The following is a 576,716-nucleotide window of genomic DNA, read 5'->3' on the forward strand; positions in this document are numbered from 1 at the left end:
AAATGATACATGCTAAATTTAAATTTCTTTTTAAAGATTCAAATATATTTTTTTCTTTGCTAATGTCCAGGAATATCTAAAACTGGAACATTTTATTTAAAAATTCAGCTGAATTTCAGTTAAACAAAATAATCCCATATGAATGACTTTCTTAAGTAAAAAAAGATTTATTTCCCTTCTATCCAACTGACTCACTGAATTGAGCTAAAAATTTCCAAGGGGAAAAGTGATCTAGGGAATAAATATAGGGGGAAAAGGGCTAGGTTTCCATTATAATAGCTTTTGACTTGTTTTCAGCTCTTAATTTAAAAAATTATTTACGAACGATGGGATGCATAATGTAACGCGGAAACCTTTTACAATTAGAGTAAAAAAAAGAAAACTACTTTCCTTTGGAACAGATCCCCTCTTACCAGACAGCCTGATTGTTTATGAGACTAACACTTCTACTCAATCTCGACATTCACAACTCTTTGTTAGCCATCTTCTTTTTACTTATTATTGACAGCAATTAGCCTGAGTCATGAAACCGGACCACATTAAAGGCGACACGTGGTCCAATCACTATTTTTAAAAGTCCACGTATTTCAAACTCCTCTCTCTAGCCATTGCTGGGCTGTTTCCCGCTTTGAGGACCTGGTCTCCGCAGCGTTATTCATTAGATGTCAGTCCTAGGGCAAGTCTCTCTTTGGGGAAACCTCTCCTTGGGCACATTCAAGAAAACCACAGAGGAGACTGGACTGATAGTTTCTAGTCACTTACAGAGCGAAGGAGGCAAGAGAGACGTGCCCGGGAGGGCCCGAGGCAGGTGCGGGTGGGTTTCCGCAGTGACCACTCATTGTGCTTGTGTGAGGCGTGTTCGCCTGTCGCGAACCCAACCGGGAGACCCGTCTCGGCCCCGGTCCCCCCACCCCTTCCTCGGGGAACCCCTCGGACACGCCCCCTAGCCTCGGGGCCCCCGGAGCCCCGCACCGTGCACGCGCCCTGGCCGCTCCCCTCAGCCGTCCACGTGGTGGAGCCAGGAGAAGCGCGAATCCGCGAGGATCTCTCTGGACCCGCCGCGGGTCTCGGAGGCCGGGCCAGCGCTACCCAACCCGGCCGGCCCCCAGTCCGGGCCCCCATATTTCCTCTCCCGGAGGGAGGGAGGCGACACTCCGCGGGCCAGCCCTCCCCGGCTCCTGCCGCGCCCCCTGGCGGCCGCCGCGGGGACGCGCGCTGGGCACGCGGGGCAGCCTGTCTGGGCTCCCCTTCCCCGGCTCCGGGCCCCAGCGGGCCGTCTCCCCTTGCTCCCGGGGCCGAGCCACGCGAGCCGCGCCCTTCGCCCTAGCTGCCCGCGAGCCCTGGAACTGTGGGCTCCCCGATGGCGACGCCGTGGCTGCCCCAACCTTGCGCGAATGTGCCCACTTAGTAGCCTGGGGGTCTCCTTTCTCCCAGGTATGCCCCTCCCGCCACGTTCGAGCTTTCCAGCAGGCTGCGAAAAAATGCCGCATGCACGCACTTATTTATTTCTTTTGCAACAGCTGCAAGAAACAATGAAGCTTTTCAAGAACTGGGGAAACGCGTTTTCCAGCCTTGCTGTTGTTGTTTTCAATGAACCTCTCGGGCCCCGCACTCCCCGCCCGCCCCCACCCCCCTCCCCAACCCCTCCTCCCCACCCCTCCCCTGCTAGCTCCTCCGCTGTGCCCGGACAAGCGCCGGGGGCATTGTTTTTGGAGTCTTGCAGGAGGGGAGGGCGCGTGCAGGGTGGCCGGCGCAGTGCGGGTGGGGGCGAGAGCGTGTGGGCGCGCGCGCGTGTGCCCGCGCGGGCAGGGGGCGGGGGCGGTGCTTCGCAGCTTCGCATCCCACGCCCGGGCTCCGCTCCGCACTGCCCTGAGATCCCAGGCTCCGGCTCTTGGCGCGCGCCGGCCTGGGCCGGGCCCTCCGCGCGCCGCGGCTGCGGCTGTGGCCGCTCCAGTGTGCGCGCGGGCGGGTTGCGCGCGGGCGAGTGTGCGCGGCCCCGAGAGCGCGCGCGCGCGAGCCCCCAGTGTGTGGCAGCGGCGGCGGCAGCGGCGCGGCGAGGCTGAGGCTCTTGTTTACCAGCATTAACTCTGCTGAGCGGAAAAAAAAAAAAAAAAAGGAAAAAAACCCGAGGAGGAGCGAGCGCACCAGGCGAACTCGAGAGGCGAGGGAGAGAGAGGGACGCCGCCAGCGAGCCTGCCCCCGGCGCGCCCGTGCCTGGAGGTTGCAGACCCTCGGCCCCGCTCCCCGGGCCCTCCACGCCCCTCCCGCGCGAGGGGAGCTCCACGGCGCGCCGCGCGCCTCGGCTTTGACCTTCAGCGAGCCGGGGCCCCCGCGCGGAGCCGGCGGCGGCGGCGGCGGCGGCGGCGGCGGCGGGCGGGGGCCGGCGCGGGCCGGGCGGCGGCGGCGCGGAGCCCGGGCGGCGCGGCGGGAGTGCTGAGCGCGGCGCGGTCGGCCCGCCGCTTTGTGTGTGTCCTGGATTTGGGAAGGAGCTCGCGGCGGCGGCGGCGGCGGCGGCGGCGGAGCTGAGGGAGGAGGCGGCGGCGAGCGGAGCCCGGAGGAGGAGGAGGAGGGGGAGCCGCTCATTCATTTTTACTCCGTATTTCTGCCCCCGGTCGGCCTCGCCCGCGACCCGGACTTCGGGGCAATCTTGCGAACTGCGTCGCGCCCTCCCGCCGCGGAGGCTCGGGCGTCGGACAGCCTCCTCTGTCTGGGGTCGGTTTTGTCCTTCCTCGCCGAGACGGATTTGGGCTTTGCCCCCTTTCTTTGCAGTTTTTCCTCCCTCCTGTCTCTTTGGCTTTGAAAATGGAGGCCGACGACGCCGACAGCCCGCCCCGGCGCGCATCGGGTTCCCGACTCCGCCGAGTCCTCGGCCGCGGCTGCCGGCGCTGAGGGGCCGCCCAGCGCCGCCGCCCGCCCCGTCCGCGCAGCCCCGCGGACCCCCGGCCGGCGCCGCCTTTGGAATATCGTTGCCTTCGCCCTTGTTTTTGGAGGGGGGGGGGCGAAGACTGAGTTTGAGACTTTTTCTTTTCCTTCCCACCCCCCTTTTTTTTTGAGAAAGGGGAATTTCGTCCCAAATAAAAGGAATGAAGTCTGGCTCCGGAGGAGGGTCCCCGACCTCGCTGTGGGGGCTCCTATTTTTCTCCGCCGCGCTCTCGCTCTGGCCGACGAGTGGAGAAAGTGAGTATGTGCCCGCCGCCCGCGGCCACTGCGGGAACTTTTCCTCTGAGGGGCTGCGCCCTGTTTGCGAAACACGAGTTGCCACCGTCGCAGCTGTCGGGCTCCCGGTCTCGGGAGCCGCGGGGCGGGGCGCCGAGGGGCTCGGCCGGAAGGCTGGAGGGGCCCTGGGGCCCAGGCTCGTTAGTTTGGAGCCCCGCGGGCCCCAGCTCAGCGCATCCCCACGTGGGAAGGGCCTCGGTGGCTTTCTCTTTCGCTGTCCCTAGAGCCCTGCCCCGGGGGTCGGCTGTCTCCGCAGCGCTCACTCCCGGGCGGCCCGCGGGCTCCAGCAGGGAAGTTCGCGCCCGGCTTCCCGCACCACGCGCCCCTCCCGGTGCGCGGCGCCGCGCACCGCGCAGGCGGCGGTGACAGCTCGCGCGGCCACCTCGCGGCTGGGGCAAACTCGGTGACCGGTGGTGGGAGCGGGCAGCCGGCTGGCCTTTGGGGGTGCAAGGTGCCCTGGAGGAGGTGCCTGGCGGAGAGGCTTCGCAGCCCCAGGATGGGTTTCCAAACATTCCAGCGCGGCCTTCTGTGGCCCAATGCGCTTTGTCCCTTGGGCTCTTTGGGTTCCTGGCCTTCCATGTCGCTTTCGCCGGACCCGCGGTGGGTCGCCAGTCCCCGGCTTCCCGGGGCTGCTCAGTGCTGCTTGGGGGTGCGGGGAGCGTTCCCGCCTAGGCCCCCCCCACCCCTCCATGAAGCCCCTGGAAGAGTGCGAGGTCGGGGGCCCTGCGTCAGTTGGGCTGTTCCGGGGAGCGCGTCCGGACCCCCAGTTCAGAGGGTGCTGGGAGCTTCTCCCAGTTTCTACCGGCGGGTGGACGCTCTCCTCCTGGCAGGGCTAGGGGTGGTAGGGCAGCATCCGAGTGTGCGGGAGTGGGTGTGTGGTCGGAGCCGACTTGCATTTCCATACACGTGCTCGCAACGCGGGGCTGTAGCTGCAGCCACACGGCCGCTCCGGGACACCGAGACGCCGGGCCCTGGCGAGAGGTGTCGTGCGTCGTCGTTTAAGGGGCGCCAGGATCTGCGGCGGCGGGGGTGCGGAGGAGGGTGTTTTGTTTTGCTAGCGCGCAACCTTGGGCTGGGTTTCGTGGCCAGAGTTTTGTTGCACTCCCTCCCCCGCTGCCCCGCACTTCCTTTGTACATAGTTAATAAGCAATATCGCTCCACACGATGTCGCCTGCAATCTGATAGCTTTTGTTTTGGTAGTGTCGGGTAGGGGTAGGGAAGTGCGGGGAGGGAGGGAGTGAGAACTTAGGGCCCCGCGGTGTGTGGAGGGAGGAAAGGAGGGAGTCCTGTTCTTCTCAAAACCTTAAAGTGAGGCTTACTGATACATTCGCGATGGCAGGGTAACTTGAACAGGATTAAAGTTTAAATGCAGCCACAGAACTGGGGCTAGGAACGACGAGGGCGTGTTGGTGAGTAATGCTTGCCGAGGGTATGCAGGTGGTGCCAATTAACTTTGAAAAATCACGACGGAGCCTCGAAGAGTGGGGGGGGGGAATCGGGAGGCAGCGGGGGTTGTCTATCCCCATCATAGGGGCAGTTCGGAAAGGCTGTTCCTGTAAACAAACCCTTCTAAAACGTTTTGTAAGAAATGAGTCCATGATGGAGTAAGAGCAGATTTTTATAGAATTAGCGTGTTTACTTCATGGAGTAAGACTCTGATTGAGTCCGGACCTTCTGCAAGTCTGAACTCTCCTGTTCTTTGTTTTCTAAACTTTCCTCTGGCTGGATTGGGCGAAGGGCTTTCGGCTCCCTTCTAAGGCTCGCAGATGGTGTTTGGGGGGACAGAGGAGGGTTTCTAGCCTTTAAAAGCTAAATATAGCTTAGGAGACACAGGAGAGTTAATCCATTTTACTACAGCATGTGGTTGAACTGTGTCGTGTTTCTAGTTTTATGGTTTAATGTTAGTAAGTTCTGAAGTTCACAGCAGCAGGAATGGCCTTGCTTCTCCCATGCAGGACTCCGGCATTTTAAAAAAGGATATCAAAAAAATAAAAATAAAAAAAAAAAGGATATCATGTTTGGAGTTCTTCGTGAAAAATATCTTTGTGAAAGGTGGTTTTTTTTTCCCTGAGAAAACAGGAGGGGTAGGGGCATTTTAACATACTTTTATAGTCCTAGATGCCAAAGCTTTGCTCAAGGGTCCCTTGAAAATGGTTGGTTTCTGAAAACTTGATGGATGGCCAGAAAGCACCCCAATCCTCATTATGGTTTGTTGAAGTTCAAACTCACTACCTGCCCCTCCCTACCTACAGCTTGGAAGTTTTCAGGAGTAAATGATATGCTCAGTGTCAGCGTGTGTTCAGTCCTTAGTCCAAAAGGTGCTGGAATGCTTACTTCTGATAGAAATAAACCACTGAGTCCTATCAGAGACCAACATTCTTTTGACTGTCTAGTGTAATATAATAAAGACTGGGGTGCTGTTGATTAATATTGTGTCGGCCTGTTTAGGGATTAGTGTTTTCTCTCAGAGTGTGATAGCAGTAGGGATGATTTTTTAAATCTTTAACTTAGAAAATCAAGAAGTTTCGAAGCAGTTGAAGTCATACAGAATTTTGTTTCAATGTACTGTGAACAGTGCATCTGAAGAAGGGAGGTTTGGGAGTTAGGAGTGATAGCCAAATAATATGATGCTTTTTTATATAAAAAAAGTCAATGTGCACTTTAAATGTATTGTGGCCATCTCATTAAAAAGATGTGTCATCTTTCTGCCCCAGGTACAGTCATATCTTATTGTCAGGGAAATGTAGGTATGTGAAAGGTTGGTGTTAAAAGAAGTTGCTGTTTTATTACCAGGAGAAGAATCCAGAATAAGAAGTTTGGAAAGAACCTAAATAGCAAATTATAGTTTAGCGTCTCTAGAGGGAAATAGCAAGTAAACGGTACTTTTGCGGAGGGGTGGGGCGTGGGTTAGAAGTTTAAAAGGGTATATGTTTGATTTGTCAGAAGGATTAGAAGAATCCAACGTTAAGAAATATGCTAAGGTTGACTGGAAGAACATTAAAAACATGCTAAGTGAAAGAAGTCAGTCACAAAAGACCACGTATTGTATGATTCCATTTATATGAAGTCCAGAATAAGCAAATCCATAGAGACAGAAAGTAGATTAGTGGTTGCATAGGGCTGGGGGAGGAGGGGGTGGGGAGTGGCTGCTAATGGATGCAGGGTTTCTTTTTGGGGTGATGAAAATATTCTAAAATTAGTTTGTGGCGATGATTGCACAACCTTCTGAAAATACTAAAAACCATTGAATTGTACACTTTAAATGAGTGATTTTTTTTTTTTTTTTTAATTTATTTATTTACTTATTTATGGCTGTGTTGGGTCTTTGTTTCTGTGTGAGGGCTTTCTCCAGTTGCGGAGAGCGGGGGCCATTCTTCATCGCCATGCGCAGGCCTCTCACTGTCGCGGCCTCTCTTGTTGCGGACCACAGGCTCCAGACGCGCAGGCTCAGTAGTTGTGGCTCACGGGCCTAGTTGCTCCGCGGCATGTGGGATCTTCCCAGACCAGGCCTCGAACCCGTGTCCCCTGCATTAGCAGGCGGATTCTCAACCACTGCGCCACCAGGGAAGCCCCCTAAATGAGTGATTTTTATGCTATGTGAATTATATCCCAAATGTAATATGGGATTTTTTTAAAAAAGAAATATGCTGAGGTTGAAAAGAATGCGTTGTGTTACTCTGAACATAGAATCTAGATTAAAATTATTAAGTAAATTTGTCCAGCAGGTTGATGTCTTTTTTTAATTTATGGAGTTTTTCAGATCCATGAACTACAAACTGATCGCTGAAGCTCTAACAGAGATTCAGTGCCATAGGAGAAAAAGACAGACAGGAAAAAAGAATCTTCATTACACATAGCTCACATTAAGGATTAAGGGGTTGGGTTAAAAAAACGCAAGTGCTAGTAGTGAAAGTCCGATTTGTGACAGTAAAATCCTTAACTGAATCTGAAACGATGTTGATCTTTCCAAGATGAGAGTTTAGGAGCCGAGTCTGGATGGCATTTTCTATTCCGGTTTTCTTACATATGTTTTCGAACAAGAAAGAATGTAATGTTTAAGATGATAAAGAATTTCCACTGTCTTTTTTTTGATATCCCATATTAACCAACCTGGTAGTAAAAACTGAGGAAGAACTGTTCATTTTATGCAGTGGGCTTTCTTTTTCTTCTTTGTTGCTTGTTTTATTTCTTAAATAGCTCCAGAATCTGAGCAGGAAAGAGAATCTGTGTAGGATACAGCAGCTTTTTCAGGTATACAGTGATTATTTTACTTTTTAATTAAAATTTCTTATTGAACAAAAGATTAAAAAACATAGCCAAAGGCATTTTTGTTTTCAAACTGTTCTGTCTTTATCCAGATTTACCTTGGCCTTTTAATAGGAAAAGACCGGAAATTCAATTGTTTATATTTGTTTTTGGTCTTCATCTGAGGCTCAGTTTACTAATAAAAATGTTTCCTGTTCTTCTTATTGTTGCAAGATCAGGGCAGTAATGAATATCAACTGTATCGTTTTCACTTGTTGCCTTAGAGTTTTGCCAAGGAGAGCCCTCCAGGGACAGTAGCTTCCTTTTAAATCTGGTTTCATTTGTTTTGTAAGAATGAGCTGTAAGAAGCAACTGAATCCAGCCAGCACTTATTGAGCACCTGCTGTATGGAAGCTGGATCCTTTGTTAAGTGATGCCCGAGCCTGCACAGAAAGAGAACTTCACTTTTGTCCTTGGGGCATTTTTGTATAATCGTGCATGAAACAGAGTTTCTGGAAAATTCAGATCTTTTTCAGACTCAGCACAGGGTACACAGTTCTCAAATAACATTTTAAAGGCCCTTTAAAAACATTTCTGTAGACTTAAGACAGGAAGCAAATCACTGTTGATATTCTGAAGGCCTGTGCAGCACCGCTTGCCTTATTAATACCTTCCCTCCTATTGCATTGTTGCTGGCAGGCTGTGGCATCCATGAGACAGTCACCCATCTCGATCAGCTGCACTGCCTTCTTTATAACATTGGTTATGACAATTGTGATTAAAAATGGACAGTGTCGTAGTTACCATTTGCCAAAACTTTAGTAGGAGTTACAGGTGTGTACATGTAACTTTCATAATTGTAAGGCCTTATTTAATTTAAAATACTTGACTGCTTTTAAAAGTGTGAGGGGCTAAGAAAGAGATTGAGGAGGCAATTAAATCTTGAAATGTTTTTTAATTGTAAAATGTCCAAGCCATGTTTCTCTCTGGGTTGTGATTTTTTTCGATTTGTTTTCAAAACTCACTTAAAAATCAACCCTAGTTCATAGAAGAGATATTTGTGCCCACAGGCCAACTTGCTTTGAACTGCTGTTCTTAGCCAACTTATGACAGGTGCTATCTGAGTCCAAGAGATGTATGCCTCTCAATTGTACTAAATATATAATAGTTGCACACGTGCTTGGGATATAGTTTCTTGATTTCTCTGTCTGAGATGTTCCAAAGGAAAATTCTGAACACTTTAAAGACAAGTTGAATTATGAATGAAGCACTCTGACTTCTCCTTGAAAATGGTGTTTGGCATCCAATTATCGAGAGGAACTTTTCCAGTTATTTGTAAAGAAATGATTTGGCTTAAACTAAGGTGGCGGGGGGGGGGTGGGGTGGGTGGGTGGAGTGGGGAACAACAGTCCCAATGTTTTTGCACATTGAGACTTGTTGACATTTGGGGAGGATTTTCAGTATTTGGAAAGATTAAAACTTTGAAATAAGTACCACCCTTATACCAACCCCCAAGGATCTGGAAAGAACTGATTTCTTCTGAGGAAGGGGCATACATTTTGTGTAAAACAGTTGGTAAACAGAAGATCTTTAAAAACAAGTTAGGTTGTTATCTCAATAGATGCACATTCCCTGGGCATGGTGAAGTTCATTTCTTTTGATAAATTGTTTTGGTTATATTCGACTCAAAATATTAACAGTGTCTTTGATTTCGAGACTTTTGCAGTTTGAAGACTAAATTGTTTTCTATTTTTTTCCCCATTTTTAAATCATCAGTTTTACTCATGTTGTAAAATCCCAAATAATATGTTTAGAAGACTTCTCTACTTTTTCCACTTATGCCAGCTTCACTTAGGGCTTATGAAATTGATTAATTTCAAAATCTGAAGGAAATATTGATATTTCTTTACTTGAATTAAATGGTTTTTTCTCTTTCCTCTTTTCCTCAATAAATACATGTTGAGTACTTATTGGACTCAATTCTTTAAGTTTAAAAATTTGTTCTGATATCATAAACTATTCTACATATGATTTTAAATATGAGTCAAAACATAGAAGTTACTTGCTATGTTTGTTTAAAACACTAAAACAAACTAGTAAATGAGGCTTTCATTTTTCTTTCTTTTTTCTGCCCTGGACTAGAAGAATTTTTAAACTTATAGGTTGCTATTCAGATTTTACTGGAACACAGCAGAAAGTTTCTTTTATGATGAGGGATGAATGACTATGATTGCAATAACTTTTACCGTGTATTGTTGCTACTATTTGTGATGGGGAAAGGTAGGTAGGGATGCAGGGACTGCCTTTATTCTCATATTGGTCCTCTCCTTGGTTAGTACTGGTGATGGCTACTTGGTCAGTTGCTGGGGATGCGTCCATGGAGCTGAGTGTCCCATGTATGATTGCTGATGGTTTCTTATTTGAAATAGATTGGAGGCTAGCCACATAGGGAAAATGTGCATGCATAAGACAGGTACCACCAAATGCTGCAGAGATAGCTATACCTGCTTTAAATTGTTCACATTGTGATAGTCTGGAAGCCTTAAAAATTTGTTTTTTAATTTAAGCATTTATATTTTAAAGACTTGAGGAAGTATTCTATTCCTAGTTCAGAAAGTTCTTGGGGGAGGGAGGTTTGAAAGTTTATTTTTTATATCACTCCTTAGCCTCTTAGTTCCCTTAACAAGACAAGCATCTACTTTAGTAATAGTTATATAATAAAAAATGCCACTTGTTCAGAATTGTGTGTGTGTATTTCCATCCATTCATCCGAGTTCTGACAGTTTCAAGTACATTATTGTTGCTGTTTTGTATACTTTTTTATGGCTACTTTTTTTTTTTTTTTTTTTAAACCTATCACGAGCTTTCTTTAAACTGGCTTCGGAATTATTTGTCAGGTTGGTAATTCAGGTGTATGCATACTGCTTCCTAAATTACTCTTGACGTGAGAGAACAAATATATGTTGACAGTCTTAAAGCATAAATGTTTTATAGAGCAGAACTTTAAAATTTTCCTTAGATGTTTTGGATGCCTACTTTCAGCTTATCCTCTCATATAAAATACAGTCAGTGGTTTGTCTCTATAAAATTGATTATTGGAAATACATGTTAGACTAAGTACGTGAGACAGTACCAATTTGAGTTAGGCAAATTTTAGTTAATAACACTTTAAGGGAGAAAAGTCTGATGATGATTAGGGAGAGATGAGTTTATAACAATTTTTCTGAAATTGGAAGCATACTAGTGACCTTTAATAACCTCCTGGAGAAAAGTAGTAAGCATAGAAAGAAAGCCCAGGTGAGAGGTCCACGATCTACCTTCCTCTATCAGCTGGCAATAGTTTTAAGTCATTAGCTATTAATTATATTTAGGTTGCAAAACCCTCAGCAGTTGTGCTCAGATTATCAGTGTCATCCTGTGTTTATTCTCCCCACCTAATTTTCTGGGGTCTCACAGTAGTGGGGTAATACCTACCAATAGCTCACAGACTCCGAATTTGAAAGAGGAGCACAGATTGTCATGAAAACAAAAGAACAAAGAGACCAGCGACAGAGGAAGATCTGCTGTTCAGCTTCCGTAGTTCTGTTGTCTGATTTCTGTGGATAATGAGTTCATGGCACATGTGAGGTCACAGCATGGTATAGTTTAATCACAGGAAATTCTTTTGTATTGCTGCTTTACTTTGTCGAGCGATATATTTAGGATTTTCTGTCTAACGTTACCTCAGTAAGAATTTCAACAACAAATGTTGGATCAGGATGGAATTCCTAGTTAAATTTCAGTTCATCAGCCCTTTTCTGGGGAGACTCATTCATTGAATGTTTCCTTTCTACCTCACTGAGTCGCTTGAAATTGTTCAGATTTGTGCATTTCTGGCTCCACCCTGGTCCAGTCCAGACCTGCATGGACTCTTAAAGGAGATGCTTGGTTGGCCTCTGGGCCGGGCACTCTGACTCCTGCGCCCTCCCTCTGCTTTGATGGACTTGCCAGCCCCAGATACTCAGCATGTGCCGCATCATGGTCCAGGAATCAGGTCCAAGGGCCCCCATCTTGGGCTGTAATCCGTCCTACTGAGACTTTGCTGTAGGGATCCCGTGTGAATTCCCAGCACTCTCCAGCAATGGGCTCTAGCTGTGCCGTAAGTAAGCCCATTCCTGTCTCCATGGTTTTGCTCCTGCTGTGTTCATGGCTTGGCATGTTTTTCCTCTTTACTGCTCCCTGTCCCCTCCCCCCTCCAAACTGAATAGTGGAAAGTGCTACTCTAGAGCACAGCAAGGTCACCTGGTTCTAGTTTCGCCTTCGCTGCCAATTAGTTCCCAGGCCCTGAACAAGTTAACTTTTCTGAGTCTCAACAGAAATGTAGAGACTTGAAATAATTGGGGGAGAGTTTTCTCCTTTTCTCATTAAACAACAAAATAAAACCATCTTCTAATATATTTAGAAAATTAAGGTCAGAAAAATTGGGGGAAGAGGAATATTTTTTCATTTAAAAATATTTCTAGGTTTCAGATCTGTGAAATAGGGACAATACTGTAACTGTCTAAAGATGGGACACTAAGTCAGTTAATTCCTGTTCCTCAAATACCTTCCTGTGGTTATAGTACATCTGAGATGCCATCCTTTAATTTCTAACTCAGATTCCTTCTCCTTCCTGAAGCTTTTCTTGATTACCCTCATTTCTATAGACCTGATTTTCCCCCTTATTCCTTTTGATGTCATACCCCCTGCTGTGCCGGTAAACAGTGATTTGTTTTGTCTGGTACCTGAGCTGTTGTCATTTTATGAGGCTGTAGAGAGCAGGGCAGCCAAAGGGCTTGGGTTTGAATCTCAGCTGCTCAATAGCTAAGGTCTCAAGCAAATTGTTTAATCTTCCTGTGCCTCAGTTCCCTCATCTGCAATACTATAGTTTATTTTTAAATTAATTAATTAATTAATTTTTGGCTGCTTTGGGTCTTCGTTGCTGCGTGCGGGCTTCTCACTGTGGTGGCTTCTCTTGTGGCGGAGCACGGGCTCTAGGCACATGGGCTTCAGTAGTTGTGGCTCGCACGCTCTAGAGCACAGGCTCAGTAGTTGTGGCACACAGCCCAGTTGCTCCACGGCATGTGGGATCCTCCCGGACCAGGGATTGAACCCGTGTCCCCTGTACTGGCAGGCAGATTCTCAACCACTGCGCCACCAGGGAAGCCCTGTAATATTATAATTTTAATAGAACCTATTCCAGACATTTATTCAGAAAAACGAAGTGAACTGATACATATGTCAAGTGCTTAGAACAGAGGCTGGCATATGCTGAGCCCTCAGACTTTAGCTTGCTACTGCTCATGACATGACATCCTTGAACAGAGATGTTATTTGGGTAGTGCTAGAAATATAGGACGCACTTGACATTTGACTGCCATTGTCAGAGCCTGGCACATAGTAGGTGCTCAATAAATGTTCTGTAATAAAGCTTTATTTTGCTAAGGTGCATATTAACAGGATTGCAATTTGCTTGTTAAACACAGTTGTGTGATTTTACCATTTTTCAGTAAACAGTGGCCAGTGCCTGCAGTGCAGCATCCATTTCAGAGATCTGTTTATTATGCTTTCTCTCTTAATTCTTTCATGTCAATTTTTGCTGGTGCCCAAGAAGTGTCCAGTGTGCACTTTGCCCACCTCACTAATGCATAGGCGCCATCTAGTGGCCAGAAAGGAAATTTAGCCTCTTGGGTCCTGAATTAACAGTGCCCTATGGATGAAGATAGCAATTACCCCACTGCCCTTCTTAGATTTTGCTGTTTGGCTTGGTTCCTGGGAATCCGGTTTGCAGGAAAATGTGGAGACTGCAGGCTTCTGTAGGAACCGTTGGGATATGGTTTTGAATTAAGATTGTTCTACTGCAACAGTGAGCTAGCATGAGAGAATTAGGGTCTTCCTAAGTGATGTGAGCAACTTTGGCAAAGTTGTTATATCTAGTGTGCCTTTTACAATTTGGGATTTAAGATGTTTTTACAGGACTTTAGAAAATGACAACTTCTAAAATACTTCTTTTGAGGTTAGAGATTTGAAAAACCTATTGATTCATTTTTAAAAATAAGGAAGATTTATTTCCCATTGTTCTACTTAAAATATGTGGTAAAACTTTAATTATTATTCTTAAATGTGTGCCCTTGGGCAGTTTTTATGTAGTTCAGGTGTTTACCAGCCAGAAATCCTAATAGAGAATAGTAACAAACACTGTTATTGCTGGTGTTGGGTCTCACATTGGTTGTATTTTGTTAGATATTTTTCTATATTTGGCTTCATACTTCTTGAGTATTTTCAGAATCCACTTTCTCACTTCCTTAGTTGAGGCTACACTAAGTTAGTGTATAGGTAGCTCTTCAGTTTTACAGTTTGAAAGTTTTAGACTGGTCTCTCCGTGATTGCTTTTTATTATTCTTAATTTGGAAGTCATTGGTTTGGCTGTCTGATAGAGGACTGCAACCTGCCATCATCTAAGACATTTTGAACAGCAGCTCCGGCTGTTTCTGAAACAGGCTGTACCCATTCAAGTCTCTCTGCCTTGGCAGGTGGGAGCCTCTCTGCTTGGAACAACTATATTACCAATTTGCCCTCTGGCAAACACTTTTCAGAATTAGCTACAGTTCCCCCTCTGGTGGCCTTGATCCTGCATGCTGGATGGCCTCACAGCTCTCTCCTTATACCCCTATTAATGCATCACCCCCAAATTGTTTTATCCCACTGGTCGGGGAAGGGAATGGTACCTTGGTCATCCTTGAATTCCCAGGACGCGGCCCAGTGCCTGGCACTTAGGAAGACCTCAAGAAACAGAAGACTTCTTAAAGGGACAAACTCCGTCCCTCTCCCCAACCCCCCATTCACTTCGAAGCACTCTTTACAACACTATTTACAACAAATTTATTTTCATCTTGTCATGATCACTCTGCCAGGTGAAACATTTTATCAGGCCAGTTACTGCTACATAGAACTTGAAAGCAATCTTTAAAATCATTGTTTCATCAGGCTTTTTGTACACTGAGGTGAATAAAAATCTTAGAACCCCTGGAAAGGTCACTTGTGATTCTAGCCCTGTGTCAAGGCTGCCTCATCCCTCTGGAGGGAAGCCTTGTTCCAGAAGTTCCCTATAGGTAGGGTTTAATGAATCACTCATCAGCACCAATTGTGTCCGTGGCAGGCTTCAAACTATGTGGAGCTGGGCTCCTGATTGGAGGCAAGCAGTCGGGCTGGGCTCTGCTGTGTGGTGTGCCTGGCTTGGCCTGATGCAGGGGAGCAGGGGGGAGGCTCAGGGGGTCCGGTGGGCACTGCCTCCTCTGCAGCTGCTGACCACTCACACTCTTCCCTCTGAATGACAGGGACCCTCTAGGCTGTTTCTTATGGGTTTTCTAGTCCTCAGATCCTGAGACAATGTAGAGAGAGATGGAGTTCTTAGGAAGGTCTAGTTGGAAGCAGCAGCACCACTGTGAGCAGACATTTGCTTCTGTTTCTTGCATTGTTTTCTTGCTGAGGCCAGTAGACTTTTGCAGTGGATCCTGGCAGGGACAGTAGCTAATCTTAAAGACCTCTGTCACTTAAGTGCTCCCTCTTCTTTAGGGCTCTGGATAAGGCCTTTGACGGCCTCATCGTAGGGCCATTGGAGGTGAAGCCTGCTCCCTGCACACCTCCCCTCCCCCGGAAGTTTACTTGTCTAGGATGGTGTGACGAGGACTCCTGAACATAATTAACACCTAAGAGACTATCGTTAAAAGCGTCATACCCCTGAGGAGACTCGTAAGACGGGATATTTCTTATAGAAAATGTAAACATAATCATTTGAACCTGACACATTAATTTCAAGCACAGATTGTAAGAGAGTTTTGTAAAATCTCCATGCGAATGTTGAACAGAGTGGATGTGAACTCACCAGGACAAGCCAGCACAGTGCCTGCCTTTCATCTGTCCTTGTCGTGGGGCTGCCTATGCGCAGCGCTGCCTGCCTTTGAAGCCCCCCGTCCCCGCACGTACCCCTCTACCTCCCTTTCTCAGGTGTAGGCAGGTATTGGAGCAGGAGCTCCAGGCCTCAGCGTCCCCATCTGTAGTTTGGGATGATGCGAGGATTAGCAATACTGTGTCTCAGGTGCTCAGCAGAACCAGCTTGTAGAAAGCATCCAACAGATGCATGTGTTTGTCTGTCTTTTCTCCACATGCTGTGGTGGCCCTGCTGGCCTTTCCCCAGGGCTCCAGGCCCCGGCCTTCCCCACATGCTAACCACTGGAGGATTGACCTCCTTTCCTATATCTACAGTGAAGTTTTGAACTCATGAAGTGTGTGGGCTGCAGGGGTGGGGACGTCGAGCTGCTGAAGAGCACGAGAGGCTGTAGGGGGACGTCTGACTTCAGTGCTCCTTGAATGTATTGGCTCTCAGGGTCCCAGGGACAATGCTCCTGGTGGGGCAGGGCCCGTGGAGGTTGGGAGGGCAGGACAGCCAAGCGCTCTGGGAGGGGACTCAGCCTTTTGAGCGTCAGCGTGTTCCCTGGGAGACAGTGTGCAAGGGAGGCCTCTCTGGCCTCTTGATGGGGTCCCTGGCATGAACCAGCGAAGGTGTAGGTGAGGGAGGCCCAGGAGGAGGCGGCTCCCACAGCAGAGCCCTTCAGAAACAGCTGCCCTGGACTTTAGAAGTGCACACACACATACACCTCATCTTTGTTGGGGGCATCAGGGGTACCTGGTAAGGGTGAGGACCAAGCTGAAACTGGGGGAGCCAACACGGCCTCCAGACTTACTCCTCTCCTCTAAAAATAAAAGTGAAACCTCTTCAGGTGAGCTTGTGCGTTCATTGCCGTACGCTGCTTTCCAGCTTTCCAAGGGAACGCAGTCGAGCGATGACCCTGGTTCCCCTCCGAGCTAGGTCGTGGGCCCGGCTGGCCGTGGCCTTGGCCTGCTGCGATTGGGGTGGGCAGGGCCTGGCCCCCTGCAGTGCTGGCAGACCTCGCAGGGCCGTTTCCAGGCCTCACCGCACCACCCGGAGCAGTGAGGAATGATTTGTTTGAAAGGGGATGCCAGCTCTGTGTCCAGGTCTGGGCTTTGCTACTGGTGCTTTTTAACGCGTATTGATTTATGCTTTTAACTCGACCAGGCACGTTGTAGTTCTCCTGAGAAGCAGTTGCTGGTCCTTAGCTGGGGGTTGGTGCTGGAAGATTCCTGCTGCCTGTTCTGCAGCTGTTTTCACTGGACAAATAACCTTAAAAACACGCCAGTTTCAGAGGCTTCCTGAAGGGCCTGGGGACCCTGGTGCTACTTTCCTGCTATCAGCATAGTGAATTCTGAATTTTAAATCCCTTTTCACCTGTTGGAGCAAGCAGAGCCTAAGCGTCTCAGAGTGTCCGTTTTCCTCAGTTGGAAAGCAGGCCTTCTGCTGTGCCACAGACTGCTTTTCTCCCCGGTCATGTTTGATGGTCCAGATTCCCTTTAGAGATTTGAGTTAGAGCCTGGAGTCTCTCAAAATGAGAAGTCTACTGATGGGCTGTTCCTGGGACACCGCGTTTTCCTTCTCTGCCCCAGTTTTCTCATCTGTAATATGGGAGTTGATAATGGCACCCATTTCAGAGGACAAGACTAAGTATTTCATGAGCAAATACGCATACATTCCTTTGAATGTATGACGTTCCTGTCATCTGCACTAGGGGTTAGCTCTTCTTATTTTTGCTAAGGATGGAGGAAATACACATGAAAAGTTGTCTATTTCCTTAAAAAATAATCGGTACCCTCCTGGTGTGTATGGATGCTGATGTACTGCTTTTAGCATCATTTGCCTTCTCTGACCTTTACATTAAGACTTGAGCTTCATTTTACTTAGAGGAGTTTCACGAGTGCTTGGTCCAGCCTTCGTCTTTGGGGATGGAAGACACTTCCCTCCCTTCTGTTCCTCTCTCTTCCTGTTATCCCTTCTGCCTCCGGGGAAGGGTGTGAAACATTCTCCTCCAGGAGAGGCAGTTATTTGAATCCCAAGAAAGCCCAGGTGTCAGCGCTACAGGACAGAAATGAGTCATTCCCACAATAGTGTGAAGCGTGTACAGCCCTGCACTCTCTTCCTTCCTCAGGAATAGCTCAGGTAATTAGGGGTCAGGCAGCCTTCTGGGGAAGAAGCAGATCTGCGTGAGAAATGAGGGTGGGAGTTATAGCCTCTGCCCAAATTTAGGACACAGGATCTGAAACACATGAATCTACTTATCCAGAAAAACTAATTAAAATATTTAAAATTGAGAGTGTGGAAAAATTGAGAACCTGTGGCCCTTGTAGGTCAAGGGCTGTTTGCAGGAATGGGAGTTCCCAGAGCCTGGGTCCCTGGCTGCCAGAGAAGGTCTCAGTGAGGAGGTGGGAAGCCAGCCACAGAAATGGTGCCTGGTTAGTAAATGCTTTACTGGAGAGCTTCCCCTAGGACAGAGAGAAGGAATTGCCCTCTTGCTCTGCTCTCTTGGGTTGAACGGGGTCTCTGCTTACCAGAATGGGGATCCAGGTTTAGTCCTGCTTCAAGAGCTTGTTAGGTGGGCTTGGGTGGTCTCACTAGGGGGCCATCACCTTTGGTGGTGTTTCTAAGAGACATGTGTCTTGAATCCAAACCACTTACTCAACCAACTTGATGAAACAACTCACAGTAAGAGATGGTGCTTTTCTTAGGGGGAGGAGTTAATTCCTTTGGTTTAAAACTTATTCCTTGAGGCCAATAAGCACATGAAAAGATGCTCCACATCACTAGTCATTAGGGAAATGCAGATCAAAATGACAATGAGATACCAGTTCACACCCATGAGGATGGCAATTACCAAAAAATTGAAAACAACTGTTGGCAAGGATGTGAAGAAATTGTAGCCCTTGTGCATTGCTGGTGGGAAAGTAAATTATGCAATCACTGTGGAAAAGTGTAGTGGTCCCTTGAAAAATTAAACATAGAATTGCAGTCTGATCCAGCAGTCCTATGTTAGTATATACCCAAAAGAATCAACAGCAGGGAGTCAGAGATATTTTGCACACCTATGTTCATAGCAGCAAATAATTGTTTGCAATAGCCAAAAGGTGGAAGCAGCCCAAGTGTCCATCAATGGATGAATGGTTAAACAATGTGACCCATACAAGCAATGAAATATTATGCAGCCTTAAAAAGGAAAGAGGTTCTGACACATGCTGCAACAGGGATGAACCTTGAGGACATCATGTTAAGTGAAATAAGCCAGACACAAATAAACAAATACCATATGATTCCACTTATATGAGGTAACTAGAGCTGTCACATTTATAGTGACAGAAAGTAGAATGGTGGGTACCAGGGACTGGGGGAGGGGGGAGGATGGGGAGTTAGTGTCTGATGGGTTTGGAGGTTCAGTTTCTCCAGATGGAAAGTGTTCTGTGGATGGATGGTGGCGATGGTTGTGCAACAGCGTGAATGTGTTTAATGACACTGAACTGTGCACTTAAATATGGATAAAGTGGTACTTTTTTTAAATTTTATTTTTTATTTTTTGCGGTACGTGGGCCTCTCACTGCTGTGGCCTCTCCTGTTGCGGAGCACAGGCTCCGGACGTGCAGGCTCAGCGGCCATGGCTCACGGGCCCAGCCACTCCGCGGCATGTGGGATCCTCCCGGACCGGGACACGAACCCGTGTCCCCTGCATTGGCAGGCAGACTCTCAACCACTGTGCCACCAGGGAAGCCCAAGTGGTACATTTTATGTTGTGTTTATTTTACCACAATTTCAAAAAATCTTATTTCTTGATTGGTTCAACTGTGAGTATATGCCATGTGGGAGAGTGGGGGAGACAAACTGAAGAAGGCTAATCCCTGCCCGTGGTGGCCACGGTGGAGAAGGCAAGCCAAGGGTGTCACAGGTGCCATGGGAGCACAGCGGAGGGTGTGTGAGGTCAAGGGAGGCCTCACCAGCAAATGTAGATTTGAGCTGAGTCACCAGGGATAGGTTCGTTTTCCATAATGAGAGAGTGTCACAGATCATGTTTTCCTTTCAGGGAAAGCAAGTCAGGAGTCAGACTCTCATGCCATCGACTCACAAATGAAATTTATTACTAATCAGCCATGTGACGTGTAATTGCTTTTTCATTTTCTTATTTTTCCAGACGAGAGATTTGTTTAGATATTTGGTTTCCTCACTGATTAGACTGGAAGTTTTTCATTTGCTTTGACAACTCAATTTCTTCCTGCACACTGTCTCCCCCACGGCATAGGGAGCCCTGAAGGAAAGGGCTTGACCTCTGCAAGCAAGAATGGGAGCATCTCCGAAGTAGAAAAAAGCCAGTGCCTTCCTGTACAGAAGAGAAAATGGAGGCCCCAAGGGGTGTGTTGCTTGAGGGCACAGGACATGTGCTGCATGTCTAAGGCCAGGCCCGCCTGCCCACCATTCCAGCAGATGCTCTCTGGGCCTGGTTCTTTGTCCTAAGTTGTCACCCTCTAGTTTAACCAGGAGTCAGGGCTCAGGCCTGGACCTGCTGGATTCCAACAAGACCGGGAGGTAGGCAAGCCTGTTTGGCGGTGAAAGGACTTTTCTCCACCCTGCTCAGTTGAGCAGTCTCTAGGTGTGGGCCCTGTGGGAGGAATCTCACTGCTGGCAGCTTAGCCGGGTTTGGAAGTTGGACTGGTATTTTCCCTGCATCTTGGAAGCAAGCCCGAGGGACCACTCTTGTCTTCCCCTGGGCAGGAGGTATTGTCACGTGACAAGAGGGTGGTGCACCCCTTTCCCAAGTTGGTGATGTGCTCTTATGGAGCTGGAGGGATGTCTGCATTGGCTCAGGCTTTTATGACAAATTACCATAGACTGGGGGGGTTAAACAACAGACATTTTATTTCCCACGGTTTTGGAGGCTGGAAGTCCAACATCAAGGTGCTGGCAGATCGAGTGTCTGATGAGGGCCTACTTACTGGTTTGCAGATGGCCGTCTTCACGTGGTATCTTCATGGGGTGGAGAGAGAGGGAGGGAGAGAGCGCATGCTCTGGTTTCTTCTTTTAAGGACACTCATCCCACCAAGGGGCCCCACCCTCATGACCTCGTTAAACGTAATGACCCTCAAGGCCCCACATCCTAATACCATCCCACTGGGGGTTAGGGCTTCAGCATATGAATTTTCAGGGGACACAAACATGCATCCCATAATGATGGAATAATATATATATTACATTATATTATTATAATATAATACATATATATATTTGTTCTTGGCCAGTTTTGAGAGTTGGTTACAGGTTAGGTTTGAAAAACTAAGTGAAATTCAGTACCTGAAGGTATATACTTTCAAGATGGCACTAAGCACATTTGCCTTCTGATGCTCTGGCCAAATGCTTAAAATGTATAGTTTGTCTTCTGGGCACCTGATTGCTTCTCTTAAAGTGAATGCTTCTTGAGAGGAACACGGTTATTGGGAAATCTCCCATGACCCCATTTCTGCCATTTTTGGACAAAGAAGTTGCTGCCTTTAAACTCTGCAGTAGCTCCTGGGGGGAATTGTACTCCAGGACAGCTTAACTTTTGAGTTTTTGAAAGCTGGGTTCCTTGGTGAGCACTCATCTTTCAAATGCATGGAATGCAGTTCAGAGGCACTCATCTTAACTTCCTCAGGGTCTATTTTGTAAACCTGACTCCAGCGTGGTGGGGAGGGGTTGATGCGGGCTGTGCTGAGGACAGTCCTGCCTCTGGCCCACTTGGGAGCCTGAGCGGTACTTCCTCTCAGCACATCCAGAAGGCTGGATGACTGGGGAGGTGACTGTTAATTGTTTATAAGCATGAACTGTTTACAAGTCATACTTACTATTTTCAATCTGACATTGCTATTATGTTGTTTTGTTTCTGTTCACAGCTGAGTTTTAAGCTGGGTAGGATTTAAGGATGAGTCACTCCCATGACGGTAAAATCAGTATCGATCAAGCCTTCCCATCACCTTCCCGTTAATCCTGTGAGCAGTTTAGAGATGGATGAGACCGTCTTAAGACTTCTGCTAGGAGGATCCCCTGCGTGCGGGTTGCTGCCTGCGGGTTGGGCTTCCTTAGGACTCGGTTAGCCCCTTTAATTTGCTGATAATGTGCTGATCTGAAACCTGCAAGAGACGTTTACCGTGCTTCTTGGATCCTCCACTGCCTGAACATGGGGCGTGCTTAAGTGAAGGGGATAGAAGCCCACGTGAGGTTTTCTCCCCCGTCCCGAACTCCACCCTGACCACCCGTTTGAATGTTCAGTGAGCGTGTGCCAGTTACTTGTGGGGAATTTATGATCCTTGTCTTGCCGCCCTGGGCTTCTAATTGAAGGCCGATTTGCCACCTTTTTCTTGTCTCGATCAGAAAGTTGCCCTGAGGGTCATGTGTGCGTGGCAGCTGTGGATTCTTATGGATGAAAGGACAGAGAAAGGTCCAGGGTTAGATGTATGGGCAGAGGGGTGGGAGCAGGACAGCAGCAGGACCACAGAGATCAGCCTTTTCTCGGCCCTGGGAATTCAGGCCCCGACTCGCACGAGGGCAGTGGCCGAAGAGCTCACACCCACCTTCCCTCTGTCCTCTCAGCAGCCCTGCCAGGTAGGTGTGGAAGCCGAAGGCTGCCTGCGCTGGGCCGTGCAGCTGGCTTGGTGTCCCACCTTCGAGTCCTGAGCGTGGTCCCAGAGGCTGACCAAGCTGCATGGGGCCTGGAGGGTGATCTGGCTCCTGGAGGGGCAGTGGGTCCTGTTCACTCGTTTCGTCTTTCTCTCTGATGCCAGGCCCACCCCGGGCGCCTGTGAGAGCAGGGGCTGAGGGCGTCACTTGGATGTGGCTACAGTGAGTAGCAGAGTGGAAGGGTTTGGTGATGCTTTTACTGCAGAGCTGAGGAGGCGAACAGGTCGATCAGGGGCCTAAGGGATGTTGAGCTGAGCTCGATAGAGAGAATCTGGTTTTGTATGAGTTGAAGAGAGACAAATTGGAGTGTCTGGATGTTCAGGGACCTGCCAGTGGTAGGAAGGTGTCACAGATGCAGCTCCAGCCTTAAAAAGAGCTTACTGTGTGGCTGAGAAGATCCGGCGTACGCAGCTGCTGGGAGAGGCCTGGGCACTGCAGTGAATGAGAACAGGGTGAGCAGAGTGGGAAAGGGTGGTGGAAATTGAGGGGGAGATCCTGAGGCTCCCTGGAAGAGGTGCTTGGAGGACCAGGATTTCACTAGGCATAGGGTGAGCTGAGGTTAGGACCTTAACAGCGTGCGATGGGGCTTGAAGAAAAGGCTGGAGAGGAGGGTTTGTGGAGGTGGTAGTGGAGGATGAGGCTGGAGGCAGATTGGGAATGGTTTTGGGGGTCCTCAGAGGCCAGCCACGTTGAGGGATGTGGTTGAGTCTCGAGGGCAAAAATAGTTCGTTAAAGACTGGTTCTCAGGCTTCCCTGGTGGCGCAGTGGTTGAGAATCTGCCTGCCAATGAAGGGGACATGGGCTCGAGCCCCGGTCCGGGAGGATCCCACAAGCCGCGGACCAGCTAGGCCCGTGAGCCATGGCCACTGAGCCTGTGCGTCTGGAGCCTGGGCTCCGCAACGGGAGAGGCCACAACAGTGAGAGGCCCGCGTACCGCAAAAAAAAGAAAAAAAAAAAGACTGGTTCTCTTATTCGTGTAAGTTAAAGAAACAAACTGGAGGCCACTGGTCTTTGTGAAATACCCCAGACCTTTTTTGGGGAGGTGGAGGAGGCCAGTCCCTCCTGTATGCGAGCATGCCATCTCATTGTACATTCCGGTGTATTTGCCTGTATTTGATTATGGCAGATTTATTGTGATGCCAGACAAAGGCCTCCCAAATTATCACATCTGATAGGAATAAGTAGAAATGACTTCATTTCCATTCTTTTTTCCTTTGCTTTCCACCCCAGATCAACATTTTTTTAAACATGTCATCGCATACAACCTGCTAGTGGAGGTGGTATGTCTGATCCCTATAGAAAATAATTGGGAATATTTTCCAGGCCCTGGTAGCTTTCTGGTGTTTGGACTGTGAGGGCTTTGGAATGGAAAGGCATTTCTGATTGAGCTGTCATTACTTTTGGAAGGAGGATGATGGTGCGCTCTTTGCCCTCGATCAGCATGATAAACTCCTATGCAGACGTCTGCTGGGTGTCTTTGCAGAGAGCGAGCCTTGCACTGTTGCTCGAGTTCCATTTGAAACAGGTGAGGGAGCGACGTCCCCCTCAAATCGGCGTGTCTGAAAGCGTTCACGCAGTTTTGTTGTGTGGGCCTTTGAATTTTACTTAGATTTAGTAGAATCTATCAGGTAGAGTCTTTCCCGAAAACAGAAGTGAGCATCATTATCCATCAATTGTAGTGTGTTTTGAGATGTGAAATATTTAGGGTCCTGAGTTTATTGCAGGTTCCACACTGGGAGGGAACAAGAAGGCTGAAGCATGGGGCCGGCTCTGTCTGTGCCCACCAGGACCTTTCACCCCCTTCTCTTGAGCAACATCTTAAACAAAACCCCATTTGTAGACAGTAAGTCCCCACTGAACCTTTAATTATGGGGGCAAGGTATGTGTGGTGGTAGGGGCATGAAGCCAGAGGTTAGGGGCTTACTCACTGGTTAATTTTCCCTGGCCTTTCTCTCTCAAGTCTCGGCTCTTTTAAGATTCAGAAAATAATGCAAAATGCCTGAGATTTCTGAAATTCCTGGCCCTGGAGACTTAAGGACATGAAAGAGCCAGGGTTTTCAGGCTGGCCATTTCAGCATCAACCATTTCCCACTTCCTGATTCATAGCTTCCAGGATTTGTAATGTCTGTAGACATTTTTTTTCTCTCTCTCGTTTAAAAGAAGCCATTGAAAGAAAAAATAAATAGCAAAATCTCCATCCCAGAAGTTCCACTTCCTGTTGTTGTACTATTGAGCTCTGAAAAATAGCTTCACAAGTTTAGGCTCTTGTTTGGGCTACTTCAAAGGAATTCTTGAGATCTTTTTGTTTGGACAGGCACTATGAAGGTGATAAGTTAAAAGAACTTCAGTTTAATCAGCACAGAAGTGCACAGGCGAAATTTTAGGTTCTTTCTTAGCTTTATGGTGTATGTGTGAATATAACCCAAGCAATAGTGAGTTCTCTAGGGCACACAGACATTTGCAACAATGCCACTTGTTTCCCTTATAATATTAACGTTTATTTTTGAAAGACTTGTTCAGGTACAAATTACACTTTGTGAGTATAAAAGAAGTGGGAATATTTATAATTCCTGCAACAAGGGAGAAAGATCCAAAGTAATCAACAAAATGATGGAATGTCAGGCTTCACATTTTTTTTTCCCACCAACACTTTTCATTAAATAAAAGTGCGGATCAGCAAGTGTCTCAAGTTCAAATGCTTCCATGCTACAAATTTTATCCCTTCTATTTGAAAGTTCTGATGTAATTTGTGATAAAAGTCAACATTTTGAGAAATAGAAGAACCTTTTCGGCTTTAAGGGAAGATATCTTAGCCACTGAAGTGGTTCTCATTGTGTTAACTAATTCTGGCCCCAGAATCATTTCATCTGTGGTGAATGGTTCCCCCCCCCCCCCCCCCGCCATCCCCAAATCCAGGGGCCTAAAAAGTTGAAGCAGATATCTACTGATACTTGATCTGGGCTTTCATGAAGATTAATGAAAATGTTTCTGGGTAGAATTCCTAATGTCCAGCTCCCATTGTGTAGCTCAGTACCTGTTCTGTGCAGATGCTGGGCTGTGTTTTCATCTAGGAGCATGTTAAAGTGCTGTTGCCTGCCTTCTCTGGGGTTATGGTAGCATCTGTTTGGAGGGCAGGTGGTTTTACACAATCTGGTTAATTGATATATTGGTGGAACAGCCCATCTTCTGGGGGACTCTTCCTAGAGGCCATAAACAGGAGAGGTGTCTTTCTGTTTTGTCTTTCCTCAACTGCCCATCCAGTGGGGGAATAACAGCTCTCATCTCTAGTTTTTGGGGGCTCTCTTAACAATAAAAATTGGGGAACAAAGTACTCAATCCCTGGGTATAACTTTTAGTTTTTAGTGATTTTTTTTTTTTTTTAAAGCACAAAGACCTTTGACTCTCCGTAGCCTTACACATCACCTTTGGAAACACCGCGTTTATAACAAAATAGGTGGTAACTGCTGGATTCTCCCACACGAGGTTACGGTTAGACACACCTGCCTCACCTCTGGCTCATGAATAAATCTTTCCAGGGCTTCCCTGGTGGCGCAGTGGTTGAGAGTCCGCCTGCCGGTGCAGGGGAAACGGGTTCATGCCCCGGTCTGGGAAGATCCCACATGCCTCGGAGCGGCTGGGCCCGTGAGCCATGGCTGCTGAGCCTGCGCGTCCGGAGCCTGTGCTCTGCAACGGGAGAGGCCACAACAGTGAGAGGCCCATGTACCGCAAAAAAAAAAAAAAGAAAAAATGGTGGTAGAGCTCTTGGGAGCAGGGTGCTCTGAATTAGCAGACAAAGCAACTGCTTTTTAAAATTGTTGTTCATTCTGTGAAACAGTTGATGTGCAAATACCTAATAAGCAACCCCTCTGTGTCAGGCTCTGCTAATTAGTTTTGAATTTTGCGTGTTTGAGGCCAGCATGTTCTTCTCTCTGGAAATCTAGAGGGCTCCCTTTTCTCCTCATCCAGTTAACTTCCCATTGTCATTGCAGTTTTTCTAAAAAATATTTGTACAACTGTGGAACCATGTTTCTCTTGTCTAGTGAATGCTGTCTTGGGGGCCATAGACAAGTTTAATTGGCAGAATGAGTTGGTGGTGGTCTCTGAATGGTCAAAACGTTAATGCTATCTATAGCAAACCTGTATGTTTAAAAGTAATAATGATAAATTTTCAGCTTTCGGGGGAGAGTGGATTTTAGTCGTGCTTTAAAATAATTACTACAGAATCTAATTATTGTATTGAGACAGCATTTGTTATCAAATCATAATTACACATGCCAAAAGGACAAAACAGTGATCGTGACTGCTTTAACCTAAAAGTTTGGAAAGAGAAACTGAAGGCTCCATGAATGCAAGAATTGTGTTCACTGTTGGGTCCATGGTACTTGGCACGTGGTGGGTTTTATGAAATGCGAAGAAACGGAGACCAGAGAGTTCTAAGATCACAACCAAAGCAAAGCTTCCTGCCCTCTTCCACTTACTGCACTCCCGATAGAGCCCATTGCCTCTTGTAGATGAGCCCTGCAGTCGAGAGGGTTCATAATAGCTGTGAGAATTGATTCAACAATCACGTGTGCATATGGCAGTACAACCATTTCACATATTTGACCTGTTTAAAGATAATGTGCCTCTGTGATGAACAATGAACCTTTAATTAGGGGCAAATATGCCTGCCACCTGTGCTACAATTATGACATTTATTGCTTTTTTCCAACTATAATAGTAATAAATGGTTATTAGGGGAAAATCAGAAACTATCATTGGGAAAAAAGGAAAATAAAAATCATCTGTAGTCAATCAGTGTAGAGGTAAACATTGTTAATAGTTTGTTGTTATTTCCTAAGGTCTTTTATTCCCCCTCAACTTATGTGTGTACCTGTATATTTTAAAAACAAAGTGGGTGTTTAGTCTACACAGATTTTTATCCTCATTTTCCCCGCTTACCATCACATTGTGAATTTTTGTCTCTTGCATTATATTTTTTATCATCTGGAATATGGTCTTTAGTTAAATAATTAAAATTATTAATTGCTAAATTTAAGCATTTTACAACTTTTGCCATTAAAAATACTGTGATAAAATCATGTGTACTATTGTTCACGTGCTACTCTTACTAGTTCTTTGGCTTAGACTCCTAAAAGTTGAAAGTATGGAATATTAGGACTTCTTTAAGTGTGCATACTTTTGATCCTAGATAAATACTGCCAAATTGCTTTCCAGAAAACTCCTAATTTAAGCTCCCAGCAACAGTACCTGTCACCCATGTTCTTCACCAGTATTGAATGCTAAATTGAGCCTTGCAGTTTTAGCATTTAAAAAATTTAATCTCACCGTTTTAGTTTGTTTCATCTTTTTCTTTTAGTTCTTTAATGCTTCGAGGGTTTATTTTGTATTTCAATAAATTGAGATACCTCCCCCGTTGATTATTCAGTTTTCTGAACATGGTGATGTTTTCTTTTTACCTTCACTGGATTATCTAATATATTTTATATTATAGGATTTATTTAAAAACTATCTTTTCCCTCTGATCTGTGTGCTGTTTGTGGTAAAATCATACTGTCTTACACATGGTAGCTTCATTATATATATTAATATCTTCTAGGAAGAATCTCCACTCAGTGAAATATTTTTGGAGAAGCATTCTTCCACCTGAAGTTTTGCGTGTGTGTGTGTGTGTGTGTGTGTGTGGTTTTGTTTTGCAAGTCATCTTCTCCATCACCCTCCTATAAAAGAAAAAATCCATTGGATTTTGGTTGTGATTGTTAATAAATCAATTAAGGAGAAGGTAACATTTCCAGATATTTGGACTTCTCAGTCAAGGACATTTCATGGCTCTCTTTATTCAACTTTTATTTATCTATTAAGAAATCATAGAAAGTCATAGAGGTTTATACTTTTCCCTTTGGGTTATTCCTAGGTAATTAACACTCTTGTTGCTATTGTGGAAGGAATCTTTATTCCCCTTTATATCTTTTAACTGATTATTGCTTATGTGTGAGGAAAGCTATGGAATTTTGTATATTTATCTTGTATTTACCCAATTCATTGATTGCTCTTGTTATAGTTTCTTTCAGTTGATTCTCCTGATTTTTCTATGCAGAGAGTCTCTGATGAACAATAAGGATAACTTTGTCTCCAGTTTTTTCAGTACTTTGTTTCAGGTATGTATCATTTAGGAAGATAAATGGCCGCAAATAACAGGAAATCTGCCTGATGAAGGCTTAAGCAGTCAGGGCTGCTTTTTTTTCAGTTTAAGAAGTCTAGAGGGAAGCAGTCTGTGGCCACTGCAGTGTGCTCAAAGAGGGCATGGAGGACCACGGTCCAGGCTTCTGTTTCTCCATCCATCCCTGTGTCTTTGGTCCTCACGTCACAAGATGGCCCCTGTGTCTCCAAGCATCACATCTGTGTTTCAGGCAGGCAGGAAGAGGAAGGTATAAAGGCAAAGGGCAAAAGGGCAGAATGACTTGCCAGCAAGTCCTGCGTAGCCAACTGTCACTTCCTCAATGGCTACCCCTGGCTAGAAGGTGGGAGGTGGTTAGTGGGCCTGCTGTGGGGGTGGGGTGGGGGGTGGGTCAATCAAGCAGCATTCACTGGCTGCAGGGTCTTTTTGCATTGGCTGGTTCATCTGAAAAGTATTAAATGCTGTTTATGAGGATGTTTGTCCTTTTTGGCTTATATTAATGCTAATGTTCCTGGTATTCCTCAGTATGTATGATATCTTTTGGTTTAAGAGAGGTTTTCATCATGTTGAAGATTACCTGTCTAGTTTTCCTGGGTGACTAATTAGGGATGGGTGTTGACTGTCATCAGATGTTGTTTTGGTATCCATTTAGATTGAGATATTGTTGTTATACCCATTAAGGTGATGTGGGAATAGATTACTTGGTAATCATTCCTCAAATTCCTGGGATAGACTGTTTTTGGTTGTGGTGGGTGACTGTTCAGATTCATAATTTGGTTTGCTTACATTGCATTAAAATTTTTTCATCTCTGTATTTAAGTGAGATAACTCTATGGTTCACTTTGTATGCTGTCTTTTCCTGATTTTGCTACCAGGATTATGCTAGCTTTGTAAAATGAATTACCAGTGATTACCTTTTTACCTTCTCTGCAACAGTTGATATAGTGGCAATACAGTGTCCTTTGAAGGCTTGAAAGGGCTCACTTGTTAAACAGTTTGGAGGCTGATGCTTTAAAAAATGGATTGTTCTGTGACAACTTAAAAAAATTCTTCCGTGGCTGTTGGTCTGTTCCAGATTTCTGGGTTTTTTAAAAAATCAATTTTGGTAGGTGAAAGATTTCCAACAAATCAGTCTAATCACATTCAAAAATTACAGCTTAGTTGTCTGTAGAATATTCTTTCTGGTGTTATTTCTTCAGTATGTGTTTTCTCATTTCTAGTTACTTTTCTCCTTTATTCTTGGTTAGACCTGCCAGTGCTTTCTTTGTTTTGGGGCTCCTTCCCTCCCCCAAAGAACCAGAATTAATTACTTCCTTTAAGCTTTCTTAGTATTTGGCTTATGTTAGGATTTTGTCTCTTTACATATCTACCTTGCTTATCAGGAGCAGGGATCAGGAGCTGCTTGAGGCCAAGCACTCTGTCTCCTTTCTCTGCACTCTATTTCTTACACACGTCTGTCCACCTGGTACGTGACACACACCTGCTTGTTTAATTCTTGCTTTGCATCCACCATCGGCTGTTGCTGTTGTTAGAAGGGAGGTTTTCATTGATTGTAATCTGTGCAGTGGAGTTGCATTGACCTTGCAGGCTTTATGGAGAGGAAGATGCTTGCATATTTGGGTTCATCCCACGGGGTAGCTAGCCCCTGGATAAACCTCCAGGTTGATGTAGCATTGTAATTTGCTGGGTAGTTGGGGAACTCCAGAGGGTGGCTTGGATAACCTCCTGTGGTTCCTGGCTGCAGAGGTGGGAGCAGAGTTGGGACACCATCAACCTAGGTGATGTTCTATGTGAGGGACGGCCTGGATCCTCTTGGGCTCATGCTCCAGCCTCGGAGCTATTCTTACAGGTGCTGTGACACGCCCTTCACCTCAATGGAGAATCTTGTCCTATGTAAGTCTGGCTCAGTTTAATTTGAAAATTCTGCTCGTGTCTCTGATTTAGACCTCTATCAAGCCAAGATCCTTGAATTTAGGATTTCTCTGATGTCATCTTGATTATTATCTGGTACACGTGACCACAAGGAGATTGTCATTATTCAGCACGGGTGAGGTGAGGGAGGATAAATGCTATGATTTCTGTTGGGTCATGTAAAATCGATCTGGAATTTTGATGGAGCCCTTGTGCTGTTTCTTTTGAGCTGGGTGATTCTCCATGTAGGGTGGAGAGTGATTAGGAGGGAGTTGGCTGCCCTTGAGAATGCCCTCAGTCACAGGATCATCTGGCGGGGGCAGGATTGATGAATGAACGACAGGGTGGATATGTGAGCAGCCTGCACCCTGGAAACATGCAAGCGGCCTGCCATTGCCATCTGGTCACACAGAGTATTCAGTGGTGATCTGGTTTGACATGATTTTGAGTAACTTCCATCTCCAATTGATAACCAGGGATCTTGCATTTACAAAGGTGATCTGAGTTGTTCTCCAGGAAGGGCTGGGAATATTCTAGGAGAAATGTTTGCTGAGGGTATTCTGCTGGGTGAGCTGGTGTTCCATTTAGGGCCCAAGGGGACCAACCTTAACATTGAAAAAGCATGTCTGTGCTCTTGGATTATTTTTTTGTGGGGAAAAGTTTCAAATATAAGAGGAGTCTTTTTCTTTAAATAGTTGATTCAGAAATGTTAGAGGTTTAATTGAAGAACTTGTCTACATTTTTACATTTTCCTTAGGGACATAGAAACTAATATCTTTCTCTGGGTTGCTTTTAAAATTTATATTTAATGGCTTGTTTTGGGGTCTCAGATGCAGTGGATGGTAATACTGAACTTTTCTTGCTGTGCATTTTGCTCCAAGTGGGCTCTTGGGCAGCCCTTCCCTCCCTAGAGTTGATTAACCTCTTGTGTCAGTGACCTCTACCTGCCAGTGCATCTTGTATGCACTACACGGTACTGGGGTGATTGGTTTATTTTTCTCTCCTGTCATTGTTATGGGGTTCTTTAAAGCAGGGAAAATGTTCTTTATTTCCCTAGGGCCTGACAAAGTGCCTGGCACATAGTAGGTGTTCATTAAGACAGGTGGAATTGGGTTGGCATTACTAGGTTTTAGAGGATCTGACTAGTTTGACTTCAAAGGGAGATAAAGTGCCTTTTCAAAGGTACACCTCAGCGATTCCTCAAGTGATCTAGATGTTTACTTTAGGATTCAAAAAGTAAAGTGTTCCGTTTAGTAGTCTAAGTCTTTCACAATCTGATGTTATCCAGTTCTGTTGAATCTCCTCTGTTGTCCCAGATTTGGGGGCCGTTCCTGCTTACAAGGCAGGGAGGTGGCTGGCAAGTCCCCTGGATTCTACAAAGGGATGTGTCTTCCCTGGGCGCTGACCAGCTGGGTTGCAGCTTGTTTATTGCCGTCGGTTTTTAAAGGATGAGGTAGTCTTAGCTCAGCTTAGTTCCATATACAGTAGTTTTGTTTGTTGAGGAAATTGCTGCCTATTGAAGTTTTTAAGATGTCAGGGATATTATGAACTGCAATCAAGTGGGTGTCCTCTTATGTAAGTGCATGTGACAAGCCAATTTCACAAGCACATCTCATCAGTCACAGTTGGATGGTAAGGTTTATTGTTCAAAGTTTTTTTGTTGTGTGTGTGTGCGTGTGTTTTAAGTAGGGGAAGGAAGCCTCTATGTAGAAACCAAATGGTTTTAGAGGCCAAGAAATGGCACGAAGACCATTTAGAAATCTGGACATAATTCCTCATTCCTCTTACTCTCTTCCTTCTTGATCTCTGGGACACTGAGACACCTGTTACTTGAACTCCTTGTTCAAAATATCAAGATGTAATGAAAGGCAAGTGTTGTGACCACCTGCTGGGTATGGATCCCTAGAAGAGCCCTGGAGGCTGATGAGGCCACTCCGAGCAGCATCTTTACCAGCTCAGCCTCTGAGCTGAGCCAAGTGCTTTGTTCATTTGCAAACGGTGCTGCCCATCCCTTAGCCAGTTGTTAAATCACTTTGGATGTGTTGACAGCCTCAAAAAAGTCACAACTTAAGGGCTTCCCTGGTGGCGCAGTGGTTGAGAGTCCGCCTGCCGATACAGGGGACATGGGTTCGTGCCCCGGTCCGGGAAGATCCCACATGCTGCGGAGCGGCAGGGCCCATGAGCCATGGCCGCTGAGCCTGTGCGACCAGAGCCTGTGCTCCACAACGGGAGAGGCCACAACAGTGAGAGGCCCGTGTACCGCAAAAAAAAAAAAAGTCACAACTTAAAAAAAAAACAAAAAAAGTTCGGGACTTCCCTGGTGGTGCATTGGTTAAGAATCTGCCTGCCAATGCAGGGGACACGGGTTTGAGCCCTGGTCTGGGAAGATCCCACATGCTGCGGAGCAACAAAACCTGTGCGCCACAACTACTGGGCTTATGCTCTAGAGCCTGAGAACCACAACTGCTGAGCCCGCGTGCCACAACTACTGAAGCCCACGCACCTAGAGCTTGCGCTCTGTGACAAGAGAAGCCACCGCAACGAGAAGCCCACCCACCACAACTAGAGAAAGGCCATGCGCAGCAATGAAGACCCAAAACAGCCAAAAATAAATAAATTTATATATTAAAAAAACAAAGAACCAAAGTTAAAAAAAAAAGTTCAAATTTGAAAAAAATGTAAGGGAATGATCTCCTAGGGAGACAGCCTCTGCCTAAAAAATGAAAGCTTTAAAGACATAAATTCTATGTTATAAACAACTTGTAATTTTGATCGTTTTCAGTTGTGGCTCCAACAGCCTCTGCGATAGATCTTAAATATGTTTATCACAGCTGGAAAAATGTTTTATTGTCATCTTTGTTTATCATAATATGCCACCTATCTGGTTGTGTCTTACTGTAGCTCTGCTCCTTTGTTTTATGTTTTTTAATAGAAGGGGTGCAGATGAATGTAAATGATACCTAAGAATTGAAACAGGAAAAAAACACAATGTATTCATCCAAAGCTCTTTCCAGGTTATAGCTAGATGTCAGCTGGCAGCCTCCAAGCTGTGGCTTATTGAATAATACTTAATACTTACCACAGTCCTCAGTGAAGATCTTTTTATGGCCTTTTCTGAATGTTTTTACAAACATAACTAAAGCTTATTCAGATGAGGGCAGGGAGCTTTCTTTATTTTCCTTTTTAATAGGAGCAAGTTTGGCCATTGGGATGCTACCGTTTAGTGAATAGAAGGAGAATTGCAGTTGGAGGAGCCCCTCCGTGTGCTGAGAGCGTGCGTGGGCTTTGGTCTTGGTAAATCTGGGCTTTCATTCCACCGTTTAGTGACCTATTTGGGGCAAATTATGTAGCGCCCCCCCACCCCCACCCCCCGAGCTTCTAGATGTTTGGGAAACCCTGTGAAGAGTTAGGTCCCACAGTATGCATTCCACATATACATTTTTTCTTCCTCTTCTTTCCTACATGATTTTTCATAGCCTTGATTTTAGTCCTGCCACTCTGCAGATAACTGGGTGCCATTTGTTAACATAATTTGAAAATTGCAAATTCATTTTAATAATATCTTAGGTCAAGTGTAAAGAGGAAAGTCAGTTTTATGGCCCCAAATCGTACTAGAAAGCTAAATAGAAACCAGTTTGAGATTATTTTAGTTTATTTGTTTCTTTGCCATTCCACCCGATGTATACTGGAGGGTTGAATTTCACTAGATTGAAAATCTGAAGATTGATTGGCTCCTAGCATTTCAGAATTCCATTTAACTTTTCAGCAGGAACTCTTGGCTTTTAAGAATGATGCTGTGTTTGAATTCATGGTTAACCTCACCATGATTTCCGGGAAGTGAATGGAAACTTGGCTGGCAGGCACGTGAGCCCAGCAATGGTGCATTGTGGTCTTTAGACCACAGGGAATTGGCCCTGTGGGTCCTTGCTGAGGCTGCAACTTACAAGGTCACAGACCCCCAACTTCCTCCTTGAGCTGATTAGTGCAGGGGGTTAAAGAGAACCCAGACTCTTGCTCCTCTGGGGTTTTCCATGCTTGGCTTCCTGCTGGACTCTCCTTCCGGATACCCTCCTGGGCCTCTCCTCCTCTGACCTGCTCTGTGCCTGCCCTTCAGCATCTTCCCAGTGGCCAGGCACAACCTCTTTCCTGGGCCTCCAGGAGCAGCCTTGTCTGGCTCGAACAGTGTCTGTATTTGCAGACTGTCTGCCAGGAGTCTCTCTAAAAATGCCTTTTGAGAGCTGGGCCCCCGGGTGGTGCCTCTAGAAGACTGGAAGATGGGAGAAGAGTGTGCAAGAGACCAGCGTGCTCCTGGTGTGCAAATCTGTTCAGGGCTGGCAGTGGGTCCCAGTGGTCAGCAGCTACCCTCTCTTGCACCCCTTGCAGCCTGATCACCAAACCTTGGGGTTGCAGGCTTTTTGCATGGTGGGACAGCTACCAATGTCTAAAACTATTGGGTTGGCCAAAAAGTGCCTTCGGTTTTTAAGTAAAAATAGAAGACACATTTTTCATTTTCACCAAGAACTTTATTGAACAACATATTCACCCTTTTGTTCCACTACCTTCTGCCATTTTTCAGGCAATTTCATAATTCCATCTTCCCAAAACTTTTTGTCTTTTTGAGCAAAAAACTGTTCTGGGTGCCTTTTACAGTCTTCTAGGGAATTGAAATTTTTTCCATTAAGAGAATTTTAGACCTAAATAAATGGAAATCTGAAGGTGCAATGTCTGGTGAGTATGACGGATGAATCAGAACTTCCTAGCCAAACTGTAGCAGTTTTTGCTTGGTCATCAAAGAAACATGCAGTCTTGCATTATTCTTATGGAAGTTTTTGCATTTTCTGTTGACTAATTCTGGACACTTTTCATCGAGTGCTGCTTTCAGTTGGCCTAATTGGGGGCAGTACTTGTTGGAATTAATCGTTTGGTTTTCCAGAAGGAGCTCACAATGGAAGACTCCCTTCCAATCCCACCATATCCACAACATCTCTTTCTTTGAAGACCGGCCTTTGGTGTGGTTGGCGGTGGTTCATTTCGCTTGCTTCGTGATCTCTTCCGTTCCACATTGTTGTACAGCATCCACTTTTTATCACCCGTCACAATTTGTTTTAAAAACGGAACAATTTCAATTACATTTAAGTAGAGAATCCCATGCGGAAATACGGTTAAGAAGGGTTTTTTTCGCTTATGTGGAACCCAAACATCAAAGCGATTAACATAACCAGGCTGGTGCAAATGATTTTCAATGCTTGATTTGGATATTTTGAGTATATTGGCTATCTCCTGCGTGGTGTAATGTTGATTGTTCTCAATTAATGTTTGATTTGATCGCTATCCACTTCAACTGGTCTACCTGACTGTGGAGCAGTGTCCAGCGAGAAATCTCTGGCATGAAACTTCGCAAACCACTTTTGACACGTTCGATCAGTCACAGCACCTTCTCCATACACTGCACAAGTCTTTTCTTGCATTTTGGTTGAGATTTTACCTTTCTTGAAATAATAAAGCATAATATGCCGAAAATGTTGCTTTTTTCCTTCCATCTTCATTATTAAAACGGCTACACAAAAATTCACCAATTTTGATGTGTTTTTTTAAAATGCATGCTAATATGACAGCTGTCACATACAATCTAACAAAGTTGTTTTGAATGAAGTTAAAGACAGCTAAGTGCTACTAGAGCCGTCTTACGAAAAAAACCAAACGAACCTTTTGGCCAACACAATGGTTTGAACTTTACTTAGAGCAGTGTCAGGAGCAATTGACGGCACTTTTTTTTTCTAATTTTAATTATATACAAAACACAAAATTACCTACACATAACATAAAATTTATGATCTTAACCATTTTTAAGCATACATTTCATTGACATTAAATATATTCACATTGTTCTGGAACCATCACCACCATCCATCTCCAGAGCTTTTCATCTTCCCACACTGACACTCTGTACTCATTAAACACTAACTCCCCATTTCTGCCTCCCCTCAGCCCCTGGTAAATACCATTCTACTTTCTGTCTCTAAGAACATGACTGCTCTCAGGAACCTCATATAAGTAGGATCAAACACTGTCCTTTTGTGGCTGGCTTATTCACTTAGCATAAATGTTTTTAAGGTTGATTCACGTTGTAGCGTGTATCAATTTCTAAAGTCAGAAAAATATTCCATTATATGTATATGACATATTTTGTTTATCATCTCAATGGATACTGGGGTTTCTTCTACCTTTGGGCTATTGTGAATAATGCTGCTATGAACATGGGTTTATAAATATCTCTTGGAGACCCTGCTTTCAATTCTTCTGGGTGTACACCCAGAGCTGGAATTGCTGGATCATATGGTAATTCTATGATTAATTTTTGAGGAACCACAGTACTGCTTCTATAAAGGCTGCATCATTTTATATTCCCAGCAGCAGTGCACAAGGGTTCCAGTTTCTCAGCATCCTTGTCAACATTTTTTTTTTTTTTGCGGTATGCGGGCCTCTCACTGCTGTGGCCTCTCCTGTTGCGGAGCGCAGGCTCCGGACGTACAGGCTCAGTGGCCATGGCTCATGGGCCCAGCCGCTCTGCGGCATGTGGGATCTTCCCGGACCGGGGCACGAACCTGTGTCCCCTGCATCGGCAGGCAGACTCTCAACCACTGCGCCACCAGGGAAGCCCAACGTTTGTTATTTTGTTTGCCTACTTGTTTATTGGTTGGTAGTAGCCGTCCTAATGGGTATGAGGTGCTATCTTATTGTGGATTTGACTGAGGACACTTTAAAGTTTTAGCAAAGTTTGGTGAAGTATTTGGACTTTTTATGGACACACACAGACTTAAACATGACGGTTTGGGTAGGAGGAGAGGGGAGAGAGTGTGTGAACCACAGTTAGCAGCTGATTTTGTACTTGTCATTCATTTGCTCGGTGTTTACTGAGACCTGCTCTTCCTTAGACTTGGGCTGGGTGGGCCCTTGTGAAAGACAGAATAAATACAGTCTCTGCCGCCCAGGACCTCATAGTCCAGTAGCAAGTGAGCGCCTGAACCCACAGGTTTAGGGAGATGAGTGCTGCCAGTGTCCCATGGTCGAGCAGAGAGGGAAGGGTCAAGTTGGCACCAAGGTGAGTGTTGAAGGCTGGTGTCGAGAAGATGAGTGTTTTGTTAGAAGGAGCTTCTGGGAAACCTGTGTACCTGATGTGCTGGAGTTTGGGAACCCAAGGTGGCTCCATGTATTGTCCTTGGAGGGGGAGTCCAGGAGCTGAGGCTGGAGGTATTGGCATGATCAGATCACAGCCCTCACAGGCCATTCTAAGGAGGTTGGGTTTTATCTGGTAGGCACAGGGAGCCTTTGAAGGACTTGAAATAGAAGAATGGGCACCATCAGATTTGCGTTTTAGGAAGACAGCTGTGGTAGCAGGATAGGGGGTACGTTGTAGATGGTTAGGCCGGGGACCCAGCCCCCAGACAGGTGCTGTGTTGTCATCAGGGAAGAGGTGGCAGCAGCAGCAGCCGCCAGGACTTGGCATCGATGCCGTTGGGCTCCAAAGCTGTCGTTGTGTAATGGTTAAATTCGGACAAAGAAATAAAGCTCTTAACAGTTACAGCTGCAGAACTCTGTCTCATTTTGCCTTCACATTTTGGCTTTGCTCTCTCTGGCTTCATGGGGAAGATGGAAGCTACTCATCTCTCAGCTGGAGTTAAAGTTCCTCATGATCCCTGGCCCTGGTTTGGTGATGCGACTTGAGCGTATGTGGATGTGGACGGCACAATGGGCTCACCTGGAGATGTTTCCTTGTGGAGCCGCAGCAGGTGCTGTGTGCTCTGTGGTTCCAGCATGAAACGGGGGCTGCTGGACAGGGTGTAGGGTCCCACTGGTTGAGGGCTCTGCGTGCCTGCTTGGTGTTTAGAGGAGGATGAGGAGGCTGCTGGCTGGGCTGCCAGTGTGTTCTCTGGTGATCTAAACGTGGATTCTTGTTTCGTGAGCAGAGTGCAGGGTTTGGATTGTGACTCCAGCCCTGGCCTGAGTTCATAGTGAGCAGCTGTGCAGAGCTCTCACTCTGGCTTACTACGCAGATTGTTACCTGGGGGTGTTATGACGCTACTATTTCACGTATGTACCATTGTGTGGAATTGGCACACATGGGGATGACTTTATAACCCTTTTTTGGGGGTGGGGGGGCAAGGCTGCTGGGTGTGCTGCATGTTCTCTAGAAACATCTCTGCTTGGCAGCATGTGATGAGGGCTTCATTTCTACCCTGCCACCAGCTAGTGGGGGAATTTTGAGAAAGTCATCTAATCTCCCTAGACCTTGGTTTATTCATCTGTGAAGTCGTTTATAGATGCTTAATGCTCAAGAGTACTTGGTTAGTTATCTGTGAGTCAGGAGGCCCGAAGATGAGGTTCAGAGCTCTTTTTGAAATTGCATGCAAGCTCTGTAGTTTTTTGGAGAAAAAGCTCCGGTTTATATCAGACTTTCTGAGACCCAGGTACTAGAAAAGAAACCATGATTAATCTCAGAGGCTCCCTTTTAGCCCTCGTGCTTCCATGCATCAGCATCTGCATTTGGACGGTTCCTCCATGGCCTGGCCTTTCCTTCCTCCTCCCCTCCTCTGTGTGGTGGGTGTGACTTTGCCTTGCCCAGTTGTCAGTGTCAAGTAAGCAGAACCTCAGCCAGTGTTAGCAAAATTAAATCACTCCGAAAAAAAATCAATGTTAGTGAAATTAAGTCACTTGATCTTAAAAGCAACTTGGAATAACAATTTTTCATCTTCATTGCATTATTCCCCCCCTCTAGATATCTTACAGTTCTTTCTGTTTATTTGCTTTTGAGTCCTTTCAAGGAGCAGCAGCTTTGGATAGTTGCAGTAGGTATTTGGATACTCCAGTTGGGGACCCAGTGTTCTGTCCTAGGTTGATTAATCAGAAGGTATTAATCCAAAATATTAGAAATTATTTACTCAGGAGGAGACCTTGCATAGTTTAAAGTTGATTCAGAAGGCAGGTTAAGGTCTTGCCATACTTTTCTGCTGTTAACGGGTATCAGTTACCATGTTCTCCTAGCTCTGCCAGGATGCTCCAGGGAGAGCAGTGTCCATCCTTATGGACCCTGTTGGACAGAGAGATTCTGTTACCAGCGGTCCAGCTTACGGGTAAGTGAGGGCTGAGGGCCACGGCCAGGGTGCTCCTTGATCATGCTCTCCCCCAACACCTCCCACAACCTCTAGGCTGTGGGCAGAGGAGTGGGCGTGTCTGGCCCTAGATCAGAATCACAAAATGTTTGTCGGTTCCTTTGGGTGTGGTTTGGGGCCAAGGAGATGGAGCAAGTACGGAATGAACTGCGAGGATTTATTGTCATTTTGATGATGATGATTATTAAAAAATATGTGCTTCTGGTAAAACACTTAAACAGAAGGTAAGGAGCAAAAACGCCGAGCTCTCCTGTCTCCACTCTTCTTAGGCTCTTCCTTCTTCCATCCTACTTCCCAAAGGTAAGCTTCGCAGATACTCACTACATTCAGCGAACACGTCGTGTCCTGGGCGTTTTTAAAACATAAATGTGCAATTTGTGGTTTTTCAAGGTAATGTATCTTGGATAGCTTCCTGTAGCAGAGAGATCTATCTACTTTGTTTTTAAAATGGTTTTGCATGTACATGTAATATATGAATGTGTGCTTCTTGTAAAAATTAAAACAGCCCAGAGTCACAGAGTAGAGGTGATAGCTTTCTCTCTCCTCTCCCTGGTGTCTCTGAATCCACTCCCCCTGCCCCTAGAAGTAACCACTGCTAACAACTCCATATGTCTCTTCCAGGCGTTCTCTCCTGTGTGTTTATACACCTGTCGGCAGGTGAGGAGGGAAGCAGCCACAGAGCAATACCGATAGTTTAACAACAACAACAAAAAACGTAAATACGATCCCTATTGTCATGAGTGTCATCCTCCCTCTCTCTGTCGCTGTCTGTCTCTTTTTTAAGTGAGCCTGTTCTGTTAGAATAGTTTTAGGTTACACAGAAGTTGCTGTGACAGTACAGTGTCCATATATACCCCTTAACAGCTTCCCCTGTTAACATCCTACATTGCCATGGTGTGTGTGCCACAACTAGGGAAGCAGCATTAGCACATCACTATTCATTAGTGAAACTCAACACTTTTTAAAGATTTCACCAGTTTTTGCCCCGTGTGCCTTTTCTGTCCCAGGATCCCAGGCAGGATCCCACGTTCATTCATTTAGTTGTTGTGTGTCTGTCACCTCCTCTGGTCTGTGACAGTTTCTCAGACGTTCCTCGTTCTTGGTGGCTGTGACAGTTTTGAGGAACACTGGTCAGGTTTTATGCAGAGTGTCCCTCAATTTGGGTTCATCTGATGGTTCTCCTGTGGTTAGACTGGGATCCTGGCTTTGGGCGGTGGGGGAGACCCCAGAGGTGAATTGCCCTCTGTCAGTGTATCCAGGGAACACACTATCAACATGACCTACCCCCCAGTGATGTTAATCTTGACTGCTTGGTTGAGGTGGTGTTTATTGGACTTCTCTACTGTAAAGGGGTTTAAAAAATCAGCAACATATTGATACGCTCTGTTCTTTTTAATTGCTCTGTATTGATCATTGTAAGGAGACCTTGCAGTTTCTTTAAAAGATGGACATTTAGGTTGTTTCCTGGTTTTTGACTCTATAAATAAGATTCCAGGGAATGCTTTCACATTTATCTCTCTGCCCCACCTTATGTGAGGGGTGGGTCCCCGGAAAAGGAGTTACTGGGTCAACGAGTTTCGGGCATTTGAATGTTTGGCTGGATGTTGCCCTCCAAAATGGCTACATGCTTGCATTCCTACCAAAAGTAGGAGAGCCTCTGTGCCCCTGTCCTCACTCATGCTTGGTGTTAGGAGATTTATACTTTTTGCTATTCTGATAAGTCAAAAATGTTTTAGTTCTCATTTGTCTAATCATGATGCCCTGGAAGTCTTGCTGTAGGTGGATGACCACGAATCCTGGACTGTCCAGGAGCATTTGAGAAACCAAGCTCTGCTAGAAATATAAACAAAATAGAGATCTCTTCTGCAGGAATCAGAGCCTTTATCTGAAATCTTTCCCACAGGCCCCAGCATTTAAAAGTGGAAAGCACTCAAGACGTGTTACACCAAGTTTGTTGTTTTCCATCTGATACATCTGCGAGAGCTGCTGCCTGATGGTGTGTGCGTGTTTTGATGGGAAGAAGTACATCTTGTCTCGAGCACCAGGGGACCCAGGGTGAGGGAGGCCTGGTGGATGCAGGAGTGCTCAAGCAGTGGGAGGACCCTGGATCCTTGGTCTTCAGGGTCATAACATTTTGCCCAGGCTTTGGCCCAGGTTCCTTTGACCTGTGTCTCCTCTCTCAGGGCATTGACCCTGGAGCACGTAGGCGCAGTGGTGTTCCCTAACCCTGGGGCCCGGTGGACCAGCAGGCCTGGTCCCACGCGAACACCCTGTTCTTACTGCCCCCCCCCCCCCCCAATTGCTGCCCACCAGCTCCAGCCACAGTGCTGGAGGCATGTTAAGCCTCAGAGGCTGGGTCTGGGCTGAGCAGAATGCAGCGGGCACGGGGGTGGGGATGGCCACGGGCAGATGCTGACCCTGCCTGTGAGTGGTGCCACCCGCACGTGGGGAGACAGGATTTGCCGACTGTGGGGACTTGAGACGTTGGCCTAGCCTTTTTTCTCCCTTGCAGATCAACGTCATTTCAATCCCATGCTCGTAGCTTGGTTCTGTGCAGCCCCTGAGTGTGGCTGCTGTCCAGCTGGCTCTCCCTCCAGCCGTGTGACATGGGGAACACGGCTACAGAGGACTCCCCCTCCCAGGGGTTTGTTTGTCCCCCTGAGAGAGGGTCATCTGTTTTCCGTGTTTCCCTGCTGTCCAGGGTAGAATTCTTAAAGGCGGCATAGTACATTATCCTAAGAGGAGACGTGGGAGAAAGTTTGGACTCTTTCAGAGCGCCTAAGGTGGGACCACCCAGCAGCACCTGTCTCGTTTCTGGTTTCCATTTGGAAACATGTCCATTATCCAGTACCAAGGAGCACTCGAAGGAATCCCATTGCACTTAATTGCCATACTTTTATGTCTCCAGGTTCTGTTTTTGTTTTAAAGCATAATTATTCTTGTCTATACCATGCTGCTGACTTTTAAGCAAACTAACAGTACAGGCTGGGTAAGGATGCAGGGAGACTGAATTGGAGGGTTGTTCGTGGGGTTACCCACTGCATCGTTTGTTCACGTCCACCCATTCCATGGTAGGCTCTTTAATCCTCTGTGACAGCCTAGCAAGTGGGCATGCCTGTCACCCCTAAACCAATGAGGAGGAGCCTTGGGAGGCTCCAGGCTCCCAGCTGTGCTGCTGGGTGGCTTTGTGAATATCTGCCACTTTCCTGGAGTGAGGGGTGGTGGCAGCGTGGCGTTCCCCCCTTCCCCTGGGACCTCAGTGTGCAGTGCTCCCCTGTCCCCAGCACCCCTGAGCCCACTCACCTGAAGGGCATGGGTGAGAGGGATGCAGATGCTGTGGCTGCATTTGGCCCCTTGCACCTCACTAAGTAGTTTGCTTTAAAGGCAAGTGTCGCTCAGTTTCTCGGAGTTCTCCAGGAACTTGAGAATTATATTGTTATAAACCTGAACTTGTAAAGAAAAAAAAAAGAGCTTCTCAACTGCTGTGAAAGAGCATATAGATTTTTTGATTGGGTGGTAACTCTCTTAACATTAGGGTTTCTTGGTGTGATCTGAATTTCAGCACCAAATAAAGACTGTGTGTGCTAAGGTTGAGGGGGCCGACTTCTCTGTGACTTGCAGAGGAAAGTTTGACCCGTTTCTGAGTAGAATTGTTTTAAAGAACAACGGATACGTGGAAGGATATCTGTTTGAGAACTGAGATAAAAGTGGGTATGTGATTTCATGGGAACACGGGGTGATGAGTGGCAGTTGTCTGATGGAGTTGAAATCCTGTGTTCCGAATCTGTGAGCTCCGCCTATATCCTCCAAGGAAAACTTTGCCTGTGCAGGGAGAGTTCTCGGAGTTCGACGAAAGTGTGTTTTCTCTCTTTATTTTTTCCCCATGGTTTGTGAACAAAAACAAGAATTTGACGTTCTACAGTGGAATTAACTTGTGGCAACAGTGTATGCTTTTCCATGGGATAAGAGGTCAGAAACGATAGCAGTTTCTCCCCAAGGCAGGGTTTTCATCCCTTTACACGTGGGTTGAGGTATCTGTAAGGCTCTTATGTGAGGGGTCGGGGCTTTGGGGTTGACAGAGGTGTCCACCCTCCGAGCTTGGTCAGATGGCTCTCGAGGTGCACGGGCTGTAGGAGGGCCTCTCTTCTGGTCTCAGGTTCCGGGCAGTAGCATCCTTGCCAGCCTTGCAGTATCACTAAAAAGGAATTTTCTGCTCAGAATCATGTGAGGGAATCCATATGTAAGCCCCAGCTCTGGCCCCTGTAGTGACAAACCAATCCCAGGTGGGTCATTTGTCGGTCAGTGTCCTCAGCTGTAAACAGGGCAGATATCACCCCCACAGAGTTACCAGCAGTCGGTGAAATCAAGCTTATAAAATCTCTGAAATGTGCAGGTCCACAGAAATCTTTATCACCTCTTTAGGCAGCCCATCTGACTTCAGATAAATCCTATTGTGTATTCTTATATGGAACCCAAAGCCTTTGCCCTGTGTTGGTTCTACGTTCTGTGTTCCCATTCCCCGTCAGCTTCACATAGAACCCAGCCAGCCCTCCTTCCTGTGGACCTGCGAATGCTTGTTTTCTGCAGCTGTTACCTTTGAGATGGATTTCAGGTCCCTCTTCCTCCTGGCTGTCACTTGGATGCTCTCCCATTTTCTCTCTTCTCTTTTAAAGTGTGGAGACAGAAACCTAGTTTGGGGGACCTCTCCTCTTACTTTACAAAGCCTCCCCGAGTATAGTCTAAGGCTGGCTGACTTTTTTTTTGGCAGCCAAAACGCCCCATCGTCACATACAGAAATTGTATCCAGTTAAATCTCCTAAGTCTTTTTCACACCTCCTACATTTGTGCATTTCTTTTTTTGCATCCAAGTGTCCAAATAACATTATTTCCTCTATTGCAATTCCAATCTGTTGATCTTTTTATCTCATGACTCTGTCATCCAATGTATTTGCCATCTCTCCAAGAAACTTGTCATCCTTGAATTTGATAAACATTTTATCTGTGCCATCGTTCAAGTAATTGATAAAGATGTTGAAACATACAGAAAGAGACTCGTGGCCTTCCACTAGAGACCTTCTTTGTGCCATTCATGAGTCAGCACATTGGAGGGTGAATTGTGCATTTACGAAGCTATTCAAATGTAGTTCGTATTGTTTCACCTTGTTGACGAGGGTATGCTGAAATTTTAACACGGCACTGTAGATGAAGTCTTGTGCCCCCGAAGTCTACCAATTTAAAAAGTCCTCAGGCCAAGAAGGAAAAAAAAAATCCAAATTTCCAAGTCATTGTGGTTTATGATGGTTTATGGTTTATGATCCATGGCTTCACTTTGCAGCAGTGTTTTTCTTCTGTTTCTGCCTTTGGTTGATAATATGAGAGTACAGGGAGGGAATGTTACTATGGTGGCTTGGGTGTTGGGCTGTTATCTGAAGCAGAGTGGGATTGAACTGCTTGGGAGAAAGGCATTTAACTGATCTTTTGGGGAGCCAAGGTCTGGGAGGACACTGGTTTAGGATGTCCCACTCCTGGCAGGATGCAGGGAGTGTCTTCCTGGAGGCTGCTGGCTAGGCAGCCATGGCATGGATAGAGATATTCTGAATGCAGAGCGTACCAGGCCCCGGTAAAGTTGCAGCATCGCTCAGTGAAGGAGTCAAGGATGCGATTGGCCTCCAGTTGCTTGGATAAGCACACAGTGGAAGAAATACCTGTCCCTTGGAGAGGAGGTGAATCTGGAGGTGTTAGAGCAGCATAATAAATGCCGAAGCTGTAGAAAATACAAAGGCCTTGGCAAAAGTGGGAATGAGGACTTAAGGGCAGGAGCTGTGGCAAGGGGACAGGCTGGAGCGTGACGGAATTTTCTCGTGCTCACCCCACCACATTTTACAAGGCAAGAGCTGCGTGGAGGTACGGCTGTATCTGGCTATAGGAAATGACCTGGGAACAGCAAAAGTTAGAAAATTGATAAACTAGTGTGAGAATTCTGCCCTTGAATCACATCTGACGGAGAGGTCAGCCACAGTCTAGTTTGCAGGGGTGGGGCCTTGCAAGTGGGTTTTTTAGCTTCTTCCCACTTTGTATAGAGGTGTCTGCAGGTGCCCACCTGTCTGACCACTTAATACCTGCCTTGTGTGCTCAGAGCCCATTTTCATGGAGAGTCTGTGCAGGACTCTTACGAGGCCCCTGATTTGTGCCCTGAGGTCTCTGGTTGTACTGGGTGCAGCCCCCCTGTTATGCCTGGCCTGGCAGCTTATTTCTAAATGCCCCACCCATCTGTGGCAGAGCTGCTTTTCTTCCCACTGGGTTCTCTTTGGTCATGGGTGGTGGATGGGCTGTGTGGCCTGCTTTTAGCTGTTCATTTACACTTGTGTGACCCATGAGGGGCAGAATAAAAACAGTGAAAATTCTCCCCTATGCTTTTAAAAAATTGTGCTTTTAAAAAATTTAATATGTGTACACATATTAAAAAATATGTGTACAAATACACATAGCATAGAATTTATCATCTTAACTGTTTTTAAGTGTACAGTCATGTTAGGGTTGTACAACCCATCTCCAGAACTTTCTTCATCTTGAAAAGCTGAAACTGTACTCATTAAACAACTCTCCATTCCCCCCTACCCCCACCATTCTATTTTCTGCCTCTTTGAACTTGACTAGTGTATGTGGTGGGATCATACAGTATTTGTTCTTTTGTGATTGGCTAATTTCCACTCGGCATCATGCCCTTAGGGTTCATCCACGTTGTAGCAGGTGTCAGAATTTTCTTTCTTTTTAAGACTGAATGCTGTTTCATTGTATGGACAGACCACATTTTATTTATCCATCCATCTGTTAATGGACACTTGGGTTGCTTCCACCTTTTGGCTGTTGGGAATAGTGCTGCTATGGACATGGGCATATAATCCTCTATACTTTGGTTTGGTTACTGACCACTGCCAGAATGACCATTCCCAAACTCCATATTTTTATGATATGCCCAGACCCCTCAGTGGTTGCACTTTTCCATTGCCTTATGAGTGCTGGGACGCTGGCTCCCGCTGGGGTTTCCCTTGGCTTCTTTAGTGCCTGCTGTTCCAGGCTTCCCTTTGCCCCCCTGCTCTCCCTCAGACCTCTCCCTCCCTTTTCTCCTCTGTTTAGATCTCTGCCACCCCCGCCCCCCCCTGCCCCGGCCCTGGGCCCAGCTCCATGTGGTCCCTGCTGAAGTCAACAGGTGGACCACACTTCTTTCTTGGAGCCCCTGCTGTGTGTAGCTTGCGGTGAGCGCTTGCTTGCTTTTAATGGGATAACTCCCTCTCTGGGCATCTGAGCTGGGTGTCCTGTTATGTTTTGTGTGATGGTTCTCTGTAGCAGGTATGCGTTGGCTCCTCGGGCATCCACGGGGTGTTAACGTTTGTCTGAGTGTGCATCCAGCCCGCGGTGCTGGCTGTGTGAGGGTCACTGCAGGCGAGCCCTGGGCTCTGCCCTGGGGGGCACGGAGTGTGTGGTTTTAGAGCCCATCAGGACTGGCTGCTCCGTGAAGGCAGGAGTGTGTTGGTTTTGTTCGCTGCCGACTTCCCAGAACCTGGAAAGTACACGTTAGCACTTGGGAGGTGTTTTATAAGTATTTGTTGGAAGAATGAATACATCTAGTCCCATACCCTCATCTGAATCAGGAGGAAACCGAGGCACGGCAGTGAAGGACCAATCTCAGGCCAAGTGGTGGGTGGTTGGAGATGGAACCAAGAGTTATCTCGTCCCTGAAGACGGACCTGGTGCCCCTCCCCTCCATCAAAGGCCCCCAATCATATTCAAAGCCTCAGCCATTCAAGGGCCTGACCTTTAACACCACATCCATGAAGAATCGCCTGAAAGTACAGGGGGGAACAGATACGTGGGGTTTCCGCACTGATTATCAGCTTGTTTAGATAATTGGCTAATTGAAAGAGTACGGGTCACTTAAGGGAACTGGAGTATCGTAGAGCCAAGTAAAATACGTTTTAAATGAGTATGTGAATTCTAAGTGCAATGATACGTGTTCTACAAAAGCCAGTGAGATAGACTGGGGCCACAGGGGCGACTCTTATTTTAGAAAACTTGCCTGTTTCTGAGTAGAAAATCCAAAATCATAAGGAAGAGGGAAGAGAAGGCAGACGAAACACATTTTCCAGGTCAGGCTGCAGCAGGTCTGCTTGCCTCTGTTTGGTCCTACTGTATACCTCTCTCAGGGCCTGAGCCCCATAGCGCCATCCACGGGCTGCACGGATTCAGGGTTTGGAGGCTGGCGCGCTCTCACACCTGCACTGTGGTGTGCCTGGTTAGCGGTGAGGCTCCCACAGGGCCCGTGGGGGCCTGAGCAGGTGGCTATAACCAAGGGAGTCTAGTCCCCGTGTGCTGCTTCATCAAAAAGGCAACCAGCCGTCAGAACTGGAAATAAGTAGGAAGGATGGGAGGCTTTCATAAAGGCGCTTTTGAAATACAGAGACTTAGAAAGAATATTGGGCTTTCGATATTTTAAGATCAGAAAGGGATTTGGAGTAACCGTCAGAGCAGGCAAAGTTGTTTTTAATGAAGACCCAGGAAAACAGTTGGTGCGCCTCCGTTGAAGCAAATACAGCTTCCTTCTTTACGAATCTGTCTGGCCCCAGATGCTGTATGTGATGGGGACGCTGGGGCTTGTGTTCCCTACAGCCTTTGAATTAATTCCCGGTAAGTTTCCATTTCTTCATTGGCAGGCAGGATGTAAACATCTCACTTGTCTTTGTAAGTTCTGTGCCACATGGTAGCACTCTGTTTTCAAGTTCAGAGCCTTCAGGACTACATATTATATGTGCTTGGGTTTTTAGGTTGTGTATAGTAGACATGGCTCTTATTTGGGGCAGTGAACTTGTTCACTACACATTGAAAATTACACTTGATTTTTAATTTCTGTCCCCACAGTCACCTGTGTAATGCAATCCCTCACATTCTTAAGATGGCCTTTAGTTACTGAATGTGTCAGGTGGCCGGACTGCAGTCTGTGTAAAATATAAATGTACATACACAATGTAAATACATCCTCATTGATACAGAAAGATAAAAAGGCTTAACATGAATTGTGTCTGTTTACATTTACACAGAAAATTCTACTTTAACAAACTTTGGAGTATCAGTAGTATTTGGTATCACAACATTGTCTTTTTTTCCCCATCTCTGATTTTTTTTTTTTTTTTTTGCTGTACGCGGGCCTCTCACTGTTGTGGCCTCTCCTGCTGCGGAGCACAGGCTCCGGACGTACAGGCTCAGTGGCCATGGCTCACGGGCCTAGCCGCTCTGCGGCATGTGGGATCTTCCCGGACCGGGGCATGAACCTGTGTCCCCTGCATCGGCAGGCGGACTCTCAAGCACTGCGCCACCAGGGAAGCCCCATCTCTGACTTTTTGGTTAGTTGTAGTCTACAGAGGAGAAGCTGGTAGAAAGAAACCCATGCCCTGCCTTCCCTGAGCACAATAGAGGGTGTGCTGAGACCTTTACTCAGGGAAGGGGCCGCAGACTGAACAGCCACAGGTGGACTGGGGGGCACTAGGGACACTCCAACTCTACCACCTTTTCCTTCTGCTTTGCTGTGCTTCCTACATTGTGTCTGTGGGATGCTTGGGGATTTTCTGGTGAAGATCACATTAAGAACTACAGGTGCACAGGCTTTTCCTGCATCACATAGCAAATGCAGTGGGCAGGGAGGGTAGTGAAAGGTAAGGGGGGGGGTGGGTTAAAGTATTATTTTCTGGGGCAGCGGTTCTCAAAGGGTGGTACCCGGGCCAGCAGGATCAGCATCACCCAGGCACTTACTAGAAATGCAAGTCGTCAGGCCCCTGCGTTCTGTGTTTTACCAAGCCCTCCAGGTGGTTCTGATGCATGCTCACGATTTTGAAGACTGTCCTTCAACCTGCAAAATGAAATTGACCTACTGAGCACTTGTCTCAGTCTGCTTTCTAGCATCTGCCCTGCTGTTACCCTTGTTCTTTCCCTGTCACACAGGCTATACCCCTGGGGTTCCCCTGAACTGCCACCAGCCGCCTCCAGGTATGTGCCCCCCTTCCCCACTCCCTGCCTGCCTTTCCTGGCAAGACCCTGCTCACCTTTCAGGTCATCCTCAGGGATCCCCTCCTCTGAGAAGGCTTCCTGATCTCCCCAGAGCTGGGGTGTCATGGGCCCCCTTCTTTGCAGTTCCTGAGCCCTGTTCATTGACTATTAAAACTTTTGTTTTACTTTCTACTGGCTTGAGAGGTGGTTGCTATGTCTCCATGCACAAAACTCAGCTATACATGAATCCTCTCCTAATCTCTTGAATTTGTCTGGCTTTCATAGAGTGATAGCGTCTAGAGGGAGTTTTGCAGTACTAAGTGATTGGTTCCAAAGAGTTAATTTTAAGGGAAATAAGGAACGCTTATCCTGGGCCGATGGCCAAGACATCGGTTTTGTTATGTTGGGTTTTACCACCAGAACCAGAGATGACAACTGGTTCACGAATATGTTTTTCTTTCATTATTTGCCTGTAGACCTGCAGGAAAGTGATGCTAATTATGCTTCCCGATGTCTTTTATTTCCAAGTACAGCGAAGACTGTCCCATGTCCCATATTTTTAAAGAAGAGTTGATCAAAGTGGAGAACATTTTAATTAGATAACTACCTCTGCTATTCTTTAATGGAATTGGTGTCAGAAGGCTAATCCACAGTTTTGCTCATTTCCCCCCTTTTTTATATATTAGTAATATTTAGATGGGGACAACACAATGGATGAATGTTTTTATTAATGTTTAATTTATGTAGTAATATTGCCTCAAGCTTATTACCGTGGATAGGAACACAAAAGCCCTTATCTGATCCTGTGACAGCCTCTGTGTGGTAGGTATGAACAGCCCATTTTGCAGGTGTGGAAAATGAGGCTTAGAGACGGGAGGGATGTGACCCGTTGAGGTCAGGAGCCAGGCAGTAGCACTCCAGCACTTGGACCTGAGTCACCCCATTTTTCTTTTTCTAGGATCCAAGATTGTGTTTAATATTGAGCATATGATAGAGTTGTAATTGAATTTCTTGTATAGCTCTTGCAAATACTTAGATACACAGCTTTTGGGGGGCTTCTCAACAAATGCTTTTCATTAGCCCTTCTTATATTAGCAGTTCTTATGGATTTGTTTTCCAAAGATGTGTAGTTTGTTTATGCCATTCACTCAAGTCCCTAGAGCAGAAATTCTGCCTTTTCGATGTTTTAAAAATACCTAGGAATTTTGGGGGAGTAGTATTTCTTTCAGTGGAAAGACTATTTAAAATGGTCTTTGGGGGGAAGTGCCTTCTACCCCACCCCCTTGCCGGCCCAGGCCCCCATCCTTACCTTCCAGCTGTGCTCTTTCCCTCTGCCCCCTGCTTGCCTTCAATTCCATGAGCTTCGATGATTCTTTCTTTACAGGCCAGCCTGCGATCTCACATGCCAGTGCCTTTTCTAAGGTTTGCGAGTTCTTTGGCTCTCTGTTGCTTTGAAAAGGGAGAAGCCGTGTTTTACAATTTCCTTTTAATCACCAATGAGTAGTAGCAAGGGTATGCCTTTCCTTCCTACACTGTGTGGAATACTCACTCCCTCAAAGCTTGTATTATTTCGCGGCATAAATGAAGCATCCTGTATTCTCTTTCCTGTTTGTGGCTTGTGCCTTCTGAGCACTGTGCTATGATTAATGGTCCAACTGGGTTTTCCCTCTTCAGTTCCTATCACAAAACACCCCGAAGACTGACAGTGTCACTGATGGAATCTAAAATGGCTGGCGGTCGGGTCCTGCCTTGCACTTTGTGGCTTGGGCTTGTCTTTTCTTCAGGAATAAGTGGGTAGTTTCTTCCTACTTTTCTTCTATAAATGGGGAAAAAGTGTCCAGTGTGGAGGCACCTCTTTTGTTTGAAGAAGCTGTTGGTTCTGGCCCTGTAGTGTGGCCTCTGTGAATGGAATGGTCTATACTGGCTATGGAGGGGAGCCAGGAGGCAGAGTAAAAGGGATTCTTCCCTAGTGTCTGTTTTGGTGGCCATAGAAAACTTCAGCAAACTTTAGTTTTTTGTCTTTATGCTCTTTCCCTGGGTACTGAATTTTCTGGTCTATTGGAGAGGATAGCAAACATTTATTGATGCTAACACTTGCTAGTATCATCAATATATGAATATCAATATGAATACAACAATAATAGATTGCATCCAGGTACTCCTCTATAAAAACTTCTGTTTACTATTTAGGAGGAAACTAATATACTTAATTTACAATAGCATGGAAGGAATATGAATGTTTAGACTGAGCATAGGAAGGAATAAATAGTACAAAAGAAAAAAAAAGACTTTCTCATTGAGTCATTGGCCTGAAGCTGGGTCGTATGTCTTGATTTGGAGAGTCCTCTGGGGGCAGATACCTGATGGAGACCTTGTTCTCTCCATTTCACCTCAGGAAAGGGGAGCAGGAGTGGGAAGCAGGATACAAGGCTTCCTTGGCCCCAGTCGGGCAGCACATCTTTACTGCAGCTTCTGTGTGCCCGACGTTAGGCCTGGGAGAAAAAGCAGTAAACATACAGGGCAGAGCCTGTTTTCAATGGGGGTAATAGACAGTGATCGCTCAGCTAAACACATTCTTTCAGGTATTGACATTTTTCAGGCATGAAAAGTGCTCTGAAATCGATGAAATGGAGAAATGAGGGAGGGAGAGGCAGTGGGGGAGTGCTGGTGAAGCTAGAGTGTTTGGGCAAAGCTCTGAGGAGGTGACATTTGCATGCAGAGCCTCATGATGGGAATGAGGCAGACATGTGACAGGAGGGGTGGGCGGTGGACCCCAGACAGCAGGGGATGAAGGAAGGCGCTTGGGGGCCTAAGTGCACTGAGTGAGAACATACTAGAGAAGAGGTAGAAGGAGGCCTGGGTGGTACGGGCTGGATTCTGGGGAGGCTGTCACTGTTGTCCAGGCTGGAGATGACGGTGGCTCAGGTCAGAGTGAGAGCGGTGGATGGAGACAGGTGGATGTGGAGAAAGGCACTGGCTGTGCGTGTGTGTTAATGATGTGTGGACTGTGCACAGCTGCTGTTTCAGGCACCGGAGATAGAATTGTGAGCTAAATAGAAAATCACTTCCTGTCCTCCTGGAGCTGATGTCGCAGTGGGAGTGGTCAGCGTGAGAAGAAAGGCCAGGGCTTGGTCCTGAGGAGGGTGGACACGCCCTTGTGGGGGGGAGTGGATGGCGTGTTCGAAGAGCTGTGGTGGGAAGAACATCTGAGATTCCCACAGGCTTGGGAGCTGGAGCCAGGAGGACCGTTTTTCTTAGCTTTACTGAGATGCTATTGACATTAAAATATGACATAAACATAAGTTTAAGGTGTATGGTGTGGTGATTAGTTACATGGCAAAATGATCACCAACATAAGGTCAGTTAACACCTCCATCCCCTCACAAAAATACGATTTCTGCACATCTGTGGTTTTAATGCTTAAGATCTACTCTCTTAACAGCTTTCAAGTATATAATTCAGTATTGTTCATTATGGTCACCAAGCTGTGTATTCGCTCCTCCAGTCCTATTGGGGAGTTTATACCCTTGGACCAAATATCTCCCCTGGCCCCTGGCAACCACCATTCTAGTCTATTTCTATGGGTTTGGCTTTTTTAGATTCCACATATAAGTGAGAACATAGTGTTTGCCTTTCTCTGTTTGACATTTCAATAAGCATGAGGCCTAAGAGGATGTGTGGCTGCACTGGATACCATGTGGTATTGGGGGGAGAGGAGAATCAGGAATGACTCCTTGGTTTTTGATATGAGCAGTTCAGGGAATGGGAGTGTCAGTGACCAAATATGGAAGCTTGGGAGGCGGACTGGGGTGGGGGTGGGGGACATGAGTTATTAGATTCCTAAGTGGAGCCATGGAGTAGGCAGGTGGATTTTCAACAGCAGAGCTCAGAGCTCCGGGACCATGACACGCCACTGAGAATGAACCAGTGTAGGGGCGGCACACGAAGCCTGTTGCCCATGTGAAATGACAGAGGCCGACATTTAGAGGTCAGGTTGAAGAGGAAGGGTGGACAGTGGGTATGTGGGATCAGAGGGGCCTAGAGAAGGAGGCGAGGCCGGAAGACTCTGAAGAGGTCAAGTAAGATGAGGACCGGAACTGTCCTTGTTTTTCTTTTTTTTTTTTAAACATCATTATTGGAGTATAATTGCTTTACAATGGTGTGCTAGTTTCTGCTGTACCACAAAGTGAATCAGCTATACATAAACATATATCCCCATATCTCCTCCCTCTTGCGTCTTCCTTCCACCTTCGCTATCCCACCCCTCTAGATGGACACAAAGCACCGAGCAGATCTCCCTGTGCTATGTGGCTGCTTCCTACTAGCTATCTATTTTACATTTGGTAGTGTACATATGTCCATGCCACTATCTCACTTCGTCCCAGCTTACCCTTCCCCCTCCCGTGTCCTCAAGTCCATTCTCTACGCCTGCCTCTCTGTATTCCTGTCCTGCCCATAGGTTCTTCAGAACCATTTTTTTTTTTAAGATTCCATATATATGTGTTAGCATACAGTATTTGTTTTTCTCTTTCTGACTTACTTCACTCTGTATGATACTCTAGGTCCATCCACCTCACTACAAATAACTCAATTTCGTTTCATTTTATGGCTGAGTAATATTCCATTGTATATATGTGCCCCATCTTCTTTATCCATTCATCTGTTGATGGACCCTTAGGTTGCTTCCATGTCCTGACTATTGTAAATAGAGCTGCAATGAACATTGTGATACATGATTCTTTTTGAATTATGGTTTTCTCAGGGTATATGCCCAGTAGTGGGATCGCTGGGTCGTATGGTAGTTCTATTTTTAGTTTTTAAAGGAACCTCCATACTGTTCTCCATAGTGGCGGTATCAATTTACATTCCCACCAACAGTGCAAGAGGGTTCCCTTTTCTCCACACCCTTTTCCAGCATTTATTGTTTGTAGACTTGTTTTTTTTTTTTTGCAGAACGCGGGCCTCTCACCGTTGTGGCCTCTCCTGCTGCGGAGCACAGGCTCCGGACGCGCAGGCTCAGCGGCCATGGCTCACGGGCCTAGCCGCTCCACGGCATGTGGGATCTTCCTGGAACAGGGCATGAACCCGTGTCCCCTGCATCAGCAGGCAGACTCTCAACCACTGTGCCACCAGGGAAGCCCTGTTTGTAAACTTTTTGATGATGGCCATTCTGACCGGTGTGAGGTGATACCTCATTGTAGATTTGATTTGCATTTCTCTAATGATTAGTGATATTGAGCATCCTTTCATGTGTTTGTTGGCAGTCTGTATACCTTCTTTGGAGAAATGTCTAGATCTTCTGCCCATTTTTGGTTTGGGTTGTTTGTTTTTTTGGTATTGTGCTGCATGAGCTGCCTATATATTTTGGAGATTAATCCTTTGTCAGTTGCTTCGTTTGCAAATATTTTCTCCCATTCTAAAGATTGTCTTTTCGTCTTGTTTATGGTTTCCTTTGCTGTGCAAAAGCTTGGAAGTTTCATTAAGTCCCATTTGTTTACTTTTGTTTTTATTTCCATTTTTCTAGGAGGTGGGTTAAAAAGAATCTTGCTGTGATGTGTGTCATAGAGTGTTCTGCCTATGTTTTCCTCTAAGAGTTTTATAGTGTCTGGCCTTACATTTAGGTCTTTAATCCATTTTGAGTTAATTTTTGTGTATGGTGTTAGGAAGTGTTCTAATTTCATTCTTTTACATGTAGCTGTCCAGTTTTCCCAACACCACTTATTGAAGAGTCTGTCTTTTCTCCATTGTATACTCTTGCCTCCTTTATCAAATATAAGGTGACAGTATGTGCGTAGGTTTATCTCTGGGCTTTCTATCCTGTTCCATTGATCTTTGTTTCTGTTTTTGTGCCAGTACCATGCTGTCTTGATTACTGTAGCTTTGTAGTATAGTCTGAAGTCAGGGAGCCTGATTCATCCAGCTCTGTTTTTCGTTCTCAAGATTGCTTTGGCTATTGGGGTCTTTTGTGTTTCCATACAAATTGTGAAATTTTTTGTTCTAGTTCTGTGAAAAATGCCATTGGTAGTTTGATAGGGATTGCATTGAATCTATAGATTGCTTTGGGTAGTATAGTCATTTTCACAATGTTGATTATTCCAATCCAAGGACATGGTATGTCTCTCCATCTGTTTGTATCATCTTTAATTTCTTTCATCAGTGTCATAATTTTCTGCATACAGGTTTTTTCTCTCCTTAGGTAGGTTAATCCTAGGTATTTTATTCTTTTTGTTGCAATGGTAAATGGGAGTGTTTCCTTAATTTCTCTTTCAGATTTTTCATCATCAGTGTATAGGAATGCAAGAGATTTCTGTGCATTAATTTTATATCCTGCTACTTTACCAAATTCATTGATTAGCTCTAATAGTTTTCTGGTAGCATCTTTGGGATTCTCTATGTATAGTATCATGTCATCTGCAAACAGTGAGTTTTACTTCTTCTTTTCCATTTGGTTTCCTTTTATTTCTTTTTCTTCTCTGTTTGCTGTAACTAAAACTTCCAAAACTGTGTTGAATAATAGTGGTGAGAGTGGGCAACCTTGTCTTGTTCCTGGTCTTAATGGAAATGGTTTCAGTTTTTCATCATTGAGAACCATGTTGGCTGTGGGTTTGTCATGTATGGCCTTTATCATGTTGAGGTAGGTTCCCTCTATGCCTACTCTTCTGGAGAGTTTTTATCATAAATGGGTGTTGAATTTTGTCGAAAGCTTTTTCCGCATCTCTTGAGATGATCATATAGTTTTTCTCCTTCTGTTTGTTAATATGGTTTATCACATTGATTGATTTGCATATATTGAAGAATCCTTGCATTCCTGGGATTAACCCCACTTGATCGTGGTGTATGATCCTTTTAATGTGCTGCTGGATTCTGTTTGCTAGTATTTTGTTTAGGATTTTTGCATCTGTGCTCATCAGTGATATTGGCCTGTAGTTTTCTTTTTTTGTGACATCTTTGTCTGGTTTTGGTATCAGGGTGATGGTGGCCTCATAGAATGAGTTTGGAGTGTTCCTCCCTCTGCTATATTTTGGAAGAGTTTGAGAAGGATAGGTGGTTAGCTCTTCTCTAAATGTTTGATAGAATTCTCCTGTGAAGCCATCTGGTCCTGGGTTTTGTTTGTTGGAAGATTTTTAATCACAGTTTCAATTTCAGTGCTTGTGATTGGTCTGTGTATATTTTCTATTTTTTCCTGCTTCAGTCTCGGAAGGTTGAGCGTTTGTACGAATTTGTCCATTTCTTCCAGGTTGTCCATTTTATTGGCATAGAGTTGCTTCTAGTAGTCTCTCATGATCCTTTGTATTTGTGCAGTATCAGTTGTTACTTCTCCTTTTTCATTTCTAATTCTATTGATGTGAGTCTTCTCCCTTTTTTTCTTGGTGAGTCTGGCTAGTGGTTTATCAATTTTGTTTATCTTCTCAAAGAACCAGCTTTTAGTTTTGTTGATCTTAGCTACTCTTTCCTTCATTTCTTTTTCATTTGTTTCTGATCTGATCTTTATGATTTCTTTCCTCCTGCTAACTTTGGGGATTTTTTGTTCTTCTTTCGCTAATTGCTTTAGGTGTAAGGTTAGGTTGTTTATTTGAGATGTTTCTTGTTTCTTGAGGTAGGATTGTATTGCTATAAACTTCCCTCTTAGAACTACTTTTGCTGCATCCCGTAGGTTTTGAGTCATTGTGTTTTCATTGTCATTTGTCGAGGTATTTTTTGATTTCCTCTTTGATTTCTTCAGTGATGTCTTGGTTATTTAGTAGTGTATTGTTTAGCCTCCATGTGTTTGTATTTTTTACAGATTTTTTCCTGTTACTGATATGTAGTCTCATAGCGTTGTGGTCAGAAAAGATACTTCATATGATTTCAATTTTCTAAATATACCAAAGCTTGATTTGTGACCCAAGATATGATCTATTCTGGAGAATGTTCCATGAGCACTGGAGAAGAAAGTGTATTCTGTTGTTGTTGGATGGAATGTCCTATAAATGTCAGTTAAATCCATCTTGTTTAATGTACCATTTAAAGCTTGTGTTTCCTTATTTATTTTCATTTTGGATGATCTGGCCATTGGGGAAAGTGGGGTGTTAAAGTCCCCTACTATGATTGAGTTCCTGTCGATTTCCCCTTTTATGGCTGTTAGCATTTGCCTTAAGTATTAAGGTGCTCGTATATTGGGTGCATAAATATTTACAATTGTTATATCTTCTTCTTGGATTGATCCCTTGATCATTAGGTAGTGTCCTTCTTTGTCTCTTCTAATAGTCTTTATTTTAAAGTCTATTTTGTCTGATATGAGAATTGCTACTCCAGCTTTCTTTTGATTTCCATTTGCATGGAATATCTTTTTCCATCCCCTCACTTTCAGTTTGTATGTGTCCCTAGGTCTGAAGTGGGTGTCTTGTAGACAGCATATATACAGGTCTTATTTTTGTATCCATTCAGCCAGTCTATGTCTTTTTGTTGGAGCATTTAATCCATTTACATTTAAGGTGGGTATCAATATGTATGTTCCTGTTACCATTTTCTTAATTGTTTTGGATTTGTTATTGTAGGTCTTTTCCTTCTCTTGTGTTTCCTGCCTAGAGGAACATCCTTTAGGATGTTCTGTAAAACTGGTTTGGTGGTGCTGAATTCTCTTAGCTTTTGCTTCTCTGTAAAGGTTTTAATTTCTCTGTCGAATCTGAATGAGATCCTTGCTGGGTAGAGTAATGTTGGTTGTAGGTTTTACCCTTTCATCACTTTAAATATGTCCTGCCACTGCCTTCTGGCTTGCAGAGTTTCTGCTGAAAGTTCAGCTGTTAACCCTATCGGGATTCCCTTGTATGTTATTCGTTGCTATTCCCTTGCTACTTTTAATATTTTTTCTTTGTATTTAATTTTTGATAGTTTGATTAATATGTGTCTTGGCGTGTTTCTCCTGGATTTATTCTGTATGGGACTCTCTGTGCTTCCTGGACTTGATTGACTTTCCTTTCCCATATTAGGGAAGTTTTCAACTATAATCTCTTCAAGTGTTTTCTCAGTCCCTTTCTTTTTCTCTTCTTCTTTGGGACCCCTATAATTCGAATGTTGGTGTGTTTAATGTTGTCCTAGAAGTCTCTGAGACTGTCCTCAGTTCTTTTCATTCTTTATTCTGTTCTGCAATAGTTATTTCCACTATTTTAACTTCCAGGTCACATACCCGTTTTTCTGCATCAGTTATTGTGCTGTTGATTCCTTCTAGAGAATTTTTAATTTCATTTATTGTGTTGTTCATCATTGTTTGCTCTTTAGTTCTTCTAGTCCTTGTTAAACGTTTCTTGTCTTTTCTCCATTCTATTTCCAAGATTTTGGATCACCTTTACTATGATTATTCTGAATTCTTTTTCAGGTAGACTGCCTATTTCCTCTTCATTTGTTAGGTCTGGTCGGTTTTTATCTTGCTCCTTCATCTGCTGTGTGTTTTTCTGTCTTCTCATTGTGCTTAACTTACTGTGTTTGGGGTCTCCTTTCTGCAGGCTGCAGGTTCATAGTTCTCGTTGTTTTTGGTGTCTGCTCCCAGTGGGTAAGGTTGGTTCAGTGGGTTGTGTAGGCTTCCTGGTGGAGGAGACTGGTGCCTGTGTTCTGGTGGATGAGGCTGGATCTTGTCTTTCTGGTGGGCAGGACCATGTCCGGTGGTGTGTTTTGGGGTGTGTATGAACTTATTATGATTTTAGGTAGCCTCTGCTAATGGGTGGGGTTGTGTTCCTGTCTTGCTAGTTGTTAGGCATAGGGTGTCCAGCACTGTAGCTTGCTGGTCATTGAATGGAGCTGGGTCTTTGCTTCAAGATGGAGATCTGTGAGAGAGCTTTCACCGTTTGTTATTATGTGGGGCTGGGAGGTCTCTGGTGAACTTGGCTCTACCACCTCAGAGGCTCAGGCCTGACAGCTGGCTGGAGCACCAAGACTGTGATTGTGGAGGCTTGGTGAATCCAAAATCTGATGTAGTAGGCCAGTAGGCCGGAGACTCTGGGAAGAGTTGCAGCCCAAACGAAGGCTGCCGGCAGAATCCCTGTCCTTGGTTTTGATAATGTCATTGGAGGCTTTGCTAAGCTATTTGATATCATGACCAGGGCAGAAGGGTAGTTGGAGTGGGTTGGAGGTAATCGGTTGGTGAAGATGCTAAGAGATGGGACTGTCCAAGAACTATGTGAAGTTTGGCTGTGAAGGGGCTGGTGTGTTGTGTATGTGACCTTATGTGAACTACTTGACTCCTCAAATCAAATTCCTCACCTTCCAGCTGGTGATGGGATTACATAATGTGAGGTACTGTTGAGAGCATCGCAGGAAATGAAGCACACTGATGCATCCAGAGCTTCCAGCACAACCTCTTGCCTGACAGTGGATGTTCTCAGAGTGCTTGTTTCTCCCGTGCTCTTCTCTGTCTGAGAGGCTTCATTTTCCCATCAGTAAAAGGAGGAAATTAGGCCAAATGAAGTTTCCAGTTCTAGGTTCTCACACGTTGCCTGCTTCTCAACCCAGGGGCTCCCCACTTCCCCCTCTCCCACTGCCTCTGTCCAGTTTCTGCCTGTGGCTGTAACCCCCACTGGATTCTCTTCCCTTTTCCCGCATCTACTCTGCTTTGATTCTGTCTTGCACTCGATCACCAGATTACTTCTCCAAAAAAAAAAAAAACACAACACCTTGCTTAGCCTTCTCTCTCACCCAGGAGTCTTGAGAGGGGTCTCGTTCCTGAGATGAATGTACCCGTCCCCACCTGTGATCCTTCATGACTTGAGCTCTGCTAGACTCACTTCTTCTGCTCTCCTCTGCACCCCTGGCCATCAGATTGGCTGCCGCTTGAATGTATCTTGTTCTGCCTTTTCTCTGGCCTCTGGAATGTTATACCCAGTTTTAAATCCCACCTGTCCCTCAGGAGCTGGTGCATGTGCAGTGCCCCTTGGTGCTGTGATGCAAAGGACCATCTCTCTGCAGGAAGCTCCAAGGCTACTCCTGTCTGCCTTGCTTGGTTCCACTCACATCTAGAGTGGGCCTGCAATGTGCACATACCAACCACCTCCTGCTTCACCTGACAGTTGTTTATCACAGGTCTCAGCTCCCGCCTCCACCGCGAGCCTCCTCTGAGGTTTCTTTGCATCTCCTGCAGTGCCATGCATGTTGGGTGCTTCACACATTAACAAATTACATCAATCAGAAAACGTCACTTTGAGAAGCTTTAATGGAAGGTTTGGGAATTATTAAGTTTTAAGAGAGGATAGTAACCAAGGGTTTTTCTTTGTGTGTATGTTTAGAATTAAAAAAAAAAGTTTCCAGTATTGAGGCTGTTTTATCAAAAGCCTTTAAAATCTGCAGATGCCTTGGCCCAGCAATTCTACTTCTAGGGATTTATCCTAAGAAAACAGTTTTGAATATCTGCAGAGAATGTCCACTGCAGTGTTGTTTATGATGTGAAAATATGGAGATAACCTAAATATCCAACAATAGGGGATTGGTTTAAAAAGAAAAGAACTCACGGTGCATATTCATATCCTAGAATTACTGTCTCCTTCTTAAAATAATTATGTAGTAAGGCAATGACTTGGTAAAATGTTCATATGAAATGAAGGAAGTATGTTTGAAAACATTATATTATTGTCCGATTTCCTTTACCTTAAATTATAAAGAAAGGATAATTGGCATAGGTAGTGATATCTTTGGATGTTGGGATTACTGATGATTTTTACTATCTTTTTGCTCTGTTACCTAACCTTTCTGCAGGAAGCATACTTTCTTGATTAAGAAAACACTTTATTAAAGTTGGAATTGGATACCTCTTTCATTCATATAAATCACATATTATTATCTTGCTGCTAAGTTAGCCTTTCTGTCTACACTCATGCAGTGTTGGGGAGAGCCCAAGGCCACCTGCCCATGTCAAATGGTGGTAGGAAACATGGGAGCATGCTTCTTGGGGTCCCTACCTTCTAGGTCACAGTGACTGTTCTCCAGTGTATACTGCATGGTGTCCTTGAGGCTGGCTGCAGGAGTGAGTCGTTGTCCCTTGGCTCCTGAGCTCTGTGTTCAGGTGCAGGGCACTGGCGCTCTGCAGCAGGGCTGGGGAATGTGCGGCCTGGCAGCTGTGCAGTCAGGCCTGGGTTGCAACCTTGACCCTCCCCTGTGCTCCTGTGCGGCCCTGGGCTTTAAGCTGTGGTTTGCACATCGGTGGGATGGGGATGGCACCTCCCGCGGCAGTGAGTGTGTTGCACAGCATCTGGCCCAGACTGGGCACTTCCCAAAGGACAGCTGGCTGCTGAGCTCCCCAGATAGCCCACCTGCAGCCACTCCTAAATGGGGTCTTATTTCTTTAATAATAATATAGGTTTCCTGGAAACTGGTCATGTTATGGGTTGGGAAATAGTTTTTAAAAAGTGGTTTCCTTGTAACTGAGACCTGTCCCGCCCTCCCCTCTTGTCTCCCTGCAGTCTGTGGGCCAGGCATCGACATCCGCAACGACTACCAGCAGCTGAAGCGGCTGGAGAACTGCACGGTGATCGAGGGCTACCTCCACATCCTGCTCATTTCCAAGGCTGAGGACTACCGCAGCTACCGCTTCCCCAAGCTCACGGTCATCACTGAGTACCTGCTGCTGTTCCGCGTGGCCGGCCTCGAGAGCCTCGGCGACCTCTTCCCCAACCTCACAGTCATCCGTGGCTGGAAGCTCTTCTACAACTACGCCCTGGTCATCTTCGAGATGACCAACCTCAAGGATATTGGGCTCTACAACCTGCGAAACATTACCCGTGGGGCCATCCGGATCGAGAAGAATGCTGACCTCTGCTACCTCTCCACGGTGGACTGGTCCCTAATCCTGGATGCTGTGTCCAATAACTACATCGTGGGGAATAAGCCCCCAAAGGAGTGCGGGGACCTGTGCCCGGGGACGATGGAGGAGAAGCCGCTGTGCGAGAAGACGACCATCAACAACGAGTACAACTACCGCTGCTGGACCACGAACCGCTGTCAGAAAAGTAAGATGAGGATATGACCGTGGCTCCCCTCCTGCTTCTCTCTACCCCCTCCCCCTCCCTCCCTCCTCTTCTGAATGCGTGGTCCCGACGGGTGGGTACAGCTGTATTGCAATTAGGATGTGGGGTCTTGAGGGGCTTCCTTTTGCATCTGGGAACTGGTAGGTGCAGGACTGTGGCCTGGCTGCAGCCCATCCCGGCTTCTGTCAGACCATTCCAGTCACACACTAGAAACCGTCACCGCACTCCTGGGCTAGAGGCTTGAGGAACTGCTGCTTTGAATTTCTGATGAGAAGGGTGACCTGGTGTGCTTGAAAGTGCCTAAGCCACGGCAGTCAGAGGCTGCATACGTATCAGCTCTTCCATCCTTTGCGTGAAAGGATGTTTTTTGGTGACGCAGGGCTTCCTTAGCGTGAGTACACCTGGAATATTGTAGAATAAAGGAAAGGTAAAGGCTAATTCACATCCTGTGAAAGTGGTGACCCGCACCCAGTCCTTGGTCCTTAGTGATGACGTTACAGTGCTTGGGCATCCTGGTTTATGATGGAGCATCCTTGGAGCACCACCCCAAGGCGGTGGGGGCAGGGGAGCCCTGGACCAGTTTCTAGGAGTCCCAGGTTCAGGTCGACCTTGCAGGCTTTGTACACCCCAGGCTTCTGCTTCCTTTCTTTTCTACCTCTTTCTTGAAGAATTGTGCAAATCTTGTGAATCACTTATTGAAAGAACTTTGCAATGTGTTTACTGGTCTTCGGGGTCAGGTGGTGGTATTTGGAAGATTCTCGTTTATTCGTCTGCTGTGTGTGCTTATTTTCCTTTGAGTATAACTGAACTCTTACCTGATTGTGATCGATACCTTGAGCGCCGGGTTGTTGGGTATTGAAATGTGACTCTGGGCCTTTGTCTTCTTGCTTTCAGCAATGTTTAGGTCTGTTGGCCAGGAGGGTTCCCCTCACTGGTTGGAAGGCAGTGTGGTAGCTATAAATAGCTGTTTAATGGTTGGCCCAGTTAGAGACCCAAGGAGCCCATGTACTGTAGCTAGTCATGAGAGCCAAGAAATCCCAAATTGGTAGGCTTGCCTAAACCGTGATGTGTGTAAAATAAACAGACCAAAGGCCAGAGCCCACAGGTAACATTGTTTCAGTTCCCTGCCAGCCAGGGTGGAAGCAGAGAAAGGATGCTTGCTTTGAAGAGCACACGCTTTCCTGCCCTCTGTCATAGGATCAGCGGGTAGGTGAACACTGGTTCGGTAAGGGAGGGATCCTACTGGCTGAAACAAGGACCTTGAAGAGCTGAGAACACCATTGGGCCACTTGGAGAATCCCTTTTGGCTAAGGTTGGGGGAAATACTGTGCTAAAGTCATATTTGTGATTGATTAAAATAGTACCCTGTCATTAGGTTACCTGCTAGTTCTGAGAAAACAACAAAAAATATTTTCAAGTAGTCTTGACATTTAAAACTTTTATTTTAAAAGAAAAAGCCATCATCAAAGGAGGTGTTATGTGTCGTGGAAAGATGTTGGATGTGGTATAAGAGGCCCGGGTGACCGTGGACCAGCCAGCCATTCTGGGCTGTAGTTGGACATGTTTAGAATGTTCCATTGGGCAGCCCCATATTATTCCTTAGTGGTGATCACGTGTGTGTGCAAAACTGATTTGAAAACTCATAAGGTCTGTACAAAAGGGAGGTGTTACATAAAAAGTCGTTAGCTGGGCACTTGTTCAGTGATTCAGTCGGTATATTTAGGTCTCACTATGGACTTTGGGCTGTTTCTGGCCAGCTGCTTGTTGAAGAAGCCTGGAGCAGGGGCGAGGCATGAGTTCTGGGCCCAAGTCTAGTAGCCGTGACTAGAAATGAGCAAGTAATTTAAACTTGGCTTGGCCCTCAGTTTCTTCATCTGCAAAATGGGATAGCCCCTTGCCTTCCCCATAGGGCCGTTGGAAGATTAGAAAGAGAAAGAGGAAGAGCTCCATGAGAAAGGACCAGGAGATGGAAATGGGGCCTTGGTGCTTCTACAACTGATGCTGATGGGCCTGCTGGCCAGACACCCTCTCCTCCAAGGCCACACCCTGCAGCCTTCTCCCAAGCCAGTGTCTCAGGCCTCCTGATGTTTTTCTGTGATTTCACAATGGAGTATTTATTTAAAATTAATAACAGCATTCAGGGAAATTGTCTTCCCTTCAGCTTGTCCTGAAAACTCAAGCGTTGGCAGGTTTCTTGGAGATTTTCTAGTTGAATCAGAACTCTTTCCCTTTGCATAGATTCCCTTCTGACCTGCTCTGTCCTGTGGAGTAGCCACTAGCCCCACGTCTTGTCGCTGTGGCCTATCCGAATTGAGATATTTTTAAGTGTAAAATACACAGTGGATTTCAAAGTGTAGTATGGGGGAAAGAAAGTAAGATATTTCCTTAGTATTTTGCATATTGATTACATGTTAAAAATGATGCTTTAGACATATGAGATGAAGTAAAATATATTCCTATAATTTCAGCTGTTTCTTTTTACTTTTTAATATGGCTCCTAGAAAATTTGAAATTGCAGATGTAGTTCGCATTCTAATTCTTTTGGAGAATGCCGCTTTAGATCATGCCGTCAAAGGCCCTGGGTTCTTGCCCGCATCATCTCTCTGGCTGAGCACTGCAGTGCTGTGGTGCTCCACAGCTCTCCAGCCAGAGTGCTTAGGGACGATTCAAGGAGCCAGGTGGAGGGCATTGAGTCCAAACAGAATGTCTGCCTTGGGGTCCACATTAGTCTTAAGATGGCCAATTTAAAAGATTTAAGCATAGAAGAATCCCATTCTATTATTCGTCCCAGGGCTGGCTACAGACGGAAGGGGAGCATCTGGAGAGATATGTCCAGTCAAGGATATGTGTGACATTTTTGACATAACGGAGAAACACTCAGTTATGCAGTGCTGATAGGCAGTTTTCACCTGACGCTCTCCTTTAAACTCCCTCTGTAGATCCTGACTCTGTGGTGGCAGGCAACTTTGTCGACAGCCCCGTTAAGGAAATTACTGTGCTGTGGGTTCTCTGCCCGCTTCTGTATTTCTCTGTTGTCTTACAGTTTTGAGGGGTGGTTTTATGCAGGCTTGAGTTACTCATTCCTAGAAAGTGATTGACCCTTAGAAAAATGGAGTATGGCTTTTTCCTTTCCATGACAGTGTAACTGGTGCCCCCTGAGATGCGACACCGTTGACTCCTTCATCCCTGCCTGCCAGCGTCACTGATTCTCCTCCTACCTGTGCAGCTGTCTCTTTTCTGGCTCCTCGTCCAGTCTTTAATAGCTGTTTTCCAGAGTAACATCCTGGGCCTTCTCTCCACTGTCCTGTTCCCCCAGAATATCTCACCCACTGCTTCAGCATCCTCCCATCTGCATCTGGCTTCCAAATACCATCTCCAGCTCTGACCTCTGTGTGAGCTCTCGACCCCGTCTGCTGTCATGACTGGACCCCCATGGGCGTTTCAGCATCTGGTGGTCTTCTCTGGCTCCTCACTTATAGCCCAGGGTTTTCCTTGTTTCCACTCCTGTGGATAGTGTTCTTGTTCTCTGAGCTCCCACGTCAGACACTTGGGTACCATCTGGACGCTTCCTTCTCCAACCAGACACCAAGCCCTTTCCATCTGAAATGTTTCCCTAGTCTGCCTTCCTCTGCTCTCCCCGTGTTCGGTGACACGGCCTCTCCCCAGCCTTCCTGCCTCTCTGTCTCGGCCCAGTGACCTCCCCCACACGCATGCTGACCGAGAGGCTCCTGTCCCTAAAATCCTGTAGAGGAGCCCGTGAAACCCCATGAAGCGGGCTGTGCACCTGGCCTTGTGCCTTCAGGTCCTTGACCGCAGTGGTGTTCTCCCCCACTGACCAGCTGGCCGCCCGCTGCTGGAGGACTGCAGGGCTTTGTGGACTCCGGTGAGCCCTTCCTAAAGAGGAGAAGCCTGTCTGTGGTGCTGAGTAAATTCTGGGCGTATCTTCCAACGCTTGGTCAGCGTGGCTGTCCCCCCAGGGGTGAGCACGCACCTGCTTTGTGAAAGATTGATTGTCAGGAAAATACATTTTCCCCCTTGCGCAGAGAAGGGTGTGGAGTAACAGTCCTCAGTGAGCCAAAAGCCTCGAGGATTATGAAATGCGGATGTTTCCTGTGTAATTTTCATGGTCGTTGCTCCCAGGGAGTCACTCAGACTGTCCCCAGCTCATAACTGGCTGGGAGGGTCAACCGTGGGTGGGAGCTCTTCTCTCCCCTGCCCTGGTCAGAATGATTCAAAGCCAAAGATGATGGAGAAGGGTGGGAACCATCTTGAAAGTTGAAGCTTGGCCTGGGGTGCTGTTCATTTATTCGCTGGAGGTCGGCCACGTCCACGGAGGGAATGGGGTGGACCTTCTCTGGGCACCTGTGCTTCTTTCCCCGCCCAGTGCGTTGCCTAACTGTGTGTGGTGTTTGCTTGCGTTGGGGCTTTCTGGTACCTGATTTCAGGTATTACACCCCCCTCACCAAAAAAAAATCAAAAAACTTACTGCTGAAGTTAGTCTCCAAGTACTTTTTAACCCGTCAGGGTGAACAGCTTGTGGTCCACTCGGATCACTATGTTGCCTGTGAGCAGGCCTGGTCTTTGCCAGGCAATCCACCAAGCCTGCAAGCCTGGCCGTGTTGGAAGTTGGCTTCGCTGGTGGTGCAGCCTTACTGCAATTAAAAAGGTATTGACTGGGAACAGCTGTCCCGGAGCTTGTTGCATTTCCTACTGCCTTCGAGATGAGAAACCAGGAAAATAGCAGAGTGGAGCCTTCAGGTGACAAGGCAGGAAATGGCTCCCTTTATTGACAAAAGGAACACATTATACTGCCATCTCACTGAAGGGGTCAGGGACTTCAAATGAAGGCAGGTGGTGTAAAAAAGGTAATTCTACGTGTTTTTCCCCCAAACATGTTCTTCTGTTTTTGTTTATCGGACACTCCTCACAAGGGTGGTATTGGTGTGTGGGGCGGAATTGCACCCCTTCCTCATTTGCTTACAGGTTGATATGTCAGGCCCGCCAGGTAAAAGTGGGGGGCTTGTTTAAGTTTTTGTAAATCACCTACTGCATTGAGATGAGGTGGGGAGACAGTTTCTCTGCCCTGAGACCCCATGCATTATTTCATCCTAACACTTCTGGCTAATTCTTCTTCTTTTCTTCTTTTTCTTCTTTTAAGCTTCTTGTGAGGGAGATTTCCCTCTGTGAAATACCGTGTAGTCTCTTGCCACCGTGGACCAGGGTAGGGGCCTGCGTGTCCGCGTGGGGCAGAGGGAGGCCTGAGCATCCGGGAGGAAGGGGCAGACCGTCCAGAGGGCTCCGGCCTGTGTGTAGCTCGGAGCTGGTCTCTCTCCCCCTGGAAGGCCCCTGCTCTGGTTGGCTGCTCCCAGTGTGGGGGTTTCTTTATTTAGAAGGGGGTCACATGCCCCTGGGCCTTACTTCTCTGCCTTCTATAGTCACGCATAAAGGTAGCATTCTCTTCTCCCTGACTGGTGACCCTGTTACCAAGATGGAGAGGCACTTTGTGCCCCTGTGTCTCCTGGACCCTCTTAGCTGACCCCGCCTCTTAGTTCCCGTGCCTTGTCATTGAAAGGCTTCATTCTCGGCTAAGTGTCACCTAATTAAGGTGTCACTCTCGTGCGCTCCCTTCAGAAGTTTGTTTTTTAATAGGGATCTCATCTCAGAGATTAAAAAGCTTTCAGAATAAGTCTCCTAGGGTGATTTCTGCAATTCTAGGTGTTTGGAAAATATTCTGGACTCCCTTCCCATCTCATCAGTTAAGCCTACTTGTAAGGCCATTCTGGTTTCTTCCTACTCCTAAAAAGCCTCTTTCTTTTGTTGCGTTAATATTTCTATCTTGCTTTCCTTGTGTGTGTGCCAGCGTGACATTCTCTGCTAGAGTGGGGATGACGTGGAACGTGTGGGCCCGTGGCTAATCCTGTCCTGGACTGCGTTGCTCAACTTGAGTGCATAGGGTGGCTTGGGACTTAGGTTTGGCTTGCAGTGGAGCTGGGAGCCATGACTTGGAAACACGCCTCCTTCTAGCACATGGTGTGACTCCGGGACTCAGGCAGCATGAGGTGGGGTCTCTGACACCATCCTGGGATGGAGTGCCCCCCTGACTTGGAGGAAGCAAGAGACAGCCAAGGTGTTCCAGGAACGCTGGGGGCAGGAGATGGAATCTCTGTCTGCAACACACAGGATACAGAATAGGCATCTGTTTATCACTGTGCCTAACTTCGGAATCTGGACTTAAGACATGTACAGACCTTTTATGTGGAAGAAGGAACCCCAGGTGGAAATCCAAAAGCTAGACCATTCTGGGTTCTGCCACTGGCTAACACATGTGAGCTGGACGTTGTCATGAGAGCTGGGGTTTTGTCTAGTTCCTGACAGGCCTGTCTTCTCAGTCTCTGGAGGAATAGCTCCCTGCAGAGCCCTCGTAGCTGTGTGAGCTGCCCTGCAGGAGGAGGCGAGGGCTAAGCGCTTCTTAGAGCTTGGGGGAGACAGCTGCCATCTCAGGTCAGGGAGTGATGGGGGCTTCTGGGGCCTGTGTAGGCAGGGAAGAGTGTCCAGGGAAGATTGTGCTCCTTCAGGGTCAGCATGGCCACTCTTCTGCAGTGTTCAGGGTGTCTTGTTGCTGGCCAGGACCTCACTCCTGTTTTTCCCAGCATATGCATCCCTGACAACACTGTGGAGGCAGCAGCTACCATCACGTGCCTGCCACCTTCTACTTGACTGGTCTTCAGGCATGTTTAGGTGGCCTCACGCCTGGAAGGTGTGGGTTTCCCCTGTGGGCCATTAGGGTATTTAAGATTGAGATTTGCAAGAATATATAATTTTGTACAAAATAGGATTAAAAAAAAAAAACCTACATTCCAGTATGGACAAATGACATCATATGGCAAAGGTTTAAGAACAGTCTGTGAGGCTTCCCTGGTGGCACAGTGGTTGAGAATCTGCCTGCCAATGCAGGGGACACGGGTTCGAGCCCTGGTCTGGGAAGATCCCACATGCCGTGGAGCATCTGGACCTGTGAGCCACAACTACTGAGCCTGCGTGTCTGGAGCTTGTGCTCCACAACGGGAGAGGCCGCGATAGTGAGAGGCCCGCGCACCGCGATGAAGGGTGGCCCCCGCTCGCCGCAACTAGAGAAAGCCCTCGCACAGAAACAAAGACCCAACACAGCCAAAAATAAAATAAATAAAAATTAAAAAAAAAAGGAACGGTCTGTGAATTGAGAGGATTCCATACATTAGCCTTCTGTGTTCCCAGGTGCTGGGGTGAGGCTTCCAGGACCCATCTTCCATCTCTGAAACAGGAATGAGCAGGTTTGGAATTTGTAAAGCACTGGACAGAGGGTACAGCACATAGTAGGTTCTTGGAAAATGGTAGCAGCTGCTATTATTTTTAAAAATTAAACTTAATACCTAAGAGTTGCATTCTGAGGTTATTTAAAATTCTGAGCATTAAACTGGATTGTGTATGTTTACTGCCATGTCTTATATGGTCTTTCTCTATTGCTTTTTCTAAATTGCAAAAATTCAATTATCATAAATAGCATGGCATAGTGTAGGAGTGGTTCTTGCTAGTTTAATCCAAATTGTTCAAATTGCTGTGTCTGTCCAGATAAGCCATATCTTTAAAGAACATTCGGTGAGGTACATATGTCTATATGGGGATGCCAGTGGGGCCTCTATAGTTACGTGTAAACTCTATTTATTTGGTTATCAAACCATATGAATTTATTCCGCTTGCAGGCTTGGTGTTGGGGAGAATTAAGAATATCAACAACAAGATTCTTGTTTGATACTAACATTAAATATTATCTTTTTAAAATGTGTTTTTCGCAGAGAGCAGCAGAGTGGGCACAATTTGGGGTAAAGATAACAAGGACATACATTTTTATTTGTGACAACTGCAGGTCTCACAGAGTAAAGGTAGCTAACTGCCTGCTCCCTGCCGAAGCATGTGCCTGTTTATTCTCTTCTTTGGGTAATACTAACTTGGTGTGTGTGCGTGCACGTGTGCGCGTGCATACCACTTTATTCTCCCACCCAGCCTCTTCTCCTGCTTTGGCTGTTTTATTTCCATCCTCTCACCCCCAGTGCAGGAAACAAACACTGGGTCTCTCTGTCCTCCCTTAGATCTTCCTTCCATTCAAGGGGATCAGGTGGGTGGGAAAATGCTGTGCAGGAATGTCAGGCCCTCTCCCGGAAGCCCAACTTCTATTTCAGCTCATTATCTGACAGAAATCGCTTTTTGTTTCTCTGCCGTGGTCACAAGCAACCACCGGGTCCTCTTTCCTTTCTTTGTGCCATTTTTCACGGCATCCACGTGGGATGGGAACAGAGGCAGTGTGTTTGGGGACTCTGCATTAAGACTGTGCAGACAGACCCGACCCATGTGTAGCTGCCTCCCATTTGTTTTTGCAAGTCCTAATGAAGGGACTCGGGTGAAGGCTGTGAGGTTACTGGAGCTGGTGCAGGCAGGCAGGCCGCTGAGTGCAGGGACTGAGGCTGGGCAGCCCCTGGGCCCTGATCCGTCTGTGCCCGGGGCCCCTGGGAAGCAGGGCCCAGCTGTGACGCGCCTCCATCTGCCCTTAGCAGCAGATCTATGAACCGAGGCTGCTGTTCTGGGTTTCTGGATAGATGCAAAGTGCTTGGATGGTTTTTAGCAGCTGCCAAGACTGGGGAGTAGGGCTTAGTAGTAAAAAGGGGTGAAAAAATAAAAGAAAATTAGGAAGCATAGAGCCTGCAATACAAAAAAAGCAAGATGAAGGTTGATATTATTAGAAACACTTCCTGGGCAGCCGAAGTGTTCGAATCAGGATTTATTTATTTATTTATTTTAACCCCAGAAGGTATTAGTGGTAATATGGAGACAAATGGAAACTAGTCAGATTTCCTAGGTCCAGAAAATGCAAGCTTTATTCCTGTGGTTCCCAGTGTGATGTTTTTGTCCTGATTTCTTGACCTCCGAATGGCCCCTTATGCTTTGCTAAATCGACAATGTTATTAGGGTCTTATTAGACTGTTCCTCAGATAGGTTATAGGATGTATTTTTGTTCCCTTCCTCAGGGGACTTGAAATGATTGGATTATTTTGTAATACGTTGATACTTCTTTTAGAAGCATTTGCATAACTGTGTCAAAGAAGCTTTGGAACAGGTTTTTAAGCAGTGTTGCAGGAAATGTCCCTCGTGCTCTCCTCCACTCACGAGGGAAGACAGAGCAGCCCAGATGCAGGATGGGGCATTTCATGCTCCCTCTTTGTAACTTCACTCATGGGCTGGGTGCACTGTCCAGGTGGTACAGTCTAGGTGACATGGTATCATCTTCTGAGATCAGTGGGTTTCCTGCCCCTCTGACCCCAGCCACCCCCTCTTTGTGGCCATCATTTCACATTCACTGTGGGAGTCAAGGCTCGAAGGATCTTGACACCATCGTTGCTTATGAATAGAATTCTGAGAATGTATCATTTTCTCAGAAGAATGCTTCTTTAGCTCAACAAATATTTCTTGTTTGCTAAGAAAAAAATCCTTGGAAAAGTCATTGGATGCCCAAGATGGGCGACTAGGAGGGGAGGTGAACTTCTGGGTCTGCTTAAATAAAGCAGTATTTTATTGAGAGGCAATTGATAAAACAGCCAAAGCCAACTTAACAGACTGTTATTTTAAGATGAATTTGTTTTGCAGGATTAATTTGATTTTACATTTTAGATACAACAGCTCTCTGGGCCCCACTGTTGCTTCCTCCTGTTACCAGGCAGAGGAAATGGTTAGGCTGCAGTCACAGATTCACTGAATTTCATGCTAATGCTGTGGGGTCGGGGGACTTAAGACCCTCAACTTGACTTGGTCCCATGGGAAGGTTTATACTGTTTTTTTGGGTAACTGCAACTCTGTCTTGTTGGGCACTGTTGTTCTAACATGGAAAGCCTCAGAGGTTAGAGAGGAGCCACTGAAGATGTGTGAGGAGGGATTAAGTGGTTGTGAGAGGGAAATGGTGATCGGGATGGTGTTCAGACCCCCTTTCCACTAGTAAATAAAAGGTGAGTGGTTTTGGTGACTGGTTTAGCCTGAGCCAGTGCAGATTCTCTTTTTGTAAACAAGCCTGGTGTACATCGTGCAGTTTTAAAAGTGTAAAGTGTGGACTTTCATATGCCAACTCTTCAACCTCCAGTCTCAAACTCTTCCACCATTATCAAAATAAATGCAGACCTCTCATCAGCATCTTCTCATCTCTGAAGCTAGGATGGAGAGGCAGATGGTGGGTAATCAAAAGGCAAGGAGGAGTAGGGGGCCACCCTGCCTCACGATCAGATGGAATTTGCATGGAAATTGTGAACACACAAGCATCATTGTTTATTGCAGAAAGCACTGACGAGACTCCTGTGCTGCCGGGTAGCTGAGCGGCCCAATGCCAGCCCTTCCCTTCCCTGCTCCTCGGTTTCCTCATCTTTCCCTGTTGCAGAGTAAGGTGTTAGGGACCTGGGACGGAGCCGCTGGTGGTCTTCAGGAAACACTGTTGGAGAATGAAAGCAGGTGTTCTAGACTCGCCGTGGTGTGAAGCAGTTGACCTCTTTTGGGATGGGCCCTACCCTTAGGGACAGGCTCCGAGAGAGCGGTCCTTGGAGAGTGGGCTACGAGTAGTGGTCTCTAACAAGCTCACCGAGGGGTAGCAGATAGAGCATAGGCTGGCGAAGCATCTCAGTGAAAGGGTAGAAGGAGAGAAAAGCAGTTAGGGCGTTGAGACTAGGAAGTTCAGTACAATTTATGTTGTCTTGTGTCTTTGAAGTGACTTTTTCTGGTCTGGCTTTTGCTGTTACCAAAGTGAATTATTCACAAGTACTTAGAGAAACACCGATGTAATGCCGTTATGCTGAATGAATTTAAATTCATTTAAATCATTCTTTTCAACTAAAGTAAGCTTTCCCTCATCCAGAACCAGAGCAAGGTGGTAGCCCAGTGAGCGTTTCCTGCTCTCATGGCCAGTGGCTGATGTCTACCATGCTACTGCCGAGGTGCCTTGTGCTCAGAAGCACTTTTGGAGTGATCAGAGTGGAATTGCAATACTTGCCGAGTAGTTTGGGAGCTGGGTGTGTTTTGCTGTGCACTCTGGTCCTCAGCAGTCTGGCCGTGGTGCGTGTGCATGGCGAGTTTCAGCTGGGCGAACATTGTCTGCTGAGGCCACACTCTTCATGGTCGCTCCTTAACCATCATCCACTTGTTCTTCATGGCTTGGCTCTGCTCTTCCATGAAACCTCCCTGGATCTCCCTTGCGGAGGGCTCACAGGCCTGCAAGGCTCACGTGCTGGCGATGAGGCTTTGCCCTGTTCCCGGTCAGTGACGATTCCTCTCTGAGCTCTGTCGGTGGTTCCAGGAGGCCTTGTTTACTCATCATTTGTCTCCTCCTCCAAATAGATGATGAACCACCGTGGGTTTGGACTTGTGCTCTGTTTATAAATCTTGGTTCTCCAACCTCACAGCCAGAGGGAGAGAGGGTAATGGAGGACATATTCTGTAGAAATCCGTCTCCCCCGTGGGCCTGACCCATGCAGAGCATCTGCATCTGAGTGGGTTGGTTCTTATGAAGACTCTGAAGCTGGGCATGAGGAATGGAGGTGCCCGTGACCCGAAGACGAAGGGGTCCTCACTCTCGGGGTTGTGCAAGGGTCAGAGTGAGCCCCTGTTGGAATTTTGGGTCCTGGGCACCAATCTTGGCTCACTCTAGGCTCGGCCCTGATAGGTACAGGAATTTTATAAAGGGATTTATAAAATGTTTTTGGATGACAAACGTGGTTCTAGTTGGAATGAATAAACCAACTAAATAGCAATAGAGTTTAAGAGCAACTGAGTGAGTGTTGGGGTGTGAGAGGATGTGGACACACAAGGTTTGGGGGGTTCTTAACCTCTGCTGTTGTAAGTTATTTGGGGTCTCTTTCTCCTCCCTACCATTCTTGTTAACACAACTCCAATCTCATTAGCGAGGTGAAAGAGAATATATTATGTGCATCTCATTCCTGTGGTAACGGAGACTGACAAAGAGGTATGAATTGTAAGTAACATCTAATTTAGGTCTTGATGTGTCTGTGTGGGTTTTGATACTTGTTACCTGCCCAAAATTCCCATTGTTTCCTTCGGTCAGCCTGTTGTGTGCAAGTCCCATGACAGGCAATGAGATGATAGAAACTTAGTATTTTGTTAAGAGAGAAGATAGAAACATGGCATTGCAGACAGAGACACACACACAGCGTATGCCGTGTGATGAGGCACTCCACATTTTTTGCCTAAAGAGAAGGAGAGGCAGCAAGTGCTAAGAGCTCCGAGGGGGAGAGTTCTGTATTTGGAGCTTTGCATGGAAAGAGCATTTGCCTCAAGTGAAATGGAAGGCTTTCATGCAGAACGTTCCCACTTGCTCAGTACTGTTTGCCTAGCACTGTATACACGGCCCTCAACTCATGAATGGGTTGCACTTTGCAAGCCGTATGGAATGTGGAGGGTATTATTTCACAAAAACAGAAGTCTGAGTGGTGGTTGAGGTCCCAGCCGGCAGCCCTGCCCCAAGCCTGTTCAGCTGAGATATCATTTGTGTGTAACTCCTGCCGACAGCTTGTAGAAGAGACTTGTTGAGCTTTATTCCAGAAGGTGGTGCTTTTGCTGACTGATGGGTGAGGCAGGGGTGGTGATGGGAAGCTGGTGGTTTCCACTTTATATCTGATTAAAAAAAAAAAAGAATCCCTCCCTGAGGGCTCAGCCCTTCCCAGGTGGTCAGACAGGCCTGGGGGACGAGGCTGGAGTGTGCAGTGGGAACAGGAGCTGGGACTCAGCATTCTGGTGTCCCACTTGGCTGGGTGGGAGGATTCTAAGTTGAATCCAGAACACGTCCACCAGAAGGTGCAGTTTCTGCCCTTGAAGGACTCAAGTCGGTTTCTGTGGTGGTGGACTTTTGGTTCATTACTCATGTCGAGATGTTTATGAAGTGCGGATTTGTGACCTATGTCTGGGTTAGATTCCCTGCTCCACCACCAGGGCCACCAAGCAAGTTTTATTACATAAGGTCAGTAAAGTGTCTGACAGTCTCTGGAACCAGAACAGTCTCAGGACATTTTAGTTCCTCCTCTTTTTCCCACTTTGGATCTGATGTGTTTGGGGGGCTGATTTAAGCTTTTTAATCACTTTTCTTATTGTGAACTGTTCTTTGTAAATTGTGACAACAAAGGGATCGCAGACAGCCTCCTCCCTCTCTCCTGTCTCTGTCCTCTAGTCAGAGAAAAACTCAGCCTATGATCTTTGGCCTAGAGAAATATTAAATCTATGTTAAGTATGGAGACGTGAATGGGCAAAGGAAGGATTTGTGGCAATGAGGATCTGCTGAAACAAATAAGTCATGTAAATAGGCAGAAAGAAATGTGAAACTGATTGCATCTTTCAGCTCCTGGTACTTAATGCAAAGATAAAGTAGTGGGAAAAGGTTGTCATTGAAGTAATAGAAAGATGAGGGAATTTTGAAGCTGGCTGGGATTTTCCTGCCTGCTAATAGAGTGACTTGGATTACAGACTATAAAAGTAAAGATGTTTGAGGAGGGCAGTTCCATTTAGTACGGATCATGACACTCCCTGCTTTCTGAGCAACCTCTGTTCCAGAGGGGAAGAAGCAGAAATCCCCAGGCCTGGAAGATATTGGATAACAGCTCATTAAACTCTTGTCATAAGCCTTCATTTAGCGTCGTGGGAAGACTCACAATATCTACATTATGAAACCACTTAGATTTTTAAAAAATGCATGTTGTTAACATTTTTTGTTTATTAAGTGGAGCAGTAGATTGGAACTGAATGGATTTGATTCTCTCATCCTGTGTCGTATGCTCAGAAGCCCAAGGTTTCCCAGAATTTTTATTGTGGTAGTGAGAGCACATTTAATTAGTAGGTTTGAAAAGCTTTGGAACAGTTTAGGCCTGTCCACAGTTAATTGACTCAGTGATTAATATTTTGAGAAAATGTGAAGAATTAAACAAATTTACATTTCTTCTAGGATTTTATTTTGTTATTTAAGGTTATACTAAGTGAGTTAATTTTTGAACTAATAGACTAAAGCACACTATAGCAGGTAACCACTAACTGTTCATGTTATGCATCACCCTCCAGCACACCCCAGATTATTCCATGCGCATCACCTGTGAACCAAGAACCTATGAGCTTACAAGATTAATTTTTAAGGAGGCTCAACTTTCTGGATTTCCATGGTAAGGAAGTTTTTGGTGTGGGCCCCAGAAATGAGAGCTTCCCGGGAGGCAGAGACCATCTCTCCAGATAGGTCAGTGAAGGACTGTTGCGCATTGTCTTCTGGGCACTGGCAGTTCTGAAGCAGGGGCTACTAGTGCAGGATGAAAAAGCCGGTTCAGGGAGCTGCTGTATGTCTGTGTGGATCTCACAGTGGAAAGAAAGCTTTAGACCCCTGACTTGGTTCAGAAATCCCGTCTCCAAGGACCTCAGCATGTGCTCTCATGTGTCTGGCCATTTTCACTCTAAGTTACAGCTGTCATGGTGAACCTCTCCTGGGCCCACAGCTTCATTCTTCCATTAAGCTAAGACCTCTGTAGTAGACGCACCCTTGACATTTTTCCTTGTATCTAAACATATGCTTGACTGGGGGTGGGCTTTCTAGCTGTGGGTTAGAGCGAACAGGCTGTGATGGCTCCAGAGCTCTTTGCCCTTGTAGAACATGTTCTGGTTTAGGAAGTGAGAGGAGAGCTTTTCCTTCAATGGAGAAAGGAGGCAACAGGACGCTGAGACCCCTGGTCTCACCCCTTGTCCTCACAGCAGGATCCTTCAGCCCTGCCCAGGTATTGATGGATTTGGTTATTCAGGGGTGTGGTGCCATTAGAACAAAAGAAAAGTCATGGGCCCTGGAATATATAGAAGTTCAATTAGAACTTTGTGTTCCATGTGACTTTGTAGGAACTAGCTTCACATGCCCTGCTTAATCCCCCTGAAAAGTCACGGTGAATTAGAGGGAAACTTCGACTTAAAAAAGGTCTGGAAGATTGAGCCAAGGCCACACCCACGGCTCTTGAGGGTCAAGCTGTTTTAGAACCTGAACACTCCCCTGTCCACCGTCTCTGGCTGGGCACACTCGCTCCTTCCCCTGCCATCATCCGCCCTGCTCCCTTTTCCACTCTCAAGGGCTCTGGGCCTGATGAGAGTGTGGGTGAGTGCCCTAGGCCATACCAATAACACTGTGAACAGTGCCAAGAGAAAGGTATTCACCTGATGGTAGAAACATAGCTGCAGCATCTTATTAGGTCTGGATTATTGTCTCCTTGTTCAGTATCCTTACGTGATTCAGTGTTTTCTGTGGGATAGGAAAAAAATCCACATCTAAATCCCAGGCATCTAACAATATTGACAAAAGGGCATTTTTGCTAATCTCTGGTTAAAGCTCTTCAAAACCTGTTAGAAGATCCCCCTACATTTGGAGGTTTTGCGGATTAGAACCCCACCATGCTTCTGCAAATCCCGAAATGAGCTGGGCCTCCAAGGAGCCTGTTGATCTAACCGTGGTGGACCCTGGGGTGTGGACCCTGGGGTCTAGCGGGATCAGCTCAGAGGGGAGTTCTTCTGCGTGAGATCTCTGTACAGGTGAACTGACCCCTGCGCCCCCCGGATCCCTGTGGCAATTAGAAAGGACTGTGTTTATGATCGCAGCCAGCCTTCATGGAGCAATTACTACGTGCCAGGCGCCTCTCGAGTGGTCTCCTTCAATCTTTGTCAAAGCCTATAGGGTGTATGTGGCCATCCCCATCCCCCCCATTTTTATGGATGAGGAAACTGAGGCACAGAGAATGACATAACATGTGTAAGTTTTCATGCAGCTAAGCTGCCAACCTGGAATCAGACCTGCTTTTCTTTGATTCCATAGCCTGTGATTCTCCCCATCACATCATGCCACTTTCCAGGGAGCCGCCATGTGCTGTCCAGTGAACATACACCCAACAGTGACCGGCTGGCCTGTCTTGCGCTGGAGAAGGCTAGGCCCCACGGTTGACCGATTCTTGATATCCTGCTCTAGCCAAGGGGCTTTGGTGCACAGCCACCTAGTAAAGGTGGTGAGGGTTCTGTTAGCGCGGCCTCCCCACCTCCTCCCTCTTATTCCTCCCCCTCCCCCCAACCCGCCTTCTTTACATGGGCAGAAAACGTATGACTCTAAAGATAAAGGAAAGATGAAAATGAAAGAGTAACATAAGCATAGTCAAATTACAGATGCTTAATTATGAAACGACTTGTTTCTGAATTTTAAATACCTGTGTCTCAGACTTTACTCCCCCCTCCCCTCCCCTCCACTTAGGGTGGATTTATTTTTACATTGATGGATTATTTTCACATAGGGAGCAAAACTTTGAGCTGATCAGTGATCAGGTAGCTTTGTTTGGCTGATTTGTAACTGGGAGACTTTTTTTTTCTTTTTAAAACCCTTCTTTAATCTTGTAAAAATATCTTTAAATGAACGGATGCTTTAGCTCTGGTCAAGGGCAGGTTGTGATAAAGGACTAAAGGGATGTGATTTACAGGAAACTTTTTATTCTTTTATTTAAAAAAAGAATAACAGTCATGCAGGGAGTAATATGAAGTGTCAGGAAATGATTTCTTGAAATCAAATCTTGGATTGCCGATTTCACCATGAATTAGACTCCTGAATGATGAGTTGGCCACGTAGCCCTTTTTTTTTTTTTTTTTTTTCAGTTTTCTTTTATTTATTGGGTAAACCAAACTTGTTGCCTGTCCGGTGTTTAGTTCTGCTTCCCTCAGGCAACCATCATTCACTCAGAGTTTTACTCAAAGAGATAAAGGTGCACCATGAAACTCTGCTCTACGATCCGTTAGCAAAGTTAGGCCTGAGTCCAGAGCCCAGATGCTCTGCGAGCCCCGTGTATGTGTGTGTGTGCGTGTGGGGGTGCGGGCAGAGGGCTGTCACCGGAGCTCAGGTGGCCCCACCCTCTGCAGAAGTGACTGTCCTGCCCCTTCTGCGTTGCACCCCAGCTAGAGGGCAGAGCTCAGGTTTTCTCTCTGGGGAAGGGGCCCTGGGCTGCTTCCTCCACCCGCCTGTCCTCCTGTCCTCTGGGTGGGCTGGGCACCGGCGAATTCCTGTGCACTTAGTCACCAGGCGTGCAGCCGCAGGACGATGGTGAGACCGAGACCGCTGCGGCTGCTGTCACCCCAAAGGAATGCCCGCTGCCCAACTGCTGGGCTGGAAAAGGTCTCCTGCAGGCAGCCCCCCTGAGGCCAAGGGAAGCCCCCTCCTCTGCTTTCCCATCAAAGGAAAAAGGAGCCAGAGCTAGCACTGTGCTCCCTGGATATGACCCTTCAACTCACTTTTTAAATGCGTATTTTTGTTTTGCACATTCCTGGGTCTGTAAACACACCCATGGCTATTCAAGCTAGGCATGTTAGTGAAAAGCAATGTTTCCGGCAAGAATTTCTCCCCATTGGATCACCTGTCCTTTTGTCACTCTGGGAGAGGCTGGCCGGCTTTGGTGGGGGGGGGAATGGTCAGGTTGGCTTCTTCAGCCTGGGTAGTCTCCTCATCCAGGGCTTCCCTCGAGACCCCTGTTCATGGGACAGCAGAACAAGGATGAGGGTTGGCCCCCAGTCTTACCTGTGCCAGCTTGTTGAGCCCATCCTGCCTGTTCCCCCAAAGTCAGCTGCTGGGTGAAACCCCAGGGTATGGCTGGTAGTTCTTTCTCTGAATAGCTTTTTAAGTGGCTTCCTTTACTCTAGTGGGGAAGCCAACACCTTTACCCTGTGTCCAGAAAGCTCCTTCTAGAAGGAGATAGTAGAATCAGACAGATCCAGCTGAGAGTCTTGGCTGTGTTAGCTCCTGGCTCCGACACCTTGGTCCAGAGCTTCCCTTTCTGTGGCTCTTCTGTGAGCCGGGTGCTGGCTTCCTTCCCAGGCTGTAGGGGGTAAAGGACAGGGCTCAGCACAGGGCCTGGCACAGGACCCTTCCTCAGTGTAATACCAGCAGACGCCGTCGTGATGCTTTTACTCCCATGGGTGGAAGTGTTACGGAATGAGAGGATTACAAAGTAGGCACAAAAATATTGCATATTGAATGCTTTGGGTTCATACATTTCCAGAGTGAGATTCTCACCACACCGCTGTTTTTTTAGAAGTTAGATCTTCATATGCCGATAGAAATTAAGTGTAAAAAGGTGCAGACCATTGTAGGTAGCGTGAGCCTTCAGGTCTGCCTTTAGAAAGAGCATATATGGTGGTAAATGCTTGTACAACCATGACATAGTTTTCCAAAAGGACTCCCAGGCAGTGAGAAGCACTTATACTCTGTGGGAAGAGGCTGGAGATGCTGGGTGACCCCCACTGTTCACCTTGTGCTCTTTTAGCACCGTGTGGATTTTCTGACCATGTGCATTTAGTGCTTTTATTCTTTTCGAAGGTCAGCGGGTGTTATCTGGACAATAGGGTTATGATCCGTTTTTTAATTTTCTTTGTTATACTTCTTTGCCTTAAAAAAACTGTAATGTGGTTTTTTTTAAGGTAGTTTTTTGTTTTGTTTTATTTATTTCTTTTTTCTTTTTTTTTGTGGTATGTGGGCCTCTCACTGTCATGGCCTCTCCTGTTGCAGAGCACAGGCTCCGTACGCGCAGGCTCAGTGGCCATGGCTCATGTGCCCAGCCGCTCTGCGGCATGTGGGATCTTCCTGGACCGGGGCACGAACCCGTGTCCCCTGCATCGGCAGGCAGACTCTCAACCACTGCGCCACCAGGGAAGCCCCCCCCCCCCGCCCCCGTTTTTTTGTTTTTTTTTTTTGCTGTTTTGTTTTATTTTTCTTCACATCTGATTGTCCTTCTGTGAGAGCAGGCTCTGTGTGAGGACTTAGTGAAATCCTCAGCTCTCTGGAGACAGTAGCTGGGAAGCTCCTTGCTGTTCCTATTGAGAATCGGGCTTTCTCAGGAATAGAAGCCTGGGATTCACCTTCGTCCTCTATAAGAGCCCAAACAGTAGGTGCTGGCAGGGGCCTTGGTCCGGAATGCCCTTGGGACTGTGTGTGTGTGTGTGTGTGTGTGTGTGTGTGTGTGTGTGTGTGTGTTTCTTTGGTAAATGGCCTTGAAAATGCTGTGTACTTTTGGCAGGCTTGGATAAGGTATTCCCTGCGTAACCCTTGAAAAGAACAATTCTCACTTGTAACACCCTGTTTCTGCAGTTCCATGATTTTGTAATTAAAAGTTTATGGGATCCCAGGGGCCCATTTAAAGGGCGTCTGGTCTTAACAGACTAGGTAAAAACAGAATTTGTGTCATTGGTTCCTTTAATTTCTCAAATATGGTTATTTGTAAGTGCCTCCTACTGGATGCTTGTGCTCAGTGTTTTATTGATGAAAGAGGCAAGATTACCTAAGGAAACCAGGTGGCCTCACATTCTAATGTCTGAGTGCATCACTGCTTCTCGGGCATTACCTTGGGCAGGTCACCTTGCCTCTCTTGGAAACATGAAAAGGCATTGTACCCCATCAGTGGTTTGCAGGTTTTTTGACCAGACCCACAGTAAGACGTAGATTTACATCCTAGCCCCAGGACAAAATAAGGATATAACTAAGATAAGTGTTTCCAAAACACTTCTTATCTGATACAATGCTCAGTCTTCCTACCCAAGAAATACCATAATATTTTCTTATTTGATTCTAACGCTGGTAAGAGATGTATTCAACTGATTTTGAGAACTGTCACTGGGTGGCAACTTGGGGTTTGAAAAACACATGGTTAAGGTCTTTTCTAGCTCTGATTTTGAGATTAAGGTCTTTTCTAGCTCTGATTTTGAGTGTGTTGGCTCCGAGTTGAGAATTCTGAACTTAGTACACATGGAATTGGCCTTTGAGGTCAGCTTTCTGTTTTCTTATGAAAATGAGGAGGGAAGAGCATACCCCCAAGGATCGGAGGGTTATAAGAATTTGAGTGTATGTTCCTAGTGGAAGGGTGTATTTTGTTGTCCATCCACAAGCATTTTTGAATATTGTGATCCGTTGTATCTTATATACTTTATATCACTTCCTACTTTGTAAAATAACTTAAGTTTGCCATTATTTTTGTTACTTCAATAACTGACTTTTATACCTTCCTGTTTTTCCTCATACTACTTTAATACATACCACAGAACTAAAGAATTTATCACATCATTGTAACCACCAGTGTATTATTTTATACTGGAGGCTTTTTATTAGAAGGGAGCTTGATTCAGAGTGACAGCAGATAATGTATGAGCGCTTATTGTGTACTGGGTGCTCTTTCTGTTAACTCACACTTGCAAATAACCCCATTAGCTAAGTTCTAGCCAAGCTTTGTTGGGCATGTGAAATCATTAGACGAATTTTGAAACTAACTTGGTCTGTTCTGAAAGGCTCTATGTGATCCAAACCCTGTGGACCGGTCCCTGGTAACTTTGACGGCCATTTTGAAATGTTACCATAGTGATAATTCTTCTGGAATGTCAAGCCATTAAAAGTGATATGGCTAACTCTGGGCTGTGTGCTATAAAAATAGGTGTCATGGAATGTGTGAATCCTTTTCTCAAGATTATAGTCTATACCAACTGAAGGACTATTTTAGTTGATCCTAGAATACTTATTAGGGGCTTGTTGCTCTGCTACCTCTTTTCTTCGTGACGCAGGTCATCAATCTGCATAATCATTAACCTGTTGGAATGAATGGTGTTGAAAAAATTGTTCAATTTTTCCCTCATCTGACTTCAGTTATTTTGTCCCTTGCTTCCTTATCCCAGTGAATTTTTCAAAAGTTGGGTTATGACAAAAGATTAATGACTATTGATATAGCTTCCATAGATTGGTTGGTTTAACTGTGTCTGGTGCTCCTTGGTCCTGTGGCTGGGACTTTGGCCTCTTACCCCGCCAGTCGTGGCGCCTCTTTGAGGAGGCTTGGGAGTTGGCACCAATTATGTCCTGTTTCCTGGAATGTGCTGTGGGCACCTCAGTGGACAGAGCACCCTTTCAGCTTTGTGCTGCCCCTTTCACTTCTGAACCCCAGGGTAATAATTAAAAGAGTCTATATTAGTCCCTTCTCTCGTTAGAGGAATACAGGTTGGCGACTCGTAAATAGCGATTAACCCAATGGTCTGGGACGTGAGGCAAACCGCTGGAGAATGTGGTCGGCAGGGACAGTTGACAGCATGTTTACACACAGTTGTGCTGTTGGTTCTACGTGTTGACTGGAGTTACTGTCACTGGGGGCAGGGGTTGGGGGGGAGACCAGCTTCACTCCGCCAAGTGGGTAGCGTTAGACCGACTGTGTGTATTTCACAGGCATGGTCCTCACCTCCAAGCTCTCAGTACCATGCGTGCAGCACTGAGGTCCAGCACGCATTGGCTGGTTGCTGCCTCTGCCGGGCACTGAGCTCAGCTCTGGGGACGTGAAGATGAGGGCACATAGCTGCTCTCCTGGAGGAGACTCACCTATAGTGACACAGACTGAGGTGTTAATAAACTACACAGCAGTGTGGCGTGGATTTTATCAGGGCTGTGTGTGAAGTGTCATGGGAGCCTGGGAGGGGGCTGGTTGGTGTGGAGGGGTCAGGGATGGGTCACACATGAGCAGGGCCTCAGCAGATGCAGAGGAGTTTGTTAGGTACCAGAGATTGAGGGATGAAGTGAATAAAGGCAGTACAGGAATAAATTGGATAGGCAGATTGCCTCAAAGAATGGGGCGGGGAGGCTGGCAGAAACCAGGTTGTGCTGGGCCAGTTTGTCTGCCTGACTGAGGAGATTGGACCTGACTTTACAGGCAGGTGGTGGCTGAGAAGCAGGAGAATGCTAAGAGCAGGTTTGTGTTCTGTAAAGGTTCTCTGAGGGTCATTGGGGGAGGGAGGAAGAGAAGCTGGTAGACTCGGTGGGTGGAGAGCGAGCATAGAAAAGGGTGCCAGAGACCTTTGGAGAAAGATTTAGCAGGACCTGGTGAAGGATGAGGGTGATGGGGACAGCAGAAGAAAAGCAAAGAGCCTAAGCGTGACCAGTTGAAGAAACTGAGTGATCGCTGGTGCCATTGGCCAGGATAGAGGAAGACAGGATAGAAATTTGGTGGGGAGGGAGGGAGAGTGTTTACAGTTTCAACGTGTTAAGTTTGGGGTGCTTGGTATGAGCAGGTGGACCAGTCTCGGAGGTTTCTGGAAACACCAACATGGCTGGAGAGAGAGAAAGCAGTGGATGCTGTTCTGGAAATCATCCCAGGACTTTGGAGGGGTGTGTGGAGTGGGAAGAAGAGAGTCCCTGGGCCCACTTTTCAGGATAAATCTTCATCTTTTAAATATTCTATATGAGAAAGAGTAGCTGATACACAGAAGGATGTCTGTGCATCATCAAGCACCTGGCATATTCCCTGGAGGAGAGCTCAGTGAGCCCCTGTAGCAGCAGGAACCCCCAGCCCCCAGTGACCTGGGGACTGGGTCCAATGGCAGCTCTGAGTCTCCAAGGGAGGAGGCTGTTTTGAAGGGCCCAGGTTCTTCCTGTCAGGTTTCAAACAAAGATAGAGGAACCACAGAGAAAGTTTAGGTTAAGCCCCATGTGGTCCAGAGGAGGCCACAGTATCTCAGGAAGTGAAATTCATCCAAGGCCTTTGGAGGAGCCAGGCCTCCCCTACTGTTGCCTTTCCCCCAGTACTATCACTTGAGAGAATAATCCTCCAGAAGCCTTAAGCTTATTCTCAGTATAAGTAGTGTGAGCAAAACTACCTGATAAAGGTGAGAAGGGATGGAACCCCCTCCACCCTACCCAGTAAGATCTTAACAAGATGTGGATGTAACACAGGGCTGCTTGTGAGCTACTTCTGCTTCCAAAATCACCATGCTAGGGACCCCTAAACAATGACCAGAAAAGGGTCTTTGGGAGGCAAAGCCTAGGGGTTTATCTGGTTTACCTCTGATCACCTCTTCCTTTCTTACAAGTCTTATGTCCAGATAATTTAGTACATTTGATCTGCTAGCGGGTGGGACCATAATGGGGCTGATATTACACACCCTGAAAGTCCTTTACAAACATACCATGGTGGTGATACAATAGTTTCCCGAGCAGCAGGTAACATTAGCCTGCCTCATGGGACCCTCGGATGCTGGCCATGCATGTTGCCATTCTTAGATGGAAGCGTGTGCATTCAACTCATGTAAACTATACTGCTGTTTCCATTTGAGGTTTTTGCTGTACTGTAATTTCTTTAGATTTTGTATTTTCCATAATGGTATCACTTAATGTAAAGATCACTCAGGCTTCGTGGCTGGGCATAATAACAGGTATTCATTCTCCTTTAGCAATTTTCCTGTCCTGTTAACCTACAGTCACAGGACATGACGTTTTTCATTCAACCTTTTTTTTTTAATGTTTAAAATACTTGGCTATAAATGCATCCTTTTTTATTTCAAAGTAGGTTAGCCTTAATCAAGTCTCAATATTTCTCATCATGCTTTTTTTCCTTCAAGTGGAAACACATGGAGAGAAAGTCACGTGTTTCTATCCTCTGGCTCACCTGGTACTGCCCAGAATGGCATACAGAGTTTGCATCCATGGAGGCTTTGTAAAGGTGGCATTAACTTTGCAGTAAAGTAAGTGACCCCAGACCTGTGTCACTTCAGACTTGGTCAAGCGCTAACCAAGCACCTTAAAACTTAAACAGAGGTGTGAGCTTGATAAATCAGTGTGTGTTTTGGACTAATTGGTGACCACCATTCTGAACATTAACTGCCCTTGGATTCCAGGAGGCTGATTGTGTGTAACCTTTGAATACCTCCCTGAGTTTGGACAAGAACTAAATTCATATGGTGCCTTTGTATTTTAAAGGACTCTGGGGGGCCATGAATCACTTTCTTCTAAGGGCAATTTTTGCATTGTTTACTTTTTACGGTTGTTGTTCTGAATTTGGCATTTCCCATCTATGCCAAGACAAATTTATAGGTTAGACTTAAAATCTGTACAACCTAAATGTGAAAACCAGCCTGGGGGAAGGACTCTATAACTCTACACCCGATTTCCTGCATTTAAAAAAATGCATTGGTAGCAGTATCCTTTCTTCTTGTCTCTGCTTCCTGGTGACATGTGAGACGCTGGCATGTCCTTGTGGCAGTGCTGATTGGACTGTGGCTCTGTTCACTGTGGTTTCCAAGGTTGGGGGAGATGGGGGTGCTGTTTACTGAAGTGCTCTCATGCCAGGTGCTCCTGCAGCGGCCACTTCCCACTTCTTCTGATTCAGGGAGGGCTTCTTGACCTCATGGGAAATGTGTTGTATGGAAATGAAAATGTAGTTTCATTTCCAAGGGGGGATAAACCCATTTCAACTGGTTAATGCAAAAAAAAAAAAAAAAAAAAAAAGCCATTTTCATCTCAATGGGAAAGTTTGGGAATGGATCAATCTTCAGGAGAGCCCCTAGGCACTGCCTTCACCGCCCCCCCCCCCCCCCCCCCCCCCCCCCCCCCCCCGCTCCCTCGACTCGCCTGCTTGCACGTTGTCTCCATTCTTAAGATACATATGGTGGTGAGAGGGTTGTTAGCAGCTTCAACCCTGCATCCGCCCAGCTTTGGGTTTGGTGCCCAAGAGCCAGTGGTCTGTTCTAATGGCACAGACTCATTTCCTTACATCTCTGTTGGCTGAGCTCGGCCCTGGTCCCTGCACTCTACCAGTGTGTTCCAGGGAAATGATGCTTTGATGGGCCAGCCCAGGCCACGTGGTCCCTGAGCCTCAGGGAGGAAGAGGGCAAGGTGATCTCCCCGAGGAAAATGTGGATGTTCTGATGAGAGGAAAGAAAGTCGAGAAACAACACCCACCAACTGTATATAGGCAGCACAAGGTTTACAGAAATACATTTCAGCGTGTGAACAGGTTGGAGGTACTTCCAAGGGCAAACAGGACTTTGGTTTCTTTCTCTTAGTGAGTTTAGAGGGAGATACTCTTTCTTCATGAGATGCTTCTTATTGTGGGGCACAGATGGCCTCTAGCTTCTCCCTCCTGACTCTCCTGCCCACTCTACCCAGAGCTCTCTGCCCTGGAGGAGGAGGGCCTGGTGCCATTGCTCTGTTGTCAAAATTGCATTGAACAGGCACATCAAATTAAAAACTTTTGGGCTCACTCACCAAAATGGTTTCCTGTACAATATTCCCCTGAGGGGGGATTGCAAGTAGTTATTTATCCATTTCATTGATCTATTGTTTTTATTAAAAAGAAAAAAAAATCCAACCAACAGAGGAAGTGTAGCCAGCTGTCTAAAGAGTAGAGATGATGGGAGATGATATTTTGATTACATTAATCCATATCCTGTTAGTTCCCTTTGCTTCTGTCGCTGCTACTGGTGAAGTTACTAATGTGAACTAATTACATTTGCTCTGAAAAGCCAGAATTTTTAATGTGTCTCAGCAAGAAAGGTTAATATTATCAATTTAACAGCATGAATGAAACATTGTGTGTATTGAACTTGAACTGTCCTAAAAGCTTGGATAATAAAAACCCAGTGGCTTCTTTTGTAACTCACTGAATAAACAGCTATTGGTGAGAGATGGTTCATACTTTCTTCTTCTCTTTAAGTCTGACGGGGGGCTAGGCAGGCAGTGCTAGATGCTGTCTGTTTACGGGGCAATCTGGCGTGTAACATAGCAGACCACGTGACTAAAGGTGCTCCCTCCTTTTAAAAGTGTGGCGAGGGGGCTGCATATGTCTTCCTGATCAGTGGGCGTATTTTATTTTATTTTTTAACATCTTTATTGGAGTATAATTGCTTTACAATGTGTGTTAGTTTCTGCTCTACAACAAAGTGAATCAGCGATATGTATACATATATCCCCATATCCCTATCCCACCCCTCTAGGTGGTCACAAAGCACCAAGTTGATCTCCCCATGCGATGCAGCTGCTTCCCACTAGCTAGCTATTTTACATTTGGTAGTGTATATATGTCAATGCTACTCTCTCACTTCGTGGTGGGGGTATTTTAAAAGAGAAAAACAAATCACTTCACCCCCCAGTGCTAACAGACTTCCTGTTTTAAAAGCATCTATGAATTACCAGGACTTAACAGCACAATATATCAATACTTAAAATGTCAGTCATTTCTCTGGAACCAGCCAGCCCCTAAAAGACAGCATTTTGGAGAGCAAGGTGTTCTGGGAGGGGCACCTCACCTTCAGGGACTTACATGGCCCAGCCTCTTGCCCACACACGTGGTCCCTGCAGTGCTCCCTTATGTGTAACTGTCTCCTGCTTTCCTGTGACTGACTCAGTGGTGAACAATGAGAATTGGCAGAGCGCTCGGCTGTTCTACGCTATCTGTGTCTTGGGAACCGTCAGGTGGCTTTCTCTCTGGGGCAGTGTGTTGAAGTTTTTGGCTGGTGACACTTTGGTGACCAGTTGGTTCCTCGGTGTCATTCAGTGTTGAGATTAGGAGCCCAGAGTGGATCTGTTCTGCTGAGAACATGACTGTCTCTCTCTGGCCTGAGAGGGATGGTAGAGTAAGTTGATGGCTGGAAATCTGGTAAGATCTGAGGGTGAGGTCGTTCAGATAAATTCCAAATGGTCTTCGGCTAAGTTTTTCAATTGGAATTTTCCCCAAAAAGTCATTTTTAGAAGAATTTAAAAAATGATCTTGCCTCCTACCTTCCTCTCCCCTCCTCACCAGTATCCTAAGATGAAGAGGAGCAGGTTTTAGAAATACTCTTTTTCATCATGTATTTTTCAGCATTCTGAGCCTGTTGAGATCCATGTTAATCACCGTTGACCTGAGATCCACTGTGGAGCAGAGGGATGGAGTTAGAAGAGGAGGGGAGGTCTCGGGGGCGTGTGGGTAGGGAGGATGCGGCAGGTTCTGTAACCTCCTCTCTGGCTCTCAAAGAGTCTCAGGCCAGCCCTTCAGGATTTGTGCCATTTGTGTGGCGCTGACAGGGAAAGGCCCGCCCAGGCCCTTGATGTCTGTTGTGGGCGCAGAAGTGTTTCCGGGTCCTGATCTGAGCTCCTCCAGTCTTGTTTGTTTTGTTTTGTTTTGTTTTTTGCGGTACGCGGGCCTCTCACTGTTGTGGACTCTCCCGTTGCGGAGCACAGGCTCCGGACCCGCAGGCTTAGCGGCCATGGCTCATGGGCCCAGCCGCTCGGCAGCATGTGGGATCTTCCCGGACCGGGGCACGAAGCCGTGTCCCCTGAATCGGCAGGCAGACTCTCAACCACTGCGCCACCAGGGAAGCCCCTCCAGTCTTGTTGATGAGGGCTGTCATTCCAATTCCTCTGGCTGCCCTTGTCATTCAGATGTTTCTGTGGTGCTGGGTCACGCTCCTGTGTCTGGACTGAAATCCTATGACAGTCCATCCGGTTCATGCCTAAATTTGGTCAGGGAGCCTGACGATAGAAAACGATGACGGAGGCAGCAGTTACCCTCCACCTGAGTAAACCATGGTTTATTCCTCAGTTTGGTTCTGTTGTAAGGCCAGGGGAGGGACCGGCTGTTGAAGAGCTTTAAAATGACCAGTGGGATGGGATATCCTATTCAGACTTAGGCTTGTCCAAGTTGCCGGTGCCTGTGCCCGAGGCCCTTGTCTCAGATGCTGTCTGTCCGTGGTGATGTCCTGCTGGATGTGGCCGAGTGCCCACCCTGGCTGCTGGATACCATGCCTGGCACATGGCTCAGGCCTGATAAATATCCGAGAGGCTATTTATGAGCGTGTGTGGTCATTTTCTTTATGTTCCAGGTATTGTATGTGAGCTAGAAAATTGTCCCACAGAACTTTAGTCCTGACTTGTTCATTATTAGGCAGTTGTGCCTTTTTGAGGCCAAGTCACAATCCATCCCCTCTTCCTACCCCCATCCCCCACCTCCCTATTCAGGATTTAGGTGCATAAATCTCAGTTTCATTTTCAGGTGAATTTCTCTATTAAGGTTATAAAAGACCAAAATGACTGGAAATTCGGACTTGTACTTGAATACCTCATGATGTCCAACATTCCCTTGAATCCTGTTTTACAGTTTGCCCAGCATACTCACTTGATCCTCCCAACGGCCATTTAGGTGGGTGTAATTAACTGCAGTTTACATTCTGGATGATTGAATGTTGTGCAGTGTTGTTGCCCAAGCTTCTTAAGTGAACCCTCACACCCTTCCAGTGCCAGAATGTATACTCATATCCTGAAACACAAACAGAACAAAACTAAATAAGAACCAGATCTAGATGACCTTTTGTCCTAGTTAAAAATTCAGAGCTTATACTGCTTTAAAAAAATGAGTTATTACTTTGAGTGTGGAAATGACGTGCTCGCTGCTTTTATGCTGTAGCTGTACCATCTGGGGGCTGTACTCTGCATTTTAGACAGAACTGACCTTGATTAATGCTTGACTCAGGAACTATGCAGAACATCCAGGAAATGGTGGTGGCTGATCTTGGCCATTCCTGGTTTTGTGAAATAACGGCTCACGTGCTGTGTTATCTGGGTGACCTGGTGAAGGTCTAGTGTGAGAGAATCCGCTGCTCTTGTGTTTGTCAACAGCCCTGTCAGCGAATCTTATGCACACATATTATTTTTCCATCATTTTCCTCAAAATGGCACTTTGGGACTTTTCCAGAGTCGAAGTGTAACTGGAGGTATTCGTCATAAACAAAATTATAAATTGATAAGACATTATGTCTTTTGATACCAAATGGCATTTGCTCGGTGCTTCATCAGACCCTCTGTTAAAAATTTGTCTCTTGAACCTATACTACCGGCATGAGATTATTACGAAAATAGTCTGAAAAAGGGTATCTTTGCTAAAAGAAAATATTAACCTCATGACTGGAAACTTGATCTGAAGGAGAGGACGGGATTCTTGTGACTGTATCTGACATTCATCCTGTCCCCTCTGCTATGTGCGTTTATGGGGGACGAGGTTTAACAGTTCTGTGAAGAACTGAAGCCTAGAGAACAAACCTGAGAGCATGCTTACATAGTGTCACGTTCTACTTGAAATAGTTTGTCTTCATTATGTATTTCAGAGAGTAAAAGCATTATGGCTCAATGTTCTGTTAAGCTTTGGGTTAGTTATCTTGATGTTTGCAAATGTCTTGGCATTCCTGTGTTTGTTGGGCTTGCGATGTAGTTTTGCCCTAATTTACATACCTTGTGCAGGTGATGAATTCACCGTGGGATGTGTGTGGTTTTATGAACTCTTCTTTCCAGTTTTTCCTTTAGAGAATGTGAGGGTGGCAGTTAGGAAGATGATAAATGAGGCCAAGAGTAAATGAAGGCTAAAAAAAGCATTTAACAGGTCAAGAATCTGAAGCTTTCGAGAAGAAAAAAACAATAAACAAGAAACCCAAACAAAGCCAAAACACAGTCCTGAAGCACAGCCCATCAAAACCAGGGTTTCAGCGTTAACCATAGCCTTGCTGCCAACTCACACTAAGAGCTGAAAAGGCTTTTGTGGCTGGTTATGTGTGACATTAAGAAATCCATGTGTCTGAGAGAAGGAGTGGTTCTCTTTTTGAGGAGAAAGGGACAACAGAGGGAAATGTTTTATTTACAGTAAATACGTGGCTTGCGTCTCTGTAGGGCAGAGCTTGGTTGCTCGAGTTTGGGAGGCAGGAGAGGGGAGGATATTAAAATGTCTGTGCTGCGGAGCTCCCATTAGGGCTGCATGTGTGAAAACATTCTAGAATTCACACAGCTTAGACAAAGTGTTTGATTTAGGAATTACTCCTTCCTGCTCCTTGGCCCCCCCAAGTGCCTCTCCCCCACTTCCCTGTTAGGAATCTGAGTTGGCTCTTTAAAAAGAGATTGAGTAAAATTTAATTATCTAGGGAAACCTCCACTTTGTATTCCACAGGAATAGTCTTTCTGGTGGGCACATCTCAGAATATCTATAGTCCAAAAAAATCCTTCCTGAGTAGAAATATTCAAAGGATGGTATTTAATATTGCTTCAACTTTTGTTTTTAAAAAAGTTTTATATGCTCTGTAGTTCCCAGTCTGACTTCACATTTCTAGACTCCATATTTTAGAATAACCCTCAACTGTTGTGTTGACCTGTCCATTTTGCTTTCCATTAAGCTGCCTCCATTGTAGGACTTTTGCTAGAGCTTCACTGTGGTTTTCCTGAGCATTGGGGGTACCCAGGAATCTGTGCACTCTGAAAAAACTTTTGGCTTCTCTGTTCATATCACTTCCTAAAACTTTTAGACACTGCATAGAGAAGTGACTTTCTTCTAGGGTTAGGTAAAAGAAAGAAAGACAAATACAGTATGATATCACTTATATGTGGAATCTAAAAAATACAACAAACTAGTAAATATAACAAAAAGAAGCAGACTCACAGATACACACAACAAACTAGTGGTTACCAGTGGGAGGGGAAGGACAATATAGGGGCTGGGGAGTGGGAGGTATGAACTATTAGGTGTAAGACAGGCTACAAGGATGTATTGTACAACACAGGGAATATAGCTGATATTTTGTAGTAACTGTAAATGGAAAGTAACCTTTAAAAATTGTATAAAATTTTAAAATTAAATTAATAATTTTAAAAAGAATTAGAGTTAAGCCTTTGAAAATAAATCAGTGTGATTGCACAGGTGTAAATAAATAAACAAACAAACAAATAAATAAATCTGTTTTGAGAGCAGGAAAAAAAGACTTCCTTCCTGGATGAGGTTTGCTGTCCAGTCTTTCTGCCTGGTTTGCTCATTTCCTTCTTCAGCAACAGGAGGCTCTATATTGCCTTTTTTCAGGTACCCAGAGTGTCATGCCAGAAAATAGTAGACTCTTAGCAAAAGCATCGCCTCATGTAGAAGAAACTGCCAAGTCCTTTCCAGGCCGCCGAAGGGTTCTTCAGGTGTCACATCACCCTGTGTTGGAAAACAGACACACTTGTGTACCTGCTGGCTGACACCAGTCCATCACTGCATCCTAGTCCTGTATTTCCTCAGTTTCTGTAGAGTAGTTCTTCTTGGACTACTCAGAGTTGTTGGATTTTTCCAGGAGATACTGTGAAGGATCGTCATAAAGAAGCAAAATCAGGTCTTGGTCTAACGCTTTCAGTAAGTAGGTTTAAAGGCGTAGTCCTGTCATTCTCTTCCTACATGTGGATTTTTATGTGGTTAGTAATACAGTTGTATACATTTATTTATCTAAATTTCTGTTATTTGTTCATGTTCGTGTGGATACATATTAATATATATACACTTGTGTTCAGACAGACTTCCAGCGTGTTTGAAAGGGTTGAGATGCCTAATTTACAGAAGCCTCTGAGAAGTCAGGTGTGGGGGGGCAGAAGGTGAGCCGGTGTGAGGTGGGGAACTTGCTGCTTTAAGAACCGGTCTGTCCTTGGAAAGCTAAGGCTGTAAGCCTTCTCTTCCAGAGCTGGGTCCTGAAATGGTTCACCCTACTCTTGTCTGGGTGGGAAACATTCTCTTCAAAGATCAGATCTTCTCCCTGAGGAGTGTGTCCAGCTGTCCCACTTGTGTATCCTGTGAAATATCCATTTAAAATTAGCCCACACCTGGAGTGTGGACAACACGGAGTTAGGTCTAAAACACATCAGTTTGTGGATAAATGAGGAATTTAGTAACATTTGAAAATAAGCCCACCAGAACTAGTGCTGGTCATTGTTAAAGCAGGCAGGAGTGGAGGGTAGCTTGGTCTGCCTGAGAGGTGAGATGCTTGAGGGGACGAGTGGGCCCATGCATGGGGCATCTGTGCGCTCTGATACTGTGGAGGTGTTGTAAACATTTCTGAAGGGATTAAGATAATTTTGTAGCATTACCTCTAGGCTAATGTGGCTTGATCTGAACCAGTCCCAGCCACAACTCCTGTGATATATGATTAGCGTAAGATTTTCTGAAGTTCAAAATTTCAATGTAATTTTATTATTTTTAAAAAAATGACGTAGTGATCATTGGGATTGTTTCAAATAATATTATTTTCACTTGTTACAAAAATTAAGTTCACCTGTATAATAATTGCCCTCATAATGAATCTCTTAAGGAAACACGTGTTATGATTCATGGTAAATAGGTTATTTTTAGATTTTTTTTTTATTGCCCCTTCTTCCAGTAACTAGCACTTCTCTGTCTGCCTTTTGAAAATAAAGTACAAATTAGAAAGTTGTAAACCTAAGGGAGGTAAGATGGAAATGCATTTCTGTTTTTATAATTTGCTGCTGATAGGATTTAGAAACAAACAAAACAGTGTTTCCACAACACAGATGTATCATCAAGGTCTTACAGTGTACCTTGAGGTAACTGGGATTTTCATGTCATTTGGAGGAGAGCAGGCCAGTGAGTCATTCATCTCTTCTTTCATTGGTTCATTCATTATGTAAACACATATTAGATGCTCATTGGGCACCAAGAGTCATTTGCATACATTGGTGCCTGCCCATGTTGACTGACTATTGGGAAATGCATTAATCACACCAGCCACAAACGAATACACGAGTTCCCCCTTATTTGAGGGGGATACATACGTCCCAAGACCCCCAGTGGATGCCTGAAACTGTGGGTTGTACTGAACCCTATATGTACTATGTTTTTTCCTATACATATATACCTGTGATAAAATTTAATTTATAAATTAGGCACAGTAAGAGATAAACAACAAAAATTCATGATAAAATAGAATAATTATAACAATATACTGTAATAAAATTTATGTAAATGTGGTCTTTCTCTCTCTCTCAAAATATCTTATGGTACAAATTTAGTGCCTTTTCCATCTTAACTAAGCACTTACCATACACCGTGGCCATAACTTGTGCAGTTTGAGGTGTGACAGCAAAACTAGCACAAATTTCTTTTTTCCTTCTTCACAATTTTATAAAGGGAAGATTCATTCTTACCATAGATCTTAGCAACCTCAGCATATGATTTTTTTTTCCCTTTCTTTTTTAAGTCTAGAGCTTTCACTTTTTCACTTAAAGGAAGCACTTTACAGCTTCTCTTTGGCACATCCAAGTTGCCAGCATCACTACTCTTGGGCTTTGGGGCTGTTATTAAGTAAAATAAGGGTCACTTGAACACAAGTCCTGTGATACCATTGAGCTGATAACTGAGACGGCTACTAGGTGACTAATGGGCGGATACGCTGGATAAAGGGGGCTACTCACGTCCCGGGCTGGACGGGGCAGGAGGGCCTGCTTTTTCATTGGGCTACACAGAACAGCATGCAATTTAATACTTATGAATTGTTAATTTCTGGAGTTTTCCATTTAATATTTTCGGACTGTGGTTGACTGAGGGTGACCAAAACTGTGGGCAGTGAAACCGCAGATAAGAGAGGGCTACTGTAGAACATGGCATCTGTGATGAGGGCCACCAAGGCCAGCTGTGGTGCTGTGAAGCTGAGAGGGAGAGGAAAGCCTGTGTCCAGGGCCCATGGTGGGAATGGAAGGGGGCAGGGACGGGGCCAGGCCACGGCAGGGTCCCAGAGGCCAGGTCGAGGGCTTTGTGTTCACCATGTCATGAAGGGAAATCAGATGTGGAGTGCGCATGTGTGAGAGAGAGAGGATATAGTATTGAGAATGTCGTATAAAGAATCACCCTGGTCCCCGTGCAGAGTAGATTGGAGAGCAGGCCTATTAGGAAGCTATTGGAGGAGCTGAGGCAAAGCGTGCGGCAAACTTGGACTGGTGGCAGCGATAAGAGGTGAGCTGTGGAGAGGTTAGGAGGGCAAGTGACCCAGACTCTGCTGAGCGGGTGGGTGAACAGGACTCAAGGATAGTGTGCAGGGTTCTGGCCTGGACGGCGGCTGTGGCAGTGCCTGTCCCTGAGCCAGGCGATGCCAGAGCAATCAGGTGGCAAGGATCACGAGTGTAAGTTTGACTTTGGAGGCAGTGAGTCTGAGGCACCTCCGAGGCAGACAGGCCTTTGGAATGTGGACTGGTGCTCAGAGCGGGGTCTGGGATGGCAGCTTAGTTGGGAAGTTCCTAGTCCAGCATCCGGGGAGGGGGTTTGGGGTGAAGAGGCTGTGCCAGGGACGGAGCCTGGAGGCACGTCGACGGTCAAGGGCCGGATTGGGGAACAGGAACCTGTCAAGGAGACCCGAGTGGTCCAAGCACAGGGAGGAAGGCAAGGGAGTGTGGTGTCAAGGATCCAGGCGAGAGGTTTCTAGGAGGGAGTGGTTGGTCAAAAGTGCCCAAAGCCACCACCGAGGAAGAGAAAGGAAGAGGGCCACTGGGTCTTGCCACAGGGAGGCTTTGAGTATGTCACCTGAGAGCTCATGCAGGAGCGTGTTTGGAGGGGAAGTGGATGGTGGGAGGCGAGGACATAGAGACGGGTGGCTGTGCCTGAGGCAGAAGGGATGGCAGCTGGAGACTTTGAGGATGGAGTTTGTTTTCTTCACTTTTTTTTTTTTTGGCCATGCCACGTGGCTTGTGGGATCTTAGTTCCTTGACCGGGGGTGGGGGGTCGAACCCGGGCCCCCTGCAGTGGAAGTGTGGAGTCCTAACCACTGGACCGCCAGGGAATTCCCCATGGACTTTGTTTTCTTTAACAGAGCCTGGAGTCCATGGGAGGGACCCTGCTGAGGGGGAAGGGGGAGTCAATGAGAGAAGAGGGGAAAGCCCAGCAAGGATCTGGAGGCTGAGGATGGCTCCACAGTGCAGATGCAGAGATTCGTTTCAGATAAGAGAGGGGGCAGATGGTCCCTTAGAGGTGACAGTAATGCTGACTGTTCCCTGTCTCATGCCATATTATGACATTTACTGTGGACTTTGTGTATGTTTTCTCATTTCATCCTGACAACCCTATGAGTAGAAGCTGCCATTACCGGCTCATAGAGGAGGACGCTGAGTCCCGGAGAGGCTTCAGAACCGTGCCCGTAGTCCCCCAGGGGGGACACAACCTAGTGCAGGACATGACCCCGGCACTTCCTTTCCATGAGCCCGTAGCCTCGGCGAGGAGCTGGGCTGGAATGGTGGCCTTGTGCGCTGACCCAAAGGCCTGGGGGTAATGGCAACCGTGTCGTGACATTCTTACCCAGTAAAAGTTAGCATGAACTTAATGCTTTCGGGGATGGTTGCATTTATTTTCATGGTTAGTTCTTTTCCTAATAATATTAACTAGTGTAGGAAGAGGAAAGCTAAGTACTGTTGGAGTAAAACAGCAGTATCTGTGTATTGATTTACTCAACTGAGCTTTCACCTCAATTACTAGCGTTTACACTTTTTTATATTCTTGGTGTTATGAAATAATGGCCATGCATTTATTATAAAATGGTACCAGTTACTCTTTTTTGGAATACATGCATTGGGCCACTGACTGCATTACGCATTTGCCTACATGACCCCCATTTGATGCTCCTGGCACCCCCATTTGATTTGTGTGTTGTCACTAACACCTGTTGCAGGTGAGGAAGCTGGGAGGCACAGAGACCTAGAGGCAGTGACCCGTCAGGAGCTCCTCAGTGGCAGAGCTGTCTCTCCCTCCCGGGTTCTTCTCTCTCCTTTCTCCTCTCTCGTTTCCCTTGAAATGAGAGGGGACTTGGAAACTGGCCTGTGTGGGGGCCCTGGTGGGGCAAGAGGGCTGTGCTTCTCTTTGGTACTGTTATGGTGTCCTGAGGATAAAGGAGAAAAAAAAAAAAGTTTTTGAGGAATTGCAGATGCTGTGTGAGAGCTGTCAGGCTGAAAATCCTGGAAGCTGTTCAAATTCCTCTTCGGAGAAACTTCTCTTTTCTCTTCGTTTCCTGTTTGAAGGTTAAAGCTGCTCTAAAATCTAAAAGTCCAACAATCTCTATTGTCAAGACTTTGGAAAAACAACAACACTTAACACATTGTGGTTGTGACAGTTTGGCGGTGGTATCTATGAAAGTTATGTAAATGCAGGTAACCTTTGAGCCGGAAGTCCTACTTCTGGGAATTTGTCGTATGATACACCTGCACACATAAAAATTGCAGCATTGTTTGTGATTGTAGTAGACTGGGAACAATCCACGTGTCCTTCAACAGGGACTGGTTAATAAACTAAGATATAGGCACAGTATGGAATACTCTGTAGCTTAAAGAAGCACAAAGACACTCTATTCTCTGTGTGAATAGATCTCCAGGATATTAACTGAAAAAAGGCAAGGTTTACTTCTTTTTTGTAAAATTAAGGAGTGGAAAATAAAACTATATCTTTGCATTTGCTGGTGTTTATATAGACTGACACCAGAAGGAAAACCAAGAAAGTGAGTAATGTGAGGACACCTGGGGGCAGGCGGGGAACAAACCAGGTAGGGACAGGGTGGAAGTGACACCCCTCAGTGTACATTTTTGTATTATTTTCAGTTTTGTCTTGTGCTTATATTATGTATTAAAAGTTAAAAAAAAATACTGCTGTGCTTTCTCCTGCTCAGGTAGCCGTGGGCTCTGGAACTCCCTCTATGTTGATCTTGGATGGCATTCCCCTCTTGCAGGAAGACCGAGTGAAAGAGGCCAGTCCATGTCCCTTGGGTAGATTTCCTTATTCTGTAACTTACACATCATTTGGGTGGTTGCCCCTCGCCACTTCTAAGAAATCACCTTGGCACTCCTTGTTGCATGGGTGTTTCTCCCACAGTCCACACCCTTCTAACATCACCTACACCAGTAGAGGGGAAACTTGTGCATTTTCTTAGTTTGTAGAAAGGGGTATTTCTAGACATGTTTGTCATCTTCTTTTGGCTTCCTTATCCTTCTCATCATTCAAGTCACAAGGTCTGCTGATCAAATATACTCCCATTTTTAAAAAGAACTTACTTTCTGATTGTTCTGCTTTTAATAGAGGGTTGAGGCCACTACGTGCATGTGGTAAGGAATTCAAAGGGCCACATGTCTCGTTACTTGTTTCCTTTACCCTCTTTGGGCACTTGAATGGTGTTGATTTTTTCACTAATAAGCACTGGTGAAGAAACACTTTGAACGCTGGTTTGGAGCAGTGTTATTCTACATCTCTTGAGTTGATCCTAAGCTCTCTCTTGCTCTCTCTTCCCCATCCCCCCACCCCCCGTGCACCTCTCGGCCTGTAGGATTTTAGTTCCCCAACTAGGGACTGAACCCCGGGCCCCAGCAGTGACAGTGCTGAGTCCTAACCACTGGACCGCAAGGGAATTCCCTGATCCTAAGTTCTCTTGATGGATGAATATGTAATTCACCAGGTTCATGGATCACTATGATTACTTTTTCAAGCTATCAGCTATTTAGCTGTCTAATGCCAAATGTTCAGGAGATAATATAAATTCGGTGTAATGTAAATTCAAGCTGTTGACTCCAGCAACTTACCCTTTGAATTATAGCTCTATTGGTTCCCATTTATAGCCACCCTTTAACCACTCACTTTGTAATCAGAGTATGTCACTTTGGGTGCTAAGTTGAATATGGCTTAGTTTGCATCTTAGATTCCCTCTGACAACTCAATCTTATAAGAAGAGGTGTGTGAGCATGAGAACCGTGTTGTGTGGTCCTGGAGGGCATGTGGGGGCTTGGTAGTGATTAGAAGGGGATTTTGAGATTTAAAAAAAAGCTACTCCAAACTGCAGCCCTTGGACAATGAATCGACTGGTGAATTGCCACTCTGTGGTTGGGACTTTCGGAGGAGTCCATAAGTTCTGCTGCATCTCTCCAGAGCAAGAGAGAAACGATGCTCTGATAAATTTGGGTCAGCTGTGTTGCAGCCCATGGTAGTGGGTATCACTAGTTTGTTGGGAAAATGGCTCCTTACCGACTCTGAAAAATATCACCTATAATACTTGCTTTAGCAGCAGAATGTTTCACTCGTGGTGTGTATGTGTGTGTGGGTATGTGTGGGTGTTGTGCGGTGTTGTGGGGAGGGGATGAGTTAGGCCAAAGATGTTTGGAATATATTTGTAGGAGATAAATATTTGCCTATTGAATAATTCTAAAACTAAAAATACCCCCCCTTAATTTTGATTTGATTTGATTTGCTTATTGCTACCAGGGAATGATTCTTACATGATCAAAGTATGCTTTCACATATATATTTCTGCATGTCCTTTCTTTATCCATTTAGGTGCATTCCTCAGCGATTATATGTAAAACACAAATGTGTATGCAAATCATCTTTTTCTATTGACTTTCATTGTAAAATCTGAAAACTGTAGGATCTAAAACAAATCCTGCTTATGACTCCTAATATTCACTTACAAGTGATTGCCTTTTTCAGCATTCAGAGTGTTTTGAAACCTTTTGCTATTGCTACAAGCATTTAGTTAATTGCTTTTATTCTTGAGCCATCCTTGCTGTACTCTAGGACCTGATTTTCGGCAGCTACAGTGGCTACTCCAGGAGTTATTAGAATTAAGAGCCAGAGGGAGATGTTGTTTAAGTTCTATTTAAGCTGGGTGGGTATGCTCATGTCTTCCGTGTGGGGTGTCTAAGGGGCTCTGTGCTGCAGGGTCAGGCTGGGAAGAAGGCCCTTTGGATGCATCTCTTTTTCTTTCAATGAGGCCCCAAACGTGCATTAGTGAAGTGCTTCCTGTTGACCCATTATTCAACAAGTATTTGTTGTTCCTGGAGGATAACATTGCCTCTTTTTTTTTTTCCCAGTTGGTTTAAAAAATTAAGTTTAGGTAGGATTCATGTTGAAGCAGTATAATTTAATAGGTTATTGACCACCTCTCTGAAACTCTTCTTCATCTGTAAGATGGGACTGATACCACCTACCCAACTGGCTCACATCCTACAGGTCAACACCTATAGGTCAACATAAGTAACGTTGGGAGCTAATGACCTAGAGGTTGATTTCAGAGATGCTTTAGTTTCAATTTGAGGTTGCTTTGTAACCGGCAAGAGATATTAACACTTCAGTTTGTGATGCTCTCTCCTCCTTGTGACACCCTCCTTGTTATTAATGCTTTAGAGACTTATACTAGTACTCACCAGGAACCACAGAATAAGTCCTTTTGTTAAATGAATAGCTTCTAATTTACCTATTTTTAAAACTTGGGTTTTTTGTACTCGCCTTATATGTAACCAAGGGGGAATGCTATCTTTTCAAGTGCAGATGTAACAGTTTAAACTGTCTTAAATATTTATTTGTATTTCTGTTTGTTCTTGGTGACATAAAGTGATTTGAGTCACTCTGACATTTAATCAAGTTAAACAGTGTGGCTTGTAGAAAAAATGTCTAGCAGGTAATCTGAGAGCTTGATAACTAGTAAACAGCTGAGAAATTTTATCAGGATTAATTTATTAATTTCTTAAGCACCTTTTGTCCAGTTTGCCTTTAATTTTCATTTTTTCTAAGTTTCCATTAGCAACTGTGGCCTCACTCATTATTTAATAATGAATGGTTACAAATTGTTTGTGTGTTTTTGTAATTAGAATGTGATAGCAATCATCTATCAGATGAGATGACACTGTAATGACATAAAGTCAGTAACAGTTATGCCTAACAGGAAAATTAATTATGTAATCCTATCATACCCTATTTCACCTAGGAGATTAGATTTGGCTGTGACTAGGCTGGGCTAGGCAGGTGACAGTGTGGTGTAACACTTCTCATTTTTCTGGATAGGCTAGTCCACTGTCATGTTCACCTTATGACCCGGGAAAATCACTTGATTTAGATTTTTAAAAGAAATATTTTCAGGCTTTTGATTTTCTGCTTAGAGGGAGAGAGGACCGCTTTTACTTGGGTGGTTTATTCTTCCTGTTTTTTAGTGCATAAGGGTATTTGCTGGATTTTTATCCAAGAGGGGCCATCCTTTCTTCTCCTCTTTCCTTACCTATTAGGGACAAGAGCTGTGAGAGTGAATTGGCTGCATACAGCGATACCACTTTGACTCCAGAGAAAGTTCTTACTTCACTTCCGATCTAAGGCACCCCTTCCTCCAGCACATGGAGCAGTTGCAAGTCCAAGGTGCAGGCAGGGACTGGACAGGCTGAGGGGTTCTCAGGTGACTCTGGAGCACCTGACCATGCCTCTACTGGGGTCCCGGGCTGGCCTGTTGTGCAGCCCTCACTGTCCCCTGAGGCTTTGTGGGTCTCAGGCAAGGTGGATGGTCTCTCAGGTCAGGTGCACTTTGCCTGAGAGGAACCCTGATATTATCTAGTCCGGCTTCTCATCTTCCAGGTATAAAAACTGCCGTACTCGGGTATTTAATGAGTTGTCTAAGGGTGGAGCTGGGAACACAACCTAAGTCTTCTGAGCCTAGGATGGTATTCTTTCTATCACACCTTGTTCCTACTTTGTTCTGTTTTTTTTAAATTGCTTAAAACTACTCAGTATCTAGGGATAAAAGTTTGTCTCTCAGCTGAAGAATTTGGAAAAACTCCAGAAAAGTCAAGCCCCATAAGTTCATCACTGAGAGCAGTTGAGTACATTTTCTTCTAGGTTTTTAAAGCATATTTTACCATAGTCAAGCCTCTTCTAGTAACACGTTTATTTCCTGGAAGTTTAAAGTCTTTCAGTGCCATGAAGTCATTCTAAGCCTTATTTTTTAATGACGATGTAACATTGCATGGGATGAAGGTGTCACAATGTATTTAATCATTCCCCAGTGTTGGCCATTTGTACTGGTTCCAGTTTTTCATAATTTTTCATGATTATAAATAAAACTGCAGTGAACACTGCCATACCTTAATCTTTGTCCTTTACTTCAAATGAACTCCTTAGGATACATCCTCTGAAATAGGGTTTCTGAGGAAAGGTATGAACTTAAGGCTCTTGCCCTGTTGCTTCCCAGACAAGCTATTGCCAGTTTAAACTCTGATTCCTGCTCCTAAATCCCGTGTGTGAGATGGTGACGTTCACTTTGTGAGAAGTACCCCACAAATAAGAAAACCACAAGAAGACAGACTAGCGCCACTGTTTGGGTATATGCTGTGGTTCACGTGGGTCCCTCCTACCTCTTTCCCCCTCCAGCCTAAGTCAATCTCATTCTAGATAATCAACATACACAATGTAAACTCTTTACTGTTTATATTATACATTTATTTTTTAACCCCCCTGTCAGTGTTTGTTTACATGGGAATCAGAGCATCGGGCTGTGTCCTTCAGGAGGTTTTCCATTCCCATGGAAAATCATATTCCATGAGGAATATGTTTGGGACTGGAAAATTAGATAAACTTTGATATAAATTCTTAGAGGAAAGCAGAGTTTCTTTTTCTAAGTATATTTATAAAGTTGATAGGATTTTACATTAAAGTAGTTTTTGAATTACTTCATTTAGTTTTTAACTTATCATCTGGAAGGGGACTGTGAGGAATTCCCTCTTAGTGAAACCATGGTTTCTTACAGATGGTTTTATTTCCTTTTTGTGATATTGCTTGGATCATGAAACAAGTATCTTGGAAAATGTGAGATACAAAGATGTGAGTTGAGTGATCTCTCTTGCATGTAAGCTCTTTCTGTAATAGAGAAAGGCTACTTTTAGTTTAAGCTGAGATGTTTCTCGTTTTCACTCTTGGCTGTGACTTTGTTGAGAGGAGCTTCTGTGCCTTTCTCCTTGAGGACAGTGTCTGCTTCTTGACATTATAGTGTTCCCCCCACCCTCTTGGCCAGCTCGTTTCCCAGGGAAGCCCAGTTTTTCTTTTTTGGAAAAATTTAAATGTATTTTAACACCCAATTAAACTCTCTTCTCTGTTGTTACTTTTTCCTTCTCCATATTTTGTTCTTAATGAATACTATCTTACAGAATGGAACCAGTATCAAGACAGGGAGGGGACCAGGTCTCAACATTGCCCTTTTTCTTTTTTGCTTTTGTTTTTTTTTTTGCGGTACGCGGGCCTCTCACTGTTGTGGCCTCTCCCGTTGCGGAGCACAGGCTCCGGACACGCAGGCTCAGCGGCCATGGCTCACGGGCCCAGCTGCTCGGCGGCATGTGGGATCTTCCCGGACTGGGGCACGAAGCTGTGTCCCCTGCATCGGCAGGCGGACTCTCAACCACTGCGCCACCAGGGAAGCCCTCTTTTCTGCTTTTAATGATCCCTAATTAATCCAGGCAGCTTGGAAGCAGTAGCAGTGACTCTTTCTGATGTTTTCTTTCTACATTTCCATCTGGGATTTGTATATAGAGGGTTCTACCAGTGCTTCCTTTGTCCTTTTCTTATTGTCCAGAGAGTCTTAAGAGATCTTCTCCAGGAAATCCCTAGCTGCTGCCAGCAGTCTGCCTGTGAATATTTGAGAGAAGTGTCTGCTTTTTAAATAGCAGTGAAGAAGTTCAAGGCTGGTGTTGTGGTTGTGACCAACTCCCAATGTGACTGAGGACTGCAAACGTTTTCAGGTCACCTTTGACTCAAACTGGCAGCAGTGGTAACATTGAAAAGAAATCCGAACAGAACCTTGGCTATAGTTGGAAGCAGCAAAAGCTGTGGATTTAGGTACTGCCAGGCAGCCCTTGGAGACCCACAGGGGGAAGTTTAGTTCCTTGTTTCTGTTCGTTTTTGAGAGGAATGAGCTAATAAAAAGGCACTACTAATGACGAGCTTCGTAGGTGAGGTTAGACAGTTAACCCTCTTAACAAGCCAAAGACGGGTGGGAGAAGCTATCCCCATTTTACAGATGAGGAAACAGAGGCTCTGGGAGGCTAAGGAACTTGCTACTATGTGAAGTCAGGATTCAAACAGTTGATCTGAGGCCAGCCGCTGCAAGGTATTCCCTTCCTACCTTCCTTTCTAAATTGTCTGTGCCTGGAAGGTGCTTTGTGCCATCAAAACAGATTTTGGGGGGGGAGTGGGGGTCCCTTTAAAATTTTCTTTAACAGAATAAAGATAATTTTAAATGATGCACATGAAAGATAATATATATATAACACATCTCAATGTGTTCTTTCTCTAGGAATATGAAAATATGCACATTTGTACAGTATAATTTGGGGTTTTCATAAAAATAGGATCATCTATTAATATAAAGAGTATTCTATAAATAGTATTCTGTAGCATTTTTGTTGATTTTTCCTAAAATATGGATGTCACTTTAGGTCAATTGCATGTATTAAAATGATGGCAATTTCCAATATGCATGTACTGTAATTTAATCAGCCATATTATACTGATGGACAACATGTTGCTTCTTGTTTGTTTTTTTCTGTGTTTTGTCGTGCTACTAAAACAGGATTACAGTAAATTCACTTATATATACATATATATCCTTGTTTGCTGCTACTTTTGTTTCTGTGGGAAAGGGCATTATTACCTTGCTCCTGATTTTAATAAAAATATTTCAGGGCTTCCCTGGTGGCGCAGTGGTTGAGAGTCCGCCTGCTGATGCAGGGGACACGGGTTCGTGCCCCGGTCCGGGAAGATCCCACATGCCACGGAGCGGCTGGGCCCGTGAGCCATGGCCGCTGAGCCTGCGCGTCTGGAGCCTGTGTTCCGCACCGGGAGAGGCCACAACAGTGAGAGGCCTGCGTACCGCAAAAAAAAAAAAAATTTCAGTGTTTTAGCATTGAATATGCCTTTGTTAAGTTTTGGTAAATATAACTGATCATATTTAAGTAGCATATATCCATTCATGTTTTAGTTTTTATTGAAAGAAGTTGATGAATTTTATTAAATGCCTTTTTGGCATGATATATCGATAATTGTAAGCTTTTGCCTCTATTTTGTGGTGTAATAAATTATGTTGATTAGATTTCCCAATACTGAATCATCTTTGGATTCCTAGAATAACCCTGATTTGTTATGGTGTGGTATTCCTTTCATATGTTGCTAAATTTGATTTGCTAATACTTTATTTAATTTTTATGACTGCAGTCTTGAGATGGGTCTGGAGTTGCTTCCTTATTTGCACTCTGTCAGGTATTGATATTAGGATTATGGGATTTTTTTGTTTGTTTGTTTTGTGGTACGCGGGCCTCTCACCGCTGTGGCCTCTCCCGTTGCGGAGCACAGGCTCCGGACATGCAGGCCCAGCGGCCATGGCTCACGGGCCCAGCTGCTCCACGGCATGTGGGATCTTCGTGGACCGGGGCATGAACCCGCGTCCCCTGCATCGGCAGGCGGATTCTCAACCACTGCGCCACCAGGGAAGCCCCTAGGATTATGTTTTTAAAATGATTTAAGAAGAATTCATCCTTTTCTAAAGTCTGAAAGCATTTGCATAATACGGGAAATACCTAGTTTTTAAATATTGAGGGGAAATCAGCTGGAAAACCACCTGGGCTTGGTATCTCCCCCAACCCTACCCCAAAATCTTTTAAAGCACATTCTTTAATTTTTTAGAATATATTACAGTTGTTCTATTCATCTCTTTACATTTTCTCTGGATCTTGATATTTCCTACTTGCTAGCAAATTAGTTTACCTAAATTCAAGTTTATTGCACAGAATTGTACATAATATTGTTAAAAATTTTTTCGATATTCATGGTAATAACCCCTTCCTTATTACTAATGCATATTTTTGCTTTTGTCCTTTTCCCCCCTTAATCAGGCTTGTTAGAGGTTTATATATTTTTTTCTCTTCAAAGAACTAGGTATATTAATTTTATATTCAATATTACTTTTTAATTTAATTTCAGTATGTAATCTTTATTAATTCACTTTTACTATTCCTTTTGACTTAAGTTTAATGCCTGTCTCATTTTACTTTTAGTCTTCTAAAATAATGGCATTTAAGGCTATAAATTTTCTTTAACAACAGCTTTAGTTATGTACCTTTGGTTTTAAGATCCGTCTCCTTTTTGTTATTTTCTAGATGGTTTATAATTAAAATATTTACTTGCACTTTGATTCTGAGATTATTTAGAAGCATGTCACTAAATTTTCTTTGGGGTATCTTTTGATATCTTATTACCATCTATGAATGTGGCTCTGAAATATCTATCTAGGGGATTTATTAAAGTTTACTCATGTCCAAGTACATGATCAATTTTTAATTGTTCCAGGGACGTAAAAACAATTATATCCTTGATAAAATACAAAGCTTTCATTTTTTATATTTAGTAAATCAGACTTATTGCATTATATTCAGAGCATCCAAATCTGTGTTTGTTTTTACTGTCAAATTGAGAGGTATGTTAAAGTGTCTTTTATAATTTTTAAGCTGTCATATTTCTAAGAGCTTTTGCTTAATGTATTCACCTCCCATTTTGTTTGATGCATAAAGATATATAATTCTTATTTTTGCCTCAGACTACATATTTATCATTATGTAATATCCCATTTTGTTCAGTTTAGTAGTTATGGCCTTGAATTCTTCTTTATTTGATTTTAATATTGCCACCCTTGTTTTCTTTGTATTTGCTTTGTATACCTTTGTTCAACTCTTCATTTTTAAACTCTTTATCACTTTGTTTTGGGCAGGTTCCATGTTTTGTTTTTGTTTTAAATAGAGCTGGACTTTTAAAATCCAAGGTGACAGTCTTGTCCTTTAACAGGGAAATTCTGCCTTGTCTCTATTGTGATAACTGATAAATTTTGCTTTATTACTTTCATCTTATTCAGTGGTTGTCCCTTATTTTACTTTTTTTTGTTCTTCTCAATTCTTATGGAATTGTTAATTTAAAAGTTGCACTATTTTCTGTTTTGTTTTGTTATTTGTTGGGTTTTTTTTGCGGTATGCGGGCCTCTCACTGTTGTGGCCTCTCCCGTTGTGGAGCACAGGCTCCAGACGCGTAGGCTTAGCGGCCATGGCTCACGGGCCCAGCCGCTCCGTGGCATGTGGGATCCTCCCGGACCGGGGCACGAGCCCGTGTCCCCTGCATTGTCAGGAGGACTCTCAACCACTGCGCCACCAGGGAAGCCCAATAGTTGCATTATTTTTAATCCTGCCGGTGCCTAACAGTTGAAAGTAAAACTCTCGTAACATACCAGCATTAAATCTTTTGTCCACCTGGATGTACATTTGTTGAACTCGTGTTGTCCCCATAACTCTGTATCTCATGGGTCTGTCCTCCAAATCTCTTATCCTTTCACTTATGAATTCCAATTCCGTGTTCTTATCCTTTGCTTCTTAATGCCTACATTTCTTCTCCTTAATCCTCCAGAACATTAATTTGATACTCTAGAGCAATAGGTATTTTCTCTTCATTTAATTTAATTTTTTATTTTTAAAATTTTATTTTATTATGGTAAGAACACTTGACATGAGATTTATCCTCTTACGTTTTGAAGTGTATAGCACGGTATTGTGACTATAGGTACAATGTTGTACAGCAGGTCTTCAGAATTTAGTCATTTTGTTTAACTGAGACTTTATGCTTTCCTGTTAAGTTTTTCATTTTTTTTAATTCAGAAAGTTTTTTTTTAAACTATTTATTTATTTATTTATTTTTGGCTGTGTTGGGTCTTCGTTTCTGTGCGAGGGCTTTCTCCAGCTGCGGCAAGTGGGGGCCACCCTTCATCGCTGTGCGCAGGCCTCTCACTATCGTGGCCTCTCTTGTTGCGGAGCACAGGCTCCAGACGCACAGGCTCAGTAGTTGTGGCTCATGGGCCTAGTTGCTCCGCGGCATGCGGGAGTCTCCCAGACCAGGGCTCGAACCCGTGTCCCCTGCGTTGGCAGGCAGATTCTCAACCACTGCGCCGCCAGGGAAGCCCCAATTCAGAAAGTTTTTAAGCTACGATCACGTCTCTGTATGTGTTCTCATTACTTTTTTGTTAAAATTTTCCTCTGCTTCATTAGTTTTACTTTTGTGAGTAGCACTTGCAGTTCAGCTCGTTCACCCTCCCTCAGCCCCTTGTCCCTTTGCCTGCTTCCAGCTGCCCTCAGCAGCCATGCAGGTCCCAGGTTGTGTCACGCAACTGGTGGCAAAGTAGCAAGTGGTAGATGCTGGAACTGAGGGAACAGATAGCCTACTGCTGCGTTCTCTGTCCCCAGCGTCTCCTGGCCACAAGGCTTGGGAACTGTGTCACCTCCCATTGAAGCCACCTTCCCTGGGGTTTCAGCGGGGTCCAAAGCCTTCTTCCCTTCACGTGGACCCTCAGCTACACTGACTGTGGAGAATCACACCTGCTCTCTCTTCTGGAGCTATTCCCTGCCCTACCCACCCCTTAGAAGTCCCTCAACCCCAGGCAATGCCAGCAAGCTTTATAGATGTCCTTGTTACTTCAGGAAGACCTGGCAGGGAGGCAGGATCAAGTCTGTTTGCTCAGGCCACCATCTTCCCCATAGAGAATGTGTCAGAGTAGAAATTTATTTGCTCTGTGTATTGTGAGATGGAAATAGAAAAAAATGCATACCTGCATTGGGAAGCAGCTGTTAAGAGTGATGATACGTCAGTGGGGCAGGATTGGCTTTAATTAAACTGTTTGAAATTAGGATACTTCTGTGAAGGAGACATGCACAGTATGTTTGCCTTATGGAAAGGACTGTGTTTCTTACCCTCATCCCCAGCACCTTTGCCCCCACATCACTCAGTACAGAGAGTAAGACATCCTACCAATGGAGTAATCAACATCAATTATACACCTACAAGTGTACACACACACATACACACACCCCCACCCCCACCCCCCCGAGAGAAAGGTGGAATTTCCTCTCTTCACAGGTGGAAAACTTGAAGCAAGATACCTAACCTGCTCGGCCCAAATTGGGGAGTGTTAGCATCTGCATCTTAGGATAGGTGTTTGTGGCTTATATTTGCAGGCTAGTTATATAAAGTAGCACTGGGGTGTCCCAGAAAGCACTACAGCATTAGGTTAAGGCCATGTATGCTTCATTTTAATGAGTCTTATCTTTGGAATTAGTGTGTTTTCCTCCTTTCCAGTATCTTAGAAAGGAAGTGCCCAAGTACATCCAGGATTTGGTCCAACGTGGGAAAGACCTTCCCCTGCATCACAGAAGGGCCCCTTGTGTGGTCCATTTGATGAACACACAGATTATTGCAGCGAGGTGCTATAGAAATAGCTTCATGTCCTTGCAAAATTGCCAACACAAGTAAGAACCTGGAAATTGTTGCTATGCATGTATATCAGGTTTCTTAACCACTTCCATACTGAATTTTCTAAAAGATTTTTTTTAATTTTCAAGTTTTGTAGGCATCTGGGGCAGTATGTCAGACAAAGTTGACTATTTTCAAGGCATTTTTAGACGCTTAGGTACATATTCTGTTTAAAATATCTCTATGTATCAGGTCTCAAAGTTAAAGTGCCTGTAACCTGCTAATAAAATAGGTGTCTGCTCTGGCCAGCTGAGGTTAAACCACAGTACGAATTGCAGGGTTACTGAATGTTGCTAGCTTTTTATTCCTCAAACGATTTATCTGCCTTCCTGTCCCAAAGCACTTGGAGACTTACTTCTTATCCAAGTTGACCAGTATTTGCAGACAGGGCCAGTGCCTTTGCTACCACTTTTACTTGTTTTCTGCAAGAGAGCACCATCATCTTTCTCTTTTTTAATGAAGCATTAAGGTCCGTTTACATAGTGATAAATAAAGTAATTACTGCAGCGATGGCATTCCGCCTGTTATCTCGAAAACTGAATGCAAAATCTTTTTAATAGCTCCGTAAGGGTCTCTTGAAGTGTCACAGATTTTTATAACGATAGCTGTAATACAAGTGCCATTATTTACTGGGAGGCTTGAACACTCTGACCATTTCCATGGGTCCTCGTGCATCTCCAGCTGAGCTGAGGGAACATCACCGCAGACGTGTGTGTGCTGGCTCCTGTGATGGGTGTTTGCCAGGGTAGCCCTCCGCCAGCGGAAGGAGGCTGGCCTACCACCATCTTGTGATGCCTGGGCTGTGGCTAGTCCAGCTCCCTGTTGCCATGGAGGAGGTTTTAGGATATCTTCTTTTCTGGAAGAAGAGAGCTTCTGTTTTGGGAACTCTAAGGCACTGCCTGGTTTGGAGAGTGTTATGTAAGGAGTTATTCTGTTTTCTGATTGCCCATCATTTGATACAGACCAAACAAAGAACACTTCAGTGATGAAAGGGGAAGGGAACTGTTGCTCAGCTCTTTTCTTGCGGGTATCATTTGCTTCTTGATGTCTAAGTTATTTCGACATTTTAAAGGGACATATATTCTGAACAGTGTCTTTGTGCCAAATGCAGAGTGAACTAGAGATGAGTTTAGCACAGAGCTGTACGGACGGTCACCCTCTTGGGAGAGTCTGGGCCTAGGTGCCATGTGGCCACCTTACAGTGGGGATTCTGCAGCTCTATGTGGAAGGTGCCCCTGGCTCTGAGTTCCAGAGTGTTCTCCTGTGGGAAAGACTGCACGGGCGAGGCCTAGCACTTGGGTTGTTTGTACATCTGTTATTGGCTGTCACTGGCTTTGATGGCTTGGGGTCTCAGGGAGACATGCCATTGTCACTCCCTGTAGTCTGCCAGTGCACAGCTTTCCAGGTCTTGCTGGGTCCCAAGTGAATTTCACAGAGGCAGAGAGGGATAAGGAACACAATCCAGAGCCAAACTGGGGAAGAGAAAAGGGTCTACAGTCATGGGAGGATGGGGTGGAAGGGGTAGCATTCAGAGCAGGTAGGGAAGTGATGTCATCCCACAGTGCACAGAGAGGGGCCCAGCCAAGGGTGACGCCCTCGTGATTTGACTTCATAGCTGGTCCAGGGCTGGCTACCTGGGTGAGGGGCCAGAGCCAGGGGTACAGGCTAGATGTGCTCCCCGTCCTAGGCTAGGAGAGCCCGCGTGAGCCTCTAGCTCTGCGGGACCCTGCCCTTTCCTGCTGAGGTTTGAGGTGGACCCTCTAATTGCATTCCCACCTGGTAGTCTAGTGGTCTCACCGCTGGGCTTGAGCTCTTGCCCCTGCCAGACAAGCCTTTACTCCTGGGGGTATTCTGTAGGTCCTATTCAGTCCTAACTCCTCTGTGATGACTATCATGGATGCATCTTTTCAACAAACATGTATTTGCCACCTGTAACTGCCAGGCGCTGTGCTAGGCATGGGGTGGTGGGGTGATGATAGTGATGAACTCGCCTTTGGTCCTGCTTTCAGGGTGCTCATGGTCTAGTGGGAGATACAGAGAAAACTTACATCTTAACTACACAGCCTTTTATTTCTCACCTGTTTTATCAGCCAATCTTGCCTTCCTATCATTTATTCCCTGTTTAGAGTGTGTCTGAGGCATGTGGCACTTCCATACAGAGACTGCACTGTGGGTTTCCCCACCTTTTGTAATGATCCCACTTACCTGTCCGACGATGACAGTAATTCTTTGTGTACAGTGACTGTTACATTTGCATAAAGAAATGTTGAAGAATATCCAAGAAACTCAGGAACATTGTTACCTCCTAAATATGTACCTTTTCGTATTATTTTGATATTTGAACCATGTGATTATATCACCTATTACAAAAATGTTTTGAATTTAAAAAATGCATCTTTCAAAAATGCACACATTCCAAAAGTTAATTTTTCTGTTATGGAGATGATATTCATTCAAATATGTAAATTAAATTTAAAAGAAAAAGTAGACATTTGAGAGAAAATGAAAACCAACATAATGTGTAGAAATGCAGCTTTGACCATCTCTTGTTATTTAATATTGACATTTTCTGCTGTTCATCTGATATAGTTTAGCTAGGGAAAATCTTTTCATTTTTTTTCTTTCCAACTTTGTTTTTCTCAGTGTATTTAAATCTTTCTCCATCCTGTTGTGTTAATTTTCAGTGTTGTGTTTTCGGATGTGAATTAGGGGTCACAAATGATCTTTGAAAGCAAGTAAACATCATGAGGGCCATAGTTTGTTTGCTTGTTTTTAGCAACAGTTGACATGGTACAACTGACACGGCTGGGACTTCTGTTTTGTTTTTTTACAACAAAGCACTGTGTCGTTGTCATCCTCATGTGGAGCAGGTGCCCCCCCCCCCACCTTTCCCTTGTCTGTGAGGCCTTGTGACTGTGTTAATGCACAGCGTCCTCCCACCCTGGGAAGGATGCGGTTCTCTTTGGAAATCCCTGGGTCTTAGTCTCATCCAAGTTATAACCTTAAATTCTGGTGCACACTTGCTTGTTAAAACTGGTCTAAGTGGATTTAACCTCTTTTGTGCCTTCATTTTGAATGCTTGGGCTGGAGAGTCCCTTGGAGACCACCTGCCTGGTCATCCACATGTGCTTGCAAATGGCATACAAGTTTTTGGGATTCTTTTTCTGGTAACAGCTTTACTGAGATACTATTCACATACCATACAGTTCACCCATTTAAAGTGTACAATTCAGTGGCTTTTAGTACCTTCAGAGTTACACAGCTATCACCACCGTTAGTTTTTTTTAAGAATATACAATGTTATGATTTAATATATGTATACATTGTGAAATGATTACTACAACCAACGTAATTAGCACATCTACCACCTCACATAGTTATGTGAGGGTTTTTTTTGTTTGTTTGTTTTTGGTGGTAAGAACACTTCAGTTCTACTCTCCTAGCAAATTTCAAGTGTTGGTACTATACAATATAGTGTTATTAAGGATAGTCACCGTGCTGTGCATCAGAACCTCAGAACTTATTCATCTTATAATGGAAAGTTTGTACATTTTGACCAGCGTCTCCTCATTTCCCCCACCCTACGACCCTTGGCAGATGTGTCTGGTTCTAGGGGTTTGAATTTCTAGATTCTACATATAAGTGAGATTGTGCAGTATTTGTGTTTCTCTGTCTGGCTCATTTCACGCAGCGTAATGTCTACCAGGTTCATCCATGTTATCACAAATGACAGGATTTCCTTTATTTTTATGACAATAATATTATATATATGTATATATGTTGTATATATACATATATGTATATATATGTGTATGTACATGCACACACACGTATGTATATATATGTGATATAGAGATATCTCACATTTTCTTTTCCATTCGTCTGTCAACAGATATTTAGGTTAGATGTGGATATCTTGACTATTGTGAATAATGCTGCAACGAACATGGGTGCACTTTCAATAATGGCTGTACACTTCTAGCAGTGCTCCCCAGCAGTGGTACTGTCCTGCCCAGTGTGACCCTGTTAACATGAGTGGCCTTTAGTGAGAGAGAGTGTCCTGTTTTTAAAGCATTTTTTCCCCTCGTGGGTCCCTTAGGGAGTGGTCCTTGCTGTGTGCATGTGCCAGGTATGGGTACGTGTTTCAGCTTTTTTATTCTTCTGGAGAACATAATTGTTGCTAATGAGAACGATTGGCATTGCATCTGATTTGTTTTTGCTGCTGCTGTGTTAGTAATAAATAGGTACTCAGTTTGCATATTTAACACCACGTCTTCCTTCAGCCCACACCTCCTCACTACAGGATCAGCTTTTCATTGCTTGGTAGAGCTTTTAATTACATGGGGCTTTTCTGTCTTAACTGGGATATAACTTTTCTCCTTATTAATCAGAAAAAGTCACCAAGAATGTTACAATGTATAATGGGGAGGAATATTCACAAATAAGCTTTTTTTTTTTTCTTTTCCTTCCCTTTTTTTTTTGGTTACACTTTTATCACAAGAAGAAAGAGGACTTTTGAAAGTAAAAATAAATTATTCATTTGCTAAAATCATTGACCTTCATGAGTAATACAGTTGGTTTAGTGTTTACAACAAAGGAATTACATACAGGAGAATGCTGGGGACTTACTGAATAAGAGAAATTAGATTTCATTACAAATACAGGCTTTCAACGCAGAGAAAGGGTACACTTTATAAATATTGTGAAGAGTTTTTAGAGGTAATAGAATAATAGAGAGTACTAAACCAGTTCAACCAATTTCTAGTGTATTTTTTTAACAACACTGTTTCAATGATAATGCTTTACATTGTCTTCGAATCCACAGCTCCACTAAGGTGCCTTGTGTTTTCAGAGCCATTGAGAGTCTGTTTTAAGACTTCCTTTCTGATGTATGTGGTGGGACATTTGCTTTTTTTTAAAAAAGTTTATTATTTTTTTTTATTGAGGTAAAATTCACATTACATAAAATTAGCCATTGAAAAGTGAACAATTCAGTGACATTTAGTTCATCACAATGTTTTGCAACCCCCGTCTCTAACTATCTAGTTCCAGAACATTTTCATCAGTTCAACAGGAAACTCTGTACCCGTTGAGCAGTTCTCTCTGTTCCCCCTTCCCACCGGCCCCTCACAACCCCTGATCTCTCGCTATATATTTACCTACTCTGAACATTTCATATGAGTGGAATCATACACTATGTGACCTTTTGTTTCTGGCTTCTTTCACTTATCATATTTTTAAGGTTCATCCATGTTGTAGCATGTATCAGTCCTTTATTACTTTTTTTTTTTTAATTATTTTTGCCTGTGTTGGGTCTTCGTTGCTGCACGTGGGCTTTCCCTAGTTGCGGCAAGTGGGGGCTGCTCTTCCTTGCGGTGCGCAGTCTTCTCATAGCGATAGCTTCTCCCGTTGTAGAGCACGGGCTCTAGGCACGTGGGCTCAGCAGTTGTGGCTCACGGGCTCTAGAGTGCAGGCTGAGTAGTTGTGGCACATGGGCCTAGTTGCTCCACGGCATGTGGGATCCTCCTGGACCAGGGCTCGAACGTGTATCCCCTGCATCGGCAGGCAGACTCTCAACCACTGCGCCACCAGGGAAGCCCTTAGTTCATTTTTTATTAAGGTATAATCGACATGTAACATTATATTAGTTTCAGTTGTACAGCATACTAATTTGATTATTTGTATATATGTACAAAGTGATCACACAATAAGTCTGGTTAACACCCATCACCTCACCTAGTTGCAGAATTTTTTTCTCATGGTGAGAACTTTGAAGATTTACTCTCTTAGAAACTTTCAAATACGCAGAACAGTGTTGTTAACTGTGGTCGTCGCCATGCTGTGCATTACTTTTTAATGGCTGAATAGTGTTCTGTTGGATGGATATACCACAGTTTATTTTTTTCCAGAAGATTTGCTCTTTATTGCATAAACCCCGGACTTAAAATCTCAATCTTTGTTCTGGGATGGATACAAACTTAGTGTATTCTTTCTCTCTTTCTGGAACCAAACAATCATGCCAACATTTCTTATTTAGAGATATGGTGAGAATGCATCTGAGCAATAGAAGTGAAAGGACTTTAAAAAGAAAACATTATACAGTTGCTAGATAACTTGTGTTTCTATAGTTCAGGCTAATCTTACCTTAATTTAGAGTGGCCACATTCTTTATAGTACTCTAGCACGGCAGAAATTTCCCCCATAATTTGACAGCTCACTCTTCAGCCAGCCTGTGTTGTGAGTCAGCAGTGTACCAGGCACCACCCTCAAGGACACTCCTCAAGTTTGTGGTCCAGCAGGGAGAAGACAGGTGGGTAAATGTTGCTGTGCTAGTGCTGAGTGTCCCATGGTGGGCGTGCCAATGGCACACATGGGAGAGGGCTCCCAGTCCTGCACAGTGGCTGGCTGGGGCAGGAGGAAGAAAGGTATTAGATGTTGAGTCCAGGGCCAGAAGCAACATGTGGAGATGTGGAGGGAAGGGGCAGGGACCGGAGTGAGGCTGGGCCGGAGGCAGGCACAGAGCACTCTCAGGGCCAAGCAGGTGTTCTTCATTCTTAAGTCATCGGAGTATCCGGGAGGGTTTTCCATTGCACCAGAATTCCCCTAGTTCATTCACTCTAAGGTTTAAATAATTCAATACTGATAAACCGTTCATCACCCAAGTGATGAATTGAGTCCCACAAGGCTTTCCTAATCCCTGGAAGTCCTCATCCCCTCCCACTTGGCTTTGCTGAGTACAAGTCCACACTTTGGTCCTCTTTCTTCTGATTCCTACCCCTACTTTTCCTTGGTTTTCTGCTTAATGGATTTGTATCTTAACAAAATGAGGATGAAGTAGGTATTCTGAAAATTCCAATTTAGTGAATGGTTAACAATAACTTTCATCCATTGACAGAGAAAAACTAATCATTACATTCCGTGCTTCAAGGGTCATTCTTTTTGTGGTAGTTGTGGAGGTGATGGTGTGGTTTTCTCTCTCTCATTTTTTTTGGGGGGGGGTGGTTATTCTTAATGTATCTTCATATATCTGAGTAGTTGAGTTGGTGATTGAATAACTCATTTCTTGATTATTTCACTCTCTGTGGGTCTACAGGGACCTGTCTTTATATCCCTGTTTAAGTCCTCTTTTTAAAAATTTCACAATGTTAACCTCTGCCAAAGTGGGTGCAGTTACTGTGGGTGGTAGGAAGCAAACCTATTGATTTATTCTTGCAGACATCAGAAGCAGCACCACTTTAAAATGTTTTGTCATGATCATCTTGTACCCACAGTTCTGTACTAAGTCAGTTACTTTGTTAATTCAAGTTACTCAACAGGAGGTTACTTAAGCAAGTGAGAAATTTATCATTTTATTTGTAGAAAGACTCCATTTCAGCTAGCCAGCCACTTTATTCCAGAGCTGCATGTTGTAAGAGTGGGCTTCCTCCAGGTGTGCCCTTGACCCCTACCCTCCCAGGATGCCTTTTGAGCTATTGAAAAACCATTGGTCAATGGGAATCATTAATTTTCCCATCTATATTTGTTCTGTGTTCTCTGGATTATTAGATGTAAATAGTTCATTTTTACATGCCTGTATTAGATTCTTTATGTGATCTCTTAATATAAGTGCACTAGGGGAAGAACCATCTCAGTAGTAGTATTTTTAATAGTTCAGAGGAAATATCTTTTCTGAGCATGGATTTTTCTGTTCCATCTTTCTTTTCCAGGTAGGCTATAATTCTGTGCTGTGGTTTTGTTTGGAAGTGGTGTTTTTGTCAAGGTTGCTACCACTGTGAAGTAAGAAAGGGTATGTCAGTGTACAAGGCATAACCGTAATTACCTGGTTGGGCGTGGCTTGTATTTTTTCCTGACTCTTCATGAAATTTTGAAAAACTGAGACCAAAAGCGAGGTTCCTTTTTCCCCTCTAAAAGCTGTTTTAAAATAAAAAATGTAATGAATGTTACATTTGTTAATGTTATGACTGCTTCGAATAACCCAGAAAATATTTTTTATTGTCGGTATTCAATAATTTGCAAGTATAATGATCTCATAGGTGGGTTTTACCTTGATATGTTTTTAGAAATGGTGGTACTTAATATATTAAAATGTGTGGCTCTTAGTTAAAATAGGTTGTCACGGGATGTTGCGCATGAACAGAACTTCATACTTGCACCCAGCTTGTTTCATTCCAGGCAGCCAGCATCCTGGCTGGTGAGGGCCACACTTCCTGCTGGTACTGCTAGGATAGGGAGAGGTGGGGATCACTGTGCCTGTCTTATCTCCCAGCTCAGATCCTTAGCATTGCTTGAATATTTGTGTGTTTGTGTGGGGGTGATATTTTCCTGAGAATGCTGCTAAATAACAGGAATTCCAAGAGTTCCTCAGCCTGCAGCCGAGTGGTGTGTGTTTCTTCTAGCAATGAGGTAAAATTCATATTGTTGGGGAGACAGCCAGACTTAGAGTTAGAAAACCATCCTCTTGGAAGAGGGGGTGGACTCTTTGGAAATCCACAGGTCCTTTTCCCACACAGGCCACCCTTCAGGACCTTGGATGAGCTCATTTTCCCAGGAAATTGGACTGAGGTCTCCTGATATCTTCAGCTGCACTGAGATTTTTTTTTCCCCCCGTAACTTTGATTTCAGTTGATATGTAGTCTCTCCAAAGAAAATATTGATCAGATGCCCTTTCTACACCGTGGCATTGTGCAGGAGGTATCAGGTTTTAAAGTAAAAGTGCACCATTCTGGCCGCTCAGAGCTTACATATTAATACATTTAGCCAATGTGAAATATAAGCCCATTTGATGTTTGTTGCAAAAAAAAAAATAGTTTATCTCATCTCTTATTTTAACTCTTTTTGGCACAGAATATATCAAAAGAGTCAGCAAGAGTTTTAAGTGTGTGAATAAATGTTTTACTCTGTTTTGTGAAAACTTTTAAACAGAAAGACTTAATATTTTCTTTGTAAGCAAACAGCATCAAAAAATAACATTTCTCTGCCTTTCTAGGCTGCATCTTATGGCTAATTTGTCCATGAAGGGATATGTTTTGTGTGATACGGTTTAAATCACTTAAACCCTTTAAAACGTTGCCAAACCCACTCATCTTTGCTTTAACAAGTATAAGGCGTCAGAAAATGAATGGAAGTTAACTCATATTCTCCCTTTTCTGCTGGCTCCCTTCTGTTCTTTTTCTGTAAAAACTCCTAGAGCTCCACTCCTAGGCCTACTCCCAAGAGCCTCCTAAGCCCTCAATCTAGCAGCAGAGCTGCCTGCGTGCAGGGAAAGTAGGAAGATGCTCTCCCGTCATCCCCTTCTTTTTTTTTTTTTTTTCATCCCCTTCTTTTAAACTTGGTAAGAAATGTGTCCCAGCATATCAGATGCTCTCAGAATCTCAGCGTGTTACACTACTAGTAATTAAAACTGGAGCCCAAATTGAAGGAGAAATTTTTTTTTTTTTTGCGGTACACGGGCCTCTCACTGTTGCGGCCTCTCCCGTTGCGGAGCACAGGCTCTGGACGCACAGGCTCAGCGGCCATGGCTCACGGGCCCAGCCGCTCCGCGGCATGTGGGATCTTCCTGGACCAGGGCACGAACCCGTGTCCCCTGCATCGGCAGGCGGACTCTCAACTACTGCGCCACCAGGGAAGCCCCGAGAAATAATTTTTTATTGATTGCTGGCATTTGTAGAAAAGGTTTAATTAGACCAGGATACTAAGGGGGCTGAATGGTACTTTTATCTGCCAGCACTGACATGGGTATTTTCTGTATCTCATTTTGCTTGGGAACTTATGAGTCTCTGCCACCTTCTGATGAGTGTGCCAGCAGCACAGCTTTTACACTTATTAACCATGGCCGTTTTGTTTTGTTTTGTTTTTAAACTTACACATCATGGCACATGCTCAAAGGTTTTCCCAGGCACAGTTCCTCTGAAGTGGGATTTGAGGTACTTGCCCCTTCTGTCCTAGGGCACATTGTCTTAGCCCTTCTGTGGTCTTTCCTGTCCTCTGTGGCTCTCTGGGTGCCAGTGGGCCATTAGCTGTCTCTCAAGTCCCTTCCCCTCCCAGCTGTACCCCAGCTCTGCGTAACTCCTCTCGGATATGGAATTTGGGGTCTCTACCACGTCGGCGGACTTCCTAGTTTGGAGGTGATGGTGAGTCACCATAGACTGACTAAACGTCCTTCTGCTGGAATTAGAAGTTAGGGGAAGAGAGGTTTGGGCAGATTTTTATCCTGAGGACCTTTGAACCGGGGAATGGAGGGGTAGGTTCAGGGTGTCGGAGTCCATGAAACTGTGAAATATTGTGTCAGCAGTTTGTCTATGTGCCTTGTTCTGGGCTGGAGGGACACCTACAGTCATCAGATTCTCAACTATATTTCTGACCCCTAAACCTTTAGAAACCACCAGTCAGTAAGAAGTTTCCAGTTGTGTCTTATTAGTCCCCATGGCAGTCTCTTGGAAAGAGAATGGAGAAAAGTTGGAGAATGGCTCCATCTGGCTTCATCCCATTGATGAAGCTTTCAGTGGGGGTTGTTGATGAGAGTTGGGCCCCTGTTGTGTAAGGAAGCACAACTCTCCATCTAAGGGGGCCCTCAGTGTGCAGCGGGTGGGGGGCGTGGAACGGGACGGTGGTGGCCCTGCTGTTTCTATCGGCTCCATCCATCTGTTGTGCATCCTTCTGTCCAAGTCCCTGACGTGGAGATCAGGAAGGGGCTGATCTATAGACCCTGCTGCTGCTCTGCTTTCCTAACGTGTGGCGGGACAGTTGATATTTAGTCTGGAGAACAAGGCTAAGTAGGATTCGTGAGTATTTTCCCTGCATGCTACCCTCCTATTCTCCGCCCCTCTATTCGCCCATCCTTCCCTCTCTCTGTCCTCACCGCTGTTGCCTGGGGCTCCCAGATTCCCCCAAATGGAGCAGACCCACCTGCAGATGTGTGTGCTTACATGTGCATGTGTATTTGATGAGAAAAAGGGACAAGAAAACGGTGCAGTGGAAGGTGAGGCAGTTGGTCTGGGCCAGAATGTGCCCCCAGAGTGAACTCTGGTGGGGCCCAAATGCATCCTGGAGAGAATAGCTCTCAGGCCAGGGCTCGGGCTGCTCACTGAAGTTCATCTACAAACAAGCAATGACTTATGCAAGAGACGCGTTCAATGATAAGGGGGAGGAAAAAATTTAAGGGCACAGTTAGGTTTGGATTGTTTGCTTGTTTGTTTGGTTTTTGGCAATTATTGTAAAGCCCAGGGTGTTCTTTGTTTACCAGCAGCGTGCTGATCAGGTTACAGACCCGTTCAGGCTGACTTTCCCTCATGCCCTTCCTCCTTCCTTCTCCTGCTCTGCCTACAATTTTTTTAAGTAGGCAGGAAGTCTTTTAATTTTTTAACAGCATGGGAATCGCTTAAACGTTCTCCCTTCTAGTGGTGTATTCATAGCAGCTTCGGTGTGGAAAGACCAGTTTGCACAGCTGAGTTCTCAAATGAACACGCTGCTCATGTTCTTTACACGCATGCATCGAGTGCTTCTCCACGGAGACCCCCAGACTGTGAATAAACATAGAATTTTAGTTGAACTAAAAGCATGAATTTTTTTCTTTAAGATATAACTCCATGGCAATTGTGGAATAATTTGAAAATTTCTAAAAACATGAAACAGGTGTTTGATGATCAGTTTTCTGACTTATAAATTTGTGAAATAAACTGTATCAAAAATTGCTGTTTTACATGTGTAAATATTTTCTTACAGTTGATTTATTAATACTTTCTAGCCTCTGGAAAAAGAGGAACTTTTTGAAAGTGGCTGGTAGTTTTGCTATGCTTTTTCTTTCTCTTTTTTTTTAACTCCTCATGGAGTAGTAGTAGGCTCTGTTCCGTGGAATTACTATCGAACAGGCTATTCTGAACACCAAGGCTTGTGAAGAATTAAAATGGAAGAAGACTTCAAAACGTCCTTTTTTTGGTAGGGAAGGGGAAGGGGAATGTGGACCAGTAGCAGCAGTCGTGACTTGTTATTCTTTCCATGGCAGGTAAGTAAAGATCATACACAGTGCGTGCTGGTCTCAGGATGGTGAGCGAGGGGGATGTTGAAGGCCGATAGTTAGAATCATTCTCCTTCCCCTTTGGCTAGAGCCATTGCTACTCCTTGATTCAAAGTGCTCCTTACATTATAAATACATGGATTTATGTTCTAAGCTCAGAATTAAAGAATCTTGCCTCACATTTGCGTGCCTCTCTGAATAAATACTGGTTAGGATCAGGTCAAGTAAAGATAAAGTCAGAAAATTGTTTCCAGTAGGGGAACTTTTATCATCATCTCCCCTGGCTACAGTACTCAGATACTTTTGTGTCATTGTTTTTGCCATGCTAGGTAAGTAGCTGGTGTTTCAGAAGATCTCAACCCAACCCCCGATCACACGTTCCCATCCAGAATGTTGGGGGTTGTGCAAAACTTGAGGCTTGAAGTGACTGTCATTTTCTAAAAGATACATGTGGCTGCTCTTGGCCTGGAAGTTCAGCTTTATAAACATACATATAATTAGGGAGGATCAAGGTACCTGTGAACTCTAACTTGCTCATAAGGGATGAATCAGTTCCCTGAGTGGGGAGAGCGGGAAGCTGTAATGCTAGATAGCTTAATATTCTAATGAAAAAGTTCTTAAGTATGTGAAATATTGACACAAGGGTTCCCATGGAGTGTTGCTTAAGCTGTGAGGTGCCTTGGGGGACATGGACCAGCAACCATTTCCTTTTGCTCACAGCACCCAGGTTTTCCTTTGAGGATCCTATCTACACTGTGTAGTAGTCACACATTTTGGATGACATTAATCTCAAACTTGGCATAAGGGGATCAGAGCATCCTCCCATCCCCAAAGGATGGGCTGTCACACAGGCCCACATTATAATCAGGGGGAGGCATTTCCTGGCCACCATTAACAGTACAATTTGGGTTGATTCATTAGAACACTACTCAGGACTTTGGTTTGGTGGTTCTGGGAAGCAGTGTGAATAAGCTTGCACATCGCAGTTGTGCTGGAGCCATCTTGTGACCACAAGGGAAGCCAACTTGAAGACGAAGCCAGTGGGGAGATGGGAGCAGGACAGGGAGAATCACTGAAACATGGAGCAGTAGCCCAGAGCAAACTGGGTGGAGTAGAAATCCACCCTGTTTCTGTATGTTTCAGTTTTGAGCAAATCTTCTTTATTGTATAATCCATTTAAATCAATTATTTTTATTCCTTTGGAGTTGATTGTTGGTCAATGGCCAATTTGGAAATAGCTGAAGAATTAGGCTATGGGTTAGATATAACACTCTGACAAAACAGAGAGGATCTTAAAAGAGGAGGGCCATTCACTGAAGTTTTATGAGCCCTCCCTCAGTCCCTTCAAATCAGACTTTAGTTCTTTCCCCTCCAAGTCTTCTGTGCTTAGGAATGTTGTGTCTTAAGTCACGTTGGCCACAGTGCCATCACGGATCCCTCATGATTCAGGTTGGATTCATTGGTCCAAATGTGGGGCCAAGATACAAGGCAGAGATTGAAAATTGGAGAATGTCACGCACATTTTCCCACAAAGGATTGAAGGATTTGTTTAGCACAAATTGCATGAGAACTGTCTGTTGCATGAGAGCAATGTCTGGGTTTTCAGGCATGGAAAATACAGAGCTTGACTATAGAGTATAGGTTTTTTTGACTGATAATTGTTTCTTTAAGAAGAAATGTAGAATATTATTCAGCCTTCAAAAGGAAAATTCCACTACATGCTACAATATGGATGAACCTTGAGGACATTGTGCTGAGTGAAGTAAGCCAGTCGCAGAAAGAAAAATAGTGTTTGACTCCACTTGTATGAGGTCCCTAGAGCAGTCAAATTCATAGAGACAGAAAGTGGAAGGGTAGCTGCCAGGGTCTGGGGGAAGGGGGGAATGGGGAGTTAGTGTTTAATGGGTACAGAGTTTCAGGTTTTTGAGAGGAATAGAGTTCTGCAAATGGATGATGTTGATGATGGTTGCTCAACAATATGAATGTACTTAACAGTACTGAACTGTGCATTTAGAACTGGTTTAAATGGTAACTTTTATGTTATATATATTTTACCACAATTAAAGTAACTTAATTTTTTTTTTAAAAAGAAGAAATTAATTGAGCAGGTCATTGGATATTAGATCAGAAAATAGGAGGTGGGGTCTCACTTGCTCATTTTGTAGCTCAGGGAATCCTGGGGCTGAGCTCACATGCCTGCCGGATGGTCCTGGGTGTGAGTTCTGACTCGGGTTGGGGGGCCGTGTGATTACTAACATGCCTTAGCCCCAGATTCCTTATAAGGAAAACAGGTAGATAACATCTGAGGCATTTTCATCAAGTCTTTGGTGGTGCCAGGTCCCTGGGAGCCTTCAGCATAGGTGACACCTGACTTGTCCTAGGCTAGGCTTCAGGTTTACTGTCCCCCTCATGCCACGGCCCCTCTACAGCCCTGTGTCAGGTATCATGCACTGCCATGTCTCTATTTTATCAGTCATGGATCAGCAGGAAGCCCTAACTTGTGTGTTCATTGTAATCACTGGGGAGCTGCCCTCCCCCGAGACCAGTCGAATTACCACTTGAGGTGGGACAGGGCATTGGTATTTCCCCCCAGTTTTATTGAGGTATAGTTGGCAAATAAAATTATAGATCTTTAAAGTGTACAAGGTGATGATTTGATGTTCCTATACATTGTGAAAGGATTCCCAACATCAAGTTAATTAACATCCATCATCTGACATAGTTACTTTTTTTTTGATAAGAATGCTTACGATCTGCTTGCTTAACACATTTCATTTATACAATATAGTCACCATGTTATGCATTAAATTCTCAGACTTTATTCATCTTAAAACTGAAAGTTTGAAACCCTGTTACCAGCCACTCCCCATTTCCGCCATGCCCTCAGCCCTTGACAACCCTCATTCTACTATCTTGAGAGCAAAAGTTTTTCTTAATTCAACATTTTCTTTTAGTTTCCACATGTTAGTGATTCCCTGCAGTATTTGCCTTTCTCTAAGCTTTGTCTAGATTGTTTTACTTGGTGTAATGACCTCTAGGTTTATCCATGTTGTCGTAAATGCAGGATTTCCTTCTTTTTTACTGCTGAAAAATATCCCATTGTGTATATAGACACACCGTATTTTCTTTATCCATTCATCTGTAGATGGACATTAGGCTGTTTCTATATCTTGTCTATTGTGAATAATGCTTCCGTGAACATGGGAGTGCAGACACTTCTTTGAGATAATGATTTTGTTTCCTTTGGGTCTATACCCAGAAGTGAGATTCTTGGATCATATGGTAGTTCCACTGTTAATGTTTTCAGGAAGCTCCATACTATTTTCCGTGGTGGCTGCACCAATTTACATTCCCACCAATAGTACATAAAGGCTCTCTTTTTTCCACATCCTCGCCAACACTTGTTGTCTCTTGTCTTTTTGATGATAGCCATCCCTGCAGGTGTGAGGTGATATCTCACTGTGGTTCTGCTTTGCATTTCCCTGATGGTCAGCTGTGGTGAGGACATCCCAGGTGAGTGCTGTGTGCAGACAAGCTGAGGGATGCTGCCCTGGACAGTGTTCTTCTTATGTCTCAGCCTGGTGTCCCGTCACTGCTACCACCACAGTTATGCCACCTATGGACTGTCCCAAGGTCCTGCTTGTGGGAAAACCCTGGGGAAGGTCCTCTGCCTGCTCTGAGATGTGAGAGTGACGCCCGTAAGCCCCAGCTGAAGCTGGGCAGGGGTGGCCAGGAAAGGACCATCTCCCTGTGTAGTGGTTCTGTGAACAGAACCCCTGAGGGGCTTGTGAAGTTTCACCTGGCTGGGGCCCCCCCGCCGTCCCCCCAGGGCTTCATGACCCAGCACTTCTCTTACAAGTTCTGCGGTGACCCTGCTGCTGCTAGACCTAGAGTGCACTTGGAGAACCACTGGCCTGTTGAACAAATCTTTGCAAATTAGGGAGGTGTGTCTTGGGAGGAAGTGTATCTAGAGTTGAAAGAGTATTTGCTTGAATACGTTGCTGAGCATTTGCCAAGAACACAGCCTTCTTTCTGGCTTTAATCATACATAGAGTTTCTAAATCACACGTAATTACACATCCTTTAAGCAGCTTTTGACTGACTTTGGGTTTCTCTTTATGGTGATTTTCCTTAAACTCCTGAAGGGAGGGCAGGTAGGGCAAGAGAGATTGTATTTCTTTAAAAACAAAACAAAAGGCATATTAGTTACTAGTAGAGTTGCCTTCTAAGTACTTGACTTTAGAAGCGTTACCTTCAGGCCCCCCTGGGTTGAGTTAGGGGCTCTGTGTAGCTGAGGCACATGTGGGGGCCACCCGACAGGGCACCTGGTCAGGATGCTGATCTGCCCTTGCCTCTCGACTCACCTGAGGCCACGTCAGTGAGCGAGGATGGGGGTCTGTCTTGTTGCAAGAGTGTTTTCAAACTGATTGTTTGGTCTGTGCCTGGCTGTTAGTCCACAGAAAAGCCCGAAAGAACTCACGTCTTAAATGCCCATGACCTTGAATGGTCTTTCCCAAGAGGTGGCCGGATATGTGCTCCTGTCACCTCAGGTATGCGTCCAGACTGCTGTTGTTTCGACGCTGGACACAGGTGCTTAGGAAAATTCCTCACCAAAGGGCTTTCGGGCTTGACAAGCTCTTGCTGTTTCTGTGACCTTGTGCGGTGTCTGGTTTCACAGAAGGCTTTGTTTCTGGGTTCTCGTGGCTGCACTCAGCCTGGCCCTGTAATCACTGGGCGCCTGGAAGGGCTGCGGTCTGCTTCCTGGGGTGCGCTCACATACCGTGTCAGCCCACGTGTGTCGCCGTGGCGGCAGGGGGCCTGGGGGGCAGGGTCGCGAAGCGCACTCAATTCCTGATCATGGCCTTTGTTTGAATTTTGCACTTGCCACAGATGGAGACATTCCTTTGAGCTGCTGAGTGTGGTTTGTTTGAAATGGGCCATCTCTTAATTCACGTGACCCTGGAGCTGGGTAGGGTAGGTCCACATGCTTTTCCACGTTTAAAGTTTAGAAGCTGTTAGCTGTAACCTTTCAAAGAGAGAAGAACTTGGCTTGAATTCAATTTCAGTGTTTGGAAGTTTGAGGAAGGTAGTGAAGGGGGCAAGGGAGGCTCTTAGGAGGTCAAGGGGCCAGCCTTGTGGCCTACGTCAGAAGTCTTTAGTGTCCTATGCAAGAAAGGGATCTCAAGGGTGCAGATGGTTGTGGCATCTCAGGCTGCACATGTCAGTGATGAGAAGAGCAGCTAAGGAATGATGTACACTGCAGGGGCCACCCAGAGTCGGGGGATGCTGTGGCAGGCGGGAGGGTGAGGCAAGCACACCCTGAAAGCTCATGGAGAGAATGGCATTTTAGCTTAAGGAGGACACAGATGCATCATAGAGTCCACAGACACACACCCTAGACTTGGAGAGGAGCAGCTTGGAGCAGCTGTGTTGTTTTTCAGAAAAGTAGGGTAAGTTCCCTGTCAGGATCCCACATGGAGACTGTGACAGTAAGACCCACATGAGGACTGACAGTGGGGAAGGAGAGGAGAGGAGAACCTGACAGTACAAAGACCCATGCATGCTACTGTGGTTTTGGTGAGTGTGGGGGGATATTGTCATTTATTGAGCACCTACTGCATGCCGGGTGGAGTATTTTCCATAGGGATACTGCAGAACTCAGTAAAAGCAGCTCTGGACAAGTCTGTGGGGGAAAAGAGAGCAGAAATGGGCAGTTATACCCCCTGTTCTGAGAACACAAGAGGGGCATCATGACCAGCTCTGCCTGTGGGCTGCTGAAGGCTTCACAGAGCAGGGGCATCTGCTCAAGGGCTCCGTCACCCCTGTGGTGCATGACATCTGGTTATCTTAACTAGTGGGGAATGGAGAATTTGTAAGGTCTGTTCAATCTGCCTGTATTGACAGTTTTGTTCTTTGAAAAATTAAGAGTGTCTCGCTCCTTTGGCTCCTTTCTCACAATCCTTGGTGCTAAGGTATAGATAGACTTCGTTTATTGGTTCATAATCCCTCATTTTATTATTCATTATTCATGACCTACATCCCTATTGGAAGTCATCCGGTCCCACCCCTCCACTTCACAGGTGAGAAAACAGAGACCTGGACTGGGTCTGTGATTTACAGTTTGTCATATGGTGCAGAAGCCCAGTGGGCACAGGGGCTCAGCCTCTGACTCTCTCTAGTCCGCAGGCTCCTTGACAATAGGAAGGATGCCTTCCAGGGGAGCAGAGTAGGGAGTGGAGATGGCCCTGGGCTGGGTGTGCAAAGGCCGGTCTCTGACTGGCCCAGTGACTGAGCAGGTCCCCTCCCTGACCCCTGAATCTGTTCCCTTTGATGGAGTAGGAGGTGAGGCTGCTCCCTTCTGACTGACAGCATTCCCTTTCACATCTGTCCTGTCTGGAGTCACAGCCTGGTAGTGGCCTTGCATTGGGAGCCACTGGAGCCATGTGTCGGATCTCAGACGGTGACCTTTGCTGTGTGATTTCCGGTGACTGATCACTGTAGTGTCTCTGGAAGTTAGCATGTGGGTAGTTCTCTGCCTTTTGAAAACAATGGAAAAACCCATTACCAGCTCCCAAACCAGCTGTCTTTTCTGCTGATGAACAGAGAGCAAACCATGAAGAACAGAAGAGTGGTTCCTTGTAAGTGCTCTGGGAGTACATAATACCTTTTAAATAAGATTAAAAATTATGTATTATTCTTCCATCCTGGCATCACTGTCAGATAATTGAGCATGAGAGCATTAGGCACTGTGTGCTAGGTACGAACTAGTAACATCAATTCCGTGTTCAGTACAGCCACTTTGTTCAAGAACAATGTATTCAAGGTCAGTGTATTTTGGCTGTGCTGCAGGGTTCTGGAAATTCCCAAGAGAATAACTTTTTTGTCTGTTATATAATCCAACACAAGTGAATGCAGTACCTCATGTTTAGTAATGACTTTAAAAATGCAATTGATTCTAAAATTTAGCTTTTAAAATTTTTGACTTGTTTAAAAAAATTCTCTTAAGGTTTAAGGTAGAATTTTTTTTTTTTTTTTTTCATTTGTTCAAGAAGTAGTTACAGAGCACTGCTCTGTGCTAGGTACCATCCCAAGTGCTTTATAAATATCAGTTTATTTAATCTTAACCTCATTAGGTAAGTACTGCTGTGCCCACTTTACAGATAAGGGAACTGAACCACAGAGAGGTTAAAGTAAGTTACTCAAGTGACACGGCTAGTTGGAGGTTTTGATTACTTTTTAAGTTTCAGATAACCACTGTGAAATTTTCTTATCTTGAGCTACACATTTCAGAATCGTTTCTGATGCAGACCAACCATTTAAACAATACTGTCTCTTTCTCTGGAGTCAAACATGGTGATAACATAGTAGCACATGGCTTGGGCTTGTCCCTGGAGGAGCATGCATCCACGGGAGTTGAGGCAAGGGCTGCAGCACCTCTGGGACCACAGCCCTCCAGTAGCTCTGCCAGTCTCAGGATATCCCGGTGGAACAGAGATGAAGATGGCCAGAGGGAACCCAAGGAAAGAAGGGTCAGAGATGCTTTTACTAGCAGTGGAGTTTTCCTACCAGGCCTTGGTTGGGCAAGTCTGAGGGCGGAGCTGGAGTTCCCTGTTCTTTTGTGATCATTAAAACACTCACGGAGTTCTCTGGCTTGGGGATGTTTAGCTGTTGTAGCAACCTGTATGCAGCTTTATGGGGCTGTCATCTAGAGAGCCCTGCACCAGAGGGCAGCCTCCAGACAGCTGGTGCAGCGGGGTCTACTCAAAATACATACCTCATGCACTTTAATGCCACCTTTTCAAAGTTAGTGGCCAAGAATGGAGCCAGGTGGACATTTTTCTCTAATAACAGGCATTCATATTTATTAGAAATATATCTCTGTGTCAGACACTATTCTAAGTGCTTTGCAATATATTATCTGATTTAATAATTAACTTTAGTAATTTAATAATTCTCAGTATTGTAAATTAATACAGTAAATAAGACTGTAAGGTGAATATGTAGCCTACTTGCTAGAACTCTTTTAAGTACCTTGAAGAGTTTTACAATTTTTTATTTACAGGTGAAATTAACATGCGAATTACAAATCATCCTTCACTGTTCACTCAAGCAGGCTGGCTCCTGAAGGATCCCCTTAAGGTTTAGATGGACAACTTAATTGAATTGCTTAATATATTTGAAATTAATAACGTTGCATTTCTTTTTAATGATATAATCCAAATGACAAAGAATAACTCTAATAAGAAATTGCAGGACGTATTTATGAAAAATCTACCCAATCTTACTGAACAATATAGAAAAACAATTTAAATATAGTGAAACGTCATTTTTCCTAGGTGGGAAGCTGGAATATTACCAACGTCACTCCTCCCCAGATTGATTTATAATTTAAAAACAATTCCACTGCTTCTGCACTTTGTTTGGAGCTTAATAAAGTGATTCTAAAGTTTATCTGGAATATTCAGTAGGTGCGACAAATTTAAAATTTTTTGGCAAAAAAAGAGGAATAAATTGGGGTTGGAATGTGGAGGGGACTTGTCTGATCACTTTTGCTAGAATTAAGTGTCCTCTCACCTCAGCTCCTATTTAAGTCCATTATAAGATTTTTACGTTTTAAGGGGAGCTACCAAATAACTGGGGAAGACTCTGCTTATCATTTGTGGAACCCAATTTCTCAGTTATGTTAGATTTATTTAACTGAACTTTTTGTAAAGTAGTACTTGGCTTTATTTTTACTGTTTATCAAATGATTTTTGAATAGAAATAATGAGTTACCACATTTAGTCTGTCTTGGTGAATATGATAGTATAAACAAGATTGTAAGGCAAATATGTAAACTACTTGGAGATTTTATAAACTACCTTGCAGATTTTATAACTCCTATTTGCATATGCACATCACATACTCCTTATATATGATGCCCTGTGCTATCATAGTGCCAGGTGCTGAGGTCATACTGAGTCCATTTCCTGTCTTTGTCTACTTGATGGATAATATGGACAACATTGGGATATTGCAAAGGTGAGGGGGTCAAGTTCACTGTTTCTCAAACTTTGAAATCCACTGAGCATCTTTTCATACACTGGCCAAGTAAAAGGCTGATTGTCTTATCCCCTCCCTGTTTATGTTTTAAACAGCATTTCTCGAATCTGTGTGAACAAATAACTTTCCTATTAATATGTAGAGTTCCTTGAAAGACATGATTTTGTGAGTCCCTGTTCTAGTCACTTCTTAAGAAGGAACAAGTCGGTGACAGATTTGGATAAATACCTGAATCTGAGATATGAGATGATATGAAAAGAAGTAACTTTTTTTTTTTACCAAGTTGAATTAAGTGGAAAACACACGTTGTTTTAATCACAGTTGATTGATAGAAATCTAAATTTGCATTCCGATTGACTTTTTTTTTTATTACGGTGAAGATACATTTTTAAAATGTCTGTAGCATAAAGTCATTCCTCCTTCATCCATCCAAGTCATCATCCCTTTCCCCCGAATCATTACAAATAACTTTGAAAATACTCTATCTCATTTATTGACATCTTATTATTATTTATAGGCACATATTCTAATATAGTTTTGAAGACTGAAATGGGATCATTCTTTTGCATTGTTCTGTACCTTTTTTCAGCTTAATAATTTACCTTGATTATCATTTACTGGCAGTACATGTGGATCTACCTTGTTATTTTTAACCATTGCATAATGCTAGAATGATGGACACAATTTGTTTAATCACTCCAAATTAGGCATTTAGGTTGTTTCCAATTTTTTAGTATTACAAATAACCCTGCAATAAACATGTCTTGGATATGCATTCTTTTAGTTTAAAATAGTCTTGTTCCTTCAGAAAGTTGCTCAATAATTGGCTTAGGAATTCTTTTGTGCTAATTATTGTGATTGCTTACTTTTGAATTCTTCCCTTAGTTTATTATTTTTGTAGTATATAATCCTAAACTATTATAACTGAAGTGGTCCTTCTGCTAAGAATGCAGTTTAGCTTAAAGATGGGATTTCTAAATAAAGACCTAAAAATTAACCTCTTTGGAGCTGTGACTTCCTGATGAAGTGGTAACACATGGACAGGATATGTTCTACATCTGGACAGCCTATATTGGGAAATTATGTGATTTCCAAGAAGCCATTTGTCTGCTTAGGCTGCCTCAGGATGGCAAGTGAACGTATTGTTGTTGAAAGATTTTCTTCCATTAAATTAAAAAAAATTTTTTGAGATAATTGTAGATTCACATGTAGTTATAAGAAATAATACAGAGCAATCCTATACACTGGTTTCCCCCCATAGTAATATTTTGTAAAACTATATTACAATATCACAGTAGGGATATTGACATTAATATTAACATAGTCAATATACAGAACATTTTCATCAACACAAGGGTATCTCCTGTTGCCCTTTTATAGCCACACCCACTTGCCCCTACCTCTGTAATCTTTTTAACCCCTGGTTACAACTAATCTATCCTCCATCTCTGAAATGTCATTTTAAGAAGGTTAAGTAGAATCATACAATATGTAACATTTTGGGATTAGTTTCTTTCCCACTTAGCCTAATTCTCTATAGAGTCATCCAGGTTTCTGTGTGTCCCGTATTATTGCTGACCAGTATTCCATGTCAGGGATGTACCACTGTTAACTTAACCATTTACCCTTGAAGGACATCTGGATTTGTTTCCAGTTTGGGGCTATTTTTTTTTAAAAAAAACTACTATAAACATTCATATATGTGTTTCTGAGTGAACGTGTTTTCATTTCTCTGGGTTAAAAGCCCAGGAGTGCAATTGCTAGGTTTTATACGAGAGGCATGTTTAGTTTTTTAAGAAACTGCCAGACTCTTTTCCGGAATGGTTGTGCCATTCTACATAACCACCAGCAAAGTCATATGAATGACCCAGGTCCTTCACATCCTTGCGAGCCTTTGGTGTTGTCATTATTCTTATTTATTTACTTATTTATTTATTTAACATCTTTATTGGAGTATAATTGCTTTACAATGTTGTCTTAGTTTCTGCTGTATAACAAAGTGAATCAGCTATATGTACACATATATCCCCATATCCCTTCCCTCTTGTGTCTACCTCCCACCCTCCCTATCCCACCCCTCTAGGTGGTCACAAAGCACCAAGCTTATCTCCCTGTGCTATGCGGCTTCTTCCCACTAGCTATCTATTTTACATTTGGTAGTGTATATATGTCAGTGCTACTCTCTCACTTCGTCCCAGCTTACCCTTCCCCCTCCCCATGTCCTCAAGTCCATTCTCTATGTCTGCGTCTTTATTCCAGTCCTGCCCCTAGGTTCTTCAGAACCAATTTTTTTTTAGATTCCATATATATGTGTTAGCATACGGTATTTGTTTTTCTCTTTCTGACTTACTTCACTCTGTATGACAGACTCTAGGTCCATCTACCTCATAACTCAATTTTGTTTCTTTTTATGGCTGAGTAATATTCCATTATATATATGTACCACATCTTCTTTATCCGTTCATCTGTCGATGGACACTTAGGTTGCTTCCATGTCCTGGCTATTGTAAATAGAGCTGCAATGAACATTATGGTACATGACTCTTCTTGAATTATGGTGTTCTTAGGGTATATGCCCAGTAGTGGGATCGCTGGGTCGTATGGTAGTTCTAGTTTTCGTTTTTTAAGGAACCTCCATACTGTTCTCCATAGTGGCTGTATCAATTTACATCCCCACCAACAGTGCATGAGGGTTCCCTTTTCTCCACACCCTCTCCAGCATTTATTGTGTGTAGAATTTTTTATTTTATTTTATTTTTTTTGCGGTACGTGGGCCTCTCACTGTTGTGGCCTCTCCCGTTGCGGAGCACAGGCTCTGGACGTGCAGGCTCAGCGGACATGGCTCACGGGCCCAGCTGCTGCGCGGCATGTGGGATCTTCCTGGACCGAGGCACGAATCCGTGTCCCCTGCATCGGCAGGCGGACTCTCAACCACTGCGCCACCGGGGAAGCCCGTGTGTGTAGATTTTTTGATGGCAGCCATTCTGACTGGTGTGAGGTGATACCTCATTGTAGTTTTGATTTGCATTTCTCTAATGATTAGTGATGTCGAGCATCCTTTCATGTGTTTGTTGGCAATCTGTATCTCTTCTTTGGAGAAATGTCTGTTTAGATCTTCTGCCCATTTTTGGATTGGGTTGTTTGTTTTTTTGATATTGAGCTGCATGAGCTGCTTGTATATTTTGGAGATTAATCCTTTGTCAGTTGCTTCCTTGGCAAATATTTTCTCCCATTCTGAGGGTTGTCTTTTCCTCTTGTCTATGGTTTCCTTTGCTGTGCAAAAGCTTTTAAGTTTCATTAGGTCCCATTTGTTTATTTTTGTTTTTATTTCCATTTCTCTAGGAGGTGGGTCAAAAAGGATCTTGCTGTGACGTATGTCATAGAGTGTTCTGCCTGTGTTTTCCTCTAAGAGTTTTATAGTGTCTGGCCTTGCATTTAGGTCTTTGATCCATTCGGAGTTTATTTTTGTGTATGGTGTTGGGAAGGGTTCTAATTTCATTCTTTTACACGTAGCTGCCCAGTTTTCCCAGCACCACTTATTGAAGAGGCTGTCTTTTCTCCATTGTATATTCTTGCCTCCTTTATCAAATATAAGGTGACCATATGTGCATGGGTTTATCCCTGGGCTTTCTATCCTGTTCCATTGATCTATGTTTCTGTTTTTGTGCCAGTACCATACTGTCTTGATTACTGTAGCTTTGTAGTATAGTCTGAAGTCAGGGAGCCTGATTCCCCCAGCTCCGTTTTTCTTTCACAAGATTGCTTTGGGTATTCGGGGTCTCTTGTGTTTCCATACAAATTGTGTGATATTTTGTTCTCGTTCTGTGAAAAATGCCATTGGTAGTTTGATAGGGATTGCATTGAATCTGTAGATTGGTTAGTATAGTCATTTTCACAGTGTTTATTCTTCCAATCCAAGAATATGGTACATGTCATCTGTTTGTATCATCTTTAATTTCTTTCGTCAGTGTCTTATAGTTTTCTGCATACAGGTCTTATTTCTCCTTAGGTAGGTTTATTCCTAGATACTTTATTTTTTTGTTACAGTGGTAAATGGGAGTGTTTCCTTAGTTTCTCTTTCAGATTTTTCATCATTAGTATATAGGAATGCAAGAGATGTCTGTGAATTAATTTTGTATCCTGTTACTTTACCAGATTCACTAATTAGCTCTAGTACTTTTCTGATAACATCTTTAGGATTCTCTATATATAGTATCATGTCATCTGCAGACAGTGACAGTTTTACTTCTTTTTTTTTTTTTTTTTTTTTTTTTTTTTTTTTTTAACATCTTTATTGGGGTATAATTGCTTTACAATGGTGTGTTAGTTTCTGCTTTATAACAAAGTGAATCAGCTATACATATACATGTGCTCCCATGTGTCTTCCCTCCTGCATCTCCCTCCCTCCCACTCTCCCCCTCCCACCCCTCCAGGCTGTCCCAAAGCCCCGAGCTAATATCCCTGTGCCTTGCGGCTGCTTCCCCCCAGCTATCCACCCCACCACGTTTGTTAGTGTGTATATGTCCATGACTCTCTCTCGCCCTGTCAAAACTCACCCTTCCCCCTCCCCATATCCCCAAGTCCGCTCTCCAGTAGGTCTGCGCCTCCATTCCTGTCTTATCCCTAGGTTCTTCATGACATTTTTTCCCCTCAAATTCCATATATATGTGTTAGCATATGGTATCTGTCTTTGTCTTTCTGACTTACTTCACTCTGTATGACAGACTCTAGGTCTATCCATCTCATTACAAATATCTCAATTTCATTTCTTTTTAAGGCTGAGTAATATTCCATTGTGTATATGTGCCACATCTTCTTTATCCATTCGTCCGATGATGGGCGCTTAGGTTCTTTCCATCTCCGGGCTATTGTAAATAGAGCTGCAATGAACATTTTGGTACATGACTCCTTTTGAATTTTGGTTTTCTCAGGGTATATGCCCAGTAGTGGGATTGCTGGGTCATATGGTAGTTCTATTTGTAGTTTTTTAAGGAACCTCCATACTGTTCTCCATAGCGGCTGAACCAATTCACATTCCCACCAGCAGTGCAAGAGTGTCCCCTTTTCTCCACACCCTCTCCAGCATTTATTGTTTCTAGATTTTTTGATGATGGCCATTCTGACTGGTGTGAGATGATATCTCATTGTAGTTTTGATTTGCATTTCTCTAATGATTAATGAGGTTGAGCATTCTTTCATGTGTTTGTTGGCATTCTGTATATCTTCTTTGGAGAAATGTCTGTTTAGGTCTTCTGCCCATTTTTGGATGGGGTTGTTTGTTTTTTTGTTATTGAGCTGCATGAGCTGCTTGTAAATTTTGGAGATTAATCCTTTGTCAGTTGCTTCATTTGCAAATGTTTTCTCCCATTCTGAGGGTTGTCTTTTGGTCTTGATTATGGTTTCCTTTGCTGTGCAAAAGCTTTGAAGTTTCATTAGGTCCCATTTGTTTATTTTTGTTTTTATTTCCATTACTCTAGGAGGTGGGTCAGAAAGGATCTTGCTGTGATTTATGTCATAGAGTGTTCTTCCTATGTTTTCCTCTAAGAGTTTGATAGTTTCTGGCCTTACATTTAGGTCTTTAATCCATTTTGAGCTTATTTTTGTGTATGGTGTTAGGGAGTGATCTAATCTCATACTTTTACATGTACCTGTCCAGTTTTCCCAGCACCATTTATTGGACAGTTTTACTTCTTTTCCGAGTTGGATTCCTTTTATTTCTTTTTCTTCTCTGATTGCTGTGGCTAAAACTTCCAAAACTCTGTTGAATAGCAGTGCTGAGAGTGGGCAACCTTGTGTCCTTCCTGATCTTAGTGGATATGGTTTCAGTTTTTCACCATTGAGAACCATGTTGGCTGTGGGTTTGTCATATATGGCCTTTATTATGTTGAGGTAAGTTCCCTCTATGCCTACTTTCTGGAAGGTTTTTTTTATCATAAATGGATGTTGAATTTTGTCAAAAGCTTTTTCTGCATCTGTTGAGATTATTATGTGGTTTTTATCCTTCAGTTTGTTAATATGGTGTTTCACATTGATTGGCTTGCATATATTGAAGCATCCTTGCATTCCTGGGATAAACCCCACTTGATCTTGATGTATGATCCTTTTAATGTGCTGTTGGATTCTGTTTGCTAGTATTTTGTTGAGGATTTTTGCATCTATGTTTATCAGTGATATTGGCCTGTAGTTTTCTTTCTTTGTGACATCTTTGTCTGGTTTTGGTATCAGGGTGATGGTGGCCTCGTAGAATGAGTTTGGGAGTGTTGCTCCCTCTGCTATATTTTGGAAGAGTTTGAGAAAGATAGGTGTTAGCTCTTCTCTAAATGTTTGATGGAATTCACCTGTGAAGCCATCTGGTCCTGGACTTTTGTTTGTTGGAAGATTTTTAATCAGAGTTTCAATTTCAGTGCTTGTGATTGGTCTGTTTATATTTTCTATTTCTTCCTGGTTCAGTCTCAGAGGTTGAGCTTTTCTAAGAATTTGTCCATTTCTTCCAGGTTGTCCATTTTACTGGCATAGAGTTGCTTGTAGTAATCTCTCATGATCCTTTGTATTTCTGCAGTATCATTTGTTTCTTCTTTTTCATTTCTAATTCTGTTGATTTGAGTCTTCTTCCTTTTTTTCTTGATGAGTCTGGCTAATCGTTTATCAATTTTGTTTATCATCTCAAAGGACCAGCTTTTAGTTTTATTGATCTTTGCTATCGTTTCCTTCATTTCTTTTTCATTTATTTCTGATCTAATCTTTATGATTTCTTTCCTTCTGCTAACTTTGAGGGTTTTTTGTTCTTCTTTCTCTAATTGCTTTAGGTGTAAGGTTAGGTTGTTTATTGGAGATTTTTCTTGTACCTTGAGGTAGGATTGTGTTGCTATAAACTTCCCTCCTAGAACTGCTTTGCCTGCCTCCCATAGGTTTTGGGTTGTCGTGTCTCCATTGTCATTTGTTTCTAGGTATTTTTTGATTTCCTCTTTGATTTCTTCAGTGCTCTCTTGGTTATTTAGTAGTGTATTGTTTAGCCTCCATGTGTTTGTATGTTTTACAGATTTTCTTCCTGTAATTGATATCTAGTCTCATAGCATTGTGGTCAGGAAAGATAGCTGAGACGATTTCAGTTTTCTTAAATTTACTAAGGCTTGATTTGTGACCCAAGATATGATCTATTCTGGAGAATGTTCCATGAGCACTTGAGAAGAAAGTGTATTCTGTTGTTTTTGGATGGAATGTCCTATAAATGTCAATTAAATCCATCTTGTCTAATGTGTCATTTAAAGCTTGTGTTTCCTTATTTATTTTCATTTTGGATGATCTGTCCATTGGTGAAAGTGGGGTGTTAAAGTCCCCTAGTATGTTTCTCTAACTGTCAGTTTCCCGTTTTATGGCTGTTAGCCTTTGCCTTATGTATTGAGGTGCTCCTGTGTTGGGTGCATGAATATTTACAATTGTTATATCTTCTTCTTGGATTGATCCCTTCATCTTTATGTAGTGTCCTTCTTTGTCTCTTGTAATAGTCTTTATTTTAAAGTCTATTTTGTCCAGTACGAGAATTGTTACTCCAGCTTTCCTTTGGTTTCCATTTGCATAGAGTATCTTTTTCCATCCCCTCATGTGTCCTTAGGTCTGAAGTGGGTCTCTTGTAGACAGCATGTATACGAGTCTTGTTTTTGTATCCATTCAGCCAGTCTCTGTCTTTTGGTTGGAGCATTTAATCCATTTACATTTAAGGTAATTATCGCTACGCATGTCCCTATTACCATTTTCATAATTGTTTTGTGGGGTTTTTTGTACGTCTTTTCTTTCTCTTTAGTTTCCTGCGTAGAGAAGTTCCTTTAGCATTTGTTGTAAAGCTGGTTTGGTGGTGCTGAATTCTCTTAGCTTTTGCTTCTCTGTAAAGGTTTTAATTTCCCTGTCAAGTCTGAATGAGTTCCTTGCTGGGTAGAGTAATCTTTGTTGTAGGTTTTTCCCTTTCATCACTTTAAATATATCCTGCCACTCCCTTCTGGCTTGCAGAGTTTCTGCTGAAAGATCAGCTGTTAACCTTATGGGGATTCCCTTGTATGTTATTTGTTGCTTTTCCCTTGCTGCTCTTAATATTTTTTCTTTGTATTTAATTTTTGGTAGTTTGATTAATATGTGTCTTGGCATGTTTCTTTTTGGATTTACCCTGGGACTCTCTATGCTTCCTGGACTTGATTGACTTTTTCCTTTCCCATGTTAGGGAAGTTTTCAACTATAATGTCTTCAAATATTTTCTCAGTCCCTTTCTTTTTCTCTTCTTCTTCTAAGACCCCTATAATTCTAATTTTGGTGCATTTAATGTTGTCCCAGAGGTCTTTGAGACTGTCCTCAATTCTTTTCATTCTTTTTTTTGTTCTGCTCTGCAGTAGTTACTTCCACTATTTTATCATCCAGGTCACTTATCTGTTCTTCTGCCTCAGTTATTCTGCTATTGATTCCTTTTAGAGAATTTTTGATTTCGTTTATTGTGTTGTTCATCACAGTTTGCTTTTTTGTTCCTCTAGGTCCTTGTTAAACGTTTCTTGTATTTTCTCCATTCTATTTCCAAGATTTTGGATCATCTTTTCTATCATTACTCTTTTTCCAGTAGACTGCCTATTTCCTCTTCATTTGTTCGGTCTCGTGGGTTTTTACCTTGCTCCTTCATCTGCTGCATATTTCTCTGTCTTCTCATTTTGTTTAACTTACTGTGTTTGGGGTCTCCTTTTCACAGTCTTCAGGTTCGTAGTTCCCATTATTTTTGGTGTCTGCCCCCAGTGGGTGAGGTTGGTTCAGTGGCTTGTGTAGGTTTCCTGGTGGAGGGGAGTGGTGTCTGTGTTCTGGTGGGTGGAGCTAGATCTTGTGTTTCTGGTAGGGAGGGCCACGTCTGTTGGTGTGTTTTGGGGTGTCTGTGAACTTAGTATGATTTTAGGCAGCCTTTCTGCTCTTGGGTGTGGTTGTGTTCCTGTCTTACTAGATGTTTGGCATGGGGCATCCAGCACTGGAGCTTGCTGACCATTGGGTGGAGCTCGGTTTTAGCGTTGAGATAGAGATCTCTTGAAGAGCTCTCACCGATTGGTATTATGTGGGGCAGGGAGGTCTTTGGTGGTCCAGTGTCCTGAACTTGGCTCTCCTACCTCAGAGACTCAGGCCTGGCACCAGGCCGGAGCACCAAGACCGTGTCAGTCACACAGCCAGGTACATGGGTATTTTCTTGCCTTTTGGGAAGTCTGAGGTCTTCTGCCAGCGTTCAGTAGGTGTTGTGTAGGAGTTGTTCCACTTGTAGAAGTATTTTTGATCTATTTCTCAGGAGGAAGGTGATCTCCATGTCTTACTCATCTGCCATTTTGAAGGTCTCCCTGTCATTGTGGTTTTAATTTGCATTTTCCTGATGGCTAATGATGTTGAACCACCTTTTCATGCCTTTATTTGCAATCTGTATATCCTTTTCGGTTAAACATCTCTTCATATGTTTTGCTGATTATCTAACTGGATTGTTTTTCAATGTTGAGTTTTCAGGGTTCTTTCTGTACTCCAGGGACTAGTCCTTTGCCAGATTATGATTTGTAAATATTTTCTTCAAGTCTGTAGCATATCTTTTAATCTACTTGATAGGGCCTTTGCTAAGCAGAAGTTTTAAATTTTGCTGATGTCTAATTTATCAATTTTTTCTTTCATGGTTTGTGATTTTGGTGTCTAAGAACTCTGGCTAGTGCTAGACCCCAAAAGATTCTCTTCTATTTTTTTTCTAAAAGATTTATAGTTTTATATTTTAAATGGTTCATGGCCCATTTTGAGTTAATTTTTGTATAAGGTATGAGACTTAGGTTCAGTTTTCTTTCACCCCAAAGGATATCTAGTTCATCCTCATTTGTAGAAAAAGCTGTCATTCCTCCACTGACTTGCTTTTGCTCCTGTGTCATAAGTCAGTCATGCACATTTGTGTGGGTTTATTTCTGGGTTCCCTATTATGTTCCATTGATCTGTGTCTCTTCCTCTGCCAGTATCACACAATTTGGATTGGTGTAGCTCTATAGTAAATTTTGAATCAGGTTAACTGATTCCTTCCACTTCTTTGTTCTTTTCCAAAATTGTTTTAGCTATTCTAGTCCTTTGCCTTTGATATAAATTCTGGAATAAGCATGTCTACATTTTCAAATATCTTGCTGGCATTTTGCCAGGAATTGCACTAAACCGGTATATCAATTTGGGGGAGAACTGACATGTGTATGATGTTGAGTCTTTCATTTCTTGAGCACAGTGTGTCTCCCCATGTATTTTAGTTTCTATTTGATTTCTTTCATTAGCAGTTTATAGTTTTCAAGATACAATTCCTGTGTATGTTTTGTTAGAGTTGTACCTAAGTATTTATTTTTTTTTCCATTCCTAGTATATTGAAATACAATTTGCTGAGCTCACATAATAGTTTTAGGAGGTGGGTTGGGGTTTTGTTTTGTTTTGGTTTTTTGTTTGTTTTGCTTTGTTTTAGAATTTCTTGGGATTTTCTACATAGACAGTCATGTCATCTGCTAATAGGAACAGTTTTCTTTCTTTCGTTCCAGTCTGTATGCTTTTTATTTCTTTTTCTTGTCTTATTGCAGTATCTGAATAAGGATGATGAGAGGAGAATTCCTTGCCTTATTTATGATCTTAGAAGGATTTCCATATTTTTTCTTTTAAACCTTAAGCTAAAATAAAATCTTACTTTTCTTAAAGATAGAGTAGAATAATTTTCTATTTCAAAACATGTTCTTGTACTTGATAGTACTAATATCTGCCTTATCGCCATACCATGGCTTTTAACTTTAATTTAATCTAGAGGAGTTAGTTTATGCTCAATATATTATTTTTATTAGGAACCACCTCATAAATTTTGTGTAGCATAGTGATGCTATTTCCCAGAGAAAGCACTTTTGTCATAAAGTGAGTTTATATATGTTTAAAACAACTTGTTTTGTAAAATTCCTTCCTTCTTCCTGGGAAAGATTAGAAGTTATTTCGGTACTATGTGCATGCACAGTTTCTGATTGGTCTGTCACATATGAAATGGCATTTAAGTCCAGTTTTTAAGTTTTTGTCCACCTTGGGATTAGTTGATATATGGTGCAGAGAGCTGGCATTCTCCTCCTCATGGCAGTAAACAGAGGAGGCCTAGGGGAATCTTTTCCCATTTGTAAATACAAAATATCTGAGAATCCTTTTTTTTTTTTCCTTTGCTTTTACTGCTAGAGAGAATAGTGTATGAACCTATTCGTACAGGATGAGGCATGAACCTCGGTGGTTGGGGCTGGCCAAAGCACAGATTATCCTGCTGAGCCCTTTAGGCCAGGCTAACTCATACCTGACAACATGTCCTAGTTTGTGGTAATCCTTTACCTGAGTTATTATAATTCTATTCACTTGTCATTTAAAACTGCATGTTTATAACATGCCTAGTTTTTGGACAACTTATTAAACTAAAAAGAATATGAACACGCATACATTGTGTATGTGTGTGTGTGTGTACATTTAAAAGGGTGCGAGCAGTTAAACATGGGAAACAGTTCCCAGTTCCTAGTAGTTCGTAATTTTATGGTTACAATTCAGTTTGCAACTGAAATTTGTCTTGATTGGTTAGTGTCATCAGCATGACATCTTGTTACAGGGAATTGAATCTAATTTTCTTATATAAAAGATGTTTTTAGAAACAATACAGTGTATATCTTGTTTGTACCAAGAATTGAATGTACCCAGTCAGGTACTTGCAGATTCCTTTTGACATGTGAGTTTCTTCATCCTTCTTTCTCTCAGATGCTACAATTCCCTATTTCACTATAACATGTGAAATTAGGGTGTGTGCCCTGAATTTGGGAACATCAAGTAATAGCATCCATAGAAAATACTCACTGATTTCTGTGCTAGGTAATCCAGAGTTTAAAACAATGTCCTTATTGGGGAGGAGTAGCAAAATTTACGTTTAAATACTAATTATAAGAGGTGGTGTTGATCAGTCCTAGGGGCATGGGCTTTGAGATCCAACAGACTTTGTGGCTTCTACAGTTTTGTTTTTCTTCCAATTGTATTGAGATATAATTGATATACAGCACTGTATAAGTTTAAGGTATACAACATAGTGATTTGACTTACATACATCATGAAATGATTACCACAAGTTAGTGAACATCCATCATCTCATGTAGGTATAATATGAAAGGAAAAAGAAAAAAAATATTTTTCCTGGTCATGAGAACTCTTACGATTTACTCTCAACAATTTTCATATATAACATACAGCAGTGTTAGTTATATTAACCATGTTGTACATTACATCCCTAGTGCTTATTTATCCTCTAACGGGAAGTTGGTACCTTGTGACCACCATCATCCAGTTGCCCCTCTCCCCACCCCTGCCTGTGGGAACCACAAATCTGATCTCTTCTTCTATGAGTTTGTTTGTTTTTGATGTATAATTGACCTACAATACTATGTTAGTTTCTGCTGCACAACACAGTAATTCGATATTTCTATACATTTCAAAATAATCACCATGGTAAGTCTAGTTACCATCTGTCACCATACAAAGATATTACATTATTATTGACTATATTCCCCACATTGTACATTTTATCCTCATGACTCTTTTATTTTGTAACTGAAAGTTTGTACCTCTTAATCTCCCTCACCTATTTCATTCATCCTCCCACCCCCTCCCCTCTGACAGCCAACTGTTTCTTCTCTGACTCTTTCTGTTTTATGTTTGTACATTTGTTTCATTTTTTTAAGAGTCCACATATAAGTGAAATCACATGGTATTTGTCTTTCTTTGACTTGTTTCACTTAGCATAATACCCTCTAGGTCTATCCATGTTGTTGCAGATGGCAAGATTTCATTCTTTTCTATGGCTGAGTAATACTGCGTTGTATATATATATACCACATCTTCTTTATCCATCTATCTATGGGCACTTAGGTTGCTTCCATGTCTTGGCTATTGTGAATAATGCTGCAGTGAACATAGAGGTGCATGTACCTTTTCAAATTAGTGTTTTTGTTTTCTTTGGAAAAATACCCAGGGATGGAATTGCTGGATTGTGTCATATTTTCTATTTTTAATTTTTTGAGGAAATTTCATACTGTTTTTCATGGTGGCTGTACCAATTTACACTCCCACCAGTGGCACCCAAGGGTTCCCTTTTCTTTACATCCTCAGCAACAGTTTTTATTGCTTGTCTTTTTGATAATAGCCATTCTGACAGTTGTGAGCAGGTATCTCCCAGGGGTTTTATGGAGCATGTCTGGAGACCTCATCAGTACATTGGGAATAGACACACCTTTAGAGGTATTTTGAGGATTGAAATAGATAAGTGCATAAAGCAGTCTAGCTTGCTGTTTTTATACTATTAACGTTAATACTCAGTAGCCTGTGTCATTTTCCCCTTGGGGCTCCTTCTGGCACGATTCCCTCCCCAGGCAATAAGGGAAAGAGAGGCAGGAGGTCGGACCATGTGGGATGCCCAATACGGGATCCATATTGTAAATCTGGAATGTGGATATCTTTTGGGTTTCCTTAAGCAAAGCACACCTGCATGGCCACTAGCTGAGGCACAGCACACTAACTGGGCTGATGTGATGAAAGCATGGGTTGCTGGCGGCTGTCTAATCCAATTATGGATGGTTTCTCCATGCCCAGCCTTCTAGTTGTGCCCAGCCCATCTCCCCTGCAGGCCCTGCCCTCTCTCACCCTTCCCTTTCCATGCGTGGTCTGTGGCTGCCCCAGACTGTACTTGTAAGCTTCGCCAAGTACAGTCTCCTTAATCACAGGTGTCGAAAGCAAGTTGCTGAGGTCTATGGTTGAGCGTTAGATTTCCCAGCAAATGACCTCAGTACAGGTCTTGTTCATTACAGCCATTCAGGGCTGGCACCCTTGTGAGGCCAGGAGACTCAGAACAAGGGGAGGGAAACTTGAAGGTGTATCATGGTTTCCTTGGCTCATCTAATGGAGACTCAGAATAATTATCATTGTTGCAAATGGTCCTTACTTTGTGGTCTAATTGTTAAGCAGGGAGTTAAAACAACAACAGTAATGACCAGGAGGAAGACTAACATCTTGACCTTTTTGAACAGATCTCCCACTTGAAAGAAAGCTGCTAGCTGCAGGAGAGGGCCCAGGTCTCACAGTGTGGGGACCTCCAAGCTGCCTTTTTATAGGTTGCATGTTACAGTGAAATCACCCATCCCCTTTTGCCCACGTTGGGAAAAAAAGTCCAGGTTCGTGTATGTATTTTTCACTCATAGGGCTTATTTGGCATGATTTGGGTACAGCTGGTACAAGATGGTACAAGATGACCCAGCAGGTAGACTGTGAGCTGGGCCGTTCAGAGCTGCCTCTGAAATGTGAACACCCTTGCAGCTTGTTGCCATCCTAACCTTTTCCTCAGTCGTGGAGAACTGATCCTGACGTGGGCATTCCTTACCTCTCTCACCCGCTTGAGGATTGCGCAGGACCTGTGTTCGGGATGAAAATGGCACTATTTCTGGTTGTTGATGACATACACGAAACCTGCAGTGCAGTTCAAATATCCTCAGGAGTGCCCTGGATCCATATGTACCAGTGAGTCCTCGGTCATGAGACCTGGTGGGAGGGAGTCAGGTAGAGCCTCCTGTCCTGGTTCCTGGGAAGGAGTCACTGCATGGCAGGAGGCTCCAGTGTGGTACCCGTTTTCTGTCCTTGCCTGAATCTGTCTGGCCTGTAGAGCAGAAGAAAGTCACCATCTGTGCCACTTCTGGCCAACCAGAGTTTTCTGCATTTGGGGATTGAGTGGAAGACGTCCCTGTAGCCCTCCAAATAAATGCCTTCAGACAAATCCAAACACTGTTACAACACCCACCTCAAAATTGTGACACTGTCAGGTTGACTAAATCCAGGAGACAGTGTAGGGCCTTGAGCACGTAGAAATGGTTAAGGAGACATTGCCTTTCATCATCCAAGTTAAACGTTACCCAGCCCTCTCCCCCACCTTTACTAGGACCCTGAACCTGTAGAAGATGGGCATCGACTGTCCTATTTTTATTGAGCCTGAAAAAGGCAACCTCTCACCCTCAACCCAGCTGTATTTCTAACTAAAATCAGTTCTACATTGGAAACGCTCTGCAGAAACTTTTAGAATCCTCAACTCAGAAGGAAAAAATTGGTGTTATCAGGTGGTAGTTTCTGGAAAGGGTATGTGTCTGCTTCTTGAATGGGTTACAAGTATTTTGCACATGTGCCTGGAGGCCGTTTGTGGCATGAGAACCTTTTCTTTGAAGAGGGCAAAGGAGGCAGAAGGGCAACAGGAATGATTCTTGAGGCTGCCTCTTTGTGAGGGACAGTGGCGTCCTCAGTTTGTGTATTTAACCTCTGGAGCCTTGGCTCATGTTCCAGTGATGGCTAGGGATTTTCTTTTTCTTTTGCAGTTTTTTTAGTTTTGGTAACTGGTTTAGTGACTGCTGTAGGTTGGTGAAGAACTCTGGGGTGACCTGCATGTGCTGATGGTGGACTGAGGGACTTTGTGCAGGAGCAGATGTTTTATACGCCCTCTGAATGGATAGATTTTAATCTGAAAGCATCAGATTCTGTGCCACTTCCAAAGTTAGAAAGCAACCTGCATGGAGGCGGCGGTTGCCCTCATCCCAGGGTTCAGGTGAGCCTCTTGGACACGGACAACATTTGGAGGAGGAGATGCAGGCACCTCCCCTGGTGGGCAGGGCAGCCACCATCTCTGAGTCATGAGCTAGGACTAGTGAAAGGTCAAAGGGAAGAGTTGTCCTGCTGTCTTCTACATTACAAACTCTCTTCCTGTGCTCTGAGCCCAGTCACTTGTCCAGGGTGCTTTTTAGTCAGAGATGCCAGTGTCTGTTTACATAGTATGTGCATCTCTTCTATTAAAGGATTTTAAAGGCATTTATCTAATGCAAGTCTCCCTCTGTCAGGGGATCTTTTTCCTGATTGCATGTAAATAATGATGTCAACTTTGCACTTTGTGTAATTTCTCAAACTGTTTACTGCTTGGCCTTGATCGGGACTCCCTGAGGATGCTTTGCCCATGCAGAGCCCTGACAGCCCCTGGAGGGTGGTGAGGGGTGGTGTTGTCCCCTGGGCACCATCAGGTGATTCCGCTCAGTGTGGAGGCTGTGCAGAAGCAACTCTGTTCATCCTTGTGCAAAACACATTTTCTCTGTCCTTTTCCTTTTTCCTCTTTGCCTGACATCTCTCTGGTTTTCAGCAAAGCAGTGGGCTTCATGTTTATTCCTTGTGGTTTCTCAGCAGTTACTTCTAGCATCAATTTCAATCGATTAAAGTGGTTAAAGAATTTTTGTGCTCAGGAGTCAGTTAAATATTATTTTCTCTTTTAACTTAGAAACTAGTTTTACAGTGGCTTTTTTCTTTTTCTTTTCTAACTCCCTCCCCCCCCTTTTTTAAAAGTTTCTGAAGGCAGATCCTGCTCATAACAGAAGAGAACACGTGAGCTCATGGCTTACTTTTCCCAGTTGACTTTTCTGGTCATTTACCTTTCTGTAAAATGGAAAGACAAACAAGCAAACCCTTAAATCCAACTCAGATCATGATTGCCAACTTCTTTCTTTGTGCGTAATATTTTCTTTGTGTAGTTATATTTTTTCTAGGTTATGCCTTCTTTATCTTTGAAAGAAAAAAGAAAAACCTTTACACTGTTTACAAGAACTCGTTGTTCTAGGCCGTACAATTGCATCTGTGACGCTTTTTCCATTTGGAACCATGGGGGCGATAAAGTTGATGTCAGCTGGCTAGCCGGTTTTTTTTAAGGCAAAAATCCATAGTCTTAATTTATACTGTAATCATTTTCATTATGTTTGTAGTATGTTTCTCAGAAAAGCAAACGTCGCGGTTTCAGTCTCTGTGGTCGAAGCCTCTGATTCGTCCCTCCTCTGCCTACCACCTCCCTGCTCCTCGTCTAGTCCTTCTCCTTGGAGGATGGGTTGTCTTTCATTTGAAAAATGAAAATTCCATACCTTACAAAGAAGGCGACATGCCATGTCTTCAATGTAATTAAATGCAACCGTGACTTCAAGTGGACCTTTAATTTATGCCATTGAACTTTTTCTTTGGGGAAGGGGCTTTTTCATTGAATGGTCTTACAGTTTAATAATGGGGGGGAACAAAAGGCTGTACAGGGATACATTCTTAAATCCTGTGACCAAGACCCATAATGTAACCCAGGGGCTCTTTTGTGGCCTTGGGAGGGTCTTCCCACTTTGATGAGGAGGGGAGTCCCGGGGGAAGCACCATTGGAGGGAGAATGGTACGTGGGGGTTTGCTTCTGGAGCTCAGAGAAAAAGGGAAGTCCAGGGCTTCCCTGGTGGCGCAGTGGTTGAGAGTCTGCCTGCCTGCCAATGCAGGGGACACGGGTTTGTGCCCCGGTCCGGGAAGATCCCACATGCCGCGGAGAAGTTGGGCCCGTGAGCCACAACTACTGAGCCTGTGCGTCTTGTGCTCCGCAACAAGAGAGGCCGTGATAGTGAGAGTCCCGCGCACCGCGATGAAGAGTGACCCCCGCTTGCCGCAACTGGAGAAAGCCCTCGCGCAGAAACGGAGACCCAGCACAGCCAAAAATAAAAAATTAATTTAAAAAAAAAAAAAAAAAAAAAAGGAAAGCCCATACCCTGAAAATAGCCCTGAGTTGCTCTGGGTACACTTCATCTGCCAACATTTAGTATCTGTGACTTAGCCAGAGGAAATGCATATTAGCCGCTGAGTTTCCATGGCTTGTGTTCTGGGACTTTGCCCCATGAGGGTACTCTGTGAAGGAACAGGAGGCTCTGTGCCGCTGGGGTTTGAGAAGGGCTGGGCAGGTGACTGGAGGAGGAGTCTTGGCAACACCGGAGGCGTCCTGCTTGGTCATCTCAGTGTGCATGTTGGGGTGCGGCGTGTGCTGTGACGCTGCGGGTCAGAGTGCACAGGGGAAGTGGGGTGCAAAGTGAAAGGGGCACCTGGGTGACCCGTATCCTTGCCTAGAAAGATCATCACTTCTTTCGTTTAAACGAAGCATGTGACAGAACCATCAGGGATCATTTCTCCCCCTTGTTTATCCAGGTGGCCTGTCCCTCGATAGGGCTGTGACAGACCTGCACAGAAAACCTTAACTTCCACATGGAAGCACATCTGGGGAAGCTTATTTCAAATGCAGTTTGCCCCGTGCACAGGTGCTGTGGTGCAGCGGGTGGAACAGGGAGCCATTGTCCAGGGGCCTGGCAAGAACGCTGGCCTGGGAGCCTGGAGCCCTGGGCCTTGCAGTTTTGATTGGCTCAGCAAAGCCCCTGGCCTCCCTGGTCTCTTCCCTCTGTAGGACCTCTCTTTATGCCCTGAGGGAAAAACAGAGAAGGGGCTGATCAGAGTCTTTTCCTCACAGAGGTAAGAGGGAACAGTATTTAACAACACGAAAACAAAGTATAAAACTTCTGCCATCTTATAAAACCTATTTTTCTTTCACTTCATGTTGAATCATATAGTCAAGCTAATCAAATTATAGAGTTTTTACCACCCTAAGTATGTGTATTCATTTACCTTGTAGTGCTTAAAACAAAAGCAGAAAATAATATGGGTAAACATAAAGAAAAGATCATTTCCTTTTTTATATTCTTGATGCCTCCTAGCCAGGTAATTATAGTCACATACAAAACCATGTGCAAGCCTTCATGAGACTGAAGCTTGTACCAAAATTTCCTTTAAAGTTTTCATAGCTGTTGGTGCCTGCTCATATGGCTCCATGATGATAGGTTCTTGATTAGAAATTACTTAACAATGCCTAATGGACTACTGACTAATAAATGTTAACATATATTCTTTTAGTGCCTAAATCACATCTCTGTGGTGCCAGGAAAGCCTTATGTGTGTGGTTGCCCTTATTATAGGCCGCTGTGCCTTTGGCAAATGCAACACATATTACTCTGGTATCTCAAAAGACTTAAAAAAGCAACAACCGACTTACTTTGTATCTTTTCCTCTAATAATTGACTTTTAACTTATTTGTAACTTATTATTAAACCTAGTAAGCAGTTTTCTTTTTATTAAATTTTACTTGTATAAGAATGAAGCCAAAAAGAGTGGCGATCTGTTCAAACATTAAAGTCCTTATCTATGACCACCTACCATGTAACGTGTGACTTGTGGGCTGTGAAAGAGGACAGTTTTCCCACCTAAAGCGTTGATATCATAGATCGACAAACTATTTTGCCACCTGATAAAAAGTAAAATGGATGGATGGATCTTGGACACAATGTCCAAGTGAAAGAAGCCGGTCACAAAAGACCGCCTATTGTCTGATCCCATTTTTAAGTTGTAAGTTGATGAAAGGCTGTGTGACCAATAAATGCTGAGTGTATTTTAGTAAACAGACTTGTGGTGCTAGAATGAGTTAAAAATGCACAGGCATGCGTGACGTCGTTAATGATATGCACAGTCAGTATTTTGTTGATGCACAGCGATGATGCACAAATGGAAGGTAGCACATTTAAGGTGCCTGTTATTTTACACAAACACAAATGAAGCGTCTCAGTGGTGTGCTTTGCTGGGGAAGCAGAAGGTGGAAGGAGAGACGTTGGCAAAGTGGAAATCTGCTCGAATAACTTCTGTACATAGTCTAGTCATAGCTCCTCACCTGGCAAGGGGTTTGGTGGAAGAGGCTGGGTAGGGTTTATATAATTCTCCCCCTTGGAAGGGCCAACGAGGCAGTTCAGAGAAAAATTTTTTTGTCCTCCCTATTACCTTAAAAATCCCCAAATTCACTTCCTGTAGAATTCTTGAGTCAGATTGTCTTCCTGACTTTCAGGTTTAAGGTATGAAGGGCTGACAGTAAACCCCCCCCACCACCAATGTTTATTTGCTGATCCAAATGAGTGTTAATTGGTAGAATATTGTAAATGTAGGGGGGGTGGAATTGGAGACTTCAAATGGTAGCTGCTTAGTCTCAGGAGAAGGGAAAATGACCAACACCCACACACATACCCATCATTATATGAGCTAAGCATTTCTGAGGCATTTTCATGTATCTTGAGAGATAAGAGCACCCAGATTTCTGAGTGAGATTCATCTTTGGAAATATAGAAGACAAATTAGCAAAATCTTTCTAATTTTAAAATGTGCTTTTTGATTTGATGTCTGTTTGTTTGGAAAGAGGCTTTTAAAGTAAAAGCTATCGATGTGTGACCATTACCATCAAAGGCTAAATCCTGGCAGGAAGTTATTACCCAGGTTACCATATTAAGATGATTATGGCTGGCGCACGTTATAAGATCTTTTCATATATATTTTTTACATTATAACTTCAGTGTTTTTTATTTACATCCCTAGATGGGGATGGGTGGGAGGCCAAATTCCCAAACCCCAAATTTTAAGCAGTTATTATTCCTCTTAATTACTGGATGTTTCCTTGAATTTACTGGGTTTTACTTTTGGAAAAGTTCACTTTCATTTTTGGATATTTTGTACCAATATTCTGTGCCTAAACACAGAATTTTTTGTGTGTTCAATAAGAGTTGATGTTTTGAGAGGTGGTGGTGGGTTGCTTGTGACAGACCAAATACAGATTTGAGTTCAACAAGCTTTTGAACCGGATGTTTCTATGTGCTAAAACTCTGTAAACACTTGTAGCTTTGTCTGCCATTGTATATTGCTGTATTGATTTTTTTTTTTTCCTCCTGAAAACCTCCAGGCCTGTCTGTTCTATACCAATACAAAGGCTGGCCTGTTCCCCAGGGCCACTGCAGGAGAACCTCTGGGGTCTGTGCACTGTTAGATGTTACCATCTGTGAAGTTGCTCCAGATTCTCTTGCACTTGATCATAAAATTCCATTCCAATTTTATATGAAGTTTCTTTGTCAAAAAGAATAAATGGTTGCTCAACAGATCCAGTTGTCAGTTGCTGACAGATGTGAAAATTAACAAACAGCAAAATGTCTCCCTTTTAGGAAAGGAACGCAAGTACTTTAAAAAAAAACAAACCTTATATTGTCAATAAATGAATCCGTTTTAAAAGCATTTTCAAACATTTGTAATGAAAATGGAGGCCTTCTAATGTTTCAGGGCTTAGGGAGAGCCATACGTAATCAAATGCTCCTGTTACTGTTATCACTGTAGTAATAGGGCTTAGTTCTGCCCTTTAAGTCACGGACTCAGGTTACTCCCAGTTTTAGCTGCAATCACAGTATGTTTCTCTTTAAAAAGAGATTGTATCCCAACACTTCTCTATACTAAAACATGAGGAGAAGGTAGCTTGTTAAAGTGACAGTTTAGATGTTGTTATTTTGACAGAAATATTAGTAAATGTGTCGTATTATCCCTTGCTAAATATTTATAGCTTAGAATGTATACTCTGATGCATAATATTTTATGAAAGAAACATCCTTTTCCTCAAATTTTTTCCACTTCATTGACATCAATCTGTAATTTACACCCAGAGATCTGTAGGAAAAAGACTATATTAAGACCCTTTTATTTCAATGAAGATAAAACTATTCTAAGATGGAACACCCTTGAATCTTTGGGACCCTTAAAGGTAGAATGTTATGAAATATTTGTATTTATTCCTTTGCTCAGATTTTAATAGCTTCACTTTTGCAGAAAGGCACAAAATGAGGGTGACTTTAGTGCACAATTTTAGGTTTTGAGATGAAGCAAGGTGCACGATGGTAAGTTACCTGATCTCAGTGCTTACGTAACGGCCATGACAAGTGCCCTATGCATTCCCATCCAGAAAAGAAATGCTGTTGTGAAAATGGCTGTCTTCTCTGCGTTCAGCTCTGTGACTGAAAGACGTTGTTCAACAGCTATGGGTTTACAAGATGTTGCACATGGAGTACTTTCCTTGTCTCATTTAGAAAAACCAGTCTAGACTTCCACGGTTTGGTATTCATGGCCATGGTTTTGGACTTTATTAGATGGCTCTCAGAGGTACTTTTCAGGTGGACATTGATTTCGTGCCAGCTGTCTGAGATGTTTTTCCCTAAACATGGGTGGGTGTGTAGGCTACGGTCTGCAGTGGAGAGCAGATGCCCGCGGTGGAGCTCAGGTGGATTGTGTGGAAGAAGGAAAGGAGCAGAGGTAGAGGAAGAAGCCTGTATGTCCCGCACAGCTCTGTTAACAGCTGAGTGGTTCTCCAGGATAGGCCAACTACTGTTTTTATTCACAAAATGGACTTGAAAATCAGTTAGTAAACAAACCGTCTCCTTTAGATAAGTGACATTCTGATTTGTCTGTAAAAAGTTCCGTTTCCTAGCTAACGTCCTCTGAAGCACTTTTATGTGCAACCGCTGTGCCAATGTTTGCTATCATTTGGTTGTAACGAAATCAGTCGTGAACTTCAAAGTGGAATCATTTCAGAGCCTTTCCTCTACAGTAGTTCGGGAAACACAATACCAAGTGACCTTGATTCACTGCGAACTCAACTGGAAAATGTGCCTAGTGTCTCCCTGAAGCAAGAATCCCTCACCTCTTGACCCTCATCATTTTGGGCTTGAGTCTTCAACCTTGTTGTGCAGACGTCAGCACCGTGTAATCTGTGACCTTCTCTGCTCTCTTCTAAGCTATGGCCTGATTGTTTATACCTTAGTGTTGCTATCAGTTTGGACCAGAAGTCATGAATCTTTCCCTGACCTTAACCTCACTGTGGATTGGCTTAAAGAAGAATCTGGGTCTGCTGATGTATAAGCACTAAATTATGTGAAAATTAATAACATTTACCCCTCAACTCCTTAAGTAATAAAGTAGTGGGAAAAGAATTGAATGTTTTATAGCAGTTGTAAGTTATCTAGGAAATAGCTAACAGGTAAGTTTTTATTTAACTGAAGTTTCTGAAAGTGGGATGAAAGAGGGTGGGAAAGGAAAGAGCCATTAAGAAAGCTCACTTTAACCTGTATGCTGTGTTATTTTAACTTTGCCCTCCAGGCTTGGTTAAATAGTCATGTACTTTAGGTCTTAAAAAACATACCCACATGTATTAGTAAGTTAAAAATTTAACAAAACACAAATTATTATGTTAGAATTATTGAAGAAATGATCTAACTTTAATAAGCATATTTTACAAATGCTATTTCCTGAGAACCACTGCTTTTAGATGGAACATGCCTTTGTGTTGGTCATGCTTTCTTCCTAGTAATTTGAAACACCTATTTAAATTATCTTTTGCAAACAAGCTAACTAGATCACCACTGAGGTTTATAATGTGCTTTTTGGATATCTGAAATACTGGAGGTATTGAAGGACAGTGCTTGCACGCTCATCCTTCTCTGCCTCGTGGATGTATTGTGCTCCACCATGTAGCCCTGCAGGCGGCCCAGGGCTCAGCTTGGACAGGGTCCGTGAGCACCCCAGCCCAGGAAGGAGGTGGCCAGCAGGGCAAGTGGACTGTGGGGCCCAGGTGTTGTGTTGGGCACTATGCTGGCAGGTTGTAGTGGACCTTCCTGTGCCCCCCTGGGAGGATGGGGGTGGAGGAGCGGTAAAGGTGCCTCTGTGTGTGTGTGTTTGGTTTTGTTTGGGATCTGTTGTAAAAGCCCAGGCCCTCCCTCACCTTTGGGAGGTTCTGTCACAGAAGTGAGAACTTGGTGGTGAGCATTTCGTTTCTTCAGCAAATGCTGCTGAGCCTCTGACCTGTGCCTGGTGTTCTTCTTGAGCTGAGAATCCTGCAGGGAACAAGCGCAACATGGATAGCTTGGTCCTGCAGTTTACATTACAATGGGAACACATTTGTCTGGCAAATAGCATAACTTCTCAGATGTCTCTGAACCCCACATCCACAGTCTGAGCTGCTGAGGTCTCGTGACTGGTAATTGGTGATCTTAATCTGGATTTCTCCATTTATTATTTTCTAACATGATTTTAACTTACTTAATAATTAAGTCTTTGGTATATTTTCTCTGTCTGTGTCTCCCTTAGACCCACACAAGCTTTACAAGGGCAAGGATCTTATCTTTTTGTTTTTCTTCCCCATGTCTCCCAAGCACCTAGACAGAGCCTCCGTTCCCAAAGCTCCAGTCAATGTTTGCTGAGTGTGTGTTCACACTGGGTTTGTTTGAACACTCTCGCTAATGAACCCTGTTGGAATTCTGACGGTGCATCTAACTCTCAAGACCGGGGACCCGGGTTCTCTTGGGGTGGGTGAGCTTGCTTCCGCCTCGTTTGCGGGGTGCTCGTGTTGGAGTGGGTCCCCCACATCTCTCCGCCCGCCCTATGTGTGTAGCGCCCACAGTCACGTTTTGTGGTCCTGGTTTCCCCGAGGTCACGACAGCAGCAAGTCCCACCTGCGGCCTTGCGGGCAATTTTTCTTGTTCAAGGAAGTCACCTGATGTCTCTGCTGCGCAGGCAGTGAGTGCATCAGAGGCCAGGGGGCTGGGCCCTGGGGTTCGGGGTGCTGGTTTTGAGCGGTGTCCCCAGGCAGCTGTGATGACCGCGCTGAAGCCCGCTCACGGAGAAGCGGAGCTGACACCTGGTGTTTGGACAGGTCATGCCGTGCAGGATTATTGGCTGTGCGTAGAGTTGCTCATCTGTGGTGACAGATGTTGAGCTGTTATTTAGTAACTTAGGTTTGTTTTCCTTTGCACACAAATAACCTCTTAACTGCTGAGTGCTTCTGCGGGCGACCACAGAGCCCATCAGCCGGCAGGCGTTTGCAGGCTCCAGAGGTGTTGCATTGAAAGAGAACTTATGGAGTGTGTGTGGCACGGGGAAGAACAGGCCCTCCTGCCCCGCTCCCAGATTTCCTTTGTAAAGAACATCAATATAAGCACCACCATTCTTCAGAAACACAGGCCAGGTGCTCGGGTGCACTGTTGTAGCCACTGAGGGCCCAGTGATGGAAACGTTCTAGTGGCAGAAACAGACCATAATCAAGTCACAGTGTCAGACAATGATGAGTGCTGTGAGCAAGAATAGATGAATAACTGGTGGGGGGTGGGGTTGGGGTTGGGGTCTCAGAGAAGGGCTTTCGGAGGAGGGGACGTTTGCCCTGAGAGTATGAGTCAGCCAGGAGGAGACATGGGGACGTGGTGGCAGGGGACCATAGGTGGAAAGTCCCCAAGGTGGGGACGATCTTGGGGTGTGTGCATGTGGGGAGCAGGGCTGTTTATTCACCCCACACTCTCTGGGCACCTGCCCTGTGCCAGGTGCTGTTCTCGGTATAGGAATAGAGCCATGGATGAGTCTCTGTCTTCATGGAGCTTTTGTTAAATCAGGGCGGCCTGGGGACTGTGCTGGGTGGGGTGCTCTTTTCTGTAGGGTACTCAGAGGGGGTCTCTAGTGAGATGGCATTTGGGCAGAGACCTAAAGGAAGGGTTGCAGGAAAGCCAGGAGGCTGGAGGGCAGGGGGTCATGGTGAGGACCTTGGCTTTGACAGGGACAGGAGATGGCAGGATTCTGAGCAGGGGGATGACACTGGCTTCTGTGTTGACAGTAGACTCTAGGGCCGGGACAGAAGCAGAGAGACCAGTAGGAGGTGGCAGTTGCCATGATCCAGGGCAGAGAATGTGCATCTTCGACCAGGATAATGGTGAAGGTTGTTGGGAGATGCAGTTGGAATCCCAAAGCGCCGACAGGACTGGCAGATGCATATGGGATGCATATGGGACGGCAGAGAAAGAGGAAGAGACAGTCGTGGGGCTGGAGCCCATGAGGGAGGGGCAGAGGGTGGGCACAGCCAAATCATCACGTGGGACAGAAAAAAAAAAAAAAGGATTTTGTTCTCTGTGTTGGAAAGTCAGCAGAGAGTTTAGATGGGGGGTGACGTGACATAGTGACAACTTAGCAAAGCAACTAATATTTATTGAGCACTTATTCTGTATCAGCCCTTATGACAACCCTGCAAGAGTCAGCTTCACTGTTATATCCATTCTATAGATGAGGATGCTGATGGACAGAGAGCTTATAAGGTATCTTGCCCTATATACCACACATTTAGTTAGGGCCAAACTTGATTAATTGATGTGCGTCCTAGGGTGTATTTTATTGTTCCTTTAGAGAAGTTACCACGTCTTTGGGTAACCATGCCCACACCCAAGGGCTTAAGAAACATTTTGATGTTTACCAGTTGTTTGCAAATGGGGCCAGAGACAATTTAGGTATTAAAATCTCACTAAATCTGTATCCATTATATGACTCATCTATCTCCTTCTTCCAAGGACCCCCCCTCAAAAAATGATCATGGGTACATTCCCCTTACCTGTAAAGCATGTTCATGGTCACAGAAAATATATAGAGAACCACAGGTCTGCAGGTTTCTACATGGGAACTCTCACACTATGGTCAGAAGGTCTGAGACTAGTTAAAAAAAAATGGTTGTGGAATCCAGGCAGCAGCCACTAGGTAATCTCTTTATAAAGGTTGGTGTAATTTCTGTAAGACTTGTTTATTTTGCTCTCAGTTGGTTATCTTGACATTGTTGCCTTTGAAGAGGTTATTGTGATTTCATTACAGACCAGGTATCTTACAAGATTCATTTGCTATCTCCACATCATTTTCTCATTTCTTTGGCTGTCAATCCCTGGGTGAAGGTGGGAGGGGGAGGCCTTCGTCGGGGGAGAGAATGTGGTAGCAATGAATGTTTACTGCACAAGAGCGCTCAGGGCTTCTGTTATAGTCTGGGGGTGGGGGAGGGAGTGGCGGGGAGCACGCAGGAATGTGACCTCCTGGGCCCCAGCCCTGATGAGCAGGGCGGGATTACAGAGGGACTGTAGTGTTAAAGTTAGGATTTTCTGGAAATGTAGCAGACTCCCCCGCACCCCTTGCCGTTTGAGATTTTGAAACCCTACTTCTGTTTTGCAAGAGCCGAGAAGGGACCAGTTAATAGCTCTGATCATCTTGTCTCTGGAGAGAATTTATATCTCAATTTACCAGAAGACAGCTCTGGTATTAGGGCAACAAGAATGGTTTTATTCCTGTTTCCTCTTCCTGCACTCTGTTCCTATTTAATTCTTGCATTAAAACCATTCCTGGTGTGCTTGCTTCGGCAGCACGTATACTAAAATTGGAACGATACAGAGAAGATTAGCATGGTCCCTGAACAAGGATGATGTGCAAATTCGTGAAGCGTTCATATTTTTGAAAAACAAATACTGTATGCTAACACATATATATGGAATCTTAAAAAAAAAATGGTTCTGAAGAACCTAGGGGCAGGGGCAGGACAGGAATAAAGACGCAGCCTTAGAGAATGGACTTGAGGACACGGGGAGGGGGAAGGGTAAACTGGGACGAAGTGAGAGAGTGGCATGGACATATATATACACTACCAAATGTAAAACAGATAGCTAGTGGGAAGCAGCCACACAGCACAGGGAGATCAGCTCGGGTGCTTTGTGACCACCTAGAGGGGTGGGATAGGGAGGGTGGGACGAAGAGGTAAGAGGGAGGAGATATGGGGATATATGTATATGTATAGCTGATTCACTTTGTTATAAAGCAGAAACTAACACACCATTAGAAAGCAATTATATTCCAATAAAGATGTGTTTTAAAAAAAAACATTCCTGGTAAATTAGAACATGCTTTTGTGCTCAGGCCTTGTTTTGAAGAAGGGTTTTGAGTCTAAAAAATTTGATAGCCTCCCATCTATCATGGTGATTTCTGACTTTCCTAAGGGACTGTGTACTTGAGCGAGGCTTGTTCTTTTGTAAGAACCAGCCTCCCTGGGCCTGGGAAGTGGTGAAAGATGCTCTGCTGGGAGGGGAGCCATGGCAAAGGGTTGGACTTGGGGGGACTTCTGCCAGGATGCAGCATATCAATTGTTGGTGTGTTTGGAAATTTGAAAAGTAATATTAAGAATTAAAATTGTACAAAACCTCCTAAGATTTCTACCATGGCTGTATAAAGTTTGAGCATAGTGCTATCAATTTAAAAGTGGACAACTTAAAAATTCCACCTCTTTTGGAAATTTGTTGCCACCTCTACCCCAATTCGGCAGTCTTTAGATAAACTGACAGCCCCCATTTACCAACAAGGAAGAACCTTCGATTTTTGTTTTTTATTATTATCTTTTAAATAGCAGGGTGGTGAAAGATACGGCGTGTGACTCAGCAGGTGGGAATTTCTTTAATAGCACACTGGGTGTGTAAGCATTAGCCCTGCTCCCCACAAGCAGCTCTGCAGAATGCCCTCCGCCTGTTTGGGGAACAGACCTGGCGACCGAGAGAGGCAGCCCAAACTTCCCTAGAGGAGGCAGACTCGGTGGTGGAATCTGAGGGATTCTCTTTGTTTCATTTGTTTTCCCTCTGTCTTGGAAAACACGGACGCAAATCCAGTCCGGCTCCTGCAGCTGCTGAGGCAAAGCAGGCTTTTTATGAATGAGGCCCAGGAGGGGGAGGAGAGGGCTTGTGTTACAGCAGCAGTTGGTTGGGTAATGCATTTCATTCACTCCCAGCCATCTAGCCCCGGCTGTATTTTAAAGGATATTGTTCATTTTTTGTCGATTCAAATTAGACTTTTCTGCCCCTTGTGCAACTGTGTGTAAATTAGAACACTAAGCATGTTGTGTGCGTTAATTTTTTTTTCGTTTGTTTTGTTTCTTCTGAGTGTTTGCTCATTTAGTTGGAGGAAATGGTAAGAGAAGTGAACTGGGAAAAGGGAAAAAAGGCTTCGTCATCCCTGGGGGCGTTGGTTACATCTCTGTCCCCAAGCCACCCAAGAGGAGGCAGGTGGGGTCCCTGTGCCCAGCCCTGAGAGTGGAGCTCTGATTATGGGCCACCTACTACCTGGTGCCCCAGGTCTGCACGTGCTGGCTCCCTTGCCCTGTCCCCCTCTCCTGTTCCCAGTGGGCAGCTCATTATTTGTGGCACTTGAAGCCTCATTGTTGTGGTCACAGGGTTGTGTGAATTGGAAGCTGTGTGACAATGCTGGCCCCCCTCCCTGCCACCGCTTCCTGCTGGGAGCAGAGAGAAGAGGGCAGGCATTGTCTTGGGCATAAATGAACCTCTATCAAAACAAACACCAGAGAGAGGGGCAGCTGGGTTACAGCTGCCCCTGTGAGCCCCGGCAGAGGGCCGCCGTCCTCGCAAAGAGCGCTTTAAGCCTGGATGAGGAGTGTCCTCGCTGACTATCCTGTGCGCAAAGAGCGAACCCCAGACCGACTGGCCATCCACACCACCCTCAAAATGATTCCCCATATCAGAAATGCCAGATTTGTGTCCTTGAGCATGGTTGGGGGAAGAGAATTACCCCGAGGCATCATGGCTGTATATGAAGGGTAACGCTATTGTAAAGTTGTTCTGCCAGAGAGGTTAAGCACACCCTTCTCCAACGTGGACACTGAGAACAGAGATAGAGACGATTAGGCTGTTTTTTTGATCCAGCTTTTAAATAGGACCCTTCCCTCCCCATTGCTAGTGGCAACCAGGTGCTTTAAGGCACCTAATGCCTGATGTCAAAAACTCTCCAGATGTGCCAAGCGTCTTTCTTTAGCTCTCCATGTTTTGATGTTGTATAAACACAACTGGCAATACCCCTAATGCCCATTGCCCAGCACCAGTGTGGAAGCTCACCATTGCATGCCTGACTCGCTTTCCTGGTTGCCCTGGTTTCTCTCCTGTGTGGGTGTTGTGTGTCCCATTAACATCACATGCCCCTCCCCAGCCTTGAATGCCACATCTGGGCTGTTTTAGGCATCGGTGATATGAGTTCGGTTTCTTTTTTTTTTTTTTAACTGTAAAAGGAAAGTCTTTCATTGCAGTTATACCAAAGGAAGGGATGAGAAGGAATGCATTAAGGACTTGATATAAACAGCTAGTCTTGGGTCCTAATTGTCCCGTTTCTCCTTTTGGCCAGCAGCCAACATGATGTCACTGTGTCCACGTCCTGAGGGTCTGAATTAAAGGCACACTGCATGGGCCAGCTCTGGGTACAGCGATGGCTTTGGCTTTGAAGTTCATTTGGGGTCCTGATTAGAAAAAATTTGGGGTAAGCTGACCCAGGGCATGGCTGGCTGGTTCTAAGATGCGATTCTGGCCTGAGCCTTAGTACTAACAGTGGTAGGTCACTTAAGTCCACAGGCTAGGCCCTGGGAGGACTTCAGGACTTAAGGAAGGAGAAGGGATAGAGAAGGATTGCAATAAGAAATAAAACAAGGAACAAGAGAGAGCTGCCATAGAAGGAGAGGGAGCAGAACACTTCCAAAGGGGGTATTTCCTTATTTAGGAGATTGAGTCATTATAGTGGATGACTGTGCCACTGGCGGCAAAACCATTTTAGTTGAAGGAGCACACCCTGGGTGGCCCAGTGGTTAAGTTGTCAGCAGAGGCAGGGACTGTAGCCTCCTCCTTCTGAAAGATGGGTAGAAAATGGAAGAGGGGAGATAACACAGGACTGAGGAATTTTGGGGTTTTGTTTTGTTTGGCTTGAGGGTGGAGGATTGCACCCATGAGGTCAAGGAAGCCAGAATTGTCAAATTCAAGAAGCGTCTCAGATGTTTTGACCAACAGCAACTTTGGAGAGCAAAGTGTATACAGGCTTTGAGCTTACCTCCTTGAAAGACTAGACAAATTCACATTGAAAGAATGGATCCCATCATAGCCATGGTCTTGTCTACATGCAGACATCTTCTGTATGCATTGTATTTGTCTGGCATCATTGGAACAGAAGTTTTTTGCTTGAGTTGATTTCCCAAGTAATCAAAGCTCCCTTCTCAGAGTGCAAGATATTTACATTTTTCTCTTAATTTTTGTTCATTAACAGCACTTTGCTGTCTTTAATGTGGATCATTTTCTTGGCATTCCAGGGCACTATTGTGAAACCTGGTGCCTCCGAATCTGTTGCTATGTGAGTCTCCAATTTTTCCTTAACTTAAACGGCCTTGGACATCTATGCATGTTTACATTTTATGCATTTTGGTGTATTCTCCTTGTATGCAGGGATTGCGAATTCTGACTTAGTCTATCTGTCTCTCGGTAAAGTAGATAACTGTGAATATTTATAAATGATTTTCCCTGAAGCTCAGAGGACTTTTGCTTTGCTTTTATGTCAGCATCAGGTTCCACGTGTTTCGTGGTTGAGGTGCTAGAATCCTGTTCATCAGGTCCATGGAGCATTAAACACATACTCATATAAACACATACTCGGCTATGAACTCCAAATGGGAAAGATTTTTATTTAATGATTTTAGATTTTGAGCCACTTCTGTTTATATCGCTATATTTTTCTCTCTCATATTCATGGTCTTCCGCGAGTCAGATCCCCTAAGAATTTTTGGTTTGTTTATCTTATATTTTTTTTACACATAGCTCTTTATGTTTTCCCAGACAGGAATTGTGCTACTTGAGTTGAAAAGTAAATGTAATACGTAATGTTCTATTGGTAATTGTTTGTTTCTACTTTAGGCTGACACTGAACTAATGATTTTTTAATTGTACCTGGCTTGAAACACAATGAAAAAGTGATTTCCTGCTGCTTTTTTCCCTTAAGCTGGTTCAGTAACTTGAAGGTAATTAAAAATGTACAGACCTCAGGAATGTATTTATGTTCCATAGTCATGGGTTGACCAAGTAGTGCTCATGTATGATAGCTGGATGGGATGTACGAACACTGGGGTAATGAGTAGCCTGTTTTATATATTTATTATGTTATTACTTATTTAGAGGAATAAAAAAATCTTTTCTCTGTAGTTCTAGAATGCCGTGAAATGTCTGTTTGAGGCATTATCCTGCTATTTTTACAGGGTGATCTTCCTCTTCTGAATGGTGTTACATGTTGCCAGTATCCCAAGGGCTGGTTTGGGACTAAGGCAAAGGATTTAGGAGGCACAAGTGAAAGGGAAGAAATAAACACATGCCTTTTCTTCTTAAAAGAAGGGTAGTAGTTGGCTTGTTGATTTAGCTTCGAGACTGTGGAGGATGAACCTGAAGCCTGCACTGCAGGGTAAGTAATGTAGGGGGAGACCCTGAAGGGGAGGTTACGGGGTGGCAGACTGTGCACACACAGTATTGTGACTGTGAGTTGGGAAGGAGAGTGCTAGGAGTATTTTCTGAGTCACAGCCACTCAGACAATACTCGCTAATCCATTTGTTTGAAGATACAGTGAACTGGAGAGGATAAACAAAAATGGGAGATTCTTGCAGATAAGAAATCCAGGATAATTATTCACCAGAGTTTGAAATCATCACCATGTTCAAGGACATTTTCTTTTGGGGTGGTTTTATATCTAAGGTTTGCATTTAGATGATGCGTGATTCAAAATCCTGGGGTATTAGTGGAGTAGCTAAGGTACAGGGAAATTGCATTTGAGGATACTCCTGTTTAACCTTGCTGCTGCCAGAGTTGGCAGGCAAGTGAAAGGTTAAAAGAAATTTGGATAGGTCTTGTTCCCCACCCCCTTCCAAAGCTGATACTCACTTTGGGTGGAATGTTTCTCATTTTTTACAGGGCTAATATTCCTCGAGGATTGTTTTCCCCAAAGCAGGCACTCATAGACCCTAAAACTGGGCAGAGCAGCAAGACCAGTCTTCCAAATGGCAGGCTGCGTGGTAATGTGCTTTTGTGCTCATCCTTTGCAGAAGGTGTCGGTGTGTTTATATGGTATCTTTGTGTGTGGGGGTGATTCAAGGCACTTTGCATCTGCCCACCCTCACCTCCAGCACCCCTGAAATGGAGCCCCTCTTGTCTCTCTTAGTTGCCCTGTAAGTGGTGACCTGTGATAACTCCAGGAGGGTCAGGAAGAAGGATTTGTTTTTCTCATCTTGCTTAACGAATAAAACTTTTAACTGTGGCCCTTAAAAGAACCTCTGAAATCCTAAAGTAGCTCTGGTAAGTTATTATCATAAATTATTTTTTGTTAGCTAACATAAAGGACTCAAATACCCTTTTCTTTCTGGTTGGTGGGCTTTACGACCAAAACCATTTCTAATAGTTTTGTCAGCTTGTTAGGGAAGACAAAGTGCGTTTTTGGTCCTTTGAACTAGGAAAGCACTAGCCATGCACTTCCCACGGCCCTTCTGCAGGGTGAGTATTGGACAGAATTTGTTAGGGGACCGGGCAGGAGGCAGGTGCAGATGTGTGTCTGCAAAGGCCCAGAATCAACGTGGACCCACACACGTTCCCGTCCAGTCTCTGGTTCCTTACCTGTTTCAGGTTTCTGTTAGAGTCTGTCTTTGTCTTAATCTTTTCGGTGCTTTTGGTGAGCTACTTAGGAATGTTGTCGGGAGGGCTGGGATGGGTCGGCACGGAGATTTTGGTGAGGCCCAAGAGTAGGCCAACAGTCCAGGACTGTCTTATGTATCAGAGGAAGATGCAGAAAGAGTCGTCACATGTCCTCTTATCAGCCCTTCCTGCCCCCTCCCACCAACCCCGCTCCTCACTTCTGGGCTCCAGGGAAGAAGGCCTCCCTGCTGCCCCTGACCAGCTGTTTCTTGAGTGCAGCAGTGGCTCTGGGAACTCTCCAAGGAGGCCTCCTTCCTGTGGTTGTCACTCCACTCGTACAGCTAGTCCACAAGCACCTCAGGACAAAATGCAGTCTCTCTCTCTCCCCATCCCCTCTCCTCTTCCTTCCTATATTTGGAAAGTCTGGGGGTAGCCTGGCAAGAAAGTGGGAGACGGGGTGCAGGAGGAAGAACTGGGAGCAAATGAATGATGCTTCTGTCAGAAGCATGCAGGTCTCTAAGAAAGTAAGAATGTAACCGCAATGGCTTGTCCATCTGCTAAGCCCCCTTGAAGTGGGCTCAGCTCCGTGTGCCACGCTGACACTGTGAGGCCAGCGTGGGCCCAGCCCATCTTGCAGCGCCTGTGCTAGTATCTCCCAGCTGAAAGTTCTGCCCCTCCCTTCCCTTCATTTTTTCTTGATAAGAGCTAAAAAAAATCTTTTTCTTTAAATTCTGGTTGAATAATAGGAGCCTCCCTCTATAATTGGCATGTGTGGGAATATATATTAAATAAACACCTTCTAATAGGTGTTACCAGAACTCCTATGGGAATTCTTTCACAGTGTTTTTTCAACATTGAGAGGAGAAAGGCTAAGGATGTCTCTTGCCCTATAGTCCTTCTTGTGGACATGTGCTGAAAGCCAGGAGTGGTCCTGTGCCTGGAAAAGTCCATTCTCTGGTGTTAGTAAGTGATAGACAAGGGTGTGTATTTACCAACATCAGGCATCCACAAAATATTGACGTAAGTGTTTTAGGGTACAACTGGCCCTAAACCTGACACGACAGTTAATATCATGCAAGTTGAAAGTTTCGTTAAGTTCTGATGTGATGCGTTCTGTGGGCATTGAAGTCAGAGCTGCCTTGCTCATCCCCAGCGCTCGCAGATCATACCCCTGTGCCTGGCTCACAGCTCCTCAATACGACGCTTTGTTCATTGTAGCATGGTGGGATTTTTATAGATTCAAATAAGTTGGAGGTAGTTTCACATTTTTAACAGCTAAAAACATACTAATAATCATAAAGGTTAGATTCTCCCAAGTAGGGCATTGAACACAGGCTGCATCCTGGATGTATTGACAGAGGAACCACATAGTGTGATGGATTCTTTGTCCCTTGGAGCTTCCCTTTGCCTCCCCGAATGCTGTACGGTCTAGGTAGCTTTCTAGAGACTTTCCTTATGCAACATGTACCGGTACAAGAAATGTACTCCTTTGTGCCGTCTGAGGCATTTTGGTTGTATGGAGCTTGTTAAATTTCGATTCCCGGCATAGTTTCAGATGTGGATGTATGCTTAGAGAAAGGGTAGGGGCCAAAGCCATCCACTGCTGCCAGATGGGGTTCCGTCCTGGCTCTGTTGCTTACTGGGTGTGACACCTGTGCCTCTGTTTCCCCCTCTGTAAGATGGCATGAACAGTGGTGCCCCCTCGAGGGTTTGTGAGTTTAAAGTGAACCAGTGACCGTGAGGACTTTACAGTGGTGCCTGGACCACAGTAGAACACTGTCCGTGGAAGTGTAAGCCATCGTCACTTTTGTCAACATCACCAGTCATTAATGCATGCACTGTCCCCTGGCTTTTTTTTCTTTCATCCAGCAGTTAGGATTTTCTGTCAAACAAAAGAAAGCCTCTATGTTTCACACAGTGTACGTTCAGAGGAAACAACAGCAGCTGTATGAAAATAGTAATGTTCCTTGCAGAGTCATTATTTGTAGATTTAGTCAGAATGTTTGATCTACAAGTTTTCGTTATAGATATTGTCTTGTAATTGGAAAATTCTGTAAGAGCAGCTCCAATGAACTTTCCTTTTTGATGGTTGAGGTGTCACTTTTGTGTGGTAAATAAGCTGTGATGCAAAGACACCAAATACATGTTGTTCAGGACAGGCATTTGTGACAGCATGGCATGGGACAGAGTGATGTTGGGTATCCCCACGAGGAGCTTAGATCAATCCAAGGGAAAGTCACATTTGTTGGTGTAAGAGCTATTAATATTAGAAAGAATTTAAAAATAATAATAAGGTATTGGGATATCAGTTAGCACCAAATTAGATAACTACAGCTAAATAGCCTTTCATTAATTCTGAAACCTGAAGTTGAAAGATTTCCATTTTCCTCATCAATATGTTTATCTCCCTCAAAAATGTTTCCAGCTGTGGGATAGATTATGAAGAATTATTTCACTTTGATTTTTAATATTACCAATGCAGCAATTTTGCAATGAAAGAACAGTGGCTATAGGAATAACTCTTTAGCCCTCCAGGACTACTGTGTGTATACCTGTGCTGCCAACAACACATGGGAACTTAAAAGGCTGGTGAGTTTAATATCCATCCACTGAGAACTCTATAGGCCCCTATGGGTTTTTGTACTGGAGTCATGATGATGAATGTGACATGAACTTCACTTATGGTCTGTGCATGTATAGGGGAAGTATGTTCTTGAAAGATTCCTATCAGACAGTTAAGATTAGAGGCTTTTTAGATGCGGACCTATTCTGAATGTTCCAGGCCCTCCGGGTGCTAGGTGAGGTGACTGCAGGGTTGATCTGGTGTGGATAATGAAACTCTGAGCAGGGCACATGTCCCAATGTTCTGGCTGAGCCCCTTTGACATTCCACAGGGCCCTGACCCTGACTCTGCCCGGGCACGTACTGGAGGCAGCCTCAGGGTGGCACAGAGATTCGGGGCACGGCTAGTGGCACTTCAGGGTGCTGGGAGGCTTACCGACCTCCTGTTGTAAACTTGGATTAGTCTTTTTCCAGAGCAGCTGAGATTGGACTCCACCACCTCAGGGTCAGGAGCTGGAAGTGCTGGCTTATGCTCAGGTAGATCCCGGAGAAGAGCTGTCAGCGTGAGCTCCATGCCTCCCAGGTCCTGCCGGCTCGAGAGGCTTGCCCAGCACCAAGGCTCTGGGCATTGGGAGTGCTGCCTGCCTGCCAGCCAGCCAAGAGATGTGAACCACCGCAGTGGACTGGCAGTGAATTAGCAGGCTCTTAAACTGCCTTTTTTTCTCCATTCTGTGTTTTTATAACTCTGCTGCGTAGACACCCGATTATAAATCCTGTGCACATAGTCTTAGAGTTTCTGGATTCAACCCCAGAGAAGACTCATTTGGTTTTGAGGAATACTTAAAGAAAACGTTGGTCAGTTCCATTTTCCCACGTAGACTGCTGCATAAGGGTTCTGCTGTGACAGCCAGACGTGTCCACACAGCCCTCGGGGAGTGTCTGCAGTGGACTCAACTGCTTTGGAGGGAAATGGTTCCAATGGGTTTCCCATCCTCCATCTTTGTTGCTAAAATTGTGTTCCCTGTGTTGTGTTTTGTTAGTGTAATGAGAACCCACTACCCCTACTGTGGGGTCTAGGTGGGAGAAGACTGGGCCATCCAGGACTAACACAGGGCTTGGCATGGGCTCTGTAGGTGTGCTCCATCCTGAGGGGGATCCGAACTGGTCCTCACTTTGGGGATTTTGGGTGCACTCAGCAAAAAAGAGGTCAGGAGAAGTCATGAAAGTCAGTTTTATGGTTTGAGTGAAGGGCAACCTTAGAAAATGGGGCCCAGAGTGTTGAACTTTATGGTGGAAGGTGTGGGGGGCGGGGGGGGCAGTTTTTTCCTTGCCTCTCTGCGTAACCTGACCAGCGCCCTGCTCTCTGCTTTCTAGTGGTCAGTGGCCATGCTGTTTGCTTAGTATCTGCATTATATCAACATGGTGTGTTAGAACCTGACTATTGCCGAATTACAGTGTGACATATTTTAGATAAGATTCCCCACCTCATCCCCAAACCAGCACTCTGCCATTTAAAAATGAAAAGTTAAAATGTTTTATTTTAGTCTTCTGGGATAAATTAATCTTGAGAAGAGCAATATTTATCGAACATTTATGTATGTATATGGCCATCCCTTTATATCTTATTCATAAGTGAGCAATTCTCTTGTAAATCAAAGATTCCAAATAATTTTCTTAAGTTTGACTCAAGGTTTGAAAAATAGCCCATGCCACCAAAGCAAGCCCATCATACCTGTTTTTGTAAATAAAGTTTTATTGGAACACATTCATACTCCTTTGCTTACCTCTGTGGCTGCTTTCTTGCTATATGACACAAACAGCACAGTTCTCAAATCTCTTTACAGAAAAAGTTTACTGAACACCGGTGTATTTGGTAGAGGAATAACTAGTCTCTCCTTGAACACCTCCATGTCCAAGAACCTCTTCATCTTATGAGGTGACTTGTTTCATTTTCAGACAACTTAAGAATGCTAGAAGATTCTTCCTTTTTAGAAACAAACAAAACCCTACTTCCTTATAACCTGGTTCCTTTGTGTTGGTTCTGTTTGTATCTTATGAATCATAAAAAATAAGTCAAATATCCCTTCAAGATAGTTGCCCTTTTGAATATGTGAGGACAGCTATTCTGTACCCTCTGAATATTTCCTTTTCCAGATTCAACATTTCCTGTTCCTTTACTCCATTTGATAAATTCTAGTTTAACAACCCTCTAAACCATGTCCCGGAGAATTAAAATGCCATCTTTGAGGGTTGTAGCCAATAGAAATCAGACCCAGACTGTTGACTAGCCTTATTTTGGATGCTGTGGCCCCTGGGATGCAGCTGAAGACTGTGTCATCTTTTTGGAACTCATTGATATGGGTCAGCAAAGCACCTTGGACTCTCTGACCCTTTCAGCTGTTAGCCACGTCACCAGTGTATTATGCTTACATTGTTGTTATTTTTCATTAGAACTTTTTAAAACTTTGTTGTATGAGATTTGGACCCTCTTTCCAACCTGATCTTTTTATATCCTGTTTTATCTATTTGCCCTTGCTCTCAACTTTATCTTTGAATTTCATATGTATGTTGTCCAGGTCCCTCTTTGAGGCCTTGTCCTTGGGCTTAGCCCTGGATCATCCCCGTGGACTTGACTCCAGATGAGCTGCCTTCACAAGTGTCATGAAATGTACTACTGTTGGCAAGCGACCATCAGCCCATTATCTTAAGTCCATAGACCCACTTCCTTTCTCTTATGCTGTTCTAATCTTCAGCTGAAAAGCAGTGGTTTAAGTGGCTTTGCTGGCAGTGCTGATGAATTGGGAGGTCCTCTTCAGATGTTCTCATCATCCTCTTTGACTTGAACGAAGGGTACTACCTGGGGCCATGAAAGTTTTGACTTAATTGACTTGTGCTACCTTTCTCTATTAATCATGCCTTTTTGGGTACTGTGATTCTGGTGCTTTGATATCTTGAGGCCTTGCTCACTCTGGAGAGACTGTCCCTCCCAGAACTAGTTAATATCTAGAGACAGTAAGTGAGTACACCTTTCATGTGTAAACTAAGCAATCCAGAGGCCATGCCCTCCTACGTCCTTCCAGCTCCCGTATAGGGCTCTCATGCTCAGGTCCGTTATCCACCTGCCCTCCTCACCCCAGGGCCAGGTGCCAGCCAACTAGGGACAGCCCCTACACCCCAGAGCCCACTGCAGTATTCAACTCCAGCCAATCCTAAGCCTGCTTACCCTGCCTCACCCATTCCTTCCTGCAGAAGCCACAATTAAAGCTCTTGTTCATGTTTCCTTCTGCCTCCTGACTGACCTGGTGCTTCCCTGTGTGGCTCTGTGCGGCCTGGTGCAGCACTCCTCTTGGGAACTGCAGGTAACAAACTGTCTTTTCAGTGGCAGTCGTCTCCCAATCTGCTGGTCTCACCATACGTGAGTAACAGTAAACCCACCCTTATAAAACATGTTGAGATTGTCATATGCTGAGAAATGGATGAAGATTAGGGCAATTTACTGGATGCAGAGTGGACCCATCAATTCCTTATGTCTGAGCTCTGAGACTGGAGAAAAGGTGTAACGGAGCCTGAGTACTGAGAATTTCCTCTTCTGGTGAAGTAGGTTGGAGATACCCAACCCAGCTCCATCATTATGACTCCATATGTTGAAAATCACAATGAGTTTTGACAACCTAGCTCCATCCAATGGGAAAAGATCCGTAATAGACTCTGGTCTGGTATAGTCGAGGTTTTTTACTTTCAGTGCTGAAGCCCAGGCAAATGCGAAAGCATCCCTCAAGTGTTGTGTCAATCGTGAGATAAGCAAAGTCAGTGCAATGCTGAATAAACTGGAATCTCCTACTTGAGCCTTATAACAAATGAAGCACATGATTGTGGACTGCTCGCCTCACTAGGTCCTATCGAGAAACCAAGATTAAACTTTAAAATACATTTTAGTTTAAGTTACTGGCATGAATGATAAATCCCTTCAGAAGAACACTTTACCATGCAGCTAAAGGTCCTTTTTCTGCCCCGATGTCGCATTGATTGCTGTAGCCTTATACTGTTTGTTGACATGGTTTGAAAAACAAAAATGTATAAGCTCTCCAGATGGCTTTCAGAGGGTTTATTAGTATCTTGGCCATTTGAAACTCCATTTCATCTAAATTGGGAGAGTGAAAGAGGTGAGTAGGAGAAAGACCATTAAAATAGGAGGAGAAGAAACCTCTTTGTGTCAAATGTCAGTGGCTCAGACTGGGAGAGTGGCTATTCTGAATTACTGGAAATAGAAAGATGATTTTTAAGCTTTCTTAGTGGAAATATTCTAACTGGTAAATAAGGGCATTCTGGCTGAGGCACTTTCTTGTACCTGTGGGGAAAATCAAACTTAAATTCTGAAAGGGAATCATAATGCTTTATATTTTTAAACACAAATGATGTATTTTTCAAGCAGCACCTATAAAGTAATGAGCTTTATTCTTTAGTTCATGCTTTTTTTTAAACCAGGAATAGGAATTAATACAAAAATATGGGCACTCACTTAAATTTTATTTAATTCCAAAAGAGTATGAAGATATAAGATATAAAAACAGGAACATTTTGAAAGTTTCAGCTTATTACAATTTAAAATCATGGATGACATTTCATAGAAAGTTTAAAAGAAATCACCAGTATAAAATTGTGTGATTGGAATTTTAGAGCAAACAGCTCTCTTCTGGTGAAAGGACAGCTTCCTGGATAAAGTCAAAGGCAAGGGAAAACCTGGGTAACAATGGCCATTGTCTTTAATGGGTGCTGTTCCTTTTCCTCCTGGTAACAGCCTCTTCCTTTCGTAAAGGAATCACTGCAGTGAAGTTACTGAATAAATGAGGAGGGGGAATCACACCCATCCTTCTGCAGCGGAGAGAGGCCCAGGCTGTGAAAGCAGGCCTTTGTGTGCTCTGGGCTGGGCCCATGGCAAACAGGGCACAATCCAGCTATTGTTTGTTTGGGAAAAGCTACAGCATCCTATTGCAATTATTTACGGAAGAAAAGATTTGATGTTTTTGGAAGAGGTTGGGTGTGTGGGGATGTGGGAGGGAGGAAGACTCACCTCTTGTGCCATCCATTCCCCAACTCTCAATGTGTAGGAGAGAGTGTTAGACGTGATCCCAGGTGTTGGGGCAGTGAAATTCAAAGCATCCCCAGCTTTGGTCACAGGAATGAGAGAGGAGTTCACCTTCCCCTACGTAAGGCTGATGGGAGGCAGCTCTGTTCCCTTTGAGCCTTCCAGTCCCTCTGACTTTTTGATGCTTTCTTGTACTATTGCCCACACTCCCTCCACGCTGGCTGAAGTCTGGACCTGTTGTGTTGATTGTTAACTAAATGTTAGTGAAAATGAGAACATGTTTGCAGCATCACCACTCACCCTCAGTGTGCATCCTGAAGCTGGCTGCTCTCCCCTCCTCCAAAGGGGTGTCCCACACTCCTGAACAACGGGCATTGCTTGAGACGCTGTTTCTGACCCCCCAGCCCACATTCCCAGTCCTCTCCGATTGGAATTCATGTTCTAACAGTGACAGCCCTCCTGCCTGTGCCCACTTCATCTCCCCTCTGAAACATCTGCCTTTCTCTCCTGTGGCGTTCATCATGCCCTTCTCCCTCTGAAGCTTCCCTGACCCTAATCAGGGGCCTTTCACTGATTTCCCTGACCATCTGTGATTTGAGCGCCCAGCCCTCCTCAGGACTCTCCCTGAAATTCTGATCAATAACTCCAAGAGCTGATTGGTACCTTGCCCATAGCAGGCCATCAGGAATTTGCGTGTTTACTGTTCCATTATACATTTTCCTTTACAGAATCATCGTTCTTCATACTGCATTTGTGTGCAGACCGCCCTTTTCAAAGATCCAGTAATTCAGAAGCACATGTGTATATGGAGTATGGTAGAAAGAAAAGACATCGATCCTGGTTGGCGGGTCTCCCCCCATCTGTCCTCCCCTTCTTTGGCCTCCACGAGTTGCCTTAGGTTTCTGGAGCAGCTCAAGCCTGGGCCCTTGAGAAGTTGCGTGCACACTGGGGACTAACTTTGCCTCTCCTTGGGCCTGCGTGCTTTTGTTCCCCAGGCCTGTGCTTTAACATAACACTGAGACTTGATGCTCCCCGGAGTGAACAAATACGAATAACTACTCACTGTAGGTATTACCATTAATTATTCTCTCCTGTCTCACTTGGTCCCCAGAGGACTCTGAGATTGGCACAAACACGATGACTTTCTTTGGGAGGTGGGAGTGGGCCGGGCTCAGAGAGTGGCTGGAAATGCCCCGTTTAAGTTTGAAACCTGCAAAGGCAGGTTCATCCACTTACTTATCGATTTAACTGATACTTAGCATCTACTCTATGTCCTGTCCCAATATATCAGTGAATGAGATGGAATCGGTTTCTACTGGGTTGGGGGTGGGGCGGTACTGTGTTAGGCTGAGGAGTCAGGGAAGCCTCTCTGAGAAGGTGGTTGCTAGGGTCAGCCATGGGACGTTAAGGGAGAAGAGCAAGAAGAAAAAGCCGTGAAGTGGATACAGACTGGTGCCCAGGAGGCTGGAACTTGGCAGAGGAGGGAAACGGTGTGTTAAACAGCCTGGGATGTGATACCAAAATACCAGCGCCTAGGTGGCTTAAACTAGAGCCATTTATTTCTCACACTTCTGGAGGCTGGAAGTCTGAGCAGGGTGCCGGCATGGTTGGGTCCTGGGGAAGGATCTCTTCTGGCTTGTAGATGGCTGCCTACTTGCTGTGTTCACACATGGCAGAGGGAGATCTGGTGTTTCTTATAAGGACACTAATCCTGTTGTATCAGGCCCTTACCCTGATGACCTCGTTTAACCCTGATTACCTTCTCAAAGGCCACTCCAATACAGTCACGCAGGGGTTAGGGCATCAACATAGTAATGGGGGTGGGGGACACGCATCCAACTCAGTCCATAGCACTGAGTTATGAGATGAACCAGAGTGGTAGGCAAGAGCCAGAGCAGGTGGGGCCCGTAGGCTGTGGCAAGAGTGACAACTTACTTGACCTGCAGCAGGGAGCCAGTGATGGGTTAGAAACAGACACGCTCTGATTTATATCTTATAACAATCACTCTGGCTGTTGTGTGGAGAATGGACCAGAGCCTGGGGAGGGGCAGTAAGACCAGTGAGGAAGCTGTTGGGATAACCCAGTGGAGAGATACAGGTGGCTTGGACTAAGCTGGGTGTCAACCTTGGGATTAGTGACATTTGGGGTCAGATACGTCTTGGCTGGGGGGGGGGGGGCTGTCCTGTGCATTGTGGCGAGTTCAGCAGCATCCCTAGTCTATACCTACTAGATACCAGCACTCCCTCCCTATGACAATCAGTTGCCAGATGTGCCTGGGAAGGAGCTGGGGGTCAGTGGGGTGGGGCAAAATTGTCCCCTGACCACCTCGGGATCAGAGTGATAGCAACTGATAGTGAATTGATCTAGGAATATCTGGGAATTTGTGAAATGTATAGAATATGAAGAATGGAGGGAGAAGAATAAAGATAACAGAGATTTCTTGGCTTGGATAGAACAGGGGATGGAGGTGTTGGTTCCTGAGCTGGAAGGGGAGTGGGGGAGGAACAGGTCTGTTGGGGAAGCGTGTAGAAGAAGCAGGATCTCTGTTTTGCATTTGCTGAGTCTGCAATGCCTCTTAGACACCCAGAGGAAGAGCTAAGAGGGAGCTGAATATCGGAGTGTGGGGTTCAGCAGTCAGGGATGAAGGAAGCATTTGGGATCATCTACTGTTGCTGCCCTTGTAGGAAGGATGAAATGACCTAAGGGTTTTCAAACTCTTTAGTCTTGGGACTCCTTTACCTGGTTAAATATTGAGAGAACCCCAAAGAGCTTTTGTTTATGTGAGTTATATCTATTGATGTTTACCATATGAAAAAGTAATATTGAATAGGTAAAATATATTTATTAATTCATCTAAAAAATAATAAACCCATTACATGTAAACATATTTTTGTGGGGGAGGGACCTTATCCCCCTCCATCAAAGTAGTGAGGCGAGAGGTGATGTGTTTCAAAATCTCTTTAATGTCTGCCATAATAGAATTCATTTGGATTCTGATATTTGTTTCCGCATTCAATCTGCTATCAATGTCACACGCTGAAAAAGTCCACTGTACACTCGTGAGACGGTGCAAGTGAAAAAAGCAAGTAATATCTTCGCCGTGTTATGAAAATTGGTTAATCTCATACGGTTAATCTCATACCCCCTGCTCCCCGCCTCCCCAGACCTGGGCAAAAGGGCTGCAGAACCCCCAGGGGTCCACAGACCACACTGAGAGAATTTGTGTGTGTGTGTGTGTGTGTGTGTATAAGAATGTTCATAGCAGCTTTATTCATAGCAGCAAAAAAAAAAAAAGGAAGAAAAGAAAAGTGGAAACAGCCCAGGTGTCCACCAACAGGAAAATGGAAAAAACAAACTGACATATTCATACAAGAGAATACTCAGCAATAAAAAGGAATGAACCACTGATACAGGCAACATGAATTAATCTCAAAAACATGCTGAGTGAAAGAGGCATTATGCTTTGCATGATTTCATTTATATGAAGCTTTAGAATAGAAAAATTTAATCTGTGAGGCAAAATAATCAGAACAGTAGTTACATCTGAGAGTTGGGGTAGGGAATGACTGGGAAGGGGCATGAGGAAACTTTCTGGCATGATTGCAATGTTCTAAATTTTGAAAAGGGTTTGGGTCACACAGGTGTATGGATTTGGGAAAAATCAGCAAATTTATACTTAACACTTGTGCATTACACTGCATGTGAATGTACCTTAAAAATTAAAAAACTGAAACCATACTAAACCCTACTTAATGATATGCCTTTTGAAGTATTAGGGGAATATATACTGACGTCTGCAATTTATTTTGAAAAGCATCATAAAAATAACATGGATGGATAAGTATTAAAACATGTAGAATAAAATGTAGAATCCATGTGGTTGGTATTTGGGTATTTACTGTAAAATTCTCTCAATGCCATCGATCCAGAGATTCAATTCCCTGATTTTTATGCTGTTCAGAGTGTGGCTGAGGCTCATCAACACTCCCTTACAGATAATGAGTTCCATACCCCAAGCTGACATTTCAGTTTGGCCCTGTTTAACTAGGGACTTGCTGAAGCCATTTCCATATATGTATAAATTTAGCTTTACCCTCTGCTCATCAAAAGACATGTACATGGGTACCTTCATGTCACAGAAATATGTCCTAAACAGCAGAACGTTCCAAGAATATGAAGAAAAGCTTTAATTATATAATTAATAACTGAGTTACCTGGGTAGTGAGTCATCCTTTTTAAGCAACATATAAAATAATTATTTTTTTTTTTTTTTTTTTATGCGTTACGCGGGCCTCTCACTGTTGTGGCCTCTCCCGCTGCGGAGGACAGGCTCCGGACGCGCAGGCTCAGCGGCCATGGCTCACGGGCCCAGCCGCTCCGCGGCATGTGGGATCTTCCCAGACCGGGGCACGAACCCGTGTCCCCTGCATCGGCAGGCGGACTCTCAACCACTGCGCCACCAGGGAAGCCCTAAAATAATTATTTTTAAAGGAAATATTTCTAAAGGACCTTTTTAATTGCTTGCATTGAAGAGAATATAATGAACGTAAACTCACTTTTCTCAGTACTCAAGGTCATCGCTGCGAAAGTAGCTTCATTCTCCGATGAGATAATAAAGTGAAGTTCACAGGGGGGCAGAGTAGAGTTTTTCATCTGTGGCAATTAAGACCCCCTTTAAAGGTAAAAGATATTCACTGCCCCTCAGTGTCATTTATAAATTACTCTGCTATAAAGATACTACAATCATTAAACTAGGCATAAATGTCTTATGATTCTGGATTTTTTTATAGCTATAAATTAAATAAATGTACACATTAGATGCAGATAAGACCCCAAAATTCAAACCCAAACATCAGTTTCGTGACATGGTGATACTTTCCTGAAACCAGATCAGCACTTAGAATGTGAATAAATAACTGACCTCAGAGGCATCAATACCTTTGAGTTGTGGAATGCCTCTCTTTGGCATTTCAGGTAGCTTTTCTTTTTAAGTATCGAAGAGCCTCAGTTCATACACAACACCATGACATAATTTGGTCTTCACATGAGTATGTAAACACGTGTTCGTATATTAAATGCACCTTTTCTCTTCCTCTTGGTGTACAAGAACTAGAATAACACAGTCTGCTTCCAGTGTGTTTTTGATGTAAATGCTGCTGCTAAACTTGCAGCACCAAATTCTAAGAAGGTTAAATAGATGAACTAGAAGTTAGAAAAATAGATCATACTCAAAATGAAAACAAACAAAATGAAAATTATTAAGGGGAACTCTCAAGCCCCCAAGAGTGTGCTTGACAGCTTTTGGTGTGAGAAGCACTGCACTATGTAAATGGCCTGTGAGTGCCTGGTTTTTGAGATCCTGTGTTGGCTTTTTGTATAGTTGCCTTTTTTTGCATTCTTCATGTTGCTTTTGTTCTAACTGATTTTATCACTGCCTCCAGCCTTACTCCCTAAAATTGGCTGCTTCTGATCTACTATAGGCTTAGAACTTAAATATTTAATTTTGCTAAAAGTATATGCAAGTTAATGTTCAGTAGACCATGAATTTAGATGAATAAAACAGAATCATGAATACATAGTCATCATGGCCCCTTCCTTGCTGGATTTTGGATATGTAACCATTTTGGAAGGGAGTGGAAGGGGAAAGGGTGGCTTGCTAGCTAATTGAGTTATGGGTAAGGTAGGTGTTAGATGTGCATAGTACTCTAACATGCCTCAAATATTATGACACCTAGTATGACTTCTTTGCCACAGATGATGAAGCCAAGGCAGAGAAATGAGATGTAGCTCTCTGACCTTCATTAGTGATGGGAGTGCTACTGATTTATTCATGAAACTCAGTCTCAAACTACTAAATTTGCTTGCTTGGATACCTGCAAGGAGCTTTAGGAATAGGATGCCTGGGACCAATAGGCCAAGATTTGAAGTGTCATAGGGTGGAAGGGAATTAGTTACTGGCCTAGCACATGGAGAGATGTGCTCACGCGCGCACGCACACGCACACACACACACAGGTTTACATTCACAGTGGCTTCTGAATTCCAACTCCAGACCAGCTCAGTTCCCTTCCCCACCACAGGTGGTCATGAACCTACAAAGGGTGTATGAAGTGCTAAAAATATTTGCAGAGTATGTTGCAAATATTGAACTACTCTATAAATGATAAGTAATAATTGATGGGAAAGTCTGGGTAGAGCAGATCAGTGCAATCACAAAAAAGAGAGGGCTTCCCTGGAAGCCACCTGCCAATGCAGGGGACATGGGTTCGAGCCCTGGTCCGGGAAGATCCCATATGCTGTGGAGCAACTAAGCCCATGTGCCACAAGTACTGAAGCCTGCGCTCTAGAGCCCACGAGCCTCAACTACTGAAGCCCGCGCACCTAGAGCCCATGCTCCACAAGAGAAGTCACTGCAATGAGAAGGCTGCGCACCGCAGCGAAGAGTAGCTCCCACTCGCCGCGACTAGAGAAAGCCCGGGTGCAGCAACGAAGACCCAACGCAGCCAAAAATAAATCAATAAAACAGATTTAAAAAAAAAAAAGTCAGGCCTTCAGAAAGGTGGAAAATTCCCTTCATCTCTGCAAGAACTGTTGTAAAGCGGTTGAGCCATCCTCAAATAGTTTTCTATAGTGAGTGTTCCACAACAAAGACGGCCCTGAGAGAGAAACCCTTCCTGAGGCCCTGCCTTCCTGAGATTTGCACCCAGGGCAGTGATGGAGTATGGGGCTTGGTCCTCCCTGGCCTGCAGGCCAGGGCCAAGTTCTTCTGAGTGTGTTCACGCATCTTTTGGTGATGTTTCCGGCAGGGAGCAAGTAAGTACAAGATTGGGGTCATAGGCATGTTTTAATCTTGAGGCCTTTGTATGTTTGGTTAATGTGGCTACATTTCCCACACTATGATCAGGTTCTAGAATGATAGGAGTTCCTGTCTTACAAGAGCCCAGTGAGCCTAACTTAAAATTTAAAATGCATTTTGACCTGTGGGTATTGGAAGCTGGTGAGTCATTGGGCTTCTCATTGGTTTGGGTTTGTAAAGCCTGTTAATTTTTTTTACACACATTATCCTAAAAGGAAGCGTTTTGCTTTGAGTTGAACATAAAAAGTTAATAATGTTGCACCAGATCCTTGAACTCTTTGTACTGTTTTGGGACTTGTGTGATCACTCACTGTATAGAAGATGGGGGAAAAAACAGAACAAACTGCTTTATTTTCCAAATCAGAAAGGAGTTGTTCCAACTTCTGGTGGTCACATTGTTAACACAAAAACAGTAGAGTTAGGTGAAATAAATTAAGATGACTTATTGTGGAGAAAGAGAGGTAGTGTTTGACTAAATTAGAAACATTCTCTGAGTTTTCGACGTGTGAATGATTTAAATGCGGCTCCAGCACAGGATTGCATGTGGTTTCCATTTTACAGTTTTCCTGCTTGAAAACAAACTGTCAGGATTTTTATTTAAGTTGATCTGATTTAACTCATTCAGGGCTCAGCAGCAAGCTTTGCTCCTCTTCCCATCCCCCTCCTTGTGCCAGGAGGAAAGTCTTAACACGGTGGTTGTGCTGGTTGAAACATTCATCTCGCCAGTTCTGTTATAAACTGGGTGAAGTTAAACAGAGGATGTTTGACACTTCATGACTCCATAAGACATGCTTCTTCCTCTCTCTTTCTCTTCTAAATGACTTGGCCTGGTGAAGTCCTGAAGACCCCGACAAGGGGGAAGCTGAAATACAAAGTTGAATAACAAAGTGATGTCACCAGGAGCCTACTGGAACAGTTGACATCACGAGCCTGGCAGCGACTTCAAATGCCCATCACACAAGAGTAAGGGCTTCAGACCCCCTCCCCGCCCCAATGCCTCCGGTCAGCAGCAGACTCTTCCAAAGAACAGAGGCAGAGCAGTTACTAAGCCAGGCTGAGCAGTTCATGGAGCTTCCATCTTTTTTTTTTTTAACATTTTTATTGGAGTATAATTGCTTTACAATGGTGTGTTAGTTTCTGTGAATCTAACTATACGTGAATCAGCTATACGTATACATATATCCCCATATCTCCTCCCTCTTGCATCTCCCTCCCTCCCACCCTCCCTATCCCACCCTTCTAGGTGGTCACAAAGCACCGAGCTGATCTCCCTGTGCTATGCGGCTGCTTCCCACTAGCTATATCTATTTAACATTTGGTAGTGTATATATGTCTATGCCACTGTCTCACTTCATCCCAGCTTACCCTTCCCCCTCCCATGGAGCTTCCGTCTTAGCAAGATAGTAGGATCTCACAAAGCATCAAGACTAATTCAAAGCCTATTTTCTGTTTTTGCCCTACCGATATGGCCAAAATCATTTCTTATTGTGTGAGAACTGGGATAGGGTCAGCTTTGATTCCGGTTGACCTTTGGGAGCTGAACAGGGCTGGTCTGTGAGCCCTGTGGCACCTTTCCAGGTGACAGACCCCTGGGGCTTTAAGCTAACATTACTTTTCCTGAGCTTAGAGCAATAACCTCTTGGTTTCATTAGCATGGGAGATTGTGCACAGCCTCCACAATTTTCTCTTTGTGACCTAATAGTTAAAACTCTCCAAGGACATGCTTCTCACTTGGACCACCCTGGTTTAAAAAAACATAATAACCATGACAAAAAAACAAAAGCAGCTTGGTTGAACTACTACTTTCAGGCATATTCTCAGAGACTAGACATCTTAAAATCAAGCAAGAAGACTGTACTCATCTTTTATCATTCAGTCGTTTGTGAATGATGTGGTTCAAACAAAACTGAAATGAGAATAGTCTTTCTCACCGCAAATATGTTTGTTGTGTTCGGATGGAACTAACTAGCGGAGGTAACAGGAGAGCGCAGTAGTCTGTGCCACCCAGGTGGCGCTGCTTCTCTAGGAAAGAGCAAGTTCACCGCCTGTGTGCACACCCACCTGTCTCTTGTTACTTTCCCATGTGTATCAAGTGGCTCATCATAATTAGGCAGGACTTGGAAGGAATTTTCCTCTCTGTTCCTCTCATTCATTCTTTTAGGCAGATGCCCCCCATTTCCCTCCCTCTTTTGGTCCCCCTGCCTCTCCCCTAATGTGGTCTCCTGGTTAGAGTCCTCATCATCAGCCTTTCCTCCTCTCCGATCCATCCTGTAAAGTAGCCAAACTGTTTTAGCTAAAGCACTGCTTTGGTTAAGACACTCGCCCACTCAAAATTATTCATAAAGGCTCCCTATTGTCTCTGATGTGAAGTCCTAACTGCTAGACTTAGCTCTCCCTGCTCCATGCCTAGGCTTATTTTTTGCAGCTTTCCGGAAATTCCTGCTAAGATGTCTCCCACCCCCAATCCTCCATTCATGCTTTCTCCCACGTGACTGGACTTCCTTCCCACATTCTTTCCTTGACCATCACTCCCTAACTAAGGTCCTTTTTTTCCCTAAGTTGTAATTTTCAGTCCCTCCCCTAAGACTTGATCATGCACTGAGCTGTTTTTTTCTTTAACTTCACAAACTTGGTATAACCTGGAGGACGTCATAACGGTCAACTCCCTGGATTTGGGAGCCCGGTGGATCCCCTGGTGTTATCAGCTGTGTGACCTTTGTGGCCCTCACCGTTACTTTCCATATCTTTCGAAGTAGAATAATCATCTCTACCTCTCAGGGATGTTGTAGGGATGAAATGGTGTGGCCTGTGTGTGTAGAGTGCTTCTGGCAGTGCCCATAAAGCACTGGTCGTTGTGATAGTGATGGACTCCTGGAAACATGGAGATCCCCAGTCCTTCTCCCACGTCCGGACACCTGCATGTTGCAGAAGTTCAGTAAATATTTTTTTCGTCCGTTACTTGTGTACATACACTTAAATTAGCTGAGTATTTTAAAACCAACCCAACTGTACATTTCCTTCAGGGATTTAACTTGCTAAATGTAGAAGAATGATAGAATAGGTAAGCTGTATTTTTCTTGTGATTCTACGTACTATCCATGTTGCAACTTAAAGATTTTTGGAAAGCAATGTAAAAATGATTTACTCTTCTATAATTGGTTTCCTGAAAGCAAAATGATATTTATGTGAGCTGCAATGAAAGATGCAGCTACTGTAATTTATCACCGAGGAGTATTTTCAAAGTGTACGGAATGACTAAAGCTTAAGTGTATGTATTAAACATTCTAGAGGAAGACATTTAGACTATAAATCTATAGACTTTTTGGGGAATTTGTTTTCCTTCTTCTCTGCCAGGTATATGAAGATCTTAAGTTCTTAGGCCTCAGTGGGAGGAAGATTTAAGTTTCCGGGAGTACAGTTGTATCTCTTTCAAATTTTCTATTGTTTATCAGTGACACATATAACCATTTTAGGGAAGTGTTTACTGTGACATTCCCCACCCTAGCTCTGTGTAGTTGTCTGGCAACCTGTGTGATAAAGATAGAAGGAAGTGCTCTATTTTGTTGCTGACAAGGGTATCTTGAAAGTGCTGGAGCACCTGAATAGGCAATAAAACATTGAGAACCACGCCCGGAGCAGCTTGCTCAAAGTGACGTGTCTATGGGGTTTATAATGGGAGACCATACAGCTGCCTACGATTACCCTCTCTTTATATCACACTAAACACTCTCCTTAGAAGAAAGAACAAGGAGATAGTTTATTTTAAAATGTAATTGCTATGTTACCAAGATTTGAATTTAGTACTGAGAATAAACCATTATCTGTTATAGAAGCTGATTGGCTAAAAATGTTCAGTCTGCAAGCACCGCTCCCCCCCCCGCCCCACCCAAGAAGAAAGAAGAAATAACAAATGAACATGACAGTGGAGTCTCACATTGGCATTTTCATACCTGTGTTCAGGAGTTTGAGAGCAAATAGCTCTTGGAAAACATGCAGAATATATGGCAGTGGGTGTCTGAATATATACCTCAGTACACAACTCCGTTCAGACCCCTAGTCTAGATTGCTTTGTTGCATTTAAGTGCTGTTAACATCCTTAATGAACTGAAGAGGAAGCAGTTATGGGAAAACTGCTGGACTAGGTGTCATTCTAATGCTTATGAGGAGAGTTGGAGGAAACCCTCTGACTTGGTGAACTGGGCACTTGAAGGTAGTGTGAATTGGTTTAAAAGGCCATTTACTCCTCCTTTTGTAAATGGCCTTTTAAACCAGCTATCGCTTAGCTGATTAAATGTGGTCATTTAAACTGCTAGCAACAATCAGAAGGAAAAAGAGGTTCTCATTGTGGCATTCCGCAGTGGAGAGGGAGGCTTGAAAAGAAATTTTTCCTCCCATCCCCATCTCTCCTGCTGAAAGCTGGTGCATCAGCCAGGTATCAAGTTTTCCCTACTGGTGGTAAATTGGCCTCCAAAATTTGGTGGCAGAGGTTGCGGGTGTGGAGCGGGGGATGATCTGAGAAAGAAAGGCAGTCAGGAGACATGTCACCCAGAGTATTCCACACTGTCCCTCTCGCATGAACAAGACTGCCCAGTTTGACTCTTTATTGACTTAGAAAGGAGTGAGTTCTCATGTTCCTCCCAGCGCTCTAGATGCTTGGCCTAAAATTTTCACAGTCCTTCCTTCAGCCTCAAGAGTGGCTGTTGGGAACTTTCCTTTGACTCCTAGGGAGTCAGACTTCAACCAGAATCCTAAAAGGAGCTCTCTCACCCAGTCATGTTAGACACGGCACCTTGGTTGGGTCCCTGCTACGGGGTGGGCTGGGAGACAGGACGGGCAAAATGACTCACCTGTACCTGACATCTTGTACTTCTGACTCATTGGATTCTAACAGGGAGACAGAACGGCCTCTGGAAACGTTTGGGGAGAACAAGGGTAGTTGATCCGTTTTGGAAAGAGCACACACACTTTCCGAAACCCATCTAATCACATTGATGTTCAGTTCCTGTGCCCCTGCTGGCCGGGTGGTCTCTGTACCCCACCTCCTCTGCGAAGTAATTTATAATTTGCAAAGAAACACTTACAGGCATGAATAGAACCTACTATTCAAAGGAATCCTGAATGAGTATTTCTTAATTCATATTTGTCCTAATGTATTTACTGAGAATTTTTTTTTTCTATTTTGAAGTTCTCTTTTTTTAACCTAGGGAAGGCCTACTATGTGCTATTTAGTACATTTGCTCATCTTAATATCACAGTGCATGACAAAGTTGACCAATTCAGTTAAATGCTATACAGTCCTTTATATGAACTTGCTGATATTTGAACTACTTGAGAACAACTACTTTCAAGCCCTCAGAAACACTTAGTTACAATTGTTGGCCTAATTGCACATTATTCTTATTCAGTGAAACAAGTTCCTGAGGGCTTCTTAGGATACTGTGCCTTGTTATTATAAGTCCTTCTTGTTATAAGTCCTTACCAGTAGAAAAACTTCATTAATTTGAAAATAATCTACAATTCAGGCTTGTATTCAAACAAGTCATTTTACCAGCAAGTCCAGCTCAAAGAAATTTTTTTAAACCACATTTGATGTGTTTAGTAAGAGAAGACTACTTTTGCTAGATTCCCTGTTGTTCCTACAATCAGTTCTCTCCACATCTCTAGCATTATCCATGTCTGAGATTATGTGATGCTAAGTAACCGTAGCACTGATTTGATGGAATTGCTCCATGACTTTTCCACAGCAGTAGCTGCTATTACCTTAAAAAATAACTTGAGTTCTTTTGCCCCTGTATCAAGGTGTTACACAAACATATATTTAGGCTGTTTGGGGGTTACAGATGGCAAACAGCAAATCCGCGTTTAAGAACGCATTTGCAAGCCAAAATTAAGTGGTGAACCGCTCCGGGGTGTGGGTCTACCGGGGGGTAATGTCTACTTTGCTTCATTTTGTGGGATAATTTTTCACATTTCTATTTAGCATTCATGATGCTCTAAATAGAAGCAGGAGAACACTGTAGTTCTTGGATCCCGGGAGAGGCAGGCCACGAGAGCTCCTGCTGTTTGGGGACAGTCTGTGATTCTACGTCTTTTTATATGCAGCAATTATGACCTGGAAAGTGGGTGACTCTAATGTTGGTATTCGTCGACTTGAAAATTTTTTAATGCACCAGTGCCAGAGACCAGATCGTCTCGGATGGACCAGAATTGACCACTGCTGTGTTTGGACCACAGTGCTTTGGTGAAATCTGATGCCCTCGCTTTTCTCTGTGTACCTTGTATTTTATTGGAAAAAAATTTATTTATGAAAATGACTGAATATGAAAAGCAAAGTATAATTGAAATTAAGGGGCAGTTCCATAGAATTGTAACTAATTGACTAATCAGATGTCTATCATAAAATATGTTAAAGGTGGTTTTTCAATACTGAGACAACAGGGGCAGGTAGCCCGTCCTTTGAAGTCTTGTTTGTTCACTTGTCCCCACTGTATCCTGGCCTGGAATGTCCTTTCCCCTCCCTTCAGCAAAGCTGACCCACCCTTTGGGCTCAGCTCCAGCCTCACTCCCATATGGAATCACTACTGACTCCTGGACCCTCCTCCGAGCTTTTGGAGCAATGTTCCTATCTTCCTTCTTTCTGCCTGGGTGGGAGTCCCCGGGAGCTCATCACCGTCATGGCTTTATCTAACATGGCTGCAAGGTGTGTTCTGCCTGGACCTGCCTTTCCCCTGAGTTGTTGGGGTTTTTTTTTGCCCCGTGTCTCCCATATCCACCAGACTCATGCATTGGGAAAGCCTCCCATCACCTGACACAGCCTGTGAAACACCACATGCCTTTTGCTTCTTCAAAGCCAGCCTGGCTTCTGGACTCTACCAGTGGTGTACTGGCCTCAGCTCAAAACCTTGAAATCTGTCATCAGGCACCAAATCCTGCCACTTCCTTTCTACTTAAAAGTTCACCTTTCCATTTGTTCCACCCTCATCCGACCCCAGGATTTCTAGCATCCTGAGTGAATTTCCTGCACCCACTTTCTGCACATCTGAATCCATCTTGCCTTCCCACCCGCCAGCTTAACACTTTTTTGCATGGATCCTGCTCAGGCCAGAAGGTCGCTCACTGTTACCGGATCTAGAACCCAAACCCCGCTCACATGACCTCACATGACCTCTTCCCCCCACTTACACTGGTGTGTGCTGTCCATACCTCTACCGTGTCTTGACGACATCGCGTCCTCTTCTATTTGCCTGTGTGTCTGGGTCCTTTTCTTTGTATTGCAGGAAATTTTTCCTCTCAACTCGCAGACCTCACATTGCTTTTATCCTCTGGTGGTTTACGTCTGTTTAATTTTACCACTGTGTACAGCTTCTGTGTGCCCAAGGAGATTGTAAACTCCTGGAGGGCAGGGATTAGGTTTTACAGCACTGGAGGGTAGACAGACATCTTAATACACTCATACAGCCCCTGTTGCACTCAGAAGTGTAGGAATCACACATGTCGTATACCCTAATGGGTCCCTGGCACCTGGCGCAGACACAGGCATATTCTGGGAGCTCATTACATATTTAATGAATGACTGAATGAGGGAGAGAGGCCAGGGAGGAAATTTTTTATATTTTACATTATTAGGTTATCACTGAGATGTTTAACCTCCTCACAAGCTAGATGTTTTGAGCCACAGTCTAGGCATTTTATTCCTACTCAAGCAGCAGAAAGATTAAGGATAATCCTTTTACAGATATATGTTGACATGTCTCTGTGAATATGAATTAGCTATGTAAATCTTGATTGCCTTTCGTGGGTGCACAGTTTTCTCTCGAAAAGCAAACTTAGGTTAGGTGGGATGCCTCATGAAGATTTAGGCGTCTTTCTCTTCTCTCTTTTAAGACACAATTAATTACCTTATGCTAAATGGAAATTGGCTTCCTAAACTCTGTTTACTTGCTATATGTCTGCAAAAAAAAATTGATGTAATGTGAGCCAGGGCTTACAGAATTTCTGGCACATTCATCTGGTCCCTATTACTCACAGATTTGTAAAACCAGTTTCTTATTGCAAATAGTACTGTTATCTGTTTAATTGCTTCAGATCCTAAACAGTCTGTATCTGTGATAGTGATTGCATTTATTTGTGGCCTTGACTGGGATCTGAATTTTGACCTAGTGTGATGGGCTTGGGTTGGCTAAATGATGCTAGCCATTACTAGGAGGAGATGGTGGGGACTACATTATGGACCCTCCCTCTAAATCATAATTGTCAAAGACAAGTCACTTTGGGTTGAAGTGTCTACTGGTACCCTCTCCTGCAACTCAGTAGAATGGCATGTTGTGTTGGACCACACCAGAAAAGCAAACGAACAAACTTAGGTTCTTGTATTAACTCATTTGATCGCCATCAACGTCAATTTCCTCATCTGTCAAACAGAGTTTTGAATAGTTAACCTCAATGCTCCCCATGTGGAAAATTTAAGAACCACTGTTTATGGAGTTGCCAATTGTACCATACTCTCCGTTCTAGACCTTTGCCTGTAGTATCAATGAGTCCTATAAAGTGATATAAATCATAGTTTTTAGTGTTATACGGACTTGGACTTGACTGATTGATTCAATCTTAGTTGTTGACCTGGTCAACCTGGTTTGGTCCAACCTCAGAATGGATTTACAAGTAGACAGCTTTCTAATGTTTGTTGCAAGTAAGCAGCTGGAGTACAGTATTTGCATCAACTGTTTTGTAAAAGTGAGTGATCCTTTATCGATGGTAATACCTTCAGAACTTCATATGAATGACTTGACAATAGTTCCCATTATTGAATGGCCCATTGATAGTTGTCGTCTAAAATTTTCCAGAAATTACAAAGGCTTTTTTAAAATGGGCTGGGAGTGAGGAGGGGGCATATCAGTTCCACAAGAGTCTTCAGGGCAATTTTACGCTGTTAGGAAGTACATGTAATAGAAACACAGATACGCAAGCTTATATCACACAAATCATTAATGATGCATGCTCCTGACAGGGAGATTATTTTCCAGTTTTTTTAAAAAAGAAATCTTAAAAGCTTAAGCTTTTTTTGTTTGCTTTTTTTATTAAAAAGTAATTTGGAGCCAGTAACTTAACCTGTTTTTCATAAACGTGCTAGCTGGAGGCAGCCAAAAAAATATTCATGCTCGCATAGTCGGGGTCCTCAAGTGAACTTATGTCTTGGATCATGATATCTGGTAATTGCTTGAATTATCCTTGTTGAGTAATAGTATGGACCCTGAATACAGGGTTTGATTTATTATGGCCAGATGTCTACTCTGCTGGGTTTATGAGGACTTGCTAAGTGGTATCTCCTAATTAAAACCCCCTTTGCCCTGCCACCCTTCTCCCCTACCCCCAGGAAATGAATCCATTCTATCTTCGTAGCATGTAACAGTTTGTGTTGTTATATGTTTACAGCTTGATCTTTGGCTAGACTGTGGCTTTTTTAAGGGTTTTTAAGACTTTTAAGCTAATTCTGATTTATCTTTGTATCTCCAACATCACCATATGCCTGGCACACAGTAGGATTTACACTTACGGCAGAAACACAAAATGTTCATGATAGAAATATCAGGAAGAGTCACTTCCTCTGGCCATGGTAGACGCCGTCTATCTGTTTGGCAGGGGGGAAATACCCTTAAGAAAATGGAGGCCATTAAAACCCTCTAGCTTCAACAATATAATCTATGTGCTTCTTTGTTTATTTCACTAAAGGATCAGATTCTTGTGAAAACTCTTGGCTTCATGCTTGTTTCTGCTTTTTTCTGCCTTATTCACCATTTAGCCACCAGAATTGATGCATGGGTCAATAAGGCCCCAGCCCTATTGGCAAAAATAGAGCTGGAAAAGACACTGAACTCTGGGGGTTACCAGAAATATCAGAAAACAGAGCAATTACTGTTAGGTGGGGATCTCCAAGCATTCTTAACTTTGCAAACCCTTATAACAGCTCTGAAAGACAGCATTGCTAGATGAGCCAGGCAAAACAGTGCTGGATGGTTCAGCTGGCTCAGGCATTGGGGATCAAGGGGACCCTTTGCCCGTGGACTTGGAAGGGTATTAATTGGGAAAGGACATTTAGGGTGTACTCATAAACTAGCAGACATAAACACAGAATACTAGGGTACGTACTATTACTTGCACTTAGACTGTTGTCACTGTTACAACAGTTTTGGTTGGGGGTTTTCAGGGGGCGCCAGTGGGACACACCTAAATGCTTGCCTGTGTTTGTAAGTAGGAAAGTATTGAGCTGTCTCATAGGCTGTATTGAGCCAAACCAATGTGATTTTTGTCAAAAGTAACTCAGGCTTTTTAGGTGGCCAGGGCAAGAGAAAACACAACACACACAGGATTTGAGGACTCTGCTGAGAGGATACAACTAATACAACTGTTCTTTTGTGTAGGTAACTGGTGAGAAGGAATACAATAGGACTACCTATCATTAACTCTGACCAACTCTTACCAACAAGGTGGAAGTACTCATCTTTTTTCCATTCTTACCCTTGCAGTGAAAGTTGCAGAGGAGGGATGCAATTTTAATTGTGGCTTTAAAGTGGAGATTTCCTCCAGGAATAATTGTTCCTCTCAGTTAGGAGGTAGGCTTCCATAGTTGTTTAAGACTGTGTTCACCCCACAGGTTGACATAGGCAAGCAGGGTAGACCCTCTTCAGTTAAGTTAATTTTAGTTAAATTTTAGGCACAACCAGTCAAAGGGGGTGAGGTGGGGAGGGGGGAGTTACACGTCCTAGAAACATGGGAAGTTGACTTAGTCTGTAAGGGAGTGGAAAGGAGTGGAAAGCCAGAGCCATCCCCGCAGCAACTCCACGCAGTTGCAGTCTGGGAAGAACACTGGTCTCCAAATCCTCTAACTTCTGTATAATGAAGCCGCTGCATCCTTAAGTAACTTACTAAAAGTTTGTCAGGACTGCATTTTCTACACAGCCAAGTTCTGAATAAGGAGTGTTTGCTTTGGAATTTAGCCCAATTACTGCAGTATTGTTGAGGGAGATGTGCCCATGAAGGGGTGGGGGTTAAATGAATTGTGAGGATGGTATGAAGTACTTTCTCAATAATTATACTTTCCTCAATGTCAGTGTGACTTCTTTATTCACCTTCTTCCTTCAGTCTATTGAATTTGAATTTCAACTATGTAATATCAGTGGTACTGAAGATTATAAAATCCGCTAAGGGAGAAGAATCTGGAGAGCTAGAACCAAAGCCAGCACCTTTGTAGTGAGGATGACCCCACTCACCAGGGCTAAACTGAACAGTCTCTCTCTTCCTTTTCTTTTTTTTTTTTTAATAACTTTGTATTTTGTAATAATCTTAGACCTAACCAAAAAGTTGAAAAAACAGCACAGAGAGTTCCTGAAATGTCACCCAGTTTTCCCTAACGTTAACATCTTACATAACCATAATCCAATTATCAAAACCAAGAAATGAACATTGGCACAATACTATTAATTACAGGCTTTATTTGGATTTCACCAGTTTTTCCATGAATGTCCTTTTTTTCAGGCCCAGGATCCTTCATTGTGTTAGTTTACTGTATCTACGTGGTCTCCTCCAGTTGTGACAGTTCCTCTGTCTTTCTTTGTTTTTCATGACCTTGATACTTTTGGAGGTTATTGATCAGTTATATTAGAGAATGCTCCTCCACTTGAGTTTCTCTCATGTTTTCTCCTAATTAGACTCAGTTTCTGCATGTGGGGGAAGAAGACCACAGGAGTGAGGTTGTGTTCCTCTCAGTGCATCACGTCAGGGTCATGTCAGTATGTTTACTACTGTGACGTGGTCAAGGGCAAGTTTCTCCACTGTAGAGTTTCCCCTTTGTAACCTAATATCTTGGGGGTGGAAGGATGATACTTGGAGACTGTACAAATGTCCTGTTTCTCATCACTCACTGATGTTGGCATCCCTTGGTGGAGCTTACCTGCAACAATGATTACTGTGATGTTCTAACGGTGAGTTTCTGTTTCCTTCTATATGTATTCATTGGGATTTTTCTGTAAGGATGAGCTGTCCCTTTTCCCCTGAACAGCCTCTCTAACCATATTTTTCTCCAGGTAACTTTCTGGGTGGCTGAAAGTGATTTACAAAGAATGGAAATGTCTCTTAAACGTTGAAAGGACAGCAGTGTACTGGGTCCCAAGAATGTCTTCTTCACCTGCCGTTGCGAATCTGCAAACTGCCTTGACCGCCATTCTGATTTGGATCCATTGGATTGCCGAACCCGTTAGAGCATTTGCAAAATAGTTTCCATGCCTTGAGAGTCCTTCTGATACTGTTTTTTGTTTTTTTCGTGTTTCTTTACAAACAGCATTCATTTAGTAGGATTTTATAGAGCATGTTTTGGGCCCACCTTTATTGGAAAGAATTTAGATTTTTCTCATTAAGCCTTTTCTTTTTCTACAAGCATTTAAAGATATTATCCAGACGCTTTAGTTTATCATCTGTCTGCATTTGATCATCTCAGTGCTTCTTAGTGTCCTCACCAAATATTGAAAGGTCGGTGAATAAAATGAAATATATCTCTTTGGAGCTGTATCAGAAATACAAGCTATAGGTTAGAATAAAAGAAGTTGATATTATTGACTAAAAGGAACTTCTAAGATTACCTAGATTTCAATTAACCATGCTCTTTGGCCTTGCTTACCGCAGATTATCAAAAGCTGGCCATCCGGCAAGGAGATAAGAGAGATAGGTTGTCATAAATTCTACCAAATGATGATAATATGTTATTGATGTACAGCAACTTGAATTGTGGGATCAAGATAGAGTCCTCAGCAGAGACGGTATCCAAACTAACTATACTTACAGGAAGATTAAAATGCCCTCTACATCTTGTATGTAAAGCAATGAAAACTGACACATGACCCCGAAAATTCTCTGCCCCTCATTCTAGATTTTGCAGTTAAAAACGATGTCTGGAATGTTAAGAACTAAGATAATTCTAGGACTTCTTGGAGTATGAATATTTAGGAGATGGGAATGGTAGGGATGCCTACTTTACTTTCTTGAATTCCAAACTTATTGTTCAGAAGATAGATGGCAGCCTGTCTACAGCTGGGCAAGGCTCCAGAATGGCCACTGGGAGCCTGTGCTCCTGCAGCACACGACCTTCTCATGTTCTTGCCCATCAAGACCTTCCCAGCACTCCCAAGGTCAAAGGGCTGGGCAGTGTGCTGATCTGAGCATAGTGTTACCCTTCACTGACTCATCTCTATTTATCGGTAGGTCCCAGTGCCCAGAGCATCCCTTTAGAATGGGACTTAGAACAACTTAAATCAGCTTCCAGCCAGAGGCGGCTGGCTGCAGTCCTGGGGGAGCTGCTCAGGCTCCTTTGTCATTGCCTGAAGCTCTGCCCTCCTGTCCCTCGGCTTTCTTCTCCTGACCACTCAGCGGACCTTGGAAAAATACAAGAATTTGTTTCTTAGTGTCTGTTGGAGAGATGGGCTCCTGCTTGTGCTGGGCGAGTTTCTGTTGTCTCAATGCTCACTCAACCCCAAACTCCTACCAAGGCCACCGAGGTCAGGGGGAGGACCAGAGGGCATTTAAAGGGTGAAGAGGCCACTGGGTTTCACAGCAGCACTGCCAACCAAGCTGTAGCTTGTTAGCCCTTCAGGACTCTCGTTCCTCCTGCAAGGTGAGCTTACACTTAGATTACAACCACAGCTGACACTGATTCAGCATTTAACATATGGTAGGTACTACTCTAAGCACTTCGCACAAACTGACTCAGTTTTCACATAGAATTACTATCCCTACTTTAGAGGTGAGAAAACTGAGGCACAGAAGGGGTAAGTGAATTGACCAAGGAAGCACAGCTAGTAAATGGCAGACCTGGGCTTTGAACCCAGTCGATCTGGCCCTAGAGACATATCTTAGACGCTGCTCTCTGCTGCCTTTTATTACAAGTCCCACCACCTACCCACCCACCCCCAGCCCACTGCCAAACACACACACTGACTCTAGCTGGATGGTTCAGATGTTCAGATGGCTGGAAGTGGTATCTCAGCTCTATATGCGTGAGATATGAAAATGTTAGATTCAAATGCCACTGAGACTTCAGATATTCTGGTGGCTTTGTGTAGAGGAAGGAGGGCCTTTCTGTGTTGTGTTCCCCTTCTTCCTAGACTTAGTGGCAAGATCATTCTCCTGGATGGTGGAGATGCTAGTGGTAGATGAGATATAACAGCCCCCTGATTCTGCTTTGCCCCCATGAATGACAGGTCCAGGGACCCCCAATCTTGCATGGATGTCTCTGCTCAAATGGTCCCTGGGTCTTCATTTCATTTTGGAAAGAAAATCATTTGCCTGCTGTCATTTTATCTGTAATTAAAAAAAAAAAAATTACAATCCAGACTTTTTACCATATTATTTATTTGTCAGTTACTCTTTTCAAGTCCCTTCCAAAAGCTTAGTTGTTCCACAAATCTTTGACGTGGCCCTTGTGCTTAACTTTATACTTAAATCACTCTCCTTTGTAGTTTTAACTACACGTTCCAGTCTTTGCTGTCTTCCTGGACATTATTGCTAGCTCAGTTGGGGCCGGCAGGCTGTCAGGGATTCCCCCCCACCCCACCCCTGAATGGGGGCATTCCGGGGGGAGGGGTGTTAAATTAGCGCAAAGCACATGATGTGAGAGCTGGTGTTGATGAAAGATATTGCAAAAACAGTGTGTGCTGTTATCAAACCTGACTGCCCTTAAAACATTGCTTTCTGTGGTAGCAAAATAAGCTTTTTATAGTGTCCTGTTTCTTCTGGTATTATCTAAACTAGTGGGGGAAAAGTAAGTAAGTAGTGACCTTTAGAAAAAAAAGAAGGTAGAGGGAGAAAATGTACTGAAGGTCTTGTTTTACCAATATGTTGTTTTAAAAAGTGTGTGTGTGTGTTGGAAATTAGCCTTACTGCCATCATAATGAAGTTATCTAGTGCATTCTACAGGCTACCAAGAAAGCTATTTCCTCAGTCTTACCGTATCCCCATTGGGATACTTGACTGGTCACCCTACCTGTGTGTGGCTGATCCTCTGCGGATCGAGTGCCTTCACAGTACAGACCCAGATAAAGCGTGGAAGCCTTGGCGAAGAGTATTTGAGAGACAGGCTGCCTGGCCTTGGTGGGGGGCAGGGGGGGAGTCCATTTCCTCCCGTGTCATTCTGGTCATCTGCTGCAGGGTGCTTCTCCTCAGCCCGTGGGGGTTCCCCTCTGCTGTGCTTGTACATCTAACAAGAAGTTCAGCCTTCGAAGGTTCTGGAATAGGGGTTTCCCCACCGACACTGCAGCACGTTTGCTTCTACATGGGTGGCTTCCTGAGCAGAACTGTTACCCTTCCTGTCTTCCTGGAAGGGGGTGACTCCTGGTATCTTCTTTCCAGATAAGCTCCTTCCTAGGACGCCTTCAATAAGCGATTTCCTGGGGGCTTTGTTTTGCTTTTGTTATGTTTTTCTCATAGATAGGAGTAACATCCTGCTTAGAAAGTTCCCAGTTATGATACCTAAAATGGCCTCCTTGGAAACTTCCAGAACAGACCCCTTAATCTCTGCCCCTAGACAGGAGCAGAAGCAGGTGATGTGCTTTCCTGGCAAGCCGAGTACCCACCACTGCTGCACAGTCTAAGCTGAGAAATCTACATTACGTATGTTCATTTTTTGGTTTTCACTCCTTAACTTCCTTTGCAAAGGAAGAGACTTCCTTATTAAAACGGATTTTGGTCTGAGGGGGCTAAGAGAAAAACAACCTATTGTCCTGTAGAGGTCAAGGCCATGCTCAACAACAGGACCATTGTGCTGCTGCCCTGTGGGCTGGGGGACAGGGGGAATGTTTATAAAAACAAACTTTTGAAGCAAGGACAGTGCAAGGCTTTGTTTACCTGGCACTCTAAACTTAAGGGACTCATTTTGCCTGAAGAATAACAAAGTGCAGAGTTGTAATTAGAAAAGGTTGATGTAATTGATATGTTAACAATCTCTGAGGTTTTTCTCTCTCCCACTTAGGACAGTCATGCACTTATTTTTCTGAAGCCAACATCAGAACTGTCCATCAAAGGCAAAAACGGGCCTCAGGAAACACTGTCTTTTGGCAAAGAAAGACAAAGGTCCTTGTTCTCCAGGCCAGTGCATGTATGTGTGGAACGTTTTAAAGAACAATTTTGAAATGAACTCTTAGGACAAAACCCTGTTCCAGAGGTGCAACAGGATTTGTGCAAGCAAAGTGGAAATACAGTCATAACAGGACTTGTGCACTTTGACAGTATCTCTCTTAGTCTGGGGGTGAACATTTATAGAAACTTCTGTAGAAACTCAATAGTGCTCTTTTGTCTTTATTAACAAATGACAGTATATATGTAACATGGTGGGTGAGATTTAAAGTTTTCTTTTTGTTATGCGGTCTGAGATCTAACTTAGAAAGTTACATGTCTTCTTGTAGTTGTTAAGGTGTGTCTTTTGTTCACTCACTAGCATGTGTTCCATTTCCACTAACTGGCTGGGGGGTTTTGTTCAGTTTTCTCAGATTTCTTTTTCTTTATCTCATCTTTTCTTCCCCCCTGAAAATTAGAATATTGTCAACTCATTGGTATTAGTGAAATTCCCACCTATGTGGCTGTGCGTTCTCTTGTCTCTGTAAAGAGGTCAGGTAAATTCACTCTCAGTGGATTAGAGCTGTCCGTCATCCCCGACCCGGGTGTGATGTACTGTGTGCCAGACACTGAGGGAGCCCTGGAGACGACAGAAATAAACAGGATGGAGCCTTTTCTTGTTTACTTTCTTGTTGGTTTAGAGTCTTGCCGCTTCTGGGTGGCATCTGAAAGGAAATTTCATGTGCGCCCAATAGATGGCCAGTATAAAATATTGTTAGTCTTCCTCTTTGGCACTCACTCACTTTCCCTGTGCAGGTGGATACCTAGCTTTTCTTCATTCTTTTCTTTTTAAATATTTTTTCTACCTTTATAAAGAACACAACTTCTCCTGACACAGACATAAACACAGACATTCCAAGGAGGAGCCCATTCACAACAATGACAACAGAACTGGGGATAGTGGACCTTATTTAACACCAGTCTGTGTGCCCAACTTGGGATCACTGGGAATGTTTCCTCAGATGTGACATCTCACCTCAAAGAAAGGAGACCCATGCTACGCTGGGTCTGGAGGGTCCACCTACCCACCTGCCAGGCAAAAGCTGCACCCTCAGTCTTCTGCACCCTCAAACTGTCCCGTTTCAAAGGAGATCTTGGAATAATGGGATATGAGTGGAAGTGGATGGAGCTGAGTTATAGGTCATGTCTCCTTGTGGGGCACAGCACACCCAAGGTCTGACCTCTGGAGAAAGGCAACCCTGAATGTCAGCATCCTATGGATTCCCTTAACCTGCCTTCAACTCCAGGTCCCAATCTTCATTAAAAAGATCAGCAGCCTGTTCCTCGGGTGGACAGCCGGACACCTCTTCTGACGGCTCGCAGGTATTCGGTTCCCCATCAGGATCCTCATCATCCACAGCAGAGCCTTCCTCTTCAGAATGGGTGCCATCACCACGGATAGGGCTATCACGAGGGATGCTCTGTGCTCCACCAGCAAGTTGATCCCTGGCCTTCTTAGTCTCTCTCTCCTGACCGGAGTGATCAGCTGGGACAAAGCCAGGGGTCCATGCCTGGTGGCCCCCTGCTCAGCACCCAGGATGCTACTCTGCCATGTGATGCCTCTTCATTCTTAATCCAACCAGAGAGCATCCCTTAAAGAAGAAAAACGAGTCCATGGAAGATTCCCTTTGCTGTCACTGAGCAGTCCAGAAAACATTTGCTGCTGGTTACAGGTCTTCTGGGCTTTTTTCAGAGTGGGATTGGTTTTTTTCTTTTACCATAAGTAAGTCTATCAAATTAACAGTTGCTAGAAGAGAAACTACATCTAGATACAGAATTACATTCTTGTCAGCAGTACATTTTCATAATAGCAATGGAAAAAACAAATTTTTACCAGCAGCTGAAACATACTAATACTGAAGAAATTCCTGTGAACTATGTGCGCTGCTTTTGTTTGTTTGTTTTCAGAGCAGATGGGCTTGTTTGCTTTTTGCTTAAACATTAATCAAAAATCAATTTATGGCTATGTAAGTGGCATTAGATAATTCTCATTCTGACTCCAGTAAATAATATCTATTTGTTCATGTTAGATAAGTCTGGGGGGCAGTGAAATGTAAAATAGAATTACATGAGATATGACATATGGCTATGTGTTTTATAAATTAATGCTTTTATGCATGTGGGAGGAGAAGTAACTTAGCTTACTGACAAAAGGAAAAGCAAAGGAAATTCCAGAGAAAGAACAGGGTAGCAAGTCTAAATAAATTTGGAAGATGAAGAGAATATGATAATTTAGTTATGTCTATTTAACAAATCATCCCCATTTCTATGTTGGGATAAGAACCATGAGAAAAAGAATATTCTAAGTGCTGAACATTTTAATATACTCCAAAGATGCTTTTATAACTCTTGTGCTGACCAAAAAAAAAAATGTATCTGGGGACCGGAGTGGTATCATACAGACAAATACATTTATATATTTCTTTCCTAATCTTCTAGCAGGCATGTCTGCATTTGTAAATAAGTTGCTTGGGCTAGTCATGTTTGTGCAAAGGTAACTGACATTTCCCTGATATTAGAAAATTAAGTTTAGCTGAGTAACTACATATAGAACACGCATATTTTATATGTAGAGAGATATACCTTCGTTGAAATATCCAGAGAAAGTGAGAGATTATTCAAATTACGATTAATGCTCCCTTTTTCATAGATGTAGATCTGTTAATTGTAAGAAGTCTGTTTTTAAATTAATCAACGGGAACTTTTTATTTCTTCCCTAAGATTCATTTAGCCTTGAAAAGGCCAAAAGTTTAATGAAGCTTCTAAATGCCAATCTTTCCTTCCTTCTGTGAGAGAATATGCTTCAACTATAATTACATTTGCATTGTTTAAAATATTAGTAATTCTACAGCCAGACCTCTGAGATAGCTGAGAAGTGTAAAAGTAAAAGCTTGAAGACATCATCAGGCACCCTGGAGACCCTTTCCTCACACCACATGCTGATCCACCAAAGGATTTCTTATGAGGCTTTTTTTTTTTTTTTTTTTTGCGGTACGCGGGCCTCTCACTTTTGTGGCCTCTCCCGTTGCGGAGCACAGGCTCCGGACGCGCAGGCTCAGTGGCCATGGCTCACGGTCCCAGCCGCTCCGCGGCATGTGGGATCTTCCCGGACCGGGGCACGAACCCGTGTCCCCGGCATCGGCAGGCGGACTCTCAACCACTGCGCCACCAGGGAAGCCCGATGCTTTTTTTACCCCAGCTTTATTGAGGTATAATTGACAAATGAAAATTGACCACCTTGACTGAGGCATACAACTTGAGTTTCTGATATGCATATACACTGTGAAATGCTCACCACAATTAAACTCGTGACCATATCCATCACCTCACTTAAAGTGAAGTTCCCACGAATATTTTTGCCTAATTAAACCTGGAAGGATCTGGGAAGTGCCCAAAACTTTGCAAACTCTTCTTATATCTCATATCAGTAGATACTCAGTAACTCTGAGAGTAGGGAAAAGAATAACAAATACTCTTCTAATACTTTATTCAGGGTGTGCTGTTAACAGACTAGACATTCTGACTTTCCCTGTGAATTGTGCCTTAGAATTTATTTTTCTTTTACCCTGATTCAGGATCAAAGCTGGCATGAAAACCTCAGAGGAGCTTTGTGTGTGTGCAGTATGGAAATTGAGTTAGTCCCTCTGGCTTCCTCTCCCCCATTCACATATATTCCCTCTTCTTTTCTCTTCCCACCCCCGCTCCCTATCAAGTATATCCTACCCCGGACCCCCTGATTTGCAGCCTTTGCTGTCAGTTGAGGTGAGTCTGTGAAGTTCCCTATTTGTAATTGATTGGCAACGTTCTGTTTCCCTTCTGCTGCTGCGGCTGATTCATCACTTGCCTCTGTCAGTGTTCTGAGTGCCTCACCTCGTGATCAAGGTGGGGAAATTACAGTGATTAGTGTTCCAACTCTTGTTTGCCCCTAAGTGTTCCAAAGTAGTACTTTTAAAAACTCTCCTAAGATATTTTCTTCTTTCATAGTAGATAGAGTGAATATTAAATGTCCCCTAATTGACTGACACTCCTGTACTATAAAATTGAATTGGCAGCTTTACAGAGTAAAAGGTTAGAGGTATGGGGTTGGTGAAGGCTCATAATTCCTGACAGCATCCTTAGGTTGCCTTGACTATCTTATTGTCGTATGACTGCTGTAAGTGGCTGTTTTCATTCAGTCTTTGTTTTTCTAAAAGATATATTCATTTTCCTATAACTTCTTTGATACCAACCAAAGAAACTTTTTTTTGATTATATATACTTTTCTCCCCTCCATTCATTGACCTTAAAGTCAATGTTTGCTCTTTCAAATGGCTTATAAAAATTTTAAATTACAGCAGTTGCATAAGCCATGCATAAAAAGCAGGTTTGTACGGTTGCCGAGGATCCATTCGTATCTGGTGTTGTTTAGCAGTTGTAACATCTTCTGTTGATTCCTTAGTGCTTCTGCTAGCTGGCTCTGATAAAGTTATCAAGGGTACCATGGGATACATGAAGGCACAACAGTGTGGCTTGACTAAATTTGGAAATAATAAATGAGTTAGGAGAGAATTTAAGGGTAATTTAGCTGAGTGTAATTAATCTTTACTTTTGTGCCTATAGCTTAAACTACAGTGGGAAGAATATAAAGACAGGAAAAGTTAAGATCCGTTTCCAGTAGCACCACTAGCAAGTTGGCTGCCTTTGGTCTGATATGTTGGTTTGTCCTTTAGCACTACTGCAAGGTGCTGGTACCAGAGGCACTGTCCAGTCTCTGGTTGGGGCATCCAGGGCTCCCCAGAGGTCTCTGTGTGGGAAACACACCATGGAGAAGAGGCTGGTACTGATGGACTCAGTGACCCAATGCACCAAGGATCTGCCTTAAAAAATGTTTGAAAGCCACTGGATAAAGCCCTTTGCCCCCCCACCCAATATTAATAATTCAGTGAATTAGTATGATTAAGGGAAACTACAGAGACACTTTCTCAGGATGTGTTTAAACGAATGTGTGAATGCTCACTTTTTGGCTTGGCATAAATGAAGTATAGCCTTGACTCAGGAATATGTTACATGGCTACCAATTATTATATCAGCTTGTGAGACAAAGGCGCAACACACCATTGTTTACCGGGAAATGTCTCAGTATAGGTGCAGAAGCACTTGGGGATGCCTTGCCAGCCCCAAATCACACCAGCTCCTTGACTGTGCTAATAAACGAAGAGTGCTGGTTAGTGTACTATCAGGAAAGAAAAGCCTTTGGAACGGAGCAGACCTGCCTGCATCTGAATCCAGGTTCCACCACTTATTTGCATCAGCTATTCCCTGTCTGTAAAATGGAAATGATCAGACCTGCTGCCCAGATGGAAGTGAGGATAAATTTAGATGGACAAACAGTATAACTGCCCAGCCTGTAGTAAATGCTCACTGATAGCCATGGAGGTTGGAGGATGTCTAAAATCTAATGACAGTAACCTTTGAGGTATGTTCATTTGACTCATGTGATTTGAGGCTTTTCTACTTCTGGTCTCAGAATTGTCTCACCCTACATTATGTGGGGATTTTTATCCCTTTACCCCCCAAATATTTTCTAAGCACCTTTGTTGCAGGTTGGGTTCTCCACAGACTCCAAGGTGATGTTAGGAATGCAAAAGATTTACTAAGGAGGAACACTGTGAAAGGGAGAGAGGAGGAAGATGATGGTGGGGGAGGGGCAGGACACATGTGCATCTGACAGGGATTCTGATCTGACAAAGGCTGTGCCAGCCCTTGGGGAGCTCAGAGCAAAGAGTGCCCGTTTGAGGAGTCCTTGTTGGATGGAGGACCACTGCCATGCTCAGTTCCTGGCCAGGGGCTGCCCTAAAAGAATGTGACCCTAGAAGATGTAGTAGCTGGAGGCCGTGGGTGAGTGACACTCGGCAGCTAGACATCACTGTCTAGTCCCTTCTGGAAGAGGACCCACACTGTGCAACTCTTTGCCCACACAGCCCTAATGTTTAAATTTGGGGTCTCTAGATTTGAAAAATACATGTTTTCAGTGAGAGTTTGGTTATTCTTAAGGGGACATATCTTTAAAACATATGGCTATGGGAGAGGAAACTATTTCTTGACTTATACCAGCAGAGCCTTGCAGTAATCACCTCATGGGAAATACAGGCCATCACCCACATGTTCACACTTAAGTGCCAATCTCCTTGGATGTTAGCTGGTTTAGACATATGCATTGCTAATATAGTCAACCTAGCCAAGACAGTACCATCTTCCTCAAGCCCCCAGGAAGGTATGAAGTCAGCTGCTCATAATTGTTAGAATCAGTCCTTAATTTTTTTTCCTGTGTATTTCCCCTAACCTCTGAATTGGTTGGGTCCAAAGCTTAAGGATACCATCTTCTCTCTGCCAGCATCCTGCCTTGGCCTCTCCAGCAATATGCCCCACACCATTTGACTGACTTGTTTTATGGATGCCAACTCAAAATGTGTAACTTTGATGCTTGATTAGGATCTTAACCCTTATTTATTGTTAAAGAGTGTTCAGCCTTTGAAATTTTCCATCCCACTGTATTCTTCTAAGGACAGAGAATAGAATGTCCTCTGCTGGAAACAGCATAAACAGATTTGTCATAATTCAACCCTACAATATGCAACTAACTTGTTAGAAGAAATTATAGAAGAATAGAGTCTATTGTCAATGAAAGTAAGAGAAAACACCTAAGAATTAACAACAAAGCAACACTATTAAAAAATACAAAGACAACTCAAATAAATGGAAAGACATATCATCAAACAGGAATGATCAACGTTATCAAGACATCAGTTCTTTTCAAGTTAGCTTGTAAATTTAATGTGATCCAAATACCAGTTAGACTAATTCTAAAGCTATCATGAAAACAAACAAACAAGATAGCCAAGAAGACTGTATAAGAGCAATGAGGAGCCTTAGTGTTATCAGATATTAAAATAGTCCATAGAGTCTAAATAATTAAAACTGTGAAGTACTGGTGCATGAACAGTCCAATAAAACAGAATAGACAGTCCAAATATAGACGCAAGTACATAAGGAAATTTAGTATTTGATAAAGGCAGCCTCTGAAATCAGTGGGATAAAGATGAATTCTTCTCTTACTGGCATTGGGGCATGGGTAACCACCTGGAAAAGAAAGTTGGGTCCATACATCATACCCTACACTGCTTTGAATTCCAAATGGACCCAAGGTAAAAATGTAAACAGCAAAACTATAAAAGTCCTAAAAGAACACATGAGGGAAACTCCTTTATAACCGTGGAGTGGTGGGTAAGGCCTTTGTAGTTTCAACACAAAATCCAGAAGCCAGAAAAGAAAGCATTCATAAGAATTGAATAAATTATTTAAAAAAAAAAAAAAACTCCTGCATAGCCAGAAACCATAAACAAAGACTAATGCCAAACTAGGAAAAATATATGCAACTTCTGTCATGGACAAAGAGCTAATCTTCCTAGTGAAAAAAACAGCTCCTGGAAATTGTTAAGGAAAAGACTACCAATTCCGAAGGATTTGGGGTGAAATATTGAACAGATAATTCACAGAAAAGGAAATACACATAACTATTAAGCATATGAAAAAAATGTTTTAATCTCACTCATAAAAGAAGTGGAAATTAAAACTACACAGAGATACCATATTTTCACCTCTCATATTGGAGAAAATTCAAAATGTTTGATAACACGCTCTGTTGGCAAACCTGCAGGGAAACAGCCCCAAGCTGCTGGAAGCTCTGCAAAATGGTACCACATCTGTGGAGGGGAATTTGGCAATATCTCTCAAGTTATAAATCCATATACCCTTGACTCAGCAACTTTGAGGAGGGCATTTACCCCACAGATACACTTGTACACATGCAAAGTAACAGTTGTGCAAAGTTATTCATTATACCATTGTTTGAAATAGCAATAGATGGGAAGTAACTCAAATATCCATCAGTAATGGAATAGATAATTAGGTCAAGGGCAATGGCTCCCAAACTTGTTGGCTGATTAGAATTACCTGGAGATTTTTCTTTTTTTTTAAATTTCAAAGTTCAGGTCATACCCCAGACCAATTAAATCAATCTCTGGAAGGTGGGACACAGATTTCATGTTTTTTTGAAGTCCCCCCAAGTGATTCCAATGTACAGACAAGTTTGGGAACCATTGAATTAGGGTTTATCCATACAGTGGAATATTATTTAGCTGTTGAAGTAGGTATCTTCAACATATATTAAGTGAACAAAATAAGCAGAACAGTGTGTACAAAAGGTTATTACTGGTGTGAAAAGGGAGAAATAAAAATATTTGTATTTGCCACATACTGAAAGCAAAGTATGGGAAGGAAGATTTTGTGTTGTATCTCCTATATATATATATATTTTTTCATTTCTGAGCTACATAGTTATTACCTATACCAAAAATTTCAGTTTTTATTATTGAAAGTACCAAGTTTGTCAATAATAATTTATCCTTTCCTACCATTAATCTGTGTCTGTTTGGGAAAAGCATATAAAGGATGATACATACAACGTGTATCATGTGCCTCATGGGGTGCAAACCAGGGACCCCAGGTTCTAGCTGTGGAACCTGGGATTCTCAGGATGACTGGGACTCCTTGGGTCAAGTGCAGCCACAGAGCTTAGCCCTGTCCCCCCCACCCCGTTGTATGTTTCTGTGAGTGTCAGATTGAGGGTTCTGAAGCAAACCCTCCCAGAAAACTAGTCTTCCCTTTGCCTGGATGTGTGTTGCTGAGTGATTTGTTCTGTGCTATCCGTTACGGTGCCCAAAGTTCATTTGGACTAGGCATCCTCTAGGTACACTGGAGATGTGGTGGTGAGTACAACAGATGAAAAGGAAGACAGACTATAAAGCCTGCAAGTGGATAATCAGATAAGAAGGATGATAGTTAAATCTCATGATGAAAACCAAACAGATCTACATGATAGTGGCCGGCTGGTGGGCGTGGTGGGGGTGGCGGTGACATTTGAGCCAGAGCTGAAAGGTGAGAAGGAGCCTGCCACAGTCCGAGAGGAGGCCTTCAGGAAGAGGGAGGGGGAAGGACCCCGTGACAGAGCCCAGCTTGAAAGTGGGTGCACTGTCAGGTCTGGAGACTAGAATGTACTGGTCTATAGACACCTGGGGGCGGGGCACCACTTTGTGGATTTGCCTCTCAGCTCTTGGTTCTTCCAGCAAACCATGCCAGCTGTGGGACTGTCATTATGCCCTGTCCTGGCCAGGCGGAGCGAGGAGCAGATATCCGGAGGCCTCTCTCTCTGAGATGCTCTGGGGGATGGGGTGGCAGGAGCTTGTGAAAGGTCTGCTGCCCAAGGTAGGAAGTAATTTTTAGGCAGAAGAGGAATTTGCCAAGTAGGGTGGGCAGCAAAGGGCCTAACTGGCAGAGGAAACAGCATAAGCAGGAGCAGCTGTGTGTGTGCAGGGAACCACTTAGAGGGGCAGGGGCAGAGCTGTCAGGGCCTCTGCCTGGGTGTGGGGGTAGGGGCTGGGGGTATGTATCTGCAAGGAGCCAGTTCAAAGAACATGAGGAGTCAGCTCTGGGCGAGGAGAGGATGAGGACTGTGTTCAGAGGTTTGGCAAGTCCGGAGCATGCTTATTGTGGGCCTGCATCTCAGTAGATACATACATCAGAAGGTGACACCACTTTTGCCCTCAGGAAGTTCAGGGTCTAATGAGGTGGCCAGAGCTGCAAGCAGAGCCCAGATACAGCGTTGGACGTGCTGTCAGGGACACTGACAGGAGCGGTCTGCAGGGGCAGGGGAAGTTGTGGAGAACAGTGGCCTCTCCCGGGCTGGCAGGGGATAGCACAGAAAGCAGAAGGGGCAGTGAGTGAAGGGTGTGTGTGGCCAGCACAGGGGCCAGTGACAGGAACAGAGTGGCTGGAGGGAGGGACGGTGCTTGGAAGGAAGGAGGCTGTAGACCCAGGGGCTGGGGCCAGGGTGGAAGGGCCAAGGGGCACTAACTCCATGCCGCAGGCAGTGGAGGCTTTTTACAGAAGGGGGCGACTCAAGGGGTGAATGATGGGGCTCCCCGGGACAGCTGGGGGCGAGGTGCTATTGGAGCGGGCAGACAACAGAGGCTGGCGGACAGTGGGGCCTGGGGGTGATGAAGAGGACCCCCAGGTGGTCAGTTCGCCCTAAGTCGCGTCCTGCAAGGAGTCCTTTGTATCTTTATGTTTAAAGCTTGCACAGTCTTGCTGTCTGGCCACGGGTGGCAGCATGGCTTACCATCAGAATGTAGAGTCAACAGACAAACAACTGTAGTGGAGACCCCTCCGGAGCCCAGCCTCCTGTTTCCCTTCTCCATCAGTACAGGGAGGGGCCTCTCTGGAACCTCTCTCAGAGCTGGTGTGTGGGGACCTCTGGTGATTATGCCACTCCTGGAGGCAGCCCCAGGAGCTGTCTAGCTTGAGGGAGCAGCGCCTCCATGCAGGAAGCTGCAGGTCCCACGAGGATGGTGAGGTCAGAACGAGGAGTGGATTGTGATTCAAGTCAAACCAGATGGGGAGTTACCATGGGATGCCGTGTCCTGGGTGAACTACTCCCTTTATGGAAAATGCAAGTTAACTGCTTATTTCTTGTCAACTGAGCTTAATACCATCATCTCAGTTTCTTTTTATATATGTGCTTCCAAACACAGTCAGCTCTGAGTGAGATAACAGGTCCCTAAACTTGCAATGAGAAGGTCTAACAAGGTATCTGATTCACCTTTGTGCCATGAGGGCGCGTTGTGTTAAGAAAACAATTTCTTAAGGGTTTAAACAATTACAAGGGTTTAAATCCACTTATGAAAAGACAGAACTGTAAAACTTAGAGAAAGGGGGCAGGAGGGAGGAGCAACTAAATTGGCTTTCGTTCCTTTTAGAGAGTTTTTAAAGCCTAAGAAGGAGAGTAAGAATTGTATTTAGAAACAAAACCTTTTTGGTTTTCCACAGAACAAAAATGATGTGAAACTGCAAGTCAGCAGTTCTCGCCCAGGGGCTCTAAAGGACGCTCACTCGTGTTTGCTTTTCTGGGGGACGCTTGGTCGTCTTCCCGCTGTGGGTTCCTTTTGTCTCGGTGCTGCCCCAGCTCAGGGCGAGGACCTGCGGCGGGCATCCCGCGCCCTCCCCGCCTCGGTGGACCAAGGTTGTTTACTACTTTCTACTCCGAGTAGCACGCCAATCACGAGGACCCGCCCTCCCCCCTGTCCAATCGGCTCGTTGGGAAAGTCCACCTTTCCGCGGTGCCCGGGCGGCGACTGGCTGGGGCAGCTGTCAGTCAAGCGGGCATCCCGCAAGGATGCAGCAAGAGTATTGGGGACGCGATCACCAGAGCGGAGGAGGAGTAACCTTCTCTATAAACAAGATGTGCCCCCCCCCAGTAAAGCGGGGGGGGGGTGGGGTGGGGGCGCAAAGCACTACCCAGCCCTCGGGCCCCACCGGAGCCGAACGGGCTGAGCGCAGAGTCGGGGAATCCCTCCCTCCCTCCCTCCTCTGTCAGCCTCCCGCCCACCGCTGCAGTTGTAAACACGTTTCCCTCCATGTCTGTTTTCCTTCTCTCTAACAGTGGCCATTACTGGCTGCTGTTTACCAAAATCTCGTAGGGCACAAACGTCCTCCTGGCCCCGTCCTCCATTGCCCGCGCCTCGCTGCCCTCATTCTGGCTTTTTTCTTTTCGTCCCAATGGTCTGCAGACTAAAGGAGGCTGCGTTGCGATCAGGATTATTTTCCTTTTATTCCTGTCCATGTGGGACAAGTCACGCTTTGTCAACATGCACCATTTTCTACGTAGATCGTGCTTCCTTTTTTAATTGCGTGCTTGGGTTAGACTGATTTTGGTTAAGAACACTGCAGCCGAAACGGGCGCAGCTCTGGAAGAACTCGGTGGTTTTTTGTTGTTGTTGCTGCTTGGGGACGCTTGGAATGCTGTTTCAATTCTGCGTTTCCTTCCAAGATGGGTCTTGAATCTTTCACCCACTCGTAGGTTTGAGATATGTGCCCCCCACCCCCCCAAAAAAGACAGCATTGTGTTGAACTAAATGTTTTTGTACCTTCTTCTGTGATCTGAATCAGGTTTCCCATTTCAAGCTGCACAATGTGGTTGTATTCAGTGTGATAGGGGCGTTGTGGACAGGAATTATTTGCGACAGGGCTGCCTGGAAAATGCGGAGTGGAGTTTGCGTGGCCCGGAGCAGCTCCAATGTCTGAGGCTTCTCTGTTACGCTGCAGAAGCTCCCAACGGGAAACGCAGGCAAAATGGCAAAATACAGCATGTGGCATTCGGTTCAAAAATGCCCCCCTTTTTAGGAGCTGCTGCTGCAGAGGACATCCAGTCTTGTTTAGCTCTTCTTTTCAAAAGAAAGGAAAAGTTCTCTATAAAGATAGCGTGTTTGGGATATTTTGTGAGAAGCTCCATGAACAGAAAAATGATGATTTTGAGGTTCTGGTTTGCTGAATGGAGGTTAGGACTCCTTCGTGTTCTGAATCACAGTCACAGAGAGAGAAGGCCTCCGCTTCTTGGTTTATAGGAATTGCAGGAACATATGCAGAGCTGCAGCCGTGGGGGCCGGATGGAGCCTTCTGCCCATCTCAGCCCTGCAGCCTGTGTACTTTTTCAGCAGTGGGGCATTTGAGGTGCTTATACGTAATGAAAAGGGGGAAAGATACACTGCAAATGTAAATGTACATTCCTAAATGTAAGGAATGGCACATGTTGGTCATGATTTGCAAGAGCAGCTTTCAGACCGCTTAAACCCCAGGAAACATGTCCTATTTCAACTTAGCCACCACATCTGATTTGGATTTCTCTCTCTCTCTCTCTCTCTCTTCCTCCTCTAGTTGTCCCTTTGTACTCTACCCAACTAGGATAATTTTCCTAGGTGATCTAATTAATGTGTATCATGGTATTATTGTTAGGATAGGTTCAACTTTCACTTCATGATTTGACAGAAGTGGTTCTAGGACACCATGAGATGAGGGAGGAGACAGGGCAGAGTTCTGCTTCCGGGCCCTGAAATTCTTGGTGGCATCATCACACCACCTTGTGAAGTTACAAACAGGGTGATTGCTTGAAGACAGAAAGACAGTGCAGTATAAGGAAGTGTGCTGTCATGGTCCGTCCTCCAGCTCCTGGCCCTTCTGAGCTCATCAGGGGCAACTCATTTCACCTCTGTGAGCCTCACATCCCCCTGCGTGAGAAGGAAAGAGTGATGTCCTATGCAGTGTCGTGAGGACTAAAGGAAACACCTTAGGAAGTGTGTCTGGCTCTCTGAGGGGCCCACGGAGGTACCCCACTTGCCCTCTCTGCTAAATCTTCCTTCTTCTGGGGCCCTTCCCATGGGCCTCCTACTGATTCAGGGTGGCATGCTGAGCTCATCTTTCGCTGGGTTTCTGCGTCACCTGCTCTTCCTTGGCCAGGTCAGCCTGTTCATTTTTCCATGCCAACAGCCTCTACGTGCCAGTAAGTCACGTCTGAATAACCAAAGCATGTTTCCCTGCTGGAGGATGCCAGGGCAGGCCGGTCTGGGAGCCAAGCGTCTTTCTCCTGTTCAAATAAGTGGGGAAAGCAGGAGAGCCCTGGCTACTCTGCTCCTTAGTGGCTTGAGGCCAGTTTTCAATCACCTTTAATCCTCACCCCAGTGTCGGGTTCCCCTGTTCTTTCCCACATGACTAGGCCATGAGCTTTTGGTGATCTGACTTTAGCTTGCCTTGGCCTTGTCCTTGACATTTGCCCTCCCCCCACCCGCCTGAGAGTCTGTCAGCCTCCAGACTACTCAGTGTTCCTGGGTATGTGGGGCTCCTGTCTCCATTCCTGACTGCCCTCCCCAGTTCTGGATGCCCCCCGTAGGCCCACCCACTCCATCTTCCAGAACCAACTTCAGACTGCCCCTCCACGAAGCCCTCCCCAGTCCTCACCACTTGTGGGACTCCAGCGCTGTCCCGTGCTGTGTCCTTCATGGGCTCGGGTTCATCTTTTACTTTCTGTGCGTATCCCAGCCTCGGTGAAAGGCAGTGTCATATAATTGCACCCTGGGCTATAGAGCCAGACACGCCAGCACCTTGGACATATGACTGACCCTCTGAGCCCTTCTCTCCTCATCTGTAAAAAGAGGTGGTAATACCTGTCCCTTGGGCGAGCCGTGAGGATTAACTGTACTTGGCACTGAGTTTGCTCCTAGTAGGCATTCAGGAGGTGTACATTATTGTAAGTGTTTTTTATCAGCCGTAGATGGAGATGTTACCAACTTTAAAGGACCTCCAAGAGAATAACTAAGAATTATGCAAAATCACTTACTAGAGAACCTGTTAATGTTTGCTACCTTTCCTCCATGAGGACAGATGCCCTTTACTATACTTATGCCCTTTTGTGTTCTACTTGGCCAGCCCTTGATAAATATTTATTAAACAAAAAATTAGCTTTTCATATGTAGAAATTTAAAATCTGTTGCTCTGTCAATAGTGATATTTTATGAAAATGAATACTTACAGGTCAGACTAGAACCCCTAATCTGAAGAAATTGGGCCAAACAGGAAAGTCTGAGCCCCTTGAAGACAGAGTTGTCTGATAAACACCTGGGGCCCCATGGGTCCTTACTAAACCATTGTCAAGTATGTTTTTAAAATAAATGGGGAGTTCTGAGTAGTGAAAAAATGATAACACTTGAGGAGCTACCAGCTCCTCCCAGTGTTAGGCAGCTGGTTAGACTGCAGTGGCAGGCTGGCCCCTGATATGGGATGGCCATGGGTGGCCAAAGCATGAATCCGCTGTATAATGGGCAGGGGACAGGGTCACTGTGATTCCCCGCCGGCCCCTTTGGAGGGAGGTGGGGTGTGCTGAGCTCTGCCAACTGCTGTGACCCTAGTAGGCACCTTCCCCGATGCTGGGTAGCCCTGAGCCTTTAGGACTATTGAGTTTTGTTCAGCAAACATTTGTGAGATGCCAGAGGGCAAGTGCTCAGCTAAACTTGGGGTACAAAGATGCAGAGCCATGCCCAGCTCTTTCCTTGAAAGAGTGCCCAGGACCATTGTAGCCCTCCTGACCCAAGCAAGAATAGTATAACCTGGCATTATGACGGGCCTGGTCCATAATCATCACCAGGGGAGCTTTTCCAACTGTATGACTACAGCTCTGTGACCTTGGGCAAGTCACTTTATTTCCCTAAGCCTTGATTTCCCCCTCCTCCTGGCAGAGAAAATATCAGAGCGAGGAGCAGATGAGATAGCACGTATAAAATGCTTAGTGCTATGCGTTTTGGAAGGAGCCATTGCTGAGTATGGAAGATACTGAACTGTAGCCTGCATACTTGCATGAATCAGTCTGCTGCGTTATTTTCAGTTTGCATCTGAAAATAAAGGGTGGATTGCTCTCCAAATATAAAAGAATTGGATCCAGTCTCTGAAAGGATGTTTGCTGTTCTTCAGCAAAATACCATTCTTCTTAAGTTTCATTCAATCATTCCACAAAAATCTGAGCATCTGTTTTGTCCCAGGCACTGTGCTTGTAATGGGTTTAAAACAGCAAACAGAACACTTGCTTTCTGCTCATATCAAGCTGACAGTTGGACAGGGAGTGTAGACATTAAATAAAGAGAAGTATCATGATGGCCATATAGGGGGAAGCCTGGTATGTGTTCTAATATGTAACACCTGCTATGTGTTTTAATGTTTAAATAAATCTTGGGAAAGTCTTTCCATCTGAAAATAATGATTTACCCTTTTGCCTGCAAATGCCTCCATTCTCTGTAGGCAACAGGAATCCTTATTCAAGTTTTGGGTGAGAGGTTCTGTTGATAGGGAATAAGGGGTTTTACAATTGAAAGTAAACTAGAGATCATGTGGAGGAGAGACTATATATTGGGTTTTCCTTGGCTCGTGCTTTGGTGTTGCTTAGGGAAAGCAGTTGGTGTGCAAGTGGAAAAGTGTTGCTTTAAAGGAGCTACCCCAAAGTGACCCCCAAGTTCAGGTAAACCATTTTGTGTACACTTTTAAAAATAAATGTAAATACCCAAAGCTCACAAATCTGTTCTTTGATCTAGACCAGAGCTGTCCTATGGAACTTTATGTGGTGATGGAAATGTTCTACATTTGCCCTGTCCAATAAGGGAGCCGCTAGCCACATGTGACAGTGGAGCACCTGAAATGTGGCTACTGGGACCGAGAGATGAACTTCAGATTTTATTTAATTTTTAATTAATTTAAATAGCCACATGTGGCTGAGGTTTGTGGCCGTAAGGCCGTACAGTTCTAGACACAAGCTTAACTGACAAAATTCTTTCCCCTTAAAAAGTATGTGTTAATTCTCACAAGGGTAACTAAGACCTATGTATTTCATTTTTCCTGTCATATTTCAGGTTAATAAAGGGGGTGTACAAAATTTTTTAAATGCAGCACAGTCAATTAGACCAGCTGTCTAATTGCACACATTTTCTGGAGCCATTGATGGTGATTATTGGCAAGTGCTAAATACTCCTAGTGACCTGAGAACTATAAAACAAGCAAGTCATCTTCTGTAATGGAATACCAGTGGGTTTCTTGGTTGAGAGACAACAACCGAGAATATCTTCAAGGTTCTATGAAGTGGCTGTTGATTCCTAGACATTCCAACACTTCTGTGGCTATGAAAATAAGCTGGATTTTAGAAATTTTGAAACTAAATTGAAACTCTCATTTAAGTTTAAATTTTTAGTGGAGTTGATTTTTATTTCTTCTTCTGGCTCATCTGTGTTTTTTTCCCTCCTGCTTTGTTGTTTCATCAGGTTGTGAGAATAAAGCCTGGCTGGTCAGTTTCAATTTTATTTAAATTCATTTTGTCTTCATTCCTTCTAATAGAGCACAGTTCTGTGATGTACTGAGATCAGAGTGCTCCCAGGAAACACTGAAATATAAAAACATTTTCATGAAAACATTTCCACTTATATTTAATTTTTCTTCTCAATAGAAAAATATTTCCAACTTAATCCTCCCTCTCCCCTCTTGAAATGAATTGCATGCTTTAGAAATAACATCAATCCACCCAAGTGCACAAGGACAATCTCAGCCATTTAATGGAGATATAAAGAGCAGAGAATGGTGGGGTATAGAGGCACAGACTGCCTTTCAGGATGCTAATAAACATGGGCGAGGCCCCCACCTAGACCCTTGGTTCTCCCCCTAGTAGCACAGCAGACCAACACAGCACTGAGCTCTGGGCCTGCCACCGAGAAATCTCACTCCATCTTAAACCATCATCATTGTTTTATTTTGAACAATTTCTAAGTGTTTGCCAAGGCCAGTTGATGTTGAAACTTCCTGTTTCCAAACCCCATCTGACATCTGGGACCAGCTTTTCTAGAAAGTGTTCGAACAGGCCACAGAGTGGCTCACCCCTTTCTTAAGGAATGGAGGCAAGCAAGCCCCTCTCAAGGGTGGACTTGTTCCTTCACTCTACCTCTTTATTTTGTTTTTGTTCCTTAGTGACTTCAGCTTACTAGGAAGCCCAGCCTCGGGAAGGTGAGCCTCTCTTCCAAGGAAAAAGTAAAAACTCAAAGAAGAAAATTGTCCAACACACAGACACATCCAGTTTGAGCTCCAGTGTGCAAAGCCCATGAATATTGGGGTCTGTGTAAAAATTCAGCACACACCTGCATAACGAAGAGAGCTTACAGCACAGTGGTCAGGCACATTTCATTTAGTTTTTTGCAACCGCCTATGAGGTAGATTCTACCAACATTGTTTTACCGATGAGCAAAGGAAGGCCCAGAAAAAATAAATTGTCCATGTTCACACATCTGGTAGGTGGGAGAGATGGGATTGGAACCAAGATCTACCCAGTTTTTAAATGTATGCTTTCACATGCTCTACTGCGTCTACAGTCTTTGCCCTCAGACATTAGAGGAAATTTTCTGTTTCATGTTTTCCCCCAAATAAGAGCCCATTAAACAAAAATTTCCAGTTTGTAAGCTTTTCTCTCAAGAGGGTAAAGAAAGAATACCCTTGGGTTTCTAAAGCAATAAGATGAAAAGTAATTTTATTGTATCTGGGTTTTTTGATTAAGTTATATTTTGATGATCATGGAAATTTTTCAAACAATATCAGGAGATCTAGGATTTTTCCTTTAAAAATTAAGTCACTACTTAAAACATATGTCACATTCTTTTTTTTAATAAATTTATTTATTTTACTTTATTTTTTTATTTGTGTCTGCATTGGGTCTTCATTGCTGTGCGCGGACTTTTCTCTGGTTGCGGCGAATTGGGGCTACTCTTTGTTGTGCCCAGGCTTCTCATTGTGGTGGCTTCTCTTGTTGTGGAGCACGGGCTCTAGGTGTGCAAGCTTCAATATTTGTGGCACACGGGCTCAGCAGTTGTGGCTCGTGGGTTCTAGAACGCAGGCTCAGTAGTTGTGGCGCACGGGCTTAGTTGCTCCACAGCATGTGGGATCTTCCTGGACCAGGGCTCAAACCTGTGTCCCCTGCATTGGCAGGCAGATTCTTAACTGCTGTGCCACCAGGGAAGCCCCATGTCACATTCTTAAATGCACTGATTACATGCACAGTGGTTCAGTTACGGGGTATTACAGCTGAAATATAAGAATGCATAGGTGTTAGGATTCTTTTCCTCAACAAGGAGAAACAGCTGGCAAATTCAGGAATTGTAGTTCCATGGGCCTTTCACGTTGTTATGTTTTTGTGCAGGCGTAGCTGTATAACTTGGTCATGGGTACTGGTCCTTGACGTATTGACTATTTGATTCCTGTCTGATCATAGTCTTAGACCAATTTTGGTTGCTCGTATCTGAAAATAAGTCAAAGCTTCTTTTGGTCTCAGTACTGAGTACAAGAGTCCAGACACTTGTGCTGGCTCTCCTGGTAGAAGTTGGGGTCTTGGGTATCTCAGATCCTTACCAGATGGTGAACTGCATGTGAGCAGGGACCTTGCCTCTCTCACAGCTGTCTCTTCGGTGTGCTCAGTAAATATCCGTCCAGTGAACAAAGCTGAGACTACGGCACCAGTTTTTATACACTCTCAATCTGAAAATCTTTCCAACGTAGACTATGTCCTTCTTTGCTTCTCACGCTTATGAATATGATTTAATTATTTCTGGCTGACTCGGGGACATCAGTGAGCAGAAGTTGCTGTAATATTATGCATAATACAGTGATAGCCTCAAGGCCTAGTAGGAGGCAGCTTGCGCTATACTGACGATTTCTCATGCTTGTTGTGTTCTTATGGTCTGGTTTTAACATTTTTATGTCTCCGTTTCTGTTTTAATAGACTTTCTGCAGTAAGGCAAGAAAGCTTTGTCTATCAGCCCCTCTGCCGGTGATTTGTGGCAGCTTCCTCTTTGCTGCAAGTACTTCAAACATAGATTTGCAAACTCGTCAGAATTGTGTGTAAGAGTAAACAGGCAGTAAGTGCAATGTAGCTTCTTTCTGATCTTTGGCTATATATCCCGCAAATGTGGATTTGCTGGATAGCTGAGTTCCGGAAAGGTGAGGTGTTAGTCTGTGAGCAGTTTTTTCCTTCACGTGATAATTTTCTTCTTTTACTTCCCTTCTTCCTTCCATCCCTGTCTCTGTCTCTCTCACAATGTGACAATTGCTGGAATAATTAAGATGACTGGGACACATTAATCCACGTTGAAGCCTAACACAGTGATCAAAAACCATCTTCAAAAGGCATGCTGTCCCCACTGTTGGATCCTAGACCAGCCCTCGTACCATGTTTAATGACACAGTGTTTTAGGAGGGTCCCCGTGTCCCTCACTGTCAGATAAATATGCCTACAGGAGTGCACCTCACTCCTGCCTTTCAATTACCTTGCATAGATGTGGCTCGTGTACTTAAAAGGGTCGTGCATTTCTTGACAACAAAATTCTCACCTTTTCTTGCACACCCCATAAATGCTGGGATCGCCAAAGTAAAAAATGATAGCTTTTGCACATTCATTTTTGGCCTCAATCTTCTATTATTCCCCAATGAAGATCATTTCATTTGAGGCCAGTACCTGGGAAAAAAAGTAGATCAAGCTTTTCCAGTGAGATTTTAGTGCAACCCTAACAAACTCTCTTTTTATTGCCTTCGCTACCACATAGTGGTGGATCAGGAAACTGTAGGACTACCATGCTAGGAAATTGCTGCTAATGCAGTGGAGATTTTTGCTGTTGAAAGAATTTGGTCTCTTTTCTGCATAACACGAAAAGAGCAGAAGCCTATATCATCTGTAGCAGATGACAGAACAGAGTATATGTTCAAATCAGAAAAATTCTCACTACATTTAAAACAAAAAGACAAAGAGTTGTTATAAGGATCCAGGAGAGTCACGCGGTTTTCTCCCATCCGTTTTTTGATTGTTTTTCTTTGCATCCCTCAACCATTTACTTCCTACTTGGAGGAATTAAATGTTCTGCAATATGGCAGGATGGAAAGGGCCCGCAACATGCATGCCCAGTTCTCCACCAGCCTTGTCGGCCTCTAGCAACAATATTTCTCTGGGAGTCGAGATTTGCTTTATCTCCAAATTAGGTGTTTACCTTACTTAAGAAACTCTGTCTTGGAGGGTGGGTGGGGTTGTTAGTAACCGGTTCAAGAGGAAAGCACACACTGTGAAATTTTGGAGTTTACCGATGATCAGTTGGCATGTATCCTGACAGCTCAAGAGTCCCTCAGTTTAGCTGATGATAACATTATAAGTTGCTTTCTTTTCCTTTATGAACTTTTTAATAAGATCATTTTGTAACTTTTAAATTTAAAATAATTTCAGACTTGCAAAAGAGTTACAAAAAGTACCAAGAGTTCCCAAACACCCTTCACCCAACTTCTCCATATACTAACATCTTATATGACTGTAATATTGTCAGTTATCAAAACCAGGACTTTAACACTGATGCAGTACCACGAACCTCTAGATTGGATTCAGATTTCTACAGTTTTCCACTGATGTCCTTTTTCTGGTCCTAGATCTAGTAGAGGATCCCACCTCACATGTGTCATATCTCTTCAGTTCCATTGAATCTGGGACATTTTCATCAGTTTTCCTTAGACACTCACTCTCTTCACACATTTGAAGAGCATGGACCAGTTTTTGTTTTTCAATTTTTATTGGAGTATAGTTGCTTTACAATGTTGTGTTAGTTTATGCTGTATAGCAAAGTGAATCATCTATACGTATACATACAGGGACCAGTTATTTTGTAGAATCTCCTTCAATCTGAATGTGTTTCCTCCTGATTAAACTCAGGTTATACATTTTTAGGAGACACATCATGCGCACGTGTATCATTTCTGACGATGATAACTTTGATCACTTGGTTAAAGTGGTCTCTGCAGGTTCCTCCGTTATCATTACTATTTCTCCCTTTGTAATTAAGAGGCATCTTTTAGGGGTAGATAATTGAGACTATCCTGTTCATACTATTCCTCATTATTTCACCCACTAATTTTAACATCCATTACTGTGGTGTTTGCCAAATGGTGATTTTTCTATTTCTGTTTTCTACACTTAGTAATTGGAATTTTACTCTGAGGACGTTATGTATTTTTAAAATGAGGGACATAAAACTTTTTAAATAGCAGTAGCAGCTCCCCTTTTTCTGGAAGGGTAATTATGAATGACATGAAGCAGAAAAATATGCAGAAGGCTAAGCAATCTCAAATATGAATGTTATTTGAAACATCGTTGCCATTTTTCCCTTCAGAGGAGGTGAAGGAGAAGGGAGGAGATCTCAACTGCCAAAAAAAAGGTCCCATTAATTTTGGTCCTGGCTGCAAGTGTCTGTTGCTTTTGAGGACTCAAAGAGAGAACACAATTAGAGGGCTGACTCTGAAGCACAGCCCTGAATGTTTTGGATGGGTTAGGAAGGCTTACGCCACCATAAGAAATTTAATTAATAGTATGAATTTTTAATCTCTGAGCTTTTTAAGCTGTAATTGAAAGGGGTGCTCCAGATACTGTTTTCTTCTTTTAAAATATACACTATGACTGACATGGTGAACAATTTGGAGGAGCCCCCCCATTTAATTAAATTTCAGCGGCCCAACATCAAATTCATATGAGGAAATCATTATTTTGAGTTCTCCATCACTAAGAGATTAAAATTACTCTTCAGTCTCAAAGAGAGCGTTTAAAAAATATATTGGGCTATTTTATTCTTTGATTTTAATCCTACCTATATATGATCTTTTATATTCTTTTTACTTATGCCGTAAAATAATAAAAAAGTATCTATACTCAACTGTAATATTTTATTAAAGCTCATACATCTACTTGAAAGAACTGTGAATGGCTCCGTTTTTTAATATCCTGCAATCCACACCAGTTTGTAATTTGATTATCACACTCAGACAAGATCATACTAGGTACACGGAGCTTCCTGTGGCCCTCATTTTTCCTCACTGATGTTTGTAACTTCTCGCAAATTAAATTTTAGGAGTTTGAAATGTAACGGTTATAGTAGGAAAAGAAAGAAGAACCTTACCCACCCTAAGCCTTAGATGCTCAATGGGATAGGCTCACATTTGCAGCACCAAGTAGGAATTTTGACAGTAGAACTGATGATTCTGAATTAGTTTGGATGCTAAAGGCATGTCTTTTAAAGGTGTGGCTGCACAGAATTCAGGATACCTGGTACTAAGATTCTTCTATGTTTGCAATTTCTTGTTGAATGTTTTAAACTTGGCCTCAGAGCAGAAGGAGATAGCTTAACATTTGTTATTTCTAGACCCCAATCCGGATACTGGAATAAATCCCAATGAATCAGTTAAATTGTTGCAGACGTGCAGACCGCTGCCGTGCATGCCAGTTGCGCCAGCCTCTGCCGGGGCTGGCCGGAGGCAGGACTCAGCGAGTGCATGCCAGGTCCAGAGGGTGGGCTGGACCAGGTGACTATGCTCCCGCCACGCCCACCACCACCTCACGTGGTTTCCGGACACCGCGTGCAGAGAGTGCATGGAAAAGCGAGTGGTCCGTTGTGGCGTTGGGATTTTAGAAGACTTCATCAGCTCCCTGTTGATGTTTTCTAATTTTTAAATCCCAATAGCTGAAAACACATAAAGGGGTTCTCATTTATCTCTGATCACGTCATCTAAACCCCTAAACCCCTTGCTGGTTCAAGTTTCTCCACGAAAACATGGTTTGAGTCGTGGGGGTCGCTGGCTCAAGCGGAGCCACATTGCCTCCCCGCGGACGTGTACGAAGGGGGATGGCTGGGGTTTGCCCAGTGTTGGTGATCCATGTTACGGTGGAAAAGTAAATCGTTCTGAAGAATTTAACTACAAACCCTAGTTTCTTCTTAAGGATAATTGAGTTTTCATAGAAAACCAACTGTCCTAAAGTTTTAAGAAGATGGTGCTCTGAGCTGCAGCTCTGGCAGCAGTGAAGCCGCTTTCCTGCGGGACAAGCCTCGCAGGGTAGATAACTTGCCGCGGTCACCCAGGTTCGTTGCCACAGTACTTCCAAGCAGGGGGAAATTTTAAATGAAAATAAAAGATGTAAATGTGATTGCAGAAGAGAAAAATTAATACGGAAGAAGAGTATTCGTTCTCAAATTAAACTGAAGTCTTACTGTTCTGCGTTAGCGCCCAGTTAATTACTCATGCGCTCCGGCCAGGTACGGAACCACTTCCGAAGGGCGTGAGATGCTCGTTCCTTCCACAGGAAGACACTGGTGCCTCCATCCCCCGCCGCCACCACAGACACACACATACCCTCTTAATTTCCTGGCATCCAGTAAATGCAGATCCTAATTTAAATATTCTCGGCACACTCATTTCTTCCCATTTCGCGTGGGAATTTAAGGTTTTCTTCAGTTTGCTTTCTATTCACCTTCATTAAAATGCAATAAAGCAAAAGAGTTTATTAATGGAGATCCAGTGTATAGAGACAATTTAGTGAGAGAAAGAAAGGCTCGAAAGAGTAAACCTCATCTTAAAAATTGGAAACAGACTCGTAATTAATAACTTTGAAAATGGAAATACAACTTTTGATGAATTATTTCATAGTAGTAGTTCTGGGGACCAAACATTTGGTAGGTAACTCTATGTCTGGTCATCAATTACTGTGATTTCCTTGCATCAGCTCCAGAAAATCAGAATATTCATGAGCTTTCTGGTCTGTCTCAGACCTTCAGGAGCCGTGAAATTCTCCTGTTGGGATGACAGGAAGTGCTGTCGATGGTTTTGGCAGCTGAATGAAACCAGAAACAGATAAGCAGAGAAGAGGGGTGATGTCCGTTGGTTTGGTCCCATCATCCTGCTTTTAATTTGTGAAATTTGAAGTTTTAAAAGTCATGTTAAATGTTTGATCCTTTTTAGAATTCACTGGGTATATTGAGGAAGTGGTTTTGTTTTTGTGAGTTTGTTTAAACAAATGACTGAGGTTTTTGTTTTTCTGCTCTGTCTGGCCAGGCAGCATTGCTACACTTTTTTAAATTCATGAAATACTGACCAATGAGCCTGTTCTTTAGCCCTCCTCTCCTTTTGTGATGGGAAGACAAGGAGGCAGACACCAATGGCGCCTCTCACAATGGAGGTTTGTTTGTTTATTTTTTAATTTAATGGAGGGATTGTAGATAGCTTAAAATTTCCTTTTGCCAGGACAGAGAAAGAGGAGGGGGTGATAAAAGGAATAATTAGTCTATTCTAAACAACTTCAGCAATAGATGATCCATAGGCATTAACTTGGGAAAGCAACAGAAGCTTCTTTCTGGGCCTCATCCTGTGATGTGTTAAACAAATTTGATTTGTTAATTGAAATTTTTCTTAAAGGCAAAAATGCACCAAAGTCATTTTTAAGAACTTTAAGTTATATATTAGTAAAGATGGCAATTTGTAATTTTCTGTTGAAAATTACAACAGATATGAGAAACCCTGACCCTGCCCCTACCCCCAGTCCCTGAAACCCCAAGGCTCCCTTGCCTCCTTTAAGAGTTCCTGCTCAGGTGCTTCTGCCTTCCATTCCATGGTCCTCACACCTGGAAGTATGCTTGTCCTTCTGATGTGTATTTTTATGACATGAATGTTTACCTTGAAATTGTTATCTGTGTGTACATCTCATCTTTAGAGCCTGGCTACAGAAGGCTTTGTGCATTTCTATCAGCCCTCACAGCTCCTAGTGTGTCTTCCAGACAGGTGCACTCAGGTGTTAAATAAACAAATATTTAATCCATAAGAACTTACAGAAGAAGAGCTCTGTGTGTCTTTTTTAAAAAGCCACTGTTACTAAACACTGTGTTTGGAGTGGTACTAATTCTGTGCTCTATCAATTTGTGTGAATTACAGCATGTAAAGTAGAAATAACTGAGAAAAATTTTGGAAGTTAGGTTAAGCACAGCAGTAAAGTTGTCAGTTTTTTAGATAGCCAAATTCATTGGTTTTTGGTCCTTTGGGATGGCCCAAAATGGCTCTGACAAATCTTTAAGGCAGTAGGCATAGAGGGAACTTTCCTCAACATAATAAAGGCCATATATGAGAAACCCACAGCCAACATCGTCCTCAATGGTGAAAAACTGAAACCATTTCCACTAAGATCAGAAAGGAGATAAGGTTGCCCACTCTCACCACTCTTATTCAACATAGTTTTGGAAGTTTTAGCCACAGCAATCAGAGAAGAAAAGGAAATAAAAGGAATCCAAATTGGAAAAGAAGAAGTAAAGCGTCACTGTTTGCAGATGACATAATACTATACATAGAGAATCCTAAAGATGCTACCAGAAAACTACTAGAGCTAATCAATGAGTTTGGTAAAGTAGCAGGATACAAAATTAATGCACAGAAATCTCTGGCATTCCTATACACTAATGATGAAAAATCTGAAAGTGAAATTAAGAAAACACTCCCATTTACCATTGCAACAAAAAGAAGAAAGTATCTAGGAATAAACCTACCTAAGGAGACAAAAGACCTGTATGCAGAAAATTATAAGACACTGATGAAAGAAATTAAAGATGAGGGCTTCCCTGGTGGCGCAATGCTTGAGAGTCCACCTGCCAATGCCGGGAACATGGGTTCATGCCCCGGTCCAGGAAGATCCCACATGCTGCAGAGCGGCTAGGCCCATGAGCCATGGCCGCTGAGCCTGCACGTCCGGAGCCTGTGATCCACAACGGGAGAAGCCACAACAGTGAGAGGCCCGCGTACTGCAAAAAGCAAAAAGAAATTAAAGATGATACAAATAGAAGGAGAGCTATACCATGTTCTTGGATTGGAAGAATCAACATGGTGAAAATGACTCTACTACCTAAAGCAATCTATAGATTCAGTGCAGTTCCTATCAAACTACCACTGGCATTTTTCACAGAACTAGAACAAAAAATTTCACAATTTGTATGGAAACACCCTCAGAATGGGAGAAAATATTTGCAGATGAAGCAACTGACAAAGGATTAATCTCCAAAATTTACAAGTAGCTCATGCAGCTCAATAACAAAAAAACAAACAACCCAATCCAAAAATGGGCAGAAGACCTAAACAGACATTTCTCCAAAGAAGATATACAGGTTGCCAACAAACACATGAAAGAATGCTCAACATCATTAATCATTAGAGAAATGCAGATCAAAACTACAATGAGATATCATCTCACACCAGTCAGAATGGCCATCATCAAAAAATCTAGAAACAATAAATGCTGGAGAGGGTGTGGAGAAAAGGGAACACTCTTGCACTGCTGGTGGGAATATGAATTGGTACAGCCACTATGGAGAACAGTATGGAGGTTCCTTAAAAAACTACAAATAGAACTACCATATGACCCAGCAATCACACTACTGGGCATATACCCTGAGAAAACCATAATTCAAAAAGAGTCATGTACCAAAATGTTCGTTGCAGCTCTATTTAAAATAGCCAGGACATGGAAGCAACCTAAGTGTCCATCATCGGATGAATGGATAAAGAAGATGTGACACATATATACAATGGATTATTACTCAGCCATAAAAAGAAACAAAATTGAGTTATTTGTAGTGAGGTGGATGGACCTAGAGTCTGTCATACAGAGTGAAGTAGGTCAGAAACAGAAAGACAAATACCGTATGCTAACACATATATATGGAATCTAAGAAAAAAAAAAATGTCATGAAGAACCTAGGGGTAAGAAGAGAATAAAGACACAGACCTACTAGAGAATGGACTTGAGGATATGGGGAGGGGGAAGGGTAAGCTGTGACAAAGTGCGAGAGAGGCATGGACATATATACACTACCAAGTGTAAGGTAGATAGCTAGTGGGAAGCAGCTGCATAGCACAGGGAGATCAGCTCAGTGTTTGTGACCACCTGGAGAGGTGGAATAGGGAGCGTTGGAGGGAGAGAGACGCAAGAGGGAAGAGATATGGGAACATATGTATATGTATAACTGATTCACTTTGTTATAAAGCAGAAAGTAACACACCATTGTAAAGCAATTATACTCCAATAAAGATGTAAAAAAAATAAAATAAAATAAATTAAAAAATAAATCTTTAAGGCACAAAACTGAGCCTCGTGAGGTCTTTGTGCTGAGCTGCTGGCATTGAGTACTTTTCTGCTTATCAGCATTGGCTCCCTGTCAAGTAGCCTCTTTGGTCCTCAGTCTCCTCATCAGTGAAATAATGCTGCTTCCTTTCTATAAGTTATGAGAGTGGGTTATGAGAATTATACTGGAAGGTGTGCTGTAGATACTGGTAGAAAGCAGGGACCGTGCAGTCAGGTCGCCTGGGTTGGAATTTCTACCTCTGCCTCTTTCAGGCTGTGTGACTCTAGGCTGCTCTCTACGTGCCTCAGGCTCTGTTTCGGAGGATAGGGAAGTAGCAGGCTGTCCCTTTCGAAGTTGTGGAGATTAAATAAGCAGTGTATGCCAGGCTCTTAGCACACTGAGCAGTGAGTGCCCCATAAATGGAAGTTGCCTCATTGTAATGATAAGAAACATTCATTTCTTCCCTCCCCACCTGGTACATTCAGCTTTTACTTGCATCAAGCCTTTGAGAGAGAGAGAGAGAGAATTGTTTTCATTAAAATTTTTTTAGTCTGCCCAGAAGCAAGTGTGACCTGAAAGAAGGCTTGATGTTATGGCAGATGATTTCTTTGGTTATTCTCAGGGGAAAACCAGCCAAGAAATAAACCAGGGGACTATGGTTCATTTTATTCCTCATTACCAAAAAGTGGCTTCTCTGATTTTTGTCATTTTTTTCCCTTTTTAGGTGGGTGCAAGGAGAGTAGTTTTTCATATTACTTTTGTCATTGTTATTTATTTAATAACAATTCACTATCAAAACCTAGAAAAGTACTTACCTTGCAGGAAACTCTCTTCTGTTACTTATTTGCTTTCAATTTATATTTTGTCTAATGCCCAAGAGAATTAGAATTTGAGGCAGATTTCAATTAAAGAAAAAAAAAAAAACCTGGGGAGACCTGAATGGCTGAGTCAGCAAGCTACCCATAACACACCAGAAGGACAGTTCGTCTTCCTGGAATCTGGTTCCTCTGGGATTCTTGGCAACCAAGGCAAGAGAGGAAATACAATAAAATCTGTGTATGTATACACATATATCCCACCCAGTACACATATTGTGTATAAAATCCAAGGGCTTTGCTTTTGGAAAGTTTGCATAAGTAACAGTCCAGGTTTAAATTAGCACCTGACTCTACCTGTGTGTGAGGCCCTCTGGAAAGAGCTGTGAGGCAAATAAAGTTAAGGAATGGCATCCCTGCCCTCAGGGAGCTTATAGTTGAGTAGGAATTGTGTGAGTATGTCATGAGTCATCCAACTAGTGTACCCTGAGCATCTGCTGTGAGCCAGGTTCTAGGCATGGCCCTGGGAACACAGTGATGCAAACACGGAATTCCCACCCTGGGGGTGGGGGTGGCTGGGAGGGATAAATTAGGAGTTTGAGATTAACATATACACACTACTATATATAAAATAGATAATCAACAAGGACCTACTGTATAGCACAGGGAACTCTACTCAGTATTCTGTAATAAACTATATGGGAAAAGAATCTGAAAAAGAACGGATATATGTATATGTATAACTGGATCACTTTGCTGTACCCCTGAAACTAACACAACACTTCAAATCAACTATATTCCAATACAAAATAAAAATTAAATTAAAAAAAAAAGGATCCCACCCTGGTGCAGTGTATACTGGTGGAAGAAAGAGAGAGTGGCATTAAACAAAAACTGAGGCCCGCTTTTTGAACTGTGGTGAAATACACATAACAGAACTGACCGCCTTAACCATTTTTAAGTGTACAGCTCAGCAGCATGAAGTACATTCACATTGTCGTGCACCCGTGGCCAGCGCCTGTCTGCAGAGCTCGTTTCATCTTGCACAACGAAAGCTCTGTATCCATTAAACAATAAGTCCCCATTTCTGCTTCCCTGTAGCCCCTAACCAAAAAAAAAGAGTCTTTGATTATAAACGTGGTCAGTGCTTTGAAGGAGATGAATAGGGTGCCGTGACATAACATGATGGGGCAGCAGGAATGGTACCCACCCACGAGACGCTTTTTGGGGTGAAGACAGCCAGGCCCAGCACTGCAGGCTGGGGAGGCAGGTTGAGAGTAGGAAGAAGCAGAAGCAGGGAGAAGGAACAGCCTGTATGAAGGCCCAGAGTCACCAAAGGGTCTGCCTTTTCCAATAAAGAGAAAGGAGGCAGCGTGTTTAGAGCAGGGTCCAGGAGGGTGAAAGGTTTCAGTTTAGTGTGTCTGTGTGTTTTAGTGTATCTCTGTCATGATTTAGTAAAATCACCCCTACCTTGGCACAAAACTAAAATGAGCCCTGTGCAGCGTTTCAGTAACCTGGAGCCCAAACTCCCAGCTGCATCCCAGAACTCCAGGCAGCACCTGCACCAGGAAATCACAGAAATCCATACTGAATGTACGAATGAGTGCATCTTCCTTGATACAGGCCAGAACAGGGAGATCTGAGAGGAGCAGGTAGTTGTCGTACTCCTGGCTTCCCCCTTTCCAGCACAGTGGCCTGGAGTGATGGGGTCAGGATGCAGGACTATCCCCGTGGCACTGGCACCCTGGATTATTTGTGTGAAGTAGGAACAGTGGGTTCTAGATAGGGAGGTGCAGGTGGCGTGAGAACTGGACAGTCTGACTGGTGCTCTGGCCAGCTGGCTGTCCTTCCCACCTCTACATGGACGAGCCAGCCTGGGATGCCTGTGCACAAAGCCAGTGATTTTTTTTTTCAAACAGCCTGCACATGTTCTCAGTTGCAACTCAGAGGTCTAGCCTGAAGATCCTGGAAGAGATTCCTTTGACCTGGAAAATCGCAGCGGCAGATATTTTTACTCAGCTTTCAAGCAAGCCTCCAAGTGGTTCCTGTAGAACCCATAAATTTGAGGAACCTCAATACCTGACAGCAGAAACTAGTTGCAGAGCCCCTTTGAATAGTATTATTTAGCACTGCCCGTTTATTTGAGCATTGATGATGCTTGGTGGTGCCCTATCTCAAATTATTTCTCTCTTCCTCTCCCTCCTCCACCTTAGCCCAGCAGTTAACAAGGGAGATGCTTCCTCGCCTCTTTCTTTAGTGCTTGATCGGAGTTTTTTCCTTCCCACAGAGGAAGGAGCTTGTATTGATATATCTCTTTGCTACTCCCCAAGAGCCTTCATCTAACCTGGAGTAAAGTCAAATTATTTTAGGAGCAGTTTGTGTTGGGAGTTTTTTTCTTTTTGAAGAGTCAAATGAAGTCTTTTGGAACATAGAAAATTTCTTTTTCTTGTCTAAACAGAGCTTACTGCTTGATAAAAGTTTTTTGGTTTTTTTTTTTTTTTTGCGGTATGCGGGCCTCTCACTGTTGTGGCCTCTCCCGTTGCGGAGCACAGGCTCTGGACGAGCAGGCTCAGCAGCCATAGCTCACGGGCCCAGCCGCTCTGCGGTATGTGGGATCCTCCAGGACTGGGGCACAAACCCGTGTCCCCTGCATCGGCAGGCGGACTCCCAACCACTGCGCCACCAGGGAAGCCCCTTTTTTTATAAATTTATTTATTTTTGGCTGTGTTGGGTGTTTGTTGCAGCGCGCGGGCTTTCTCTAGTTGCGGAGAGCAGGACTACCCTCCGTTGCAGTGCGTGGGCTTCTCATTGCAGTGGCTTCTCTCGTTGTGGAACATGGACTATAGGCGCGTGGGCTTCCGTAGTTGCGGCACGTGGGCTCAGTAGTTGTGGCGCACGGGCTCTAGAGCACAGGCTCAGTAGTTGTGGCGCACGGGCTTAGTTGCTCCGTGGCATGTGGGATCTTCCCAGACCAGGGCTCGAACCTGTGTCCCCTGCATTGGCAGGTGGATTCTCAACCACTGTGCCACCAGGGAAGCCCCTGCTTGATAAAAGTTGAAGGTTTAACTTCCATGCTTGTGAAAGCCTTCTTGGCAGATTTAAGAAATTTTTATCTGCCCATGGCTCTCAGCAAACCTCCTCACCCTACCCACCCCTCGCCGACCTGCATCTTGAGGACCCTTTAAAATAGTAACTGAAGCTGCAGTGAACCCTCAAACAATGTTGTCTTGGGTAAGTCACTATCTACCTTGTGCTAGATGGAGATTATTTTGGAGCAAACGGATTTAAGAACAGCACTAAATTGGAATGCTAATAAGATAATCTGAAATTTATAATATTTTAATTTGTTTGAGCAGAGATGAAATTTGAAGTATTTTAGAATCCTGTCTCTTGGTTTTCTTTTCTTTTTCTTTCTTAGCCACATAACTCTCCCTCCGAAACAAAATCTTGTGTTATCCCTAATATCTGAAACTGATCAGAGACATGGCTCTTGGTCTCTCTCTCTGCCCTTGCCGGTGTATCACGGTGTATCACGGTCCATAAGTCACCTCCAGGAGATTAGATAGAGACCAGTGGGTCAGTCACAGCGTGAGACCATTTATCTCCCGTACCCCATGCACACATGAGCTGAGCGGGCAGATGGTTGGCAGAGCCAGAGCTAGAACCCTAGGACCTTAAAATCTAGTCTAGGGATCAAATAGTCGTGGCTAATATTTACAGAGGACCTATGACGTACTAAGAAAAATAATACAATTGTGTGGTTTACCACATTTAATCTTGCACCCATCGCACAAGGTGGTATTATTTGTCTTAGGTGTATACTGAGGAAACTCCCTTTGTCATGCAGCAGCCAATAAATGACAAAGCTGGGATATAAACTGACTTCTAACCCCATCGTCCACGTTCTTCTCTAACCTGAACACCACTTGCTTTCCGTGCCATGTCTCCAAAACAGGGTGAACATCTCACAATCTGCATCTCACAGTTTTAAACACTGGCTCTCCCTAAAACCAGTTTGTTGAAAAAGGAGGTAGACAGACAGACATGCCTTCGGCCCTTAAAAATGTGGCCAACCTGGCAATGAATGGGCATAGGCTGTTGCTAAATTTTTGCTTTAAATTTTGTCAGCATAGCTTCTTGGCTGGTAGTTTTGTTTGCTTTGTAATATATTTTTGACACGATTTATGTACAGAGAAATGCTACCACATGCCATCCTGTTGCTCCACCCTGAGGGCAAACCAAGGGTGTCCTGGGGCCACATCAGGGGATATGCGCCCAGACCTGGAAACTGCCCACTGGGAGGGATTGGGGTAAATGACAATGTTCAAGGGCTGGTGGACTTTATACACAGAATCTCTCACAAACATGTAGTGACATGTGTTAATCTATAAACTGAGACACATTGAAGTTTTCTCACTTTTTCCTGTTCTTTCTGTTTCTTCATTTTCATTGATACTTCTTTCAAGTATCAAAATATCTCCAGTAAGTTTAGGACCAAGTTAAAGATTTATCTTAGGCAGATTTATATTCTTGATGTCTATCATTGTCCAGTATAAAGATATAGGAAAGAAGCCCCAGATAAAGGAAATAGGATCACTGGCTGCTTTCTCCTGGCTGCTTTAGATGTATGCTAATTTGCAGATTGTTTGTATTAATCAAAAAGCAAAACATGCCCCTTACAAAGGGGCAGAGCCACGTGGCCGCTGCACCTCTGCTCCCCTATGCGCTGTGAGACTTGAAAGCCAGCCAGGATTTGAAAGTATTGGACTGGGATAATGTTATTTTTTAAAAACACCTGGCTAATTTAATATGAAGTGTTTACACTTCACTTTTCTGGCAGTGGGTTTTCTATGTAGGTGGTGGAAGATTTCCTGTTAAGTTTTGTAAGTTCCAGGGGAGGAGAGTTGCATGTGTGCCCTCTGTGGTCACAGTGACATGAAGGGGATTTCTTAATCCACTGTCATTACCGCGGGCGTAGGTGGATATGGGCTATTGCAGAAGGCGTCCTTTCAACCCCTGGACTGTTGCAAGTTCACAGGTATGTTAATGAAAATTTTTGGAATGGCCTTTTTAGGAATTCCAAATACTGAGTCTTGAAGAAAGATCGTCTTTCCCCCCTGAATGTGTGCTCCGGTTGGAATTGCTGTCTACAGTACCTCGTGGGTGAAACGGATATTTCGAGCATGACTGAGCTTATTGAGAGCCTGAGGCACTTCCTTTACCAGGGGTTTAGAAATTTCAAAGGATGGGGGGTGGGGAGAGAGGAATTATGAGCATGTGATGTAGAGCTGGCAGGAGGGTGGAAGCAACAGGTTCAGAATTTGTCTTCTGTGCTCCTGCAGGGCTCTGGCGTGGGCTGAGGTTGGGAATTCAGGAAGATAAGGTCTTACCATCTGTGGAGCAAGAGAAAGTGGATTTGGGGGAAAGTTTAGATGTTTTTGTTTAGGTGGGGGTGGGGGGAGTGCAGGGTGGGGTGAAAACACATTTAATAGGCTTTACTTAGACTGGGAGAGGTATGTTTGTGCAGTGGGAGACATGTGCAATTAGGAGGAAAGTACCTGAATAGGCAGTTTCAGAACTGGAAAATGAGGAACAAATCCACTTCAACATTTCTGGTAGTATCGAAGGGGATTTGTGGGTAGATTATGGCAAGGGGTCCTGTGCTTTTAAGGTTGAGAGATGCTTCTCTTTTCTGCGGAGTGTGTGTGTTCGGTTGTGGGGTGGGGGGGAATATCACAACACAGGGAGACTGGAGCCCTGGGTTTGGAGTTCTGGGACCCAGGTACTGGCATCAGTTATTTGGGCTGAAGCCAAATGAAGCCGGAGACATTGATCTGTGCTCCAAATTCTTGGGCTGCTTTCAGGTCCAGCAAACGATGATGACTTCTTCCTTTGGGCGTTCGTCTCTTTTCAAAGATGCTCCCAGTTCAGTTGGGAAGCAAAACAAATTCCTGAGGCACAGACTGGGAGTGGGGTGTGAGCCTTAAGTGAGGGGTCCTCCTGGGTGAATGGGAAACTGAGAGGTCTTTGCCTTCCTCCAAGCCATCCACTTAATAAGCAGTGCACAGAGCCTGGCTCAGGCCTCGATGAACAAACGCTGACTTCAGTCTTTACCCTGGGTTTCAGGTCACTCCGATTGTTTGCAAAACATGTTCTTTTTTTGTCACTTGCCAGCACTTGTTCTCTCTGTGAGTAAAACACAAACGTCCTGAGGGATGTCGTGCGCCAGTTTGCAGCCAGGGCCGCGCGGCTTCCGCACCCTGGCGTGCCAGGCCCTCTGTTTGGGGATGAGGATGCACCGGGAACTCGGGAGCCAACGGTTGTTTTGACATGAAGTTCGAAGAAGTTGCTACAGAGCTTATTCCTCTGACGGAAATAACAGATAACTCTTTAACATTTTCAGATCTGTTTTCAGTTTTTTCAAGTCCAGGATTTTGGGTAAGATTTTGGAAGAAGAGATTTATGCTTGAGATCCTTTTTTTTTTAAAGTGACTTGGCCAGTTTGGGGTTTTACAGTATTTAGGGAAAGGGTTAAGAAGTTTACTTGGGGAAGCAGAGTCCTGTGTTCTGAAAGTTGCTGCCTGCTGACCCCTCCGACAGGCAAACCTTGCACACTCCGGTGGTGTGCCAAGCATGTGCGTCACAGGCACACTCATTGGAGCTTGAGTGCAGTTGGACCCCTTTATGTTTATGGACGTTTTGTGCAAATTGCTTCAGTCTTCAAGCCAAGGGCAGAATGAAAGAATGATCCTCCGTAGTTTCCAAGTTTTGGGCCTCATTTATGTTTTGCATTGTAGAGCTGCCCTGCTTGTTTTTTTAAAATAAAGTTAGCCCTGAGTGTTAAGTTCTTTTATCTTTCAAAGCAGATTCCTTTGAACCCTGAAAATCAGGCTATAGGATACAACAGATAATGTTCAGGAGGCAATTAAAAGATGAAGATGTGGGATGGGGGAAATGTTGCTCAAGCAGGAAGGGGAGACAGAGCCACCCACCTCCCAGCACAAGCCGGGCTTGCTGTACATCATCTCCTTCAGCCTGGCCCTTGGTGGTCAGGTCGCTTGCCATGACTTCAGGGCGAATGAGTGGCAGTGTCTGAAGGGAAAGCCCTGAAATTTCCACACAGCGTTTCAGAGCTCACAGTAAGCTCTGTCATATTTTGCTTCACGTTTCAGCTTTCTTAGAGCCCTGAGTGATGCTGGCTGGGCCTACAGCAATACAATTCACTTTATAATCTGGTTAATGCTCTGGAAAAAAACAAATACCTAAAATCAGAAATGATACTAGATATATATTTTTTAACATCTTCATTGGAGTATAATTGCTTTACGATGGTGTGTTAGTTTCTGCTTTATAACAAAGTGAATCAGCTATATATATATACATATATCCCCATATCCCCTCCCTCTTGCGTCTCCCTCCCACCCTCCCTACCCCACCCCTCTAGATGGTCACAGAGCATCAAGCTGATCCCCCTGTGCTATGCGGCTGCTTCCCACTAGCTATCTGTTTTACATTTGGTAGTATATATAAGTCCATGCCACTCTCTCACTTCGTCCCAGCTTACCCTTCCCCCTCCCTGTGTCCTCAAGTCCATTCTCTACGTCTGTGTCTTTATTCCTGTCCTGCCCCTAGGTTCTTCAGAACTTTTTTTTTTTTTAGATTCCATATATATGTGTTAGCATACAGTATTTGTTTTTCTCTTTCTGACTTACTTCACTCTGTATGACAGACTCTAGGTCCATCCACCTCACTACAAATAACTCAATTTCATTTCTTTTTATGGCTGAGTAATATTCCATTGTAAATATGTGCCACATCTTCTTTATCCATTCATCTGTCGATGGACACTTAGGTTGCTTCCATGTCCTGGCTATTGTAAATAGAGCTGCAATGAACGTTGTGGTACATGACTCTTTTTGAATTATGGTTTTCTCAGGGTATATGCCCAGTAGTGGGATTTCTGGGTCATATGGTAGTTCTATTTTTAGTTTTTTAAGGAACCTCCATACTGTTCTCCATAGTGGCTGTATCAATTTACATTCTCACCAGCAGTGCAAAAGGGTTCCCTTTTCTCCACACCCTCTCCCGCATTTATTGTTTATAGATGTTTTGATGATGACCATTCTGGCTGCTGTGAGCTGATACCTAATTGTAGTTTTGATTTGTATTTCTCTAATGATTAGTGATGTTGAGCATCCTTTCATGTGTTTGTTGGCAATCTGTGTGTCTTCTTTGGAGAAATATCTATTTAGGTCTTCTGCCCATTTTTGGATTGGGTTGTTTGTTTTTTTGATATTGAGCTGCATGAGCTGCTTGTATATTTTGGAGATTAATCCTTTGTCAGTTGCTTCATTTGCAAATATTTTCTCTCATTCTGAGGGTTGTCTTTGATACTAGATATTTAATGGTTCAGAGAGCAAATAAAAATTCACTCTCAGATGTTTTTTCGTTAATTGGAACAGGCAGAAGGTACCTACCTGTGAGCCCAACTCTAGTGGGCTGAAATACTGAAATACTCTTTCAACTAGCATCTTACGCAGGAGATACCTGTGTTGGCACTTAAGGTGAACTCAGTTTTACCTGTTATTTACAAAAAAGACCAAAAACCAAAAAATTCAACTCTTAGGGTTTAAAAACTGGGGAGGAGTCTTAAACTTTGGACTCCTTCAGTCACCCTTTCTGAAGTATTGAATCCAGGTTTTTCTTGGTTGAAATGGAGGAAATGATAGTTTCCAACATGATTGATTGTCAAGATGGAATTTTAGCACTTTGCATGTACTCTGGCAAGGTTCATAACATATTTATCAAATGTGCTGCCCCACCACTGCCTCCACCACCCACAAAATAAAAACTAAACAAAATACAAATACAAACCAACAGAATTCTGTGAGAACAGCAAGTTTTGTTTTGTTCTATTTAATAGTAATCTTTGCAAGGACATTCCAACATTTTACATTTGTGTGCTTTTCCGAGGCACTCTGGAATGCTGAAATAGATTAAATGTAAGTTCCGTGAATTTGGGGGTGTAGGTGTTCTGTGGTCCAGTTATCCAAAAACTGATTCTCATAAGGTTCGTGTGGTAATTCTGTAAACCAGAATGTACGATTATCTGGGATACCCTGTTCCCCCTTCTCTCCCTATGACAGAGTCTACTATACTTTGAAAGTCTAGTGGATCTTTTGTGGTTTCTCCACAGTAGTAAAAATAATTTAACTTCAGGAAATGGGGCCAGCAATCAGATTAGATAACCGAAAAGAATAATGTGGCATTCTAGCATAGCATATACTCTGAAATATATGTTTACAAGTCCAAAAGTATGCCATCAGGAAGTAACAAGATCAAAGGAAAGACGACCAGAGAGGCTGGAGGGTAATAAATCACTGGAAGGTTGTGATCTGTAGTGGTTGCTATTCATGCTCCTTGGGTAGATTTAATTACAGAAGGAGGTGGGGGAGGGCTGGGCAGGCATTTTTCCTCTCTAGTCACCTAAAAAATTTTTGCAAGGCACAATGCTATGTTTAAAAAGCATAGACATCTTTAAGGGCTCAAACAAATTTAAATATATGGTCAAAACTTAAGCTCCCAAGAAGAAAATGGACCAAAGACATTGAGAGACAGTTCATTCAAGAGGTACTGCAATGGCAGGGAAATGGCAGCGGGGGGGCGGGAATCCAGGTGACCCAAGGAACCCAACTTTACTAGCAGCCACAGAACTGAGATGAGATACCTATTTCCCCTTCTGACATTAAGAAAGAAAGAAAAAAATGCGATCAGGGGCCATTTTCTCCTCTTTTTATGAAGGTGTACCCCCATAGAGGCTGTAGCAAAGAAAGTACTATGGTCTCCAGAAGCTTTTTTTTTTTTCAAAAGAGGTTTCTGAAGGGGCTTTGCAAAATTGTGAGGTCATTGGCCCGGTGTGGCTTGGGAGGAGTTTGTTCAACACTTATGAAGAGGCTGCACCACAGTTCATCTACGTGTACAGATGTGCATGTACAAATCTAGATTCCACACATACTGTAAAAATCCGCCACTGTAGAGAGCTCATTCTTTTATCACTGTCTCCTGGTAAATGGTTCTGTTGTTTTCGACAAAATTTTATCCATAACATTGCTGGTTTCTAAATAGTAGTTTCCCTGAGAGTGGCTGCCTTCATTTGATTCATTTAAATTATGTTGACATAAATATTTATGTATGTGGAAAGGGGCTTTTGCATGTGCTGTTGAAGCATTGCACCTTTTGGACTAACAATATCTACCAAAATAGATAGGCCGAAGGGAAGTGTGTAGCCACAGCCATATAGCATGGAGCTCCTCACGGCCATGTGTGGTAGGCAGACTATCAGTAGCAATGATACTGGTCAACACCAGCAAGGCGTGTAATTGCCCAGAAATGGGCCCTAACACCGGTTTTAAGAGATGCAGCCAAAACCACAAAGCTGGAGGCCTCTCCCTCTGAGCTTGGTCTCCACTTGGACGAAACAGCCCCCAGTTTGTCCCTACGGGACACAGGCCTGCCTTGTTTGGAAATCAGCAAAGTTTAGGAGCCCACAATACCTCTCATAACTCTGTGTACAGTAACAGAGAGTGGAAATAGGGCTGTGAGCATGAACAAGCAGACAAGTTATAAATATAGAATACTCTCTCAATTCCTCTTCAGTTAGTCATGAAGGGACAGTGTGAGTTTTATAAACTTATAAGGAATATACAAACAGTTCCAAATTTAAAATAACTTGGAGTAATCTTTAAGTGTGTGAAAAGAATATTTTTTCCACCCTGTCCATTTAAGCATCTTTGACAGCCAGTAGTAAGTGATTGCTGTCCTTATGTGTTCATGCCCAGTGGTCACAGAACTGGGGAAGAGTTTCAGGAGAATCACCCATTGTGCGGTGATGTCTCTCTTCTTCTTTTTTGAGAAAGACTCAAAAAAAGGTGAAGGAGGGGATGTGAGTTGTGTGTGAGAGACACTCTGTGTGCTCCTACGTGGAGAAGCGAGCACAGCTCCCAGAGCAGGGGTAGGTCCTGCCTGGACACCTAGAGTGCCCCCCACCCTCTTTCTTTGATTTTCCTCCCATTAGAAGTCTGTATTTCTAAAAATTTTATATAGGCTTTGAATATGAGATTAGAAGAAAGGAACTCGTTGATTTTAAAGTACATTAGGATGGTTTGATTTTCTAAAAAGAATATTCTGTTTTATAAACATAAAAGGAGTGGGAAGTCAAGTCCTCCCTCCTCTCTTAATATCTGACTTTATTCCTTTCCTTTTCCCTCACCCCCATCTACGGAGGCCCTTCTGTGATGCAGCATCAACTTCATTTGCCAGGCCCTTCTATAGAGATTAAGATCATTAGAATATTTCACACTCCATCAGGCATAGCAGGTAGGAGGGTCACCGACTTGGGGAACCTTCCTCCACAGACTAGGTGGCTTTTCCTCTTTTTTCCTAGTACCAGAGGATGACACAATTTAGTCAGTTTGACAGGTTCAAGGCTTTCTTCCTTTAAAATAAATCCAGACCGTGAATAGATTTGGGAGTCCAAATGGGCCTTTGCATCAACTTCTGACTGATGTGCCTGTGATTTTGTCACTACACGTGAATAGAAGGACTTCAGGGCTAATGTGGCCACTTGTGGAACATGAAAGTCTAAATTTATGGAAGAAAATACAGGGGAATGAAGTACTGACACACGCCACAACATGGATGAACCTTGAAAACGTTATGCCAAGTGAAAGAAGCCAGGTATAAAGGGGCACGTTGTGTATGATTCCATTTGTATGAAGTGTCCAGAAGAGGCAAATCTGTAGAGACAGAAAGTAGATTACTGATTGCCTGGGGCTGAGAGGGGAAGGGGCGTGAGGGAAGTGGCTAATGGGTAAACAGTTTCTCTTTGGGATGATGTTTGCACAACTTGGTGAATATGTTAAAAGCCTTCAATTTGTACACTTTAAATGGGTGAAATTGTATATGAGTTATATCTCAGTAAAGCTGCTATAAAAATTGTGAAGGAAGAAAAAACTCACAACACCCACAGTAACCAAAACCAGCAGCTTAGCCAAAGGAAGGTTCCTGGACTGCCCTCTGCTTTTCACTTAGTTTTTGGTGTTAATTGTAATCCTGCATTGAGTCTTTGCATTGATGGCTGCTCTTTCTTTACTCTAGTTACTAATTAGCTATTGACATTTTAATTTAATAATGGTGTCCTGTATAACGTTCCTCCTGGTTTCCTAGTTGCCTTTTCTCTTTTTCTTCTGTTTTCTCAATAGTCTGCCCAGCACTGCTTATTAGATCCTGGAGACTTCAGTGACCCAATGAGTACTTTCTGTAGGCGATCATTTCTTTTGCTCATTAATGAAATCTTCACAGATGCCTTTAATAGCCAGTATGAAACGTTTTTCCCAAACGTCGTAGCTTATCTTGTGCACCTTGTATACAAGTCAGTAGGGATCTACTTGGAACTTGGCTATTTCTGTGAGCCTAGATTATATTTGTTTATGTGCCGAACCAAGGGGAAGGCACAGAACTGTTTTTTCTTCTCCTTCATGACCAAGGTTGCAGTCTTGCTGAGACATAGGAATTGGTGAAGAGAATGAACTCTGGTTTATCTAATCTCATGAGTAAGACTTGTTTGGGTGAAAAGGGTTCTGTGGGTCATTGAGTCTCCCTGGGTCTGGCTGGTCTGGCTCCTGATAGCACAGTCACTTATATATAGTTGCCTTTGCCCCACAGAATGCACCCTAAGTGTCTTCCACAACACGAGCTGCTGCTTCACTATTGCAACTAAGCGGTGACCGTTGCTGATAAACTCGACAGGGCCCAGCCTTGCTGGAAGAATGTCCTTGAGGGTTCTATTTGCTGTAACTCAATAAATAAAGAAAGCTTAGTGGGTACATGCGATCTCCTTAATATTACCTTGACGCTTTACCCTTTTCAAGAGCATGATGTTTTGTGAGTTTTGTCCTTCCTCCAGACTAAGTGGTTCACCTCAGGGAGAAGAAAAGGATGTACAGAGAAAAGTGGCATGAGGAGAACTCCCTAGCCCTTTGCTTTTGGGCAGCAGAGTCTGGCTAAAACATCATGCCACCATGGAGCGGAGCAGGGGAAGAGCCTGTGACCCAGTCAGATAGAGCTGAGTTTGAAGCCCAGGTTTACAGCTTAACAGTTACTCACTTGAACAATTAATAGCCCCGGACAGTTATTAAATCTCTGTGCCTCCATGTGGGCATCTACAAATGAGGATAATGATACTGACCCCATATAATTGTTAACATTAAGTTAAACAATAGGTATAAGATTGAGTCCTGTATTTAGACTCAAATTGCATTCAAGAAGGAGAGACTCCAGCAGTTATTGTGAAAGGAGGACAGGAATGTTAGGTGATTAGAAGGTCTGAATGAGCTAGCTCAGTGTGACAGTGGGAGTTATCTCGAAGGTCATACAGAGAGCCCCTGAGTGTGCTGCCTTGGTCATGGAAGACCGCCACTGGTCTCAGTGTCCTCGTATTCCACACTGTGGAGACTGCTTCTGCAGTGTTAGGGTAGATTTGGGGACAGGTAAGGAGCAGTGATGTTCATATACGTTGCATGAGCTGTGGCTTGAGTATTACCTTCAGAAGGAGGCAGGGATCACCGTCTTGGAATTTTGAGTCTGAGCAGTTGGAAGTCTGACGTGTGCAAGAAACCATCCACCTCCCCTGAGTATCAGACACCTGAACGAGGCCTGGGGAGAGCACCATTCTGGGTGGGGGTAAGGAGGAACTTGGTCAAGATGGGTGCCATGCGGCAGTAGCACTTTCTCTAAGAGAAAGAGCTCCCTTCAGCATTGCTTTAAGTCTCACCTAGGTTTTTGAAGAGCAGCACCTCAGACAGGCATGGGATGATGACCTCTTAACTTCCTTTCAACTCTGAGGATCCAGGGTTCGATGAAAGGCAGAACATGGCTGCAGAAGTCCTGGTTGCATTTGAACTGGGGCAGATCTAAGGGCCCTGGGAGCTTCTTGCAAGAGGGTCTCTGCTCCTGCAAGTTCTGAAGTGTCCCTGCCACCCCACAGCCCCTCGAAAGAATGTGACGGTTGGAGAAGACAGGTGATGGGAGGCGAGTGATGCGGAGGGAAAGTATGTCATTCCTGCCCCCTCTCCGTACCCAGTATTGCAGAAAGTCCATCTGCTGACACATTCCTGTGTCAGGACCCTTCCTCTTAGGAAGGAAGCTGACTCAAAACTGAGTCTTGGAAACACCTTCAAAGATCGCAAGGAGGAACTCGTCCGTACACTCTAGTCTTGGGAGAAAATGAGCACTTTCAGGCTCACTACATTAATAGGTTCAGGAACCGTGGCCCCCCTTTTACTAACCAGCCTCTCCAGGCTCACCGAGAGCTCTGTTCTGGGACCTTTCTGCATGCCCCTGGGTTTCTTCCCCAAACTCTGTTGCTGGCGCTAACCCTTTCTGCTTCGAACAGAGAAACTGAAGTATCTTCAGGTTCTAACCATTACATTGTCTCTTAGTCTGGCCACTACTGTAGTATTAATAGAATGTTTTCTCCTACACAGGAGGTGGTTTCTTTTGGCTTCCAAAAGAGAAATGTTGTTGCAGGTGCAGCTTTCCTTTCTGAATGTTTCAGACACCAGGGTTACCACTAAATTCGGCTTAATGGCTATAGTTTTCCAGGCAGAAGCCAGTTGAAGTTGTTGGAAACTCCACCTGGGATTTCTAGGCAGTGGTCCTCTGGAGTTTTACAGTAGCAGTTTCTCAAGATGTCAAGAAACTTGAAAGATTCTTCTTGTCTCCTTTTTGAGAAAATTGTGCTTTACTCATTATATATATGTACGTTTTATAAATACATATACTCATTCATACATATGTGTGTGAGTGGAGCTCACACACAGTTGTGCCAGGTTTATTTTCGATTTATTTCATGGGTCTAAGCATTTTCGTGTAAGCTTGCTTTTCCGTCCTAGCTGACGTATTTAGAGAACTACAGACTAATACACTGGGGTGAAATGTAGCTTCTCCCTGAGCCTGAGAAGCCTCGCTGCTCCTCACCTGTCTGCCCCTTTGATGGGTGTCTCCGCTCGGAGTGATGGGTCGGGAGGAATGTGTGTGCATGAGGTCAAAAGGCAGGAGAGATCAAAGATTATTTCACAGGATGAAAGGCCATGGGCTCCCTGGCCTGAGGTGGGTTTTCCCTGACCTCTCTGCAGTCCATCATGGCTCCTGGAGATGCGATACCCTTTCTGTCCAACTGGAACATCCGACCAAGGTGGTTCACCCACGTTCTTTGCTGAAAGGACCAGCGTGGAGCTCCAAAAGGAGCAGGGCCTGCAGGCTTCAGAAGCAGCCCTGAAGGCGAGGGTCTCTTTCAGCACTGGTTGATTTGGTGATCAAAGAGAAAGCAGTGGGGCCCAACCTCCTCTTTAGGTCCTTGCTCTGATGTTTGTGTGGCTTATAAGAAGAATTCCATAAATATATTATTATCATTACTTAAACCTGAACTTTGTCTGTCAAGGAGGGCGGCAGGGAGGGGTAGCAACATGGGACCCAGAATTCATAGGTGAATATATGGAAATCCACTTGAGTGGGTTATTTTAAAAGAGTGGAGGTATATGAAAGGAGCAGGGACTCTAGTAGGTGCTGCGGGGCCCCCATGGGTGGTGGTAGCCTGGGGATTCTGTCCTGGGTCCCTCCCGGACTCTTCTGCATCTGTCTGCTGACCACGCCCCATGATGTTACATCCATGCAGCCGCATGCCAGGCATTTCCATCTGGACATGTGCAGAAAACAACGCATCCCGAACAGAACCAATCTCTCTCTACCCCTGCTGGGGGAAAAAAAGAGTAATTCACCACATTAATCTGCCTGCTTTTCCCCATCTGTGCTGCTGCCCCCTTAGTCTGGGCCGCTGTCGGTGCTCGCAGAGATGGCGACCGTGGCCCTGCGGGTCATCCTTCCATTCTCTTTTCCACTTAGCAGCCAGAGTGAGCCTTCTAAAATGCATATCTACTCATGTGACTCCCTGTTTAAAATCCTCAGACAGCATCTCTTTTCTCTTAAGAATCTGCCAAACTCCTATCTTGTGGCTCTCTGCCTCCGTCTACCCATCTTTCCTCCCAGTCTCCCCCACCCACCCAGGTCCCAAAGCCTGGGTCCTGCAATCATGCCGAGTCTGGTTCTCTGACCCTCGCTCCCCATCAGCCCTGCCATCACCCCCATGCACCTGCTAGCTCCTACTGGCCTTTCAAGCCGGGTTCTGGTGGTCCCTTCCCCTGGGAAGCCCTCCTTACTGGCCCTTTGCTTGCCCCTCATATTCCCACTGCTCGTCCTCAGGGGCTGGGCTGTCTCACCTGCTGAGCCTGCAGAACTGGGCCTAGGGCCTGGCTGATGTATTTAATAGTCAAAGGAGCCTTTCTCGTCCTTAGCTGTGGCTCAGTGCTCTCTGGAGGAGAATGCCGACAGCCTTGGGTAGATTTCTGGCTGTGCTTGGGGGGTGGGGGGCTGCTGTGAGTTCAGTTGGCCCAGCTGGGGTTTCCCTCCCCTCTCCTCCCCCACACCCCACAGTGTCCGATGGAATCAGTTTCTCTCCTGGCTGGGCAAGAAAACCACAAAATCTCTCTGGACCACATGTCTCTCTGATGTACTTGGGAAGTCAAAGTGTGCTTTCCTGGAGTTAGCAGCAGTTCACCTTAATGCATAGTGATGCCTGTCTCTTAGGAAAGGCACCCTCTTTTTATATGGAACAGTGGTGTGTCCCTTAGGGTACCCGGAAATACCTGAGAGGACCCTATACCAGTCTGTATTTTGATTCAGAAACTTGACCTTATTTCAACATCCATGAACTGGTTCTATCCTTTAGAAATTATTTGGGATGTATAAAATACATAGCTAGTGGGAAGCAGGCGCATAGCACAGGGAGACCAGCTCGGTGCTTTGTGACCACCTAGAGGGGTGGGGTAGGGAGGGTCGGGGGGGAGGGAGACTCAAAAGGGAGGAGATATGGGGATATATGTACACGTATAGCTGATTCACTTTGTTATACAGCAGAAACTAACACAACAATGTAAAGCAATTGTACTCCAATAAAGATGTTTAAAAATAAAAAAGAAATTATTTGGTATAGAATGTTTGTGTTTTTTGAAGTTGTGTGGCTAAGGGGCCCCTTTTCCATTTTTTGTTCCGTGTGAAGAGGATGAGTTCTCCATCTTCTCTTCCAAAATATGCTTTTAAAAATAGTTTCTCTGAGGTAAAGATTGTTAAAGAGCTTATTGGCAAGTACAGAAAGAAAGGTTTTTAAAATCCCTAGAAAGAATTTAATAAATATAAGGACTCAGGGAAGGAGGAAGAGAGTTAAAGGTTGATGTATGTGACTTTTTTTTGCTGTCCCCCAAAATGAAGAAAATGAGCTTTTAAATGCAGTGCCTCATTTTTATGGGATTGTGACCCTGAACGAATCCTTTTAGTGTAGATGTGGGACCTGTCGTTAGCTTTTCCAACAGTTTACGTAGGCGTTTGTTGTTATTTTTGGTCATTGTAAAAATTCCAATGAATAGAAAGATCTCATGGGCAAAATCAATTTGCTTTCCCCGCTGTGTATTTGTTAATTTATAGCACCTTCCATTTTCCTTTTATTTTTAAAAAGTAGAAATGCCTTTCATCATGCTAGGTGTGCTCCTTATTCATGGAAGCCAGGGAAGAAGTTCCCTTCCTTTCTCCCTTAGCTCTGTAATTGGAAATTTGGTAACTGTACTAAATTTTAAGCTTTGGCACTCGTGTGAAGCAGCCATCCGTCTGCTGGCGAGACACACTGCCCGGGGCTTTTCAAGAAATCCCTTAATAGTCCTGAACACTAATAATATTTATATACATTGAGATGAGGCAAAATTTACAGCGGGCTTCTGGGGCTGGCTCCAGGACTCTCTAATCCTGAACTTCCGCCGGCTCCCCTGCATCCCTCCCAGAGTCCTCTCAGGGGGTGCTGCAGCCAGGGGAACACTGGCTTCCATCCCTGGGGTTTGTCCTCCAGCAAATAGTCACCTTTCTCTCCCTCTCCCCATCACACCCCTTTTTTTATTCCCCAAAAGCATTTGATACATGTTTGTGTACAGTTGCATCATGTGATGTAGAAGATTGGTGATCTTGATTTGTGATCCCTTTAAGAGGAATTGTTCCATCTTTAAAGAATAGGATTTTACCTAATTTAAGCTTTACTGAAATTCCTTCTGAAGTAGCTCCCATTGCTGAAACAAAACCCTAATTCCCTAGCCTGTGTGCTGCTTGTTGCAAGAACTGACTGACGGTGCAATTCTAGTAATGCACCTCGGGAGGGGGCGGTTGGGGGGGGGCGGTTTGCAATGGACCACTGCCCAGAGATGCTGTTTCAGTGGAATGGGGAATGGAATGCAAAACATATCTACAGATACTTTGTCAGGTTTTTTTTTTTTCTTTCTCCGACTGGAAATGCCCAACATTTATGTTTGAATCTAAGCAAGTGCACAGGGGCATTTTTCTGTTATTTTAAATGCTCTTAGTTTTTAATACTACATTAATAGCTTTTTAATATTGATGTCTGCTACTCGTCATTTTATATAGCATTTTATTCAAATTGTAAGCAAGGAAAGAAGGGTTTTACAAGTAAATATTGTTCCTAGTTAGTCTCTGATGATGATCGTAAGATTCTTAATCAATTTTCCTTCCTCCAAACACAAAGCCTGGTGGTGGCTGATGGCTGATGAGCAGCTCCGGGGACTTCAGTGCTCTGAATGGGGTGTGTGCTCAATCGGCAGGTTTGTGCTGTGACACCGTGAGCATGGTTTCTACAGCTAGTTTCACTTTAACTATGTGAACCTCACAGATCCATTATATAACATGAACTTTGTAGGGACAGCATAACATTTCTCCTCTGGCTTCATCCCTCTTCTTTTAGCTCTGCCCCCTCTGGTCATCATAACCCTCTGTGTTGCTGCCAGATGACCTTTCAAATATGAAAATTAGACCACATCGCTCTCCTGCCCAAAAGCTTTGTGATGTCCATTATCCACCAAAGAGCCTAAACCCCTCAGACAGGCCTACCATGCTTCTTTGAGCTGCCCCCCTCCTCTCTCCCAGCATCACCTGTTACTGGACCCCTGCCATCTTCACGAGTACCCAGTTCTCCCACCACAGCAACTCAGTTGCTTTTACACACATTTACATGTGATTTCATCTGTGTTACTCTTATCCTCCTCAGCTTTCAGCTTTCAGTTCCAGCCTCCACACCTCTGTGAAGCCTTCCCGGGAACCCAGGTTCCCTGGGCAGGCTGTACACCACTACACACTCCTGTTCTTACCTGGTGTATTGTCCATCTCTTAAGAACAGGGTCTGGCACACAGGTGCAGCGCACATTCAATAAATAGTTGCTAAATGGATGATTAAATGAAGGATAGGCGGACTTAAGTTCTCTTGTTTTTAGTTTAAAAACTTGAACTTAAGGGTTTGCAATTTTATTGTTTCTTTAGATCTTGGGCATTGAGGTTACTTCTGTAATGGATATATTTGAACTTAAACAGTCATTTAATCTATGTGATTATTAGATTAAGTGTGAGATTTGAGAGTGAAGTGTGTGTGGTGTGTGTGTGTGCATTTACTGCAAATACACTAAGCTTGTACATTCAAATTGGTGCTATCAACTTCAGGATGATCCCCTTGGTAGACTGTATATGTATCCCAACGTTTTAGGAGCTCCTACAACAATGTACCTTTTTGGCGTGACTAGAGATCTTTACTCCTTGTAATCTGTTGGATAGATTAGTTTTTGGAAACAGGCAGAAGTCATTGAGAGGCAATTCTGGTAAACAAAAATGACGTAGACCAACAGGAACAGTCTTCTTCTTTGCTTATATTATACACTGGCTCTGAAGACACTTCTCAGTTGGGATTCGTTCAGTTGCATCTAACAAATAGCAGGTGCTTAAACAAGACACAAGTTTATTTCTTATTCATGTAAGGAAATCTAGAGGTAAGCAGTCCAGGGTTAGCCTACTGGCTACACAGTCATGAAGGACCAAGTTCCTTTTATCATGCTCCACTGTTCTTTTTAATAGATTTTAATGAGTTGTTTTATTTATTTATGGCTGCTTTGGGTCTTCATTGCTGCATGTGGGCTTTCTCTAGTTGCGGCAAGTGGGGGCTACTCTTTGTTGTGGTGCGTGGGCTTCTCATTGTGGTAGCTTCTCTTGTTGCAGAGCATGGGCTCTAGGCGCATGGGCTTCAGTAGTTGTGGTACGTGGGCTCAGTCGTTGTGGCTCGCGGGCTCAGTAGTTGTGGCGCACAGGCTTAGTTGCTCCACGGCATGTGGGATCTTCCCGGACCAGGGCTCAAACCCGTGTCCCCTGCATTGGCAGGCAGATTCTTAACCACTGCACCACCAGGGAAGACCCTCCACTGTTCTTAATGTGTCACCTCATGGCCCAAGATGGCTGCTTGAGCTTCAGGCATTACACCTGCATTCCAGCCAGCAATGAGGAGGAAAGATGTACCCCCTCTGCTTTAAGGACTCTTCTGGGAAGTTCCACCCCAAAAGTTCTGCCTAGAATTTAGGTCACTTCTAGCTACAAGAGAGGCTGGGAGATATAATATGTAACCGGGTGGCAAAATGCCCGATTAAAAATCAAGGTTTTATTACCAAAATAGATAAGAATAAATAATGGAAGGCCACCTATTTGTCTCAGCCAAAAATGATGATCAGATAAGAAACTTGCAAAATTATTTTAAGCCTGACAGTATCATGAGAATTTGTCTGTTTCTTCTGAGGTGATAGTATTCATTTGAATGTCCAGGTTCTGATACCTGTTTTTAAATGCACCTCTTGGCAGTAAAATAGGGTACTCCTCCATGCAGCTAGTGTAAATTGGTACCAACTTCCCAGAGGACAGTTTGACCCAGCAAGGCTAACTCTGGAAATTGATTCTACTGAAATAATTAAGAATTCTCATGAAGATTGAGTGCTCATTGTACTAATAAAATGTTGGCAATAAATGAAATGTCTAATAGTAGGAGACTGATTATAACTTACGATACACTGTGTTATGGCATGCAACGCAGCTGTTAAATTATTGTTGAATTCACAGTATGTTATGCCAAAAAATGCTTTCAGAATGACTTGATCCTTTTTTATAGATATTTACATGTGCATGCACATGCGTAGGAAATGATCTGGGAGGGTCTCCATGGAGGTACTGATAAGATGACATTGTGATCAAGCGGACTAGATATTCTATGTATTTTCTTATCTATGATCTCTGATTTTTTCATCTTTTTTTATTATAAAGAAAATAATAGAATCTTCACTAAATAATGCATGTCAGAGTCAATAATATACATATTTAAATAATTTTCTGTTGTTTTCCAACTCAAGGAAAAAGTAGGAAGCATATAATGCAAACCAGATTTCATATTTTGTTGACTTACACTTCACTGGCTAGTAAGGCGAACAGCCCCTAGAGTGTGATCCTTACAGCATTGTTATGGAAATAAATGCCAGCTCATCTATTTGGGACAAAAACTGTGCCTCTCTTGTTTTTAGACACTGCTTTCACTTAACTTTAGCATAGAGGGAGTCAGAGTAGATAGTTTATAATATCCTACGGTCCTCTGAGATCGAGACACTGCCCACCCACCCACTTTCTTATATTTGAGAATTACCATCAGACATGGGGACTTCTCTGTGATATATTAGGTTGAGATATCATTGCTTATTTGGGGTAAGACCTTTGATATGATACAGGCATGCACAAACTTTTATAAAGCTATTTTGTCAGCCTGAATGGTATCATCTTTAGCATATTCTAGTTTAACCATTTCAAAAATAAATGAGCATTTCTGCACACTAAGGCTTTTCAAGATATTTCAATAAGGAACATATGCAAAATGCAGATTAAGTAGCACATATAATGCGTTCTAAGGTAATAATAAACTGTATTGTCCACATAGGGCTTCCACGGTGTCACGCATGCCACAGGTAACCTTTCAAGATGGGTATTATTACCCCATTCTGTAGATGAGAAGAGAGGATCAAGGTCAAAGATGGTAAGGACTCCTCCAAGACCAAACATAGTCAAATAGGAGAGGCTAGATATTAAACCCTGCTCGCCTGACTCCAAACGCAGAGTATTTGCTCCCTGCCTTAATGAAATTCTCAATATGTAATACTGTTGATTCAAGTCCAATGCCCAGTGACGTTCCATTTGGGGATGGCGTTGTGGTTGATGGGTTGGATTGTGCCAGGTGGAGCGATCTGGCTCTCAGCCAGCCTCACACCCTGCCTGTCACCCACAGTGTGCCCGAGCACGTGCGGGAAGCGGGCGTGCACGGAGAACCACGAGTGCTGCCACCCCGAGTGCCTGGGCAGCTGCAGCGCGCCCGACAACGACACGGCCTGCGTGGCCTGCCGCCACTACTACTACGCCGGTGTCTGTGTGCCCAGCTGCCCGCCCAACACCTACCGCTTCGAGGGCTGGCGTTGTGTGGACCGTGACTTCTGCGCCAACATCCCCAACGCTGAGAGCAGCGATTCCGAGGGCTTCGTGATCCACGACGGCGAGTGCATGCAGGACTGCCCGTCGGGCTTCATCCGCAACGGCAGCCAGAGGTCAGTGTTGGGGCCCGGGGGGCAGAAAGGTTGGTGTTGCCAGTGGCTCCATCCGGGTGGAACCCTGGGAAGGTTAAGGGAGAGGGGCCACTGCAGAGGGCTGGTATAACTTCAGTTTATGATGACTCTAAGAGCAATGGGGAGTTTTTTTGGTTTGAAAGCCTACTGCCTGGCCATTTGGAATTAAGTACCTGATTTGCGGGCTCAGGTCCCCGGAGGTCACTGACCCCCTGTGCACATGCAGGGCTGCCACCCCCAGCAGCAGGCCGGTGGGGGAGACTGTAGGTTGAGGTTTTCTCACCCTCAATGCTACTCAACACTAGACCAGTGAAGGCTTTGGGAGTGCGGGAAGGAAGACACGGCAAGCCCACCAGCATCCTTAAGGCAGTGAGCAGGCCTCCAAAGTCTCTTAGCACTGGCTCCCGTCCTGCCTGAACTAGCTGCCGCTAAGAGCAAGCAGTTTGTTCCATCAGCACCTCCTACACACACACGTACCCTTCACCCTCCCTCAGTTTTCTCTGTCTCTCTCATTTTGCTTCCTGAACATTGAGACTTCTCTTGGGAAGCAAAGAAGTTCCTTACGGCAAACAGCATCCCTCTCATGCATGCCAACTGGACTTCTGTGAATTTGTCATTGGTTTTAAGTTTTTGAAAAAGCAATGCCAGAATTGTTACAAAATACAGGACTATAACCCTGGAAGCAAGAGAAGACTAGAGATTTGGGGATGCTGTTTCCTCCTCTGGCGCAGAGCAGAGAACTCTTAGGAGAGAGTAATTCTGTTGTAATGGACTAAATGCCTACTTCGTGATTAGCACCAGAGGATCCTTACGTTTCGAGGTTCTTCAAAATAAAACTATTCTACAAATATAAAATACCATTGGAAAAGGAAACATTCATTTTGAGTATAACGTGTAACTTCCCTTCTGTTTGCTGCCTTCTGTTTCTGCAAACCTCATCAAGCAAGTCTTGGTAAAGGGGAATCTGTTTCTGGTGTAATATTTGGAGATGTTGCTCCTTCCGTAGGCTTAACTTCAAATCAAAGGTAAAGCTCACATTATTTCAAAAAATTAAATGTAGAGCTCTCTACCTGTCATCATTTCTGTAACGGTTATTATAGTAAAAGTTACTTTAAATACTTTAAAATGGTAAATGTGCCAGGGATGCCAGTGAACTGGAGAGTATACATATTCCACCCAAAATAAGTATGCCACATTTTACTCACATTTTATTGGCAGCCCTAGAACTTAAAAAGGCTTTGCCAGTACCCTGGGCAGTGCCTGGAACCCAGTTAAGGCTCAGCCACAGTTCCTCCCCAGGGGTTGGGGCCAAGATGAGGCAGCTGGTGCATGGCCTTGGGTCATAACTTCTTTGCCTTTCGGGTGAGTTTCCTGTGGTGTCTGGAGGCATTCAGTCATCTGCAGCTGCCAGAGTAGCGGGCAAAGTGGGATGTGCTGTGCACTGTGACAGTTTCTTCTACTGTAATTCATTTTTCAAAGAATTGAGCTGTTATTTTTCCTACCAATGCTTACAGTCTGTTCAAAGCTACAGATCTCCCTTTTACACTTTAAAATAAAATGCCGTCAAGAACTAATAAATCCCCCTCTCAGCCTTTAAGAGCTATTTGACCCTTACTTTAAAATATTTATTTTTTAATACTGTGTATACCCGAATGGATTTGAGGACGCTTAAACTATCAACGTGTAATCAGAGCACTTTCTTAGAAAAACATTTTTTTTTAAGTGCTGGATGATTCCTAGACATTTTAAGAAAGGTGTTTGGTTCAGAAATTGCTATTTGAATAAAATGTCAGGGGGAACTAAACATACACTTAACCTACAACCCAGTTACACTCCTGAACATTTATCACAGAGAAATGAAAACTTAGGTTCCCACAAAAACAGGTACACAGTTATTTGTAGCAGCTTCATTTGTAACAGCCAAAAACTGGAAACAGCACAGATGCTCCACAATAGGTAAACGGCTAAGCAAACCGTGATCCATCACACCATGGAATATCAATCAACAATATAAAGAAACAAACCATTCAAACACACACAGCATGGATGGATCTCAAGGACGTTATGCTGTGTGAAAAAAGCCAATCTCACAAGGTCACACACCATATGATTGCATTTATATAACATTCTCAAAATAACAACATAATAGAGATGGAGAATAGATCAGTGGTTGCCATGAGTTAGAGATGTGGGGGCAGGGTGACTGTACAGGTAGCACAAGGGAGATGTTTGTGGTGATGGGCTAGCTGGTTATGGCGATTACACAGGTGATAAGATGACATGTAAGTATATGCAGGCATTGTACCTGTGTTAGTTTCCTGGTGTTGATATTGCTTTATCATTATGTAAGATGCAACCATTGGGGGAACCAGGTGAAGGGTACTCAGAACCTTTCTGTACTATTTTTGCAACTTTCTGTGTGTCTGTAATTATTTCAAAATAAAAAGTGTTTAAAAAGGGAGGTGGGGCATTATCTGGTTTGTAGGTAAATTAGAAGCAATAAAAGACAACAAAGAGTACTGAAGAAAAGCTGCTACCTACTCTAGAAGTGAGCATGTTGAGTGTGATGTTAGAGAAGGGAGAAACCTCCGTTGCTATGGTTGGCCCAGTTCCTTTGGAAACCTTGCCTCCTGTTCTCCCAATATGAAATAAGAAAACAGTAGGGAAATTTTATTTATCTATAAGCTTTTAAACAAAACCCTTCATCTTTGCCTTAAATATGCAGTAAGGTTCGGGGTGGGGGTACTTAATGCTAAGAGCTATAACTTACACTGTTTCCTTGACTGTTTTTCACTTCACGAAGTTTGAACGATCATTCAAGAACCGTCATGTAAATACAGTGGCTCTCCAATTCACCGTCCTAGTACACACACATCCCATAATGTTGTATCATTTATTTGTTTGGAAATTGACCCAACTTTCTGTGGTTCAGCAGCTGGATTAGTGTTTTGTCCACTGTTTCCTAAATAAGGGTAGGTAAGCAGGAAAAGTGCCAGCGTCACTCACTGGTCCCTGACTGTTGGTGGTTTGTGGCATGTTCAAGATTGCATGTGAAATAGGAGCTTATTACAAAGTAATGGAAGTTCCTTGTTTTTATTGTGTATGCAGCGAAAACAACACTTGGATCAATTTACAAGTTTCTGCCAAACACTGTCAAGAAATTATTTCAGTTGTGCTTTAGCAAGAAAGTAATGGATCTGTGCTATAGCACATGCCTTTTGGAATCCCTCATTGGACTTTGCTGGACCGCTGGCTGCAGGAGTTAGATTCCCGTTAGTGGCAGAGACTCTGCCGTCCCTTTGCTGTCCCTGTCCACTCTCCCCGTGCCTCCTCCAGGGTGTGCCAGCAGGGGCCACAACATCAGAGAACAGTTCTGTTCTTCTTGGGAACCCCAGGTGCTTTCTTTCTGCAAAGCTGTTTCTCCCACATGGGACCAGCTGGCTCACCAGTCCCAGCCTATGATACACACATGTCTCAAGGGTGTATCGTGTGTTTTGTCTGGAAACAGGCAGCATGCTTTTCCTTTGTAGGCAGTTTCTCCTTTTGGTTGCAATTTGAGTGGCTTATCCTGGGTAGGCTTGGGGATAAGAAACAGTGTGACCACTTGAATGCTTCCACCAGTTGCTTTTTGTAATGTGGACTGTAAAGACACCTAGAATAAAAGCATATCTTTATGATTTTTTTTAATGCAAGAAGACAGACTCAGCTCTCTGTGTTTTGGGTTGGTTTATTTTCAACAGCATGTACTGCATCCCTTGCGAAGGCCCTTGTCCCAAAGTGTGTGAGGAAGAGAAAAAGACAAAGACCATTGATTCTGTCACTTCTGCTCAGATGCTCCAAGGATGCACCATCTTCAAGGGCAATCTACTCATTAATATCAGACGTGGCAGTAAGTACTCCATCTCCCTGGAAGAGAGGGCCAGATCTCTTGGTTTTCTTTTGTTGATGCTTCTCCTACTCATCCATGACTCACAACTAAAATATGGGCCTAGAAAAACAACATGGTGCGTAAGCCTCATGCTCAATGCCCCTCCTTTGAGTTTCCCTTAAAGATAAAAAACAGATTGAAAGGCCGTCTGATTTTTAGCCATTGGCACAGCATTTCTTTCTTCAGAGGGTCATCCCTCATCTTTCTTAAGTCACATCTTACGCAGGATACACACATCCAAACACGTACAAACCCCAGAAGAGACCGATGGATCAAAGATGTGACTCAGCAGTCGCCAGCCGGAGCCAAGTCCACAGAGCTTTAAGTCCAGAGTCTTGGTTACTTGGATATATTGAAGATACTGAGCAAGGGAAGAGTTTAATGATATCATTTTAAAATTTTATTCAGTCCAAAAGTGGCCGATCTCCAAATTTATTTCTGAGAACCAAAAGAGATAAAAGTATATGTATGTCATCATGCATTTAAAGCTTCGATCTCACCCTCTACAGGATCCCCATTATTTGCAGTAGATGGCATTCCTGGTAATTGCATTTGTGTGAAGCATTTCCTGTTGACTTATTTGGTGATACTTTCAGTTCTGATCTGTAATTGACAAGGGCTTCTAGTAACGGTGCCTTAAGTTCTCCACAACTGGAACCACTTGGTGAAGGTACTGATAATTTTGTAAGCTAGGAGAAATATAATAAGAAGGAGTTGAGGTTGAAAGGAATTTTTTTCTAAATCCTTTTGTGAAGAAGTTTTTTTCTTTTTTTTTATAGTCTGAGGGGCAAAAATGTCCTGTTTATTCTGCGCATTTACTTTTCCTTAATACTATTTGTACAATAAGTGAGCTCTATTCTTATGGTTTAGAGATGGCAGCAACAAGTTTTCTGCTTAGTTCTTTTGAATTTTTGGATAGCCCTTGATTTTCACAACACCTTTCACTCCTCTACAACAGAGATAACTTTGTTTCCACACAGCTAGAATTTTCTTGCTTTCATGGTATTCTGCAGTTTTATTCTTTTTGCACTTACTAGATTTCTTAATTTTTATTATTATTATTATTTTTTTTTTTTTTTTGTGGTACGCGGGCCTCTCACTGTTGCGGCCTCTCCCGTTGCGGAGCACAGGCTCCGGACGCGCAGGCCCAGCGGCCATGGGTCACGGGCCCAGCCGCTCCGCGGCATGTGGGATCCTCCCGGACCGGGGCACGAACCCGCGTCCCCTGCATCAGCAGGCGGACTCTCAACCACTGCGCCACCAGGGAAGCCCAAGATTTCTTAATTTTTAAAAAAGATTTCCTCATTCCCTAGAACATATCCTTTAAATGGCTAACCCTTATTTTTTTCTTATATTCCTATCCTCAAGATAAAAATGTAATCCATGAATTAAATCCATGGAGAAGTATAATTTGAGAAGGAATTGGTACATATTTGTGCATGACGCTGAAATGTGTCTTCCAGTTTATAGCCACCACAGGAAATCGGTTAGACATCTCATTGGAAAGGTCCTTCCTCAGCCTTACTAGAAGGCATGAGTCCTGCCCCACATTTATTTATTTATTTATTTTTAAAATAAATCTTTCAGATTTTGACCGTGAGGATTTTTTTAAATTTTATTTTATTTATTTATTGGCTGTGTTGGGTCTTTGTTGTGGTGCGCAGGCTTTTCTCATTGCAGTGGCTTCTCTTGTTGTGGAGCGTGGGCTCTAGGCACATGGGCTTCAGTAGTCATGGCACGCAGCCTCAGTAGTTGTGGCTCACGGGCTCTAGAGTGCATGCTCAGTAGTTGTGGTGCACGGGCTTAGTTGCTCTGTGGCACGTGGGATCTTCCCGGACCAGGGCTTGAATCCAGGTCCCCTGCATTGGCAGGTGGATTCTTAACCGCTGCGCCACCAGGGAAGCCCCCCGCCCCACATTTAAAATTCATGATCTTTTCCTTGAAACATCAACTGCAGGCAACCGCTAGTCTTTACAACTTGAATTTCTCCTTCATTTCTCTTGGAAAACCATCAAGCTGTCCATAAATGTAGGGTGTTACCCTGGAGGACAGTACACTTTTTCTTTGATGTTTATCAATTGAAAGCAAAAGAGAACCTCTTATTAAGTAAGCCTTCACAAATCATACACAGTAAAATTCTGTTAGTTGAACCACACCCAATTCATTATAGTATGTGTTATAATTTTGGCCTAAGTTGAAGTTTATGTTTTTTATTTACTGTGAGAAAAAAATAGGCTACAAAATTAAAGGAAATACACTGTTTATACATCTTGTCATTTTTACACATCTATTAGCAACGATGTTCCCAACTATTTTATATGTGTCAGAGTTATGAATGTGCATTGTAGAAAACGTAGAAGCATAGAAATGAATTTTTTTAAATTACCTGCTGATAACCATTGTTAACGTTTTGGTGCATTTTCTTCCAGTCTTAGTAAGATGGAAGCTTTAAATATAGATCCCTGTATCTTAGGAACTAGAAATGTGGCAAAAGCAGTTCCTAATGAGACCGAGGAAATGTTGTTTATTTAGTCATGCCCTTGTACTTTGGAGGCAGCACTGTCTGTTGACAGAGTATATTAAAGAACTTCCCTAGATGTGCCCGCATTTGCTAAATGGCAGTCTGGTGTTTATGATACTACATTCTGTTAATCAGCCTGGGAGCTGCAGTACCCAGCCTTCTAGAAACTCCCCTTCCCTGGCCTTGGGGGCCCCATCCCAGGCGAGGGTGTTGAAAGCCAAGCTTAGGGAAACGCACTTTTGACAAGGGACAAGGGTCCTGTGAAGCTCAAGCACCTCAGTGACACCATGAAAACAAGATCCGCACTGAATTGCTCTCCACACTTGTTTGCGAGAAACCAAGTGTGTCCCCCCGCTCACGCTTAGTGGATGCTCAGTAACATGGCCCCCCCTTACCGTAGACAACATCGCTTCGGAACTGGAGAACTTCATGGGACTCATCGAGATCGTGACGGGCTACGTGAAGATCCGCCACTCCCATGCCTTGGTCTCCTTGTCCTTCCTGAAGAACCTTCGCCAGATCCTAGGAGAGGAGCAACTAGAGGGGTAAGTGCTCCAAATTTCACAAGCTGACATTCTCCCACCACAGAGTAAGCAGCCTGCATTTTGAAGTTCTGTGTTTCTAAGGGAAGAGCCCTTTCTCATTAAAAAGAAGAAGTGAAAATGACAGCAGTGCGGGAGCCCTGAGTGAGGACCCACCTCCTCACATGGGGTCTCGTGTAGTCACAATTCTCCGTCCTCAGGACTGGGTTGTGATCCATCCAGGGTTACGTGTCTGACTGTGGCCAGCAAAGCAGCAGATGGGGCTGCAGTAGGGGCTGTTTCTGCCAAAAGCACTGGGAGTGGGTCTGAAGTGCTTACCTCTCCATGAAATCATCATTTATGGGTCCCTTATCTGCCTCAGGGTGCTGTAGTCCACTACGTAAAAGCCATTCCATCTTTTCAGATGTATTAGAACATCAGAGATTTGGAGGCATATGAACAGTTCATTTTGTTACAAAGAAATCTTGATTCACAGAATTGTTTCTATTGATCAGCTTGTAGGATTTGTGCTACTCATAGAATTTTTGTCTTCTGCAGAGACGTGCTTTGTGATAAGGGTTTTAAACTAGCCGGAGGCCTTTCACCAGAGGAGGAATAAAAGCGGGTGCTTCCTGCACGCGCAATTTCTCTCCAGCACTTAGCCCAGGTGTTCCTTTGCGTACATGCTTCTCTTCACCGACCACCCCCCTCTTTAAATACAGCTCTTGCCTGGCTTTAAGCTAATGCTTTGAAATAAAAGAAGACATCCATTAATGAGTTAATTCCTTCTAAAGAGAATTTGGGGAAATAATTTAGGAAAGCAAGAGGTGGGAAGGTCATGAGAAAGGTTGTCCTTGCTGATTTATGTGCCCCGACTGGATAAAGTTACCGCATAAGGGTTTCCTTACAGCCTTCCTGCTTTTTCTCAGACTCACTCTTGGTCAGTCTTAAATTCTTAAAATTCCATCATCTGATATAGCTAAAGAGAGAGGGCAGCTCTTCATTCCATCCTTGAAAAGCACACTGTCCTCCCCGCTGGGAACAGTGATTCTTTAGAAAAATGTCTTTCTTTTGGCAAATCCAAGGAGGCTGCCACTGTGCCCAGCCCAAGTGTCCCAGGTCACCGACATGGCAAACCGAGGCTCTGCCAATTTGAGGTGATGGTGTTACTGTTGGTTGTATTAAATTTTAAAGTGAATTTTAGCACAGTTCTTTTATTTTTTTTCCTCCAAGTAGGTTTGTGCTTCTGGAAACCCTGGTGTTGGTAAGCACTTTTGCTTTGGCGTATTGGTACCTGCAAGCTTTACTGCTGCTTGAGGATACACATTCTTTTTTTTTTTTTCCAGGCTGAGCAAGTGATATACATAGAGGGGAAAGCTAACAGGAGAGTTTAATTCATTTTTATTAGGAATTATTACATGATGTGATTACCTTTCAGCTGTGTGTTAACTAAAAGTATCAGGCACTTGAATGTAGCTGAAAATTAAAGTGTGATTTTTATTTGCAAGAATATTTATGATGTATTTCTCATTATCTGAATCATGTGTAAAACCCAAAGTCCCAGTGGGGTCTTCGTACAGATGTATGTCATTGCTTAGGTGTTTGGGCCACTTCCAAGCTCAGCTAAGCTTCAGGCCCCTGCCCTGCTGATAGTACTTTAGGTGTCAGGGAAGGGCAATGGTGAACCTGCTGCTGGTTAGTAGCCCTTGTAGCTCTGAGGATGCTGGGCTTCTAGCCTTGGATTCCTGCCTGCCATTGTTTGGAGGCTCTCTCTTTAGATAGAGCTTGAGAACCTTGCCTCTCTTGATGGGAGCTGTGTTCTCTGAGCTGCCTTCCTCACCCATGACCAAAAATGTATGGGTCATCCTTGCTTGTGATGAAGACCCCTACTGGCTTTGTATCAGGTGTGACCAGTAGCAACAACTCAATTCTGCTTTGTATCAGGTGTGACCAGTAGCAACAACTCAATTCTGTATTTCTCAGATGTAGGAAGAGGGTTAGGTCCAGCCCCTTTGCCTACTCCCCTCACTCCTGTAAGAAGGGAAGAGTCACACAGATACAGAGAACAAACTAGTGGTTACCAGTGGGGAGACGGAAGGAGGGAGGGGCAATTTAGGAGTAGGGGATTAAGAGGTACAAACTATTACATATAAAATAAATAAGCTACAAGGATATATTGTACAACACAGGGAACATAGCCAATATTTTATAACTATAAATGGAATATAACCTTTAAAAATTGTGAATCATTATATGTACACATGAAACTTATATAATATTGTACGTCAACTATACTTCAATAAAAATAAATAAATTTTTTAAAAGAATGCAAAATGAGCTATAAAAAGAGACAGTCTTCTGCTCAAACCTGAAAAAAAAGTGAAGAGTCAGAGGGAGGAAGAGAAGAAAGGTAGATGATAAATAGATAAATGCCAGCAGTGCCGAGCAGAACTTGCAGGGTGCTACAGGGAAAGAAAAGACACATGCCATGGGCATGAAAAAGAGTCAGGTATCTGATTAAGAAGATCAGACAGGGGACTTTCCTGGCAGTCCAGTGGTTAAGACTTTGCCTTCCAACGCAGGGGGCGCGGCTTCGATCCCTTGTCGGGGAGCCAAGATCCCACATGCCTCCTGGCCAAGAAACCAAAACATAAAACAGAAGCAATATTGTAACAGATTCAATAAAGACTTTAAAAATGGTCCACATCAAAAAAACATTAAAAAAGAAAAAAACAAAAACAAAAGAAGAAGAAGATCAGACAGGCTTCTGAGAAGAGGTGGCTTTTGAGATGGACCTTGGAGGGTTTCCAGAAACAGCAAAAAGCAGAGGGTAAAGAAAGGCATTTCAGGACAGGCGGCAGCAGCAAAGGCAACGAGTTGGGGCATCCTGGGACCTGTTTGGCAAATAATACTGGAGAGGTAGGTGGTAGGAGAATTATGTAAGCTGTTATGCACCCAGGTATGGAGGTTATAATTTGGATAGGCAGTGGAACCTTTTCAGGGCTTTTGAGTTACCAGAGTGTCAATAGAACATTTCACTTGAGTGTGCTTTTGGTGTAAGCCAAGATGACTTTTACCCCACGGGTTCCCACACTTTGCTCTACATTAGAATCATCTGGGGGCTTTTAAGAAATCCTGATGCCCAAGTTGCACTCTGTCCCAATTCAATCAAAATGTTTGGGGGTGGGATCCAAGCATCATTGCTTTTCAAAAGATTCCCAGGTAATTTCGATGTGCAGCAAAGATTGGAAACCACTATTTTACCCCTTTATTCCTTCTCAGAAGCATATCCCCAAAGCCCTTTGATTTTTTTGCCTAAATATTTTCTTGTCACACTGTTCCTTAAAGTATGATTTTTCTTGTATCTCTCATAACCAATGCTTCCATTTGGTTCAGTGGGAAGAAAGTTTTGTAGCCTTTTGTTCTGGTGGAGAACAGACAAATTTGTAGTACAGAGATCCTTTGTATGTGTTACCCTTAGCTTTCCAAACTGGAACTGAGACCCATCTCCAAATGTCTCCTGAGTAGCCCAGACCACACAGTCAAGTCCAGAGTATGAAATTGAAGAACGTTACCTGGAGTAGAACTCTTAGTCCTCACTCACAGTGAGCTGATTCTGGAATTTGATGTCCAGGCTGGTGACAGACATAGGCAAAATCACATCGGAACAGACAGCAGGGCTGCTGGTCTCTGGAGAAAGGGGCCGGACAACATAGGCAGTCTTCAGTTTGTCCAGAAGAATTCGGATGGCCAAGGCTTCTTTGAGGACATTACTCTGTGTAAGGTGATGTGTTTCTGGAGTGATAACCTTAGAGATTAAGAAGATCAAGGTTGGGCTTCCCTGGTGGCGCAGTGGTTGAGAGTCCACCTGCCGATGCACGGGACACGGGTTCGTGTCCCGGTCTGGGAAGATCCCGTATGCCGCGGAGCGGCTAGGCCCGTGAGCCATGGCTGCTGAGCCTGCGCATCTGGAGCCTGTGCTCTGCAACGGGAGAGGCCACAACAGTGAGAGGCCCGCGTACCGCAAAAAAAAAGATCAAGGTTGTGCTATTTTGGAAAGAAATGGATTTTGGAATACACATGTACAGGATTCCTATGAAATGGCTAATTTTTAAGCCCTTGAATAAGAAAGAGAGTATTTCTGTTCTCTGAAAAAATTCCCTTATTTGAACAAGCGTATTTTGTGATACATCGGATAAATGAATTAAAATTTCAAATTTGTTGGTGCCACCAAGGATTGTTGCCCTGAAAAGAATAAGAGTAGATGGAGGTGGTGGGTTATAAGAATTGGAATTCTTGGATGCAGTTAGGCATCTCTGCTCATGTTCCCACCACTTGACTTTGCAACACTTTGTGCTTTATTCTGCCTTCTTGCAACTCTAAGATTAGGTTGCAACATGGCTATACTTTAACACTTCTTCCAGACTTCCAAAAAATATACACTCAGACATGTGACTCAGCAGTTCCAGGCTCTACCCCTGTATCTACCCAAGAGAAATGAAAACATGTCCACACAAGACTTGTATGTGATTGCTCATTGCAGTGTTATTCATGATACCAACCCCCCCACCACCACCAAAATACCCCACTGGAAACATTCCAAATGTCCATCAGCAGATAAATGGATAAATAAAATGTGGCACAATTACTGCCCAACAATAATGTAACAACATGAGTGAACCTCAAAAACATTAGGCTAAGTGAAAAAAAGCCAGACACAAAAGGCTACACATTTTGTGATTCCATTAATATGTGCTTTGTAGAAAAGGCAAAACTATGGAGGCAGAAAGCAGATCAGTGAAGAGCTGGGGATGGAATTGGAGCTTGACCACCATCGGGAATGAAGAACTTTGGCGTGACGGAAATGTTCTGAAAATGCATCGTGGTGATGGTTAGACACCTGTGTGAATTTACTGAAGCTTCTGGAACTGTACACTTATAATGAGTGAATTTTTTTGGTAGATAAATTATACCTCAGTAAAGCTGTTTTTAAAACCCTCAAAGAGGAAACGTTTTCAGAGTCTCTGTTTGGTGCCTAGTGCCACTTGAATATAAATTCCCACCCTTGCTGAACCTCCGAGGCTGGTGTAAATATTGAACTCTGGGGGAGATTGGACGTGGTATAAAGCAATTCGTTGCAGACAGGTTGGAGGCAGCATATGTGAAAAGACCAAATCCTGCATCAGTTGCAGATGGCTCGACTGCTAGAGACAAGCCCCCATGTGCTGGGTTCTGATGCCACCGAGGGACCGCCCAAAAGAGGCCATAGTTTTTTCTCTGAGAAGTGAAAGGGACTAATGATTTTTTTTTTTTCCCCAATTTGTCAGTAAAGTTTGGAAAGGGGGGAATGTCCCTTCCTGCCCCCATGTTCTGGAGACCCCACCCTCAGCCCCATCTGTCCCAGGTGGGGAGAAGCCAAAGAAATACCTTGCCTAGAGTTATTGCTTAGTGAGAGTGGAGATGACGCTCCACCCCGATCTTTGGATTCCCGCGTGCAGTGGTCCAAGCCCTGGACCCGGGGCTGTCTTCTAAGTACCACTCGAATCCTCAGCAGTTTGCCTTCCTTTGCTTCCCCATCCTTCCTGCCCGTCATTCGAGCAGGCGGGGAGCTGGCGGTGTTGACAACTCAGAAGTAGGACAACCCTGAGATTGGAGCCATAAATAAAACAGTTAGGTGTATAGTATGTGCTGGGCGTTTAGAATATTGATGCAGATAATATATAGATGTCCTCAAGGAGATAACCTCCCACATTGGTCTACATTTTGGCAGATGGGGCCCACCCAAGCATAGAAACAAACATTTTTTGCAACCTTGAAGAGAGCTGGGGCCAGGATACCAATATAGATAAAACCCAGGCACCACGGAGCCTGTGTAAGGGACAGAAGAATAAACAGATAATTTTTTAAAATATGTTTTGAATGTAAAGGCAGTCAGCTTAGAAACAATTAGGAAATCACATTTACAGAATAATTGACTTAAACAGCCATTTCCTTTAGGGAACAATAAAATCTAAGTGTGTATATGTGTGTGTTGAAGATATGCAGACAAGTTTCTGCCTTTTACCATCTTTTAATCCTCACCTGATCGTGGAAGGAATGTGTGGGCAGCCGGGCCTCCAGCTGGGGTTGGGAAAACAAGAGCAGTATTGACAGGCAGCTCGTGAATGGCTTGATTATCATTGTGTTGAGGGTTTCACTTTTATTTTTCTGTCGCTTACACAAGCTCCATAACACCCCGGTTTTATTGATATTGGTATCCTGGCTCCAGGCCTTCTCAGTGTTGTAAAAAAATGTTTATGTTTACTGTAAAAAGATAATCTTGCTTTTCAAAGTGATTAGTCACATACACAGAATTTCAGTGTGCCTGCCATTCATTTGTCAAATTCCTGATTTATAATTCATGCTCCCTCCCCTGGGGAGAAGCATGTTTTGTTCAGAAGGTATTTTCCGTGCGGTTATGTTCTCTGCTAGTGAAATTAGTTTACTAAAATAAAAGCCTCGTCCTAGGTTGAGTCAGCAATTTGACCTGGGTAATTGGCCTTTACTCCCGGCCCAGAGCTTTCTGCACCAACAAGGAGATTTTGTCCCATGTGGCCTACTTGGGAACCTGGGAGCAGCCAGACCCACGGGGTTCGTGTTGATGCCGCAGAGTGTCCTTCAGAGCTGGGAGTATTCCGAGGGCAAGAGTGGCCTATGATAGGAGGCATCTGCCTCCACCTGTGAACCCCTCCTCCGGTTGTATAACTCTGCGGACACCCCTTCTCCCAGCAGCATCACCTGCAGCCTGGCAGTGAGGGAGCAGATGGTGGGGGGGGGGGGGCACTGTGGACCCCACCTTCCACCTGCCACACCACCCTCCTGCACACATGGCCTTGTGGTACATAGCCCAAGTCTAGATTCCTTTGGACAATGTCTTACATTCCTTTTCCAGCAGATGTTGGGGAGTGAGCTCTTGCTGAAAGGAAAGGATTTGTTGACTTGCCAGTTTTTGTCACCTTGGTGGCCGTGAATGTGTCGAGGCCTCAGGTGGGTTTGTGAGGAGCCTGGCTTGGTTTCTGAGGTGCTGCCTCTGGACTCATTGCACCCCTGTGTGGGCAGGATCCCCACCCCCAGCACCTGCACCTACGTGACCCGGTGCTCGTGGAGGGGCTGGGCTTCAGGCTGGGGGAGCAGATCCCACCTCAGCTCTGTAACTCCTCCTGGGCCCTTAAAACCGACAGGGAGCTCATATGACACCGTTTGTGCCCCTTGTTGTCCAATAAGTGAGTAAACGGAGCTACAGAAAGCACTGAGTGACCTGCCTGTGGCTGTACAGCTCATAAATGGCATCGATAGTCCTGGACCCCTGTCTCTGAATGCCTCATGAATTCCCGGGGAAATGTACCGGTGGGCTTCACAGCACTGGAATCATAGCTTTTGCTTTGCTCTCAGTGAGTGAGACTCAGGCTGTGGACTGACCGGCGGGTAGAGTCCTGGTAGAGGTCCTGGTCCGGGTGTAAGTGAACCTCACCGGATGCACAGAGGTGCCCAGTGGACACCACCCGGGGCAGAGGAGGTCTCTGGGCTTCTGTCTGGGCTGTCCCGGCTCTGGAAAGAAGGTTGGGATCCTTTCCTTCTCTACTGTTTATGTGTTGGATCCCTGAGTGGGTCCTAGACATAACTCAAAATGTGGCACCAGTTCTTAGACTCAGTTTTGTAGAAGGTGCTTGAGTGAGCCCCAGAAGGAAACAGGCTGGGGGATAGGAGGGGGAGAAGGGTCTGAGTTCTGTGGGGAGCAGACCTGTTAGCACAGAGTACTCAGATGGCATCTGTGACCCTGCCTGCCTGGTTTACCAATGGACCCAGACAGAAAGGACCTGCAAGGCTCTTTCTCCAGACCCCAAGCTGGAGCTGTCTGCTCTCTTGCCTCCCCGGGTATGGGTTTGTCTCTGGGTGGCCAGTGCTAGTGGTTGCCGATGCTGGCTGTCCCCCCATCTCTCCTTCAGAAGCAGCTGGGTCTACTGCTTCTGTGTCCACCCACTGGGAGCAGGACCGATGTCTGACTTGGTCGGCTTTGGACCCCCAGCCCCTCGGTGGTGCCCAGGGTCTGTTAGACCAGTGGTTCTCCAAGTGTAGTCCCAGCATCACCTGGGCGCTAGTTAAAAATGCAGATTCTCAGCCCACCCAGACTTCCTAATGAGAAACTCCCGGGGTGGGGCCCAGCCCTCTGAAAATAAGCTTTGTGCACCCTAAACTTGTTGGACATGGAGTTGCGATTGCCTGGATGGGTGGCCTGGGGGAATGCCCATTGGGAGCCATTTATCTTCCCCCACCTTCCCCGAGGACTTCGACTGAGGCTTTTCAGGGTGGGGTGAATCTGGAGGAGGGAGCTGACCCAGGGTTGGTTCACCCCCGAGTCTGTCTCCCTGTCCCATTCTCTCTCCTACACCGTCATGTGCTGCTGACAGCACGGATGGGATGGGATTTACCCCCAAGGATAATGGCAGACTTTCTACAGCAAATTTGTAAGCTGTTCCGGTTGAGTAGCAGAGCATATCTGTTCTCCCATGGACTGATTTCAAGCTCATTGTACATACTCTGCTTCAGAGAAATAACCAGAGGCATTTCTGGGGAATGATTTGAGTAGCATCCTCCAGTGTGAGAAGCATTATTGTTGGTAGTAGGGGTCATCAAATTAATTAGTGTTTTATCTATTTGATATTGTCCTTGAATCATATTGTTGTTATTGTTAACAGTGACTGTTCTTTCTTAGATACCATTAATAACTACATCTCTTACCCGCAAAGGCAGTGTTTTCTGGAGCCTTGTGGCAAAGAGGCACAGCATGGGGTGTCTGGTGGCAAAGGGCAAGGGTGCTGATGCTGATTTCTGTGCTTCTAGGAATTACTCCTTCTACGTCCTCGACAACCAGAACTTGCAGCAGCTGTGGGACTGGGACCACCGCAACCTGACCATCAAAGCCGGGAAAATGTACTTTGCTTTCAATCCCAAATTGTGTGTCTCCGAGATCTACCGCATGGAGGAAGTGACGGGGACTAAAGGGCGCCAGAGCAAAGGGGACATAAACACCAGGAACAACGGAGAGAGAGCCTCCTGTGAGTGGACCCTCCTCCTATCTACACAGCAGCTTCCGTTCGTGGCCCCCTCCTTGTTTCATATGGGGCCTCCTTAACGAGCACTTTGCTCACACGTGGATATCTTCAAAGGCAGTAGTGGGGCAGATTCCTATTTGTAAATTTTCCGTAGCATCTATTTGTGTGTGCTAAACATTTGTAAATGTGTTCTCACTCAGATTTTAAAGAGGTGCTTACAGAATACACAGAGTTAAGTGTCTTTTATGCTCAGGCACACCGTTGGATTATTTTCTAGGGGAGAGCTGGTCCTGTCCAGCCCCGGGAGGGAGCAAACCCGGCCCTCCGTCTCTGGAGTGGAGGGGAGGCCAGGGGCCCCCGTCCCTGACCTGGCCTCCACCTGGTTCCTACCACAACATGAAAGGTGGAGGGAGCCTGCCTCCCTGGATTGATACTGCTTTTTAAATTTAGAACAATGTCATTATAACCTTACAAAGGTTTTGCCTTAAAGCGGTGCTTTAAGCGGTGAGTTTCTCACCTAACCCTGTATGTAAAACTGCTTTTAAAAATGGTGTGGTTCTGTGTGGCTGGATCAAGTTATAAAAATAGTCTCTCCACCATCGGCTTTTGATAAGGGACAGGTATTAGAAAAGAATCATCTACGTGATCCAGGGTGATTTGCACGTGCGCTCACGGCGCAAGAGAATCTGCGAAACCGGCAGCATTGGACTTCGTTTTGCTGGCTCTGGATTTACCTGGTAGACACTCGAGTTGCTCAGGAAGAGTTTTTAGAGTCGAGAAACCAGACGCAGAGCTGAAGCGCCTTCTCCCTCACGTGCCGCGCCACAGCCCTCACCACATTCCCCGCTCAGACCACAGCAGAAGCGGATGCAGCAGATTGCTGTCAAAGTGTTTTCCTTACAGTGGGCCAGTCTGACCTGTCAGGTCATGAATGCAGTAGCCATTTATTTTCCCTTGAAAATGAAATCATGTTTCCTCTCTAAAGAACACTTTAGCAGGAACTGCAACGTTTTTCCCATCTCAATCCATCACGTTTTGCCCCAGAGACTTCTCAGTTTTTAACTGCCTTTAGCCTCTGCTTCACCTGCTGAGGGTGCAGTGGGAGTCGGGCAGACACGGGGGCAAGGACAGTTCGTAGGAGAGCTTCGTGTCTCCACGAGGGAGGCAATCATCAGTTCTTCCCGGGTTCTCATCACAGTTTGAATCAGGTCCGGGAGCACGAGGGGGCTCGGGGCAGCATCCCCATCATGCCTCACCAGCAGAGGCTTCCTTCCCACAGAGCGCAGAAGGCTGCTCCAAGTGAAATGGGTCCGATCAGCGCTCGATCCATTCCCCGCTGCGCGTCAGCGCTAGCTGGAGCCGCCAAGGCGTTCTTGTGTCCTTGCACAGGGAGGTGTCGATACCGCGTGCGGACTAAGAGAAGTTCCCCTCTGTGGCACAGCTGCTCTGTTACCTGTCTTTGGTAATTTGACACAAGCGGGCAGATATCCACAACTGCAAGACAGGTGTCGTCAGGTCTAAGAAGAGTCCACCCAGCATCAGGGTCCACTCTCACCTTCCCCAGCCCCTTGGGTGGCCCGCATCTTAGGGAAGAGCAGAGACAAGGCCACCTTGCTCCATCCAGAGGTCCTTCTCTTCAGGTTAGGAATCACTCACAGGTTCACGTCCAGGGCCACCAAGTGTACTAAAACAAAGGACCGAGCCCCTTGGAGGCCACGTAGCGCAATGTTTGGGTCCTTAGTAGAAACAAGAAAGCCACTGAGAAGTCCAAAAAGGGGCTTTGCAAGTACAGACAGCTTTGGGGGAGAGGGCCATAGTACGGGGCAGGTGACCTCTCAGACACGTGGAGGGAAAGGACATAGATGGGTGTCACTCATGGATGTGCCTCTGCCCCAGGTGAAAGTGACGTCCTGCACTTCACCTCCACCACCACGTGGAAGAACCGCATCATCATCACCTGGCACCGGTACCGGCCCCCTGACTACAGGGACCTCATCAGCTTCACCGTCTACTACAAGGAAGCGTGAGTGTCTGTGCTTGGTGACGTGTCGGCAGGGCTTCATCCTCGCCACCCTCCTGTCTGTCACGTGACATCCATCACCGCCAGTGACAGCTACAAACAAAAAAGTGTTAGCTTGAGGCCTTTCATTCTTCAGTGGGTGATTAGAGGTGCTTGAATAAAATAAGTCCAAAGGGGAAGACTTGTTTTGTGGAGAATTAGGTCAGTCCAAACATTCATGAACGGGTTGGAGGGTCTGGTTGCAATATCATTGCAGCCTTGGTCCCCCTAATCCATAGTCTGGGAACACCCCTCAGGATGCTCGGCTCCCCTTGAGGCGACCTCCAGGTGGGTCCAGCATCTATTCTGGTCACCCAAGGTGTGGCCTTCTGCTCTAGGTCATAAGCCCTCCAAACAAGGGACGGAGAATGGAGAAAGACTGACCTTCATGTCTCAAACCTTTCAGAATTTCTCCCAAAATCTACTGGGGGCTTTTCTTGTGCCTTCAGAGGACGTTTGCCTGCCTGGGCAGCCAGGACATCCCTCCAGATGGCAGCTCTTCTTGGTCTCCCCCTTCCTTCCTGTGCCTCCTGTATCCAGGTGGTTCCCCCAGGCCTCTTAGTCACCCTCCTCACCCAGGTCCCGCCTTGATGCCATAGGTCCCTTTCCCAGGTGCTTGGCTTCCCCGGAGCTGGAACCAGAGCCACCAGTGGCAGCATCTGGTACCCTTTGCCCCTGCTGGAGCCGGGGCCCTGGGAGTGCCCTTGCCATGAGAAAAGCAGGATGCGGGATTATCAGGCATTCACTGTCCCTGCACGTGGGAGTCACTCATCTTCCATCACAGCGACAGGGAGGGGTGTGTGAATGTCTGTTTCAGAAGCCAGTGTCTGTCTGGCCCTTTCATCTGAGAGGCGTGGAATCCCTGCCCGACTCCGCATCTGTGCAGAATCATCATCCTCTTTAACAGTCTACCAGTGCTCTGACAGTGACGTTAGTGTCTGAGATAATCTGGAAACTAAATATTTGAATGTTATCAGATACTTAAGCAATCAGAATTGTTTGTGAGCATATTAGATTTTAGAAGCTGTATTTGAGAAGTTGTTTTTCTGTAGCAAAGGCATTTTTCTCCAGAAGTTATTCTTTATCAATAATAATGTTTGCATTAAATGACTACACTTGTTTTTTCTTAATGGTGAAAAAATGGGGAAGAGAGGGAAAGAGCATTTGCGTATATTCTTAAGGAGCAGCATTTCCAATCCCAGTAATTATGGAACTTCCTCTTCCTGAGGCAGAGGGTTCGATTCTATAGTGTGTACAGAACTGTGAAACCTGGAGTCCGGTGGCTTAATTTTATTCTTCTACAAAGATCTAATTGATGATTCGTTTTTATCTAGAATTCCCATTATAGAAAGTATGACGTGGGAGGCCCTGGGGGGAGGTTTCTGAGAGCTTTGATGTCAGCGGCCTAAAACATTCTCTGAGCTTCATCGATTGTGTTTCAGACCCTTTAAAAACGTCACAGAGTATGACGGGCAGGATGCCTGTGGCTCCAACAGCTGGAACATGGTAGATGTGGACCTCCCACCCAACAAGGACGTGGAGCCCGGCATTTTACTGCATGGACTGAAGCCCTGGACACAGTATGCCGTTTACGTCAAGGCTGTGACCCTCACCATGGTGGAGAATGACCACATCCGTGGAGCCAAGAGCGAGATCTTGTACATTCGCACCAATGCTTCAGGTATTCACGCACCATCCCTGCCGTCCCACACCTCGTCAGCTCAGGGTCCTCACTCATGACAAGATGTAGTCAGAGGGCTGACACTGAGCTGTGCCTGTTGTCTCTCCCTGTCCTGGGCCAGTCTGTCTTTTATTTGTCTGTCTTGTCAATATATAATACTGTACCATATTTCTTTCCCACTCTCAATACCCTAGCCTCTTCCAGGCCATCTTCTGGACTTGGTACCATCTTCCATTATCATTCTGACTGTCCTGGACCAGTGAGCTCAGGTCCTCCAGGGTGCTGGGTTGGCTTCACTGGGAGGCCCAGACTGGATACGGTCCTCTAAGGCTGCCCTTCTTGTTTATTTGGACAGTTGGACCTCTGGGAACTGAAACCCTGGTTGTTGTTCCAGTTACCTCAGGTGGCTCCCTGGTTTCTCACCTTCGTCCCGTAGTGGCTAGGGTTCCAAGAAAGCAGACAGAAGTTGAAAAACATGAGATGAACCATGTTGTGGACATTCCAAGTGTTCACTGATGAAAATGTGCCTCCTTCTCCCCTGATCTCCGTTTTCTAAACCAACTCATTTCTCAGCTCCAGAATCTGGAACTAAGGAGAGCAAACATTTGTGTATATTTTCCAAGTATATAAAAACCAGGTTAGAAGTAGGGAAATGCACATCATTTTTAAAGGCACTGATAAACATTCTTTGATGATGGCCATTGTTACAATACATAGGCTGCTTTAAAATACGCATAAACTGGCACGAAATGAATTTAAATGGCATAGAGGGTGAGGAAAAAATGTTGGTGGGGAAATCCTTTTGCTTATGTTCTCCTGCCCCCTCCTCCTTTCCCCTCCTCTCCCCTGTTCCATCTCTGTGATCCTCTAAGTGGCTACTATCATGTCACTGATGGCACAATGTTTATATCAATAAATGTGACACGGGCTTCTGATTCTAGGCCTGGGATGTTGTAGCAGAGGCTCAAAGGCAACACAACAAGTTGTTCAGCCTAAAAATTTGCAAGTAATTCATTGTAGCTAATTTGGGGAAAATAAAACTCTTTCTTTGTTAAGACCAATTCTTAAGAAACTTGTTTCCTTTCCCCAAAGATGGAAAACAAAGCACTGTACAAATTGAGTCAGTTTGCTCTATTTTGGCGTCTGTCCTCACAAGTGGTAGGGACAGAGACTGACTTGGTCCATGGCCTAGGCTTTTTTGTGACAACTGTTATTGAAACATCTAGGGGTGAGCTGTGTGTTTCTGAAGTACTTATTCTCGGAAGCACCAAAGTGGCCTAGCATTCAGTAAAGTTTTCCGAGAAAAAGTTAGTATTAGTCATAACTTTTTCCTAAAGTGTCCTTCCTTACAAGTGTTCAGACCCTTGTGTATAAGATTTTGTACCTTAAGCTTTTAAATTTTAAAAGCAGCTTACATGGCCATTATGCTTAAGTGACATACAACAAAGGTGTCTTTTGCACTTTGGAAAATCTACCAAAATTGATGCTTTTTTCTGAACCCAAAGAGAATAAGGTTTCAGTGGTCCCTGGATGCATTTGCCCTTTATACACAGTTCAGCTCCAGGTTTCAGTTTAGGGGCAATAGTAAGTAAATATTGACCAGATTCTTATGCTTTGCCTGGAAATCAATGTTCTTTTGCTGGTAACAGTCCGTTACTTGAAATCGGGGCTTTGTGTGTGTTCGAGGTGTTTTTAGACTGCTTCTCATAGTTATGACTCCATAGTTCCATTGAATCATGATTATACAATCAGTAGATTTACTGGCCCTTTGCACCACTTTTTCCTCCAAGGCCCCCATACCCTCTCTCTCTCTTTCTCTCTCTCTCTCTCCCCTTCTCCCTCCCTCCCCACACACACTCTCTCTCTCCCCAGAACCCTTTTTACTTCCTCCTTTCATTTTGGCTTTTTGCCATTTTTATCAGAGATTCAAAATCTCAGATGAAATGCAAGTCAGTCAGTTTCACCATTTGCTAAGACTGCTGGCATTAAATGTTTTGGAGGATGGCAGCTGTAGTAAATGAGGAAAGTCCAGTGTTTGCATTAACTGTGGGTTTTAAGTCATCCATTCCAACCATGGCTGTGCTCCCACCACCCTTTTCCACCTGCAGCTCAGTAATGTTTGTTATCACAGAGAACAGATATTACAAAGGGAAAGTAATACAATTTCAAAACAAGGTTCGGTTTTCATTTTGTGTTTCAGCGTTCACCGCCATTTTCCTGTGGAGATCAGACTTTTGGCTTCCTGTGGGTTTGCTCTGGGTATCTGACAGCCAGGATCTTGGGTTCGTTCCATTTTCTGAAATGTCCTTTGTCCCCCTTTCCAGTTCCTTCCATCCCCCTGGACGTACTCTCAGCATCAAACTCCTCTTCTCAGCTGATCGTGAAGTGGAACCCTCCTTCCCTGCCCAACGGCAACCTGAGCTACTACATCGTAAGGTGGCAGCGCCAGCCCCAGGACAGCTACCTTTACCGGCACAATTACTGCTCCAAAGGTGAGGGTGGGAGGGGCAGGAGACACCTGTGGCTGTGACTCCCAAACCCCGAGGCCACATACACCGGGGCCAGCATCAGCTGTCTGTCGGGAAGCAGCTGTGGTCGTGAGCCCAGCTGCTGATGGCTCTTCCTTTCCTCACCAGCCTGTGTAACTTGGCTCTCGTTGGGCTACTCTTTTCCAAGCAGACAAAATCCCCATCAGGAAGTACGCCGATGGCACCATCGACGTTGAGGAGGTGACGGAGAATCCCAAGACCGAAGTGTGTGGTGGGGAGAAAGGGCCGTGCTGCGCTTGCCCCAAGACCGAAGCCGAGAAGCAGGCCGAGAAGGAGGAGGCCGAGTACCGCAAGGTCTTCGAGAATTTCCTGCACAACGCCATCTTCGTGCCCAGGTACCGTGTCCTCTGAGAGGTCCTTGGGCAGGTCCTGGTGCTTTCTCTCCACCCTGTGGTGTGTAGGTCAACAGCCTCAAAGGTGAGACCCAGCGGCCGTCGAGGAGGGACAACAGTGTAGGCGGCCAGCTTGGCGAATGGGGTTACTACCCAAGCCACTCAGCCCTCGTGGAACGGGCCGGAGCTCACGGCCTGAGCTGTGGGGGGCTGTCAGCGTGACAGGTGACAGGTGCAGCTGCCCTGTGGGGGTACGTGGGCGCAGAGAGCGGCAATCACCTGGCCAAGCACACACCAGCGAGCAGAGGATCCGGGTTTGGGCCCTCGGTTGCCCTTCCCATGCCTCCCTGCGGCCTCCCAGCCTGGCCAAGGCGGAGCGAAGGGAGAGGGAGAGACTCAGAGTCAGTTTTGAAAGGGGCCCAACTTCAAAGCATAACCGAGAGCCACTGGCACCCTTGACAAGCAGTTTGTGAAGCCACGCAAAAGACAGCCTTTCCAAGCCAAGCAGCCCGACTGACGCCAGGGCATCTGTCTGCTCCGCTGCTCCAGCCTCTGCTTCTGCCTAGTGGGGACAAAAGCGGAGGAAGATAAATGTTTAGAGCAGAATTATTCAAATAGCCAAAAGCTGAGAACATCCCACGTGTCCACCAGGACATGAATGGATGAACCAATGTGGTCTTGCCCTCCAATGGAATATTATTCAACCCTGTAAAGGAATGAGATTCTGAAGCATGGGCTACCACATGCATGAACCCTGAAAACATTATGCTGGGTGAAAGCAGCCAGACGCAGAAGGAGATATTGTATGATTCCGTATGTGTATGAAATATCTTGAACAGATAAATTCATGGCAAAAGAAAGTAGATTAGAGGTTACCAGGGGCTGTGGGGAGGGGAAATAGGGTGATATTCCTTAATGCGTGTAGAACTTCTGTTTGGGGTAATGAAAGATTTTGGAAATAGTGGTGACGGTTACACAGAATTATGAATGTAATTAATGACACTGAAATGTGCCTAAAAGTGGTTAAAATGACAAAATTTTGTTAGTTTTTTTTTTTTTTTTAACTTTAAAAGTTTGTTTTACCACAAGAAAAGAAAAGTGGATGGACATTTAGCAGGGCAGCCTTGTGATGTCTGGGGAAGGAGATGGAAACAGAGTGGTGACTGATGGCTCCTTTGTCTTCCTGAAAAATTGTAGCACAGAGTTTAGAAACAACCTCATGCCTGAAATCTGGGCAAAGGAGCAAGATTCAGGCCAGCATTAGACCTACGAGCCCGTTTCCTGACCCCCATGGCGCCCCAGCTGCCAGCCCACTGCCAGTGCGTTGTCCTGGGGATCACTCTTCTTCCAGCTCCGGACCCAGAGGGGCACCAGCAGTCCCGAGCTTCTGTTTATCCTGCAGTTGCTTTGCCCTTAAAAGCTCTCTTAGGTTGTAGGAACAAATGGTTTTGAAAGAGACTTTTAGTTTCTGTCACGTGACCTTCCTGATATTTGTATACTAGTCAAAGATAGATATCTTACTTTGAAAAATCATTAAAACAGGAAATCAAGACCTTTTGGAAGTGGAGGCACTATTTCCTTTTCAGAATGAAGCTATCGGTCACTTAGCAGCTTTCTGCCCCCTCCTCTCCTGCCGCCGTTAAAACCATGGAACCTCCCGACCTGCCCCGCCGGTGACATCTCCTGTTCACGGGTGATTGATATGGCTGCAGTTCATGTGTTGGTCCAGATATCCTGTATATCACGCGTGGTCTCGAGAATCAAAGTTTGAGGATGGAGAAGAGCTCAAAGATGTTTTAAAACTAGAACCTAGGTTCAGTGGCTTCTCCACCACCCTGATTCACTAACTGTGGATTTGGGGCTTGGCCCTTCTTCCCCACACACCGGGGCTCTTTCCCTTCATGGCATTGCTTCTCAACACAGTCCATCGCCCCCCGTGCCAGCAGGGGCTTGGCCGGTGTTACTTCCTTTGGACACAGAAGAGGATGGATTTAGAGCATCCCAGACAGGCCAGCAGGAGCCATCTGTTTATTCTCCAGCAGAGGCTGCCGGCTACGTTGCCGTCTTTTCCCAAAGACCTGTCCGAGGTTCAGGCTGTGAGTCCAGGCTTTGGAAAGGTTTCACTGAAGAGCCCCTAGCTTTCTGTTGATAGTTACAAGACAGTGCCTGTTTTCCTCATCAGTCCAAGAACACAGGATCAGGTGATAGGAAGGCAGAGCTGTGGGTGACACAGATTTCACGAATGCCTTGTGCTTGCATTGTTGAGTTCAAAATAAGTTTCCTCTACACCACATTCCCCTGATGAATGCATGTGTCCACCCTGCGGTCTTGATGGCCGCTGTCTGAAGTCTAGTCGCACTTGCTGTCCTTTCTTTTCACAGGACAGACATAATATCCTAGTTTGCCCATGGTGAGGGGCCACAGTTGATAAGAACCTCACGTTTGGGATTTTTCATGCCTCCTACTGAGGCGTACATCTGATGTCCACACAATTTCCCACAGAATTTGGGTAAAAGGAGTGTCTGGGTAACAGAACGGCTGAATAAATCATAAAGAAAGCTTTTCTGTTTTACAACTAAATTCTCCAAAGACGATTTTTATTTCTTTCAATTCATTCTAAGAACAGTTTATTTAGAGCTTAAAACCAGTCAAGTCAGGTTGAGTATGACGCTATTCGCCGTCCACGTCCGTGCGTCTTGAAGTAGGATGGCAGCCTGAGGTCATGAGTTCCTTTCTGGAGTCAGTATCTGGTGCCGAGTGCCTTTCATTGATCCCTGCCTTTATAGTTTAAGTCACAAAGTTTGGTTTACGTGACTGAAATATCAACAGATGTTGAAGAGTAAACAAGGTTTTCTGACAGGAGTAATTTGTCCCATCGGTGGGTGTGGGAAAAGCTGGCCGTGATATTAGCTGCTGGTCACACGGCGTGGAAGTGCGGCTGTTTACAGAGAATCGGGATGTGCCATTCTGCTGGCCCCCTGCCTTCCCGACAGCGTCCCGGGTGGCCTCCCTTCCCCAGGCCCTGTCCACTGTAACAGCTCTGAGGAAACAGCCCAGGTGCTACTGAGCCTCCCCACTGGGGGGGCTGAGGTGTTAGTTTGCCTCTAGGTACCACTGAGTAACCACTCGGGGAGCCAGGGGGCAGGTTGCACGCTGAGGCCGAGGTTTGCTGCGTAGAGAAAGCAAAATAAATAATGAGGAAGGAAATCCCTGTATTATTATTTGTTGGTTCTTACGCAAGGGGGTTGAGTAGCTCCTTTTATTCCAAGGTGAAGATTTTTCTTTTCTCTCTCTGACTCGAGTCACAGAAAAGACAAAAGAGGTGGAAGCCCTCACTCACAAGCCACATTTCTCTCTCTCTTCCTTGCAGACCTGAACGGAAGCGGAGGGAGGTCATGCAGGTCGCCAACACCACCATGTCCAGCCGGAACAGGAACACCACGGTGGTGGACACCTACAACATCACAGACCCAGAGGAGCTCGAGACCGAGTACCCTTTCTTCGAGAGCAGAGTGGATAACAAGGAGAGAACTGTCATCTCCAACCTCCGGCCTTTTACTCTGTACCGAATCGATATCCACAGCTGTAACCACGAAGCTGAGAAGCTTGGCTGCAGCGCCTCCAACTTTGTCTTTGCAAGAACCATGCCTGCAGGTACGGTGTCATCCAGCTCACCCCACGCCCAACTCACAGCCTAGCGGAGACTGATTTGTAGACACGGAGGCCGACACCCAGGGCGATGACCCTTAGTCTCAGTCCTGCTTATTAAAGAACGGGTGGTCATTTGCAGGCAGCTTGGTAGCCCAGCAGCCCAGGGAATGGAGTTCACACATCGTGACCCCACTCCCACCCCAGTCTCTCCATACAAAGTACTCGAGAGCAGGGAGCTCGATGCAGGGTCCGCTCTTTTCCTTCTCCTTGGTTTGCATTGTGCATTCCCATGGCCCTTTGTTGCCAGGTCCCTCCTGAGTTCTTAAGTTTCAGTGAAATCCCCATTTAGCTGCCTTGATTCAGACTGAGTTTTGCTCCTCAAGGTCCACCCCCAGGCAGCCTTTGGTCCTGCTTGTTTGGTCTTCACCTTCCCCTTGTAAGTTAGAAGCTGCCTGTGGCTTAGACAGCCATACATCCATCTTTCAGGATGGGTGAACTGCCCGGTTCACCTCCTTGCAGAGCTGGCAGGTAGCGCAGAGCACAGTGTCTGCAGTCTGGGGGCGGGGCCTCCTGGGCGCAGTTCTGGCACCGACGTGCTGCTGCCAGCCTACCCGGCCTTAGTCTCCTCACCCTCCCAGGAGAGAAAGCCCAGCTGATTTCTCAGTGTTTCCCAGCTGGAACTTGCAGTGACATTGCTCACCACTTGGCTTACTGCTTTAAGAAGCAAAAGCAGGAGAGCAGGCACCCCAGCCTCACCCTGCAGCTTCAGGGATCGCTGATGAAGGCAGCGAGCTTGCGCTCAGCACCAGCTTCCTGGCGGCTCCCTCCCAGGCGGGCTCGGGGACCATCCTTTACACCTGCGCAGAAATTGCATCTGCCACATGCAGATGCAGAGCATGAAGGATCTGGGTCCCGGCTTGGAGGCTGGATGCCGCTGCTTCTGCTCACTCAGCACCTTTTCGATGATGCTTGTGTTTGATGGCATCGCATAGAAGCCGAGTAGCAGACCTAAGTGACTCAATTTGCCAAGATTTTCCTCCTGCACTTGAGAGTAGGCTTTTTTGTTGGGAGACTGAGGGGAAGGGAGGGTACGGTGGCATCCTGAGACTTACAGGTCATTAGGTTGCTCCAGTTCCAAAACCCCTGCTGTGTGTGCGAGGCCAGGTCAGGAGGAGTTGCTGTGGCCGCTGTCCGCAGTCCTGCACTAGGGGTTGGGGAGGGTGTTCTTAGGCTAGTCCAGTGGTTTTCTCCCTCCCTGAGGACTCGAATCTAACTTTATCGCCTATTTCAATTGTTGTGCAGAAGGAGCAGATGACATTCCTGGGCCAGTGACCTGGGAGCCAAGGCCTGAGAACTCTATCTTTTTAAAATGGCCAGAACCTGAGAATCCCAATGGATTGATTTTAATGTATGAAATAAAATATGGATCACAAGTCGAGGTAAGACTGGGGCACCGGCCGTGTGTGGGTGCGTTTCTGTTGCAGGTGTAGCGTGTGTTACACTTCAACAGAGGGCACCTCCTGGTTAGCTGAAGACTTTGAACAGTAAAATAAGGAGGTAAGTCAGTGAGGATTCAGGTCTTTTTACCAACTCTATGCCCTTTGGGGAATTCTCACAGTGTGCGAGGAGCTGGCTTATCCTCACCCTCAAGAAACTGTTTCTTTGCAGAAAACGATCTTTCAGCCTAGAGATTGGGCTTAATAACTTAATCTTTCTGGAACTCTTTTTGGTTAAAGAAAAAAGGTTTGGTTAAAGGTCGGGCGTGCTTAGAGTTACTGGAGGACTGCCATAATGTAAGCCTGAGTGTTTTCCCTTTTATTGCAAATTGGGGTCAGTGTTAGGTGGGAGGCGGGAGGCGAGAGGCGAGGCAGTGTGTTTGTGGGAAATTGACACATATGTTTTATTTCCTCCAGGATCAGCGGGAATGTGTGTCCAGACAGGAGTACAGGAAGTATGGAGGGGCCAAGCTAAACCGGCTCAACCCGGGGAACTACACGGCCCGGATCCAGGCCACCTCTCTCTCTGGGAACGGGTCGTGGACTGATCCTGTGTTCTTCTATGTCCAGGCCAAAAGTAAGGCTTGTGGAGGGAGTCGCTGGGAAAACAGAAAGCAGGTGGTGCTGGGACTGGGGAAACCTGGGTCGTCATCCTGGCTCTCTGGTTTTCTGATTTCTGTCGGCCACCTTTCAGAAGAGTCACACTTTTGCCAGCACTTCATCTAGGAGCTCAGGCTGGGGAGCTGCCACACCTGGAGTCCCTACCTCATCTGATGGGCAGGGAGATGGTCTGAGGCCCTCTTTTGAGGGAGACAGCAAGGAGCCCGTGCTCTCAACTTGGTTTATATCCAAAGCATTTTACAAAGCATTGAATTGACCGTTCTGCCTCCTGACTCGTCAGGGATGCTGACTGGGGCTCCGACTCAGGGCTTAGAATCCTAAGGGGTGACAGAAACCTGGGGGCCTTCTGCTCCAGCCTGCTCCAGGGCAGGAGTTGCCGTGACAGCATCCCAGGCTGAGGCATCACCCCTGTCACTCCTCAGCGGTAAAATAACAGATGCACTCTTAAAGCAGCAACACACTTTGAAAGCACACAGTGGTCCCTGTTTGGCACAGAGACTGGGCCATGTGGTGAGTTTATGCTCAAACCATCGACAAGACAGAATTCTTAGAAGGCCATTCTAGGCGAGGATTTTAGATTTTAAAAGTGAGTTTTGTAAAATGCATGAGCACAAGGGCACTATACTTGCTTGGCCAAGAAAATTCAGTATTTTCATTTGGTGACATAAATATCCCTTATTATTTACATTTTGAAACCAAATTTTTAAGATTATTTCACGTTCAGATAATGGGATCAAATCTGGCATAGCACTATTCCTGACTGCTTCTGTGAGAAAAAGCAGTGGTGCTACTTTTGGGTCAGGTGGGCAATTCCCACTGCCCTGGTTTCTCCTGGTGTCCACATCTGTTCTACTCTGGTCTGGAGTCTGAGTTTTTAAATTCAGGATTCAGTCAATCCAGCAGTCCACCTGGTTAGCGCCTGGTCAAAGACATGCATGGTATTTGGAAGTCTACACAGTGACAGATACCAAAAGAAGGATGTGCGGGGATAGAATTGCAGACCTTGAGGTAGCATTTGATGAGCCTGGCGCTGTGTGAGGGGTGAACAGATGCTTGAGAAGATAATTCCATCGTCTAAAATAGTCTGAATTCTCCATGTGGTCCATTTTACCTACTCTTCCAGTTGGCTGGTGCCACACACTCCAGCGCTGGAACTTTCACAATATTCCCAGAGCCCTCCCCGAAGAAGTGGCTTGTTCTCTCTCTTCTCCTCTCCTCCCCTCTCCACATCCATCCCTTAGGAACAGAGCCTAGGTTTAGAGGTCTAGCGTGATGCTGTGTTCTTTGAAACAGCAGCATTGGCTTCTGGGGTTCAGTGACCTTGGCTTATCTGCAGAGATGACAGGTTCCTCTCTGCCATTGCTCCCACGTTTTTAACCCTGTGAGTGCCGGGAGCCAGTGGGAAACCCAAGAGCCGCTCTGATGGCATCTTTCCAGCAGGAGTTGGCATACACCATGGGGAAATTAAATCTGCGTGCCTGCTTTACCGTTGGGCAGTTTTTCCTTGTGTCACACAAGATTCTCTCCTGCTGTGGCTGAGTCTCCCTTCCTCCTGTTCAATCCTCAGAGGAGATGGAAGCTTTGGAAGCTTTCTGGCAACTGCTCTCCTTTTAGGAACCCTTCATGTGCTTGAATACTATTAAATTACTCCTTAGGCTTTTCTTCTCCAGACCAAATAATCTCAGGTTTGGGGCCTTTTCTTGTAGCCCAGTCTCACAGAATGATTTTCTAGCCATTCGGTCATTTTGTTCTTCTCTGGCTGTGTTCCACTTTTTCCATGTCCCCGTTGAAATGTGAAACTCAAAAAGAATAGGATACAACCTGACCAGTAGTATAAGTGATAGATATAGAAGAAATAGTCCTCGGGGGCAAAAAAGAAACTCCACTAGCTTCCCAAAGTCCCTGTTAATTTGCAAGTATTTTTAAGAATTAGGAAATGCAGGAGCCTGTATCCATTTTTAGAGCTATTTGATAAAAATATCTTTAATTTAAAAAATTAAAATAGCTTTAATAGTCCTCACAGAGTAATAATAATAGTAGTGTTTAGTGGCAGAATAATCATTGATGGGTGATCTACAATAGATGTAACTTGGTCCCCAGTGAGTTCCAACTTCATTTCCACATACGTGGGTGTCCCACAGGCAATTCAGATGCCTCGTGCACAAAACCAGAATCACAGTTGCTACCTTCAAAATCTCTCTCCATCCTTTGTTCCTCAGCTCAGTCCGTGACCCCCTAATCCACCCACCACCCAAGCCAGGAACCTCACAGCCACCCCTCCCCTTTCCTTCACTCCTGCCACCCACTTCTCATTCAAACCCACATCTCATTGATTCTGCCTCTGAAGTACCTCTGGAATCCAGCCTCTGTAGCCACCACCACTGCGTCAGCTTAGAGCCTCCAGGGCGCTTGCTTCGTAGGGAAAATATGAGCCAGAGGCGCCGGAAGCCTGGGTTCCGATCCCTAGGTCATGGCCAGCCAGCTGCATGTGTGACCCTGGGGAGGACAGTTTATCTCAGTGAGGCTTTCTCATTCATAGACAAGGAGCAGTGATTCCTTGGTGAGGTCTGAGCTGGGTGATGCAGAACATGCCCAGGGCACCCCCCACCCGCTGCCCCAGACAGGGCAGGGTCTCCTCCCCGCTGCCAGCCCTTCCAGGCTATCCTCAGGCACAGCCGTCTCTCCCACACAAATCCCACCAGCTCACTGTGGGGCTGGAGAGCTCTCACTGGTTCCGCTTAATCTGCAGAATGAAGTTCAGAGTGCTTAGCTTGGACAAGGCCCCTTAGGAGCTGGCCCTGGTTTCTCTCCAGTATCGTTTCCAACCATCCTCTGTGCTTGGCGAGCTTCCCCTGACTCCCTTCCCCTCTCCCTTCCTCGCTGCATCCTTGCAGCATGTGTGGTCCACTTGTCTGGTTGTTATGCTACCTATGGACGTGCTGATTACCAGCATCTGACAGAATTTTCAAGTGTGTAGATCAGCATCCAGCCTGCCATCTGTCATGTGAGAGCTGCGGATGGTGATGAGCAGGCAGGAGCTCTGTGATCTCAGGCTTGTAACTATAGACTCTGATGTTTGGGGCGTATTCAGAGCAGCTTTGGCAAGGGGTGCCATCCAGTTACTTTTTGTTTTTTTTAATTGTCTGTGGAACTGTCCTAAGACAGATAAAAGTCAGTACTTCTTGAGCACTATAATACATAAGAATCTATTCTTTTTTTTAGCAAATGTATGCAATTCCACTAATAGTTATCAAACTGTATACAAAGATTATTTTACTTGAATCCATCATTTGAACTATTATTTCAGAATACACTGTACTTCGAAAATAAAAATGACTTTACTCCTCCATCGGCACTTATTTAATCTTTTTACAAATAACTCAGGGTTTGTTTTTTTTTCTTTTATGTACAATACTGTTTACCTTCAGAGCTCCTAGTTCGTGATAGGCAATAAAGGAATTCTCAGGGATTTTTTTCCCCATACTTCCAGCTAAATATAAACAAAGGACACGAGCAGTTTGTTCACCTCATGACATTTTCTTGTTTCCCATTTGTTTCTGCAGCAACGTATGAAAACTTCATCCATCTGATCATTGCTCTGCCCATTGCCGTCCTGCTGATAGTAGGAGGGTTGGTTATAATGCTGTACGTCTTCCATAGAAAAAGGTGAGTGACTTGGTGAAAAGTTCAGATACTTTCTGTGTCTGACTGGTTTGATGATTTGAACCCAAGTTAAGATGAACTTTTTGAGAAGTTTGAGGAATTATCTTATGGATCAGAAAACCTGATTTTCCAATCAAATGTACAGAAAAAAGAGAATATTTTCTAATGATTCAACAACAGAAAAAGACTTTTTCTTTGGAGTCTGGATCATCCCCACACTGGTTGTCCCATCACAGATACCTCTGCTTGTGCAAAGCTTTTTCAAGCATGATATTTTAACCCTGTACATCAGATAAGCCTTTCAGTTTCCAACAAAGTAAAGAAACAAATGTTTCTTAAAAAGCTCTAATTTGAGGCCGTTGAAGAAGCCAAAAGAGGCGTTAGCAAGTGTGGTGGAGCTGTCCTGACAGTACCTCCACCACCCCTTCCCGGTCCTTAATGAATCAGAACAAATAAAACTGAGGTAACAAAGATGAAAGTACATATAAAAGTATGTGGGGATTTTTTTTTCTAACCGGAATTTCATCCTTTTTGACAGAAATAACAGCAGGCTGGGGAACGGAGTGCTGTATGCCTCTGTGAACCCGGAGTACTTCAGTGCAGCCGATGGTAAGCTTCTAAACTACAGTCACTGTCTGGGGTCCCAGCTCAGGAGCTTTGGGGAGTGTTACAAATTCAGGGGAAGAGGCTTTCATTATTTTGAGGGACCTTTGGCCTCAGATCCATCTTCATTAACACTTTTTTTTAAACCAATGTTTTGAGCAGTTCACTGAATATGTCAAAAATTCTGGGACTGTCTGGGCTGCCCCAAGGAAAAATGGGCTTCAGAGATGAATGTGGCCAGCACAGTAATCCATTTATTTAATTGCTTGAAATTTTATGCTAGAATGAAAAAATCTGTATAATTGTCAACATCTAGTTGGAAGATATGCTGCAGCTGACAAAACAGTCCTTTTAAACTAGTTTCAGCTTGAGTTTCATGTCATTATAATTGTCTTTGATCACTACGGCTTCTCTGATTTTTGTATCTTGGAGATTTTCTGTTCATTCCCTCCTGACTGGGGTCTTAATGATTCTTACCCTCATGGCCTGTTCACATTCCCTCTGGTAGTAACTCATGAGAGCCATTTAGTTAAACGTCTGAGGTGGTCTGACTTGGAAGGTTTTTTTCCTTATTTGCTGTCTTGTCTTCCAAGTTTGCCAAAATCCTAACTTTTCAAAGTAAGTCAGGGTGAGACATTGGTCACTGGGTACCACTAACTGGCACTTTGCTAGAGACGTTCACAAATGCCATCCCATTTGATCCCTGCATCCCTATAGGATGGGTTGTCTGATGCTCATCTGTCTGTCAGTGGGGTAACGAGGCTCAGAGGAGAAACTCACCCTGGTCACAGAACTAGGCAGTTGAGAAATCAGGATGAGGCAGCCCCTGGCATCTTGCTGACATGTGGTGCAGTCGCTGTGGGGAAGGACTGTGAGGTCCTGGGGGCTGGGGAGACCGGCAAGCTGGCCCACAGGAGCAGCTGGGCAGGGTTTGTCAAGTGAATAAATAAGTGCATGGAATCGGCTGGATGTATTTAGGAAACACGTTTGCCTCGCTCATGCTTCAGAAGTGGAAGTGTGTGTGCAGGAGACGTGAAATAAAGAGTCATGATTATTCTAATTGCTCATCCTCAAATGAGAAAACAATTTAAAAGCACTATATAAGTGTGTAAAGTTTTATTACTCTGATTTCTTTAATAATTTCTAATTCTAATTGTGTTTACAATAAAGCCAATCAAAAGCAGACTCCTCTGAATGTGAATCAAGTGTAGAATAATGAGGACATTATTCTTCTTTATATAAAGGTCTCACAAAGTTGTATTTTTAAAAGACATATATATGTACACACACACCTACATGTCTGTATGTATGTGTGTGCGTGTACATATAAGGTGCAGAGAATGTTCTGGAAGGATACACACCAAACTTAAAAGAGTAGCTACTTGGGGAGAGGGCTCTTTTTCTTTAAAAAAAAAAAAAAGGCAAGACGATTTTTATGCATTGTTTGAATAAATAATAGTTTTTTTTTTTAATCAAGTAAGGTGAGGAGTCATCACACACTTAATGGAATTTATAAGGAAAATGCAAGTCCACTTCCCGCTCTATCAGTGTGCAGTAAGGCTACTGCAAAAATCTGCTCGGTTTTGAAATAAAGCATAAAAGATTGGCATTTGTAGCTTTGACTGTGAAGGATCCAGGAAGTTTAGAGAGAGCACAAATACAATCATATCAGACTCTAACGGCGATTTGAATTCAAATTTTGTGTCTTTCCAGAGTGCCTTCATAATATTTCTTGATTCTTTAAAAACAAAACAAACAAACAAAACTTATTGTCACCCAGGCCAACAGGTAGGAAGACTGTCACCTTATTTGAACTTAATTTATTCAGCCTTTTGACAAGCATCTTATAGCTAGTTTCCTCAAGGGGCAACAAAATGACATTGCAGTTCAAAAATGCTTTAAAAACTTCTCTCTCCAAAAGCTAATCTGCATGTCACCATTCTCCAGAGTACACTGAAAATCCCCTCCAGGGAAACGCTGATAACATTGTGCACGTAAACCTCTCCTGCCTGGCAGGGCTTAGGACTGCTGGCTAAAGTCAGAGCTATTGGGTTGAATCAGCTACCTCCCAGGGAATGAATGTGATTGGTTTTAACTCCATGTTTCATGGTGTGTTACATCGTTAATTCTGATTAAAAGCAAGCCTGGATTTTCAGAGATAAATGGATATATACAGTGTCTCTTTATACTTTCTGAGGGGTATCAGGAAGAGTCTTATCTACTGGGTTGTCTTGCATACTTACTCTCCTAAGTGAGCATCAGCCCCTTCTTCAGGGCTATAAACTGTCTAAGCCATATGGAGGTTGTAATTCCATTTGTGAAATTCCTGAACACATACATACATACTATGAAATACAAAAATGTATGTGAAAGAAAATTCTAGATTGATTAACATAGTCCATATTGGAAATTCCTTAGAGATGTAAATTGGTGGTATCTCCTGGGCCTAATTCATAGACATCTTTGCTTTAAGATATCACTTAAAGGTAGATACCTGGGACTTGGGGGTGTCGGAATATAGCTGTCAATCCGCTGCTTCTCTTACATCCAGCCACAGGCCCACGGTTAACATCTGAAAGCCTAAAGGCAAACAGATGCCATCCCAGGTTCTCAGTCCTTCTGCATTTCTTAAGCCAGGGCCACCGCTTTCCTACCAGTGGAGCATGCCAAGGGTTCCCCTCTCAGTCAAGTACGTAAGCACACAGCATTAGAAGAATATGATAATAAGTAAAATTTCTTATGGAGCTGTAGAACAGGTTGATTTTGTTTTAGTTCTCACCTACCCATCAGAGTGGTAGGATGGATCTTCTGTTTTGTTTTTTTCTTTCCTCCCTTCTTCCTTTCCCTCTTTCTTTCTCCTTCCTCCTGCCTAGCATTATTTATTTATTTTCTTAAACCAAATTGAATCTGACCAGAAGCATTAGGCTGGACAGGAAATCATATTCAGGCTTAGTCATTACCAAGCCCCACCCCCCAGCCCCTCACCCCTGTGGTGGGAGGTCCCTGAGTTCACAGGCCCCAGGCCTAAGCGCTGGGGAGGTCCTTCTCATCAGCTGTCCCTCCATGCTGGTCACCACTGAATGCCCCTCAATGCCAGAGCTCAGTTGCTTCCGTACCTCATTCATTGCCCCAGGGTCTCTGGCAAGGCCAGAGAAACTGTCCAGACTAGAGCAGAGCTACCAATGGAAATATAGGGCCAGTCCCATAAGAAACCTGAAATTTTTCTAGTAGCCACATATAAAATAGGAAAAAGAAACAGGCGAAATACATGTTGATAAGGTTTTCTTTAACTCAATATATCCAAAATATTATCAGTTTTAATATGCAGTCAGTAAAAAAGTTACTGAAATATTTACATTATTTTTTGAAATCCAGCATGAATTTTATACTTATAGCAACATCTCAGATTGGATGACTTTCTGGTTCTTATATGCTGTTGGTATCTTTGAATTATCTAGAACTCCTTGAGGACTTGAAATTTTAGTGTTTGACTGTACAGTGGCCTTGCTGAAATCCACAGCCTGTGGGAGATTCCAGAGCAAGCCATATCCTTGTCTCCTGATGTTCTCCTCCGTAGGCTCTAGGAAGTGGCATCTTGCCCTCTTTGGCCTGGAGTTTGCCCAAAGCACGTTGTTTCAGTTCTGGCCTCTTCTTCCCCAGTGTACGTGCCTGACGAGTGGGAGGTCGCCCGGGAGAAGATCACCATGAGCCGGGAGCTGGGGCAGGGCTCGTTCGGGATGGTTTATGAAGGTGTCGCCAAGGGCGTGGTCAAGGATGAGCCTGAGACCAGGGTGGCCATTAAGACGGTGAACGAAGCCGCCAGCATGCGCGAGAGGATTGAGTTTCTCAACGAGGCCTCGGTGATGAAGGAGTTCAACTGTCACCACGTGGTAAGAGAAGGACCCCCATGTGTTGGGGAGCACACTTGTGGGTTTGCTGTCTCACCCTGTCTTCTGTAGGGATCCCCCCCCATCACCCCACTGTTCCTTTAGACACTGTGCACACGAAGGTTCTGGATGTGATGCAGGGCTGGCCCGTGAGCCCCAGTGGCCCGTTGTACGGGCTCTGCTCTGGGCCAGATGGTCCCAGCGGTGGGAGAGCCGCAGTCGTGGGCAGCCCTCACCCTCTGAGCCCTTCTCTCTGTCCTTCCTCACAGGTGCGCTTGCTGGGCGTGGTGTCCCAGGGCCAGCCGACGCTGGTCATCATGGAACTGATGACCCGGGGGGACCTCAAAAGTTATCTCCGGTCTCTGAGGCCAGAAATGGAGGTCAGTTTTGATTTTCACTGACATCCCATGTTAACTGTTCCCTTTCCTTTAGAACCTTCCCTCAGAAGATACTGCGTCTTTAAATCCATTCACTTTTCTTGCCCCGTGCTTGGTTCTTGGTCCTGTATATGAAGGAGTTCCCTGACTAGAGAGAGACCTGGATCTTTTGTGAGAGGCACTTGCCAGTCCGCAGGTACCCTATTACTCAAACCCCTGTGTGCTTTTGCTGCTGCATCATTCCCTCCACCCCCAGTCACCTCCTCTACCACCGTCTCTCTCTGACTCCCACCCACAGACCATGTCTGCGCTGCTCCCTCCCTGGAGCCTTTCCTGCCCCCCACCCCAGCCAGGAGTGCCTGTTTCCTCCACTGCCTTCTCTCCTGGACCGGCTTTCTCTTGTTTGGTTCTTAGTGGATCCCCATGTAGCCCATTATGTTTCCTGTCCATCCCAGACCCAGTGTAGCTCAGTGTCGTGCTTGTCAGAGTTCACTGTCAGGTTGACTTGATTCTTGTGACGGATGGTTTCCCTCCCAGCTCTGTGCACAGACACCCACTCACTCACAGGCCCCCACCTGACGTGTGCCCCTTCCCCTCCTGTGGGCAGTCTGAGCCTTTGAGCGGGGAGAGCCCCATTTCTCAAGGCCTGCATCCACATTTCAGGCTTTATCCGGAATCACTGTCTTGCTTGAGCTTCTGAATGATCATCACCTCAGCTACACAATGATCTCTACTTAGTATCAAAAAAATATCAATTTGTGTTACCCTGGTGTCTCCGCATGAACCCAGCTTTGTAACATTTGGAGGAACGACTTTTTTTTTTTTTTTTTGCGGTACGCGAGCCTCTCACTGTTGTGGCCTCTCCCGTCGCGGAGCACAGGCTCCGGATGCGCAGGCTCAGCGGCCACGGCTCACGGGCCCAGCCGCTCCGTGGCATGTGGGATCTTCCCGGACCGGGGCACAAACCCATGTCCCCTGCATCGGCAGGCGGACCCTCAACCACCGCGCCACCAGGGAAGCCCTGGAGGAACGACTTTTAAGAGTAAACTGGGAGATAAACACTTACAAGTGATACCAGCAACATCTGCCTTTCACCTGGCTGCCTTGGTGGGTCTCAAGTCCTCACTTGGACCCTGACTTTGCTGCCTGTTGAGGAAGCTCTGGGTCTGCTTTTGTGCCTTGGATCCTCCCCTTTCTCTACCCTTTTTGAATGTCTGTAGCCTTTCTCTGTTTGAGCTTAATCTTTTGTTTTCTTCTTTTAATCGGCAACTTAATCATCTCCCAAGTGGTAGTTCCTTAATTTTTGTTCCAAGCACTTGTTCACACGTGGCTTCCTTTACTCACCGCAGATGATACGTGTGGTTCTGCGAGGTCCGCGAGGCCCAGTGTGGACTGAGGCCCCGAGCAGGGCAGTTTGCAACACACCCACCCTGTGCTCTGCCCAGCGTGGGTCCCCAGCTCCCCTGGATCTTAGTGCCTTTTCCCAGCTCACTTTGTAATACACAAGCCAGCACAAAGGAGAAAAGCTTCATCAGCTGGGCAACTGGAGATGTGGCAGTATGTTTCTTATCAGATTCATTTAAGGCACCTCTGAAAAGTCTGAAGCACTTACTTCCTTCGTACCCAGTTTCAGGCACAGAATAAAAATTTGCCACACATAGCCCTAGTCCTGGCTCTGCCACTACCTGTCTGCGTCCTCAGGTGGCTGCTTCAGGCTCTGGGCCTTGGTTTCCTTATGTGTAAAATAAGAGGGTTGGGCAAGATGACTACTAAAGTCCTTTTCAGATGAAAAATTAACTTTTAAAAAATATTTATTTATTTTTGGCTGCACTGGGTCTTTGTTGCTGTACACAGGCTTTCTCTAGTTGCGGTGAACAGGGGCTACTCTTCGTTGCGGTGCGTGGGCGTCTCATTGCGGTGGCTGCTCTTGTTGCAGAGCACAGGCTCTAGGCGCCCGGGCTTCAGGAGTTGTGGCACACAGGCTCTAGAGCACACGCTCAGTAGTTGTGGCACACGGGCTTAGTTGCTCCGCGGCATGTGGGATCCTCCCGGACCAGGGCTCAAACCCGTGTCCCCTGCATTGGCAGGCGGATTCTTAACCACTGTGCCACCAGGGAAGCCCCCCCAAAAATTCACTTTTAGATTTGTCAGATTTAAAGTTGTTCTTTCTAACCCATGTCAAGTATAAAAATACGTATGCTTATCCTGTGGTTTCATTATATTCTACTTGGCATCTTCCCCCCCACCCCGCCGAAGATTCATTCATTTCCCTCACTAAATGCGGATGCTTGTGTATACGTGTCTTAAGTAGTTCTAAGCAAGTTAGGTATTTCTGTTTTCTAAGACGTCTGAAAGCATGGCAGTATTAGCACCATGAACTGACAGAATGTCAGCCCTCTCCTTCAATACTTAAAATCAGGTTCCTTTTTTTGATTCTGTTTTTCATATTAATATTTTGAAGCGCCACTTCTAATAAGCGCCTAACTTAATATTCCACAACTTAAGTATTATGAGCATAAAGTTAACATTTTACCTGCCAATTTCCTGGTGTACCATGCATATCTAAAGCCCTGAAAAGGCTAAAGGGAATGTTAGGTCCTGAGGGAAAAAGGCTCCTCTAAGCAAGGCCCCTTTGTAAAGGAAGGGGGTAGTTTTGGCTTACCCTTTGGGTCATCACATCACTTCCCCAGGCAACTCAGTAATGAGGATTTTAAATCACCACAGACAGTCCTGATAGTAGCTTCAGAATTCAAGTGTAGGGAACCAACACCCAAGTACTTGGAGAGTTGTTATACTGCTCCTAGAAGCCAGCTTTGGGGCAGAAACTAGCACCTCACTGGGCGAAACCAGCATTCCCTGGGTGTGGACCTTGGCCAGGCACTGGCGGACACTTGCCATGCATGGTCCCAGGTCATCCTCCCAGCAGTGACCCCGCCTCGACCCCATGTGAAAGAGCCCAGGCAGGAGGCCAGACTGTCTGATCCTAAAGCCCAGACATGTTCTTCCTGTGGTGCAGGGTTTGAGCTGGGAAGGGGACATGTGGGACCTGTCAGAGCAGGATGGCTTTGCTGTGTTGTGACAGATGCTCTGTAGTCAGGGAAACTGAGGTAAAGTCTGTTGAACTCACACAAACAAGAGGTGGTCAGCATCTAAACTGGGGGTGCTGATTGGTTTCTACACTTTCTTTTAGGATAAAGAGGCTTGGACACACATTTTATGTAAAACTTTTCTAAATGGATTTATTATTTGAGGGTATTTCTTCTCAATTCTGAAGTCGGTATGTTGCCCTTCTCTGCAAAGAGGAAACGTTTATCCATGTTACCTGTCACTGTTGGACATTGGTCCCCCCCAGAATAAGCTTCTGCTGGACTTAAATGAACTGTCAAGGGCTTGCTTTCCTCAGCACCCACAGAAGATAATAATCCAAGGAATGCCACTCTGTAAGGTGAACAAATTCATCTTGATGGTTTTGTACTCTAGAAGAAAGTTGAAGGGAAAGAAAGGGATTAAATAATTTAATGTAGGAAATAACACATCCAGTGTCCATTCAAGAAACCCGTTTGCTTATTTCCACATGGTCTTTGTAATGTCCTCTCCCTCCTTTTCCCTGTATGGAGTTGGACTATAGAAATAAAAGGAACACATACACTAATTGGAATTTGAGTATCCAGAATTTTTAATATCAAAAATTGCTGGTTTCACTTTAAATAATGTTGGCCCCACCCAATATCGAAGATGCTGGTCCTCCCAAGTTGTGCTAATAGGTGCTTCTCTCTGCAGCTTTGTGATGTGGTCAGAGGGCAAGTGCCATGGCCTCCTTCTGAGCCACTCCTGGTTTCTTAGCAGAATGACCTGTGGTGCTCAGATTGAACAAAGGTGGATTTGCAAACCGTGAAAGAACACGGGGAGGGAAAAATTACTAAATTCTCACGTGGATTTTTTTTTTTTTTAATCTCCAACAGAATAATCCAGTCCTAGCACCTCCCAGCCTAAGCAAAATGATCCAGATGGCTGGAGAGATTGCAGATGGCATGGCATACCTCAACGCCAATAAGTTTGTCCACAGAGACCTCGCTGCCCGGAACTGCATGGTGGCCGAAGATTTCACAGTCAAAATCGGAGGTGTGTCCTTAGCTTTCCAGATCTGAGCAAGAACTAAACTCGCACATGTTTTAGGGACCAAGTGGGCATTGGAGAGGTTTTCCAATGCGTCCCGTGACTGCAGAGTCTTACTCTCTGGAATAATGTGATTGTGTCCAGTCAATAGTCGCAAACCCAGCCAGCCTGGCTCTAATCCTGATAGTGCATGGGCGCAGTGGTCCAGGCAGTGGCCAAGGGTGAGCTGAGGCCATGGTCCGTGAGGTTGCCTCTACTGGCACTTGAGGCATTTCTTGGCAGAACAGTTCTAAGCATTGTTTCCAAAAATGGTTGAGACAGTGTCCTCAGGTGATTTTGACTTGTGCCTAAAAGTTGCCCTCCATACTACCAGTATGTCTTCCAGTTTTCCAGCTTACAAGGAACATTGTCTGCCTCACAACAACCGGGGGTCCATGGCGTTTTCTAAGAGGTGAGGTCACCGATGGTGAAGCCCGTGCACAGAGCAGAAGTGGTTACAGGATGAGGGAAGACCGCTGCTTTCTGGGGTTCACACCCGAGCTGGTCAACCTCGGAGCTCTTGATCTTTGTTGCAGGCCTTACTTATTAGCTAACTAAACTCCTCCTTAGACCCCTTGTTGCCACCATCCACTGTAACACCAAAAAAGGGGGGTGGTTTGGTTTTTACTTTGGTCCTTGAATCTGCCTGATAAAACACATAAAGCATCAGGGCTGCATGGGGACCACCTGCTCTTCCCACTGTGAGATGATGATGTTTCAGGAAAATGCTGAGTATTTATCCTGAGAAGCTACAGGAAGACTTTACATCCAAAAACTATTTAAACCTCTTTGTCTAGCTCTTGAACTCTCTGTTCTGGAAGTGCTCGCCTTCCTTTAGCAGTGTTTTGGGGGTTTTTTTAACAATGAATTTGAATGAATATTTTGGCCCTTTGGTGAGCAATGAGTATCCCCTCTAGAATGGTTTCCCAAGTGGGGATAGGCATCTTTATCTTTCATTTGTAGGAGCTAGAGGTAATGGATGGAGCCATATCGTATAGCAAATATCCTTGGCCATCAGTTATTCCGTGTGTCCTTGGATTGGCCCTTTGAGGCATCCACACATTTGACACCCCTGAAAGTCTGAGGCTGTCTTGCCCTGGGGCTCTCAGGGAAGAGCCCCTATGGCTACTGCCTGGGCTTCCTCTGTGTACCCTGCTCCCTCCCCTTCCCTTCTCAGCGAGGACCCAGATTGCTCCCACAGAGATGCCAACCAGCTCCCCTTCCCCAGCTGCAGAGCCAGGCAGGCACTAACGAAACTAAATCCCGGTTCTGCCACTAAGAGACGTGAGGCTTGTGGCAAGTGTCTTTAAGTTCTGTGAGCCCCAATTTCTTGACCTCTGAAATGGGGATGATGCTGTAAGAGAGTCATGAGATGCTGGGAAAGACTCGGTGCAGGAAAGCACCAGGCACGTACGTGCTGGGTGTGGGGCAGGTCCTCGGAAATGGAAACATTAGTGTCCGTGGCCTAACTCAGTTCCTTCTCCTTTACTTCCCTGCTCGCCCTCACTGCAGGAGAGCCGTTTTTGTGCCACTTGCCATTGGAAGTCCAAATCAGCAAGGACTCTATTTGCTATTTAACCATGTGGCATATTTATAGTGATGTTTTCTTTGTACTGTGTTTTTTCTTCCTGAAATTTGAAATTTTTCTTTTGGGTTAAGGAGGAAATAATCTGTGCTTTTTTTCTGGGATTTCTGTCTTTCCTTGTTGTGCAAGGAAAAGCAGATCCTCTATTTGCACGTCACTGGATAATTCAGAGATAAGACTTTAGCACTTCGTTTTTATTCTTCGCTAGGATTCAAAGATGTTTTTCTAATGCCCAGCGTCCCATGGATTACAAATATGACAAGCAGTTTTACCAGAGGCAATTCGATGGCCGTTAGCATAGTACAAGGAAATTATGTTGATTAACGTCCAAGGAACTTTGTTCTCTGTGTTTGCTTTGTAGCCTTACCTCTTTGTGGCAGAGTTAGAGACATAAATGAACATTTTAAAAAGGAGAGCAGCCCTTTCTCCTGGGAAGGAGGACGGAAGAGTCCCTGTAAGGAAAGGTTACATGATTGAGTGGAAAATCAAAATCTGACAAAGAAGCAATAATTTAGGATTATAAAGCAAGCCTGCCATCAAACATAATTATGTGACATCTTCTAGAGACATGGGAAATGGAAGACATTTTCAAAAATGAGTGGGAGTATTATGTTGAAAAACATTATTGAGTAATAGCTTCAGGGGCCTAGTAAATACCATCTCTTAGGCATCTTGCTGTGTACTTTTTTCATCGTGAATTGGTCCTCTCAATATTTTCCCCCTTATTAGATGGTGAAACTACTTTCTTTCCTCTGATAATGAGGCAGTGTTACTAAGTAAATAAAAGTCAACATGCTCCTGGCTATTTGATCATGTTTTTAAACCACATACAAATGACCTTTGCTCTACTCAGTACCTATTTTCCTGATAAACTATGGGTCCTGATAATTTGTAAGATGCCTCTCATTTTAAATGCAATGAGGGAGCTACCTTCTTAAAAGAATCACATTGTAAATATATTTAAAGGCAGAGATTTCTGGGCATTTGCTTGTCATGTGACTCACCGGTCCTCCCCTACAGTTTCTGCCTCATCAGGTGGCAGCATGGATATCGGCCTACCTAAAGCCAGTTTCCCCTTGGACTTGGCTGTGGGCACAGGACTCCTCTGAGACGTCACTGTGCCTCTTTGCTTCTCCCCGGACCTTACTCACATGGGGTAACTCTCGTGCCTTCTCTCCTTCTCACAGATTTTGGGATGACGAGAGACATCTATGAGACCGACTATTACCGGAAGGGAGGGAAGGGGCTGCTGCCCGTGCGCTGGATGTCCCCCGAGTCCCTCAAGGATGGAGTCTTCACCACGCACTCTGACGTCTGGTACGAGAGACCTTTCCCATAATGCCAGCCCCCGGCCCCCACGAGTCCTTTCCTTTCCTTTCCTCCTGTTTTCTGTTCATTGTTACCTGTTTCCGGCTTTGACTAAGTGTGATGGGGGCCACCCCCTCATCACTGACGTGTTCCTGTTGTCAGTGGGCACTTGTGGGATCTAAAGAATTTGCGGGACCAACATTGCTTTTCAATGCTTAGCTGCTCACCGAGTGGTTGGGAGGCCTGGAGACACACCACCAGGGGCTAGGGTATGGGGACAAGCCAGAAAGTTTTACCTCTTTCTCCTTCTTCCCCACCTGCCTTCTCTCATTTTCTTTCGCAATAAATAGATGCGACGTGTGCGTGCGTACGCGTGTGCGTATGTGTGTGTTTGGGGAGGTGGTTGCTTCACCTAATTAAAACTTCAGATTGCAGATGCTGCTTATTTTAGACCCAAAGCTTATGAGCCTTGATATGTTTTCCTGTTGGTTCCATCTGCTGTCTGTCCTCTTGCAATGAGCACCTATCGTTGCTGACCCAGGGATGGTGTGGAAAGCAAAATGTCTCCCTTAGTCATGGACGTATCTTGGGGTAGAAGGTGCATCAGCTGCGGATGCAGAGGCCTTTTGATAGGATTGTTTATTGAGGCTCCTCAGCAACATTGTGGAGAGGTGGTCAGTTTCTGAAATACGATTGAGGTTCTTGGCAGGCGAAGGCCCTGGCACATCTACCTTCTAGAACGTCAGCTAGTTTCTTGGCTGTCCTCTCAGGAGATCCCGTTGCTGGGGGGTTACAGAAGTGGTAGTTGTTTACTCCAGCTGTAGGGATGAGCACATAGAGGAGCTATTTAAATAGTGACCGACATCATTTTTTTTTTTTTAACCTCGTGAACCTTGGGATCAAGGGCCTTGGATCCTATTTTGAAGACAGGTGCAAATTGGAAATAGCATTTGAATATGACCCAGCAAAGCATGATTTCTTCTCGAGCTCAAGTGTGAGATCTGTTTTGCAATCAGCCTGTTCAAGACGGTTCCCTCTTCACAGTCAAATCAAAGTGTTCAACACTATTTTTAGATATCGAGATGATGGGGAGAGGACAGGCCTGGGCCCACACCCGCATCTGTTTATTCTAGGATCCATGCTTCCAACAACTTTGAGGTCAGCTTACAGTGCAGTAACATAGAAAACCACGAGAGCCAGGGAAAACAGAGGCAGGGCAGGAAGATAAAACTAGAGTTGTTAATATCTCACAGGCTAAGTTTACCAAATTCTGGTTAGCAGCAATTGCAACAAGCAGGAGTAAAGGGTGTTCATTGCCATTTTTCTCCCATTTGATGACATAGACATTATGAACCAGTAAGAAAAAATATATATAAACAAGAGTAGGGATTTCATATTCACTCCATTCCATGTTCAGGCTTTGACAGTGCTTTAGTTTTTGTTTTTTTTTAACATAGCCTTTGAGGATAACACTGGTAAGGTGGGTAGGCTAGGACAATGGAGAATATGGAAGGCTTCTTAGTTCCCCAGGATCTAAAGTGCTCCCTCTTGAAGGAATGAAAATCATTTTTGAGTGTATTCAATGGTACAAAACAGTCATCCCTAAATAGTTCAAGTCTAGGAAGAAATACAAAGAATTGTATTTGACTTTGCAGAAGATACCCTAGAATTTTAGGATCAGAAGGTATTCTGAGGTCGGGACCCGTCCCCACACCCCATCTACAGCATCTTTGACAGCTGGTTTTTGAGCTTCTGCTCACATATTTCCAGGGACTGCTAATTCCTCTCTCATAAAGACAGACAGCCCTAATCCTTAAGACATCCTTGGGTCTTGCAGGTCTTTCTCATGCTATGCTTAAGTCGGCCTCTTGCTGACACCCCGTTGGCCCTTCTCTGTAGCACGGTTGCACAACCTGCTCTGTTTTTGATAAGACAGGCCTTAGAGTCACAAGGAAGTGGTCTCTTTTCTCTAGGTGGAACATCTTTAGGTTTTCCTGCTATCCTTGGAGACATTATTCCCAGGCCCTTGGGCACTGTCCTGGTACCTCCTATAGCTCTCTTGTAGCACTGTGTCCCTGCAAATGGTTCCTTTGGGTTAGAAGACACAGGTGTGCCCTCCAGGCATGGAGGGAACCAGGCGCAGGACTGGGGAGGGGGAAATCCATGGCTTGAAGGTGTGTTTCCTTCCTGGGCAACTGAATCACCCTACAACAGTCTTCATTTCTTGACTTACTGAGAAGCTTTCCAAGTGGCCACAAATATCCAGGGCTGGTTGCTCCCTCCTAGAGTTATTTGGTTCTTCAGTGGCGAATTCACATCAGCTGGTAATGTGGATATCTCTGTAGGTTTCGATTTGCTGGTGGGTGGGACATTGACAGATCCCGTCCTTGTATGAGGTGGTATAATTATTGAATGCTGACTTTAACCAGCACTGGAATTGAAGTGAGTCTCACACCAAGTTGTCCCTTACTTGGGAAAACAGCCCCAATGCTCGAAATTAGAAAAGACTTCACACAAAGGCATTTATCTAATGTTTAGCGATTAAATCCATAAAATTCAAAGCTTGGTTTTGTATGAGGCATTAAATGCCAGTGCCACATTGTAAATGACCTGCTCTGAAAAGCATGCAGGTGTTGCGTATTTCTCAGCGTCTCTGGCTGTGTGGCCTTGGTCAAACCATGGGGTATCTGTGGACTTCAGCTGCTCCATCTGTGAGGTAAGGTCTGTTTGGGGATGTCTGCAGAACCTCAGTAGATGTTTTTGTTTTGTTTTTTTGTGGTACGCGGGCCTCTCACTGTTGTGGCCTCTCCCGTTGCGGAGCACAGGCTCCAGATGTGCAGGCTCAGCGGCCATGGCTCACGGGCCTAGCCGCTCCGCGGCAAGTGTGGGATCTTCCCGGACCGGGGCACGAATCCGTGTCCCCTGCATCGGCAGGCGGACTCTCAACCACTACGCCACCAGGGAAGCCCCTCAATAGATGTTTAAATGGCCCCTGTGACAACTGGTGATGACCGGGAGGCACGTTGGTGTTGGGTAGAGATGCTTTAGCCTCCATACCTTGGGGCAGAAAAATGGTTGAACTCAGCTAGTCATGTCCTGTGAAGGACGCCCGGATGCCAGCACTAAGTGGCCCTCACAGGCAGGTGACACTGACATCAAACCAGAGTCACTCCAGGGAAAGCCTTTGTGGAGAGCCGGCTCTGTCACCTTCTGTGTTGTTTCATGTGTGTGATCGTGAGGACCTGGCGTGGCCCAGGCACAGTGCTCAGCGTGTGTAAGAGCCAGGGCGCCTAGAGACATGGTCCTTGTCCCTGAGGGATGAAGTCCTGTTGAGAATAGGAAGCGACCCTGACAGGCTGGGATCACAGACGAAGAGCGAAGAGCGGGAGTCGTGGGGCACCCTGAAGTATGGACTGTCACCTTCCGAACAGTGAGGAAGTGGGCTCTTTCCACGGTGGTGGGAAGCGCTTAGTGCGTGTAGAGGATGGTGGGACTTCCTCAAGGGAGTTAGGCTGAAGAGAGCTCAAGTGAGGCCTTGGCTGTTTTGTTAGGGGTTTGGGACTAATTCTGCAGGCTCCGTGAGGAGAGGCTTCTGAGCCGGAGAGTGACCTAGAGCCGTGTTTTAAGAAGTTCACGTTAGCTAGAGTGTGAAGCTCCTCTCAGTAAGATGTTGGTGCCAAAAAGGAGGCGTCCTTCAGGCCAGGCAAGGGGGACCATCTGCACTGAGGATGCGCTGGGGGGACGAAAGGAGGGGAGCAGACCTTTGGGCAGGTCTGAGCCTGCACGGGCAAGCTGTGGGGGTTATCTGAGGAGGTGTGGGAAGGATGACCTCAGGGTGCTATTGAATACAGTTCCCTGTGCTATACTGGAGGAGTTTGTTGTTGGCATGCTGACTCTTCTAAGCTGAAGGAGTCGCAAAGTGGAATTTGCAGGAAGGACTCTCTGACCTTCCCCTGAAGCAGGCTTATGACCCTTATATGCCCTGGAGGAAAGAAGCGTCCTTATTTTCTAAGACACCAAGAGGAATCTGAACTAACAAGTCTTGCTGGGTTTCCCCAGTTCATTGTACCCTTTGCTCATATCCTTCTGTCCTAGTCCCCCTTTTTCCATGACTTTGTGCTCTTCATCAAAACTAATATAAAAAATGCTTAGGTTTTACTACTTTGTTGGGTCTTCATTTCCTTATGAAGGCTCCTGTGTCGTGTAAAACTTATATTAAAAAAATCTGTACCCTTTCTCTTGTTAATCTGTCTTTTGATACAGAGCCCCAGCCGAGAACTGAGCAGGAGAGAAGAAAAGGATTTTTTTTCCCCTCCTCTACAAAGGAAAGTGGCATTCTCTAAGAAAGTTAATATTTTTTTCCTCGACTGCCCCAAACCCGTTGGGAAACACTTTTTAATTTCTGAAGAATTTCTTTGATTCACTTAGGAGAGAAGCTAAACGCATGAGCTTCTGACTTTATATACTAGAGTTGTGGTTCTCGTTTCAGTGATGTTACACTAGCAGTGGTTCTCCACAGGGTTGATGGCATCTCCTAGGAGACATTTGGCAATATCAGGGTGGCGAGACAGAGTTGAGACACATTAAGGTCAAAGGTCCACAGTAACCCAGAGCTTGGAGTGGGGCGGTAGGTGCTGAGAGGTCAGCATGGGCGCCGTCCGGTGGGCGCTGGCCGCCTGACAGTAGCTGGCACAGCCGAGGAACGTGTGGGGCAGGAGGGGGACGTGGGGCTGGGAGAAACCGCATTTTCAGGTTATTTCTCAGGCCAGGCCTGCCGTCAGTTGGGTACCGCATTTCCGAGGAGGAGTTGGGAGCCGTGGCCTCTGAGGCAGAGACCTAGGTGACCGGGCCAATTCAGTCTGCGGAGATCCCCCAGCCCAGGTTGACGGGAGGAGCCCACTGCCCTCGGCTGGGCCTGCGAACACCGCATTTGGGCCTCCGGGCTTTCAACTTTCCTAGGTCTCTCGTGCAATACCAAGACTATTTCTTGGTCACTGAGTTTCAAAAGGATCTTGGGTGGGTCTGTCCTCTGAGGGCTAAGATTCTAAATATTTATGTCTGACACCTGCTCTCAGCATCAATTTGTACAAAACCCTTTTGTTCATGGAAAGGAGCTGAAGCATCGAGTAAAACATTCTGATACAAAGTCCGCGGCCCTCCGGGCTCGGCTTGGCCAGGATCCGCAGAGCTCTGGGCGGGAAGCGCCGCCCCAGAATTTTCAGTGCGGCTTTGCCCACACCCCTGGCCTTTGGAAGGTCCAGGAAGCCCCTCGGGTTGGCCAAGCGGCAGGCTTTAATCTGCGGAAATGAACCGAATGGAAAGGCAAATAGACCGTGGAGAATTTGTGAAAGACGCTGATGTATGCTGGGAAGCCACCTTTATTTTGCAGATTACAGCACTGCCTTTTTTAACATCCTCAGTCTGAAATTTCTGTGTATGTGTATACCTATTTTAGTTTGTTTTCCAGTAGTAGGCTCTTCTAACCTACAGGCAGAAGCTCATGCGAGGCGGAATCGCTCCCTGCTCCCCTTGCTGACTTGGTTCCTCAGCCATCCCCTTCCCCCTACCTTGGCTAAACTCTGGGCCTAAGGATTCTTCCTAGTGCGCGAGCCCCACCCCAGCCAGTGCCACCCTTCTCTGTCCCCCACTATGAGGCTGAGCCCCTCATCTCCCCGGGCCCTCCTGGACCTGTAAGATCCCCACTGAGCTTTTCGACACCCCAAGGCCCAGGCCCCCACCCCAGACCAGTGAAATCAGTCGGGGGCCCAGGCATCCTTAAGAGTTAAAAACTCAACCAGGGGTTCCTGCATAGAAAACCACTTAGGTAGAAGTTTCCAAAACGGGGAGCTTGTTGAACAGCTTGCTTGTCCCAGGCTGCATTTTGTCCCAGGGATTTGCACTAAATCACTGTCCCAGCCGGGCCTGGGGACCAGCATTCGATTATTGGTGGTATAAAAGCACATTAGGGAGACGCTGCCCTGCAGGGTCCTGGCTGGGGCTGGGCCCTGAAGCCAGCTTGCCTGGGGCTCCCATTGGAGATCACGTGCTCGCTGGCTGTTCAAGGGCCCTGAACACTCCTTCCCCTCAGCTGGCAGAGCTGTGCCACCAGGGCTGCATCGACTCAACGACACGAGGATGGGTGTTCCACACTTAGCCCAGGGCCTGGCTCGCTGCCCGACATGCGCTCAGTCGCCCAAAGGGAGAGGGCTCTGTGGCTCTGTCCACCCCTTTCCAAGCACCTCACGTTTCTTTTCTCCCTGTAGGTCCTTCGGGGTCGTCCTCTGGGAGATCGCCACGCTGGCCGAGCAGCCATACCAGGGCCTGTCCAATGAGCAAGTCCTTCGCTTCGTCATGGAGGGCGGCCTTCTGGACAAGCCGGACAACTGTCCTGACATGCTGTATGTATATGCTGGGTCCCTCTGGCCCCGGCGGGTGCTGGGATGACCAGAGCAGTTAAGAAGAGGGTTTATCCTAATGGAAAGAACCTGTCCCTTTGGGCAAGTGCCTTAATCCTTCCCCATCTTCCTTAATCCTGGGGTTTGGATTTGCAGTTTACATTGTGGTTTCTCAGGCCAAACGTCTTTGTGAAATACTTGACCAAAGCAATCCCTGCTGGTCTGCTCCAGGCGGAGTTTCTTTTTAAAAATGCAGCAACATGACACTGATTACTCTTAAGCCACAGTCCCAGGCTGCTCCCCAGCCATCAGCAGGGCTCCTCCAGGCCTGTGGGGGTGACCTCAGACCTCCTTTTGCAGGCAGTTCCAGCATGCTGCCACCACCTGTGGTCCCCCCATGTTTCTTTCCTGTTAAGTGTTTACAAAAGTCATAAAAGGCCTGTGAGTGGCAGGCTCTCAGCAGCCTCCTCCAGCGGCTGTGCTGACCTAGAGGCGGTCAGGGGGCCTCCCGGCAGGCACAGCCCTGGCATGTAGCTTTCTGTTCCTAAGATCTGTCAGATAATGGGAAACAGTCCATGATGCCTCGTGGGCCTCCCTGCTCAGTGTTCTTAGGAGAAGCCCCTCTGTCAGTGGCGGTCAGAGCTGCTGAAAGTGTGAGGGTGTGCAGGTGTGAGGATGTGCAGGTGTGCTGTGGTTGGGTCGTCAGGTGCAGACAGGTACAGAAAGCAGTGGACTTGCTTTCGACATGCACATTAAGGCAGGGCTCAAGATTCTTCTGGATCCCAATAGGTAGAAGGTAGGCTACCACTAATACTTCAAGACCAATGCAGGAGTTTTCCAGAAGTGCTTTTCAGGACAGATTTGGCCTCACATTGGAAAGGGCCCCAGAGGAGCTGTTGGGCTGTCTCCGTGTCTGTGTGGAAGGCTCTACCCAGACCTGCCACCTACCCGTGCACCAGCCTTGAGTGAGCACTGACTTGGGCAGGGCCCCATCATGGTGGGGTGATTTACAGATGTGAGTCAGATGCCACGTCGAGTGGGTACCAGGGAAATTGGCCCCAACAGCCAAGAAAGCTCTGTTCATTTGGTCTCCCAAGGTTTCCATGGATCAGGAAATGGGAGTGCTGGCTCCTCTGCTCAGTCTGATGAGGTTGAGATCAAGATGTCAGCTCGAGCTGTGAACATCTGAGGCTCAGGAGGCTCCCTCTCCCAGGCCCCCGCAGGTTGTTGGCAGGAGTCAGCCCCTTGTGGATGTAGGACTGAGGTCCCAGGGTCTTGCTAGCTCTCAGCTCCCAGTCCTTGCTAGCTCTCAGCTCCCAGTCCTTGCCACACTTCCCCTCCATTGGCCTTCTCACAACAAAGCAGCTTTCTTTTTTATTTTATTTTATTTTTTTTTGCGGTACGCGGGTCTCTCACTGCTGCGGCCTCTCCCGTCGCGGAGCACAGGCTCTGGACGCGCAGGCCCAGCGGCCATGGCTCACGGGCCCAGCCGCTCCGCGGCATGTGGGATCTTCCCGGACCGGGGCATGAACCCGTGTCCCCTGCATCGGCAGGCGGACTCTCAACCGCTGCACCACCAGGGAAGCCCCCAAAGCAGCTTTCTTCTTCAGGGCCAGCAAGAGAATCTCTCTCTGCTGCTTTTTGACATTTTTTTTTTTTTACCTGATTAAGTTTCCACCCAGGATAATCTCCCTTCTGATTAACTTAGAGTCAATTATTAGAAACCTAAATGGAGGAGTGAAATCTCATCACATTCACAAGTCCCTCCCACTCAGGTGAGGGGATCATACAGGGCGTTTACACCAGGGGTGGGAATCTTGTGGACTGTCTTAGAATCTGACTGCCTTAGCCTGGGAAGCAGAAACCATTGTCCTGTCAATAAACCAAGGTTTTCGGGGGTTTTTTTAAAGCATTTTTAGTGTAGCTTCCAAGACTGGATCCCTAAGCTCCAGGTAGAGGGCGGGGTGGGGGAGTGGGGGTGGAATTTGTTCTCCTGACTCTGACTGAGCTGCTTTTTCAGGGGTACGGCAGCTGGGTATCCTGCTCTTTAACTGCTGCCTCTGAGCATTTGCTCAGCCAAAGCCTGTTCTATCCCAGGGACAGCTTGCATGGAATTAGGAAAGAGGCCAGAGAATGCTGCAGGAAAGGGAACATCTTTGCCTCAGAGTGTGTGTGTATGTGTGAGTGTGAGAGTGTGTGTGTGTGTGAGAGTGTGTGAGTGTATGAGAGTGTGAGTCTGTGTGTGTGTGTGAGAGCGTCTGTGAGAGTGTGTGTGTGTGTGTGTGTGAGAATGTGTGTGTGTGAGTGCATGAGAGAGTGTGAGTGTGTGTGTGAGTGTATGTGTCTGAGTGTGAGAGTGTCTGTGTGAGTGTGTGTATGAGGGTGTGAGTGTATGTGTGTGTATGAGGGTGTGAGTGTATGTGTGCGAGTGTGTGTGTGGGTGTATGAGAGAGTGTGAGTCTGTGTGAGAGTGTATGTGTGTGTGTGTCTGTGAGTGTGTGAGTGTATGAGTCTGTGTGTGTGTGTGTGTGAGTGTGAGAGAGTGTGAGTGTGTGTGTTGGGGGGGGTACCCACTGATCATCTGAGCATGGGCCCAGACTAGGAAACGTACATGTGTCCTGGACGTGGGGCACAGGATACACCCACGCATGACAGGAAGCTCCACTCCTCAGAGGGCTGTGCATAAGGGGGCAGTGGGCGTCCTGGATCCCTCACCAACAGACTCCCTAGTACAGCCTCTTCAGACTTCAGGACCCAAAAATGGAAGAGATGCACATGGCCACTTAGTGCATTTTCTTGCCCCTGGTGGAAACTCTCCCTCTCTCCACCTGTGTCAGCTTTTTTTTATTGCAGTATAACATTACCCGAAACCTAACAGTTTAAGACAACAATAAGCATTTATTATCTCACAGAGTTTCTGGAGGTCAGGGATCCAGGAGCAGCTTAGCTGGCTGGCTCTGGCCGGGGGTCTCCTGAGGTCACAGTCTGGCTGGCAGCCAGGGCTGCAGTCGTCTGAAGGCTTGACCAGGGCTGGGATCCACTTCCAAGATGCAGAACTCATGCCACCAGTTGCCACGTGAGGCCTTAGTTCCTCTGTGATGCTGCTTGAGTGTCGTCGTGACATGCAGCTGACTTCTTCTAGAGCAGGGCTCAGAAAACCTTTTCTCCAAAAGGACAGATAGTAAATATTTTCAGCTCTGTGGGCCCCTACGATCTCAACTGCAGCTACTCAACTCTGCTGTTGTACAAGAGCAGCCAGAGACATCACAAGAACAAGTGTGGCCGTGCTCCAAGAAAACTTTATTTCTGGATACTGAAATTTGAATTTCACATAGCTTTCATTTTGTCACAAAATATTATTCTTCTTTGATTTTTTTTAAACGATTTACAAATATAAAAGCCATCCTTAGCTCATAGGCCTTACAAAATTAGACAGCTGGCCAGATTTGGCCCGCGGGCCTAGAGCTTGACTTCCCTACCCCAGGGCAATTGCTCCCACAGCAGAGCAGAAGCCACAGTGTTCTTTGTGGCCTGGAAGTCACGCTCCATGGTGTCCACAACCTCATATGGGCTACACGGGCAGCCTTATTTGATGTGAAAGGAGATTATGTGAGGCGTGGACACCAGGAAGTGAGGACCACTGGGGTGTCAGAGGCCAGCCACCACACCCTACTGATGACTGCCCCCCTCACAGGTGACTGCCCCGCACTTTGAACAGTGCAGCCACTGTATTCATTGTCAGCCCATTAGAAGAACAGCCTTCCTTCTGAGCAAAAGTATCAGTAACGGAGTTTGAGGAGTGATGCCCACTGAATTGGCCTGAGCGGGTCCGGTGCCAGAAGAGAGTCTAACACTAGAAGTGGTGGTGTTTTAGCAAGCGTAGGAACAGTCCAAGAAAGCAGGTGTGAGCTTTGTTCGTGTGGTTTGGGGGTGGTGGGAGGAGAGGTACTGCTTTTGAGCTTTCTTGTTGACTTGAACAAACATTGTCTCTGAGAAATTTGTGGGACTCTTGAACTTGATCTGCACCCAGGTGACTGGAGTTTTAATATTAATTTAATATGTCTGGGAAGCAACCCCCCTGCCATGGGAAAGGCAGCATACTTCCTGTTCCCAGCATGGAGTGACAAGGAAATTTGCATGGAGAGGTTACTCTGGCATATTAAGTGTATAATTCAGGAGGCATTTCTGCCTCGCCATCTAGAACCCCCTTAGCAAATTTTTTCCCCTTCTAAGGAAAGAACAAAGTGAAAGGAGGCAAGTCAGTTTTATAAGGAGTGTCCGTATTGTCCTTGTGAATTTATTGATGAGCTTAGGTAAGGAAGACGTGTTCTGGGAGAGGGGTTCTTTTATTACAAAAAATGAAAGAATGGACTGTTGTTTCTCTCAGAGGAGAGGAGAGTCACTGAGCCCTCGGGAGTTGCCTAAAAGCCATCGTGGGCCGCCATGTGGGAGAGAGGTCGTGTGCTTCAGTTCCAGAGGTGTGAATGGCACCCATAGGGTAACAGGGGGCGGGTATGCAGTGGCTGCTGGTGGACCTCAGCTCACCATCATTCCCCGGCGATGCCCGGGAGCAGATGAAACTGGCTCTTCCCAAGTAGCCAACAGTCCTGATCCCCTCAATGGAACAGGGTGCACAACTTTAGAGGAAAGGTACCATGGTCCAGGCTGCAGAGTGTCTAGGCCCATGGGTCTCAACCCTGAGATTCAGCGTGAGTCGATCAGCAAGTGGCCTGAGACAGATTCGGCTTGTGGTTCAATGGTGGATCCGTATTTTAAATTGACAACAAAGCTTGTCCTTAACCTTCTCTTGCACACAGGTCTCCATACTCACACCACCAATGTCCTTGAGCCCCTCTGAGTGAGTGCTGACTGCTCCAGCCCAGAGCTGGGACTGTGGGGAGTGGTCTGCACCCTCAGCAAGTCCGGTGACTGGAAGGACTGGACTCTGATGCTGGGACACGGGCTGGAGCAGAGGTGCGCGCTGAGCATGGACCATGTTCTCTGCGGGTGGGACATTGACAGTGTGACACATCAAGAGCCTCTGCCAGGGAGGCCTTCAGTGTGCAGTGTTCAGAAAGGAATTTGAACTTTTTAGCCCAGAGAGTCATCAGCTCACGGATGAGTCTGAAACAAACTCAGTAGACTTCGGTGGTTTTGCAGTTTTCAAACATGGTTTTCCCCGTTGCTGATTAAAGCCCCCACGTTGTCGGGAATCCTGGGCCAGTTTTGTGGGAATCCAGTGCTTGAGTGGGATCCAAACAGTCAGGAATGGCACTCATGCCCAGTTAGCCTGCAGTGGGCTTTTCGCTGGTGCACGGGCCCTGCCTTAGATCTCTGCCCCAAAACAGAGTACCCTGGGGTGAGCGGTCAGGCAGGCCCCTGTCCCACTGCCCCTCCTGGCTGAGAAGTGGTCATAAGACAGTCTTGGCTGTTCAGGGCTGCCAGGAGGGGAGGAACGGGCGCAAATGAGCCCTGCAGGTCCTCTCTGGAATGCGGGCTCTTTGTCGTGAGTCCTCACCTGGACTGAGGCTGCGCCAGTGCTTAGGTGCTGGGCCGCCCTAGGCCGCTTGGCCCGTGCTTGCAGCCTGCCCGCACACAGCAGGGCTGGGGATGGGGAGGGGACAGTGAGCCGGATGAGACCATCACCCGGCCTCCGGGGTCACACCAGGGCAGCAGCTCCGTCTGGTCCTGCCCCTGCCCCAGGTGAAGGCTGCGTGCACGCACGCCTCCGATGCAGGCATTCAGTAAAGGACGACTCCAGCTCCCCGGAGCTGACCAGTTGTAAAAAACATGCTTTTTTAAAGAGGAGTTTTATCAGCTCATAAATCCTTCTAAAGTCTACTGGAAAGTTTTCTTGTGGAGATAGTGTAAACAAGGTCTTGAATCCCACAGAGTAAAAAGACTTCCTTTTATGGGCAGCAGTGGAAGGGCCGTGACTCTGGAATGGTTTAAAAGTGGTGTCACGTGGTTTGTTTGTGCTGATGTCACTCACATGCCTCCCCTGCTGGTGGCACCTTCTCAGCCCCAGGCCAAGGGGCACGGAGCCAGGGCACATCACGTGTCCTTGGCCCTGGCTGTGCTTCTATTCAGGGATAAGTCAGTCGGCCAGAGAGGAAATTGCAGCCGAGCCGTGGAGAGGGATTTCATGTATTTATGGCCCTTTCTTCTTTGCGGGGGGGGGGGGGGGGGGGGGCGGTTATGGAAGGAGGCTTGTTTGCCATGTGACCCAAGGACAAGCTGCCAGTTTATCTGCAAAGCCCGCAGGACACCTGTGATTGTCGGTGGATGGCCAGGAGAGGGAGAGCCTCCAGGCAGGACTGTGGTTTCTCTTGTTTAGGTTGAGAGAAAATTCCTCTTTCTGAGGTCGGTGGCATTCAAAGTGTAAAAACACCATTCACGAGAACTCCATCCCTGCACCACCCTCACTCGTTTGGGAACCTTGGACAAATTATTTAATCTCTTGGTACTTCCACTTCCTCATCTATAAAATGGGGCTATATTATGATACACACCTTCCCAGGCTCGTGAAGAGTAAAGCCATTTACACCCATAACACTACCGAGAGCGTTAATTAACTACCGTGTGGTTAGTGCTGTGACCTAGTGTAGGTGATTCAGTTGGGAGGGGAAAGAACTAGTCAGTCTTCATGTTTTGTCTAATTCTTTTTCCGCTAGAGCAGGGGTGACAAGCTTTTTCTGTAAAGGCCCACACGGTAAATATTTCGGGCTTGTAGGCCAAACCATCTCAACTGTTCAACTCGTAGTTGTGGTTTGAAAGCAGCCATAGATCATATGTAAACAAACAGTGTTTCTGTTCCAATAAAACTTGATTTACAAAAGCAGGCAGCAGGCCTCTCTCCCATTCCCACCCTCCCTCAAGGTCACATCCTCTTCCCTCTGACTTGACCTGACACCGTTTTCCAACATCTTTCAAGGTAGCTGGCGGATCGACATGGGAGTTTTCCTGTCCCCACAGGCTTTCTCTCCTTGGAACTTTCCCTGGGGCCAGACTTAGGCAGTTGCTCTGTCTGTTAAGTGTCAGCCTGACAGAGGCCAGAAGCCAGTTTGGGGTGCTTTGAGCTTCCTAGATGTGGGTAGTTCCATTGGCCATTTTTATTGAAAACTATCCCATTAGCCAGAAGTTTTAAAACAAAACATACAATAGAATTTTCTAGCGAGAACAGAAGTGGAAGGGAAGGCACTTTGGTCTTCTTGAGAAAGGACTGCTGGCCAGTCCCTTCTCGGAACCTTCTCCACACTCTGGCCAGCCTGGACCTTTGTTCAGCCACCTCCTTTGTGCGCCAGCGGTCTACTTGGCTGGACCACTCTGCATTCCAGATTAATAAGAAGCACCTCTCCTCCTGCGGCCATTCTGAGCCTCGTCAGAGCCTGGGCCTTTCCTGGCTGTCCCGGCAGCACCCTGCTTTTCCGGTGCAGCCTCCTGCTCTGGGGGCTCAGGCCCGATGCCAGGTTGCTCCCTGTGGCCACGTGACTCTGAGGGCTTCCCAGGGGCTGCAGCCCAGGTGCCCCCTCTGCCTGCCCCAGGCCTGTGCAGGGACTCTGCCACCAGGCTCTCCCTGCTGGCTTGTTGGCATCTGGCTCAGGGCCCCCCTGGGCCTCTCATTGGGTTCAGGGCAGCCAGGCTCCCAGGCCGGCTCTGCCGCCCCAGGGCATGCAGTGAGCAGCCTGAGCCCTGGCGCCAGACGTGGGTCGTGCACCCCTTCTGTCTTGCAGCCATGCTGCCTGGCACTGCCTGTCCTCAGTTCTCTGCCAGTGGTCCCCTGCCACCAGGAGGAAGAGTAGAAATGGCATGGGTGGAACTGAAGGAGAGATCACCATGGGGAAAGCTGTGATCACTGCTCAGCCTTATTAGTGAGAAACCAGAGGTTTCTTGCATTCTAATTCTGGAAATAATGTTTAATCAGTGGCTGCAAGAGATGCTTCAAATAGAAAGCTGGTTTGTTTTTTATGTAAATAATACCTGTAATAGCAGACTTGTGTGGAACCTGTATTTGTCCTTCTCAGGAAGTAAGAGTTCGGGTTTTGTATTGTGGAGGGTCCTGGGTCTGGATGAAGTGACTGCACTGGTGGACGTTAAGTCAGGAGAAGCTGAAGGCTACTTGTGCCATCAAGATAGAAAGGCAGAGGCCCAGACAGGCAGCAGAACTGCTTTGGCACACTTGCTGTACACATGTAGGTGGGGAAGCCACAGCAAGTAGCCACAGGGCTGCTTGGCCACGGCCCCCTTCCAGGCTGGGCCCATCTCTGTCTGTCTTCCCCTCAGGTTTGAACTGATGCGCATGTGCTGGCAGTACAACCCCAAGATGAGGCCTTCCTTCCTGGAAATCATCAGCAGCATCAAGGACGAGATGGAGCCCGGCTTCCGGGAGGTCTCCTTCTACTACAGCGAGGAGAACAAGCCACCTGAGCCAGAGGAGCTGGACCTAGAGCCGGAGAACATGGAGAGTGTCCCCTTGGACCCCTCGGCATCCTCGTCCTCCCTGCCACTGCCCGACAGACACTCAGGACACAAGGCCGAGAACGGTCCGGGCCCTGGCGTGCTGGTCCTTCGAGCCAGCTTCGACGAGAGACAGCCTTATGCACACATGAACGGGGGCCGCAAGAAGGAGCGGGCCTTGCCTCTGCCCCAGTCCTCGACCTGCTGATCCTGGATCCCGATCCGTGCAAACAGTAACGTGCGCACACGGCGGCGGGTGGGGGGGAGAGTTTTAACAATCTATTCACAGCCTCCTGTACCTCAGTGGATCTTCAGAACTGCCATTGCTGCCCACGGGAGACAGCTTCTCTGCAGTAAACACATTTGGGATGTTCCTTTTTTCAATATGCAAGCAGCTTTTTATTTCCCTACCCAAACCCTTAACTGACATGGGCCTTTAAGAACCTTAATGACAACACTTAATAGCAACAGAACACTTGAGAATCAAGTCTCCTCTCTCTCCCTGTCTCTCTCTCCCTCTCTCTCACCTTTCTCTTTCTTTCTGCTTCATGATGGAAACACATTTGCTGCAAGCCCGACGCCCTTTGTATTGGATTGAGGCAACGTCTGTCCCTCCATGGCCCCCCTGAACACACCTGCCCGTCACCATAGGTCTTTATAAAACACGTTGAGACAGGATTTTTTAACCGTATCTTTAACATTTTTAGGGACATACGAAATTTACAAAGGGCCATCGTTCATCCAAGGTTGTTACCGTGTTAACGCTGCCAAATTCTGCCAAAACCCCGAACTTTCTCCCTCACCGTCCCCGCACTGTTCTTTTGTTTCCAGAGGCCTGAGCGAGCATGGTAGCTAGTCACTCGTTAAGAGCCACGCTGGTGATGCTCTCCATCCGATCATCCCCTGGTGTTCTTTTCAAGTCTCACATTCACACAGGTCTGATTGCTTTTGACGAGGTTATTATTTGGGGGAACTGGACAGAATGAGACTTCCTCTCAGTGAAGATGGCTTCCCCGCTCCCCCTTCTGCACCCACACCTTCTAGCCCCCAGGAATTCTGGAGGAAACAGGTCCTGTCGGGAGCCTGGAAGACAGGCTTTGAGTAAAGGTCGTCCACGTGCCAGTCTCCTGTCCCCGCCCCAGCTCCCCACCTGGCCCCCAAGAACACAGATGGGAAGGGGTATCCAGGGACTCAGCCCAACTGTTTATGCAAGTTTGCAAGGAAAGAAATTCAAATACCACAACAACAGTACGAAGAAAAGCAGTAAATGGATTCAAGCATTCTAAGCTTTGTTGACATTTTCTCTGTTACTAGGACTTCTTCATGGGTCTTACAGTTCTATGTTAGACCATGAAACATTTGCATACACATCGTCTTTAATGTCACTTTTATAACTTTTTTACGGTTCAGATATTCATCTATACGTCTGTACAGAAAAAAAAAAAAAGCTGCTATTTTTTTTGTTCTTTATCTTTGTGGATTTAATCTATGAAAACCTTCAGGTCTACCCTCTTCCCTCTCTGCTCACTCCAAGAAACTTCTTATGCTTTGTACTAGAGTGCGTGACTTTCTTCCTCTTTTCCCAGTAATTGATACTTATATAACATAATTTGCCATGAACTGTTTGATGCCTTTTTATAAATACATACCCCTCCCCACTCCCCCTGCCCCGTTAGTTCTATTCTACCCCATAGGCTCTGTGGGCACGAGGCTGGTGAGGGGAGCAGGTGGAGAGAAGGTGGGCGCCTGCCCTGGACCCTCTCTCCCCAGCCTGCTCTCACAGAGCATTTGAGTCTGTTACAGTGCAAGACATGATACAAACTCAGGTCAGAAAAAAAAAGGTTAAATATTTCGCACATCCTTGTTCAGTGTTTATATTCATCATTGTTGAAAAGTCTCACCTTCTCTTTCCCTTGCCTTTGTTTTGGTTGTGACACACATATATCTATTTTTTTAATTCTTGGGTACAACAGCAGTTTTAACTGCAGACACTAGGCATTTGGATTACTCTTTTGTTTTTAATGGATATTTAACCCTTCCATCCCATGGAAAACAGCTGCTGAGTCCAGGGGTGCAGCCGAGTGCGCTCCAGTGGGCCCGTCTGCGGCTTCCCGCCACCACCCTCCAGACCGACCTCCCTGTCCTTAGAACTAGGGACTCCCCAGGGACCCCTTGGCACCGGCAGGGAGTAGGGCGCAGGGGCAGTATCCTCGGGGTGCCAGCACGGGACAGCGCAGGCGCCGCGGGGCCGAAGCCCGGCGCTCCCCTCCAGGGGACAGGAGCCCTGGCGCAGGCGCGCTGTTCCTCAGCCAGGAAGCCGCGTCCTCGGGGCCCGGGGGTCTTGTTTTGTTTAGTTTTTAGCACTTCTCACCAGAGTGATGACAGCACAAGAGTTGCTTCTGGGATGGAAATGTTTAAATTATGAGTAAGAACAAAGCTACAACATAATGATTGCTAGTTGTGACTGGAGATTAAACACAAAAAAGAAAGTTTGTAGTGCTTTTTTGCTTGTCAGTAGTTTCAGTCCCACTATTTTCTCTAGTCTCTGTCCCATAGTTTTTCCCTTAAAAAAAAAAAATGAAAAAAAGAAAAAATTAATTAAGAAGGTATTATATGTAGTTTTCTTTTAATTTATTTTGTGATACCAGTTTCAATCACTGTAGAGAAGCCCCCTTATGAATTTAAATACTGAGAAAAGGGTTTTTGTGTGTGTGTGTGTGTGTGTGTGTGTGTGTGTGTAAGACGGGACAGTTTTTGGGTTTTTGTTGGTTTTTTTTCCAAACATTTATCTACCTCACTCTTATTTTTTATATGTGTATATATAAAAAGAATACATCTCACATTTCTCAGCACCTGACAATATGCCGTTGATACTGGTAACCTCATCCACACCACAGGCCATACACACCAGGTGACGCAGGGAGAGGCCAGGCTGTATTCCGGGGTCAAAGCAACACTAGCTCACCTCTCCACTCATTTCGAACAGCTCTCCTTTTTCTGCGACGTCTCATTTTGCGTCGCTTCTGTTGTTCTCCTGACTCGGTATCCCAAGAGGTGGAGAGGGGCCCGGCCCAGTTGTCTTGGAAGCCAGCTACTTGGTGCAGGTTGGGTGGCGGACAGGGAACAGCAGTGGTTTCCAGGTCTTGAGGACAGGCAGTGCTGGGGCTGGGGTCAGGTGGTGTCTCCTTAGGGCCCCCGTTGTCCCTGTGGCTGTAGGGTGGGTGCTGGGCTTCCGGCGAGGCCGGCTCAGCCCCTCGTGCAGCCGCTTGGGCACCAAAAGCCCGCTCCGGGTTCCTGACCTGACGGCCAGTCTCATGTGGAATGTACGGAGAAGAGCCCCCTTCTCCCTCTCCGGGCAGTTCTCTCAACCTCACCCTCACCTCCTCCCCAGGGGCAAACAAAGACGTACCAAACCTTCGGTCTGGAAGGGGCCAGCGGTGGGCGCCGTGCCCCCGCTGGGGCTGTGCCTCACCCCCTCATCCCGCAGTTCACGGGGTGGACGGCGCACCCCCTCCAGCAGCTGCTCTCACAGGCACTAGCGTTTTTTTCCGGGAAACGCAGTGGGCGTCTCCCAAAGTGTGGCGGCTCCTTTACGGTCCCAGGACTGCAGTTACACTCAGGAGCTCTTCCCTCCTGCTAGAGCACCCCTCCTCTTTCCCAAGTCCCCTGGGATCTTAAGGTCATTGAGAAATAATGTTTGATCAGGGTTTCCCGCTTCCACACTGTAGGTGACCCCTTGGAATAGTGGCCTCTCCTCTCTTTTGCACATACCTACCGGTTTCCACAACTGGATTTCTACAGATCATTCAGCTGGTTATAAGGGTTTTGTTTAAACTGTCCGAGTTGTTGGTGTCACTTTTTGTTTTATGTAAGTGGTTTTCCTTTTAAGTAGAAAGAAAACACTAACAGTATAGTGCCCATCATAACAAATGCTTCAGAAACACTTAAATAAAAGAAAATTTTGCTTGTGTGATGGTGCAGTCATTTTACTGGACCAAACCACCCACCTTAACTATACCAAGGCATCATCTATCCACAGTTCTAGCCTAATTTTATGCTGATTTTCCCACCTCTTCTTGGTTTCCTCCTTTGTATGCTCCAAATAACTTAAGCTGAGTTGTGGCATTCTCCATGCAGCCTCCTGACAGCAGCTCACACTGCTTGAAGTGACGTGAACCACTGAGGCACATCATTGAACTGATGTGAGCATTAAAACATGATCACACACAGCCCTTCCCTGAGGCAGCAGGAGCTGGTGTATTCTGGAGACGTTGTTGAACTTCAGCTGGGTGAGACCCAGACCACCCCAGGACTCCCTTAGAGGATGTCCTGACTTTTGACACAGTTGGAATGTGCTTCCCCCTTGGAAGATAGAAGACCGTGTTCATGGCCGACACTGGCCTCTCCTTCCAGCCTGTTTCTTATGACTTGGAACAACATTTCAATGATAGAAAAAATGGTTATTGTGGAACTAAATGGCAAAATGCTTGGCATGAAGTGGTGTGTTTCAGTTGGGATAACAGATGTAAGAGCCAAGTATGACGCCAAATTCTAGGCCAGTTTGTTCCACCAAAACCTCTTTCTCAGCAGCCCACCTCTGCTGGCAGGTGGCTGCACGGGATGCAGGCCGCTGTTACGGCAAGGTCACACTTAGATCAGTGAGAAGGCTAGGATGCTTGGTCCAAGGTCCTCAGCTGTCACTGTTGGGTCCTCCAGCCAGACAGTGTCAAAGGCAACTCCTTTTCAAAACACAGGCGCCCTCCAGTTGACAGTAAAGCTCCATGGTATGCCTTGGCCCATTCCAGCAGTCCCAGTAATGCATTTAAGGTTTGGGGTTTGTTCTTTTGTTAATGGTACTTTTGTGTTTGTTGGCTGTCTTTTCATTTCCTGGGCTAAGCAGCATTGGGAGATACGGACCAGAGATCCACCCTTTAAGAACCAGTGATGAAAATCAAACTTTCTTACTCCACTCTGACATAGTTGGTGGTACCAATGAGAACTTCAAGAGAGGATGTTGTTTAGATTGAACCTCTGTTGCCAGAGATGCTGAAGATACAGACCTTGGACAGGCCAGAGGGTTTCGTTTTTTGGCCTCCAGCTTAGATGACTAGTTGGTCATTTAGAGAAAAAGCAGATGAACACGCCTTGATGGTGGAATGATAAGGCAGCAGGAAACCATTCTAACAGGGATCGTGAATGACGTGGAGAGAGGAAGCACGAGCAGAAGGTACAGGGCTTGGAAGAAGTGTGGGCTGTGCTTGGAACTTGATGGTTTCTGAAGGTATCAGACCACATCAAGGCTCAACAGTCGTCCATGGGCATTTGGTTTCAACAGATAAACCTAACATCCTACTTTGGAAACTGTTACTGCGGAGTTCAGTCAAATTGTTCCAAGAACGCAAACTGCATCTCACCTGTCAGGTGTCAGTTCTGGGGCATGACTTTAGGGTTTTGTTTTATTTTGTTTCTGCAAGAACATAATGATCACTCATCTGTATGTCCATGTTTGTGTGTGTCCACATCTTTCTGGTAAACATCGTTGTAATTAGTCACTCATTAGCGTTTTCAATAGGGCTCTTAAGTCCAGTAGATTACGGGTAGTCAGTTGACGAAGATCTGGTTTACAAGAACTAATTAAATGTTTCATTGCATTTTTGTAAGAACATAGAATAATTTTATAAAATGTTTGTAGTTTATAATTGCTGAGAATAATTTAAAGACACTTTTTTTCTCTGTGTGTGCAAATGTGTGTTTGTGATCCATTTTTTTAGGACACCTGTTTACTAGCTAGCTTTACAATATGCCAAAAAAGGATTTTTCCCTGACCCAAGCCGTAGTTCACCCTCTTTCCCCCCATGTTTTGTGCCCTAGTTTATAACAAAGGAATGATGATGATTTAAGAAGTAGTTCTGTATCTTCAGTATCTTGGTCTTCCAGAACCCTCTGGTTGGGCAGGGGATCATCTTTTACTGGTCATTTCCCTTTGGAGTGTAGCTACTTTAACAGACTGAAAGAACCTCACTGGCCAAGGAAACAGCAGAGGTGTGGCAGCCCAGTGGTGCCATGGCACCTTCGGCACCTGGTTGGGTCGGTTTGGTAGTTGTACTGTTATACAATGCCTTGAGATGGAAGGACTCCATTGCGTAGCTAATGGTTTTCACAGTGAGCACAGCGTACAGACTTATCACACAAAAGATGGTAATTCTGGTGCACGCAGGCCATTTGCTTACATGCCTCATATCATGATTAATGCTTTGCTATAACAAGGAAGAGACCCTATTTATTTTTATTTAAGGCAGAACACCGAACATAGATTTTTTTTCAGTACAAAACAAATTCTTTTTAATAAAAACTGTAGACACACCAGATTTTTTTAAGTTTGACTCCATTTCCTCTAGCTCCCAATGGGTTATTGGCCATGTCAACACAACCCCACAAAATCCCCATCATTGGCAACATTCGGGTGTTTTGCTCTACATGGGAGAAAGATCCAGAAACAATTTGGGTTTTGTTTGCAACTTTTCATTTGGATGTTTGGCGTTGCACAGACACATCCACAGGTGGAGTAGATGCTTGGCAAAAACACCTGTCTGCTTTCTAAGCCAGTGAGGTTGAGGTGAGAGGTTTGCCAGAGTTTGTCTACCTCTGGGACAAAAAAAAAAAAAAAAAAATCAAACCAGAAGGCGCGATGGAATGGATGCATCGCAAATAATGCATTTTCTGAGTTTTCTTGTTTAAATAAAAAAAAAAGTTTTTAAAAAAAGTAAAAAAAAAAAAGGTAATAACATGGCCAATTTGTTACATAAAATGACTTTCTGTGTATAAATTATTCCTAAAAAATTCCTCTGTTTATATAAAAAATCAGTAGATGAAAAAAATTTCAAACGGTTTTTTTGTATATTCTGTTGTAAGAATTTATTCCTGTTACTGCGATATACTCTGGATTCTTTATGGAAAAAAAAAGAAACTGTCTATTTTGAATGGCTGAAGCTAAGGCAACTTTAGTTTCTCTTACTCTGCTTTTTTCTAGTAGTTAAAGTACTACATGGTTTAAGTTAAATAAAAGAATTCCGTATGCATTTTTGGTCTCTGATTTTGCCCCACCCTCCACCCCTTCTGGAAGAATAACCACACTTCTGAGCAGGGAAGCTGAGCTACGTGTGGCATGTGTGTTCACACATATCGCTGGGAGGTGTTCTGCATGAAGGCTTCGCTCTATTTCTGACAGCTGAACCTTCTCGGCATGCAAATTGCTGGTGAACAGGGAAGCTATTCTGTTTCTCACTCCATTAAATCAGCCAGAAGAACATTTGAATACATAAAATATAGAAATCTGTACTTGATTTTTGAATGATGTGTAGACTTTTCTGCTGACATAAGTCAGGGCAGGTTTGATCTGGGTGACTCTGGGGCAAAGGACTTTCTGCACATTTTCATGTCCTTGTCGGTCACCTCCTCAGAGGGCGCAGGTGAGGCCATAGACACGCACACAGGATGCAGCTCCCTGGCGCTGCTCAGAAATGTTAGTTACTTTCCAGCCAGCGAGCTTGGCCTGCCCCAGGGACTCTACAATCTGGGCATCGTTATCTTTGCCAGGGGAAACGGTTATGGTAGGAAGTGTGAATACATGTTCTAAGGAAGCAAGCTGTACATGTTCTAGAATCAAACCTGAGACACATCAGGAAGACAAGCTCATCGTTCATTAAACTTTGATCATGGGAAATTATACTCCAGTAATAAAATCAGGCTACCGGACAAAGCGCTAATTAGCAAGGTGTAGGCAGCAGAAGTAAATGAAAGGCCATGCTTACTAAAGACCTGGTGAGTCTCAAACACTTGGACCTAAAAACAAAAAAGAGGGGACTCTCAAGCTTGGCATTGCCCCGGGGTTTTGCTTACCATTGTTACGGAGTGCCTGGCACTCAGGGGACCCTTACTAGATGACCGATGACTAACAGGCTCATTTCTGAGGCTTGGGTGGGTGTCTGGGCTCTAGTGGGGAGAACACAGGAGCCCAGCAGGATTTCCACCTTCCCCGGTGGGTGATGCCGTGCTTCCAGGCTGTGGAGGCGCAGTCTGCACCTGTCCTCAGCCAGAGGAGCAGCAGTTTCTTCTGAGGATGAAGGTGCTGGGTCTTTAGAAGTGTTAGACCCTCTCCCCACCATGCCACTGCTTAAGGCCACAATCCAGCAGGGCTATTTCCATATTTACCCTCACAGGTCCAGCAACAAGCCCACATTCAGCAAAGTTTCCTGTCATCGCTGATGGACTTTCACATCCATTCTCTCACCAGATCTTCACAACAACTCTGCAAAGGAAGGATTTTTATTACTCTGTTTTACAGATGAGCAAACACGCAGATATGTCCGAGACCCCCAGCTATTAAATGACCAACCCAGGGCTCAGCCTTTTGAAGCTGTGTCAGCTTTCAAACTGTCTCAGAACTGCTGCGTATCAGCCATAACTAAACAGACCCCAGTGTGTATCAGCGGGGGATGGCAGGCCACTTAGCCCAGGATGTGAACTGGGCCTCTGGGGTTCTCCCTAAAAAACCCTGGAGGCCACAGAGGGGAGATGACAGGGACGTTCATCAAGAGGGAGCTCTGGGCCTCCAGCTGGATGACATCTAAGAGTTTGCTTGGCACCAAGCCATACGCATTTTACAATCTGAAATAACACTGGAGCCGGGTCCCAGAGGACGCCTGCTTGCCACCGTCCTGAGACAGAAGCTAAAATAAGGGGGTGTCCAGGGCTCTGGGTAGCAGGTGTTTGCCTACAACTACAGAAGGCTCTCCACGTTAACAGCCGTGCAGCAGGACCTATGCTTGCTGGCCAGACCATCCCACCCCACTTGCTGCCTTTGATCTGATACAGTAGGACTTTGATTTTTATGGCAAGTGAGCCAGTTTCATTTGCAAAGGGGTCCTGTAAAGACTATTACAAATGCACAAGTGTGCTGGAGGGCTAATGGTAAAGTGAGTTCCTTTGCCCAGTTCCTTTGTCATTAAGGTGCAGCTGCTTTTTCTTACAGTGAATAAACCTGGGTACTAAGTGACGATTTTTTTTTAATGGAATTAAGTGGAAAATGATAGCTGTGAGCATACCAACATAAGAAGAAATTTCCCAGAGCTTAGCCACCTTCAAGCTCTTTCTCCAAAATACAGTGTTGCTAATGGGGTTCCCAATGGAAATTTGCCCCCAGAAAACACTGGACAAGTAAAACCTTGTTGTGAACAGCTTAGAACCGTGTCATAAAGGCAAAATGAAAGATAAAAAGGGGAGGTTCTGTTTCTTAAAATGTAGGGATAACACTGACCATGGCAGGGAAGCTAAACCCAGCTATTAACCTTTGCTTTAGGACCAAACACTACTGGGGGAATGTAAAGTGATACAGCTGCCATGGAAAGCAGTATAGCAGCTCCTCCAAAAAAGTAAACATAGAATTACCTTATGATCCAGCAGTACACACACATATACACACACACCAGGATTCTAACAGATATTTGCACACCAGTGTTCATAGTAGTAGTATTCAAAATAACCAAAAGGTAAAAGCAACCCAGTGTCCATCAGAAGATGAATGGGGCTTCCCTGGTGGCGCAGTGGTTGAGAGTCCGCCTGCCGATGCAGGGGACGCAGGTTCGCGCCCCGGTCTGGGAAGATCCCACATGCCGCGGAGCGGCTGGGCCCGTGAGCCATGGCCGCTGAGCCTGCGCATCCGGAGCCTGTGCTCCGCAATGGGAGAGGCCACAGCAGTGAGAGGCCCACGTACCACAAAAACAAAACAAAACAAAACAGAAAGATGAATGGATAAACAAAATGTGGTCTCTACATACAATGGAGTATTATTCAGCCTCAAAGGAAGGAAATTCTGATGCATGCCACAACATGGGTGAACCCTGAAGACATTACGCTAAGTGAAATAAGCCAGTCACAAAAGGACAAGGATTCCATTTATATGAGGTCCCTAGAGTAGTTAAATTCAGAGATGGAGGGTAGAATAATAGATGCCAAGGGCCGGGGTTGGGGAGAAGGGTGGAGACACTGTTTAATGGGTACAGAGTTTCCGTTTGGGATGATGAGAAAATTCTGGAGATGGAATGGTGGTGATGGTTGCACAAGTGAATGTACATAATGCCACTGAACACTTAAAAATGGTTAAAATGGCAAATTTTATGTTACGTGTATTTTACAATAATTTTTCAATTAAGTTAAAAAAGAAAAAAACAAACACTAAAGACTCAGTGGCTCAGAAGTTGCCCACGGCACCTGGATGCACAAGCTTGGAGGCCCAGAGTGGGGCGCCCGAGTAGCAGCTGCACCTGCGTTTCCCATGGTCGGCCAGTCGCAGGTCATCCCACCACACGGGGCTCGCAAAACAAGTCTGGGGTCCCAGAAATCTGGGCAGGATCACACAGGCCTGCTGCATAGACTTTTAAGAGGAAAAAAAATTACTCGCATTTCATTTTATTGTCCGGAAAACCATAACTGAAGCTAGTTAAGCCCTTGTGAAATGTCTGCCTTTCAGAGTGTTCTTTCTTCTGACAATGAAATAACCCTTTGTGATTTCATTGGGCTAATTCAGAACTTTTTTCCTCTGTGTAAACTGTTTTACAAGCAAATTTTTAAAAGCCTCTCAAAGCACAGTTGAACTCTGCATACAGGACTGAAACATTTAATTTTCTCTAAAGGAGCAGTCTCCCAGTTGGTTCCCCCTGTCTGGAATCGCAAAGGCTGAGTTTCCTGTGAACCAGGCGTTGAGGCCTGGCTTTCTCAGTCTCCTCCAGCATTTCCTGGATGATAACTTGCAGGGCTTTTCCCAGCAGGCTAGCCGGAAGCGAAGGAGATAATGGAGGGACATGGACGAGCGGCGCGCATCCATTTCCATGATGCAAAGACAGGTAGTAGGTGTAATCGCAGACGTACCTACAACCACACAAAATGCCAAGTTACTCCTTGGACCAGCCTCTAACCTCAGTGAAATGTAAGCAGAAGCGGCAATGCAGCATCCGCAAAGCATGAGGGAAGACTGCCACCAGGGAGACCCAGGTTTTGTTCTTCTGCCAAAGAACATGCTGCTGGGAATGAGCCATGGAGAGACCGGCTCTCGGCCTCATGTCCAGCAAGTGGCTGAACCCTGGAAGGGACCAGATTTTCAACCAACTAATCCAAAACGTTCTCCCCCCAACCCCGTGAACCTTTCTCATTCATGTCTGCGTTGAGTCATTTTGTTGTCACAGCTGCTCCAGGTCTTTGCTCACAACCCTGCAACCTCCACCTTTAGTAGGAGTTAACATAAATCTTTACGTTAAGGGATCCAGGAAGAAACAAAAAAAAGAAGATAAGAAACAAAAAAGAACTAGATGGAACTAGCTGGGAAGAGATGGCCACAAACCTGACCTCCAACAGACCCTGGGTCTCATTATATGTTGATTTTTCTAAATTAGCATATTAAATGACACATCTACCAGCTGCCATAGCTGGACATTAAGGACCAAAAAAAGCATTAAAAAGGGGGTGGCACTCCACTCCCCTGAAAAAGCCCTGCCCCTTCCCAGGTAGACTAATGCATATGCCTCCCCATCATTAGCCTCACTCCTATCTTTAAAATTAAATCCCTCTCGCCAAGTGGGTGATAAGTTGATCTGTAAACTTAGTCCCTGCTTCTCCAATCTCTGACCGCTCAATAAGGCTTAACCCAAGCAGGAAGAAGAACCCTCTCCCGCTGAGGCAGGGCGCATCAGCTCGGCTGGGGCCTGAGCAGGGTCCATACAACTTAATTTGGTAACAAATTCTGGCATCCAACAAGGGGCACATTCTGTCTGTTAACTCAGGGTTACTCACTGACCCAGGGCCAACAAAGCCGGCTAAATAACTGAGCCGTTTGCCCCAATTCTCAACCGCTGGGCCAGTAAGGGCTACTAAATTAAGCCTGAGATTGAAAAGCAGCCAAGGATCAAGTGGAGCACTCCTCAGGTAAAGAACATCTCTTTGGGGTTCCCTGGTGGTGCAGTGGTTGAGAGTCCGCCTGCCGATGCAGGGGACGAGGGTTCGTGCCCCGGTCCGGGAGGATCCCACATGCCACGGAGTGGCTGGGCCTGTGAGCCATGGCCGCTGAGCCTGCGTGTCCGGAGCCTGTGCTCCGCAACGGGAGAGGCCACAACAGTGAGTGGCCCGCGTACCACAAAAAAAAAAAAAAAAAGAACATCTCTTTGTTTCATGTGTGTGACGTGAGCCCTAGTCTCTGTTCTTGATATGAGTGAAGCTTCAATCTCTGTTCTATGTGGTTTTGTTTGTCCTAATGCTCTTGGAAATACATGCCACAACTGTGGGCACGGGTTGAGCACTTGAAGGCCACTATGGCGTTTGCCACCAAAAAGGATAAGTTGGTCATGCACCAGCGTAGATGAGCACTGGGTACCCTGCCAACCAGAAGCAAATGTCCGTGTAAGCAGGCACACTGTAAAACATTCACAGCCCCAACTGTCTACCGCGTTCCCACCTCTAGGGTATAGTCAAAAATGCAAGAGCACACCTTTTGTGTTGGTTCCTCTTGCCCTAACTTGCCATCCCGAGGCAAGGTATACGTCTCTGTTGGGTAGGTCCCTCCCCACTACCCTCTACCACAGATCCCTAGGGATCCCTTCTCTGAGACATGAACCCTTTAAAAATCTGGTTTTCATCAGATTTCAGGAAAATCACTTTGTCTAGTTGGGGAAGGAAGAAGAGGACCCCAAACTGTCCAAAGTCCTTGGGTCCTCGTAGCTGCGAGTATAGGAAACTGGACACATACCAAATGGGCATTCGGCCTCCCTGTCTGATTACCTGTAACGGAGCAGGGACACACCTTTCGTGAACAAGCCTCCCTTGACTACAGGAGAGGCTCTTTATCTGAGCAATTTATCTGATTAGAGAACCCTTATTTCCCACTCCCCCTTCACCCTATCTCTGGGGACTGTTTGCTGAAAGATATCTCCTACAGCCCCACAGTGGGTCTGGGAACATCTAGTCACTGACTTACGAGGGGCTTTATAGGGACTTCCCTGGTGGCGCAGTGGTTAAGACTCCGCACTCCCAACGTTGGGGGCCCGGGTTTGATCCCTACTCAGGGAACTAGATCCCACATGCATGCCGCAACTAAGAGTTTGCAAGCCACAACTAAGCAGGCCACATGCCAAAACTAAGGAGCTGGCGAGCCGCAACTAAGGAGACTGCCTGCCGCAACTAAGACCCGACACAGCCAAATAAATAAAATAAATAAACGTTAAAATAAAAGGGGGGAACTTTATAACTAAGGCCCTCTTGGACAGTGTCTCCCCTACCAGCCCCTGCAAAGATTGGTTCAGGTTTCAGTTAGAGCTCCTAAACCGCTTGGTGTGGGTCAATCTTGTGGGATCTGCATGGCCACCAACCCTAAGAAGAGGCCACTGGGAAGTTGGAAACAGACTAAATAAGGACTCCCCAGTATGGGTAATCAAGCCTCTATCCCAGTGAACGCTGTCAAGGTGCATTCTCCATAACTGGAAATTCTTTGAGTAGCGCCCACTAACAGGGAGACAACTTATTTTCTGCTGTAACACCGCATGGCCCCAATATAAACTGGCGGATGGAGAAAGTCGGCCAACTAATGACTCTCTAAATTCTAATACTATTTTTTAATTTGACCTCTATTGTCAGCGTTAAAAAAAAAAAATGGGATGAGATCTCCTATGTCCAATTTTTCATGGCCCTTAGCCAAATAAAGGGCTTCTGGAAAAAATGTGAGGCTAGTTCAAATTTCTCTTTCCTGGAATTGGAATCTCAGCCTGAGGATCCTCTTGACTTCCCCCCTCTGCTAAGGGTAGCTGCCCCCGCTTCCAACAGTTCACCTGAGACTCCTGAGTCATTGACATCTACCCCTACCTCTCCTGAATCCCCGACACTCTCTACTCCCTCAAATTCACCACCTCCCTACCTGGTGCCCCCTCTTCCGCCCAATGGGTGGTCCCCCTCCCCGACTCTTTCACCTTCATCTCTCAGTACACCTTCCTTGGGGACTAGTCCAATGCACACCTGTAGCAGCATTCAGTACCAGCCCTCTGGAATCAATAAGCTATTCCCCCTTCAGGCGGTTCCCAATGCAAAGGGCGAACTGACCACTGTGGTAGATACTCTTCTCTTCCTTGGATCTCTATAACTGGAAGGATCGATCCAAGGGTTTAAGGGAAGACCCCGAGGAAGTCCTTAATTTAGTCTGGGGAATACTGCACACTCATTTGAGTGGATACCCAAACCCTCCTAAACATCTTATTGTCTGGGGAAGAAAAGGTACTGATTATAATTAATGCAAGGGAGGAAGCTGCTGAGACCAATCAAAATAACACGGAGCATGCTGTATACCAGCCTGGAGTCCAGGCTGTTCCCAACACGGACCCTGGGCGGGGCCATCTAGAGGAAAATGGTCAGCAGCACCTCACACATTTCAGGAATTTGATTCTGAAGGGCATTCAATTAGCGGGGAAGAAACTCATAAATTGGAGTATGTTCAAGGAGTCATCCAAGGACTGAAGGAAAATCCCTCAGCCTTCCTTGAGCACCTAAGGGAGCGCCTCCGAGTATATACAAGCATAAACCTGGTGTCATTGGAAGGGCAGGTCATTATTAAGTACCATTTTATTTCCCAGAGTGCCCCAGACATTAGGAGAAAATTACAAAAGTTGGAGACAGGGCCCACCACACCTAATTCCGGGCTGGTGGAATCAGCATTTGGGGTGTTTAACAACCGGGATCTGGAGGCCGATACAAAGGAAGATAAACGAGCAGAACAAACTGTCAGTTCTTTGGCTTTAGCAATTCAGGGTTAATCGACCTCCAAGGGATGACACCCCCCCCCCCCCCCCCCACACACACACACACAAGGGACCCTGTAACATCAATGAGTCGCCTGGGATTTCGAAGACCATGCCCACAGTGGAGAGAAGGGCTTAAAGCCAATCAGTGTGCTAACTGCATAGAGGAGGGCCACTGGAAGGGGGACTGCCCCAAATGTCTCAGAAGGAGACTAAGTGGACCATCATGTCCTGGCCCACCCTCATCGGTCACACACATAAAAGAAGAGGACTGAAGGGGCCCAGGGGCTCCTAGGAGTGCCCCAGAAATTACCCCCAAGAAGCCCTGGCTGACCCTGACTATAGGTGGTAAAAAGGCTGACTTTTTAGTCAACACAGGAGCCACCTACTGGGTCTTGAACACCCAACAAGGCAAAATGACCAAAGATAAATGTAAGATAATGGGAGTGAAAGGGAAGCCGCAGGAACGCAATATTATAGAGCACCTTGAGTGTGATTTGGAAGGAAAAAAGTTATCTCACTCTTTCCTGTATGTCCCGGAATGCCTAATTCCTCCAATAGGAAGAGATTTACTATATAAATTGGGAGCAACAATTTATCTCAGAGACAAAAAACTTAACATCAAAATACCTAAGACTCCCTTCCATTCCATAGCGCTCATGCTACCACCCTCTGCGGCTTAATCCCTCAGTATGGGCCCACGACACCATGGGCAGAGCCAGGAGGGCACCAGTCATGGTCAAGCTGCGACCCGCCTACAATCACCCAAATAAAAAACAATACCCATTAAGCAAAGAAGCCCTAGCAGGCATTAAGTAGAAAGTCTACTCAAACAAGGGCTTCTTAGACCCTGCCATTTTCCTTGCAACACTCCTAATCTGCCAGTAAAAAAAAAAAACTCAAGAGATACTGGCTAGTTCAGTACCTCCAAGCTGTAAATGAAGCTATGGAGGAAATTCACCCAGGGGTGCCAAATCCCTACACCTTACTCTCTACCCTAAACTGCCAAAGGATTTGGTATTCAGTACTAGATTTAAAAGACACCTTCTTTTGTGTGCCCTTAGCCCTGTAATCTCAGTACATTTTTGCATTTGAATGGCAGGTGGCAGTATGAGAAAACAACATTTTTGCTGGATGGTTTTGCTCCAGGGATTTAAAAACTCTCCCATCCTTTTCCGAAAGGTTTTAGCTGAGGCTCTTAGTGAACTTGAGTTAGAACAAGGGACTAGGACTTCCCCGGTGGCACAGTGGTTTAGAATCTGCCTGCCAATGCAGGGGACACCAGTTCGAGCCCTGGTCCGGGAAGATCCCACATACCGCAGAGCAAGCGAGCCCGCATGCCACAAGTACTGAGCCCATGCTCCACGACAAGAGAAGCCACCACAATGAGCAGCCCGCGCACAGCAATGAAGAGTAGACCTTGCTCGCCGCAACTAGAGAAAGCCCACACGCAGTAACAAAGACCCACCACAGCCAAAAATAAAATATAAATAAATAAATTAACTTTTTAAAAAAAGAACAGGGTACTATACTTCAATATATGGATGACATTCTAACTGCCACCCCACCAAAGAGCTTTTCGACCATAACACAGTTAATGCCTTAAATCATCTGGCCGAGAGAGGATATAAAGTTTCAAAGGAAAAAGCCCAAATATCCCTCCAGCAGGTAGAACACTTAGGGTTTAATAATAGAAAAGGGGCACAGAGCACTATCTAAGGACAGGAAAGAACATATTTGCAAGATGGCACTCCTAGTACGAGAAAACAGCTCCAGGGTTTCCTGGGAATGCCTGAGTTCTGCCACATATGGATCCCCAATTCTGCCTTAATTGCTAAGCTCTAGTATGAACAATTAAAAAGGAAGGAACTTGACCGTTTTGAGCAGACCCCTAATTGTGACTGGGCATTCCTAGAACTCAAAAACCATCTCATGAGAATCCCCGTGTTACCTTTACCCTACCTGAGTCTACCCTTCCATCTACATGTACATGAGAGAGGAGAAACTGTCCTGGGCTTGCTTAAACAAAAACTTGGACCTCTGACTCAGGTTGTAGCCTGTTTTTCTAAACAATTGGACCAAACTGCTAAAGGATAGCCCCTGTGTTTACAGGCTGTAGCTGCTACTTCTCAAAGAAGCTAACAAATTAACTTTTGGACAGCCCCTGACCATCTGGACCCCACACCACCTCATAAAGTTAAGGGGGGCAGACTGGTTATCCCCTGGTCAAACCCTCCAAGTCGAAGCCATGCTTCTAGACAACCTATCTGTGACTCTGAGGCTCTGTAATGTCCTTAACCCTGCCTCCTTGCTACATCAGACAGGTCCAAAATTAACTCATGACTGTGAGGAAGTTATGGAACAGGTTATTCCAGCAGGGCTGACTTAAAGAGCTTCCCTAGAGAGAAGGCGGGATTGGAATGGTCCACTGGTGGGAGTTGCTTTATGAAAGATGGAAGACAAAAGGCAGGCTACACAGTGGTTTCTGTCACTGAAGTGGTGGAAGCTAAAGCCTTGCCCCCTGGCTGCTCTGCTCAGAGGGCTGAGTTAATTACCCTGATCAGAGCACTAGAACTGGGGAAAGGGAAAGTTGTCAATATCTACACTGACTCTAAATATGCCTGTTCAATCCTACACGCCCATGGAGCCATCTGGAAGGAGAGGGGAATGCTGACCTCAGGGAATAAACAGATTATAAATTGGGGGGGAGGTGAATTATGAGGCTGTTGGAGGCTACACTCCTGCCAAAGAGTATAGCCTGTATTCACTGTAGAGGCCATCAAAAGGAAGAAGCAGAAATAATAAGAGGAAATAACAGAGCCGATATGGCAGCTAAACAAGCAGCAGAGGGTGGGGACAGACTTCAAACGTCACTCCTACTGGTATCCCCAGATCCTAACTCTTATACTCCCATATACACCCCAGAAGAAAGAGAAAAGCCTTTGAGATGGGGCTATTTTAAAAGCCCAGAATGTCAGGAATGGATGGTTAACAATCATGGGCAGCTGTTCTTCCCATCAGCTACTGCACTCCAAGCCATCCGGGAAGCTCACCAGAGCACACCTTATGGGCAGGAGGCCCTGTGTCAGTGGCTCACCAAATCCGCGACTAATCCCAACTTCTGAAGTCTCCTTAAACAGGTGGTTGAAGCTTGCCCTGTCTCCAGAATAACCCCAACACTTACCACCCACCAAGGTCCAGGGAGTGACCCCCACCCAGTACAGAGGCACACATCCAGGTCACGACTGGTAAACTGATTTTACGGTAATGCCCCAGGCACAAGGAAATTTTTAGATATTTGCTGGTTTGACTGACACCTCTGGCTGGATGGAGACATTCCCGACCCAAACCAAGACTACCTCGGAGATCTCTAAGGCCCTGCTCAAAAAAATAATCCCTCAGTTTGGGCTCCCTAAATCCATTCAAAGCGACAGTGGGCCCGCCTTTGTTTCTCAAATTACTAAGGAAGTCTCTAGAGCCCTAGGAATTAAATGGAGCTTACACTCTTCTTGGAGACCACAATCTTTAGGAAAAGTAAAAAGAACAAATGAAACTCTCAAAAGAAATTTAGCCAAACTATGTCAAGAGACTCATCAACCTTGGATCTCCCTTCACCCCACAGCACTTTGGAGAATGCAATTAGCCCCTAAAGGAAAGCTCAGGTTAAGTCCATAAGAGATCATGTACAGGAGGCCCATTCCTGAAGGACCTGGCTACAAAGCCAACCTTAGGGATATGGACCAAATGAAATATGCCTTACAGAGAGGGGAAATAATCAAAGCTTTACACGCCTAAGGGAATCAGGAATTGCCTTCCCCTTCTGACATGGTTTTACATTCTTTGTACCCTGGGGATTGGGTTTATTTGAAAACCTGGAAGGCTGGAAATCCACAAGACCAGTTAGACCCCAAGTGGACAGGACCTTGTCTTCTTATCTTGACCACTCATTCAGCCTGACAATTGCAGGGCATAACTCCATGGGCCCACCATACCAGAGTGAAGACGGCACCTACACCTGAGGAAGAAGTTACTGAGCCATGCACTCAATACACCTGTGAACCTGTCACACACCTTAAGTTACTTTTGAAAAGGACTAACTTACCAATAGATAAGTAATGTGGTGGACAGGCTTATTAGTTGGCCTCATCATTACTATTGCCTTACTTGGCTTCTGTTGTTCTGCCAAACCCCCTCCCTCTGTCAAACACCTCCTCTGAACATGCTGGACATATGGGATACTAACATTGGAAGCAGGATGAGTGGCCATTATTGTCTATTGTTTCTTCTCTGCTCTATCTATCTCTTACAACCGTCCACACAGAATGGGAATTCAATGCAATAGTAAATTTCTCGAGAATTATAGCCTGTGGAGAAAATCTATCCCAGTGCTGGATCTGTCACCCCCACTCTCCAAGTGACACCTATGGATTAAAGGTATTATATTTTACCTCTAAGAATGATAACCTCACTCTCACCTTGGCTAAACCTACCCCTCTTGAAGTTCATATCCCATCCCTAACGCAGCTTCCCTGCTTGGATTCCCTCTAACGAATACAAAGCACTCACTCTAAAGTGCCGTTGCTCTGATCGTCTGGCTGCCCCTGCCCCTATTAAATGCCCCTACCAAAGGGAGGAACTTGCAATAACCCCTTAGGGCTGCTCTGGACTCTGATCAATGCTTCTTCCATTATCCCACAATTTAAGTACCCCGGGATTGACTCCTGTGGAAATCTCACCTGTTGGTGCCCTCTGAACCAACCTGATGAATACACACAGGGACCGGAAGGGAGATGTACTTATTGGAGAGGGAAAATGCCAGTTGTCTGGCATTTAGTATATGGCCCTCCTAAGGCCTATGGAAAAGCCACTAGTGAAGAATCCCTCAGTAACCCCTGCTATGCAGGTGGGCCTTTCTCCCCGCACTGCAAGGGCACCCCCTCTTGGGCTAGCCACTTATGGAGGTGGTTCAACTCCCCAGAACATAAGCTCCCCCTGGGTACCTGTTCCTTTGTGGCCCAAGAATAAACCAACTGCCCCATCAGACCAACCCCAACTCCTCCTTCCCTTCTCTGGGGTGGGCTCTAGCCCTTCCTTGTTTGGATAATGCCCAGTTGGGGGAACATTGCATGCTAGACCAGCTAAATTCTCAGAACCTACATATAACCATTCATAATATCACCCTGCCCTGAGATAAAAGAGCAATAGGACTCATTCTGGCAGGAATAGGGACTGCTCCAGACTAGCAGCTCCCTGGGGAGGCTTCGCATACCATGAAATCACTCTACAAAATCTCACCCAGGCCTAATTGCTATTATCCTCCTGCTTATCTTTGGGCCTTGCCTCCTTAACTGCCTTGTCAACTTCCTTAGTAAACAGCTTGAAGCCATCAAACTTTAGATGATACTAACACAAGGGTACAAGCAACTGGGACTGCAGCTTGGCGAAAATCAGACTTATTTTAGGCTAGTCAGGAACAGTTCTGCTCCTCTAATCCAGGCAAAAATTATGCTCATGTTCAGCAGGAAGCAGTTCAGAAGTCAGACCTTTGCCATTCAATGTCCCTCAAGAATGAGGAGCAATAACGAGGAAAGGGGGATTTTATTGTCAGAGCTGCTCCAGGTCTTTGCTCAAAACCTGCCAACCCCCACCTTTAGCAGGAGTTAGCATAAATCTTTAAGTGAAAGGATCCAGAGATAAGACAGAAAGCTACAAACAAACAAAAACAGGTGGTACTAGCTGGGACCAAGATGGCCAGGAACCTGACCTCCAACAGACCCTGAGTCTCATTATATGTTGATTTTACTAAACTAGCTTAATATGCTTAATAAGACACACCTACTGGTGTCCAGGACCAGTGATTAAGGACCATTAAAAAGGATAAAAAGGGGGTGGCACCTCACTCCCTCAAAAAAGCCCTGCCCCTTCCCAGGCAGACTAATGCATATGCCTCCCCATCATTAGCGTCACTCTGCCTCCCTTTGTCTTTATCTTTAAAATTAAATCTCTCTCACCAGGTATGTGAGAAGTTGATCTGTGAACCTAGTTCCCACTTCGCCACTCTTTGGCCACTGACTAAAGCTTGAACCCAAAGGGAAAAAGAACACTCAGAGGCCAGGCTAGGACCTGAGCAGGGTTCATAGGACTTAATTTGGTACCAATTTGTTCATTCATTCTTTGCAGGGAGGAGTAACTATCTCCTAGGGGGTCAGAGTCTGGAGAAAAAAAGGTAAATTAATCTTCATCTGGGCTAAACCAGAAGTTAATTCACAACTTTGCCGGCAATAAATAAAAATAAAACATCCATAAAATGTTAGTGGCTCTCAACATCTCCATCCTACCCCTTCTCCTCTGCCAGCCACCAGGCTGGTGAGTGGGAGGGGGACTCGGAACAAGGCCTGGGTGTGAGTGAGCAATGGGCCAGTGTGCAGGGTGACTCTGGGCTGTTCCCTGCCGCCAAGCACCCAGCTGGATGGCACAGGATGGCACATCCCCGGAGAAAGGCTGGTCAGAGGCCACTTCAGCCCTTCCTCCTCCCCTACGTGCCCAGGAACAAAACGCACCTGCCTGCATCTCGGGAAAAGGCCACCTCCACGCCCTCGACCACGGCGCGCCTGCTGACTGCCCTCATGCTGACTCCGGAAGCGATCACTTCCGGGCCATCTGGAAGGCACACGCCACGCTCAGGGTGGAAGCCTCGGATGTCGGCGTCCCCGTAGCCCCAGTTCTTGCCACACTGTTCCAGAAAGATGGCCTTGGCGGTGGGGTCCACGCCCACAGGCACAACGAGCTGTGTGAACACACGGGAAACTGAGGTCTGCTCTGCTCCCCAGACCACACAGAGGGAGAGCTCCGGGGTGCAAGATACCTCAACATCCCAAATGTGCCAGCATCACCCCCATCCCCTGCCTGCTTCCCCTGATCAATGTGCTGGAATGAAAAACAGCTGGATAGAAACCCATGTGGCATCTTTTATATTTTAAAATATTCTTACACGGTAGTGTATTCCCTTTTTCCCTGGGGGATCCAGCTGGTATCTAAGCGTGTCCCAGGAGAAGTTTAGCCTTTCTGTGGAGGCTTCCATCTCTTTTATGAAACTCTTTAATAAGGGAAGTTAGTAACAGTCTAATAGAATTTTTTGAGCCGATTATTTTTCCTCTTTGAAAAAATAGCTGATTGTTTTATCAAAATATTGGGGGTGTTGTCTTAATGGTTTGGTGGTCTGTGTTTTATTAATATTATCTGGTCGTCGTATTTGGGGGATATTTGTACCAGCTTCCTATATAGTAACTCTGTTGTGGTAAGATAGGCTGGGAGTGATGAAGATGGGCCTCCCCAGGTGGGCCACTCTCCCGTCTCCCAGTGGGGGCTGCCCTCAAACTGCTCTCCTAGGTCCAAGAGGTCCTTGCCTCTCAGCCCACCTCACAACCCACCTGCCCCTGCGAGGGCCTGGCTGGGACCTAACCCAAGGGCCTCTCTGTTAGTTGGAACTACCTTTGGGTCCGGGCTGGGAATAAAGCTTCCATTTCTTTTCCTCCTCTCTCTCCAGAGTCTTATTCCAAGATCTACTCTGTCTTTCATCTTAAACTTTTACAAATAGACCCTTATGAAATCATCTGGGCCCTTACTGGTGGGATGAGGGGGCAGGGTACACTTCAGCCATCAACCCTAGAAACAGCGTCCTGGGGTTCACAGGCTCTGGGTCTCCACCACATAATCAGCCCTCTGTCCCCCAGCCCAGCTGCCTCCCCAGCTGTCATTTACTTGCAGTTGAAGATCCTCCCAGATTCTGGTGACCCTCTGCTTCACCTCTCTGTAATCCACTGGCAGTTGAAGAATCCGCAGCTCCACCTCCATGTCACGCCCCAGACCCAGCTTGGAGAGCTCCTGCAGAAAGAAACAGGTGGGCTCACCTTGTTTTATGGAGGGCCAAGGGGAGTTCCTGAAAAGCCAACATCGGGGTCATCCAGTCCATTCTCGGGGCCTTCTGTGGGCCTGGACCCTGCCCTCAAGGAGTGGCGAGGGGCCAACAGGGGGGCCATGGTTCCTGCCCTACGGACAAGGCCCCACAGAGCTGCTTCTGTCAAGGTGCACGTACCCCAGAGGCATGCCTGACCCAGTCTGCAGGTTAGGAAGTAGTTCACAGAGGGGATGCAGGGGAGTTCTAGGGGACAGATGGGGGTGAGCCAGATGAAGAAGCTGGAGAAGAGTGTGCCAGGCAGAGGGAGCTGCAGAGGCACAAGGAAGCTTAGAACAGGAATTTATCATCTCACAGGCTTGCAGGACGGAAGTCCAAAATCAAGGTGTCAGCAGGGTCATCCTCCCTCTGTACCTGGTAGGAGAAGGATCCTACCTTGCCTCTTCCAGCTTCTGGTAGCCCCCGATAGTCCTTGGCTTGTGGCAGCATAACTGCAGTCTTCACATCACCTCCCGTTTGTGCATGCTTGTTTTTGTGTCCAGATTCCCCGCTTTATAAGAACACTTCACCCATTACACTCTATAAGGCGGTGCTTTCCAGAAGGTTGATGGCATTACTCTTGCCAAAGTAGAAAGTGCAGGGAAGCCAAAGTGTAGTTCTCTGTGGCCTTTATAGAGCTATAGGTGTGGAATGGAGTGCATTTGACATTGGACTTGACACCTCTGTCTATTTTACTTATCTGAAAGACGATGCCCAGGAGACTGAAAGGCCCTGCTTCGGCTTATCAGCTGTTTCCTCTCAAGCCTCTAATCTGATGCTCAAACAGCCTTGACTAGAGGTTGACATTAGAATCCCTCCACTGTTGGATTCTAGTGGAACTCCTGGTCTAGGGCTGCACTCCACAACCAGCCATCTTGACATTTCAGTGCAGGAAATAGGAATAGGCACTCTAGGTGGAATAAATACAGATGTCACACATTGCCTCACATCAGCTCAGGTCATGTTTTGCCATCAAATAGATTAAGGAAAACTTTTAATATTTAGAAATCTTTGGATGTCAGAATTGCAGATAAGGGATTGTGGACCAGTATAAACTTGAACTTGTTCAAGTATTACCATGGAATTATTCTCCAGTATCTTCCTGGCATATTTTCTCTCCCTAACTAGAATGTCTCCCTCTTCCTCTTTCCCTCCCAGTTGTCCCTACAGGGAGAGCTGGCAGCTTGGGAGATCTGCCCTGTCACCAGCTCTAGGGACTCTGCTAAGGGGCAGTCAGCCTCCCCTGGAAAGAGGTGACCACTGTCGCCCACACTGTGGGGCTGGAAGTCCTGGGGCCTGCTGATTCCCCTGGAGTACTTTGAGCAAGGGGAGGAACAGTTGGAGCCAACAGACCTCCGCCACTGAGGACGGAGGGCAGACAGGAGGGTAACTGCACCTCCACTGGCTGCAGGCCTCCCAGGGCCTTGGCCAAGCTGCCTGGATGGCTACGGGAAGTCTGCAGCCATCCTGAGGTCACCAGTATGTGTGGTAGGCTGTACTGGTGTTGGGAGGGGGAGCTATGGACTGAAAATATGCCTTCCCCCCTCCAAATTCATATGTTGAAACCCTAACCCCCAATGTGATGGTGTTTGGAGATGAAGTCTTTGGGAGGTAATTAGGTTTAGATGAGGTCATGAGGGTGGGGCCCCCATGATGGGATTAGGGCCCTTATAAGAAGAGGAAGAGAGACCAGAGCCTTTCTGTGTCTGCAATGTGAGGGAAGACATAACCAGAAGGCAGTCATCTGCAAGCCAGAAAGAAAGTTCTCACCAGGAACCAAATCTGCGGGCACCTTGATCTTGGACTTCCCAGCCTCCAGAACTGTGAGAAATACATGTGTGTTGTTTAAGCCACTCAGCCTATGGTATTTTGTTATAGCAGCCCAACCTGACTAATACAGGTGAGCTTCCAGTTGGTAATGAGATTTGGCCTGGTTGAGTTTCAGATACATGTCAGTTCATCCATCCAACACATTCTAACTCTTGAAAGTGGCACAGCCAACCTGGGACTGAAGTCAGAATCTGATTTGGGATATTGAGGAACTCCTTCCAACCTGCAATCATGGAAAGAGTCTCCAGGCACTGACTGATATGGACACTCTGCTCCCTCAAGCATGTGTTCTCCCGCTCTCTCTGTCTCTCTCTCTCTCTCTCTCTCTCTCTCTCTGTCTCACAGACACACACTTGGTGTCCTGGGCCATCTACACTGTGACCCATGGCAGACAATAGCATTTTACAAAAAATAGGCCAAGCTGGTGGTCATCAGCAGCCTAAGCCTGGAATGAGGAGGGAACAGGGCAGAAGGGTGCACATGCAAAGCAAGACCCCAACTATAGTGCTGCAGGGAAAGGCATGGGCTTTGGAGTCAGAAAGACAAAGGTTTGAGATCTGGCTCTGCCACCTTTCACTGGGCAAACTCGGGCATGTTATTTAGGCTTGGTGCATCTCAGTTTTCTCATCTGTGAAATGGGCATAATTAAAAGCTGGAGGGATTTTCACAAATGTTAAATGATTCACAAAAAGTGCCCAGCACAGCATCTGGCACAATCGGGACTTTATATGAGGGATTGATGCTTATAATTAATCCATATTAATTTGAGAAAGTCGTTTAAGAGGGATTTATTGAAAGTGATATTTATTAGAATTTGATGAGCTTGGGCCTGTCAGAAGCAGTGAGTAGAACATTCTGCAAAAGCAGTCGGCAGGCCACTGGCTGCCACCACCCTTTCTGCCAAGGAGGGTTGGTTGTTTTAGCAAAGAGAGTATCCGTTCTGTGCAGACCAGAGAGAGCCAGGGGTTTGTGCTTTCCAGACTGGCACACTTTCTCAGCTAGAACTGCAGAGTGTTTTGTGCTCAAGGGGGCAGGGACAAAGCCTGGTATAACCGTCACCAAAGTGGAATCCAGGGTACTGTTCTAGCCACAGGAACCACCAGGCTCTGCAGGGAGCTGAGAGCCCATGCCAGGCCCATAATCCTGCGAAAAGCCTGAACCCCACCAGTCACAAAGGTCCTCAGGAATCAGAGAGTCCCGCCTTCTGCCTTTCTCCCACTTCATCTTGCCTCCATGTCATCCGAGATCTGGTCACCAGGAACACACGGCAGTTTAACAAAAGGAACCGAAGGAAGGAGAAAAGACACCAGTTGCTCTCTGAATTTTTAAAAAAATCCACTGAGACTGTGGCACCAACTGGTGTTCCAAAGCGGTTGCTGTTTTTCCAAAATCTGATTCTTCCCTTATCAAATGAGAGTCTGGGGCTAGTACCAGGAAACAGGAAAGCATTTCTTCACTCAGGCATTCAAGAAAAACTCCCCAAGTGCTTGCAATGCAGTCCTCTGCTAGGGCTTGGCGTGTCCTGGAGGGTCACGTTCTCAGAGGAGACGCAGACCAGGAACAGGACGTGATCACAAGAGTCCCGGTTCCGGTTCCAAGGGCTGTGTTTGGCTGCCCCCAGCTGCGGAAGCCTGAGGGTGAGGACCCCTGACTAGGGCATTAGGAAGGAGTCCAGACCCCGCTTTTTCCTCTCCCTACTGCGTGGGTTTGGGCAAATTATTAAAACTTGCTGAGCCTCAGTTTCTTGATCTGCAAAACGTAGTAATAACAGGACCTCCCTCGCAAGGGTTGCTGTGAAGGTCAAGCAAGGCTGTGCACATGGAGTTGCAGCCTAAGACGGCTGCACAGAGGGGGCTCTGACTGGCACTTGGAGGATTAAAAGAGTGTTCGAGGGAAAGGAATAGTGGGAGCTTGGAGGTATGTGCAAACACCCACCCTCCCTCCCTCCCTCCCTTCCTTCCTTCCTTCTGCCCTTCCTCCCTCCCTCCCTCCCTCCTTCCCTCTTCCTTCCATTCTTCTCTCGTTCACTTATCCATCAGTCATCGGACAAGGCACTCCTGCATGCAGCCTCTGTAATAGGCTCTGGCTAACGGTCTAGGAGTGCCTGTGTGTGCATGTCCGGGGGCTGACCATGGAAGAGGAAATGACAGCTACTTCTTCTTGACCTGCAGGGCTGGAAGGGACCTGGGAACCATCGGGAGCTGAGACCCAGGCCTGGGCTCCCTCCGACCCCATCAGGCTGGAGGCGCTCCGGGGAGAGAGAAACTAAGGCCAGAGCTGGGGAGGGGCTCACCAGGCACAGGAAGAAGCCTATAGAGGTGACAGGAGGCCTAGCATGCTAAGTATAGGACAGCCACCGGTGGAGCATAATGTAGCCATTCGAAATGATTTTACAAAGAATTTATTGACATAGGAAAACCCATGAAAAGAAGTAAGTTTAAAAATCAGGATCTCAGACTGTTTCCTGCAGCCATTTATGGAAATGGAAACATACTGAAAATGGTCATCCCTTAAGGGGAGAATTAGGGGAGATTCCTATTTCTTTCCATACTCATCATAACATTTTCACAATGGAATATTTTTGTATGGAATATTTTTCTGGCTCTGAAAGCTTAACAAAGAGTCCAGTAATCAGACTAGCTGCCCCTGGAGCATCCTCGCTGTGTGCAGGCACTATGCCCAGCACCTCACCCCAGCCCCCCCGATGATGTCACCATTTTACAGATGACAAAACCGAGGATAAGTTTAAAAGAAGGGAGGAGTTCCAGGGAGTAGTCACAAAGGAGATGTTACCACAACATTGGGGTCAACTGTTTAGGGCTTGGGATAGTTCCCAGGCCACTCTCCTTTCCTTAACAAAGCCAAGTTCTGTTCTCTATATGTGATGACTGTCCCAGCCTGCGCCCAATATCTTTCGGTTATTCCTCCGAACGAGTGGGTCTCTTGCCTGAAAAATCCAGTATGAAAAACAGTGACCCCGTAATTCCTAATCCTCTAACTAGAGCAGTCGTCTCCAAATATTTTTGATCGTATGCCCCATTGATAAAAGATTTTAGTGAGCACACATGCATGTGGGCATGCACGTGCACACACACTATCATTAGCTGATGTCTTCCTGTCTGAAGGCATGATACACACTGCATGTGGGCTTCACTGTTAATAAGTGGATGCATATATTTTCGGTGGTTTTCTTAATTCTTCCCCTTTTTTGGCCAATTTCTTATTAGATTGTTCTTGTTTTAACATCAAAATGTGTCTGGGAGAGAACTCAGATGAGGTTAGGAAAAGGGTCACTTGGCTGTTTTCACATGTTTGTTCAGGTTTGCATCATGTTATATCTGTGGGGTTTTTGAAGATCATTTTTGTAAGGATTCCTTGATCATAATTTGAGGCTTAGTTTAATTAAAACTGGATAATATAATTCTGAAACCCATTAACTGGGCTGAAGTACTCTGTAATAAAATAAAAAATATTCAAAGATGGAGGGCCTATCACCATGGTGTCCCTTGCTCCAAGGGTGACACTTTCCCTCTTCCTTCAGGAAACCAAGCCTGTCCAAGGACCTGCAGATGTACAAAGCCAGGTCAGCTTTGGTCCAGCTATGAAATTTAGTTTTATAGACTAAAAACATAGAGATTCACACCCATTAGGATGGCCACTATGAAAAAAATAAAAAAGATAGCAAGTGTTGGCAAAGATATGGAGAAACTGCAACCCTTGTGCACTGTTGGTGGGAATGTAAAATGGTGCAGCTGCTATGGAAAACAGTATGGACACTCCTCAAAATATTAAAAATAGAATCGTCATGTGATCTAGCAATCCTATGTCTGGGTACATATCCAAAAGAATTGAAAGCAAGAGCTCAAAGAGATATTTGCACATTCATGCTCATTGCAACATTATTCACGATAGCCAAGAGATGGAAGCAACCCAAATGTCCACTGATGGATGAATAAACAAAATGTGATCTATACAATCAATGAAATATTATTCAGCCTTAAAAGGAAGAAAATTCTGGCACATGCTACAATATAGATGAGCCTGGAAGACATTCTATGCTAAGTGAAATAAGCCAGTCACAAAAAGACAAATACTGTATGATTCCACCTATATGACGGATCTAAAGTGTTCAAATTCATAGAGACAGAAAGTAGAATAATAGTCATCAGGGGTTTGGGGGAGGCGGAAATGGGGAGTTGCTGTTCAACAGATACAGGTTTAGTTTTGCAAGATGAAAAGTTCCGAATACCTGCTGCACGACAACGTGGATATACTTAACACTACAGAAATGTACACCTAAAAATGGTTGAGATGGTAAATTTTATGTGTTTTTAATCACAATTTTTTAAAAAAAAAACCATAGAAATGGAAATCCCGATATTTTCATCCTGTCTTCCAATGGATCAACTTGCAAACCCCATTTTGGAAATGATTTTGGATCCTCAAGAAGGTGCTGATGTAGGAAGTATTGCAGGACAAGGGGTGGGTGGGCCTGCACACCTCTCACCTCTGCTTAGGAGGTTGGGCAGGAAAGGGTTAACCCAGGAGGCTGTGGCTGCTCAAACTCTGCACATTTCCAAGAAACACCTGTCTTCAGGACTGGCCCTTGGCTGGCTCCTGGGAGAAAGAGCTCTGAGCCCTTGGGATGTTCTGCTTGATTAGAACAGTTTTGTATGCCTGTGGCCTTGGGTCACATTGTGCTAGGTTTGATTAGAGTTTATGCCAACAGTGTGATTTATGGTGGATGCCTGTTTTTGCTCTGGAGTCTGAGTAGCTGAGGTCAGGCAGGCAGGCACTGCATACCTAAGTGACTGACCCCAATAAAAACCCTGAGCTCAGATAAGCTTCCCAGGTTGACAACACTTCACACCTGTTGTCACATGGCATTGCTGGGAGAGTTGCACGTATCCATGCAACTCCACTGGAAGAGGACACTTGGAAGCTTGTACCTGGTCTCTCCTGGTCTTTGCTCCATGCACCTTTCCCTTTGGTGATTTCAATATGGATCCTTTTGCTGCAGTACACTGCAACCATGAGTATAACAGCTTTTCTGAGTCCTGATTCAGGTGACTCTTGGAGCCTGAGGGTGGTCTTGGAAACCCCCTGACACAGAGGTATCTCAATGGCTCTTGAATCCTGGCCTCTCCTTAAGAATCATTTCTTCTTTATTTTCTCCTACTAGCTTTTTTTCCAAGCAGAAAAGAAGGCAATTTTCTCTGTTTTCATTCATTCATTCATTCATTTTTTCCCAACATTTTTCAAGTCCTTCCTTTGTCCAAGCACTGTGCTGCCCTGTTCCTACCATGGGTAGGAAATGCCTGTGGAAAGTAAACATCCTCAGAGCAGGCAGAGGGCAGGCAGGAGAGATGGTACTACTAGGGTCAACTTGGAGGTCACAACTCATTGTAGGAGTCAGGAGAACAGGCTTGGAGTCTAGTGGGTGCAGTTCAATTCCAGATTTGCCCCTTGGACACCACCTCAGGCATTTGACTTTGGGAAAATGACTTAGACTTTTAAGAGCCTCGATGTCTCATCTGTAAAACTGAGAGCCCTTGCAGTGGCTCTCCATGGTGATACTGTCCCCACAGAGGGTGTCTGAACATATGTGGAGTGCTCTTAGTGTTTAAGGGAAAGCTACTGACAGTGCCTCAGAGGCTGAGATGCTAAATATCCTTCAATGCACATTTCACTTTATCCCACACTCGACACACAATAGTCTCAGAATAACAATACTAACTCCACTTTTAACAATATGATGACTGAAAAGTTTGAGACATTTTTGTTTTCTATTTGGTTTTTTGTCCTTAAAGTAAATTGCTGGGTTTCAAAACTACTCATCATAGTTCCTCTCTGTGTGGTTGTGTCACTAACTGGACACACTGTTAGGCTCATTAACTCAATTTACTCGTAATTTCTATGGATTCCTTTTTAAAAAATTTAACGTTGCTTTATTAGTATGTAAAATATGCTTCATGGTTCCATAGTTAAATCTACAGAACACGCTTTACTCAAAGAAGTCTAGTTCCTTTGTTTTTCCCCTCCATAAGAAACTATCTTTTAGTTGTATGATTTATCCTTCATTTTTAATTTTCATAAACAAATATGTGACATATATTTAGGCACCCCTCCCTTCTTATATACACTTTCCCCATCTTTGTGCAGCTGTCTTGCCTTATTTTTGCCAGTGTACCTTTGGGAGAGCTTCTAGAAATTTTCTGGATTGCTGGAGCAACACATATATTATCTTGCTGGGATTGCCAAATTCCTCTCCATTGGGGCTGTACCACATTGCACTCCCTCCAGCAAAGTATGACAGTGCCCATCAGCCTCACAGCCTTGCACACTAGTTGTCAAACTTTTGGATTTTTGCCAGTCTGATCTTAGCATGGCTTTAATTTGCTTTCCTCTTATGAGCAAGTTTGGACATATTTTCACATGGGTAAGAGTCATTTGCATTCCTTTCTCTATAAAGTGACTCTCCGTATCTTAGGCATACTTTTCTTTAGGGTCAGTCACCTTTTTTTTTTTTTTTTTCATTTATAGAAGCTCTTTATATATCAGGGATACTGCCTTTCAGCTTAGAAGTTTATCAGCTATATTTGCCCTGAGAGGACTGGACAGGACTGAGTGGGGAAGAGAAAGGACGGAAAGGAGTCACCCGCCTAGCTATGGAATAGCAATAGGGAGTCTGCCATGTCCAGAGACCTGGCTAGAAAGGAAGGTAGGTAGAGATTGCCACTGGAGTTTGCTTTTCAGAGGGACACGGTTGGATGCTATTCATCTCTGAATTGATCTCCAGTGGGTTTTGTCCCAAGAATAACACTACACTTTCATTGTCTGTCAACGGTGCTCTCGGCTCCAGTGGGTCCCCGTCTGGGAGCCTGGGCAGATTCAGGCTTCTGCTTGTGGCTCCCAGACCTATGGAGGCCCCAGGTCTTCTATGCAGCCAGGAGCAGAAGCTTAACCAGAACAGCTACCTGATCCATAACAAGCAAAATCGAGGGTGTTGGAGGGGAGGTACTGTTTAGGCTATAAGATCAGCAGTTCATGCTCTTGATAGGGGCTGGGTACCTGAGGACTGCAGTCATTAGTCACATGATCTTTCTTGCAAGGGAGACGTTTTACAAAATAAAGTGTTCTCTGAGTGTCAATCCCCCCAGACTTTACGAGCCATAGAGGACCTCAACCTCAGGTCTGTTCAGCTTACCCTGTCTCTGCAACTGGGTGGAAATGCATGCTCATCCATTTAGCACATCTGCCTTTTTCCCAGTGAACTACAGATGGAACAATTAACCAAAATTATCTCAGCCCAAAAGAACATTCCTCCTGCTGGTCTGGTTTCTAATTACCCAGAGGCATGTAGTCAAAGGAACTTGGGTCTGGAAAGTCGAGGTACAAGCCTGTCGCCTCCAATTTCCTCTCTGCCTCTTCCAGCTCTGATACCTGCGGTCCTGTGATGCTACCCATGGCCTTTACAGTGGCTACTCCCTCCGCCTGGACCACTTCCCAGGGAGGCTGGTCCTGGTCACTCAGGTCCCAGTCAAAATGTCATGTCCTCAGAGAGGCCTTCCTGGCCCACATCTGCTAGAGGAGTTCCCAAGTCACCATCCAACACATCACTGTGCCCTATGATCTTCGTGGCCTGTAGGACTTGCTGACATTCTCTTGCTTAGTTTTTCGTTTCTTGTCGGTTTTGCCACCACGGAGCACCAGCACCACCGGAGTGGTGTGCTCCAGATGTTGTGGAATGACATGGAATGATCTGTCCCACAAATCCTGCATGATTGCATTCTTCACTGGGATTCCAGGATTATCCCAAACAAAACATAATAACAACTCTGTCTACTTAGACTTCTGGAATTTTATCAAATTTTCCAATCACCTAGATTTGAATATTTGACTGACAAAAAAAGTGCCCTGTGGGGCATGTACTAAATAGAGAAGCAGGAGTCTTTGTTGTCCAAACGAGGGAGTGGGGTGTTTAATTTCATTTTCAGTTTACTTTTCAAAATCGAATGTGGGAGATATTTTTCCCTGTGTGTTATATTGGTCATTAATTCTAGTCAAGCCAGAGCACTTGATTGACATCTGTAAAAATCTTGGGAAAAAAAGTTCAAATATACAGATGCAATATATTATTATGAAGGTTATTTTCAGTTCCTAAAAAATAATGACCAGTCAGGAAATTCAAAGGAATTGAGTTAATGATACCTCTCCACTCCTTTCAATGACCTTTGTCTTGATTTAAGGGTGCTGGTTTAATAGGATTTATATTAACACTGTGGTACTAATCAAACTGGCAAAGATTTTAGAAACTATAACACCCTAGTGTTGGGGTGTGTAATGAAGCAACATGTACTCTCATTCACTGCTACTGCAAAGGGGAATTGGTATAACCCTTCAGAAGGGTTATGTGGATATGTGGTGACATATCTCCAAGACGGTGTTACCAAACCGAACTTGGCAGTTTGGTACTGACATGCGGTTGTAGTGAAGAGAAGTACAGCATTTACTGCAGGGCCAAGCAAGAAGAATGGGCAGCTCATGCTCAAAAGATCCAAACTTGGACTTCCCTTGAGGTGCAATGGTTAAGAATCAGCCTGCCAATGCAGGGCACACAGTTTTCAGCCCAGGAATATCCCACATGCCACGGAGCAACTAGGCCTGTGCACCACAACTACTGAGCCTGCACTCTAGAGCCCATGAGCCACAACTACTGAGCCCTCATGCCACAACTACTGAAGCCCATGTGCCCAGAGCCCATGCTCCACAACAAGAGAAGCCACCACATCTAGAGAAAGCCCACACGCAGCAACGAAGACCCAATGCAGCCAACAATAATAAAATAAATTTAAAAAAACAAAGAGAGAAGCCACCACAATGAGAAGCCCGCACACTGCAACAAACATTAGCCCCCATCTGCCACAAATAGAGAAAGCCCATGTGCAGCAACAGAGACTCAATGTAGCCAAAAATAAATAAATAAATTTATTAAAAAAAATAAACAAGATCTTTATATAATTCCTTCAAAAAAAGAAAAAAAAGACCCGAACTCCCTGATGGCTTTCAGGGAAGGATTTTTAAAGGCAACATTTGGGGTGAGGGGTGCAGGGGGCATGAATTTCTTCTGATTGCTTGGTGGTGAGGTAACAGGGTGGTGTTTCAGGAATCTTAATTATTAACTTTCTGGTTCCAGCCAATCTGGGTCTACGGGCTTGTGGTCAGTGTGTAGTCACCATCCTCCACCTGGGTAGGGAGTCTTAGTTTCTGCATAACAGCACAAAGATTTGCGTCAGATTGTTACGTATACCATTTGAGGAGGAACTAGGACTCTGTGTTACGGCTGAACTATTGTTTAAGCTATTATTAATTTTTGTGCTTGACTGCTTTTCTTATGTTTCTGCATTCCCTCACTTTCCTAATTAGTAACTGCTTGAATCTGCTCTTTGGAACTCTGGGAAGGCCTAGGAGATGAAAGCCTTTTTCTACAAACAAGAAACACGGAACACGGAGGGGCTTTTGTACTGGAGAGGGCCCAGCAGGGTCCTACCCGATTTCAGTGGCTTCAGTTACGGAATGAATGTTTGTGTCCCCCGAAAATTCATGTTGAAGCCCTTATTCCCAGCGTGATAGTATTTAGAGATAGGGCCTTTGGGAGATAATTAGGTCTAGATAAGGTCATGAAGGTGGGGCCACCACAATGGGATTAGCATCCTTATAAGGGCATGATGAGACTAGAACTCTGTCTGCATGCTGCATACATGCACCAAGGAAAGACTCTGTGAGGTCCTAACCAGGAAGTGGGCCCTCATGAAGAACCCAACCATGTTGGCACCCTGATCTCAGACTTTCAGCCTCCAGAACTGTGAAAAATAGATATTTATTGTTTAAGCCACCAGTCTATGGTATTCTGTTATAGCAGCTGGAGCTAAGACAGTCCCCAGTGGAGCATGCCTCTGGTATTCACAGCCTGGTGTCATCTCCTCCCACAGTGTGCCCGAGCTGGCCTGAACTCATTTTACCACCATAATTCAGCCAGTTCAGGGCCTAAGCCATAAGACGGCTTAGCAGTTTCTCCCCTAGGCTACCCCGTGGGGAGACCTCCTGTGGCAAGGTCTGCTGTCCTAGCACCCCAGCCAAGCTCCGTGATCCTGTCCCAGCCTCCTTCCTACTACAGCCACAAGAGAGACCCAAACAAGACCAGCAGAAGAGCTGCCCAGCTGAGCCTAGCTGACCCACACAGCCAGGAAGGATAATAAAATGGTGGTTGTTTGACGCCATTAAGTTCTGGGCTGGCTTGATTGCAGCAACAGTTACCCAACCCAGAACATGACAGTAAAGATTGAGAGGACATGCACTGTACTTGGGGTTCTTTTTAGATGGGGAATTACAATCTATTTTTCTGTGTTTCTTTGTGATCTTTGGAGGTCTTATGTAATTGCTCCTTAGTAACTGGAAAACAGAACAAAGCACATTGTTAAAAGTGAGATGTATGTTTTTTTGCTTCCTTGGGGATGTAGTTTCATTAACAATGATATTCCTTCATGAATGTTAATTGCCCCTGCCAAGTTTTAGGCCTGTGCTGGGTGCTGGAGACAAACTGGAGACCAGGACAGAAAAGAGAGAAGCAACAGATACAGAGAAGAATGTAATGGGGGAGGGAAGGTGGCCAGGTTCAGTGGCAAATGTGGGCAGAAATAAAGATTTATGGTGAAATAAGTGAGACACGATGGACAAATATTGTATGATTCCACTTACATGAGGTTGCTAGAATAGTCAAATCCATAGAAAAAGAAAGTGTAATGGTGATTACCAGGGAGGAGGGAATGGGGAGTTAGAGTTTAATGGGTACAGAGTTTCTGTTTCAGATGGTGGAAAGTTCTAGAGATGAATGGTGGTGATGGTTGCACAAGAATGTGAATGTGTTACTACTGAGCCTGCGCGTCTGGAGCCCGTGCTCTGCAACAAGAGAGGCCGTGATAGTGAGAGGCCCGCGTGCCGCAATGAAGAGTGGCCCCCACTTGCCGCAACTAGAGAAAGCCCTCGCACAGAAATGAAGACCCAACACAGCCAAAAATAAATAAATAAAAGCTGAGCTGATGTCCTTCTTCAAAAAAAAAAAAAAAAAAGAATGTGAATGTGTTAAATGCCACTGAATTGTATGTTTAAAATGGTTAAGTTATATGTTATGTATATTTTACCACAGTTAAAAAATATGTGTTGATTCTCCATCACTCTTTTCCACCAATATTTTTTAACCTGACTAAAAAGCACAGTCTGAAGAAAGACTAAATTCACAGTAAATCACTTAGGTCAGGCTGACATCTCCATCTTTCAGACAGGGTTAATAACTAGGTATTTTAACAGTCTCCCATTTTCTTTTTTTTTTTTTTAATTTTATTTATTTTTGGCTGCATTGGGTCTTTGTTGCTGTGTGCGGGCTTTCTCTAGTTGTGGTGAGTGGGGGCTACTCTTCGTTGCAGTGTGTGGGCTTCTCACTGCAGTGACTTCTCTTTCTGTGGAGCATGGGCTCTAGGCGCATGGGCTTCAGTAGTTGCAGCACATGTGTTCAGTAGCTGTGGTACACGGGCTCTAGAGCGCAGGCTCAGTAGTTGTGGTGCACGGGCTTAGTTGCTCCACGGCATGTGGTATCTTCCCAGACCAGGGATTGAACCTGTGTCCCCTGCACTAGCAGGTGGATTCTTAACCACTGTGCCACCAGGGAAGTCCCTCCCATTTTCCATATCCAAAAGCCTTCTGGAGTTCTGTGGCATCAAGATCTAGAAGTTGTCTTTGAGATGACAGCAAGGGAATCTGAAAGGTGACGGTGTCTGAGCTTCTGGTCTACTGAAGGAGTCTCAGTATTTGAGAAGTTCTTTTCTTCTAAAGAGAAGAATTTTGGATGGCAATTATTCCCACAAAAATTCTGTATTGCAAATCCAGAACAATCTAAATGTGGTTATTTTACCAGGAACTAGGGAAGAGGCAGGGACAGTGGTGAGTACAGACTTTTCCAGAGGCCGGGGTCTGAGCATATGAGCTGTTTGGAAGAGGGTATGGTCTTGGAAAGGGAAGCTTGTGATTAAATGGTGTTTATTTGATGTATCTTTGAGGAACTAGTAAGGATACGAGCTGAGCTAAAACTTTACAGGTTATTATTTTATTTGATTAAATCCTAACAGCAACCTTTCGAGCCAAGAAGGGGAGAAGAAAGGAGGATCTGGTCAGCTTGGGCCTCAGTCTCCTCACCTGTATGATGGGAACAATAACAATACTGTGTCTACCATAAAGATTATTAGGACCCCAGGGAGGTCAAGTAAAATGGCAAAGAAAAAGAGGTCTTTAATGACTTTGATGGGAGTAGCTTGAGTGTGGAACCAGGGCTAGAAGCCAGGCAGTGGTAAATGAATTTAAAAATTAACAGGAATTATGCACTCTCTCTCTCTCTCTCTCTCTCCTTGATCCTCTGGCTAGAGGTTTATCAATTTTATTGATGTTCTCAAAGAACCAGCTCTTGGTTTCTTTGATTCTCATTATTATCTTTCTGTTCTCTAGTTCATTGATTTCTGCTTTGATCTTTATTATTTCATTTTTTCTCCTTGATTTGGATTTAATTTGCTCTTTTTCTAGTTTCTTAAGGTAGAAACTGAGTTCACTGACTTGGGACCTTTCTTCTTTTCTAATATTGTCATTCAGTGCTACAAATGTCCCCCTAAGTTCTGCATTAGCAATATACCACAAATTTTAATATGTTGTGTTTTCACTTTCACTTATTTCAAAAGACTTTATAATATTGTTTCTGATTTTTTCTTTGATCCATTGCTTATTTAGATGGGTATTAATTAATTTCCAAATATATGCAGATTTTTCAGATATCTTTCTGTAGCTGATTTTTAATTTAAATCCACTGCAGTGAGAGAACATACTTTGTATATCTTGAACTCTTTTGAATTTATTCAGACTTGTCGTATGACTCAGGATATGGTCTATCTTGGTAAATGTTCTACATGCACTTAAAAGAGTCGTATTCTGCTTGGGGTGGAGAGTTCTGTAATGTCAATTAGGTCAAGTTGGTTGATTGTTTAAGTCTTCTGTATCTTTGCTGATTTTCTATCTATGTGTTCTATCCATTCTTGAAAGGGGAATATTAAAATCCCTATAACTGTGAAATAATAGGACTTACAGTTCTATTAGTTTTTGCTTTGGGTATTTTGGAGGCACTGTTATTAGTGGCATAAACATTTAGGGTTGGGTTTCCCTGGTAGCGCAGTGGTTAAGAATCCACCTGCCAATGCAGGGGACACGGGTTCGAGCTCTGGTCCGGGAAGATCCCACATGCCGTGGAGCAACTAAGCCCATGAGCCACAACTACTGAGCCCTTGTGCCACAACTACTGAAGCCCGCGCACCTAGAGACTGTGCTCCGCAACAAGAGAAGCTACCGCAATGAGAAGCCCGTGCACTGCAACGAAGAGTAGACCCTGCTTGCCGCAACTAGAGAAAGCCCACGTGCGGCAATGAAGACCCAATGCAGCCAAAAATAAATAAATAAATAGATACAACAACAACAACAAAAAAGTTTAGGGCTATGTCGTCTTGATTAACTGGCTGCTTACTATGTAATTGTCTCCAAATCATGAGCTCTTAGAACACAGTTACCAAGACGGATAAAGGATAGGAATGATCTTACAATGGGCAAAAGAGAGGATGACCCCAGCCAGGATGCTGCCTGAGGACTGCTATCCCGAACGCATCTTACGGCTCCCCAGCCATATCCCCATCTCTGGGGAAACCAGGGCCTGAAATCTCACCTCCATAGATGCTTTGGGTTCAACAGTTACTGTCTAGATATTTTTGCAAATGCCTGCGAGAGAGGAAACACTGCATCAGCACATCTTCCTCCCCAGAGAGAAGGTGCAGCTTGTGAGGGGGCTGGGACCCAAAGCTGGGAGAGTCAGGAGCATCCCAGAAAAGTGTAACCTTACCAAGGCTGGTCGGGGGTGCAGCGTGATTACCTGTGCTTAGATGTTAGTTCAGAGGCCTGGGACCCATCAATGGTGTCTCAAATTGGCTCACAACCTTCAGGCCCACCAGGACCTCCATGGGTTTTGGAAACCCAGGTGTAGCATCCCTAATGTAATGCCAACGTTTTTTCAAAATGTGAAACGTGCTTCTAATGTGGATGTGAGGATGAAGATGAGAAAAACCATTGCTAATAACCTCTTTCGTTTGTTTGTTTGTTTATTTCTCCAAAAGCTCTGTCCCTCCCCAGAGGAGCTAAGGGTTGTCTTTGAGTCCCAGTTCAAGCTGACAGTCTGATGCCTGATCTCCAGGGTCACACTTGTTTGTGTACTTTTCTCTGGTGGTAGACTGTGTGTGTTGCAGGATATATTTTCATCATATTTATGGCAACACAAATACAACCCTAAAGCCCTCAAGATTCTGGTGTGGATTCCACAGAGCAAGATAAATAGGCCAGAGTGTTTCCTATGCTGACAGAGTGTGTAATCCAGAAAAGACATGATGTATTTCATCAAATCTGAGCCCAGAGAGTGAACGCAAAGCATTATTGTATAAACCACCAAGAAAGCAAAAGCTCTGCTCAACTGTAACAAAGTGTAAGATAGAATTGACTTTAAGATTCGTCTGATTTCAGGATGCCAAAATGTTGTTTAAAAAAATGGAAGTGGGGCTTCCCTGGTGGCGCAGTGGTTGAGAGTCCGCCTGCCGATGCAGGGGACACGGGTTCGTGCCCCGGTCCGGGAAGATCCCACATGTCGTGGAGCGGCTGGGCCTGTGAGCCATGGCCGCTGAGCCTGTGCGTCTGGAGCCTGTGCTCCGCAGTGGGAGAGGCCACAACAGTGAAAGCCCTGCGTACTGCAAAAAAAAAAAAAAAAAAAAAAATAGAAATGGCTCTTTGCATCAATGAAATATGATAAGTGATGTTAAGGACAGGAGTACAAGCAGTTTTCTTTTTTGACTACACTGGGTCTTCGTTGCTGTGCGCGGGCTTTCTCTAGTTGTGGCAAATGGGGACTACTCTTCGTTGCGGTGCACGGGCTTCTCATTGCAGTGGCTTCTCTTGTTACGGAGCATGGGCTCTAGGTACGTGGGCTTCAGGAGTTACAGCACACGGGCTCAGTAGTTGTGGCACGCGGGCTCTAGAGTGCAGGCTCAGTAGTTGTAGTGCACAGGCTTAGTTGCTCCGTGGTATGTGGGATCTTCCCAGACCAGGGATTGAAGCCATCTCCCCTGCATTGGCAGGCAGATTCTTAACCACTGCACCACCAGGGAAGTCCCAAGCAGATTTATATATAAAAGGAATGCAGTTAATTTAAAAAAGTGTCCACCTTAGTCTAACTTTCAATGGTGGAAAATGAAATGTGGGATCTTGTGTTTCCCTTGGAAGAGGTGTGTTAGTAAGCAGGGATAGTATAGGAGGTGGGAAAGGTTTCAGGAGAAGATGGACTTTGATACGGAAGCAAGCCATAACCCAAAGTATAAAATAATTATCCATGAGTCCATACTGACATAAAGAAATGATTACATAAATACGTCAACAGGTGAGGCAGGAAGAGCCAAATCTTCCATGCAGACACATCCCAAACAATTTATGGAGACACTCTGTCCTCAAGGGGGCATAATTCCTCACTCCTTGAGTGTGAGCGGCACCCAGTGATCTCCTTCCAAAGAGTGAAGTATAAAGAGGGGGAGAAAGCAACTTTACAGTGAGAAACTGGGAAGGACTCCCTCAGCCAGGTGATCAAGGTCAATGTCAACAGTGATCAGTCACATCAACAGTATGTGCCCCTGATATTATGGGATAAGAATGGTACTTGACCTCTGTTCTTCCTCCCCAAGCCTACTTGTCTAATCATGAGAAAAGCATCAGACAGATCCCAATTGAAGGACAGTCTATAAAATACAGGACCAGTACTCCTCAAAACTGTCAAAGCCACCAAAAACAAGGAAACTCTAAGAAACTGTCAAAGACCAGAGGAGCCTAAGAACACATGAGGACTAAGTGTAATATGTCATCCAGGAGGGGACCCTGGGACAGGAAAAGGATGCTGGGTGAAAACTAAGGAAATCGGAATAAACTATGGACTTCAGTTAATAATAATACATTAATACTGGTTCATTCACTGTGACAAATGTACCATACTAATGTATGATGTGTAAGATGTTAATGATAGGGGAAACTGGTGGTGGGGGAGTGTGCATATGGGAACACTGTACTATCTTCACAACTTTTCTGTACATCTCAATGTATTTTTAAATAAAAACATAATTTAAAACAAACACAGGGCTTCCCTGGTGGCGCAGTGGTTGAGAGTCCGCCTGCCGATGCAGGGGACACGGGTTCGTGTCCCGGTCCGGGAAGATCCCACATGCTGCGGAGCGGCTGTGCCCGTGAGCCATGGCCGCTGAGCCCGCGCATCCGGAGTCTGTGCTCCGCAACGGGAGAGGCCACAAAAGTGAGAGGCCCGCGTACGGCAAAAAACAAACAAACAAACAAACACACAGAACACCAGTCAGAGAGTCTGCTCTACTTTGGCACCAGGAGGGAATTGAGGACTCCACGTTTGCTGGGGTCAGGGGTGGGGGTAGGGGGACCCCCAGTAAGACCCTGGAAAGGTGCTGGTGTCATTTTAAAAGATCTTACTCTGCTTCTTCTGATTTGTCGTCCTGTCAATGTGGGGATGGATTTAGGGTGTAATGAGAAGTAAACATTTGACTCACTTGTCTGTAAATGGCAGTTTTTCCTCCAGATAAGCAGACTAAATGCATTTGCCTGAGTGCTTAATAAAAGCACGGTTTTATTAAGGGAGGCTGTGAAGCTACAGCAGACACTCCTCAGGAGCACGGACTGGGAGGGGCTTCCTCCACCGAGGTGTGGGTTTCCTCTTCATCCTCGGCGGGGGGGTGGCCCTGCGGCCAGGCTGCTTGTGTAGGCTCCCACTGCTATGGGAGCAAGCCTTCTGCCCAGGGCCAGGCTCTTCATCATGGGCTCACATATTCTCCATATCCTTGTGCCATTTCAAAATGAGGATACAAGGACAGTCTTACTTCAGGCTGTACAGGGGCCAGCATGAACTGGGGACAGTAATATGGCTACTTCTCTTCCAACCCATAAGATGGGTTCACACTACACAGTCACCGGATTAAAGAAATAAGGTGTAAGAAATCATGAAAAAGGGTTCAAGTGAGTTGGGGTTATCCAGCCTTCGAGGTCAAATTCCACACAACCCATCCAAGTGGTTGCCCCGGAAATGATTGGCACTGAGCTGGTTGCTATCACAGGTGAGGTCCCTGCACATTACAGGGAGATGTTGGGGTCTCCTTGTATCCTCATGCTGGTGACTTTTATCCCAGATCTTCCTGTATTAATCAATAAAACAAAACAAACCCCACTGCGGGCCAGATTGAAAAAATGTTCAAAACTGTCTGTCATACATATGGTGCGTTTTCCCCTAGGTTGGAAAAAGTTTTATCATGGGATTTTAGGAAAGAAAATAAAGCAGAATCAAAAGAAACAATTTACTTCTACTTGGAAAGGCAAGCAGTTACCTGCCTGTCCCTGAGTGTGGTCTGCACAACTCATCCTTCATTCTAAAGCATTCTTCAGCTTGGTGCTTCTTTTTCTCTTCTGATTCACTGCCTTTTGTTCTTTATTATGCTTTTTTAAAGCAACATGTAAGGGGCTTCCCCAGTGGCGCAATGGTTGAGAGTCCGCCTGCCAGTGCAGGGGACACGGGTTCGTGCCTCGGTCCGGGAGGATCCCACATGCTGTGGAGCGGCTGGGCCCGTGAGCCATGGCCGCTGGGCCTGCGCGTCTGGAGCCTGTGCTCTGCAACGGGAGAGGCCACAACAGTGAGAGGCCCGCATACTGCAAAAAATAAAAAAAATAAAAAAAATAAAGCAACATGTAAGAAAGGCACAAAGCCACCTCATCTCTGGAGTATAGAGAAGCTATTCTGCATATCAAGTTGATCAAATCTGGCAAGAGCTCTGATCTCTTGGCCCCCCAGCCTGGGTTTATTTTAAGTGCAGTTATATAATAACCTAGCCCAACTGACCCAGGGTGTGTTTTACAAAACCCTTGTTTTATTTGCTGCCTCTCCAGGCTCAGGCACTTCTAAAAGAGTTCAGGACATAATTTCTTTTGAAAGAATATGAGGTGGTACTGGCTCCAAAATGAAAGTGTTCAGAAACCAGGAGATAATGCTCAGCCATTGCATCAGTCAGGGGATGAGGCTTACGACTGGGGAGGGCAGGGTGCCCAGCACAGGCCAGCCTAGTGTTAAAGTCTTTGGTACATGCTGTTGGTAAACAGCGTTAAGTCACCCTTCTGGGAGTTTATAGGAGATGCCTTTGTTCATTGGGAACTTTTAGCATTTATATTATTTTTCTGTATTTTCCTTCTTTTAAAACAATCTCCCATTTAAGAGCAACCACAACAAAAATGCATTCATTTTAGAGGTGAAATAATCTCAGAGGTGAAATGCTGTTGAGTGTGGAACTGCACTCTTTTCCCTCTCTATCATTTCATACATCCCCACTTACAATGCCTGGCATGGAGCAGGCACTCATGAGACGTTGGTATTCACAAGGTTGACTTCCAGTGGGAGGATGCAGGAGGATAGAAAAGAATGACAATCATTCACGTATCCAGTCAACACATAGCCACTGGAAGGCTTGCTTCAGGCCAGGCCCTCTGTGGGGATGGGGGTATGTTGATGCTGGTCCCCACAGACAGTGTGCTGCTTATACTGACTCTGGGAGGTGTGTGCCCTCTTGTGCATTATTTAGTCCATCTAAGCCTGTTTCTATATCTGTATAATGGGTCCAATGTATATATCTGAACTAGCTTGGACCTTTGTCTTAATACCCCACTTAGATGATTAGCCTTACAACGGATGCTCTGCTGGCCATATGCTGGCACTTTCAGTGGATACTCCCAGGGAGCTCCCAAACCAGGATCAGAAGGTCTAACCAGGATCAGAAGGTCTAACACACACACATTAGTGGAGGTCACTGAATAACCGTAGATGGTGCAGGAAGAGAGCCTGGTCTGAGGACTGAGAGTGAAGTAGCCTTTAAAGAGACTGCCAGTGCCTCTGCCCTGGAGCACAACACCAGAAAGAAGGAGAAAGAAGAAGCTAGAGATGGATAGCAGGGACCCGTGGAGAAGGCAAATGGGTGGCAGAGGGCACTGAAGCTGGGCTCGGGTTTGCTCCCTCATCAGCTGGTAAGAAGGTTTCTGTTCTGGTCACATTGTGAGCAAGAAGACCAAGCAGCAGATCATCTTGTCTGTGTCTCAGGCACTGGCGGGAGAGCTTCAAAGACGGTAAAGATGAACTCATGACAGAAAGCCAGCCATGATGACGTGGATGTAGGGCTGAGGCATTTGGGTGAATAGCCTCACTTTGCTCACCCCTGGGTCACTGGGTAGTGGGTCTTGATATTTCTTGAGTTCTAGGAAGTTTAAAAGCCATTCCTTTTTTTTTTGGCCATGCCACACGGCTTGCAGGATCTGTTTCCCAACCAGGGATTGAACCTGGGCCCCGGCAGTGAAAGCACCAAGTCCTAACCACTGGACAGCCAGGGAATTCCCTAAAAGCCATTCTTGTGCTGGAAGAGGTCCTCTTCTTCTGAACCAAGTGTTAATTTCCCCCAGGGGAAGAGCGAGGCAAGTGGGCTGAACCAGGACTTCACTCAGCAGGACCACCTGAGACTGGAATCTAGGCATGGCCATTTCATGGCACATGTCCCCAGGCCAGATAGCCAACCTCTGAGCACCCATTTCCTCACCTGCAAAATGGGAATAACAGTATCAACCTCTTTGGACTGTAGGAAGAATTCAGCAAGCCATTCTGCATGAAGTGTCTGGAGCACCCAGCGCATGTTGGTTTAGAGAATTTATTCCCTCTTGCCTTTATCCTGTCCTTCACTGCTGCTTCCAGATGGCCTTCCCAGTGACCTCCCAGGGGTGCAGCTTTTTCTCACTTTGCTTTAGGTTCCTTTCTTTCATACGTTCTCCAGAATGAAATTAAACTTTTCCTCTTCAGAGTCTCATAATGTAGCACTTCTCAGAATCTGCTCTGGGTTATAATTATCTTATTCATGAGCCATCTCCTCTCCCTACACAGGAACCCCTCTAGGGAACTGTGATATGAGAAAGAGTATATCTGGTCTTTGTCTCCAGTTCCAGGCAGAGAGCTTCAAAATTCTTGGAATTTCCGGAGCAACAGGAGTATCTTCGTTATGCTGCTGGGGTGCCTCATGGTGGTCCCTTAATAGCTGCAGGATGGGATCTGGTCACCAGAAAAGCCAGCCACATGACTAGAGGGTGGGGACTTTCAGCTGCCTGACCTTCAGGGAGGGGAAGTAGACTGGAGACTGAGTTCAATCACATGGCCAGTGATTTAACCAACCTTGCCTACACAATGAAGCGCCAATAAAACTCTGCATGTGGAGGTTCCATGGCGCTTCCTGGTTGATGAATGCATTGATGTGCCAGAAAGGTGATGCGCCCTGACTCCGTGGGGAGAGGGCATGAAACTTCTGCATTTGGGACCCATCCAGAATTCAACCCATATGTATCCTTTATTTTAAAAAATTGTAAGTTTAGTGCTTTTCTGAGCTCTGTGTGTCATTCTAGCAAATTATCAAAACTGTGGGGGTCATGAAAATTCCTGAATTTTCCCAAAGCACAGGTGACCTGAGGACCCCTGAAATGCAGCTGGTGTCTGAAGCGGGGGCAGTCTTGTGGAGACCTTTGCCCTTAATCTGTGAAATTTGTGTGTACTCCAGGGGGTTAGTGTCAGAATTGTACTGCAGTACACCTGGCTGGGGTGGAAGAGGAACAGGAAGAGATTCATGTGTTAGTAGACTGTCTTCCAAATCAGGAACTGAATAAATATAGGTTGAACTAAGAAGAGTTGACTTAATATTTTATATCCATATCAACATTGTTATTTCTTTGGCCTTCCTCTGATTTGGGGCAACCCCTAATATTGGGGTCTTGGTGGCAGATAGAGCCTGGCTCCCCCCACAAATGCTGAAAAGGTCAGTCTCACTGTGGCCAGGTCAGGATCAACCAATCAGGCACACTCATCTTTGACTCTGAATCAGGAGCAAATCTCTCTGATAGAAGAAACATCCATCTTCCCAGGGTAACAATAATGCCACTGGGAGTATGCAGCAGCCAGTGCCATTGGGACAAGCTACAATAACTAGTATTCAGCTGGACAGCAACAGTGTATTCATCTACCTTGTTTCCTATGGGGTGATTTTTTGGTCCCTTTGATTAAAGTTTTGTTCATTTTTTTATTCTGTTTTGTTTCCCTGCTCTCTTGGAAACCATGTACTCTATTTCTACTCTTTCATAGTTACTCTTGAAATTTTGCCACACATATATAATTGGGATTTATCCCAGGGATGGAAGGATTTTTTCAATATCTGCAAATCAATCAATGTGATACACCACATTAACAAACTGAAGAATAAAAACCATATGATCATCTCAATAGATGCAGAAAAAGCTTTTGATAAAATTCAACATCCATTTATGATAAAACTCTCCAGAATGTGGGTGTAGAGGGAACATACCTCAGCATAATAAAGGCCATACATGACAAACCCACAGCAAACATCATACTCAATGGTGCAAATCTAAAAGCATTCCCTCTAAGATCAGGAACAAGATAAGGATGCCCCTCTTTCCCACTTTTATTCAATATTGTTTTGGAATTCCCAGCCACAGCAATCAGAGAAGAAAAACAAATAAAAGGAATCCAAACTGGAAAGGAAGAAGTGAAACTTCACTGTTTGCAATGACTATACATTGAAAATCCTAAAGATACCACCAGAAAACTACTAGAGCTCATCAATGAATTCAGTAATGTTGCAGGATACAAAATTAATATACAGAAATCTGTTGCATTTCTATACGCTAACAAGGAAACATCAGAAAGAGAAATTAAGGAAACAACTCCATTTACCATTTCATCAAAAAGAATAAAATATCTAGGAATAAACCTACCTAAGGAAACAAAACCTGTACTCAGAAAACTATAAGACACTGATGAAAGAAATGGAAGATGACACAAACAGATGGACAGATATAACATGTTCTTGAATTGGAAGAAACAATATTGTTAAAATGACCATACTACCCAAGGCAATCTAGAGTCAATGCAATCCCTATCAAATTACCAATGGTATTTTTCACAGAACTAGAACCAAAAAATTTTTTTAAATTTGTACGGAAACACAAAAGACCCTGAAGAGCCAAAACAATCTTGAGAAAGAAGAATGGAGCTGGAAGAATCATATTCTCTGACTTCACACTATACTATAAAGCTACATTAATCAAAACTGTATGGTACTGGCACAAAAACAGACACATAGATCAATGGAACAGGATAGAAAGCCCAGAAATAACCCCCTGCACTTATGGTCAATTAATCTACAACAAAGGAGGCAAAAATATACAATGGAGAAAAGACAGTCTCTTCAATAAGTGGTGCTGGGAAAACCTGACAGCTCCATGTAAAATAATGAAATTAAAACATTCTCCTGGGACTTCCCTGGTGGTCCCGGGGTTAAGACTCCATGCTTCCACTGTAGGGGGCATGGGTTTGATCTCTGGCTGGGGAAGATCCATGCTGCCTGTGCGGTGTGGCTGAAAAAACAAAGAAAAGAAAAAAAGAACATTCTCTAATACCATATAAAAAAATAAACTGAAAATGCATTAAAGACCATAAAAGACCAGACACTATAAAATTGTAAGACCAGATACGATAAAACTCCTAGAGGAAAACATAGGCAGATTGCTCTCTGACATAAATTGCAGCAATATATTTTTTGAATCCATCTCCTAACATTAATAAAAGCAAAAAGAAACAAATGGCTAATTAAACTTAAAAGCTTTTGCACAGAAAAGGAAACCATAAACAAAATGAAAAGACAACCTACAGACTAGAGGAAAATATTTGCAAATGATGCAACCCACAGGGATTAATTTCCAAAATATACAAACAGCTCATACAGCTCAATATCAAAATAACAAACAACCCAATCAAAAAATGGGCAGAAGACCTAAATAGACATTTCTCCAAAGAAGACATACAAATGCCCAACAGGAACATGAAAAGATGCTCAACATCACTAATTATTAGAGAAATGCAGATCAAAACTAAAATGAGGTACCACCTCACACCAGTCAGAATGGCCATCATCAGAAAGTCTACAAATAATAAATGCTGGGGAGGGTGTAGAGAAAGGGAAGCTTCTTACACTGTTGGTGGGAACAAATTGGTGCAGTCACTATGGAGAACAGTACAGAGGTTTCTTAAAAAACTAAAAATAGAGTTACCATATAAGCCAGCAATCCCACTCCTGGGCCTATATCCAGAAGAGACGAAAACTCTAATTCAAAAAGATACATGCACCCTAACGTTCATAGCAGCACTATTCACAACTGCCAAGACATGGAAACAACATAAGTGTCCACCAACAGATGAATGGTTAAAGAAGATATGGTACATATACACAATGGAATATTACTCAGCCATAAAAGAGAATAAAATAATGCCATTTGCAGCAACACGGATGGACCTAGAGATTATCATACTAAGTGAAGTAAGTCAGACAGAGAAAGACAAATATCATATGATATCACTTATATGTGGAATCTAAAAAAATGATACAAATGAACTTATTTATAAAATAGAAATGGACTCATAGACCTAGAAAACAAATTTACAGTTACTAAAGGGGAAAGGTGGGGAGGGATAAATTAGGAGTTTGGGATTAAGATACACATCACTATATATATAAAATATATAAACAACAATGGCCTACTGTATATAGCAAAGGGAACTATATTCAATACCTTGTAATAACCTATAATGGAAAAGAATCTGAAAAAGAATATATATATATATTCAGCTATATATATACATATATACAATTGAATCACTTTGCTGTACACCTGAAACTAATACAACATTGTTAATCAACTATACTTCAATTAATATATATATTATATATAAATATTAATATATATATTATATATAAATATAAATATATATAATTTAACAAAGTCTGAATTTGATATCAGGATGCCTGTCTATACAAGGGCCTTAGAAGACTTAAACTTCAATCACTTGTCTTAACTTCTATGCCTTCATTGTCCTATATTTTAGTTCAATCCTTTATTTTTAAACTTACAATTAGCCATTTATTATTATTATCATTATTAACAAATAATGCTAGTTTAGATTTTACCTTTGGGCTCACAATTCCTCTTTGCATCTCACACCATCTTTCTGGGATAATTTTCCTTCCTTCTGAATGATATCCTTTACATGTTCCTTTAGGGTTGTGCCTGCTGGTAGTAAACTCTTGATGCTTGCTTTAATGAAAACGTCTTCATTTCATCCTTGTTTTGAAAAATAATTTTGCTGGGTATGCAATTTCAGGTTGACAATATTTTTCCAGCATTTTGATGATGTTACTCCACTGTTTTCTAGCTTTTATTGTTGTTCTTGAAAAATTTATTCTCAGTCTAATTGTATTGTCTTTTGTAGGTGACCTGTCTTTTTCCCGGACTACTTTCAAATCTCCTTGTCTTTGGTTTTCTGCAGTTTTACTATGATGTGTATATGTATTGATTTTATTTGTTTTTGCTTGGTATATTTTATACTTCTTATCTCTGTGGATTTATGTCTTTCATCCAATTCTGCAATAGTCTCAACCATTACCTCTTTGGCTAGTGCTTTATTTCATTCATTCTCTCCTTATGGAACTCCAAATAAACATATGTTCAAATATCTCATTTTATTATCCATATTTCTTAATTTTTTTTCATTTCCTTGTCCATCTCTTTATGCTGCCCTTTAAACAATATCATCAGAGCTATCTTCTAGTTCATTAATTTTTCTTATCTGTTTCTAAACTGCCATTTACATGTATTTCACATACCATACAATTTACCCATTTAAAGTCTATAATTCATTGCCTTCTAGTATATTCACAGAGTTGTGCAACCATCACCACAGTCAATTTTAGAACCTTTTCATCAACCCTAAAAAAAACCCATACCCATTAACAGTCACTCCCTATTTCCCCCAATCCCCCACTCACCTGCCCTAGGCAACCACTAATCTACTTTATGTCTCAATAGATTTGCTTCATCTGGACATTCATCTAAATGTAATCATATAATATGTGGTCTTTGGTGAGTGGCATCTTTCACTTAGCATAATTCTAACCTGTCTTTTAAGTCATCTGTTAAATTCTTCACCTCAACAATTGTGTTTTAAATTTCTATAAGCTCTATTACTCCCTTTTTCAGTTTGCCTAATCTTTTGATAGTTTTTGTGATTTTGTCATTACTTCTTCAAGCATTCCATACATAATTATGTTATTTTCTGATAATATCTAGCAGAATGATTTAGAACCTCAAGTTTTTGAGGTTCTAAATCTGCTTCTGCTCATTCTTACTGAGGGTAGTTTGTTTCTTTGAATATTTGGTGATCTTTGATTGGAAATAAATGTTTAGTTTATCTTAGTTTGTGGAAAATCTAAGGTTTTAAATCCTCAAGAGAAATTGCATATGCTTTGCTGGGAGTCAGGGGTGCTAGAGACCACAGGGTTTCCTTTCAAGGGTCTGGCTTACAGTAAGAGCCTTGGTTTCATTCTATCCCCTTTGCTAAAAACAATGTTGATAATGGCATGTGCCCCCCTGTCTTTTGTGTGTTAGGGTGGGGGTGCTGACCCTCACCCCTTCAGGCTGCAGCCCTGGGTATGTGCGATGTATTTCTGTGCATGGCATGACGTATATGGGCTTTCCTTTACTACTACGTGTCCAGCAATGCACAGAAGTTCTATCTTATCTAGTTTATCTACAGGGGAAGGGACGCTCAGAGCACCTAGTTTGCCATTCTACTACCTCTTCCTGGAAACCCCCGACCTGCTTCTGTTTCTGCCCTTCTGCCCTGATTCTCTAGCTTTATTGTGAATCTTGAGTCTACAAAATAATCCCCTCCCTCATTCCATTTCCTGTGTGGATCTCCAAAGTCCAATTCTATTTGCCCACAACTGAGAAAACTGACTGGTAGAATAGCTTCTTAGTAATAAGAATGAAATTTGTGAGAACCAGCAGTTGCCCTGCCATGCTCTGAGGGTTTTATGTATGTTAATTCCTGTAGTCATCACAACCTTCCCATTTTACAGATAAGAAAACTGAGGCACAAAAAGAAGGACTCAGGGCCCATTTGGGATTCAGCAGAAAAAGTCCTGTTTTTCGAGGAACTGGCTGCAAACACCCAGGAATTCATAAAGCCCTGACCTGGCCTTTCTGGCATGTTGTGTGCAGCAGCGAGCCTTGGCAGTGAGTCTGGGGTTCTCTGAGTTTTTTTGCTGGTTGAAAAAAACCCAAGTTCTAACTCAAGAGTGGAGAGTTTCCTTGACCGCGTCTGTGTGGACAGGCTAAAAAATGAATGTTACAGTGGCTGCAAACACACGATTCAAGTGGTTTTGCTGCATTTTCAGCTTGACTGGGTAACTCTGAGAACAGACTCAAGATCCTACCTTTGGCTTGATCCAACAGAAGCATGAAATTGATGGCCAAGTGTGAATAAGTAGCCAGCTGTGTTCTGAGCCTCTAAATGACACCGTGTGGGGACTGGTAGGAGTGGGGCAATTGCTTCAGGGAGGAGAGCTCTGTTCTACGGATGAGACCCCTCTTCACGCCCTGTCTGAGGACATGCTCTCTCCTGGCTGCTTTCTTAAAAATGAAGCCATGTTGTTTTTAATTATAACCATGTATTAAGCTCTTACCCTGTGCCAGGCACTATGCTTTAAAAAAGCTGCTTTTACAGACTTACTTGCTTCACACACATACCTCTTTTACTCCTCAGAACGACCCTGTAACATCAGCACTATTATTCTCCCATGTCATGAATGAGAACATCAGGGCTGGGGGCAGTGACTTTCCCGACACTCCACAGCCAGAGGGGTTCTCAGCTCTCAGGGCAGCAGAGCCTTCCTGGGCCTCTCCCCATCCTTCCCAGGGGTGTCCCTTCAGCCTGTTTTCTTTACCACTGAGCCAGATGGGCCCCCTATGGGCAGGTGAGTCACAACCCAAGGACAAAAAGCTAGCTCGTGTCCCAGGGCACCCAGTGTGTGTTTTCTCCCCTCCCGTGTGGATCTGGTCACCAAGGAGCCTACGTGCTGGATTTTCTCAGAACCACAGAAGGAACCAGCTGGGTCGTGCGCTCCTGGGTCTGGGCTTAGAGGGCTTTTACCTTTACTGCTTCCCAGCTGGAATTCACCAGGTGCTGCCGGAAGGGCCCGAAACCTGAAACCAAAGAAAGCCTGGTTTCCTCAGGCCATGCCTTGGGCCGCGGTGTCTCTGCTTCTGTGCTGCTCCCCACACCTCCTTGGGGACCTCTTGTGATTCTCTGGGCCATCAAGGACTCCACACACCCCCTTTCTTGTGGAGGCTTGCAACCTTGCCCGTCTGGAAGCATTTTCCAAGTGCTCTTGTGTGAGGAATTGTAGGGGGGCCCTAAAGGAATGTGGGGCTGATCCACCACCAAGTAGGAGGGCTCGAGAAGGTGTGAGCACACATGTCCAGTTAAAATGCATGCTGTGTAGAGGGACCAGAAACACACCCATGTGAATATGCCCAGTTGTCTGTTAACAAAGGTGCAAAAGCAATTCAATGGAGAGGGACAGCCTTTTAACAAATGGGGCTGGATAAATCAGACACCTACCTAAAGGCAAAAAAAATGGATCCCTCAGCCCGCACTGTATACAAAAATTAATTCAAAATTGATCATGGACTTAAATGCAAAAACTAAACTTATAAAACTTTTTGGGGAAAAAAAAAGGGAGAAAATCCTGGGACCTAGTGTTAGGCAAAGAGTCCATAGACTTGACACCAAGTGCGTGATCCATAAAAGTAAAAACCGATAAAGTGGACCTCATCAAAATGAAAACCTTTTGTTCTGCAAAAGACCCTGCTGAGAGGATGAAAAGATACTCTGCAGACAGTTGTAAATCACATATCTGACAAAGGCATTGTATGTAAATCGTATAAGAAAACTCTCAAAACTCAACTTTAAAAGACAGTCTAGGGACTTTTCTGGTGGCGCAGTGGTTAAGAATCCACCTGCCAATGCAGGAGACATGGGTTCGAGCCCTGGTCCGGGAAGATCCCACATGTCACAGAGCAATTAAGCCCATGAGCCACAACTACTGAGCCTGCACTCTAGAGCCCACGAGCCACAACTACTGAGCCCGCATGCCACAACTACTGAAGCCTGCGCGCCTAGAGCCTGTGCTCTGCAACAAGAGAAGCCACTGCAGTGAGAAGCCTGTGCACCACAACGAAGAGTAGCCCCCGCTTGCCACAACTAGAGAAAGCCCGCATGCAGCAATGAAGACCCAACGCAGCCAAAAATAAAAAATTATTTAATTAAAAAGAAAAAAAAGACAGTCCAGTTAGAAAACGGGCAAAAGACATGAAGAAACATTTCACTGAAGAGGATATACAGGTGGCAAATAAGCACATGAAAAGCTTTTCAACATCATTAGCCATCAGAGAAATGCAAATTAAAATCACAATGAGGGCTTCCCTGGTGGTGCAGTGGTTGAGAGTCTGCCTGCCAATGCAGGGGACACGGGTTCAAGCCCTGGTCTGGGAGGATCCCACATGCCACAGAGCAACTGGGCCCGTGAGCCACAACTATTGAGCCTGCGCGTCTGGAGCCTGTGCTCCGCAACGAGAGGCCGCGATAGTGAGAAGTCCACGCACAGCGATGAAGGGTGGCCCCCGCTCGCCGCAACTCGAGAAAGCTCTTGCCAGAAACGAAGACCCAACACAGCCAAAAATAAATTAATTAATTTTTAAAAAAGCCATAAAATCACAATGAGATGTCACTACACTTCTCTCAGGGTGGCTAAAATAGAAATACTGGTAACACCCAAAGCTGACAAGGATGAAGAGGAACTAGGTCACACATACATTAGTGGCGGGAATGTAATGGTACTGCCACTCTGGGAAATGGTTTGACAGTTTCTTTTAAAATTGAAAGTGGACTTCCAAGCACTTGCACTGCTGGACATTTACCCCAGAGAAATGAAAACTTTTTTTCACACAGAAACTTGTACACAAATGTTCACTGCAGCTTTATTTGTAATAGCTCATAGCTAGAAACCAACTCAATATCCTTCAGTGAGTGAAAGGTTAAATAAACTGTGGTTCATCTAGATCACAGAATACTACTCAGCAGTGAAAAGAAAAAAGTAGAAACAACCCAAGTGTCCATCAACTGATGAATAAACAAAATATGGTATTACCCATACAATGGCATATTATTTGGCAATAAAGAGAAGTGTTATGTTACAACATGGATGAACCTTGAAAACATGCTCAGTGAACGAGGCCAGTCACAAAACTGTATGATTCCATTTATGTGAAATGTCCAGAAGTGACAACCTATAAAGACAGAAAGTAGATTAGTGGTTGCCTAGAGCTTGACTCTGTGTGTGTGTGTGTGTGTGTGTGTGTGTGTGTGTGTGTGTGCGCGCGCACGTAGTGGGGGAGTGGGGATGAGGATTAGGGAGTCGAGTTTCTTTTTGGGGTAATGAAAATATTCTCAATTGACTGTGTTGAGAAACGCATAACTCTGTGACTACTAAAAGCCATTGAACTGTATGCTTTAAATGAGTGAATTGTATAGCATGAGAATTATATCTCAATAAAGCTGTTAAAAAATTGCTTTAAAAGTGAAGGAGGGCTTCCCTGGTGGCACAGTGGTTGAGAGTCCGCCTGCCGATGCAGGGGACACGGGTTCGTGCCCCCGTCCGGGAAGATCCCACATGCCGCGGAGTGGCTAGGCCCCGTGAGCCATGGCCGCTGAGCCTGTGCATCCGGAGCCTGTGCTCCGCAACAGGAGAGGCCACTACAGTGAGAGACCTGCGTACCACAAAAAAAAAAAAAAAAAAAAAGAAGGAATTATTGGTATAAACAACTTGGAAGAAGCTCAAGGGAATTATGCTGAGTGAAAAAAAGCCAATCTCAAAAGGATACATACTGCATGATTCCATTTACATTGGGCTGGCCAAAAAGTTCATTCGGGTTTTTCCATACGCTCTTATGGGAAAACCTGAACGGACTTTTTGGCCAACCCAATACAATATTTGTAAATTATAATTTACATCTATAAACATAATTCTAGAGATGAAGAACAGATTAATGGTTACCAGGAGTTAGAGATGGGGGAAAAGGGTAGGTGTGGCTATAAAGGAGTAGTTCGAAGGAGCCTTGTGATGTTGGTACAGTTATTTATCTTGATGGTGGTGGTTACACAAAGCTACACACGCAATAGTACCACATAGAGTTATGCATGCATGTGCACACACACACACACAATTGGATATTATACCAATATCAGTATCTTAGCTTTGATATTGAAGATGTTAACATTGGAGGAGGCTAGGTGAAAGATGCAGAGGACCAGTCTATACATTTTTTTTTGCAAATTCTTGTGAATCTATAATTATTTCAAACTTAAAAGTTTAAAAAAGTGTGAGATTTGGTCCAGCGTTTCTCAAATGCTAATACACATGTATATCTTATTAAAATGTAGAATCTGATTGGGCAGGTCTGGGGTGATGCTGGAGATTCTGAATTCCTAACAAGCTCCCCAGTGGTACTGATGCTACTGGCCCTTGGACCACACTTGGAATAGCAAGGCTTTAAACAACAACTAGGATCAGAATACAGAGGGGGGAGAGAAGACGGGTGGAGGTGGTTAGGGAAGTCTCCTGGAGGAGGTGGCGGTGACCCAGGACTTCATGGGGGAGGAGGAGGCAGAGAGGTTGGAGGGGCTGAGCCTGGGCAAGGTGAGACCCAGGAGAGGCCTCACTCTGGGAAGGAGCTTCTGGATGAGGTGTGTGGATGGAAGGGCTTGTTCCTAGAACTGGGAACACTTATTTACACTGTGTACTATTATGTAATTTAATTGCAATGAAGATTTCTAATAAAACACAGTTAAACAGAATTTTGCTTTGGGGAGGACAGCAAACCTCCTCTGAGACTAGCTTAGGAAATGTTTCCTGCTGCCTGGGGAGAAGGACACCATCACCCTCTCAGTGTTGCAGCTGCTTATTTTTACGGCACCCACACCATGCAGTGACCCCGCCAAAGCTCAGGCCGTGGCGCAACAGCAGCCAAGAGTGGTCAGAGACCTCAGTGTCTGGGTTCAGGCTTCTGTTGTTGTATCTCAGCCCCACCACTTAGCAGCTGGGTGACGTTGAGCAAGTTACTTAGCTTCAGTGCCTTGATTTTCTCATCTGTAAAATGCACACCAATTATAATAATCTAAAAGGGCTGTTGTTCAGATTAAATGAATAAAACGGAGCATTTGCAATACTGCCTCAAACACAGGAAGCAGTGCCAGCGTTCTCCTTCATAGTTGTTATAGTCACATACCTCCTGGGACCTCCGGACAGATTAAACAATGCCATGTACAGCACATATTGTTTCCAGAAGCTGGTAGATGCTAAACAAATGCTAAATCCTTTTATACTGTCTCTCTGGGCAGCGTGGGATGGGCTACAGCTAGACCCTCACTCTGCCCTGATTCTCTCTGATCATTTGATGCCACCATTTCTCAGCCCCAAACCCCCTGCCTGGGCACCGTGCCTATCAGTCAGGGGCCCTGTCCTTACTTTTCCATGTTGAGATTTCATGTGTACTTTAGGCCTCTATTTCTCTCTCCAGAAATTGAGAGGTCTGTACTGGTATGTATGTGTGTGTATATATATATCTGCATATATATATAGAAAGAGATTTATTATAAGGTATTGGCTCATGTGATTATGAGCCACAGGCTGGAGACCCAGGAAAGCCAGTGGAGTAAATTCCAGTCCAAGGCTGAAGGCCCGAGACCCAGGAGCACCAGTTTGAGGGCAGGAGAAGACTAATGTGCCAGATCATGCCTTCAGACAGAGAATTCAACCCTCCTCTGTTTTTTTATTCTATTCAGACCCTATTCAGACCCTTAATGGCTTAGATGAGGCCCACCCACACTGGAGAGGGCGCTGCTTTACTGAGCCCACCAATTCAAATGCTAAGCTCTTCCACAAACACCATCACAGACACACCCAGATAACGTTTAACCAGATATCTGGGCACTCCGTGGCCCAGTCAAGTTGACACATGAAATTAACCATCACAAGCCCTTTAGGATGGTGTGCCTAGGAGGGGGGACCAGGACCCTGGGGGCCCCTTGCTTCATCTCTCCTTCAGTGTGGCCCATGCACAGAGCTCAACAGTTCCTGCCTGGCCCCTGTAGGGGAGGTCAGCCGCTGTCAAGTGGGCCTGTGACTGGTGGGCTCACTTCAGGGTGGGCACTGGGCTGCAGCTAGAGGTGACTTTCTCCAGCTCAGCTTTACCTGGAACCCAGCTGACGTTTTGAGTTCCATCTATCTGATTCCCGTGATGTATTTCTCAAATCATCAGATTCTGAGATGGGGAGGAGCTACGATTAAATACCTACCTCTGAAACCTCACCTCCACCCCAAACCCCGGACCTCAGGTCTTTAGAGCAGGAGTCAGTTCTGGAGAGGGCTGTGCCTCTGAAATTCTGGAACATCTGGGTCTAGAGCACTAGCAAGTTTGACTCACAAAGGGTGAAACTTTCTCAGGGGATAGAAAAGTTTGCGACACGATGTCCCAGGAAGCTAGTGGTGTTTTCTGACTTTGACTGAATCTTATAGAATAAATAAGACTGGAGTTGCCGAGCAAAAAAGAAAAAGAAAAAAAAGGAAAATACTGAGATTAAGGAAAAATCACTGAGAAATCAGGTACCTCCTGGGATGACTGTAGGAATACTAAAAATGCAGTGACACCAGAAAACATCACATGCTGCTTTAGAATCCTATTCAGATCAGTGTATGCAGATCATTTCTTATCTGTTTTCAATTAGGCAAAACAACTCAGCAAATGAAGGTTTGAAGCTCTTGTTTTGCAGGGTCAAACCTTACACTTTAAACTTGGCAGGCCCTCGAGGGGAACTTGTGAAAAGGGGCTGGAGAAATCTCTTGGAATCAAGAGAGGCCCTCTGGAGGGAGGCAGGTTTTCTCACTCTCCCATCGTCATCGTTTGGTGCCAGTCCGAATGTCTTGATCTTAAGGCAGTTTGTCAGAGCCCTTGTTCCCCCACCGTCTGTCTACGTGCCAATTGTCTTGGCGAGATTTACACGTGAAGTAAAACCAATTAAACGAAAAGACTGCCCTTAGCAGCTCAGAGCATTTTTAATAAAGGAAGGCCACACTCTGGAAGCCAGTGAGCATTCCCAAATCGCAGCTGATTATCAGGTACTTCATTAAACAATCCAGAGTTTGCCAGCAAACCACAAATTGACAGGACAGAGGCAGGGGTTGATGTGAGTCTAAGGCTTGCCCTGGTGCTTCAATATTCATATTTCATTTGTGACAAGTGTCACATTTATCAGGGGTACAGTTTCCTTAGGAATTCAAGGGTAATCTGAACCAATCTCTAATACCCAAAATAACACAAATGAGAACAAGGGAGATAAAAGGTTTTCGAAAGAACTTTCTTTTTCTCAGAAGGTTAACAGGAGTTTGATTATAGTCTGAAAATATTAAGATAGGTAACTTTCAATTTTCCACACACACAGCAACCCTTCTCGCTTCAATGTTTCCTTCATCCAACACAATTCAAAAAACTTAAAATATGCCAAATGTGTCTGACTAAAAATAAAGAGCTTTGTGAAGAAATCAAGCCCTCCAGGGACCAGCTGTGACAACGACTGGGGGTGTCTGGGGTTGATTTTGAATGTGCTGGTGAAAGGCAGGAGTGGGTGGCTACCATTCCTTCTGAGTTGACCTTCTGGGGTTCAAAGTCTCTAACTGGTGGCTCTCAGAGGGTGCTTAGAGTTCCCTGGGTGGCTAAAAGCCCTCTAGTTTTGTAGGGGAGCTATGTGCCCCTGTCGGGGTGTGCACTGTAGATGGACTGTCTCAGCCTTTTTAGGCTCTGTTCTTTCTGAGTCCCCTGCTCCCCCTTCCTTGCTATGCAGCTGTACCCCAGTGGATGCCACATGGGCCCCAGACTCGGACAGACGGCGCCAGCCTCTGCCTCCCCCCTGATGGGCTGAAGGACAAGGTCTGAGCCTAAGCCACATGTGGGCACCTACTGTGTATGCCACTCAAGGGTTATTTGAAGTGAATGACAGGACAGAAACAGAAAAGCCTCTCTGTCCCCTGTTTTTTTTTTTTTTAATAGGGCATAGCAGGAAGTTAGCTCCATCTGGAATTATTGGAACCACCAGTTGCCACTCTTTTTTCCCCATGAGGGAACTTTATGACCAGGATCAGGCAAGTGCGCATTCCATGGTCAGGCTAAAAGCAGCAGCAAGTGGGAAAGCAGAAAAGTCGTCTTACCAGTCACCACCACGCAGCTGGACTGGGAATCCATGAAACCGGAGTTGGGAGGGCGCTTCTGCGCTTGCGCGGGTCAGAGGCCCGGCCCTGGGCGCTCCGAGCGCCGCGCGCCCCTCCCGGCTGGTCGCGGGCCTCCCGCTGGGGTGGGGACCAACCACCCCGCCCCGCAGCGTTTTGGGGGCCCTGAAAGACTGAAGACTCTGGGGTGGGGTGGGGGGGTGGAGGGTGTAAGACAACCCCCCTCCGAAAGCAGAAATAGCCAGCTCAGGACGCACAGGCTGCGGCAACAGAAAAGTAGTAGGTTGGAGCGCCATCAGGGTCTTTCTGGCCACTTGGGGGCGGGGTCATTTTGTTGGTCGGTGTGTTCGAACGTGAGCCACGAGTCTGGCGACCAGCTGTCTCAGTTTGCCTGGGACTGGGATAGGACGAGGGCTAAAAGGTGCTGAAACCCGTACAGCCCCAGTGAGTCAGGATGGTGGGGACCTTACAAGTTGTTTTGTTTAGACCTTGGCTTGATGAAATTTGGTAGCTCTTGAAACCGATTTTGCAAAATATGTTTAAAAAAAAAAGGAAAAAGAAACCAAAACCACAGATGAAGCTTATAGTTAAAAGTGATGGTTGAAAGCACCTGCGGCCTGTAAGCTGTGGCTCCGCAGGCAAGTTAACCTGTGCCCCACCCGCTTCTCCTTGCAGCGAAATGGGGATGATCGCAGCACCGCTTCCTGGGTGGAGTCTTACCCCTGCCCACTGTCCCCGTACCTCCCACAGCCCCGGGGGCAGAGGGTCACTTGGCCAGGGGTGTCTGCTTGGGCTTCCCTGGCTGTGCTCTCACCGTCCCCAATTCTGCCTGCATCAGTGCTGAAATAGGGCGCTTGACTAGCTACACGCACCACTAAATGCTTTCGCATGTCACCTGGCTCTGTAGCCCATTCCTCCTCCTTTTTGTGTCACAGTAACCAAAAGAGCTAACAATTGGGGCTAGTTATGCGACATCTTGACCTTTCAGACTATACTACTTAAACAAACACCTTTTTTAAAATTAAAAATACTTTTTACAAAAGCTGTCTAATAAGAGGTACAAAAACCATCATTCTCTTTCCCCATCTGGGCATGGCCATGAGAGGCTCCATCCAGGGGCGGCCAGGAGAACCCCACCAACCCCGGCGTCATACTGCTTCCCCAGGTTCAGACTACTCCTTAATAGAGGGCGTGACGTCTTCTTAATTCCATCTTCTTAATTGGCCCCCTGATAAACAGTACACCTTAATTGGGATTGCTGCCAAGGAACTAGAGTCCACCTGATGCCTTCCTGGGCCACTGAACAAACAGCCATTCCTTTTTTTTTTTTTGTGGTACGCGGGTCTCTCACTGTTGTGGCCTATCCCATTGCGGAGCACAGGCTCCGGACGCGCAGGCTCAGCGGCCATGGCTCACGGGCCCAGCCGCTCCGTGGCATGTGGGATCTTCCCGGACCGGGGCACGAACCCGTATCCCCTGCATCTGCAGGCGGACTCTCAACCACTGCGCCACCAGGGAAGCCCCAGCCATTCCTTTTAATTGGCCCCTGGTGTGGGCTGCAGGCTTATTTACAGCAGAGAACAGGTGAGAAGAGGCATTTGCCCCCAGTGGCCTTCCCGTGCCTGCTCTGGGTAAATGGGGCCAGCTTGTTTTGCAGAGGATATAGAGAGCTTTGCGTTTCACCCTATTTTGAGATTAGACAATACAAAATTACAAGTTTGAGAGCAATTAACTGGTTTTTCATATTCTCACGGTTGATGTTCCCCACCACCACCTCTGGTAAATGGCTCCCCTAGTTCATGTCACTCACCTAGTCCTTCTATCAAGAAGACTTTGCTTGTTCATCACAGTTATAAATGAGGCGATTAGATCACTAGAAATGCCCACGTTTATTAAGTTGGTTGCTGCTAAGGTCAAATTCTGATATCAACATAACTAACGAGGTCTGGGTATCTAACTTGTTTACTAATGTTACTTACTAGTTTACTAATGTTAACTTATCAGACCTCAAAACAGACTCCTCAACTGCTAAGACTGTCCGTTTTTAACAGTGCTACTTTTCTGATAATGAAGCTTCAATTTTTACTTTTCTATGTTTTTCAGGATTTGACATGAGCCATTCCTATTTTAACTGCAACTGGGATGTGTCCTAGAATTTTCACTTTCCCATAATTCACTTATTATGTCCTAAAATTTCCTCTAATTTTGCAGTTAATGAAAAAGAAAATGAGAGACATAAACTATTTCGACTTAGCCACAGTGACATTTTCCCCACTTGAGGGAAACACACACACACATTCTCATTCTCGAAAATGAGAACAATTCAGAGAAGTATGGATTTTGAGGTCTGACATTTGCACTTTTATTTCTTTTTCCACTGTAAAAACAAATGGTCTCTAACAATTGCCGATGTCAGACATAATCTTTAGGCCGATGAAATATAGTAAGCCTGAGAATGAATAGGGCAACTAAAGAGAGATGTCTTGTTTAACAAAAAGCACAGTGATCTTCCTTACAAGTTAGATTCCCGGGAGGAAAAATTTGTAATCATATTTGACTCTGGGATTAAGAGGGCAAGGTGTGACCCTCTCTCACTGAACCGGAAAGCAAGCAGCAGTGTGCACGTGTTCTCACCAGGGAGGACAAATGGGGTTGCCAAGATGACAGTATCCCAAGGCCTAAAATATTTCTTGTTTTGAACCAAACATATAACGTCGTGGGGTTAGTTTTAAATTGCTTATTGGCAAGTTGTGACTTCCTGCTTAAGGAAGAAGGATTAAAAAGTTTGTTTATTGTCTTTGACACAAACAATTCTTGCAACATATTTTGTACACTTCACATAAATGAGATGTAATCAAACTGGTCAAATTCCTCTTGGGAGGTGGAGAATATAAATCAGCAAGAAGTACTGGTGGTTAAAATGATAATAATAACAACAACAGCAACACTCCTCTGTCAAACATCACTGCTTCCAAATCAGCTACTTACTCTACCATAAAACATAGAACTCCTAGCCAAACTGCCTCTTGTCAAAGCACTAACCAGTTCTCCAAAAATGTCAGTCTTCTAAGGTAGACTTTGGGAATCGCCCTCTCCTATTACTTTGCCTTTTCAGCTTAATAGTCCAACAGGGGTGGATACACAGTTTATGTAAAGAAGTAGATGGTAAATATTTTAAGCTTTGTGGGCCATATGGATTTTCCAGCAGCCATAGATAATATGCAAATAAGCAGGCGTGCCAGTGTACCAATAATTATCTGTGGACGCTGAAATTTGAATGTCCATGTGTCATAAACTATTATTCTTCTAATTTTTTTCAACTATCTACAAATGTGAAAATTATTCTAGTCCACAGGCTGCACAAAAATAGGCAGTGGGCTGGGTTGGGGTTGTGGGTTGTAGTTTGACAAACCCTGCCCTAGGATATAATTTTTCTCTGGTATGGAACATGATAGAGCTGGTGATAAAGTGACCTTGTGGTATACATGAACAAATTTTCAATTAAATGAGTAGATTTTAATTAAAATAAAACCAAGGATTAAGTAATTCAGAATGTTCCATCAAAAACCTCATTGCTTTCCTTTTTTTCGTTAGGTTCACCCGGTGTTAAATTAGAAGAGCATTCTGAATAAATGTGGTAGACAGTTTTGTGTTCAAAATGATAGTATTTATGATTTTTACCACTGTGGAATTAGCTCACTGAAGCAGTTATCAATTAATATTTTTTCTCACCCATCTATGTGTAATTGCTAGTTGTCCTAGGCGAGATTAGGCTCCAACACCCAGGTAAGGAAGGATGCTGAAGTTGTACTTCATGTTTTTGGAGGATTCAGGTGCCATATATTCATGCCTTATTCATGCCATATATTCATCTTCCTACTAAAGCCTCGCTCTCAAATGCTTATGACATTTACTTATTTAAATATAAAAAATTTGAGACTTTTATAACATTCTGAAATAACCATTTAAAACTGGTTTGAAACAATGAGGGAATTGCTATGTGAGAGATCATATAATAATGCTGGGATTATCTTTAGCATTCCATGGGAAACTGGTATAGAAGATACAAGTTTTTATAACTTCACCTATGCAATATGAATTAATAGCTTGAAAAATTAGTGTTTTAAAATTTCTGACAGTCTGCTGTGATACATCATAGGTAATAGTTTCCTTACATTTTATAGGAGAAAGTTTTGCTTATATCTTTCTTCTGTTTTGTATTTTTCCCTTTGACTTTTACTGTCTTGATTTTTTTTTTTCCTAAGGGCTACATTTCCTTGACTGAAAAGTAACAACTGCAGCTACAGGAATTGGTTTATTTATTGAAATCCAGTAGCTTGCTAGCCCTATTGTTTAAATACTGTATTTTTCTTTCGAATTTCACAAATATCTTGGGAATGGCTAGAACAGTTGTGTTCTTAACACTGAGGAAATTCCTGTGTAGATAAATGAGGCCGGATGGAGGACGCATCAGAGCACTTAACCTCCTGGAATGAAGGGAGGACCATACTGAAAACATGCTCCAAGCCCCTATTTTCCGGTTTATATATATAAACAATATTTTTCATTTTTTCTTTGTTAGAGTTAAGGGCAATTTTGGTGTCAAAAATGAGTGCCATGTGCCTGAGTAAGTTTGAGCAAGGTTTAGAAATCCAACAACTGATTTACAGACCATCTGATAGTCTACCTAGAAATTCTGTGATAATTGGCTTTAGAAATTACTGGACCTCATAAAAGTGGCTGAATGTAAGACTGACATTGACCCAAGCTAACGGTTTTCTTATATACCAGCAATAACCGATTGGTAAATGTAATTGAAGAAAAGAAAGAGCCATTCAAAATAGCTGGCAAATGCCAGAAATATATAGGAATAAACCTAGCAAGGAATATATGAGATCCATTTGTAAGAACTGTAGAACTTTGGCCAAAAAAAAAAAAAGATAAAAGATAAAAGTAACTCACATATCTGCTGACCTGAGGTGCCAGGTGCAGCCATTTTGCACTAGGAACTCTGGTCTGAAGCACCGGGTAAGAAGCCTCTATGTTACACCCTATGAAACTAGACGAAGCAGGAAGGAAAAGTGAAAAAAAAGCTGCACTGATGAGACCACAAGGGAAGACTACCTACTATCAAAGAAAGACTCCAATTCATCTCTACTTAAAAGGGGTTCTTGCTGCTCTGGCTGGCTGTCAGGCCTGAGCCTCCGAGGTGGGAGAGCTGAGTCCAGGACATTGGACACCAGAGACCTCCCGTTCCCACGTAATATCAATCAGCGGGAGCTCTCCCAGAAATCTCCATCTCAACACTAAGACCCAGCTCCACCCAACGGCCAGCAAGAATCAGTGCTGGACACCCCCTGCCAAGCAACTAGCAAGACAAGAACACAACCACACCCATTAGCAGAGAAACTGCCTAAAGTCATATTAAGTTCACAGACACCCTAAAACACACCACCAGACATGGACTTGCCCACCAGAAGAACAAGATCCAGCCCCACCCACCAGAACATAGGCACCAGTCCCCACTACCAGGAAGCCTACACAAGCCACTGAACAAATCTCACCCACTGGGGTCAGACACCAAAAATAACAAGAACTACGAACTTGAAGCCTGCGAAAAGGAGACCCCAAACACACTAAGTAAGTTAAAATGAGAAGATAGAGAAATATGCAGCCGATGAAGGAGCAAGGTAAAAATCCATCAGACCAAACAAATGAAGGGAAATAGGCAGTCTACCTGAAAAAGAATTCAGAGTAATTATAGTAAAGATGATCCAAAATCTTGGAAATAGAATGGAGAAAATAAAAGAAATGTTTAACAAGGATCTAGAGGAACAAAAGAGCAAACAAACAATGATGAACAACACAATAAATGAAATTAAAAATTCTCTAGAAGGAATCAATAGCAGAATAACAGAGGCAGAAGAACGGATAAGTGACCTGGAAGATAAAATAGTGGAAATAATTACTGCAGAACAGAATAAAGAAAAAAGAATGAAAAGAATTGAGGACAGCCTCAGAGACCTCTGGGACAACATTAAACATACCAATATTCGAATTATAGGGGTCCCAGAATAAAAAGACAAAAAGAAAAGGTCCAAGAAAATATTTGAAGAGATTATAGTCAAAAACTTCCCTAACATGGGAAAGGAAATAGTCAATCGAGTCCAGGAAGCACAGAGAGTCCCATACAGGATAAATCCAAGGAGAAACATGCCATGACACACATTAATCAAACTATAAAAAATTAAATACGAAGAAAGAGGTATGAAAAGCAGCAAGGGAAAAGAAACAAATAACATACAAGGAAATCCCCATAAGGTTAGCAGCTGATCTTTCATCAGAAACTCTACAAGCCAGAGGGAGTGGCAGGGCATATTTAAAGTGATGAAAGTATAGCTGATTCACTTTGTTATAAAGCAGAAACTAACACACGATTGTAAAGCAATTATACTCCAATAAAGATGTTTAAAAAATAAATAAATAAAGTGATGAAAGGGAAACACCTACAACAAAGATTACTCTACCCAGCAAGGATCTCATTCAGATTCAACAGAGAAATTAAAACCTTTACAGACAAGCAAACATTAAGAGAATTCAGCACCAACAAACCAGCTTTACAACAAATGCTAAAGGAACTTCTCTAGGCAGGAAACACAAAAGATGAAAAAACATACAAAAACAAACCCACAACAATTAAGAAAATGGTAATAGGAACATAAATATCGATAATTACCTTAAATGTAAATGGATTAAATGCTCCAACCAAAAGACACAGATGGGTAAATGGGAACAAAAACAAGACCCGTATATATGCTGTCTACAAAAGACCCACTTCAGACCTAGGGACACATACAGACTGAAAGTGAGGGGATGGAAAAAGATATTCCATGCAAATGGAAATCAAAAGAAACCTGGAGTAGGAATACTCATATCAGACTAGACTTTATAATAAAGACTATTACAAGAGACAAAGAGGGACACTACATAATGATCAAAGGATCAATCCAAGAAGAAGATATAACAATTATAAATATTTATGCATGCCACATAGGAGCACCTTAATACATTAGGCAAATGCTAACAACCATAAAAGGGGAAATTGACAGTAACACAAAAGTAGTAGGAGACTTTAACACCCCACTTTCACCAATGGACAGATCATCCAAATGAAAATAAATAAGGAAACACAAGCTTTAAATGATACATTAAGCAAGATGGACTTAATTGATATTTATAGGACATTCCATCCAAAAACAACAGAATACACTTTCTTCTCAAGTGCTCATGGAACATTCTCCAGGATAGATCATATCTTGGGTCAAACCTCGGTAAATTTAAGAAAATTTAAATTGTATCAAGTATCTTTTCTGACCACAATGCTATGCAACTAGATATCAATTACAAAAAAAAAAAACTGTAAAAAACACAAATCCATGGAGGCTAAACAATATGCCACTAAATAACCAGGAGAGAACTGAAGAAATCAAAGATGAAATAAAAAAATACCTAGAAACAAATGACAATGAAAACACAATGACCCAAAACCTATGGGATGCAGCAAAAGCAGTTCTAAGAAGGAAGTTTATAGCAGTACAATCCTACCTCAAGAAATAAGAAAACTCACAAACAAACAACCTTACATGTAAAGCAATTAAAGAAAGAAGAATAAAAAAACTCCCAAAGTTAGCAGAAAGAAGGAAATCGTAAAGATCGGATCAGAAATAAATGAAAAAAAATGAAGGAAACAATAGCAAAGATCAATAAAACTAAGAGCTGGTGCTTTGAGAAGATAAACAAATTGCTAAACCATTAGCCAGCCTCATCAAGAAAAAAAGGAAGAAGACTCAAATCAACAGAATTAGAAATGAAAAAGGAGAAGTAACAGCTGCCACTAGAGAAACATAGAGGATCATGAGAGACTACTACAGGCAACTATATGCTAATAAAATGGACAACCTGGAAGAAATGGACAAATTCTTAGAAAAGTACAACCTTCCAAGACTGAACCAGGGAGAAATGGAAAATATAAACAGAACAATCACAAGCACTGAAATTGAGACTGTGATTAAAAATCTTCAAACAAACAAAAACCCAGGACCAGATGGCTTCACAGTTGAATTCTACCAAACATTTAGAGAGCTAACACGTATCCTTCTCAAACTCTTCCAAAATATAGAGAGGGAGGAATACTCCCAAACTCATTCTACGAGGCCACCATCACCCTGATACCAAAACCAGATAAAGATATCACAAAAAAAGAAAACTAAAGGCCAATATAACTGATGAACATAGATGCAAAAGTCCTCAACAAAATAGTAGCAAACAAAATCCAACAGCACATTAAAAGGATCATACACCATGATCAAGTGGGGTTTATCCCAGGAATGCAAGGATTCTTCATTATATGCAAATCAATCAATGTGATACACCATATTAATAAATTGAAGGTTAAAAACCATATGATCATCTCAATAGATGCAGAAAAGCTTTCAACAAAATTCAACACCATTTATGATAAAAACTCTCCAGAAAGTGGGCTTAGAGGGTACCTACCTCAACATAATAAAGACCATATAAGACAAACCCACAGCCAACATCCCTCTCAATGGTGAAAAACTGAAACCATTTCCATTAAGATCAGGAACAAGACAAGGTTGCCCATTCTCACTACTATTATTCAACATAGTTTTGAAAGTTTTAAGCCATAGCAATCAGAGAAGAAAAAGAAATAAAAGGAATCCAAATCAGAAAAGAAGAAGTAAAATTGTCACTGTTTGCAGATGACATGATACTATACATAGAGAATCCTAAAGATACTACCAGAAAACTACTAGAGCTAATCAATGAATTTGGTAAAGTTTCAGGTTACAAAATTAATGCACAGAAATCTCTTGGATTCCTATACAGTAATGATGAATAATCTGAAAGATAAATTAAGGGAACACTCCCATTTACCTTTGCAAGAAAAAGAATAAAATACCTAGGAATAAACCTCCCTAAGGAGACAAAAGACCTGAATGCAGAAAACTATAAGACCCCGATGAAAGAAATTAAAGATGATACAAACAGACGGAGAGATATACTATGTTCTTGGATTGGAAGAATCAACATTGTGAAAATGACTATACTACCCAGAGCAATCTACAGATTCAATACAATCCTTATCAAATTACCAATAGCATTTTTCACAGAACTAGAACAAAAAATTGCACAATTTGTATGGAAACACAAAAGACCCTGAAGAGCCAAAGCAATCTTGAGAAGAAAAAACGGAGGAGAGGAATCAGGCTCCCAGACTTCAGACTATATTACAAAACTACAGTAATCAAGGCAGTATGGTACTGGCACAAAAACAGAAATATAGATCAATGGAACAGGATAGAAAGCCCAGAGATAAACCCACGCACATATGGTCACCTTATCTTTGATGAAGGAGGCAAGAATATACAATGGAGAAAAGATAGCCTCTTCAATAAGTGGTTTTGGGAAAACTGGACAGGTACATGTAAAAGTATGAAATTAGGACACTCCCTAACACCATACACAAAATAAACTCAAAATGGATTTAAGATCTAAATGTAAGGCCAGACACTATAAAGCTCTTAGAGGAAAACATAGGCAGAACACTCTGTGACATAAATCACAGAAAGATCCTTTTTTGACCCACCTCCTAGAAAAATGGAAATCAAAACAAAGTAAAGAAATGGGGACCTAATGAAACTTAAAAGCTTTTGCGCAGCAAAGGAAACCATAAACAAGATGAAAAGACAACCCTCAGAGTGGGAGAAAATATTTGCAAATGAAACAATGGACAAAGAGTTAATCTCTAAAATATACAAGCAGCTCATGGAGCTCAATATCAGAAAAACAAGCAACCCAATCCAAAAATGGGTGGAAGACCTAAATAGACACTTCTCCAAAGAATATATAGAGATTGCCAACAAACAGATGAAAGGATGCTCAACATCACTAATCATTAGAGAAATGCAAATCAAAACCACAATGAGGTATCACCTCACACTGGTCAGAGTGGCTATCATAGAAAATCTGTAAAGTGTCCATCACAGATGAATTGATAAAGAAGATGTGGCACAATGGTTAAGAATCCATCTGCCAATGCAGGGGACACAGGTTTGAGCCCTGGTCCGGGAAGATACCACATGCCTGCAGAGCAACTAAGGCCATGCACCACAACTCCTGAGCCTGCGCTCTGGAGCCCATGAGCCACAACTACTGAAGCCCACACACCTAGTGCCCGTGCTCCACAACAAGAAAAGCCACTGCAAATGAGAAGCCCGTGCACCACAACAAGAGTAGCCCCCAGTTCCTGCAATTAGAGAAAGCCCGCAAGCAGCAGCGAAGACCCAATGCAGCCATTAAAAAAAAAAAAAGAAAGAAAAGATGTGGCACATATATACAGTGGAATATTACTCAGCCATAAAAAGAAACGAAATTGAGTTATTTGTAGTGAGGTGGATGGACCTAGATTCTGTCATACAGTGTGAAGTAAGTCAGAAATAGAAAAATAAATACTGTATGCTAACACATATATATGGAATCTAAAAAAAAAATTGTTCTGAAGAAACTAGGGGCAGACAGGAATAAATATGCAGATGTAGAGAATGGACTTGAGGACATGGGGAGTGGGAAGGGTAAGCTGGGACGAAGTGAGAGAGTGGCATGGACATATATATACACTACCAAATGTAAAATAGATAGCTAGTAGGAAGCAGCCGCATAGCACAGGGAGATCGTCTCAGTGCTTTGCGACCACCTAGATGGGTGGGATAGGGAGGGTGGGAGAGAGATGCAAGAGGGAGGAGATATGGGGGTATATGTACAGCTGATTCACTATGCTATAAAGCAGCAACTAACACACCATGGTAAAGCAATTATACTCCAATAAAGACGTTAATAAAATAAAATAAAATAAAAGGTGGACACCTAAAAAAAAAAACCTACAAACAATAATTGCTGAAGAGGGTGTGGAGAAAAGGGAACCCTCTTGCACTGTTGGTGGGAATGTAAACTGATACAGCCACGATGGAGAACAGTATGGAGGTTCCTTAAAAAATAAAAATAGAACTACCATATGACCTAGCAATCCCACTACTGGGCATATACCCTGAGAAAGCCATAATTCAAAAAGAAACATGTACCACAATGTTCATTGCAGCTCTATTTACAATAGCCATGACATGGACACAACCTAAATGTCCATCGACAGATGAATGGATAAAGAAGAGATGGCACATATATGCAATGGAATATTACTCAGCCATAAAAAGAAACGAAATTGAGTTATTTGTAGTGAGGTGAATGGACCTAGAGTCTGTCACACAGAGTGAAGTAATTCAGAAAGAGGAAAACAAATACTGTATGCTAACACATATATATGGAATCTGAAAAAAATGGTTCTGATGAACCTAGGGTTAGAACAGGAATAAAGATGCAGATGTACAAAATGGAATTGAGGACATGGTGGCAGGGGGAAGGGTAAACTGGGACGAAGTGAGAGAGTAGCATTGACAAATATACACTACCAAATGTAAAATAGCTAGTGGGAGGCAGCTGCATAGCACAAGGAGATCAGCTCGGTGCTTTGTGACCACTAGAGGAGTGGGATAGGGAGGGTGGGAGGGTGATGCAAGAGGGAGGTGATATGGGGATATATGTATACGTATAGCTGATTCACTTTGTTATACAGCAGAAACTAACACAACATTGTAAAGCAATTATACTCCAATAAAGATGTTTAAAAAAAAAGAAAAGACCTGACTAAACCAAGGTGTGCTATGTTCTTTGATGGGAGGACTCAAAACTTTAAAGATGTTAATATTCTGCAAATTAATGTTTAAAACTAGAAACAATCTCAGTGAAACCTCAATATCCTTAATTAGTTTGTTCCAATATTTGATGAGGGTGGTTTGTCCTCCTATATTTCCAAATATATTATGAAGCTGTCATAATTCATATAGTGTGGTATTGTAGGAACAGGGCAATAAAACAAGAGCCATAATGTATATAAGGATTTAAAATATGGTTAAGGAAGTAACTCAAATTAGTGGAGGAAAGAATGGACCATTCGATGGTGTGGGGATAATTGGCTATAGTGAGATCTATTCCTTATGCAGTATACATAAATAAGTTCTATTTGGATTTATTTTTATTTGTTGGCCATGCTGTGTGGCATGTGGAATTTTTGTTCCCCAGTCAGGGATCAAGCCCGCACCCCCTGCAATGGAAACGCAGAGTCTTAATCACTGGACCCCCAGGGAAGTCCATCTAGTTGGATTTAAATCCAAATCTAAAGACCAAAACAGTACAAACACTGAAAGCAAAAGTAGAAGGGTTTATTTCTAATTTGGGGGTGGTTTCAGCCTACCCAAGCATGACAGAAAACCCAGAAACTATAAAGGAAAAGAGGAAGTATTTGACTAAGTTCTGACTTTGGGACAGGAGTTGAATAAGCAGCTGAGAAGCAAGGAACTTTTCAGTCTATTGCTGTTTCTTTCTGTTTTTAAAAGGAACGTGTATTCAGGTACCATGTGAGTAATCAAAAAAAAATATATCAAGGCCTTTGAACAATTATGTTTTGCACCAGAGATTAATAAATCTTTAGCCATATGTGCCAACAGCTTAAGTAGCACCCTCGATTATCAGGGGCTCAAAAAAGGCACAGGGGCCAAAAAAGAGATTTCCTTCCACCTCAGGACCTTTGTACTTGCTGTAGCCTTGGCCATTTTCCCTTCCCACATGTTTAGCCTCTTCATTTTCTTCATGTTTTTCCTCGAATGTCATCCTTTCAACAAGGCTTACAATTAACACTTTATTTAAAATTATAAAAGCCTCCTCCCATCCCATTTCTCTGTTTTATTTTTTTCCTTAGCTCTTATTTAACATACTATTATGTTCTCTTTATCTCCTGCCCACTTCTGCCCAGAAAGTAACCTCCATGAAGGCAAGGTTTTGTCCATTTTGTTCACTGCTGAATCCCTAGAATCTAGAACATATAGGGCACATAGTAGGAAGCTAACAAATATGTGTTGAATGAAAATAAGGTGTTTGGAGGAGTTAAGTGTCAGGAATGCTATCACCCAAGGAGCTCTGTGTTTGTATCACTGTAGAAAATGAAATCTCACACTTCCAAGAGATGACTCAGGGTGGCTCTGAAAACACGCACCTCAGATTGGAACTTGAACCCACGTGGCCGGGACTCAAACCCGGCCAAAACCCACGGTCTTCCAACTGAGATCACACCCCTGGCTTCAGGACTTAATGAAGCTCAGGTTCTTAATGTCTCATCGTGGAAAGAATTCAGTGAGAGACAAAGTGATAGGTAAGAAGTGGACTTATTTAGAGAGAAACACACTCCATAGGCAGAGTGTTGGCAATCTCAGAAGGTGAGAAAGGCGCCAGGGTATTGGATTGTCAATTTTTATAGGAGTGGGTAATTTCATAGGCTGAGTGGGAGGAGTATTCCAGCTATCTCAGGAAGGGGTGGGGATTTCCAGAAATTCAGCCATCACCCACTTTTTGATCCTTATGGTAGGCCTTGGAACTGTCATGGCACCTGTGGATGTGTCATTTAGCTTGCAGATGTGTTACAGTGAGCGTATACTGAGCCTCAGGTTCTAGTGCAAGTGGACCTGTCTGCCATCTTGGGCCCACTTGGTTTTAATCAGTTTATGTCATGTCCTCGGACTATGTCATTCTTTCAAATGCTGTGCCCAGCCCCCTTCCCTCCTGTTTCAGCTCTAAGGGGAGCCTCCAGCTCCGGACACAGTAAATACTGCAGCAATGTGCCATGGAAGTGAAACTGGGACCATTTTTCTTCCTCTGCTTGGGGGTGCCCTGGTCTTCCTCAGGTGGGTTGCTTCAAAGGTGAGGTTGCATGGTGGGGAGTAGCTGAGAGGCTCCCCTGAGCCACTGTTTGCTGGGGTACAGGGAGAAAGCAGGCAAATGAATTCTACACCCATCCTGGGGGCAGAGGATCAGAAGGGCTAAGGATGCAGCTCTGAGGGAGCTGGTCCAGAAGGGCAAACTTCAGAGCTGCCAACCAAAGAGGGTAGGTGCCAGCTGACAGGCCTTTGGGTTCCAAGGCCATTGGCATTTTAAAACTACCCCTGCTCCCCCTCTCCCCTGTAAAAAAACACCTTGAAACAGGCCCAAAAGAAATAGTAGAGTAACAATTGCTTCTCATTGAATTTTGCTACTTCAAGTGAGTAAAAGCTTGAACATTTAATTAAAAAAAGGTATTAGTTATCAGAAAAAGCACTTTACAGTTGTTAGGAAAAAAACTGAAAAGACTGAAAAAATGGGCAGAAAAGATTACTGGGGGCCCTGCGTTATGGGGGCCATTCGTTGTCTTTGAGCTAGTTTTCAACTGTATACGTTTTCGAAAAGGGATAATACAAGCAATTCTTGCCCATAGAAACAGAAATAATAGAAGGAAGTGGGAAGGGGCGTAGAGAGTGGGGTGCCAGGCCGAGGGGCGCTGGCGAGGGCGTGGGGCTGCGAATGGCTTCTCTTCCAAACAGGAGTAGTAAGAGAAATACTAACTACTCACTACTCATCGGAAGTGATGAGCTCGCTTTGTAAACTGTCTGCAGGGAGCAGGGGTCGCTAGCTACGACCGCAGGGCGGTGGCCCCGGCGCTGGGGGCGGGGGAGGGGGGGCAGGGAAAACATCGGGGCGCAGGCCGGGCAGCCGCGGTGCTGGAGCGGGGGCATTCCTGGAGGAGGGGGCCGGGGCGGGGCGGGGCGGGGCTGGGCGCCCAGAAAGCGGGAGCATGGAGGCGGAGGCCGCGGGCAGGACTGCAGGTAAGGGGAGCTGGGGCCAGGCCGGCCCGGAGCCTGCCCGCTTCCCTCGCGGTCTGCCGTGCGGGCCCCACCCCACGTGTCGGGTTTCAATGGCTGGGCTGGCCCGAACGCTCCGGGCCCCCGCGCTGCAAAACGAGACTGTAAACAGCGCGCCGCGGCCAGGGAAACTTTCCCCGGTATTGGCGCCAGGGCGCCGCGAGCCGCGCACCTGTTGCCGCCAGGGAAAGAGATAGTGGGCGGCCCTGGATGTCAGGGGCGAGACCACCCCCGGGAGGGGCAACCCCCGAGGGGTCTCCGTCACTGCCCTGCCGGCCGTCCCTAGGGCCCCCAGCAGCCGGGACCCGATGGCCTGGCCTGGCGAACTCCCTGCCTTCCCTTAGCCTTGGTGGTCTTGTCTGTGAAATGGGAAGCGCACGGTGGGGAGGGTTCGGTAAAGCAGCTCGGGGGACGGCGGGTGCCCCTGTTGCCCCTGTTCGGGGACTGCCAGTTCTGGCCTCCGGCCTGGTGCGCGGCGGGTGTGCCGCCCCGGGCCCTGCAGGCCAGCAGGGGAGCCTGGATTTGCGGGCGCGCCCGGGAGCCCGCCTCCTCCCTCGCGTCCCATGCCTGCCCCCTCTCCGGAGAACCGGGCGAAACCGTGAGACTTCTGAATTTGAAAGCACGTGGGACAGATCCCCGAAAGAGTTTCCAGCAGTCCTGCAAAGGAAGGAGTATTTGGATGGGAGCAAGCATTAGGGGCGTTTGATGCCGAGAAAGTGCCTCTTTCCCTCCTGCATCTTTCCTTTGTTCCCCCGGCGACCCGCGGCACGTAGGGCCCCTTGGCCGGGTGCTCAAGTCCAGTCCGACCCTCGCTAGAGCCCTGCGCCCACGTGCAGTCAAACCGCAGATTGGCCACTTTCTCCCACCACTCATCTCTAAGGAAAAACTCAATCTTACAGAGGCTCCTCTGCCTTTTATTAGAAGCCAACGGCGATGGATTACTTGTTATTGTGACCTGCATTCAAAAACTGTGACTTTTAGTTGTTTTTCCCGATTTCAAGTGAGGGAGTTGAGGAGAGAAGGTGGCCACTGTCACTTGTATGAATTACTTACCTTCCTTGTCAAAGTTTTCATTGGTCTAGAGATTGAGAAAGGGTTTTGTCTCTAGTTTTAGAGGGAGAAGTACTATTTCGTTTTTTATTTTTCTGTGGTCCTTTCTGGAAAGTTGGTTAATAGTGAGTGCTGTTGCCAGTTTATTGTTTGAGAACTTGGGCAAGAAGAAAAAGTGACTTGCTCTTTTGCTATCACCTTCCTCACCTGCAAAACAGAGAAGACTTTGCCCACTTCGGGACTTACTGTACAGAAATGTGTCATATATTTTAAACACTTAGCTGGTCTGCACACAAAGCTGCTCAGTTTAGCTTTCTCCCTTCCCCTCCCCCTCCGAGTGGTACCATGAGTCAGAAAGTTCCTCCCAACTAGTGCCTTAGAGCCGTGCTTATTCTACCCAGCTTTACTGTTTTAATGGGAAAAGTAATGGTAATTTCATCTTCTGGAAAAGTGTAGTTGGCCTAAACGGTTTCAGGATTTTCCTGTATTTATGTCGGCGTTTGCTGTGGCTTTCATGGTTGCTGATGGCCCAGATGACACACAGCAGTTGCACATTAATCATTTCCACATGTGCTAGATCCTAATGGATGGGAGTTTTACATAGCTGAATCGATGCCTGAGCTTTGATAGCCCATTTCCAAAAAGGGCTTCAGCCAACCATGCATACGTGGGAATCCTTTTTCTTTGAGCAAGGAAGCATGAAACTGAGAATTGTGCTTTCAGGTAAGGCTGTGTCCCGGTCCCCACTTAGTTCTAGCACTAAAAGGTAGGGAAAGGGCACATAACATTCCCGTGGGAGTTCCCTCTGTATCTAGATGAGGTTCCTCAATATTGGTGTGTCTGGGCAGGGGTACCCTCAATAATTCAAAACATACCCCAGGGCCACACACACATTCTCTCTCTCTCTCTCTCTCTCTCTCTCTCTCTCTCTCTCTCTGAGTCTGTATGTATTTTTAATTTCCCTGATACTGAAGACCGTCTTAGGTTCCACCAGACCATCAGTTGCTGTCATTTCAGCTTGGAGTATAGTAGAAAGGAAGAAGAAAGTCAGACACGACCCAGTTCTGTTGCTCCTCTCATCCTTTACCTTGAAGTTCCTTCATCTATAAAATAAGGTCTTGACCTGCCTCATAAGGATTAGATGAGACCTTGTGTTCATCAGAGCGGACTGCTGGGCCCCTTGTGAAATTTTGAGTAGACTCAGAGAAGGCCCTTTATGTTGCCCCCCGCCTTCGTTTACACAGCAAATGAAAGTGTCTGTGAGAATTACCTGTTTTATGATCTCCATTTAGGAAGTCAGTTTAGTGTTCCAATTTTGAAAAGTTAGGTGCCAGACAGTTTGCAGTGGTAATACAAGCAGAGCTTTATAGACAGGAAAGCTAGCAAGCAAGGAGGAAAATCCGGATGACTCCAAAGCTTGGGTTGGGACAGTGGTGATGCCACTAAAGAAACTGACTCTGGGAGGGGGAATACATGATGCAGTCTAAACACAGTGACTTCAGAATGTTTCAGTAGCTTCCCGTTGAAGACACTGAAGAGTTAGTCAGAAACACTGACGCTGGAGCAGAGGAGGAATCTAGAAAGGCCAGTGCTGACCCTTTTGGGGCCCTGTTGGAGACCCCTGTTGCCAAGTGGGAGGAGCACAGCAGTTGGAGGCATGGCGCGGGCATCTCCTGGGAGATGGGAGGTGGGGAGGAGCTGAGGGCACAGCCCGAAGGCTCAGGGAGGGAGAAGCTCTGAGAACCTGATGTTGAGACCCAAGGAGGAGAGACTGAAAAGAAAAAAGCCCATGGGGGCAGGGCCTGGGGCTGAGGGAGGCCTAGGCAGGTGCTGACTGCATGGGCTCAGAAGGAGGGTCAGGGAGAGGGAGAGGCCAGCAGGGAAGGGGGTCAGCATGTCACATGACCCTGAAGGGGGTCAAGCATAGCTGATGTTTCAGGGACAAGAAGAGGGAGAAGGCTGAACTTGAGGTGGTGGTATGAGTGTGGGGAGGTGGCTTTTCCCTTGTGTTTTTGGTGGAGGAGACTTGAAGACACTTTTAGTAAGCTAACCCTTAGGAGCACTTTTCTGCCTGCCGAGTATTGCTCTAAACCCTTTCTAAGCGTTACCTTAATTGATCCTCATAGTAAATAGTAAATGTAGATACTAATATTATCCCGTTTTACTGGTGAGGAAGCTGAGGCACAGAGATACAGTCACTTGCCTAAGGTCACCTGGCTAGTAAGTGGTAGTGCTGGGATTTCAATTGGGGGGTGATTGGTGGTGGTGGTCTGACTCCCCAGAGAAAGGGACTTAAAATGAGGATGATGTCCGGGCCCCTTCCCCCTGCCCCAAACCGAAGTGGAGGCTCAGGAAGGTGATAATCCGTGAGCTAGCTCCTCAGAGATGACCTCATGTTAACATAACACTTCAAAAAAAAAAAAAAAAATCAAATATTCATCAGCCATTTTGCATCTTCTCTAGTTCAAGGTGTAGAAGTGTCCTTTTAGAGGAACAGGGACCTGGCAACTTGGAGGAATCTCAGTTCCTGAGGGGCAGGGCCTCACTGGGGTTATGACAGAGGGCTGGGCTGGACACTGGGACTCCTGTCACTAAGTGCTTTTGTGCCCTAGGTGAGTCTCCATTCCTTCATCAGGAGGGAGGGGAAAGGATAAGATGGTCTCTAAAACTCCACTCGGCCATGAAGTTTGTCAGTTACTTCCTGTCACTGTAACCAGACTGTAATCCTACTGAGGGCAGGACCCTTACTGATCTTTCTGTCCTAGTGCCCTGCTCGCCGCTGGCACATGGTCAGAGCCCTGTGAGCTTTGGATGGAGGAATCACTTCCTTTCAAGTGCTGGTGAAGACCTTTGTTGGTTCCCTGGCTACAGATAGGGTTGCTGGGAGGATTTTACAGATTGTGTGTTTTAGGATGTGGGGTGATTCAAGCTGGCCTGCCACCCCTGGGGTTGAGTGCCACTGGTCAGCCCATCCCCTGGGAAATGTCTTTCTAGGGGTCCCACTCTTCTTGGGAAGGCCTGGTCCGCAGTGGGTCCTCCTAATGGCCTGGGCATTTTGTATGTCCCCTGTCTGTTGGTTGTGATTCTTTGCCATATAATGGAATCCATCCTATAGATGGTCGTTGTTCACCCCCATCTCTAGACCTCAAGGGGTGTATTATATTTGTATTAAACAGGGATCTCTGCTATACTAGGCCAGGCCAGAGATGGCTGGTGTCCTGACCTCTGGCTTCTGCCATGGCCTGGCAGGATGGAGTGAATGACCAGGCGTCCAGGACTCGGGCTGGGCAGTGGGAAGGCAGTGGGCACTGAAGTGTTGTCTTTCTGACCTTTGAAACCCTAGTCTGGTGACCGGCTGACTGGCCTTAGCTGGGTTCCTGACAGCAGCTGGCTCCTGGCTCCTCTGATGACATTCTTATTTGTAGCTCAGCTCTGGGAAATTCCAAACAGAGGATTATAGAAAAGGACTGTGTTTTCTGCTGTGTTGTGTGGTATAGAAAGCAATTTTAGGACAAAATTCAAGCACACTTGTTGGTCAGATGCCCCTGGTGTCCCGTGACTTTTAAAGTCAGGGTTATTGTGGGGGTTAAGTGACTGTCAGTAGCAACTGAAGGTCCAGGGCCTTTGAATAACGTTTGTTAGGATGTAACAGCTGTGGTTTACAAATTCCATGCCTTTTAGTGCACCCATCCTCTGTTGTGGGTGTTTCCTTTTCCAAGGCCAACGATCAGCAACCTTCAGTGGGGGTGGGACACACAGCATGTGTATACAAAGGCCACTGTCTGTCGAAATCCAGGCATGTCTCTCTCCCTGCTTCTTTGGACCACTCGGAACCCTTTCGCAGCAGACCCTTTGCATTCCCTGTGCCCAGGCAGTGGCTTCGCTTCCTGCTTAAACCAGTGCCTATTATCTGTTGAGGCACAGAATCATTTCGATGCTTCTTTGCTCCTCCGAATCTGGGCAGCCACGGGGGCCACTGGGAATGGCCTGAGGCTGAGGGCTGGGGGCTCCTGGGGAGGGCAGAGGGGAAGTTTCTGTCCATGTGTGTGTTGGGGGATCCCAAGGCCCAAACCCTCCTAGACGGCTTGGTTTCCTTGTCTTGCAGAAATTAAGACAAATGTGTTTTTCTTGGAAACCGAGTCTCTAACCACTACTCGCAAGTTCCACTGACAGAGAAAGCTGTATTCATTTACTCAGTGCATTTTACTGAAATAACCCCTAATCGGAGTCCCTGAGTGTTTCATTCAGTGATAAGTGCTTGAGAAGTCAAAGTTGTGGGGATGCCATCATTGCAGAGACTTCTGCTCACAGTGCTGTCTCACCGCCCACTGTGCTCTGTGAAATGCTGCTTAGTGGACCAGGCTTGGTGAGTGTATGTATGTGGGGCGAGGCATATAGGCTCAAACAGTGAATTATACTCAGTTGTTCATTTTGACCTATGTTTTCCAGCAAGTGATTTCTTTAATGCATGTGTGTTGCCCATGTTTGGTCTATTAGAACGTCCTGGAAAAACATTTTTGTAAGCTATGCAGAAGGAAAAGAATTGCTCTGTGTTTCTTCAGAATATATGATAACTGAGTAAAATAATTATTAAGATATTCAAAAATGCTTGGTCAACACACTAATAAAAATCTGTCCTTGTGCAAAAGCATAGTCTAGTTACTTGTTGGCGAATATATATATTTTATAACATCTTTACTGGAGTATAATTGCTTTACAATGGTGTGTTAGTTTCTGCTTTATAACAAAGTGAATCAGCTATATATATATACATATATCTCCATATCTCCTCCCTCTTGCGTCTCCCTCCCACATTCCCTATCCCACCCCTCTAGGTGGACACAAAGCACTGAGCTGATCTCCCTGTGCTATGCGGCTGCTTCCCACTAGCTATCTATTTTACATTTGGTAGTGTATATACGTCCATGCCCCTCTCTCACTTCGTCCCAGTTTACCCTTCCGCCTCCCCCTGTCCTCAAGCCCATTCTCTATGTCTGCATTTTTATTCCTGTCCTGCCCCTAGGTTCTTCAGGGCCATGTTTTTTTTTTTTTAATTTTAGATTCCATACATGTGTTAGCATACGGCATTTGTTTTTCTCTTTCTGACTCACTTCACTCTGTATGACAGACTCTAGGTCCATCCACCTCACTACAAATAACTCAATTTCGTTTCTTTTTATGGCTGAGTAACATTCCATTGTATATATGTGCCACGTCTTTATCCATTCATCTGTCGATGGACACTTAGGTTGCTTCCATGTCCTGGCTATTGTAAATAGTGCACCAATGAACATTGCGGTACATGACTCTTTTTGAATTATGGTTTTCTCAGGGTATATGCCCAGTAGTGGAATTGCTGGCTCATATGGTAGTTCTACTTTTAGTTTTTTAAGGAATCTCCATACTGTTCTCTATAGCGGCTGTATCAATTTACATTCCCACCAACAGTGCAAGAGGGTTCCCTTTTCTCCACACCCTCTCCAGCATTTATTGTTTGTAGATTTTTTTTTTTTTTTTCGGTACGCAGGCCTCTCACTGTTGTGACCTCTCCCGTTGCGGAGCACAGGCTCCGGATGCACAGGCTCAGCGGCCACGGCTCATGGGCCCAGCCGCTCCATGGCATGTGGGATCCTCCCAGACTGGGGCACGGACCCGTGTCCCCTGCATCGGCAGGCGGACTATCAACCACTGTGCCACCAGGGAAGCCCTGTTTGTAGATTTTTTGATGATGGCCATTCTGACTGGTGTGAGGTGATACCTCATTGTAGTTTTGATTTGCATTTCTCTAATGATTAGTGATGTTGAGCATCCTTTCATGTGTTTGTTGGCAATCTGTATATCTTCTTTGGAGAAATGTCTATTTAGGTCTTCCACCCAATTTTGGATTGGGTTGTTTGCTTTTTTTGATATTGAGCTGCATGAGCTGCTTGTGTATTTTGGAGATTAATCCTTTGTCTGTCGCTTCTTTGGCAAATATTTTCTCCCATTCTGAGGTTTCTCCCATTCTTTTTGTCTTATTTATGGTTTCCTTTGCTGTGCAATAGCTTTTAAGTTTCATTAGGTTCCATTTCTTTATTTTTGTTTTTATTTCCATTTGTCTAGGAGGTGGGTCAAAAAGGATCTTACTGTGATTTATGTCATGGAGTGTTCTGCCTATGTTTTCCTCTAAGAGTTTGATAGTGTCTGGACTTACATTTAGGTCTTTAATCCATTTTGAGTTTATTTTTGTATATGGTGTTAGCAGGTGTTCTAATTTCATTCTTTTACATGTAGCTGTCTAGTTTTCCCAGCACCACTTATTGAAGAAGCTGTCTTTTCTCCATTGTATATTCTTGCCTCCTTCATCAAAGATAAGATGACCATATGTGTGTGGGTTTATCTCTGAGCTTTCTATCCTGTTCCATTGATCTATATTTCTGTTTTTGTGCCAGTACCATACTGTCTCGATTACTGTAGCTTTGTAGTATAGTCTGAAGTCAGGGAGCCTGATTCCTCCTGCTCTGTTTTTCTGTCTCAAGATTGGTTTGGCTCTTTGGGGTCTTTTGTGGTTCCATACAAATTGTGAAATTTGACAAATATGTTTTTAATCATAAGAATTAAATATGAATATTGACAGATCATCTTGTTTTCATTTCTTGCCTTTTTTTAAATTGAGATTTACCCCACCCTGGCCCTAATTCCATTTTTTTTCTCGCTCCTATTTTGAAATTTAATATCTATATTTCTATTCTTTTAGGGGCTTGACATTTTAATGTGCATGTTAATTCTAATTAATTCTGAAATTAATCAGTTTTAAACTTTCTCTGGAATCATATAAGGGCCTTGAAATGCCTTCACTCAGATTACTTCCTTCCCAATTTCTGTGCTATGTGTTATGTAGCACCTTAGTTCTGTTATGATTTTTTTTTTAAATCTCCTTACATTAGAAGTTTTTGTTTTGTATGGTCAGCATTGGCTTGGGTTTTATCCACATGTTTCTCATTTTCTTTGCTCCCATTCCTTCTTCTTCTTTTTTTTTAAAATATAAATTTATTTATTTAATTTTTGGCTGTGTTGGGTCTTCATTGTTGTGTGTGGGCTTTCTTTAGTTGTGGCAAGTGGGGGCTACTCTTTGTTGCGGTGTGTGGGCTTCTCATTTATGGTGGCTTCTCTTTGTTGTGGAGCACAGGCTCTAGGTACACGGGCTCAGTAGTTGTGGCTCATGGGCTCTAGAGAGCACGCTCAGTAGTTGTGGCACACGGGCTTAGTTGCTCCGTGGCATGTGGGATCTTCCCGGACCAGGGCTCGAACCCATGTCCCCTGCATTGGCAGGCAGATTCTTAACCACTGAGCCATGAAGGAAGTCCCTCCTATTCCTTCTTGACTGACTTCCTCTTGAGGTCAATTTCCTTTCCCTTGATAATAGGCATCCTTTAGAAATAACTTTAGGGAGGATCTGTTGGTAGTAAACTCAGGTTTTGTTTTTCTAGAATGTTTTTTATTTCACCCACATTGTTGGAAGTTAGTTCTGCTGGATGGAGGGTGAAAGTTATTTTCCTTTCGCACTTTAAAAATGTTCTTCCATTGTCTCCTGGCTTCCATAGTTGCTGTTGAGAAGGCAACTGTCAATGAAGCTGTCCTATTGGGAGGATGTGTCTTTCCCTTCTGGCTGCTTTCATGGTCACCTTTTTGTATTGGTTTGGTGAAAAGGTTCATTCAGTTTTGTCCATAAGATGGCTCTAGTAGCACTTAGTGGCTTTAACTTCATTTGAAACAATTTTGTTAGATTGTATTGTGACAGCTGTCATATCAGCATGCATTTAAAAAAACTTATCAAAATTGGTGAATTTTTGTATAGCCATTTTAATATTGAAGATAGAAGAGAAAAAGCAACATTTTCAGCGTATCATGCTTTATTATTTCAAGAAAGGTAAAAAGGCAACTGAAAACACACAAAAAAATTTGTGCAGTGTATGGAGAAGGTGCTGTGACTGATTGAACGTGTCAGAAGTGGTTGGTGAAGTTTCGTGCTGGAAATTTCTCACTGGATGATGCTCCACAGTTGGGTAGATCAATTGAAGTCGATAGTGATCAAATCGAGACATTAATTGAGAACAATCAACATTATACCATGCTGGGAGATAGCTAACATACTCAAAATATCCAAATCAAGCATTGAAAATCATTTGCACCAGCCTGGTTATGTTAATGGCTTTGATGTTTGGGTTCCACATAAGTTAAGTGGAAAAAAACCTTCTTGACAGTATTTCCACATGTGATTCTCTACTTAAATGTAACGAAAGCATTCCGGTTTTTAAAACAAATTGTGACGGGCGATGAAAAGTGGATACTGTACAATAACGTGGAATGGAAGAGACTGTGGGGCAAGCGAAATGAACCACCATCAACCACACCAAAGGTCAGCCTTCATCCAAAGAAGATGATGTTGTGTATATGGTGGGATTGGAAGGGAGTCCTCTATTATGAGCTCCTTCTGGAAAACCAAATGATTGATTCCAACAAGTACTGCTCCCAAGTAGACCAACTGAAAGCAGCACTCGATGAAAAGCATCTGGAATTAGTCAAAAGAAAATGCATAATCTTCCATCAGGATAATGCAAGACCGCATGTTTCTTTGATGACCAGGCAAAAACTGTTACAGCTTGGCTGGGAAGTTCTGATTCATCTGCTGTATTCACCAGACACTGCACCTTTAGATTTCCATTTATTTCGGTTTTTACAAAATTCTCTTAATGGAAAAAATTTCAATTCCCTGGAAGACTGTAAAAGGCACTCGGAACAGTTCTTTGCTCAAAAAGATAAAAAATTTTGGGAGGATGGAATTATGAAGTTGCCTGAAAAATGGCAGAAGGTGGTGGAACAAAACGGTGTATAGGTTGTTCAATATATTTCTTGGTGAAAATGAAAAATGTGTCTTTTATTTTTACTTAAAAACTGAAGGAACTTTTTGGCCAACCCAATGTTTGTTGTTTTGCAGCTTGACCACAGTGTGTTTAGGAGGGGAGTTTTCTTTATTTTTCCTCTTTTGGGGTTGGTTGGGATCCCAAAGTCAGAGGACAGGTGTCTTTCATTAATTCTGGAAAAATTTCAAACAAATTTCATCAAATCTTGACTCTTCCTTACTGTTTTTTCTCCTTCTGGAACTTCAATTACATTGTTGGTAGACCATATCATTCTACTCTCCATCTCTCTTAACCTGCCTTTCATGTTTTACACTTGTTCTGTCTTTCTGTGCTGCATTTCTGGGTAATTTCATCAGATCTATTTTTCTGTTCATTGGCTATTTCAGACATAAATTTCTAGAAGCTCTACTTTCTTTCCCCCCAGAATGTTATGGGACAATTTAAAAAATCTTGGCCCTTTATATTCCCTATTTAAAGTTCTTTAAACATATTTCATATCTCTATCTTCTGTATTAGATAATTTCAGTATCTGCAGTCTTTACGGGTCTGAGTCTATAGTTTGTGCTCTTTTTTTTTTTTCGGTACGCGGGCCTCTCACTGCTGTGGCCTCTCCCGTTGTGGAGCACAGGCTCCGGACGCGCAGGCTCAGTGGCCATGGCTCACAGGCCCAGCCGCTCCGCGGCATGTGGGATCATCCCAGACCGGGGCACGAACCCGCGTCCCCTGCATCGGCAGGCGGACTCCCAACCACTGCGCCACCAGGGAAGCCCAAGTTTGTGCTCTTTTGTGGCAGTTTATTTCATCATATGTTAGAGATTTTTGAAATCATTTTTGAATGACCCCAAAGCTCTTGCCCTCGTGCCCAAACCTCACTCTCTATGTGGCCTGATGTTGGGGTGGTCTGATGAGGTCGCATCATTTTGTGGGTGCTTCATCTGTGTTTTTATACTGGTTCAGTTTGTAATACCTCAAGGAAAATAGTATTTTTGAATAATGTACATCTTATTCTTCTGTTGGCAGGTTCATCAGTTTCCCCCTTTGGAAAGAGCTAGGATCTTAACAGAAATTAGACTGTTTCCAATGTTAGTTTAGAAATGTCACAATATGAAAGCTACTAGATGAATTTCATTGACTTATATGAAGTGGAGGGGTTAAAGCAGAAAGTCAGCTTGGCCCCTCACCTCACACATCCATCTAGCAGCAGGTTCTGCCATGTCCACTGCTAACATCTAGCTCAAGCCTGCCATCTCCTTCTCATCATCTAAACTGCCATCATTAGTCTAAGCCATCATCTCACTTGACTCAACTTGCACCGCCCCTGGTTCGGATTCCTGCTGCAGTGTGATCTGGAGGAGGCAGCAAACACACACTCCAGTTATCGTGCCCCACTGGGGACCCGTCAGCATCCTCCTACTGCATTCTTCTTGAAACCTGAAGTCGGAACTTGGCCAGCATCCTATTACTCTAGCCCCTGTCTGCCTGCTTCCTGTGACCTTGCTCTTCTCCCCTTGGCCAGCCATGCTGCAGGCACACTGGCCACCCTTGAGCGCTTGGACTCCCTCCACTCCTTTCTTCCTCCTGCAGGGGCTGTTCCTTCAGTCTGGGTGGCTCTTGATTTTGCTCTGCATGAGGCGAACATTTTATTCTTCAGTCCTTCTGCTTAAAGGTTACCTCCTTAGAGAGACCTTTGCTGGTCATCCTGTCCTGTCTCCCACCTCCCTTGTCACTCGCCTCCCTCCATGCCATGGGGGTATTAACTGTTTTTATGTCTCCCGCCCAGGCGGTAAGTTCTATAAGAGCAGAGGCCACTTCTGCTTTTTCACCACTGTATCAACTAGCACTTAGCACAGTGTCTGGCAATAGGAGGAAAGTTCCTAAATGATGACCATGATTGTTTTATATTATACATTATAAAATAGCTTTATAGCAGGAAGTTTTTTCAAACCTTTGCTGTGGTGTTGGTATTGAATATGATCAGGGTCTGATTAGACCTCTTTCCAGGACCATAGGGTATCAGGAAGACCTTTGTCTAAGCTAAGGTCACCCTTGGGCAGGGACCCTGGGAGCAGATATCATAGAAGCCTCAGGGTATTACTACTACTACTACTACTACTACTACTACCATCACCACTACTACAGTACTATTACTACTATTATTATATTTAAATATATATATTATATTTTTTAAAAAGTAGTTTTTTTCCCCCCAAGCCTTAAAGTACAAATGACAATGCACACTCAGTCTGTCCTCTTTTCACTGCTGCCACCTCCCAGCTTCTGCCTCTTTCTTGGGAGTGTGGCTCAGATGGACAGTGGGCAGAGGTGGCATCATTGCCCTGTGATGAATCCTGTGTAGGTAGCCCATTTAGACCACATCAGCCTTGCCACTTATCTCTTTGTGAATTCATGTCATTCTAATTCTTACAAGCTTTTAAAGTAGTTGTTAAAAGTTATTAATATGTGGGCAAGAGAGTTAATAGACATTTCTCCAAAGACACACAAATGGCCAGTCAGCACGTGAAAAGATGCTCAACATCACTAACCATTAGGGAAATACAAATCAAAACCACAGTGAGATACCACTTCACATCCATTTGGATGGCTGTTATCAGAAAAAGCAGAAAATGACAAGTGTTGGGTGAGAATGTGGAGAAATTGGAATCTTTGTGCATTGCTGGTGTAAAATGGTACAGCCACTGTGGGGTATGGCAATTCTTCAAAAAATTAAGCACAGAACTACTGTATGATCCAGCAATTCCACTTCTGTGTATATCCCCAAAAGACCTGAAAGCAGGGACTAGAAGAGATATTTCTAGATCTATATTCATGGCAGCATTATTCACAATAGCCAAAAGGTGGAAGCAATCCAAGTGAACATCAACAGATGAATGGATAAGCAAAATGGGGTGTGCGTATATATATAATGGAGTATTATTCAGCCTTAAAAAGGCAGGTATTTTAAACAGTACTATACTGAGCACTAGCTGCCTTTTGGTGCTAGTACACAATGTGTGGTCCTTGACACAATATAAATTAGTAAGTACACAAATTGGTGAAAGTGCTTCTGGAAATCTCAAGATCTGGGTTTGAATCTCAGCCCCATTACTAACTTTCCATTTTGAGAATGTTTCCACTTCTGAAAAATGGGGTCAGTTCTTTGTTCTTTCTTGACTTCAAAGGGTTGATGTAAGTTTCAAACAAACGAGGAAGTGTGACAGCCCTTTTGTTATCTGGAAAATACTGTACAAATGTAAGGTATAAAAGGGTACATTTTAATGTGAGAACATACCGCTATTTTTCTAATGCTTTCTCTCCCAACTAGTACTTGAGAAACTTTGTTTATCCACAGAAGGCAGAATGTTAACTTTCTTTTATATGTCTTCAATTTAAAACTGGGCTGGTACTAACGTGGATGCAGATATTTCTATTCGGCAGGTACCTCTTCATCTACTTTTCAGTTTTACACAGAAGAGACCAGTGCCCTTATAAAATGTAGCTTTCTCAACACATTTCCAGACATTGGGAAGTAACTACACTTTCCCTAAGCGACTCATTGTCTAGGTTTAAGGTAATCCCATTCTTCTCCATTCATTCTCCATGTGGGTAGTCCGGGTGATGAGGCTGAGTGCTTAAACAGGGGGCGCCAGCTTAATCTAGAATTGGGTCATGGAGACTGAGGACTAGTCTACTTTCAGCTCTCCTTGTTGCTTTGTACAGGGCTGAGCATACCAGATAGAGACCTAACTTTGTCCTCTTCAGAAATATTATTGTTAGCAGTGTAATAGATGGACATATAGGGATGTGATTTCTGGATGAAAGTTTATAAAGTCCATTAACAACCACAGTTTTTGGGTAAGTTCTGAGAAATGTTATTCTGTGACTAATGGGTAAAACATTATGGTGATGAGGAGTTATTTGTCTTCCTCTCGTGTGCTCTGTGGTTTAAGGCTCTGCTTCCTGCTGGCCAACTGCCCCCCACCCCCACCCCGCCCAGCCTTTCCCCACCAGCTTCAGGACCACCACATCTTGTGGTGATGTTACTGACACTGGGATTTGATATTTTTACAAGTTCCTGGTCAGTTAAATTCAGGATACAAAGAGTCAGACTCTCCATGTTCTCCTGAGTATGTGTCAAAGCTCTCTTCCTTCTGGTAAAGGTTAGACAAATAGGGCACCATAATGATGACCACATGGGATGGAGGAGTTCAAGTTCAGGGGCAAAAGGTGGGCCTGAGCTTCCTGCAGCTGTATCAGATGAGGACCCCTCTTCTGTTACCATTCATGAGGAAGCAGACATTTGAGATGCTGTTTCCTCCTGTCTGCCCCAAATAGGGCTCCACATTTGTCCCCAAATGTGACACCTCTTTGAATGCAAAAGGAACAGTATGTTTCAGACCCACTTCATATCCTTTTGAATGATTCAGGGGGAAAAAGTTTAATCTTTGTATCATTTGCCTAAGGGTAAGATGCACCAGTGCTCAGATTATGAGACCTTCATATTAAAAGCAATTAGGATTACATAAATCTTTGTGTGGGTGGCACACAAAGTCATCTGCATATTTTACCATCTTAGATTTGGGACAAGTGATTTATTCTCAGCCAAGGCAATGACAAGTTGCAAGTTGGCCAGTACTAAATCTGTGATAACAGAGCAACAGGCTCCCTGTCAGTTACCAGTAATGAAACCTACCCTGCCACCACCTGCAGACCTCTCCTAGCGCTTCCTCCGTTCCCTGACAACTTTGCTCATCTGCTCAGAAATTCTAACATTTTCTACATTCTGTCTTCCAACATTTTTTTTCAATTCTTTGCTAAGAATATTTTGGCAATCAGATGCTCTTCAAAAACCAACAAAAATATCCAAGTGTGTATTTACTTCACCTTCTGTTCTCTTCTCCTCTATGTGAAGGATTGTTCTGCTGACACCACGGCCCCCTTGCCTGTGGTCCTTGAGCTCCAGGTATTTGCATATTTGCTATCTGTCTGATAGTGATGGGTCCTCTTGCCCTTACATTATGTCAAAGCACTCTTCTCTAAGATATTGTTTGTCATCTGTCCATCAATGTTCTGGGACGGGGGTCCCTAGTTAAATAAGTTTGGTAAATAAATGCTGGATTAATCAAATCTCATTGCTGCAGGGTTTCTAAATGTCCAGATTGCTGATAGGCACACAGAACCCCCAGCAGTGAGCTCTGAGCATCACAGCAGGTTCCCTTTTCCAAACTTGCTGGCCTCAGAAACCTCCTTCCACAGCATATCTTGTGAAGCTAGTGTTCCACAGAATATATGTGTGAAAATGCATGCTACAAGGGAAGTCAGGAACGTAGGATTCTTTGGCCCTCTTAAAAAAAAAAATTAAATGTAATCATACTTTAAGAGTAGTTCTCAGTTTTAAGGCATCCTGTGATGAATGCTTTGGAGGGTCAGGATGAAGTTTGCATTTGTGAATACTGAATTTTCTTAAAGCAGGCAGCTTTGAAGTGCATGCCTCACTGGAAAGCAGGGACCCTGGTGAATTCCTGGTGCTGAATTCTGAGCCATTGAGGTGGCATTTGGAAATCTTCTCCCTTTAGGCACTACCCTACCACCGTGGGTGTGCAAAACACCTGGGTTCAGACACTTCTTGTCTGATGCCCTCTCTCCGGTTAGAAACTAGGCTCCAAGCTCTCTGCTAAGCTCAGAATTAGGCGCTTAACCCCCCTCAGCATATTTCTCCTATAATAAGGATTCCTTCTTCTAATAATTTCCTTTTAGAAGCAAAATATTTTGTGAAGAAAACAACCAGATAGCTTATGTGAAAAAGAAAAGCAAAAATAAAAAAATTCTGTACCCTGGAAACTCAAGATTTGGTACAAAGATCCTGAATGATTTCAGCATTTTCCCTGGAAGAATGCTTTAAGATAGACCTCTGCTTTTGTTTTTCGGGTGACCACAACCAACCTATGCTTAAAGTGAATTCTTAAAATCGGGGTTCGTTGGGGGATTTCAATTTCTTTACTGTCTGCAATGAATTATCATTTCAACTGTGTGCCGTTTTTCATAAAAGCATTTTGCATTGTACTGAAAAGATTACATTCTTTTGGCTTTGGAAAGATATTTCCTGTTGGGTTCAAACCATTAAAGCCTGTTAGCATTTCACATCTGGAAGTTCCTGCCCGAGTCTGCCTTCCATCAGCAGCTCGGAGGCCAGGCTGGTCTCTGGCGCGTGCAGAAGACGCCCCAGACCTGTTTACTTCCCGAGGGCCCCTCTGCAAGGCCCAAATGTGCCCTTGTGGTTGGCGGGTGGGTGGGGGCGGGGCTTCCTTCCTCCCTGCAATGGAGGCGGGGTCTCGTGTGTGTGTGTGTGTGTGTGTGTGTGTGTGTGTGTGTGTGTGTCCGTCCTGGGTTGGGGAAGGGGTCTCCCTTGCCAGCCAGCATTGGATGCCCCCTCCCCTCTCCTGCCCTAAGCATTTTCCTTTTCTTTTTTTCACTCCCACCCAGTTTTCCAGAAAGCTAACCCAAACATTTTCCGTGTAAGGAGGAGTCTGCCCGAACTTTTCTGATGGGGCAGTTTCCCCAGAGAGATGAGAAGGAATTAAAACCCCAAAGGCTGGAGCAGCCTCCTCCTGTCCCCGGACAGCTTGGGGGGCCCTTTCCCTGGGGTGCAGGGGTCTGGCCCAGCTTAAAGGTTTTAAAAGGGAACCTTTAAGAGATCTTTGGAAATTCCTTTTCGTGGAGGGTTAATTTATCCCCAGAGGCAGGCCTGATGCAGCCCCCATGCTCACGCTATCGGGCTGATAGATTCTGCTGGGCTTCTGTTGAGAAGACCCCCAGGGACCTGCCCCTGGGCTGCAAGGCAGGAGAGCCCTGAGGGGCCAGGGTGCCCTGGGAATACTGTCCATCAGGTTCTTTGAGGGGCTCTCACAGCTCCAGCAGCATACCCGGCCAGGGAAATGATTTCATGGTGTACAAGGAGCAAAATACATTCACTGCATTTCTCCTGACCACACTCGGCCAGAGCCAATGCCAGGCAAGCTGTGGCAGCCTCTGGGGGAGCCAGGCAGAGGCCCCTAGGCCCAGTGGTCTTGGGTGAGGTATCCCACCCTGTTCCCCTCCGCAAAACATGGACGATTACGCTGTCCTCCCAGTCCCCTGTCAGCAGAGGTCTCAGCTTTGTGTGTGTGTGTGTGTGTGTGTGTGTGTGTGTGTGTGTGTGTTGGGGGGGGTGTCATTGATAAGGCTTGTCAGTCAAACCTCAACCTCACTGGAGTGGACTGAAGGCTTGCCTCTGACAAACATCTGTCCCAAGACACAGGGCCAGCGCCAGAGAGTAAAAGTCCAGGTGGGATTTTTACTTGCTCTGTAAGACTGCATTCCTGGGGGCGTCTGGAGAAAGGTAGCTATTGAAGTTGCTTTCATGGGAGAATCATGCAGCATGAGTCAGGTGCCCTAGGGCTGAAGCAGCCCACTTCCCAGTATGTTCTTCTTAATTTATTTGAACGTGCACTGAATCTTTTTTCATACCTGTGGGAAGCCACTAGACCAACTGGATGAATAGCAGTTTGAACAGAGAGCTCAGCTAAACAACCACCCACATTTCCGAAGTGCTCAGGATGAGAAAGGCATAGGGAGAGGCCTTTGTTGACGAGGGGTATTGGGGCCAGGAGAGGAGAGAACAAGCACTCAGTGTGCCTGGAGGGAGTCTTCACGTTCCTGGTGGGGTGAGGCTGCCTCACCTGCTGACCAATGTGAAAGGCCGAGTTCAGGTGTGTAAGGCCCTTCAGCACAGGGGAAGTGGCCAAGGTATGTCAATTCCCATCGTAAGCCAAGCTGGATTCGAACACGGGACTCAATAACCCACAGAGCCCTTGCCTTTTGGGGCTCCAGGAAGGCCCCTGGGTGTGCTAGAGTTTGAGATGGGCCTTGAAGATGGCAAGGCAGAAGGAGCTGGGCAATAGGGGTGCTGCAGAGGAAGGGGGCATGTGATTGTAAAGGGCCTTCGAGGCTTGGTAGAGGAGACTGTCTGGATGGGGTCACTAACATCATCTGAGTGTTTTACACATTCTGAAATCAGACAGACCTTCATGCCCTGGTGTTGCCACTGACTAGCCAAATGGTCTCCTCTTCAGGCCTCAGTTTTCTCATCTGTAAATTGGAGTTAGGCTGGACTCAGTGAAATAAGAGGTGTGTAGCACTCAGCAACCTGCTGGCACCTGGGGCCAGGGTATAGCTACAATATTTTTATTGGTGGCAGATAGAGGAAGGGTGGGTGGAAAGGGGTGAGGCCAGAGGTTATTGTGAGATGCTGAGGCCTTGAACTGAGAGCATCAGGACGATTGGAGATAGGTGATGCAGGCTGAGGGTTTGGTGGCAGGTTTGAAGTGGTTCCTGAGCGAGGAACCATCTGGCTTGGCTTGGATCCATCGGCTTTGAGCTGTATTCCTGGAGGGCCCAGTAAGGAGTAGGGAGGGTGTAGAGGTTCAGCTTGAGGGCTGTGTCTGATCAGTTGCTGGGGGCTTCCTGGCCCATCACAGTGAGAAGGAGCTTGGGCTTTCTTGAATGTGTGTGTATAGAGAGAAAACACATACGCGCACACACACCACAAGTGTGTGCCTTGAACAGCAGAATATCCCTGCTACCTAGAGGCACAACCTTGTTTAGAAAGAGACCCCCAAGTTCATCACTGACTGTTCATTGTCACTGAATGAACTGTTAATTTTTCATATCTTTATTTGAAATATTTTAATCAGTGCATTTATAGTTGTAATTTTTTGGTGTGCATTTCACACTCAAATAAATACTTAAAAAAATTGAGGGCTTCCCTGGTGGCGCAGTGGTTGAGAGTCCGCCTGTCGATGCAGGGGACGCGGGTTCGTGCCCCGGTCCAGGAGGATCCCACATGCCGCGGAGCGGCTGGGCCCGTGAGCCGTGGCCGCTGAGCCTGCGGGTCCGGAGCCTGTGCTCCGCGGCGGGAGAGGCCACAGCGGTGAGAGGCCCGCGTACCGCAAAAAAAAAAAAAAAAAAAAAAAAAAAAAATTGAATAGTGGGAGAGTATTTACTCATCTCTTTGCCACTGTGTGTGCTGGTGATGTTTTCACCATGAAAAGTCAGGGGCAGGGGGAGGGGCTCGTGCAGGACTGAGGCCTAGTCCACCCCTGCTCTTGACATCCTCTGTTTTCTATGAGCACTGCCCCCAATCAACAGCAGTAAAATTCATCATAGGCAAGCTTGGTGAACTGGAGACAGGAAACTTTTTGCTGCTAAGAGCAGTCTCTGTTCCCTGAAAAGTGTCTGCAGAAGGAATGGAGATTCTGAGAGAAAGTAGGAAGATGATATTTCCGTGGGTGTTTATGCACAGGCTTATCTTCCTTGAGGAGGCAGAGGAGGAGGAGGAGGAGGAGGAGGAGGGGGAGGAGGAGGGGGAGGAGGGGAGGAGGGGGAGGGCGATGGGGAGGAGGAGGGGGATGGGGAGGGGGAGGGCGATGGGGAGGAGGAGGGGGATGGGGAGGAGGAGGGGGATGGGGAGGAGGAGGAGGAGGGGGAGGAGGAAGAGGAGGAGGAGGAGGAGGGGAGTAGGGGGGATGGGATGGGGAGGAGGAGAAGAGGAGGGGAGGAGGGGGAGGAGGGGGAGGGGGAGGAGGAGGGGGGAGGAGGAGGAGAGGAAGAAGAAGACAGCTGCTTTGGCACCCTTCCCACCATAGGAGGCCCAGAAATGCATCAGAGGAGGGGACCACGGAAGGGCAGAAGCTACAGAGCCCCCTCCCACTCAGGGATGTGCCAGCCAGAGATGAGCCAGCATCTCAAGAGAAAACCAACTGCCATTTCCAAGCTGAATTGTATGCTCTCAATTTGTATGATTATTCGAGGATATAATTTTCCTCTAAAAGTACGGTGATAAGAAAGAGATGCTGAGTAGAGCTGGGAGATAACTTGCAAATTAATCTGTGCAATAGTCTATCTGTGAATGGCCATTTCGGTTTACACATGTAGTTTTATAGTTCATACTAACTAGTACGTTTAAACTCTCTTACAATTAAGCAGTCCAATTAAAGGAGAAGAATTGACAAATCTTAACTTTGTGGCAAATGTAAGCTGGCAAACTAAAAACTCAGGCTGGATTTTGTCAAAGTTAGCAAGGTTCTAAGCAGCTGGGGTCAGCTCTCAGGGTACCTGTTTGTACATGTAGCTGTAGTGGAGGACACTACTAGAAAATACTTGGGAAACCATTTGATAGTTAAGGGGTATGAAAGGAAGTTTCTGCAGTGGTCTAAGAGGGTTCGTATTGAACCTCATGTCTCCTTGGGGTTGGTGCCAACCCCACCATCAGGAATGTCTTCTATTTTCTTTTGGTTCCTGCTGCTACACTGCTCTTTTCTTTTTCACTTAAAAAAAAATAGGTGAACAGAATTTTTTTTTTTTTTGGGCGGTACACAGGCCTCTCACTACTGTGGCCTCTCCCATCGCGGAGCACAGGCTCCGGACGCGCAGGCTCAGCGGCCATGGCTCATGGGCCCAGCCATTCCGCGGCATGTGGGATCTTCCCAGACCGAGGCACGAACCCGTGTCCCCTGCATCGGCAGGCAGATTCTCAACCACTGCGCCACCAGGGGAGCCCGGTGAACAGGATTTTTAAAGCAAGTTTCAATTGGCTGCTTTTTTCTTTTCATATTCAAGAAATAAGTGACTTTTATTTCAATGAGAGAGGAAAGCTCACGTCATTTCTTGCCTTCTTTTTCCCCTAGCAGGCATTTACCCAGTGGATATTTTGGAAGATGACCCTGCTGGGCATCGGGAAGCGGCTCTGGCTTACTGTGCCACTCTTGGGGAAGGAGCATGGCCCTCACCAGACGTTTTCTCTCTTCCCACTGGGGAGCAGGTATGTGTGATCTTCCTCATTGGTGGAGAGTTCTGTAAAATCTAAATTATTAAAAAGGAGAATGTTAGTGAAAGAGCATTACAGATAAAAAAAAAAACCTTCTGGGGTGAATACTAGAATAATTCCACTTTGAGAAGCAAAAGGAATCCTGGATTGGGATTCTGAGGTCTTGAGGATAAGTCCAGTTCTATAAAGCAGTCAGCCAAGTAGCCTGCTATGAATCCCATGCCTACCACTTAATAGCTGTGTGACCTTGAGCAAGTGTCTTTACCTCTCTGCTCTTGCTATTCTCATCTCAGAAGTTGGGACAATAATAGTGCTTACTTCATACTGTTGTTATGAGGATTAATTGAGATGCTGTGTGTATTGCCTGACTGGCCTCAGTTTTCCCATTTGTAAATGAGGGGATTGACTGACCTTTAGTCTCTAAGGTTTGACTTAGTCCTAAAAGTTTCTGACTTGGAATGAAGTTATATCAATTACGATTTTTAGCAATGATAAGATTGAATTTTGAATATGGGCTGGAAGAAGACAGAAATGAAAACTATTTGTTAGGATAGTGGGATTGTGGGTGAAATTTAATAATTGTGTTATTTTTAAGGCCTTCCCCCCTCCCCTGAAGTAAATAAAAATAATATGTGAATCTTGGGCTGTACCTAAATTGGTTACCTTTTTTTCAGATTTGAGGCTGATCTGTTGAAAGAGGCAAGATTTTCTTGTTTTATATGAATAAGATTTCACTCATAACAGAAATCATTGCTCTCTGGCAGGCAAAGTTGGTTGAGGAAGACAGGGTTTTATTTTGCTGTATTGAAGTTGTTCCAGAGTTAATTAAAACAATGGCTTGTACAGTTTATATAGTGTGGCTTCCTTGAGATTTTGGAGATGCTAGTTTGTAATTAACTCCTGGAAGAATCCAGCTCCCATGGGTGATTCCTTATTGTTGATCTGCCGAGGGAGATGGCTGTACTCACACGCTTTCAGCGCCCCCTAGTGACAGCTAAACCAGAAAGCAAGCAAGCTCTCAGTCAAGACTAGGAGTTAGCGCTGAAGTACTTTAGGATGCAGTTTCAGTCATCTATCTGATTTTATTTCACATTTATTTATGGATTACGTCGCTTAACAGCAACAACCCCCCCCAATATGTAGTATGCTCACAGAGTGAATAATTTTAGTGTTATTAGCAAAAACATAATAAAATAAGACAGTTACTAAAATTAAGTTGTTTTAATGTGTTAGAAATGCTGAAATGTCTTTCTACCTATTTGCTTCTCCCCCTTCTAAAAAAAGAGTCCTGAAAATAATCATTTGGTTTCCTACCATTTTAGCAATTAATTAAGAAATGGTAGCAGTTTCCTACCATTTAGCAGGTTTTGAAATAGTCTGATTTGCGATGATGATAGACCTCCTCATTGCTTTTAGCAAATTTAACTTTTCTTTTTGAAACCAGAGACATTTTTTTAAACACACAAACAAAAAAGACAAGGATGTACCACACCACATCACTCTGGTCCTCCTCAAAGTCTTTTCTTTTCATAATTAACTTTTCTTTTCATAATTAACTCTGTTTTCAGTCTTGAAATTGTCTTATCATATTTAAAATATAATAATACTTACTGATTTTTCTTGGTTATAGAACAGTATATGCTCAGTGTATACTATTTGGGAACTATAGCCAAGGACAGAGAAAATAAAATCACCCATGTTCATTGCTGTGAACATTTTGATGTGTTTCCATTGGATTTTATTTCTGGGCATGCTTTTTTAACATTCAGATCACACTCAGAGTACAATATTGTCTATAATAAGCATCTTTCTATGTTAATCCAATGCTTTGTACATATTGTTTTTAATGGCCTCGTAACGGCCGTCTGATGGGTGAATTGTGCTTCATATAGCCACCACAGGGAGCCAGCTGGGGGGGCTCTTCGTTAAGGTGACTTGAAGACTGGGAGCCACCAAGATGTTTATGGGTCTCAGGATTTGTTAAGAAACAATTCTCTGAAACCAAGGAGGCCTGCTGTAAACTTTTACAAGCAGCCTGCCTGCCTCACTCAGCCGACACGTCCTTTTCTCATTTTCTTACACTCTCCTTGGTTTTCAAAACAGACTTTGGAGTGGAGCGTGTTGTCCTTTTGCTTTGGGAGCTGAGACCAGTGGGTTCGATGGCCGGGAACAGAACTTGGCAAGTGGGTGCTTGAGAGAAGGCTCTGGGGCAGCCCAGCATCAGAGAGCCTGCATGTGCTGCTTGGTATTCCTTGTGGTCATGAGCAAACAGGTGCTGGGCACTGAGGATCTTCCCCCCGGGGCTGCCTCAGAGCCAGAGCTGAGACTGCAGGGCCCAGAGAGGGTGTGGGTTTCTTGAGGCTGCTTGCAGGGATCCGAGCCAGGGCAGCAGGCAGCCTGAGTGGCAATGCGGGTGGACGCAGGCTTGTCTAGGCTGTTTGCGTAGAGTGGCTGCAGGGGGACAGTTGAGGTCGGCTTGGCAGGTGCAGCCTGAGGTTGGGATGTGGCCTTCTGCTTTGGCAGGTGGAGGCCCGACGGGGATTCGGGTGGGGAAGGCTGCTGGGGCAGGAAGTGAATGGAAGGAGAGACCGCAAGGGGGTCAGCTGAGGAAATGTTCAGTCATTACTTGGATAGACAGACAGGTGAGCAAGGGGAAGAGCAGGTTTGCTGGGTGGGAGATAGAGGAAGGGCCGTCGTCAGATTGCCCTCGTGTTTAGCTCAGGGTGGGTAAGGTTTCCATTTTCATGTTGCCTCCATCCTGTCAATTTTTTAAAAAAATTATTTATTTTTATTTACTTTATTTTTGGCTGTGTTGGGTCTCCATTGTGGTGCTCGGGCTTCTCATCGTGGTGGGTTCTCTTGTTGCGGAGCACGGGCTGTAGGCACGTGGGCTTTAGTAGTTGTGGCTCGTGGGCTCTAGAGCGCAGGCTCAGTAGTTGTGGCGCATGGGCTTAGTTGCTCTGCGGCACGTGAGATCTTCCTGGACCAGGGCTTGAACCCGTGTTCCCTGCATTGGCAGGCAGATTCTTAACCACTGTGCCACCAGGGAAGCCCCGTCCTGTCAGATTAACTTCTGTGCAACAGTGTTCTTTCAGTGAATATTGTGCTAATTTAATTGTTAAGCAATTTCTTGTGCCCTTACTGTGGTGACAGAACAAAATGGTGATTTTACTATTTTTTCAGGTTAAACTTGAAGCTTCGTCTGTTTGCTTTTGCACTGTGCACTGTGATGAACCTCAACATAAAATCTTGGTCTTGGTTAATCCCCAGGACACAAAGACAGGTTGGTAGTTATTAATTAATTTAATAAACAAGGATTCTGATTTGTTTACAACAAATGGAATCAAACACCTCAGAAATGATGGTTGTACCCTTCGGCTGGACTTAGAAGAACATCAAGGCAGAACTGGTTTATTTTCAGCTTTTAGAGATCTGGTAAGGCATTATGGTTTCTGTTTATTGACACACATTGATTTTTGTATTGAAGACACCAGACACCTTCTTGCCCATAGTGGCAGTATTCAAAGCTGCTTTTAAGGGTAGCACTTACTGTTCTTATTAATAACATTGTGTGCACAGGGTGGAGCCCTTTTGTTGGAGTGTCACCGCAGCCCTGCAAAGCACAGGGACCATTCTTATCCCTGCCAGACAGATGAGGAAATGAGGCTTCTGATGGTCAGCTGGTGTAGGGTAGGGGATTTTTGCAAGGTGATTATCCGGTGGGGTTTTGTTTCTGGTGGTGAAATTTATGTAATCTGTAATTCATTTATTCTCCCTCTGCATTATCAAGAGCCCGTTTTTGACCAATTTCAGCTTCTTGGAGTGAGTGCTCTGAGCACACGTGGATGGCTGTGCTCAGGTGCATATAGGGCAGGGGTCTGGGGCTGTTGGCAGTGAGCAGTGTGAGGATGGAGAGGGTTCCAGGCTATCAGTCCACCTGGAGCCCAGGCCACCAGTGAGCTGGAAGCAAACTCCTCGTCTCTGACTTCAAGGGAGTCCCAATTCAATCCTATTTAGAAATTTACTGCTTTATTATACTTTAATGTGTTTTAAAGATTTCCTACAATTCCCGTATATTGCTTTCCTAATAAGAAATTAAAAAAACAAACCCTTAGTGAGTTAGCCCTCTTTCAGTGTTGTGGTGTCTGGTAAAAGTTTGGGGTTATGGGTCTTTAACTACAATTTGCAAAGGGGCCTCTTTCAGCTCTCCAGCTCCCCTGGAGATGGACTTTTGCCTTAAACACCGCATGTCCATCTGGGGTTTGTAGTCAGAGGATGCCCTGTTCGATGAGTGTCACAAAGCCCAAGGTGACCTCCTTGACTGGGGAACGTTATTCACCATGTAGACTGTTGTTAACGCTTCTCTTGTTACTAATCCTGAGACACGAGTGTGCTTAGCTAGCTGTCTGGGAGTTTTGGGCATGTTGGCAAAGCCTCCTCCTTGCTCCAGGGCTGGGGGTGGCTGAGCTGTGTGTGAGAGCTTTCTGGTCAAGGTTCAGGACATCTCCTATTCCTGTCAGGTCAAGCCCTGGTTGAACAAAGGGATTATGATAACCTCAGGCCTTTGACATTGCCTTGAATTTGTGACTCCAGCTGGCACCAGGTTAGTGAAAGTAACAGGATGTGCACTCCTTGGGAAACAGATTGTCAAAAAACTCTGAAAATATCATTTGCCAGTTTTAAGAAAATGTCCAAATATCAGCAGCCCTCTCCTCTGCCTTTTTTTGGCATTTAACAATATTCTGGTTATAGGTCTTTAACTGCAATTTGCAAAATGCAAATATATGACTGACTCATAAAAATCTGTTTCCTATTTCTATTGTACTTAATTTTTTGATCGTTTTCAAGAATGTATTATAATAAATATTCATAAGCTCCAAGAAATCTCACTCTGGACCTTTCTTTATATTTCATAGAACTTTAAATGAAGTTTCCAAATGTTTTCCTGCTGCTGGGGCTCTATGATGGTTGCTGCAATTTTGCGTGATTTCCGAAAAGCACTCAGGTGTTATCCACACCTCATGCTCTTTAGTCTGGTATTTTGAAGCAGGCACGATATGTAAATGCACCTCTTGTGGCTTGAAACATGTGGACTCCGAAGCAGCCGATGGTACCATAGAGCCTCTTCACAGCTTTGACACATGTGCCACTTCAGTTATGTGCTTAGCTGTGACCATTGAGAAGGCTGTCCCTGGTTACTTTATAATTTTCCAATTATATTTGTGAAGGCCTTGTGTTTGTGTGGTTAGATGGAAGCTAAAGGGATCAGAGCTGTTTGATAAGCCCGTGTATGAGTTAATTATTGGTAAGCTGATTGAATCCATCGTAGTAACTTCCAATAACCCTGCGAGCAAATGAAAAACATCCTGGAGTTGTGAATTCCCTGGTGGCAAGTAGTTAATATTCCTGGCGGGCTACCCTGAGGATGTGAGTTAAGGCAGACCTCAGAGATGTTGTGCGGGTTCCGGACCACTGCAGTAAAACCAATATGGCAGTAAAGAGAGTCACGCGAATTCTTTGGTTTCTCAAATATAGAAAAGTTATATTTACCCTATACTGTAGTCTGTTAAGTGTGCAGTAGCATTATGTCTAAGAAAACAATGTACACACCTTAATTGAAAACACTTTATTGCTAAAAAAGCTGACCATCATCTGAGCCTTCAGCAAGTCATAGTAATCTTTTTGTAATAGTAACATCAAAAATCACTGATCACAGATCATCATAACAAATGTAATAATAACGAAAGAGTTTGAAATATTGCGAGAATGACCAAAATGTGACACAAAGATGTAAAGTGAGCAATTGCTGTTGGGAAGATGACGCCGACGTAGGGTTGACACAAACCTTCGATTTGTAAAAAAATACAATAAAGTGAAGCAGAGTAAAGTGAGGTCTGCCTGCAATGCAGCTGTCCAGCTTTCCCCTGTAAGGAACTGGGGATGTGCCTTCCGTGAAGGTGGTTTGTGAAGTACGTGCCCTCGTTCTGTCTGGCTGTTCCCTGCGGGGCTCATGCTTGACTGTTTCTCTAATCAGTGGCTGGTTTCTGTCACCGAGGGGACACAGCCAAAGGCACACAGCCAAAGGCTGCCAAGAACCCTCCCTTCCTTAGTTGTTTTGTACCTCCCCACAGCCCTATCTTTCATTTATTTCCCCTTATTTTACTATTCCTCTTATTTTTAAATTATTAACTGAACTCAAGTGTTTCCAAAGATTAAAAATATAACTCCCCTCATCAAAAAAGTAGTCTTTTCTTACCTCCCATATTAAATCAAAACTGCTTATCCTGGCATTCCAGATTCCTATCAACTGATGGCCTTTTGCTTCTCTCATTTCTTCCTGGGACCTGCAGAATAGAATTGATGAACCTGGACTTTGGCATCAGATTCAACAGACTTGGCATCCTGGCTCTGACAACTGACTGAGTGACCCGGATAAGTGATTTGGCCTCTCCAAGTCTCAGTTTGGTCATTTGCAAAATGGGGGCATCTTAGCTACTTCGCAAGGTAGTTGTGAGGATGAAATGATTTGTGGCAGAAAATCTGATGCTTTGGACCATCTAGGGCAGAGAGTAGGCATGAAATTAGAAGTATTCTTCCATCATGGTGCACTTTTGCATGTTCTTCTCTGTCTGAGTGCTGTGTTATAGAAGCACAGGGTTTTAGAATGGGAGGCCTTCTTGTCAACTGCTGGCCAAACTTTGGCAATTGAATTACCTCCCTGATGGATTCTGCTTGCAAACATCATGGAGAAGAAGGTAACACCACACTAGGGCAATCTAATCTGTTTTTGAACTACTGTAATGGTAAGACCATTGTTCTTTCTACTAATCCAAAACTGCCTCGTTGGATAATGTCATGCAGTCCATCCAAAAGCAGCCAGAGATCAAAGGTGGGCTGGGGAGGATGTACCTCTACACCACCTGGATAAAAAGAAACAGGTGGCAGTCGTCATCCTTGGAAGCGCAGTGAGCCTGGACATTGCAGTGGGCTGCTGGAAAGCAGATGGAACCTGGGGCTGCCTTAATGGAAGCATAATGTTGCAGCTCAATTACAGCCCCATTCTCTTTGGTTGCTGCTCAGGATGCAGCTGAAACAAACTGGTGCTTATCCGTGGAGAGCAACCAGGGGGGGTTGAGAGGGCTTGAAACCATTTGAACAAGGCTCGAGGAAACTAGGGCTATTTAGCTTTAGAGAAGGGAGACAAGGTTCCAGAAGCTCACAGTTGAAAGGGTGTTTAGATCATTAGGTCCAGTGCTTTCCAAGATGATTTTAGGTGGTACAGCTGAATTTCAGAAGGAGAAAAAGGATGATCTTTTGAATTTTATTTCAATTTTAAATATATCAAGGAAAGAGATTCTGTTTCCTACTAATATGGCTTTAACACTTAGCTAACACTTGTTAATCTCCTTTTAAAAAAAAAAGAAAATAGGTCTCCCAGCTGAGCACCCTTAGCTAGACTTTAAAGATTTATCATAGTAAGATTTATTTTTATAATCATAGCAAATGATGCCTCTTTTATGGTAGGGCTAAGAAGGTAGTATAGAGATATATCAGAATCATGAAGGTGTTGTCTGGCGCCCCGGCTTGTAGTCTGGGAGAGCCTGGCCTGTTCCGGGACAGCTCTATTAGAACGTTCTTCTTAAGGAGCCCAAACTGATAAGCTCGTGTGTCTCCTCATTGGCCTAGTGCCCCTACAGGGGCCATCCAGGTAGGTGGGCATGGCTGCTCCACAGGGCAGATCTTCCTAGGCTTGAGGCCAGCTGCCATGTTTCCTGAGTCTTCTTTTAAGATCACTCACACGTTTCTCATTCTTTAGCTGTTCCTCCTTTGTTGTGGGCTCCAGAGCCCATCACATCCTGGATCCTTCTTTCAGATCTGGCTTCTCTTGGAACATGGCGTGCAGATACCACGTCATGGATGGTCTGGTGGAAAGAAGCTGGGTTTTGGAGTCAAGTAGACCTGAGTTCAAATGTTCTGCCCTTTATGAATGGGTGGCCTGGGTTAAGTTATTTAGCCCCTCTGAGCTTCAGTTTCCTGTCTTCCTACTCGGGTGTGGCCCGTGGCCTAGCAGCGAGATGGCACCGCACAGGGAAGCTTGTTAGAAATGCAGGCACTTGTGCCCCACCCAGACCCGCTGAGTCAGAATCTGTCCTTTAACAAGATCTCCAGAAGCCATCTGAGAAATGCGCTCTGGAGAACCGTGAGAGGAGAGCGGTGGCTGGTGAGAGCATTCCTCACTTTTCTTGGACATTCAGTTTCCACAAAGTTAGCCTCAGTTTACCTTGGCATTTCCTTAGAACCAGCCCAAGGCTGACTCACCTCTAGCTGACAGCTCATTACCATGCATGCCCGGCCCCTGGGCTTTTATCACAAACTTGTTATCAAGACATCGCTCTGTCCTCCAATGCTTTGAACCCACAGGAAGGACTACTATTATTCCCATTATATATATATAAACAAACAGTTTTATGGAGCTGTAATTCACATATCATACAATTACCCATTTAAAGCATACAATTCAGTGATTTTGAGTATATTCAGAGTTGTGCGTCTGTCACCACACTTAATTTTCATTACCCCTAAAAGAAACCAACCCCACTTCCCTATCCTCCTTAGCCTTAGGCAATCTCTTCCATTTCTATAGATTTGCCTATAGATTTCTATAGATTCCTATGAATGGAATCGTGGAGTATGTGGACTTGTGCGTCTGGCTTCCTTCATTGCATAATGCCTTCAGGAATCATCCATTCTGAAGCATGTTTCAGTACTTCATTTATTTTTATGGCTGAATACTATTCCATTGTATGGATTTGCCACATTTTGTTTATCGATTTACCAATTGATGGACGTTTGGGTCGTTTCCACCTTTTGGCTATTATGAGTAATGCTGCTGTGAAAATTCTTGTACAGGTTTTTGTGTAGACATATAATGCATGTATCTTTTTAAGTCAGTGTTTTTGTTTTCTTCAGATAAATACCCAGAAGTGGGATTGCTGAATCATGGGGTAGTTCTATTTAAAAAAATTTAAGGGACCTCCATACTGTTTTTCATAATGGTTGCACCAACTTACATTTCCACCAATAGTGCATAAAGGTTCCCTTTTCTCTACATCCTCACCAGCACTTGCTATCTCTTGTCTTTTTGATAATAACCATTCTAACAGATGTGAAGTGATATTTCTTTGTGGTTTTGGTTTCCATTTCCCTGATGATTAGTGCTGTTGAACACTTTTTTATGTAGCTGTTGGCCATCCGTATGTCTTTGGAAAATGTCTATTCAGATTAAATGTATTCTGAGATTCAATTTCCAATGTGTGGAAGTGGGTGGTTTCCCATAGCACCAAGTAGTCCTCTAGACACCAGCTGGTTGTCCTTCCATTTACCTCAATTCTGACACTACCTGGAGATACCATCAGATTCTACAGGTTAGGGGTTTAGTCCTACCAGACTCCCTTGCCCCCCACTTCAGACGCCAGTCTCAAGCCCATGTTTTACCTGTACTTCTGACCAACTGGCTATCAGTCAGAGGTTCCCATGACTCTGTGCCCCCTTCAGGCTCACCACTCTCTCAGTACCTCCACATGTTCACTAGCCCAGAAGTTCTCAGAACCCAGTCCTTTTGGATTTTTATGGAGGCTTCATTACAAAGGCATGATTGATTAAATCACTGACCACTGGCAGCTGATGCAACCTCCAGGCTCTCGCCCCTCCCCAGAGGCCAGGCAGATGGGACTGAAAATTCCAACCCTTTTATCATGTGGTTGGTTCTTCTGGCAACCAGCCCCCATCCTTAGGTGGGTCCAAAAATCACCTCAGTAACATAACAAGAGACACCTCCCCTGCTCTCATGACTTAAGAAATTCCAAGGATTTTAGGAGTACTATGCCAGAAATGGGAAGAAGACCGAATATATATATTTCTTAATGTAAATCACAGTATCACACAGATCCTCTGCCCATTTTTTAGCCACATTGTTTTTTTTTGCTGTTGAGTTGTATGAGTTTTTATATGTTTTGGACCTTTTATCAAATATATGATTTGCAAACATTTTCTCCTATTCAGTAGGTTACCTTTTCATTTTGTTGACAGTTTCCTTTACTGTATAGAAGTTTTTTAGTTTGATGTAGTCCCACTTGTTTATTTTTGCTTTTGTTGCCTTTGCTTTTGGTGTCAAGTCCAAAAAATCATCGCCAAGACCCATGTCAAGGGGTCCTTGTGGTTTTGATTTGCATATCCCTGGTGACTAATGATGTTGAACATACTTTCAAGCGTCTGTTGGTCATTTTAATATCTTCTTTGGAGAACTATCTATTGAGATCCTTTACCCATTTTTGCATTGGGTTATTTATCTTCTTGAGTTGTAAGAATTCTTTATATATTCTAGATACTATCCCTTATAAGATTTATAAAATTTTTCTCCTATTCTGTGGGTTATCTTTTTACTTTCTTGATGGTGTCCTTAGAAACACAAAAGTTTAAAATTTTTATCATGTCCTGTTTATCTGTTTTTTGTTGTTGTTTTGTTGCTTGTGCTTTTGTTGTTAAATCTAAGAAAACTTTGCCTGTTTTGAAGAGTAAGTCCTTTCATCCAGTTATATTAACTCTTCCTACTGGCTATGTAGTTAATATCATTTGAAGTTCTGAAGGTGTGCGTTCTTTATTTTTAATACAAGTATTTAAAAATGCTTATTAAAAAATTCATGCAATTATTATACCACAAAACACACACCTAACCCATTATTTAGCATACATTTCTGGAGATTTCAAGAGACTTTCATAAAATGCAAGTCAAGAGACTTTATGAAATACATGCCTGCAGTTAAGAATGGAAGGAGGGCTTCCCTGGTGGCGCAGTGGTTGAGAGTCCGCCTGCCGATGCAGGGGACACAGGTTCGTGCCCCGGTCCGGGAAGATCCCACATGCCGCGGAGCGGCTGAGCCCGTGAGCCATGGCCACTGAGGCTGCGCATCCAGAGCCTGTGCTCCGCAACGGGAGAGGCCACAGCAGTGAGAGGCCCGCGGACCGCAAAAAAAAAAAAAAAAAAGAATGGAGGGAAATCTGGCTGCTGAAATTAAGATGACTTATGTCTAATTATTCTCCTAACACTTGCCTAGAACACTCGTCAGAAAAGGGAGTGAGGCCAATTTGTCTCTTCTGGTCTTGGTGAATTCATGCTGATTTTAAGTCCAGTCTTTCTTTTCTAGGGTACTTACAGATCATCTTTCGTAATTCACTCTAGACCACCATTAGGAAAGGATGTTCAGGGAACTAGGCATTAGTTCCAAGACCTGCACCTTCCCCACACACACCAGGATGGCACTGGCTCATGTGTCTTTCTGGCCCCTTCCGGCATCTCATGCTCTCAGCGACTAAAGGTTACAATTTCAGGATCACATTTGCAGGACTTCTGGCCCCTGGGATGTACATTCACTGAGGCTTATGCCTCTCTAAAAGGAGCTAATGCACTCCTTTGCTTTTCCACTGTTTCCAGCTGCTTGCTCCTAATTTGGAGGCCCTTTGCCTTCTCTGTGGCCAGTAGAGCCTCTGGCTAAGTTGTATTTCTTCCTCGGGCTCTCCCCTCCGAGTCCCGCCAGCCTACCCAGGCAGCTGTCCTGTTTCCTTGAACGTCTTCCCAGCCTGCCTGAACTTCTTCAGTGCCCGGCTTTTCCTACTTTGGATGGTGCGGGGCCTGGGGACCTTGGCTGTGGGGAGGCCTCTTCCACCCTTTGCACTCGTCCTTTTAACATCTGACCCTTTCTGATGGAAGCCCTCTTGGCAAGCTCCTAGGCCACGTGGATACTTTTCCTAGATGATCTCTTCCTGCTTTCCTTGTCAGGAAACTTGTCAGGTTTTTTTCAGCTCTCCTTATGACAATATCTGTTTGATTTTTTTTTTTTTTTTTCCATAAAACCTAGTGGTTGATGATCAGAGGACAGAGCAACGAGTGTCCAGAGGCTGATTAAAAAATGTCTATTTAGGGCTTCCCTGGTGGCGCAGTGGTTGAGAGTCCACCTGCCGATGCAGGGGACGCGGGTTCGTGCCCCGGTCCGGGAAGATCCCACATGCCACGGAGTGGCTGAGCCCGTGAGCCATGGCCGCTGAGCCTGCGCGTCCGGAGCCTGTGCTCCACAACGGGATAGGCCACAACAGTGAGAGGCCTGCCTACCGCAAAAAAAAAAAAAAAAAGTCTATTTATAATTGAGTCAAATGAAAGAGACCTAATGCCACAGTGCTATGGAAGTTTCCAGAATAAGGGGACTCTTGGGTATTGCTGGGTGTAGGAGGAGCACGAGTTCTTGGCAGGGAAGTGCCCGTCTGGCTAGCACGTGGGGTAGGAGGCCTGAGAAGTTCTCCACTGCTCGCTCACTGGGACCTCTGGTCTCCTCTCCCACTGTCCAGGCCGACTGGTGGTCACACAGTGGTCACACAGCTGCTCCTCTGCCCTGCAGGGCTGGGTGCTCTGGACGTGAAGCAGTACCCGTGGAGGCACATGGAACCTGGAAAGTAGGCCCCCTCATCCCAGGCAGCGCCCCACCTTACAGACTCTGGCCCTGAGTCTTACTGACCCCTTCTCTGAACGTTTTGCAGCTTCCTTTCGTAAAGCCTTCTCTACACTCCTGGCCCCTGCCTGGTGGGGAGGCCATGCTGAGGGGAGCTGGCCAGATGCCTGGTGACGTTATGGAGGATGGGTGGGGACTGGGGCTGGAGAGGGGTCCGCCTTTGGATCTCAGCCCTTCGAAGAATGCCTTAGTCATGATCGGAAGGAAGGATGGAGAGAAGGGAGGACAAATGTTGAGTGTCCAGGAGTCTGGGAGCGCCCACAGGAGAGATGCTGAGGCCTCCCCTGGTGGGGAGAACTCGGGTTGGTGAAATAGCGGAAACGACAGGATTTGGGATGAGTTGGAGGGGCCAAGGAGGGAGGCCTGGGAATGACTGGGGTTCCGGCTGGGGCAACAGTGCTGGGTGATCTGGAAGGAAACGCTTGGGGCGAGGGCAACCTGAGCTCCTCTGCAGGGTCTGTGGGCTGTCAAATTGAAGGAGGGGTCCGGGCAGGGACCTGGATCCCAGGTGTACATCACTTTGCAGCCGTTCTCGGCTCTTTCTTCCTGGAGGGTGTGTTGTGAATTCCCTGTGCAGGGGAAGTGTCGAGGCTGAGAAACAGAAAGCGGGGTCCTTGCGGAGAGAGAGGACAGGGGGACGGCTGTTTGTGTTTGTTACCACACGCTGGCTTCCCTGATTGGAACATCTATCCCCCCAGCTTGCTTCCAGGACGTTTTGTGACCAAGCATAACACTCATCCTTCAAATTGCCGCTAATTTATTTATGGCTTTTGGTGATTGCGTGTCATGTGCACCCTGAGAAAAACAAGCAGGGAATCAAAAAATGATGATTTTTTCCTGGAAAAGCATGCCCATTCTAGGCCTGCAGTGACAGCGAGAGCCAAGGCAAACATTCAGTTGAAACCAGAGCCGCTGTGTAGCCGCCTTCCTGGTGGCTGTCGTGGGCTGAGAGGTGATTGTGACACAGCGGGCCCGGGGCCAGGCCTTCTCTGGGCTGCGTTTGGGGCAGGTGGGTGGTGGTTCAGGAGGGGTGGGTGGGTGGAAGCTGAGATGCCCTGAGATGCCCAGAGAACTTCTGCAGAACTGGAAGGCCCTTTCTGGGACGTTCCTCACCCCTGAGAAGGCTGCCCAGATTTGGGGGAGGGGTTGGGGGAAAGGCCAGAAGATGGGGTAGGGGGAGGTGCTGAGAATTTCTGACCTTCAGGAAGGGGGCACCCAGCTAGAGCAGCTCCTGGTCCCCTGTTTGCCTTGAAGGGAGAGGTCAGGCCTCCCGGTGAGTGGGATGGATGGGGCTAAACCCAGCTCTGTTAGCAGGATGAACCTGTGGACCTGAGTCAGTGAAGTGGTTTTTATATCTCTGGTAAAAACCAAGCTAATATGGCAGGAGTGGAGGAGAGGCTTGTTGCCCTGGTGAAGTCTGAGTTTCAGCATGTGGAGAACTAATTACAGTTTTCCTGGCTTTGAAGTGTGATGACCCCCGCGGACTCACGAACCCCAAGGGTTCAGGGACCGCCTGATTAGCAGCCTCTTTGGTGCAGCCTCCCGTGATCCCATGGACGTTGAATCTTTACGTTTAAGTCTGTGCTTGCACTTTGAATAAAGGAGAGGTAGACATTAGCCTGAAATGGATCCCATCCTCCCAACCTTCTACATGGGGGAGTCCCGCTTAAGTGGGTTTGACAGTTTTGGGGAAATGAGTTCTGGCCAGAAATTCAGGCTCGATTTAAATACCTGCTTCTCGTGGTGGCTAAGGCGCCCGTGTGGCTGTGCAAGCTCAGCCGGTGTCAGGTGGCCCCCAGGTTGAGTGGGACCTGACTTCACATGAGCTAAGAGAGCTCCATGCTAGAAACCAAGAGAGTTCTGTTTTCCGTGGGCCATGATGGATGCAGATTGAAGAGCTGTTTGCAGTGACAGCACTGTGTGTTTGGGAGCACATGTTGGCTATTGTTTGGGATTTCCTTCTTTATTCCCTATTAATTTATGACACTTACTGTGAGTTGGATGTCAATGTAGGGGAAAACAGCATCCCACAAACAAAAAACATGTCATTCTTACCAAGGGACTAATGGTATTTGGAAAACAGAGAAGCTCCAAGGAAAATATTCCGAGAGTCACGGATGTGCGGGGTTGGGGGTGCTTCTTTGAGGCATCCTAGGGTTTTACCACTGCAGCTTGGGCTGTCTGCACCTCTCTGTGCTTCCTCCAACCCTGAGAAACTTGCTGTACTTGCCTTGGTACGGCCTGTGATTTTAAGATGCCTTTCCTAGATAGACTAGCTCTGGTGTGGGCTTCTTTCGGCCTCCAACACCTTGCCGTCCAGCTGTGCCTCAGGATCCAGGCACCTCATCTTACCTGGTCTTCCTGGAGTTAAAATCTCCACTCACGGAAACAAAGTCGCCGAAGGCAAGAAGGGCCTAAGAACCACAGGGAAGTTGATGCAGATATACTACAAACCAGATGTTTCTTTCTCCCTGGCAAAGAGGTGCCCAAGTTCACAGGGCATCTGGGGAAGCGTTTTCCTCTAAGGAAGACATCTGTATGGAAATGGTAGCCCGAGTAATGCGATATGACAGTTGCTATGTCAACTTGCGTATTTTTCCCCTCCCCTTAAATTATTGACCGGCTCAGTCAATGTTGCATAAAAGTCATGCAATGCCTTGGAATGTGTTTATGTGCTGTCCTCTGCCAGAACTTTTCAGCATTTTTTTCCTACGTGTATTTTGCTTTTGGGAAGATGGCCTGTCACTTTGGTTTAACTGTGCTCTTTTTTGGGGGAAGTACATATTTCTTAGATTTGTAACAGGGCAGTGGCAGCTTAGACTCCAGGGGAGCAATTGGGGGAGGCTGGTGGGGGGTAACAGGCAGACCTGAAGCTCCTTCGGTTGTGACTGAAGAAGTGTAAACCATGGGCCAGTATGTAAACAGCTTGCAGTTATTGTGGGGAGGTAGGGTGTGTGTGTGGGGGGTGTGTGTGTACGCATGTGCAAGCGTGCGCATGAGAGCTCCTCCCTCCTTGGTTGCTATGATGGTGTGGGGAATGGGCCTTCTCTGTCTCTGCTTACCTCTGGCTGTGTATCCAGCCACCTGCTGGCCACCCTGACCTCGCTATCTCTAACAGGCATTTCAAAACTGAAACCCTCGCGCCTCTTCCTCGTCCTCACTTCCTCCTGGTGAAGACACCTGCGTGCTTCTTCTCAAGCTTGGGAGCTGGCTGCTGTCCTGCCTTCCCTCTCTCTTCTGCCTTAGGACCAGTTTGATTCCCAGGTGGTCTTTTCTGCCACCCGAGCATCTCCCTCCCTGCCAGCATGACTGCTGCACTCAGCCCCTCCTTACTTCTTGGCTGGATGACCACAGGCTCTCGTTGCCCTCCTTGTCTCCAGCCTTACCTACACCCGAATCCAGTGTGATCCTTCTCAAATAACCTTTTTCTTTTTTTCTTCTTAATTTCTAAAGGACTAATTCTTCCCACCTGGGCATAAGCTAACTGTTCTCTCTCTAAACCACCACTCTGATCATGTCTCACATTGATTGGACTCCTCCAGAGACTGACAAAGCCAGTACCTCAACCTGGTCCCCAGAGACCCCAGCACTGGAGCCCCGTCTGGCTCAGGCCTATTCTTGGAACTCTGCCTAGCCCTTCCAGACAGCTTGCTATGGTCTGAATATTTGTGTCACCCAGCAAATTTATATGTTGAAGTCCTAAGCCCATGTAATGGAGTTGGGATGTGGGGCCTTTGGGAGGTGCTTAGGTCATGAGGGTGGAGTCCCCTCGAATTAGGACACCATGGGAAGTCAGCTGTCTGCAACCCAGAAGGGCTCTCATCAGAACCTGACCATGCTGGCACCCTGATCTCAGACTTCCAGTGTCCAGAAATGTGAGAAGTAAATTTGTGTTGTTATAAGCCACCCAGACTGTGGTATGTTGTCACAGCAGCCTGAATGGATGAAGACATAGCCCTCGAGTAGGTGCCTGATGCTCCTTCCGTCTTGGGCGCTGGTCATGGTCTGTGTGGTCCTGGCCTGGTGGCCTGTCTCACTCCTGCCGGGCAGTGTCTTCTGCCCTAGATCCCTGCGTGCCAAGTACAGTGCCTGATCTTGTCAGTGTTTGCTGAATAAATGGCAGCCATCCTCCCCGTCTTGATGTCCACTCTTGAGGTCCACTCTGTTCAGGTCTTTCCGTGCCGGCCTCTCCTTTCTCATCGCTGTCTTGGCTTGTTGCCTCCTTGTCTCTCCTCTCATCTTTGTCTTCCCTACTCTGTCGGCCTTCATCGAGTCTGGACTCAGCTCTGTCCCCTTGTCTCTTTGTCCATTCTTCACCTGGAGTATAGAGGTTAGAGCGGGGGCTCTGGGGTCAGTGAGAGCCAGTTCTCATCCAGTCCCAACACTGCTGTTTACAGGCACTTGATCTTGAGTTCTTAACCCTTCTGAGCCTCACCTGAAAAAAAGTCAGCCAGACGCTTGGTGGATGCTTGGACATGTGGTTCTGGTGAATATTATTACTTTAAAACAGTAATCAGGTCATGTCCCTCTCCTCTGAAGCATGGCGGCCACTGGTGGTCTGCAGGGTACGGCCCCCAACCCCTCCCTGGCCAGAGGTGCTTTGCATCCCAGGCACTGTCTCCTCCTCCAAGCTGTAAGTGTCTTAAGCCAGAGTCTAAATTTAATTCCTCCAGTGGATTTAGGATGTGCTCTGTACATAATAGCTGCTCAACATGTGGGTTGGATGAGCACCATGTGCTTCAGAATTGTGACCTCTGCAGGGTCCTGAGCCACTTTGCTGCCTCCCGCATCCTTCGTGCTGGGCAGATGAGGAGGGACAGCAAGCACGGCCACATGAGCCACTGTCCCCCTCTGGGTGTTGATCTCTACAGTGCTCCTCCTTGCTGAGCTGGACGGTAGCCTCAAAGTCCTTGTCAGGACAGCTCCCCACTGCCACAGCCCACCCATCCAAGGTGATGGGTGACAATCAGCTCTCCCTGACCTGTACTGTGGAAAAATCACACTAACTTTTAAAAAATGTTTGTTGTATTGATTGATTTAAAAATATTTAAATAAAAAAGGAATTAGCTCCATTAAGAAATCTTAGGCAAGATGAAAGGTTTAAAAATCTTGTTGGGGGCTTCTCTGGTGGCGCAGTCGTTGAGAATCTGCCTGCTAATGGAGGGGACTCGGATTCGAGCCCTGGTCTGGGAAGATCCCACATGCCGCGGAGCAACCGGGCCCATGAGCCACAACTACTGAGCCTGCGCGTCTGGAGCCTGTGCTCCGCAACGAGAGGCCGCGATAGTGAGAGGCCCGCGCACCACGATGAAGAGTGGCCCCCGCTTGCCACAACTAGAGAAAGCCCTCGCACAGAAACGAAGACCCAACATAGCCAAAAATAAATAAATAAATAAAAAGCCAAGCATTTGAAGCCCTTTAAAAAAAAAAAATCTTGTTGGGAGGTTCTGGGCAGGTGAAAGTGTGTCCCTTGATCAGGCATGATGTGTCCCCACAGCCCTGGAAGGAGGAAGTGAGGGACATGATGGTTGGCTTAATGCACCCTGATGGAAAAGGACCAGTCGTGAGCGAACGTGGTGAGTAGGAATGTGTCCCCACTCACGCTGGGAGACAGCGGATAGGATGGCAGCAATCAAGCTGGGGAAGAAAGACAGACATTTCCCTGCAAACCAGAGCAGAAAGTTTGGAGAGGGAGCTCCCAGGAAGAAACCCAGTGTTAGCAAGCAGCTTCCGTTGTGTCACTGACAAAAGCCAGCAAATAACAAAGGGCTTTTCATACTTCTTTGGAATCCCAGAGCAACACTTGAAGCAGGTGGAGGAAGCTTTTGGACACCACTGAAAAGCTTCCCTTTGGGCAAAGCAGTTTGGTGAAGTGAGCTCTTTCACCAAATCTGCATAACGGCCAGGTGAGAGGATGTCGTGGGCTCCATGTGACAGGTGGGGGACTCGAGGTAGGGGAAGGGTGAAGGTCACACCTTGAAGAAGCTGGAATCTGAACCCCACCTGGCTCTGAAGTCTGTGTTCTCCCTACACCAGGTCCATAGGGATGTATCCAAAATGTCTTATGTTGTCTTGCTCTCCGTCAGCACTGGTTTATGTTTGTTGAGATGGCTGTGAAGAGTAGAGTGAAAGGTCTGTGTTGAGATTTATTTTTATTTGTGTGGATGTCCGGTTGTTCCAGCACCATTTGTTGGAAGGACTATCTTTGTTCCATTGTGTTGCCTTTGCTTCTCTTGTCAAAGTTGACCAAATAGAAGTTGACTACATTTACGTGGGTCTATTTCTGGGCTCTACATTCTGTTCCATTGATCTGTCTTCCACTGATACCACACTGTCTGGGTTACTGTAGCTTTATAGTAAGTCTTGAAGTTGAGTAGTGTCAGTCCTCCAAGTTTGTTCTCCTTCAGTGTTGTCTTTGGCCTCTCTATGTAAACTTTAGAATCATTTTGGTGAAATCCACAAAATAACTTCTTGGGATTTTGATTGGAATTGCATTGAACCTATAGGTCAAGTTGGGAAGAACTGACATCTTGATAATATCGAGGTTTCCTATTCGAGAACATAGAATATGTCTTTAGTTTTTATTTGATTTTCTTAATCAGAGTTTTGTAATTTTCCTTGTATAGCTCTTACACATATTTTTGTTAGATTGCATAAATCTAAGTATTTCATTTTGTATAAGCCTAAGTATCTCATTTTTGAGGGGTGCTAATGTAAATGGTATTGTTTTTAATTTCAAATTCTACTTGTTCATTGCTGACATACAGGGAAGTGGTGGGCTTTTGCATATTAGCTGTGTATCCTGCAACCTTGCTATAATCGATGTTTGCAGCTCTGCCTCTCCCTTGTTTAAGCCTTGCCCAGCTACCCCCAATGCTTGGGGTGCCCTGAGTGTGGCCTTGGACTTGTAGGGCTCTGTGCCTCTGCTCATGGGTGACTCTGCCCTCGCATGTCATCTCTGCCTGTTTTGAAGCCTTACACAGTGATCCAGAGCCCGAGCTGGCAAATTCCCCAGGGATGCTTTCCCAAACCCCTCAGCAGAACTGACCCCCTCCTCTGGGTCCTCTGGACTCTGTGGCTCCCAGCTCTATTCTAGCACCTATCATGTCCTGCCCTATATCACATCAGCTTGTCTAGCTCTCTCTTCTCTGCAGGCTACCAACTCCCAGGGGCAAGGATGGAGACTTACTCATCAGCCTCTGGAGACCTGGGACAGGGCCATTTGTGCATTCGGGAACTCAGCCCCAGGTAGTTGAATTCAGTTCATCCTGCTGCGCCTTGATGAAACCAGGCCACTGGGAGTCAGCCTGAGGGACCTCACTGTCTTAACATGTTTGGAAGACCTTGGGGTGTTATAGAATAAAATCCATTACTGGCATCTCAAGGGGAGAGGGGAATTAAATCAGTGAAGCAAGGCTGGCCTGTGACCCACAATGCCCCATCGACTGCTGTCACCACTGCTCAGCCTTTTGCAGGGGTCCAGTCTCCCAGGTCCTCGATGGTAGAGAGCCAGAGGGTACTGATCAGGATTGTATTTTTCTTTTAAAAGTATGGATGTGTGGTTTCCAGTTTCATTTTATTTTATTTTATTTTTTTATTTATTTAGGCTGTCTTAGTTGCAGCACATGGGATCTTCATTGCGGCATGTGGGATCTTTCGTTGTGGAGCACGTGCTTCTCTCTAGTTGTGGTGTGTGGGATTTTCTTTCTCTTGTTGTGGCACGCGGGCTCCAAGGTGCATGGGCTCTGTAGTTTGCGGCACGCAGGTTCTCTAGTTGAGGCATGCGAGCACCGTAGTTGTGGTGCGTGGGCTTAGTTGCCCTGCTGCATGTGGGAATCTTAGTTCCCCGACCATGGATCGAACCTGCGTCCCCTGCATTGGAAGGCGGATTCTTTACCACTGGACCACCAGGGAAGGCCCCAGTTTCCACTTTCTAACTCTTGGAACCTGCTGGCTCCAGGGTCTCAAAAGCGATGCCCCAAGGCTGGCTCTGCAATGCCTGCCAGTCCCCCAGTTCCATCTTTTGTCCTTGCTGAGCTGGAAACAGCCTCTCTCCGAGGACTCTGGCCCCCATTCCTCTTGACTAGGTAGCAGGCTTTTCTGATCAAAAGCTGCTATTCTTTGGAAGGCTGACTCTTTTTCAAGAGTTGTGTTTGAGGACAATTCATTTTAAGCCTATTACATTTGATCAGACTTCACCTTCATTGTTATGTACACTTAACAGCTTAATATTAGTTTTGAAAAAAATTCAGTCTATTTTGTGACAACTTGTGTGGCTAATTAATGCTCTGCAGTGCACCGTGTAACTTGCAAGGCACCACACAAACACCAAATCATAACACATTTCCTGTTTGAAACTGTCTTAGTAAATTGAACATCTGTATTACAGTAATACACTGTCTTAGTAAATTGAACATCTTTTATTGATTCACCTTGTTAAGCAGGGAAGTAATCCTTATGGTTTTATAAGCCTCCTGCAAGTTCTAGTAGATGCCATTTGGAACATGAATTTAGTTGAATAAGTGAAGGCAGATGTCAGGCATTTAATTGGCACTTCTCTCTCAGTCTGCTGTATCAATTTTGGAACTATTGTTGGAGAAGATAAAATTCACCAATGGTATGAAACTGACAGTGGATTAGATGCTATTGGTCTTTGGAGAGGAGGGAGGGACTGTGCAGAGTTAGTGCTTGACAATAGCTAATGTCATCACCTGGTCTTCACAGGGTTTTCTACGAAAGTTCCTCAAAGAGCAGAGAGGAATAGGGAAGAAGGTGGTGGCAGCTTAACTTGATTGCCCCACAAAATTTGTTTTAAAGTCTTGAGCCTTATATTAAATGTTCAAGGGACTTTTGTTTTCTACTCTGTGTTATTTTCCTTCAACTCTTCAGCCAAAAAGATTTGACTGGGAAGATGTATCTTTTTATCTGTGGCTTTTGGACCCCTTGGGCTCAGATACCTGGCTTGAGAAACAGGTATAAAAATGGCAATTAAAGGGGTATAAAAAGATAGTGGAGGAGAACTAAACTATGGTACCTTCAGACAATGGAATATTTTAGCACCAAATACGGTGCTGAGAAGAATTTTGAGCTATCAAGCCATGAAAAGACATAGAGTAACCTTCAATGCATTTCACTAGGGGAAAGAAACTAATCTGATGACTCCAATTATATGACATTCTGGAAAAGACAAAACTGTGGAGACAGAAAAAAGATCAGTGGTTGCCAGGGGTAAGGGGTGGTGAGGAGGGATGAACAGGCAGAGCACAGAGAGTTTTTAGGGCAATGAAAATACTCTGTATGATATCATAGTGATGGATACATGTGATGATACATTTGTTCAAACCCATAGAGTGAACCCTAATGTAAACTAGAACTTTGGGTGATATGATGTATCAGTGTAGGTCCATCAGTTGTAACAAATGTACCACTCTGATGGGGGATGATGATAGTGGGGGATGTGTGTGTGGGGGAGGGGGAATATGGGAAATCTCTGTACCTTCCTCTCAATTTTGCCATGAACCTAAAACTTCTCTTGAAAACAATCTTAAAAAAAAAAAAAAAAGATACCAGAAAATAACCAAAGTGACTTTAGTGTTTTAAAATGTAATTTTTAAGCAAGGAAAGGAGAGACAAGAGGCAGAGGCCATGATTGCATTTGCGTTTGGAGTGGCCCCTCAGGAGGGATAGATTGGCAGGGGAGACTGGGGGGACAGGGGACCAGGTGGAGTGTTCTCAGTTACCTGGAGAGATGGACCAGTAGCATTCAGAGTTGGGGAGGGAGTGGATCCTGTCCTGGGGCAGCAGGTGGAATGATGGGACCTGGCAACTGTAGCATGAGCAGGGGAGAACTGACGCATTCATTAGCAGGTGCTGAGGGCATCCTACCTGCCTGGCCCTGTGTTGGGTGTTTCACACCTGATCCTCATTGGAATTTGTTAGCCACCTTGGGTGATCAGTTTGGGCAGCTCTGATGAGGAATCTGGGACTAAGTGAGGTTGAGAGTGTTCCAGGATCACCTCTACTAAGCAGCAGGACCCATGTCTAAACTCAGAGTGGGTGGAATCAACAGCCCTCAGTGACTGTCTAGACAAGGGCGGGGCATGTGTGGGGTAGGAGAGGTGTCTCTACCCTTCCTCTCTTGCAGGTCCCAGCCCCAGAGTCTTCTTATCCAAAGCCCCACCACCACCCCTGCATGATTATTCCTCATCAACAGCTGACCCATCTCTGGCCTCTTGGAAAGAGCACTGAACTTGGAGTCCAGTGGCTGAGGGTTGGACCCGACCTCAGCCCTCCTAGCTGTTTGCCTTCCCCTCTCAGAATGTTAGCGTCCTCAAAAAAATGCAGATGACAATTTCATCGTGAGAATGAAAGAAAAGCATGTTAAAGAAGCCAGCGTCAAACCCAGCACCGAGGGCGATAAGAAGATGGTTTGTTCCATGCCCTTAGGTAATGTTGGGTTTGACTAAATTTGCAGAGTTCCAAGTTGTGTCACATAGTTGGACTTTGAAAAAAAATATAATTCTCACCCATTGAATTTGTCAATATTGGTGTGTAGCCTCTTGCGCCCAGTAGCGTTGGGGTACATCCTGTGTTGGGGTCAACAACAGGCCATCTCTGCAGACACCTGTGAAGTCCTTTCAGGTGACAGTGGTCACTCTGTCCTGGTCAGTGCTCTCAGACAACTCAGTTCTAGAAACATCGCCTGCTTTTGCTGCACATAACTTTCCTTTGCACCTTCACAGTGGCTGCATGTTGCTAAAACGGCCCCTTTGGTGGCCAGTTGGCCATGTGTACATCATTGTTTTCTCTTGGCTTCCTCTTTAGTTGTGGCTGTTTACATGAAGGAGTCCTGGTGGACCACTGAAGATGTACTAAGAACCTCTGATCCTGCAAGAGAAGGTCTGATGAAGGTGAGGTATTGCAAATTTAAGTGGACATTGCAAAACAGGTTTTAAAGGTCAGTGTACTTATTATCATGTTAATAATTTAAAGCAGTCTACCCCTGTGGATTCATTTTCTAGGACTGCTGTAACAAAGTGCCAACAAACTGGGTGGTTTAAACAACAGAAGTGTATCATTTCCCAGTCCCAGAGGCTAGAAGTCCAAAATCAAGGTGTTGGCAGGGTTGGTTTCTTCCGAGAGCTGTGAGGGAGAATCTGTTCCAGGCCTCTCTCCTAACTTATGGTGGCCTCAGCTTTCCTTGGCTTATCAATGGCATTCTCCCTGTGTCTTCCCATCCTTTTCCCTCTTTGTCTGTCTATCTTTGTCCAAATTCCCCTTTTCCATGGGGACAGCAGTCATGTTGGATTAGGGCCCACCCGAATGACCTCATCTTGACGTGATCATCTGCAAAGACTCTATTTCCAAATAAATCACATTCATAGGTACTGGGGGTTAGGACTTTAACATCTTTTGGGGGGACACAGTTCAATCTACAACACCCTGCCAGCAAGGAAAATAGTAGTAAATGGCTATATGCAACAGATACCTGGCTATTGGTAAATCTCTCTTACCTTCCTGAGTGGCCTCTCACATCTTAATTTTGAAACTTTAATCCACATCATCTCTCTAAGGTGCAGGGAGGTTCTATTTATTGCATTCCAGTAGTGTTTATTGGTACTTACTATGAGGTAGACATTATGTTAGATGCTAGCCTGTGTATTACCCAGACTTTTCACAGGGATTATCTGACTTCAGAATCTTTAAGGTATTTGTTTTGCAGACAAAGAAATTGAAGCTGAGCCACACAGCTTGTAAGTGATTTAACTGGACACAAATGCTAGTCTCTCTGACAGCAGGCCTGGTGGTCTTTGAAGCACTGTGGCTTTATAGAGACCTAGGATGACAAGGGTGAGGGTTCCTTGTGGCTAAGGATGTTCAATATCTTTTCATGTACTTATTGGCCATTCATATGTCCTTTTGGGGAAAATATCTATTAAAATCCTTGGCCCACTTTTTAAAAAATTTATTTATTTTATTTATTTTTGGCTGTGTTGGGTCTTTGTTGCTGTGCGCGGGCTTTCTCTAGTTGTGGCGAGTTTACTCTTTGTTGCAGTGTGCGGGGTTCTCATTGCAGGGCACGGGCTCTAGGCACGTGGGCTTCAGTAGTTGTGGCACATGGGCTCTAGAGTGCAGCCTCAGCGGTTGTGGCGCACAGGCTTAGTTGCTCCATGGCATGTGGGATCTTCCAGGACCGGGGCTTGAACCCGTGTCCCCTGCATTGGCAGGTGGATTCTTAACCACTGTGCCACCAGGGAAGCCCCCTTGGCCCACTTTTTAATTGGATTGACTTTTTCCTGTTGAGTTGTAAGAGTTTTTCTATATTCTAGATGCAAGTTCTTATTGCATATACGATTAACAAATATTTCTCCCCAGTCTATGGGTTGTCTTTTTCAAGTCTGTTTTCCCCCCAGCTTTGTTGAGATATAATTGACATACAACACTGTGTAAGTTTAAGGTGTACAATGCGTTGATTTGATACACTGCAAAATGATTACCACCAGTGTTAGTTAACACCTGCATCACATCACATAATTGCCATTTGTTTTTTGTGGTGAGAACATTTAAGACCTCCTCTCTTAGCAACTTTCAAGTATGTAATACAGTATCATTAGCTACAATCACTATGCTGTATATTAGATCCCCAGAACTTGTTCATCTTATAACTGGAAGTTTGAACCTTCTGACCATCTTTCCCTCTCCCCCACCGCCAGCTCCTGGCAACCACCACTCTAGTCTCTGTTGCTATGAGTTTGGCTCTTTCATGTTACATGTATGAGATCATGCAGTGTTTGTCTTTCCCCTTATTTCACTCAGTATAATACCCTCAACTTCCATCCATGTTGTCACAAATTGCAGGATGTTTTCAGGTCTGGTTTTAATTGACTTGATAGACATTATTATTATTATTAATTTTATTTTATTTTACGCTGCGTTGGGTCTTCGTTGCTGCGCGTGGGCTTTCTCTAGCTGCGGCGAGCAGGGGCTGCTCTTCATTGCGGTGCGAGGGCTTCTCATTGTGGTGGCTTCTCCTGTTGCGGAGCATGGGCTCTAGGCACACAGGCTGCAGTAGTTGTAGCACGTGGTCTCAGTAGTTGTGGCTCGCAGGCTCTAGAGCACAGGTTCAGTAGTTGTGGCGCATAGGCTTAGTTGCTCCACGGCATGTGGGATCTTCCCGGACCAGGGCTCGAACCTGTGTCCCCCGCATTGGCAGGCGGATTCTTAACCACTGCACCACCAGGGAAGCCCGATAGATATTATTTTGAAAAGGGTTTTCTTCCAGTAAGTTAATGATGGCTGGAGATTCAGCAAATGGGTGCTGCCTGGCATACACACACACACATCTGCCTGTGTGTGTCATTGTCTGTGCATGAAGCAGGTGGTATGAGCGGTTGGGTGTTCTGAATCCCAGGAAGAGTTTGATTTGCTTTTTAAATATATATATATTTTTCAGAACAAGAGTGGTCACTTCCCTTGTGTATCAATTCTTCTAAATTTAGATGAGGAAAACCCTCACATTTTCTGAAAATGTGGCTTATGTTGCGAACAGAGAGATACTTGGATGTTAATTCCACTTAATGAAGCAGGTTGTAAAGATCTGTCTGCCCCAGCTGTATGTAGGGATAGTTTCCCTCTCCATTTACAGAACTTGGTGTCTTGACTCTTTTTTCTTTTAATTACATTCTGTTTCTTAGCCAGCTCTTTACAAATTACCAAACCAAACCAAACCAAACCAAAAACCAACTTTCTTAGTGTTCTTTCTGTGAACATAATTAGTGGTCCTAATTGAGGGATTAGAACTGGTTCTTAGTTCTGTGTTTTGAGAAACATTTCTAAGTCAGAATCACATGTCACACATTTTTTTCCCCCTGTAATGAAATTGGACAAATTAAGTGCATTTTCTTTTTCTCCTTTTTTCTCCTGCCAGTTTTTGATTGGATATTTCCCTTCTGCCAGATGCAATCTGTTTTTCTCTTCTGGCTTTCCTCTGAACTTTTTGGTTTTATAAGTTGAAAAATATAGCCTCCCACATTACACCCCTTGGGTTTTGTGATGAACTAGTTATTCTTAAAGTCTGAACTTGATTTGGCTGCTACTGTCTGAGATACAAAATTGAGGTGGCTTCTCAGAGTTAAGCTGGTGTGGCTTTTGCAAATCTTTTTCTCATCTAAGATTTGGCTCCAGATGAAGGTGAAACGTTTTGTATTCTGGGCCAATTAATAAGTTTATTGGCACTAAACACTTTGTGCCATTTGCTAGAGGGCTGCAAGCTAACTTATTTTTATTATTGGAGCATTTGAAAAACATACAAATGTCTGAGAGACCACTTAGGCAGTCTTCTCCCTTGATTAGTGGAGGAAACTGAAACTGAAAGGCGTTGTGAGTTGCTGAAGATCTCCCAGCAAATCTAGGCCAAGAAGCCATGACCACAATGATGATGGTGATGATAATAAACATTTAAGGGTCCAGTATTAAATACAAAACCAAACATTCATATTTATATCAAACTTCCCTTTCCCAAAGCTCTAACGGATGAAAGTGCAGAAGGGAGCCACTGGCTGGGCTGTAGCAGATACCCTGGCCTGGGACTCAGAAGTCCTGGTCTGGTGCTGTAAACCTGCCTGCCTTTGACAGAGCCCTTGTCCAGCTGTCTTAAGGCCTCTTCGGAATAAGGCAGGGAAATCAGTACATGTAATCTTAGCCTCTTTGAGCTTCAATTTCCTCACCTATAAACCAGGACCTCTCTGGCGGGTGGTGAGAATCGAATGGTAGCAGGTAGGGGGCAATCTCAGCCCAGGTTATACTCTTGCTGATTTCATGGTGCTGCATAGGAAGGGGCGACAAACACCCACACCCTTAGGCTGTCACACAGCAATGTTGTTGAAATAAAAGCTAATAAAACAATACCATCACTTTGTCACTAGCTGATTGGTTTCATCTCAAGTGCCACATTTTAGCGGTTGCTTGTAGTTGTCCGGGAGACTGCATTTAGGAGGATCCTGAGACCATATCCAGGCTCAGCCACATAGAGTGGGGATTGATAAGTTACGTCTGCTGTGGGTGCAGGAGTGGGAGGCCTTCATTTATGCCACACCTGTGCCATCCGTGGGCTATACAAATGCAGAGAATATGAACAGGCAGGAGCAGGAAATCATTTTGACTTGTTAATGGCCAAGCTCTTTTGTGGGCCTGCCCTTGACCACAATACAGTTTCCTCAATTGTCATGACATTGCAATGGGTGAGAGACAGTTCCATTTTGTAGCCTTAGGATGGGCTAGGCCTTGAGTCCCAGTAACTCTCTGGGGTTGGGACTCTAGTATGTGCTCAAAATCTGTCACAAGCCATTGAAAATCAGTTGCTCTTGGTGTAGCAACTGGACACCAATAATTATCCCCAATTATTTACCCTCCTTCTGAGGGTCAGAATTCTGGGGCTGTTGTTAAAAATGGCAGACTGGGTTTATCTCTGGACACATCCAGGGTTTCTGCTGAAATTGCTTGCCTCTATGTAACCTCCTGTTTCACTGGCATGTGACTGATTGTTCTCTGTCTCTTCACATTCCATGTCTGTGGTCCTGGAGACCCAGGAGGCCCCTCTGGCCATGCTCCTCGCTCCTGGAGGCCAGTGCATGTGAAAGGTCAGGGGTGGGAAAACCTCCGTGAGAAACTATTATCCGCATTTTGGATCTTGAGCATGAGAAGAACTGTATGGTGGGGGAGCCCACACCTGGCCCCGGCGTGTGGGTTGATTCCAAGCATAGAATTTATTGTGTCTGATTTTCCCCTCTTGTCTCACTTAGATGTTCTTTTTGTTTTTCCTTCAAAGGTTCAGTCATTTGGGGAAAGGATTGTGCTTTTTATTCTAAACGTCGTTATTTTTGGAAGACTGGAGAGGAATTTGGATGATGATGACATGTTTTTTTTACCTCACTCTGTGAAGGAGGAGGCTAAAATTCTGTGGAGAGACGGAGCAGCTGTTGGATTTTACACAACCAAAAGGAAAGGTAAGGGCCACGCGGCCGTGTGGGGTCACTGCCACTTCAGGCTCTGCGGGGGAGGCTTCTGGGTGTCTGCCTGCCTTGGAGGACTCCTTGAGCCCAAACGTTACTTGGAGAGAATCTTCTGGCACGAGAAGTATCACTAATTCAGCTGTCATGTAAATAAGCCGAAGGTATGGATTTCATTTTCACCACATTTCTCGTTTTACTGGCAGAGTGAATATTCATCATGGTCCTTGGATTCCCAGGCAGTGCCATGTCCCCTGTAAAATACTTGTTGCTGTTAATGGTTGTAAAATGACTTTGCAAGCTCAATGCTTTTCATCTCTTTTCTTTAATGTTACCAATTAGCTGTCAGGAAAAATGCCATTGCTAATAGCTGACATGTGGTGCAAAGGCACACTGGATGCCAAGATTTATAGACATTACCTCAGAAGAGAGGGAGGTCGGCGCGATAACGAGGTTAGGGTAAAATTCTGGGACTTATTTTTAGGGGCTGTGATGAGCAGGGAGTGTGGAACTTGTACTACTTTGTCTAAGAGATCAGTCTCTTCTTTAATGATGCTTTCTTTAATAGTTTCTTTGATTTTGAAAGGCTGTCAACATCTCTGACCCAACTGGTCCAAGCCCCATCATTTAATTCTTACAAAGTTCTGAATTTTAGCAAAAATAAAATTTCCCAGTACACCACCATAGATATGCTGTTGTCTGAGTTGAGTGTTTTTCTCTGCGGATAAAAAGGCTATGATTATGGTTTTGAGCTGTGTTCACATTGTGTATGTGTTCCACCTGTCCAGGATGGAGTAAATCTGTGTTTCAATTTTTTCCCTCGGTGTGGTGTGAGATGACCAGTTTCCCACGCAAGCAAGTCATGTAATTAATTATTTGTCAAGGTTAGTCATAGAGGCTGAAGCACCTGTGTCTTTCAGCTTCTTGGGTCATGAAAGCCCTTTGTCCTTTGTTTTGATGTACTGTTTCACTTTTTGGGGTGGCTGTATTCTTTAGTCATTATTTAGATAGACCAAGGATCTGGAGACTACTTGAAATGGAAGTATTTTTGTAATTCCTCTTTCTTAGGAGACCCATTTGTTGTCATTTTCTACCAAATGGCTTGTCTTAAATCTGTAGCTAAATCATTTGTGCTGTAGATGTCCTACTAATAGAAACAAAAACTGTTAACAGATTCCAACCTGATGTGTGAGAACCACAGCTAAGGGGCAGAAGGAGCTTGACCTTGGTCTTGCCCACTGCTGCTGTTGCTCCTGGTTGCAGTGATACCCCAGACTTTGTTCTGTGAGAATTAAGCAGAGGCTGGATGTGGCTGCCTCATTCTTCCCAAGGCAGACCCAGAACCTTGGAGTGGAAGGAGGATATTATGGTGTTGAGTTGAGGCAGATCAGTCTAGGTGCTTGGATTTCTGCCTCCTCTTCATTTCTGACGAATTCCACGAATTTGATGGAAAGTTCTCTGAAGCTGCTTACTAGGTATTGTTGTTTTCATCCACGCACTGATTTTTTTAAGTGGCAATTGACTGTTAGTTACTCAACAACTGAGTTAGTTTAAAAAGTATCAAATGAGGGACTTCCCTGGTGGTGCAATGGTTAAGAATCTGCCTGCCAACGAAGGGACATGGGTTCGATCCCTGGTCTGGGAAGATCCCACATGCCGTGGAGGGACTAAGCCTGTGCACCACAACTACTGAGCCCGCGTGCCACAACTTCTGAAGCCGTCATGCCTAGAGCCCATGCTCCGCAACAAAGCCACTGCAATGAGGAGACCTTGTACCACAACGAAGAGTAGCCCCTGCTCGCCGCAACTAGAGAAAACCTGCACGCAGCAATGAGGATCCAACACAGCCAAAAATACATAAATAAATAAATAAATTTATGTATTAAAAAGTATCAAATGAGTAGAAAGTTAAGTAAATAAAATATATTTTTCAGGTATATGTTGCCAATTAAAAACATATTTTACTGCCTATTTCTGGATTAGCTTATTTTTGGAGAGACAGAATAAAAGCATTTCCATGGAATAATTATATAGACCTTGCAACCAGCAATGTTTGAGAGTTCCAATCACTCTACATCCTTGCTGGTACTTGGTGTTGTATTTTTAATTTTAGTCATTCTGCAAGATGGGAAGTGGTATCTAATTTTGGTTTTAATTTGCATTTTACTAATGATATTGATCATGTTTTCATGTGCTTTTGTTATGGTCATATATCTTTTTTGGTAAGTGTCTGCTCAAATAATTTTGCCTACTTTTATTGCGTTATTTGTTTTCTTATTATTGAGCTTTGAGCATTCTTTATGTGTTTTAGATATTGGTTCTTAATCAGATATATTTTGAAAACATTTTCATTTTGGTTTAATAAGTTTTTCAAAGAGCAGAAGTGTTAAATTTTAGTGGTCTAATTTATCATTTACCAATTTTCATTATAATTCAGTTCAAAATATTTTCCAATTTACTTTGTGATTTCTGTGGTTCCTTTAAAAGTGAGTTTTAAATTTCCAGATATTTGTGAGCTGTTCCAGATGTTTTATTTTTTGTTGATTTCTAATTTAATTCTGTTGTAATAAGATAATATAGTCTGTAACTATATTATCTTATTAAATTTTAATATTTTGAAAACTGTTGAGAGTTGTTTTATGGCCCTGTATATTATTTTGGTAGACACTCCATATGGACTTGAAAGAGTGTGTGTATTTTGTAGGTATTAGGTTTCATGTTTGGTTAGGAAATGTTGGTTAGGTTAAAGTGACTGATGGTGTCATTCAGATCTTCTATATTCTTAACTAATATTTTTGTCTAAGTCTATGAATTTATGAGGGAAGTATGTTAAAATCTTTATGATTGTGGATTCTTCTCTTCTTTTAGTTGTCAGTTTTTACTTTGTGTATTCTGGAGCTTTGTTATTAGTCACATCTAATTTATAATTGCTGTATTTGCCTGATGTATTGACCATTTTGTTATTATGAAGTGTCCTTCCACTTGTCCCTAGTAATGTCTCTTGTTAAGAAGTCTATTTTGTCTGTTTTTAATACAGCCACTTCATCTTCTTATGCTCACTGTTTGCACAGAATATATTCTTTCTAGCTTTTTACTTTTAGTCTATGTCTTTATATTTAAAGCATGTGTATTGTTGACGGCATACAACTGGGTCTTGGATTTTAAATCTAGTTTTAATAATCTCTGCCTTTTGATTGGAACATTAGTCTATTTACGTTTAATTTTTTAAGATTTATTTAATTTTGGTAGTGTTGGGTCTTTGTTGCTCCTCGTGGGCTTCTCTAGTTGTGGCGAGAGGGGGCTACTCTTCATTGCGGTGTGTGGGCTTCTCATTGCGGTGGCTTCTCTTGTTGTGGAGTACGGGCTCTAGGCATGCAGCTTCAGTAGTTGTGACACGTGGACTCAGTAGTTGTGGCTCATGGGCTCTAGAGTGCAGGCTCAGTAGTTGTGGTGTGTGGGCTTAGTTGCTCCGCAGCATGTGGGATCTTCCCAGACCAGGGATCGAACCCATGTCCCCTGCATTGGCAGGCGGATTCTTAATGACCGTGCCACCAGGGAAGTCCCCTACATTTAATTATTGATATGATTGTACTTAGATCTTCTCTGCTGCAATTTGTTTTGTGTCTTCTTTTTGTTTTTCTCTGTTCTTCCTTTCCTGTCTCCTTTTGTTTTAATCAGATTTTTTTTTTTTTTTTTTTTTTTTTTGCGGTATGCGGGCCTCGCACTGTTGTGGCCTCCCTTGTTGCAGAGCACAGGCTTTGGACGCGCAGGCTCAGTGGCCATGGCTCACGGGCCCAGCCACTCCGCGGCATGTGGGATCCTCCCAGACAGGGGCACGAACCCGCGTCCCTTGCATCGGCAGGTGGACTCTCAACCACTGCACCACCAGGGAAGCCCTTAATCAGATATTTTTTACTATTCCATTTTAATTTCTCTCTTGGCTTTCTAGCTTTATATTTTTGTATTTTTTAAAGTTGTTGCTCTAGAGATTACATATGCATCTTAAACTTAAATTAACTTAGAGTGAATATTGAATTACTTAAGGTAAAATATAGAAACTTTGCAATAGTGTATTTTTATGTACCCATCATTTTATTTACATAACTGCTATTGTTATATGTTAGATCTGTTTGTTATAAATCTGTTGCTACTGACTTATAAGTTTTAATTTAAGTAGTTATATCTTTTAAAGATGTTAAGAAAAAATACATAGTTTAAAAATATTTACCCACATATTTACCATTACAATTTTTTTGTATAGGTCCCAGTTGCCCTTTAGGCTAAAGTACTTCCTTTAGCATTTCTTGTAGTGGAGTTGCTGGCAGTAAATTCTCTCAGGTTTTGTTTACTGAAAATGCCTTTATTTCGCCTTCATATTTGAAGGGTTGTTTAACTGGATGTAGAATAATTAGTGTTAGCTTTTTTTGTGTGTGTGGCACGCGGGCCTCTCACTGCCGTGGCCTCTCCCGCTGTGGAGCACAGGCCCTGGACGCGCAGGCCCAGCGGCCATGGCCCATGGGCCCAGCCGCTCTGCGGCATGCGGGATCTCCCCGGACCGGGGCACGAACCCGTGTCCCCTGCATCGGCAGGCGGACTCCCAACCACTGCGCCACCAGGGAAGCCCTTAGTGTTAGCTTTTTTCCCTCAGAATTTTGAATACGTTGTTCCAGTATCCTCTGGATTTCATAGTCTTGGGTGAGAAGTCAGCAGTTAATCTATTGTTGTTCGTCTTACATGACATGGCATTTTTCTCTGAATGCTTTTAAGACTTTCTCTTTAGCTTCTTTTGCAGTTTAATTGATTTGTCTAGGAGTGATTTTATTTTTGTTTATCTTTTTGGGAGTTTGTTGAGCTTTCTGAATCTTTAAAGTTTTCTACCAAATTCAGGAAGTTCTTGGCCATTATTTCTTCAAATTTTTGTGCTATTTTCTCTTTTCTGTTTCTGGGATTCCAGTTATATATACCTTGGGGTGCTTCACATTGTCTTGCAGCTCTCTGAAATTTTGTTCATTTTTCTTCAAACATTTTTCTCTTTTTTGGCTGGATAATTTCTCTTGAACCATATTCAACTTTATCTGCCATCTCCAAACTCTTGTTGAACCTATTTAAAATTTTCAGTTACTGTACTTTTGAGCTGTATAATTCCTGTTATGTATAGTTTCTGTTTCTTTGTTGAGATTCTCTATTCATTGAGCATATATTTCCCTTTAATTTGAAAAATTAATTCTTTGAACATATTTGTAAAGCTATTTTAAGTTGTCTACCAAATCCAACATCTGGGCCTATTTAAAATCAGTTATATTAGAGTGACATCAGCAACATGACAGAGTGAAAAGCTCCCTTTCAGTCAACAACCAGTAAAGCATCCACAGCTCAACAAAGGTGCCTCTGAGGAACCCACTGGGATGCCAGAGATTTCCACATATCTGCACATTTAAAGGTGGGTGGACTGGAACACATAGGGGAGGCAGAACTGAGGGAACAGCAGCCCAGCACTCTGGCCATGGAAGCTGAGCCCATAGCCCCAGAGAACACATAACAGCAGGGGAGGCAGTGAGCACAACTCTGGCCTCGCAGCCGCAGTGGTGCCTGCAGCCACAGGTAACTGGGCAGCAGCACCAGTGGGGCCTGAGACCCCATTCCTCCAGCCACTGACGTGCTCACAACTCAGGCCCCCTACTCCTCCACACACAGTGATGGAGTCTGTGAACCTTACAACACTGGACATAGCACAGGTGCCTGGGCAACCCCTGCTCCGCCCACCCTCATCCTCCCCCTGTGGCAGCAGAGTCTACAACTCAGGGGATCCTGGATGCCAGGGAAGAGCCCATCATCCCAGTGACATTAGCAGCAGGAAGGCATCATTGACCCCTGGAGACACAAGAAGCAATAATGAGGACACGGGCCACACCTCTGACAGAGGTGGTGGAGGGTAGAATGTGCCAACTCTCAAACATAACTGGAGGCAGCTCAGGTAAGGAAAACCATAAACTTGTGCTATAGCGCCACCTACTGGAAAACAGAAGAAAGACCTCTAATTTCTAACCGGTTGAATCATTAGAATCAAGCAGAAAGATACTTGCTACTTCAAATGCATGGGCAGAGGAACAACTCATCATGTGCCATGAAGAGCCAAAGTAACGCCGTGCCACAAAAAGAAAATGACAGTTCTCCAGAAGCCAAATTTAAAGTCACAGAATATTGCAATTTAACTGACAAAGAATTCAAAATAGGTGTCATGAAGAAATTCATTGAGCTATGAGAAAACTCAGAAAGACAGTTCAGTGAGCTCAGGAGTAAAATTAATGATCAGAAGGAATACTTTACTGAAGATATTGAAACCCTAAGAAAGAACCAAGAAGAAATTCTGGAGCTGAAGAACTCAATAAACAACATAAAGAATGCATTAGAAAGCACTGGAAATACATCAGACCACATGGAAGAGAGAATTAGTGAGCTTGAGGACAGAAATCTAGAAATGATGCAAGTAGAAGAGGGAAGAGAATTAAAATATAAAAAATGAAGAAATTCTACAGGAGCTATTCAGCTCTTTAAGAAGGGTGCATATTAGGGTTATGGGTATCCCAGAAGAAGAAGAGTGGGAAAAAGGAGCAGAGAGATTATTTAAAGAAATCATAGCTGAGAAATTCTCAAACCTGCAGAAGAAACTTGATATATACGTCCATAAAGCTAAGAGAACACCTAATTGCCTCAATGCAAAAAGACCTTCTTAAAGACACATCATATTAAAATTGTCAAAAGTCAATGACAAAGAAAGAATTTTTAAATGCAGCCAGGGAAAAAAAAGGGTGGTAACCTACAAGGGAACCCACAGAGGCTATCAGAAGATTTCTCAGCAGAAAGTTGACAGGCCAGGAGGGAGTAGAATGACATCCTTAAGATACTGAAAGATAAAAACTGTCACCCAAGAATACTTTATCCAGCAATATTATCACTCAGATATAAAGGAGGAATAAAGACTTCCCCAGGTAACTAAAAACTGAGGGAGTTCATCAACACTAGATGTGCCTTACAAGAAGTGTTGAAAGGAGCTCTTCTACCAGAAACAAGAAGGTAAAAGGACGCAAAACTTTGAGTAAGGTGATACATAGAGTCAGAAAATTGTAACTCTTTATCAGAATAAGTATTAAGCATTTTATTATAGCATAAAGGTTAAAGGGGGAAAATCAGAAAAAATAATTATAGCTACTTCAATTTGGCAACAAACTCACAACATGAAAAGGGATAATTTGAGACAACAAAAATGCAGAAGGGGAAGGGGAAAAGGTCAGAAACCCTGTAGGTAAATGAAGATAAGATGTGATCAACAGAAAAAGGGCTATTTTATCTATGAGGAGTTTTATACAAACCTCATGGTAACCACAAAACATAAATCTAGAGCAGAGACAATAAACATAAAAAAGGAGGAAACTGAAAAAAATCATAGAAAACCACCAAACCAAGATGGCAGGCTGAAACACAAGAACAAAGCAACAACAGTGATATAGAGAAACCAGAAAACAAAAGATAAAATGGCAGTAGTAAGTCCTCATTTACCAATAGTTACCCTAAATGTAAATGGAGTGAATTCACCAATCAAAAGACACAGAGTGGCTGGATGGATTAAAAAACAAGAAACAACCATACATTACAGGAGGCTCACCTCAGCTCTAAAGACAAGCATATGTTAAAAGTGAAGGGATGGGGGCTTCCCTGGTGGCGCAGTGGTTGAGAGTCCGCCTGCCGATGCAGGGGACGCGGGTTCGTGCCCCGGTCTGGGAAGATCCCACGTGCCGCGGAGCGGCTGGGCCCGTGAGCCATGGCCGCTGAGCCTGCGCGTCCGGAGCCTGTCCTCCGCAGCGGGAGAGGCCACAACAGTGAGAGGCCCGCGTAACGCATAAAAAAAAAAAAAAAAAAAAAAAAAAAAAAAAAGTGAAGGGATGATGCTGGAGAGGGTGTGGAGAAAAGGGGACACTCTTGCACTGCTGGTGGGAATGTGAATTGGTTCAGCCACTATGGAGAACAGTATGGAGGTTCCTTAAAAAACTACAAATAGAATTACCATATGACCCAGCAATCCCACTACTGGGCATATACCCTGAGAAAACCAAAATTCAAAAAGAGTCATGTACCAAAATGTTCATTGCAGCTCTATTTACAATAGCCCGGAGATGGAAACAACCTAAGCGCCCATCATCGGATGAATGGATAAAGAAGATGTGGCACATATACACAATGGAATATTACTCAGCCTTAAAAAGAAATGAAATTGAGCTATTTGTAATGAGATGGATAGACCTAGAGTCTGTCATACAGAGTGAAGTAAGTCAGAAAGAAAAAGACAAATACCGTATGCTAACACATATATATGGAATTTAAGGAAAAAAAATGTCATGAAGAACCTAGGGGTAAGACAGGAATAAAGACGCAGACCTACTGGAGAACGGACTTGAGGATCTGGGGAGGGGGAAGGGTGAGTTTTGACAGGGCGAGAGAGAGTCATGGACATATACACACTAACAAACGTAGTAAGGTAGATAGCTAGGGGGAAGCAGCCGCAAGGCACAGGGATATTAGCTCGGGGCTTTGGGACAGCCTGGAGGGGTGGGATGGGGAGAGTGGGAGGGAGGGAGACGCAAGAGGGAAGACATATGGGAACATATGTATATGTATAGCTGATTCACTTTGTTATAAAGCAGAAACTAACACACCATTGTAAAGCAATTATACCCCAATAAAGATGTTTAAAAAAAAAAAAAAAAGAAACAGAAAAAAAAAAAAAAGTGAAGGGATGGAAGATAACACTCCAAGCAAATTCCAGTCAAAAGAAAGTGGGTGTAGCCATACTCAACAGACAAAATGGACTTAAAGCCCAAAAAGGTAACAAGAGACAAAAATGGACAGTATATAATAATAAAGGGGACAATTTATCAAGGAAACGAAATGATTAATATATATATATATGTATATATAATGCATTTATATATGCATTTAACATAAGAGCACCAAAATATATAAAACAATTATTAACAGACCTAAAGGGAGAAATTGACAGCAACATAATAATAGTAGGGGACTTTAACACCCCACTTACATTAATGGATAGATCGTCCAGACAAAATAATCAACAAGGAAACTGAGGTGTTAAATGAAACATTAGACCAGATGTATTGGATAGATTTGTACAGAACATTCCATCCAAATGCAGTGGAATACACAGTCTTCTCAAGTGCACATGGAACTTTCTCAAGGGTAGCCCATGTGTTGAGACACAAAACAAGTCTCAGTAAATTTAAGAAGATTGAAATCACATCAAGCATCTTTTCTGATCACAATGGTATGAAACTAGAAACCAACTACAAGAAGAAATATGGAAAAAATCACAGATATATGAAGACTGAACAAAGTGCTACTGAACGACTATTGGGTTGATGAAGAAATCAAAGGAGAAATAAAAAATTACCTGAAGATAAATTAAGATGAAAAGATGACATACCAAAATTTATAGGATGCAGCAAAAGTGGTACTAAGAGGGAAGTTTATAGCAAAACAGGCCTACCTCAAGATACAAGAAGAATCTCGAACAATTTAAACTTACACTGAAAGGAACTAGAAAAAGAAGAACAAACAAAGCCCAAAGTCAGTAGGAGGAAAGAAATAATAAAATCAGAAGAGGAGAAATAACAACGGATACCACAGAAATACCAAGGATTACAAGAGAATATTATGAAAAGCTATATTCAACAAATTGGACAACTTAGAAGAAATGGACACATTCTTAGAATCATACAACTGTCCAAGACTGAATCATGAAGAAACAGAAAATCTGACTAGACTGATCACTAGTACAGAGATTGAAACAGTAGTCAAGAAGCTCCCCACAAAACAGAGGTTCAGAACCAGACAGCTTCACAGGTGAATACTACCAAATATTCAAAGCTTTAATGCCTGTCCTTCCCAAACTCTTCCAAAAAATGTAGTAGAAGGGAGTGCTTCCTAACTTGTTTTGCGAGGACAGCATCATCCTGATACAAAAGTCAGACAAAGACAGCACACACACACACACACACACACACACACACACACACACAGAGTGATGAAAATAGTTATATGTCTATGATGAACATAGTTCAATATCTCTGATAAACATAGTTGTAAAAATTCTCAACAAAATATTAGCAGACAAAATCCAACAATACATTAAAAGGTTCATACACCATGATGAAGTAGGATTTATTCCAGAGATGCAAGGATGGTTCAACATATACAAGTCAGTCAGCATGATACAGCACATAAACAAAATGAAGGATAAAAAACATATGATTATCTCAGTAGATCTAGAAAAAGCAGTTGACAAAATTAAATGCCCACTTATGATAAAAATTCTTAATAAAGTGGTAGAAGGGACATACTTCAACATAATAAAGGCCATATGTAATAAACCCACAGCTAACATCATACTCAGTCATGAAAAACTGAAAGCTCTCCGTCTAAAATCAGGAACAAGATAAGGGTACTGACTCTTGCCACTCTTATTTAATATAATATTGGAAGTCCTAGCCAGGGCAATTAGGCAAGAAATAAAAGGCATCCAAATTAGAAAGGAAGAAGTAAAACTATTTGCAGATGATATGATTTTATATATAGGAAAGCTTAAAGACTCTACCAAAGAACTATTAGCAATAACAAGCAAATACAGTGAAGTTGCAAGGTATAAAATCAACATACAAAAATGTGTTATGTTTCTATATGCTAATGATGAGCTAGCAGAAAGAGAAATTAAGAAAATAATACCATTTACAATTGCAACAAAAGGAATCAAATACCTAGGAATAAATTTAACAAGGAGGTGGAAGACCTGAAATGGAAGAAGACAAAAATGAATGGAAAGATATTCTGTGCTCATGGATTGGAAGAATTAAAATTGTTAAAACATCCATATTACCTAAAGCAATCTACAGATTTAATGCAATCCCTATCAAAATACCAAGGATATTCTTCATAGAAATTAAGCAAAGAAATTCTAGAATTTATGTGGAACCATAAAAGACTTCAAATAGCCAAAGCAATGCTGAGAAAAAGGGCAAAGCTGAGGTATCACACTCCCTAATTTCACACTCTTTTACAAAGCTATAGCAATTAAAACAGCATTTGCAGAAAAGCATACATAGATCAATGGAATGGAATTGAGAACCCAGACATAAACTCACAGGCATAAACTCACATATATACGAACTATTAACTTACAACAAAGGAGCAAAGAACATACAATAGGGAAAGGATCGTCTCTCCAATAAATGGTGTTGAGGAATCTGGACAGCCACATGCAAACAAATGAAACTAGACACTATCTCACAACATACACAAAAATCAAGTCAAAATGGATTAAAGACTTGAATGAAAGATCTGAAACCATAAAACTCCTAGAAGGAAACATAGGCAGTATACTCTTTGACATTGGTCTTAGCAATATCTTTCTGGATCCGTCTCCTCAGGCAAAGGAAACAAAAGCAAAAATAAACTACATCAAACTTAAAAGCTTCCATGCAACAAAGGAGACCATCAACAAAATGAAAAGATAAACTACCAAATGGGAGAAGATATTTGTAAATGTACATCTTATAAAATGTTAATATATAAAATATTTAAAGAACTCATACAAATCAACAACAGAAAAATAAACAACTTGATTAAAAAAAATGAGCAGAGGATCTGAATAGACATTTTCCCAAAGAAGACACACAGATGGCCAACAGGCATATGAAAAGATGTTTGACATCACTAATTATTGGGGAAATGCAAATCAGAACCACAGTGAGATATCACCTCATGCCTGTTGGAATAGCTGTTATCAAAAAAGCAAGAAATAACAAGTGTTGGTGAGGATGTGGAGAAAAGGGAACCTTTGTATGATCCCATACACTGTTGGTAGGAATGTAAACTGGTACAGCCACTGTGGAAAACAGTATGGAGATTCCTCAAAAAATTAAGAATAGAACTATTACATGATCCAGCTATCCTACATCTGAGTTTCTAAAGAATATGAAAACACTAATTCAAAAAGATATATGTTCATCACAGCATTATTTACAACAGCCAAGACATGGAAACAACTTAAATACCCATCAGCAGATGAATGGATGAAGAAGATGTGGCATACATACACCATGGAATACTATGCAGCCATAAAAAGATGAAAACTTGCTATTTCTGACAACATGGACAGGATAGAACTTGAGGGCATTATGCTAAATGAAATAAGTCAGATGGAGAAAGACAAATACTGCATGATTTCTCATATGTGAAATATAAAAGCAAACAAACAAAACCCCAAAATAAATGAATAAACCAAACCTAATAAAACAAGCACCTAGATATGGAGAACAGAGTAGTGGTTACCACAGGGGAGGGAGTGGAAGGGGGAGGGTGAAATGGGTAAAAGGGGTCAACTGTATGGTGACAAATGAAAACTAAATTTTTGGTGATGAGCACAGTGTAGGGTATTCAAAAGTATAAATATATTGTACATGTGAAATGTATATAATGTTATAAACCAATGTTACCTCAATAAAAAATAAATCTAAAGAAAAAAGATAAAATCAGTTATATTGACTATATCTGTTTTTGTTTTTTTTTTTCCTGAGTGTGGGTCACAGTTTCCTGTTTCTTTGCATGTGTTGGTTGAAGGCTAGATGTTGCAGATATATTGCAGCAACTTTGACTTTTTATGTGTGTTTTTGAGGATTTTTGATCTGGGAGGTATTTAGCTTGCCTGGATTCAAATCACAAACTCTGTCTCCTTTGATATGTAACTGCTGACACGTGTTAGTACGATGTCTCATGGCTGCTTCTGTAGCCTGGTTCTGTAGAGGTCTTCCCTGTGCCTGCAAAGTTGATGGCCAGACAAAGATTTGGGTATGGACGTTGCTGATCCCTGTGGTTTCCTTGCGTCTGCTGGTTTTGGGCTCTGTACCCTTACCCGTCAAACCCATTTGGTTTCAGCTTTCTGCCAGTTGAGCTGCCCAAGTTGAGGAATGTACTTGGTTAAGACAAGCAACAGAGTCACAGATCTGATCATGTGTAGTTCCATCTTTCAAGGGTGATTATCTCTCTGGTTTCTGCCTTCTTTTGGTTGAGTCCTCTGGATTCTCCTTCACTCATGTGTAGATTATTTATGAGCCAGGGATTTGGGCAGTTGCTCTGAATTAAGGTTTCATTCATTCTGTGGTTTCCATGTTGCCACTGAGCCTTTAAATTTCCAACTACTTTCCTAGTCCTAAAATTTGATCTTTGATGCCTTTAGCTGGTAAGCCTGCAGCGTTTCCCACCAATATTTTCTGTAGCCTTGGGGGTTGAGTTATACCCTGTGGCCAGTAAGCTGCAAACTCACAGGTTTTAACCTATTTCATTTGCAATTTCCTGAAATTAAAATTTCTTCTGGTTTCTATGTGCTTTTGAATGCCTTATGGTATCTGTGAGTAATTTTTTAAAATTTGTTTCTAAAATAGTTATTATATATGAGACTCTGCATGACCACTTAATTTACCATCATCATCTGATGGGGACTCTGTCCAGGGATGAATCATAGAATTTTATTCCTTGCTTTCCCATCCCTTTCTATAAGTAGAGAGAGGGATTTACTCTGATGAATTAAAAAATGGTTGATATTAGCAACATGCTGATAAATTAAGCAAAAAATAATTTAGGTAGTGAATAGATATTATTTACAATGTTTTATTATTTTAAACCTATGATTTGTGAAAAAAATCACTGGCGAATACTTGTGGTTTAATTGACTATAGGAGGAGTTAATAGTTCAAAAGTTCAGAACAGTTAATGGTGTTTCTTCAGTCGTGGCCTTGTCCTTGGTGCTTGTCACAGCTTCATGTAGTGTTGTGTTGATACCTAGGTTATGGGCGTAGCACATGGCATGCTTTCCAACTTTGCAGCAGTACAATTTCTCTTCATTAGCTTAGATCCACATGATTCAGAATATCTGTTAATTTAGTTTCAGCTAGGCTGCAGCTTATAATTTCATTCTGTGACGAAAAGAAAATATGCAGATTCATTGCATAAACTGGATCACGGGCGGCAGGTTGCACCTTTTTAAGAGTATACATTGTTTCTAAGCACATTCATTTTTGTATGTGTGTGACTTTAAGTATTATTAAAAAAATTGTCGGACAGTAAAATTGATCTCTTTTTTGGCTTTTCAGTTCTGTGAATTTTATAATCACAACCATAATTAAAATACAGGATAGTTCTCCACCCCCCTCTAAAACTCTTTCTTGTTCTAATCTTTTCCACCCCTTAGCCCCCCACCCATAACCCCTGGCAGCCACTGATCTGTTCTCTATCACTGTAGTGTTATCTTTTCTGGAATGTCACGTAGTGGAATCAAACCGTATGTAGCCTTGTGAGACTGACTTGTTTCACTTTTTCATGATGCTTTTGTGACTTACCCAAATCATTGTGTCTGTCAGTAGTTTGTGCCTCTTTAGTGTGAGGAGAACATTCAGTTTTGAAACAAGTGGGTGCCTCGGTATAGAATGAATGAGATCTTTTCAGGTAGACCTCTCTTTGGGAACATTTGTTAATGGGCCAGTTTGAGTTTCTCCCTTCATTTGATAGTTCCATAATTGCCTTTCTTACAAAATATTGACACTTGAATCATTTCATTATTTTGTGCTGAAATTCTCCCTAGATAACCAAAATTAGTGGGGTTTTACTTTAACTTTTGCCCTCAAACCATTAGTCCACAAGACAGCATTCAAGGAAAAAAATACTGGACTGGTAAGTGGAGAGTCGGCCGATTTAAGGCAGGGCTAGTAAGTATTTTGCTTTTGTATAAAAATATATAACAAACAGCTTTGTGTTTCAGATTCCTGAAAGCCCAACACTAATGCAAATCGTAAAAACAGGAATGGCACTTAAAAGTGTTCAATTAAGTGATTTGCCATCTAGACAAGCGTGTGACCTGTGAGATGGCTGTGATGCCTTGAAGTGGCCTCAGCTGCCCTGCTGGTCACCAGGGCCTTCTGCTCTCCCCTCCCCCTGATACTCCATGTCACAGGCCACTCCTACCCTGTTGTCCCCTCAAGCAGGGGGCCTTCATGCCATGTTCTGGACTTTAGTGGAGACATAAGCAGCAAAAGAGGAGTAGTGGGAGTGTGGTGTAGGTTCAGGTACCAGCTCTGCTGTCCGATGAGAAAGGGGTTGCTGTTGTGTGGAAGCGAAGGGCTTGCAAGATGGGGTATTGGAAGGGTGCAGGGGAAGTTCATGGGACGCAGACCGGCTTCCTGTGCTGGGTTGGGTACCCAGCTGCTGCTCCATTCTCATCTTTGCAAGTTATCTTCCTTTGCTCACTTATGTTTCCTGCTTCCTCATAACCTTGACTGTAGTTTGCCATGATGCCCACCCGGCTCTACCTCTACTGCCTTAAAGGGCTGAGACCTATCATAGTCCCAGTTTCACTTCATTCAAAACCTCTTGAAAGAATCAGGTTGGTCCAGCTGGCCTGCAGATTGAGTTCTTGTGGATCATGGGTCCACCTTGGTGGGCAGGCTTTCATGCTTCCGATATGGCCACCTAGCCTCAGCTCTTTAACTGGGGCTGTGGTAGGGGCAGTTTTAAAGAAAAACCGTGGCTGAGCAGACACCCCATAATCATCCACGGGAGGATCCAGTTGAAAAAGTCTCAGCCTGGGCTGGAATACCTCCAGTCAGGACCACCAGGCAGCCCTTCATTGCTGCATAATGCCTAACGGATAGAATGTTCCAGCAGCACACTCTGTGCTGCTTCTCTGTCCTGGGCCACAGGAGTTCTTGGGCTGTGCCCCAGACCCCCGGCACTAGACACCGGCACTGGAATGGGGCCCAACAATTTATGTTTTAACAAGCCCTCCAGGTGATTCTCATGTTTCATTCTAGAGTTTGAGACCCACTCACCTAAGGCATGCATTTTCAGTGGTAGTTTCTTTTGCTTTAAAAAATTTTTTCTATGTTCTGTGTCACATGAACTGGATAATGTGCAGAGTCCAGTGTTATATTAAACCGAAGCAGTTCTTTCTCCTGTAATTGACAAATGAGATGAATTACTGGTACAAATTTTCTTATGTTAAACCACCAGGGATAAAGCCAACTTGGCCAAGGTTACTTCCTTTAAGCAAATAAGTTTTTCTTCAATATTTTAAAGTTGAATCTAATTTTATGGCACCTTATAAATAAATTCCTGTTATAATAATCAAACATATAGAAAGAAATGATACTTTTCAAAGAGGAAACAATATAACTAAAGCTTATCTCCAAGTATATCTTGTTTTGGGGTGGTTCATGTTAATGCATTACTTTCAGTTGTTTTTGAGAAAAGATGATTATTATACAAATAGGATTCTGAACACTTAGTCTTGCTTGTTAAAAGTGATTTTTTTTTTTTTTTGCGGTACACGGGCCTCTCACTGTCGCGGTGTCTCCCGTTGCGGAGCACAGGCTCCGGACGCGCAGGCTCAGCGGCCATGGCTCACGCGCCCAGCCGCTCCGCGGAATGTGGGATCTTCCCGGACCGGGGCACGAACCCATGTCCCCTGCATTGGCAGGCGGACTCTCAACCACTGCGCCACCAGGGAAGCCCCCAAAAGTGATGTTTTTCTGGAGCAGGTGTTGGCAGCTATGGCCCGTAGACCAAATTCTGCCTGTCGTCCGTTTTTGTAAATAAAATTTTATTGAAACACAGCTTCGCGCATTCGTATTGTGCATGGCTGATTTTGCTCTACAACTGCAGGGGTGAGTGGTTGTCCCCAAAGCCTAAAGTATTTTCTACCTGACCCTTACAGAAATAGTTTGCCAGCCCCTGTTCTAGAGAATACAGTTTAAATGTCTCATATTAAAAAAAAAAGATTTTATCCAAATTGATGTTAGTAATGCTCCTCGGTGGGGAGAATTTGGGAACATCCAGACCATTTAGTGGTATTGTCAATAGATCCTCATCTGCCCCAGGTGCCCAGGGAGTGTGGCTCTAACCTTGTGAAGCGGGCTCATGACAGACATGCAGTATGATTGTCACGAAAAGATAGTGTCAATGGTTAGCAAAAGTTAACACTTTTAGCTACTACTGTTTTGAGTTTCCCAGGTTTGAGAGTATCCCACATATCTTTATAGTTTGCACTTAATCTCTTGGACTAGCAACTGTGACTATTTGGCCTGCATTTGGATTTTTAGAGCAATTATACTTAAAATGCTCCACAGAGCCAAGTGTCTGCAGCAGCTACTGTCAGCGTATCGCCTTTGGGCATTAGCAGTACAAACCCGGACAGGTGCTCACAGCCACACAAATGCAGCTTTGCAAAAGGAAGTGTGAAGAGAGCTTTGGCCGGGCGCTTGGCTCTTTTGAGTTCTGTGGGCCCACACCTTAACTTTCCTGGTGCCCAGGTCTTGAGTGTCAAGACCTCCGGGCAGTGGAAATACACTACGGCATTTGTCTTGCCGCTTGTCTTTTATGTCGTCTTCCTGCTGACGAATCTTTTTGAAGCAGATACTGTTTATTCCGCTACTTCCTGGCTGTCTGCTGCTATCACTGCCCTATGGTGCACCGTCTGTCTTGGGTGTCCTAAGAATATATTCCTCTCTTCCTAGAGTAACTGTCTTCCTCCTTGTCTTTGATTTGTTGGGGTACGTATTGTTAGGGGGATAGCCTGCTGGTGCCCCCTCCTTTACTCTTTGGTGGGCTTCATCTTATCCTCACAGGTCTTCCTTCTTCAGATCCTCCCAGGCTGTTGATGGAAAAGCCCTCTGTGTGGTGTTAGTTCATGCCTGGGGGTGGTAGTTTCACCCTGGATACCTTATTGATCATTTGTATCTCCCCCAGAACAGCCTGGGCCATGAGCAGAGAAACCAGTTACCAGTGGAGTAACTTTGTTGAGTTCTGTTTGCTACTGTTGGTTTAAGTTTTTTGTCTTATGTTCAGGAACTACTGTTATTTGCTTAATTATCTGATCTTCATTTGCTTTTTATCTTTTTCTCTGAAAAGGTTACACTGTGCTCATAGGCTGAGTCATGGACTAATGTCTCTTTTTCTGTGCTCTGGAAGGCTTTCCTGGGAAAGTTGGCAGAACTTATCTCTAAAGTCACCTGACCTGGTGTGTTCAGTGTGGGAGGGATTTAAACTACTGCGTTCAGATTTCCATGGTCATAGGATAGTTTAGTTTTTCTGTTTTTCTGTGAGTCAGTTTTGGTGGGTTGTATTATCTTAGGAATTTGTCCTTTTCATCTGTTCAAATCTATTGGCCTACAGTTATTTACAGTATTCTCTTACCTTTTAAATTTCTGCCACATCCATAGTGATATATCTATTTTAATTCCTAATGTGCTTTATGAATTGTCTTCTTTCTGGCTTTAGCAACTCTTGACTTTTTTAAAAAAATACTTTATGTTGTATCTTTGTTTTCGTTTTAATTCATTTCTATCCTTTTTGTCTCCTTCCCTTTAATTTCTTTGCTGTGGTATCAACACTCCCCATGAGCTGATGAAAGCCAGTTGGGCAGCTGTTACTGACAAAAAGGAGCCAAGTCCTATGTTTTTAACCTTTCTTGCCCCTGTCAGCTGCCATGTCTATAAAATGGGTAGAGTGGATGAGATCATGGCTAGGGTTCCTACCAACTGTTCAGTGCTATTGTATGTGGGAAGGTTTCCTAGGATTTTATGTTCTGATTATGAATGGGGAGTCCATTTGTGTGCAGCCAGCTTACTCTCTCAGCTCCGTTCACAATCAGGCTGTAATATTCTTACTACAGTTCATTAATATTCTTATTAAGAGGCCAATTTGTTGCTTTGTGAATTGAGATGGGTTTTATTTGACCAACTTGAAAGTATGATGAGCCTTTAGGAAGGGCTGGTGCAGTGTTCCTCTGCCCCACCCCAGATTTTTATTTTGAAATAATTTTAGTTTTACAGAAGAGTTGCAAAGATAGGACAGAGACTTCCTGTTATACCCTCACTCACCTTGCCCTAATGTTAGCATCTTACATAACCATGGCACAGTGGTCAAAACTGAGAAACTAACATTGGCTGATCTTCCAGCAGTGTCCTTCTCTTGTAGGATCTGATCAGGAGTGTTTGTTGTCTTTAATCTTCAGGTCTTCTTAGCCTCCCCTACCAATTTGGGACCATTTCTTGGTTGTCCTTGTCTTTCATGACCTAGACACTTTTGAGGAGTACTGGTCAGGAGATTTATGGAATGTCCATTAATTTAGATTTGTATGATATTATCTTATGATTTGACCAGGGTTATGAGTTTGGGGCACAGTGAAGCATGCTTCTCCTCACGTGGTCATATCAGGTGTGGGGTACAAGATGCCAACGTTACTACTGGTGATATTCACCCTGATCACTCAAGGGGGTGTCTACCCCCTTTCTATACTGTAAAGTTATTATTTTTCCCTTTCCTTATTTAATTGTATCTTTCTAATACAATTTAATACAATTCATTGTATCTTTTCAAATCAGTTTTTTTGAAGTATAATTTTACATCCCATAAAAGTTGCCAATTTTAAGTGTACCATTCAGTGACTTGTTTTTCAGCAAACTTAGAGAGTTGTATGACCAGCACCACAATCCAGATTTTAGATATTTCCATCACCCCAAAAAGCTGCCTTTTTGGTGTCAGTCTCTTTTCATCTCAGCTCTAGGGAACGACTGCTCTGCTCTCTGTCTCCATCAATTTGCCTTTCCTGGATGTTTCATATAAATGGAAAGATACATTATGTGGTCTTCTGTGTCTGGCTTCTTTCACTCAGCTTGGTGTTTTTGAGGTTCATCCAAATTGCAGCATATATTAGTATTTTATTCCTTTTTATTGCTGAGTAATGTTCCTTGGTATGACTGTACCACATTTTGTTTATGCATTTACCAGTATGGTTTCCAGTTTTTGGCTATTATGAATAATGCTGGTATAAGTACTTGCATACATGTCTTTGTATGGGCATGTTTTTGTTTCTCTTAAGTGGGTTCCTAGGAGCAGAATTGGTGGGTCTTTGGTTAGCATATGTTTTAACTTTTTAAGAAACTGCCAAATTATTTGACAAAGTTTCTGTACCATTATGTATTCCCAGCAGCAATATATGAGGGTTCCAATTTCTCCACATCTTGTCAACGCTTGTCTTTTTGATTATAGCCATTTAGTAGGTCAAAAGTGGCATTTCATTGTGGTTTTAATTTGCATTTTTAAATGACTAATGGTGTTGAGTATCTTTTCACTGATTATTAACCATTTGTTTGTCTTCTTTGGAGAAATGTCTGTTCAGATCATCTGTCCGTTTTTAATTGGTTGTTGATTTTCTTTTTGTTGAATTATAAGAGTTCTTTATATAGTCTGGATATGTCTTTTATCAGGAATGTGATTTGCAACATTTTCTTACAGTCTGTGGCTTGTCTTTTTATTTTCTTTGTGGTGTCTTTTGAAGTACCAAGTTAATTTTGATGAAGTCAGATTTACCAGTTGGTTGTGTCCATTGATGTCAAAGCTAAGAACTCTTTGCCTAACCCAAGGTTGTGAAGATTTCCTTCTGTGTTTTCTTCTAAAAGCTTTACAGTTTTAACTCTTATATTTATGTCTAGATACATCTTGAATTAATTTTTTAAATGATGTGAAGTAAGGGTCCAGCTTCATTTTTAAAAATACCTTATACATTAAAAAATTAGCAGATTTTACTTTTTTTTTTTTTTTGCGCTACGCGGGCCTCTAACTGTTGTGGAGGCTCCGGACGCACAGGCTCAGCGGCCATGGCTCACGGGCCTAGCCGCTCTGCGGCATGTGGGATCCTCCCGGACCAGGGCACGAACTTGTGTCCCCTGCACCGGCAGGCGGACTCTCAACCACTGCGCCACCAGGGAAGCCCAGATTTTACTTTTTAAAGCAGTTTTAGGTTTATAGAGAAATTGAGCAGAAAGTGCAGAGAGTTCTTATCCCCCTCCACACACACAGAGTTTCCTCTATTATTAACATATGGCATTAGCGTGGTACATTTATTATAATTCATAAACCAATATTGATGAATGTATCAGTTGACTAGGGCTCCCGTAACAGAGCACCACACATTGGGTGGCTTAAACAACAGAAATTAATTTTCCCATGGTTCTGGAGGCTGGAAATCCAAGTTCAAGGTGTAGGCAAGTTTGGTTTCTTCTGACACCTATGTCTTGGCTTGTGATGGCCATCTTCTCGGTGTGTCCTCTCACGGTTTTCCTGTGTGTGTGTGCATTCTTGGTGTCCCTCTGTGTGTCCAAATTTCCTCTTCTTATAAGGACACCAACTGGATTGGATTAGTCCATCTAAAGACCTCATTTTGAGTTCATCACCTCTTAAAGGCCCTGTCTCCAAATACAGACACATTCTGATGTACTGAGGGTTTGGGGAGACACAATTCAGTCCATAAGAATACATTATTATTAACTAAAGTCCATAGTTTACATTAGGGTTCATTCTTTGTTTTGTATGTTTTGTGGGTTTCGACAAGTGTGTAAAGACATGTTCTATCATTGTACCGTCATACAGAGTAGCTTCACTGCCCTAAAAATCCTGTGTTCCACCTATTCATCCCTTGCTCTCCCCTACCCCTTGGCAACCATTAATATTTTTACTGCCTTCGTAGTTTGGCCTTTTCCAGAAGATATAATTGTAACTGTATGCTCTGTAGCCTTTGTGGATTGGCTTCTTTTACTTAGTGCTGTGCTGTAAGGTTTCCCTATATCTTTTTATGGCATGATAGCTCATTTCCTTTTAACACTGACTAGTAGTCCATTATCTGGATGTACCATAATTTATTTATCCACTCTCCCATTGAAGCATATATTGGTTGCTTCCAAGTTTTGGTAATTATGAATATAGGCATTACAAACATTTGTGTGCCAGTTTTTGAGTAGACGTAAGTTTTCAACTCCTTTAGGTAAATATAAATGAGCACAATTGCTGGATCCTATGGTAAGAGTAGGTTTAGTTTTGTAAGAAACCACCAAGCTGGGACTTCCCTGGTGGCGCAGTGGTTAAGAATCCACCTGCCAATTCAGAGGACACGAGTTCGATCCCTGGTTGGGGAAGATCCCACATGCTGTGGAGCATCTAAGCCCATGCACCACAACTACTGAGCCTGCTCTCTAGAGCCCGTGAGCCACAACTTCTTAGCCTGTGTGCCACAACTGCTGAAGCCCGTTCGCCTAGAGCCCATGCTCCACAACAAGAGAAGCCACTGCAATGAGAAGCCCCGTGCACCACAACAAAGAGTAGCCCCCGCTCGCCACAACTAGAGAAAGCTTGCATGCAGCAATGAAGACTCAATGCAGCCAAAAATTAAAAAAAAAAAAAAAAAAAGAAAGAAAAGAAACCACCAAGCTGTCATCCAGAGTGGCTGTACTGTTTTGCATTCCCACCAACAATGAAAGAGAGTTCCTTTTGCTCCACATCTTCAACAGCACTTTGGTGTTTTCAGTGTTCTGGATTTTGGCCATTCTAATAGGTGTATGGTAGTATCTCACTTTAAAAAAATTTTTATTTCCCTGATGATATATGATGTGGCACATCTTCTCATGTTACTTGCCATCTGTACAGCTTCTTTGGTGAGGTGTCTATTAAGGTCTTTGGCCCACTTTTTAATCAAGTTGTTTGTTTTTTTTTTTTTGTTTTGTTTTGTTTTTTTTTTGTTTGTTTTTTTTATTGTTGAGTTTTATGAGCTCTTTGTATATTTTGGATAATAGTTCTTTATCAGATATGTCTTTTGAATATATTTTTTCCCCAGTTTGTGGCTTCTCGTTCTCTTGACAGTGTCCTTCACAGAGCAGAAAAATTTGATTTTAATGAAATTCAACTCTCAATTTTTCTTTCATGGATCATGCCTTTGATGCTGTATGTACAAGTTTATTGCCAAACCCAAGGTCATCTAGATTTTCTCCTATGTTATCTTCTAGTTCTGTAGTTTTGCATTGTACATTTGTGTCTGTGATCCATTTTGAGCTACATTTTGTGAAGGGTTTAAGGTCTGTGTCTAGATTCATGGTTTTGCATGTGGATGTCCAACTGTCCCAACCTCACTTGTTGAAAAGACTGTCCTTCCTCTATTCACTTTGCTTTGTTCCTTTGTCAGAGATCAGTTGACTGTGTTTGTGTGGGTCTCATTCTGGGCTCTGTTCTGTTGCAGCTTCATTCATTAATTTGTTTATTTTTAATTAATTAATTAATTTTTGGCTTATGGAGGTCCAGTCATTCCACCACAGTTTGTTGAAAAGTCTGTCTTTTCCCCCACTGAGTTACCATGGCATTTTGTAGAAATTCGGAGTGTAAGAGTTTACTTCTGGACTCTCACTTCTGCTCCATTGATCTATATGCCCACTGTTGCACCATTATCACACTGTCTAATTACCTTGATTTTATAAGAAGCTTTGAAATTGGTTAATATAAAACCTCCAACTTTGTTCTTCTTCTTCTTTTTTTTTTTTCTGTTTTGTTTATCCTAGAGACTTTGCATTTCACATGAATTTTACTCTCAGCTTGTCAATTTCCACAAAAGAGCCTGCTGGGATTTTGATAGGACTGTTGTTAAACTTACAGGTCAGTTTGGGAAGAATTGGCCACTTAACAGTATTGAGTCATCCAATCCAGCAGTCCCCAACCTTTTTGGCACCAGGGACTGGTTTCGTGGAAGACAGTTTTTCCGTGGTGGGGGATGGTTTGGGGATGATTCAAGCGCATTACATTTTTTGTGCACTTTATTTCTATTAATATTACATTTTAATACATAATGAAATAATTATACAACTCACCATAATGCAGAATCAGTGGGAGCCCTGAGCTTGTTTTCCTGCAACTAGATGGTCCCATCTGGGGGTGATGGGAGACAGTGACACCTGAAGTGTGTTGCTTATGTCCAGTCTATTATGTAAGATGCAGCTTAATTGTCACTTGCCGCTCACTGATAGGGTTTTGATATGATTCTGCGAGCAATTGATTTACTATGATCTCTGTGCAGTCAGACCTCTCTGCTAATGATAATCTGTATTTGCAGCCGCTCCCCAGTGCTAGCATCACTGCCTCAGCTCCACCTCAGATCATCAGGCATTAGATTCTCAAAAGGAGTACACAAGCTAGATCCCTTGCATGCACAGTTCACAGGAGGGTCGTGCTCCTATGAGAATCTAATTGCCGCCACTGATCTGACAGGAGGTGGAACTCCGGCGGTAACACGAGTGATGGGGAGCGGCTGTAAATACAGATGAAGCTTTGCTCGCTCGCCCGCTGCTTACCTCCTGCTGTGTGGCCTGGTTCCTAACAGGCCATGGACCGGTACTGGTCTGTGGCTTGGAGGTTGGGGACCCTGATCCAACCCATGAACATGGAATTTCTCTTCATTTATTTAGATCTTCTTTAATTTCCCTCAACTATGTTTTGTGCTTTTCAGTATTTAAGGCTTATGCTTCTTTTGTTAAATATATTCCTGAGTATTTACTTTTTAATGCTGTTGTGAGTGGAATTGTGTCTTTATTTAACTTTAAACATTCTTAGCTTTGAAGGACTTCACTGTTTAGGGACCATTGTTCTTGTTGTCTATAAAATTGGAAGTTATATAATTGCAACCCAGTTGGTGCTGTTATTTCAGGCACATTTAGGGTAAATTCCAAATTCTTTACAATTACCATCTCAAGTAATTGGGGTTGCTCATTGGTCACAGATTATTTATTTATTCATTCATATTGGGCACAAAACCAACTATTTATTTAGCTCACCATTCTTTTGGTTGGCGATTTTGCTGAGGCTCAGCTGGGTGGTTTTCTGCCCTAGGCTGGGCTGGCCTATGTGTCTGTGGTCACCTGCCCACCTGTTTCTTAATACCAGCTAGATGTTGGCTGGGACCACGAGGGTGCCTGGGCCATGTTTCTCTCCTGGTGGCTGGCTAGCCTGGGTTTGTTCTTGTGGTGAGTGATAGGGATCTGTGAAAGAATGGAGGGGCCCTGGACCCCGAGAGGCCTAGGCTCGGAACTGGTGTGCTCTTGCCAGCTTCATTCTGTTGCTCAAAGTGAGTCACCAGGCCAGCAAGGTTGAAGGGGAGAGGAAGTAGACCCCATATCTTGATGGGAGGACCTTCAAAATCACATGCAAAGGTGTGTGGATATAGGAAAGGGAATAATTGTGGCCATTTTTCAAACAGTTCACTACAGTAGCATGTAGCTCTGCAATTCAGCCTGGCTAATTAGACTCAGAATCATTTTTTTGTTTGTTTGGGAAATTACTCACCTTTGAATCTTTGCAGACACAAATAACACCTCTTCCCATAGGAGCTTACTATGCGACATATTTCTTTTCCTGGATTCCAGTGCATCTAGAGCACAGGCAACTGTGCAGCTGGGAAGTGAGGAAGGTGATATAGTTGGGTGTGTGTGGCATTTCTAGCTAGGGTGACAACAGAGGTGACTGACTGCAAGGGTAGGTTCCTGTTGCAGAAACAGCAACTTTGCTGCTGTTAGTGCTGGTTGCAGTAAAGTTAAATTCAGGGTAGAAAAGTGGGAGAGGTGCCAGCTGTAGCCTCTCTTGCTCTGCAATAGCAGGGTCATTGATGTTCTATGGGAAACAGAACTTAGTCTGTTTGGGTCAGGTGTACTTTGCCATAATTGGCCATGGTGAACTCTGAACAAGTCCATGCCATGGAGATGCGTTGGCTGGGTCTCCCAGCCCACATCACGAAGAACTTTGACGTTGCCCAGATGCTCCTCCTTGGCTCTGGGGACCTCTGAACTGTGCACGGTGAGGGAGGGATGTGAGGAGTCTGGGTGCGCGATGGCCTCGCTCGCTCAGTCACCTGGGTTTGCATTTCATTTCAGGGCAATAGCCTAGAGGCCTTGCTCACAGTAATTGACAATGTGTGGGCTGCCCAGTAAGCTGGAGAGCTGGTGGTTTAGGGTGATCTGCTGTTTGGTCTTCAGTGGTTTAGTTTGTGAGGCTGCACTGCTTCCGAATGGTACCAGTGACCTGGCAAGTGGGAGTCCCGCCGGGTCCTGGCAGGCTAGTCCAGCCCAGGGGACAGCACGTGTCTCTTGCTTTCCCCTCAGGCAGCCTGTGTGGTGATGGCACGGGTGTGTGCTACCTGCTGCCTGTCTTAGACACCGTGTTTGTCCGGAGGAGCCATTGCCGCCAGGGCCTGGGCCTGGCCATGCTGAGGGACTTCTGCCAGACGTTCCGAGAGGATGAGGCCCTGGGCATCAGCTGGCCCATCTCCCCTGCCATGTACCAAGGTAATCACTGCATCGGGAGGAGCGCTTGGGTAACGGGGGTGGGTAACTCAGGTGGGTTCCAGATGATTCTGGGGTGGGAGGTCCCTCAGAGCCGCCGGCACCACGACACACCTGTGAGTTGTCTCTTTCCTCTGAGAAATCTCCTGTTGCTTCAGCACTGAGACTTTAAGCCTGATGACAAGGGACAAACCTTTCCCAGTCCCTGAGAAGAATTGGATTTAGAAATAATAAGAACCAAATCAACACAGCGTCAGAGAGAAGCAGAATCCAGGGAACCCACTGTGCTGCTGGTTGTTGCTGGGCCTCAAAGGGCCTTTGCTCTTGCACGGGAAGATGCTAGTCATCACTTTGCCTTTCCAACTCGGAGCCCCAGGGGGACCAGGAGCTGAGGGAAGGCAAGCTCCAAATGCACTGAGCCCTGGGCACCTGTGTAGCTCTTACTACAGAAGATGGCTCCCCACATCTGCTCTTGTCCTACCGAGTCCATGTATTAGTCAGGCTTCTCCAGAGAAACAGAACCGGTAGGAGATAGATATATATATATATATATATATATATATATATATATATATATATATATATATATATAGAGAGAGAGAGAGAGAGAGAGAGAGAGAGAGAGAGAGAGAGAAGAGATTTATTATAAGAAATTGGCTCAGACAATGTGGAGATTGAGATATCCTAAGATTACAGTCAGCAAGCTGGAAGCTCAGGAGGACTGATGGTGTGGTTCCAGTCCAAATGCTAACAGGCTTGAGACCCAAGAAAAGCCAGTGTTTCAGTTCAAGTCCAAAGATAGGAAAAGACCAATGTCCCAGCTCAGTCAGTCAGGCAGGAGGAGTTCCTCTCACTTGTGGGAGGGTCAGACTTTTTGTTTTGTAGTCAGGCCCTCAACTGATTGGCTGAGGTCCACCTACAATGGGGAGGGCAATCTGCTTTACTCTGTCTAAGGATTCAGACGTGAATCCTGGGACTTCCCTGGTGGCGCAGTGGTTAAGAATCTGCCTGCCAATACAGGGGACATGGGTTCAACCCCTGGTCTGGGAAGATTCCACATGCTGCAGAGCAGTTAAGCCCGTGTGGCACAACTACTGAGCCTATGCTCTAGAGCCCATGAGCCACAACTACTAAGCCCACGTGCCACAACTACTGAGCCCATGTGCCACAACTGCTGAAGCCTGCACGCCTAGAGCCCATGCTCTGCAAAAAAGAGAAGCCACCACAATGAGAAGCCCGCACACCGCAATGAAGAGTAGCCTCTGCTCGCCACAACTAGAGAAAGCCCTCACACAGCAACGAAGACCCAACGCAGCCATAAATAAATAAATAATTAATTAAAAATGTGAATCTCATCCAAAAACACACTTACAGACACACCCAGAATAATGTATGACGAAATGTCTGGATACCCCTGGCCCACTCAAGTTGACATATAACATGAACTACCACAATCCTTCTCCAGGTTCTGGAAAAGAAATCTTAATAGGTATTTGCCAGAGGAAATTCAGAAAGCCCTTATGCTAAATGTTTCACTCCAAATCAGCAAGGGTGGGAGATACTGGGGACCATCTCCCAGGATCCACGGTCCCCCATGAAGCACATCCACCCCACACTGGGCCCTGCCTCACTTCTTGTCATACAGATACTTTTGGACCCTTACTATTGAGTTTCCAGTGTCCTTATGGTGTGAGAACAACAGATAGGAGAGAAAAGCTGCGAAAGGCAAGGAAACTTCTGTTGCTCGGAAGTCATAAGAAAACCAGGCGAAAACATATTTTCCTCAAGTGGGTTTGGTCATTTCTTTGTATTTTCAAACTCTCCATCTCTCACGAAACTCTGAAGATCCTGAATTTGTGCAAAGAATACTGGAGGCTTACTGCACTGGTTTGCTCACTTGGAGGTCTTGGAAAGTTCTAGAACTCCGGCACTGGTTCTCTGTCCATGCCCACCTGCTGTCTCTCCCTCCCCTCATTCTCATTTCAGCTCTGAGACTTTGTTTGAGTGTGTTGGCCCCTAGGGCAGCCATCTAGGTCTCCCCTGGGGAGGAGCAGGCTCCAAAGGGCGGGGACCACCCCCAGGCCAGCACTGCAGAGACCCTCGCAGGGGCCTGTATCTCCACCTGGTAGAGAAAGAAGATCTGAAGGTACTGATTCTGAATCACACTTGGGGTCTCAGTGGCCCAGCCAAGGGTGCTGGGGCCTTGAGCTTCTACGTCACCCTGATTGTGCCTGGGCTCATGCGTGAGCAGGCAGAGTGTGGACAAAGCAGGACAAAGCAGCAGCTGGAGGCTCAAGGCCGGGCCGGGTGTGGCTGCTCCAGGCTTCACTGACCACCTTTTATCCAGTTCAGTCCTGCCCTTGGAATGGCCCGGAGGGCCTCCCGCCCAGGGCTGCACGCTTTAGCACCCTGTTGAAGCTGCACCTCTCTCCACGGGATGAGGAATCTGCGGGTCCAAGAGGATGTTCTCACCTGGGTGCAGGCCACTCCTAAACCAGGTCAGGCTACCAGAACCCCAGGGTTCCTGTCAGGGGCTGCCAAGGGCCCAAGTGGACTCTATCCTGGATCTGTGCCCCCAAAAGCAGAGGATGCCACCAATTTGCACATCCTTAGGCCCTGGGACAGCTGCTGGTGGGGTGTAGGTGGAGCGTGGGCGTGGTGTCCATATTTGCATGCACAGGCCCCTTGCCATGGGCTGGGAGCTGGGATGGGAGGAGGGGGTGGGCTGCCAGCTGGGGGCCAGCTCTCTTGGCATCGCCACATTCAGGTGCAAAACTCCAAAGAGTCTAAGAATTCTAAATTTGAAACTGGCTTTTCCTGCTGTTAAGAAGTTATATTTGTCAAGACAGGAGAGCAGAACATTCTATCTAGCACTCGGCTAGCTTGGCTTACACCTTTTGAGTACTTAGCACCATGCTCTGTGGGTTTCCATCTGTACTCTTGCCCTGGGCCTGATGGAGCCCCCAGCACCTGCAATACCAGGAGCAGCTTCCCATTCGGCTGGATTCGGGTCCCTGCCACGTGGAAATGCTCACCCTGTGAACATAAAAGTCTACAACCTTGAGGGGGTTCTGGAGTCAAGGTGTCTGTGGATAAGCTGGAAGGCTCCCTGGGAGAAGAGGGCTGTGGAGGCTCAGAAAGAGGAAGGACAGTGCCTGTGGAGAGGACCGAGTGGGGTGCCATTATGGGCTGAATTGGGTCCCCCCCAAATTCTAACCCCCAAGGGGACTGTATGTGGAGATGGGGTCTATAAGGAGGTAACTTGAGTGTGAGGTTAGATGAGGTCATAAGGGTGGGCCCTGATCCAATAGGACTGGTAAGAGGAGGTCCCAGTAAGAAGAGGAGACTAGGACACAGATGGGTACGGAAGGAAGACAGTGTGAAGACACAGTAAGAAGGTGCCATCTCCAAGCCAAGGAGAGAGGTCTCTGGAGAAGGCAAGCCTGCCAACACCTTGATCTCAGACTTCCACCCTCCAGAGCTGCGAGACAATAAATGTCTGTTGTTTAAGGCCCTGGGTGTGTGGTGTTTTGTTGTGGCCGCCTGAGCAGGCTTAATGGGACGGATGAAAGTGGGAGGCAGGTGAGGAGGATGGCGGGCGGGGTGGTGGGGGTTGGCGTGGGGCAGCGGCAGAGCAGAGAGCTGGGGGTGGGCCGGGCCAGGCTGCAGGAAGGACGGAAGTGGCCGTGCCTGGGGACGCAGACGAGGGACGGCGTGTGTGCACCAGGGCTGCGTGGGCCTCCCTGACTCCTGTGTGCAACTTCCCCTCAGTCTGTAGGAAGTTCCTGGCGGAGCATCCAGAGGAGCGGGGGCGCCTGTGGGAGGCGGAGCCCCCAGGAGCCTGGGGCCAGCGAGTCAACATCTGGCTGAAGGTTCAGCTTCAACAGGCAAGGCGTCCAGATTGTGAGTCGGGGTGAAAGCATGCCCTTTGGTCTGGTTTTTTCCAGTGTTGGTAACGGAAGCACAGATTCACTGGTGTGGATCGAGTCAGGCTGCGCAGACGTTCTGTTTGTTGCTGTTGCAGGAATAGAGGAGGGAGGGAAACCCGGGCGGTGGCATCCTGGCCTTCCTCCACCTCCCATCCTGAACGAACCATACCTTCCAGACCCTCTTGCTCAAATAGATCGCCCCCACTTTAGCCAAATCAGAGACTCCCTGGAACTAAGGGTTCCCCGTTTCCAGTCGGAAAGGGTCATTGAAACATGCAAGAGGATTAATTGCCTCTGTCTAGCAGAAGGTCCCTGGAAAGCATTGTTTCCCGTAGGCAATGTGTGCATCTGGTAAAAATTCTAAGACACAGGAGGGTTTGCTGGAAGAGCGAGCTCTGTACCTTCTCCTCCGGGGAGGGTTCACGTGGGTGTGAGGCAGCCCTGTTACAGACACACAGGCCGTCTTCAGCGAGTTTGTGGCGGGTTTTTTTTTTTTTTCCGGTAGGCGGGTCTCTCACTGTTGTGGCCTTTCCCGTTGCGAAGCACAGGCTCCGGACGCTCAGGCTCAGCGGCCATGGCTCACGGACCCAGCCGCTCCGCGGCATGTGGGATCTTCCCAGACCGGGGCATGAACCCATGTCCCCTGCATCGGCAGGCGGACTCTCAACCACTGCGCCACCAGGGAAGCCCTGTGGCGGGTTTTTGATGGATGGTGTCTGTTTCCAGGTGGTGGGTCTGAGGGCCGGAGGGGCAAACAGGGTGGCAGACACACATTGTCTTTAGGTCTCCAGGCTGCTTTCTGTCCGCGTTCCCTCCACCTCTCCCAGGTAGGGGAGGACGGCCTCAGCTGCAGCTCGAGGTGCAGCTGGGGGCAGGGCTGCAGGGGAGATGGGGGCGAGGGAGCGTCTCTTTAAATTCACCGGCCACGATGAAAGCATGGCTGAGATCCCTTCAGGGTCGAGTGCCACTTCCGAGGCTGCGGGTAGCTCATTAGGGGATGGATAGGCAGGCTGAGGTGCCAGGCTTTCTCTTCCCATGGTGACTGATTCCCCTGAGGTGGCGACAGGGGAGAGTGCCTGGGAGTTTATTGATGATGATGGTGATAGGTTTTGCTCCTCTGGTGCCTTTCCGCTAGGAGGCTTAATGGGTCTTTACAGATATTAATGGGGTGACCGGGCACCTGGGAAGGAGGCTGTGGCAGGGCTGTGACTGTGATCCTAATGAGGCAGTTAAGTGACTTGCCCTGTGGCGTAGAAAGTCGGAAATGATGGGAAGCCAGCCAGGGTCCCAGGCCCTTGGCCGACCAGCCGTGTGGGTTTCTCACTGGGCTTCACAAAGGAGCCTGCAGCCCCCATGCCTCCTGGCCTTTGTGGCTTGGATGTTGCACTTCCTTGGCTGGAAATGGAAAAAAAAAAAAAATGGTTTGCCCAAAACAGAATGTGGAAATCATGTGGAAATTGCATGGGCTGGAGGGGGTTTGCAGGGGAGGACGTTTTTGCATAATTGGGGAGATGGCTTCCTCTGAGGAGAATTCCACTGGGGGTTATTTCAAGAGCTGAGAGAGTTGGTGTGGTCTGGTCAGAGGAAATGAGCTAGAATTCAGATGCCAGCCCTGTCACTTTAACTCACTCTGAGATGCACCAACTCTCTCCTTAAAACGGCAAATGAGGGGACTTTCACAGAGAAGGTTCCAGAAGCATGCTTGAGTCCCTTGAAGGAAGAAGGGTCATCATTATAATCAGGGATATAATTAGATTACCGAAACTATAATTTTTTGAAAAATTCTAAGTTGTGGTCTTTTCACTCCCTGTGTAAATCATGGCTAGTTCCCAGTTTCACCCACACCTCCTGTATCGCCCCAGGGCCAGCAGTCAGGATTTTAATTCACTCGTGAAGGTTTTCTGCCAACCAGCTTCATTTTGTAACAATTTTGTCAGTCGTCGCTGACACTCAGGTTTTTTCCAGGCCGGCCGGCTAGTGGGGGCCACAGATGCGATCACAGGTTAGCCCAGATGCTCAGCAGTTTCTCTGTTTTCCTCTGTTTCTCTCCTCACGGAAATCAGCAAATGTTAGCCCACTGGGTTTTCCCACCCATCACCAAACAATGCAGATTCTGGAACCTTCTCTTCCTTGGAAATGTCACGAGGCCACTTATTTTAATTTTAATCAGTTATTCTTAGAGTTGCTTTCTTGAATTGTTCTGTTTTTCAAATTCTATCTTTTGTCCCTTTATTTCTGACTATTATTTAGGAGGTTTCCTACAATTTCATGGGCCACAGAAATAGAACTATAAGCCAGAAGCCCGGTGGGGCTTCTAACTAAGGTGTGGACATATTACAACATTCCACAACATTTCAGCAGGAAGTTAACTTCTCCTTTCAAATGTTTTAAAATCTGTTTTTGAAGCAGTGTCATTTGTGGACTGGGGGTTTTAGAGTTTGCACGGTCCTGAGTGTTGATAACATCTGTGGCTTATAAAGGCCCTGAAAATATTTACAGGGTTATTCAGACCTTTTGAGAGAAGGAGTTTGTGGGAAACTTTTTTCTTCCTATACTCAGTTACATATGAAGCCTTTGAAACTTGACCAATAGGATCAGAATTCTGTCCGATGTGACTTCCCCATTAGCTTGCACATGCCTAAGTTTCTTTACTGGGGGTGGGGGGTGGATGAAATTGAATACGTCAACAGTTGATTTTTTTGTTGTTATTGTTAACGGAAAAAGTTGCTGGAGGCAGGAAGTAATTGCACACAGATTTAAAAAGATTTTTTTTTCATTTTTAGGTTATATTTTTGCTTTCTTTCCAGGTGAAGTTTTAATAGATTCAACTGTCATCCATAGGGAAAATACTTTTCTTCTGTTTGTATTTAATTTTTAAAGCTGGAGGGAATGTACATAAAGAGATGTGAAATATTTGAGCTGAGGAAGTGGGGTCATTTTTCTAAAAGCCTGATGCTTAGCAGACTGCAGCTCTAACTTGTTTCAGCTTGTTCTGGAGAGTCAGGCATTACACAGAGCAGTAGCAAGAGCGAGCATATGGGGGTGAGCCAGGCTGGGAAGGGCAGAGAACAGAACCATCACACTGGATGGGCTTTTTGGTCTAATGCTGCTCTTTGAAAGGTTGTGTGGCTCCCTCTAGTGGTCACTGTTATCTGCTGCAGCATCGGATGGTAAATCATAGGCATCTGCCTTTGACCTACCTGTGTGGCTGCTTCTCAGATTCTCATCCTTGTGAGTCCAAATTATCATTAATTTAAAAAAAAAGTATTGCACCTTCATTGCTTAGGAATAAAGTACAAGGGAAAGTTTGATAGCTATTAACATACTTCCATCCATAACACATAAAACCAAAGATTCACACATCAGGAAAGGAAGAAAATTGATAATGGATTATCTACTTTATTCTCTCATTCATTCATTCACTCACTCATTCAGTTGATTACTGTTAACAGAGCATTTCTCAGCACTGGGAAGTGTCCAGGTGATCCGGATACAGTAGTCAATGAGGCTGGCTGAGAAGTGTCTGAGCTCATTTATGAGCTTATGGTTTTTGTGAAGGAAAGTACATGGGCAGCTACTACTGTATTATATAAAATCTTACATATCAGAGAAGGCTAAAGAGGGCTGGTATTTTTAGATGCTTATGATTCAATTTTGCCAAACCAAGTTTTTCTCATTTATAGAGTCTGGAAATAAACTTTAAACATTTACTTATATAGGTAACAAGTAATATTCTTTATTCGAAAAATGTGTTTCATTTGTATTTTCATGTGTTTCATTTGTATTTTCAGCTCAAATGGAAAAGTGCGTATTTTTTTCCTAAAGGATCTGAACCCCTCACCACACCTCCACGTATGGATTTTGGGGTGTGGGGAGGTGCACAGTAGGATAAGAAAGTCACCCCCTTCCAAGTTGGTACTGATTTGGTAGGAGCGGGGAGAGAGGCTGAATTAACATGTGTGATTACGGTCTCTCTTGTGAGTAAGAATTCCAGTGAGCAAAGAGGGGGGCCGAGGAATAGAATGGGAGATCTGACTGCATTTAATGCCTGAATAGTTGGGAGAATAGATCAAAATTCCAGCTCAGAAATGCTTGAATAGAACCACTCTCCCAATACCTGGAAGGTTTTCCTGTCCTTGGAGGGCATGTAGCAGGTGTCAGGGTGAAGGTCAAAAGGATAGAACTGGGTGGTGGGGTTCCATGCTTTTGGAAGTGTCCCCATTATATTATTAATCTTTTGACTGTCCAGTCCCTTGGGAGTCACCCCATTTGCTCACCCCACTCTCTTGCTTGGGGAGGGCAGCTCACCCAGGAAATTCCAAGGAGGAAGTGACTGCTCTTGGGTGCACTTCTCAAGACAGTGGACCCGGAATATCCCATAATGGAGAAGACAACAAGGTACAGTGACAAATGTGTGTCATTCTAGGACTAGTCATTGTGTCATGCTCATGAAGTTTCCTAAACACCTCTGCTCTGGGCTCCTCTGGGGCAGTAGGCCCTTGATTTATGCTCAGAATCTCCGAGCTGCAGTGGGAGGAGAGGCCATTGCAATTAGACTTTTCACAGTCCTCTTCTCTAAGCTAGACAAGCTCTGACAAAGCCAAAACTAAACAGAGAACACATGGGAATGAGCCGTACTTTTGCATTGTTAAGGAAATACTGAAAAATCTGAATTTCAGATTCTGTGACGGACCAGTATCTTTCAAGCAGAACTAATGTGTGGACAAATTTATCCTTCTTTCCTTCCCCGCCCCTCAAGCCCAGATGCTAGAAAATGGAATAGGGCATTAGGTTATGAGATAGTTCAGAGCAATGGTAGACAGAACCTCGGGTAAGGATGGTTCCTGAATATTCCTTGCTGGCCTGTTGTCGTCAGTAGTTTATAAGATTTTGGAGTGATACGATTCCATGAGTATTTTCCTGAGGCCAAGCCAGACACTTGTCCACACAAGGTGATTGTGCTGACATCCATTTGCTGGCATGGAAGGGCCTTTGCTCTGGAATCCCTAAAGAAGCGATAATGACATTAAACTCCAAAACTTATGAATGCATTTTGTGGGGAATGCTGCTTATATTGGAAAACAGATGGTTCTGGGATAGAAGACTCAGCATCAAAGGCATAAAACATCTCAGAAAGTGCTGGATTATCTTAGAAAAGCTGACTAGTGTCTGACATCAGTTCTAGCCATCTGGCAGAGGAGGGCCTTCCTGTTCCTTGGGTCACAGTGGAAAGATGGGCTGTCAGGCTACTGAACCGAGTGTGTGCTTTGCCTCTGTGCTAATCTCTGACTCTCCTTTTAAACGCTGAAGGCCGTTAGAGGAGGCAGGAGGTGTCCAGTGTGACCTGACGCCTGCGGGCATGTGTCTGGGGAAGTCTGCACTTCCCCACTTTTATAGTAGTGCCTCCTTGCCTTGTTCTCTCTTGGATCTCCCCGGGCCAGGACTTCATGTCCCACCACTAAATATATGTTCCCATCAGTGCTCAGAGCATCTTACGTACAGCACACGGTGTCCCCGCGGCCGGCCTGGTGTGTGAACCTGGCTCGCCTGCTCTGACTCTGAGCTCGCGGTGCAGGGCGCAGCCAGGCCAGTGTTAATTGGGATGCTCTGTTGATTCTTCTCTGGTTTCAGGAGAGGATCAGTGGAGAAGAACTGGAGAAGAATGATCGAGATTGCACAGCGACAGAAGCAGCTGGGTGGCTTGCGAGAGCATGCTGGCCTGAGCAGGAGGGGAAGGAAGCCAAGAGGACGGCGGTGGATGCTGGGCTGCCCCCAGGGTCGTGGCGGAAGCACATGCGTCCCAGCTGCTAACCCCTAACTCGCAGAGGCTGAGCTGAGTCCACTGAGAGGCTTGCCTAGGCTCCAGGGGACGTGGGTTTGAGAGCTACCTGCCACTCCATGCTCCTGTCGCTGGCCTCTGTCCTTGATGTGCTGTCATTTGAGGAGCAAATGACCACACAGACCTTCCTACCTCAGGCTTGATGTGTGGGCTCAGGTGATGGGGAGCCTGAGAAGCCCCTCATTTAATCCGAAGGTGCTGTACAGGGGCAAGTAATCATTTCCCCACGCTCAGATTTCAGAAGCCCATTCATTAAACCTAACGTGGTTCCTCTTGCTCAGGATGAGTTTGTAAAGACTGCCCTGGAACCACATGACTACGCCTCTTTCTTCAGCACAAGGAAGCCCAGGGCTGCCCCGTCCACACTGCAGAAATCCCTCTGGGGTTTGCCCACGACAGCTCTGCTGTAACTGCGAGACCCCAGACACCAGAGGGGTTTCCAAGGAGACACGTTTCTTTCTGGAGAAGCTTCAGCCACGTCGGAAGCTCCCTGAGGTCAGGGCCAGGCTGCCTGGTGCACACCCAGGCCTCTGGCTCACGTCTGGCTGGTGCAGGAGGCGCTCAGAGTGGGCTCCAGGCGGGCCCCAGGATCGTAGCAGCACCTACTTCCCAAGGGAACTGCCGGAGGGGACTTTGGGCTGATGGCCCTTCTATAGTATTGGTGCCTTCAGCGGATAGGCTTGTGCTAATAAAGGTGACTGTAAAGGTGACATCCTGGCCTGCATGTGACAGCAGCCCCCCTTTCTACATACCTACACAGCCCTGCTCCGGCACGTGCCCAGCCGCTGTCAGGGTTCCTGCCCCCCCAGACCTCAGTGAGGACAGGCGAGGCTGGCCGTGGGCCTGTTCACAGGGCAAGGCACAGTCCAGGCAGCTTCACGAGGTCTCAGAGCCTGTCTCCTGAGATCGGGATGGGCTTTCTCCGCAGTCAGCATGGGCTCTCCCAGGGTCAGTAGGATTCTTTCCAGGGAAGGCTGGTCAGGTCTTCTTGGGGCGGGCAAGCCAAGTGCCGCCTTAACTTCTGGGGAATGCAAACCTGATTGTATCACCAAGGACACTCCACCCCCTCTGTGGCTCGACACTGTCTTTGCAGCACCCAGGGCCTGTCACAGAGGGCGCTGCTGACGCCGCACCTGCCTCTGGGCTCGCCCGCCCCATCTTCTGTTGCCTGGCTGCCTGGGCCTCTCCATCCTCAGACACACCAGGGTCTCACTTAGGGTCTGCTGGGGGTCTTTGCCTTCCCCTCCCTCACCACTCCCTCCTGCACGCGTGTGCACGCACACACACACACACACGCACACATACACGTTAGTCAGGCTCATTCCTGCTTACACATCTGGTTTCAGCTCAGGTGTCCCCTCTTTCCCACATGGCCTCTAAGCACTGGTCACTCGCTGGGCCTCCCTGAGCCTCCACCAGGGTCAGCCTGGGGTGGCTGAGTGTCAGCTCCGACCTGGCCCTTGGTAACTGGTGGGGGGTGGATGGTAACATGTCACCTCAGGAGTGAGGGGTGACACCTTCCTTCTGTTCCTCTGCTGCTAGACCCTGGAGAGGTTGGTGGAAAGACAGTTTCAACCTTTTAGGGATTTAGTGAAGTCCATCCTGGAGGCTGGGGGTGGGAAGAAGACGACCAGTGCCGAGCGCTGGCAAGATACTTACTTGCTGCTTCCCTGAGTGGTTAAAGGGTACATGGGGTGGGACCTCTGTTACTTATTTACTCACCCATGTGTCCATCCATCCATCCATCCTCCCACCCATCCATTTCCCTGTCCCTCTCTTGCTCTCTCCCTCCATCTCTCCGTTCATCTTCCCACCCACGCATTTACCCATTTGTTCACATCCATCCATCCATCTATCCATCCATCCATCCATCCATCCATCCATCCATCCATCTATCCATCCTGCTGTACAATAGACATTCAGTGTTCTTGCTCAGGGCCAAGCCCTGTGCTGGGCACAGGGGACATACAGATAAGTGAAGCATGGTCCCTGGACTCAAGGAAACTGTTTTCTGGAAGGGTCCCTCCTGGAATCTTCCAATATACTTGTCTCTCTTACATTCGTTAGAAAGAGGGGTGAGTCCAACTGAATAGAAAGTTTAGAGTTCCGTACGGAGATGTAAAGTCCCCCAGTGCATGTAGGCTCTCTGGGAAGGAGGCACAGTGGTCTCAAGTCTGTAATGGAGGGGCTGCTGTGTGTGACGTCAGACGTAACCTTTCACACGTGGTGTAGATGTGAGCTGTGAACATTTCACTGTTTGAGACAAATCACTGGTACTTTCTGTTTATGAGGAAATGAACTGATCAAAGTGGCTCAGGGGTTTGATGAAGTTACTATCAATAAGAGAATCCTCCCAAGGAAGAAAAACTGATGTGTTGATGTAATTCATTTAAAGATGTACGAACAGGGCTTCCCTGGTGGCGCAGTGATTGAGAGTCCGCCTGCCGATGCAGGGGACACGGGTTCGTGCCCCAGTTCGGGAAGATCCCACGCGCCGCGGAGCGGCTGGGTCCGTGAGCCATGGCCGCTGAGCCTGTGCGTCCGGAGCCTGTGCTCCACAACAGGAGAGGCCACAACATTGAGAGGCGTGCGTACCGCAAAAAAAAAAAAAAAAAGATGAACGAACAAACCACGTGGCCTTAGAGAGAAATGTGGAGCTCAGAGCAGCCGCTTCCTGGCAGCACACAGCCCTGTCGGTGTGGGGCTCTGTGCAGGGTTCCCTCCAAGTGGCAGGGGTGCATGAGGACTGTCAGAGAGGCTGTGTGCATGGTGTGTTTTATTTTTATTTAAAAAAAATTTTTTTATTGGAGTATAATTGCTTTACAATGTTGTTTTAGTTTCTGCTATACAATGAAGTGAATCAGCTATATGTATACCTATATCCTCTCCTTCTTGGACCTTGGATCTCCCCTCCCTCCCCCATCCCACCCATCTAGGTTGTCACAGAGCACCAAGCTGAGCTTCCTGTGCTTTAGAGCATGTTCTCGCTAGCTATCAGTTTTACACATGGTAGTGTATATATGTCAATCCTAATCTCCCAATTTGTCCCACCCTCCCCTTCCCACCCTGTGTCCACACGTCCGTCCTCTACGTCTGTGTCTCATTTCTACCCTGCAAATAGGTTCATCTGTACCGTTTTTCTAGATTCCACATATATGCGTTAATATACAATATTTGTTTTTCTGTTTCTGGCTTACTTTGCTCTGTATGACAGACTCTAGGTCCATCACATCTCTACAAATGACCCAATTTCGTTCCTTTTTATGGCTAAGTAATATTCCATTGTATATATGTACCACATCTTCTTTATCCATTCATATGTTGATGGACACTTAGGTTGTTTCCATGTCCTGACTATTGTAAATAGTGCTACAATGAACATTGGGGTACATATGTCCTTTTGAAATTTGAATTATGGTTTTCTCAGGGTATATGCCCAGTAGTGGATTGCTGGGTCATATGATAGTTCTATTTTTAGTTTTTTAAGGAACCTCCATACTGTTCTCCATAGTGGCTGTATCAATTTACATTCCCACCAACAATGCAAGAGGGTTCCCTTTTCTCCACACCCTCTCTAGCATTTACTGTTTGTAGTTTTTTTTTTTTTTTTTTTTTTTGCGGTACGCAAGCCTCTCACTGTTGTGGCCTCTCCTGTTGTGGAGCACAGGCTCCGGATGCGCAGGCTCAGCAGCCATGGCTCACGGACCCAGCTGCTCTGCGGCATGTGGGATCTTCCCGGACCGGGGCACAAACCCGTGTCCCCTGCATCAGCAGGCGGACTCTCAACCACTGCGCCACCAGGGAAGCCCTGTAGATTTTTTGATGATGGCCATTCTGACTGGTGTGAGGTGATATTGTAGTTTTGATTTGCATTTCTTTAATAATTAGTGATGTTGAGCATCTTTTCATGTGCCTCTTGGCCATCTGTATGTCTTCTTTGGTGACATGTCTATTTAGGTCTTCTGCCCATCTTTTAATTGGGTTGTTTGATTTTTTGATATCGAGCTCCATGAACTGTTTGTATATTTTGGAGATTAATCCTTTGTCAGTTGCTTCATTTGCAAATATTTTCTCCTATTCTGAGGATTGTCTTTTTGTCTTGTTTATGGTTTCCTTTGCTGTGCAAAAGCTTTTAAGTTTAATTAGGTCCCATTTGTTTATTTTTGTCTTTATTTCCATTACTCTAGGATGTGGGTCAAAAAGATCTTGCTGTGGTTTATGTCAAAGAGTGTTTTTCCTATGTTTTCCTCTAAGAGTTTTATAGTGTCCAGTCTTACATTTAGGTCTTTAATCCATTTTGAGTTTATTTTTGTGTACAGTGTTAGGTAGTGCTCTAATTTTATTCTTTTATATATAGCTGTCCAGTTTTCCCAGCACCACTTATTGAAGAGGCTGTCTTTTCTCCATTGTATGTTCTTGCCTCCTTTGTCATAAGTTAGATGACCATATGTGCGTGGGTTTATCTCTGGGCTTTCTATCCTGTACCATTGATCTATATTTCTGTTTTTGTGCCAGTACCATACAGTCTTGATTACTGTAGCTTTGTAGTATAGGGAGTCTGATTCCTCCAGCTCTGTGTTTCTTTCTCAAGATTGCTTTGGCTATTTGGGGTCTTCTTTGTTTCCATACAAATTGTAAAATTTTTTGTTCTAATTCTATGAAGAATTCCATTGGTAATTTGATAGGGATTGCATTGAATCTGTAGATTGCTTTGGGTAGTATTTTCATTTTCACAATATTGATATTTTCAATCCAAGAACATGGTATATTTCTCCATCTGTTTATGTCATCTTTGATTTCTTTCATCAGTGTTTTATAGTTTTCTGAGTACAGATCTTTTGCCTCCTTAGGTGGGTTTATTCCTAAGTATTTTATTCTTTTTGTTGTGATGGTAAATGGGATTATTTCCTTAATTTCTCTTTCTGATTTTTCGTTGTTAATGTATAGGAATGCAAGAGATTTCTGTGCATTAATTTTGTAACCTGCAAACTTACCAAATTCATTGATTAGTTCTAGTAGTTTTCTGGTGGCATCCTTAGGATTTTCTATGTATAGCATCATGTCATCTGCAAACAGTGACAGTTTTACTATTTCTTTTCCAATTTGGATTCCTGTTATTTCTTTTTCTTCTCTGATTGCTGTGCCTAAAACTTCCAAAACTATGTTGAATAATAGTGGTGAGAGTGGACATCCTTGCCTTCTTCCTGATCTTGTGGAAATGCTTTCAGTTTTTCAGCATTGAGAATGATGTTTGCTGTGGGTTTGTCATATAAGACCTTTATTATATTGAGGTAGGTTCCCTCTATGCCCATTTTCTGGAGAGTTTTTATCATGAATCGGTTTTGAATTTTGCCAAAAGCTTTTTCTGCATCTATTGAGATGATCATATGTTTTTTATTCCTTAATTTGTTTATATGGTGTGTCACATTGATTGATTTGCATATATGGAAGAATCCTTGCGTTCCTGGGATAAATCCCACTTGATCATGGTGTATGACCCTTTTAATGTGTTGTTGGATTCTGTTTGCTAGTATTTTGTTGAGGATTTTTGCCTCTATGTTCATCAGTGATATTGGTCTGGAATATTCTATTTTTGTGATATCATTATCTGGTTTTGGTATCAGGGTGATGGTGGCCTTGTAGAACGAATTTGGGAGTGTTCCTCCCTCTGCAATTTTTTGGAGAAGTTTGAGAAGGACAGGTGTTAGCTTTCCTCTAAATGTTGGATAGAATTCACCTGTGAAGCCATCTGGTCCTGGACTTTTGTTTTTTGGAAGATTTTTTAATTACAGTTTCAATTTCATTACTTGTGATAGGTCTGTTTATATTTTCTAATTCTTCCTGGTTCAATCTTGAGAGATTGTACCTTTTCAAGAATTTGTCCATTTCTTCCAGGTTGTCCATTTTATTGGCATACTGTTGTCTGTAGTAATCATTTATAATCCTTTGTATTTCTGCGGTGTCAGTGTGATTTCTCCTTTTTCTTTTCTAATTTTATTGATTTGTGTCCTCTACCTTTTTTTCTTGATGAGTCTGGCTAAATGTTTATCAATTTTGTTCATCTTCTCAAGGAACCAACTTTTAGTTTTGTTGATCTTTGCTATTGTTTTCTTGTTTTCTATTTCATTTATTTCTGCTCTGATCTTTATGATTTCTTTCCTTCTACTGACTTTGGGTTTTCTTTGTTCTTCTTTCTCTAGTTGCTTTAGGTGTAAGATTTGATTGTTTATTTGAGATTTTTCTTGTTCTTGAGGTGAGATTGAATTGCTATAAAATTCCCTCTTAGAACTGCTTTTGTTGCATCCCATAGGTTTTGGGTTGTCATTTGTTTCTATGTATTTTTTAATTTCCTCTTTGATTTCTTCAGTGATCTCTTGATTATTTAGTAGCGCACTGTTTAGCTTCCATGTATTTGTGTTTTTTACAGTTTTTTTTGTCCTGTAATTGATTTCTAATCTTACAGTGTTGTGGTCAGAAAAGATGCTTGATACAATTTCAATTTTCTTAAATTTTCTGAGGCTTGATTTGTGACCCAAGATGTGATCTATCCTGGAGAATGTTCCGTGTGCACTTGAGAAGAAAGTGTATTCTGCCACTTTTGGGTGGAATGTCCTATAAATATCAATTAAATCTATCTGATCTGTTGTGTCATTTAAAGCTTGTGTTTCTTTATTTATTTTCTGTTTGGATGATCTGTCCATTCGTGTAATTGGGGTGTTAAAGTCCCTTACTATTGTATTACTGTTGATTTCCCCTTTTATGGTTGTTAGCATTTGCCTTATGTATTAAGCTGCTCCTATGTTGGGCACATAAATATTTATAATTGTTATATCTTCTTCTTGGATTGATCCCTGATTATTATGTAGTGTCCTTCCTTATCTCTTGTAACAGTCTTTCTTTTAAATAAAGTCTATTTTATCTGATACGAGTATTGCTACTCCAGCTTTCTTTTGATTTCCATTTGCATGGAATATCTTTTTCCATCCCCTCACTTTCAGTCTTTATGTGTCCCTATGTCTGAAGCGGGTTTCTTGTAGACAGCATATGTATGGGTCTTGTTTTTGTATCCATTGAGCCTGTCCGTGTCTTTTTGTTGGAGCATTTAATCCATTTACATTCAAGGTGATTATCGATATGTTCCTATTACCATTTTCTCAATTGTTTTGGGTTTGTTTTTGTGGGTCTTTTCCTTCTCTTGTGTTTCCCGCTTAGAGAAGTTCCTTTAGCATTTGTTGTAAAGCTGGTTTGGTGGTGCTGAATTCTCTTAGCTTTTGCTTGTCTGTAAAGCTTTTGCTTTTATGTCAAATATGAATGAGATCCTTGCTGGGTAGAGTAATCTTGGTTGTAGGTTTTTCTTTTTCATCACTTTAAGTATATCCTGCCGTTCCCTTCTGGCCTGCAGAGTTTCTGCTGAAAAATCAGCTGATAACCTTATGGGAATTCCCTTGTATGTTATTTTTTGCTTTTCCTTTGCTGCTTTTAATGTTTTTTCTTTGAATATAATGTTAGTTTGATTAATATGTGTCTTGGTGTGTTTATCCTAGGGCTTATCCTGCCTGGGACTCTCTGTGCTTCCTGGACTTTGGTGGCTGTTTCTTTTCCCATGTTAGGGAAGTTTTCTACTATAATCTCTTTGAATATTTTCTCAGACACTTTTTTTTCTATTCTTCTTCTGGACCCCTATAATTCGAATGTTGGTGTGTTTAGTGTTGTCCCAGTGGTTTCTGTGATTGTCTTCAATTCTTTTCACTCTTTTTTCTTTACTCTGCTCCTTGGCAGTTATTTCCACCATTCTGTCTTCCAGCTCACTTATTCGTTCTTTTGACTCAGTTATTCTGTTATTGATTCCTTCTAGTATATTTTTCATTTCAGTTATTGTGTTGTTCATCTCTGTTTGTTCTTTAGTTCTTCTAGATCTTTGTTAAACATTTCTTGTATTTTCTCAATCTGTGCCTCCATTCTATTTCTGAGATTCTGGATCATCTTTACTATCATTACTCTGTATTGTTTTTCAGGTAGGTTGCCTATTTCCTCTTCTATTATTTGGTCTTGTAGGTTTTTACCTTGCTTCTTCATCTGTAACATATTTTTTTGTCATCTCATTTTTTTTTTTTTTTTGGGTGGGATTGTGTTCCTGTCTTACTGGTTGTTTGGCCTGAGGCTTCCAGCACTGGAGTTTGTAGGCTGTTGGGTAGAGCTGGGTCTTGGTGCTGAGATGAGGACCTCCAGGAGACCTCACTGTGATGAATATTCCATGGGATCTGTGGTTCTCTTTTAGTCCAGTGGTTTGGTTTGGACTCAGAGCTCCCGCTGCTGGAGCTCAGGCCCGACCCCCATCTTGTGAACCAAGATCCTGCAAGCCACATAGGGTGGCCAAAAAAAAAAACAGAACAATAACAGAGTAAAAAATAAAATAAGATTAGAAGACTAACAGTTATGTTAGAAAAAATAAATATAGATGAAACAACAACCAGAAGGTAAAACAGAACCACAATAGCAAAAAAGAGGAAAAAAAAAAAAGCTGGAAAAGGCCTTGGCTGTGGGGGGCAGGGCTTTGGCGGTGGGCAAGGTCTAAGCTTAGGACCCACATGCAGGAAAATGCCCTGGGGGTGGGGGTGAGGGGCGGGGCTTAGGCTCAGCACAGCCAGTGGGGCCCACAAGTGCCTCTGGCCTCAGAGGGCTGAGGATCAGGTCCCGGACCCCAGCTGGCTCCCTAGGCCTGAGTAGCCAGGGGAAATGCTAGGCTCATTCCCCCCTGATCCTCCAATCCCAGAAGGCTCCTCTCCATCTGCCTCTCCTCTTCCTCCCCACCCCCCACGCCCCTAGGACCAATGGGGCTGGAGGGGGCCCTGGAAGGCAGAGGACCTGGCCTGGGACCCCAGCAAGCTTCCCGGGGCCTGAGTGGGCGGGGGAAACTAGTTGCATCTCCCTTGATCCTCTGATCCTGGAGGGGCCCTCCCCGGTCACCGCTTCTCTTCTCCCCGCACACCTCCACAACCCTAGGACCCACACGGCTGTAGGGTGCCTTGGAGGGCGGAGGACCTGGCCTGGGAGCCCAGCAGGCTTCCCAGGGCCTGAGTGGGTGGGGGAAACAGCAGCTGCACTTTCCCTGATCCTCTGGTCCTGGTGGGTACCCCCACCTCATCTGCCTCTCCTCCTCTTCCCCCTCCTCTGTCCCTCCTATGCCTCTAGGACCCATGCTGCCAGAGGGGGTCTCGGAGGGTGGAGGACCAGGCCCGGGGCCCCTGCAGGCTTCTCGGGGCCCGAGTGGGCAGGAGAAACGCTAGCCACACTCCCCCCTGATCCTCTGAGCCTCCGAGGGTCCCTCCAGGTGTGGTAACCCCTCTTTTCTCGCAGCCACCCCTCAGGGGTGCCGGTCCTGTCTGATCTCCACTTCTCCTCCCCCCTCACTCCCCCCACATCCTACCTGGTCACTCAGGGGTTCCTCCTTTTTCCTTGGGCATCGGAGTCCCCACCTGGTAGATGCCCTAGTTGTGGGGAGACATGAACTCTGCGTCCTCCCACTCCGCCATCTTGACTCTGCTTCTCTGGTGTGTTGTTTTATTAAATCACCGTTTTAAAATTTATTATTCTGTTCTTCCATGTTCTTGCCTGTTATTATATAACAGCTCTGTTGCGATATAATTTACAATCCATCAAGTTTATTTTAAAGTATATACTGTTGTGGTTTCTAGTATGTTTACAGAGTTGTGCAACCACTACCACAGTCAGTACCTCAAAAAGAAACCCTGTACCCGTTAGCAGTCTCTCCCTTTCCACCTACCACCCGGCCCTAGGCAACCACAAATTCTAGTTTCTCTCTCTAGAGTTGCCTGTTGTGGACATGTCATACAAGTGGGATCATACAATGTGTGGTCATTTGCATCTTTTTTTCATTTAGTATAATGTTTTTAAGGTTCATCCATGTTGTAGCATGTATCAGAATAACTGAAGAATATTCCACTGTATGGATATACCACTTTTTAAAAATCCATTTCTTCATTGATGGACTTTTGGGTTGATGTCAGTTTTTCACAACCATCAATAATACTGCTATGAACATTGTGTTTTTATGTGGACATATGTCTTCAATTCTCTTGGGTCTATACCCAAGTGTGGAATTTCAGGTCATATGGTAACTCTATTTTTAACATTTTGAGGAGCTGCCAAATTATTTTTCAAAGTGATACACCATTTTACATTTCCTCCAGCAATAGGGGAGTGTTCCAGTTTCTCCCCATCCCAGCCAGCACTCTTTGCTTTTTGTCTTTGTGATTATGGCCCCATCCTAATGCCTGAGAACTAGTATCTTGTGATGATTTTCACGTGCATTTCCTTGATGACTAGTGACGTGGAGCAACTTTCCATGTGCTTGTCAGCCCTTTTTATGTCTTCTTTGGAGGAACGTTTATTCAGTTCCTTTGCCCATTTCTTAATTGGATTGTCTTTTTATTTTTGAGTTGTAATAGTTCTTTATATATTCTGGATACAAGTCTCTTATCACATACATCATTTGCAAATATTGATATTTTCTCCCATTCCATGGGTTGTCTTTTCACTTTCTTGGTGATGTAATTTGAAGTGCAACATTTTGATGAAGTCCAGTTTATCTCCTTTTCCTTTGGTGGCTTTCTGTGTTGCAGTAGTAATAGTTGTGTTTTATAAATGCATGTCCTTTTATTCCCATCTAAAGGGAGTTAACGGTGAGGAAGTTATTTGACTCTACAATGAATATATATAGAAAAATTCACAGGGAAGTCATTACTTGGAAGAAAGCTATGCCCAGATCCTGGGCCCATGCCCTGTGGGCTGCTCTACCCCAAACTTAGCATAAGATCCAGAAATCCCACTCTTGGGTATATATGCAAGAGAACTGAAGGCATATGTCCACATAAAAACTTGTACACGTATGTTCATAGCAGCATTGTTGATAATAACCAAAAACTGAAATCAACTAAAAAATCCATCAATTGGCAGTGGGTATGATATAGACAAAATGTGGTATATCCATACAATGGAATATTCTTCAGCTATAAAAAGGAATGAAGTGCTAATACATGCTACAACATGGATGAACCTTAAAATCCTGCTCGGTAAAAAAAACCAGATGCAAGGTGGGCAGAGGACGTTGGGGACCCAGGATCATGCAGAAGCTTGCCTTAGGGCTTCACTGTCTGGCAGCGGTGGTGACACTCATTGCTATGCACTGGACCTCAGACAGATTTTCCCTCAGAGTTTTAGGCTGCCTCAGCATCGGGTATTTTTGAGAAGATTCAGACCTGGATGGGAACCTTAGAACTTGATTTTCCTCGTAATCCATATCTTGAGCCCTCCTTCTGGCTGGTGGCAGAAAACGGTGATCTTAGATTTGCAGAGAGCGTGGGCAGTTTTCCCAGGGAGATACCCACGGCGGCCACACGATGGCAGCCTTGCACAAACCAAAGCCCGCTCAGCCCAGGCGGCAGGCAGCCCTTGGTGTGTGTCTCCAGGCAGTGGACCCAGCCTGCCTCCTGTAGCATCCGCGGACGCCCAGCCTGGGTGGGCATCTTTAATCGCAGCTGGAAACTCGGTGCTTTACAAGGGAAAGAAACAGCCATGCAGACTGCTCATGCCTGCCTCTGTTGATCTGTTTCAGTATGGAACTAGTTCCCCCCCGCACACACCCCGCTCCGCCTGTCTGGCATTTCAGTGTGCAACAAGACGGATAATAAGTTAGACCTATTCTTGAGAGAGCTCAAATCTCTATTCCTTACTTTCTTTTAAGGAAAAAATGTTTATCTTTCATTGTGAGTCCAGGAGTGCAGACAGATTTCAAAGTTTCCTAGTTTCTTCACTCACCCGGTAGGCTTGCCAGCAAAAAAATAGGACCTGGAGCTGCCAACCCACTAAAATTCACCCTACCTCCCTCCGCCACAGGTTGAAAGAGGAGGCTGTGAGGCTCGCCTGCTCCCCGGGTAGCTCACAGGGTGAGCGTTTGGGCGATGCTGCGGTTACAGGGAGAGAATGAAAAATGTTGGGTGGGGATTCCCTGGTGGCGCAGTGGTTGAGAGTCCGCCTGCCGATGCAGGGGACACGGGTTCGTGCCCCGGTCCAGGAAGATCCCACATGCCACGGAGCGGCTGGGCCCGTGAGCCATGGCCGTTGAGCGTGCGCGTCCGGAGCCTGTGCTGCGCAACGGGAAAGGCCACAACAGTGAGAGGCCCATATACTGCAAAAAAAAGAAAAAAAAAAAAAACGTTGGGTGAACACTGAACCATCTGTGGAGGCCTGGTGTGCTCCCGGCAAAGGGAATTGTTCCCTCTCGGCTTCCATGCACCCACATGTGGGATTCACACTGTTCCCATCCGCACTGGGGTGCAGAGAAACAGGGAGATCATTCCATTAAGCTCTCTTTAAAAAAAAAACAGCTTACTGAGATATAATTGATATACAGTAGACTTCACATACTTACTGTATATAACTTGGTGAGTTTGGACATATGCACACACCCGTGAAGCTGTCACCACCATATCAAGGTAATGGACATGTCCATCACCTCCAAACATTTCCTGTGTCCCTTTTTTTGGGGGGGGGTGTAAGAAGATTTAACAGGAGATCTGCCCTCTTCATCAATTTTTAAGTGCATAATACACTAGTCATGACTGCAGACGCTGCTGCACGTTAGCTCTCTGGAATGTGTTCATCTTATGTAACTGAAACTTTATATCAATTGAACAACAGCTCCTGCATCCCCCACTCCCCTGGCCCCTGGTAACCACCATTCAATTTTCTACTTCTATGAGTTTGACTATTTTAGGTACCTCATGTAAGTGGGATCATGCAGTATTTTTCATTCTGTGTCCAGCTTATTTCACTCAGCGTAATGTTCTCCAGTTTCATCCGTGTTGTCACCAATGGCAGGATTTCCTTCTTTTTCAAGGCTGAAGAATATTCCATTGCATGGAGAGACCTGCAAGATGGCAGAGGAGTAAGACGTGGAGATCCCCTTCCTCCCCACAAATACCTCAGAAATACATCGATATGTGGAACAACTCCTACAGAACACCTACTGAACGCTGGCAGAAGACCTCAGGCTTCCCAAAAGGCAAGAAACTCCCCACGTACCTGGGTAGGGCAAAAGAAAAGACAGAGATAAAAGGATTAGAACGGGACCTGCACCAGCAGGAGAGAGTTGTGAAGGAGGAAAGGTTTCCACACACTAGGAAGCCCCTTTGCCTTCGGAGATGGTCAGGAGGATGGTGGGGTGGAGGAAAGCTTCGGAGCCATGGAGGAGAGTACAGCAACAGGGGTGCGGAGGGCAAAGCAGAGATTCCTGCACAGAGGATCGGTGCTGACCGGCACTCACCAGCCTGAGAGGCTTGTCGGCTCACCTGCGGGGACGGGTGGGGGCTGGAGCTGAGGCTCGAGCTTTGGAGGTCAGATACCTGGGAGAGGACTGGGGATGGCTGCGTGAACACAGCCCGAAGCGGGCTAGTGTGCCACAGCTAGCTGGGAGGGAGTCCAGGAAAAAGTCTGGAGCTGCCTAAGAGGCAAGAGACCAATGTTTTGGGGTGCGCCCGGAGAGGGGATTCAGAGCACAGCCTAAATGAGCTCCAGAGATGGACACGAGCTGCGGCTATCAGTGTGGACAACAGACATGGGAATGAAATGCTAAGGCTGCTGCTGCAGCCACCAAGAAGCCTGTGTGCAAGCACAGGTCACTGTCCACACCTCCCCTCCCAGGAGCCTGTTCAGCCCACCACTGCAAGGGTCCCGTGATCCAGGGACAACTTCCCCAGGAGGACACATGTCACACCTCAGGCTGTTGCAATGTCATGCTGGCCTCTGCCACCGCAGGCTCGTCCTGCACACCGTACCCCTCCCTACCCCCAGCATGAGTGAGCCAGAGCCCCCGAATCAGCTGCTCCTTTAACCCCTGTCCTGTCTGGGTGGGAACAGATGCCCTCAGGCAACCTATACGCAGAGGTGGGGCCAATCCAAAGCTGAGCCCTGGGAGCTGTGCAAACAAAGAAGAGAAAGGGAAATTTCTCCCAGCAGCCTCAGGAGCAGCGGATTAAATCTCCACAATCAACTTGACGTACCCTGCATCTGTGGAATACCTGAATAGACAATGAATCATCCCAAAACTGAGGCGGTGGACTCTGGGAGCAATGATATATATATATTTTTTCCTTTTTCTCTTTTTGTGAGTGTGTATATGTATGTTTCTTTGTGTGATTTTGTCTGTATAGCTTTGCTTTTACCATTTGTCCTAGGGTTCTGTCTGTCTTTTTTTTTTTAGTATAGTTTTTAGCGCTTGTTATCATTGGTGGATTTGTTTTTGGTTTGGCTGCTCTCTTCTTCCTGTCTTTTTCTTTTTTTATTACTTTTTAATTTTTAATAATAATTTTTTATTTTAATAAATTTCTTTTCTTTCTTTCTTTCTCTTTTTCTCCCTTTTCTTCTGAGCCATGTGGCTGACAGGCTCTTGGTCCTCCGGCCGGATGTCAGGCCTGTGCTTCTGAGGTGGGAGAGCTGAGTTCAGGACATTGGTCCACCAGAGATCTCCTGGCTCCACATAATATCAAATGGCGAAAGCTCTCCCTTAGATCTCCATCTCAACGCTAAGACCCAGCTCCACTCAACAACCAGCAAGCTACAGCTCTGGACACCCTATGCCAAACAATTAGCAAGACAGGAAAACAACCCCACCCATTAGCAGGGAGGCTACCTAAAATCATAATAAGGTCACAGACACCCCAAAACATACCACCAGCCGCGGTCCTGCCCACCAGAAAGACAATATCCAGCCTCATTCACCAGAACACAGGCACCAGTCCCCTCCACCAGGAAGCCTAAACAACCCACTGAACCAACCTTAGCCACTGGGGGCAGACACTGAAAACAACAGGAACTATGAACCTGCAGCCTGCGAAAAGGAGAACCCAAACACAGCAAGTTAAGTAAAATGAGAAGACAGAGAAACACACAGCAGATGAAGGAGCAAGGTAAAAACCCACCAGACCAAACAAATGAAGAGGAATTAGGCAGTGTACCTGAAAAAGAATTCAGAATAATGATAGTAAAGATGATGCCAAATTTTGGAACTAGAATGGAGAAAATACAAGAAACGTTTAAAAAGGACCTAGAAGAACTAAAGAGCAAACAAATAAAGATGAACAACCCAATAAATGAAATTAAAAATTCTCTAGAAGGAATCAATAGCAGAATAACTGAGGCAGAAGGACGGAGAAATGACCTGGAAGATAAAATAGTGGAAATAACTAACACAGAGCAGATTAAGAAAAAACAATGAAAAGAATTGAGGACAGTCTCAGAGACCTCTGGGACAACATTAAACATACCAACATTCAAATGATAGGGGTCCCAGAAGAAGAAGAGAAAAAGAAAGGGACTGAGGAAATATTTTAGGACATTATAATTGAAAACTTCCCTAATAGGGGAAAGGAAATAGTCAAGTCCAGGAAGCACAGAGAGTCCCATACAGGATAAATCCAAAGAGAAACATGACAAGACACATATTAATCAAACTATCAAAAATTAAATACAAAGAAAAATATTAAAAGCATCAAGGGAAAAACAACAAATAACATACAAGGGAATCCCCATAAGGTTAACAGCTGATCTTTCAGCAGAAACTCTGCAAGCCAGAAGGGAGTGGCAAGACATATTTAAAGTGATGAAAGGGAAAAACCTACAACAAAGATTACTCCACTCAAGAAGGATCTCATTCAGATTTGACAGAGAAATCAAAAGCTTTACAGACAAGCAAAAGCTAAGGGAATTTAGCACCACAAAACCAGCTCTACAACAAATGCAAAAGGAACTTCTCTAGTCAGGAAACACAAGAGAAGGAAAAGACCTACAATAACAAACCCCAAACAATTGAGAAAATGGTAATAGGAACATATATATCGATAATTACCTTAAATGTAAATGGATTAAATGCTCCAACCAAAAGACATAGACTGGCTGAATGGATACAGAAACAAGACCCATATATTTGCTGTTACAAGAGACCCATTTCAGACCTAGGGACACATACAGACTGAAAGTGAGGGGATGGAAAAAGATATTCCATGCAAATGGAAATCAAAAGAAAGCTGGAGTAGCAATTCTCATATCAGACAAAATAGACTTTAAAATAACGACTATTACAAGAGACAAAGAAGGACACTACCTAATGATCAAGGGATCAATCCAAGAAGAAGATATAATGATTGTAAATATATATGCACCCAACATAGGAGCACCTCAATACATAAGGTGAATGCTAACAGCCATAAAAGGGGAAATCGACAGTAACACAATAATAGTAGGGGACTTTAACACCCCACTTGCACCAATGGACAGATCATCCAAAATGAAACTAAATAAGGAAACACAAGCTTTAAATTACACAATAGACCAGATATATTTAATTGATATTTATAGGACTTTCCATCCAAAAACAACAGAATACAATTTCTTCTCAAGTGCTCATGGAACATTCTCCAGGATAGATCATATCTTGGGTCACAAATCAAGTCTTGGTAAATTTAAGAAAACTGAAATCATATCAAGTGTCTTTTCTGACTACAACACTATGAGACTAGATATCAATTACAGGAAAAAATCTGTAAAAAATAAAAACACATGGAGGCTAAACAATACACTACATAATAACCATGAGATGACTGAAGAAATCAAAGATGAAATAAAAAAAATACCTAGAAACAAATGACAATGAAAACACGACGACCCAAAACATATGGGATGCAGCAAAAGCAGTTCTAAGAGGGAAGTTTATAGCAATACAATCCTACCTCAAGAAACAGAAAACATCTCAAATAAACAACCTAACCTTACACTTAAAGCCATCAGAGAAAGAAGAACAAAAAACCCCCAAAGTTAGCAGAAGGAAAGAAATCATAAAGATCAGATCAGAAATAAATGAAAAAGAAATGAAAGAAACAATAGCAAAGATCAAAAAAACTAAAAGCTGGTTCTTTGAGAAGATAAACAAAATTGATAAACCATTAGCCAGACTCATCAAGAAAAAAAGGGAGAAGACTCAAATCAATAGAATTAGAAATGAAAAAGGAAAGGTAACAACTGACACTGGAGAAATACAAAGGATCATGAGAGATTACTACAAGCAACTGTATGCCAATAAAATGGACAACCTGGAAGTAATGGACAAATTCTTAGAAAAGCGAAACCTTCTGACTCAGAACCAGGAAGAAATAGAAAATATAAACAGACCAATCACAAGCATTGAAATTGAGACTGTGATTAAAAATCTTCCAACAAACAAAAACCCAGGACCAGATGGCTTCAAAGGTGAATTCTATCAAATATTTAGAGAAGAGCTAACACCTATCCTTCTCAAACTCTTCCAAAATATAGCAGAGGGAGGAACACTTCCAAACTCATTCTATGAGACCACCATCACCCTGATACCAAAAGCAGACAAGGATGTCACAAAGAGAGAAAACTACAGGCAGTATCACTGAAAACATAGATGCAAGAATCCTCAACAGAATACTAGCAAACAGAATCCAACAGCACATTAAAAGGATCATACACCATGATCACGTGGGGTTTATCCCAGGAATGCGTGGATTGTTCAATATACACAAATCAATCAATGTGATACACCATACTAACAAATTGAAGGATAAAAACCATATGATTACTCAACAGATGTGGAAAAAGCGTTTGACAAAATTCAACAGCCATTTATGGTAAAAACCCTCCAGAAAGTAGGCATAGAGGGAACTTACCTCAACATAATAATGGCAATATATGACAAACCCACAGCCAACATGGTTCTCAATGGTGAAAAACTGAAACCATATCCACTAAGATCAGGAAGGAGACAAGGTTGCCCACTCTCAGCACTGTTATTCAATATAGTTTTGGAAGTTTTAGCCACAGCAATCAGAGAAGAAAAAGAAATAAAAGGAATCCAAGTCAGAAAAGAAGAAATAAAGCTGTCACTGTTTGCAGATGACATGATACTATACACAGAGAATCCTAAAGATGCTACCTGAAAACTACTAGAGCTAATCAGTGAATTTGGTAAGGTAGCAGGATACAAAATTAATGCACAGAAATCTCTTTCATTCCTAGACACTAATGATAAAAAATGTGAAAGAGAAATTAAGGAAACACTCCCATTTACCATTGAAACAAAAAGAATAAAATACCTAGGAGTAAACCTACCTGAGGAGACAAAAGACCTGTACTCAGAAAACTATATGACACAGATGAAAGAAATTAAAGATGACACAAACAGATGGAGAGATATACCATGTTTTTGGATTGGAGGAATCAACATTGTGAACATGACTGTACTAGCCAAAGCAATCTACAGATTCAATGCAATCCCTATCAAATTACCAATGGCATTTTTCACAGAGCTAGAACAAAAAATTTCACAATTTGTATGGAAAAACAAAGAACCCCGAATAGCCAAAACAATCTTAAGAAAGATAAATGGAGCTGGAGGAGTCATGCTCCCTGACTTCAGACTATATTACAAAGCTACAATAATCAAGACAGTATTGTACTGGCACAAAAACAGAAATATAGATCAATGGAACAGGATAGAAAGCCCAGAGATAAACACACGCACATATGCTCACCTTATTTTTGATAAAGGAGGCAAGAATATACAATGGAGAAAAGAGGGCCTCTTCAATAAGTGGTGCTGGAAGAACAGCTACATGTAGAAGAATGAAATTAGAACACCTGCTAACACCATACACAAAAATAAACTCAAAATGGATTGAAGACCTAAATGTAAGGCCAGACTATAAAACTCTTAGAGGAAAACATAGGCAGAACACATCATGACATAAATCACACCAAGATCCTTTTTGACCCACCTCTTAGAGAAATGGAAATAAGAATAAACAAATGGGACTTAATGAAACTTAAAAGCTTTTTCACAGCAAAAGAAACCATAAACAAGATGAAAAGACAACCCTCAGAATGGGAGAAAATATTTGCAAATGAAGCAACTGACAGATGATTAATCTCCAAAATTTAAAAGCAGCTTATGTAGCTCAATATCAACAAAACAAACAACCCAATCCAAAAATGGGCAGAAGATCTAAACAGACATTTCTCCAGTGAAGATATACAGATTGCCAACAAACACATGAAAGGATGCTCAACATCACTAATAATTAGAGAAATGCAAATCAAAACTACAATGAGGTATCACCCCACACCAGTCAGGATGGCCATCATCAAAAAATCTAGAAACAATAAATGCTGGAGAGGGTGTGGAGAAAAGGGAACCCTCTTGCTGTGTTGGTGGGAATGTGAATTGATACAGCCACTATGGAGAACAGTATGGAGGTTCCTTAAAAAACTAAAAAGAGAGCTACCATATGACTCAGCAATCCCACTACTGGACATATACCCTGAGAAAACCATAATTCAAAACGAGTCATGTGCCACAATGTTCATTGCAGCTCTATTTACAATTGCTAGGGTATGGAAGCAACTTAAGTGCCCATCGACAGATGAAAGGATAAAGAAGATGTGGTACATATATACAATGGAATATTACTCAGCCATAAAAAGAAATGAAACTGAGTTATTTGTAGTGAGGTGAATGGACCTAGAGTCTGTCATACAGAGTGAAGTAAGTCAGAATGAGAAAAATAAATACCATATGCTAACACATATATATGCAATCTAAAAAAAGAAAAAAACGGTTTTGAAGAACTTAGGGGAAGGACAGGAATAAAGACGCAGATGTAGAGAATGGATTTGAGGACATGGAGAGGGAGAAGGTTAAGCTGGGATGAAGTGAGAGAGTGGCATGGACTTATATATACTACCAAATGTAAAATAGATAGCTAGTGGGAAGCAGCCGCATAGCACAGGGAGATCAGCTCGGTGCTTTGTGACCACCTAGAGGGGTGGAATAGGGAGGCGGGGAGTGAGACACAGGAGGGAGGAGATACGGAGATATATATATATATATAGGTATAGCTGATTCACTTTGTTATAAAGCAGAAACTAACAGACCACCGTAAAGCAATTATACTCCAATAAAGATGTTAAAAAAAATTCCATTGCATATATATATCACTTTTTAAAAATCTGCTCATCTGTCATTGGACATTTAGGTTGTTTCCATGTCTTGGCTATTGTGAGAAATGCTGTAGTGAACATGGGGTGCAGAGATCTACAACATTGTAAATCAACTATACTTCAATAAAATAAATTTTTAAAAAATCCTGATTTCGATTCTTTCTCTTTAATGGTACCTCCCAGAGCAGGACTCTTTCAGTCAGACTCATTTTTTGCATTTGATGGCATTTTATTTTTCTTTTCTTTCTTTTTGTTAAAAAAATGACTATTTATTTAGAATTTTATTTATTTTTGGCTGCGTTGGGTCTTCGTTGCTGCGTTCAGGCTTTCTCTAGTTGCTCCGAGTGGGGGCTACTCTTCGTTGTGGTGCGTGGGCTTCTCATTGCGGTGGCTTCTCTTGTTGCCGAGCACGGACTCCAGAGTGGAGGCTCAGTAGTTGTGGTAGTTGGGCTCAGTTGCTCTGTGGCATGTGGGATCTTCCTGGACCGGGGATCGAACCTGTGTCCCCTGCGTTGGCAGGAGGACTCCTAATTACTGCACCACCAGGGAAGTCCCCATTTTATTTTTCTTATGCAACCTGTTCCCTTCCTTTTGTGCACCACTGTGTTGCAGGGAGGTGGGGGTGGGGTTGTGCAACGCCTACCTCTGGGTAAATGTGCATTGACCCCCCCCCACACCCAGAGCAGGGTTCTGGGGAGGAACACATGTGGGGTCCTTTGTGCTCCTGTGCAGCCCCTGCCCGTCCCTGCTCTCAGCTCTGTGGCCCTTCAGCATCCTCCCTGGAGGAGGGGTTCAGGAAGCCCTGAGGCCCGTGCTCCTAGAGGCAGGTCACCATCCAGCTGTGACCTGGACTCCCTTCTGTTCTGTGTCATCAGTGTGGCCCCATTTTCATCTTTAGTTTTCTGATATGATACTCGGCCTTTTCTCAGCAGCAGCATCTAAAACATTTTGGGGCCAGTTTTGCTCATTTATAAAATGGGAATAATGTCCCCCTTGCAGGATTCACTGAGAGGCTTAAGGTTAAATGCCCTATATACAGGGATGCCCAGGTCCTGGTGGCCATGGCTGTAATGCTGAGAAAAATGGACTTGGGGGTGAGAAGAGGGGAGGGCAGAATAGCAAGCAGAGCTGCTACCTGGCCGTCTACCCCATGGAGGGCGAGCTGTGTGGGGGTGAGATGGGGAGCAAGTCTGGCCCTCAGGTCGGGTGGGACGGGTGGGGACACCCTTCTGGCTGACACCCACCCCCAAGTTAAGCCAAGCTGGGCCAGCTCCCAGAGGAACCGAGCCCGCCCAGCACCAGCGTTCCACACGGGGACAGCATGCTTTCTGCCTCTTGGGGTCCTGGTTCCTGGGATGAAACAGTGCGTGTGTGTTCATCCCCTCTGTGGGCCAGGCGCTGAGCTGAGGCCGGGACAGCCTCATGCACGTGGAGCCGTGGCCCTTCCCCTCCTGGAACGTTCTGGCCAGTGTGAGTAGCAGCTGCTATTATTGCAAAAAGCGATGATGGTAATGGGGACAGGGGTTCTGGTTTCCTCCTGGCCTGAATAATCAGCATGTGACACATGACACTGAAAAGTGCCGGTAAAAGAACTCCTTTGGGAAAATAAGCACAGAGCCTGTCGCAGATGAAGACAGAAAGGGGAGGGGGGAATCGTCCTCCCACTGCTCTGGGCTTCAAGGGCCAGATACAAGTACAGCCAGTGAGGTGAATGCAGAGAGGTGGAGGGGGGGATTTCTGAAGAGGGTGCTGCTGGTGGGGTGGGGGTGGGGAGAAGGGAAGGAGGGAGAGAAAGAGAGAAAGAGAGAGAGGGAGGGAGAGGGGGAGGAGGGAGGGGCAGAGAAAGGGAGGGAAGGAGGGAGGGGGAGGCAGGAAGGAGTGGGGAAGAAGCAGAGGAGGATTTGGGGCGTGGTGGATAAGGTCTGTGGCAGTGGCTGGTGGCATTGTTTGGCCACTTGGACTTTCTGTTATGATGCTAAAGGAGCAGCCTAGAAGCGAAAGTCCACTTGGATGTTCACCTTGATTGCCAGCTCCCTGAATTCAGGGTGGAGGCTTCTGACCCTACAGCATTGAGGCAGTCGGCTCTGGTCTGTGACTATCAATTGACATCCAGAATAGATGGAAAGAAAGCTCAGAGAACTTGGATGCTGTCAAATCTGGTGGGTGTCCCCTGTGGAGAAGCCCTGGGGCTGGGTGGGTGGGCACACACCCAGTTTAGGAGGCCTGTGCTCCAGGCGACAGCTCTGTGGGGCCTGCAGGGCAGGGCTAGGTGACCCAGCAGCCCTGAGGCTCTGCGTGGGAACAGGTGCCCTTGCCTTTAAGGGAGTCATATCCTGCTACGTTTCTACCTGGCCCAGAGGTACACTGCAATTTCTTGGTGTTTATACTTCTAGATCTTTTTCTTTATAAGGCCAGAGTAGTGATCATATTGTACATGCAATTTGCTTCTTGCTTTTTAAATTACCTGAGTTGTTTTACCCCAGTGTTTTAACCATCATACTTAAGACTGCCCAAGATCTCCTGGAATACCATAATTTACACGACCACATTCCTCCTTTTGGATATTTAGGCTGCTTCCTGGTTTTAGCTATTGTAAAGAACTATCTGCCAAATGTAGAGATCTTATCCAAAGGAATAAAAGCAAAGCGTGGAGATAGGGGAAATATATTTGGTTGGGGAGGATTTCCGATATCTCTAAGACCCTTCCCTCACAAGGCCACCCTTCCTGGGGATTCTGTTTCCTTGGCACAAGCTTTGGCTTTAAGAGTCTACCCCCTTCCCCCGTCAGCCTCTCTCTGTCTGGGACCCCCAGCTCTGAGCTCTCCTCCTGGGTGGATGGGAAGCACGGGGAGAGGAGAGGCACGGACTGGACTGACGCTCAGCTGTGAGGCAGCGCTCAGAACCGTGGAGCAGAGACGTCCAGTTGCAAGAGAAGAAGGCACAGACCATGCCTGCTTCCTGGCAGATATGCCGTTTCTGTATTGTTGCCCAAGAAAGATGAAATTGAGCCCATAAATATGGTTCTAACCATGCAGTCCCGCAAGGGCATCCCCATCCACAGGATGGGGAATCTTGGAGCTTTGGGGTGAGGGTGGCATGGGGACTGTTTGGGCTGCATTGATGGCCCAGCCCCTGGTTTCTCTTCCTACAAGGTGACCAGCATGTGGGCCACGGTACCCTCCTAGGTGAGAAAATGTCCTCGTGGCTACATGGCCATACCACAGAGACTCTAGATTCTTCCACTGAGGCACACTGAGGTTCCTTGGAGGTAGGAACCTTAATTGACCCAGTTTAATTTGGGGTGGGAATATTCTTGGTCAAGTAAGAGGGAAAATTGTACCAAGAGCTGGGGGGCTGTGACCTAGCCCATCTCTGCCCTGAGCTGGCGAGTGAGATGGGAGGACACGGCCCCTTGGACTGGCTTTCTTGTCCCAGCAGTGAGGGACTCCCTCTGGGTGCTCTTAAGGCACTTCCAGTTCTTGGAGTTAGTGGCTCCCGTCTCCCCATGGAGACTGGCCACCAGCATACACCTGAAAAACAGCTGGCCAGAGTGACAGTGGGCAAAGATGCAGGTGGGACTGTGGCTCACCCCAGGGCTGCCTGGCTGCCCTGGCCCATGTGCAAGCTTACCTTCCTCTGCCCAGGGCACCAAACCAGCGATAGTCATGGAAGAAGTTAGGGATCTAATGACTAAATGGCCAGGAAAGAAGATGCTGGAAGCCACCGAGGGCCTAGTGGCTCCTGAATAAGATCTTGTATGAGGGCAGGAGGCTAAGGGTGCTGTATGAGTCAGGGTTCTCCAGAGAAACAAACCAATGGGATATTTATCTACCTACCCTATCTATTGACACTTGCTTACTTACCTTTCTATCTCTAGAAAGATTTACTGTAAGGAATTGGCTCCTGCGGTTCTGGAGGCTGAGAAATCCCGAGATCTACCATCTGCAAGCTGGAGACCCAGGGAAGTTGATGGTGTATATTGCAGTCCGAGTCTGAAGCCCTGAGAACCAGGAGTGAAGATGGTGTAAGTCCCAATGCAAGGGCGGAAGAGTGAGGACCCAGCTCATGCAGTTAGGCAGGGAGCTGGGGGTGGGGGTGAGGAGAGAAAGAATATCCTCCCTTCCCCCTCAGTGGATTGGATGATGCCCTACCACTGGGGAGGGCAATCTGCTCTACTCAGACCACTGATTCCGACGCTCATCTCACCTGGAAACACCCCCACAAACACACCCCAAGATAACGTTTAGCCAGATATCTGGGCACCCCGTGATCCAGTCAAGTTGACACATAAAATTAGCTCTCCCAGATGCTGTGGCAGAACCAGCAGCCTTGTGATGAGGGTAAGCTGGCGGCACAATTCGGGGTAGGTTGTCCATGCCTCCTGCTCCAGGGGATGCTGACTTCCCTCACCTGGATCCCAGGGTCTTTGGGAGATTGCGGGCACACTGGAAAGAGCTGTAGCAGAACATAGCACAGTGGTTGCCTGCGTTCTGGTGTGACCAGCCGGCTCTGATTCCCCCAGGAGAGCCTGTGGACCCTGCTTGGGATGTGAGATGTTTGGATTGGTGTGCTGATGGCCATTTTTAAGTTTAATAGTTCCGGGTTGATTTTTATTTGAGGCAAGTGATACTGTTTTGATTTACAATTGTGATATGAAGGTGATGTTTAAAATCTATGTATAAGAGGTGAGTTGACAAGAAAAATAAGTAAGCAATAATACAAGTGGCAAAACTGCAAAGGTGATATGGATATCAATACAGTTGGAAAACATCAGGAAGACTCACCCTGGAAGGAAGTTTCTTAAACTCCTAGCAGTGAACTGACCAGCAAGGGCCATGGTACAACTTTGGTAGGGATTTTCCATCCTCCCTGTTTTTCTCCCTTACGTCTCTCTTGGGTCTGTGATAATTTTCTCTCCTCAATTCTTACACTGCAAGGAGATAGCGGTAAAATGGCAGGACACACACCTGGAGTCTGGAGATTTGGCTTTGTGTTCTGACTGTGCCATTCTGCATGCAGGTGGTCTTGGGCGAGTTTAGCCTCTCTGGGCCTCAGTCTCCTCATCTGGGAAATGGGGATAATGAGACCCTGGTTCCCAGGGTTTGTTGGGCGGTCGGATAAGCTGATGTATGCGGAGGCTTCTCAGCTGTAGGGCGTGTGCAGCTGGGTTGCCACACTGGCTGTGCTGAGTGCAGGACGCCCCATGCAGTTTGAGTGTGGCGGGTGACCCAGACCTAAGCCAGTCAGAGCAGGAGCTGGTTGAGATAGAATCAGTCTAAGCAGACTGAAAAGAGGCTGGTGGGAAATATGTGGGAAGACTGCTGCTGTACTGTGGCTACAGAGGAGGGCCAGAAGATAGAATTTGAGCTAAGAGTGGGAGAGACACCAGATCCCAGTGATTGAGTCCCTGAATCCAGCCAGCTCTACCCCTAGAGTGTTCAGTTGCAAGAGTTAAAAATCCCCCTCTTTTGCCTAATCCAGTTTGCGTTTTCTCCCCCTTCCTTCCTTCCACCTTCCATCCCTCCCTCCCTCCCTTCCTTCTTTCTCCTTTCTTTCCTCCCTTCCTTCTTTCTTTCCTTTCTTTGCTTTCCTTCCTTCCAAGAGTCCAGACTGATACATTCTTTTTCTCCAATTTTCTGTCTTTTGTAATAATGGAAGGAAAAGAAAGGTTACATGGAACTACAGATGGTTAGTTCTCTACAGGCCTTCAGGACCATCTAATTCTGCCCATTTGTCTGACACATGACTTTCATTGCGACCTGTCACTTTTGCCTCTGTGGGCCCCTTCTTCCATGAAAAACAAAACCAAAAAGCCCATTTTGCTACTGTGCTAGCATAAAGATGAATCTAAACCAGGACAGATTGTATTCATTTTTTTTTTTCTTAGTTAAAAATAAATCAGAACATTTCCTTGGGCCGTAGGCATGGTGCCTACTGTGCTGATGGATAAGTCACCTCTAAGGGGGTGAGCTTTTCTCCTGCTTGTATACATTTTTGTTGTGGGCATACATTTGTAATGAACAGATAGTTTCTAGTTATAAGCAAGTTGCTTTTTCAATTGATGTATGATGCAATTAAGAGCCATATCAACTGAGATCCAGCTCTTGATTTACAGGTAGAAGCAATGTTGTGGATTCTGGTGGGTAGGGGCTCAGACCATTGACCACTTCTGATTGGGTCAATTCATTTGTGGTCAGATTTACTGTGATGGGGAGGGTGGGTGTTGTGGTGGCGCACAGATCTCTGGCTCACTTCTGATTGACTGAATGCATTTGTGGTGTGATTGGCTTGAATGTGATGGGTGGGGCTTAGGGTAATGCTCACTTTTGATTGGCTGAATACACTTGGTCTGATTTACTAGAGTGTGATAGGCTGGTACTAAGAGCACTGCTCACTTCTGATTGGCTGAATGCAAATAGTGGCTCAAGACTGCAGGCTGAAAAAAAACCACACTGTCATGGCATCATGCCGGTTGTACCAGCACAGAGGCTCCCCATCTGTGTCAATAAATCTCTAGCTTGAAATGTCCCCAATACAAGTCTTTCTGTAAAGGTTATGGAAAACCCAGGAACATTCATTATGCAGAGATGACCTAAATTTGTCCCTGAATGTTGGTTGTAGGTATCCTAACTTCATTGACTGTCTGGATGCTGTGATTAGAACCAAGGGCCTTCACGGCGTGGCAGGTCTGGGGCTGGGACCAACTTTGTCTCCCAGTGGATTCCAGCCTGCAAGGGCATGGGGGTGGGAAAGACAGTCCTGATGTTCTGCTCTATCTTATCTCCTCTCCCATGTCCCCCCAGCTCCTCCTCGGCTTTTCCTAAAAGAGTTCCCATACCGAGGCCCTGGAACTCTGTCAGTATAACTGGAGCGAGATAAGTGCAGACCACGGGAGCTTTCCAAATGTTAGGAGGAAGCGGTTCAGTGTAAATAACTATTAAGCTTAAACAGCGGGTCCCAGAGTAGGGCCCTAGACCAGAAACATCGACGGTCACCAAGAGAACATGATAGAAATGCAGGTTCTCAGAGACTCCGGATGTGGCCCAGGAATCCTTGTTTTAACAAGCCCTCCAGGTGACATCGATGCACGCTCAGGATGAGAACCTGTGCCTTGCTATGATCTCTTCTTGAAAGAACAGTTTTATTTGGAGGAGGCCTTCCCATGACAGCTTTGCTAACCTACCTGCAGACCCAGCATACAGGCCCCAGGCTGGCCGGCTCTAGCCTAGGGAAGCAGTCCCTGATAACCTGAGAGGTCTCGCACGAGGTTTCAGGTGCTGGGGAGTCCGGGGAATCCCACTCCAGCGACCCCTTTAGGTCCTTCATCAGCACCCAAACCGAATAGGTCCATCCTTGTGTACATTTTGGCCTTGAATTCTCTTAATGATGTGGCATCGGTAGCCACTCGTGTTGTCTAAGAAGCTCCGGAGGAGGTATCACTGTTCTGTGGCGACGGATCCACATTTTCCCTGGAAAGGAAGATCCCGGCTCACAGCGCGCGGATCTCCGCGGCTGCCCCACACGGCCACTAGATGGCGCTGTTGCACTTTCCTGCGGGCTCCCTCCCGGCTTCCTCGGTTCCCACCAGGGCCCCCGAAGTGAAAAAACAACGAGCCTCTGTGAGCCATGGCCTGTTTCACTAAGATGTCCAGGACGTGATATGCAGCCAGGAAGCTTTGACCAGAGGGAACGCGGACTGTGGGACTGGAGCTGCAAATCCCTTTAGGACTTTACTGGTCTTTATCCCCACGCACAGCACGGCTCCCCTGCGCTGGTAGAGTTCTGGTCACAGGCCCTAATATCAGTCGGGTGGAAGAGCGCTCATAAAAGTGGCGACAGGCTATTTTCTTCTCTGGGGAGACGTCTAATCTGAGCGTATTTCTCTTGTTCTTTTGTGTGTCTGTGCATCAATTCAACCATGACAGGGAGTAAAAGCAAAAACACTGTAGGTTGGCAGGGGCCCGGCGGAAGGCCCCACAGAGAAAGAAGGACCTGACGGGTGTGAGGATACGGGGTCGGGCACGTGCATGAGTGGGCCTGTGGTGGATGCGGGGCCGAGGGAGGGCAGGCAAGGCCAGGCTGGGACCGGTTTAGGGCCGATTGGGCGCGCGGGGGTGGGGGTGGGGCGGTCAGAGCCCAGGACCGCCTCAGCGCCCGAGAACTGCACGCGATTGCTGGGTGGCAGAGGGGCCACGTCCAGTGACCCCCCCGCACCGCCCCCCGCACGGCCCCCCCGCCCCGCCCAAGACGTGGCGGTCTCCTTGGAGGATGAGGCTGTAACGGTAATAAACACAACAGCAGCAGTGACAATAAAATGCATACCACGTGCAGGGCGCTGTTCAAAAAGAACTACCGCCTGTGGTTTTCCCACCCCACCCCATGAAGGAGAAAGTGCTGTGTCCCAGTTTACAGGTGGGGAGATAGAGGCACAGAGAGGTGAGTCAGGCCACACCACAAAGAAGAGCAGAGGCAGGATTCACCACTAGGCTCTCTGATTCCAGAGCCTCCTGGTCACAAGGCTGGTGGCCCTTGGCCTCTAGGAGTGGTCCCTGGAAGCTGCCTCCTGGCTGAGGGAGGGGCTGGCCCTATTGGGGCCTCTTGGGATTCACCTCTTCTCACTGGCATCAGGGCCAAAGAGGAGCCAGAAGGCCCCAGCGCTTGGGGTCACATTGCTCTGCTGGAGGCCCACCTTCTCCCCCAGATCAGCTCCAAGGTCCTGAGGTTGCCTGAGGAGCCGTATCAGCTCCCAAAATGCACAGCTTTGGTTCCACCAGGGAGGTTCTTTTAGAGGGCTCAGGCCCCTGAAAGGCTGTGCTGAAGAGGCATTGATGAAGCTGCAGCTTTAGAATGAGGCTTCTTCTTGGGCTTCCCTGGTGGCGCAGTGGTTGAGAGTCCGCCTGCCGATGCAGAGGACACGGGTTCGTGCCCCGGGCTGGGAAGATCCCACGTGCCGCGGAGCGGCTGGGCCCATGAGCCATGGCTGCTGAGCCTGCGCGTCTGGAGCCTGTGCTCTGCAATGGGAGAGGCCACAGCAGTGAGAGGCCAGCGTACCCCCCCCCCCAAAAAAAAAGAATGAGGCTTCTTCTCAAGAAGAGAACCTGGTCCACAGGTGCAGGGGCAAGACCAGGTGAGGGCAAGTGGAAACCCCCAGATCAGGGCAAGCAGTCCGCCAGAGCCAGGCATGTCCACGGGAGCCTGAGATGGTCTCAGCTTGGTGGGTGGCACCCCTTCACCTAACTGCTCAAGCCCATGCCCCACGCTGGCTTCTGCCTCAGAGCAAACACAACCATGAGACTGTCAGGACCACCCCCAAATGCCTAGCTCCTCATGCCTCCTGAGGGTTACTGAACAGAAGCCGGGTCTGTTCACCCTTGTGCAGTAAAGCCAATCTACTGACACCGGGTTGTAGTGAAGGAAAAGTGCAGTGTTTATTGCAGGCACCAAGCAAGGAGTCAAGGCAGCTAGTGCTCAAAAGGCCTGAACTCCCCAAAGGCTTTCAGGGAAAGGTTTCTAAAGACAGGGTGAGGGAGGGGCATTATGGGGTGTGTGATCAGCTCGTGGACATTCTCTTGATTGGTTGGTGGTGAGGTAATTGGGAGTCAACATCATCAACCTTCTGGTTCCAACCGGTCTGGAGACTGTGTGCTTGTGGGCAGCGCACAGTTAACTTCTTCCACCTGGTGGGGGATTCAGTATCTGCATAACTGCTCAAAGGACCTGGCTCACAATATTCTCTATAGCCCTCGAGGAGGAATTAAAGTCCTTGACTTTGTTTAATGGCTGAACTATTATTGTTTTGTCTTGCTCGACTGTTTTCCTTTTTTTCTGCATTTTCTCACTTCTCTGATTAAATTTATTCTTTGGAATTTGGGGAAGGCCTAGGAGGCTAAAGTTTTCCTACAGACAAGAGGCAGGTGGAGGACGTGGGGCAGGGGGTCTGTCCCAGGGAAGACTGAGACATGATCAAACTTAGGTTTCCGATCTTACATCCTCACAGGGTCCCCATTTTACATTCTTATATCTTTCTGGACTTCTCCCTTAGAGCTTTCAACAGTTCGTGATGATGAATCTACTTGTGTGCTCTCTGGTTTGCCATTTGCCTCCTCTTTACCCCGTAAGCTCCATGACACTGTCCGTTTCGATCCCCACTGTGCTCGGGCCTAAGGAAGATTCTGGAACCCAGTGGGTACTGGAGAAGATTGGAATTGGTCCTCTCCTGGGCCCCACACTGGTCCCACCCCTGCCTGATCACACCTTGTTACCAACTAATACTCTAATGACTTGAGCCTGCAGAGGCTCAAGATCAGATTTAAACATCAACTTTTTATTTGGAATTAATTAGAAAATTTACAAGAGTTGCAAAAATGCAAATAGTACAAGGAGCACCCCTGTGTCCTTTGCCCAGATTTGTTCTGTGTGTAATTTTTTTTCTGAGCCATTTGAGGTTGTTACACGTGGCATGGGCTTTTAACCCTAAGTGTTTCCACATTTCTTTTTTTAAATTACATTGACGTGTTTGAAGCATGTAGTACCGTTGCTGTTCCTTCTCAGGAGTAACATCTGGAGGCAAATTTAAAGTCAGAACCTTCCTTGAGCACCTTCTCTTAGCGCCTTCTTCTGTTTTTTTTTGCTTCCATGGGATCTGTGCAAATGCTGTTGCTTCAGGAGCTGGCTCTTTTCCAATGTGGGCTCTAAAAAGAACATTCTTCTTCTCAGCTGTGGTTGTCAGACCTCACAGAGCCTCCTGGCTTCCGACAGGAAGGCCCGGCTTCAGGCGTGAGTGATGCCGGCGGCTTCCACGCTTCCCAAACGCCGTTTCCTCTGGACTTACTGCCAGGGCCTCGGTATGAAGTCCTCCCCAAGGAGCAGATCCAGGCAGGGAACCATCTACCTCTTCCCTCCTTGATGGTGTCACTGCATAGTTGTGAAAACACTCCAGTGTGTGTTATGCCACAAAGGGCAGGGGTTTGGTGGGAACACTTGGAGAGCGGCTAAAATGCTCACACCCCAAGAAGCTATTACTGGCCATGGGCTACCAGGGATGACCCGGTACCTGAGTGTCCCTGGGGGAGGGATCGTGGAGTGCTGGGGCACAGGGGCACAGGGGCTCTGGGCTGCAGCAGTGACATCCTTGTGGGCAGCCTTTGCTGCGTGGTCCTTGCCAGTCCCAGGAAAGAAAAAAGACATCTGTTCTGATGCTTTAAAGTGTCCACTGGGAAGGTGGCCTGGGGACGTGGAAGGAGAGCCCATGTTTGAGTCTTGAGTTCAAATCTTGGTTCTATATCTGACTAATGTAGGGCTTTAAGTACTCCAGATCCTCTTCACTGTTCAAAGTTTGTAGCAATGACAGAGAATGTGTGTAATGGGCATCGTGTCTGCCCACGGTTGGTGCCTTCAAAGTGCGGTGCCCTTTCCCCCCTCCCACCTCCTGGCTGCCTTTTCTTCTCACTCCCCTGGCAGGGGGACAGGTAGAGACCTAACAGAAGGCCCAGGTGCTGGGTGTGCCGCCTGGACCCAGGCCTGAGTGGGCACAGGTGTCTATAAACTCCCACTGCCCTGGCATTGTTGACTTTTGCTGTTTGGCATTGTTTGTGGGGTACCCAGGACTTGTTATGGATGTGGTATAGTAAGACATCCAGAAACGGAGGTGATGGCTGTCCTGAAGAAGAATTTGATCATACTCACAGTTTTCTAGGAACAGAGGGCATAGGACTCCACCCTGGGCCAAAGAGGAAGCACCGGGTGGGTCAGGAGGCAGAGGGAGCGGGGGAAACGTGGATACGAGGCTTTACTGTGGTTTCTAAGGAAGGAATGATTGAGGCAGGGAACACAGCCTTGGGATGGGCTGGTTTGAGTAATTTCAGAGCTCTGGGGCATGTGGGGCTGTCCCTGGTTGTCTGATGCCTGGCCCTGGGGTGAGCAGGGCAGGCAGAGAGTGGGTCTGAGTATAGAGCCTGATACAGGAGGTGGCTGGGAGTGTGGGTTCTGGATTGGCCGGTCTGCATGAGAAAGGCATTCTCTGTGTCATGGAATTGCTTAACTATCTGTAGGAAATGGTTAACCCTGGAAGGGGCAGTCCTTCCAGGGTCAGCAAGGCCCAAGATGTCAGGGCATCAGAAAACAGAAGATAAATGACACAGTCAATACAGGCATCTTCCATCCCCAGGAAGGAGGAAGGTCTGACTTTGGGGATCCCACCCAGCCAGGCTGTGCTCTGGTCCCTCAAGGCCTTGGCGTGTGTTTGTGATCTTCTAGAATGCATATTTCACAGCCACAAATAAAAACTTCCTGGGTGACTGCAGAAAGGCTGGACTTTTCATTCGAATAGAGATACTTCCAGCATTGCACAAATCTCGGCAGGCAGAGCAGTGCTCACAGATGCCTCGTGGAGAGCCTCTCTTTCATCATTTCCTTGCACACTCATCACCAGGGTGGCCACCAAGGATGCCAGCCTCGGACAGGCTGGTGATGCCCAGGAAACGATGACCCCTCCAGAAGAGGGTGGCATGGTGACTGTGCATTGCATTGTGTCTCACTGGAGTTTCTGTTCTTTCTGATGGCAACTTGGGAGGAGAAGAAAAAATTGTACACACTCTGGAATGTGAGAGTTCAGAACTTATCAGGTTTTGTTTACAACTGGGAATGAGACCATTCTAGGTCACCAGCTCCAGGGCAGGGCACTAGAGTCAAGTGGCCTTGCACATTAGTTTCCGTGTGTGCACACACGTGTGTGTGCATGTGTATGTGTGTGCGCATAGGCTGTGGGGCGGTCAGAGCTGTGTGGGTTCTAGGGATGAGGGTGAAGGTCTCTCCTGGGCCCCCGTGAGTGTGCACCCGGTGTGGAGAAGACAGATTCCTCTTGCTCAGCTCTCTGACTGGGGAGAAGGGGCTCCCAGTTAGGAGTGATACTGCCCAATGTACTGGGGCTGGGGCGGGGGAGGCGTCTGGTCTGATAGCATCAATGGGCTTGGATTGGTGAAATTGTGGAAGAGTTCAAACTCTTGGATAGAAGACTACAGCACGTTGATTGAGCCAAAATTAGTAATGGCCCTTTAACCAACGTTTAAGTTTCTCCAGAGAATGTGCGATGCCTCCTTCTCTCCCCCCCTCCCTTCCTGCCTCTCTTCTTTCCTTGCCTGCTTCCCTTCCCACCTTCTACACCATCTGTGAACCAGTCACTGTGTCTTAGGCACTGGGCACAAAAGAGTGAACAAGGAAAGGCCCAGTGCCTGCCTGGATGGAGTGATAACCTGGACCAGGGTTTCTCAATCTCGACATTACTCAAGCTTGGGGCTGGATGAGTCTTTGTGATGGGGCCTCCTGTGCCCTGGAAGGTATTTAGCGGCATCCCTGGCCTCTATCTGGTAGAGGCCAGTAGCAACTCCCTTCTCTCCACAGTTTTGACAATGAAGAAGTATCTTCAGACTTTCCCCAGTGTCCCTGGGTGACCCGGTTGCCCTGCTTGAGAACCACTGATCCAGTGGGAAAGACAGACGACTTAATTTTCCCCGGGCAGCCCAGCTTATGGAGCGTGAAGGGTCTCAGTGGCGTCTTTCCAGGGTCACCTCCTGCTCACAGGCCAGTGGAGCCGGCAGATGGCACTTAGTATGTGCCTGTTGAGAAAGTGATTGACCACAGGTCCCCAAATAAAACTCCAGTGCAAGAGAGGACGTGTCTTAATAACGTGGGGGGATCATCACGGAAGCTCTCAATTGGTACTGCCCAAAAAGGTAGGTGGAGGTATCAGTGAGTAAGATACGGAGCAAAATGACCTGCCCTGTTATTCTGTTTTGGCCTTTCCTTCACCTTGAAATAACTGTGTGTAGGAGAGTGCATTCATTTGGTGGCAGACCTACAATCTGAATTTTGTCCACTTTTCTAGTAAACCTCGAATTCCCTCTGTGTTTCTGTGGCCCCTTGAAGGGGAGGCAAAGAAAGTGTGCGAGTGGATTTCTTTGTGCCTGATCCAGGGGGCCAACCTCAGCTTTTGCCAGGTGTTTGGCTGTATCTTGAGCTTGGCGAAGGCATATATGTATGCTGCCTGTGATGTCCAACGGAAGAGGCCCATCTGATTCAAGAATCCTCTCCAGGAGACTCTGTCAACACCCCCTGCATGTTCCTCCCTATGTCCAGCTGGGTTTCTTTCTCTCTGCTCAGCTCCAGAGTGTTGATGGGTCAATCAATGCCGTACTTGCAATTTTATCTCAGCTGGGAGTTCTAGTGGGCGCCTCTGTGCCTGTGTGCATGCGTGCGTGTGAGCTACGTCCTTGGTCAACACATACTCGGTTAAAGTGCTACAAGATGCTGCTGGAAAGGATTTTATCTTGCTCATTTGACCTTTGAAAGAGGCCATGCCTGCTTCAAGTTCCTCAAATGCTCAAGGATGATTACAAGCATTTTAGAAAGCAAGACACGGAAATGGAAACTTTTTAGTGTAACAAGACATGCTTTGGCTGTTTCAATCATTGAAATGACAAGTTTGGAAACCCCTTTAAGTGAAATCATAAGACACCAATTTTGAGAAGATATTTTTAAAAAGGAAACCTGTACTAAATACCCAAACTAACAATGGTGATGATGCTTATGACGACAATGACAGATCCACATAATTTCCTTTTCAAAGGCTTTTAGGTCCCTCTCAGTCATTAGGGCTCCAAACCTTGGAATAATCTCCTTGATCTTTCTTTTCGACACTTCTCATCATCCACCAGTTACCGAGATCCATAGTGTTTCCATCTTTCAGCAGTCACGGGCGTTCCCATCTTTTCTGTTCCCTCCACCCTCGTCCAGCCCCTCACATGTCTTCCCTAAACTTTGGCAAGGGCTGTCTAACAGGTCTCCTTATTCCCTTCACTTGATCATTCATCTTCCAGGTCAGATGCCTACCTCTCTCTCCCCAGGACTCCTGCAGGAGCCTCCTCTCTGGACTAGCTCTCCATTTTTGTTTACTTCCTCACCAATTTCTAGAGATACAGTTGCCTGTGATCCATCTGAAGTGCATGTCTGATCACATTCACTCCTTGCTTAAATCCCTGCCTGCCTTCCCATCAAGGGCTGTATAACATCCAGCCTCCATCTCTGGTTCTGAGACTCTGGGACACAGCCTCCAGCCCGCACCCCGGATTCTTCTCACGCTATGTCTTGTTCTGTGGCACCATGACCCTTGCTGCTACCATCACACCAGGAACTTCCCCACCTTGGCACCCTGTTTCTATTTCCCTTTAGCAGTGGGATGAAGAGCGGGGGAGAGAGGAAGCAGCACAATGGGGGCCCCTGTGAATGTAAGCCCCAAGAGTCCAAAGACATTTGGGGAGCACTGAACTTTCCAGCTGGCAAGGAACGGGGGTCCCCAGCCAATTTTATGTGGGCCTCAGAGGACATATATATTCTGAATCTACATATAGATTCTGGAACCAAGGTGCTAATTAAACTCCCTAATGATCTTGACCTGGAAAGTGAGGGCCTTTCCTGAGTCCCGTGTGAGCCTGGCAGCGCTGGGACTCTAGTTGCTACTGGGAACTCACAGCCATACCCAGCAGAAGAATGTGCCGAGAGGAATTTCTGCTTCTTTGCGCATTTTAAACTCACTTCCAAATTAGGGAAAGAAACACTTTGTCACCCGTGCAAGAATCCAAATTCTCTGAGCCGTTTTGTCCTCTCCTTGCCCAACACAGGCGGTATTGTGGTATGGTGTGCACGCTCATTCGTATGAGTACAAGTGATTCCTTTTTCAATTTTTTTATTGAAGTATAGTTGACTTACAATGTTGTGTTAATTTATGCTGTACAACAAGGTGATTCAGTTATACATATATATACATTCTTTCTTTAAAATATGAATACAGTTGATTTTTAAAGAGAGCAGTGAGCAAATCCGGAGCTCCCCACACTCTCCTAAATGCAGAACAGCGGCCTTTTTTTTCAAATTGAAGTATAGTTGATTTACAATATTGTGTTAGTTTCAGATGTACAGCAAAATGATTCAGTGTATACATATATATGTCAGATTATTTACCATTATAAGTTATCACAAGATATTGAATATAGTTCCCCGTGCTATATAGTAAATCTTGTTGCTTATCTATTTTATGTATAGTAGTTTGTATCTGTTAATCCCATACTCCTAATTTGTTCCTCCCCCCACCTCTTTTCCCTTTGGTAACCATAAGTCTGTTTTTCTATGTCTGTGAGTCTGTTTCTGTTTTGTATATAGATTCAGTTGTAATATTTTTTAGATTCCACATATAAGTGTTAGCATATAATATTTGTCTTTCTGTATCTGACTTACTTCACTTAGTATGATAATCTCTAGGTCCATCCAAGTTACTGCAAACGGCAAAATTTCATTTTTTATGGCTGAGTAGTATTCCATTATATGTGTGTGTATATATATGTGTATATCTATCTATCTATCTATCTATCTATCTATCTATCTCACATCTTCTTAAGCCAGTTGTCTGTTGATGTGCACTTGGGTTATTTTCATGTCTTAGCTATTGTAAATAGTGCTGCTATGGAACATTGGGGTGCATATATCTTTTTGAATTAGAATTTTCATTTTCTTCCAGGTATATACCCAAGAGTGGGATTGCTGGATCATATGATAACTCTATTTTTAGTTTTTTAAGGAACCTCCATATTTTTCTTCATAGTGGCTGCACCAATTTACATTCCCACCAACAGGGTAGGAGGGTTCTCTTTTCTCCACACCCTTTCCAGCATTTATTATTTGTATACTTTTTGATGATGGCCATGCTAAATGGAAAATCAAGCTGTCTTCTGCACTTATCCCTTTCCACTCTGAGCTTATAGATATTGGGAAGGACTTGATGTGTTGCCTTCCAGTCATCTTTGTCACCACTGTCCAGGGCTGGTTTGGATGGAGCTTCCTAGGCATCTCCTTCTCTTGCAGTGTATTGTGCTCTTTAGCATGATCCACAAAATATTTTCCTTTCTTCCTAGTCTGGGCACATGCTGGGATTGCACCTCTTGGCCCCCCCCATGATTGGGTGTTTCCAAGTGATTAGTTCAGGCTAATGGTTGTTCATGGACCATGTCACCCACAGAGGGGACATTTCATTGACAGTGTGAAACCCTCCAGAGCTCACTTTCTTCCTGGCATTGGTGATCACCACCATTTGAAATACTGATTGTTCAGTAAGCCTGGATCTCCAAGAAGAGTCCCCTTGCTGACCTGCAAAGGATATGTGACATGATTTTTAACTCATTGAGATTTTGGAGCTGTTTGTTACTGCAGCACAACCTAGCATTCCCTGACTGATACATAGTGTTGGAATTTTTGGCAACTTAATATTTGCCATAACTTCACTTACACAGAGGCAATGTCTTTGCCTTTCCTGGTTTATCAATTTACATTCCTTGAGAGAATTTTTACTGATGGCCTATTGGATGGTCAGAATTTATTGTCCTTTGAAAGATTTGGAAGAGAGAAGTTGTGGTCTGTTTTTGGCCACTCAGCCCAGTGGTCTGATATCTTAGAATGACCTTGGCCTACTTTGTGTGGTTAACCTTTCTGGCTTGATAACATATGCCCCAGCTTTGGCCATGACACTCCATGGCAGGGCTTGGTTAATGTTGGTAGTGACTACAACTTAGTGAGTGCTAACCATGTACCAGGCACTGAGCATATCTTTTCTCTGATTCTCAGCACAGCTTCATAAGGTAGGTCTTATTCTCAATGATAACTTTGAGGGACAAAGAGGCTAAATACCTTGCCTGAACTCACTTTGCTAGTGGAGCCAAGATTTGGACCCAACTCTGGATGTAAAAGTCAATCTTCTTTTTATTTATTTATTTTTAATTTTAATTTTAATTTTTTTTAATCTTCATTTTATTGTATCTAGCCACTTCTCCTTTGCAAAATTTCCAGGAAAGGGATGAAAGGTGCCCCTTTCCTTAGGGCTATTATCCTTGGGGACTTAGTACCTTGATGTTCTTTCTTTGGTTGGATGCTATATTTTCATTAGTTTACTCCCTCACTCACACACGCACTCATTTATAAATTTATTCACTCATTCATTCATTCACCTATTCAACAGGCTTTGTTGAGACGCTGTTAGGTGCTGGGTTTTGCTTGGGGCTGAGATTGAGATGTGACCAGGTTCTGATCCTTACCCCCAACCTCAATTGACTCACAGCCTTGAGGGCATGGCAATATGCATATAGACCCACAGAAAGTGTTACAGACATGTCCAGGAAAGTCTGGGCCCACTGCAGAGGCGGCTCCTGGTCTAAACGGCATACCAAGTTGTGTCAGGGCTGACTTCCTGGAGGAAGTGACACCAGAAATAGCTGTAGACTATTTTTTGTCTTCTATGTGTCTTTGAGAGTCTTTCACTGTTGGCACCCCTGGACCCCATCCCATTAAATCCATATCCTGAGGATCAGTGTCATTATCATCAGCCAAGATCCTTCTGTTTTTGAAGGTTGCAACATCAGTGGCTCCTAGAGTCCATCCTCTTTCCCTGGCAGGTGATCGAACCCCTTCCTGTTCTCCTGCCCCCGTAAGAGTCACCGTTTCCCTATATCCCTTACCGAGAAGGTTAGATGGCCCTTCCTAAAGAGTCCTAGCTCTCTAGAGGCATAAAAAGATTTTTCCAAACTTTTGCTCTTAATGGCTTGGGGTTGGTTGCAGAATTCTTCTCCAGCAGGAAAAATGATCAGGACCCTCTGATTATGCACTCCTGAGATGGCTGGGGTAATTTGAGCAGAAATGGCTTTGCTACTCTGGGGAAAAAATGTAATTCTCATGTATGCAAAGCATGAACCAGAGTTGCCATGTTCACTTCTTGTTTTTCAACCCCCCAAAGGCCAACTCACATATCTGGGTCAGAGGGTCTATTGATTACCTGTCAGGGCCTGAGGTGCAGGTAATCAATGACACTAACCTACAGGAAAGATGGCCTTGAATGCAGAAATCCCATCATGTTGACCCGCTGTTTCTTCTGTTCTGTAAGTGCTTTGCAGGGAAGCAAAACTCTCCAAACTAGAGCCACAAACACCCCCAGTCCTGACAATGTTCCTTCAAGCCAAGGCTTTAGAAATGCTCCCTCTGAATGAACCAAAGGTAGTTTGTTCTCTGGGTCCCTCAGCCCTTAAATAGTCATGGGGTTTGCAGGGAGGTAGGGAAGAGATAAGTATTGCAACAGGAGGATTCATGAAGAAGAGAGATAAAGAGTGATTTTGTCAGGAGGTCCCTAGGACCATAACCTTGACCTTTTATTAATGTTTAATCAGGTGCTTAGAGCAAAGCACTTTAAAAACTCCTGCAAATCCATAAGACTGATGAAGGGTCCTGTGATGGAGGAGGCTGGCTTTGCCTTGGTCGGCTTATGACACTCCCCATGCTTTCTTTCTGGAGAGAAATGTCACCCAGAGCAGGTGCTGGCTTCTTCTCACGTGTCTGTCAGGAGGGTCTGGTCCAGCATTTGTGTTGAAAAGAGCCAATGACATAGCAGCTGCAGTGGCTCTTAGGGCTGTCTACCCAGCATCCAGTCCCTCTTCCTCCATGCCCCAGGGACAGCTGTGGGAAGCCGGAAGTGTGACAAGGGAATCTGTGTGTAGCATCCCCTGGTGGCTGAGGTGAGTTGAGGGGGGAGCATATGAACTGTGCTGGCCAATATGAGGAAAGTTCCAGAGTCCACAGAGGGAGGAGGGATTCTCTCTCTTGCAAGATAAGGAGTCTACCTTCCAGCCCACCTGTTTGATGGACAGCTGCTGCTGGCCACCATCTTTCAACTTCCTGGAGACCAGTGTTATAATGAAATTGACTGTGGACAGCAGAGCACAATCCTTGAAGACACCATTGAATTGAGAAACCAGTGCCCAACCTGGGCACCCTATTATAGGAAGTAATCAATGTTCATATTTTAAAACCAGTTTGAATCTGAGTTGTCTGTTACTTGGAATTGAAAACATCTAAACTGGGCAGATATTGTGGTATAGCTGTGATCCTGGATTGTGGTCAAATAATGCTGGTTAACATAAAAAAACACAATCTGGGCCACTGGATATGGGAAGGGAGTTTGAATTACAGAAGGTCTGAAAAAAAGGGCATGTGTTGCCCACAGGAAGACAGTGGGGTTAATAACAGATCTCTTGATGGAGGGTCTTCCTGGGTGACATCCTGCAGGGAGGGAGTGTGGGTGTAGAATGCCACAGAACTGGTTGGGCGAGTCATTAAGTCGAAAGTGGTCTACAATACCAGTTCCACATGGTGACACTCTTTAATGATTTGTCGTCCCATGACTGATGGGAATCACGTGTAATGGTGCTTTAAAGAACAGCAGAACCTCAGATAGTCATAGACCAACTTTCCAACACCTTCAGGTATCAAGAACAACTCCACACTTGGAGCGCAGGGAGAGAACACTTTCTCAGGGTCAGGGGCGAGGAAGGCGGTGATCCCTGTGCTACTCACTCACCCTCCGTAAACTGTGAGTGGAGACTGCGTATTCCTGGCCCCAGGCTTACAGAAAAGTATAGTCTCCTGGGATGAGGCTCAGAATTCTGTATTTTCAACAAGTGTTCCCAGGAGATTTTTTTTTTTTTTTTTTTGTAGATAAAGCCTTTGGATGATTACTTTGAGGACTAGCAGTGATAGGGGCAGCAGGGAAGCTGAAGATGACAGGGTGCTGTCTGGAAGGAAGGGACTAATGAAGTTGACTGAGGGGTTAACTGTGTGTGTGAGAGAGAGGAGGAGACAGCCTACGTTATTCCACAGCACGACGTACATATGTGATTTGTGCAGTCACAGCGCCACGTACAATGTGCATCAAACTTGGATCTGTCTCTAAAAATGAGAAGGGCAACTGACCGGTAGTGACAGGAGCCTGGGGAAGGTGGGGGTGGGGGGTGGGTGGGGACAGTGAAATCAGGGGCAGCCAAGCACAGTCCCCACAGTAGTGGTTCCACTAGTTGGAAATCTGCCCTTGACCCTGTGGCCCTGAGCTTGTACAGGATAAACTGTCCCAGGTAAAGCCCAAATGGAGGGCTCAGCATTCATTAAAGATGCATTTCTGTAGGGTGAGGAAGAAATTCAGACAGGCTGGCACCTGCCCTCAGGTTCTGCAGCCTCACCGGACTTGTTCCAGAAATGTAGGTTCCACTGGGGATTCCTGGACTTGGGCAGCTGCCCAAGAGGTCTGGGAAACAGCACAGGCCCTGACTTGCATATACCCTTTTTCCCTTCTAATTAAAAAAAATGGTGGTGAAATACACATAACATTAAATTGACTATCTCCATCATTTTAAGTGTACATTTCAGTGTTATTAAGTCCCTTCATACTTCATACCATCACCACATCTTATGCCCCGCTCCTCCAGCCCCTGGCCACCACCATCCTATTTTCTGTCTCTGTGAACCTGACTACTCTAGGTAACTCATGTGAGTGGAATTATACATTATTTGTCCTTTTGTGACTGGCTTATTTCACTTGAAGCAGGATGTCTTCAAGGTTCATCCATGTTGTAGCAGGTGTCAGAGTTGCCCTTTTCAAGGCTGAGTAATATTCCATTGTAAGGATCTACCACATCTTGCTCATCCATTCATCCCTTGATGAATAGTTGCATGGTACCTTTTAAAAGTGTTTCCATCATCCAGTAATTAAAACCATGAGGTCAGAGTCCACACTCTCATTTACCTACATTGAATCATTTCCCTGGCATCCTACTCATAGTTAATTTGACCTCTGTGAGGAAAGGGCTTGGGAGGCAAAGAAAAGCATTCATGTGTCTCTCATGGAATCCTCCGTGAGCTGGCACCCTTAGGGAGGACAGGAGGCTGGACCCTGCTCATGACATCTTAGCTGTTCATCCAGGGGTTGAGGGCTTCTGTTCTAATGCACCCCGGTTTCCCCCTGTGCCTTCTTTCTACCTGGCGCCTGAGGTGTTACTGTGGACTGTCCCTGGACACTGGAGTCAGATACACCTGACACTGTGTGTCACCACCTCTCTGAGCCTCTGTCCACTATGACCTGGAAGGTGAGAAACAAGTGCTACAGTACAGGTCTGACCAATGGTGAGTGCTCAAAAAATGGTGGTTTCCTTCTCCACTCCCCTCCCCATGTGGTCACCCAATTAAAAGAAAATAGTACCTGCTGTTTTTGCGAATCACATATATTTTATGCTGTCACACTGGTCACTCAGACCTCACTTACGCTCCCCATAGATTTGAGCTGTCTCTGAGAAGAAGCCTTCCTAGAACACCCTGGGGGTCATCCTAATTCCATTATTCAGGGGCACAATGATGTCCCAGGGGGCTTAATGTTGTGGCATTGGAAGCAGAACTTAAACCCGGGTCTGGTTGGGTGAGAGGACTGGGGGGACCCACACTGCACCCCTTAGAGAAGTGCAGAGATTTAATCGTTGCAACCTGATAGCTCTGATGACTGCCCAGGAGGTAAATGCTGTTGGTTGATTAGGTTAAGTCAGGTTTTGGACCAAAAACCTCACTACACAGTCGGGTCTGCAGTAGCATTTGTGGAGCTTGCAATGAGTCTGGTCACCTTAGAAGTTCCCTGATGCTGACCCCTTGGTTACAAAGCTCCACCTCAACACAGATGGAACATACCCTCAAGTAAGCAGGACAAATGTGTGGAAAGCACCAGCAGATCCGGCAGGGTATGGGAGCCCCCGCTGGGACCCCAGTTTGTGGCTGGTGCAGGTGGGGGCCCAGAGAGTGAAGCGGAGTGTTTCCGTGGGTTCAGATACCACCTCCTTCTCCCTGGCCGTGCTGTCCTTCCTCTGCTGCCCTGGTGCCTTCCCTGCCTGATACAGTCATTTCCTTCTGAGTCTGGGTCTACCCATGTAGAAACAAGAGCACTATGACTAATTATAAAATCATTATATGATTAAACTCAATTAACTTCAAATAACCCTTGAAATTTGCTTAATGTCAGCCCTTGGCCCTGCTTGAACTGCTGAATATTGCTCTCTTTTGAAATTCTGAAGATATGAGCTGGTTCTGCTCTGGTACCTGGTACTCACTGGGGCACCCATGTCTCTGAGTGTGGGGCAGGAAGTGGTGACTTTGGCTGAGGGTCCTAGAGCAAGTGGTGGGGAAGTTTCAGGAACAGAGGAGGTGAAATTGGGGGCACCTGCAGCTCTGCTGGGTATTAGACAATGAATTGCTGGCTGGGAACCCTGAGGGGACCTTTCCCTTGGGCTCTGACAAGTTTGTTCAAACCTTTGACTTTGCACTTGATGCCTGTTATAGGCTGAATTGTGTCCGCCTGCCCCCAGTTCATATGTTGGAGGCCTGACACTAGTATCTCAGAATATATTTGACTGTATTCGGAGATAAGATATTTTAAAAGGTAATTAAGTTAAAATGAGGTCATTAGGGTGGACTCTAATCCAATTGGATTGATGTCCTTATAAGAAGAGGTTAGGACACAGACATGCATTGAAGGAAGACCCATGAGATCACAACAAGAAGATGGCAGTCTGCGAGCCGAGGAGAGGCCTCAGTAGAAACCAGCCCTGCTTATGCCTTGATCTTGGACTTCCAGCCTCCAGAACTGTGGTGTGTGTAAGCCCCGCAGTGTGTCTTATTTTGTTATGGCCACTTGAACAGATGAACAGGACCCTTCACTCTGCTCGATTTGGGCAAACCGTCTCCCACCCAGCACTGTTTTGGGGGCCAGAAACTCACCTCATTGGATGAGGCACCCTGTTAGCCTTAAGAAGGTGACTGGAGCCCTGATGGCAGAGGTAGGAGGCAGGCACCCCTCAGATTAATTATGAGTAGAAAGATGAAGAGTTGGGAATGTGATCCGGAGCCTCTCAGGAGGGAGGCCAGCAGCCACCTGGAATTTCAATGCTGACCAAATGTTAGGAGAACAGGGTAAGAAGATACATAAATGGTCAATAGGTACATGAAAAGGGGCTCAACATCACTAATGAGCAAAGAAATGCAAATCAAAACTACAAAGAGATGTCACCTCACACCTGTTAGGGTGGCTGTTTTCAAAAAGACAGGAGATAACAAATATGGAGAAAAGGGAACCCGTGTGCACTCTTGGTGAGAATGTAAATTGTTGCATCCACTATGGAGAACAGTATGGAGCTTCCTCAAAAAATTAAAAATAGAACTAACCTATGATCCAGCAATTCCACTTCTGGGTATTTATCCAAAGGAACTGAAATCAGGATCTTGAAGAGGTGTTCCCACTCTCATGTTCATGGCAGCATTATTCACAGTAGCCAAGATATGAAACAACCTAAGTGTCCATCAATGGATGAAGAGATAAAGAAATTTATATATGTACACACATATATGTATACATATATACATATATATAAAATATATGAGTACAATGAAAAATTATTCAGCCTTAGAAAAGGAGTCCCTTCCATTTGCAACAATATGGATGAAACTGGAGGACATTATACTGAGTGAAATAACCCAGTTGCAGAAAGAAAAATACTGCATGATATCACTTACATGTGGAATCTAAAAAAGTCGAATTCATAGAAGCAGAGAGTAGGACGGTGGTTCCCAGGGGCTGGGAAGGTGGGGGAAATGGGGAGATGTTGGTCAAAAAGTATAAAGCTTCAGGTATGTCGGATGACTGAGATCAGCAACAAGAAGATGGTAATTATGTAAGGAGATGGCCAGGTTAATTAGCTTGACTGTAGTCATCATTTCACTGTGTGTATGTGAATCCAAACATCAGGTTGTACACCTTAAAAATATACAATTTTTATTTTAAAAAAACAAAAGAAATGGGTAAGAACTGGCTAAATGTTCAGTGTCCTGGTTGCCTCACCTGTAAAATGGGGAAGGTAAGTGTCCACCTCACAGGGTCCTGAAACTTAATTGAATTATTTACACTTAGAACTGGCCTGCAGAGAGGGAACATTGACAAAATGTTAGCAATTGTATTAGTTTTCTGTTGCTGTGTAATAAATGAGCACATACTTAGTGGGTTCACATGATGCCCATGTATTCACTCACAGTTCTGTAGGTTAGGAGACCGGGCATGTCACGGCTGGGTTCTCTGCTCAGGGTCTGACAGGTAGAATCAGGGTCTTGGCCAGGCTGTGTTCCTTTACGGAGGCTCTGGTCAAGAATCAGCCTCCAAGCTCAGTCAGACTGTTGATCAAATTCACTTCTTTACCACTGTAGGAATGAGGCCCCTGTTTCTTTAGCCTAGCCTTTCAGCCAGGGGCTGCTCTCAGCTCCTAAGGGTCACCCACATGCCTTGCCACGTGGTCTTCTCCATCTTCAGAGCCAGCCAGAGAGATCTGCCCTTGCATCAAATCCCTGTCAGGCTTTAACTCTCTTTAGCCAGGAGGAGCCCCGTCCCTTCTAAGGCATCACCTGATTAGGTCTGACTTACCCAGTGTAATTGCCCTTTCTTAGGGTCAACTGATTTGGGACCTTAATTACATCTGTGACATCCCTTCGCAGGGGCACCTAGATTAGTGTTTGATTGAACATCTAGGAGAACGTACGAGTATACCATCCCAGAATTCTGCCAGCCACAGCAATCCTTGTTATTATAAGTGTATCATTCCAGAGAATAAAAAGAAATAAAAGGAATCCAAATCGGAAAAGAAGAAGTAAAGCTGTCACTGTTTGCAGATGACATGATACTATACACAGAGAATCCTAAAGATGCTACCAGAAAACTACTAGAGCTAATCAATGAATTTGGTAAAGTAGCAGGATACAAAATTAATGCACAGAAATCTCTTGCATTCCTATACACTAATGATGAAAAATCTGAAAGTGAAATTAAAAAACACTCCCATTTACCTTTGAGACAGAAAGAATAAAATACCTAGGAATAAACCTACGTAAGGAGACAAAAGACCTGTATGCAGAAAACTATAAGACACTGATGAAAGAAATTAAAGGTGATACAAACAGATGGAGAGATATACCATGTTCTTGGATTGGAAGCATCAACACTCTGAAAATGACTATACTACCCAAAGCCATCTACAGATTCAATGCAATCCCTATCAAACTACCACTGGCATTTTTCACAGAACTAGAACAAAAAATTTCACAATTTTTAAGGAAACACAAAAGACCCTGAATACCCAAAGCAATCTTGAGAACAAAAAACAGAGCTGGAGCAATCAGGCTCCCTGACTTCAGACTATACTACAAAGCTACAGTAATGAAGACAGTATGGTACTGGCACAAAAACAGAAATATAGATCAATGGAACAGGATAGAAAGCCCAGAGATAAACCCATGCACATATGGTCACCTTACTTTTTTTTTTTAATTAATTTATTTTATTTTTGGCTGAGTTGGCTCTTAATTGCTGTGCACAGGATTTTTCTAGCTGCAGCAAGTGGGGGCTGCTCTTCGTTGCAGTGCATGGGCTTCTTATTGCGGTGTCTTCTCTTGTTGTGGAGCATGGGCTCTAGGCATGTGAGCTTCAGTAGTTGTAGCTTGTGGGCTCTAGAGAGCAGGCTCAGTAGTTGTGGCACACGAGCTTAGTTGCCCCGTGGCATGTGGGATCTTCCTGGACAAGGGCTCGAACCCATGTCCCCTGCATTGGCAGGTGGATTATTAACCACTGTGCCACCAGGGAAGCCCTGGTCACCTTATCTTTGATAAAGGAGGCAAGAATATACAATGGAGAAAAGACACCCTCTACAATAAGTGGTGCTGGGAAAATTGGACAGCTACATGTAAAAGAATGAAATTAGAACACTCCCTAACACCATATACAAAAATAAACTCAAAATGGATTAAAGACCTAAATGTAAGGCCAGACACTATCAAACTCTTAGAGGAAAACATGGGCAGAGCACCCTATGACATAAATCACAGCAAGATCCTTTTTGACCCACCTCCTAGAGAAATGGAAATAAAACCAAAAATAAACAAACGGGACCTAATGAAACTTAAAAGCTTTTGCACAGCAAGGGAAACCATAAACAAGACGAAAAGACAACCCTCAGAATGGGAGAAAATATTTGCAAATGAAGCAACTGACCAATGATTAATCTCCAATATTTACAAGCAGCTCATGTAGCTCAATATCAAAAAAAACCAAACAACCCAATCCAAAAATGGGCAGAAGACCTAAATAGACATTTCTCCAAAGAAGATATACAGATTACCAACAAACAGATGAAAGAATGCTCAACATCACAATCATTAGAGAAATGCAAATCAAAACTACAATGAGGTATCACCTCACACCGGTCAGAATGGCCACCATCAAAAAATCTACAAACAATAATTGCTGGAGAGTGTATGGAGAAAAGGGAACCCTCATACACTATTGGTGGGAATGTAAATTGATACAGCCACTATGGAGAACAATATGGAAGTTCCTTAAAGAACTAAAAATAGAACTACCATACGACCCAGCAATCCCACTACTGGGCATATACCCTGAGAAAACCATAATTCAAAAGGAGTCATGTACCACAATGTGCATTGCAGCTCTATTTACAACAGCCAGGACATGGAAGCAATCTAAGTGTCCATCAACAGATGAATGGATAAAGAAGATGTGGCACATATATACAATGGAATATTACTCAGCCATAAAAAGAAGCGAAATTGATTTATTTGTAGTGAGTTGGATGGACCTAGAGTCTGTCATACAGAGTGAAGTAAGTCAGAAAGAGAAAAACAAATACTGTATGCTAACACATATATATGGAATTAAAAAAAAAAAAGGTCATGAAGAACCTAGGGGCAAGACGGGAATAAAGACACAGACCTACTAGAGAATGGACTTGAGGATAAGGGGAGGGGGAAGGGTAAGCTGGGACAAAGTGAGAGAGTGGCATGGACCTAATTACACTACCAAACGTAAAATAGCTAGCTAGTGGGAAGCAGTCGCATAGCACAGGGTCATTAGCCCAGTGCTTTGTGACCAGCTAGAAGGGTGGGATAGGGCGGGTGGGAGGGAGGGAGATGCAAGAGGGAGGAGATATGGGGATATATGTATATGTATAACTGATTCACTTTGTTATAAAGCAGAAACTAACACACCATTGTAAAGCAATTATACTCCAATAAAAACGTTTAAAAATTCACAAACAAAACAAAACAAAAGTGTATCATTCCAGCTCTGTTTGGGGAGCTAATCTGGGTTTGCTTGCCTCTAAAAGTGTCGCCTGCAGATAGGGCTGCAGTGATATGAAAAATGCAGTATTCTCTTGAGTCATTTCTGTGCACTTTCTACTGACCTACTGGGAAGGGGTCCTCATTGTTCTCCATTTTTACTCCCAGCCCCTTTCCCCCCGATTGATTTTATCCCCCCTTCTTCCTCCTTTTAGGGGTTACCGTACCACGGTAAGCAATGGTCTTTGCTGTGATCGACCCTGGTACCCCATGGTTTGGGTGCTCACCTGGTTTCCCCTCTGGAAGCGGCTCTGCTGCCTGGGGTGCTCTGAGGTTGGAGCCAGAGTCCGTGGACTGAAGTCCTCACTTGCTCTCATTTAGCAACCTGGCTGCCTTTCCTAATTTCCAAATGGGGAATAATGACCCAACTGTCAGAGCTGTCTTAAGGCTTGAGTGAGACGATGGGCCTGCATACATTTCAGCTGTTATAAACCATCCAGCTGATGCAAGATTATACAATTGTCCGAGTCTCCTTTAGATTACCCAGTAAGTGAACTCTGCAGGCTGGCTAGAGGGGTTTAGATAACCCAGAGTACTAGAGAGATTTCATATTTGCTAGGTAAGACATCATTCCTTTTTCAGGGAAGTCCCCATCATTTGCACAAATCTATATCACCTTCCACCTTCCTTCACCATAGTGACTGTGAACTCTGGACACTTCCCTCTTAAATTAATAGTGGAGTTGTGGTCGGCTCATGGATACAGAGGGAAAGTTTCCAAAGACTCCACTGAAAGGCTGTGACTTTTGTGCAGCAGGTTGGACCTCAGCAGGGCTGGGTGCCACTTCTGTTGGTGTCAGCAGAAGTCTCTCACCTGATTCTTCAAGGAAATGTGTCTCCATCCGTTGGAAGCTGAGAACTTTAACATTCTCCACTGAGGGGAGCAGTCAGCTCTTACTGTGCTCAGGGACAGTGAGCCCAATGGACGCTTTGATGATTTTGTGATGGTTAATTTAATGTATCAAACTGGGTGTTTTGGGATGAGATTAACCTTTTAAATTGGTGGATTTTGAGTAAAATACGTTGCCATCCATGATGTGGGTGGGCCTCATCCAATCAGTTGAAGGCCAGGATAGAACAGAAAGACTGGCCTCTCCAAGCCAAAAAAAATAAAATAAAGTTCTCCAGCAGACTGTCTTCAGCCTGGAATGCACCATTGGCTCTCCTAGGTCTCTGCCTACCTGCCCACAATGCAGATGTGGACTTCCCAGCCTCCATAATGTGAGCAAATTCTCTGTAATAAATCTCTGTCTATACCTATACACCTCCTATTGGTTCTGTTTCTCTGGAGAACCCTGACTAATGCAGATCTTTTTCTCAAATCTGCTCTTTTCTCTCTCCATTCAGTGGTGTCCCATCCTTCCAGTCCTCAAGCCTGGAAAGCCAGTGGCCGTTTTTTCTCTGTCACCTCTGCTCCCCCAACCCCTCATCAGTCACTAGGTTCTGCCGAGTCCACCTCTGAATGCCTCAGCTGTGCCCACTCTCCTCTGTTTGTACTTCTGTCCCTCAGGCCTTAATAATTTCTTGGCTAAAGAATTTTTAAAGCTGTTTAACTGTTTAACTTCCAACTTAACCCTCTCATTCTCTGCAGAGATACTGTCCCCAAACACGGCTCACCTCATACCACTTCCCTGCTTAGATCAGTTCACATTCTGGCCACAAATTACCCTTCCAATTTCCTGTCCTGACCTTCTTGCTTCCCCACCACTGACGTACGTGACTTTGTTCATTCCTCACGACCTCACTCAAAAGCCACCTCTCCAGTGGAGGCTTTTCCAAAATCTCTCACGGTTTCTTCTGAACATGCATGGCTTGGGGATATGATCAAAATGCAATGATTTTATCCCCATTTCCTGCCTCAGCTGGACTCCATGACCTCACCAGCCACTCTAAAGCAATAGAAGGTCCTGCAGTGTTGACAGCAAACAGAGTTTCCATCCAGGACTGAAGACGCTCGGTCTTGAGTAATAGTCAATGCTCTGAATCTGATTGAAGTTAAAACCTCTCTTCTGGGCACCAGGGCCAGCTGCCTGCCTCCCGGCAGAGGGGGGGGCAGTGTACAGGGGTACCTCGCTTGCCCTCCCTGCTGCTCTGCCCCCGGCTTGCTGGTTCTGCTAGAGCATGGAGAGAGAGTGGGAAGGAGCTAAGAACAGCTTTACCTGATGCTTTGGTCAGTGCGAGCTGCATAACCTGCAGACTGGGGGGCTTAAGCATTAGAAATTGGTTTCCTCACAGTTCTGGAGGCTGCAAGTCCAAGATCAAGGTGCCATCAGGGTCTGTTTCTGCTGAGAGCTCTCTCCCTGACTTGCAGACAGCTGCCTTCTCACTGCGTTCTCACATGGCAGAGGGAGGAAGCTAGCCCTCTGGTGTCCCTTCTTATAAGGGCATTAATCTGACCATGAGGGCTCCACCCTCATGACCTCATCTAAACCTAATTATCTCCCAAAGGTCCCTTTTCCAAATACCATCACATTGGGGGTAGGGCTTTCACATGTGGATTTGGGTGGGCATGATTCAGTCCATAGCATTTGACTCATACCACTGGGAGATGTTAGCAGCTCTCTGAATCTAGCCTACCTTCAAAGCTGCCTCTCCTTCATCATGCAGATGTGGGTCTTTCAGAGGCTATGGCCCTTGTGAAGAGGTGGTACTCACCTCCAGCTCTTGTCCCTCCTCAGGCCCAGTTTCTCCACCTGTCTCCCTGCACAGACCTCTTTGTGGTATGATCCCTTTAATAATGTTCCCAGGACAAGCTCCCACCTGTGGACTCCGATCTGTGTCCTTGACTCACCTGTGGAGGGAAGACCCTCTACCTCAGCTCCAGCCTCTCTCTTTCTGATCCTTTAGGCATGGGCCAGACTCAGCCCCCTGCATCCCCCACTCCAGGGCTGTTGCCTAGCTTGCCAATAATCTGCTTGAAGCCCCCCTTTCAGAGAGCCATGCCAGCTGAAGCCTCAGGTGAGGTCAACACCTGGAGTCCTGTCCCATTTCTCAGGGACCACATGGTGGCCCCCAGCTCCGGCCGTGCAGGCTGCATGTGACCTTGCTCATGTCCACGTTTACGTACTCCTCCTCTGCAAGCCTGATTCCGCGGGGTTTTACTGCTGCTGCCTGGACCACATCTACCTGCTCTGTCTTGTGGTGCAGCTTCCTAAGAAAGACTACCACTGGTTTCTGCCAGACCTCAGAAGGGTTAAGTTCATACCTGGGATCTGGATTTCGCCCTGTTGAACCCAGCTGTGGCCGGGGCCAGAAGACCACCAGCCCAAACATGGCCACTGAAGCCACAGGCGGGACGAGACCTGGACAGGCCCTCTGGAACATGCTTCCTGCAGCCTGGGGCTGGATGGTATTTTTCTTCACAGTCCCTGGCATCCAGCCCATCACTTTGCATGGGATAGGTACTTAGTTTACCGGTGAGAAGAGTGCACATCTCTGTTGAGGAAGGCACTGTGCTTGCTTGCTTTCCTAACCCCCACAGCACCTTGCAGCATGTTTTATACGACAGAAGTGCTTAATAAATATTTCTGACGGATTCACTGGGAAAAAGGTGGTCCAGGCATGCCTTCTGGAAACGTCCAGTAAGCCCCATTATTCCTTTTTGCAGTCGATTGTCGTGGAATGGGCCTTTTGGCATTAATCCCAGAAGGGCAGTAAACAAAGATGGCTGTATAATTTTATTGTCTCTCATCCTCCATCAGAGCTGGCTTCTTTGCTTCCATCCACAGCTCTGCCTCATTGCATCTGGGTTCACCCTTAGTACAGCTGTTGGATCACGCTAATAGCCCCTGGATCTTCATTTTAAACCATAATGTTTGTTTCCAGAATAATTGAATTCAGTGGGGATACAAAGGGTGTAGAACACTTTATAACACTCACTGCGAAAAAGGGGAAATCAAGAATTTGCTTGATGGCATTTAGTTCAGGGAACACAATTTATCAGAGCTGTCTTTATCTACTTAGGTTTTAGTGATTCGGTGCTGGGGGAAAATAGCCTCAGACATAAAATTCGAAGAGCACTTCTGGCAAAGCCTGTCCTTTTAATTCAGATGTTAAATATTTTCTGGAGGGTCAAGCGCCCAAGGCCCAGTATGTTTTGTCCTTTGAGTGAAACTACCTAAAATAAAAAAGAGATAATCAGTAGCCCCAACCTGGGATACACTTCAACGTCGAAGGGGCAGAGGTCCGAATTTCACAGGAAACTAATGTTCCAGCTCTGGGGCTCTGAGAAAAGAGTTTGAAATGTGGATAATTTCATTATGTAAAAGGCAGCTCAGGAAAATTCTTGTTCCTGGAAAATAGATGCTTTATTTAAGGTCGATGAAGTTGGAACTCTTTACCTGTCTGCAATTTCCCCAACCTAGATGAGTGGACATTCCCGCCAAGGAACCATGCAGAGCGATTTTCCCAAGGGGGCCCTGCCGTGTTTCCAAGTGTTCTGGGCTAAGCACCAGGAATGGGCAGGCATCGGTTGGCTCCCAGGTCTCAGGGAGCAAATCTGTAGGTTTCTGGAGAGAATTCTGGCCTCTGGGGGCTCCAGTTCGCATTGTGAGGTTTGTATGCAGAAGGTTCTTTATTCTCCCTGACACCTCTTGCCAGTAGAATTGACTCTGTGGTCCCTTGTGCTAAGATCCCCAAGGGGTGGTTTTCCAGGAAGTTCTTCCCACCAAAGTATGCCTTTGACACAGAGAGGAATCTTCTGACACCAATGAGCTAATTACTAACCCAAATACTACATTTAACGCTTACGTAGGAAAGATTTAGGGAATTATACTTCTGTGTTCAACTTTCCTTATGGACTAGCTATAGTGTCCAGAGGTAACTGGAAAGAATTCTATAAAACAGAACTCTTTATTAACGCAAATTAAATATAAACATTAACCAGTTTTAGTGTAAACATTGTCTTAAACTATGCAATTAGAATAAGATTTGATAATTAGCTCCTTTATTTACTAGCTGCACTCATGGAATACATTAGGAAGGAATAGGTAAACTGAAGTTGAAACATAACTTATAAGCAAAACAAAACAGAGCCGCACACACAAACTTACGTTTCAAAATAGGAAGTGACAAGGTTTTAAAACAATTTTGGAATGATCCTCCAATCGCCAGGACCCTGAATTTGTGGTGTTGCATACTAAGACACTGAACATTTCAATTATAGAGAAATAACTCTAATTTATAATACAGATTAGGTTCAAGGACTTGGTACCTAAGAATCTCACAGCATGAGGTCAAGTCTGCCCGGGGCTTTTGCATGGAAAAAATAGTTTCCATAACGGCTGTCTCTTGAAATTCCTTTTATTATTCACTTAAAGTGTATATATCTCTGCAAAAATATTAACCCTAGCATGACCACGTAGTTCACTCTCCTAGCCTGGCCACTTTTAGTGTGAAAGGGGAAGCTATTAGTAATTAAGTGGGGACATCAGACATTAACCAGGACTGTCAGAAGCGGTTTCTCAGGAAACTAGACACCAGTGTAATCATGGCCTCTTCTTTCTTTGTCTCTACGTTTACCATCCTGATATTTGCTTCAGGTTCTCCACCAGGATATTCCTATGGGTCTAAAATGTGTAAAGCAGTAGTGCTGCGTCCCCCCGAAGCAGCGCTTGGAAGGCAGAAGAGCTCAATAGTTAAGGAGACACATCCTGGCATCACCCCTTATTAACTCTGTGACCTAAAGTGACTTATTTCACCTCGTGTGCCTCAATTTTCCTCATCTGTAAAATAGGGATTGTTATGAAGGTTAAAGAACCTAAAACAACATTTATTAGTGCTTCATAGTATATAGTGAGCACTCAATCACTGTAGCTATTATGGTATTATTATTAAAAGCTTTAAAATGATGGATTTGATCATCTTCAAAAACAACAAAAACTAGGAGTCTGACTTCCCCAAAGATTGAGCTTTGCAAGGGCTAGATAAGGTTGGAAGGAAATACATTGAAAAGGTTTTGTCATACTTTATTAAATATTAAACTGGTTTTTCTCTAGGAAGAAGCACTTTGGAAGGCGAGTCTAGGAAAGGCCTTTGGCTTCCTGAATTTTCTCAGATCTGGGCAGGCCTGGGTCTGCCCTTTCCTTGGTGACAACCACCAAGGATACCTTGGTTTGCGAGCTCCTGTACGGTTGATGAAGCCCATTCGCCTGCATTCCTTGTATCCTTACTTAAGCCATGTGAGGAAATGACATGGGCCCATTTTCCAGATGAGGATATTGAGGTTCACTTGGTAAACAGAGGAAGTCCCAGGGAGAGATAGGACTGGTGCCAGACCTTATGACACGAAGTTGGGTTTCTTTTTGTTGCATTGCCCACCTGCCTTCTTTGAGGCTTAGCACGCAGGATGGCCACAAGTACACGCACCGTCACAGAGGCTAAACTCGGGAATGCGGAATGACGTGGGGTCCAGGGACACACATCACCAGCAGTGTCACCTTCGGGTTCTCCTCCAGGCAGCCAACAAGGCCCCCATCCAATAGATGCTCAGCTGAGGCTTTTTATTGAAAAAAATTTTATTCCTAGATACTCTGGGTTGTTTGAATGTAACAGATCAGGATGATACATAATCACAGTGATTTCCAAAGTGTGTGGGGTGATTTCTTTTTGAAAGAGGAAGAAGAGCGGCTCTGTTTCATCAGGATTTCCACAGCAGTACCCCCGCCCCAATTCCATACAGATGTTGGATACACATATGGTATCGCATATTAATGCAAAAGACACACAACACTTCAGCTGGCTTATCTGGTAACCGATATGGTGTGTGTGTATGTGTGTGTGTGTGCATGCCCACTGAGGGGGATGATTAAGGATCACGTAAGGACCTCCAGATGTCTGTTTGGGTGTGAAAGGCCACACTAGCCCACACTTATGTCAATGTAGTGCCGTGATGCTCTCTCTGTGGTGTGCATTTTGCTGTCCAACATCCTTATTTCTCAGCCACTTGGTTTCAGACTTGGAAAAGCTGCATTTGATGTTGAAAGCTAAGTTCACACCAGACGGGGTATTTAAAAACCCAGAATCTGATGCCTGAGGTGTGAAAAAAACATTTTTCATCCTTTATGTGCATACCAAAAGCTGGGAAAGTTTTTCTTAACTTACCAGGGAACCTAAAGCATTGACAGAAAATGTCAGTGTTGTGAGGGTAACTTCTCTGTTGTTCCAAGAAGAATTTAGGAACGATCCCTGATATTTCAGCCATAAAACTGTTTCAAATAAATATTGGTTTGGTAGAAAAAAGATCCAAATGTTCAGTGACAGGGGTAATCTTTTGAGAAAAGTTTACTCAAATTTGATAAATTAAAATAGATTTATCTGACTTAAAAAATTATGTGATTACACACAGTTTTTGAAGCTTACAAAACAAAACAAAAATATACAAGAAGCAGGTGAGGAAATCAGGGCTAAAGGAAGTAAGGTCAGCACAATTAGAAAGATGGAGGGCACGTTATTTCGCTGTAATGATTACTACACTCTGTAGCTCATTAGAGCCTTCTGCAGGGCTGGCCACGACTTTCTGAAAGCGGTACCTGGATTGGAGGCTCTTCCTTCCCAGTTCTTCCTCCTTCCTTCCCATCTTCTCTCCCAGCTGTCAGACCTGCATCGCAAACTGAAGGCTCCCATCCTGCTCCTGAGATCCCTGCTCCCTTTACAAATCTCTTGACACGTGTGCTCATTAATCACCTGCCTGTGATTCCCAATTTCTCACCAGCTCTCAGGTGTGGCTGCTGGTCCCTGGACCACACACTGAGTACCGTGAGCCCTTGTTTGCCACCTGGGTGGTACTTTGTATCACAAGTTTTACTTTATGTGTATATTCCCTGCTAGAGTGTAGCCGTCAAGGAGAAAAGGAACTCTGTCTGGTTAATTTTTGTTCCCCTCCATGTGTCCTTCATATCATAGTGCTTTCCCCAGATACAACTCTCAGCTGAATGGTAACAGTTTATCGGAGGAAGTTGGAGGAAGACTCCCTCACTCAAAGTATCTCATGGGAAATACATTCTGTGTTTACAAAAGTTAAACCTGGTCCCGTAATGGGCTTCAACTCTAAAGATGATTTTTTAAAAATTAGGGTAGCTCAGAATATAAATGATGGAAACTAAGAATTCTAAATCCTAGCGTCCCAACTGAGTGGGGGGAATTATCCACAGTATCAGCTGAAGCCTTGTTTCAAGGCTGCGGTACAGCAGAGATGGGGAACCTCATAGGCATCTTCCCCAGTTCTCAGACCTCTAGAGTCCAGCCACCACCCAACACTAGACAGTGGTAAGAGAGGGGTGCCATGTGCATCCGTGGCTTCCTTGCTCTCTTTTGTTCCTTTAGAACATAAGTTGGCAAACTTTTGTCTATGAAGGGCCAGATAGTAAATATTTTAGTTTTTGAGGGCCAGAAGTTCTCTGTTACAGCTTCTCAACTCTGCCATTCTAGTGAGCCAGCAGCCATAGACAATAAATGAGTGAGCGTGGCTGTGTTCCAATCAAACTATTTACAAAGCCAAGTGGTAGGCCGGTATGGCCAATGGGCCGTAGTTTGCTGACTGCTGCTCTAAAACTGTTTGTGCCAATAGGTGAGGCATATAGGGAACAGATTCTTGAAGGTCTCTTCTGAAAGGAAACCTTCCTCCTGATCTCTCATTTAATACTCAAGGAGGGAGGCGGCCTTGCCCCTTTTGGTGGATGAGGACACCGAAGCTCCACAGTATCAGCCAAGTTGCCCATGGCAACAGAGCTGGTAGGAGATGCAGGTGCGATCTGAGTGCAGATCTACTAAGAATCCAGTGTTCTTTTTACACTATGATTTCCTTGGTCTTGCCTTGGAGTGTGGGCTACAGGCTCAAAATGCCCCTGTGGAGTGTAGGGTCACCCCACCTGGCTCTCCTAGAATGGAAACCTGTCCCATGCTCATACATGGCAGGAAACTGACTCAACTCTTCTGCTTACCAATAGGCCCAGTACAGATGACAGCGCGTTACCTTGAAACATGTAGAAACTGGCTGACTTTCCTACAACAGGCCTTTGTGCACAAGCCAGTGAACACCAATAGAAAAAAAAATAACCTTATTGCAAATTAAAAGAACAATCTTTAGAAAATAGCTGAAATGTAAGGTTAATTGGAGCCAGAAATGTCAAATTAATGCAGCAATGCACTGGGGAGACTGCCCTGGCCTTTGTGCACAGAATCAGTGCACACGATGAAGGGAAGCAGGGGACGATATAATAGGATTTTAGGGAGTCCCCTGTCATATTAAACAGGCTTTGCAATTAATTTCTTGCTGCAATGTTATTTTCATTGGCCTATATTTTCCTTGACCTCTCACATTTTTTAAGCTACCAATGCAGGGCAAGTGGGATTTAGGACTCAAATGGCACAAACCCACAAAACTGTCTGGACTTAAAATCAGTAGAAATGTGATAAAACTGCAGTGGGTTGGGTGGGTAGTCAGAGCACTCCTGGGGTGAGTTGGGGTTCCCAGGTCCTTCAGTGGGCAGGTGCTGACCTGGGAATGGGGTTCCTGCTCTGCTTGGTGATCGGCCCCTTTTAGTACCACCCCCAGGTCCCATCTTGCAGGAAGGTCTTGGGGTGCCCACAAGGAGGGCAATGGTCTTACAAGCCAAGGTCTTGCATTCACTGAGCACGAAACACAGGCTAAGCACCTTCTAAAAGCATTATGTTATTTAATCTTCCTAAAACCCCATGAGATATGTTCTGTAATTATTGCCATTTTCAGATGGGGAAATGGAGGCACAGAATAGCTAAGGGCCTGGCGGAGGCCACATATGTGGTAAATATCCCAGGCTGGGATCTGAACCCAGGTCTTCCTGATTCCAGGGGCTGTGTGTTTAACCGCTCTTTCATACTTTGTCCTCCTCAGGATGACACCAAAGTTTATCCAGAATGTGCAGGCTACATGATCATAATCAGTTTTATTTGCATTTTTATCTTTTTAAATTTTGAATCATGGTAAAAATACACATAACGTAAAATTTACCATCTTGACCATTTTTAGGTGTACAGTTCAGTAGCGCTAAGTATATTGCTGTTGTTATAAACCAACCTCCAGAGCTCTTTTCATTTTGCAAAACGGAACCCCTGAAGACATTAAACCATAACTCCTCATTCCTCCACCTGCCCCCAAACCTTGGCAACCACCTTTCTACTTTCCGTCTCTATGAATTGGACAACTCTCGGTATCTCATGTAAGTGGAATCATACAGTATTTGTCCTTTTGTGACTGGCTTATTTCACTTAGCACGATGTCCTCAAGGTTCATCCATGTTGTAACAGGCATCAGAATTTCCTTCCTTTTTAAGGCTGAATAACATTTCATTGTATGGATGGACGACCTTTTGTTTAACTATTCATCCATCAATGGGCATTCCGATGGCTTTCACCTTTTATCTATTGTGAACTATGCAACTGTGAATGCAAAATGGCTGAGTGATAAAAAGATGAGAGACATTCTAGCATTGAGATTCATCTTTGCAAGACACAGAAGCATTTAAACAAAATGCTTTGTAAGTTGGCTGCTTTGGGCTCCCTGAAAAAGAATACATGTATCTGAAAATTCTTTGGATGGACTTGGGGTAGGGAATTTGAAGGGCTTGTATATTTTAAAACTAGAAGCATGGCATGTGGGCATCATGGCTAACATGGGCCATCGCTTTCTTGGAAACTGTTGGTCTTGGAATTGCTGGAATGCCTGTGTCTTCACTCTGGAATAGTTCATGAAAGTGAGCGCTGCCTCCCTGCAGATCACACTCGTTAAAGCATTCATCCTATGTCAGGCTGATTTGGAATAAAATGTCATATTAATTTAGAAATGTGTCCCAGGAGACATGTGTGGCTTTTGAGGGACCACTCTCAACAGCATGCTCGAGGACCCCAGAGAAAGCTCCCTGCCCTGTAAATGAGCCTCTCAGAAGAGCAGGGGCCCTGACCAAAGCTGGGTTCCTTCATTCTGGAAAGAAGAAACGAAGGAAATGAGCATTTGGCTTTGTCTATTTCAATCCTCACCACTACCTTCTAAGATAGCTATTGTTTTGTCCACTTTCCCATGGAGGAAACTGAGGATCAGAAGGGTCAGCTCACTGAGGGTCAGACGCTAGTAAACAAAACAGCCAGACGTGGTCCCACATTCTGAGCCCGAGTCCAGCTCTTGTTCCTGCGTGCTATGCTGGATTTCCTGTCATGTGGGTTCTTCAGGATAAGTGCTAAAGTCAGAGAAAATTCCAGTTTCCTTACACATTTCCATAGAAGTATCTTCCACAGATATGTCTTCCACATTCGTGTGTGTGTTTATATATACATTAACACTTACTATTTAATATATATGATGATGGAAGTTGATCTTCCATATGCTAATTAGTTTTTTGAATATGTGCAATTGTTTAAAATCCACCCAAACCGAAGAATGAGTTTGAGTGTGTTTAGCCAACTCAGTGATTCATGATCTTTTAGGAGACATGACATGTGACTTAGAGATACGCATATACAGCTGGCATATCTCCAGCCCTTTGGACTCCACTGAGAATTTAGAATTCTGAGGTATCTTTTAAACTTTCTCACCTTCCCCCTACAATGAGAGCAACTGTTTGTATTCCTAGCATGCTGCAAAGGTGGCAGGATTTTAGAAGGTGGGGAGGATTTCGTTGTCATCTGGGCAAATCCTTAATTGTCCCTGCTAACCAGGTGGCCAGCTGATGAACCACTATATTTCAATGGTATAAGAGGCAATTTATAGTTAAATATTTGCACGTGTATCTAATTGCCTATGCGAAATTGTTCCTGCCAAATAGAAGTCTGGTTGAGCCTTCAAAATAACTTGGCATCCAACACGCATTAATATTTTAAACCATTGCTAACACTTGGTGCTGCAGATCCAATTTTACTAATGTGTGCGTGTTTTTTTAAACACCTCCCACTGCAGTGTGTAATTTTTGAATCTCTATAGCATGCTTAGAATACCATTGTAAGGTCCCAAGAACCAAGAATTCTGATGGTGTATCCACAGTGATCAAATAACCAGTAGAAAAAAAACCCCAAATTCAGTTAATCAATTTTTTTCCCCCCCCAAATGATGCCAAAAAACCGAGTTAACTTTCTGTTACTGCCTCGGAGCACGGGGAGAGTCCGTCACTCAGTGCAACGTCGGGTCGAAGAGGACACAGCAGCTGCGATTCACGCTTTAACCCATGAATGAAGTCCTTCATGGAGCACGTGTGTTCCTGGCTCTGGGCTGGAGCAGGGCAGCCAACATTTGCAGCAAAGCAGCAGGTGGGGGTTTGGGAGAGGTATTTGCCCTGCCTAAGGGGGGCGGTAGTGAGCTCTGAGTCCATGGCTGAACATCCACAGAGGCATCCTGCAGGGTGTGAGGAGCCCAGATCATCCAGGCGGAAGGAGGAAGGACAGAGCCGACTTGGGGAACGCTGGCACGTTGGCTCGGCGTCTGGCAGGTGAGGGGCCCGCGGGAGGGGGTGGGGCATGAGGCTGGCGAGGACACAGGGACCTGAGATCATGGAAGAATTTGCAAGGACTGAGGACTGTGGACTTCAGCCCAAGGGATCTTCCATAGGGGCAGTGCACTAGTGCCACTGATGGCTCTGTCTCTGAGATAAGCAACTCATGGGCTGTAGCATCAACACTGTGGCAGGGGAACTTCATTTAACTCTTGAATACTCTGTGATCCATAGACCACAGGGAGTAAATCACCCCCACCCACCAACCCTGGGGTCTTACTTCTATGAAGACTGTGAGGCTAAACATTACTGGAACTTAGAATTCAAAAGCAATATTGGTGCAGCTACAGTCTCAGACACTGCAGCACCCGTTTATTTAGTTGATTTAACAAACATTCATTTCATTCAGTGGTTTCCCAACCAGACAGGATGTCCAGAGTGAGACATCTTTCTTGTCAGAACCACGGTGACGGTACTCCTGGCACAGCATCTACTGGCTAGAGGCCAGGGGTGCTGCTAAACAGCCTACGGTGCACAGGACAGCCCACAGCAGAGAATTATCTGGCCCCAGATGTCTACAGTGCTGAGGCTGAGAAACCCTGATTTAGTACCTACCAGCTCTGGACATTGTGCCAATCACTGGAAATATTGACATAAATTAGAATTGCTCAGTGGCCTTGAGGAACTTGTGAGCTACAGCAAGGGCAGACTTAGAGACACATAGCTGGGGGCCAAGGAAGGGCTGTGAGCTGTGTGTTTCCAGAAACAAGGAGCACCTATGCCAAAGTCCATGTACGGACCAAGATGTTTGCTCTGCCCTTTCTCATGTGAAAAAACAAGCCATTTCCTTCCTTCACTGCTGGGCCAGCTCTTTTCTTGGCCTACATGAGAAGTAAGTGAGACTAGCGCAGGGAAGTTGGAATGGAAAAAACAGTTGAGGGAAAACAGCTAAGGAAAGATAGACTGAATTTAGAATGCCTAGCTGTCCTTTAAATTTTATTTCTACATTGTATTTTATTTGTAGAGGCAGGCAAGGGCCTTATTGAGTTGCTGGCAACCCATGAGTTCTAGGTTCAGAGCTGACACATAAGAGATGCTTAATAAACATTTGTTGACTTGATTTAGAACCTGGTCTTGCGTGAAATCTCTTACACTCTTTACTTGGTGCGCTTTCAGGGGCAATGTTTTTATGGTGTCCAAGGTTCCCAAGTGATTGGGAGCACATCCTAAAGGGAGCAACGCCATGAAGAAGCAGCCTCCGCGGATGCTCCCGGCAAGGCCATTAGCTCCCACTCTGCCTGCTTTCTCAGTCAGGCTAGTTACCAAAGTCCCTGTTTCCTGCTGACCTTCTCCTGCTGGGGAGGGTGGGCTGCAGCTGCACCACCAGCCAGGACCCCGACAGCTTCCCAGATGTCTGTGCTCCAGGGGCGACGGTCCCTCCTCAGCCCCAATGCCCCACTGCAAGGGCTCCTGCAAACTCAGGCCTTCAGTGACCCTTTCGGAGACCCCCTTTGGTTTCAGAGTCATTTGCAGCCACTCTGGGTCACAGCAGCAGGTAGAGTGACAGGATGGGAGAACCACAGATGGACCCGAGGCCCACACTTAGGCAAAAGAGTGACATGAATGGAGAAGAAAATGTAAAAATTCCTCTGTGCTGGAGAAAGATTACGCCGGCTTACCCACTGGGTTCCCGCTGAGCACAGTTGTAACTGGAATGTATTCTTTGCCAGGTTTATTGGGTCCTGGAGCGACTTGTTACTGAACTGGTCAATTAATCTATCTTTTTGTTTTTTAATGAGTTAGGGGATTTCCTTCAGCAGAAAATCACCAGGAAGCATGACCAAATGCCCAGAGCTCAGGGAAAGGCTGGTCTTTCCTTCTAGAAAACCCTATTCAACAATTAAACAAGGAAATGGACGCCTCTCGCTACAGGTGGCAAATTGGGCTGATCTGGAAGCCAAAGAGGAAGGGTTTACTCTGCACAGAGGTGAGTACAGGGAGATCACCATGAAACTGATTACTCAAGGGCAGCAGTTGAGGATTCGGAAATAAATCTGTGAGTCTCCCTGCTGAGAGGCAAATGATTTCTATTTAAAAACCTGCTTGTTCCATGCCGTAACTCCCAGTGTAGCAATAATTAATGATATCAGAAGGTTAAGAAAGACCTGCTGCTGGAATCCCTCTGCTCCAACTATGAAATTGGATTAAAGTGAAGATAAACTTAGACACTAAATCTGTTGAGGAAGTCAGTAATTATGTGGAAATGCACACATTTTGTGCTATTTGAGGGAGTCAGGTGGCTGATGAGTCAATAGTCTTGTCCCGGGCATTTGGGCCTTGGTGGAGATGAACCGTCAGAGGAAGCTGAACAGGGCATTGTACCCACTTTAGTCCCAACTCTAGATTTAATTTCTTTTCCCAAAGTGAAGTTCTGTGGGCCTTTTGGATACAACCTGCAGTCAATACTACTGGCTGCTTACCTATTTCCCTTCTTCTTTACTAGCAAATTTTTTTTTCAGGTGGACAGTGTACAGACCAAAGAAGGGAATTGCCAGGCAGTCTGGCAGTTGGGGGTGGCTGTGTGCATGCTTCCAGCTAAAGAAACTCAAGAGGAAATATACTGAACACAACACTGTAAATCAACTATACTCCAATAAAAATTAGAAAAAAAGAGGAAATATACTGGATGGGGCTTCTGGGAAAGTTGTTTTTCTTGATAAAAAGGGACAAAATCAGTTAGTTGACTGGCATGTGCCTTTCGCCCTCCTCTTCTGCTCTTTTTCCTGTCTGGAATAGCAATGGAAGGGCTGGAAGTTGGTAGCCATTTTGTCACCATAGGGATGAAGTTTCTGTCCTAAGGGTGGTGGAACTAGAAGGAGCCTGGCTTCTTTGTGATTTCCTTGGGCAAATGGGAAGGAGAAGGCCCTGCCATCAGGCATCTTAACTGATCAAGCCCCAAGTCATGAATTTTTGATTTAGAATAAAATCATTTTGCTGATTTCAGGCATAGAGCCAAAAGAAATCCAATCATGGGCAGCATGGTGATGCCATTTGGGATGACTCAGTGTGAATCTTCCCTGAGAGGAAGAGCTGGGCCCTCAGGGGTGCATTCTCTGGGCACAGGAAGAATGGAGGAGGTGCTGATGGCTTCCTCTGGTGTGTGGCTGAGGGATGTGGCTCTTTTTGTGTGGCTGAGGGATGTGGCTCTTTTTGTCCCCTCTGGGTCTCTCCAGTCACCCTTGGTGTATCACAGCTGCCTCCAGAGCCCTGATCAGTTCCCTTCACTCTGGATTCTGAGTTGAACAGGAGGTATTGTTGTATCAATGCTTTTAGGACTAATAGAAAAAAGAACCTCAATCCTTCTCCCAGTCATATCCAAAGGTCACTGTCTAGACAGAGAGGACCGGATTTCTGCATGGCCGATTCTCTTGTTCCTAGGATGCTGCTGTTTGGATGCAGGCAAAGCTGAGCCAGAGGATGTTGCCCACCTTCCAGGCATCTCTGTGAAAGATCCACTGTAGTTGCTTATTATCTGGGGTTGGGTTTCCTTCTCAGGGTGCCATCCCTCTGCCTTGACTCTCTTTGTGATGGGCTGGCTCTGTGGGGGGACTGGGGGGCAGCGGTGTGTGCCGACAAGGCCCTCCTGGATTTGGGCAGGGAACAGCTCTCAGGCCGGTGCTTGCTGAAAACTGTTCTTCCCCCGGCAGGAACCTTCAGCTCCCTGACACTTGCTGGATGACATCAAAGTCCTTTCCTGGCTGAAGGGTCCAGTATTCGGTCTTTCATCATTTAAAGCCTGCATTTCCATGCATCGCTTTAATCGGTCCTCCTAACAACTTGAGCTAGTTATTTTTAGCCTTAAGTCACATACGGGGAAACTGAGGTTGCAAGAGGTTTGACATCTGGGTCTCAAAGTTACTCCTTTTAGGCAGAGCTGGGCCTGAATTCCGTGGAACCTTTTTCCTTCTCCCATCTCTGCCTCCACACTGGCTCCCTGCCCTCCCCACCCCCACCCTGCACACATTCCTGTGCTGCAACCCCAGGAATCACAGGGACTGTTGCCTGAGCTGCTTGCATTCACACATCTAGTTTTCTACTCCTTCCTGGACACACAACTAAACTGTGCTTTCCCAGGCCTCCCTTGTATTGGATGGCACAGCGAGTTCAATCCAAGGATGTGGGCAGAAATGATTCCTGCTACTTTCCGTTCTGGCCTATAAAAATTCCTGTGTGATGAGGACCCAGACTGTGGAGGATCTAAAGTCTTAGAGGGACTTTAAGAAGTCCCATTATCAATGGCAGAGCCACAGAGTAAAAGGTATCCAAGACGTGTCTTAGAATGGAGCCGCCTAACTTACACTGGTCTGTCACACCAGTGAGGCCTGTTTGTTACATCAGCTAGTGTTACTAACCTTGACCAATACAGGCGGCTGGTGTTGCTGACACACAAATGTTTGTATTGGATCTTGTAAGTCATGACTGGTTAGTGGGAAGAAACCACATCCCCGATATTCTGAGATGGGTATAAGTTTTTTGTGGAGACATTCTCTTACAATCTGAGATTCCTGTGACCACATGTCTCTGAAGATGGCTGACATGTGTAATGTTTTTAGGGATGGAGCCACTGAGGTGTGAATATAACCTGCAGCCCCCAGTTATCAATTCTGCCTGTCTTTAGGCTCTCAGAATTTTCCCTTAATGATAACTTAGTCCCCAAACTGAATTCCTCCTTGGGTTTTTCTGTAAACATAAAAGTGATTTTTTTGCAATCACTTCCTGAACTTAGCTTACAGAGAATTCTCAAGTCGTGGAAGTAGCTCTAGACGTCTTCATCACCTTCTGTCACACTCCCCATCACACACACACACATACACAAACACACACACTCACACTCACAGAATTTAAAGTCATATTGAGTTTTGATTCCCAATAGCGGTGTGTTTGAGACTGTGTTTATATATACGAGTGCAGTGCAAGTTACTTCACTTCTGAAATTCAGTTTCTTCATGGGGAAAATGGAGATAAAGATACCCATGTCTCTGGGTTGTTGTGAGAGCAAAATGTGATCATGTAGGTAAAGCATGGGCACTGAGCTTCCTGGGCTCCACCACCTGGGGATCTGATGCTTATTAACTGCACAGACTTGTCTCCAGGGTTGAATCACAGGGTGGGGCAAATCCAAAGATTCTTCAGTTGTTAAATAGCAGTTTGATAGTAGGTGTGCAATGAGAAGATATCTAATCTGAGAGGAAGTGCAGCTACTGATTTGCTTCAAACAGTCTATTTTTAAAAAGAGGTTTTGAATGCTTTGAAAAGAATTACATTTTCTCAGGGTTCCAGGACTTTTTTTCCATTATTGTGTTTCACCCTTTATCCTCTGTTTCAGTTAAAATCGACTTCCTATCATTCCCCTCAAGGCAGGTTAGTATATACTACGGGGCTTGTTTTAAGTGAAAAGTCTCGTAAATTTGAACACTTATTTATTATTTACGGTAGTAGAAGAAGGCTTCCCTTCTCACGCTCTCAGCAGCAGCCTGCTGACACTTGAGATCAGAAGCTGAATTTAGAATGTACGTTCCTCTCGGTGAATGCAGCAACTACACTTGCTGTCCTTTTGGGATGCCTTCCACTTGGAGTGCTGCTTTATGGTACCTGGTACTTCCTTTTCATTACCATTTTAACTTTGCTTCTTCTAACGTCAGACGAAGTGGCCAGAGTTGGCAGCTCTTACATTATGTATCCAAAGAAATATTTTGGGGACCTATTAATTTTCAACCACTTCAGTTGGCAAGCGAAGGCCTGGAAACAAATGAGCTTGACAAGCAGCCCAGGCTGTCAAACCCGGCTGCTGTTCATTAGCGAGGACCCACCTTTTGTGCTTTGATGTGGTTCTACTCTGCGGCTGGTTTCTTTATCTGAGTTCCTGGATGGCTTTGGGATCTTGGGGGTTATTACTAGACTTACTCAAGCAGGAACTGAGACACTGAGTCGTGTGTAAAGGGAGGCAGCACTGGGGGTCTCTGTTGAAGGGTCTTAATGCGTGCTTCTTGCCCATTGTTTCTATTCCTGGCACTCTAGGTTTGCATTTCAGTCCCATGAATGGGGACATATGAACTCAGAAAAATACCTTCCGCTTTACTTCAGAACAGGAAATCAATTCTGACATGTATCATGTGCATTTCTCATCTGTGAGCAGAGCCTTGGGCTTCTCGGCTGCTCGGTTGTTCTTTTCTAATCTGCTCTTCCCTCCCAGCCACCCTCTTGTTCTCTGCCTTGGGGATCCCACTGTCCAGGAGAAAAGTGGGGGATGTTTCTGTCTCTCCCCCTCCTCCTTTTATTTTCTTCTAGAAAATAACACATTTTCTTATTACAAAAGTATTGCGTGTTTTCTGTACAAACGGCACAAAATGCCCCTGGAGAAGATGCTCTAACTGAGTTTAAATTGGGATTGAGATATGGCAGAGCCTGATCAACAAGTGAGATGATGTACATCCCTCCCCGCTGCCCCTGCCTGTCTATCTGTGTGAATTTACTATTCATTTTCTTTTTGCAGAGGTACAAAGTAGGAGGCTTGCTAAGGGAGAAGAGGTACCTTAAGCCAGAGCATTTGAATCATAAGGACTGCCAAAATGCACCTGGCCTTCCTCCATACAATCTTTAAGAATTGCATTTACCTTCCTAGAGCATCTTCTAAATCAGCCTTTTGTGAAGGATTATCCGAGGACCCTTGGAAATTCCCAAGACTCTCAGAGATTCTGCAAGATCCTCCTTTTTCCAATTATATATCTGTGTGAGGCTGGGTTTTCTTCACATACTTCAACCAAACAACATGTAGCAACAGACTAAATACAGAAGCAGACCCAATGATACAGCTGTCTTCTATGAAACTAGATTTTAAAGAGATTTACAAAATATAAAACGATGCCCCTCTTCTCACTATTTTTTTTGGAAATATAGTTTTTCTTTCAAAAATATAAATATATTTTTATATTAACATGTAATGGGTTTAATTATGGTTATTTTAAAATGAACTAATAAATATTTAAACATTTCTTTGTTTGAATTTTTAATATAGTAAATATTGATAGATAAAACCTACATAAACAAAATTGCTTTGGGGTCCTCAATAAGTTTTAAATGTGTAAAGGAGTTTTGAGAATAACTATCCTAGTGGTCTCTTCCAGTGCACTGATGTATATTTTTGTGCCTTAAAAATCAGTTGTTTTTAGGACACATCCTAAATGTCCATTAACTATAATGGATAATAAATGATGATCTATTCATACAATGGAATACTATACAGCAACAAACATGAATAAATTATAGCTACACACAATTACATGTTGAGTGAAAGAATTCAGGCGTAAGAGCATACATATTGTAGGTTTAAAAACTGGTAAAAAATAAACTATAGTGTTTAGGAATGCCTACACAGGTGGTAAAAATATAAAGGAAGCATAGAGGTGATACTGAAGACTCAAATAAAATCAGAAATGAAAGAGAAGTTACAACTGATACCACAGAAATACAAAGAATCATAAGAGCTTACTATGAACCACTATATGCTAACAATTTGGACAACCTAGAAGAAATGGATAAATTCCTAGAAATATACAGTCTTCCAAAACTGAATCATGAAGAAATAGAAAATCTAAATAGACTGATTACTAGTAAAGAGATCAAAACAGTCATAAAAATATCTCCTGACAAACAAGAGCCCAGAACAAGACAGCTTCATGACAAATTCTACAAAACATTCAAAGAATATTTAATACCTATCCTTCTTAAATGCTTCCAAAAAATTGAACAGGAGGAAAACCTTCCAAACACATTTTATGAAGCCAGCATTACCCTGATACTAAAACCAGGACACCACACACACACACACACACACACACACACACACACACACACAAAAGAAAATTATAAGCCTATATTCTTGATGAACATAGGTGCAAAAATCATGAACAAAATGTTAGCAAACCTAGTCCAACAATATATTAAAAGGGTCATACACCATGATCAAGTGGGATTTACTCCAGGGATGCAAGGATGGTTCAACATCCACAAATCAATTGATGTGATACATCACATTAACAAAATGAAGAATAAAAATCATATGATCATCACAATAGATGCATAAAAAGCATTTGACAAAATTCCACATTTATTTATGATAAAAACTCTCAACAAAGTGGGTATAGAGGGAATGTACCTCAACATAATAAAGTTTGCGTATGACAAACCCACCAGTAACATCATACTCAATGGTGAAAAGCTGAAAGCTTTTCCTGTAAGATCTGGAATGTAAGATCTGGAACAAGACAAGGATGCCCATTCCTGCCACTGTTATTCAACTTAGTACTGGAAGTTCTAACCACAGCAATTAGGCAAGAAAAAGAAGTAAAATACATCCAGGTCAGAAAGGAGGAAGTGAAACTGTCACTATTTGCAGATGACATGATACTGTATATAAAAACCCTAAAGACCCCACAAAAAACTGTTAGAACTAATAAATTAATTCAGTAAAGTGACAGGATACAAAATCAATATACAGAAAGCTGTGGCATTTCTATACACTAATAATGAAATATCAGAAAGAGAAATCAAGAAAACAATCTCATTTACAATTGCATTAAAAATAATGAAAGTCCTAGGAATAATTTTTTTTTTTTGGCCATGCCACACAGCTTTTTTTTTTTGGCCATGCCACACAGATTAATCAGGGATCTTAGTTCCCTGACCAGGGATTGAACCTGCAGCCTCGGCAGTGAAAGCACAGAGTCCCAGCCACTGAACCACCGGGGAATTCCCTCCTAGGCATAAGTTTAACCAAGGAGGTGAAAGAACTATACACTGAGACTGTAAGACTCTGATGAAAGAAACTGAAGAAGACACAAGTAAATGAAGAGATTTTCCCTGCTCATGGATTGGAAGAATTACTATTGTTAAAATATCCATACTAACCAAAATAATCTACAGATACAATTCAATCTCTATCAGGATTCCAATGGCATATTTCACAGAACTAGAACAAGTACTTCTAAAATTTTTATGGAACCACAGAAAAATCCCAAATAGCCAATATGATATTGAGAAAGAACTGGAGGTAACTCATGCCCTGATTTCAAACTATACTACAAATCTATAGTAATCAAAGCAGTATAGCAACTGGTGCAAAAACAGACACACAGATCAATGGAACAGAAATGATTGCCCAGAAATAAATCCACACATATATGGACAATTAATTCACTACTAAGGAGCAAAGAACATATGATAGTCTCTTCAATAAATGGAGTTGGGAAAACTGGACAGCCACATACAAAAAATGAAATTAGACAACTATCTTACACCATACACAAAGATTAACTCAAAATGGATTAAAGACTTGAATGCAAGATCTGAAACCATAAAATTCCTAGAAGGAAACATGGGCAGTAACCTTACTGACATCAGTCTTTGTGGATCTGACTCCAAAGGCAAGGGTGACAAATGCAAAAGTAAACAAATGAGGCTACATCAAAGTAAAAAGTTTCGGTATAGTGAAGTAAACCGTCATCAAAACATGAAGGCAACCTACTGAGTGGGAGAAGATATTTCCAAATCACATATTCAATAGGTTTTAATATTCAAAAAATATAAAGAACTCATTAACTCAACAACAACAGCAAAACAACTTGATTGAAAAATGAGCAGAGAATCTGAATAGACATTTTTCCAAAGAAGACATACAGATGGCCAAAGGCATATGGAAAGATGTTCAGCATCACTAATTATTAGGGAAATGAAAATCATAACCACAATGAGATACCATCTCACACCTGTTAGGATAGCTATTATCAAAAAGACAACAGATAACAAGAATTGGAAAGGATATGGAGAGAAGGGAACACTCATACACTTGCTGGTGGGACTATAAATTGGTGCAGCCACTATGAAAAACAGTATGGAGATTCCTCAAAAAATTAAGAACAGAGCTGCCATATGATCCAGCTATTCCACTTCTGGGCATTTATCTGAAGAACATGAAAACACAAATTGGAAAATATATATGCACCGCTAGGTTTATTGCAGCATTATTCACAATCGTCAAGATACGGAAACAACCTAATTGTCCTTGGATGGATGAATGAATAAAAAAAGATGTGGTATATATACACAGTGGCATGCTACTCAGCCATAAAGGAGAATGAGATCCTGTCATTTGCAACAGCATGGATGAACCTTGAAAGTATTATGCTAAGTGAAATAAGTCAGAGGAAGAAAGACAAATGCCATATGATTTTACTCATATTGGGATTGACATATATACACTATTGTTACTATGTGTAAAATAGATAATTAATGAGAACCTACTGTATAGCACAGGGAACTCTACTCAATGCTCTGTGGTGAGTGAAAGGGGAAGGAAACACCCAAAAGAGGGAATATATGTATAGGTATAGCTGATTCACTTTGCTGTACAGTAGAAACTAACACAACATTGTAAAGCAACTATACTCCAATAAAAATTAACAAAACAAAGCAAAAACAGAGTCATAGTGAAAGAGATCAGATTGGTGGCTACCAGAGGGGGAGTGTGTTGGGGGATGGGTGAAATATGTGAAAGGGGTAGACTTCATGGTTATGAATGGTAACTAGATGTGGTGGCAATCGATTTGCAGTGTAGACAGATGTCAAGCTATAATGCTGTGCACCCGAAACTTATATAATGAAGCAAATTTTCTCTGTTAAAATAATTGGTGTGGCTCCTGCCTCATGATTGAACCCTTGATGATACAGAAAATGGTTCCAGGAGTGACCCCAAGAGAAAGATCCTTAAAGCTGGGATTTGAGGCGTGAGTTGATATGTCCGTGGACTTGACTAAGTGCTGAGCCCTTGTTGTGGTATGTGGTTGTGTCATGAGTAATCTATGCACCCCCGTGCTGGCTCGTAGTGCAATGCTTGCTGAAGCAAAGACCATGCAGCTCAATCACAGGCTACTTTCTGTGATTGTCAGGCAGTCATGATGACCTCAAGGACTGTGAGATGGGATGGCTTTTTCTCAGGGTGCTGGGGCCCTTACAGAAAGAAAATCAACACGTTCAGGTCTTTAAACTTGAAGTTCGAGTCTTACGCAGAACCAGAGAGCCTCTAGAGGGACCCCCACTCTGCACCCACCCACCCCAAATCTGTTTTTCTTGTAGACCCAGGGCTGAGCTTGCTGAAAATCAGACAACATATTTAATTGTGCGGGATGCAGAATTACAACCTACAGTGAATTCAAAGCTATGACCATTCTCTCACGTGAAATTTAAGGTGTTGTTTGGGAAGGACTGGAACCCCAAGGCCAGGTATAGAGACATCTGGATGGATTCAGATGAGGCTGATACTTGTGAAACCCTGAGACACTTTGATCCTTCCTTTCCAGTGGAAGCAACTTGCCATCTGTGTCTGAGAAGACCAGGCTTTTATTGCTTGAAGCCACTGTCAGAATCTCATGTGGGAAAGTTGCCTTGCAAGGTAGACCCACCCTCCCCAACACCTAACCAACCACATCTCATGGCTCAGCATGCTCCAGAGAACAAGTGAAAAGTCTACACAGGAGGAAACAGCCTATATTTCAAAAGATTTGCAAGGGTTTGCTAATTTATATTACCAGAAACCTGGGGAATATATGTAGTCATGTATTTTAAGGGTGTTAGACAAAGAAGATTGGATACAACCCTGGAGGAGAAAGTTTTCTACACAGTTGCACTTATCAGAGATCCAGGATTTCATGTGCACCTGAAATTGGATCTAGTGGTTTATTTGGTTGGATGACTCAAGCTTGGATTGGTGTGGTGTCGCACATTTAATGATAGTGAGATGCCAGAAGTTCCTTGGCATAATATAGAGGAAGGCACCCAAAGGAGTAGGGATGTGGGGAAGTTGAAGTGGATTTATTTTGTGAAAGTTTCACTTTCCTCTCCCCACTACAGCTCTCCTGAGAGGCCTGAGTGTCTCCCCTTTGTTAAGGGTCTGAGAAATGCAGGTGTGAGGGGAACACTAGCATTCTTGAAAAGATTTTCTGATTGGTCTTCACTGTGGCCCATGTGATGACAGGAGATGCTGTGACTCAGGTGCACTCTGTGGCTCCAGTGGAGATGATGGGATCCCGGAGCAGCAGAGATCAAATGCTGCTCTTAACACCAGAGATAAGGGGGGCTGTGCAGGAACAGATAGCTGTCCCCACAGGGACTTTGGCAGTGGCTAATGAGTCTGAAAGCAGCTCTTTTGCCCCTTTCCTGTTTGTCCATTTCTGTTCCCCTCTAACCTTAAGAGAACCTAATTATAGGAATCAGATCACTAGGCAATTTAACCTAACTCCTGACTTCTTCTCTCCTGAACGCACACCATGCCTTGTCTAACCTGTTGATCCTTTTCCTAGATAAAAAGAAGAATGAAGAATGAAGCAGTTAAAAAAAAAAATGATGAATAGCACTCTAACCCCAACAGCGCCCCCTAAGCAATCCTGCAGGCAGATCACACAGGCAAGATAACATCTGGAGAGTCAGTCAGTCTGCATGCAATGGAGCTTGATGCAGAACCCAGCCTCGTGCCTCGATGATTCACTGAGATTCTTCCCTTCCCCCATTTTCCCCTTTAAAAACTGTCAGAATCTTCAGAGTTGGTCTCTGGACCCAAGTCGTCCTTCTCCCCAGATTGCCGACTTTTCTGATTAAAGCACCTTTCCTTCCTACTAACACTTGCCTCTTGAAGTATTGGCTTATGAGCAGCGAGCAGCTGAACCTGGGTTCGGTAAAAATCCTGGTGTCTTCAGGAATGAAAAAGCTGGGCAGCCTACTAAAATACATCTGTATAACGGGGGAAACTTCAGGTCTTGTGGACAGAGGTGCCGCAGTGGAGAGTTCCGACCTCTCATTCCAATCCCAGGCCTAAGCCAGTTCTCAGAGGGGGAGCCCCTTGATTGCAAGCAGGCGGGGTCCCCTTGAGGACTGCTGCACCGTCACAAGTATAGACTGTAAATCTTCCTCCAATGCTCTAATGTCATGGGGTCATTAACAAGGATGACGCCACACTGAGGAAAAATAAATACATAGACGCTTCAGGATTTTCTGACTCTGAATTGTTGCTAATTCCTGGAAGCCAGAATACCACTTGTGTCTACCCATTGAAGTGGGGGCTTATGGTGCTCTGGTTGTAAATGGAGAAGTGAGTCCTTGTGCAGAGCCTCCAAATTCCACGGTCTGGTTCAGGACTAGGCTGCTTTTCACAATGACACCCCAGTGCTGGGTGCTCCAGAGCCAGGCATGCAGGGCTTCATTTCACGATGGCACATGACGCTGGAGCAGCACAGGGAGGGCTCTGCTTGGGAGTGTCACTAAGTCAAAGCTTTTGAGAGTTGGCAGGGGTCAGTAGCAACACATTATCTGGATTAACCAGGACAAACAAACATGACAATCACAACCTGTTAGAGACTGTCCTATGTGAGAAATGCTCTCTGGCAAGGAGATTCCCTCTCTGCTTTTTTTTTTTTTTTTTTAATGGAGGCAGCAGAAGAATTAGAGGCTGGAATGAGCTTTCAAGGAATTAGACTGACCTCATACCCCAAAGCAGGAATAAGCCTGCAAAACAGAGAACTGTGCACATAACTACCACTGAGAAAGGATGGGAAGCAGTCTTCTCTCTCCACCCTTGGATTTAAACATTACTTCTTTGACTTAGCCCCTGGGGTTCCTAGCATCTTCATTTCTACCACACTGTTCTGTCTTTATAAACTTTCTGGGCTGCTTCTGCTGCTATACTGTGGCTGCAGAGACACGTGTCACTGTTTTCTACGCTCGGGCCCTGGCCACAAGTATGTGCTTGATAAACATTTTCTAAATGGAGAGTTTAATTGCTCTTTTATCTTCTTATCTCTCTGCACTGACAACCTCTTTGTCCATAGACAGACAGATTCTCTCTCTCTCTCTCTCTGTGTGTCTCTTAAGAAAGGTGGGATAGAAGAAAAGAGTTTAGAATTATGTTTTCTGTTCTAGTTTTATACTATGGGGCATCCCTCAAGAATTGCAAATCATGTCTCCAAATGATTAAAATAAGATTCAAACTCATATAAACCAAGCAGGATTTCTATTTTCTCTCAAAGTGCAGGATATGTCAATAAAGTTAGGTTCAGAAAACTCCAAAAAAAAATCCCTCAATAGACATTAAGGGATTTGAATTTGGTAACTGACTCAGTGAGAGGTACTCTTGTTTTCACTGCTAGTACTACTCAGTAAGAGTTTCAGTGATGCTTGGTGGGACTCTGAAATTTTGGAAAAGAATTTTGCAGGCTTCTTATATGTCCTTCCTTGGAGAGGTTCTTCTGTGAAATGGAGTCTGCGGGGTTGCAGATCTTTGGGTTGGGTAAAGATCCCCACCAAATAAATACAAATCCCGCATCATTGCTGTTTTTGCTGTGTTGTCATGCCTCCAGTTTTTGTGCCCATTATTTTCTATCCCATTTAATTTTCAGAACATGCCACACAGGGAGCAGAATTTCTCTTCACTTTGCAGATGAGGGATCCGAGGCTCAGAAGGAGTACAAAGCATTTTTCACTGTCTACAAGAAAATGAGTGGCTGAGAGATTCCACCAGGGCTATCTGACTCCTGGTGCTTCTTGAACTGTCTCTTGAATAAGAGCTTGGGTGCCATGAGGACAGAAGCTCCAGGTCTGAGAAGGGTCCCGGGCTTGGAGTTGAAATATGACAACTACATCGAGGGTTGTTCTAATTCCTGTGGGAAGTTGAGGGTGGCCGGCCTTTGTCCTCACCCAAGCCTCTTGAGAACTAGAGTGTCCTTCTGTTCAGGCAATTTGGGACACTGGCTCAATCCTTAGTTTCCTTCTTGACCATATATGAGGATAAATAGTGCCCTAGGCATGCTGTGGATGAAATGAAACAATGAACACCAAATGCTCCAAAAATGGAGGCTTTAAAAACATGGCAGCCATCATGCTTTATATTCATTGAGTTGGTGACTCTCTATCTGAGCCAAAAATGTGCAGCACTCAAGGCTCCATTTCACTGGAGAACCAGTGACCTCCCCAAGAGAGGGCACTTGGGATCAATGAGAGTGTCAACGACACTATCCAATGGCTTACATTTTTTTTTTTTTTTTTTCGGTACGCGGGCCTCTCACTGTTGTGGCCTCCTCTGTTGCGGAGTGCAGGTTCCGGACGCGCAGGCTCAGCGGCCATGGCTCACGGGCCTAGCCACTCCGCGGCATGTGGCATCCCCCCAGACCGGGGCACGAACCCGTGTTCCCTGCATGGGCTGGCAGACTCTCAACCACTGTGCCACCAGGGAAGCCCCCAATGGCTTAAATTTAATGTCGCTATGTATGTCTTTCAACCATGACTTGGAGTTATTGTCATCAGAAACAATCTCTCTCTTTTAGTCGATTGCCAAGTTTTAAATTCAGCAACTTTTTTTCTCCCTTGGGGTTTTATATCCTATCTTTGTAATGACATGAGTTTAAGTATGGAAAAATTTATCTAGACTTATATCCATATAGATATAACATAGATAAAATTGATGGCAGGATGGGCTTTTTCTGTCCCCTTCTTTTCTCTGCCTTGTGGTTTTTCCTAAAATATTATTTTGGTGGCAAGAATTAGAAAGAGCCTGTTAACACTATAGTTTGTCTAAGCTGTGCTGTAAGAGGTGACCAATGATTGATGGTCCTGCAGGTGTTTTATTCTGAAGGACGTAGAGGATGTCTCTTAAGAATCTTTCGTGAGTCCTCCCATCGGGTGGACTGGGAGCTGGGGGTCTGTCAAGCAGGGATGGGAAAGGTAAAGAACTGAATGCTGTGTGTGACCATGATCATCTAATGGTGAGATTTCTTTCCAGCAGGGGATTGTACCTTCGAGCACTTTTAGACTTTGCTCACACAACTAAGAGTTTAAACATATGATCTTTTGTTGTTGTTAACATCTTTATTGGAGTATAATTGCTTTACAATGGTGTGTTAGTTTCTACTTTACACCAAAGTGAATCATCTATACATATATATATATATATATATCACCACATCTCCTCCCTCTTGCGTCTCCCTCTCACCCTCCCTATCCCACCCCTCTAGGTGGTCACAAAGCAGGGAGCTGATCTCCCTGTGCTGTGTGACTGCTTCCCACTGGCTATCTATTTTACATTTGATAGTGTATATATGTCCATGCCACTCTCTCACTTCGTCCCAGCTTACCCTTCCTCTGCTCCCCGTGTCCTCAAGTCCATTCTCTACGCCTGCGTCTTTATTCCTGTCCTGCCCCTAGGGTCTTCATAACCTTTTTTTTTTTTTTTTTTTAGATTGCATATATATATGTGTTAGCATACGGTATTTGTTTTACTCATTCTGACTTACTTCACTCCATATGACAGAATATAGGTCCATCCACCTCACTACAAATAACTATTTCGTTTCTTTTTTTTTTGCAGTACGCGGGCCTCTCACAGTTGTGGCCTCTCCCGTTGCGGAGCACAGCCTCCAGACGCGCAGGCTCAGTGGCTATGGCTCACGGGCCTAGCCGATCCGCGGCATGTGGGATCTTCCCGGACCGGGGCACGAACCCGCATCTCCTGCATTGGCAGGCGGACTTTCAACCACTGTGCCACCAGGGAAGCCCTCAATTTCGTTTCTTTTTATGGCTGAGTAATATTACATTGTATATATGTGCCACATCTTTATCCATTCATCTGTCGTTGGACACTTAGGTGGCTTCCATGTTCTGGCTATTATAAATAGAGCTGCCATGAAAATTGTGATACATGACTCTTTTTGAATTATGGTTTTCTCAGGGTATATGCCCAGTAGTGGGATTGCTGGGTCATATGGTAGTTCTATTTTTAGTTTTTTAAGGAACCTCCATACTGTTCTCCATAGTGGCTGTATCAATTCACATTCCCAACAACAGTGTATGAGTGTTCCCTTTTCTCCTAACCCTCTCCAGAAATTATTGCTTGTAGATTTTTTGATGATGGCCATTCTGACTGGTGTGAGGTGATACCTCATTGTAGTTTTGATTTGCATTTCTCTAATGATTGTGATGTTGAGCATTCTTTCATGTGTTTGCTGGTAATCTGTATATCTTCTTTGGAAAAATGTCTATTTAGGTCTTCTACCCATTTTTGGATTGAGTTGTTTGGGTTTTTTGATATTGAGCTGCATGAGCTGCTTGTAAATTTTGGAGATTAATCATTGGTCAGTTGCTTCATTTGCAAATATTTTCTCCAATTCTGAGGGTTGTCTTTTCGTCTTGTTTATGGTTTGCCTTGCTGTTAAAAAGCTTTTAAGTTTCATTAGGTCCCATTTGTTTATTTTTATTTCCATTTCTCTACAAGGTGGGTCAAAAAGGATATTGCTGTGATTTATGTCATAGAGTGTTCTGCCTATGTTTTCCTCTAAGAGTTTGATAGTGTCTGGCCTTACATTTAGGCCTTTAATCCATTTTGAGTTTATTTTTGTGTATGATGTTAGCAGGTGTTCTACTTTCATTCTTCTATGTGTAGCTGTCCAGTTTTCCCAGCACCACTTACTGAAGAGGCTGTCTTTTCTCCATTGTATATTCTTACCTCTTTTATCAAAAATAAGGTGATCATATGTGCGTGGGTTTATCTCTGGACTTTCTGTCCTGTTCCATTGATCTATGTTTCTGTTTTTGTGCCAGTACCATACTGTCTTGATTACTGTAGCTTTGTAGTATAGTCTGAAGTCAGGAAGCCTGATTCCTCTAACTCTGTATTTATTTCTCAAGATTGCTTTGGCTATTTGGGATCTTTTGTGTTTCCATACAAATTGTGAAATTTTTTGTTCTAGTTCTGTGAGAAATACCATTGGTAGTTTGATAGAGATTGCACTAAATGTGTAGATTGCTTTGGGTAGTATAGTCATTTTCACAATGTTGATTCTTCCAATCCAAGAATATGATATATCTCTCCATCTGTTTGTATCATCTTTAATTTCTTTAATCAGTGTCTCATAGTTTTCTGCATACAGGTCTTTTGTCTCCTCAGGTAGGTTTATTCCTAGGTATTTTATTCTTTTTGTTGCAATGGTAAATGGGAGTGTTTCCTTAATTTCCCTCTCAGATTTTTTCATCATTGGTGTATAGGAATGCAAGAGATTTCTGTGCATTAATTTCGGATCCTGCTACTTTACCAAATTCATTGATTAGCTTTAGTAGTTTTCTGGTAGCATCTTCAGGATTCTCCATGTATAGTATCATGTCATTTGCAAACAGTGACAGCTTTACTTCTTCTTTTCTGATTTGGATTCCTTTTATTCTTTTTTTCTTCTCTGATTGTTGTGGCTAAAATTTCCAAAACTATGTTGAATAATAGTGGTGAGAGTGGGCAACCTTGTCTTCTTTCTGATATTAGTGGAAATGGTTTCAGTTTTTCACCACTGAGAGAGATGTTCACTGTGGATTTGTCATATATGGCCTTTATTATGTTGAGGTAAGTTCCCTCTCTGCCTACTTTCTGGAAGGTTTTTATCATAAATGGATGTTGAATTTTGTCAAAAGCGTTTTCTGCATCTATTGAGATGATCATGTGATTTTTAATTTGTTAATATGGTGTTTCATGTAGATTGATTTGCATATATTGAACAATCCTTGCATTCCTGGAATAGACACCACGTGATTATGGTGTATGATCCTTTTAATGTGCTGTTGGATTCTGTTTGCTCGTATTTTGTTGTGGATTTTTTGAATCTATGTTCATCAGTGATATTGGCCTGTAGTTTTCTTTCTTTGTGATATCTTTGTCTGGTTTGGTACCAGGGTGATGGTGGCTTCATAGAATGAGTTTGGGAGTGTTCCTCCCTCTGCTATATTTTGGAAGAGTTTGAGAAGGATAAGTGTTAGCTCTTCTCTAAATGTTTGATAGAATTCTCCTGTGAAGCCATCTGGTCCTGGGCTTCTGTTTGTTGGAAGATTTTTAATCACAGTCTCAATTTCAGTGCTTGTGATTGGTTTGTTTATATTGTCTATTTCTTCCTGCTTCAGTCTCGGAAGGTTGAGCGTTTGTACGAATTTGTCCATTTCTTCCAGGTTGTCCATTTTATTCGCATATAGTTGCTTGTAGTATTCTCTCATGATCCTTTGTATTTCTGTAGCATCAGTTGTTACTTCTCCTTTTTCATTTCTAATTCTATTGATTTGAGTCTTCTCCCTTTTTTTCTTGATGAGTCTGGCTAATGGTTTATCTATTTTGTTTATCTTCTCAAAGAACCAGCTTTTAGTTTTATTGATCTTTGCTGTTGCTTCCTTCATTTCTTTTTCATTTATTTCTGATCTGATCTTTATGATTTCTTTCCTTCTGCTAACTTTGGGGGTTTTTTGTTCTTCCTTCTCTAATTGCTTTAGGTGTAAGGTTATGTTGTTTATTTGAGATGTTTCTTCTTTCTTGAGGTAGGATTGTATTGCTCTAAACTTCGCTCTTAGAAATGCTTTTGCTGCATCCCACAGGTTTTGAGTCGTCATGTTTTCATTGTCATTTGTTTTAGGTATTTTTTAATTTCGTCTTTGATTTTTTCAGTGATCTCTTGGTTACTAAGTAGTCTATTGTTTAGCCTCCATGTGTTTGTGTTTTTTACAGATTTTTTTCTGTCTCATAGTGTTGTGGTCAGAAAAGATACTTGATAAGATTTCAATTTTTTAAAATTTACCAAGGCTTGATTTGTGACCCAAGATGTGATCTATCCTGGAGAATGTTCCATGAGCACTTGAGAAGAAAGTGTATTCTGTTGTTTTTTGCTGGAATGTGCTACAAATATCAATTAAGTCCATCTTGTTTAATGTATCATTTAAAGCTTGTATTTCCTTATTTATTCTCATTTTGGATGATATGTCCATTGGTGAAAGTGTGGTGTTAAAGTTCCCTACTATGATTGTGTTACTGTCAATATCCCCTTTTATGGTGCTAGCATTTGCCTTATGTATTGAGGTGCTCCTATGTTCAGTGCATAAATATTTACAATTGTTATATCTTCTTCTTGGATTGATCCCTTGATCACTATGTAGTGTCCTTCTTTATCTCTTGTAATAGTCTTTATTTTAAAGTCTATTTTGTCTGATATGAGAATTGCTACTCCAGCTTTCTTTTGATTATCATTTGCATCGAATATCTTTTTCCATCCCCTCACTTTCAGTCCGTAGGTGTCCCTAGGTCTGAAGTGGGTCTCTTGTAGACAGCATATATACAGGTCTGGTTTTGGATCCATTCAGCCAGTCTATGTCTTTTGATTGGAGCATTTAATCCATTTACATTTAAGGTAATTATCGATATGTATGTTCCTATTACCATTTTCTTAATTGTTTTGGGTTTAATATTGTAGGTCTTTTCCTTCTCTTGTGTGTCCTGCCTAGAGACGTTCCTTTTGCATTTGTTGTAAAGCTGGTTTTGTGGTGCTGAATTCTCTTAGCTTTTGCTTGTCTGTAAAGGTTTTAATTTCTCCATCTAATCTGAATGAGATCCTTGCTCATTCAGAGTAATCTTGGTTGTAGGTTTTCCCCTTTTATCACTTTAAATATGTCCTGCCACTCTCTTCTGGCTTGCAGAGTTTCTGCTGAAAGATCAGCTGTTAACCTTATGGGGATTCCCTTGTATGTTATTTGTTGTTTTTCCCTTGCTGCTTTTAATATTTTTTCTTTGTATTTAATTTTTGATAGCTTGATTAATATATGTCTTGATGTGTTTCTCCTTGGATTTATCCTATATGGGACTCTCTGAGCTTCCTGGACTTGATTAACTATTTCCTACACATATAATCTTAATCTCTCTCTCTCTGTCACCAGTTATTTAAATAACGGGTCCAAATCGGTTTCTCTTTTATCTGTCCTGAGTAGGACATAGTATACTGAGGTCAATTAAATTTTGTAATAAAGAATAGTAGGTAAACTAGACACACTTCAATAATTTTTAAGGACAGTGAAACCCCAAGCATACACTTCACATTTGAATGTTATAGAAGGAAAGGTCCTTCTGTGGATGAGGACTCAGAGGTCTTAGGGCCTCAGGATCATGTAAGAACACTAGCCGTCATGGACAAGGAGAGGCACAGGGCTCTTAGCCAACGTTTCATTCAGGGGATCTTGGGTTGTGCTCTGTGGGACTCTATAAACAATGGAAGATTTAACCTGGGCATTTATACTGATTAGCTTGCTAAGGCTGCCATAGCAAAGTACCAGCGTGAGTGACTTAGAACAATAGAAGTTTATTGTCTCACAGTTCTGGAGTCCAGAAATTCAAAGTCAATGGTAGGGCCATACTCCCTCCCAGGTGGTAGGGGATGCAGGGTGGGGGGTGGCGGGGCGAGGGGTAAGGATCTGTTCTTTGCCTCTCTCCTCACTTCTGGTAGCCTCAGGCTTGTAGAAGATCATGTTCTCCCTGTGTCTCTTCACATCATCTTTCCTTTGTGCATGTCTCTGTGTCCAAATTTCCCTTCTTATAAGGACATCAATCATATTGGATTAGGACCCATCCACATGACCTTATTTTAACTTGATTACCTCTGTACTGACACTCTCTCTAAATAAGGTCACATTCTGAGGTACTGGGGGTTAGGAATCCAATATATCTTTTTTAGGGGGGACACTATTTAACTCATAACAGATGCCTATAATACATTGGAGCTTTGGATAAGACTTGTTAGAAAACAGAAGTTTTTTGTTAAGTATTTTGAAAATTCGTTATCTGAAAAGTGAGGAAACTAAGGCCTAGTAGGGATAGGTGTTTTGTTCAAGTTGTGGAGCTTATGTGGCAGATTTAGGATTCAAACCCAGGATCTTGGGAGGTCTCAGTGTATTTTTCACTACACAGCAGTAGCAGCCATGCTAGTTCTGATTGCTAGCATGGCTGCTAACCCAACTTTATTCTTTAAAATTTTTATTAGTCTTTTTCAAAAATGTCCCTTTTAATTGGAGAAATTGACATTGTCATTCTGTTGGTTGGAAAGAGCCTAAGGCAACATAAAGTAATTGTCTTTCATTAGATGAGTTCAGAAGTTTGATGATCTCCGTCAGCTGCTGAAAAATATTCATTTCTTCCTGGAATAAGTTTGAAGTGAAAAGGTGGAAAACAGTCCAACAGCTAATGACGTACAATCAATACTGAATAGAAAGAACATAGTACTGCTGTTGGGCTTCTTTTATTTCTTTATTCCCTTTCCACCTATTTTTTTCCCCATTATTTGACAAGACTCGTTGACAGATACTAATTTAAAGGATTCAGAACTTCTGAGGGAGTGGAAGTCAGTTTGGAAATCCTGTGTAGTCTTGGTTCTCTTGTGATGGTTTGGGAATATGGAGACCCACAAAATGAAAGTAATCAGTTGGTGAGATTTGTCTTGTTAGATGAAGATCTGTGTCATACTGTTTGGCATGAAGGCTGGCCTGAGATCTGTCCAAGAGGCCAGTTCTTTGGCACGTTGTGTGGTGGGTCACATTTGTCCTGGTGACCCCTGACACTCTCCCCATAGTCCTTCCTGGTTGTTGACCGTCTAGGCACCTGGGGCTCTCCTTAGTCACTTCCTGTGTCATGCCTAAGGACCTCTGGGAAGATAGCAGCTAGAATGCATATCTCTGAGTCCTCTTCCTCTTTGGAGTAACACAATGACCCATGACCAATGCAGGCCTGCCTGTGAGTTGGTCTGCACTCTCTGAGGAAGACAGGCAAGGCATTTTCCAGGGCATGGGGCATGGGGTGAACTGGGAGGGACCAGCACAGAGGAGAAGGCCTGCCTCCCCTGGTGGCCTAGAGGGAAGATTGCAGACATGATGTTCCTTGAGACGGCCCAGCCAGCAGAGGCCTGGGCCCTCCCTAGGGATCTTCCTGAACCTTCTGCTCTGGGGTTGCGCATAGTGCTGACCCCAGAAAGCTGGAGGGGCCCCACAAAGAGGCTGCAAACCATTTGTGGGCTTCTGTTTGGGAGATAACCTGTTGGTTGAATTGGACTAAACCTGAGTAGTGAGGCTTCTTTGGTATTTCTCAGCTGAGAAATAAGTTGGGTTTGGGTCCTCCAGGAAGCAGCTGGCAAGACACGGTGAGAAGTGCAAGGTATTCTGGGAGTTAATGCTTGTGAAAGGCAAAGAGAAGGAGGAGGACTAGGCAAGGAAAACCTTCAGACCGTGATGTGGGGCTGTTTCTGTTCAGAAGAGGGGAGGGAAGAAGGGTGGAGAAGAAACTTGGAGAAAGTGAGTCATCCCAGTATGGAGCTGCAGCGCAAAGATGGCTCACAGTGCCGCAGGGCAGAAATGGCCAGTCCTAATACCTCGGCCGGGCTCAGTCACTGGCTGTGAGCTGCCTGAGGAGAATATGGCCTCGGCTTGAACACTGTGGCAAATCCTAAATATGCTGCAGCTGAAGGCTGCTACTTGCACTCCTGGTGGAAGGTTCTTGCAGGGACATCTGAACAGCTACTGTACGGCTGCTACAAGGGGTACAGCTTGAGCCCCTCATTTGCTACCAGAACAGAAAAGCAAGGTCTGCCTTGCCTTCCTGCTTTCTGGCTTGTGCTGCTGAAAAGACCCAAACAACCTGAACTGTGCCTATTCTTCATACAACCATGAAAAGGCCAGCATGGCATAACTGTGCAAGTGGGCTCCGTAACTTGAGGGAGGAATACCAGTTTGCAAACTGGAATTAAATGAAGGAACAGAGACAGGAGACAATGAGCAAGAGAGATGAAGATGGAGATATATACCATATATATACATTATATATATTTATGGTATATAATCTTCCCTCTCCCTGTTTTTCATGTATCTATAGCTATATCATCTATATTTAAATCTGTATATCTATATAGGTCAATTCAATGGCATGCAGTAGAGCAAAAGAAGATTTTCTAGAATTTAAAAACAAAATTTTCAATTTCAAAGATTTTCTATATTTATATTCCTATGTAATATGTATTTTTCCTATGTAACATGTATTTGTATGTTATATATAAATATATACATATACAAAAAAATATAAATAATATGTATATAAACAGGTATAAACACATGGACAGGTACATATGTTACAAATAGTGTATCTATTTGTGTCTGTGTTTATGTTCTCATAGGCATGGAGAAATGCATGCAAAGATAAGTACATTCGGGCTTCCCTGGTGGCGCAGTGGTTGAGAGTCCGCCTGTCGATGCAGGGGACACAGGTTCGTGCCCCGGTCTGGGAAGATCCCACATGCCGCGGAGCGGCTGGACCCGTGAGCCATGGCCGCTGAACTTGCGCATCCGAAGCCTGTGCTCCGCAACAGGAGAGGCCACACAGTGAGAGGCCCGCCTACTGCAAAAAAAAAAAAAGATAAGTACATTCATGAGAGTGTGGTTATCTGGGGGGTCGGTAAGAACAAGGAGACAGTTTACCTGCATACCAATTATTAATATTATTTTACAACATTGGATTGTATTCCTATTACCACAAATTATTTGTGCATTAGCATTTTAATTTTATCAAAGTTAAAACATGCCCATTGTTAAAAATCTAGTAGTGCCAAATGGATTTGTAATGAAGAAAAGGGGCACTGCCTTGCTCTTTCCTACCGGCAATCACTTTTAATTATTTCAGCTGTCTCTTTTGGTTGTTACTCCCAGATTTCTAGATAATATGCTCATCCTGCTACTTCTTGATTTTTCCCACTTTAGGTCTTGTCCACGTCTTCCTGGTGATATGGACGAGCAATATCTCCCTGGCACCTCCCCACTGCACCCCACCAGGCCTCTCCTCTCCTCTTCCCTGTATGATTATATGCTATCACAACCGTTAGTTAAATCAACGAAAACTGTCCATATCATTATGTCTATATGACTACAGTTTCCTGGAGAGTCAAATATCATAGTATGATTGCATTTCTTTGATTATATAGGTTATTTTTTGTGTTTCCAGTAAACCATGTCTTTTTACCATTGTTATCTCCTAGCAATCTGATTCCCATTACAGTGTAATATGCACTTCTTATCTTTCTTCTAGAGAAAATTACACACATGCAAACATGTCTGTTTATACTTTCCTTCCCCCGAGAAATAGCAGTATATTATACACACTATCCCTCACTTGAAAAAAAATACGTCTTAGGAACTGTTCTACATAGATATGCTTTGTTCTTTATAATGGCTGCATAGTGTTCAGTCATATGAATACACCCAAATTTATTTAACTAGTGCTGTACTGATGAAAATTTAGGTTTTCATCAGGTATGGAATGCATATACTATACACATGTCATTTTATGTGTGCGTTTATTATCTACCTACAAGATAAATTCCTATATGTGGAATTTCTGGGTAAAACAACATGGGCATTTTAAGTTTGGATGAGATGATGAAGTTGTTCCTTAAGGGGACTGTACCAGTTTACATTTCTATCAACATAACTCTCTCCAGCCTTTTGCCAGCACAGAATAATCGCTAACTTATTTCTTCTTTGCCAAACTGATAAAGAGCTACAATGAGATATGATTATAGTTTTATTTTGCATTTCTCTTACATGAATAAGTTTGCATTTATTTAAGAGCCATTTATAATATCTAATAGTATATTTTGCCAATTTTTCTATTGGACTGTATATTCTATTGATTTGTTGACACAATGTTTTAAGGAAATAGGCTTTGTGTTGGGTTTTGTCTTTCAGATTATTTTCTTCCGTTTGATGTTTGTCTTTTGACTTTGTTTATAGTGTTTTTTTCATGCAGAAAATTTCAATTTTTATCTAATCAAATTTGGCAATTGTATTTAGTCTACTTATGAGAAAACATCAGGCAAATCAAAATTGAGGAACATTTGACATGTAATGTAAAATAATGTAATACTTTTCATACTAAGGAAAAATAATAACTAACTGCAACATGGTATCCTGAATAGGACCTGGAACTGAACAAGGACATTGATGGAAAAACTGGTGAAATTGAAATAAGGTCTTTAGTATTGTGCCAATGTGAATTTTCTGGTTCTGATAATTATATTATGGTTATGTAAGACATTAACATTAGTGGAAGCTGGGTTGGGGGAGATATGTAAAAACTCTCTATAACTTTCTAGGCACTTTAAAGTTAAACATTTGCAATTTTAGCAGAGGATGCCACCGTCTAACTGATATTTATTTTACCTTCCTTCCTTATTAACAGAACCCTGGGCATTGTTCCAGCTTCTTTGCAGAGTAGAGTAGTTAAAGCAGACTGTGGGGCTTCAGTGAAAGTCAATTTACCTTTCTCTTCCAGCTGCCTTGGAAGCAGAAAACATGGCTGGAGCTTCAGCAGCCCTCTTTGGTTTGTGAAGGAAGGGACAAAAGAATTTCAGAGACCTGATACTTGACATCATTGATATCCTGAACCAACTGCAGCACAGGTCTATCCTTCTGTGATTCTCTATATTCCTAGAATACAATTTCTAACTGGCTTTTCTCATTTTAAGAACTTAAAAGAAAAGACTCCATGTTCCTTCCAGTATGATTTCATTTTCATTTTTATATTAAAAATATTCCATCATCTGGAATTAATTTCATTTGGTCTAAGGATTGAGATAGAGATCTAACTTAATTTTCCCCAAATACCTATTCAGTTGCTCAAAACCATTAATGTATTGAATTCCCCACCCCTACCTGATATTCAATGCCATTTTAATAATCTGCTAGATTTTAATAGTTATTTTGGTCTATTTCTGGGATTTCTATCTGGTTGCATTGATCTAACAATTCATGTGCCACAATATCTTAACTGTAGTTTTACAATATATTTTAATACCTAGAAAGACAAGTATTTCCTCAACTTTTTATTTCCAATTTTTTTCTGGCTTTTTGTGTATTTCCATATTAAATTTAGAATCAGATTGTGTTCTATAATTTTCGATTGGTATTTATATTGAGATTGCATTACATTTATGTATTAATTTAGGAAGGCTGGATATCTTTTTAATATTGAGTCTTCCTTATCTCAACAAATGGAGTATGCCTTTTAATTCAGTCAAGTATTCCAGTTTCTAACATCTAGCACTATGCCTACCACATAGTAGGTGCTTAAAGTTATGTGTATATATGTATGTGATATATATGTGAATATATAATATATAAATGTATATATAATTTGTACATATATTTTGAAATGACTGAATGAATAGGTTTTTAGTTATTGACTGGATTTTTAGAAAACATCAACAGTAGCAACAAGAAAACAATGACATTATATTAGTCAGGATTCGTAGAGAAACACATACATACATATTTTGATTCATTTATTTATTTATTTTTAAGAAAGTGGATTGCATGATTTTGGTGTGTGGCAAGTACAAAATCTATAGGGCAGACCAGCATGTTGGAAATTTAGGTAAGAATTGATGTTGCAGTCTTGAGTCTGAACTCCACAGAGCAGCAGGCTGCAAACTCAGGCAGGATTTCCATGTCACAGTTTTGAGACAGAATTGCTTCTTCTTCAGGATACCCCAGTCTTTGCTCCTAAGGCCTTCAACTGATTAGACAAGGCCCACCCACATTGTGGAGAGTAATCTACTTTACTCAAAGTCTACTGACTGGAGAAATTATCTTAAATCTTAAAAAAAATACCTTCATAGAAACATCTAGACTGGTGTTTAACCAAACAACTGGGCTCTGTAACCTAGCCAAGATGTCACATAAAATTAGTCATCACACACGAAAATAAAACCTACTTTTGGACACACATTAGATCCAGGCACTGTGGTAGGCACTGGGGCAGACAGACCCTAGTGTGGCCCCTAAAAATTCCTGCCTCTTGGTGTCCATGATTTTGTGTGATTCTCTCCCCTTGCACATGGGCAGGACTTGGGACTTGCTTCTAACCCATAGACTTCAGAGGTGATTGGCTGTCACTCTTGTGACTGTTTGCTTTATATAAAACTGTGCCAGCAGACTGGAGCGAGTGGTGACCCTGTTGTCCTGCGTGAAGCTGTGGGGGAAGTTTGCTGTGATGTGATCCTGCAGGCAGCCTTCAAGAGCCGAGGGCCTCAACCCTACAAGGACCGACTTCTGCCAACAACCATGTGAGCTTGGAAGAAGACCCTGAGCTTCGTAGGGGACCACAGCCTCAGCCTTGATTTCAGACTCTGAGCGGAGGACCCTGCTAGCTGTGCCTGGACTCTTGACCCAGGGACACTGTGAGATAGTAAGTGTGCACTGTTTTAATCCTCTAGGTTTGTGGTGACTTGTTACACAGCAAGAGCAAGCGAATACAACACTTTGTACACACCCCACACTAACGATAAAGGTAGGTGTCAGGGCTCCCATTTCCCAGATGAGGCTCTGGGGCTTGGAGAAGTCAAATATCTGGCCCACATCAGAGCTACTTTGGAGCAGAGCTGGGACTCCAACCCCGGGGTGTCCGAGCCTGCAGCCACATTTCTCCTCAGCAAAGTGTGGAAAACAGACCCGATAATGAGCTTTGTGAAATGATGAGGACAGAAAGAAGAAAAATTTTGTTGTGTATATGTAAATAGAGAGTTTTTAGAGATAAATAGAGAGGAGGTGAGATTTAAATGCCCTTTTCACCAAGAAAGACTCCAGGAAGCTGGGTCACTTTCTCTCAGGGGCCAGGTCACTTTCTCTCCAGGCCTCCCTCTGCAGGTAACCTTAAGATGCTTTAGGGGTTCTTCATTAGGAATGAAGAGTTTAAACACTGTCTGAACTGAGCTTCCTTTGTACGTGTGTGTGTCCTTTGTTGGACTTTGATGCAGACCGGGTAGGTAAGAGGTGAGCAGGATGCCGTAGTGGGCAGAGTAGGGGCGTGGGATTCATGGCTGCTCTTGTCCAGGGCTGAGCTGAGCCAGCTCAAAGGTGCTAGAAGTCTGTCTGACAATTGCCTTCTACTCTCATGGCAGCAGATTAGCTCCCCGTGGGTAGTACTGCCTCCTGTTATCTAAAGATGCCAGGACTTTTTATTATCCCTATCTTCTGGTCCCTCTTCTGTCTTAGTGTAAGAGTTAAGACTCAGACAACGTTTGGGGGCCCTGACCTATTTCATGCCATAGCTCTGCCTTGGGGGATGCATGAGTCTCATCTGGTCACGAGATGAAGAGATCCAGGGCCAGAAGGACACGGCATGATGCCATGTCCTTGCCCCACTCCCTGAGGTGGGCTCTCAGATGAGGAGTCCCTCCCTGAGTCTTTGTGGTCCCATGGGTGGTAAACGTATTCTTGCTGGGAAGAAATCGTTGCTTACAGTTTCTCCTTTTCTCTAAAACTGAGCAGTTTATTAACTCCTTCTGAGTCCCATCTTGCCTTCTAAGAGGCTTCCCCGGATTAACCCTAAGGGAACCCATCTCCTCCTCCCTAATAACTTCTGAGGTCAAGCTGCTCATCCTTCTTAATCTCTGCTTTGGTTTTATGTTCTCTGTTGATGACGTTTGACATGCTCCATGAGCTGGCCCTGCCCACAGCTGTCTGGCTTTTCTTCCTGTCACCTCCCCCATGGTACATGAAGATGCCCCAAATCTGGAGCCTGGGATTAGGAACAGGTTTGGATGAGATTTTAGCAGCTAGAAATTCTCTCTCTCCCTCTCTCTCTTATTCTCTGTTCTTATATCCATCCATTCATCCATCTATCCATCCATCCTTCTTGCATGCTGTCAGAACTTTTTCTTCTGCCAAACAAGTTAGAGTTGACTCATTTGTCAACTTTGTTGGTTATTCAATGAAATCAATTATTTTGGTTATATAGAACCAGCTAAAATATTAGCACATAGTCCCAATTAAAAAAATATTGAGTGGGATCTGTCTTTATCTTCAGTTCCATTTTTGTCATGTCATTCATTCTTTAAAAAATTTTTTTTAATTTAATTGTTTTTGGCTATGCCACATGGCCTTGGAACCTTAGTTCCCCGACCAGGGATGGAACCCAGGCCCACAGCAGTGAAAGCACCAAGTCTTAACCACTGCACCACCAGGGATTTCCCCATTCATTCTTAATATATATAAATAGGTACATGTTATTAATAAAGGTAGAACTTTTGTGATATTTGAAGATCCAATGGATCCTTGATAACTGCCCTATAGTCCCATGTTACTGTAGGCACTCATAATTGATTTTTTTCCCCAAGGCCAGGAAAGACAAGAAGCTTACTTTTGTGTTGATTAGAACCATTAAATTGAGCATAAGGGAAAAGCACATTGCTCCAATTACCATCTTTGCTAAATTGGATGTAGAATCTTCTTATTTCATAAAGCCTTTAGCAATGATTTTTTAAAAAAAATATTTTCTCTTTCATTTATGGACAGTGCCTCAGGCATCCATTATATGATAGGTGCTTAATAAATAATAATAACAGTTATTATGTTGGAGCAGAAATCTGCTGATCCTTTCACATGAATGGATCTCCTTTCACTTGAGACCTCTTTTCTATTACGTAGGAGTCTGTATTTGTTTTAACACCACATTGTTGTGGCTTTTTATTTCAATGCATCAGCATTCCATTTATCTGCATGCTTCAGGATTTATGGTTATTACTCCGTCTGTTTTTTTGTCTCCTCCATATTCCCAAGCTTCAAGTTCTTTTCTTTTTAAATTCCAAGAGTTCAGATAACAACATAAAATACATAATAAATGTATGCCTCAGTAAATAATACAAGAAGTGAATGAAGCTCTGCATGTGATTAGACTCATTTTGTCTGTATTTTTCTCACTTGAAAAATTTTTGATCAGTTTATTCTTTATCACTTTGGGAAATAATATAAAATGTGATTAGAGGCCTACATAATCTGGGCTGCATTCCCAGAACTGGTTTTATTTAGTGTTGTATTTGGGTGATGAAATGTTTATGCCACAGCAACAGACTTTTCAAGTTACATTATATTCAGTAAAGGTACTGCATTTGAACCTCTTATTGTCCATTTTTGGGGTGACTGGACCAGGGATTTTTTTATTTTTAACTCTAAACCTTATACAAAGTGTGTTGGTTGGAAAATATTTTAATAAGAATGACACATTTCTCACCATTTCGTAAAATGAATATAATTTGATCTTTCCTTCATGACTCAAAGTTGTTACAAACCTAAATTGTGGAGCATAGCAATGTCTTCAAGAGTTTTCAAAATGTTCTCAAACTAAACGTTCCCAGGCTGCTTTCTAGAACTTCTAATTCATTGTTTTTTGTCTCCTGCATTGCCAGGCTGTTCATTTTTCTCTCTTTGCTGCTGTTTCTGTCTAATGTTTACCTCTCTTCCACCCTCCAGTCATAATGTAAACTTTGAGATTGAAAAATAGATAATTAATATTGTTGGTATTGTAAGTTAAATAAAGAGTCAATGAGTTAGGAATAAGGCACTAGGCTCTGTGTGGGAACTCAAGTGTGTGGACCCAAACTCTGCACTGAGAGCTGCTGGTGTATATCTCTCAGGACCTCAGTTTTCCCTCCTGTAAAATGACAGAGTTAGGTTATAAGAGCTCCAGTCTTAACATTTATAAGTCTTTAGCCTTTGTACTTTATGACAGGTATGTTGTCTCCTTGGATGCCATTTCTGTTTACCTCTGGGCTTTTGCTGTATTATCATCAAGGTGATCTGCTGGACGTTTCCCCCCATATAACATTAGTCTAGTCATTACCTCGCTCTGCCTCAGGTGTGGATCTGGGATCACTCCCTGTAAACTACCAGAACACAAATCTCCATGTCAGAGGCTGCTTCCTACAGGAAAACCTGACCTCTGACAGAGCTATTTAATAAAGACTTGTGTGCTTGACTGTATATGCTGTACTGAAAAAAATTAGCAAAATAATACATGCAAAAAATGTAAGAACAAATGGTAGGATGAATAATGGCTCCAAAAAGACATCCACTTCCTAGTTCCTGGAATCTGCGAACATATTACCTTATATGGTAAAAGAGACACTGAAGGTGCGATTAAGTTAAGGACCTTGACATGGGGAGATTATTTTGGATTATCAGGTGGGTCCAGTGTAATGAAAAGGTCATTGTAAGAGGGAGACAGGAAGCTGGTTTTGGAGGTGGAGGAAGGGACCACAAGCCAAGGAACGTAGGTGGCCCCTGGAAGTTGGAAAAATCAAGGAAACAGATTCTTCCCTAGAATATCCAAAAAGGATTGCTACCCTGCTGACTCATTGAGGTCAGCCCTGTAAGACTTCTTTTGCATTTCTGACCTCTAGAACTATAAGGGAATGAATGTGTGTTGTTTTAAGCCACAAGGCTTGTGGTTCTTTGTGACTGTTGTTGTGGCTGTGGGGAATTAACGCAGAGCTGCTGTTCATCTCATTGTCTGTGACTTATTCTCTGACTCCTTTATACAAGTGAGCTGATTACAGGGTTCCAGAAAGGATGTGCTGGAGCCATTTTTGCAGACATGGAACCCAAAGCTGTGCTGTAGAGGACACCTGAGCCCAGTTCTATGGCCCCTCTGTCCTGCTTGTTATCGAGTGTGCACTCCCTTTGCAGGTCCTGGATCCCGGGACAGTGGGGGAGACCCTGGCATTGGGGGATGGGAACTTCTCCAGATTCTGCCCCATGGCTGACTGCGAGAGCCAACACTTCCACCTCTTTCCCCGGGGCACTCAAGCTTCTGCCTGTGCCTGCAGGTCGCAGGCCTTCCTGTGTGTGTGTGTGTGTGTGTGTGTGTGTGTGTGTGTGTCCCAAGGCTGCACCCCTCGGATGGATCCCTGCCTTTATTCTTCTTGGTTTCCTCTGCCAGGTCCTGATACACCAAGCCAGCCTCACCTGCTGGTGTTTTGGTACTTACCTGCTCCCCATACTCTTGGGTCCCACCAGGTTCCCTGCATGTCCTGGACCTTCACTCCCCTTCTCCCTGGTCTCTGTGACATCATCTGCTCCGATCTGGGAGTCTCCGTGGCTCTGGTGTCAGTCAGAACTCTCCAGCCTGAGCACTTTTAATCTCAGCCTGTGTATTTTGCATCGTTCAACACTCGTATTCCAGAAGGGTGAGGAGAGAAAAGGACAATTGAAACGTAAAGTCTTGTAACAAGAAAAATCACAGGGTGGGCATTTTCCTTGGTTCTGTACTGGTGTGTTTTCCTTCCACTTTCTCCTAAGATATACATTATTTTCCAAATGCTCTGAAAAGAAGCGTTTGGGCTGACTTTGCCTCATTATAATCAATAGGAAACTGTGTTTGCCATGTGGAGGGGCATTCCCATTTCAGCCTGCAGGAAACGCCACTTCATTTTCCTCATTCATTAGGGTGAGGCTTCCAGAGTAGGATTAATGGTCTGTGTTGAGGGAGCTCCCTGTTCTCCATTTATAGAATTTGTTCTTTCAAATGAAGGTGTTAATTATGGGCTTCTGAAAATTATGCTCTGTGCACGTCCCCGTGAGGAACGCAGGACACAAAAGTAACTAGATGAGTTTTACTCTTTCCAGCAATTTAACTGGGGGGCTCTGGGTGGTGCCAACATGTCAGCCCTGCCTGGGCATCCCCAGCCCATTAACACAGCAGCTAAGACTGATGTGCAAGACACAGAGTCAGCAAATTATCTGTTCTGATCTGAAAAATTTGTCCAGGGAGTGTTGTATTGAAATTGGTTCTCTACCAGATTTGTTGGAAATGGTCAGAAGTTCAAATATCATCAGCCTTGTTTCACTTATTACTTGTTTGACTACTGTGAAGGGAGGAGGGGATGACAGGAAAGAAAATGCAACTTCATGTAGTACATCAGAACCAGACAGACCTGGGTTCAAGACTCAGCTCCACCCTTTTATAAAAGGTAAGACCTGGGACGAGATCTCAGTTATTTTATCTGTAAAATGGGGAATAGTAATACAGTGTCTACCTTTCAAGATTGTTGGTGAGTTAAATAACATGATATAAAGTGCCTTGTTTAGTACCTGGCTTATGGCAAGGGCTCAATAAGATGTTAATTTCCTTACCTCATATTATATAGTCTGTAATCATGCTAGACTTCTAAAGATCCAAACTGCAGGCACTACCCAAATACGCCGTTGTTTTATGTGGAATAGTTCTCTTTTTCTGTATTCTGTAATTTCTTATTCTGTGATTTTGGGCTTCATGCTGGCAAAAGAATGGGTGCTAGGTGTTCTAGGGATGTGTGAGTATTTACTAGAATGAGTCATTGCTCAACTTTGCCCTTCAAATTAGATTTTGGTTTGATGCTATTGGCATCATCAAAGGACAAAGGATTTCCAAATTCTTTAGTGGAACTAGAACAAAGTGGAGGCGTCAGATCACATAGTTTTTCTGTAATGTGGAGAATGTCCTCCTTCATGTAATGAAGGCTAGACCTTGAGGCTCATTGGCCAGTAGGAAGGAGGATATCATGTAGAAGTAGAAAGGTTAAGCCTGCCTCTCTGGCAGTGGAGTGTGGGATAAAGAAGGGACAGAGTCATAGAATGGAGGCCTGCACCTTGAGGTGCATGAGCGGTGCATTAGAAACACCCAGATAGGTTTGGGGGGTTCACAGGAGATGGGACTAATGGCATGCCTGCCTGACTTATCCTCTAGGGAGCTGCCTGTTCTCTGTCACTTCCAACAAGACACAGACTGATACTGTAGCAGTACTGGCAGGAGGGGGCTTGATCAGTGAGCTTGAGATTGGCCTGAACATGGCAGAGGTTGGTATGCAGAGGTTCCTGTACCCTAGCAGTGGGATGTGCAGGTGCGATGGGGCCGGGGTCTGGGCCTTTGAGTCTGGTAGTAACTGACCCTAGCCATGACTCTAGAGGGAGGCTCCATCACTTTGAGGACAAAAAGCCACATGAGACCATTGATACTTTGGTAGCAGAGACCAAGGAGGATCCAGAAGACACTGTAGGTCCAAGGACCTTTTCTCCTTCCCTAGCCCATGCCCATGAAGACACAGTGAGCTTCTGTCACATCTGCAGGCCCACCTTAGGGAACAGGACAAGCTTCTGCCTGGTGAGAGGGAGTCAACAGAAAGGCTCCTGCCCTGAGGTCAAACTTTGCACAGAGTGGCTATTTAAACCAAGAGGGGATTATTCAAACCTGGAGAGACAGGAGAATGGTTAATTGGCATGTTAAAATTTTTCTGCTACCAGGGAGAAAATATATTAAGTGCATTTTCAATGCACATCTGAGTATAGTGTGAATAAATTTGGAAACACACTAGTTATTAAAGCATGGTATGCAAAACATTACTTATATAAATTTAATTAAGAGCTACGTTAGATTTAATTCACTTCAGTGGAATTTTGAGTTTCTCTTTGGTTCTCATTCTACTGCTGTGATTTCTAAAAATGTTTGTGTCCACATGTCACAGGTTGCCTATGAATCTTTAAAGATTTTCTCTTTTGTTTTCTGCAGTTTGAATATGACATGCTTATTTATTTGGTATTTATTTATTTATATTATTTATTTTGGTATTTATCCAGCTTGGTGTTCTCTGAGCTTCCTGGGTCTGTGGCTTGGTGTTTGTCATTAATTTTGCAACGTTCTCAGCCATTATTATGTCAAATATTTCTGCTCTGTTCTGTTTTTTGTGTCTTTCTGGTATTCTGAATTTTCATGTTACACTTTTTGAAATTGTCCCCTTCGATATTCTGTTGTTTTTTTTTTTTTTTAAAATTCCTTTTTCTCTGCATTTCAGTTTGAGAAATTTCTTTTGACATTTCTTCAATCTCTCTGATTCCTTGGCCATATTCAGTCTAATGATGAGCTTATCAAAACATTCACTTTTGTTATGGTGTTTTTTATTTTTAACATTTCCTTTGGATTTTTTTTATTAGAGTTTCAATCTCTTTGCTCATGTTAGCCATGTTGTATACTTTATCCATTAGAGCCCTTAGCATACTAATCGTAGTTATTTTAAATTACTGGTGTGATAAGTCCCAAATCTCTGCCATATCTGAGTCTGGTTCTGATTCTTGCTTTATTTCTTCATTATGTGTTTTTCTTGTCTTTTGGCATATTTAGTAATTGTTGAAAGTTGGACGTGTCATATTGGGTAATAGGCTTTTGGTGTGAGATTTTATGTTAATCTGGCTAGGAATTGGGCTGTGTTTAATGTTTGCTATAGTTGTAGGTGCCAGAGGCTTTATTTTGTTTACATTTGTATAGTATATAATATTATTTAAAAAAATGTTTTTAGTTTTAAAAAACCAGAGGCCTCAAATTCCCCCAGTGGCCTTATTTTTGTGTCTCCTGTTGACTTTGGGCTTCCATAAGTACTGGTCTGAATCTTGCAGCTCTTTCAGCTGTAATTCCCTCATGTTCTTCTGGAGCCCAGTTGGTTGGGGATGGGGAGTGTTCTCTAATCTTATGATTAAATCTCAGTATTTTAGTGGGCCTCTGTGTCTGGGCTGTGACCTTCACAAGTGTCTCTCCAGTGGTGTACATTATTCACCCCCACTTCCTACCCACTGGGGTGGGACTGGAAGTCTTGAGGGGCTGGAGTGGGAGGAATGCCCTTCCCCAAGCTTGGATGAGGCTCTTTCCCCTTGGAGAGTTGGCCTTCAGAACCCTTGAGGGTATTTTACAATGATGACTCTTCCCTTGCTACTGCCAAGCCATGAGGGGATCTTTCTCAGATCCATACTGAGAATTTGATGGCACAATGCACAAAAGCACGTAGCCCCAGGAACTCCTCCCAAAGCTGTAGCCCCAGGAATTCCTCACTCTTAACTACTACACCCAGCCTCCAGCAATTCCTCAAAATTGCCATTTAAGTGATGCAGCCAACTTATGGCTGCATGGGCTTCTGCTCCAGATGAACAGATCTTGACTGTGACTCTGGATATGCCTGTCTTTCTAGAACTTAGTTCTCTGATGGTTCCAAGAAAAGAGGTTGATTCTTAGTTTGTTCAGCCTTTTCTTGTAAGAAGGAGAGAGACAGCTTCCTAGCCCTTTACATGTCAAGGCTGAAACTGGAAGTCTGTTTGGTCTAAACTGTCTTCAATTGTGAGCTGCTGAAGTCCAGAGATGGGTCCGTCACTGTGCTGTCTAGAGTAGCCTGCAGTCACCATGCACAACTCAGTCCATCTGGTGATTTTCAGTCTAGGTCACTAAGCTTAGTCATTTGTGGAGTTTTTAAAATCTGTAGCTGCCTTGTCTGACTCCTGAAGATTCTCAGTGAGTGGATCTGATGTGAGACCCAGGCATCTGTGTGTTTAAATGAACTCCCAAGGTGATTCTGATAGGTCCACTGCAGAAGACTCTGGGTGATGGCCATAAATCCAACACATCTCATGGAGAAATAGGGCAAGATTTTGGCTTCTTTCCCCTTGTTCAGTCCCCCACGATCCCCAAGCAAACTGCATCACATTGTCTGGGAACAACATTGGAGAAACAAGGAAGTCCATTATAGAACTTATAAATGAAATAAAGATAGTTGTGTAATAGTTGCGGCCCAGTCAAGAAAACAGAGAAACAGAAATCACAGTAGATACTTCAGTAGGGATAATTTAATATGGGGTTAAATAAATGCAGAAAGATTGAAATAGTGAAACACAAATTCTGAAGTAGCACAGAGATACCAACTACCAGAACCTCGGGTTATCAAAACTAGGAGCTCAGAGGTGGGGCACTGCAGAGCTGGGACTCAGATCTTGGAGGAGGAGACACAGTTGGCTGCTGATGGAACTTCAGGAGAGTGCAAAACGGGTACCATGGAGTTGGGACTCAGACCTCCAAAGAGAGATTGCATGCTGCTGGTTCTGGGAATGTCAAAAAAGCTGGAGGTTGGGACCATTGCTGCTGCCAGGGTGAAGTGCCAGGGCTTAGGCATCATTGATGGGAAGAGTGAAGGAGCCAGTCCTTCATTCTGTCTCCAGCACTGCAATCTCCCACTATCGCCGCCCATTGGCAGAGCCGAACAGGGGCAGCAAGCAAAGGAGAAATGCTAGACCCAGCATCACAGGGCAGAGTACAGAAGGGTGAGTTTGGAGCTGAGTGGCAATAGTTTAATAACCAGTATTCAAAGAGTTAAAAGGATTAATCCAACACATAGCAGCTGAGACAGAGACCCACAGTTACCTTAAAGAAAGTATCTCTAAGTGTAATCAGACTGGACCAGAAGTTGATTTGAATGTGTTTACTTATATTAAGGGGGACCAGTCAGTTCAGAAGTTCAGAGAAAGGCACTGCTTATAGAGGCAGCTGATGGCTGATCCCATCTGACATCATTATAATTTATTTGGTTGCAAGTGACAGAAGCCTACTGAAACAAGAAGGAGGAATTTCCTGTAAAAGTAAGAGAGTAACTGAAGGATGATGTGTACAGCAGGGAGGGAATCAGTTTCCAGGGTGGTGGGGCTGTGGACTGGGCAGCAGGAGTTTAGGCTGATGACTCTGGCAACATTCTTCTTGTCATGGGAAAGAGCGCCTCCATCACTTCAGCTGAGCTACACTCTATAGATCTGGTTCACGTCTTGGTTCTAATTTCATGTTCTTCAAGTCTGTTTCTGATTGTAATTTGATTTTCTATTCTGTATTTTCTCCTGGCCATGCCCAAGAAAGCAGTCCAACCATGCCAAGGTCATTAACCCACAGGCATTGAGTTTATTCATCAGTCTTGGTTAATTTGACTATGGTGAGTCTACCATTGGGTGACAAATCTTTCTGCGGGTTGACAAGACCAGAACTCTGAGCCTTTAAGACTGAAGGTTATGACACAACTCTCTGGTGAATTCTTCAAGAGATATGCCACTCCATTTTCTCCTGGAAGTGTTCCAAATGAACAACATATCTTTCCTATTAAGCAAAAGATTTTGTAGATTAATTATGTAAGTCTATGAAGGAAGAAGTACTTAAACATTTCTCTCGTTGTCCTGGAGAGGCCTAATTTCTTTCCTTCTTTTTTTTTTAACTAGGCATGAGTTTTGCTTTTCCTCATGCCTGGTGTCTTAAGACAAGAGCAATAATTACACAATATCCTGTAAGCTCCCCAGGGGTCCTTCCTGGTTAAATGGGGGTAACACTGTTAACTGTGACCTCTTCAAAATAGAAGGGCTTATGAAGCATGCTGCTATCATTAGGTGTGTAACAAACAGCACCCCGAGCCAGAAGGATGCCTACGTGAGTCACAATTTGGTCCTGATGTTTTTCAGAGGAGGAGTGAGAGTCCCTGTCACAGCCATCATGCATTTTCAGACCACACGTGCTGCCTTGTGCCCTTGACTTCATGGCCCCAGTTTGGGCAGGATGTAACTGTCTCCCAGGCAGTCTACAGTTTTATTCATCTCTGGCTGGATAAAATCACATCATGCACACTGGAATCCTGTTGGATGAACACCTAACTTACTCAAATTCAACTCGATGAGCTCCTTCCAAGATGGCATTTTTGGGAGGAGAGAGACTCATCCCTGGAAGATACACAGGATTCATCTGCATTCACACAGTTGATCAGATATTCAATTTTTATGCAAACACAATAATGTACTGGGTAGTATACACCCAACCACTTGTGCTAAGAGGTAATAAAGTGAGGGATTAGGGAGAGTGCCCTGGAGCCAGACTCCCAGTGTTCCAATCCTGACTCCACCACTTGGTGGCTCTGTAACCTTCGGTGAGTGTAGTTGAATTGCTCTGTGCCTCAGTTTCCCACAGCTATAAAATGGAACTCATAATCATACCTACTTCTTAAGGATAGAATAGAATAGTGCTGGCACATGGCTCTCACTGGGCGCTAGGTATTATCACAATTATTCTTACTCAGCTCACTAAGTTACTTAAGGGATTTTCAAGGGCAAATCTGACTCCACATGATTTTTCCATTACTTGCTGATTTTGCAAATTTCACGGGGCTAACCTACATAAAGCAGGGCTCCTCTGCTAGGCGTATCTCCAAAGCTAAGTCCTCTCAGGGGGCCCAAGAATTATGATCTTCTTCCAGCTTGGTGGGAAGGAAGGCCACAGCCCTGCGCAGGCCCCCTTCCCTCCTTGTTGCTGAGCTAACATTGATAGAAAACTTCCAGCAAAGCCTTTCTGCAGAGCAATCCATAAAGCATGACCTAGAGCTATATTAAACCTACAAAAATCAACTTCCAACAGTGAGAAACAGCTTTATATGATAAAATAGTGATTACATTTTCTAATGATTGCTCAAAGTTTTTTGTAATCTATAGGGAATATATTGTGTGAATTGCTTATTGGACCCCACTACCCCACCGCAAGTTTCTTTCTTTCTTTTTTTTTTGGCGGTACGTGGGCCTCTCACTGCTGCAGCCTCTCCCGCTGTGGAGCACAGGCTCCAGACGCGCAGGCTCAGTGGCCATGGCTCATGGTCCCAGCCGCTCTGTGGCATGTGGGATCTTCTCGACCGGGGAACGAACCCGTGTCGCCTGCATCGGCAGGCGGACTCCCAACCACTGCGCCACCAGGGAAGCCCGCCAAGTTTCTTTTTTCAAAAATAGGATCATACTTTTCAGACTCCAAGTGAAGTGCTAGCATTTTCCATTTTCTTATGAGAAACTATTTTTCTGTTAAAAAGTTTAGAGCTATAGATTCTTTGAAAATCTTTCGAAGGGTGTACAGTAATGTGTAGTGGGCCTTGACTTAACATTCATAAAGCAGTTTCCTGATCAGAAATGCTCTAGCTCTTTTTCCTGCTTCTTTGTATAACCTGTTTAGGTTTCCAAGGCAAGCATTCCTGGCTAGAGGTTTAGACCCCAACCACAAGAGTTAACAAACAGCTTTTCTGAAGAGAGAACACATGACACTGCTGGTCGTGAAGAAAATAAGATGATAGAAAAGGGAAGTGCATGGCTGAGTAGACTCTCTGGGCTGGATCAGTGCTGGTCTGGAAAATGACTTTGTTGCTGATCTCAATACGGGGATCACTGGCTTCTGCTGAGAATGATATGCATTGGAGTAGATCAGCCTACTCTGTACAAAGATGTAAAGGTTATTTTCTCATTTGAAAATATGCACTGGCTCCCAAAGATTTCTGTTCAAAATATAAGCTAGGATGAATATTCTAATAAAGGATATAAAATATTAAGTTGGAAGGGATTGAAATAAATTTTAAAATGTATATACACAGGACATGTATATACATGTATGTTTGTATGCATATATACACACATGTATGCTTGTGTGTGTGTGTGTGCGTGTGTGTGCCCCAGTGTCAAACTCGATGCTGCGTGTGCGTGTTTCATTAAAGGAGCACAGATTTGGAGACTGGACTATTATTTACAGTGACTTGCAGCCTCGGGGGCAGCAGTGAAATGGAAAAGAGCAGGGCAGACTGCTCTCCGAGCGATGTTCCCTGAGTTTGAAAGGTTATGTCATGTTTCCTGGTAATTGATTCCATGGGTTTGGATTCTACGACATAAGTTTGGGCTGTTTCCACTCTGCCTGTGTTTCCTGGTGAACGTGTCTCCCAATTGTTTTCATATTGACCTCATTACCCAGCCCTGGCGAGGAGCTTGGAACAGCCTCGTTAACAGCTACCGGCTGCTCAGGGCTGCCTGGCCCCCAAGTCCTGGCGCCTCTGTCCTGGGAGGGGAGCGTGGTGGGTGTGAATGCCTCTCTCCTGACTTAGGAAGGCTGATCCTGCCCGCAGCAGAGACCAGCTGTGGTCACTGAACAAGGACTGCTGGAGTGTGAGGTTGTGCTGGAGGCTGGGGGGACCATTCCTCTCCCTCATGGGAGGGCAAGGAACGGAAGGAGGAGAAGACGAGAGACTCCCAGGTCCCCAGTCTCAGATTCTTAACTCATAAACAGAGAGACCCTATCAAGACCAATATAAAATTTCCAAATTTCCCAGCTCCTTTTCAGATCAGTTCTGGAAGCTCATTTTGAGCCATGAGACAGTAATTTTTTAAAAATCTACTGCCTCGTATACCTCCTGCTTACAAAAGGCTCTCCCTGGTCCACTCTCAAAAGAATTACAGTCCTTGTGAAAACAAGGTCATTCCAACCCTGGGAAATGGACCCTTCTTAAAATACTCAATGAATTCAAAGCTTTATCTCCCCAGACTGTTGAGGAACTTGAACGTGAGTCAGTGGCCAAAGTGCTTCTATCACTTGCATGGGAGGAAGCCAAGTGGGTTGGGATGGGTCTGTGCTTGTGTTCATCAGCCCTCATCTCTGGCATGATCCCACTCCTTGTGTTGTAGCCATGGCCGAGTTATTTGAAATCCCAGAGCCAGTCAAATGGAGATCGTGTTCATACCCTTGTTATGAGGATTAAATGAGATCTCATCCAGGGAGAACTTAATCAAGACTAATTTAAGTCATTTAAAACCATATTTCTGAGTTTTACTATAGAGCTAATTCATTCACTGGAGTCTGGCCAGTCTTAAGTTAGAAGAAGGAAAACTAAAGTCTGACATGGAGGAAAGAGAACATTCTGAACCATGAAGGTCAATCAGGCAGTAGAATAATTTTGCTCAGGAAGCTGTCAAGACACTAGAACTAGAGATATTCAAGGGAAAATTGGATGTAATACTTAGGGAAATAGCATGGGAAGACTCTTTGCCCTTGTGTTCAATATCTGAAGGAGATGACCCAGCAGCTAATCCATAAATAAAATGCTTTTTTGTTGTTGTCTAAGATTTTGTCGCTTTGGGAATGATGGGATGTATCGGGCTCTTTGAAAAGTGATAATACAAAAAGTATTTCAGTAAAATGAAAGCCTGATGTCTCTCTTCACCACAAAAACTATACTTGAAATGTGAGGCCCATCCTAAAATGCAAATCTGACCATGTTGCTCACTTTCTGTGTTAAAAGTAGATCAGCCTACTCTATACAAACATGTATAATGACTCAACACCTTAGAACTTTATTTTTTGCTCCATAGTTTGAGGCAGCTGTTCCTGGCTGGCAGGAAGCTTTCTTCCACACAGTATTTCAGGAATCCAGTTCCTTTTGCCTTCTGGTTCAACATGCCCTACACACTTTCCATCCTCTCCAGGCACTGGTAGAAGGAGAAAGGATGTGAAAGAGGGTCAGCCACTTCTTAAAAGCCTTGGCCAAGTCAGACGTCATCTTCCTTCCCACATCGCACTGGCTGGGACCCAGTCATGTGGCCACACCTGCCAGCAAGGGATGTTGGGAAGCAGGGTCTGCTGCATGCCCGGAAAGAGGAGGAGATGGCTCACACTCTCTTAAAGTCTTTCATAAGATTCCCGCTGCTCCGAGAGACTGGAGCATTTACACCAGGCAGAGCAAAGTCACAGTCTTTGGGAAACAAAAGGTACAGAACCTCTCCCCATTGCTATACCCATTGCCAGTTCTACCTGCAGGTTTAGGGAGCATTCCCAGATGCTGTAGGCAGAAACCCTGGTCTTGAGGGACAGAGAAATTGTTCTCTGAAAATGGTCCAGTCTGTGAGGTAGCTTTTTCATGAAAAACTTGTGCACTTTCAGAAGGCCTGGGGTGGATAGGGAGCATGCAAAGGGCTTATTTTAATGCCAATGTCCTTAAGATTGGTTGCCTGAAAGACATACATGTGTGGAAAATGCTAGTTCCACACACAGTGAGCTGAGCTGTTTTCTCCAAAGGCATTGCTAATAAGGCCCTGTTTGACTGCCATCCTCAGCCATGTGAGACTATCGTGACTCCCGGGCCTAGAGGCGAGGCTGATTTGTATATACAAGGTAGCCAGTCCCGGGGGCCCAACTGCACAGAAACGCTTGCAGGTGTTAGCCATTTCCTGGCAAAACCCCATAAGTGAGCTACAACCCTCAAGACACAGCCCTCTGGAACCTTTTGCAGGGTAGTTTGCAGACTAAATAATATTCATCTGTAACCCGTTTAATTACCCAAGCTGTATATTTAACTGCCCTACACTTGCTGGTCTTTTATAGTGAATCGGATGTGAGGGGGGTTAACAGAAGGCGGGGCTCCAGCCATCATGTAGAGCTCAACAAAGCCCAAACCGAGGCTCGTCTGCCCAGAGACAAGTCAGATGGGTGCAAGGCGGCAGTTTCCTGCTCTATTCCTTGCCTGTCAAGAGCCATCAACACGTCATGATGTGCCCAGAGACCTGTGCAGTTGGGACTTTGAGCACAGTGTTTCCGTGGTCTGAGAAGATTCTGCTGTGCCCTAGGAAGGAAGGGAAGTTAAGGCACTGGATTGTTTGAGTTGCAAAACTCCCTTGAATACCCTGCTTTCCTCCTCCAGGTAGTCCCTGTACATCCCAGCTAATATACCAAACAACCAAACATTTTCCCTTCTAGGAGAGAATCAAATTTCATGTTAGAGTCGAAATGATGTTTCTTTGGTCTTTGCTTGTCATGAATGGTATAGATGGAGCCCTCTCTCCCCCAAGAGTGAGGTGTTGGGAAGCTACTGTGCGTTTTACACCACAAGAGAGGTAGGTACCTTCTGGGTGCATGCTCACATGGTGAGCCTCTGAAGTGTTTAGAGGGCGCAGTCATCGGATAAGTAATTGCTCAGGGTGTCTGGAGGTTCATGCCAATGTATTTTCATCACACAATTCATTTGTCTGTGGGCAGACGTCCCTGCCCACTCTCTGCTTTGAGGAGCACTGTTCTCATGTGGGTTTGAAACCCATTAGCCTTCTCCGACTAGGAGTTGAACAGAGACTGTTCTGAGACAAATGCAAACTTAACTGCAAAATTAGATGACTAAGTTTGATGAGAAAGTATTTGTATGAAATGCAATGCATTCCTCTTTGGGAATATTGGGCACAAACAATTGTGGTAGGATGGAGAAACAGCAATTTTTTTCTCCTATATTTCCAAAGTATAGAATTATATGGGTAAGAGAGAGATAGGGTGATCAGGTCATTTGAGCAAAGTTTTATTTATTTGAAATAAATATTGTTTATTTTTAAAATAAAATATTTTAAACAATATTATTATTTCCTTTTCTTATTATTGTAAATAATTCTTCAATGAACATCTTCCTGCAAATAACTTGTTTTCTTCTTCTAAATTATATCCTAAAGTATAAATTTTACACATGGAAATAACTGATTAAAGGAAATGACTTTTTTGACATTAAAAATATATTGTCAACTTACTTTTTCAGGAGAATTATTCTAATTTATATTGTCACCAGCAAGTAATAAGCTTAAGAGTTTCACTGCAATTTTATCAGTGTTGGATTTTGCCTCATTCTTTTGTTCATGTACTAGGTCTGAAATGGCACTCATTATTTCAATTTGCTTTTCTTTTATTTATAGCAATGGTATTTTCCCATGTGCTTGCTTACTCTTTGTGGGTTTTTGGTGAATATTCAAATACTGTGACTTTTTGCTGATTTTGCTATATAGTATTTTTTTCCATTTGAATGAGCCTTTTATAAAACATGAGAATTATCCCTTTAAACAAAGTGAAGCCTAGCAGTGATAATTATGTTCATATCTATAAAATGTGCGTAATAATTCATTCCCTGAGCTATTGCATCAGATTGTGATAATGCATTTCAAAGTGCTTTGAAAAATCCTAAGCATTATATACATGCAAGATGATCTCAATATAAAATTTTAATGTAAAAATTTATATTTAGCTAAAAATATGAGTATAAGTATAAATGTACATACTTTGGGGATAATAGCGTGATAGGAATTCATATGCAAAACATCTGGGTACTTTAACTGATCACAAACTCAGTAAGAGACAATGGGGGGACCCAGGTGATAAGAGGTCAATATGAGACACTATTTATGCCTGAATGCATGTTTTTTTTTTCTTACCAAAGTTATCCATCAGAAAAAAATGTCACCTTATATTCAGGTTCTAACAAAGTCTCTCATATTATAGGAAGAAAATATTATTAAGAAGACATATTACCCTAAAGATACCTTAGTTAATGCTAGTTTTGATGCTTTCAGAGCCCCTTGATAGAATCAGTTTAAAAAGGAGGCAAAGAAAGTTTACATCAATTTAGTGATTATTCCCAGGTGTATGACCTCACAATTTTAAAAGCTGAATGTTAGTTTAAACAAGTCTTTCACTGATGTTTTAGAGATCACTCTACAAAACCCAACCTGTAAGGGGTTATATTATGGAAATCACACACCCAAACCTATGAGATGAATTTAAAAAGCCTAATTGCCTAATTTTTATGCAAATGGACTCTTGTGGCTTGGGTGAACATTTTTAGTAAATGCACCACACACAGATTTAAACAGTGCCATATTCCTTGAACTACAACTACAGAATGAAACACTATAGATGAACATTGACCAAAGGAGCTAAACACAAAAAAGCACTTATGTAAAATTCCAAACCAGACAGCTCTGATCGACTGTGTTAGAAGTCAGGATAGTGATCACCTTCTGAAAGAGGGAAAGGGAGAGGTTGCTGGGGTGACGGCCATGTGATGGGTGCAAGGGTCAGTGCACTTTGTGCAAAACCAACAAGCCATACAAGAATTAGTGTATTTTTCTGTATATGCATGTTGTATGTCAGTGAAACGTTTTAAAAAGACTTCATTTTGAACAACTTAGAACAGAAGATGGTGTGCTCTGGAAAACTTTTTTACGTGATTCCAAAAGAGGATCTAGTGGTAGCAAAGATGACGTCAAAGACGCAAATGGAGAGTGAATAATTTTTGTGAAGACAAGTGGGTAGGAATTCTTAGAAGCCACAGTTCTAAATGAATCTATTATAATAAACTATGGGATTCAGAATAAGCATGGCATTTAATTCTTAAATTACAAAATTAAAATTAAAAATTTGAGGTAGAAGTTTGACTATTTCATCTTGACCCTTCAGTTATATATCCACATTGGTCACACGGTGTGCTGTAGGCTTTTCTCATTGGGACTGTAGCCTGGCTTTGTATGGAGTGTCATGTTATTTCGAGGGGCAGTTTGAGCTCATCTGCATGTTTATTTCTAGGTACTTTGTTTTAAAAGGGAGACTTACATCATGAAGTTGGCCCAGAAGAGGGTGACCAGAGTACTGAGATATTCCCAGAGCATTTGTATGAGGAAAGGCTGAGAGTTGCTAAGTCGAGATAAGAGAAGACTTGGGGTATACCAGATGTCTACGAATATCAGAAGCGCTGTCATGTGACTCCAGAAAATTGAACTAGGACCAGTGAGCAAAGGGCACATTTCAAGCCAGTATTAGGAAGAATTTTTATAACATTTGCAGGTCTTTATATGTGAGATGGGCTGCCTTCAAATTAGTCCCCTAAGAGACTCAAGAAGCTGGGTAATTATTTGTCAGAAATACTTGTAGAAGGGATTCCTTCAGTGGACTAGCTCATCTTCTAAGATTTCTCTCAACCTCAAGAGCTCATAACTTCATAGGACCTTTCTTAGCTGTCTTCCCATTGTCAGTGCTGTGTCTGCAACATTTGAGAGGTGGAGAGTTACTCTATGAAGTGATCCACTCCATGGAGTCAAGCTATTATGGCACCAATCCTGGACCAGGATATCTGATTTGATTCTTCACAGGGATCAAATGAACAAAAAATAACTTTCTTTTCTCTTTGCTAATTTTTCTAGGTCAAAACTCTGAACCACCAATGTGCTTTGCTTAGCTTACAGATTTTTTAAAAAATGAATTTGTTGGCAACATTTAAAAATCAGAAGTCTTCACAGGAAACTCCAGGTTTTTGGGACTTTCTTGAAAAGCCTGTAGTCAGGAAATGCTGGATCCAGTTCCTACAGGCTGCAATGGGGGTCCATGTGGTCTTTGCTCCCTATAGATGGGGCTGGCATTCCTGGGTTCACCAAGGCCCCACTCACACATTCACATCATATGTCCAACCCTTGCATCCTCTGAGTTTGCAATCTTTGTTATAAGAAGATAGTTCAAAAAAATTTTTTTAATTTTATGCATAATTTCAATTGTCTGTAAAAACCAGTTAAGTTTACAGGGATCTGTCCACAGCAATGAAAAGTCAAAGTCTAATGTTTGTCAATCAGTCTTACATCCTAAGTAAAAATGATCTTACTAAGAATTGGTATAGGATCTGCTAACTTGCTTTTCAGTATGAATTTAGAACGTTATTTTTCTCGCCAGCTTAATCTCTCTGTTCCTCAGTTTCCTCATACATAAAATATAATGTAAGATACAGTAATAATAACTAACTCATGGCACAATTTTTGTGGGTTAAATGGGGGCATGCTGGAAAAGCACTATGTCAGTGCTTGGCACATAGAAAACTCTCAGTAAATATTTATTTTGTGGGGTAATACGATGAAGGAATAATCTAAACTTCAAATTGTCTAAAATGTATTCAGTAAAATATACTGAGATAGAAATCTCAAAATATTTACTATGCTATTGAACTGGCAAACATTTCAATAATTTGGCTGCCATTTTGTTTGGTGGGATTGATAAACTCATATCATTGTCATGTTCACTTTCCAGCTCTCCCACTCTGACACAGTGGTCACCAGTGTCCTGGAGGCTCCCTTAGACTGGGAATGCTCACTCGATGGGACTGGGGTCTTTTAAAAGATATCAATAGTTTCCCCACTTTCTTACCTAGGACATCTTTGGAGGGGATTGTCCTAAAAAACAGAAACAGAGCCAAAACCCAAACGAATGAACCCACAAGCAAAATAGACAATTCCTTTTGGAATAATAGAATGGCAAAAGTCTCTTAGGTACTACTTGCAGTTAGCCAAACTCAAGGTGAACGGCACGGTCCTCCAACACTGTCAAGTCTGCCCAAGATTTCTGACACCAGCTATAAGAGTGAGTGTCCTCAGGGCCACCCTCACATGAAACCATTTAGTTATAAATTTGGGCGTCTTCGTGGGCTTCCTCTGGTTTGGTAATTTGCCAGAGTAACTCACAGAACTCTATACTTGCAAGCACTATACTTGCAATTAAAGTTTTATTATAACAAAAGGATTCCAATCAGAACCAGCCAAAGGAAGAGACACATAGGGCAGAGTCTGAGACCAGGAATGTCACACATGTAAAGCTTCAGTGTCCTCAGGGATGTGTTATCCTCCTACAGGAGGATAACACATGTGACAATATGCATGGAGTATGGCCAACCTGGGAAGCTCATCAAGTTTCAGAGTCCAGAGTTCTTTTTAGGGTTTCATTATGTAAGCATGATTGATTGAATCCTTGACCATGTGACTCAATCTCTAGGCCCCCTCCTCTCCTTGGAAGGCCTGCTGGTATCAGGTGGCTCAAAGCCTAAACTCTCTAATCACATGGCTGGTCCTTCTCATAGCCAGTCCCCCATCCTGAGTCACCTTCTTAGAATAAACTATCCAGGGACCTACCATGAATAACAAATACATTGCTGTCACTCAGATAATTCCCAGGTTTAGAGGTTACCTCCTTTATGGCTGTTCATATGAACTCTGACAGAGCTGGGACAGAGCCAGACCTCTCTTTGGGAAAAGTTCATTCTTCACTACATAGGTACATGCTTGCAGCAGGTAACCTCTTAGATGGCCCCCAATGATCCCCCACTCCTTGTGTGATCCCCTTCCTTTGAATGTGGGCTGGACCCAGTGACGCATTTCTAGTAAATAGAATTCTGGAAAGTGATGGATGTCACTTCTGGGATTAGGTTAGAGAAAGACTCCGGCTTCCCTCCTGCTGCCTCCCTTCTTGCATTGATGAAGCCAGCTGCCATGTTGTGGGCTGCCCTATGGAGAGGCCCATGGCACGGCGGGGGGGAAGTGAGGAAGATCTCTCGCCAACAACCAGCAAGGCACTGAGGACTTTAGTCAATCCAACAGCCTGTGAGGAACTGAGTCCTGGCAACAACCATGAGCAAGTTTGAGAGTAGAACCCTCCCCATCTGAGCCTTGAGATGAGACCCACACCAACATCTTGACCAGCATCTTGATTGAATCTTGTGAGAGACCCTGGCCTCCCTCAAGACACCCAGCTAAGCCACACCTGCATTCCTGACCCACAGAAACTATGAGAACATAAATGCTTGCTGTTTAAAGCTGCTAAGTGTTGGCATAATTTTTTCATGAATCAACAGATAAAACACCACATTATCTTATCCTTTGCTCTTTTCTCTTAGAAATCTGCTAACTTCCAATTATGGAAATATCTTTCAGATCAGCAGGTTGAAAGATGGATTACAGATGCAATATTTAAGTTTAAACACGTCCTTTATGGCTGTTCATATGAACTCTGATGTATAGAATGAGGTTACTTTACTTTAAGGCATTCTTACTTACTTACCTCTTATTATTTTCCTTGCAACAAGTTAGTATGAAATTAATGCATTTTGTAGGTTTTTAATTTTCTTAATTCTTTTAAAACAAAGCACATATATCTAGCCAATGTTATTCAAGGGATAAACTTCTCCTCAATAGGAGAAATTAATGGAAACTGTTTAGGTTTATCTTCATTACACATCAGGTCTATTTCCCTCAAATTTGAGTATATATCAAACTAATAGGAGATTGAGTTATTAAAATGTTACTTTTGGAGAATATGTTTTTGAAAATCTGAACACTCAACCCAAAAGCTACGTTTTTCTTGAAAGTTCTTATTTTGGAGTTTGAATTTTCTTGGAGCTAAGCCCTCTGATAGTTGTAAAGCCTACACCTGTAAATTTTCTCCCCCGACGACACTGTCATTTAGTGACCAACTGTTTCTCTGTGGATAAATTCAATTATAAATTACAATAGAATTGAATGCTGTCATAGCATCCCTCACTCTCCAAGTATCTTAACGTCCTCTGTGGATTATAAAGTAATTACAGTGCTCGAAGGACAGCTTAATAATTGTGGACTAGAACACAGACTTTCCCATATTCAAGAAGGACTCATTCCCAGCCAGGAACATTAAGTTGGGTTTTATTGAGACTGAATCCAGGCAGCTAAGTGATCCTCTGTGCTATTTTGAAAAGTATCCTGGGATCTTTAATTTCCACCTGGATGGTCAGGGAGGGGAGAGAATGACCTCACTGGGAGTGACCTTGAGTTGCACTCCAGGTCTTGAACCAGGTAACCTCCCACCCCGGAGGTGAGATGTGCAATATGAGTGAATTACACAGCCTCCTAATTATTTGTGCTCAATCCCAACTGCATTCCCACGGTTGGTTCTCTCCCAGGTTAAGTCCAGATGGTGGCCAAGAAGAAAATCTCAAAAGTTTTCAGAGAGCTGTTTCCTAAGAATGTTTTGATTGGTCTATATGTGATCTTGTTTTGTTGTTGTTGCCGTTTAATACAGTTTTTTTTTCTTTCTGGGGTGTCATTCGTTTGCTGCCATCTTCCTTTGGCACATTTAAGATGCAGCCTCTCTCTCTTTCTCCTTTGTTCCTTCTCATCTGTTGCCTTGGCACTGCTGAGTGATTTCATGGTTACTGCATCTTCTGCTCCTCACCTTGACAGGCTTTGCTATGAAAAGGTGCTAATTAAGCTACAGTTATTGTCCCTGTCGTTGGTGTGGCTCCAGGACGCACAAGACCTGGGTTAGCATGTGTGTGTGTGTGTGTGTGTGTGTGTGTGTGTGTTTGGTTTTCAGCTTTTTGAGGAATTGTTACCAGTGAGAATTAATTTAGAGGTTATCAACACAACAAGTTCTTCAATCAACCTATGGGGTTGACTCTGAAGCAACTCAAAGGGAATTTGGCAGTTAATTACATGCTGTGCAGTTTGTGGTAGTCATAATTCCACACCCACTAAAGCTGAATATTTTCTGAGTCTACAGAGAAGTATGTGCATTCTGAAAACAGGTGTTAACTTCCTTCCTCACCTTGCCCTGTTAATGTTGGGAATGGTAATGAAGAGTGCTATCTCATCAGCGTCTAAAACGTGACGTAAATTCACGCCCCTGCCTGGCCCTGTGCGCTCACCCCTGGGTGGTGATAACCATGACGTGCTCCCCGGAATTGGTTCCCAGGCACTGACTGCATTTCTTCTGAAGCTAAGTACTTAGGTTTGCTTCCATGCTTTTGAATATAACTTGTAGTGTCAGCAAGTTTTTAAAGCACACCACTCCATATCTTTCACAGCTCAAGGTAAATTCTATACCATGAATTTATAGGATTTTTTCCTTTCACTTGGGGTGAGAATGTACCTTGTTCTAGCACTATTTTTCTGAGATCCCATTCATCCGTTTACATGAATCCCGTTTTTCTCGCTGTGGTTAAAAGAAGTTGCCAAAGTT

The 576,716-nt window shown here is 44.5% G+C and overlaps 3 protein-coding genes and 1 non-coding gene across 4 annotated transcripts; 3 read left to right on the forward strand and 1 right to left on the reverse strand.

The window, feature by feature from the left end:
- Positions 1-3,057: 3,057 nt before the first annotated feature.
- Positions 3,058-304,992, forward strand: IGF1R (insulin like growth factor 1 receptor). Its single transcript, XM_065871399.1, has 21 exons — positions 3,058-3,177; positions 61,804-62,349; positions 245,468-245,780; positions 249,539-249,687; positions 252,648-252,792; positions 261,649-261,863; positions 263,757-263,883; positions 265,362-265,600; positions 267,925-268,092; positions 268,280-268,484; positions 271,852-272,135; positions 273,435-273,571; positions 274,046-274,205; positions 277,813-277,915; positions 278,451-278,521; positions 282,176-282,405; positions 282,672-282,782; positions 286,742-286,901; positions 289,707-289,836; positions 296,091-296,225; positions 304,506-304,992. Exons 1-21 carry the CDS (start codon positions 3,084-3,086, stop codon positions 304,885-304,887), a joined length of 4,104 nt encoding a protein of 1,367 aa, XP_065727471.1. The 5' UTR covers positions 3,058-3,083; the 3' UTR covers positions 304,888-304,992.
- Positions 158,174-158,280, forward strand: LOC136119472 (U6 spliceosomal RNA). The gene has a single exon (XR_010655474.1). It is a non-coding gene; the product is annotated as a U6 spliceosomal RNA (small nuclear RNA).
- Positions 304,993-315,354: 10,362 nt separating the features above from the next.
- PGPEP1L (pyroglutamyl-peptidase I like) lies at positions 315,355-330,430 on the reverse strand. Its single transcript, XM_065871757.1, is given in 5 exon segments — positions 315,355-315,456; positions 315,458-315,605; positions 326,068-326,294; positions 327,269-327,391; positions 330,389-330,430. Coding segments are annotated over 5 exon segments (642 nt in total).
- A 48,163-nt stretch (positions 330,431-378,593) lies between these two features.
- LOC136118513 (protein FAM169B-like) lies at positions 378,594-458,222 on the forward strand. The gene is made up of 8 exons (XM_065871758.1): positions 378,594-378,624; positions 379,005-379,283; positions 399,335-399,468; positions 402,658-402,757; positions 422,859-422,944; positions 427,861-428,038; positions 454,126-454,308; positions 458,077-458,222. The coding sequence occupies exons 1-8, from the start codon at positions 378,594-378,596 to the stop codon at positions 458,220-458,222; spliced, it is 1,137 nt and encodes a 378-aa protein (XP_065727830.1).
- Positions 458,223-576,716: the final 118,494 nt, after the last annotated feature.

This window comes from Phocoena phocoena, chromosome 2 (genome assembly GCF_963924675.1).
Source record: "Phocoena phocoena chromosome 2, mPhoPho1.1, whole genome shotgun sequence".
Lineage (NCBI taxonomy): Eukaryota > Metazoa > Chordata > Mammalia > Artiodactyla > Phocoenidae > Phocoena > Phocoena phocoena.

What these genes read in the sequence shown, in the direction of transcription:
- IGF1R (XM_065871399.1), top strand. Translation starts at nt 3,084, where the DNA reads ATGAAGTCTGGCTCCGGAGGAGGGTCCCCGACCTCGCTGTGGGGGCTC. An exon ending in CAACGGAGAGAGAGCCTCCT is followed by an intron (nt 261,864 to 263,756) that starts GTGAGTGGACCC and finishes CCTCTGCCCCAG; the next exon opens with GTGAAAGTGACGTCCTGCAC. An exon ending in CTCTGAGGCCAGAAATGGAG is followed by an intron (nt 282,783 to 286,741) that starts GTCAGTTTTGAT and finishes AATCTCCAACAG; the next exon opens with AATAATCCAGTCCTAGCACC.
- LOC136118513 (XM_065871758.1), top strand. Translation starts at nt 378,594, where the DNA reads ATGGAGGCGGAGGCCGCGGGCAGGACTGCAG. An exon ending in CAAGAGAAGGTCTGATGAAG is followed by an intron (nt 422,945 to 427,860) that starts GTGAGGTATTGC and finishes TTTCCTTCAAAG; the next exon opens with GTTCAGTCATTTGGGGAAAG. An exon ending in TTACACAACCAAAAGGAAAG is followed by an intron (nt 428,039 to 454,125) that starts GTAAGGGCCACG and finishes CTTTCCCCTCAG; the next exon opens with GCAGCCTGTGTGGTGATGGC.